This window comes from Phodopus roborovskii, unplaced genomic scaffold, assembly GCF_943737965.1.
Source record: "Phodopus roborovskii unplaced genomic scaffold, PHOROB, whole genome shotgun sequence".
In the NCBI taxonomy this organism is placed as follows: Eukaryota; Metazoa; Chordata; class Mammalia; order Rodentia; family Cricetidae; genus Phodopus; species Phodopus roborovskii.
Genome location: NW_026126447.1, coordinates 28,168,829 through 28,745,544, shown reverse-complemented (window position 1 = coordinate 28,745,544; position 576,716 = coordinate 28,168,829). Strand labels below are relative to the sequence as shown.

Sequence of the window (576,716 nt, the reverse complement as noted above, 5' to 3'; positions counted from 1 at the left end):
CATGATATCTTCATGCATATAGCACTATAATGTTTCTTAGTTGCTTTCTCTCCCCAATCCAGCTGATTCCCATTCTCTCTATTATTCTCAGCTCTGATTTCATAACAATTCCACTAATTGTACTCATTTACATAGATTTTATTTTCACCTCTTAAGTTCTCTTCCACTCTTCTTTTCCTTGACTCTCAAGATCTCCCTTTTAATATCCTGACCTGCAAATGCAGGTGTCTTGTTGCCTGTATTTCCCATGTTTCTTGTATTTCTATGTTGTAGTGTTTGCAGCTGTTGGTTTGGGTAGCATTTCTGGAATTTTTTAGAGGATCTTCTCATGGAGCGATCCAGACTTCAAAATGTAATCCATAGTACCACTCTGACAGAAAAAAAACAAAGTATTATAGTAGCAATAACTTTGTCTCATGCAAAATATAGAAACACACATGAATTCAGTTGCAGCTCCTTAATATATTACCAATGGCCAAAGAACTGAAACAATGTCAAAACTACTGAATATGCTATGAAGTTTCAAAAATATTTAAGGTAGTCTTAAAATAATAAATGAGTGAGATACCTGAAGGTGATAGGGAAGGAGTGGGCGAAATAAGGTGAAATAATGTAAAGAAGAAAGGAGAAGGAGGGAGGAAAGGAAGGTTATACACAGGGAAAAACTAAAATAGAGAAGGGAGACAAATATAAATTTAACAGTAGTAAAATTAGTTCCAAACTAAATATAAAAAGAGGGACAAAAATTGAATTATAAGCATTATTTTTAAAAAGCCAACAAGATAAATTCAAGTTATAAATATAAAGGAGGGCACTGAGTGCAAATGAATGAACACACTAAAGACAAGAAATTAAATTCTATTGCTAAAAATGAGGAGAGGCATAAACATAATCAGATGAACTCATGAAAGAGAGTAACCAATGAGTGTGGTGAGGAAGAGGGCTTAGTGAATAAAGGGGCTTTCTACAAAGCCTGACAAGGTGAGTTTGAACCTGGGAGTTCACAGGGAGAAAGAACACCCATGTCCCTCAAGTTGTCCTCTGATGTCCACACAGGTTCCATGACACATGAGCATAGGTACACATGCACGCCGACGCGCGTGCACACACACACACACATAAATAAATGTGTGATTATTTTAATATAAAGTTTTTAAGTGAAAACAAAGTAAAAATTAGGCTAAATGTGTAGGAAAATAAGGAGTCACACAGAAAAAGAAAAAAGGGGTTGGATCCCCATTGCAGGTCTTCAAAAATGGAAGACTTCAATTTACATAATGGAGGAGAAGGGCAAGTGATCGCATGGGCTTTTGTTGGCTCTTTGTTTTGTGCTACTGCTGAGTCTTATGTCCACCAGAATTCTCTCCATAGTATAGCTGCCATTTTTCTTATTTACATATCAGGAGCCACATTGAGATTGCATTCCATGGAGTGGGCATAATCTTTCACCCTCCCAAGAGCTCTCAAATCTTACCCCCTGTGTGTCTCTTTTAGTTATGGGGTGTTCATTGGGAGCTGGGGAAACAACCATAGCACTGAGATCAGTATATGCTGGGGAGCTGCCTTTGGACTTTCAGGGCTCCCAGTAACCTGCTGAAGGGATGCCCTGTGGGTATCCAGTGTACCCCTAAACCCTGGAGTGAAAGATAAGTGAAGTGTGCATTCTGCCTACTGACTTCCGACTCAGCTACCATACTCCATGGTTAATGTCAGCCGATGAGCTCTGTTCTTGCCCCCTGAGGATGGGGAATCTCTTTAAGCACTTCCCAACCTGATCTGCCTGCCTTCTTGCTGTCTGCTATACTTCTGCCTATTTGTATTATGTATTCTTGATGTCTACAACTATCTTTCCAGACTTTCTCTTACCAAAAGGATACAGTGACAGACCATCTCAGGATGCTCAGACTCGTGAATGCTTTATATTCTCAGGTCTTTTAGTATTTCAGTTTTTAACAATAGATTCTCTCGCAAATGGGCACTATGAATGTTAGATCAAATTTGTTGTACCAAAATTGGTCTATAAATGTTTTCTTTTTTATTGAACACTTATTTCTTCTTATTAAAAGTATTAAGATAAGAGGGGACTGGAGAGATAGATTGGCAATTAAGAGCATGGGCTGTTTGGCTCCCAGCACCCAAGTTTCCTGGCCTTGTGACTTAAGGGAACCCAATGCCTCTGGCTTCTGCAGACACCTGAACTCATAAGTTCGTCATTTACCCCATGCCCATAATTAAAAATTAAATAAATATTCTTAAAGTATGAGTACCAATTTGTGATTAATTTGTAGTTTATAGTTATCCGGGTTTTCTCGTGTTTTAAGTTAGTATTAAGTGTCCTCATTGAACATCTCAAAGTATTAATTGAGAAGACTTGGTGCTCTTTTCTATTACTTTAGTCTTTACCTTAAAAATCTGATAGCTGTAGGATCTAGATAGATGGCCCAGAAGTTACAATTATCAGTTACTTTTGCACAGGACTAGTTTCCAACATCTAAACGGTGGCTCATAACCATCCTTAACTCTAGTTTCAGGATATCCAACAATCTGTTCTGGCTTCTGGAGGCACCAGACATGCAAATGATGAATATGCATGCATTCAGTCAAAACATACATAAAATAAATAAACCCAAATAAAATTGATATTTATAATAGCCAACATCAAGGATAAAATTTTTATCAAATTAATCTTATCTTTTTCCAGCCTGATTACAGTTTCTCTCCCTTCCTCCTCTTCTACCAGTCCCTCCCCACAACCTCTACTCTCCCTCCTTTCCCCCATCTACTCCTCATCCTTTCTTTTCAGAAAAGGTCAGGCCTCCCATGTATATCAGCCAGCCACAGTATATCAAGTTGCAGTGAGACTAGGCACTTCCTCTCATATTAAGGCTGGATGACGCCACCCAGTAAGAGGAAAGGGTCCCAAAAGCAGGTAACAGAGTCAGAGACAGCCCCTGCTCCCAGAGTTAGGAATCCCTCAAAAACACCAAGCTACACAATTGTAACATGTGCAGAGGGCCTAGGTCAGTCAAGCTCTCTGGTTGGTGTTTTAGTTTCTGTGAGCTCCTATGAGCCCATGTTAGTTGATTTGATGGGATTTCTTGTGGGGAAGGACAAATATTTTTAGCCTCCCTAAAGTAATGAGAGATCGTGAGCACATGAGTTGTGGCTTATTCTCTACCTTACTATCCTCATGTATTTTAGTGTGTTCTTGTTTTAATAAGATCATGCATAATTAATTGGTTTATATGTTCTCTTTTGATCATCCCTCTTGTAATTAGAGCCATTTCCTTGATTCGGTTTAGGGTTTTAAAGTCTTCCCAACACTGAAATGCCTGTGAAGGGTGGGGGTACAGAGTAAGAGTGAAACAGGAGCCAAGATGGCTTCACCATCCCACTATAAGATATAAAGAGAAAGACAAAACTGTTTTTGAAATGTGACACCATGGTATCTCCATGACTTGTCTTATTTTTCCCAACCAGCTCTACAATATCTTTCCAAGGATAATTCATTATCTTCCTGGATCACACCAAACATTTTTCAGAAACTGGAGAAAACTGAAATTATTTGTTTCTAATATTATTGACAATCACAGGAAAGACTGGGACCCTAATGAGCCAAGAGACTTCATTGATGTTTTCCTCAAGGAAATGACAAAGGTAGGGAGCATGCCTGCTGTGTTGTCTTCTTACAGAAGAGGTAGCGGTTTAGTAGTCTCCAATTGACCACGCAGTGTGTCATTGGTTTGGCACAGTACAGATGTTTCCCCCATAGTGTTCTGTGCTCCCTGTGTGCCTGTTGGCCAGGCAAGCTTCATATGGAAATAGTGAGAAATTGTTAGTTTACCTCTTGCAGATCCTTCTGGACACAGGTACTTCTTGCCATGTCTCTTTCCTTCATCTTCAATGGCAAGATTGTAACATCTACTTCTCTGTGATCACTGCTTCCATGCTTTGGCTCTTAACCTTGAACCCTCTCTTATAAGAACAACTCTGTAAAATCTTCCTTTTGAAAATTAGTACATAAACAAGGTTTATTTTGGAGTATCAAGAAATATGCAGAGATGAATAGATGGGCATTTCTGTGGGTCTAACTAGTACTTATTACACTACAGGAAAATTAAATGAAAAGGGTATAGTATTTATGAAGTATAGGATAGCATTCATTCAAGATTGTGAGGGTCATTTGGCAGGAGGCCATGACTATCCTTCTGTCTCTTAGCTTTTACCCATATGTGAAAGAGCTGTGTCATAAATGAAAGTAGCAATTAAACTCCAGAGTTCAATTTTGTTACAAGCTGGTCTAGGGCCAGGTATAAGCAATGCAGCTGAATGTGAGTTTAACATTTGGATGAGGCCTTCTAACTCCACATAAAAAAACATCCACTAATACAAGAGATACAAGAGATGCTAGACAGCAGCCACTTGGATGTGTTTGTCACTTTTGTATCATTGTGATAATACCTGGCAAAAACAACACAAGAGAGATTTATTTTTGCCCGCCCTTTTAGAGAGTTAGATCTATCATCACAGAGCAGGAATGGCATAGCAGCAAAGGTCATGGTGGCAAAAGGCGATGGTGAAGTCTATTCACATAATGATGCATTGGGATTCAGAAACCAAGGCAAGATCCAGGGCCCCAATATTACCTTAATAGTGCTGCACCTATTAGTCACTTCCTCTGGCTAGGACCTTCCCCTATAGAACCTAAGTTATAGAACCTCCAAAAATACCTCAGACAACTTAGGAAGCAAGAATTATTTCATTCCAGATTCAAACCATATCACAAAATATGCAACCTTGATCTCCCTAGATCTTTTATTGGTCCACATCACTGGATCAGTGCCATCGATTGGATGCATTGGAGTATGGGTTCCTCTTCTGAACAGGCGGGATAGTAATTTTTCATCTTCTCTCTTATTTTGTTTTCCTTAAATAATATTGATAAAGGCAATGATTTATTTTTATTCAGAGGAAGAGCTGAATAGTTACTTCTCATATACAGGTATTAGGTCATCAATATTAAAATCAATCTTAGTAAATTTATTGTTTTGGAGGAAGCTGGTAAAAATCATGTGTCATAAAAAAATAACTGATGGAATCAGGAAGTCTAGACTAGGAGAGATGAATGGTGAGCTTAAAGAATCAGAGGTCATTGAGAGTCACTTGATTCTTTCTGGGGGCAAGAGAAGCTTTAGTTGAGTACTGACTGTGAGCCTGTGGTTTCATATGATCAATAGTGACATGTACATGTTCTATTCATTTTATAAAACTGAAGACAAGAAATGTTAAGTGAGTATCCTACACCAAGTAGTGACTTAGTGGTGTGGCTGATACTAAAAGCCAAAGATGGTTTTTAATCTCATTTTCTTATCACTCGATGAAAGGTTTCCAAAAAAATATAATCAGGAGAAAGTAGTTGAGATTTTCATTCACCCAAGTGCCATGAGGTTTTGGTCAGCTTCCTGATGAGGTCAAAGGGATTATTACTTTATATGAATATTTCCAAATTCATACCCTAATGTCTTGACTCAGAACCTCAGAATAAACAAGCACATACTGTCTTTTTTCCAGTACCCAGACAAGACTACTACAAGTTTCAATGATGAAAACCTCATCTGCAGCACTCTGGACCTCTTCTTTGCAGGAACAGAGACAACATCTACAACACTGCGCTGGGCTGTGCTCTGTATGGCTCTCTACCCAGAAGTCCAAGGTGAGCATGTGGCGAATGTACTTGGACAAGGTAGAATGGTGCTTCTGGAATCTGCGGCTCAGATGGAACCAGAGATGGCATGGCAGGATAGCAAAAGATAGAATGGTTGTAAGGTGATGCGGACTTGGGATGGGGCACATCCCCTACATGCTCTGTCATGATTATGATGCATACAGGAGTACCAATATTATAGCTTCTGTAAACTCAAGAGGCATAAAGTCTATAACCAAACAGAGAAGTCAAGGGACATTGTGGTCAATTCCAGCTGAGCGGCATTACCCTAAGAGCATCCACAGATGTCCTCCTTCTTTTATAACAATTCTTTCCTACTTACCCTGGATACTGAGCAAATGGCTTAGTCTTGTTTCTGAAGTCATGTGATATACACTTCTCTGCCCATGCTCAACCTCACCTACTCTGCACGGTAGCTTCCTTGTGTAACATGTCCTCTCTTGTCACTGTTTTTATTCTTGTCTCTAAATCATGACATTGAGTCTTTCCTCAACCAAAAATGCACTTTTCCAAATTCTTCCACATCTAGAAGAATCTTCTAAGGTACCATATCCCTAAGGTGTTTCAGATTCCTCTAGGAACTTACTGCTAGGGAATTGCTGTCATTTTCTTCCTGAAGAGATGAACAATGCTCCTCCATCCATGACTCCCCATATGCCTGTTTTCCATAACAAAGATTTGTCTGTCTCATAATTTCTCTTCCTTCACATTCTAGAAGAGTTTAGAAGGTAGTGATTGAAACCACTTTTTCATATCCTGAAACTCTTTTTTTTTTTTTCAAAATATGGCTAACAGTTTATTCATAGGTTATAAAGTCAATTTAGTACATCCCACCCCCAGGATAAAAACTGAAAAGAGAAAGTTAGAGTTCAACCAATGTTGTGAAGTCAGATTTGTCCATAACCTTTATTTCATCTTTTCATGAGTGACCCTGTGTAAATGAATGTGTTTATGTGCACATGCATGCTTAAGATACAGAATAACTTCAGACCTCTTCCCTGAAGCATAGGTCCCATTTTTGAGATAAGTTCTTTCATTGGCCTAGAATTTAACAAGTAACCACTGAGCTCTAGGGGTCCCCTTCTCTCTACATCTCCATCACACTGCAACTACAGCTGTTGCCATCACACCTGACTTTTTTTTTTAACGTGGATTCTAGGGACCAAACTTAGGTCCTTATGCTTTCAAGCAAGATTTATTTATTAACTACCTCCCCTGCCTCAAAAGTTACCATGGTAATAGTGATACATTTTATAATATATACATTTTATGTGAAATTAATTTTTATATACAGAATAGTAGTAAAGGGCTTCATTGTAAATGAAATGTGTAGCTAGCCAATCAGATAAAATTAATTCAACCTCTATTACTCTTGAAAAAAGAGGAGCCATGTTGGCAGACAGCTTGCAGAATCAGTCAGTAATTATAACAGTTCATATGAATGTGAAAACATCCTTAGGATATGGAAAACTTATTCTCACTAATCACATGGGAAAACTGAAGCTCAAAATTGGAAGCATCTTCACCAGTAATGTTGTCCAGCAACACTGCTGTCTATGGCCCACGCTGATATACCTCCTTAAGAAAGTAGGGATTACAGATGTTCTGCGGTCTGAACCTTTATGTCCCAACTGCCAAGCCCATGTTCAGCTCTATCAATGTGACTGCAGGAGGCGATTGGCTCTTATGAAGAGAATTAGTGCCTACTAAAAAGATTCATTATTCCTTATGGTATGAGGACACAGCAAAGGTTTGGCACAGAGATGGATAATCGTTGTCTACAGGGCAAGAAAACTGCTCAAGCCTTTATTTCAGAAGTTCTGGGCCCTAGAACTATGAGGGAAACATTGGTGTGATGTGTAGCCTACTCTGCGAATGGTGCTTATGTGTAGAAGCCTGTCTAGATACTGCTGTGGTAATCTGAGATAATTAGCTCAGGATACACGGAAATGTATGTTTGCATTGTAAGCTCAAAGAAAGCTATTGAATTGACAATTTTCGAAACAGATATTTGAAGGCTTGGGAAAACTTTTATTTCTTTATAACCAGGATGCTAAGGTGAAATAAAGGCAGGTGACACCTCATAGTACAGCTTCTATGTCTTTAGAAGAAAGCATTAAAGTTTTAAAATTAATAGAATCTCACGTTTTCTTTCAGAAAAAGTACAGGCTGAGATCGACGAAGTGATTGGTCAAGGAAGACAGCCAAGCCTGGCTGACAGAGAGTCCATGCCCTACACCAATGCTGTGATCCACGAGGTGCAGAGAATAGGAAACATCATCCCCTTTAATGTTCCCAGGGAAACAATAGCTGACACCAAGTTGGCTGGATTTTACATGCCAAAGGTAACTCTCCCCACCTCAGATCCTCCAGTCCATCTTTGGCATCATTTTGGGATCCTAAACTTAGAAAGTGGCATGTATTCCCAACCCAAGAAACCATTTCAATGGGAAGAAAAGTATATTTCTGCCAAATCCCTCTATGTGTATCGGTATTGTTTGCTATGGGACACCTCAGCAAGTTGCTGCCTAATGTTGGCAGAGGACAGTTGCTGAAGAAGATGAGAGCAATCATATGTTCACCATTCTCTTTCTCGATGAACAGTTCGTGAATTGAAGCTGAGGTCTGAATTTTTCCAATGCTGCTTGCATTTTTTCTGTTCATTCACTCATCCCCAGGCAACCATACCAACTCTTTTCACAGACTATACCATCAGTTCCTTGGATATTGAGCAATCTAAATGACTGTGTTGAACAGATGTGGGGAACTGTGGTCTTGATAGCAATTAGGCTTATTTCCACTGCTGACTTCACTTACTCCTGCATTACCTAACCAATCATAACTTCAACTTTTACAAAATGCATTCAACCAAATGCATATGTAAGTATAATGAAATTACATATGCAAAACCTTATACTCAGAATAGAAGTTGTTCTTTACTAATTGAGGGAATGTTCATTAAACACCCAAAGTTTGGGCCTGGAGTTGGAATACCTGAGTCATGGGCGTCTCTGCTTATAAACCCTGAAGACTGTTGGAAGGAAAATACTCAAGTTCTCTGTGATGATGAGAAGTAGCAGCTGAAGGAATCAGTTAGTGCTTCAGGAGGAAGAGGTAATGGAGTTAAGGACTGAAGGAGAGACAAGAGTTAGCTTTGTGTCAAAATGCAAAGGGATACTCCTCCATCTAAAGCAATCAGCATTGCAACATGGCCTGATTGAGATCATAAAGGAAGACTACTATGGTGGGATGCCTGTCAGAGAGGAGCAATGAACAATGCTTCTGGTGGTACACAGGACAAATCTTTGATTTAAAAATATGAGAAACCTGCTTTCCAAGTTTGAATGAGTGGGTGGGCAATGTAGCTAAGTCATATGCAAAGCCCACTCAGCTTTCAAACTATGGAACAGAGTCATAGCTATTAGGTGCTTGCAAGGGTCTAGAAGGAAAAGATGGCAGCCTGAACTAAGGCTGCAGTGGGAACAGGAATGGACTGATTCAAGAGATATTTGAAGAATGAACCAGCTTTGCTAATGATTGAGCAAAAAGAGGGAAAGATCCATTCTGGTGACTCTATGTGTTGTGCCATGTATCTGCCTGACAGGAATGCTTCCTGATACATCCCTGGGTCTTTGACTATGTGTGACAGGCTGTCATCTCTTAGATAATATATGGAAAATAATGCATAAATAAAGGAGGTTTCCTATCATACATGTGCCATGGTCCTAACTGCAATGAACAGAAGGCTCATTATCTCCCCATGGACACTTTCATGTCCTCTTCTCAGATTTGTAATAACCACTTTTAGTAAAGTAGATAGATTTATTAATAAAGCATGGTCCAGATAACTTTATGGGTGACAGTGAAACAACTAGGAAGAATAGGAAAGTTCAGGATGTCAAGTTTCTCAGGCCAGTCAAGGGAGCTTGAGATTCATCACCTGTCTGTGGGAGTTTTCATTAAGTCTTTACTTCCTGCTGCTTCTTCTAGGGAGTCATGGTCCTAACCAACCTGACTGCACTGCACAGAGACCCCAAAGAGTGGGCCACTCCAGACATCTTCAACCCAGAGCACTTTTTGGAGAATGGACAGTTTAAGAAGAGGGAATCATTTCTGCCATTCTCAATGGGTGAGTTGTGATGAGCAGGAGAGAGTTCAGAGCTCCACCCTAGTCCTTCCCTTCTCCCCACCTTTCTTTCTTTTCTTTTCATTAATCTTTCCATATAATATAACATGATATTTAAGTGTTCATTTTGTCCTATTCCGGGTTGTTTTTATTTTATCTTTACTACTTCTACTACTACTACTACTACTAGTTTTAGATACAAATTTCTATTCCGATGAGAGAAAGAAAGGAGGGGTGTAGATTTGGAGAGGTAATGAAAAGCTAAGAAGAGCTGGGGAGGGGAAACAATAATCAGAATATAATATATGAAAAAAAGTCTGTTTCCAATAAAAAAAAATCATGGAAGCAGGAAGAAATAGAAAAAAGGAAAAAAAAACAAAAATATTAACAATGAGTATAAGAGAATTGATGACAGTGACTATAGGGTGCACTGCAGGACAGTTGGTTAGTAGCAGACTCTTCTTCAGAAAAGGGAGGCAAGAGGAATTTGAGTAGCACCAGATAGTCAGAGAGCTAAGGAGGCCATCTGTTACTGAAGTTGCTCAAAGTGAAGGGGGACATGGGCTTAGGTGGAAGCTGACTTGTACTTTAACTCAAGTACCTGCTCACATTTTTCTCTTTCCTCTTAAAAGGTTGAAAAGCATCTCAAGATTGTTGTCATTGTTGTTGTTGTTGTTGCACCATTATCTTCCCTATCGGTGATGTTTGTTAAGTGAGTTTGGAAAGCACTTACGCTAGTCACACAGTCCACGTCTGCTTAGATTCCTATTCCTGTTATCTTATGCCCTGTTCTCCAAGCACTGCTTGATCCCTGGGAGCATTTGATTTGTGATCCTGGACTTTCACCTTCTGTGTTTTTGGAAGACAAGGCAGATGCTAGAAATAAATAAGCAACTGGATTTCACTCCTCGAGTCTACTCAAACTTTGCAAAAGGGTGGTTAGTGACATCAGTCCCTGGGCATACCAGTGGTAGCTGAATAAATCACTTTGTTTTTGTCTTACAGGAAAGCGAGCTTGTCTTGGAGAGCAATTGGCCAGGTCTGAGCTCTTTATTTTCTTCACTGCTCTTGTGCAAAAATTTACCTTCAAGCCCCCAGCCAATGAGAAGCTAAGCCTGGAATTCAGAATGTCTGTTACTGTTTCACCTGTCAGTCACCACATCTGTGTGATTCCTAGGCTGTGATGTTGAAGAAGGAAAGTGTGAAGAAATAACATCTGCTTGGAAGACACTGGTCCTTGCTCACAGCTGAGGGGATATAATGAAGGTGACTGGGGAAATGGGTATAATGACACTAAAGAGATTGAATCCAATTATGGGTTCATAAGTGGAAAGCCTTTTGCTACGTCAATGACAGAGCTTTCCACCTAAGATTTTCAGAGAAAGATGATTCCTCCAGTAAAGAAAATGCTTTCAAGGATCATGAGAAATAATGGATTAAATTAATATGGAGATTGTAAAAACAGTCATAAAAGCTATGCCCTTACTTTGCCCATTCCTTTTCTCCCACTGTCCATGAAGCTTCTCCCACTGGCTAGGTCTGCAGCTGCCATCCAAAAATTATATAAAAAAGATGTGTGAGGGAAACTTCCAACAATCATTCCTCTTTCGTTTTGGAAGTCTCATCCTCTCCTCTCTTCATTCCTGCTAGAGATCTAGTATACAAGCAATTTGAGAGGAAATAAAGAAATAAGGGACATAAGGAAACAAGCCATTAAGAGCTGTGTTATAGATGTGTCTTCTGGGGATGAGTGCCCCACAGGCAGCTGTTCCCTGCATGGTGACCAGCTGTGGGTCTCTGTAATGTTCTCCCTATGCTTCAAAAACAAGTTTCCTTGATGAGGAGTGAGAGCTGCACTTACCTGTGGGTCTAAGGATGGGTGATTATAATGTAGTTTGAAAATACATTGATTTAGGACAGTGGAGTAACAGGTTTTCCTCTATCCATGCCCTCACCAGCTATGGATACTTAGTAAATCTAACAGTGCCACTGCAAACACCAGTTTGGGGATTCCAGGTAAAATGTGTTTATGGATATTGAGAATTGACACTGAGGAATGGCTAAGGGACTCCACAAGAGGGAGACAAGAAGATTGTTGTTCTGCTTAGAGCCCTGGGAATGGAGGAAGAGGGTGAGGAGAAGGAAGCTACAGTGTGTCTGCTATAGACCTGGAGATGAGACAAGAGTGGGGGTATGGGGTGGTTGGATTTGGAGGAGCAGTGGCCTCTGGGTTCTCAGGGAATGCCTGGGATAAAGCAATGAGTGGTAGGAAGACAGTAAGATGAGGAAGATGGGTGTGAGTCAGTGGAGATGGAGAGGGCATGGCCACAGCTAGTGGTCTGCATCTACTGCAGAGCTAAGAATGAGACTAGGGGGTTGTTGGATTTAGAGGAGGCAAGGGAGAAGTGGTCTTCTCTTAGCTTACCTGCTCACTTAGTCCAAATGGCCTTGACATTATGTGGTTTAACAGCTATCCCTGGGAGGCCTGCTCTTTTCTTTAGGAAAATAAAGGATTGGATCTAGGGGAGGGGTGAGGGAGGTATTGGAGGAGTGGAGGGAGGGAAAACTGCAGTCAGCTGTAATGTATAAAATAAAACTAATTAGATAAATAAATAAACAGCTGAAACTTAAACTATGTAGTGGTCTTGCCAGTGAATCTGTAACGGTGGCCACACCCCCTTTGGGCATGGCTTCGGATGGATGGAAGTGTAAAGAAGCAAGCTTGAGGCATGGCTTCTTTTTGGGAGATCTTTTCAGGTTGGCTGACACATTAGGAAGGTCAGAGAAGCACTCACCGAGTTCTTTATATTTTTTCTGCGTAAGTGTTCCCCAATAAACCCATTTATCATTTATCTTGGGTCTAATGAAATCTATACACCCCTGCTTTTAAAACTATTTCCACTAGAGGCTATTATTGTTATCTCATTATATAAAATGTCTACTAAAACCAGCTAACAGGATGTTTATGCATGGAAAGGATACAAAGAACCATCTGTCTAAAGTCTTTTGATCATAACTGCAGCATCATAATTCAACAGGATTCCCTTGGCTAAATTCTTTTAAGCAATGTAAATATGAATTCAATAATGAGTTTAATAAAGAGAAACTGCATATTACATATATTATAAAGGTTGTCTCATATTTTCTATAAGGTTTACCTGAAAACAGGTGATATTACTCATTGGATCACTCATGTATGCCATTTGAATTCAACCCTCTTTTATTAAGGTAATGTTGCCCAATATCTTTTAAACAGAATAGCAACTGTCTTCATAACTCCAACTATGCCTGCTTAAAATAGTTACAGTTAACTTGTTACATGTTAATATTCCTTCAAATAAGGAGGAGATAGACAAGATCACTGGTGGACCTTTGCCCAAATAGCCATCCACTCCCCACAGCTAGTTGTATGTGGTTAGGCCCTAGTTAAGTGTATGGGCTAAAATCTAAAAATGGAAAACAGGTTTATCTATGCAGCAACAACAACAACAATGTTACATATACTGAGTAAAGGCCTTAAATATTGCCTAACAGCCCATTTAGAAATCTTTGTTACAACAAATGATGAGTTTGTTACTATTATGTCTCACGGTATTTCAGTTTATAATCAAGGGAAGTGTATGTGTAAAAGTTAAAGTAACCCATAAATGATGTGGGTGTTAGTTAAGAGGACTGTGCAGCCTATGGGGCCTCTGGTAGTGGATCAGTGTTTATCTCTAGTATACGAATAGACTTTGGGAGCCCATTCCACATAGTGGGATACTCTTTCAGCCTAGACACATGGGGGAGGGCCTAGGCCCTGCTCCAAATGATATGACAGATTTTGAAGACTCCCAATGGAAGGCCTCACCCTGGGGAGCAGAAAGAAGATGGGATGGGGTCAGGGGGCAGGGGAAGATGGGAGGGTGAGTGAACTGGGATTGACATGTAAAACACGCTTATTTCAAATTTAAATAAAAATGTATTCAAGATAAATGACCCATAACTGTAATTATGGTTGTCTAACTCTCTGGAAGCTCCCTTCCACTGTCTTGGTTATTGTTAACTTAAAATCTACAAAGAAAGTTGATTGTCAAAAATTCATATACAGGTAATCTTGATTTGTTACACTGTGCCATGTTTATTGCATGCTAGCCTCATTACAGAATAAGGATTCATGTGGAGGTAAAAGCTTCCAAACAGAAGATCTGCTGTTCCTGTCTTTGGCTGTGTTGGCCTGACCAGCTCTGGCATTATAGACTAAACCAGAAAAACAACAAAAAACAAAACAAAAACCCTCCTTATCTATAGGAAAGATGAATAACATGATTTACTCCTCATGTTGCACATGATATGGAGCTGGATTCTCTTTCCCAGTGGAGGATTTTAGAGCTTACACCCACACCCTATATATCTGAACAACAGAGAGCCAAATAGCAATTACTCTGCCCTCAATGTCTCCCAAACTGACATATGAAGATGCTATGAACAGGGGTATCTTGGGCCTGAGCTACCATCAGACAGATAAGGGGCTTGCATGCTAGTTGAGTTGGTCAGTCCCTTTCCCTTGGCTTTGAGTTCTTCCTTTTAACAAAAGTGAACTCCACAGTCCATACCCTAGCCACCCATGCTCCTGGATTTAAAGCAGGCTTCCAGAGACTCCGTCATCAAATTCAGAGTTTGGGGAATTTATTAAGATCATCCAAGCAGTAGTTTTAAAAACTTTAGTAGGCAACCCTATAAAAATGACTTGGTGGTATTCTATTTCTCTTTTCAACTGCCAATCAGATGCTGAATTGAACTAACTTCAGGCATTGGTTCCTTATGCAGGATTTTGATGCAACAAACTGTTGATTATAGTTGCCATGTCCTTCTTCAGGTACATGGCCTCTCTAGCAAGCTGTACAATTGTATTTAACTTTACTACACAAATTTTCCCTCTTAATATTCCTGACAGGGTTGTACAGTTGGTACCTCCTATTATTATGGATCACTTTGAGTTGAATTGTAGCCCTCCAGATGGACCCTCTTCTAAGGCACCTAACTGCTGCCCTTTCTACATTGTCTCTTTTGTCAGTACCAAGAGAAATCTGTACCCTGAATTCCTCTGTAAGCAATAGCAGATAACTTTATGGTTGGACAAGTTGGACTTCAATGGAATCAATTATGCTCACAGATGTACTTTGGTCTATTGGTTCCCTATCTAGGGTGAACAGATTTTTGTCCATTTCTTGTTAAGAAAGGTGATTACAACATCTATGATAAATGGTGGTTCAGTAAGCATGGATAGGCAGGCATTTAAGTTGCGTTTTACTTTGATTCCTTTGTGTGAACACTCAGGAATGGTATATATCTGTATTATATAAAGGTTCTATTTTCGTTTGAGTAACTTCTGTACTGATTGATATCCAAAGCTGATGAGATAACTTACATTAGTGCCCCCCAAAGTGCCTAAAAGTTCTATAAAAGTGATGATAGCAGAAATAAAATTTTGTGAAGAGACACATGCAACCACCCCTATCCCCACTACTTACCTTCTCTTGGCTGTCAAAGTATCACAACAATGGTCCATAACGGAATTGGAATTTCCCATGGAAACTCACTCTGAAAGGAAAAATCTAAATACTCATGCTAGTCCAAACAGGAACTTTAAAAAAGTTAAATGTACACATTTATTTTACATCCTGAACAAATTTTGCCTTCCCTTCTTTCCTCCCATTCCCTCCCCCACCTCCCTTCCACACCCTGTATCTGCTCCTCTGTTTTTGTTCAGAAAGCAGCAGGCATCCCATGGGTATCAACAAAGCATGGTATATCAAGTTATGGTAGGACTAAGCTCCTTCCCTTGTATTAAGACTGGGCAAGGCAATCCAGTATATGTCAAACTGTTAGGGGTAGGCCTGGCTTGCCCTGCTAGGAGTCCCACAAATAGGCCAAGCTACACAACTATCACACAAGTGTAGAGGGCCTAGGTGGGTCCCATGCAATCTCCCTAGCTGTCAGTCAGACTGTGTCAGCTCCTATGAGCCCAGGTTAGTTGTTTCTGTGGATTCCCTGTGATGACCTTGATTCCCCCTGGATCATACAATCCTTCCTACCTCTATTCAACAGGATTCCCAAGCTTGGTCCAGTCCTTGGCTGTGAGTCTCTGTATCTGTTTCCATTCATTACTTGATGAAAGCTCTCTGATGACAAATCGGTAGTCATCAATCTGATTATAGGAGATGGGCAGAGCAGGCTCCCTATCCACTATCGGTAGGAGTCTTAGCTAGACTCACTCATGGAGATTCATGGGAGCTTCCCTTGCACCAGGTTTTTACCTGACCCAAAAAAAAAATGACCTCCCATATCAAGACATCTCTTTCAGTACTCTGCCCCTTGGCCTACCCCCAACCCTATCTTCATGTTATCCCACCACCCCCAGTCTAACCAGGAGATCTCTTCTAATTCTGCTTCCCATGGAGAGCAATGCCTTGGGCTTTCCTTGTTACATAGCCTCTCTAAGTCTGTGGGTCTGTCGATTGTAGCATGGTTATTCTTTACAGCTAACATCCACATATGAGTGAATACATACCATGCTTGTCTTTCTGTGTCTGGGTTAAAATGGGAGATGTCATTCTGTATATATGTTTCTCATACTGGTTAATGAATAAAGCTCTGTTGGCCAATAGGAAAGGAAGATAGGAGGGACTAGGGGGCAAGGAGGAAATAGGAAGGAGGAAACAGGAGTCAGCTTGGAGAGCCTGGAGAGAACAGAACCGCCATTCCTCCGCTCTCAGTAAGACCATGTGGAAGTACATAGAAATGGGTTAATAATTAAGATAGAGTTAGCCGATAAGAAACTAGTAACTGGCCAACAGGATTATATCAAATACAGAGTCTCTGCGCATTATTTGGAGCTGGCGTGGCAGTGGGACAACACAAGACTGGCGGAGGGCAGAAATACTGTACGCCTCACAAATGGCACCCATGTGGCTATTAAGGCTGTGGATTCCTTCCAGACTTATGTGGTTTGATCAAGCCAGACCCCCTGAAACAGAGTTTCTGGTGATCCAACATTCAAAACAGCTTGAACAAGGCAGCCTTGCAGACTACAACCAGTATTTCTGCGTCTTCTTAGGATTCCCCCATGACAGCGCCCTTTACCAGCAGAAAGTAGTTTATAAAAAACGACGCCCAAATTCCCAAATATTGTTTATAAATGTTTGTTTTCATTTAAATGGACTTGGTTATAAATGGTTAGTGATCACAACCATTATCCTTTTAAAGGTAAAAATGGAATTATGGTATGGATATGAATACTTTGTTTTGGAATGGATTTTCATTTATTGATACAATTTAAGGTCAATGTTGTGATATGTATATTTCTCTTCTTGTTTATGTATTGTGTTTATATAGCTCATTTAGAAATGTAATGTATAATTCAATACAGATTATAGATAGTACCTATGATAGTCAGATATTATAGTTAAGTTATTTAAGATTTCTAGATATACAGACATGTATTTGAGATGGATAGGCATTCTTCAAACCTTTCAAAGACCTACAGAATATGGCATTTAAAATGGTTTAGGGGTTTTCTTGACAATGAGACATAATTGTTCCTGGCAACACCACCTGTGTCAGAAAGGAAGATGGACATTGAAGAAACTCATTATGGAGTTTACTTCCAATATGGCAAGACTAGCCATTTGGACAAGATACTGCTCTTGTCTGGACTGTTTGACTTTATGCTGTATAAACTGGACATGCAGGACCCAACGAAAAGTGACTAATGATTCAAGATGGACATTGCTACAGAGATCCTACTTCATGGAAGAGTCTGCCAGACAGTATGCAGGACACACTGCCAATACAAGAAGACAGTTTAAAGTTTCCTGCTTTGCTGAAGAGTCTGCCAGACACACTATGGCCTATGGGCTAAAGATGGAAGATTACAAAAGAACTTCAGGTGACTGACAAGGCAAGATGTCTCTGTCATTTCGAGAGTTTATATACTATCTTTCTGTAGTCTTTAAAGGAGTTGAGGACAAATAGTTATGGTTATAGTTTTCCTTAGTTAGGATTAAAGATAAGTTACATATAGGACTTTAGACTCACAAATATGGGATAGATGATAGAATAGTTTCTTTTAATCTTGCTAAATGTTAACAAACTAAATATTGTTAACTGTAATTCTTATTTGATAACTGTTGTGTTATATATTTTGCTATGTTAAGGTTAAAACCCTTCTTCTTATTTAGACAGAAAAGAGGAGATGATGGGAGATGTCATTCTGTATATATGTTTCTCATACTGGTTAATGAATAAAGCTCTGTTGGCCAATAGGAAAGGAAGATAGGAGGGACTAGGAGACAAGGAGGAAATAGGAAGGAGGAAACAGGAGTCAGCTTGGAGAGCCTGGAGAGAACAGAACCGCCATTCCTCCGCTCTCAGTAAGACCATGTGGAAGTACATAGAAATGGGTTAATAATTAAGATAGAGCTAGCCGATAAGAAACTAGTAACTGGCCAACAGGATTATATCAAATACAGAGTCTCTGTCCATTATTTGGGGCTGGCGCGGCGGCACGAAAAGACCAGGCGGCCGGAGGAAATCCCTACACCTTACAGGGTTACCTCATTCAGGATGATTGTTTTCTAGTTCTATCCATTTCTCTTCAACTTTCCTGATGTCATTGTTTTTAACAGCTGAGTAATACTCCATTGTGTAAATGTATCACATTTCTTTATCTATTCTTTGGTTGAGAGGGATCTAGGTTGTTTCCGGTTTTTGGCTATTAGGAATGATGCTGCTATGAACATAATTGAACAAGTATCCATGTGTTGTGATTGAGCATCCTTTGGACATATGCCCAAGAGTCATATAGCTGGGTCTTGAATTAGATCATGTCCCAATTTTCTGAGAAACTGCCATAGTAATTTCTAAACAGGATGTACAAGTCTGCATTTCCTTTCATTGATTTAGAAATCAATCTATACTTCTTTAAGACATAACTAATCGGCTACAGAAACCCACAGAGACAGCTGACCTGAGCAAGGGGGAGCTAATGGATCCCCAGACTGATAGCATTGAACCAACTCAGACCCCCTGAACATAGGTCTCAGTTAGAAGGCCTGGGCAGCCTAATTGAACCCTGACAGTGGAACCAGGATGTATCCCTGGTGCACGAAAGGATGTTGGGAGCACATTTCCCAATGAAGGAATACTCCCCTAGCCTAGAGGCAAGAGGGAAGGCCAAGTCCCTATTCCAAATGACTTGACAGATTTTGATTATCCCTCCTGGAAGGCATCACCCTCCCTGTGGAGTGGGGGAGGAATGGGATAGGAGGGGCATCAGGGGTCATGGGAGGGAGGGTGAGGGAGAGAGAACTAGGGTCGATATGTAAAATAAGAAAAAATAATTAAAAATGAATCTTTAAAAAAAGACATAACTGTTCAGTTCGTTTGCCCATTTATTAGTTGAAATACATGTTTAGTTGAGTCTTACTTGTTTGGCTGGTTATTGGTTTGGTTGACTTATTTTGAATGAATAACTGCCAAAGATTTTCTCCTATTCTGCAGATAGTCTCTTTACTCTGTTATTGTTCTTGTTACACAGAAGCTTCAATTCCTTGAAACCCTATTTGTCAACTTTGTGATTATTTCCTGGTCTATAAGAGTTCAGAAAGTCATTGCTTATGCCCATACCTTAAATGTTTCATTGGTTTCCTCTAAGGGTTTCAAAGACTTAAGGCTTACATTAAAACTTTTCATGTATTTTTTTCTGCCTGAAGATATCTAGTTTTACCAGCACCATTTGAAAATATGCTATTATTTTCCAGCAAATGTTTCTGGTGTCTTAGTTGGGAATCAGATGCATATAGCTGTGTAAATTTTCTTTTGGGTCCTTCCACATACATATATACATACATACATACATACATACATACATACATACATAAGTTTCCTGTCAGTAATATGGTAATTTTTGTTACTAGGGTTTATATAGTTTATATTTGAATGTATATATTGTGATTATCTATTTTTTCATGAATATCATTGTTAATTTCATGGGGATTGCATTGAATCTATAAACTATTTTGGGGGATATGGCAATTTTCACAATATTAATCTACCAATTCATGACAATGGGGCTCTTTCCATTTTCTAGAGTTCTTCTCTGCATTGTTGCATTCATTCTAGAGGTCTATTACTCTCTTGAATAAGCTTATTCCTAAGAATTTTGTTGATTTTTAAGTTCTTTTGACCAGAATTGTTTTTCTGATTTCTAAGCTGATACATAATTGATCTATAAAAAAAGATACTGGTTGTTGTGTGCTAGTTTGGTAAAGGCTGTTTTGCTGAGTTTGCCTTTAGGCAATACAGTTTTGGTATATTCTGTGGTGACTTAAAGTAGAGAGTCATATAGACTGTAGGGCTAATTAGTCTACTTCCTTCTCTACTTTCCTTTTATTTATTTCTCTTGCTACATTACCTTGGGAAAATTTGCAAGTATAATATCCAATATGTGTAGTGAAAGTATATTGGCCCTCTGGTTACTAGGCACAACTTTTTTTTTTTTTATTGAAGTGTGACCCTTGATCCCTTGATCCTGTTTGTATATTGAACTTACTTGTTTGTAAAGGTTGAATCATCATTGTATCCCTGGAATGAGAGCAACTTGACCATGGTGACATTTTTTTATGTGGTCTATGTTTATCAAGTATTCTCTCTCTCTCTCTCTCTCTCTCTCTCTCTCTCTCTGTGTGTGTGTGTGTGTGTGTGTGTGTGTGTGTGTATGTGTGTGTATTCTTGCCTGGTTTTGATATCAGGATAGTATTTGCTCCAAAACAATGAATTTAAAAGTGTTAGCTTCATTTCTATTTTGCAGAATAGTTTCAGGAATGTTGGACATCAGGGATTTCATCCAATCATGGTCTTTTCTTTGTTGGGAAATATTTTGTTATTCCAAATCTTGTTATTTGTTATTAATCTATTCATATTTTTCATCTTCCTAATTCAATTATATATAAACTTAGAAATTTATTCATTTCTTCTAGATTTTCGATTTATTGAAGGATAAGTCTTCAGAAATCTATTCTAACAATTCTTTCAAAAGTATCTCTTTGTACCAGGATGTATCCCTGGTGCACAAAAGGACTTTGGGAGCACATTCCCCATGGAGGGATACTCCCTTAGCCTAGAGGCAGGAGGGAGGGTCTAGACCCTATACCAAATTACTTGACAGATTTTGATGATCCCTCCTGGAAGGCACCACCCTTCCTGTGGAGTGGGTGGGAAATGGGATGGGAGGGGGCATAAGGGCCATAAGAGACAGGGAGGGAGGGAGGGTGAAGGGAAGGAAGGTGGGAGGAACAGAGAGGGACCTGAGATCAATATGTAAAATAAGAATATATCTAACACACCATGTCTTTGTTTTGTAGTTTCATGTTTATTGGCCTGTTTCTGATGGAAGATTGATGGGTGTTCATCTTATTCTCATATACATCAGTGAACCATCCTGTGTTTCTAAGATTTTTTTCCATTATTATTAGCATTTGGGGTAATGTGTAGTTATATTTTCTTGGGTTTTATTCTGACTGAGGTCTGTTGAACTTTTGAATTGCTTTAAGAAAATTTTGTAGATAGCAAGGAGGCTCAACTGGTTAAGGCACTTTCTGTCTAGCCAGAAGTTGCAGTTATTAGGAAACTTACTTACATAATTGGCTCTCAGATGCCCAGAATGCTCTCTGGGGTTCATGCAAATCTCAAGTCCTAGAGCCACAATTGTGTCCCCAGAGGCAAAGACTTTCTCACTGAAAAACCTTAGACTGTCTTTAACACTTTGATTTGTTATTATTGTTGTTATTGTTGTTGGTTTTGTGTGACAGGATCTCACTGTGTAGTCCTGGCTGTTCTGGAACTCACTATGATATGCTGACCTTGTGCTAACAAAGATCTGAGTCTGCCTCTTGAGTGCTGGGATTAATGCATTTGCCACCACACTCCCTCTAATTGCTTCTTTTTAATTTTAAATAAAATATAACCACATCATTTCTCCCTTTCCTACCTCCAGTCCCGCCCATGTCTCCACACTTACCCTCTCTCAAATTGAACATTTTTTAAAAAATCCATTATTACAGTTAATATATATGTAAACACACACACACACACACACACACACACACACAGAGCCTGCTGGGTTCATTTTGTTTCCTGTCTGTACTAGTTTTCAGGGCTGGCCATTTAGTGTTGTATAACCAGTTCTAGAGCTCCTCTCTGGGAAGACTACATCTCCCTATCATTAGCCCTTAATAGGTTGTGGTTCTTTTTCTAGGGGTGAGGCGTTTTGAGATTTCCTGGTTCCACCTTAGCTGATGGACCGGTGCCTTTTAAAAGCATGTTTACTCTGTGTTCTCCTGGGTACAGCACAAGCCACTGTAGAACTATTCCCAGACACCTGCCAGGCACAACTCAGCAAGGGAGGATTTGGGAGGAAAGGTTGGGGAGGAATGGGTAAAAGCTCTGAGGGGCGGGGCGGGGCGGGGCGGGGTTAAGTCTCTGCGTCTCTGAGCACGTGATCAGAGGTGCTCTGGCTGACTGGTTACGGCAGATAGGAAGCTACTCTTAGAAACATTAGCGGGCAAGGGAGAACTTGAGAAAGGCCAGCTGCAGGGAGGAAACAGGAGAGACACAGGGGAGTGGACAGGAAGGGATGGGGAGGGACTAGTGAAGGGATCGGTTATATGCAGAACCCTTGGTGCTTAAAACCTGGGACCAGCTCCAGCTCAGATTGTCATTCCTCAGAAGAGCCAGCTCCAGTCCCAGCCATGCTCGCCACCATGGGCTCTCTGGCAGCAGCCTTCTGGGCAGCGCTGCATCTCCGGACTCTGTTGCTGGCTGTTGTCACCTTCCTGTTCCTGGCCGACTACCTCAAAACTCGGCGCCCCAAGAACTACCCTCCGGGGCCGAGGGGTCTGCCCTTCGTGGGCAATATATTCCAGTTGGACTTTGATAAAGCGCACCTCTCAATACAGCCGGTAGGATGGGCGAGGATGCCTAGCTGTGTTCTGATGTAATCCCTAGGTATAGGAACAGGGAGGGACTAGGACAGAATACTGCTGGTGATGGCAACCTGCTATCCCAAACCTAAAGCCTGTGTCCTCCTTGCTCCTTTAATAAATACGCTGTTCATTCCCAAATAGTTGGAGATTTTCTTACCCTTGTATGAAGGGCTTTTTCGTTGTAATTCTGTTAACGTCACAAAACTCACTGTGTATGAGTTTTAAATCTTTAAATCCTGGTATATTGAAGGCATAATAATATATCTTGATAAATAAGCCCTGCCAATTTCATAAATGCTTGGGAAGGTGGTACCTCTGCTCACTTGGTTAAAGTGTCCGTAGGGGGGGGGGATGGTGTTTTTCTCTGAATTGGAGTTTTCTATAAATACTTGTTCTTGTTTGGTCCTTCTACATCCTTGTGACTGTTTAACTTCTGATTTTATCAACTCCAGAGAAAGATGCACTGACACCTCCAGCTCCACTGGGAGTCTGTCTGTCTGTCTTTCCACTCAGCTCTAGAAGTTCTCCCCTTGTACCGGAAAGACTGTTATGTGTATATACTACACATGTAAGACTGGCAGGTCTTACTGATGAATGACCACCTTCCCATGCAATGTTCCTCTTTATCCTCAGTGACTACTCCAGCCATGTTTAATTATCCCATTATCTCCATTACATGTGAAGATTGACCATGTCTGATTATTTATTGCTATTTAAGGTTCCAAGCCCATATTTTTTTCTTCTTTTTTCCAACATATTTTCCTCCATTATCAATTCCCTGTGTGTTTCTTGGACACTTTCTGAGTAGTTGCCTTTTCATTCATCTTCTCTCTCTTTACATCTTTTTTTTATCATCCTCCAGCATCTGCTCTACATTACTCAGTATGCACATGTAGCCCATGAGACTTTGCTAACACCATGTGAAGCGACTACAAACACAGAAGAACCTTCTCCCCTCTATGGCACAGTGTCCCAGCTGTTGTCCCCACCCACATCACTCACTGCCCTGCTCTTCAGTGTCCAATGCAGCTGGAACTCAAAGGCAGAGGAGTCTGTTGCTTTGCCCCTTACTCATCTTCCCATCTCTGTCTTTTTTTTTTTTTTTTTTTTTTTTTTTTCTGCCCTTCCGAGATCACAGCTTCCTTTGTGACCTCTAGCAGTTTCTTTCTCGTTCCTACAGAGGAGGCTGTGGAAGAAGAAAACTTCTTGGCTGTCCCCCTCATCAGAATGCCTTTCCACTCCATTCCCACACAATCTTTCCCGGTTGTAGGACATCAGGTTGACCATTTGCTTCACTTGACGATTTTAGATGTTCTCCCATCTCATTCTGGCCTTTGTGGTTTCCCCATAAATAGGAAGCCATTTTCCCTTCTGCTTTGAGGAGAATTTTTGTGTGTGTTTAGTTTTCAGGCATCATTAAATGATTTTGCTTCATTTGATGGCTTTACACTGTTGGGTTTTTCATGGCAGGTTTGTACCATGCCAGACTAGGAAGTTTCAACCACTTGTCAAGAATTTTCTCATTTACATTTTCTCTTTCCTGTTTTTTTTTGGGGGGGGGAAACATCTGCGTATTAAGGCACAGTTGTGATGTTTATGGTCCTGGGCCTCCCTGTTTAACATCTGCTTTCTCTGTACAGTACAGGTTTGAACTCCTCACATTATACCACTAATTTCTAAATTGTTATAATTACTTTGTCATTGGCTCTGTTGACAAGTTTATTTATGATAATGAACCTTAGGTTCATAGATTTAGAAATAGATACAGAAAATATCACTAATTTTCCCCAAGTCATTCATAGGGTAAGACTCAGAATCTAGATATAAACAGGTTAGATGCCTCCCAATCCAATGTCTTGAGCACCAATGAGTCACCTCTCCTACAAAAAACCCTTCAGACTTCTTCATTGAACCCAAGGGAGTCCACTTAATACTTTTGGAGTAGAAACTTTTTAGCCTAAAATGTAATGGCCTGAAATTTAAGGCCTAAAGGCAGCCTTGCTTCCTATCTAATTTCTCTCAAAGCAGATATTTCCTCCAGGAGTCTGCCCTTGATCCTGATACTCTCAGACACTTTCTAGCTTCTCTTCATGAAATAATTGATTGGCCCCTGACAACAATGAGAACTGTTTGGGCTTGCATGCCGCACAGTATTGAGAACTTCTTGAAGTTGAGAACTGTTGGATTCCCTGTCACTTGGACCTGAACTTTGGCTGGGTGTTCTCTAATAAGACCTTTCTTCGAGAGGGACTTAGTAACATTTATGCTCATACATGTGCTCATTCTTCAGTGTTTGTGTCTGTACTGCATAATATCACAGTGTGAGTATATTGACCTTCACACTATATATGTTTTTCTGATAACCTCACCAGTTCATATTTGGTTTCAATACCATTTCCCTTTAGATGTTGTCTTTATCTCAGTTTCTAACAGGACTATAGAAGATGCCATCTTAGGCTGTGCATCACACATTTTTCTGCATAGTCAGCCTCTCTCAGAAGATGGCCAATAAGACTGTTACTCTGAAAAGGAATTAATCTACAAAAGAGTGTACACAGTTGTGCATAAATGAGTTCATGTGAATAACATTATGATGAAGAACAGATACATACTCTGACATTTCAAGGGACACTGTGGTCTCCTCTAAAGTCTAAAAGCCATTGTTGCCAAGATTTGTTCATTATGTCCATAGATTTATTTTTTATGCCTCTTTATTGAATGGATGATTTTTCAGCTTAAAATAAATATATCCTGTGTTGATTAGTTTTAGTCAACTTGACAAAACTCAGACATTAACTGAGAAAGAGGTAACCTCAGATGAGGAGTTGCCTCCATCACAGTAGTGTGGGGATAATTGTTTTGGTTGTTAAAATGTAGGAGAGTGTCCAGCCCACTGAGATGACGGCATTCCTGCACTCGATGATGGAGTATTAAACCCTTTCTTCCTAAATTGCTTTTGGTCAGTGTTTTATCACAGCAACCAAAAGAAGTCTTGGACATGTGCATATTAAAAGAAACACGTAGCAACACAACTTGGCAAAGGAGACAAGGAACTATTTCTCTACACCCAAGACCACTAATAAACACAATATGCACCACTACACATATACTCTTACCCACTCATAAATAATTTCCTATGACTTATTGAGCTATGTTTCCAGATTTGATTATAATAAAAATAAAGTTATAGCTCCACTGTTTATTGAAGTTCTCTGTAATAGTAGGTGGATTCCACTTATCAAAAGAAAAATAATTGAGTGTCACATACAAACATGTTTAAAAGATGAAAATAAGTGACTTTAAAAAATACAATAACCATGAAATCCAAAAGAAAGGACAGGAGTTCGGTTAGCAAAGTGTTTAACATGCCTCAATGAGAATATGAGTTCAGTCCTCAGGACCAAAAGAATATGGTGTGATAGGCTGCCTTAATAAACTCAGGGACAAGAAAGAGAGAAGACAACTAAGTTCACTGGCCAGCCTGTCTAGTCTGTTCAGTGCTAATGAAATACACAGACTCAAACAAACAAACAAGGTAGGAAGCTCCTGGAAAATGATACCTGAGGTTAACCTCTAAAACACACACACACACACACACACACACACACACACACACACACACACACACACACAGGCACAGAGAGAGAGAGAGAGAGAGAGAGAGAGAGGGAGGGAGGGAGGGAGAGAGGGAGAGAGAGAGAGACCCCTAAAAGAAAAATGCTAAACTTTAAAGTTACAGTTCTTGTACCAATTAGACTCTCTCTCTCTCTCTCTCTCTCTCTCTCTCTCTCTCTCTCTCTCTCTCTCTAAATAGGACTGTAAGGATTCAGATTAACAAATCTTCTCATAGACTGCTAATGGGAATTGGGATTTGATGCCATTGTTCCTCTCCCCCCACCCCGGAGTCACCTTATTCACCTTTTCTGTTGCTTCTAAAGGACTTTGATAGAGCAGCTGTGTCATTATCTTCATGGATCATTTGTCTCACTAATCCTTAGCTTCTACTTTCTTTTTACTGAAGACATGCACCTTGCCCCACTTTGTCCTTTCAACAATCTACTTAAAAATTTACTTCTGCTATTAAATTTTCTGTCTCCTATTTCTTTTGTTAAATTTTATATCTCTTATTTCAGTCCATTGTTATTTGTTTTCCTACTGTTATTTTCAATTTTAACTCTCCCCCCTCCCCCCCCCCGAGCCATCTTAAAAAAAAAAAGAACAGCTTTGTTTTAATTTTTCAAATGACTCACTAGGTATGCAGTGAAAATTGTGTTCTTCCTGCTTTATGACATATACCCAAATGTCTTCTGGGTCATTTAGTATATTAATTGGCAGACAGCACAGACACAGTTGAGAATTGCAAGGAACAGGACCTGTACATTTGTTTCACAACAAGATAAAAGCTTATTGATTCATTGTGTTGAACTAGAAACACACATGATCAGAGATCTGGTAAAGATGGAAAGAACATTGACCTCAGTTCCTTTTCTCAGATGCTGGATCCCTCTCCAGTACAAGTAGACTATCTATGTGGTACTCATTGCTAGTCAGGAGGCACTTAAGCCATATTTTATAAGTTGTTCCCAAACTTCTTTGTTGATATTGAAAGTTATCAGTCAATTCTTATACAGCCTAAAACCTCCCCCCCACAATGATCAACATGAAATTAACTTTTGCCTCATTTGTACACATCTATTATTGGCATGTCTTAAAATAAAGGCATATACTTGTTGGCTCTGCCTTAAAAACTAGACAAGACAGATTGTGCTCCAACTTAATGAAGTTAGCAAGGATTCTAGATAAAGAACAAAGGAAATACAGAGTTCAAGGTTTTATCTATAATATGGGTATAAGATGCTGGAATGAGACCAAATTATTGACTTCACAAAGATCCCTGTAATCAATATGATAGGTAGCAAGTAAACGAAGGTAAAAGTAGGACAGAGGACCATAGATACCTGGAGGAACTGTACCCTCTGTTTGGTACTACTCACAAAAGTCAGAATGACAAAAAGCAGAAATGGGCCAAACCAGGGCTGATTTGTAAACACACAAGTAGAAGTAACTTTGAAAACTGTCATCCAGCTTTGCCACACCTTGGTGTTATGAACCTTCATGGGTGTTCTCATTCTTTCCAACTCCCTCTTATTGCTTCCCTAAACTCTATCATTGGCACCTTCATGCCTGGTCCCCACTCTAAACTGCCACTGTACCCCAAGTCTATAGAAACCCAAAGGCCCTATGCTTCTACAGATGTACATAACCTCTGGCAGAGTCCCTCCACCAGGCAAGAGCATAACATCATTTGCAACGTATTTCCCCTTTAGAAAGATAAGGAAAATTCTAACTATGGTATGAATAATAAAATAAAGCATAAAGCATGCTGAGTACCCACTCAGTGAGTGTGGCTATCTGGGACTTGTCCTGGCTCTGACCATGCATTTTTATCTCCAGGCCTTTGAACACAGAGCTCATTCATATCTCAGAGATGCAGGGGGTGGCTGGGTTCCTGGCAGTAAACAAAGTGCTTCTCTCAACGCCACTCTCATTATCCCTACAGAACCCTTTGAAGGGGGAGGGGGAATTTTTACTCTTTCATATTTGGAGTCTGCCCCGAGATCCCAGTGAGTGAACCATAGAGTCTACATGCTTACATCGCTCCAGATCTTCAGAGATGTCTCCACTGTTATCCTCAACCCTTTATTATACTCTTCATATCCAGCAGGGGTTGGGAAAGACACATTCGCCTTTGCTTAAACTGATGCTGGATATTGTGGTTAAATATCCCATGGTTTCTATAGCAGCCTTGTGCACACACATCTCAAACTTTCTCTGGACTGATGTCCTTTATTTTTTCCTTCACTGGATATCAAAGTGTTTCACTTACAACCTTTGATGTCTTTGAAAGACGTACATCTTCATGAGTTAGTCTAGGAACAAGTTAATGCTCCTTTGGTTAATGAAAGATGTATGAGGAAATTTCCAATCCTGAAATTGGAGTTGGATGGAGAAAAAAAAAATAGGAACATTCCTGTCACACCAGTGCACCTCTTCCACATACAAATACAGCGTTCCCTTAGTGTTTGCCCCATTAGTAATACATATACATCCCATATCTAATGCATGTTGATGGGTATGGGGCATTATTTTCTGATTAAATAGTTTGATATACTAGGAAGTTCATACAATATGCACCAATGTCAAACCTATACACACCCTCCTTGGACTTTGTCAGGTCAAAGTGTCGCACATTCTCCTCTCATTGGATTTCGGGTGCTTCAGGTCAGAGATTTTGCTTCCTTGTTTAAACTTATATGCTCGTGTTATCTTCTAGGTTGACACATGGTAGGTGCACAGTCATACGGACTAATACTAATGAACTTTTATGCAGTAAAAATTTTTGCCTGGTTTGATTTTGAGTTTAGTGTACTAGAGGAAAACACAACTTCAAAAACATTTGCACAGACAAAGGTACATCTATCTCCCCACTCATAGAAACATGAATTCTATTAGCTATACATGTGCCTATCATCTTTGAATACACAGACACAGGCATATTTAACTTTAACTATTGATATATTTTTCAGTTTGTGAAGAAATATGGGAACATTTTTAGCCTGAATCTTGGTGACATAACCTCAGTGGTCATAACTGGACTGCCCTTAATCAAAGAAGTCTTTACTCACATGGAAGAAAACATTTTGACCCGTCCTGTCACTCTTGTCAGAGAACGTATCTCTAAAAACAATGGTAAGTTTATTGAGGACCATGAAATGTGTTTTATGGTATTTATGATGTGTTATATGTGCCTATCTCTAACTTTCCAACATCCCTGTAAACCAATCCATTCATGAATTGCCATATTTAAAGGAAGAAGGATGTCATATTTCCTGAATGAAAGTACCCATCAGAGGACTTAAGAGAGTCATCCTAATGGACTTCAAGAGAAAACACATATTGCAGAAATGAATTCTAAATGTGTTAGTGAGAAGGAACCACAGGAGCCATAGCACCCAGCCACAGCCAGACACACTGTGTTCTTACTTCCCCTTTCCCATGCCAACCCTCTGTTATAGGAAAACAGGTGTAAAGTCAGTCTCCTTCTGATTCTGTTCTTGTCTATGGCTTTTCATACTCGATTTAAAAAAGCTATACAATATAGGGATCCACAGCCTTCTAGACAGGGCTAGACGAGAATAACACAAATACTCAATATTGTCATTAAATCAAGTTGCATGTTCCAAAATGGAAAGCAGAACTTCAAGCATATTACCTATCAAAGCATCAGTTTTAGGCATTTCCTGATCACTCTTTGAATTCATCAATCATTAACTGTACATAATTAACTATGTTATCTGTCATAGAAAGGACAGTGCTAGGCATAAGTGATTAATAGTGCATATAAAATAGATAAAAATCTGCATCTTTACATAATGTATACCCCACCAAATGAAAAATGCTGAACCAATTAGTTAATTGGAAAGTCACATGGGACTACAATGGTAAGGGGAGAAGGCATTTATCAGTAGTATCAAAGTTCTCCTGGAATTCAGGAAAACCTTCTGTAAGGACACTCATTTAATAAGATTGAAAAATAGTCAGCAGAAACAGAATACCCACTGAATAACAAGAAAGACTAAGACCTCAAAAAACTGAAAGACATCTAATGTAGCAACCATAGTATGTAAAGGATAATAAAGTAAATACAAACTGATGACTTTGGCCAGGAAAAGCCTGTACCTTTCTTTTTCAACCTAACAGCAAATGTGATGTTGAGTTGAGAAGATCACACATGGCACATTCTGAGGCTCATTTAGGCTCTCAATTAGAAAAAGGCATAAAAATATCATTGTATGTTAAAAAGGGTAGGATTCTGAAAAATTCAGTAAAGAAATGACAGTTGTTTTGACCAGGATGGTGACATTGAAGACACTTGGACAGAAATCATTTAAGAGAGAAATGGCATGACATAACCTAGATAGATGGCAGAAGAAGGTGGCTCCTAGGGGACTATCAGAGGAGTGGCTCCCACAGGAATGGGGGCTACAAAGAGGAACAATGACAGGTGACAAGGTAGTTGCATGGTGCTCACTTCTTTTAGGAGTTTCAGGAATCAATAATAATTTCTTCCCCCAGTATGCTAAGTCTGAATGCCTGTAACTGGCAAAGTCAAGTAGTCATGTAGATGGTTCTGGAGTGTACCCCTTCTGTAACTGTCAGCAGAGGACATTTCAACTGTAGAAATGATAAGATTTCCTAAAGTAGAATATGCAGCAAGCTGAGAAGTAAGCTAGTCTTGAAAAACTCCAATGTTAAAAGTTGGCATAAGAAAACAAGCTGGCAAAAGTTGTGGGAAATTGGTGTCAAAGAATTAAGATGGAAATCCGGAATGGGAGGATCCCAGGTGATATTGGGAAAGGGTTTCAGGAAGGAAGTGTCTGAGTTGCTGAAAGACCAGGCTGGTGATGAAAAAATGGCTACTTGATGATGTATGGGGACCAGAATGACCAAGGCTTATGTTTAAAGAGTTGAGGATTTCTTTGAAAGTTAAGAAATGGACTTGTACCACCTGGCTTTACATGTGCCATAAAATAGGTGGTAGGTACTAAACACACCAGAATGTTTTTCTCTTGTACTTTCTGTGTGGAATACTGATGCTTCTCATCATAATGACTTATTTATCTTTCACCTTTTACATCTTGTGTTGACTAGGAACTCTCTTATAGAGCTGTTCTTACCTCTTTAATTTATATGCCTTGTCATATCCTTTACTCCATTCCTGCTAATCAACTTTGGTGGGAGATGTCATTCTGTAAATATGTTTCTCATACTGGTTAATGAATAAAGCACTATTGGCCAATAGGAAAGCAAGATAGGCGGGACTGGGAGACAAGGAGGATTCGAGGAAGTGGTAAGGAGAAGTCAGCATGTAGAGAATGGGGAGATTAGATGCCAGCCTCACTCTCTGGTAAGATGAGACTTAACACAATTAAGTAGATTTTTGTGTTAGCATTGGAACTAAGATGGTGTGATTTTGAATACCTGGTTGTCAAACAATTGTGCTCCCTTGAAAAGTTTAATTTGTTATGTGTTCCTTATTTCTTTGCAGTAGTGTGAATGCCCCTTTGCTAGTTGGTAATAAGCATGCAGAGAAATAAGAGAAATAGATTACATAATACGTAAGAATTATCAGTGTGTGATGTTGCAGATTACCAGGACATGCTAACCATCATGCTTCTGGCTCTTGGTTATTCTCTCTAGATAGATACCAAGCCTCTTATTGGTGCTTCTCTTTTCTATCACACATATGTCCATACAGTTCATTAGTTAGTTATAGACCAGAATTTAAATGTCATAATGCTAAATCTCTTCTTTCCAGGGTTGGTCTTCTCCAGCGGCCAGACATGGAAGGAGCAAAGAAGGTTCGCTCTGATGACACTGAGGAACTTTGGGTTAGGAAAGAAGAGCCTAGAGCAGCACATGCAAGAGGAAGCCAGACACCTTGTGGAGGCCATAAAAAAGGAGGGAGGTGGGCATCTCACAGGGCAGGTATGGGAGGCTGTGGCCCTTTCAGTCATTGAACAGATTCTTCCTGAGTGTCTAAGTGCTTGTTCAGGGCTGCACTGTGCCGAACACTGAGGATTGAGCAGTGAAAACATCTAGCCATGACCCTGCTTTGGGAGTTCTGCAGCTAAGCACACAAATGGTCATTAGACATACTGCTGCACATAAGACCTGGTCATCAGTATGGCTTCTCATGCACTAGCAGAGTCCTTGGAGCATGCCAGGCCCTATGTAGTATGCTCTGACAAGAGCCTCTTACATGGTTTTCTGCAATGTGTGTTTCTCTGTCATATCAAGTTAATTAAGAATAGGAAATAGAAACAAATGTGTCACCTTGAAGGACCCATCTCTACCCCTCTTTCTACCTCCAGGACAACCTTTCAACCCTCACTTCAATATAAACAATGCAGTTTCCAACATCATTTGCTCTGTCACCTTTGGGGAGCGCTTTGACTACCATGACAGTCAATTTCAGGACATGCTGAGGCTACTGGATGAGGCCACATGTTTGGAGGCAACATTGATGTGCCAGGTAAGCACTCTTATTTGCTTATCTTTGAAGGTTAGGGCATTTCGAAGCTATTATGTAATATTTTAAATATTGAATTTGATTCAACTATATTACAAATCCACCTCTTAACTTTGTTTTTGTTAATATAAAAAACTTATTATATACAAAACATATCTATCATTTGTATGAACTATTTTAATGTTTATATTGGTCTATATACATGCATATGGGAATGCTGGTATCTTTTAGAGAATGGAAATATTATTGTTGACTTGGACTCTCTTTTCCCATGCACTTCCTTCCTCAGAGTCACCTTCTGAAGGTACATATGTCACTTCCAACTATGCCCCATTTTCCAATGTCTACTCCTTTTAGCCACTCAAACACTCTCAACGGGCTTGTTGGTCTGACAGCTGCTCCCATGAATATGGATGACTGTTGTAGGGTAAAATTAAGCACAACTGCTTGATTTTATCAGACTGGTTTTCCTCCTGCTGGGCCTGCTGCAGTAATCCCCTCACTACCTTAGTGGACTCATTTTATGATATGTGGGTATTCGTTTGTATGTTTTTAAAATATTTTCATGACATTGTATTTAGTGTGTGTGCAAGTACATGTACACATTTGTTACATGTGTGGTGGGGCACACAAGTCAGAGAACAACTTTCATGAGTCGGTTCTCTGCTTCTATCATGTGTGTATCAGGAATGTAAAAGAGAGGTCTGTGTGTGTGTGTGTGTGTGTGTGTGTGAGAGTGTGTGTGTGTGTGTGTGTGTGTGTGTAGTGTACCTTTTTACTTACAAATGTTATGGTTTATTAATTCCCCCCTATGTAATGTTATTATCACTTCTGACTCTTTAGATTTAAAATCTGTTTTATCAGATATCAGAATAGCTGTGCCAGCTTGTTCTATTTCTGTTTGCTTTTATAAATTGTTTTCCTTTCTTGAATTCTTTACCAGTAAGATGTATTTTGTAGAGGTAACACAAACTTTGATTTAGGTTTTTAATTTGTTTAGCGAGTTTGTGTCTCTTTTTGGCCTGTTGGAGCCACTTATATTAAAGATGATTATTGCACCATGGCAACTGACTACTGTGATTTGGCTGTTTTTCTTCTTGGCTAGATTATATATACTATTACTACTAAGGGTTGCTTGTTTTCTGTGTTGGACATGATGGATCTTTCTCTAGCTGTCATTTGCTCAACCATTCTTCCTGTGTTCTCATAATTACAACTCTTTTTCTTCTGGGTGTAATGCTCCTTTAAGCACTGTTGCTATTGCTGGCTTACTGCTCCTGAATTGCCTTGGTTTGCACTTATCCTGAAATATCCTTGTTTCTCCATCACTTTTACAAAACAACTATTTTGTATATAGGGCTCATGGTAGACAGTTACTTATTGTGCCATCTTATGCTTTCTTGGCTTGATGATTGGTGATGAACAATTTGATATTCTAATTTTTATGACTGCATGTGAGTTGGTGTTTTCCCTTATAGCTTTTGTAAATTTTGGCATCTTTAACATATCATAGAGGTGATTTCCTCTGGTCTGTTTATTTTGAGGGTCTAATTTCTTTTGCACTTGAAAATTGTCTTCTTTCTCTATATTTAGGTAAATGTCTGCTATAAATTCATTGAATTGATTCTCTATGCACTTGATTTCTTATCTGTGACCCTGTGATCCTATGGCTACTTCAGTCAATATTCTGATTGTATCCCTGAGTTCTTAGACATTATGGTCATGTTCATTATCTTCTCTAATGGGTTTTTGAATGAAGTGTGTCCTCAACACTGCTCCATCCTTGGTAGACTTCTGCATTGTCTATTGGTGATGGTTTTGACCTTGTGTTTTTTGGCTCATTCAGCTATTAATTTTTAACATTGCCCTTTTTTTAAGTCAAAACCTCAGTTCCTTTGCTGCATGTGTCTTCCATTTTGCTGATCTTTTCAATCACATTGCTGATTTTTCTTATCCATTTTGCTGAATTTTCCCTTTCTATTGTAGATTTTCTTCCCCAGGTCCTGTACTGAATTCTTCTGCTTGTTTATATCCTCCAAGTCATGGATAATTTTTACTAGAAAACTTTTGTAACTTTTATGCAGCATTGTTCTTGTTTCAGTATCTTTGAGTTTATTAGTTCAGGAGTTTGTAGTGGCATCCTCCTGGCTTGTGTTGCCATATTTCTTGTGTTTCTGTGTTACACTTCATGCTCTCTTGGACGTCTCATCTGGAGTGCGTGGAGGTAGCAGTTGTGGAGGTTTTAACTTTACCATACCTTGGGCACATAATGATTCCAGAGAGAAGGAATCTGAAGCATGGATTCAAAAGTTCATTTTCTCTTAAAGACATTCTGTTTCTGTGCACTAGCTTCTCTATAATGCATCCAAATGTGGATTTGTTCTTACTTATCACCACAACCATTTTCTCCTGAATTTCAGGAATGCCCTCACTAAAAACGGAGGAATTAATTAACATGACTTATAGGTCTGAAAATAGGTATAAAAAATTAGATCAGTTGCACTTATTGCCTACATTATTTTGTCTTCTGTACTTTAACTCTCAGTCATGGAAGTCCAAGCTCAGCAGTTACATTGTTTTCCTTCCAACAAGCAGAGCCTAGGACGTCTGGGAAGTCTAGTGAATACCAGGGTCACTTCTAGGTGTGTGTATCAAGGGGGAATATCTTAGAAGGGAACAAATAGGTGGCAGTAAATGATAAACTTGGAATGGCTGATTACGTCAGACACTTTGATTGGCAGCTGCAAAAGTCCATTGATTTTTCACTATGATCTACATAGAAAATGATGCAATATGATGTCTGCAAGCAGGTACAGAGGGTTATGCAAGCAAATATAGATAGTAGTCTACCAGACCTCCAGGGAATGCTTTGTGTGTCTTATGCCATTCAGTGTCCAGATACAGGGTGTCTTTATTAGCACACTATATTATCAAAACTACTTTTCAATAATGTTAACATTATTAATATTGTTATTGTAACTGCTAGAACTTATTATAGCTAGGAGGCAGGAGAGATAAAAATCAAATGTATGTCTGTCTCACTTTTGATCTCGTTGATTTTTCACTGTGGTATGTTATCTGTTCACTACAAATTTCATTGAAACCTCACTCACCATCCACTTTACTTCAGGAAAGATTACAGTCTTACCACATGGAGACAAAATCATGGTGGGGGACACCACAATGTACAGTTACCTGCATAATACATATTACTGGTAATTTCCCCAAGGGAAAATAAGTCATGACAGAGAACTAGAAAGGTGGAGAAATAAATGCCTGTCACTTTTTAAGAATAATCAGGTAAAGAATCTCCAAAAAGACTTGAACTGTACCTTCATGAAACAAAGTGAGGGAAAGGATTATAATAATTTCAGGGGCCTTTTTTAGGTGCAAAGAATAACGCCTACCAGGGACTAACACAGAAATGTTCTCAGTTTGATCTCAGAGGTTGCTGTGTTTGTAATTCCTAGAGAAACTGGGGCAATGATGAAGATCCAGGGGTCCCATCCCTTTAGGACTTACAGGTAAAAAGCACTATGTCTGACTTTGAGACTAGGGACAATCCTTGAACATTGGAAATCACAGAGTCAAGCATGAGGTTACATTAATATTTTCTATGAAAACTGTATGCAAAATAAGTTGCAATGGCATTGATCATATAACCAATAAACATGTTGAATGCTGCCCCAACATCCAGAAAGAGGTGGTTGTGTGTAGCCTGTAGCAGGCGGTTAAACTAGTAAGAAGTGGCCTGAGGCTCAATATACATTGCACAGCAGAGCTGAAATGTCTTTTAGATGGGTGAGAGGGAAAACAGAAGCTGGCCCCACATTCTCACAGTATAAAGCAAAGGGAAAGGATAAGACTATATCTTCAAACATAGTCAAGTGGTACCATGGTGTCTCCATGACTGTCCTATTTTTTCCCAATCAGCTCTACAATATTTTTCCATGGATAATGAAATATCTTCCTGGCTCACACCAAACAGTTTTCAAAAACTGGGGAAAACTGAAATTGTTTGTTTCTTCTATGATCGACAATCACCGGAAAGACTGGGACCCTGATAAGCCGAGAGACTTCATTGATGCTTTCCTCAAGGAAATGACAAAGGTGAGGAAGATGCTGCTGTTGATGCTGCTGCTGCTGCTACCTCTGCCTCCGCTGCTGCTACCTCTGCCTCCACTGCTGCTTCCTCCTCCTCTTCCTCCTCCTCCTTTTCTTCTTCTTCTTGGTGCTTTAATAGTTAATAACCTTCTTACCTACTACGGCTTATGGCAAAGTTAATTGGTGTAGTTTTTCTTTTCATTTTCTTTCAGGGTGACTCTGTTTTGTTCCTTCTTATGTTTAAGAACGTTGATATAGTGAAATCTTTTTCAAGTTGTTCTTTATTGCTCAGTGTCTTGTCTCACTAATCCTTGGAATGAAATTTCTCTTTCTTCTAAACATTCCCTCTACTGATCCTCATTCTTTACACTACATTTGGATATTTTGTTCCTATTGTTAATGTCCTGTCCTATTGCTTTCTTTAAATATTGTATCTTATATCTTAATCCATTGCCCTTCATTTTTCTATAATTAGTTCCATCTTTTATTCTGTTTTAGCCTTCTGGACTAGCTTATATTTTAAAAATTATTTTATTTCTTATGTATAAGAATACTTTACCTGCATGTATGTCTGTACATGCATGCATGCCTAGTGCCCAGAGAGGACCTAGGAGGTTGTTAGAATCTCTGGAGCAGGAGTTACAGACAGTTGTGAGCAACCATGTGGGTACTGAAAATAGAACCCAAATCATCTGGAAGAGTGACTTTTCCACTGAGTCATCACTCCAGCCATGGCCTATCTTCTTTTTATCCCCCTTTTAAATTATTTCTTATTGACTTAATATTGCACAGTGGAAAACATGCCCTGTCTTATGACTTCTCATGAGACATCACCTTGGTCATTTAATATACATGAAACAATTACAGACCAAACTCACATATTTAAGAATCATAGGGCTAGCGATCCAGAGGTCAATTGACTCACTGATCTTTACTTAGTCAGTAACAATATGAAACTTATTGATATAATTCTGCTGAACTAGAAATATAAATAGGCAAAGAGCTGATAAAAATGGGAAAAGGCACCAGGAAGTGGTGGCACATGCCTTTAATACCAGCACTCTGGAAACAGAGGCAGGGGGATTTCTGTGAGTTTGACGCCAGCCTGGTCTACAGCACTAGTTCCAGGATAGCTAGAGCTATTACACAGAGAAACCCTGTCTTGGAAAAAGAAAAAAGAAAAAGAAAAAAAAAAAAAAAGGAAAAAACATTTACCACAGAACTTAGTCTTTGGATCCTTCTCAAGTTCAAAAACAAAGCCTGCATGGTTCTTATTGCCAGTGGGGAGTCACATAGCTTAAACTAAATTTTCAGTTGTTTCCACAGATCCTCTGTTAGGCATTCACAAAAATAAAATTACAAATTTACTGGCTATGCAGGCATCCATTACTGATAGCTCTTAAAGTAAAATACTGTCCTATTCTGTAGACCAGACTGGCCTTGAACTCACAGAGATCCACTTGCCTCTGCTTCTTGAATTTTGGGATTAAAGACAAATACCACTAGACCTGGCTACAAAGGCATCACTATCTTTTGCTGTGGTTTCTGCCTCTATCTTCAGTTCCCAAACTGTAATATCTCTTTTCCTCTGATCTATTTGATTGTGACCTTCACCCACTTTCTCATAAGGATAGTGTATAATTGTCACCTCTCAAATTAATCAAATCTGCTAAGCCTATTCCTATTTTAGTTATCAAGTAGCATGTGAAGGTTTTAATAATTAAAATATAGAAATCTCTGTAGATCAATGTTTCACATACCCCCATGTGAGTGAAAATTAGTAGTAATATTAATTTAGGAGTGTCATTAGAAATAAAGGGTTCCCTACCTGTAAATGGCAGATACTTCCCTTTCTTGCCCTTCTTACCTTGTACCCTTTATGAAGGAATTATGTGCAAAGTGAAAGTAGCAATTAGATATCAGAGCTCTTTTTTTGATGAGTTGATCTAAAGCCAATTATTCTTTCCCTCTCAGCCCCAAATGCAAGACACAGGCAAAGTTCAACTGAATGTTGGAGTTTAGCTTTAAGGTCTGGGTGGAGTATCTGTCTTCCCACGATATCTTATAAAGACAATCCAGTTATACACAAGCAGGCAGAAAGTAGCTGAGTGGGTGTATTTGATACTTTTCCATCTTGTGACAATAACAGGCAGAAACAATTTAAGAGGCTGAAGGTTTATTTTGTCTCACATTTTCAAGGATTATTGGTCCCTTATGTAAGAGCATGAATGGGAAAAGTGGTGGAGCCTGTGTATGCCCTGGTAGATCAGGAAGCAAACACTAGCCAGGATCCAGGTCTTTGATACAGCCACAGGAATCCCACTTCTAGTGATCTACTTACTCCAGCTGAGTCCCACCTGGCAATGTTCTAGAACATCCTAAAATAGTTCCCAGCAGCAAGGAACCAAGTATTCAAAACTTGAGCCTGTAGGAATCAGTTTAGATTCAAACTGCAACACTATTTTTAATTGTCTGACCTCAGTAGAGTCCTGGTAAATACACACCACTGAATCCTTTCTATGAGCTTTGACTCATTGGGTTATAAATTCCTACTCTGCCCAGGGGAACAATAGTAAATTTCTTCTTCTGTTCTATCATGGCTCATCTTCCTGCCAATAGAATCAACAGAAGCAATATTTTGTCCCCAGAAAAACAATGGGCAAATTATTCACCACATGGAGACCACCAACATTATGAGCAATGTAAACAGTGATGTTAGTAAAGATGGAATTATATCCCAAAGAATAACTGAATGAGCAAGTTTATACAGTTGAGAGGACATGTTAAAATATGTGTATTTTTCTTGTTTTATAAACTGAAGCAGATAAACCTCTTAGATCAGATTGTGACTTAACAATGTGTCCAATACTGGATGCCAAATATGTGTGTGTGTTTCCTGTTCTGTTAACCATCTTACTAAAAGCTTTTAAAAAATATAGTCACACGAAAATATTTGTCTTGATAATCATGCACCTGAATACCAGAAGTTTTTGGTCAGTCTCCAGTACTTGCAGCAGGAAAAATACTTCCTAAGGAGATCAAAGTAACTTATTTCAAATGAGTCCTTCTGAACTCATTCCTCAGGGTAAAGAAGACCGTCTCTGACTATCTCCTTGCACTGGAGGCATGATATGGCTCATAATATAGCTACTTGCTGGAGAGGTTAAGAGGAATATGACTTTAAATGACTGCTTCCACATGCATTCCCCGGTATCAGAGCCTGTGTATTGAGAAAATCACAAACCTTCTGACTAAACAAGTACATGCTGTCTTTTTCCAGTACCCAGACAAGACTACTACAAGTTTCAATGAAGAAAACCTCATCTGCAGCACTCTGGACCTCTTCTTTGCAGGCACAGAGACAACATCCACAACACTGCGCTGGGCTCTGCTCTACATGGCCCTCTACCCAGAAGTCCAAGGTGAGCATGTGGTGAATGCACCCAGACAAAGCAGAATTCTGGAAGCTCTGGTGTAGATAGGGTGGGAAATAACACAGTAGTGGAAATGAGTGGGATAGTTGTGAGACAACGTGCACTGGGAAATGTGCATGTACTGTATACGTTCTGTCCGGACTGGGAAGGGTCCCAAGCATGCAGGCATTTACAATGTATATCCATTCATGTCCTTCTGCCATTTCAGTAGGTCTTCCCATTTTACCCAGAATTCTGTCCAAACTCTGTTCTGGTGTTTAATACATTCTGATGTCACTTTTGTGCATTTTCGACCTCAACTCCCCCTCCCCCCAACACACACACACACACACACCCTGTGCCCTTCTTACACTCTATACCCTCTCTTGGCCCTGGTCTTTATTCTTCTTATTCTTGCCTCTGAGCTATGATACCAAGAGTGTTCTATCACACAGTTTTTATCCATTCTCAAAGAATCTCCTTGGTAACAATCATTATCACTTGTTCTTATGATTCTATCTGTTCATGTATATTTCAAAACATTGTTAAGACACAGCTGTTCTGATTAATCAGATGTGGAAATAATTCTAAAGGATTTCATTCCCAATGTTGTGCAGCAACTTATTGCTGTCCACTGCCCATGAACAGAAAATTGTGCTTACCAGATGAGAAACAGCTTAGTACCATGCTCTTAGCATCCCCAGGCTCTAGGACTAGGAAACATGAATATAAATTGTTTGGAGTCTACAGATGTGCTGTGGTCTGAATGTTTATGCATTGTCTATCAATTTACTTGTTGCAACTTAATTATTGGCAGTATAGTGTTTGGAGGTGATTAGTCCTATGAAGGAAACGATTGCTTTTAAAAGAGGTAGCAGAGAAGCCAGGGAGACAGCCCAGGAGATAAAGTACCTTGCTACCTAGCCATTTGTCACGAGAGCAATTCCTAAAACCGATATGGTAGAAGAAGAGAAACAACTCCCACAGCTGTCCTCTGAGCTCCACTCTCCCCTGCCAGAAATAAACTATTATAAAAAAAAGCATTACCTTTTTAAAAAGAAGTATTAGAGAGACTCCTTTCTCCCAATGATATGAGGACCTGGTGAATTTTTCCCATCTATGAGACAGAAAGTTGTTCCTACCAGATGAGAAATGGCTTGGCACCTCGCTCTTAGCATCCCCAGGCTCTGGGACTATGAAACGTGAATGTGAGTAGTTTACACTCTGCTTTGTGAAAGGAACTCATTCATACAGACTAGGTACTACTCTGAGGTTAGCCATGCTGATCACAGCTGTCCTGTTCAGGAAAGTTAGGATTATGTTGTAGGCTCAGAGAAAAATCACAGAATTGGTATTTTTTTCCTTTAAATCAATAACTTTAAGGGTTAAGGAAACTTCTTTACAGCAAGAACACTAAAATGAAATAAGACAACTTCTATATTGTTAGCAGAAATAACTAAATTTGAAAATTAATAGGATATTCTGTTTTCTTTCAGAAAAAGTACAGGCTGAGATTGATAGAGTGATTGGCCAGAAGAGACAGGCATGCCTGGCTGACCGAGAGTCCATGCCCTACACCAATGCTGTTGTCCATGAAGTTCAGAGGATGAGCAACATCGTCCCCTTGAATGTTCCCAGGGAAGTGGCAAAGGACACCAGTTTGGGTGGATTCCACTTGACAAAGGTAACTACATGCTCCTAGCCTCAGATATCTCAGTCTGTTCTTGAGATGGTATTAAGAGGCTGAACTAAAAGTGACACACATTCCTGCCTCAAGAGATCATTTAAATTGGGCAGAGAGAGAGTACACCTGCTAAAATACGAGTTTTCCTCCATGCATACAAACAGATATTTACATATATATTGGGGAATGAAGAGTCTTTGGTCAAACATGTTTATGCAAAGCCCGGCTTTTTTATTTTTATTTTTATTTTTTTGCCAAAGGTGCCTTAGAGTCTTCCTTTGATGACCTGTACTCACAGCAGTCAGCACTTTGATGTTACCTGACAGAGCAGCTCTCAAGACCAAGGCTTTGGTTAGAAAATGCTTCCACACAGTCCTTGAAATACAGAATTAGAAATGTGAGTGAAATTTGTGTTTCTAAAACAGTGACCCTCAGGCTTATTTAAATTACATACAAATAATTTCCGTCTCATGAGGGAAGCCATTTCAAAATACAGTCTTTGAAAGGAAGAGAGGGTCAACAGTTACTAAGTGATAATTGTGTGATGTTGACTCTTCTTTCCTTCAAAATCTCTCATCAGCTTTTGAGACTAACTAGCCATATCTTTTTTTAGATTAGAAAGTTGAGGCTTAAGGAAATTAGGTTTGCATGAAAACTCTACTATAAAATAATAAAAGTGGGGAATCCTGAACCAAACCTGGTCTGATCATTCTGCACGCCCCATGCTTCATGGGACTTGCATTTTTTGTTTGTTTGTTTGTTTTTGTTTTGGTTGCTAGTTTTATGGGTTTTTTTAAATTTAAATTTGAAACAAGTTTTGTTTTACAAGTCAATCACAGTTCCCTCACCCTCCCACCCTCCCCTATCACCCCCACCAAACCCCAGCCCATCCCCTTTCTGCTCCTCAGGGAGGGTGAGGCCTTCCATGGTCTGTCATATCATTTGGTGCAAGAACTAGGCCCTCCCCCATGTGTTTAGCCTAAGAAAGTATCCCTCTATGGGGAATGGGCTCCCAAAGTCCATTCATATACTAGGGATAAATACTGATCCATTACTAGAGGCCCCATAGACTGCCCAGTCCTTCTAACGAACACCCACATTCAGGGGGTCTGCACCGGGCCAGTAGCAAGAGGGAGGAGGGATGAGCAAAGGGGTCAAGAACAGGTTGGAGAAACCCACAGAAACACTTGACCTAAAGAAGGGGGATTGCAGAGAGGGAGGAGGGATGAGCAAAGGGGTCATGACCAGGTTGGAGAAACTCACAGAAACACCTGACCTGAAGAAGGGGGAGCTCATTGACTCCAGACTGATAGATTGGAAACCAGCATAGGACTGACCCAAGTAACACACAAGTAGAAGGATCTTTGAAAATGATCACACACTGTCATCCAGCTTTGCCACACCTGTGTGTTCTGAACCTTCATAGATGTTCTCATTCCCTCCAACTCCATCTTCTTGCTTCCCTAAATTCTACCACTCACACCTTCATGTCTGGTCCCCATTCTAAACTGCCACTATACCCCATGGCCTATAGAGACCCAAAGGCCATATGGGACACCATGAAAAGGCCAAACCTAAGAATAATAAGTATAGAAAAAGGTGAAGAAACCCAACTCAAAGGTGCAGAAAATATTTAACAAAACCATAGAAGAAAACTTTCCCTACCTGAAGAAAGACATGCCAATGAAAGTAAAAAAGCTTACAGAACACCAATAAACTTGCATTATTTTGATATTAAAAGGATCTCCTTTGATGTTTCTTCATGAGTCCCTGGTAAATCCCCCTCTCTTTACAAACTGAATCCCCATCACTTTTCCCAATGCTCTTAAAATCACTGCCCAGGGTTTCCTGAAACATACACACTCAATACCCTGAATCAGTTACAGTACCTTCTGTTCTTCCTTTCACTATGGTTTGTAAGAAGGTAATTTTTCTTGGCTATGTCAAGATACTCAAGGTTTCCGTTCACCATGGCAAGAAGCTGTGAAAGAACCAATCAGATCATATAGTGGTGGTAGCCAGGAAGCAGAGGGAACACCTACAGGAGGCTCTTTGCCCTTTCATCCCGTTTCATCACCACGTAGGATGGTGCTATCCACAGTCAGGGAAGGTCTGCTACAAACAGTTGATTGTCTCTGGAACTGTCGTCACAGATAAGATGACATACTACAGAGTGTGTAATGAAAATGATGGGAGGTGACAATGTGATCACATTCATGGCACACTTTGCTGTTAGCTGTGCACCAGATGTGGATCTAAGAGAGCAAGGGGGCAGACTGCACTAAGGTGGCACTTGGACTCAGGAATGGACATGAGATAGTCAAAAGAGATTAGAAGAATGGGTAAAGTCACTGATCGGGTGAATGAATCAGTGGGAGATAAAGACTCATGCTGGGAAGTCCAGGCACCATGCCAGGGAGACTAATGGAATGATCTTGCTTCCTCTGCTTGCTTGCTAACACTGAGGACTGGGTTCAGAGTTCTCCACACAGAGAGCCAAGAATTAAAAAGCAAAGATGGAAGGCTCATCATTTCCCTCTGTAGACCTACCAATGTCCTGTCCTCATGGTAGGAAGTGGCTGAGTTGGCCTTTATTCCTTCCTGCCTCATTATTCTTCTTTAGATGCTAGCATAGACATGTACAAACTTCCTCCTTTAGACTTGTCTTTGGCATTAAAGAACAACCAAATGGACTTGAAAATCCCCAGAAGTCACTCACAGTCATTGTAAAGCTATGTAGACAAAGGATAAGGTGCTAAGTGGGGAAGAGTCATACATGAGAGCTCAAGAACTATTCACCTCCTTGCAGGTCTGTTCCACGTGTCAAGTCTTGACTCTTTGTTGTTGTTTCTAGGGTACCATGCTTCTAACCAACCTGACTGCACTGCACAGGGACCCCAAAGAGTGGGCCACCCCAGAAACCTTCAATCCAGAGCACTTTTTGGAGAATGGACAGTTTAAGAAGAGGGAATCATTTCTGCCATTCTCAATGGGTGAGTTGTGATGAGCAAGAGAGAGTTCAGGGCTCCACCCCAGCCATTCCCTCCTCTCTTCTCCATGGTCCTCTGCTTTAATGAAAACACCTCCAGGTGTCCCAACGTTGCTCCACTTCACTTGGTTGCAATCCTGCATTCCATGGCCTGGTACTGCTTCAGACCTATCCTAATTCTTACTCTCCCTTGCCTTATCTGGGTATTTCAGCTTGTCTCATGATGTTTTCCAAAGCACTAAGAATAGAGACCTATACTCTGCCCCTTCTTTACTACAGTAGATATGTGCCAGCTTCATAAGATTTTTAAGTGTCCCAAGTTATTTGGAAGGGATGCAATCTCATGAGGAAATGGAGTTGACTTTGAAATGTGATGTTGAGGAGAAAAGGGAGAGTGGTTGCCTACTCACATGAAACGATAATTTAAAAAAGATCACTCAGAGTAAACTCATCTTTTGATGTACTTTTCATACACCCTACCAAATAACTCATCCCCACCCTTTATTAATTCTGAAAACTATAATATTAAATGCATGCTGGGAAAGTTAGAGAGATCCTGTCTCAAATAAAATGGTTAAATGAGAGATAGGATTTTAGTTCGGTGAAAGTATACTTTCTAGATCCTAGATTTAGCAATTACTAGGAAGAGAGAGACTTAACAAGTGATAGTGGAGAGGCAAAAAAGATAAAATGATAGGAAAGGAAAAGAGAAAATAAATAAAAAGAAATTCTTCTTCTGTAGTACAAACTCTGACACAAGCATCCACACTGATCAGCATTGTCAAGGGACTCTGTATACTATGCATTACTAGTATTAGTGTAATTTACACAGTCATTCACATTGCCACAATGGCCTTTGACAAGTTGGAGAGTGGGGGAAAAATTGAAGTCAATTGGCCACTCAAAAAAGCCCTTGCCCAGAACCAGTCTATACATCTCAGAAAATTTATGTTTAGTTAGAACAGCCATTTTGAGGTTTTGGGCTTTGCTTTAAATTTTACACTATTACTTTTTTTTCTTTTGTTTTTGTTTTTTCACTTATAATGCTTTATTTAGGAATAAAGGACACTGGTAGCAAGGTACTTAAGGTACTTGACATTGTAGTTTAGCTGGTAAATTGCTTGTTTTATGAGCATAATGTTCTTATTTGATCCTCAGAACACACAGAGAACGCTGAGTACATCAGCATATGTTTGTACTCGTTGTGCTAGTGACCAGAGACAAGAGGACCCTGGGACTCACTGGCCACCCAGCTTAGCCAGAGTGGCAGGGACACTGTCTCAAAATCACATACATAAATAAATAAATTGGATAGCACTTGGGCATCAGCACCCATAGCTGGTCACTAAGTTCTACACATACGTGCACTTGTGTATACACACAATGAACACACATATGCACAAACACGTCTACACAAATGTAGATTAAAGGTAGATTAGAGACTCTGTGGAGCCGCAGTGCTGTTGGGGTGCATGGTGAAGATGTTCACTGAGGGAGAGAACAGTGGCATGGTAGTGTTGTCCTGGGTCATCAGAGATCACTGGAGTGAACCATACAGTCAATAGAAAGACTGACATGTAGGTACAGAAATGAATGTAGACACAAGTACATGTGTGTATACACACACCTTGATAAATAGATCATGTGCATGTGTGTATGGTATGACGTGACCTAGAGCAATAGCTTCCAGAGTTATAAGACTGCCTCCTGCCCAGGTCTTCATCTCCACATAACATTAATCAGGAACCAGGACACTTGGAAAAATGACTATTTCCTGGACTGCCAAAGTGAAAACCCAAGTCAAGTCTAGGACGTATTGTTGGGCCAAAGTCAGGAAATGCCACATTGAATGTGTCTCTAATGACCAAATCAGGAAGATGGTAGGCATAGTCATCTGGACACAAAGCCCAAGGTTAGCTTATTTACAGTAAGAAGTTGGGGACACCAGTCCCTCCATGTACCGAAGTCAGCTGAGAAAGTGACTCATCTTCTGTTTTGGTCCACAGGAAAGAGAGCTTGCCTGGGTGAACAATTGGCCAGGTCTGAGCTGCTCATCTTCTTCACTACTCTTATGCAAAAATTTACCTTCAAGCCCCCAGCTAATGAGAAGCTGAGCCTGAATTTCAGAATGGGCCTCACTCTTTCCCCAGTCAGCCATAACCTCTGTGCTGTCCCCAGACTGTGATGCTGGAGAAAAGAGTTCAGGAAGAAATGGTATTTGCCTGAAACGTCTAGGTCTTGCTCATGTAAAAGGAGAACAATGTCAGAGAATGAAGGAGATTTAAGAAACAATGAAGGAATTGAATTTTAAAAAGAAGATTGAATCAAATTTTTGGACTGTTGATCCCTAATTTAGTTTTGAGCAAATCATGTCTGAGCTCAGTGGCACATCTTATCTAAAAGTTCCAAGAATGATGATTCCTCCTATAAAGGTAATGAATTGCTGAATTAAAAGTGCTAAGTACATGAGTCACAGCTCAAGAAGTGTGCCTTCAATTTGCCTCCTTTCTCCTTTGTAGACATTCATTTCTTTCTCGCCCATTGAAGTGTTGCTTTAATGAGGTTCAAAGAAAGAATAAGAATCAGAACTGAGTTTCTGGTTGCATCCACAGGATGAGGCCATGAAGACTCTCCCAAATGACAGATGTGTCCCTAACTTATGTAACTCTGCCTCCAAGTAGGCCTGGAAAGCAACCATGTGAGTTTCCTCTATTGAGACTTCTCTTTTTTTTTTTTAGATATGTGCCCCATTTTTAGTTAGGTTTTTGAACATCAAGTTTCTAGAGTTCTTTGTGTATTTTGGATATTAGTCCCCTTTCAGATGTGGAGTTGGTAAAATCGTTTCCTATTCTGTAGGCTGCAGCTGGAGGTTTCTTACGTGGTAAAATTGTGTTTTCCTGACACCCACATATACTCATGGTACCCCTGTAACTGTAAAAGTCAAATGACAAGAATCACTTCCTCCACTTGGTAGGAAATCAGGAATCAGGATAATATGTTCAATTTCATTATTATTTACCAATACTATATTATGCATCAGATATCAGTGATGAATATGAGAAGTTGCAGGCCTAACCATTTCAGAGTACATATTCTAGCCTTGATGGAATTGGGGAAAAGGATATCACAAACCCACAAATAACTTGGCATTAGTGTTCCCAACTTGAGAATGGTTGCCCAGAACAAGATTTTAAAAACATGTACAGCTCTGAACACTTTTATTCACCTTCATAACTGCACAGCAAACTTCATGGGGGAGGGAATTATTTCAGAAACTTCCCAATTGTTACTTCTCTCTGTTATGTGATAGGTGCTGCAGCCTTACAGATCTGATCGCCTTACTGCAGAGTTTCAAATCCAAGACTAAATGGCTGAGGTGTCTATTTACATATCAAAGTAGACCTGTCCTGAAGGTTTTCCCAGCATCCATCAGCCCCTACCTGCTACAGGGTATAGCTGGCATACTCTGCCCTTCTCCCTTCCCTTCCCTCTCTCCCCATATGGCCCAACTCAGTCTGGTCATGTCCACTAAGAGCTCTCCCAGATACCTGACTATGCTTTCCCACATATCTCTAATAAACAGTCTCCTCCAACATACCTAGGAGCAGTCATGTCCTTACCTTTTATTTCTCTTTTTCATTCACTCACACCCCCCCAACCTCCACACATAATCTCTCTCATCTGAAAACAAACTGCTCAAAGGTGAGACCAGCAGCCTGCTGTGTCATACACACCTTTAATGCCAGAGGCAGAAGCAGATGGATCTCTGAGAGTTTAAGGCCAACCTGCAAACAAAATAGCTCCAAGACAGCCATAGCTACTTAATGAGACCCTGTCTCAAAATAATCAATAAAAACTTGAGAGCACTTGCTGAGACCCAGCAGTCTTTCTTTTCTCATAGCTCTCACAGAGGGCTTAATTGTCCCTCCTCCTCTGGTGCCAGTGACCAGAGACATGTCATGTAACAATGTAACATGGGCCAATTTTTAATTACTTTGCTACCTGGTGTGGGACCTTCAACCTCTCATAACCTTATAGTATTTTTATTACTAACAAGTTTTATATATATATATATATATATATATATATATATGTGTATATATATATATACACACACACACACACACACACACACACACACATACACACACACACACACACACACGCTTGAGAATATATATTATATAGTAATGGCAGAACAAAATAAGAATGTAGAAGAGCAAAGAATGTGAAGGGATAAAGAATGTAGGAGAATAAGAATATAGAAGAATAAAGAGACTAAAGCATGTAGGAGAATAAAGAATGAAAAACAAAAACAGAATTGAGACAGAATTAGAGCTAAGAAATTATAGTTAATTAGGACAAGAGAATTAGAATTAAAGAAGAAATAAAGGAAATGCTCCTCAGATCAATTGAGTGAAATTATTACAGAAATCTTTCATTTTTTCCCCCAGTCCTGAGACGCATTTCTCTTTTGGAACTCTGGGTAGGGGCTGGGAGCAGTGTCTCAGTCCTTACACAAAGGCATGCTACAGAAAAAATTAAAAACAAATAAGGAGATTTGACATCATAGAACAGAGACAGGGAAGGGCACATGCAAAGCCTGCAGTCTGAAAAAAAAGAGTGTATCTGGTTAGATAGCTGGACTACATTCACCATTGGCAGATCGAGGGTATGACCGACCTGAAGTGAGGTCTAGCCAGGTGACTAAGTATCAAAGTTTGCTTCCTCTGTTAGGAAGCACCTCAGTCTCAACAGGAAACCCCAAAGCTCCATTCCTAGAGCCCATCCTTTGTCCACTTAAATTCACTAAAGCCCAATGATCCAAATTTTGTGTGGAGAACCAAAAAAGAAATATGAGGGATATTTGTATGAAGCATCTAGGGTTATCCATATGGGCCATGTTATTTCATGAAGCTGTTTAAATCTGCAAACTTTTTGTTTCCTTCCTCTAAAGTATCTATCTGATGGGGGGAAAAATGTGATTCAGAAGAATGAATTGTTGCCCCTGTAATACATTTGAGGACACAGGACTCAGTAAGGAATGAAACAAAGGTTGATTTGTTCCTACTATGCCTGTCTCATGAAGTTTATGAGAGTGGTAAGACACTATGTCTATTTAGCTCAAATTCAGAGGGTACCAATAGGCTCCAGAGAATGTACGTAGGTTGATAAACCAATACAGTTTTTGGAGTAACTTATAAGAGCATGTATAATTCAAGGACAGCTTTCACCAAAAAGTTCTTCACTGATTCTCAGGCAACTGAACAAATGAACAGTCTCCTCCCTGTCCCACCATCTAGCAATTGTTTACTACCTGTATAACCTCTGCAGATGAAGGGAAGGGGGCTTTACCTTCCCTTCGTTAACCTTTCCTATCTCTCCATGAGGCAATGTCAATAGGTCCCATGCATCAAAGATATCAAGCAAGTGATCACAGCTTCTCTGTTTTGTCACTTCAGTGATCTTGTCATCCTAGAGGGAAATGCTACACAGCATCACCACCTCACTGCAAACACCTTGGGTCACTTCATTCTTGTGATTCTAAGGCGAGCTCACCAGATGTGTAATCATTTTATTACAATACAATTCGTAACCATTTAATACAAAGATTCTTGGTATTCCTTCTTATCAATTGATCATAGTAACTTGTAGTTTAATAGCTGAACAATCACATGATTCCATAAGGTAATCCCTCCTGCTCAGCCCCATTGTTAATTAGCTATTTTTTAGTTGGGTTAGGCATGGCTTCTGTGAGCTCTTATTCCTACCAAGTCATTCACTCCTTCATAACATCTGCCCACTGCTGATCTATGCGGCACTTTTGTTTTGCTATCAGTCCTTCTTCTACTCCAGGGCATCAGCAGTTCTGCCCACTGCAGGCCATAGTAATTCCTTCAGGAGTTGCCTTATTGAGATGGCCTCTTGCTGCCAGAGCCCACTTCCTTCTAATAGAATGGAGAGCGGCTCAGTGCATTCTAGAGATCCTCAGCAGCCTCTACCACACTTTAAATTTAAATCTGTTTTCCAATAAAGCTTACATTCTGAAGAGTCTACACAGTACATGAAACCATTTAACCTGATGAAAGAAATTCATATCCCTATCATTCAAAAGAGATGGCTCAGCAGATAAGCGTACCTGTTCTTAGAGACAACCCAGATTTAATTCCCAGGACCCACATGGCTGCTCATGACTGTCTTCAACTCTAGTTTTAGGAGACCTATCACCCTCTTTTGAACTCACAGGGCACCAGCCATATACATGGTACACAGACATACATGCAAGCAAAACACTCATACACAGAAGTATTTCAAAAATATTTTAAGGGGGGGTATATGTAAAGGATGTTAGAAGGTACCCACAGTCAAAGAAATCCAATGCAAAAAAAGAAAAAATGTTAAGTGGGTCTTATTCAGGAACAGTTAGAAAAGGCATCTTCATACTGAATTAGATCCTGCACTAACTCATCTTAGGAGGTTGTAGCAGCCATTGGGTAAAGGGTAGGAAATCACATAAAGAAAATGGAAGCCCTGATTAAACCAGTGCTGTTGAAGGGATGGTGATCAGACAAGTGTAAAATTTAAGAGTTAGATCTTCTATCAAATTGGACCTTTCAATCTCAGTGATTTCTACATACAACAAGAGGATGCTTCTTTCTTTCATCCCATTAGGGTTGGATAAGCGGCAGTATCTAACAATATAGTAACTCTGCTGGTGGTTTCACCCTCCCTCCTTTTTTATTGAAAATAGGCTTTTTTCTCAGAGAATATATTTTGATTACAGTTTCCATCAGCTTGCACTCCCAGTTTCTCCCCAAGTCCTCTCCCATCTAGATCCAGATCCACTCCCTTTCTGTCTCTCATTAGAAAAGAAGATTCTTACAAGAGATAACAATGAAACAACAGAATAAAAGTCAAAGCCAAAACCCTCACATTGAGGATGAGAAAAGCAAAGCAAACTAAAACAAGAAGAAGAAGAAAAAAAAAAAAGCCCCAAGAGCAGGCACAAGAATCAGAGACCAGTTCCTTCACAAACTCAGGAGTCCCATTAAAATACTAAGCTAAAAGCTATAATATATTTGCAGAGAACCTGGTGCAGACCCCTGCAGGCCCTGTGCTTTTTGACTCCGTCTCTATGAGTCCATACAAGCCTTGCTTAGTTGATTTACAGGGCCATGTTCTGGTGTTCTCCATCCCCTCTGTCTCCCCACCCATTCTGCCTCCTCTTCCACGGGGTTTCCTAAGCTGGGAGGAGAGGTATTTGAAATGGAGACATCTCACTTAGAGTTTGCGTGTTCCAGTGTTACTCTCTGTGTGTAATGTCTGTCTGTGAGTCTCTGCATTTGTTCCCATCTGCTGCAGAAGGAAGCCTTTCTGATGATGGATGGATTAGGCATGTATCTATGAGATCTATGAGTATAGTAGACTATCACTGAATCATTATATTGTTACCTTTTTAAAGACCAGTATTACTTGATTTTATCCTAAGTCTCTGGGCTCTGTAGACTCTGACTCTTGTTTACACAAGCATTGTGAGGTATGGGTTCCATCTCATGAACTGGCCCTTATGTCAAATCAGATATCAGTTGGTTATTTCCCCAAGATTTGTGCCACCATTGTCCTAGTATATTCTGAAGGCAGGTTGGCTTGTAGATCAAAGGTTTTGTGGTTGGGCTTTGGTTGGTGTTTCTTTTTCTCCTTTGGCAGCCTGCAGAGTACTTTTCCATGTAATTGACCCTACAACATGGGAGTAGGCACCTGCTCTATCTCTTGTTCTAATTTCTGGCTATTATGAATAGAACAGCAATGAACAAAATTGAGAAGGGTCCCTGTGATAAGATGAAGTGTTCTTTGGGTTTTATAACCTAGAATGGTGTAGCTGGCTCTGGGGGTGTATCAATGTCCATTTTTCTGAGGGACCACCATACTAATGTCTATAGTGGCTGTACAAGTTTGCACTCCCACCAGCAATGGAGAGGTATTTTCCTTGTGCCATATCCTTGCCAGCATGCGCTGTCATTTGTATTATTGATCTGGCAGTTATAATAGAGAATCTCAAAGTAGTTCTGATTTGCATTTCCCTGATGGCTAAGGATACTGTACAATTCCTTTAGGTGTTTCTCAGCCATTTGAGTTTACTCTATTGAAATTTTTATGTTTAGATATGTATCCCATTTTTAGTTAGGTTATTTGGCTTTGTGATACCAAGTTTCTTGAGTTGCATATGTATTTTAGATATTACCCCTATTTCAGCTGGGAGTTGGTTAAAAATCTCTTCCCCTTTTTTATAGGCTTCAACTGGTAGTTTCTTCTTTGGTAAAATTATATTTCTTTCCCAAACACCCATATATACTCACTTGGAAACCAAATAATAGGAGTCACTTCCTCTACTTGGTAAGGGTGAATGCAACTTGACTTTGAAATCAAGAATCATGATATAATACTCAATTATTGTTATTATTATCAATAATATTTTCTACATCAGATAGCAGTTGTGAATATGAGAATTTGCAAGCCTTCCCATTTCATAGTATATATTCCATTCTTGATGGAATTGGGCAAAGGGATTACAAATCCACAAATAAAGTGGCATTAGTGTTCCCAACTTGAGAGTGTGCCAGAACAAGATTTTACAAACATGTACAGCTCTAAACGCCTTTCCTTACCTTCATAACTGCACAGCAAAGTTCATGGGGAGGGAATTATTTCATAAACTTCCCAATTGTGACTTCTCTCTGTTATGTGACAGGTACTTCAGCCTCACAAATCTGGCTACCCCCAACCCAACCCCCACACACAATCTCTTTTCTCTGGAAATGTGCTGCTTAAACATAAAGCAGCCTGGTGTGTCGTGCACACTTTTAAACCCACTGGAGAGGCAGAGGCAGGAGGGCCTTCTGTGTGTTTGAGCCAGCATGGCCAACATAATAGTTCCAGGACATCCATAGCTAGTGAGACCCTGTCTCAAAATAATCAGTGAAAACATGAGACCACTTGCTGAGACCGGTTAGCCATTCTTGTCTCACAAGTCTCACAAAGGGCTTAATTGCCCCTCCTCTTCTGGTGCCAGTGACCAGAGACAAGTAACTTTTTAATTACTTTGTCTCTTGGTATGGGACCTCCAACTCCCTCAGAACCTTCAAGAATGGACTTTTAAAACCACACTGGGGGCCAAGTGCTGGGAACACAGTTCTGGCACCTAGTGGTGGAGGCAAAGTACCTGTAGGGGAGCAGGACTTGGGGAAGGGGGCAAAGCAGAGAACACCAGGGCAAGGTTTAGGAGAGAGGAGCCTAGAGGAGATTGAGTAAAAGCACAGAGGAGCAGAGGGATCTGTGGAAGGCTCCAGCATTACCCAGTATGGATAAGCAGAGTATAGGCTCCCAGGCAGAACAGAGAAATGGGGCGGGGCCAGTAGAGATGGTATAAACAACGCAGAAGGCAAGGGCTCTCTTAGGGCCCAGAGGGGCGTGGTCGGCACTGAACAGGGTGGAACTTAGCAGAAGGGCTGTCGCTACAGTCAGCACCAGGCAGTGACTCAGGGAACCTGCCCCAGCTCAGACCCTTGTCATGCTCGATACAGAAGGCTCCCTGGTGGCCGCCATCTGGGCAGAGCTCCATCCCAAGACTCTGCTGCTGGCTGCTGTAACTTTCCTGTTCCTGACCAACTACCTAAAAACCAGGCGTCCCAAGAACTGCCCTCCAGGGCCATGGCGCCTGCCCTTTGTGGGAAACTTGTTCCAGCTGGATTTGGAGCAGTTACACCTGGTGATTCAGCAGGTGAGAAAGGGTGAGGTTGCCTGGCCCAATCCGGAGCTGCAGGGATGGGGATCCTGGCACTGGGGGTGGGAGGAGCTAGCTGTAGTCAGATGCTGACTGCAGGCTAACCCAACCAGTAGTGCTAGTTTTTAATCTGTGCCTTCATTTATGACACACTATGTTCTGTTGCCAAAGAAAAGTTGATATTAATACCCTTGTATGAAAGGTTTTTACTGTTATCCCATTATGATTTGACACATTATGAATAATTTCATCTCTTTAAAACATGTTATGTGAAGGGATAGCAGAATAGTTCTCCCTGATAAATAAATGCTGCCGCTTTAAGATATGTGTAATAAGTGCCCTTTCACTTAATTTGTTAAACACTTATCCAGGGAATAGACAAAACCAAAAACCTGTTCTCTTGATCCGAATATTCTCTAATGTCAGTTCTCTCTTATTGACACTTGTTTAGTCTTTGTGCATCCTTGCTGACTGCCTACCTAGTGATTTTATCATGTACACAAGTCCAGAGAAAGAGGTAGTCCAGTCTCCAGCACCACTTGGAGTCTGTTTGTCTGTCCTCCTGCTCTCTCTCCCTCTCCCCTCACCCTGTGTGTGTGATCAGGAGGTGATTTTGCTGTACTGAACACTCTTTTGTATTCTCTCTCTCTCTCTCTCTCTCTCTCTCTCTCTCTCTCTCTCTCTCTCTCTCTCATCTGTAGCAATGTTCTTGCCTAGACAGAGTGTGTGTGAGCCATTTTTTAAACTTATTATTCCTATGCTTTGGGCTATTATTTATTATTCCTATCTCTTACCATTAGCTGGGGAGACTAGAACATTTTGTATACATATTGTTTTATAAGTCCTTTTACACCTTAATTTTATTGCTTTCGATTTGTAATTTTGTTTCTTTATTCTTCCATTATCCCTTCCCTGTGTGTTTCTTGGACACTTTCTGAGTGCTAGCCTTTTTTAGTCTTCTCCCTCTTTACATCTTTTTTATGATCCTCCCAGCAGCTGCTCTGTGTTACTCAGTATGTACATGAAGCCCATGAGACTTTGCTAACATCACTTCCCATGTGAAGTGACTACAAACATGGAGGGCCCTTCTCCCCTCTATGACACAGTGTCCCCACACACTGAGACCCACATCACTCACTGCCCTGCTCTTCAGTGTCCAGTGCAGCTGGAAATCAAAGGCAAAGGAGTCTGTTGCTTTGCCCCTTACTCATCTTCCCATCTCTGCCTTTTTTCTGCCCTTCCAAGGTCACAGTTTCCTTTGTGACCTCAAGCACTTTCTTTCTTGTTCCTGCAGAGGAGGCTGTGGAAGAAGGAAACCTCTTAGCTGTTCCCCTCCTCAGAATGCCTTTCCCCTCCATTCCCACACCATCTTTTCTAATTCTAGGACACCAGCTTGACCATTTGCGGCACTTAATGGGTTTAGATGTTCTCCCACTTCTTGTTGGCCTTTGTGGTTTCCTCATAGGGAATAAAGGGGTCTGTTGATTTGTCTCTCTGCTTTCAAGAGATCTTGGTTCAGTTTCCTTATTGATTGTGATGGTTTTGCTTTACTTGGGGCTTTATGCTGTTGGGTTCTTCATGGCAGGCTTGCATTTTGTCAGACTAGGAAGTTTCCAGAATTCTTTAAGTGCTTTCTCATCTACATTTTCTCCTTCTTGCTTTTTTTGGGGGAAAGGCAGACATTGAGGCAAAGTTATAACATTTCTGGTCTGCTTTCCACCTGCTTTCTCTGTTGTGTGCAGGGTGGACCTGTTTCTCACCTGTGCCCTGTCCAAGCTTCCCATCTCACTTTTCACCAGCATCTACCTCTTCCAGGAACCAGACTTGTTCCTGGTTCTCTCATGGGCTTATTGACTTTCCCTTGTCAAATAGACCTGATAGATACTGTGATAATGAGAACTGAGTTTTGATCTGCATTGGCTTGCGAATTTCTTTAAGCTAAACTCACCAAACTTCCTAGCACTTGGCATTGACCTTTGACTGGGAGATGCTTAACATGCCGGTGGAAAGACTGAGTTCAGTCTCCAGAACCTATATTTAAAAAGCCCAGTAGCAGCCTGGATGTTTAATCAAAGACAAGAGAAAAGAAGACAAGTAAATCTCCAGCATTCACTAGCTAGCCAGCATAGCTGTCTGGAACCAGTGAGAGACCCTGACTCAAAGCAAAACAAAGCAAAAAACAACAGAAAAAACAAGGTGTCTGGCCCCTTAGAGAGATGTCTGGGTCTGAATTTTGTCCTCCATACTCATGCACATCTCCATGCACACAAACAAATATGCACAAAGATACAAAGAAGCATTTTAAACTTTGAAGTAATAAAGATTATGGGTTTCTTGTGTCCATTAGTAACACACACACACACACACACACACACACACACACACACACACACCTCATTGCCCAATGCTTTAAGAATTCAGACTAATAAACCTTCTTACCTACTCCTTATGGCAAAGTTCATTGGTACAATTTCTTCATTTTCTTTCTGGGTGACTCTGTTTTTCTCCTTCTTAAGTTTAAGAACATTGATACAGTAAACTCTTTCTCAAGTTGCTCTTCATTGCTCAATGTCTTGTCTCACTAATCCTTGGAATGAGATTATTCCCTCTGCTTATCTTTGTTTCCTTTTACTACACTTGGAGAGTATTAAAGTCATATTGTTTTACTTAAACATTATATCTTACATCTTAATCCGTTGTTCATTTTTCTATTATTAATTCCATTTTTAATCCTGTCTTAGTGTTCTGGACTAGATTTTATTTTTAAAAATGTATTTTATTTTAATGTATATGAATACTTTGCCTGCATGTATGCCTGTGTGTTGCATGCATGCCTGGTGCCCACAGAGGTTAGAAGAAGGTATTGAATCCCCTGAAATTGGAGTTACAGACAGTTGTGAGCAGCCATGTGAGTACTGAAAATAGAACCCAGATCATCTAGAAGAGTGACATTCCCACTAAAACATCACTCCAGCCATGGCCTAGCTTCCTTTTATCCTCTTCTAAAATTATTTTCATTGACTTAATATTGCACTTTGCAAAACATGCCCTGTCTTATGACTTACCCTAACACATCATCTGGGTCATTTAATCTACATGAAACAGTGGCAGACACAACTGACACATTTTCAAATCATAAGGCTAGAGATTCAGAGGTCAATTGACTTTCTGATCTTTACTTGGTTGGTAACAATATAAAATTTATTGATGTAATTCTTCCGAACGTGAAATGTACATAGACAAAGAGCAGATAAAAATAGAAAAAGACACCAGGTTATGGTAGTGTACACCTTTAATCCCAGCACTCTGGAGGCAGAGGCAGGTGGATTTCTCTGAGTTTGAGGCTAGCCTGGTCTACAGAACTAGCTCAAGAAGAGCTAGGCCTATTACACAGAGGAACCCTGTCTTGAAAAACAAAACAAAACTGGAAAATGTCATTTACATCAGAACTTAACCTCTGGATCCTTCTCAAATTCAAGGACAAAGCCTGGGTGGTTCCTATTGCCAGTGGGGAGTCACTTAGCTTAAACCAAATTTGCAGTTGTTTCCAGAGATGCCAAAATGAAATTAGAAATTGACTGGGTGTTCATGCATCCATTACTGATAGCTCTTAAAGTCAAATATATTCTCCTATTGGTTCTGTGCTTATGACTCAGACAGGGCAAACTGAGATTAAATTAAATTATTAAAACCTGTGGATAACAAAATAGGCTGTCTTCAACATGGGTGCAAGATTCTCAGTTGAGACTAAATCATGACATATGATTTGACAGTGTCTCCATGGGTTCAGGTCTCAAAGCGGTAGGGTGACATTACATGGAGATGGGGATCGGGTAGAAAACCAAAGACACCTGAAGGACTTGAACCCTTCTGTTGACAGTACTGTTGCAATGAGACCAAAGGCAGAGCTTGAGAACACAGGTGAAAGGCATTTTGCTACTGACCACATAATATCATTCAAACCAAACAAGGTCTTATATATTCTGCATTTTGTAAGCACTCTCTTCTCCCAAATTACCTCCTTGTCCTCATGGCAGCTCACCATTCCATCTTCCACTAAACTCTAAGGGCATATGGACATCTCAACATGAATGCAGTTGTCTTCAGTTCTGATATAATGCTTGGCAACTTATCTCCTCCAGGCAAACCCTAAATTTGGCTAGATTATTCTGCCAACTTAAATGCCATTTAAGACTGATGAAGAAAATCCTAACTAGAGAAAAAACAAACCGTTATAAATAATTAGGTAAATCACAAAGCATACTGAATATGCACTCAGTGAATGTGGCTATCTGGGATCGGTAGGCGCTTGTCCCGGCTCTCACCATGCATTGGTATTCCCAGGCCTTTGAACACAGAGCTCATTCATTTGTCAGAGATGCAGTGGGTGGCTGGGTGCCTGGAACTAAACTGTGCTTCTCATAGGCTCTCATCCTTCCCCACAGAACTCCAAGGGGGGATGTTTTTGTTTCGTTTCATTTTGTTTTGTTTCATAACTGGCACGTCTGAGGTTTGGAAGAGAGCTTCTTCCCCAGGAGCCCACAGTCAATTAACCAGAGCCTGTGTGCTTTCGTCACTACAGATTTTCAGAGATGTTTCCACCCCTATTCTCTACCCTTCATGTCTACTAATTATTAAACAAAAATGCTCTCTTACCTACACTAACACTGTAATTTTACTCAGGCTTCCGTGCTTTCTACAACTGACTCATACAAAGACAACTCAAGCTCTTTGAGGACCAATACCTTTCATTTCCTGCCTTCACTAGATTCCAGGTTGCAGAACTTGCTTTCTTTAAAGCACTTCTAGGGAAACACCAAAGTTCACTCAGTTCTTATTGTTGAATGCATGAATGAAAGTATAAGAAGAAATTACAAGTTCTAAAGTGAGTTGGAATTTGGTGAAAAGCAGATAGAGAAAAAGGTACTGTAACATTCCTGTTACACCAGCGTACCTTTTCCACACACAGGTACATGAACTTCCCTTACTTTTAGTCTCAGTATTTACACATGTACATCTCATATCTAGCAGATGCTGTACAGACAACATTATCCTCTGGATAAACAGATACTTGATTTCTTAAGAAGTCCATGCAAGCTGTACAAAGCATGCACAGACCTTCCTCAGCCCTTGTCAGGTCACATGAGTCTTTTCTCTGCCTTCACTGAACTTTAGGATGGTTGAATAGAGACCTTGTTTATTTGTTGACACTTAAATCCTTATACCATCTTTTAGGAGAATATGATAGATGCCTTCTCAACTCATACTGACATATATTGATGATTTTTATAGAGTTAATTACAATTTTAATTGAATTTGAATTTAGTTCAGAGGATGAGAAAACCTTTTCCGAAACATTTCCACAGAACAAGGTACATCCTTCCACACACATTAACAGAGTCCTCTTAACCCATGTCCCATTAGACATGTTCATGTCTGCCACGCCTTGAAACCCTGACACAGACACACTTAACTAAGGCCATTGAAATGTTTTCCAGTTTGTGAAGAAGTATGGGAATCTAATTAGCCTGGATTTTGGTAACATCCCTTCAGTGGTCATAACTGGACTGCCCTTAATCAGAGAAGCTTTCACTCATATGGAACAAAACTTTTTAAAACGCCCCATTACACCGATCAGAGAACGCGTCTTTAATAAAAATGGTAAGTTTGATTGCAACATTATTGACTATAGTGGGTTATTTTAAAAAAAAACACACACATATTTTCATGGAATATGAGACAGGTAAAGGGTGTGGAAAAGAATATGATCAACATGTATTGCACATGTATGAAATTTCTTTTAAAAGTGCAGATACTGTGGTTTCTAGTACAGTTTAAAGTGTGTGTGTGTGTGTGTGTGTGTGGTGTGTTAAAGGTACCTCTATGTCTGTAATTTTACATCATTTCTGTAAATGCAACCCTTCATGAAATGTTATCTTCAGAGTCAGCTAGATGCAGATAGACAAAAGCAACCATCAGAGGACTTACAGTGTATCCCTGTAAGAGAGACTTGGAGAAACCATGTGTCTTGTAGTCGAACTCTAGATGCATGGATAGGAAGTAACAGCATCTCCTTCCACGGCCAAATACACTGTGCACTCACCTTTCCCACTTCAACCCTCTGCCCTAGGAAAATGGATGTGAGTTATCTTCCTACTGCTGCTGCTCTTCTTGATTATGACTCCTTAAATTGCATCATTAAAGCCATGCCACATAGGGGTCTCTAGCATTTCAGATAGTGTGAGAATACACTAGCATCATTAAATCAACTTATGTGCTTGAAACTTGAAAACAGACTTTAAATCTATGAACCTATAAAAGCTTCATTCTTAGTCATTTCAGATTATTCCTTGAAACAATCAACCATTAATTGTGGGTCTTTGACTACATTATCTTCAAGGAGAAACAGAGTCACTGAAATAATTGATTAATACCAGAGTAGATAAAAAATCTCACTGTGTGGCATATAATTTATCTAACAAGAAAGTCTTAATAGATTAACTAACTACTCTGATTAAAATCTTGTCGTACTACTATAATATAAAGCATTTATCAAAGACATCCAAGTTGGCTTAGAATTCAGGAAAAGTTTTTGGAATAATAGTATTCATTCAATAGTATGGAAAAAAATACTCAATAGGGATAGAACATCCTTGAAGAGAAAAGAAAGCAGGGATATTGAACAACTGCAAAGTATCCACAGTGTCAAGTATAGTATCTGAAGAGAATATTTAGGTGGACATAAAACTGTGGAGGTTGGCAAGAAAGAGCCTAGCTCTTAGTTTTCACCACAACATCCAAAGAAACTCTTAAGTGGTTTTGGTTAGGAGAAAAATCAAGTATTATATATTTTGAGGCTCATTTAGGATGCCAGGTAGAGAATAGAAGAATGATAGCAAATACATTATCATTGTAAGTTATAGAAGGAGTTTTGAATACTCGAGATAACAAAAAATTACAGTAGGTTAGATTGGATTAATGGCATTAAAGCCGCATGGACTGAAGTCATTCAAGGGAGAAGTCATTATGGCATATAGTTAGAGGCCAGGAAATCTGGGTTCTCAGGAAACTGAAGGAGCTGTGAGTGAGGCAAAAAGAACAATGACAGAAAACAAGGTGATTAATTGTGTGTGGGAGTTTCAAGAATGTAAACATGACTCCTGTCATCATACGTGTGCTGAACGTAAATTCCTGTAACTAGCAACATTTATAGTCACAAGCATGATACAAGAGTGTTTGCCTTCTGGGAAAAATTACAGTTTGGTATCATAAGGTTATTTAAATTAGGAGTTCATTAGATTTCCTGAAACAAAATTTTGTATGGAAGGGAGGTTTTAGACCTCATCTTAAAAAAAGAACTCCAATGCTTCAAGGTTTGATAGAAATAATAAAACAACAAAAATTAGAGGAAATTTCTGGTAAAGAATTAGGAAGAAAATCTATAACTGAATGAGAGTTTTAGGAGAAAGGAGAGTTTTAGGAAATAAATGACTGAGTTGATAAAAGAACAGATGAGGGGGAACCAGGACCTGTGTTTAAAGAGTTGAATATTGTTCTGAAAGATACGATATGGACAGGGGTGTGGCATTGTACGTGTGCTGAGACATAGAGGATGCTAATCACAGCCACATGCTCCTCCTCACCTGCACCTGTGTGTGTGTGTGTGTTTGTGTGTGTGTACGTGTGTGCATGTGTACGTGCATGTGTGCGTGTGTGTGTGTGTGTGTGTGTGTGTGTGTGTGTGTAATACACATCCTCCTTAATTTCTTGAGTCATTTTGCGATCCTTTAAAATCTGTCTCTGCTAGAACCCCTCCTATAATGCCTTTGTTGCTTTGTTAGTAATACATGGACATGAGTGCAATCCTGGTATTCATTGTGGCATAAATAGATATATTTCTACTCATCAGTTGGGCTTTAGAACCAGGAAAAGTTGAATGTGAACACCTGGATGCCCACCTACTTGTTGTCTTTCAAAGATTACTTTACAATTTTTAAGTTGTACCAACTTAAATGGGCATTTTGCTAGCTAGTCATAAACCTGTAGCATTTCTATAATGCACAAGAAGTATTGACTAAATTATGTGCTGTTTCATGTCACCAGAACATGTACTGAGATTGTCTCTAGACAGATATCAATTCACTTTTTGGCTATTCTTTTCCTATGTACATGTCTAATAAAGTTTTTCTGGTATTTTAAAGCCATAATCACAATGCCACAATGCCGAATCTCTACTTTCCAGGATTAATCATGTCTTACGGCCAGACATGGAAGGAACAAAGAAGGTTTGCACTAATGACACTCAAGAACTTTGGATTAAAGGGGAAGGGCTTAGAGCAGTACATACAAGAAGAGGCCTTTCACCTAATAAATGTCATAGCAGAGAAGAAAGGTAAGCCTTTACAGGAAGTTGTAGCTTTTCATTCATTGTACAGATCCTTATTAATTGAGTAATTCCTCATCTTTGGTCTGTACTATGTTAGCCACTAAGGACTGAACAGTGAACATCTAGTGATGCCCTTCCCTGGGATTTCTACAGCTAAGTAAACAAATGGGTCCTTAAACAAATTGTCGAGGTTAAACCCGGTTATCTATGTGTCTTCTCAAATATTGACAAAGTCCTTGCATTGAGCCATGTCCCCTAAAGTTGCAGTTTTTCATATTATGCTCTATTGTGCATATTTTATGTCATACAGTGGGGAATATTTGGAAAAGATAAAAGTAGGAAGGGAAGAAGGAAGGAAAGAAGGAAGGAAGGAAAGAAGGAAGGAAGGAAGGGAGGAAGGAAGGAAGGGAGGAAGGAAGGAAGGAAGGAAGGAAGGAAGGAAGGAAGGAAAAGGTAGGGAAAACAATATCTTTAAAAGACACATAGCCTCTCCCCATCTCCAGGACAGCCTTTTGATCCTCACTTCAAGATAACCAATGCAGTTTCCAATATCATTTGTTCCATCACCTTCGGAGAGCGTTTTGGATATGAAGATGGTCAGTTTCAGGAGCTTCTGAGGTTATTAGATGAAGCCACATGTTTGGAGTCATCAATGATGTGTTTGGTAAGTACTTTGCCTCTGCATATATTGGAAAGAATATTGAATTGAGACTGATTAAAAAACAAATAGATTTTTCTTTTTGTTGGAAGACATTTTGAAGCTAATATATATTAATTATCTCAGTCTTAAAAGTTGAATTTGATATAAACCTATTTGTAGTATAACAGCTTAGCACATATAAAACATTTCTAACATTTATATGAACTATCTTAATATTTACAGTGGTACATATAAAAGTACATGAAAATTTCCCTTTTAAAGACTAAATAACAATGTAATCATCTACTACAATTGCCTCCTTCTTTGCCTCTCTCTGCTGACATCAGAGTCACTTTCTGAGTATACTTTCTAGTTCATCAGCTTCTTTTTAGATCCCTCTTTACATGCAGTTCAGTGTCTGGATGTGTTGTCATTTTCTCTGTGGTTAGGTAGTTGAGTTGTTTCTAGGTTTAGGGTATTAAGAATAATATATCCATGAATATTCTGGTGCCGGTGTTCAAGTGAACACATCTACTAATTTGGATCATTTTTAGTGTGAGTTTTTAAAAGTAATTTATTTTATTTTTAATATTATTATATAATTATATCATATCTTCCTTCCCTTTCCTCCCTCCAAATACTTTAAAGTACCCCTCTTTGCTCTTTCAAACTCACAGCCCCAATTTTTCATTAGTTATTGATTCTTATGTAATGTTCTAACATACATATACCTAAATACCTAATACAACCTGCATCGTCTGTGTAATGCTACTTTGATATATGTTTTCATGATCATTTAGTATTAGATAACCAATTGGTGGGACCTTCCCTAGGGAAGACTTTTTTCTTTCGTTCTTAGCATTCCTTGGTTGCCTGTAGCTCTTTTTGTATGGTTGGGGTCTCTTAGTATGCCTGTTGCTATTGTCCCTGTTCAGCTCATAAATAACTTCCTTTGTATCTGGTAAGAGCTCATTTGTGGTATAGAATGTGTTCCATTTCAGATAATGTTCTATGTGTATGTTTCTGTTGGAAGGAATACTCTTCAGCTATCTCTTAAGATAGTTTCATATACAGTGTATTTTAAGTCTTTATTTTCTTTTGATTTTTCTCATCTAGAGATGAGAGCAGCTTACTGAAATTACCCTGTATTACCTCAGGACTTTTCTGGCATTTTATTTTCATTATTGTTGATTCTGTACAATTAGAAGCCTTGATTTTTATTTGAGTCATATTTAGTTACAACTGTCCTGATTGATTGGCTGTTCTTTTTACTAATAAATAGTGCTTTTTAAAAAAAGTAACTTTAACTAGTCTGAATTTGAAATATTCTTTCTCAAATACCTGGTTAGAACTGTATGTTTTTTAATTTTCTTTTGCTTCATGGTCGCTTATTTTATCTCTAATAACTCTGTGGGTGCCTTTGCCTATAATTCTTAGAAGCAATGTTAGTCTATGTTTCTTCATCTAATCTATGTCCTCTCTCCCTCCTTCCCTCCCTCCCTTCCTATCTCTCTCTCTCTCTCTCTGTGTGTGTGTATGTGTGTGTATGTGTGAGTGTGTATGTGTGTGTGTTGGAGCCATTGATATTAAAGATTGTTGTTGAACAATCCCCACTAACACCTATAATTTTTTATTTATTTTATATAACCAAGTCCATTTAAATGAACAAACATTTATAGACAATATTTGGGAATTTGGGCGTTGTTCTTTCCAAACTACTTCCTGCTGGTAAGGGGCGCTGTCATGGGGGATTCAAAGAAGATTCAGAAATCCTGGCTGTAGTCTGTCAGGCTGCTTTGTCCAGCTAACACCTATAATTTTGATGGTTGTTTTCTGGTTGGTTGGATGTTCATTCTTTGTTTTCTACTCTATTACTATTACAAGTTGGCTTGTTAGTTGTGTTAATTAACATAAATTTCTTCATACCTCTCATTAGTTCAGCCATTTTATGTAATTTATTCTTTCCTGTGTCTGCATGATTAACATTGCTTTTGTTCCTCTTCTGTATATAATGCTTCTTTAATATCCTTCTCCTTGCTGGCTTAGTATGCTTTGATACACAAGGGTTCCAGAGAGAATAGCTGTGAAATACTGTCACTGACCCTTCAAAAGTTCCCTTTCTCTTTAAGACCTTCTGTATCTATGCATTCACTTCTCTATAATGTACCCAAAAGTGGATTTATCTCACTTATCCTGTCCCACAAGCACTTTTGCAAATTCAGGGATGCCCCTCACTAAAAACTGATGAGTTGGTTAGTATGTCTTATAGGTAAGAAAAAGAGCATAAAGAATTTGATCTGCTGGGCTTATTGTCTATAGTATTCTGTGTTCCTTATTTTAACTCTTAATCGTGGTAGTTCCAAGTCCAGCAGCTCCTTCACTTTCCTCCTAGTAAGCAAAACCTAGGAAGTCAGTAAAGTTCGACAAGTGCCCAGACAATTTCTAAGTTACAAACTGGTGGAGGGGACAATTATTAGAAAAAACAATAAATCAGTAAATAATTATGATAAATATCCTTGACATAACACATTGTATGAGGCACTTTGATAGACACTGTAAAAGTACGTGCCCATTAATTTTCACAGTGGCTCTCACTATATAAAATAATGCAACATGATGTCTGAAACCTGGTACAAAAGTATGCAAGCAAATATAGATAGGAATCCACCAGACCTCTGTGTAATGCATTATGTGTCACACCATTTAGTGTGCAGAGTGAGCAACACTCCACTGGTAAAGAGTATAATGTTAATATTACTTAATAACATTAAATATTGATATAATTTAGTGATGTTAATATTAAATATTTACATACTTTAGTATTATTAATAATATTGGTAGTAGCAATAATTTATCATACTTTAATATTATTAATAATATTTACATTATTAATATTATTATAACTGTTATCAAACCTGAGGGTAGCAGAATTAACAGCCACAAGTCTGCCTCATTTTATATATTATTAATTTTACACTGTGCTATGCTATCTGTTTCCCACTAAATGTTATTGAAACTTTATTCATCATCCACTTTTCTTCAGTAAAGATTTTCATCTCACTATGTGAAAATTAAATTATGTCAGGGACACCAGCATACAAAACTACCCACACAATACATTTTATTTCCCTGAGGGACAGTAAATCCTAAGAAAGGATTAGAAAGAAGCCTGTCTTTATAATCAAGTAGCAGAGCTCCAGGCACGTGACTTTTGAACATTACTTTCATTAAATGAAGGACAGGGACCATGCTAGTTTCAGAGAGACTTTCTAGTCACAGTGAATACCAACTGCTTAGCCTGAAAAAGAAATGCCCTCAATGTGATCATAGAGGCCATCATAGTTTGAGTCTGTAGAGAAACATAAATAATGATGAAGATTTGGTGGATTCCATCTCAGTAGGGCTTATAGGTACAATACACTATGTCTGATTTTGAGTGTAGTGGATGGTTTTTTTGAGGATGATAATTAAAGGAGTGGAGCCATGTGATAACATTGATATGCATTTTCTCTGGAAGCTATTTCAAAATGACCTGCAAAAGTATGGAATCAAAAAATAATTGAATAGCACGACAGAATTCAGATAGGAGAGATGAATGTGTAGATCAGGGAGCAAAGAGATGGGCTGGGGGAAAGTGGCCTGGTGTTTCATATGTTTTGCATGGCACAGTTGAAACATCTGCATACACACACGACAGGGAAATCAGTGACCAAGATGGCCCCAAAGTTACTAAAAGTAGCAGAGGGAAGGACAAAATTGTTTAGAAACAGAAAAATTACTCTTCCGTGTCTGCAAGATTTTCTTATTTTTTCTTTACAAGCTCTACAATGTCTTCCCATCCATATTTAAATATCTTCCTGGATCACATCAAACAGTTTTTAGAAACTGGGAAAAACTGAAACTGTTTGTTTCCCGTATGATGGACAGTCACCGGAAAGATTGGAATCCCGATGAGCCGAGAGACTTCATTGATGCTTTCCTTACAGAAATGACAAAGGTGAGGAAGATGCTGCCTGGGTCTTCTTAGAAAAAAATATGATGGTTTAGTAGTTTCCAACTGATCTTCCATCATGCAGCCTTGTGTTTAAGGGTATAACATTGCACTGATTCAGTACTGGATGAATGCCTATTTCTACTGGTGAGCTTCTTCTGATGATTATGGAGAATCCATCACCATGGAGACCCAATCATCAAGCTCTCAGAGGGCAACAACATCCCTTGCTATGGATCCTTCCTTCATCTTCAGTATCAAGCTTGTAGAATCTTTCCTCTCTCAGCATCTGCTTCCATCTTTACATCTCCTCTCTCTGGTTTTTATGCTCAACACCCCTCTAATAAGGATAAGTCAGACTAATATTCTTCTGTCAAATTAATCACATCTGCAAAGTCTATTTTAACTTACCAAGTACCATCTATGGTTTATAAAATGAAGATCAAGGCATCTCCATAGGTCGATGATTAACATGCTGTGGGGATATAAATTATGAATAGTATTTTAGACATGTATAATACCATTATGCCAGGAATATTATTAGAAGTAAAGGGTTTAGAGCTCAGAGTGCTAACCATTACACCATGGAACCAGCACAGTTTCAAAAATTCTACTATGGAACTCCTATAAAGGATAAATACCTACAGTGAAGTGGATGAATACAAAATTAAATAAAACAAAAAGTCAGTTAGCCCTCTGATGTAAAATTGAGAAGTGGACTGAGAAATAAGACAGGAAAAGAACACATTTCACAATACCTACAAATAATACAAACTATCTTGTGGTAACTATAACCAAGCAACTGAGAAAACTATATGACAAGAACTTCAGGTCTTTGAAAAGAAGAAAGTTGAAGAAGATAACTAAAGATGTAAATATCTCTTACCAAAATCAATCTATATATTCAATTTAATCTCCATTAAAAAGTTCCAACACAATTATTTACAGACCTTAAAAGATGCTCAACTTCATATGGAAACTCGATTTTATATGGAAAAACAAAAACAAACAAACAAAAGCCAAGCTACTAAAAAACCCTATACAATAAACGAACTTCTGGAGATATCATCATTCCTGATTTCAAGCCTTGCTACAGAGCTATAGTAATAGAAAGCACGTGGTATTGGCATAAAAAGATACTTATCAGTGAAGTCAAATTGAAGACCTAGATAGAAATCCACACACCTATGGACACCTTATTATGTTTGTTGTTGTTGTTGTTGTTTTTAACAAAGAAGTGACAGACCCTCAGAGCAAGGACCTTCACGCTCTGACTCAGGAAAGGCAACATCCCAAATCACTCAGGAAAAGTGGTCTTGATGCAAACAGCATGAAGAGTCTTTTTCCAAGTGCACTGGGGTCCACAGTCATACGCCATACAGGGGTAGAGGACTGAAGACCCCGAGAGCTCCTGGGTGGGGTGACAAATGGCAGTTAGGATAGGTCACTGGAGCAGGTGAAACAAGCAGTTTACTGAAGTCAGGTAAGTGGTTAGTCAGCTCATTTCCCATTATCTTACTAGGCCAGGATTACGTATTCAAGGGCCTGTCGTAAGGGACCTTTCGCCTATTTACTGGCAGAGGACAGGGTCTGGAATTTGAATTATTTAGGGCTTTTTAGATAGTAGTTTTAAACTTACAGCGTCCTGGGGTCATTGGAGAGTTAGGCTGTATTTTCCATCTTTTCAGAAGCATGAATAATACAATGGAAAAGAGAAAGCATCTTCCATAATGGTGCTGGGCCACCTGGATGTCAGCATGTAGAAGAATGCAGATAGATCCATACCTATCAACCTGCACAAAACTCAAGTTTAAGTGGATCAAAGACCTTAATATAAAACCAGATACACTGAACTCAATAGAAGAAAAAGTAGGGGATAACCTTGAACACGTTGGCATGGGAGACAACTTCCTGAACAGAACACCAATACTGAACACAATAAGATCAACAATTAATAAATAGGACCTCATGGCACTGAAAATTTTGTGTAATGTGAAGGACATTGTCAATAAGACTAAATGGCAGCCTACAGAATGGGAAAAGATTTTCATCAATTCCACATCTGATAGAGGGCTAATTTGCAAAATATATTCAAAACTCAAGAAACTAGATGTCAACAAATCAAATGATCCAATTTTTAAAATGGGGTACAAATCCAAACAGAGAATTCCTAACAGAGGTATTACAAATGGCCAAGAAACACTTAAAGAAATATTCACTATCCTTAGCTATCAGGGAAATGCTAATCAAAATGACTCCAAAATTCCACTTTACACCTGTCAGAATGGCTAAGATCCAAGACACAAGTAACGTCTCATGCTGGATAGGATGTGGAGTAAGGGAACACTCCTCCATTGCTGGTGGACCAAAAACTTGTACAGCTACTTTGGAAATAAATATGACAGTTTCTCAGAAATTTGGGAATTGACCTACTTCAAAACCCAGCTATACCATCCACAGGCATATACCCAAAGGATGCTCCATCTTATCATAAGGATACTTGTTCAACTATGTTCATAGCTTTATTTGTAACAGCCAAAAACATGAAACAACAAGATGTCCCTCAACCAAAGAATGGAGAAAAAAATGTGGTACATTTACACAATGAAGTATTACTCAGCTGTTTAAAAAATTCATGAAATTTGCAGATAAATTGATGTAACTAGAAAAAAATCATCTTAAGTGAGGTAACCCAGACCTCCAAAGACTCACTTATAAGTGAATGTTAGTTGTAAAGTAAAGGATACAATACACATACACAAAAAGGATAGGTAACAAGGAGGGTTCAAGGGGAAGCATGAATCTTCCCAGGAAGTGGAAATAGAATATATGTCATGGGTAGACTAGGGGTAGGTGGGGGTTAGAATAAGAGAAATCAGGTTGGGGGAAGACAGAGATACCTGGAACTGGGAGGCATCTCAGGGATGAGCTAGAAACCTAGTGCAATGGAAACTTCCAGGAATCTACAAGGGTGACTCTAGATAAGACTTCTAGCAATGAGGGATAAGTAGCCTGACTGGGCCATCTCCTGTAACCAGACAAGACTTCCAGTGGATGGATTGAAATACCAACCCTCAACACAAAACCCTCAAAATACAATTTGTCCTGCCTACAAGATGTGCTGTTGTAAAGGTAGTACAGAGATTGTGGGTGTGTCTAACCAGTCACTGGTCAAGCTTAAGACCCATGTCAAGAGAGAGAGCCCACCCCTGACACTGCCTGGGGTGGGGGAGGGGCAGGGACCAGAGGGTGGATAATCCAGAGACCCAGAATAGAATCAAATAGGACCAGAAAAAAGAAATGAAATAATTTCTAGCAAAATCATCATCAGAGAGGCTTCATCTAGCAATTAATGGAAACAGATGCAAGTCCCACAACCAAACATTAGGTGGAGTATGGGGAATCCTGCAGAAAGGGGAGAGAAAGCTTCCAGAGGACTCAAGGACACCAAGAAAATCCACAGAATCAAATAACCTGGGTTCATAGATCCTCAGAGGGACTGAAAACCAGGGAGGAAGCATGGGTCTTCTACATACATGTTACAGTTTGTATAGCTTGGTTTTCTTATGAGACCCCTAAAGTGTAAGTGACTTGTTTGTGTGCTTTTTGGGCCTCTTTCCTCCTATTGGGTTGCCTTATGAGGCCTTAGTATGAGGGGAGGTGCCTAGTCTTATTACAACTTGATATGCCATATTTGGTTGATATCCCTTGGAGGCCTGCCCTTTTCTGAAGGGAAAGGAGGAAGAGTGGATAGGTTTTGGTGTTGGGTGGGCTTGGGTGAAGAAGGGAAGGGACACTTCAGTTGGGATATAATATATGAAAAAAAGGAATAAAAATTTAATAAAAAAAAAAGAAGTAAAGGAAGGGTCCACTGCTGTTTGGCATGAAGTCGTGAAAGTGGCAGATATTGACCCTTAATGCACCTCCTTGCCCTTTACCCATAGATGTAGTAACTACACATAAGGTAAACATAGCAGTTAAACTTCAGAACTCTAGTTTTTGATGAGTTGTTATACGGCAAGTCATCCACTCCATCTCAGCCCCCACTGCAGGACACAGGCAGAGTTTAGCTGAATGTGGAGTTTAACTTCAAAGTATGAGTGGGACTTCTGTCTTCTTCTAATCCTGTATCAAGACTCTCCCATCACACAGAAGGCTAGAAAGCAGCTGCTTGCATGTGTGAATTGCCTCTGTATCATTGTGACAACACTCACAGAAACTACCTAAAAGATTTATTTCGTTTCATAACTTCAGAGGTTTTTTTGACCCATTATGGCAAAGCAGCTTAGTTCATGGTGTTAGATGGGTGTGGTAGAGCCTGTGCATCATTATGTACCAGGGAAACAAAGGCAGAGTCCAGGGCCTTGTTATAACATTGAGTCTGTTACCAACTGATGGATCCTACCTCCTAATTCTCCTGATCTCTAAATTAGTCACAGTAACTAGAAACCAAGCATTCTAAACATGAGCCTGTAGGGGATGATTTACATCCAGACCATAACACTAATTATACTGCTATAATCTCAATAGGCCTTTGGTTAATACACATTATTGCATCTGTAGTAGAGCCTTTGACCCACTGGATTCCAGGTTCCTCCTCTGACCAAGTGTACAATGGTACATGCCTTTCCACCCTCTCTTTTAATTAATCTTCCTGACATAATATCAAAACAACATAATATCCCTAGAAAAGGAGGCAAATTATTTACCAGAATGAGTTAAGATGTGAAACCATCAGCAATATTAACAACTAAAGCTTCCACAGAAGGTTGGTAAAGAAAATATTACATTCTAAAAGACAACTGATTGAATCTGAGAGGTTTTTACAATGCAAGATTAATGGAGGAAAAAGACAACCTGTGAACATAGAGGTTGTACTTTATTCTTTCTCTAATGGACAAAAATATTCCTTGAGTATTTTCTATATTCTTATTTCATTTCACTAATTTATTGTGTTAAGATGTGTGTTGTATTATTCAGGATTTTCTAGAGGAACAAAACTGATTGTGTGTGTGTGTGAGTGTGTGTGTGTGTGTATTGTTGAACTAGTGTACCACAGCCTGTAAGACATTCTAGTGTGTGTGTGTGTGTGTGTGTGTGTGTGTGTACACAAACATATATAGGCATATGGGATTTATTGGAGTAGTTTAAAGTCTGTGGTCCAGCTAGTCCACTAATGGCTATTTACCAACAGAAAGTATAAGAATATGGTAGTTGTTCAGTCCAAATGATGGATGTTTCGGTTGATCTTCAGTATATGCCAGAATCTCAAAGAAGTAGTCTCTAAAGCCAGTGAATGCATTGACTTGCCAGTGAGTGTAAGTATATGCAGGTGAAGAGCATGTTTTCCATAACTTCTATATAGGTATGGCTGATTTAAGGTGGACCTTCACACTTCAAAAGGTCTGATCAAAGAGGAGGAGGCATCCCACTTTAAAAGACTTAATTAAGAAATATCCCTCACAAGTGTATTCAGCCAGTTGGATTTTAGTTCATTCCAGACAGTCATAATAACCGTCAGAAGTGTTATTCTCTTGCTATAAAACTGAAGTTTACATTTTTCTGCTTAGGTCATGGCATGTAACTAATACAGAAACCAAGTTCTCCTTTGTATCCAGTTATGTACCATTTTACTTAAAGCTTTTACAAAAGTATAATCACATGAAAACAATTGTCTTGGTTTTTAGCCATTCAAGTGCTTTTGTTCAACATCTCATTTGAAGGTAAACAATACTACCCAATGAAGTCAAAGGGAATATTAAAAAAGATTCCTTCCAAATTTGTTTTCCAGTTTCAAGATTTTTGTCTTTAAAATAATCACAAATCCTCTAAAAAAAAATACATGCTAACTTTTCCAGTACCCAGACAAAACTACTACAAGTTTCAATGAAGAAAACCTCATCTGCAGCACTCTGGACCTCTTCTTTGCTGGAACAGAGACAACATCTACAACATTGCGCTGGGCTCTGCTCTGTATGGCTCTCTACCCAGAAGCCCAAGGTGAGTATGTGGTGAATGCATCTGGACTGGGCACAATGGCACTTCTGAAAGTTGTTGCTTATATGGGGCCAGAAACTAGAATAGTAGAATGGAACACATGAAACAGCTGTGAGAGAGGTGTTCTTGGGAAAGTGTCTTTATACATCCTTCGGTATTGTGATAATTCAATGGTTCAGATCTTATAGTCTATGCCTAGAAGAATCTTCAGCTCTAGGGGAAAATAGAGAAGTCAGCTGTCAGTAAGGTAGGTTCCAACCAAAGGTGACACTGCCTGTTGGAAATCCACTTAGTCTGTCCTTCCTATTTTGACCTGAATGCCATCCAGATGTCTCATGTGGATATTTGACCCCCTGATGATGTTACCTCTGTCTTTCCAGACTCAACCACACACACCTGCATGTTGCTCCCCTACATTACATTTTCTCCATTGTCATTGTTCTTATTCTTGCCCATAGGTATAGTATTGGGCTTTCCCCCTAATAAGAATGTACTATTTCAATATTTTGAGCTTTCAGAAGAATGTTCTCAGATACCTCCTGAAATAGTTTAAGTACTACTAATAATTAACTGCTGGCAAATGACTGTCATATTGTCCCTTGAGATATGATCCAATGTGCCCCATTGCAGGGTTTTGCACAATGTTTATACCTCACTAGGGACTTTCAACCCTTCAGAAATAATGGCCCATCCCATCATTTTTATTTCTCCAGATCATACAAGAATTAGTACATCTTGTGAAATATAAGAATATTTTCATGTCCTGAAACATTTTTCCAAACTCTGGTAAGAGTTTATTAATGAAGCATAAAGTCATTAAAGCACATTCAACACAACTATTTTTGGCCAAAAATGAAGAGTAGTTATCACAATGTTTCCCATATAGTAAAGGACAATTGGTCATTTCTTGGGCTCCATACACTTTTTGAAAGAGGATGTTTCTCTGGCCTGGAACTCAAGTAGATAAGACTGTCTGGCCAGTGAGCCACAGGAATCTGTCTCTCTCTGCCTCCCAGTGTGTTGTAATTAGAAGTGCATGCCACTATATCAAGATGTTTTACATGAATTCTGTGGATCAAACACAGACCCTCAAGTTTGCATGGCTACCAATTTAGTGACTGAGCTTTCGTCATAATAAACCATTTTGCAGTGATGCAAAAATGTATATGCTATTGTTTCTATTTATTTATTTACTTATATGTATGTTATCTATATGTCCACTGTTATGATAAAATACCATAGCCAAAACTAATTTATATATGCAAGAGTTTATTTTGTCTGGTGGAGTCTATAACTATATAGGAAGTATGGCAGTGGTAAGCCTGAGCAGAAACTGAGACATTACCTATCAATTGTACACATAAAGCAAAGAGAAAACTGGAAGTAGAGCAAGTAGACAAAACTTCAAAACCATCCCCAGTGAGGTAATTCCTCCAGCAAGGCTCTGCCTCATAAAGGTTCCATGACTTCCCAAATACCACCATCACTTAGGACTAACTAAGTGTTTAAAAATTAGAGCCTATACAGTAAATTTAATCTTCTTCATATGGGACTTTGGTCCCTATAGGCTCATGGCTATGTTACGATGAAAATGCATTTAGTCTATCTTTGAAAGTCCCCATAGTCTTTAATTGTCTCAATATTGTTAAAAAATCCAGTCTCTTCTAATACTCAAGATAATTTCTTAACTGTGACTGCAAAGCATATTTATATACTTCTGTAATACAGTATCAGAGACTATATATTCCCACTCCAGCAGTGAAGAATGGAGGTATAGTGAGGAAAGACTGAAACAAAGAAAGAGTGACGCCAAACATATCAAATATTAAATTCTGTATGACCATGGCTGATGTCTGGAAATCTAGTTTCATCGGACTGAGAGGGCTGCACCTGTAACCTGAATTCTAATTGGTCTTAATAATAAAAACCCAGAATCAGCTAAGCAGAGCAGCAAGCCACCAGTTCTTATCTCTACCTCAGACCAAAGGGGCGATCCTGTGCCTATGAATCCTCAGACTGAATGCTGTCTCTAAAAACCTCAGACTGAATCCTCTGAGCTCCTGTCTCCTCTTGCCTTACATTCCTCTCAGTCCATCCATATCACTCCTGTCTCCTCCTCCCTAGTTCTGGGATTAAAGGTGTGTGATCCCAAGTTCTGGGATCAAAGGTGTTAGCAGTTTCTCTTTTAAACTAATTCAATCTCATGTAGCCCAGGCTGGCCTTGAACAAATCTATCTCCTGAGTGCTGGAATTAAAGATGTGTGCCTGTAAGGCTAACTAGTGGCTTAACTCCACACTCTGATCTTCAGGCAAGCTTTATTTGTTAGATCACCACAGGCCATCCTGTATCTTTGCTGCCTGCAACATAAATCCCTCTCTAGGGCTAATTACACTCCCTGTATGCAGTCTCCTTTGCAGGTGTCTCATGGGTCTACTGTCTATTATATCTTGGGGGTTCTACTGCAACCCAACAGCCAATTTCAAATCTTCATGCAACGACATTTCTTGGCCTTCTAATGAGGACTCTACTGTTAGATATCACCTTGTCTTAGTATCTCTCTGAAACTCCAAAGAAAGAAACCTATTTCCCTCCTTCACTCTTGAATCTCCCATTGCTCCAAAGCTGAAAGGTTCAGCTTCCAGTTTGTAATGGCCCCTTGGCCCTTTGGATCACATCAGCAGTCGCTTTTCTGGAATAAATGTAAGGTGATAACATCATGGAGATGACTTCTGTGTCTTCAGAGAACCCCAACCCCTTGTTTTCTTACAGAAAAAGTACATGCTGAGATTGACAGAGTGATTGGCCTTGGGAGGCAGCCAAGAACAGCTGACCGAGAGTCCATGCCCTACACTAATGCTGTCATCCATGAGGTGCAGAGGATGGGCAACATCATCCCCTTGAACGTTCCTAGGGAAGTAACAACTGATAGCACACTTGCTGGATTCCACTTGCCTAAGGTAACTTTGCACTCTCGGTTTTCAATGCTCCAGTCCATCCTTGGCATTATTGGAGGAATCTAAATGTAAAAGGTAACAAGTATTTCTGTCCCATGAAAACACTTAAACCAAAAGAGATATTGTACCTAAAAAGTAAAGAGCTTTCCCCCAATGTATATAGAGGGGAGTAGACAAACGATGATTCCTAAGTGGAATCTGCTTTGAATTTAGCCAATAACGTAAAATTTGGCCTTATTAGCTGAAAGATATTCTAGTATATTCCTGGGTTAATTTGGCCTCATGGGAGTCAGTAGTTCTTTGCTATTTTTGTGTTCTTAGGTATTTTCCAGCTTTTGCTTATTTGAGATCTTTCTATTTCACATAAAAACAGTACAAAGTGAAACATAGTGTGCTGATGATGCTCATGTCAAAATGTCTTAATACCCTTTTCATAACCATTGGTCTCTGCTTGGGAATGAAGTTTACCTAAGATCTCTCCAACACAATATACGGCTTGAGAAGAGCTTGGATCCTGAACTATTCTGGTTATTTTTACTGCCCAGGACTTGCTACAGTAGAAGTTGCAGAATCTCCCTTACACTTTTCTTCATGGATCCCTTTTACATTTCCTCTGCTCACAGAGCAAATGCACAACCCAGCTTAGGATCCACTCAGGACCTCTGCAAAGAGATCTCCTGACCACATCACACTTCTGTTCAAGTCACAATCCTTTCCATTTTTCTGTTCACTGTTCTAAACCAAAGTCAGACATTTCTTGGCAGTGACAAAGTAAATGCCCAAGGTATCAGTTCAGCATGGTGGCAAGGGGGTGGCTCAGAAGATGAGTCCTTATGATGGCGGCAAGGAAAAGGAAGAGCACCTGCATGAGACTAATCCCCACCCCATTAATGCTACAGTAAATCATGTATAGTCAGGGAAAGTCTACTGCCATTTGTTAATGATTTCTAGAAATGCCCTCACAGCTACTGTCAGTGGTGTTCCTTTGTGATCTCCTAGACAATCATGATCAAGAATCAAGATGCCTGCCAGAGGTAGTTTCTGTAGACCTGTAATTCTTAGTCTTAGATCCTCAGAATGTCTTGTTCTCCAGGAAAGTCTCTAGAACTGGAATAAGAAGAGTTGACTCTGGAAATGCACATACAAAATATTCATTTAATCCCAGAGATAGGCTTACTCATCACATGTCTCTGTAGGAAGGAGCTGAGTTGATGCTTGTTCTCCCCATGTCCCGTTACGTGTTATCTGTCTAGGCACATGATGTTCACTTCCCACAGAACTGTGTTTTGTAATAAAGAGCAAATTGATAGATCTGGAATAGCCTCTGGATACATAATCCATCATTTATTGAGGCCAAGAACAGGATTTTTCAAGGATCTGAGAGTGTGAAGAATAATGAGAGCTTAGGAACCCCCACCTTTTGGGTCTGTTCCACATATCTAGCCTTGACTCTTTGCTCTCTTCTTTAGGGAACTATGGTCCTGACCAATTTGACTGCTCTGCACAGGGACCCCAAAGAGTGGGCCACTCCAGATATCTTCAATCCAGAGCACTTTTTGGATAATGGACAGTTTAAGAAGAGAGAATCTTTTCTGCCATTCTCAATAGGTGAGTGATAAAAGGGGGTGGGGGGAAGATCAGAATCCTACTTGCTTTGAATTCAGCAAATAAGGGAAAAACAGAAAAAGAAATTCGTCTGTATCATGAGCTCTCACATCAACATAGAAAGACTCTGCCAGCAGGATGTAATAATATTACTAGTTTTATTTACACAGTCAAGGTACATAAGGACAAAATGGCCTTTGGCAAGTTGGAGAGGAAGAGAAGTGGGTTACCAATGGGTAACCAGTGGCTTCCAAGTCCAAAAATCCTGAAAGCCTCAAGATAAGAAGAACCTATGATGCTGTCTGCCTGAATACCCAAAAGTCTCCTGCAGACTTGGAGAGAGTTGGAATGTGATGGTCACGAGCAGACAGTAACACAGTCACAGGGGCTCAGAAAGAGTCAGGCTTGCCAAGTGGCAAGGGCCGGCCAAATGCATGCTATCAGCCCTGCTCAAGAAAGGTCTTTCTTCTCATGTCAATGACCCACATACCAGTCATTTCTGAAATGACCTCACAGACAGACCTCAATTTTCTAGTCATCCCTCAATCAAGATGATCACTGACTTGGTTACTGTTTTGTTGTTTGAAGATACCTCATGAGCAAGGCAACTCATAAAAGAAAGCACTTACTTGGCACCTTGTTTACACTTTCAGAGGGTTAGTTTATAATCATCATGGCAAGAAGGAGACACGCTTGGTACTGGAGCAGTATCTGCGAGTTTTATATCCTGATCACCAGGCAGACACAGAGACAGACAGACACAGAGACAGAAAAGCACAGAGAGACAGAGTGATTGGCTTGGTGCAGTTTTTGAAACATTAAGGCCCACTTCCAGTGACATATCTCCTCCATCAGGGACACACCTATTTTTCTCAGAAGAGTTTTACTCCCTGATTATTGAGCATTTAAATAGATGAATCTATGGGGGATATTCTCAATCCAGCCACCACAGTAATCAAGATTGTCCATTTTACAGGCCAAGCATTCAATCACATGCTCCATGCTGAACAACAAATTCACACCTGCCAAGTCTTGCAGAGGGAAGAAGGAACTATTTCACATAATTACCAAATGAGAAAGGCTTAGCGTCATGACAAGGAGAGGTTTAGTCACAATCACATAGAGAGTTGCATACAGGCTGGTTTATTAACCCTGAGTCCTAACTTTGCATATCATGGCATGTGGATTTCTACAGGAGAATCTTGGGGATTTGTTGAGTTCTTAGCCATGTTATTCATGACAGGCAACAGGAGGAGCATGTGGAGAACAAAGGTAAATGAAATGTGATGGCAAAAAATGCAGATGTTGCATAAAATACTGATATCATCTTAACATTTACATTTACTATGTACCTTTTCAGGTCTGCTTTTATTTTATTTCCTCAACAACTTGTGTTAGGCAGGTAACAAAGGGGAAACATGCATCCATCAATGATTAATGTCACTGAAAATCAATGCAGTTTCTTACACATTATCCTGTAGAGAATAATGCATGCTGTCATTCCTGCTGTCATTGTTGGAAACCCCATGAGGACAGTGGAAAATATGTCCAAATATTAATAATAGTTTTGTCTGAGTGCTGGTCTAAGCATTTTTATTAGAGTCTTTACAGATTTCTTTTTGTTGACTTTTAAGTTTTTTCATTCTAAAATTTATTATTTTGTAATAAAGAAAGTATTTAGTGGCAGAGGAGGCAGATCACTTGGCAAAGAGCTTTTATAGAAAGCAAAGAACATGAGTTGATTTCCAGAACTACATAAAAACTTGAAGTGTGGTGGAATGTGATTATAATCCTAATACTTGAAATTTAAAGGGTCTCTTGAGGCTCAGTGGCCAGGCCTACATGGCAAGTTCTCAGGCACATAGGTCCTTATTTTAAAAAGGTGATGATTGTGGCACTTGAGGGTCAACACCCATGGCCTTCCTCTGGGATCCACACCCATGTGCCACATGTATATATACAATGAGCACATATATGCACAAGCACATCCACACAAACATGGACTTAAAGACGGGTTAGAGACTGAGTGGAGCCCTGCAGTGCTATTGGGATACTTGAGGATGATGTTCACTGAGCTAGAGAAGAGTAGAGTACTGACTGGGGTTGTCCTAGATCGTCAGAGATCGCCCATGGGAACCCAGATATGCAATAGAAAGACTGGCATATAGATTGTGGACAGATTAGATATAGACACAAATACATATGTCTACATACACACACACGTAAATACATATACTGTGTGTATGATGTAGGGTGACCTAAAGCATTTGCTCCCAGAGTTGTGAGAATGCCTCCTGTCCAAGTCTCCCCTTCTACATATTCAATGCAATTAATTAGAATATCTGAGAAAATGACAATTTTCTGAACTAGCAAAGTGAAAATACATGTTTGAGGTACATTTTTGTGTGCCAAAGGTCAGGAAATGCCACATTGAATGTGTCTCTAATGGCCAAATCAGGAAGATGTTAGACACAGTCCTGGACACAAAGCCCAACGTCAGCTCAGTATTTATAGTATGAAGCTGAGAACAGCAGTCCCTCAGTGTATCAAAGTCAGCTGAGAAAGTGACTCACCTTCTGTTTTTGTCCTGCAGGAAAGAGAGCTTGCCTGGGAGAACAATTGGCCAGGTCTGAGCTGTTTATTTTCTTCACTGCTCTTATGCAAAAATTTACCTTTAAGCCCCCAGTCAATGAAAAGCTGAGCCTGAAGTTCAGAATGGGCCTCACCCTTAACCCAGTCAGTCACAACCTCTGTGCTGTCCCCAGACTCTGATACTGGAGAAGGAAATAGAAAAGAAAAAAGAAAGGAATGCCATGCACTTCAAACCCACTGATGCCTACACATAGAGGTGGAGGGAGACAGGGTGAAGTCAACTGGGGAAAGATGGGAAGAATTGGAATAAGAAACTTGAATCAAATTTATAAACAGCTGGATCCCCAAGTTGATGCTGGTTATGGAACGGATGAGCTCAATGGTTGCTAAAGGAATAATTACTGTTTCCATATTTTAATTACATGTAAAATGAAATGATTTATTAAAATGCTATTTAAGTCATATCTCACATCATAAGGGTGTGTCTTCAAGTTGCTTCTTCATGTTGTAAACATGGATTTACTTCTAGACTATTGAAACGGTTTTGGAAATGGTAACAAGAGAACATAAGAGTCAGAACTGGGCTTCTGGGAGCAACCATAGAAATAGGACTGGAAGACTCTACTGTTGGGAAGATTTGTAACTGCCTTATCTTGCTCTGCCTCTGAGTGGTCCTCCTAGAAGTAAGCTGGAAAGGGATGACTCACTAGTCATCAGCGTTGAAGAAGTTTATGTATGTATGAATGAATGAATGTATGTATGTATGTATGTATGTATGTATGCTGGATCTTGGCTTTCAACCCAGGCCCAGGTAATATGTAGTTACCAATAAGCAAGCCCTAGAAGCAAGTTTGGGGGGAAAACGGTAATGATTTTATGTCTTCAGGTACATGAGCCAATATGAGGCCCTTGTGACTCTCTTTCTGTTGATTCATGCTGCTGTTGGTCTGGGTGCAAAACCCATAGCTCTCATCTTAAAGAGAATGAGAAATTGTTCATGCTGGATCTATTTTGAGCAATCATGGGCCAGAAACACAGGTTAACACAAATTCCATGTCCCAATATAGAAGCAGTTGCATCAAGTTTTATGATTTTACAAAAAATGTCAAGGCAAGTTTAAAATACTTTAGTGGTACATCAGAGAAGTGATTACAGCAAGATGTATAGGCCTTAAGTGCTTTCTGATGAAATTCTTAGCTTTAAGTTGGTGAAAACTGTTGGGTCTGAAAAGTCCAAGCGTTTTTATCTATTCATCCCAGGATGTGACTCCCACACAGAAATTAGCAAGGAATGGCTAGATGTTCTTGGAAGTTAAAGCTGGTTCAAAATAAGTAATTTGCCTTGGACCTATAACATTCCAACCTCTGTCAAAAATACTGAACTTCTAATCAGTCAATAAGTCTTTCCAGATGCAGCTTATTTTTAGGAGTTTTTGTTCACAGTGCAAATACCAGGAAGTTAAATGGCAGGACAAAGGAGTTTCCACCATCATATTGATGCTGTCTAAGTGATGAAACTATACCCTCCCCTTGATCTCATTTCCCATAAGTTAGGGGCCTGGTTTTCCTGATACATTTTCAATATGCCTTCATGCCTCTACAGTCCCAATTCACCACCCCCTGAATAAATTAACAGGGTGACATTCTTTCTACAAACAGTAAATCACTCATGCTGTTTAGTAACAGATGGTACTCTTCATGTGTCTACCCAAGTCCACAGTCATCCTCCATCTGCAAAATAGAGTCAAAAGCTGCTTGTGAAATGAAATCTTTATAGGCAACAATACAATAAAGCCATTGTTTTACAAGGTATGGAGTATGAGATCAAAATACAACCTAATCACAGCACACTAAATATAGTAACTATAAAAGTGTTGGGGCCTCAGCCTGACCCAGAAAGCAGTAGGACCCAGGACCAAGTATTACATAACTGGAATGAAGTACAACCTTTGAGAAGACATTAACTGTGACTCCGAATGGTAATTTCCACCCATGTCTCCTGTTTTCTAAGTTCACTGGTTACGGTATAAGTCTGTTTCCCATTCAAAAATTATACAAGCATTTTGTGAATGCAACATAGAACCATCATTCCCCAGCCCCCTTATGTTTGAACACTGTAGTACCACTGCTTTTTTCTTATGTCTGATCCCTTGTGCACAAAGTTGTCTCAGGAAGTGAATCTTCCACCACCATCCTCCTACAAAGTGACATAGACCAACCATGCTACAGTGAACATTTAAAATAAGGCAAGACCTTGATTGTCTTAGATTAAAGAAGGCAGTGTGTTTGGCTGGATTTGGATGGGTTGCTTGTACAAGGAAGAGATCTAGGATACCACAGGCTTGAGGCAAAGCTGGCCTGGTAATTCTGGAACAAAGAAGGCTACCTGAGAGGAGAAGCTAGATACTTGGGGCAAGATGCTCCAGAGGTCTTCCATTGGTAGCCACCCTTGAGTTCATTCGTGCTTGAAGGTCAATTTACAGGCTGAGCCCCAAAATAGGAAGATAAGGCATCTTATCATGGCATTCTCAAAGAATCTCACATCTTTGTCACACAATCAAAAACAGTGCAGTACCTTTTGGGAATAGCACTGTAGCCACTGCCCCCAAGACCTTCACAGACGTCTTCCAACATGAAGCTTTAATTCTCTATGTGCCCCTTAATCTTGGCTTTCCAGAGATGCTACAAAGCACATGGAAATCACTCACCTAGTAAAAAGATCCATGCTCCTACTCTATACCTACTCTATTCTACACTTGAATGAGAAGATGAAAAGTTCCCTCTTGACATTTAAAATAGTCACCAGAGATATAACCCACAAGGGAGTCAGGGCTCTCTTAGCCTCATGTTGTCATTAGAAGCCGGCTGACCTTCCTGATACATGACGGTCAATATTTACTCCAGAGGATTTTTTGGATAGTAGGTCCTGCAGAGATAGCCTAATGTTAACCACACAAAACAAAGGAAGGTCCATCGAGGTTAGAAGATACTAGTTTTTGTCACTGCTGAGGGAGGTTAAGAAACATGGAGGAATTCAGTTCTCCATCTATAAGAGGAATTAGTTCATACGGCTTCTCCTTTGCATTGTTCATGACAGGAGGATGGATAAATGAAAATCTTCAGAGAGTGCTCTGGAGTGGAAGACAATGTGTAATTAAACTTGTGGGTCACCACCTGTGCTCCAAGCTAAGCCTACCACCCTACCCAAATAGCTAATAGAAAAGAACTAAATTGAATGTAGGAAACACAACAAGGATATTTATTAAGTTTGGCCATGTTGAGAAGAGGGACAAAGAAATCTAGAAGCCCCCTGAGTTGCCCTCGGGTCCTGTAGTGAGCTTAAAGTTTATATAGAGAGCCAACGATGTGCAAATGCAAGCACTTCCAGTCAAGATGCGGTCCCACCCACTATCTTCATTTTTGCCAAGTCTATTACACAAGGGGCTATGGGAAATGTTCCAATATGTCCCTTTAGTCACACAGACAGGAAACAAGACACCCCTAAACTGTATCAGTTTGACCCAAACCTTTAAAAGGAGATGCATGCTGTTTTTTCTACTTTGGAGTCTGGTCTAATCTCAGACAGGAGGATAAACAGTGCCCTCTAATGGAAAATGTCAATCATAATATTACCTTTCTATAGCAGGAAAGGCATTCACTCAATAAGGTTTCAGATTGTGTGCCTTCACTTGCAGATAGGCTGTCTGTGGGTTCAGACTTTCAAAAGTTGGTTCTTGGCCACATACTAGTCAGATGATTTTTAAGTTAGACCTAGGTGAAAGCAAATACTTCGACCATTTTCCTCCTCCTTGGTTGTGAATGCCAACTACCATATATTCTTGACCCTATAATGTTTAAAAACAACAGAAGGTTACCCTTCACAATCAATTGTTCAATCTCTAAAACACTCTAAAAATTGAAAACGCTTTCTCTCTTTTGCCAACTGTTACTCCCAGTGCATAATGAGGCAGATGATACTATCAAGACAAACCAATGTGTGGTGATATTTTGTTTATGATGTAACATTTGTGCTACACCTATGGTAGTTGTAGAGGAACATATAAACAATAAATACCTATTAATATAGCTAAAGAAAGTATGATATAAATTGAAAATTGGCAATGACAATCTTATCAGGTGATCAACATTGTAGGCAATTCAATATATGGTACAGTTCACCTATGCTCTATGATTAACCCCAATAATCACACTGATTTGACAAGTTGGGCACTGGAAGAACAGTACTTTGTTCTTTCATTGCTGCCTGTCGGAGGTGAATGGTCATTTGTCTACATCTTCCCAGGGGAAATAATTAATGTAATACCTTTAATACAGTGTGCTTCAATATAAAATGGATATACAGTTATCTTTATTGCATGCTGACTTTTATTCTTCTGGGTGTATACCTAGGAGAGGAACAGCTATATTACGCAGAAGTTCTATTTTTAGTTTTTAAAGGATGTTCTAAAATTATGTCCAGATAGGGCAGATTAATTATTTACATTCATTACCACCAACAATAATTAAAGTTTCTATGACTCTGGTGACATGAAGATATCTAAAGGGGCAAACGGGGACCCACTGCTAGGTTGGCTAATAAAATATTGAAAGAGTTGCCCCCAAGAGAATGTCATTTCCCCAGAAAACTCATGCTGGGAGAAGTATGAAGAAGAAGAACTTGTATCCTGACAACTTCTCAGACTATTTCATAGGAGACACTGGTCCCAGAGAGTTATACTTAATGATAGGAGGTATTCAACGTTGGCCTGGCTTGCTTAGTTGTGAGCACATCTTCCACTTAAACCTCATCCTAATGTTACAAACAAAGATGAGTTTTGATGATCACTAGACTTCTTTATCTTCTTCCCAGCATGGCCACATTGAATGAATTCCCTTTTTCTGTGCTATCTGTTTAATTGTCCTATTGAGAACAAGTGGCCAAGTCTTAGTCTTAAGCCTTCCAGGGCTCCATTGTTAACAAATGCAGTGACAGTTCATCACCAGCATAGGTTGCTTTTGTTTTAGAGATGGTAGACATTCTGACATGGGTAAGATAGCATCTCAGTGGAGTTGTCCTTTGTATTTCCTGGGGCTAAACATGTTGAAAATGTTTTTCATATATTAAGCATTTGTATTTCTTCTTTTGACACACATCTGTTCAGTTTATTTACCCAATTTTGGAGGTTGTTTGTTCATTGGTGATTTATATAGTCTGTTAAGTGAATAGCTGAAAAAGTTGTTTTTTCCTATTCTATATTCTGTCCCTTCATTTACCTGGTTGTACATTCCACTGGTCTATCTGGCAGTAATAAATATATTCAAAATAGACACTCCTGCCTCTGTCTTTGGATATCAGACTATCAAAACCATGGGCCCCAAGACACTAGAATTAACCCCGAATCTGGTACTAAATAAGACAACTATTGGCCAGAGAAGAAATTTACCTTCCAGAAAAGGATCTTCTCTCCTGGAGAAAGATTTACAACTTTTCAGTTGCACTTGTTGAGAGACCTCTATTTGAGACTATGATTGGTGGAACCACATCTTGGCTAGACTCTTACCTAACCATATCTCATATTGAAACAATAGCTTCATTTCAGAACTTCAGTAATGGGTGTGTGGCAGGGGTTACTATATCTTTCTGTCCCTCTTTTTATTGTGACCAAATTAAATAAAAAATCTCCTATTTTTGCCTTTTACTTTTTTCTGTTTTGTTTTGTTTTGTTTCTTGTTTTTCAAAACATGGTTTCTCTATGTGACAGCCCTAACTGTCCTAGAACTCTAAAAAGATCAGGCTGGCGTTGAACTCAGAGAAGTCCACCTGCCTCTGCTTCCCAGGTGCTGGAATTAAAAAGTATGTCACCATGCCTGGCTTGCTTTACTGTTGATTGATTTAACTAATTTATCCAGGACATGTGTATAGTGGGATATTCACATTGTCTCCTTCTGTGGCACTGACCACGCCCATTGGTGGGTGGAGCCAGGGGCAGAAGTGACCTGTGGAAGGAGGTCTGAGGAGGAGCCCTGGAATGCTCTCTTGGTGGCAGACACGCAGAGGAGAGGATTCGGTGGAACTTGCTGGTGTTCATCTGTCTAGGTTGTAAGTTATTTCTCCCTGAATAAACATCTATTCGGCCTATTTGTTTATCCTGATCCTTATTTAACTACAATATGTGTGGCCAACCCTAGCATATTAGTGCACATGTAATCATTTGCCTGCGCAGTATAGATTTATTCCTGGATTTTCTATTCTATTCTACATTCTACATATATGTTTTGTGCCAATACCATGTTTATTTTGTAATTGGTTCATTAGCACACTTGTACTATGATTCCTCCAGCAAGTGCATTTCAATTCAGGGTTGGTTTGACTTACTGGACCTGAGGAGGCCTACTAAACATCAGTACAGCCATGCTAGCAATACTGGGATTAGGTCTGACACTTGCAATGGATCTGAGTCCAGGGAAACCTGCAATATGTCACCATCCCACTGGTGACCAATCAGAATTGAGACTAACAAGTACCAGGTATTCTAGAATACTAAAGACAGCTTACATAATTTGAATATAGGTTGCCAATATCCTTGCAGCAACACCAGCACCAATCCCTTTTTGACAAGACTCCTGTTGCCCCATTCTCCCCCAATCATGAGTTCAAGGCCCATCTGAACACAGAATTCCCCTCTCCCCCCTTATCCCAACCTTTTACTCCTTAAAAGCTCTACCAAAACTGAGCTTGGGGCTTCCTGATCCAAAGGACAAAGAGCCCAAGTTCTAGCTTACAATAAAGGCCCTGATTTTGCATGTGAACTCAGATTCCTGGTGGTCTCTGGTGGTCCCTAGGGGGCAAATGATCCAGGCACAGAAAGAGCCCCTTGTTGTAACAGAACACTATGACCAAAGACAACTTAAGAATTGAAGAGTTTATTTTGGCTATGTTTCCAGGGCAGGGCTATGTTTCCAGTATTGCAGGGGAGACATGGCAGCAGAGCAGAGCAAGAAGCTGAGAAATCAAAGTTCCATCAACATGAAGGATGCAAAGGGAGCAAAAGGAAGTGGTCCAGGGCTATAAACACTCAAAGCCCATCTCCAGAGGCATTCTTCTCCCAGCAAGCCTCTACCTCCTAAAGGTGTCATAACTTTCCCAATCACCACCATCAACCAGAGGCCAAGTGTGAAAATTTGTAAGCCTATGAGGGATATTTCTCATTTAAACTACTACAGACAGCAATAGTATCCAAGCATTAATGGGAGATGTAATATGTTTCTGTAATATGTTTCTCATATTGATTAATGAATAAAACACTGTTGGCCAATAGGAAAGCAAGATAGGTGGGACCAGGAGAGAAGGAGGATTCAGGGAGAGGTAGGAGGAGATACAACATGGAGGACAGAGAGAGCAAGACGCCGGCCCCTCTCTTCAGTAACATAAGACCACGTGGAAATATTTAGATTAATAGAAATGGGTTAATATTTAAGACAGAGCTAGTCAATAAGAAATACTAGTAACTGGCCAACAGTTTTATATTTTATACAGCATCTCTGTGTGTTATTTGGGGCTGATGCGGCTCTGGGACCAGGGCAGCAGAAAAGAAAACATGTTCTTAACAAAGCATTCTCAACCTTCCATCCTCTAATATTTCTGCTCTGCTTGTTTCATCATATGCCAGATGACTGAGAGTATCCTTGGTAACTCCTGATATACATATAGTCCAAGTAGTAAGGGGTAGTAAGGGAGCCTATTAAGCTGGAGAATGGGCTCTGCTTTGCTCAACCAGTCAGACATCTATAACAGGTACAATCTCAATTCAGGTTGTCTCAGTCACTTTTGTTGATCAGGTTGGTGATACTGACCTCTGAAAGACACTTTTAACCTTCAGCCTCTGGGTTCATCGATGCAATTTAACATTCCCTTATCCTTCTGAATTGAGGTTCAGATTGGTCCCAGAATTTTGAGAGTCATAAAATGGAATCCAGCAACTCCTAACAAGCCTTCCTTAGTTGTCCACATGAACAAGACATCATTAAAATAAAGAAAATGTTTATTCATTATAGACACATTGGAAGGTCAAAGAGGTCCAGTGTTCCCAACATCAAATTCATTTTTAGAGCTCTAACATGAGGTTTGAATTAAACATGGGCCCAGAGAAATGCATAACTAGGTGGTGATGGGTTCATACTCAACTCATAGCCATTGCCTTGGCTCCAGTCACTACTATAAGGTGGTATGTCAAGTTGTCAGTACCAAATGAAATACCTTTCTGAGGGACAAGCCCTTTCTCTGTCTGGTTCTTATTTCCTATTCTTCTCCTTCTTGAGAAATGTTCAGTTCCTTAAACTGTATTGCCTCCACAGTTTGCTAATGAAAGGAGGAGCCCAAATGTCTCTGACCATCTTCATTCCTGCCAGGATGCTGACATTTCCCTACTCTTGGTTTTTCCAACTCAGTTTTGTGGTGAAATCTGCCTCACCAATGAATATCAAGATATTCAAGTAAGAACACAGCTAGAGCACATTCACTTATCATTATATTTTCATGTACTTAACTCACATGCCTTTAATTTTGATTTATATATATATATGTATGTATATATATATATCAGCTCTACATATAGAAATATGAAGATACACAGATAATTAAATGCACTGAATCAATTTTTAAAACAAAACATACTTTAAATCATGCGTATTTGTCTGCATATGGGTGTGTGGATATGAGTGAGGGGAGCTGCAGAGGTCAAGGTGTCATGTATCTTGCAGCTGGAGGTACAGGTAGCTGTGAGCCACCTGATATGGGTGATCAGAACCAAAGTCTGGTCCTCTGTAAAAATAAGTCACTCTCCATCATCCAAATCACTTAAAAATAATTACTTTTCACTGATCATTTCAACCACTTACAAAGGAAAAGTCAATGGAGTCTCACTGGGTATATAAATCACACTTAAGACAGGCCCAATGCCCAGCAGTAGATAGCCAATACAAAATGAGCTCAATGGTGTTTTTGTAGAACTTTTGTCTCATATTGCTTTCTTGAGGCATTTTTGTGTTAACTGTGTTTTGTTTATGTATTATGGTTTCTGATTTTGAATGTTTTTATGGAGTGTGTGTGAGTGTGTGTGTGTGTGTGTGTGTGTGTGTGTGTGTTTCTTGAGCTTTTTCAATTTTTTTAAATTCTGGTTTGTCTTCTTTTTATATTTGTCTGACTTCTAAAGATTAACAAAAAGGCACAGAGTCAAATGGGTAGGAGGTAGGGAGAATCTGGGAGGAGGTAAAGAGGGGAAACTACCACCAGAATATGAGTTTTCAATATAAAAAGTGTGAATTTATTTAAAATTACTGTGCTGTGTCCTCTGAAGTGCTTAAGAGGTTTTATTTCATGCTTCATACATTCCATTAAGCACTTTAAAAAGGTGATCATTTACAATACTTTATTATGACATAATACTCAAATAAGTTGACTTTGTCCAAAGTCTGACAAAATTAACAGTACACATAGAGTATTAATTTTTATTATTTTTAACTTAACTGTATGTGTGTACCTCTCTCTCTCTCTCTCTCTCTCTCTCTCTCTCTCTGTGTGTGTGTGTGTGTGTGTGTGTGTTTACCTATGTATATGACTATTTCCTGCCACTTCAGTCTCAGGGATTCAGTTCAGGTTTTCAAGCTTGGAAGCAAGTGCCTTTACCACTGAGGCAACTTCCTAACCTCTAAATTCTCTTTTAAACATAACCCTTTCCATATCTAATTTTTAAATTTTAAAAAAATCAATATTCTAAGTATAATTGTTTTAAATATAAGGTGAGAAAGTCCCTTTTAAACATCAGGTTTGTTATGGTCAACCTAACTACATATATTCTTTTTTTAAGATTTATTTTTCTATAAACCTTACCAATTTCTTTCTGTATTCCAGACAAATAGTGAATGGCATTTATTGATATAGCCATTGTTCATTCAAGAGAAACTTACCCAAAAACTGAGAAGCAAACAAACTTTCTACATTTTGTCATGTCACACCTGTCACCATTACACATAATATTTTATATATGTATATACATACATACATACTCTACAGGCATTACAAGAAAATTTTCTGTTGCAAGCACAAATATTCTTGTTAATGACACAATGAAACACAGTCTCTGAAACCTAACATTGTCTTTTTGTGATACCAGTTTTATCTTATTAATCTTACAATTTGTACACCAAGTCAGATATTAAAATATTGACTCAAATTTATTTAAAGAAAATATATTATCAACTAACAATCATCTCATGTAATACAAAGTACATGTCAATACAGAGAAAATATATATCCATCTCATATCGATAAAAGCCCAGAAATCATAAAAAGTTATCACACATAAAAAAAATCACGCAGGCTAAGTTTAAAATTAACCTTTTAGAATTATTAAGTTTGTCAAGCAGAAACCATTTTAGCAATTACATTCCTCCCATTTCTTTTGCTGAGAGAGAATAATCTGCCCCTGCAAAACATTGACTTAGAGAAGAAAAGGGTTTATTTGCCTTTTACTTCCATGGGATAGAGTTTATCATAATAGTGAAGGCATTGCACCAGGACTATGAAAATCACTCAGTTGGCAATAAGGAGGCAGCCAGACCATACTTCGTCTTCACACAGGAAACTGAGAGAGAAAACAGGAAGTGGGGTTAAGCTAAACTATTTCAAATCCACCTAGAATGACTTTCTTCTTCTAGTAAACATCCACCTCCTAAAGGACTCCAAAGTAAACACACACACACACACACACACACACACACACACACACACACACACACTTTAAATCAGGTATGCCAAAAATATCAATTTTAACAAATAATATTTTCAAAAATAAATGCAGAAATTAAGTGACTAGAGTGTTGTTTGTTTATTCAGGTACTCTAGGAGAGGATTGTTTTCACCCAAACTATCTTAGAAATCACCTGGAGTTTACAAAATCTAATCTGCCATAATTCAGAGAGCGCCGAGATAGGAAAAAGAAACAATACTTTCTATGGTTATACAAATGTCAATAGACATTTCCTCAATGTGCTTATGAATGATGATTCTATCAAGAACTTTCCTTGCTTCCTCTTTTGAAAGGCTGATTAACTGATGAGAATGTTATAGTGAAGAGGTTAAAGGGCTGCAGGCCCAGGGCCAGACACAGATTATCTTTAGTACCCTTAATAGTCACTAATAATCTACCTTTGGATATGACCTAAAGTGAAAACTTTAGGATATATTAATTGAGCGGACTGCTGACTTGCACAAAAAAAAAAAAAAAAAGACTGAGCGTATCATCAGATATTAACAGCCTCTGGACTTCTAGCAGAGATTTCGGGGGTGGTGGTGGGGGGATCCATCAATGTATTTGAAGAGCTCCAGGGTTTATGATTTCCTTTGTTCTGTCACTGCAACAATTCATGAGAGTATTACCACATTATAACATGGAATTTAGAGTTACCTGAATCTGTATTCCTGGGCCATGTCCAGGTTATGTCCAGCATAAACCACATCCTACTCTTTGAGGTGAAATTTATGTTTGGTATCCACAGTTATGGTGCCCCAAATAAACCACTTTTCACTGGATGACACAGGTACCATTGTGGATCCCCTCTACCCAGTACTATTTCCTCGGGTGGATTTTAGTGAATGTTTTCTGTGCCTCCAATCTCCCTTGATTTGGTCAACAAAGAAATGTAGCTATTTTTCAAACTCATACCTTACCTATCATCCTCTGAACTTGCCTTCATCATTCTTTATCTCCAAGCAGAGCAAAATTTCTTTTCCAAAGAGGAAATGGTCGTGGCATTGTTTAAGATAAAAACAAACAAACAAAAAAGGAAGACATCCTATACTATACTTAAACATAGTAAAGTCTACTTCCTACTGGGAAGCTCTTTTGCCTCCATTTGGATGTCTTAGACTCTCTTTGAGGAGCTCTCTTTCCCTTAACCCTGATGCTTAAGTTTTCATTAAAAGATTTTTTACTATACTGAAAGCCAAAAATCCTGATTTGGCATGAGTTGGATCCTGGAAAGTTTAGGGGAACTCTCTAGGCCGCTGTAGATGACAATGTACAGTTATGTCTATGTTCCAACTAAGGTTTGTAGATGCTCATGCCAGAAGCCGTCTTGAAACACAGTTGTTGAGATTTTCTGACCATCACTCAGCTTATCTTTCTTGATAAGCATGGCTTGCAAGTTACTGTAGGTTTCCACTTAATGTTGAAAAGTACCACTGGCACCAAAGATACAAATCCAGACTCATCCAAACCCTATTCCTGAGTAATTAAATAATATGTGACTTTCCTAGGGGACATCTTCATAAAGGTTATGCTCCCAAATGTCCTAAGCCACTCTCAGGCCTACAAGAGAGCATCCTGAGATACAATAGAGGCTTCTTGAGAAAGCAGCACATTCTGGATTCAAATCACATTAGGATGGCTACATCTCTCCTAAATTATTTAAGGGAATTTCTGCTGCTTCCCTTCATGTGGAGAGTTCATTGTTTAGACAAGTGAGACTCTGTGCCCTCCTCCCCATCCCCATGATTTTCTGAGAAGGGACTGACTCCTCTAACTTCTAAGGCTGAATTAGGGGAAATCGGACTCAATGCATTTTGATTTCTTAAGAGGCTAAAACTGATGCTGTCTTTAGACTTTATATATTTGGACATATGGTCTTATCATGATGGGGAATTTAGCATATGTTTCTCAGATTATCAGTGGGTGGAATCATTTCTGGTCTATAGAAATACTGAGGAATGTCTAGAGGAAAAATAGCCACCCAAATATTGGTGATGACCAAATGTCAGGTAAATATGGGACACATCATCTTTATGTAGACCAGGATAAAATACAGGCAGGCAAGATTGGTACTAAGCAGGTAGCTGATAACTGCTCCATGATGCTATATGCTATACTCAACTTAGCTCCTGTTCTTTCATTTAGATACACAGGCAGGCATGGAATATGGAGGTTAGCTCCACTACAAATTAAAAGAGAATTTTTTTTTTTTTTTACTAAAGTATCATTGAGGGTGGTACTTTTATCTGAAATGACATTTCATCCTGAGATAGTTAGTTCTAAAAATAGAAAAGTTGCCTTAAGTCCAAATGATAACTTGACCTTTTGATCATTTTACTCAGCCTTCCTCATATCATAAAGAGATAGGGATATAAAAGTTTTCTAATCGGTTATTATACTGGGCACTCCTGGATTACATGTAATTGTGTCTAATCTGTCTGATAATTCTTTCAACATATTGTTTTGTATTCCTCATAAAAGCTAAGTGACAAATCCTGTGATCACTTCAATTTTTTATTTATGGCATTGAGTACTGATATATGTGTATATCAAATATATGTATATATACCTATATATACCAATTAAAATGCACAAGTATAAATTTATATATGTGAGTATTTGGGTTATTTATTAAAAGGCTAGATTTTGACAAGGATTTTCTTCCAAAACAGGTTCTAATGAGAAAAATTGATTAAAACTTTATTTCAATTAAGTAATAATCATGGGAAAAATAATAATTATATGGCATAAAGTGCTGTAAGTTAATCAAAATGCCTATTAGCAATATATCATAAAAATCCTTATTAAATAAATTGTTTTCAAAAGTATTCTTAGCATGTAAATGAAGGTGGTAAAGAGGCTCTGAATTATAATACATGTAAAAAGGACATATTTCTTTTCAAAGATATTTTTATTTTAAAATTTTCCTTTTCATGATTGGGATTTCAGCAGAGAGATATAATAGTCACATCCAGTACCTAAGCCAGTACCTAAGCATTTCAAAGTTCTTATCTCATCCAATTGAAACTAAAAGAAAAAAAAAAAAAACCCATCATTTTAAAACCAAGCTGTCAGTGACTGCTCAACATGCTTAACACCTCATCTCTGCTCAAGCTACATTCTATGTCTTTAAAAATCAACTTTTCTGCTTAATATTGACTCATACCTTTAAGAGTATAAATTTGCAATTAGCAGTTGCTGAAATCTACTAAAAAAATGGCGTAACTTTAAACTTGGCAAGTTATAGATCTAAAATAGAAGCTACAAAATCAGATTTTAAGACAAAGAATCCGCCTTCAGTTACAGCTATGTGCATGCATGTACTGTCTACAGGTTCTTAGGTTTTTATAACCTGTACATAGTATCAAAGTACACTTACTTATAAACTAAGTAAGTGTAAGTTATAATAACCAAATTAAACCCAAATTCTTTTTAGCTCATAGTGTACCTGACATTGGAAGGGAAAAGCCACAACCCCCAACAGTCTATCTAGTCAAGCTTGTGGAGGGGCAGGAACAAGAGCTCTGAGCTATTCTTAATTTAGGGTCCTGTCCTGACAGGAAGGAGTGGCTAAACCCTCAGTTTAGAGAGGGGGGAGTGGGGCTGTGCTCTCTGGGTCCTAGCGCCTCAGAGGGAAAGGGAAGAGTGTGGTTGGGAGTGGACAGGAATGCATTAAGGCCAGGAGCTGTAAGCCTCAGCTCAGACCCCCATTCCTCTGAAGAGTCTGCTGGGATTCCAGCCATGCTTGCAGCTGCGAGCTCCCTGGCGGCCGCCATCTGGGCAGTGCTCCATCTCCGGACTCTGTTGCTGGCTGCTGTCACCTTCTTGTTCCTGGCTGACTACCTCAAAAGCCGGCGCCCCAAGAACTACCCTCCGGGGCCGCGACGCCTGCCTTTCGTGGGCAATATATTGCAGATGGATTTGGAACAGCCGCACCTGGCGGTCCAACGGGTAGGAAGCTACCAGGGTTCCCCGACGTTGCCCTGATCTAATAATCTTACATTTCTGAATCTGCGACTTCCGGGAACAGGGGCAGTGATGGGCAGGGCTCTAAATTGGCTCATGAGCACAGTCGCTAATCCAGGCAAAGATTTAGCTTCTAAAGGTGCTCTTTTAAGAAATCGCGCAGCTCATCAGGGCAGTAAATGGCAGTTCTCTGTAAGTTTGAGGCCAGCTTGGTCTACAGAGCGAGTTCCAGGACAGCCAACACTGAAAAAGAAAGAAATCTGCAGCTCAGTTTCCAAATAATTGGAGAGTTTATGGCACACTTCCAGGGTGATTCCCTTGCGGTCAGAGAACACACTGTATGATTGTATGATTTGAATTCTTTAAATATGTCCATGTCTGTTTGATGACTTACTCATAAGTTATGATAGAGACAGATATGTCCTGCTCTTTAAAACTGTGTGTAAAGCCTCTGCCTCAGCTTAGTTAATTAAAGTGCCTCTCCAGGAAAACAAAACAAAACAAACAAACAAACAAAAAAACTGTGTGCCTCTGTGTGTGTGTGCGCGCACGCGTGCGCGCGTGCATGCGCGCGCTACTCACCTTGCTCTCTCTTACTAACTTTTATTTTTTTTTTTTTTTTTTTTTTTTTTACGGCATTGCTTACTGCTGAGGTACTGATGTTACCAGTTACTAAGAAAGCCACAGCAAGTCTCATGCTCCACTGGGAGAGTGTCCGTTTCTCCACTCAGTTCTGGAAGCTCTCCCGGATTAAATTGGGAAGTCTGTTCTGTATACACAGTACACATTTAAGATTGGTAGGCTGCTTGATGCCTCAACTGTGAGACTATGTAATGACTCTCTTTATCCAGAGTAAATTTGTTTTGCCTAGATTTTCTCTGATCTAACACTCTGAAAGCTCCGTTTTGGTTAGTACTTGAAAGGTTTATGCTTTTAAGTTCTTTTATTTTTACCCATACTAGAACTGCGTTCAGCTGCACAGAATATACTTGGGCCATTTTTTTTATTTTTCAAGTCTCATCATTAATTGTGAAAAGTAAAACATGCCTGTTTACAGTTTATATATAAGCATTTAAACCCAACTTTTTGTTGTTTTTGGTTTGTCTATTTGTTCTGTTTTAATCCTCTGTTTTTGGTTCCCTATCTTCCCATGGGCTTCTTGGACACTTTCTGAGTGGTTGACTGTTTATTCATCTTCTCTCTCTACATCTCTTTTATAGTCCTCTAGCATCTGCTTTGTGTTATTCAGTATGCACATGCAGCCCAAGCGATTTTGCTAACACTGCTTTACATGAGAAATGAAGCGACCACAAACATGGAGGGCCCCTCTCCCCTTTATGACACAGCGTCTCAGCTGTTGTCCCCACACACTGAGACCCACATCACTCACTGCCCTGCTCTTCAGTGTCCGGTGCAGCTGGAACTCAAAGGCAGAGGAGTCTGTTGCTTTGCTCCTTACTCATATTACCATCTCTGGGTTTTTGTTTTTTTTTTTTTTTTTTTTCTGCCCTTCCAAGGTCACAGTTTCCTTTGTGACCTCAAGCACTTTCTTTCTTGTTCCTGCAGAGGAGGCTGTGGAAGAAGGAAACCTCTTAGCTGTTCCCCTCCTCAGAATGCCTTTCCCCTCCATTCCCACACCCGATTGTGGGACACCAGGTTGACCATTTGCTGCACTTTTTAGCTGATCTCCCACTACATTCTGGCCTTTGTGTTTCCCCCACAAGTGTTAAAGAGGTCCTGATTGCTGCTGTTTTGTCCCTCTGCTTTCAAGTGTCTTTGCTTTCAGTTTTCATATTGATCATGGTGGTTTTGCTTCTTCACAGCAGGCTTGCATTTTGCCAGATAAGGAAGTTTCCAACATTTTTCAAGTGTTTTTCTCATCTATACTTTCTCTTTCCTGTTTTTCATGACATTGGTGGAGAAGCTGTGTCATCTGTGGTGCTGGGTCATGCTGTTTGTGGTCTGCTTTCTTTGTGCTGTGCATGGTACAGCTGCATCCTACACTCTATACTGCACCTTGTTCCTACATTGCTTCTCTGCCAAGCTCTCCTGTGCCACTTAGACCATGGCAGATTTCTGTCCTCAAATTTATCCCTTTGTTCTTATCTGTATCTTACATTTCTCTCTTAAGATTTCCCACTATTTGGAATAATTTTCCAAAATTATTTCTTCCATCTTTCCAACATCTGTGTCATCTCAATAAAATTAGGTTCTCTTGGGTCTTAGTGAATGAAGTAAGTAATGTCAGACTGGACATTTTGTGTAGTGTGCTGTGAGACTGATAGACACATACTAGGTCCATATTTTACTTGCAGAGGTCACTTCTGAGGCACTGAGAACTGACTTTTCTGAGTGGTGATTCAAATGGAAATTTAAGATGTTGTATTGTGAATCTGAGTCTTCCAAGTTTGTGTTCAGCACTGCTGACTCCTTACTCTCAGCAGCATGGGCTGGTAAAAAGGAAGGTAGCTACAAACTGCAGGACCCCATCAGTATAGTAGAGGAGGATAAATTTCAGTGATCTTGCCATATTGTCCTATAGGGAAGGGATGTTCTTTGATATGGGATGTCCTTCTCTGTGCTGCGAATATGTGTTGCTTTTATTGGTTCATAAATAAGACTGATTTGGCCGATGGCCAGATAGAATAGAGCCAGGTACGTACAGAAAGATGGTGGAGTTGGGGAGATGCCATGGACCTGCTGGAGAAGCAAGATATGAGTTAACAAGCCACAAGCATGTGGTAAAATATGAACTAAATGGGTTAATTTAATTGTGAGAGCTAGTCAGTAATATGCCTAAGCCATTGGTCAAACAATTATAATTAATACTATACCTGAGAGAGATTATTTTATTAGCTGCTGTGGGACAGGGCAGAGCACATAAAAACTTCCATTTACAGTCCTTATTACTACAAAAGAAGAGTGGAAACCAGAATTCTCCCCAGGCTTATTTGGGGATTCTCTTTATAGCAGTTCATCTATAGAAGTCACTATTCAGCTCACAGACTCAGTCCAGGAGAGACACATAGGGAGAGCAAGTGACAAGATGGCATCCATGAACACTACCACTGCAGCCCCTTGTAGGGTCCCATCTTGATGGTGTTCAACTCCAGGACATAGACACAGAAAGTTACAAAGATCTCTGGGCTGTGGAGCCTCACTTTTCTTGTATTTTGGCAAAAGAGTGTAAACATTGCTTGGAGTTTTGCTTTTGGCCAATGCTATCATAAGTTGTCAAGGTTCAAATATTCTATGTATGTCTTACTACACAGTCATATGAGGTTGGGTGATGTGTCTGATGTCACAGAAATACATTGTGGTGACACTGAGGCTAGGAACATCATGTCAGTCCGGTAATTTTTCAGTCCTTAATTTGTATTTTCTACTGGTTTACATTTTGATATCTGGGTGTAAACAAATGGAGTTAAAAAAATACAATTTAGGCATAATTACATTTTAAATCTTGCTATGGGGAAACAATCCCCACAAGCTGATCCACGGCCTTCCCTTTTGGGTTTATGCTCCCTTTTGTTCATACTCCATGATAGGCACACATGGAGTCACATTAGTTAGCAATCATTTGCTAGCATTCCTTTTCCCACTGAGTGAACCAGTCATGGATTCTCTGATTTCCCCATGTTGTGCAGTGAGATAATGACAAAGCAAACACTTGAACCAAACATGATTTGACGTAACGCTTACTGTCTACATATACCCTAAGTAGAAAAAACATGGCACTTAATGACTAGAGGAATTTATTCACAGACTCATTTATTCAAGGGACACTAAACAAGTGCTTAGCATGACAGGCACAACACAGAGAAGTCTATGGTCCAATGAGTCTTGTAGATTCTGATAATCAATTTGGATAGCATATGGAGTCTAGCTGGATGGGCAGCTCTGGGTCTAGCCTTTGATAGGATGATGCCATCAGTTACACTGTGCTTAGAAGGAATGTTTAACCAGTATCTAGAGAAGTGAAGGGATGGAACATTTTAAATCAATTAAAATGATGTCACTTAAAACAGGATGAGGACCGTGAGGAAACTGGGCTCTCAGTTTCTTAGCTTTGTCTGTGGGCATGTGACACATAATAAGTTAGATATTAGCATGTACTTCAAGCTAGCTATAACAATGGGACCACAATGTACAATGGTCCTAAGATTACCTTATATAATCGTTGTATGCATACAATTTCTTAATAAACTCCAAGTCATTGTTAGGATGTCTTATATTTGAGTTGATGGTTATTCCAATTTATTTCTTTTCGTTTCTTTCATCACTCAGATCTTATCAGAGCAGACTCCTGAGAACCCAGCTATATTTTTGCACACTAGGCAAGATTTGGGGGATCTGAATGCTGCATGAGCCAATCAACACTGTCTCTGGGCTCTGCTTCTCAGCCTTTTTTGTTCCTTCCATTACCAGAGTCCTCCTCTAAATCACACTTTCACATGTAAATAGCCACAGTCATTTTGCTATCGTTTCTTTTATCTTAGTTATTTATGCAAGCAAGCTATCAACAGATGTTTTTATTTATTGTGAATTCCATGCTTGCAGGCTAGAGAAGTAGCTAAGTGGGTAAGGGCACTGGCTACAAAACTTGGTCATCTGTATTTGATAACCCAGACCCACATGGTGAGAGGGTCCACTGACACCCACATCTGCAACCCCACCCATCTCTCTCTCTCTCTCTCTCTCTCACACACACACACACACACACACACACAGAGATATATACAGGTATGCGCACATTCACACACACACTCATATATATATACACACACACAATAAGTCAATCAACCAATTTATGAAAAAATATTTTTTATTATTCTGTGCTTGCTACAGGAGACTTTCACAGACATACCTTGGTCTTTGGCAGGTGACATTAGTGTAGCAGCAAAGAAAAGAAAATCAAAAATGTTTCCAAAACTAAGGTGTGTCATTCACAGGGAAATAAGTACTTATCGATATGATTGCCATTTGCTACACATATGCCTTCTATCCCTGGACACACAGGTATGAGCACACTCACTTCTAACAATTGAAATATTTTTCAGTTTGTGAAGAAGTATGGGAATGTTATCAGTCTGGATTTTGGAATTGTGTCTTCAGTGATTATAAGTAGTCTGCCTTTAATCAAAGAAGCCTTTACTCACCTGGATGAAAACTTTATGAGTCGCCCTAAATTTCCTATACAAAAACATATCTTTAATGAAAATGGTAAGTTTTTTGTGTGTTATAAGATGTGTATTGTAATTTTATGATACATAAAAGGCATCTATATGCCTTATTTATCCAACACTCCCACAAACTAATCCCTTTATGAAATGGCATCATTCATTAATAGGAGCTGGATATCACATGTCTTGAATGAAAGCGTCAATAAGATGGTTTATAGTATTTCCTAAGAGAGACTGGGGAAAACCACATGTTTAGCAAAACTAACTCTGGATGCTTTGATAGGAAGTAACCAGAGCACCCAAAACACAGCCAGACACACTGTGTTCTCACTTCCATTTTCCCATACCAACCATAGGAAAATGGATATAAGTCAGCTTCTCCTTTCTACTATATCTTATTATAGCTGCTTATACTCTTATCATTAAAATCTGAAGGACTCTAGGCTCCTAGCCAATTTTATAATTAGTATAAATGCTTTATATTATCATCAAATAAAGTCATAAGTTGAAAACAGAATTTGAAATCTATTAATCCAACAAAACAGCATTTTAAATGCTTTCTAATTACCCTAAAATGATTTTACATAAATTCACTATGTTGTCTTCTGTGAGAAGCACAGAAGCAGAGTTACTATTGCTGTGATGAAATACCATGACCAAAGAAACTTGGAGAAGAAAAGGTTTATTTGGCTTATGCTTCCATATCACTGTTCATCATCAAAGAAACTCAAGGCAAGAACCCAGAAGCAGGAGCTGATGCAGAGGCCATGGATAAATGCTGCTTACTGTCTTGCTCCACATGGCTTATTCAGCCTTCTTTCTTATAGAACCACATGAGGAACTCTATTAAAGGGTTGCAGCATTGGGAAGGTTGAGAACCACTTAGGCTGAGAGCTCCTGGTAGCAGTGGCTTTACCAGAGGTCAATGAGAATTTACAGCAGATGACAATTGATATTCATAAGGTCAACCCACTAGATGAACAATTATCTGATGGAGAGAATCTCATGAAGCAAGGCTTATGAGGCCATTGCCGATGAACTGTTTGTAATTTTTCTCATGTGCATACATTCCGTCCCTAAAAACAACTATGGGTATTTTTCCCACTGCTTGTATGTTTATCTCATAAAAAATACTCCATCCACTGGGCACACATATAGCTATGGATGATCAGGAAGATAATTTCTGATTAATTGTGTAATTCCGATGAGTAGAAATACTACTAGGATATTTTTCATTACTCATTGACATAGGAAAGTAATAGCATTCTCAGTTACAAAGACAGCTAATTTTAGACTTAAGACCAAATTCAAAGCAAACTGATTGTCCCTGGAGACAATGCACAAGAACAATTCCCCAGGTATTTATTGCTGATTCAAGGTCGGGCATAGAACAACTTTAGTAGACATAACTTTCTCAGCAGTGGACTTTCTGAATTTATTCCCAAACTCAAGGTTCAGTCAACTAAATGATTATTGTTTAAATCCTGAATTTCAATGTCACTCTCTGTCTGGGAACCCCAATGACTGAGAGATACATGCTTACTTTATTCACCACGCCCAGTCAGCATGACCTCCCTAGACTAAGAGAAACTGTGTGGTCAGTACAGCTGTTTCTTATTGTTCACTCCTACATTCAAAACAGCTGGACAAAACAGCCCTACAGACTACAGCCAGGGTATGTGAATCTTCTTCGAATCCCCCAAGACAGCGCCCCTTACCAGCAGGAAGTAGTTTGGAAAGAACGACGCCCAAATTCCCAAATATTGTGTATAAATGTTTGCTTTCATTTAATTGGACTGTTATATAAAATAAAATAAAATAAAAAAAAGTGCTGTGTGACCCTGAAAATGTGATTCATATTTATCCAGAGGCTTTGCTGTAGTAAGTAGGACAAAATGTAAGAGAAGTGTGTATGTATATGTAGATGCTTTGGTTCTGAAGAAACTTGAATTTGCTTACCTTATTAGTTACCTGGTAACCATATTTCCTTATAAAATTTACTTTATCCTTGTATCTCACTTTTTTACCCATTGTAATAGATTGGGGATATTATAATAATAAGCCTAGCCTTTGGATTTTCTAAGTGTCCTAAATTAAAGAATATATTAGAAATACTGACTAAACTGTATCATTTCAAGCCACTGGGGTATGCTAGTTATTATGCTTCCAGCTTTGTGATAGTCTCCCTAGACAGCCACCAAGCCCTTTATTGGCCTTTCTCCTTTCCATCTTACATGTACCCATCCAGTTTATCAGTTAAATTTAGATCACAATCACAATGCTATAATGCTAAATCTCTTCTTTCCAGGGTTGGTCTTCTCCAGCGGCCAGACATGGAAGGAGCAAAGAAGGTTCGCTCTGATGACACTGAGGAACTTTGGGTTAGGAAAGAAGAGCCTAGAGCAGCGCATACAGGAGGAAGCCAGACACCTTGTGGAGGCCATAAAAGAGGAGGGAGGTGGGCATCTCACAGGGCAGGTATGGGAGGCTGTGGTCCTTTCAGTCATTGAACAGATTCTTCCTGAGTGTCTAAGTGCTTGTTCAGGGCTGCACTGTGCTGAACACTGAGGGTTGAGCAGTGAACATCTAGTGGTGACCCTGCTCTGGGAGTTCTGCAGCTAAGCACACAAATGGTCATTAGACATACTGCTGCACTTAAGACCTGGTCATCATTCTGATTTTCCAGATACTGACAGGTTCTGTGGTGCATGTTAAACCTCATAGCAAACTATACCCAGGGCCTCTTAAATGCTTCTCGGTTATCTATGTTTCTCTAACATATGGACTTAACAAACCAATCAATACCTTTGAAAGATGCATCTCTTTCTTTATCCACCTCCAGGACAACCTTTTGACCCTCACTTCAAGATCAACAATGCTGTTTCCAATATCATTTGCTCTGTCACTTTTGGTGAGCGTTTTGAGTACCATGACAGTCAGTTTCAGGAGCTGCTGAAGCTACTGGATAAGGCCATGTATTTGGGTTCCTCAATAATGGTCCATGTAAGCATTTGGGCTTCCTTTATTTTGGGAGATTTGACTGGGGCTAATTCAAGTACAGGTAGATTCTTTCTTTATGTTCCCAGGACTTTTTGAAGCTAAAACTAATGTCTTTTCATTGAATTTGATACAAATTTACCTGTTGATTTGGAAGTGTCCCATAAGAAACCTTACTGTGTACAAAATGTTTCTAATGTTTTAATGAAGTACTGGGGTTGGGTATTTAGGTCAGTGGTAGTGTGCTTGTCTAGCAAGCACAAGGTTCAGTCCTCAGCTTCGGGGATGGGGGGTTGGGGGGGAGGACTGGGCTGAAGAGATGGCTCTGCTACTCTTTTTTAAAGTAAGGAGATATTATTGTTGATTTTGCCTGTGTCTCTCCCATGCCTTTTCATAGCTCACATGCAAATTCTAAGTATACTTTCTAGCTATCCTCCTGTGTGCATGCTCCTCTTTGTAAACCCTTTGTCACTGTCCATTAATCTTTTCTCAATGGTTAGACATTTAGTTTTCTCTAAGTTAAGGCTTTCATTAATATTTTAAGTGTTCATGTTGCCACATCCACTCATTTTTCTTGGGTTTTCATTTAGACATAAATCTTTACCCCCCCCTTCCACTGGGCTCTACGCCCCTATGCTTATCCCTACACAATGTTCCTCTTAGAATTTCCTTAGCTATCTCAGAAATGGTCTTGTGGGTTGAGCTTTCATCTTCATTTGGTTATAGGAGCTTGGCAATATTCCCCATGTTTTCTCAATGGGCCACTGTTCATCCAAGAGTTTACCTTTTAGTCTCTGTAGTTTCTGTAGTGCTTCTTGCTACTGATTTTTAGTTGTATTACACTATGGTCTATTTGGATATAAGAGATTATTTCACTCTTTTGTATTTGGTAAGGCTTGAGTCTTTATTTTAGAGGAAATTCCAGATGCAATTAAGAAGAAAGTATTTTCTGTTTCGTTTGGGTGGAATATTCTCCAGATGCCTGCTAAGTCCATTTTATCTGCAGTGCAGTTTGGCTCTGTGGATGCTCTGTTGGTTTTTGCTAGGGATGACCTATGCAGGATTGGGAGGGGAGTGCTGACATTACCATACTTATTTCATGAGAATGTCTGAACTGTTTGTTTTATGACATTGGGGTTCCCAAATTTTGGTGCATATATATTTACATTTGTTCTAACTGATGAGTTGTTCCTTTTATGAATGTGTAGTGACCTTCTTTATCTCAGCTAATTTTAATTTGACATAAAAATAGTTTGTTTCCAGTTTCTGTTTGCTTCATGACTTGTTTAAGGTAATTATGGAGAGTGGTTAACTAGTTATGATAATTCTGTCAATTTTTCCCCTGGGTGCTTGGAGTATTTGGTTTTCACTTTCCCTTGATTGGTATTAAGGACTTTCTTGTTTACTGTGTTAGACATGATGGTCTCCTTCCTAGATATTCTTTATTCAGCTGTTCTCACAAAATTTATTCTTTTCCTGTGTTCTCATAATTGAGACCCATTTTTCTTCCTTCTCTGTGTGCAGCACTCAGTTGAGTATCTTCGTTGGTGTGGTCTTGGTCAGTCATTGCATGTCAGCGAGACTATTTCCATTAGAAGTTAATTTTTTAAAGTTAATTACATATGTATTGGGGTGGGTGTGCATGTGGGTGTAGGTGTCAGGCTTGTGCAACCAACACTTTTACTAACTGAGCCATCTCCTGGGATGAACCTTTTAAAACTTTAACTCTTGCTTCTCTCCATTTTGGAGATGTTCTTAATTGATCGTGTTTATTTAGTGATCTAAATGACTCTTGTATTTAAATATCTTTTTGTTTCTTTGACTTGGGAAAGTTTGTGCTGTAATTGACTTCATTGAATTCATTCTCTATCCATTTACCTTTTAACTCAGCTTCTGAAATAAAGTCCTGCACATTCCTAGGCTTGGTCCCTTCACCATATCACATCATTCTGGCTGGGGTCATTATTTAATTTTTTTTTTGTTGTTTGTTTCTGCTGCTGGGATGTAACTGGATCTTCTCTTTGGTTGAGACTGTTGCTGGTGTTTTCCACTGTGCTTTTTTGTTTGTTTGTTTTGTTTGATATTCTCTTGTTTTTGTTTGTGATTCAACTTTTAAATTCCCAGCACTTCTATTTGTTTGTTGTTTGTTTTTTATAAAATCTCAGTTTCCTTGCTGTATTTTCTCCTGTCCTGCCCATCTCTCATCTTTTTGCTACCTGTCTCCCCCTTCCCCATTTCTTCCACTAGGCTAACTTTCACATCTAGAGCCCACAGTGACTCCTCTGCCTATTTGTACCTCCTTATAATCTCTGATCACTTGGACCAGAAAAACTTAGACACCCAACATTTGACGTATTTTAGGGTCATTGAATTGAGTTACGATTTTTAGCACCATGCACCATCTTGTCTTTTTTGTTTCTCAAACTTGTTTTAATCTCTGCATCTATTGATCAGGATGTCTCTTCTAAACACTTTCAAATGATGTTCATATTGAGTAGCCTGTTCTCAAAGGCTAGTATCATTTTGGAATTGAAAACAAACTGCTCTAGAAGCAATGCTAAACTGTACAGATATAGGGCATGCTTAAAGTCATTAATAGTTCACTAACATGTCTCTGTTGAAATGATAATGTAAAGGCTACTGTGAAATTTACTATAAAGTCAAAATTACTTAAGGTGAGCATGGATACAGTATGTGAGATAAAGTAAGTGAGATAAAGGGAGGAGAACAGGAACAGATAAAAAGAAGAGGGAATGGAGAGAAATGTTATAAGGGAGAAGAGAAAAATACAAGAGATTTAAGGGGGTGTATGAAAAATATCGCTCAGTAGTGGAAATGTTGAAAACTCAAATTAGATAAATGAAAGAAAATAAAGTGAAATGTGAAGGAAATATTGTTAAGCCAATAAAGTCAAAGTACTACAAAATGCAAGGGATATCATACGTTATAAAAAATAATTAATGGAAGAGAAACGTTATTTTTCTCCAAATGAAAGAAATTATGGCTTTAGATTAATTCACAAAAGGGAATAAAAATTAAAAATGCAATAATAATAATAATAATAAAACCACTGTGCACTTAAAAATCTTGCAAATGTAAAGGAAAAAGAGACGAAAGAAACAATAAAGAAAAGGCAACTGAATGAATTTCATTTTGGGTCATCAGAAATTGGAGGCTGCCTGTTACATGCATGGAGGAGGTGAGCTGAGCCTGTGGGCTTCTGTCTTGCCTTTGGCTCTGTGTTGCTTAGTCTGTGCTGGAGCAAGTTTCTCATGGCCTGGGAATTGTTTACACAGAAGCTCTTTTCCTTCTGTGGGTAACAGCGGCCTCTGCTGGCTATAAATAGCTTTACATTTCGTGATCAGGGCACATCTCACACTATCAAGATTTCCTAGATTAAAACCCCTGATGAGACTCCCGGGTGGGGGTGTATCCCAAGTGTTGGGGAAACAAGAGGACCTGCTGTAAGGATTGAAGCATTATGCTGGCCTTGCCCCTCACACCTGGCAAAATGCACTCATGCAGTACCCTGGTCAGCCCAGGATTACGGGATTACGGGTCTTCACGCAAGTGCAAAGAATCTTTTTTTTTTTTTTTTTTTTTTTTTTTTTTAGTTCTAATAAAACTATTGTAGCTATATTTTTAAATGTCTTCTTTTTAATTTATTATTTTACATGTCCATCCCAGTTCCCTCTCCCTCCCTACTTTCTCCTTCCCTCCCTCCCTTTTACCCTCTCTGCCCTCTCACATGCACCCTAACCACTCTCCCCTCCCATCCCCCCCACCCCAATTCCATATGTAGAGGAATGCCATCCAGTTGGGGTCATGTAGCTCTGACAGGTCATGTGAGGTAGGGACTAGGGCTTCTCTCCTGTCTCTAGGTTAAGGCAGTTATCCCTCCATGGGGAATGTGTTTACAAGGTCCTTTTGTGTACCAGGGATACAGTATTGTACTCTCCTTCTGCATCTAGTTTGACTCAGTGTTTATGTGTGGGTGTTTGCTCCTGTTTCCAACAGGTATTAGATGAGGGCTCCATGGATAAGTTAGTTGTTGATCTCACTATCCGGGAAGGGCATTTATGGTAGCCTTTCCACGGAAGCTCAAATTGTTAGTTGGTGGCAGTCTTGTAGGTCTCTAGACCTTTCTTTGGGTTCAGTTTTCTCTTCAAACCAATATTGGCTCCCTCTTTTATGTTCTCTCTCTCTCTCTCTCTCTCTCTCTCTCTCTCTCTCTCTCTCCTCTGTCTTCTATTCCTACCCGGACTCAATCTTCCTAGTCACATGTGTTTTCCTTTCCTCCCCCTCTCTTTCTACTTCTCTCTCCATTCGCTGCCCCCCCCCACTTCCCCTGTGCTCTGGGGGACTTGTCCCTTTCCACTTCTGTGAGGGACTTTATATGAATCTCTTAGAATATACCTTGTATCCTAGTTCATCTGGTGATGTGAATTATAGGCTGGTGATCCTTTGCTCTAGGTCTAAAATCCATATATGAGGGAGTACATACTATGTTCCTCTTTTTGTGACTGGGTTACCTCATTCAGGATGGTTTCTTCAAGTTCCATTCACTTGCCTGCAAGGATCCTTTAAAAGAAAGCCAAGTGGCCCCTGCGCCCCACCCTGCCTACTTACTCCCTGTTGGTCTTCCTAAGGGCAGACAGGACTTTTCCTGCCCCCCCCCACCCTCTCCTTCTCCCTTCACTTTCTCCATTCCCTCCCCTTCCTAATAAAACTTATCACTTAAGCTCTGTCTGCCTGGGGTGTTTATTCCCTCACTGGCCATGAAAATCCACCGAGGTCCTCCTTGACCAGTATTCTAACTCCTGCCTTCACACATTCAGGGCCTCCTGAGTACTGATCACCATGCTGCAGAAATGCCCCTCTACATGTCACATACACCCCTGGAATGTCAGAGTTTCTGGGGTTTTACAGCAGTGAATCACAGGAGGTCAGCTCCATAATTTGATCCAGCCCATGATCTCAGACTCAGAATATCAAATCTCAGGGTTAATTCCAGTTGATAAGCTCAACTTGTTATATTGTTTAAGTATTTGTTCCTGCTTTACTCAGGAAAGTTTTAATCAGTCTTTTTAGCTAAGTTCCCGAGTATTACAGATTATCTTCACTCACATTTCCTGTACCTATGAGATTAGTCAAATATAGATGCTTAATCTTCAATCACTTCATAGACATGCAGAACATGGCATTTAAATGGTTTAATATTAGTACTCCGTTGACATGAGACACTGTTGCTCCTGACAGCACCGTGCACTTTCCCGAAAATATGTTGGACACTGTTGTTGCTCCTGCTGGAGTTCAATCTCGCCTCAGCTAATGGCCTGTTGGGCATAGAATTGCCCCCATCTTGACCACTGATTTGGACATGCAGTCCTATGTGCTTGCAGGAGACAAATATAGAAGACTGCTTGACCTTGCCAAGTCAGGGTAAGACAGCCATTCTATTTCCCTGCTGTTGTTGTGGTCTGTCAAGTTCTCTTGGCCTTAGCCAAATCTGGGTGTACCAACGTCGCTGTGAGACCTAGGGTGACTGTTCAGGTGGCTTGCTGTTTCTGTCCTTGCTGCACCTTTTGGAAGTTGTCCATCCGCATTTCCTGTCTACTCTAGTATTGTTAATTTCCTTCTCAGGTCTTGATGAGGTTGAAGATTAAACTATCACAACTATTATTCTCTCTTCCTAGTTAGATATATTAGGTACTAGACTTAGTTTTCCAGCTTAGGACAACTCTATTGTAAACTCCATTATGCCCTCACCCTAGGACTAGATATGTAGGTCATTTTGTTCTCGATTTTCCTTTTCTTAGAGCACATTTGTTATTCACTGTTTTGTATATAGTTTTGTATTAAGCCTAAATCTTTTCTTTAGACTAAAAGGGGAATTGTAGTGAGGTAGTCCTTCTGTAGCACTGACCACGCCCATTGGGGGGGTGGAGCGATGGGCGGAGGTGACCTGAGGAAGGAGGTCGGAGGGGGCCAGGAAGGTGCTCTCTCTTTCTGGCGTGACTTGGACAGGAGAGGATCGGGTTGAATTTCCTGGTGTTCATCTGTCTAGGTTGTAAGTTATTTCTCCCTGATTAAACATCTATTCGGCCTATTTGTTTATCCTGATCCTTATTTACCACAATACCCTTTATATGCTTTCCAGCTTGATCTCCCTTCCTGCCACCTTCATCCTTTGACCTTTCAGTGTCTGTGATGTCGTCAGGATCAGAACTGGGATAACTGCTGAAAGCTATGCCAGTGTTTGTCCTAGAGTGGAAAGAGCTGGGCCAGTGTGAAGTGTCTGAAGCTGGTGTATCAGGCGTGGGAGTGTTAAAATGCCCACCAGTGGGTATAAAGGATAACAGAAGTTCAGATGTTCCCACAGTTCCTTGTAGAAGATGAATAGGGAAAGTCACGACTGTGAGGAAACAAAAAAGTGACTTTATGTTGTTTGCATGATCATTTTCTTCTCCCTAATTAGTTCTATAACATCTTCCCATGGATAATGAAACATCTTCCTGGACAACACCAAACAACGATAGCTACCTGGAGAACACTGAAATCATATATTTCTGATATTATTGACAATCACCGCAAAGACTGGGACCCTGATGAGCCAAGAGACTTCATTGATGCTTTCCTCAAGGAAATGACAAAGGTGTGAAAGATGATGTCTGTGTCTTCTTACAGAAAGAGTGGTCTGGAATAGCTTCCAACTAACTGATTCATCAGCAGGCTACCACAAAGGTAGCGGAGATTTATTAACCATAGCAGAGATCTATTGTCTCATAGTTCTAGATTGTCCCTGTAATCCTGCCAGCCAGGCAACCTACTTTGGGAGACAATAGAAACTTCAGTGCCTGTGTCTCCCATCTCCTAGGGGACATTGATGCTTGTTGCTGTGGCTCCCTGCTCCGTCTTCAATGCCAAGATTGCAACATCTCTTTCCTTTCTTATCCCTTTGCATCTTATTTCTCCTGTTATAACCCTGAAGGCCCCTCTCTTATGATAACCTTCCCTCCTGAAATTAATGATAGCTACAAGATCTATTTTTGTGCATAAGGTAGCATGGACATCTTTAAAGGTCATTTATTTCACACGCCCTTGGAAGTAAAACATATGAGTAATATTTTATAAACACATAATATTTTATAAACCCATATAACTATGGGTTTGGGGGGTCTTTAGAAATAAAGGAGTTGCTACCATTTGACTTGAAGTCCTGGCAATGACCAGATATTTTTCTTATTTTTCTTAGTATTCCCATATGTGAAGGACATAGACAAAGTAAAAGTTAAATTTCAGAGTTTTGTTTTGTTATGAGTTGTCCCAGGGATGGTTACCCTCCCCGACTCAGACCCCACTGCAACAGACAATCTTTGGCTAAGTAAGTGATAGAGTTTCACTTTCATATATAGGTGAGGTATCTACTTCTCCCTAGACTTCAGATCAGCTCTATTCAAATTAGACTAGAGCAAGAAGACACTGAGGCAACATTACTTAACTTTGCATCATTGTGATAACAATATATGGCAACTACAACTGAATAAAGCAAAAGTTTATTCTGGCCAAGTTTCAGAACATTTCAGTCCATCATGGTGAAGGGCAAAGCAGTTCAGCTCATAGGGCATGGGGGTATGGTGGAGATATTCACATTACAGTATGCAGAAAGCAGCAAACAAGGAAGGGACCATGGGTTTGGTGTAACTCTGAAAGTTACCATCCCTTTCTACAGGCACCTAGTTCCTTCAGCTAGATGCTATTTTCTTATTTCCAAGATGTCCCCCAAATACTAGCAGTGGAAGGAACCAAGTATTTAAAACATGAATCTGTGGGGGAACATCTTGAATTCAAACCATACTGTAAAATGTAAGGCCTTGTAGATCTAGTAAGATCCTAGTATACCTCTGGCAAATACATATCCCTAATCTGTCAAAGAAGCTTCAACACATTGGATTATGAGCTCTTCCTCTGCCAGGACACGTGTGTGTGTGTGTGTGTGTGTGTGTGTGTGTGTGTGTGTGTGTGTTATCTTGTCTCATTTCATCTTCCTCTCATGATATATAGAAGCAATGTTTATGCCCAGAGGAGGAGGCAAACCATTTACTATGTGAAGTGCAGGTATGAGACCAACAACATAAACAGCAATGCTAACAAACTGATGCTTCTAGAGGAAGTGAGCAAAGGTGGTGCTTTGTCATAAAGAACCATTGATGAGATCAGTGAGGTTTTAACTTTTCAAGATGATGCAGATTGGAGAATTAAAGAGCACAGAAAATTCATATTAACCTTTCGTGTTATCGGCAAAGTCATCTGTCAAATACCAAAGGGCACACCACTCTGAATGACTTCATGCAATTCATTCCTCAGGATGAGGACCAGTGTTATGAGACAATCACAAATCCTCTAACTAAACAAGTACATGCTGTCTTTTTCTAGTACCCAGGCAAGACTACTACAAGTTTCAATGAAGAAAACCTCATCTGCAGCACTCTGGACCTCTTCCTCGCTGGAACAGAGACAACATCTACAACACTGCGCTGGGCTCTGCTCTACATGGCCCTCTACCCAGAAGTCCAAGGTGAGCATGTGGTGACCACATCTAACCAAGGCTGAGTGGGTTCAGAAACAAGGATGGGGGAGAGGGTGAGAAGAGGCAGAACAGCTGTGAAGTGATGTGCACTTGGGAAACAGCACATGTTCTTTTAGGACTATGATTGTCCCAGGGCTACAGATACTACAGAGTCTGCACCTTCATCATTCTTGGAGTTCAGGGGAAAAGAGAGGAGTCAGTTTACATTGTAGTAGGTTCCAGCAAAGAGTGCATTTACCATACAACATTCATCCCACCCTCCTTCATTTTTTAACAATCCTTCTCACTTTGAGTACTGTCCTAATTCTTTATTCTGGTATTTGATGTCTTGCAATATGCTCATCTCTGCCAGTGCAGGGATCTGCCTGTTTCTCCCTCACAAATGGTAGGACAACAAAGTGTAGCCTATCATATCTGGCTTTTTTGACTTTGTTCTGTAATTCCAACTCATGTTCTTCTGCTTGTATGACAATCAATTTACTCTAAGCAATACACACACAAATGTTATTTATACATTATATATATGTATATGTGTGTATGTGTATATATGTGTGTGTATATATATATATGTACATATATAAAATCTATATCTGTATTATGCTTATCTGGGTTACTATATAAAATGCCTTTCTTGATGAAGGTTCTATTTTTAAGAAATCTTAAAGCCTATTGAGTTAAGGTTCAGGCTTGCCTTCTGAAACAAAGATTCGAGGATATCAGTATATTTTTAAAATCTTAAGTATATTTTAATTTTGTCTGTGTGTGTGCACATGTGCATGCTCTCTTTCCATGTGTACATATGGAGATCTAAGAACAACTTATGGAAGTTGGTATTTCCCATCGTGTGGGTTCGTGAGCTCCATCACATATCATCAGGTTTGGCCTTAAGTGCTAAGCCATCTCACCAACCAGTGTACTAATTTATAGAAGTTGAATTCATGTTCATTTTATAATATTAGCAGTAGTCAACAATTGGAAGCATCCAAGATACTCATGGGCAACGAATAAAGTTCAGCACAGAAGTTCAACCCTCAAGGACAGACATCTTGATGCATGCACAAATATGAAAGACAAAAATCCTGTACATTTAACTGTACAAATTCTCTAGAATAGTTAAATTTGTAGACAGGGAAGGAAGACTATAAGAAGGATAAATCAAAAATTATGAAGGCATAGTTTGTTTTGCAAGATAAAGTGGTCCTGCCATTACTTTTACAACAATATAGATATGTTTGTTATTTCAACTTTGGCATAGTGGCTGCACCTATATGTATTGCCTTTTCAATCACCAATTGCAATTTCAGTTACCAGCCTGCTTTTTTTGGCAGCAGCCCAGTTGCTCAGGCCGCAGCCTGGTGGGAATTCGGTTTCCATAGGCATTAGTTCAGATGCTGCTGCTAAATGTAGCTTTAACTAAATCTCTATCATTTCATTTAGAAGTAAAACTCAGAGTTGAAGACTGAGGTGGAAACCTGCTAGCTTAGAGAGGCTGTCAGTACTAGTTAACCCTCTCTCACAGCTGGTATCTTCCAAAAGCACTTCTTTCTGCTCCACCAAAGCGAACAAACAAAAAAGCAGAATCACTCAAAACCCCTCCCAGCTACTTCCAGTGCATCTCTCTTCAAGCTTCCTCTGATGAGCTACTATTACTTTCTGTCAACTATTCGCTAACTCTCCTGACCCAAGGTTAATTTTATTTAACTCAAATGCAAACTCAAGGTTCACAGTATGATCGAATATACCCCAACCTACATTTAATATTGTATCATCCTGCAATTAAAATTGAAAGAAGAGCTATGATTAGCGACCCATACCATTAATCAAAATGCTTCAGAAATTGAGGCAAGAATGTTGAAAACTCAAGATGATCATGGACACAAATTTGCCCTACCTCAAAATTATCATAGTTTTTGAGATCTGATTTATGTTATATGAGTTTTATTCCCAATTAATTCTTCTATATGTACAGTACTGCCAATGTTAGACATTTATATATCTATCTCAGGAGAAAGAGCCATGCTGGACCTTGTAAAGGACCTAGAGTTCCAAATTTCTTTTACCTTATAGCAGTAGTGACCTCAGATGAGGCTCACAGACTCCCCAGGCAGAGAACTGGAGGAGGAAGGGGGCATTTTCTCTACATGCCTTGTTCCAAGGATGAAACATCATATCTATTTATGTTTTATTTTCAAGAGTCAAATTTCCTCTTTAAGGAATCTGGGAAATGACATCTTTATCTAGAAAAGCAAGTAAACAGCTGAACATATACTGCTCTAAAATAGTGAAGATACTAAGAGTACCTACCATTGTTATAATGATTGTAGCAATTAATGTAAATCTCAAGGAACCCTTATAATAAGGCTGATTTATTCTCAATAAGCAGATGAAGAAACTAATGCTCATAAAATATTACCAGTTTCACCATCAATGGTGCCCAGAAACACATTGCAATTCACTGCCCATGATGACATGTATCCTTGAGAAATTGATCTGCAGATATGCTGTGGTCTCAATGTTTGTGCCCTCCCTATACATTCATTGGAACTTAATTACCATTGTGACAGTGTGAGGAGGTGATTGCCTGTTATAAATGGAATTTATGCTGCAGAAAGAGGAACTAGATGGATTCTTTCCACTTATGGCATGATGATATAACAGATTTCCCAACCATGACAAAGGAAATTGGTCCTTACCAGACAAGAAAACTATTGTCTTGATCTTAAGAGTTCACAGATTCTACAAGTACAAAAAGCAAAAGTGTGCTGATGATAATATATCCAGTAAAAATATTTATTTATAGAAGTCTGAACAGACACTGATAAGAGCTTAGCCATTGCCATCCTGATTATTCACTTCGGGATATGTAGAAATTCATAGTTGTGCTGCAGGCTTGAAGAAAGCTGTATAGTCTACAGTTTCTAAATCGGGCTTCCTAAGGGTAGAGAACGTTTGTTTCCTCACAATCAGGACATTTGATGAAATAAAAGCAAAAAAGTTTAGAAGAAAGCATTAAAGTTTAATGGAGCCTCCCATTTCCTTGAAGAAAAAGTACAGGCTGAAATTGACACAGTGATTGGTCAGGAGAAACAGCCCAGCCTGACTGACAGAGACTCCATGCCCTACACCAATGCTGTTGTCCACGAGGTACAGAGAATGGGAAATATCATCCCTCTGAATGTTCCCAGGGAAGTGACAGCTGACACTACATTGGCTGGATTCCACCTGCCGAAGGTAAGAAGGTTCAGTCATGGAAGTTTTTAACCACCAACCCTCTGCATGTGTCTAGTCCATACATTGTCTTGCGTCTTTGCTACCTTCTCTAGGGGTCTGTACTCCATATCAATTTGACTTCTCTGCACATGGACCCCAAAGAATGGGCAACCCCAGACATCTTCAATCCAGAACACTTTTTAGAGAATGGACAGTTTAAGAAGAGAGAATCTTTTCTGCCGTTCTCAATGGGTGAGTTGTGATGAGCAGGAGAGAGTTCAGAGCTCTACCTCACCCTTTGCCTTCTTTCTGGGATCCTTACAGATGAGCCTTTCCAGTATATCTCCACTTTGCAGTTGGTTTCAGTCCAGAACTCCTACACATGCAGTGTCAATCCTTCTTTATTCTGGTGAGGATTTCAACTTCCTTTGTTCTGTTTTCTGCACCACTGACAACAGAAACCCAAATCCTGCCTCTTACTGAGCCACAAAGCTGGATACCTGCCATTGTGTAGACATTTTAAGTGTCACAAGTTCTTTTTACAGGGTGCTTCCTTTTGAGGAAGAGAGCTCAGTTTTAGAATAGCTGGAATTAGCTTAATGAATTGGCTTCTATCCTGTAAACACTCCCTGGATAGATCTTATCTTTTAAAATTGCAGCCACCTTTGTTAAATCAAGTTAGTACATGCATCTGCTATATCACCCGACAAGCAGGAAAGGGAGATGACTCTTTCCCCCTCGTGCTTTCTGCCAGGCAAGTTATTAAAGGCTGTAATAATAGTGTTGTAAAATATATAACCAAGCTGGGCATTGGTGGTACATGGCTTTAATCCCAGCACTCGGGATGCAGAGGCAGGTTGATCTTTGTGAGTCCAAGGCCAGACTGGTCTACAGAGCTAGTTCCAGGGCAGGCTCCAAAGCAATACAGAGAAACCTTGTTTGAAAAAACAAAACAAAACAAAAATGTATAACAAAATATTCTAGTATATTCTAGATATTGGCTTATATATGTTACATTTGTTTTTCCAAGCAATTTTATAATTCTTTAATGCCATAAATATGTTCTAAACATTTATTATCTATCAAGCATCCAAACTGGGAGCAGGATAGTAGTGGGCTAGGAGATGAAGCAGAGCTGCCCTTTGAGGTATGTGTCCCACTGCAGCCTTTCCAGTTGAAACTGCTCATCACTGCAGAGATAAGGACACAGACCTAGTCAAATGTGCTGCAGCTAGAGCTCAGTGTCCACTGGGTTTTCTCACACTGAAGCTTGTGTTCCCAAACGCTGGCTGCAGAAGGTGACTAAGTGCTGCACAGAAGCCACACTGGATGCCTGACATGATCATCAAGTTTGCCTGATTATCTGAGGCAGTGTCTCCTCTCATGACACTGAGGCTCATGCTGGGAGGAGCCTGCATTTGCCTGCATGCCAGTGTGGATCCAGAGCCAGTGTTGCTTGGGGCTGGGCTGCCCTGGGTATGTGTGACAGGGACTGGTTCTGACCTCTTTGTCTTTCCACCTGGGCTTGTGTGTCCCTTTGTTCACTGTTCACACTCGCTTTAATAGGAAATGCTGACAAGATACAGGGACTCTGTTTATAAAAATTTTTTAAAGTTTTGATCTGTAGTACAAAGCCTCAGCTACATATTTCATTTACTCAACTATTCTAAGTTAATGAGTCAGAACCATGAAATATGGAAAGTCTAGGAATATGATCCTTTTTATATTGTGTGATAATTCCTAGGACTATGGTGAGAAGAATGTGAGTAGATCCCTATCATGGCTTCCACAGGAAGATGCTCCTCCAGGGCCATTGCTGCCCATGAACATGACTTCTCATCACTATAGTGCAAAGTCCTCTTCCAATAAGGACTCCTGCCTCACCCAGTTTAAAGAGTCCTCTCCTCTGCACCAGCTGTAAACTAACGGTGGCAACACACAGCCCCACTGGTGCTGTTTATTAAGAATGTTATCACTTACTCTAAATTACAAACTTCATTTAGCAGGCCAGTTATGTCAGATAATCACCACAGCAATGTAGTTAGTTATTAATAATCAGGTAGGAAAGGAATAAATGTTTACTTTCACCCCATACACAAACTCCAAACAGGGAGAGATTAAAAAAGATGGTTCCTTCTTATTCAAGATCACAGCCCCAAAGAATAACAGAATGGGGTTTAAGGCTTGTGTTTTCACTTGTCTTTAATTCTCTTTGTGTTATATCCAGACTGTAACTTGCAGTCAAAGTTATGGGCCTGCCCATTTAAAGATTTGCCAAATTCATGGCCTGTGTATCAGTTAGCATCTTACTGTATAATAAGCAGTCACTGTATCCTGGATATTCTTGTGGTTGTGGTAAATATCACTAGAGGCAAAACAGAAGCATGAAGGCCCGCTGAGTCTAAGTTGGGACCTATCGCTCCATGACTGACACTGTGAGCTTCATGACCAGGTCTTTCATATTACTCATTACATATGATCGTTTGATAAACAGAACCACTGGGCAGTGGTGGCGCACACCTTTACTCCCACTACTCAGAAGGCAGGGGCAGGCAGATTTCTGTGAGCTCAAGGCCAGCCTGATCTACAGAGCTAGTTACAGGACAGCCAGGGCTGTTAACACAGGGAAACCCTGTATCAAACAAACAAACAAAAAAGAACCAGAATGTCTGGAAAATGACAAAATTTAATCCAGGAGAAGAACAAACTGTAAGTTTAGAATACACTTTTATCCAAAAATCAGGATACACCAGCTTCAATGGCCAAGTCAGGAATGTTTGGGGTTTTACAAGTACTGGTTAGCAATAGGTTGTAATACTTAACTAATATTCATGAGTAATTAAATATAGAGGAGGCAAACAGCATTAGAATGTCAACGCAGCCTGGAGTTGTAGGTGTCTCAGTGGTTAAGAGGGTTTGCCCCTCTAAAGGACACAGGTTCGATTCCCAGTACCCACATGCAGCTCACAACCATCTGTAGTCCCAGTCTCAGGGGATCTGACCACTTTTTCTGGCCACATTGGGCACTATACACATGTGGTGCAAAGACATACATGCAGACAAAACAAAATAAATATAAATAAAATAAAATAAAAATAAAGATTAGGCTTTTTTAAGAATGGATAGGTAATTTAAGAATATGTGTGTACACATAAATATTCATATACATACATACATACATACATACATACATAAGAGAGAGGTAATAGAATTTCTAATGTCACAACTTGGCAGCCGAATGCAAAGTTTGGGAGAAAAATACCAATAGAAACATGCGGAAGAAGATTAGTTTATTAACAGTCTCAAATATGTTTACTTATAAAAATCAAAACACTGTTGTAGAAAAAAACATAGTAATCACCATCATCAATAAAATCTCAATAAAACTGACCGCAGAGGTTAGATGAGAACACCATCTAACATAAGTGACATCCTCTCAACAGGGCAGATGCTTGAGGCTCCAGTCTGCCCATTAGATAAATAAGGAGATACTTACAAAAACACTTCCTATAATCTTTAAGAAAAAAAAAAAAACTTGAGAGTTGTGAAAAAGCTGAGGAATCAGGCCCATGTGGAGAGAACAAAGGTGACACCACAGCTAAGCCTAGTTAGTATGTGACATCAGGGGTGTCATGGGCACTGCTGGCAAGCCTAATGGGATCTATTAACCACCCATATCATAAAGGTCCCTAAGATAAAGGACAATATAATCAGAATCCTAAGCCAGGAAATGATTTGGGCATGAGATAGTCCCACAAAAGTTTCTTTCTGTAAATCAAGCAAATTATAATAAATAAAGACAATTAATTTTATATTGCCTATGATGATGCAGGGAAGTGGAGGGACATTTAGCTGCCTGACATGCCTTCAGGTTTGTGGACAGAGTGCTGAGATTACTAAGAAAGGTGGCATGAAGCCTGTGTACTCTGGCCACCATGGTCTTTGCCACACTGAATCTTGTTGATCAATCTCTTAGTTCTGGTCACACAGGACATTAGTATTCAGAAAACAGCCACTTCTAAGGGTAGAACAATTTGCACTTGGTGTTGAGCAAATCTCCATTGCTCATAGAGACATTTTCTTTGCAGGATGTGGACCTATCAGAATAGAGATTCTAGAAGGGAGGCTAATCAGTTGTCCTCTGTGAGATGACATGTCCTGCTTAGGGGGAAGTCTCACCATACAAAGCTCTGCTGCTCCTAGATGCTATAAAGGAATGATTGAAGGGGATGATGGCCAGGTTTAAATATGCACTAAATGATGAACATGCCTGTCTGTAGAGTTCATCAGGAAACTGATTCAATGTTTGAGACAGAAAACAGGAAGAAAATGAACGCAGAGATGTCAAGCTTTGATCTGTTTCTAGTTGCGCATCATTAACAAGCTAGACGTTTTGCAAGGGAAGCCTGTTTGTCTCTGCCTTTCATGTTAGGAACTCAGCTCTGACACATGCTTATATGTTGGAACCTATTCATTCCCTAAGATTTATTTTACTTACATATGTGGGAATGTGTCTCTGTGTATGGGTTTATGTGTTTGCATGTGACAGTGCCCATGGAGGCTAGACAGGGGCATTGAATCTCGTGAATCTTGAATCTCAGGTGTTTGTGTACCTCCTGAGGTGGGTGTTAAGATCTGAACTCCAGTCCTCTGATAGTGTAGTTAAATAACCTTAATCATCAAGCTATATCTTCCTCAAAAGGATTATATACCAGTGATGAAAATGCTGTTCAGCCATTGTGTAGTATATCATATGTGTTTGTTAAAATTTTTTTTGAAAATCCTCCAGACTAGTCATACATGCTCTCGCGCCAGCTCAGGCCTCTCACTTCTATTGTCCCACATGAAACCTGTGATCCTGGAGTTTCATATTCAGTGGAACATTGTAGGAGGAAATTGGGAACACCAGTCCCGGAAGGCACCAATGGCAGCTGAGAATGTATCTCATCTTGTTTTATTTCCTGCAGGAAAGCGAGCTTGCATTGGAGAGCAATTGGCCAGGTCTGAGCTATTTATTTTCTTCACTGCTCTTGTGCAAAAATTTACCTTCAAGCCGCCAGCCAATGAGAAGCTGAGCCTGAAGTCCAGAGTGGGTATCACCATTTCCCCAGTCAGCCACCACCTCTGCGCTGTCCCTAGACTGTGATGTCAGAGACAGAACAAGAAAGAAGGGCAAAAAAAAAAAAAAAACTGAGGGATCCTCTGAGCCACTGGGCCCACCCACACATGAAGGAAGAGATGGATGATAACTGAGGAAAGATGATGGGAGGATTATGCTAAAGTCATTGGATCCATGTCCTGGATGCTGTGACCTCTAAATTGGTGGTGGATAAATCACATATATCTTTTCATCTAAGACTTGCAAAGAGGATGATGGTTTCTCCTGTAAAGAAAGTGCTTGTAAACATGAAATAGCATTGGGACCACTGAGTCATATCATAAATTGTACCTTCAGTTTGCTTCCTGCCTCCTTAATAAGTTTGTGTTTGTCTCTGGGTGTTAAATTGGTTCAGTTGAAAGTGGTACCGAGATCTTTTCTCTGTCTCATAGCCTGTGGAGGTTTGCGGGAACAGAACTGATAGATGACTATGTCCAGAAGGCTGTGGTGTGAGATTATTTTTCTGGCTGTCAGTGGAGTATCCAATACTAAAGAGAACACAAGACTCTTCTGAAAATTAAAGGTGCTCATGCCCAGGAGGAGACCAAATTTTACCTGGGCAAAAGACATGCTTCTGTGCACAAAGTAAAAACCTATTTCCTGGTAAAGTTCTAATATACCTGTTTGCCCCCACAGTATCAGTTCATGCCACTAAATGTATAGGGTGGCTTTCTTTCTACAGTCTAGAGTAAGTCATTTATCTGCCATTGCTCTATGAAGGGTGACAGGCAGATGGCCTCATTCATATGTTCACCAGGTGCACAGTTAACCTCTATACTCAAAATAGAACCAAAACGTACTTGTAAAATGAAGGGTATCAGGGCAAGACACAGGCTGAAAACCCTCTGTTCTGCACAGCAGATATTTTCCTCACAGAACCAAATCTCATGTTGCCATAATGAGTCAGTATCGAAAACTTTAGAAGAGCTGCTTCTCAGGGTTCAGAAAAAGAAACTACAAATAAGCAGAGGAACTAAAATCTGAGGGGAAAATGAGTTTGCTCACTTACAATTGCTCCTCTACATGTTCCTTTATTCTACTTCCTTTTCTCTGCCTCTCTCTGTATTTCTTCTCTGTTTGTTTCTCCCCAGTTCTTGGGAGTACCAGTATATATAGTTTGCCACAGTAATTCGTTTTACAATACAATGTGAGGTTTGATTTTCTCAGGGTCAGCAAGGCAGATAAGATTTGCACACAGAGCAATAAACTAAAACTGCTAGGAGAAACTTAGCATCAATTGCTTAGGACTGTAGGTCAAAGAGAGGGTCTAAGTTTAATTTGCACAAGAAACAAAACCAGCACCTTTCAGTGCTCTGGCCTCTGTGGTGGCCCAGGCCTTTAGGAAAGTTCACTTTTCCCTGAGGATGAGCAAATAGGCTGATTACCTATGTCTGTATCTTCTCAGGGGAAACAGGAGAGAATAGTAAATCTCTGGGCTAAATCTCGGGTTAATAAAACAAGAAGTTTGAGAATCTTTTAGTGCAGGGTAAGTTTGGGTTATTGCTTCTCTGTCAGTGAGGTAAAACTAGGGGCATGCTTATTTTATTTTTTTTTTTCTATCCATCTAGGCAGCTAAGATTCAACAACTTTGGGTGTGTAGTAATTCTATGTCCTTAGATATTTGGGAATGTCTGAGATGGAATGTTTTTGCCTGGGTCCTAAACACTGACCAAATGCCTGTCAATAAAGGTAATTGCAGGAAGGCAACAAGGACCTGATAGTAGGAAACAGGTCTCACACATAGCTAAGGAATATAATCAGTGAACTAGGACCTGTTAATGGAGAACAGGTTTTACACATAGTAAATGTAATCAGTACACTCCAAATGCATGGGAGAAATTTATTCTCAGTAAATGATCAGATAGTGCTGAACTGTGGAAAGTAAATCCCAAGTTTATTACAGAAAGCAATAAGCTACAGGGAGAATTTATAGCAAGAAACAGCCAATTCATTCACAAGATTACAACGCCAAGTACAACTTTTGTGCTGGTTTAATCCATCAGGACAATTCTTAATTCTTCTGAGTTATCTCATGATATGATGGCTATATAATTACTGTATGATCTTGAGGCTTGTAGCAAGCCAGAAATGTTGGGAGTCATTGACTGTGACTCCTAACAGAAATGTCTACCCATGAAACATGTACCGCTTTTTATGCATGTTCATAAAAAATAGTATAAACTTAAGTCTCCCTCCCTTTCAAGAATTATACAAAGATTTTGTGATTGCACTTTGCAACCACTATTCCTCCCTGATTCTGGATGCTCCAGGACTCCTTCCCATCTTCATAATGCACTAATATTCCTTCCCACCTTTATATCTGCCTGATACCTCTAGTATGGGCCATATGGCAGGAAAGGAAGTCGTTTCATTAAAAGATCTCAGAAAGTGAATTGTCTCTCAACATTCCCCTACAAAGAGACAGAAGTGGGTGTGCTAGAGTGAACATTTAAAATTATACAGGACTTTGAGGGACTTAGAACAAAGAAGGAGAAAGACACAAAACACCCTGAGTCTTAAGGAGGTCTGTCTAGAAAACCAGGACTGCATATACCTGGGCAGGTGTGGAGGAGAGATGCTGAGGGACATATGAGGCAGTATCTGGCTTGATAACCAAGTAGCAAAGATGGCTTCCTGGGAGAGGAAGCAGCATAGTCAGCACAGAAAGGACTAGAATGTCCTGTCTTTGCCCCTTGTCCAACCCCAAGCCTGCTGATCATTGGTATGCCCAGTTCACGGGACCCCAAAAAATCCAATACCGAGGAGGCGACTCACCAAATGCAAGAACAAAGGTTTCTTTATTATCTTGCCTCTCAGAAGGGATTCCATCAGCTTCAGAGCAAAAGGAATGTTGCTTATAGCTAAGGGGGTGGGGGTGGTTTAAAGAGAAAGATCATGAGGCTAAAAGCCTTGAGATTGCAAAACTTCTGTAGTTACATAGGATAAAATAATGATTGTATGTTTAGGTGAGATACAGTTGAGCAGGATATTGGGTTATAGGTTTGTTAATTGTCTCCTGGGCCAGAAAGTTTTACAACCTCAAATTAGTGGCTATCTGATTTTCTTTCAGCCAGAGGAATGTTGACACAGCTGGAGTGTGTTATCTGGCCTTAGGCCTCTAGTCATGTCCTTTGTTTAGCCTTATCAGTCAGGCTGTCTTTGGGAATTCAGAGGAGCTTGAAATTTTTCTTTTTCCTTTGTCGTCTAAGTTTTTATACTTTTATTAATTTTTCCTATTTCAGTATCAAAAGGGAACACAGAAAAAATATTAGAATGAAGGAAGGGCTTGAGGATAGCAATATGGGTCATGTTACTTCATGAAGTCTTTTAAGCTTATAATCTTGTGTTTTCTTCCTTTAAAATGGGGTACAAGGGCCTGGACATCTGGTTCTGAAGTTAAAGGCACTTGATGAGACTCTTCTAGGGGATCCAGGTCTGACTGAGAGCAACTACGGTCTCGTGGAATCTGATTTCCTCTTTTGGTCTCACAGGTACCATTCACATAAATGGTACACAGATATTCAGGCAAAACTTCAATACATACATTTTTTAATTAAAAAAGGGGGGTATAAGAGAAAAAGTCTTGCCATTTGATGGAAAGGATAAAATTCAAAACTAAGACATTTTTTGTACTGCACTTTCTGTCTTAGTACTCCATAAGGAAATAAGACTGTTATGCCCAGTTCGAGGAACCCCCAAAACATCCACCGCCAAGGAAGTAACTCACTGAATACAAGAACAAGGGTTTCTTTTATTGTTTAATGAGCTAACCCCATTAACTTGGGCCCCTTGTCCATTCATCACTGTGGTGGTAAAAGACCTGCGGAGGGCTTGGACCCTCATGCCCTGACTCAGGAAAGGCGGACCCCCCAAATCACTCACGAGAAGCGGTCTTGATGCAAAAGCATGAGATCTTTTATATTCCAGTGCACTGGGGTCCACAGCCATACTCCACGTGGGGTAGAGGACTGGGAACCCCAGGTACAGGGTTCACACAGCTTTTATAGGGTTACAACAAAGCCCGGGCATCATAAACCAATCATCTCATAGCATCCAATTTGAACTATCCAAGCCCGCACTTTGCCCAGGAAGTCTGCTTTCGCTAGGGCTTCTGGGTAGTGTGGCACGGCTCATTTCCTGTTCTCATTCACTCACAGGTGCTGTCCTTAAACCGCCCTGTGGTAAACAGTCAAGAATGACCTTTTGCTTACTCACTGTTAGGGAGCAGAGTCTAGGGAAATATAGGCTAAATTTTTCTATCCTTACAGTGGAAAGAGAAGGGTCCTGGGAGCCACGAGGTTGGGAACTTACTGGGAAGCCTAAGGGGAGTGTCTAGTGGTATGAAACAGTCTCAGGATTAATGAGCTTCTAGGCTTGGATGCCCTGTCCTGTGTTGATTGGTCAGCTGGTTGTTATGGCCTATAGGCCCTCCCAGGGCGGTTGCTATGCTCTGCATGTCACTGTTGTGTCACTTTTACCATAATGCACACCCAGAACCATAAAGCACATCCAGAGTCGTGCCAGCTAACTTCTGATTGGTTCCTTGCCATGAAGAGGGTATCTGACCTCCTAGTGACCAGGGCAGGCTCAGCATGATCAGACATGTGCTGAGTCAGAGGCCTACATGTATTTTCTGCAGCCTGTCATGGCTGCTAAAGCAGGGGTCTGGTTCCTTCAAAGTAAAGATGGCAAGATATTCCTTGAGACACTTATGTCTATTCATCCCAGTTAGACAGAGCACCAACTTACCCACATGATGTCCTGATGGGAGATGCATGCATGCATACATACATACATACATACATACATACATATATATATATATATATATGTTTCTCATGCTGGTTAATGAATAAAGCACTGCTGGCCAATAGGAAAGGAAGATAGGAGGGACTAGGAGATAAGGAGGAAAGAGGAAGTAGTAAGGAGGAGTCAAGATGGAGAGTCTGGAGAAGGTAGAACTGCCAGCCACCTTTTCCTGGTAAGACCATGTGGATATACATAGAAATGGGTTAACAATTAAGACAGAGCTAGCCGATAAGAAACTAGTACCCAGCCAACAGCATTATATCAAATACAGAGTCTCTGGTTATTATTTGGGGCAGGTGCAGCGGCGGGACCAGACCGGTGGAGGAGGAAAAACCTTACTCCTTACAATGTCCACAGTAATTGGAGCAACGGCACTATGAAAAGAGTATGGATGATTCACAGGCATCTGAACCAAAATGTGCCCTGCTTGATTGACAGGCAGCTCTGCAACTGAAGAGTCTCTTCCCTATTCCCAGACACAGCAACTGTTCTGTCTGTCTAACCTAAGGAGTGAAGCTGATGAGCCTTCTCACTTCCCTGAGGCAACGTTAATACCCCACCCCCAAAGGTTATCGTAGCTGTGATGAAACATCAAGACCCTTGGGAGTGCTAGCCACCAGGGAATGAAACTTCTGAAAAGGATTAGGAAGTGTGACTTTGTTGTAAGGCTATATTTGGAGGAAATGTGTTACTGGAGGTGGGCTTTGAGGTTTCGAAAACCCACACCAGGCTCCCCCCACTTTTCTGGATCACATCATAGCTCTCAGATACTTGTCAAGAACCATCCCATCCTGCCTGCCACTACACTCCCCAACATGATGATAATAAATTAACCCTTTGAAACAAGAAGAAAGCCCCCAGTTAAAGGCTTTACTATGTAAGAGTTGGCTTGGTTATGCTGTCTCTGTAGCAATAGAACACTGGGACAGAGAGGAAAGGGTTCATTTGGCTTAAATGTCCACCAAGGGAAGCCAAGGCAGGAACTGAAACTGGGCAAGAACCTAGAGCCAGGAGCTGATACAAAGGTTATAGAGGATTCCTCTTTACTGGCTTGTTTCTCATGACTTGCTCAGTCACCATTCTTGTAGAACCCAGGACCAGCAGCAGGGAGGTGACAGACACCACCTACAATGGACTGGGCCCTCTCACATCAATTACTGAGAAAATGCCCTACAGGCTAGGCTTGCCTACAGCTCTTATGGAAGCATTTTCTCATTGTGGTTCCCTCCTCTCACATGACTTGCTTGTGTCTAGTTAATATACAAACTAGCCAGCACAATTAATGCTTTGTCAGCTAGACACACAAACTCATCACTTTTAGGCTCTAACCTTTTCTTTCCTGTTCATTCCCAAGATGACACATTAATATAATATCACAACATACCGCATTTTACAAACTTAAAAGTCCCACAGTCTTTACAAATTCAAATGCTTTCAAATTTTGTCTCTTTAAAATTCAAAGTGTCTTTTAAAGTCCAAAATCTCTTTAAAATTTAAAAGTCTCTTAACTGTAGACTCCTGTGAAGTAAAAAATAAACATTTGTCTACTTCAATAGGGAAGAACCACGATACTGTCTCAATCTGAACAAAGCAACATCAAAATTCAACTGTGTAAATAACTCAGTGTCCAATGTCTGGAATCCATTCATGATCTTCTGGGGGTTCTCTAAAGAGCTTGTACACCCAATAATAGCACAGTAAACACCATCCAGGCTTAGGCTGCCACTAGTCCCCAGCTGCTGCTGCTGCTGCTGTCCCTGGTAGTCATCCCATGGTACTGGCATCTCCAAAATGGTGAGGTCTCCTTCTGTAACTGAGCTGCACTTTGGCCAATACCTCTCCTGGGCTCTTTTTTTATTTTTATTTATCTTTTTTTTTAAGGATTTTACTTATTTATATTTATGATATACAGTATTCAGCCTGCATGTCTGCTTCCATGCCAGAAGAGGGTGCCAGATCTCATTACAGATGGTTATGAGCCACCACCTGGTTGCTGGGAATTGAACTCAGTACCTCTAGAGGAACAAGAGTTTAAGAGCACTTTCTTTATGTTGCTAAGCTTCAACTTCTCTGTATGACCACTTTAATCCTAGGCCTTTCACTGCTACTGAGCCTGCACCTTCACCAGTGGCTTCTCCTGACACCTTACTGTGCCAAGGCTTAGTTGCTCTCAATGAACCCTTTGTTCCTTCAAAACCAGTATCACCTGGGAGAATCTTACACATGACAAGTCTGCCTGTCAACATGAGGTATAGCCTAGGCCACCTCTGGAAAACAGCCTCTGTGCACAGACTCTAAGGAAACACTCCTCCCCTGAAGATAACACTCCTTAAATGGTGCTGGTCTTTTCTTAATAATTGCTAATTTCTCAGCTCTAGTTGACCAACATAGGCTGCCCCAGTCAAACAAAGGTTTCATTTCAGTGGTACTGGCTGATTCTTCAGCCTCCAGATGACCAGACACTACAGACTCTTAATTCAAAGTAGAGATAGCCTAATAAAGTTTTTAAACTTCCCACTGAACTTCACAAGCCCGGCCTCCATCATCTGCGCTGCTCTCAGCATTATCTTCCAAGCCTCTACTGTAGAGCCCACCCAGCTCTCAAAGTTCCAAAAGGCTTCCACAATCCTCCCCAAAACAACACATAGTTAGGGTCACAACAATTCCCCACCCCTGGTATCAATGTCTGTTTTAGTTAGGGTTACTATTTCTTTGATGCAATATCATGACCAAAGGCAACTTGAGGAGGGAAGGGTTTACTTGGCTTACACTTTCTGATCACAGGCCAGTGAGGGAAGCCAAGGTATGGAATCAAGTCAGGAAGGAATCTGGAATCAGGAGCTTATTCGAAGGGCATGAATAATTGCTGCTTAGTGGGTTGCTCAACCTGCCAAAACTGGAACACAAAACTTACACTAAAGGAAAAAATGCTGCAAATGAAAAAGAAAACACCAAGGGTGAGTTGGTGAATCAGAGAAGCTAGAATGGGTAGGTTGTCATAAATCAGTGAGTATATGGTGGGCATGGAATGCTGAAGCCATGACCACCCCACCTGGGAACCTAACACTTATAAATCTATACTGAGAAAGAGGAAATGTCTAACAGACCCATGCAATTGTACACAGGTTGACTGTAAATTAGGATGGCTGAATTATATATTATATAGGAATTCTAAGAAGATGACTAGTTATATACTACAACTGCCAAAAACGCTGGTAGATCTTGCATGAAATTTCAGTTAGAAATAAGAAAGACATAGCCCTGAGAATCTTGAGGGCTGGGTAGTGGTATGACATAACCACTACAGTAGCAGAGCATCTATCTGAGATCCTCAAGGGAAGGTGTGATGGCTCTCTTTTATGTCAACTTGACACAAGTTAAAGTCACATGAGAGGAAGGAACCTCAACTGAGAAAAGGCCTCCATAAAATTGCTCTGTAGGCAACCCTGTAGGTTATTTTCTTAATTGGTAGCTCAGGATGCATGGTCCAAACCATTGTATGTGGTACCAGCACTGGAATGATGGTCCTGGTTTCCACAAGAAAACAGGTTCAGCTGCCTGCAGAAAGCATTAGCCCTCCAAGCAGTCCCTTATATGGATTTGTGCCTACTGAGCCCACAGAATTGCATTAGGTCTCATACCATTGCCACAAAGGGCTGTGAAGTGTCTGCTAGAGAGAGATTACATAGCCACTACGTATAAAATGTGCAGCCAATACTCAGGTCCAATTCTCTATGTGACACTGCTTCTTGGCACTTCAGGGACTATACAGGGCACGTGGATCCATTTCCCTCTTCTGCTTCATAGGAAAATTGAGTATGAGAAGGTTTCTCCTATTAAAGCAACCCAGGGTTGAAAGGTAATGTATATACTCCTCTTCCTTGCTCTCATTGCCTCCTGCAAACAAACTGATTTATTTCAATTAAATCAGACAAGGGCAGAGGATATGGCCTTTGACTCTATTTTATTTATGGATGTTCACATATGCCTTAATTGGCAGGGTGGTGTTGCTAGTCCTTATTCTCTTTAAATGTCTCCTACAGTTCAGTGGGAAGCAACTAAGGTGACTCTTAAGGTGTTAATAGCTCTTAGGCATCCCTATCAAAGTCCTCCACAGGAGGCTGTGCATGCCTAGTAATCTGAAATTCAAAAGTGTTGAGGGTTGAGAGACATAAAAGCTAAAGTTTTTTATCTAAACAAACAAACAAAACAAAATAAAACAAAAAAAGGTTTTAAAGTCTAAAAGGTATTTCTAGGTTGATGACAGAAGATATAATAGAAGGTGAATTAGGTACAAAACTTCTACTCACCAAGATACACTAGATAATAGAGTGTTTTCTCTGAATTTGCCAAATACAAATTGACTGAACATTGTGAATGTAATTCTTACTTTATGATTGTTCTTATTGCATGTAGTTTTACTATGTTAGAGTTGAAGCCTTTCCTTTTTATTTAGACAAAAGGGGGGAATGTTGCAGGATATTTGTTTGCACTGACAATCCAAGACTGTTAATAAAGTTTACCCTTGAATCAGGGGACAGAGCCTGCATTTGCCTGCATGCCAGTGTGGATCCAGAGCCAGTGTTGCTTGGGGCTGGGCTGCCCTGGGTATGTGTGACAGGGACTGGTTCTGACCTCTTTGTCTTTCCACCTGGACTTGTGTGTCCCTTTGTTCACTGTTCACAACTCACTTTAATAAGAAAAACATTGACAAGGACTCTGTTTAAAAACAGTCTTCCTGTTTAAAAAAAAAAATTGAAAAGTTTTGAAATATAGCACAAAAGTCTCAGCTATATATTTGCTTTGTTCCAACTTCTTGAATCAGATCCTGAAAGTCTAGAAATAGGATGCTTGCTACATTCCACATTAAGTGCCCATGTGCTAATTCTCAGACTGTGGAGAAGGTTATGAGTGATCCCCATGGCTTCCACAGAATGATATTCCTCTAGGCCCACGGATGTTCATGTATATGCCTTTTCCTCATAGTGCAAAACCCTCTTTCCATAGGGGCTTTATGTCTCACCCAGTTTAAACTGCTATCTCATCTGTCCCAGCTGTAAAACAAAAGTGGCAATACACAGAGACTCACTGGTGCTATGTCCTTAGGAATGTTATTACTTAAGCTTAATTACAGACTTCATTAGCAGGCAAATTATCTCAGATAATCACCACAGAGTTGTAATTATTAGTAATTAGGGAGAAAACGAATTAGTGTCTGCTTTCATCCTGTAAGAAAGCTCAGGGAGTTCTTTGTTATGCAAGATCACATGCCCACAAATTTGTCAGAACAGGGCCCAAGGCTTAACCTTGCATTCACATCCCTAGAGACCTTCCACTTTAACATTTGCTGAGTTCATATCCTTTGTATCAGCCATGCTCTTGCTGTATACCAAACATACAGATGGTATCAGCAAGGACCCCTTATTGCTCCATTGTTTCCAGGCTGGGTCATTGGGTTTGCTCTTCTTGGCTAACCTGCCTTACATCCATCCAGAGAGCAGAAAAGCATGCTTAGTGACTGTTGATACAGGGCTGGGGGGGGGGGTGGGGAGGAATGGGAGTGGGGTTGGACCGGACAGGGGACAATGATCAATGATGTTCTTCTCAGGTTATTTCTCATCCTAGAGCAAAGCAGCTGGAAATTCTAATTGCTTCGAAACATATGAAAGAGGAACAGAAGTTCACAGGCCTGGTGAGGTCCGTACTAGGAACCATTACATTATTTCTTCCCTTGCATTCTGGTGGCCTTTACAAGTCCCAAGGCAACGTCCAGTTTAAGGAGAGGTAAATTATTACAGCCTTTGGAATGGAGCATAACATGGAATCCAGGGGAGAGGAAGATTAGACCAGTAGTTTTATTCTCACTGTTGCTTTCTGTTAAAGGGCAATAATCAAATTCAATTGCCTGAAGAAACCTGACAACGACCAATGAAACTAAACAGGAGAGCCCAAACAGAACTCTGTAGTTTACATAAGAAAATGTACAAAGGGCGCACATTCACACACACACACACACACACACACACACACACACACAGAGGCACGCACACGCGTAGGGAACAATACTCAAAACTTCTTTAAAGTACACAGGAAAGATGGAAGCATAGACTGTTAGACAAACAACTAGGTAAATTATATTCTACAGTTCATGGTGTGTGTGCGATTATATAGCTACATGGCCACCAAAATGGGCAACCACTAGCTTGTAGATAAATGGCACAAAAATATCTGCTAATGGAAGGCATGAAAGCAAATGGCAAAACCTAGTAAAACTTAGCAAAGACATCACATTATAAATGGTGGACAAATTGGCATCATGTTTAAATAATATTAAAATTTGTCAGGGTACAAATTCAGAAAAAAAAATCAGCAACAATGATAGATTACATATTCAAAGAACTTGAAAGTTTACCCCTAACACTAAAGAAAAATGGGAAATGGAGACCCAAATTAAACCAGGGCAACCCTATAAGAATAATTATTATAAGGAATCCATAGCCTTTAATCCCAGTCTGAACATTTGGGAAGCAGAAGCAGGCCAATAAAAATTACAGTGATTTTAATTTAAAGGCTGCTTGCAAAGGGCAGGCTAACATTGAAATTGAATATCCTCTGTAATCTAAAAATAAGTACTCTTTAACATTGAGTTTATATATATTTAAAGAGAAGGGGACAACAGCTATATTTATCCATACTCAGTTATGTATATTTTAGTTTCAAATTTTCAAAAGAATTTTTAAATTGAAATGTATCTTTTTTGTTACCAAAAGCCACTTTGCCCTATGAAAGATATAACCTGCCAAAAAAAGGAATCCCCCTGCCCCTCACTGAGTTAGCATTGTGGCAGGGTTTTGCTTTTATCTTTCCAGGAGAATAAAAGCATCCAAATAAGGAATATGTAGATCACTGGACATCTGAAGGAACATCTGAAGAGCAAGACCTATCAAGAGGAAATGTCTCAAGACTTATTTTGGGGTTTGAATCTGAAGCAGGTTCTGCATAAAGAGTGGTTACCTTTGGTTTGACTGCTGTGTTCTACCTACCCAGGATTGCCACTAACCTGAAAAACACAACCCAAAGATCAGCTTCAGGCTACTAGCTGCTCAGGACATTAAAATTGCTGAGTTCATATGAGACTAAAAATTTTACATAATCCTAAAACTGCCAAATACAACCAAGGGGGAAATTTTGGAAAGCTTGGCAGAAATAGCCTCATTATTGTAAATATGTTTACTGTGTTAGTTAGAGTTACAGCTCTTCCTTTTTATTTATACAAGAAAGGGGAAACATGTTGCAGAATATTTGATCACACTGTGAATCCTGAGATCGTATCACTTACTGGAAAAATTTGTTTCTATTTGTGGTGTGGCTCAGCCCTATTATATACCTTTAATCCAAGAGCTTTCTACTCGTTGTAAATGAGATTAAATAAAAACATTCTGTAGATTACCAGGAGGATCAAGCAACCAGTTGGCAGAAAGTAATCATAGAGAGTGAGAGGAAGCCAGGAAGACAGATAGAAATGCACAGGAAGTCGTACAGAGTTTGGCAGTATTTTGGCTTGAGACTGCACAAAAGGAAGTCCTTTTCCAGGCTGCTGGCTGAGGAGGAAGGTCGGCTCGTTGCTTGCTCTCTATTTCTGAGCTAGCAGGTTTTTTACCCCAACATCTGGCTCCCAATCTTTGTTGGTAAAATCAAAAGCTAGTGATTTAGTTAAAACAGCACAAGTTCTTCCCTTCCCAAGGAGGGATACTGCCTTAACCTAGAGACAGGAGAGAAGTCCTAGTCCCTACTTCAAATGACCTTTCAGATCTACATTACCCCACTTGATGGCATTGCCCTACATGTGGAATTGGGGTGGGGGGATGGGAAGGCAGGGTGGTCAGGGTGCATGTGAGGGGGCAGAGAGGGTAAGAAGGAGGGAGGGAGGGAAGGAGGAAGGGAGAGGGAACTGGGATCGACATGTAAAATAATAAATTTAAAAAAAGCACAAGTTGACTGAATATTTTTTTGACCCCAGTTACTGAATGACATGTGGCCACTGTAAGCTATAGAGAATTGGAACTTTCAGAAACCACATTAAAAGTAAAGACCCAGATTGAAGAGAGACCACTCAAAGAGAGACACCAAGGCATTTTAAATAGAGATGGTCATCCATGTCACTGAGGTCCCCAGGGTGGAACAGGACAATATGTAAAAAGAGAAGAGACATCAGGCATCTTGGCCTGTCTGCAGCCATGTTCACATTTGCTAAGAATATGTAGGAAAGGGGTAAGTTTTATGTCAACTTAATAAAATCTGAAGTAATTTTAGAAGAGTTAACCTTAATTGAGAAAGTGTTCCCATAGGATTGGCCTGTGGAAAGGCCTGTGGTGCATTTTCTTGACTGAGGATTGATGTGGTGGATTGATGAGGATTGAGGCTGGTGGTCCTGGGTGTTACAAGAAGGTGGGCTGAGCAGGCCATGAGGAGCAAGCCAGTCTGCTTCACTCTCCCATCAGTTTCTGCCCTCCAGGCTCCTGCCCTGACTCAGGATGTGGAACTGTAAGATGAAGCACACCCTTTCCTCCCTGGGTTTCTTGGACATGGTGTTTATCATAGCAATAGAAAACTAAGGCCCCTACTTACACATTTACTTGGGGATTCCTCCTCTCCCACATACATGCACACTCCTGAGTTTTCTCATCCCTTGACAACATCCAAACTTGGACAGTTCCTAACATATTCCTAATATATCAGGGTATGAAGAAAAGAGAATTTAGCCTGATCTGGTTTGGCGTGCATGCACAGTTAAGATACTATTCTATCTCAAGTAGAAGTTTACGGAGAATCTCCTACTTAAAATCTTATTCCTATGCACAACTTGAGGTCTATATGATTAAAACCAGATACATTATGGGAAGGGAAAAAGAAGCTCTAAACTGCCAGTCAAAACAGGAAACCATTCTCACTGTGGACTTTGCATTAAAGTCTACTTTGCAAATCCATGTGAGATTTTATTTCAATTCCTTGAATAAGAAGCTAAGAAACTAACCGAAATCACTGTTAACACGTTCTCCTTTCACAAATGTCTATTTGATTCTAGCCTATTGAGAGTTCATCAGTTAGGAGTCTCACAGACACTGCATTATTAAATGTTAGAGCTGATTCCTGGATGTAACATCAGAGGCTTGTCATAGTGGCTCTCTGCTCCTGCAAGTCTGTAGCTGCCTTTTCTTGTTCGGTCTTGAAGTGATCCCCCTGGAAGTTACCAGATTTGATTCTCCATTCACAGGCAGGCGAAACAAGTGGCATTGAAGTGTTTCTATGTTCTGCAAATGGTTGAGTGACCTTGACCTTGGACCAGGAGTGGTAAGGTGTGATAGAGGTTCTGACCATTGTGCCCCTTACCTCAAAACCCCACTAGATGTTTATTTCCAGCCTTTTCACACAGGACCTGGCTTTGTGGGGTGTGACTCTCACTTGCAACTGGCCTTAAGCTTTGGATAATTTACATTACCAGCTGCAACTCACTGAGCCCCAGTATTTAAGAGCAGGGTATTGGAGATGGCAGAATCAAGCTGGATCTAGTTTGTTACCTAAGGAGACAATGGTACTAAAAAAGAAGTTTGGTACTACTAACTATCCCGTGAGTTTTGTTTCCAATCCTGGTTCAAACAAAATAACTAGACACACAGAAATAATCCATACCAAAAGAGCTCACCCTACCCCCCTGTGGCTTTACTGAAGAAGTTTAAATAGCTCAAAAGAAGAGGGGCCACAAGGCCATGGAGCTTTGCTTTCTGGTTGGTTGCTATTCAGAGAAAAACCCATTAAAGTAAAGGACACAGAAAAAAAAAAAAAAAAAAAAAAAAAGCTGTAAGCGGGAAACTAGGGACAACCTTAGAAGATACAAACAAGGAAAGAGCGTCTCAAAGGATTGTTTTGTGGGTGGGGGCTGTCTCCCCTCATCAGATAAATGACTGAAACAGTGGGGTAACAGTGCTTTACTCTTTTGCTACTTACAAAGATGCTTCTCTAGAGAAATGGGGCAATGACTAACGCCAGGAAAGTCAGGCCTTGAACTTCCTCAGTGGAGCTCAGAGTGCATACAGCTGGGGAGGAGGCATTGGCAGGGGAGGGGTCACTGAATATAACACCCAAAGGAACCTTCAGCTCTGACTAAATATCTGATGGGGTTTGTACTGAAGACAGGCTAGTGTAAGCAGGCACCAAACAGAGGATGAGGAATGAAGGTCTGAAGTCAAGTTCACTCTCCCAAAGCAAAACTCCAGATACATTTGTAAATAGAAAATGCCCTCGTGTTTCATGCTGATTAGGTGCAGATATGTGGCAGAATCCTAGAATACAGCTACTCCAAGGGCATTCTCTTATTTGGTAAGACTGCACGACTCCTTTTCTTCTACTTGGTAAAAATAAATGGAGCTGTACTGTGAAAGCAGCTTCAAATTAGAGTATTCTCAAGTCAATTCAACAGCTATTTACTGGCCACAGACTGTGAACCGAATACAGGGATCAACAAGGGGAGGTACAGGGGCCATAACACCTCGGAGCCCTCAGTTTAGTGAAGAATGGGGAATACACATATGCAAATAAATTGGTTTCCAACGGAAAAGGGACTATATGTGTAAATATACACATGTATAAAATCCTAACTATAACAGTTCATCAATTTCTTCCCTATCAGCAGGCTTTGGGGGTGAGGATTTTTGCCTCACCTTTCTTGCTTGAAAAGCAACGCTGCAAATGGTACCCAGTTTCTCTCCCATTTTCTTTTCTTCCTTTCTCTTCTTTGGCAGGATGTGAGTGAGTTTTTGTTTTACCAAATTTTTTTTTAACCAGGTATAATTTTTAAGATATTTACATCTTAAATTTTTAAAATATTTATTATCATTAATGCAGTGTTCTGCCTGCATTTATGCCTTCCGGACAGAAGAGGAAACCAGATCTCATTATAGACAGTTGTGAGCCACGATATGGCTGCTGGGAATTGAACTCAGGCTCTTTCTCTGAAGGGCAGTCAGGGCTCTCTCTTCACTTCTGAGCCATTTCACGTCTACCCTCTGCATTCTGCTATGCTTGTCTCAAAAGCTGGCAGCTGTTCCAGTAGATACTGATGCTTTCTGGGTCACATTGTGTTCTTGTGCACCCACCATGAGCTGTTTGTTCTGCTCTGGCAAACCAAGGACTTTTCTTCTTCTGAAATAGTTACATTAAACTGAGCAAGAAGAAAGGGCTAGCTGCAAATGTGCCCTCAGGAGCTGGCATGAGTCACTAGTGATGCTCACTGTAGCCAGTAAGCTCAGAACAGAGCTTACTCTTTGTCCAAATGCAACCAGGACCAAAACCATCACAGCACCCTTATGCACATCAAACTACATTAAAGGACTGAAGGTGGTCTCACGGCAAGCCAGACAAACTAGGCTGTGGTTCTGGCTAACTGGCCATTCCCAGGTTTGTCAGTTACCTTCTGCTTGTGAAGTAAACAGCTTACCTTACTTTCCTGCCCACCTGAAAAACAGAATAACACCCATTTCAAAGACTATGCCTGGTAAAGGGATTCACTATCCCCATGCAGGTGACTTTGCTAAGTCCTTCCTCTGTGTGTTACTTTACAGAATGCTCTGATAAAGTCAGGAATGGCCAGCCACAAGGTTCACAAGATTGGCTTGGTTAAGAAGATGATTAAAAGGTACAGGTGTTATTACCTCTGAGTGCCTAGATCAGTTCCACGTGTTTCCTTTCCTGCTATGTCTTAGATTATAGCCTTGTAGCCTGGACTCTCCAGTGTGATAAAGACATGGAACAGAGTATAACTTACTCAAGATGGCTACACAATGCCCTAAATAAATGTTTTGTTGTTAGGCACTGGGATTTCAGGACTGTTATTTCCCAGCTGCTTTGCCATGGTTCTAAAAACCAAAGACAGATGTAAAAAAAAAAAAAAAAACCCTACAGTACTCAGTCACAATATAATAATTTTATCTGTGTAATTGTACATGTTCAGGTTATTGGGAAACTTACATTTTTCTTCCAGGCTGTTTGTTTTCCTTCAAAACTAATAAAACAATATGTGTTCACTATTGAGTACAGGGATAAACTCTAGTCAAACTAGAATTTTGGCAAACTCTTTTAAAATGTTACCATGCTGCAGGCACTATAATCAAGAAATGTCAGAGAGGCTACATCCATGACTCATCTTCAACAACAACAAAACCAATGGACAAAACATGGAATGGAACAATCTCATGGGGCTTTAACCCTAGGCAAAAATTGAAGCCAACTGGGGAGCTTAGAGAGAGGGAAAGATGATCTTCCCCCAAGATACAGTTCTCCACAATTGGATATCCAACACATAGTGGTAGCCTGTCAGAGGCCATGGGAATATACAGCATATGGCAATTGATAATTCAGGTGTCGACACACCAGACTTTGATGGAGGTTAATCCTGACTGGCAAGGCTTATAGGACCACCAACTCTGAAAACCAGTTGCCTGCATCTGTAAATCCTCTCATGTGCCACTTCATTTCTTCCCTAAGAATAACTGCATGTTTTCCACTGATTGTGTGTTTATCTCATGAAAATAGTCCATCTACTGAGCACATACATCTGCGGATGGTCAGGAAGATGACTTTCCATTTATCTGTGTAATTTTGATATATAGGAAATATACTAGGATATGCTTCCTTTTGTTCCTAAGTGTTCCATAATGAATGTAGAAACTTAAAAGCCAGCTTGCTCCTTTTGCTCAGACTAACTGCACATAATTATCTCTCTCCCATCTCAGAGCAAATTCAAACTAGACTAAAGGCGTTTTTTGTATATAGATCATAAATCTAGGGCTTTACAGCTATTCTCAATTTCATGAAACCTTGAAACTATTTGTTGCCATGGTAAAGGGCTCTGCCCTTATTACTCACCCAGAGAATGTGCTTTTGACCAGTGGAATGTAACTCCTGTAATTTATTGTTGCTCAAGCCTCCTGTAAGAGAGTTTCTAGAAGATGCTAAGAGGAATGGAAAGTAGGACAGAATTAGAATAGAGAGAAAACCATAAAGAGACTTGTTTGGAACAGCATGGTGTATGAGAGAATTCACTTGCCCTCAGACAATCAAAGTTCCTTTTAATTGCTGTAGCATCCAGTCTGAACCCTGAAGAGTCTTGGTGCTGGACTCCAAAGGCTTTCATTAGTACCTTTGAGATCATGTACATATAGGTTATGTGATCTGGATATCTATTTATTTATTTAAGAATATATATGTATATAACTACTAAAGAAAAAGGGGCCATGAATTTAGGAGTGGGGGTGTGTGTGTGGGAGGAATTGGAAGAAATAACTTCAAAAAATAAAAATAGTGAAATGAGACCACTACCTTAAGTATAGTATGTTTTTAATAAACTCATACATTTAAACATGATCTTACAAATCCTTCTCCCAGTGTGAGCCTCTTTTCTTTAGACGTGAATCTTTATGAAAACAATTTTAGGAACATTCTCCTTCAAACATGTCCATATATATATATCACTTAATAATAGTTTGCTTAATCCAAGGCAATATTTTATTTTTTTAAAGATAAAGTAATTATATGTAATGCTAACTTTGATGTGAAGAAGAAACCTAAAGTTACCTTTCTGTAGCCAAAATTCAATTCAACCTTTCTTCTTTTGAATTACCAAAAGCAAGAATGGGTTTTAATGGAAAATCACAGCAAGGAGACTGCTTTCAAAGCAGATAACCTAGAGAATCTCAAAGTGGAAGTAATACATTTAAAACTCACTACAAGGACTTAGTAGTATACATCAGTTGGCAGGAAGAACCAGTAAACTTGAAGGTAAGTGGGTGAAGAGAAATGAGCACAGCTTCATAGGTTTGTATGTGACAAAAAACAGTTCACTAAAAAGGCAGTGAGACAGTTTCTTTGCAGCCAAGGCTCAGGAGCTTTCTACTGTGAAATTCACTGCATGTACTTTTATAGTTTATAGTTACAGGCCAGTCATGCGTAATGTATTTACCAAGAATACTGGGTGGGGCATGGGAGCTGGCAGCAGAAAGGGGGGAAAATGTGTCTTGAGATCACAGGATATTCTGAGCTTTGGGGTTGGTGAAGTTACTGGTTTGCTAATCCACATAAGTTTTACACCTAATAATGGGCACAAAGGTAACTAAGCATAGCTAAAATAATTTCAGCTCTGGATCTGTAACATTCCAAAGTCTCCATGATCATCCATGATCACAAGAGGTTTTTTGTTTTTTGGTTTTTTTTTTGTTTGTTTGTCTGTTTGTTTGTTTTGAGACAGGGTTTCTCTGTGTAGCTTTGGTGCTTGTCCTGACACTTGCTCTGTAGACCAGGCTGGCCTCAAACTCACATATATCTGCCTGCCTCTGCCACCCCACTACTAGGATCAAAGGCATGCACCACCACCGTCTGGCAGATCACAGGAGTTTTGTAACCAGTTAACCTGGTCTACAAAGTGCAACTCCCAAAGCAACTTGAAGTGACTGAAATTTACATTTAAACAGTGTAGTTAGTGGCACCATCAGAAAATAAAATGATTTCCCTTTAGCTAGGTCACCACAGTATTCTACAGTTTAGAAGTTAAGCCCTTTAATAAACTTTGGAAAGTTTCCTGGATATCACCTCAAGTGAGGCAGGTTTTTCACCACGGTGTCCTGTCTCTATCCTTTTATATCTAGAACATTTAAATACAGACATGTAACTATTAGTTACTGACCAATCAGCAACAGCAACAGAGCTAAACTTTTCCAAGACAGGGTTCAAGAACACAGATAACTGTGCTTTTCTAAAATCCATTTTACAACTTGAGGTGACAAACACATTAGATGTGGCTAGGGTAATGGATACAATATAAAACATGAAATAGCTTCACACAAGAGACTCCTGGTCTAGAAGCTGATGGGTTCAAATGTGATTTCTGGGATGGGACCATGTTCCTTTTTTACTGTTCAGCTGTACTAATAAAGGGGAACATGAGTCTGTGGGGTCACAGGACTAAGGAGAGCATGATTGTATTCTCCATATAGAAGCTCAGTGCTATTCACATCCAGTTAGCAAGAACTTACTTACATGTTCCTGCCACATAGTCACAGGAGGTCTAACCACCAAGGGAGTGTAATAAATTATTAATGAAGGAGTTATACTGAGGAAATTATTAATAAAGGGATAATCCAAGAATGGATTTTGAGGTTAGCCCTCAATAAACCTGAAATTATATGCCTAGAAATGTTCTGGAGTCCACATTAACAAAACATCTACTTTCTGGTGGCAAAACTGAGGACAAAGGACACACAAAATCACTTTTATGCACCTGAACTTGAATTCATGCAATTTTGCTTACCAATCTAAGCGGGTTTAGTCCTTTTATTAAAATAGAAAATAAACATGCATTTGTAGCCACTAAAAACACCACAACCAACTGGTACAGAAGCAGAAGTTTATTTACTTAAAACATTTCACAATAATATTGACAATTATTTATTTAAAATAATATTCTAAATACTTACAAAAATAAATCAAGTATTGCTTCTATTTTTCAAGTGTGACAATATTCGCCATAGAAAATAGAAAGGACCTTTTTATAGACTAAACACTGCACTGAAACTTACTCAAGTTTAATAACTACACACTATTTCCTCTGATAATTTGTGCTTTATAAATTTCCAAACTATTTCTGTGCAACAAACAGGGTCACAATAAGACTGTATGAATAACACACCATGTACTTTCATTTTTATACAAAAAGACACTACCCTGGCCTATCACTGCCACCATCACTGCCAAAGGCCAGATGTACTGTTACACAGAAGTAGGTGTGATTCTGTGAAGTGCTTAACATCCAGTCATCAATGACCAACCTTATTTTACTAAGGGATGCTCAGCTAAAGGGTGCTAGGCAAGACATTTTTAACTTACACTAAATCATTAGTCTTAATCATTGAAAAAATAGAATAAACTTCAAATATTTCTCAATTCATTAAGTTAATCCCAAGATAAAAAATTTGTCATAATTATATCCCAAAAGAAAAGGACTATCAGTTCCAGGACAACTGCTTGAAATTCAAGATTGTGTCTAGCGTTATAATCACTGGGACATACAATTTTTGTCAATTCCATGTTTGTGCATCCAATCCTCCCTTGCAACACATCTGTAAAAAATTATGGTTCCCGATCAAACACATTATGTTTTGTATCTGGCAGGGCACTGGTCTCATTGCATAAACAATACATGGAAAGAATCTTGCCTTGATCACTGCCTGAATTTCTGTGATTAGTCTCCATCATATAGAACTTTACATAGTTTTATATAAACATGTATCAAACATTTGAAATTCTACTTAAAACTAGAAAAATCAGAAAATTTGCCTTTTCTTAAGAAAAAAAGAAGCTATCCTTATGTCCTTATTTATACTACATTATCTAGAAATTTATGAGCAATTGCACTGAAAACATTAATTTATTGAAGTTGATCTTTTACAGTAAGTTCCTTTAAAAGTGAACTTGTAAGAATCTCAATTATAAGCAAATACAAACACTAACATCAATATTTTCATTAACAAAAATATACCCAAATGCCACAATTTTTAGAAAATTTTAAACAGCATGCTAAAGTATTTTCAAAGCTTATTTCATTAAAAGACACAGGCAAGCAGACACCATAAGAAGATACAAAAATGAAAACCTACAGTGTAAATGCACAAAGCATCAAAATCTAAGAGGTAGTCAACAGAAACAACCCTGATAAAACAAAATATCCCAGCAGATGCCACTAATCTCAAAGACCCCAATAACTGTGAAATTCTTGTATTTTTAAGTGGTTAAATAATTACTGGGCAAGGATTTGCAGTTATCTACATGAGTTAACACTTCAAATAGAACAATACTCGTATTTATGAAGTACTAAGAATAAAATGTAGACCTCAGCTCTACAGCCTGCCAGCTCACTGTGGCTTACACCAATTTCGTTTACATATCAGCATCCCTTCTTTCATGCTAGGAGGGGAGAGGTGAGGAGCTGATCCAACAAGGATCATGCAGGCCACAAGCACACACCTCACAGAATGTCTGCTAATGTTCAGGGTATACACAATGCTGCAACGTTTGTGTTTGCTGTCCTCTTGTCACTATCTGATTCCTCTCTAGATATAAAATGGATGCAACACTTACTTCGTAAGTCTAAGGATCAAAGAGTTGGAAACGTGGTTACTAAGGATGGAAATCTGTCTTGACACAAGAATGAACCAGTTGTAGCTACATCAAGCAATACTGATTTAACAACCAATATTCCAAAGCTGTGACTTTAAAAAGTGACCCCAAATTAGAAAGTAACATCTCTGAAAAGAATAATTCTGGGCAGAAATGAACTGAATGCCACAAATCCAGCTCCAGAAACTTCTTAGAGGTAAGCAGAGACAGAACTGGTTCTAAGCTGATTCATCATTATTTCTTTTCAATAATGAGGCAAAATTATACATGATATACCCCTTCTTAGAAAGCAAAGGCCACAACAATTTCATGTTTAACGGCATGTGGATACTTCAACATGTATCCTTCTAGTTTGCTTTCCAACAGAATGGTACCTCTTACAATTACCAGTTCATTTCCCACCTGACATCTCAGTCAAGCCCTCCAAAATCTTCAATTATAGCAGTTAATGTACAAACTGAGATGCGACTCAGAGAAACTGCAAGTGTCCAGCCAGTCACTTTTAGAGGACAAAGTCACTCCAACAGTAAAGTCTTCCAAGCATTATAGCTTCCTCAGCATGACACAGTATCCTCCTTAGGGTAGAGCTAGCAAGTAAAGGAAATCTTTGCACACACCAGGCCAAAGGATTTACCTTGCACATTTGTTTTCTACATGCCTTACTAGAGACTTTTCCCATTAAGCAAATCTAGATATATTACTTTTTGCAACCTAATTAACTTGCGGCCACAGCCAAAAGCATAAAGCTGGAATATGCAGTTGCTTTCCCACACATGATGTCATCTCAAGACAAATATTTACTTTACCATACTTCCTACTACTCAAAAGTGCTGCCCAGAGACAGAGTTGATTCTGTATTTTGTTTTCAGAGAATACTTAAATGTTATTTTGATAAATTTTGATACCAAAGTTGGGAATGTAGTTCACTGGTAGACAGCTAGACTTGTGTGCTAGGTTTTGATCCCCAGTACTATATAAACTCAATATGGTGGTACACAACTATTAATCCCAGCATGCAGGAAGTGAGGGAAGGACTGATCAGATAATCAAGGTCATCCTTGAATACACTGTAAATTCACTGCCAGTTTGGGGTATAGGAGACCTGATCTCAAAACAAAATCCAAACAAAACTAGCTGCTATCAAGCATCTTAACCTTTGTTTTCCATCTCGTAGTTTCTTGGGGTACAAAACCTTTTGAGGCACTTCTGTTCATGTTTGTTTTGCAGGTTAGTCCGATGCTGCGGCTGGGACTTTCACGGAGAGGTTTCTGCGGGTGTTGGTGATATGTCGCTGTTGGGCTAGGAATGACCGCGCAGGAGCACCCGCACAGGTATCTTTGCAAGCGCCAGTGCCACTCACAAGCCGAGATTCCATGCCAAGTTTCTGAAATGCCAGGCTCTGAATAAAGAATTGGAAAAACAAATAACATGCAAAAAGTAACATAATTATTATAGCAGTCCTAGCAGACTAATGGTTTCCTGATCAGCAGAGAAAAAATTTAAGGATAAAGTAGCCAATTCTGTTTGGCAAGGCTAGGAAAAAGATACTAAAATCACTGCCTCTACTTTAATTCTTTAAATTTTAAATCATTAAAAATAGTAGCCCAAAACAGCATGCCAGAGAAGAACTTCCTATGTGATTTTGTGTGTGTTAGAACGATAGCTGTACTAACTGGACAGACACATCACACAGAAGAGCTTAGCACACAGATCTGGAAGGCAGCAGCTGCATATATTGCTTCATGGACAAAGTACTTTAGTTAGGACTAACTTGTTTTCTGATGACAGAAGGTATTTATCACTGGATCTCATAACACAACTGTATTGCATTGATATAACACATTTGCCTTCTATTATTCTATTATTCTGGTCAAGGAAGTGATGAACAGGGCTTAATCCCACTCATCACTGAAATGCAACATACCTTGTTATACCAGGCAGAAACAATGAGTTTTTCCTCGTAATCGCGGAATTTTGCTACTTTACATTCACTCTGAAAAATAAATTAATGATTAGGACAATTAAAATATCAGGAATTGCCCCCACCCAAATTATTGAGAACAAAGCAATTTCTTTACTATCTCACTGCTGGGAGAATAGAAAAAATACAATTGTGAGAGACACAAACTAGTCAAAATAAAGAAGTGAATTATGCAGAACACAAGTCATCTTTAGAAAAGGCAAAGAATGTGTGTAATTATAATCATTTTAGAAAAGTTACTCAAAAACAGCAACTTACACTTACACACACACACACACACACACACACACACACACACACACACACACCCTTAGAGATTGATTCCTGTGCTATTAATCCCCATGTCGTGAGGAGACAAAAGCAACTAGATTGAAATATCAAGATGGAGGAGTCAAAACCAAGGAGAATGGACTCAACAAAGTTCTAGGCTCCTCAGCATATTGCGGTAAATAAGGATCAGGATAAACAAATAGGCCGAATAGATGTTTATTCAGGGAGAAATAACTTACAACCTAGACAGATGAACACCAGGAAATTCAACCCGATCCTCTCCTGTCCGAGTCACGCCAGCAAGAGAGCGCCTTCCTGGCCCCCTCCGACCTCCTTCCTCAGGTCACCTCCGCCCATCTCTCCACCCCCCAATGGGCGTGGTCAGTGCTACAGAAGGACTACCTCACTACATCAGCACAACTTTTTCTTATTAATTCTTGGCAGCCTTTTTATGACTCTAACTTGTGGTTATATGCATGCACCACTGTATGGACTGAAGTTCTAATCATTGTTACTATCATCATTATTATTATCCTAATACAGTCAATTCTGTAATTCTAATGAGCACCAGATACAGATGACATACATAAAAACCACATAACACTTAAGCCTGTATCTTCCCTGAGCAACATGTTCTCAGTACACAAAGTACACAGGGTCAAACAGAGAAAACCCTCTGCCATTCTACTTCTCTTTCTTATGCACAAGCAATGGATAACTAAAACTTAAGCACCCATGTACTGTGAGTTAATGGAGGCTTTTCCCTCAAAGTCCTCTAGTGAGAGGTAGTATTTTGCTACTACTCTTTTAGGGATCTATTTTGAACATAAGCAATGGTGAGCATTCTTCACTGGCTTCCTGTGAAGTGAATGGTCAGTGCACTTGAAAGATTGAGATTTCAAAGATTAGTCAGTCAAATCTTATTATTTTGGACAAGTGCAGGCCAAGAAGCAAACAAAAGAAGTAAGGATTAAGATAAGGTACTAATAAACCTGCAAACCCAGTCTCTGACATAAAAAAAAAAAAAAAAAAAAAAAAAAAAATGCTGGGGCTACAGAAATGTGACATAGACTACTTCATCCTCAAGTTAATTCAACACATAGCAAAAGATGAAAGTATAAAGTATGCTTCTGCTAAGCAGTGCAAGAGGACTTCAGTGAACTGTGACTCTGGAACATGGTGCAAGCTCCTTTTGTGTAAATACAGGAAACACAAAGAGAGTTGAGCGTTGGAGTTAGAATGTGAAAAACTAACACTTTTTTTTCAGACACATACTTGCCCTGTGCATTTTACAACACAGCGTGGTCTGGATAATTAATGAGAGTAGGCATATACCAGCCTGGTATACATATTTTGGATGCAGGAAAGAGGAGGTGTTAAAAGTTTCAAGTGAACATAATTCCATCACAGCTCATACTGACTTTGCTGGAAATCATACAAGGAAATGGTGTATGAACAGACTGTGTTCTAGTTATGTGAAAAGAAACCAATCACAGTTCATGGGGAGGCCAGAAAACATAGCTTAGCATGGCTTATATATATCCATTTCAAAAACAGCATCATCTGTTTTGAAATTAGTGGTCCTGTACAACATTTTATCAAAGAAGCTACTAAAGTAATGGCAAAATCTAACATAAAACTGTACAATGCCCACAAGACTTCATAAAAACAATGTAAATAGTACAAAAATGCTTTTACTAAATAAGAGCTCAACCAGTTAGCAGGCTCACACCATGATTAGCAAAGGTTTTATGAAAGCTGGACATGGGTGGCAAATATAGTCAAGCTGATTCCCAGGACTCCAGGGAAGAGTGAGGAGATGAGTGGCTGTGGAGGCTTTACCTCTAGAATCTCAATTCTTCTCTCTTTCTCTGCCAGCTGCTTTCTGAGTAACATTATTTCGGCTGATGCTGGATTTAATTTCGGATCTAAAGTTTTTATTACCTGTGTAGAGAAAAAGGTTATGTCCACTTTGTCTTTAAAAGCATCAAAAAAATGTAACATGTTTTATAAAAAATTTAACATAGTTTATCCACAAAGTCACCAGGAGCTTATTTACAACTTCATTTAAATAACAAACAAATGTACAAACACCATCAAACTAAATGTTTCTTGTCCACGTATTCAATGGCAGCAACTTAGCCTTTTTTTGTTATTTAAACTTTGAGCACTGAGTTTTGTTCGTTTAGCTTTTTAAAGTTAATTTGTTTTATTTTGGGAGGTGACCAGTTGGTGACCTGGTCACAACCCCATAACAGCTTAAGTCAGGTCATGCCATAACTTTGCTTGGAAACCTTGTGTTTCCTACCTCATTCCAAATAAAAGGTAGCCTTGAATGAAGGGCATTCACTGCCTTCTTGACTTCATCTCTAGAGTGTTTGCTCTGTACTACAAAAGCCAGAAAAGGTCATCCAATTCCCTAGAACTGAAGTCACAGATGGTTGTGAGCCATCAACTGGGTGCTAAAAATCAAACCTGGTTCCTGTATGCTTATCAAATCTATTTACTTGTTATTTCTGAAACATAGTTATGTTATATCCTTGTGTCCTTTTAGAGGTAGCCTACATGTGTGAGTTCTCCCATTGAGTGTTGCTCTTTCCAGGCCTGACCTATTAGATATTTCCTCTGCAGTCTAGATTGTCTCTCCTCATCTACCGGGTAGACAACCTTAAGTAAACCTGGGGCTCCTGTGTTGGGATCTGAATGACTGAATTTGAGAGCCCCTCCCACTTATGACTAGAAACACTACTACAGTTAGGAAGAAAATGCTCATCATGTGAAGCTTTGAGATTTGAGGTTCAATTTTTGGTATTGTTTGTATGAAATCTAAACATTAACACAAATAAATATACTATTATTTTAAAGTTGCACCAACATGAAATTCCTTAAATTACTAAATAGAAAAGCATGTATTAACACTCTGAAGAAATATTTATATGTGGTATTTATGAAAATAAGACTATGAAAACAATATTTCACAGATATTTGAGCTAAACTATACGATAAAGAAAGAATTTAGTCAGATGAACATCAGGATAGAGTTTAACTGTAAAATAAAGTCAATGGAGTAATTTCAAGATACTGTCTCCAAAAAAAGGTAAACCATTTCATTCATTTTGCTGAGCCAATGTGCTGAGACTCTAGCACATAAGTTAAGAGTTTATATCATAGTAGTCACTTTTTTTTAGTAAGGTCACTACTGCCAGTATTGAAGATGTCCCCAAAAGTATATTTATCTGACTTATCTGACACTATGTCAGACTGAGTATGCAGGGCTTACATAGAAGATGGCAGAAACCTGACAGGCAAGGCAAGGCAGAGGAGGACTCAGTGACTAGGTTCAGACACAGACCTGTAGTGCAATCAGAACTAGGGCTGACTAGAACATCGGATATAAGCAATCAGCTGAGCAAGTGGCTCACTCACATTTCTAGCTTTCTCTAAGTACATTTTATATCGTTCCTCCATTGCTTTCATGTCTTCGTCTTTCTTCTGAAGAGCAGCTTCAAGTTCAGTGATCTTTTGGACTATTTGTGAAAATAAAATTAAACCAATTATCACATATTCAAAACACCTGATCCTCATACAAAAATTGTACTTATCAAACTCATTTCCAATGCCTGCTAAGATAATTTATAAGAAAAAATTCTTTAATTTCTTCTCTAATTTATTCTTATCTAAAACTTCTGAACTACAAGTAATATATCCACAATCACTACCTATAATCTAGCTGTTTCTATCTTTCTAACAAATATTAAAGACATGAAATATATTGTTCCATGTAAGCACAACCACAGAGAAAGAAAATAGACACTGTTTTTGTTTTGAAGCTCATTTTATTCTATTTTGAAATTATTTTACTCAGATTCTATAGTGTTAACTTGACTAAAAGTTACAATGTTTGATACTCCTTTATATCAATCAGTTCATTTATTAAAATTGGGGTTTTTTTTTTTTTTTTTTTTTTTTTTTGCTTTAAAACTATATCTTATGTGAATGAAACCAGCATTAAAAATAAGTGTGATTCTTATGCAATGTGTACACTACTCACTGTGTAAAGATAGATCTATTTTCTTATCTGCTTCACTAGAAGGGCAGATCCTGAGAAGTGTGTCCAGATTTTACACAAACTTACCGTTCTGACTTATATCTGGCTGAAGGTCTTCAATGAGCTCCTGTTTCTTCTGTAATTCTTCATGGACTTCTGTTAGTTTTTCCCTAAGTATTGGAGAGAGCATGGAGCTTGGTGTCAAATGGACCTAAGAATGAAAACTGGTCTTTGCCACATTGATGTTTGGACTTTGGGCAAGAATGCCTCTGATCTTTATTTTCCCACAGGTAAAGCGGGAACCTATTTGCCTAACCATAGGGCCTGCCGTGCAGATATTAATGCACTTGATACAAGATGCATCCCCAAGCCTTGGCCTTCCTTTCCCTCCACACCTCCAATTCCTACACAACTGAAAGGAAAAGCTGTATAGGCCACAACATCAAGTCAGTTGGTTAATAAATGTCTCCTTGGATAAATCTGTCAGATGACATTAGCTACTTAAAACTGTAGGAGTTAGGCTGGCTGCCATGCATGAGCAGTGGAATGTGCTCTTGGTAGCAGTGGTATAGTCTGGGCCTATGCTTTCTTTCAATTCACCAAGTCAGAAAAGAACATTTTCCAAAAGCTTCACCAACCCTTCCCCTTTGAAATGAAACATCAGTTTTACTTACATATGAGCTTCCAACTTCTGCTTTAGTTTGCTGGACTATAAAATTAAAAATAGTTGCCGTTAAGATGACTCACTTGGGAACGGTAAATTTCCCAAAAATCTAAATGTCATCGCCTCTTTTAAAGGTATATTATGTGAAAATAGTCTTCAAAATATGTACTTGTAAGGCACAGTTTCTAAAACTTAAAATTTTAGGTATTTTTTGTACATCAAAATGGATAGGAAATGAACAGTAACAAAGAAAAATTCTGCTTATTTTTGAACATAATAAAAATTAAATTTGAACTTGAAGAAAAATAGCAAATCCAAGCTGAAAGTGATATACTAAGGAGTATCAAACATTTCGTTATCTAATTAACAAATATATACTTTAATATTTATCTTATAAAACCTTATCATTATAAATTAAAACACTTTAATATAATATTAAAATGAGGCAACTGGATTTTTGTCAAAAACAAATTTAAAATAGGTTTCCTCTTTTAAAGTACTTTAAACCATAGCAGCAGTCCTGCATCAACTAGGTACCTGTAAAACGCTGATACGTGGGCATCAGTACATTAAAAACAAATGGTGAAGAAATTAACAACACTGCAAACCAAAATGTAGTTCCCCAAATAGGTGCCATCTTAAAAGTACTCCCTAACATGGCTTAGCAATATCTGTATTAGAGAGGGTACAATACCGTATATATGCACATATGAGATGCCGCCATGCATGAGATGACTTCTATGTTCCAAGCCCCCAGGGAAAAAAGAGAAAATCATATAAAGTATGCAAAAAAAAAAAAAAAAAAAAAAAAAAAACAGAAGGGAAATGCAGCCCTTCCAATCTGCCCTGCCACCTCTCCTTACTTTACAGCTTCCTCCCCCACTAGTATTTTCCATTAACTGGTATCTGCTAACACATCCAGATTTATCTTTTCTTTTAATCAATTATCTCTCTCTTAACTGTCTTCTCCCCCACATACAGAGGTAAAGTATGAAAAAAAAAAGCTGCTAGGTATGTCTCTTTTCAGGTGTTCCTATATCAGCCCACCCTGTCTGAACACTCTGAGATGGTGTGGAAATGGGGAAGCAAGAGGGGTAATGTCTTCAAAAGCTGCCAGTGTCCTTCTCACTAGTTATGATTCTTCAATGATCTGTCAGTGGAAATCACTCATTTCCTATTAGGAAGTGTTTTCAATTCTGAGTGCTAATTATTCTCATTTGTTTTCTTTTCCTCAGGCCAAGCTTGGTAAAAGCACTCAAAGTATAACACTCTGTGAGTCAAAACTTAGAGAACTTAAGTATAGATACTGAGGAGGACAGATAGAAATCACCTTACAATATAGATGAGTAATCTACAAGACTTCAAGTTGGCAAAATCACTGCATCTGTTATGCAGATATATACGGTATTTCACGGTACCATCAATGAGAAGGGTACCATTTCAAATGCAGGCTAATGGGTAGAGGAAACTACTAGAGAATACACATATATATACAGCAAGTTAAGAACTTGTTACTCACAGTTTCGCCTTCAGTCTTGGAGCCCTGATCTTGTAACGACTTCTGGAGGTCCTCAATTTGCTGTTGCAATTCTCTGATGCGCTCTTTGCTCAACCTATTGTGACATGAGTTGGTATTTATCTACTCAGATTTAAAGTTACAGCAGTTAGGGGTCTATTAAGTACACTCATGCAATTTAATGAAGTGATAACAGAAATAAATCCAAGGTAATTAACTGTGACAAGCACAATAGGTACAACAGGATGTCACTTCTGAGCAAGTAACTTAGAAAGAATGTCTCCCTTATTAAAGTAAATATATGTACACATACTGAATGCAGTCACATGTCTACCATTCTTTATTAGTTCACCAAAAGTTGAAACCCGGTTTACTCACAGACAACAAGGTTCAAGTGTCTGCAATAAACAAACCCAGCTGCACACATTTCTATAGTGAGTATCCCCTTGATGAGGTAGGTAAGTTAGAAGATACTCTGCAGCCAGGTTGGCAGATGCTTTCAAGGTGCCATTCAGAGATGAAAGCTGTCTAACTTCAGCAAGTTTCTGACCCTCTCCAGCTTCCTTATCCACAGAAAGGTGAGCAGTCACTCATTGAGGGAGGATTTACCAAACTGGCCCTCAAAAGCACTTGCAGGTAACTAGCGTTTATGAGGGTGGAGAGATGGTACAGCATAGAGTGCTTGCTTGCCTGTCATGTAGGAAGCGCTGGCTTCAGTTTCTAATGCTGAAAAAACATGTCTCAAGCATACAAGACAGGGTGTTATGGAAGATTCCCACAGGAAATTCAGGGACATCAGGTGTAAGTATTGTTTATGATTACACAAAGTTTAAGGCTCGTGGATGGGACCAAGAAATCACAGTATTTGCTACAAATACATTAACCAGATGCTTCCTGTGTCTACAGCTCACTAGTCTAAATCTCAGGAACTTGCCGAGAAACAGTGACTGAATTACGCAGAAGTGGAATTCTGATTGACCACACACACAAAACTGTTTAAATACAGCATCGTTTATAGTCTCATGTAAGTATGAGTCTATAGCTTAAATGCAAATTTCCATGTCCAAGATTATAAAATGACCAGTATTTTTAAAAAAATAAATGAATTTTTATGAGACATTTTAGCTCACCAATATAAATATCAGTAAAACATTGTATTTTACTTAAAAAACTAAGTTTTAATCTGTGTTAGGTATTATATAATATTACTGAAATAAAAGAAAATTTTAAAAATTTAAAAACTTGACTGTATAATCTGTGTCCTATTTATACACACTACTATAGTAGCTGCTAAACCATTTGTTTTCTTTCTGTTGTGAGGATATCTAATGAAAATCAAGAGTAAGTATCCTGGCTAGGGAAGCCTGTTAAAATGACCACATTATTCGTATATTTTATGATAGAATCACTGATCTAAAGCCTTTGAATTCTTCAGAGTAAGGATTACAGTGATGAGAAACACTGGCTTGGCAATGCTATCTATTCAGAGAATAATTCTGTCCCCTCCTTTAGGTGACCAAGTCACATGACTTCTAATGGCACCGTTACCTTTGCTCAGTTTCCAGCTCATTCATCTTGCGGTGCTTCTGCTCTAGCTGCTCCTGCAGTTGCTCAATCCGTTCATTCTCTGTCCCTTCCTGCTGCAGGCGAAGCATTTTGTTTTCATGCTGCAGTCGAATGAACACCTCTCTGACAATGAAAAGCAATTTTAGAAAGAAAGTTCACAACATTCTTTTCAAATGGTTGCTACATTTATGTAACTATTTTGTGTGTATAAATATGTATAGATGTTTGTGTACACATGTTTCAGGGTAGCCATGTCAAGGTCAGAGGGTAACTTGTGGAGACAGTTCACTCCTTTGCCATGTGGGTCCAGGCATAGAACTTGGGTAGCAAGTACCTTAATGGACTGTGCCATCTCACTGGAACCACCATATTATTTTAAGGAAATTCCTATCTACTCAATAGCTCTAATTTTGAAATATCAAAACTTTTGAAAGTCTTAAAGATACACTGTATGTCCTGCAAAGGTTACATCTCAAAAGTTAAAGATAACAGTATATAATCAAGATATATATCATTAAACAAGTGTGCAAGTTCCTAGATAATATGACTTGACTTTTAAATATTAGCAACTTTAGGAAAAGTAGTATATTCTTAAGATGTATATGATAAAACAAGCAAATGTAAGAAAACCATTTTCCTGAATATCTAAAATACATTTTTATGATGATCACCAGTCTATACATATTTCTTTAGGAGAAACCTTTATGTACATGGACCATATTTTCATATTCATCAGTTGAAGGACATCTTGCTGTTTTCATTTCTTAGCTACTGTGATGTTCAGTCTTTGAAGCATATACCAATCAGTGATTTATTTTTAACTTTATGAGATTATTCAGCTGTAAAGAAAAGTGGAGTCATAAAATCAGCAGGTAAATATTTGCAAAAAAGAAAATATTTGGAAGCAACCCAGATCCAGAAATACAAATGCTCCTATTTCTCTTATGTGTGCTTCCAGGTCTGAATCTCCAGGAGTATCAACCTAGAGTAACCAGAGAAACCTGGACAGTAAAAAAGGTCCACGGAGGACATCAACTCTAACTCTAGAGACAGGAGTAGCAGGACAGAGGTGGCATGAAGTAGCAAATGACCAAGATGGGGAGGGAAGTAAGTTGCAAGGGTTAGAATAGTGTGGTCCCAAAAGGGGGGAGGCGGGTTAACAGAAAAGATGTTTTCAGGTGGGAGAATCATTTTATGTTTATCTAAAGCTGTGTGTGGGTGTGTGTATTTTTTTCTAAATGAAGTTAGGCCACTTGGAGTGTCTATGTTTTCCCAAAAAACCAAAGACCAAAACAAACAAAAAACAAAAGCTCCTTGGTACGGGTATAAGAAACCTCCCTTTTAGGTGTTGGTTAGAGGCATCTAAGAGACTCCTAAAACAACATAGGCTGTTGCTGTTGCCCTTGGTTGCCTCTCAGAGGTTGAAGATAAGTCCCTGTTGTGGAAGACACCAGGCACTTTGGACTTAAGAGGAATCCCTGCAGAATCTGACCTGGCAGTCTCCTCCATAAGGTCTAGATTTTACAGTATCTGAGTGTGCTAAGAAAGCTGCCAATGATAACTAAAGAAAGAGGGGTAACAAGTGAGAGTGACCTGCATAGGGATTAGAGATGGGGAATGGTGTAAATATAGTACACATATGTGATATTTCAAAATATTTAAAAAATGTATGAATGGTTTATATAAAGGTCTTAATGTACTTTTCAATGCAAATTTCATTCTGGTATTAAACAGAATACTTACACTTTCTCCCTTTTCCAAATCCCATAGTCCCAAAGCAACTACTTTCAACACATGCAAATATTTTTTAAATGGCAAAAGCATCACTCTAAAAATTAAGCTATTCTATAGCATTGGAAAACTGATTTTTTAGCATACTGACTGACTCAACAACAAAGAAAATAAGTTTCACTTTATATAACTACTCAGATGTTTGTTACTGATACTACTTTGTATCCCCTTTTATAACTTGAAATGAGTAACTTAATTTTGAAAGTAAAACAACTTTTGTTATATGAATTTTAGGCAGTAAGTTTCTTCTTTAATAACAAAGCACATGACCTTACCTAGCAAGAAAAGTCAGGTTATAAATTTACAAAGTTAGCTTGTGGGATTTTGCTTCTAATGTATTTTTAAACAGTTGTGTTAGCTCCTATAGCTTTGCCTATAAAGTTTAAATGTGTCATAGAGAATTTCGGTATTACATTTCTATACTATTCTGAGAAAAAAAAAATTGAGTTCTGAAAGGCCACCTGCTATGAGATTCTATGTATGTGAAATACTAATAAAAGTCAATTGATACTTGTCATCTAAGGGTGAGATCTGGGGGGAGGAGTAGGAATGGGGAACAACTGCTGCTGGGTATATAGTCCTGTGGGTGTAACAACAGTTGTTCTAAATCTAGGTAATAATGGGGATGGACACAATGTGACAGTGGCAACTCCATGATAAAAGCAAGCAATAGCAACCTATATTTTAGATAGATGAATTATACTTTAATGAAACTAAATAAAGGATAATCTAAGTTTTAATAAATAAACCCTGACTTGTGCCAAAGCCTAGCAAGATAGGCAAAATGCTTAGAAGTAAATCATCAAAACAACCAGATAAAAGACAGACTGGGGGGGGGGGGATACCTACATTTGTATTTTGTTTAATTTTACCACTGTTGTCAACAACTTTTTCTATTTTATTTTACTCACATGGATTTGAATGTCATATATCAAGCGTTTTCCAGAATTAAAAAAAAAAAAAAAAAAACCACAGAAAAAAGCCATTTCAATACAATACAGGCCTTGTCAAAAACACTAAACTGTTACTCTGCCAGTTCATAAAATTTTACTTCTGGTAATTTTTTAAATTGCTGGAGTAAAAACAATTAAGAAGGCTGTTTTCAGTTCTACCATAATGAACTTTCATTAATGTGTTCAGAGACAAGCAAATTATGAGAGAGACTAAAACCAGCTGGCACTTGTACTGTTAGGTACAGGTTATCAGTCAACACAAGTTTACCTGTATTCCACTGGCATGATCTCAGCAGCAAGGTTCTCATAACTTTTTGTAGCAGATGCATCTAAGGAACAGAAATCAATCAGTGTGTCATCAGTATTTCAACCATTAGAAAAACAAACTGAAATCTGCCCCACTCACCAGCTTGGTTTAGGTGATCTTGCTGTGCCTGTGAGCACCGTAGCTCCTCATTTGTCTCTTTCAGAGTGTCACGCTGTTCTATCAGTCGCTGAAACAAAATGGTTACACCAGCGATTACAACTCCCATAAGAACCAGAAGACAGTGCATGTGCACACAAACACGTGTGTGTGCATATGTGCATGCAACCCTTCCACCACATGTGGTTCAGGGATCAAATTCAGGTTGTCAATTTTGACAGCAGGAACTCTCCTGGCCTGCCCACAATTCATATTTTCTGATTTTAAAACTTTACTGAAAAGCGATAATGATCATGACTGACACAGGCATATATATATATATATATCAATGTAAGAGAACGGAAAAGCAAGATATGGCTCTTACACTTCTGGTCAAACACGTAAGTTTTTTTTTTTTTTTTTTTTTTTTTTCTTATTAGTAGGCTCTTTTAGGAGGTAGTTTTAAATTTCTTAGAAGAATGATCAGGAAATCACAAGTTCCTACACATTTTCCCATTTTTCCCACTACCAGTATTTCTAACATTTTGTGCTGTTGTGACCAATGTACCAGTGTGAGTACATTATTATTAATGCATTCCAACATAAAGGCATTGCTCTTTCTGTTACACATGCTATGACATGTATGTACCATAACTCAATGATGGTCCACTGACTTATAACAAGAGTGATAAGACAGTTTCAATGAAGAAAGAACAGGTTTTTAAACAAATGATGCTGGAACCACAGACAGCAGCCTAAAAGACTGAAATTGGACACTATCTCATAACATGAACAAAATGGAACACAGGCTACATATAAGAGCCAGACTCCCAAACCTGTGAAAACAAAGAAGTAAACTAAAAACAAGAAAAACAGACAACTGTGACAAATAGGAAACTTTTGCTGTAAAAAGGATTGTTGTGAACATGAGAAGAAAAACACAGACTCAGAGAAAATATTCAAAAAGTAGTTAACTAAGGAAGGACTTGCATTCAGAATATATTTTAAAAATCCTTACACAATAAAAGCAAATAATTGAAGTGAAACATGGGAAGGATCTTAAGGGCCATAAAGTACACATACTTGCCCAATGTCCTTAATCATTATGAAAATGCAAGTAAAAATTCATACTTACTAGGAAAGCTAAAGTCAACCAAAATGAAAGAAAAGTGTTGGCAAGGATACAGAAAAGAGCTTAAATATTTATTACATCTCACTATGCCACATGTCATAGTATATACTCCAGAGGAATGAAAAACACCCATATAAAAATGTATGAATAAACCAGCAGCAATATTCAACAGCCCAAAGTTGGATGAGTCCCAATATCCACACATTGATGACTAAACAAATGAAACATGCTGCATCAACACAACGGGCATCATTTAACAATACATAGTACACCTACACCATATGAAGCTTTAGCTAAAATATGGATGACCTTGAACAAGATAATCACAAAACTTAGTTATGCCACTACATGCTTCAGATAGGCCAGGGAAATGGCAGAGACAGCACGTACATAAAAAGTGGCTGAGACTGATGGAAAGGAGACCAGACTATATGCTACCCGCTAATGTAAAGAATTTCTTTTCAGAAGTACAGTATTCTCAAATTTGATTACAGTAAATGTGGTTTACATACTCAAAGCCTTGTGTGGTGGTTGTAATTTTGAACTCCACTGATCTGAAAAATGCCTAGAATATCAGCAAAGCAGAGATGAGTAAGGGCTCTGAACTGATGAATGGATTAACCCTTGGTAGATTCACAAGATGATGGTTGTAGAAGGGTAAGAATCAAAACCGGGGCTTAGCTGGAGGAGACAGACAGCTAGGGCCATGTCCTTGGGGACTTAGCTCTTGCCCTGGTCACCTCCTAAATTCCTCTCTCTGCCTACCATCCACCATGAGCTAACAGTCTCGTTCTCCAAAACATCACTGCTTCTGTGATGTTCTACCCTACCACAGGTCTGCCAACAGAACAGGCCATTATGAATAAAGCTTCAGTAACTGGTCAGCTAAAATCTATCTTTCCTGTCAAAGGAATATGACTGTTTTCTAACTGTCACTGCAGAGGTCTGTCTTATACTTTCCTGGTAAAACTTTAGTAATTACTTATTATTCTGTAGATATTATCACTGTGACTTTTTTCATGGTTTCTTTGCAGTAATCTCACTATTGGTGTATAAAACACCTACTATTTTTTATGCAAATTTTGTTCTACACTTCACTAAATCAATTCTAATTCTTCTTTAGTATTCTATATAAGTATCATATAATATTGCTAAAATGTCTAAACCACCCCAAATTAAAGATTCAGTGCAGTCTCCATGGAAGGAGACTGGGAAAAAGCTATAATTCCTATGAATTATTGTCATGGTAATCCTGAACCAAGCAAACAATGGACGCATCATAGTACTTGATATCAAACTGTACTGCAGAGAACAGCAACCAAAATCAGAGTATTGGCAAAAACATCAGATGAACAGACTGATGAAAAAGAATACAAATACCATAAATAAGCCCAGACTTTTACAGTCAAATGATGGAGGCTCTTATACACAAGAGAAAAGAAAGCCTCTTCAATTACTGTTGTTCCCCCCACCAAAAGTAAAAAAAAAATCAAGTCATCTCTCTCACTGTGGATTGATATAGCATCTAAAAAGACTTAAACATAAGACATTAAATTAGGAAATCACTGAGAAGAAAATATTTAAGATTTAGAGGTTAAGGATTATGGTTAAGGGCAATTCAAAGCTACAACACCCCCCTCCCTGCCACACATTTCTCATCAAACATCACCTCTTTTTCCTTGAGTAAAGCCTCATGTTTTTCTTCAAGCCGCTTCATCTCAAATGCTAGTGTATCTGCCCTTTTAGACTCAGAGGAAAGCTTAGTGTGAAGGTCCTGAACCTTTGGGCAGGAAAAAAAAGTAAAGGAAAATCGTTCATAATACTAATCGACTTTCAAGGTTGTATAATTGAAAAGGCTGAATTGGAAACAGGCATTTTAATTCTAACTATTTATAAAAAAGAACATCAAAAGAAAAAAAAAGAATTACAAAAAATTCAACACATTAAAATAAGCCAAAATATTTAAAAGTAGGCTTTATTATAATAGTTTTCTAAGCTATTTGATAAATGGTACAATAGAGTATTTGAAGGTGGAGCTATATTCTCTATCATTGTCGAGGCATTTTTCCACTTCCAAAACACTGACAAAGTTCAACAAGAAACCTGAAGACTTCAGAAAGCAATAAAAAGGTGAAAGACATAGGTAACTCTGATTCTTTAACTGCCCCCTAATCTACAATTACAGGAAGAAGAAATTCAATAGGAGCACACAACTGACTACACTCGATAGCTAACTTCTGTATTGAACTTTTAATTTCATCAGTGAGCTTCTCTCACCTGGCGCTTGTAGGTCTCTAGCTGTGCACGTGCTGCGTTGGCTTTCTTCAGCTCCTCTTCCAAGCTTACAGTGTTGTGCATATACATCATATTTGTCTCCTGTAAAGATTTCACCTGCTTGCGGAGGTCATTTAGGTCTTGTAGCTTCTGACGATACACCTCCACAGTCGACTCCAGTTTATTTGCTTTGTCTGAGGTAGTCCTGCATTAATAAAACATGTATGCACACACATTTTTTTCCTAGCTGAAAAAGGAATATTGTAAATAATAACAAAAACATAGGCCTAAGACCATTTTGAGTTCATTATTTTTGTTTTAAAGACATCAACTAGTAAAATACTTCAAGTCTGATAGATTGACAGACACAATTGTCTGTCAGGACAATGTACAAAATGCATCACTTGGTACACATGACTAAATCATTCTGAGCTATCTGCAGTTCCCAGGCAAACTGCGTATATGGTTTATTGGAGTTGTAAGGATTTAATATGCTTACAAAATTGATTCAATTAACAAATTTGTCTGGCAAAGCACTTTATTTAGAACATCATTTATTTGACCAACTGGGCTAAAGCAAAAATGAACTGAAAAAAGTCAACTCACTTCAATAGCACACATAAGACCAAATTAGTAGCTATAATGATTTTTCAAATTGGTATTTAAAACAGAAAAAAAATTAAAACTCACATAAAAAACACTAATGAGGCCTAGCAAGATGACCCTGTGTCACCAGAACTCACATGGAGGAAGACCCATAAGGTGTCCTCAGGCTCCCATAGCATGCATTATACATTCCCAAACACAACATAGCAGCAGCAAGCAAATGTTTATATCCCACAGACAATTCTATCTGAAAGAAACGCTAGAATTCTTACCTATGTTTAGTTTCCAAAAATGTGATAATGTACATGAAATAAGTTAACATGTATTATTCACAAAATTCCAAGAAAATATTATCATTTGGGGTTTATGGGTTCTGATGTGAAACTGTCCTAACAAGAACAGAACATTATTATATCTTTAAATGCAGTTCTAATTAATGCACACAGAAGATGACCAGAAGTGTAATTAAAAAGTGACCAATACACAGAGATGTTAAGAGTTCTGATAAGACTGGAATTCACTCAAGTTATCTAAACAACAGCTTAAGAAGAGGCATAAGCACCCAGACAAGCCCTACCTAAGGACATCTATCTCATCTTTCAGGGCTCTGGTTTCCTCAGCAAGGCTCGTCAGCTCATCGTTTCTGTGCTGAAATTCAATCAGCTGTTTTTCAAGCTCCTCACAATGAACACGGTAATCATCCTTTGCAGCTTCAAGCCTTTAAAAAAAGAAATAATTTTTAATGTAGTTTCTATCCTTTGTCTTCTCAATGGGATTTATGGTTAGTATGACATACTTAAATTTTACCTTCAAAAGTAGAAAAAATTAAAGTAACTCTTAGCCATTAATATATAAACACAAAAGAAAGGTACATAATGCTCTGACTTTTTACTTTACCTCTTATGTATATCTTGTTCTAACTGAAGTTTTAATTGGCAAAGATAAAGAAAAATGTACACAGTATTTTTTTTTTTTTACAAACAAATGATATGTAAGGAGGTAAAATTTTAATTCTGAACAGATTATAACAAATTAAGGACCATCAGTGTAGGACATATAGCTGTGTCAGAAAGAAAGTACTCATACAAAAGAATCCCATTTAAAGGATTCAATGGCTGACTTGGTCAAATCTAGGAGAGCAGAGCATTGAAATAAAGAATGAGAGTGACACTTAGCATCCACTGAGCAAGAATTAGTTAATGAAATCCTGGATTCCAGGATTTCAAGAAAAGTTATAAAGAAATTGAGACAACTGCTTGAACTTGCTAATGTTCTGTGGCTTAGGTAACAACACCATGTCAATGAACAATCTGCTAATTATCACCATTATGGTATGGTTTGCTGTTTTTGGAAACACATACTGAAGCTTAGCAGAGGCTAAAAGAATCTGCATCTCGTTTTAAAGAGCAAAACGTTAAAGTGAAAAGTATCTTTTAAACTAAAGATCTGCATCCTTTCATTACTGTTAACTTACTTCTATGGAGGCACACTCTCCAAGCCTCTGCGATCCCTCCTCCAACTCTTACTGCCTCCAGCCAATGTCTGACTTCGATCTTTGAAGTTCTTGTTTTATTGTGCATATCCTACCTGGTTAACCTAACTGAACACTGTGAGGAAGGTACTGCTTACACAATTTGGTATTTTTTGTTAGTGTACTTTAATCAATGTCTTAAGTACATATATAAAATTCTCAATTATTGGCTACTGATAATTATGGCTCTTTAAATATTAGTTTAATAAAGCTCAATAATTTCTTCTAAAATATTACCTGTAGTTTTCTTCTTGTAATTGTTCTAGTTGTAACTGTGCGTGAAAATACTTTTTCGCAACCATTGTATTTGGATCATCAAAAGAGCCATCCAACTGGTCAAGCTTTTCATTCATCATCTCATTCTCAGAAACCAGTGAATTCTTCTCATCCTGAAGTGCAGTCACCTGAGAAACAAACATCAATGTCAAAGCCACCTCTGATGAGCTGGGAGTTCTGTATTCTAATTCTGACTGAGGGATGAAATAGTTTGAGTACATATAGTTTTAGGTCTAAGCTAATTTTCAGGATGTAGTCATTTTCTCAGCCTAAGTTATCATTTTAGGTTCATAGTAGAAAATACTCAAAGAATCAGGGTTTTCTTTGTTGTTGTCGTTTTGTTTTTATTTTAAGCCAGATAAATTGTTTTCATTTGCACAAGAAAATTGCCAATCTTGTAAAAAGGATGAAATAAATGTAAGTGGGTATTAGTAAGATAGCTCAGGTGGGTAAAAGGGTTGTCATCCGAGTCTGCAGGCCTGAGTTCAATCTCATGGTGAAAGGAGAGAACCAAGTCCTGGAAGTTGTCCTTCCACTGCACACACAGTGAATAAACTGACAAATCTAAAAGCGGCATGCAAGTGCAGATTATCAGTGCCAGCTCCTGATTACACTGCTCTCTGGTTCATTTTGTTCCCTTGGTTCTATTTACTCTCTACTTAACACCTCAAAAAACTTACAAGTACAGATGACTGTTCAGTAAAGCAAAAGCTGACTTATGATTTTATTAAGAACATTTTTTTTTTTTGTAAGATGACCCACTAAAAACTTGCTAGGATTACTGGAAAAGTTTATAGTGTATATTTTCAATAGGTCTATATATTCCCTGGAGTAATGAGAAACTATATACTGACAAGAAATGTAACAGAAATTGAATTACAAATAGTAACAGAGAATGTCCAAGGACATTAAAATGGAGACAGGACTAAAGAATTCTTGAGGAGATAAAACCAGTTAGGAACACAATTGACTTGAAAATATAATATATATATAATAAAATTAACTTTAGTCATTTTTAGTAAGCACCAGTATTCAAGAAAAATACAAAGTTCAGGCAATCCAAAGCAGCAAAATTAAATTTGAATTAACAACAACTTTTGGCCCAAGAAGATAACTATTTAGAGGTCATTAATCAAATATTTTGGTTTCTTCAGGGGAAGCAGGGCAGAGACAGAGTCACACCACGGAGCACAGATTGTTCTCTCACTTACGGTCTTTTTGTCTCAGCCTCCTAGGTACTAGAATCACTGGCATGAACCACTATGCCAGGCCTTTCACTTAAAATCATACTTCTGCTGGATTACTAGAAAAGTTTACTATGTGTATTTTCAATTAAGTCTATACATTCGCTGGAGCAGTAAGTACATACTGACAACTTCCTGGTTATTTTAATTTTGTTTTGAGAAGAAACATGAGGGACATTTGAGAGCATGGGGTAGATCTTCCCTGGGACTCACCTCTATGATTTTATTCACTGACATAAGTCTCTCATGTTATAGAACATGTGCTGCTCTCACCCTTCACGTAAGGCGTTTCATGCTCCTCTGTCCATACCTGCATGTCCAGTTCCTGGCACCTCTGCTTCAGCTCTTCCTTTTCTGCTATGGCTTCCTGAAGCTCTTCTAAAGCCCTTTTAAGCTGAAACAGAAAACATCATCCCCAGCAAACCACATTTAGTGAATTAAAACTATAAATTCTTCTATCAATACACGTATAGTGATATTAGAAATCATGTTTACAATTTACCTGTTAACTAATGAGCCTTCATGTGTTGCCTTGGTGTGACATTCACATAATCTTACCAATAGTTAAAGATAAGGCCTGACATAAATAAGATTGCATGAAAATTCTTGGGACATATTTTAAAGGTCTTACAGATTCCTTTTTTTAAATTTCATTATAGATAATATGCAAAAAAGTATGTTTATATTTAAACAAAATTTCTATCAAAAAATAAATTTGAAATATTCTTTAAGATATCTAATATTACTCTTGGTTGGGGAATTTGGAAGCAAGGTATCTACAAAAGAAATACCTAAAAATGCACTTGGCCTCTCCTTTCCCACTTTTCCTGGACTGCCCTGATGAGGTTATAGAAAGGGAGAGGGAAACTTTATTCTATGTAAAAAGTGCTGTTACAGGATTCTGAGTCTGTCTGTGAGCTCTTTCTTCAATCTCAGACAAAAGGATAAAAACTGGGGGGGGGGGAGAAATCACTATTGAAACTATAATAGAAATTTTAGACTTTTAAAAATTATCTACTGTTTAATGGTATAACCATGCAGAATGGGCGACATAACTATCAACAGGTCTAGCTGGAATACTTAGTGCCACTGACTCTTAGAACATGGTCACAGAAAATACTAAAGCTGTCACTACTTACATTCATTAGAATACACATTAATATCCAAGCAGGCTCTTACAGCAAATTGCATGCAGTTCTGCAGGAGGGATCACTGCACATGGTTTTAAACCTTGCGAGTAACTGGCAGGGGAAGCCGTGTCCCCAACTGTCAACTGTCTCCTCACATAACGGAAATCTTACCTGCTGCTCTAATTCTCCAACTGTGTCACTTGCAGGGGAGCTCACTATTTCTTTACTCATCAACTAGGAAATTAAAATAGCAAAGTTAAGTACAATAGTGCAATGTTTATGAAAATCTACTTATTTAAAGTTTCATAAATTGGTTTATATTTAACTTTTTCTTGCCTTAATCCAATGAACCTTAGAACATTAATCAGATAAAAACTTCATTAGAGATAGAAACAAGTAAGAATGTTCAAGCACATTAATAATAAGATTAAGAATAAATTACAATTCATTCAAGTTTAGGAGACAAATTACCAACTATAAACACAAACATGTTTTTAAATAGGGGATGCTTTCATTTATCTTGTTCTTTTTTTAGTCCAAGTTCTTATAAGGCAGAGTAAGCTGGTTTCAAGCTTGTGATCCTCCTTCAAGAGCAATGGCTCCAGGGTGTACCACCATGCCCCTCTTAAAAAAATGATTTATATGTCATAAATTAACACTTTTCACCCAAGATTTATAACTGGATTAAGAGCCAATACCAACCCCAAGAATTTGATATCATACTAGTATGTATGATATAATCATAAACTTAAATTTAGGCTACTTGAATCCAAAATCTAATTGTTCACAAGTCAAAAGTTCTAAATACACATGATACAGACACACTAGATCACCAGTTCTCAAGCTTCCTAATGCTGCAGCCCTTTAATCCAGTTCTTCATGCCGTGGTGACCTACAACCATAAATTTTCTTTTCTGCTTCATAACTGTAATTTTTCTACTGCTATGAATTGCAATGTAAATAACTGTGTTTCCTAGTCATCTTAGGCAACCCTAAGGGGTTGAGAACCACTGTACTAATGTCATGAACACTTTTCTAACAAGCAGGAAAAGGAGAGGAAATGGAACATCCCACATGCACTAGGGTTGATTATTTTGCTTGAATTAGTAGAAGGTATTCAAAAGAAATTTGATCCGTGGAAGAGAATCTGCCTAGCAATCACTAGACACTGGGTTTGGTGCTGAGCATCAAATTAAAATAAAAGTACTTAAAAATACCAATTATCAGATGGCTTTTAGAATTAGGGGTTCTAAAATTGAGCTTCAAGGCTTTTAAATATGTACACAGTTCTATGTAATTTGGCTCAGGCTTTTCATACTCAGGTGAGCAGAGTGTCACTTACCTCCTGAATTGCAGTCATAACCACATGCTGAACAGATTCTTCCAGGGTCATTATAGTTTTAATATGCTCTATAAATGAAAATATTAAATTTGACATAAAATTCTTCTATATAACGCCTTAACTACTCAATAACAGAAGTGTGGAAATTAATTTGCCATAAATGACCCTTCATACAAATATACTAATTCATTAACATGTCCATTAAAAGCAAGATAAAGACTTTCAACTTTAGTAATTTAAATATTTTATCCAAAAAAGAACCCTTTAATTTTTCCAAGTAAAAGAAAAGACACTACAAGTAATATAGTAAAACAATTGATAATGACTGTCCAATTTTAGAACCAAAAATTGTTGTGCCATCTGCATTCCAGGAAGGCTCTCAAAGGTATGTACGCAGCCTCCTGCAACACCTGCTTGACATCCAATAATTCTCGCATTTAAACCTTTCCACAAACACGAAATGAGGGACTTAAAGAATGCCTTAGTTATTTGCAGACTTAAGTCCACTCCAACTGTATGTTCTTCACCCAACTACTGCCCTCAAAGTTATCCAATACTTTTGGGTTGTACTGATTCCTTTAGACACTCCTGCAAGTCCTCTAAATCTTCCTTTTATTTGTGACACTGAGAGTTTGAAAGGTTATGGCATGCACTTGACAACTAAATGCTAAGGAGGAGAAAAAGAATTAACTGAAGAATGTACAAAAGACATAACGGTGCCTATACTAGCATCTGGGGCAATCCAGACCTGGCTGCTGCAAAGGACCACATCTGCATCAGTTATCCTACTGCAGTTGGGGTCTGTGTTGCCACCAATGGTCACACAGAATTAGAGGGTTTGGACTGCAACCTGTGGTGTGTTCCTGTCTGGGAGCCATGCCAGAGAGGGAAAACTGACCCTAATGGCATGGGTGTAGGGGAGTTGGCTTTCCACACTCACCTGAGGCAGATGGCCCCAGTGGTCCAGCTCAGCTATAACCCAGGCCTGCAGCTATGCCTTAAATTGGCTCACCCTAATATCTACCCGGCATGCTAGATCTTGTGAAGGGACTGGTCTGGTGAAATGACACCAATAGGATCTCCATGAAATGGGTGGCTGTGGGATGTCCCAGAAGAATTTTGGTGAGGATCCAGTGATGATGGTGTACCACAAACCAGAGGCCATGAACCAGACCAGTGACTTATTTCAATAACATTTGCTAGTAAAGCTGATTGTACAAAAAGGGTATACCATGTGACACAGGGCTCTCAATGTCTACAGAACAAATGAAGAGGTGTTGGAGAGGCAGGAAAGATGGAGAATCTAAAAGGTCTTTCTGATTTTTTTTTTCTTGTTTTTGTTTGTTTTGTTTAATTTTCTTTTGGAGGGCACTACAGAAGTGAGGAGACGATATAATATAAAAGGGGGACTGGGAGGTGAGTGGAGTTAAGGTTCATGATGTGAAATTCCCAAAGAGTCAATAAAAGAAATTGTGTTTTAAAATATCCCCTTTTGAAAGGGGCATTCATTATTTATTATCAGGCCAATCTTTACTTCAAAGCATAAAAGTTCGGAAGTTGTTCGGAACCTTAAATTTGGGATGTTCATTTGTTGTAAATTTTTTCCCCCTATTTTCATCCCTTCTGCAGCTGAGGGTGGAATCCAGGGCTCTGCATATGACAGATGAGAGTTCTACTACTAAGCCACATCCTGAGCCCACTGGTAGTTTTTATTTAACTATTCAAACCTAATTGTTAACCTAGACACATATGCTGAAAGTGAAACTGTTTCTTTATATATACTGCTGATAAAACAATCACTTATATCTCCAGGAACTGAATTTCCTTTCAAAACTATAAAAGCAAAAATATGTAATAATACTTAGGCCTAATATGAATAAGATAGAATATCAAAATATATTGCAAGATGCAACAAAATCATCAACACTAGAGAAAATTGTAGATTAAACTGTCAACTATGGCTTATAATAGAAGCATGATAAATTTACAAGAAAATGAAGGAATGTAATACTAGAAATTATATGATACTGAAATGAAATAGAATCAAAGCTAAATATTACATCTCTAAAAATAAATAATACCTGATACTCTGGAAACATAAATCAGACACAAATATGCTATAAATAACCAGAAAGAAACTTAAGTATTAGTCAAAGAATAAAAAGAACCAAACTGTAACAATAAGTACTAGATTTAAACCTGAAATTGTCAAATTGTGGACAGCCAGGGACATTTTAATCTGTATGAGTAAAAATTTTTAGTTAAAAAAAAAAAAAAAAACTACAACATATAGATCTTTAATGATTTCTGGCTAAATATAGAAAAAGCAATTATTTGCCCTCTGAAAAAGTATCTACTAAATACAGACACTGGAATAGGAACATTTTATGGTGTGTGTGTGTGTGTGTGTGTGTGTGTGTGTGTGTGTGTGTGTGTGTGTGCATTTTATAAACTACAATTAATTTCATGTCCTATATCTTTTCTGGAACATGAAGAAATTTTTATGAAGAAATTTTATGACACCACTTCATAAAAAGTGGTGTCAAAGCTCTTCCCACCCAAGATATACAAGCTCTCCCTGGGAAGGAGACTCAAGTCTACTCAGTTTTATGACATTTTATGCACAGCAGTACATATATTAGTATGAGTATATATATAAATGTAATGTACCAGTTCCATTAATATGTGCACTGCTCCACTTCTCAAAAGAAAACAGTGGACAGGTTTCTTCTAAACAGAGCAATTATTATTTGAAGAAGTTTGGATTATAATTTATTAGCTGAATATTTTATTATAAAAAATTAAATGAACCTAAAATTCTTATTGACTACTCAACATGTTCTAAACACCAGATATTAAACAATTTCAACTAAATACTTAATTGAGCCACTGAACACTAGAGTGCAGGACACTCAAGAGCTGCAGCATTATTAGTAACAGGGAGGTCTCCAATAAGATCTAGTTTATTGCTGGGTGATTTCAGCCATATAGTAGTGGGAAGATAACCTTCCTGTACATGTCAGCACTGAGGACTAGCAAAGCGGGAACCTCAAGTAACTAAAACCTGCTTACCTTGCTTCCTTTCACAGTTGACTGCACAGCCTAGGATAAGCTGAAGCAACCTTCCAAGCTCCACGGGGTTTGAACATTCAGTTATTTGGTTTAAATCAGGGATAAGTTCTTCAGAAATCTGCTGCCCCAAAAACTTAAGAATCAAAATAATACATTAGATCACTTAGCTAAGTAGGCTACAAAGAATTTACATTATTATTTAAAATAAATTCATGAAGAACTCAAATTCAGTCAGTAATAGTTAACAATATTTGGACACCTTCTCAATATTCAGAGTCAACTGTATTTGATTTTCATTTGGCCTCTATATCAGAAAAACAAGGATTTGTCAAGAAGGACCAAAGCTAACTTAACTCTAACAAAAATGCTTTTGTAGTAAGTAGTAAACAGGACTTTCCTAGCCCAAAATATATTAATAAAGGCAAGTTATTTATACAACCTGAAGACAAGTCAGACTGAAAATTATCTGTGTTAGTATGTATCACTTAGAGGCACAGCATAAACCACTACAATTTCACAAATGAACAACAAATCCAATGCATTGGACTTTTTCTGTCCCTTCCTTATTTTCTTGAAGCTAATTAAGAAGTTTCTAGCTCACAGAGCACCCAGAAAATTCTCACAGCAGCATTAAAACTTTCCCAAGAAACTTTCAAGTTTATTTCTGTGCCATTAAAAGAGAAGAAAAATTATTAACTAACAAAATCAGTTCAAAGGCCACAAATTATTATACAATGAATTCTATTTGTAAAACTAATTTAGAGTTTCAAACTAAAAACTATCTTTTCTTTTTGTTTTTTTGGAAAGCCAATGCATTTAAGCCTTAAATCTCCCATTTTCACAAAAATTCTGAGTGCTCTAAAAATAGCAATATAATTATTACAATTATGAGTTTCATTCTAATACAGCACTATAATCAATAAGTCAAGCAACAGGAATTTTTGTTTAAAACCAGGTATTTCTTGTACCTCATGATAATAACTTGTAATTCCATGGAGGACCTTCTTTAAGTTACTAGCCTAAAGTAGAACAAAAAGGAGAAATAAATGCTTGTTTCATATTAATAATGAAAGACATATACAAAGGTGAGAGACTATCACTTTCCCAATAAAAAAAAAAATTATCAACTTTCCCACCAAGGAGAGAGAAAAATGTGTAATAAACCTAATAAAAATAATAAAAATACTCATGAAAATATCAGAATTAATAAGAACTGAATTTATTATTATCAGAAAACTCATAATCATCAGTAGAGACTTACGTTTCCTCCTTACCTAACTAATGGGAAAATTAAACACAACATACACAAAATATATACTGCACTATCAACGAATTTGGCACAAAACATATTTAGAGAATAAATGAGGATGTATATTGCTTTCAGGTGCATTTGGAACATTCACTAAGACACAACACATGAGAAAGCAAGGCTGACATTTGTCTGACGAACTCATAAAAGGTGGGGAGATCAAACTTCACAAACTTATTTTATGACTTCCACACAAATGATGTAGCATGTGCACACTCCATACATACAACATATACACAATAATACCAAAATATTTTATAATAAATGTAATGTGTAGAGCAGTGTTTAATATTAGGACAAAAAACATACCTAACATTTATTATTTAAACCTCTTCAAGAAGCAAGATAAAGAAGGGCACGTGTAAACAGGAAAAAAGAAAAGCCAATGAGGAAATCATTTTTAAAATATAAAATATAAAACTGAAAAGTTGTAAGCTACATATTATTAAGGGAATAATACAAAAATCTTTCAACGTTAGCAAAGACTGGTAAGACATCATTCACAGAAGAGAAGGCTCAGTGAGTAAGAACACTGGTTACTCTTCCAGAGGACCGAGGTTCAATTCCCACCATCCAAATGACTGCTTACAACTGGGTATTATTCCAGTTCCAGAGGAGTTGATGCTCCCTTCTCACTTCTGCATACACAAAGCATTCACATGGTACCCTACACACACACACACACACACACACACACACACACACACAGACAAAATACTCATACATATAAAATAATAAATAATTTTAAAAGACTATGTTTATATGTATAAGTTCATTCTTTATTCATATTTGTATTATATATTCATTAGCATACTATTACAGCAGTACTGTTAAAAACTATAACACAAATTAGACATTTTTATGGAACAAACACAGACCCCACAAGACATAAGAAAACCAACTGAAGTAAAAGGGATTTAAAAATATAAAATCATTTGCAGATTTTTATAAAGTGAAACATATATGTATATACATATATGTATACATATACATGTATATATGTACATATATATGCACATATATAAACACACACACAGCAATTCCGCCAAGGAATTTTCCCCCAAAGAAATTAAGTCTAATAAGGATTCACCACTAGAGCCTAAACTAGAAATAACTCAAATATCCCACCAGGTGAATAGCTAAACAAAAATGGCATATCAATATTCTACCCAACAATAAAGATATAATGATTAATACAAGCAACACATATGAATCTCAAAATCATTATACTGAGTAAATAAAGTCTACATACACAAATAGTACACACACTGTTCAGTTGCATTCATACAGAATTCTAGATATGGGAACTCAAGTGACCCAAAGGACCTACAGACATCAGAAGCTGATCACTGGGTGAAGATTAACTGAAAAGACACCAAAGTATATGTTCTTGGGAGGTAGAAAGGCTCTGTAAATAATCGATGGTATTTAGCTATGGGTAAACTCAGGTGTCTAGTTACTTTCTTATTATGTGAAAACACAATGGTCAAAAGCAAGTTGGGGAGGGAAGGGTTTATTTGGCATAAAAATCCTGATCATAACCAATCACTGAGAGAAATCAGGGCAAGAACCCAAGCAGCAGGAGAGGCAGAAACCTTGGAGGATAGCTGCTTAATGACTTGCTTTCAGGTTCACACCCATTCAGCCTGCTTCCTTAAACCTCCCAGGACCACCTGCCCTGATTCGGCACTGCCCACAATGGGCTAGGCCATCCCACATCAACCAACAATCAAGAAAATGACAACCAGATATTCTTACAGGTCAATCTGATGAAGTATTTCCTTTTCAACTGAGGTCTGTCCTTCAAGGTAACTCTAATTTGAGTCAAGTTGATAAAAACTGACCAGTACAGTATGTGTTAACTCAAACTGAAATATGCACTCCTGAATTAACTTTTTAAAAAACACTGAGGTAACTTTAAAAAACTGGGTGGTGGTGGCACACACCTTTAATCTCAGCACTTGGGAGTCAGAGACAGGTGAATCTCTGTGAGTTTGAGGCCAGCCTGGTATAGAGAGCGAGTTCCAGGACAGGCTTCAAAGCAATACACAGAAACCCTGTCTCGAAAAAGCAAGACAAACAAAGCACTGAGATGAGTTCAGTACTACTGTTAAGGGCTACCTGCACCATATGTACCCCAAATGCCCATTTCTGCATACCTTTATTCTCCAGTTGTCTCCAACATCATCTTTAATTCGGCTTAACCAAGTTTCATTGAACCAGGCTACATCACTAAAACAAAAATATAAAAGCTAAACTTTAAAATGTTTTTGTAACATGGAAAACAAAACCAAATAAAGATAAGTATTTATAGTTTGAAATCAATCCTTAGGGAGATTAGCAGTAATTAAAAATGAAGCCACTAAAATTTTGGGATTCCAAAAATTTAATTTGGAATTTCCTTCCCATATTGTTATTTATGTCATTAACACTCAAAATAAAACAAGTACTTACTAAATATTCTGCACTGTGCCTTCTGCTACCAAGTCTAAAAAAGGACAAAGAAATCCAATACTCTGAGGTGTTTACTATATATGGAAAATTCATTCTGTGTGAGATATTATTTCATTTAAATACCATAGTAACTTGGCAATGGATATGTTATGCCCAATCTCCCTCTTTAGGGAACAGAAGAGAGGGATAGAGTAATTTGCTTCAAATGACCCTAGTGAATAGTAAAACACCAAATAAATTAGTTTATTGAGTATGGTTTAATAGAATGCTTTAATTAAGAAATCTACAAAGTTAAACACTAAAGAAAACTTCTGTTTTCATTAGAAATAAAATCCTATGTTGATAACAAAAATCGAGACAAATAACTGACATACAAAAAGGTTATGAATTTAATGAGGTTTTGAACATGTTACACATACAAAGCATATGAACAGACTATATTCCTATGTTCTAACTATTTGGAAGCCTTGTCTAAGGGATTGAGCAAGATCAACATAGATTAATTACATACTGACTTTTAGAAAAGTAGCTATTAAAGGAAGAGCATAAACAACTGAAAGAAGATGTGATAGACAGTGAGGGGTCACCTTTGACCCCTTCACAAGGCTTCAAGACAGCACTCTGAGACAAGGGGACTTGTACTTTACAGATAAACTGATATGGGGTAGGGGACTCTTTCCCAGGCCAGATCTTGAAGAAAAAAAAAAAAAAAAAAAAAAAAAAAGGAGGAGGAGGAAAAGACCCTGAAAGCAGGACACACTGCACTTCGAGGGCTCAGAGTCAGATTTTTCTGCTCCAGCTGTTCTGGTACAGAGGGAGTCACTCCTGCTAGGTAAGCAAAATATGGCTTCCCATTTTCAATTCATTCATTTATGAGTTCCTAACCATCCAACTTCTCCTGGTTGATAAGATTAGAATTACAAAAACAATGTAATTGAGTGCATGCTGCTAGAATAATTTAATGAGCAAACTTGTCAAACATTAAGGTACTTATTTTTAATATCAGATTAAGTAATATAATATCCCAGGTACAGCAGGTATGATGGGTAACTCTGTCTGTCAACTTTTCTGGGTCACAATACAGATATTTGGCCAATCACATCAAGTTGCTACTGCAGTGACACTTCTAGATACAAGTTAGGCCAGCAGTAAGGAGAGCAGACAACCCCCAGGAGAGTGAGCCAGTCTCACCCAGTCAGGCAAAGGCCTGAGGAGGAAGACAGACTTGTGGCAGGAAAGAGTGATCTCATTCTGGTTCTCCAGCCTGTTGGCCTATTCTGCTCAGCAAGCCTCTACAAGAAATGTACGAGTCCGCTAAAATAAACGTGTGTACCCCCACACACCCACTTCTGGTACTGCTACTCAGCATCCCTGACTGTTTCACCAATCTCTTCACCCACCATCCCCGCTGTCAATTACCTTCAAAAATTAAATCTACAGATTAAACTGTTTCATTATCTAGTTCTTCCCCGATTCCTCCTTTTTTCTTAATACTTTGTGTTTCTTTGCATTGCTAATTCATTTTAATCCTGAGAAGTACTGTCTTCTTTCTCCATAATAACCCAGATCCTGCTGTTTTACCAGCAAATTCACCCTTCTGTAACAATTAACACTGAGCTAGTCTTCCCACCAATTAAACCTAATGTTCAACCTTAGACAATTTACTTTCCATATTTTTGCACTGGCACATTATCTATATGGCTTAATGTGTGTTTCTGGTTTGTTTTTACATTTTTCAGAACTTGAATGACACTTAAACACTAAAAAGTTAAGAAAAGGAGTTAATGAGGAAAAAAACAACCCAATTATTTTCTAATATAAATTTACCAAAAATCATCACAGTATGTTTAATTCCATCCAAGATATGTCTTCAAGAATTTTAGCAGGTAACTTGAGGGGAAAACTGTATTTCTACTTACTAATAAAAAATGTATTGCCATCAATTGATACCTCAAGAATACTGCTGAATAAAAATTCATCAGGATTCAGTGTACTGGATTTTTACTGTTACTGCTGAATAAAAACACTGGCTTTGGAGTCAGGATAAACTAATTCAAATCCCAGCCTTTTAATTTATTCACTGTTTGACTTCTAAAAGTAGCTCTCTACACTGCTGGTCCTCATGGATAAACTGAAGGTAAAATATACAGTTTATAAAGAAAAAAGTTAGATGAGCTCTGCGAAGATGGCATAAACACATGTGCTTCAGTACAGATCTGTGGCACCCATGTAAAAGTTGAGCGCAACAGTACATGTCTATAACTCCAGTACTGGTTGTGAAGTGGGGCAAAAAGAGGCAGATTCTGGGAACTCACAGCCAACCAGGATAGCCAAAAAGGTGAGACTAGCCTGTTTCAAAAACTAAAGTATAGAATGAAATGGAAATACTCAATATCAACCTCTTGGTTCCAAAAGAACACAACACACACACACACACATACACCACACACCCTCTATAACGGGACTTATAATTATATATTTAGTAAATACTCAGATGTTGGCTATCATAGTTTATAGTTTAACTGCTCAAATACCTGCAAATCGAAAAATGGTGATTACCAACTGAACCACATTTTTCAAAATGGAATGTTTCAGTTTTAACTTTGTGCCTATAAAAGAGACCTTATTTGCAAACAGAACTGTCACAGAATCCATCAAGGTAGGAAGAGATCCTATTGATTTAGAATGGGTCCATAGACTGGTGCCACTAAAATGGAACAGACATAGCAACAAACAAAGGGAAACTAAGCAGAGGCACAATAGCCCTAGAAAATGCTCAGACTATCAGCAACTGGAAAAGGCAAGGAGGACCCTCTCTCTGAAGCTTTTGAATGAGAGGACAGCCCACCCAACAGTTTGATTTAATCTTATAACTACAGGAACTGTAAGAGAATAAAGTTTTGCTGTGTTAAGCTACACAGCCTGTAATACTGTTACAGCAGCCCTAGAAAACTAACACAGTTACAGGCGTATTTTTCCAAATGCATAACTTTTTTCCCCACAACAGCACCTTCCACACACATTTTTAAAGGAGATGCATATATTATAGATTCACACTAAAGACAGGGAACTACAAACTCATCACTAAGTTCATGGCTCCCCATGACTAATCTTACAGCTTAGACAACTGTTTAAGATCTTATTATATAAACACATAACTGCCTCAGGTAAGTAAAAATGGTTGTCTAAAATGTGGTCTTTTCTTTAAAAAGAAGAATTAATCCTCTTACCTCTTTTAACAATTTTCATGGGATTTGATAATCACCACTAAAATTTATTATAAATGTTACTGTATACAGTACTTTGAAACAGTCAATGACATCAGTCTTTTTATTGGGATTATGACACTTTAATCCAAATAAGCAAAAACGTATTCTTGGAAATTTTACTGGCCCACATACAGACTTCTAGAAAAGGGTAAAAAACAAAGTAAATGTTACTTAGATAAGGTGGTTAAAATATCAGAGTACAATAAAACAGTCAAGTGAAACATTAAGTGATGAGGGTGTTAGGGGGACAGACAGACAGACCGGCTTGGACCTAGGTCACTAGTCATTTGTTTAATGAATAAATCTTTCTTATTAGCTAACTTATTTTATTTTTCCTGCAAAATAAAAGCCATTAGAAGACAGTAATGCACATAGGAACAAGAAGATAGCCAGAGACAGACTGAAAATCCAAGCATAGGAAAGAAATCTGTGCATACACCAGATAGCAGCATTTAGACAAAAGGCACCTGGTGTTGCTCCAAGCAGTGCTGGAAAATCTGGGACATCAAACAGCCACACACAACACAAAACACCAAGGAGAGACCACATAGCATAAAGCCATTGAGCTCATCAGTACAAGGAGAAATGATGTCTTTGGCAAGGTATGGTATCTCCTATCTATAACCCTAGCTAGAGTCTAGGAACTGCTCTAAGTTTGAGGCAGCCTGGACTACACAGTAAGTTCCAGACCAGTCTAGATTAGAGTGAAACGCTGAAAAAGGAAATAACACACTCATACACATACACACACACACACACACACACACACACACAAACACCAGCAACACAAAAGACAGTCCTGGTTTAAATGCTGATGTCTTCACATTACTATTAAGTGTGGACATCTTTTATTCATACTAGTCAAAAGTATTACAATGAAAAGCAGCAAGATGCACATTCATCAGAATAACTCATGTATCTTGTCAGATTACCAATATAAAGTTAGAATTCAACAACACCACTAACTGCAGACAGAAAGCCTACAGACTCACAGAAACTAGACAACTCTCAAAGAAATTACCCCTGGGTCAAGGAAGAAATAAGAAAGAAATCAAAGATGTCTAGAATTCAATGAAAACAAACACACAACATACCCAAATTTATGAGACACATAGATGCAATGCTAGGAGGAAAGATCATAGCACTGTGCCTACATAAAGAATTTGGGGAAATCTCACACTAGTGACTTAACAACACAGCTGAAAGCTCTAGAGAAAAAGAAGCAAATCACCGAGTAGGAGTAGATGGTAGGAAATAATCAAGCTCAAGGTTGAAATCAATGAAACAGAAACAAAGAGAACATTACAAAGAATCAATGAAACAAAGAGTTGGTTCTTTGAAAAAAACAACAATATAGACAAATTTTTATCCAAACTAACCAAGAGGCAGAAAGACAATAACCATATTAACAAAATCAGAAAAGGGGAAAATAACAACAGACCAAGGAAATCCAAAAAATCATCAGGTCATACTTTAAAAACCTGTGCTCCATGTAATTGGGAAATCTTAAAAATATAAAATAAAAAATTGGACAATTTTCTGGATAGGAATCCCATACCAAAATTAAATCAAGACCAGATAACCAATTTAAATAGACCTATTACCCCTAGGGAAACAGAAACATTAAAAGGTTCCCAACCAAAAAAAGCCAGGGCCGATGGTTTCAGCACAGAATTCTACCAGAATTTCAAAGAAGAAGTAATACCAATACTCCTCAAATTGTTCCAAACAGAAACATAAGGAACATTGCCAAATTCTTTTCATGAGGCTACTAATACCCACACCACACAAAGATGCAACAAAGAAAATTACAGACCAGTTTCCTTCATGAACATCATTGCAAAAATACTCAATACTGGCAAACCCAAGATAACACACACACACACACACACACACACACACACAATCCACCATGACCAAGTAGGCTTTATCTCAGAGATGTAAGGATGGATGGCTCAACATAAGAAAATCTGTCAATGTAATCCATCATATAAACAAACTGAACAAAAATAAACCACATAATCATCTCATTAGATACTGAAAAAGCCTTTAGTAAAATTCAACATCCCTTCATAATACAGGTCTTGGAGACATCAGGGATAAAAGGAATATGCCTAAACATAATAAAGGCAACATGCAGTAAGCTGGCAGCCAACATTAAACTAAATGGTGAGAAACTTAAAGTAATTCCACGGAAATCAGGAACAAGATAAGGCTGTCCACTCTCTAAATATCTATTCAATATAGTTCTCAAAGTTCTAGTTAGAACAATAAGACAACAAAAGGAGATCAAGGATAAACTTTCATTATTTGCAGATGATGAGATAGTATACATAAGTGACCCCAAAAATTCTACCGGGAACTCCTACAGATGATTAAAAACCTTCAGTAATGTAGCAGGATAAAAGATTAACACAAAAAAAATCACTAGCCCTCCTACATACAAATGATAAATGGTCTCAGAAGGAAATCAGAAAATAACACCCTTTACAATAGCCACAAATAATATAAAGTATCATGGGGTAATCTAACCAAACAAGTGAAAAGACCTGAATGAAAAAGACTTTAAAGAAAGAAATAGAAGAAATCATCAGAAAATAGAAAACTCTCCCATGCTTATGGATAGGTAGAATTAACTTAGTAAAAACAGCAACCTTACCAAAAATAATCTACAGATTCAATGCAATCCCTATCAAAATCCCAACACAATTCTTCACAGACCTCAAAAGAACAATACTCAACTTCACATGGAAAAACAAAAAACCCAGGATAGCTACAACAATCCTGTACAATAAAGGAAATTCAGGAGGCATCACAGTTCCTGACTTCAAACTCTACTATGGATCTATAATAATAAAAGTAGCTTGGTAGTGACATAAACACAGACACATGGATCCATGGAATCAAATTGAAGACCCTGACATAAATCCACATACCTAAAAAAAAAATTATACAATTAAAAAAAAAAAAAAAGAAAGCATCTTGGTGCTGGCATAACTGGATTCAACATGAAGAATGCAAATAGATGCTTATCTATTGCCAAGTAGATCAAAGACCTCAACATAAATCTAGTTACACTGAACCTGATAGAAGAGAAAGTGGGAAGTAGCCTTGAACACAATGGCACATGTGAGACAGCTTCCTGAATGAGTAGCACAGACACTGAGAACAACAATCTATAAATGCAACCTTCTGAAACTGAAAAGGTTCTGTAAGGCAAAGGACACAGTCAACAGGACAAAACGACAGCCCACAGAATGGGATATGATCTTCATCAACCCCACATCTGACAGAAAACTGATATCCAAAATACATAAAGAACTCAAGGAACTAGACATAAAAATACCAAATAATCCAATTAAAACATGGGGTACAGATCTAAACAGAATTCTGAACAGAAGTAACACAAGTTACAACTTGTGGTGGAGAGGATGTGGAGTAAGAGGAAAAATCTTCCACTGATGGTAGCAGTGCAAACTTGTACAGCCACTTTGGAAGTCAACATAGCAGGAAACTGAGAAGCAATCTATCTCAAGACGCAAAGATACCAATCTTAGGTATATATCCCCAAAGTAAGTTCAATCATACAAGGACACTTGCTTAACTATGCTCGTAGCAGCATTTTTCATAATAGCCAGAACCTGGAAACAACTTAGGTGGCCCTCAATCAAAGAATAGATAAGGAAAATGTGGTACAATTACCTCATGAAATTTGCAGGCAAATGGATGGAACTAGAAAAAATCATTCTGAGCAAGGTAACCCAGATCTAGAAAGACCAACATGGTATGTACTCACTCGTAAGTGGATATTAGCAGTAAAGTATAAGATAAACAACCTACAATCGACAGCCTCGGAGAAGCTAAATAACAAAGAGGGCATGGATTTCCCTGGGATGGGAAAATAAAGCAGATCATCTGGGTAAACTGGGGGTGAAGAATGGTGGGGGGTGTGGAGGGATGAGAACATGAGGGAGCAGGTTGGGAAGCAGGTTGGATGAAGGGAGAAAGATGGAGGTAGGATAGAGGAGGAGAGTAATGAAAGAGATGCCTTGATGGGGTTGCATTTGGGGGTTAGGAAGAAGCATGGTGCCAGGGAAACTCCCAGGTATCCACAAGGATAACCCCAACTATAATTCCTACCAATAGTGGAGAGGGTGCCTGAACTGGCCATCTACTGTAATAGATTGGTGACTACCTTAATTGTCATCAGAGATACTCTATCCAGTAACTGATCGAAGCAGATGTAGAGATCCAAGGCCAAGCACTGGGCTGAGCTCTGGGAGTCTTGCTGAAGAAAGGGAGGAGGGATTGTATATGCCAGGTGGTCATAACAGGGGAACCCACAGAAATAGCTGATCTGAGCTTATGGGAGCTCATGAACTCTGAACCAACAGTTAGGAATCTTCCATGGGAACAAAGGAGGCCCTATGCACGTGTGTGATGGTTGTGTAGCTTGGTCTCTTTGTAGGGTCCCTAGCAGTGAGATCAGGACCTATCCCTGGAGCTTAGCTGGCTTTTGGGAATCTGTTCCCCATGTTGGATTACCTTGCCTACCCTTGACGAAAGGGGAGGATCTTGGTCCTGCCTCAATTTAATTTGCCATGCTTTGCTCATGCCCATGGAAAGCCTGCCCTTTTCTGAGTGGAGATACAAAGGATGAGTGAAGGGGAAGGAGGTAGATGAGAAGTGGGGGGAACTGGGAGAAGAGGAGGGGTTATTTAGAAAAAAAAAAAAGTACCATGTTGGCTTTGAACAAGTATTTGGTTTTAAAACAAGATAAAAATGAAACAGATATTTTAAGAAAGCTGGGAAGTAAAGAGTATTTTTTTAGTGACTGAAAAAAATATTAACATGTTTTGAGTTAACTATAAAATCTGCATATTCAAATTAGATAATCTTACAGATGCCAAATCATTTAGATTTTAAAATAATCATACACTGTTTTTCTAGGAATGGCATAGAGGTCTTTGTGGCTCCATCTATAGAGATGTGAAATCAGTTTCATGTTGTAGATGGTGGGAAGAAGTCCATATAATAATTCTGACTGGAGAACAATAAAGTCAATATAGGATTCTGGTCTCTTTATAAGCTTATATTAAAAATTATCAATTCTATAACTTATTAATATTTTCAACCATGGTCCACAGATTAGAATTATAGTCTAAATATAAACTGTACTCTCAATAATACAAATGGCCAAATCTGACCTCATAATTTTTAAATAATGTTTATTATATATTAACATACACAAGGCCAGAATCTTAACTACTCAAGTCTTGTCAACATGCTTTGTAAATTCATAGTTCATTCACTTAACGTGATTACCGATGGATTCATAAATTACTATTATTTCAATATTAGATTTTTTTCTACATCCAGAACCTTCTGTGTCAATAGTCTCTAAGACTCTTCGGGTAAAGAGCCCTAAAAAGACAACCCACATCTGTAGGAATTACATGCAAGTTTATCATTCATTTAGACTTTTCTCCTTGAATCTGAATCATCTGATCAATCATTTGGTTAAAACGAATCTTTACAAACAAGCAGGGAATCATGAGGTAGTAAGGTGTTGTTGTTCCCTAGGTGGGAGGATGTTTTGGTGCCATATGTCTGACTGTGTCTACTGGATTCAATCACCTTTATACAAGTTCTAGCTCCTACTGGGTTTACATTCTTAGGCTGAATACTTTGGTCACTACTCACATTTGATGAAGAACTTGTGCCATGGCCACTCCATTAGTCAGCTGTTTGACATCTTGACAGGGTGAGGCAATCTTGAATGTCTGCAGCTAAAATGATACAAAACAAATCACCTTACTGTTGTACTATCCCTACATAATACAAAATAAATAAAATGCAACTAAAATTAATTTTGTTTTGTTCAAATACAGGTGGAAAACTATATTTCTATAGCTGCATAAAATATGTATAAAAATAAACACATTTTTTACATAAAGTCAAGCCTAATATGGTAAAACACAGTAGTGCTAAGTATAAAATTTTTCAGCATTTTTGAATAATACAAACTCTTAGCTGTATCTATTGTAAGGAGAACATCAGAGAAAGAACTTCAAGATAACTAAACAATTACTAACTAAAATTTCATCAAAGGTACTCATAGGACAATAAAAGTTAGAAGTGTTAGGTCCAAAACTATTTTTACCATATGAATGAGTTCTGAAAGGACTGTCCAACTATTAGCCATATAACATAAACAGCTGAGTTGTTTCAATAGGATGGCTTCAGTTATCAATAACATTTCAAATGTTGGTTTTAAAAATATTCACAAGGCCTACAAGATGGTGTTGCTGCTGAACCCTGATGGCCTGTGTGAAATCTCCAGAATTCACACAGTAGAGGAGAGAACCAACTCCTGTGGGTTGTTTTCTGGTCTCCACACTCCAGCAATAGCATGTGTGAAAACAATTACACAAACACAATAAAGAAATAAGTTTTAAAGTTTCATGTATACTTTAAGAAAGAAGGATACTGACATCTTCTTAAAAACAGCAAATTCAAGATGAGATAAATTTTATAAAGCAAAGTAAAAGTTAAAATGGATCATATAAATTCATAGAAATGTCTCTACTCATATTTAAATTCATTATGATTTTTATACATGTTCATCCCCTTCACTAATCATTTACTATCCTCAAATTTACCCTTTAACTGCCAAAGTCCATAAATTTCCATTCCAGCATAACTCATTATGATTTTTGTGTACTTAGATATGCAACAAATCTGTCCCTGTTTCTCTAATACAAAAGAAAGATGGAATGTGAAGACTAAGGCTAGCTATCACTGCTTTAAAATCACATGGAAATACTTACTTGAGCTCTTACTTGGTGTGGGACACTGTAGAACCAGACAAGAATGCAAGGGGGAAAAATATCACCTCTCCCTCAAAGCAGCTATCATTAAGAATTATATATAAAAAAAGAAAATGGCACATGTCATGTTGAGACAACATGATTAGTTCAAAATCACAGTATACATAATTATTTTTCAAATCAGAAAAAAAGGATCAATTAATTTAATCACAATTTGTAATTTAGGAAAGCCTTCTTGTAAAAAGTTCCTGGATGGGAGGGCTTGAGGGTTAAACACCAAAACTTTGAAGTCAAGGGCCAGAGGAAGGAAGCATGAAAATATGAGTGTTTTTACCATACAAATACAAGAGAAAAAATGTTATTTTTAAGGAGCATGCATTTCAATATCATGGCATTGTTAGTACTAAGGAGGATGGGAAAGGACTGTCAACTAAGAGGATTCAAGAGACAGGCAGGAGTCAGGATGCTGAAGGATTGTGGCAAACAGGTTGGACTACATGTTATCCTTAGTAAAACCATCTATGTAATGGGAAATAACTAGAAAAGTTTCTACCACAGAAGACAACTGGGAGAACTAAGTGAAGAAAGAAACATAATTAGTTACATGCATGTCTGCACATGGTTGTGTGCTCAATGGCCACTACACAATCTGGACAAGTTAAGTTTTCTTGGAGTGCAATATTACATGGCAAATACATGCTCAAATCTCCTGACACATTAAGTCAGAAAGTCCAGGGTGATTCTTGTAAGTGTTGGCTTTAGAGAAATACAGAATCACAAAGGAAAGGAAAGGAAGGGAGAGATGAAATAGAAACACAGAGTATCAAATGTGCTTGTGTACAGGAGATGAGTTAGGAGGTTCCTGCAACCATCCTGTTTATGAAATGGACAGCACCGGGACATATATAATGTGAGCTCAGAGTATAGGATGAATGAAGTGTATGAGATGTGAAACAAGAATTTTGTACCTGGATGGATACTTGGGGAAGAGAAACTACAGTACCATTCAAAGGAAAACACTGTGGCTACCATTTGCCAACATTTTCTATTTACATGTTAACTTTTTATATGTAACTTGAAGACATATCATCAATGTTTTACAAAATAGATATGATCAGTAGTGTTAAAAGATCAATTTCAGAATATTAGGCAAAAATATTCTAGTTGGAGTCAGTGAGATGGCTCAGCAATAAAAGCACTGGCTATCAACCTTGACTCAAGTTCAATTCCTAGAACCCCAAGGAGAAGAAGCTCCCTCTAGTTGCCCCATCTCCACATGTACAATAGCTGGATGTAATTTAAGAAGTTTGAAAAAGCAATGTAAACAAACACATAAGGTGTACCTATGAAACGGAGTTGCCTTCTTGTACTATGTTTAAGTCAGTATCAACTTTTCCTCTTAAAAGCAGATGAAAGTAGGTTACAGAATGTAATTTCACTTGGGTAAACTGAAAAGCTTTATAACTGAGAACAACAATTTTTTTTTTTTTTTTTTTAATGAGCCTGACAAGATGGCTCAGTGTTAGGAGCCTTGGTTGTTCCTAGGAATAGGGTTCAATTCCTATCACTTATAATGGCAGCTCACAACCATCTTTTTAACTACAGTCTGAGGGGATACAATGCCCATTTCTGGCCCCCTTGGGCACTAGGCATGCACATAATGAACATGAGAGCAGGTGTATACATAGACACACACACACACTGAGCATGAGTGCATTGAGTGTGAGCACATGTGTACAAGCATGCACATACACACAGAAAGAAAATACACACAAAAAATAAAAATAGGAAAATCTGAAGATATAACTTGATCAGGAATTTTCTCAGATTACACATGTTTGCTTTTACTCTTACCTTCTAAAGTTATAGCAAAAAATTATTAAAATAATTTGGCCCAATGCCAAGTTCAAAGTAACAAATAAAAAAGAACCTCATAACACTAAAATCCAGATGGAATCTGAAAACATTTCTTCAAACCTCACATATTTCCTCTCACATTAATTACATTTTTTTCCTTTGACTTTGTATTTTCTAAGTAGCAGTATATTTTAAGAATTATTTAAAAGAAACATCCAAATCATAAAATCTAAGACAGTTAACCAAAAGACACCCTTGACCTAGCCAGCTCCTCTTGATGCTTCTGCTTCAGGGAAGACCTACTCCTGGGGTAAAAACCCACAATGTTTCCAGCCATTTGCTCACCTGCATGACTTCCCCACTACAACTTGTTTTTCTTTCAGTCTTAGAAACAGTGCCAGCTCTTCTCAAACACAAACTGAAGTGTATCATCTACTACTTCCCCTCAGGCTATAGACAATAGAGTTCATATATACTAATGACTCCTAATAGCTCTTCCCTGGATTTGGAACTGATTTCGTATGATTTCTACTACTTGAAACCATGATGCAAGTAAAAATTCAGGACAAGAAGTCTATACCAGTTAATGGTGGGAAACCATTCTTAAAGGGCAGGGCCAAGACAACTCTACTTTGATTCAATATATTGAGATCCTAATGAGTAGTCTTCCTCTTATAGTCACAACAAAACTAAATCTGTTGCCAAGCAGTAAACTACTAGATAACTTCGGAAAGGCCTGTTAGCCATAGTGAGTTCAAGGCTATGCTGAGCATTTTAGACTATGCTTGACTTAAGTGAAATGGAGGTTGAAGATACAGTTACATTGGTGGAGCACTTGCAGAGACCCCTCGTTCCATTGGGTGGGCAGTAGAAGCAACAAAGGAAAAATAAATGATAAAGCAATGCTCTAGAAGATTTGGAAGGAATAGGTTATAAGGCTAGATCCAAAGACAAGATTGCCTAAAAACCAAGATTCAGCTCAAAGGAGTGTGTCCACGAATCTTCCTAAGTAATATAGCTACCAAGTTATGCTCAGTCACCAAACTGGACAATGTTATCGAGAAAGGTTCATCTATCTGGCCACAACAGCATAACTGCAAGACAGCAATGGTTCGTCTTTGGTATACAGCAGCCTGGTTTAGCAGAAGTCAATTAGCAACTGGAAACCAAGTGTCCTCTGTTTGGTTTATTTGGTTTATATTTTTTTTCAGATCTTGGGGAATTTTGCCTTCCATTATAGTTACCCACAGCTCTGCAGGTAAATTGAATCCTGACAACCTAGCACAAAGTAGGAAGTTCATAATTACTGCTTTAAGAATGGACATGGTCATAACATTTTAAAATATTGCCAGGCAGTTTAGGAAAATCTTGTGTTTCACCACCTAACAGGGAAGTCAGTGACATCATAAAGAACAGCTTACCATTTCAGTCATGATCAGACCACAAACTTGGAGAACTGATTAGCCATTAGCCTATGATTAGCCATTTGTTTCTAAACAAAGCAGATCTTTAAAAATAATACTGCCTTCTCTCCTGACAATCTTAAACAGAATGTCTAAACCTAAACACTAATTAAATGACAATGAGCTAAATGCTTTAAACCCTGAAATCCCAGCTACTATCATTCTGCTTAAAACTTGTTATTTAAGTCCAAAGTGCAAAAGTAACTTCGTATTTTTAAACACTCACAGTGATCTTTCTTTTTTGTCCGTTGGATTTGCTTGCATTAGGAGATGCCTAGGCAATCTCTTGGAGAATGTAATCCTCCTGATCCAGTCTATTTGCATTCCAATCAGACAGCCCGCCTTCCACAAAACTGCACAACTGGGCTGAGCCTTTGCGAGTCATTAACAGCAGTTTGTGGGGCGTCAAGTACTATATGCTAGCACAATAAAGGTTAGGAATCACACCTGGATGCCAGTTCTGTCCTATCTAGACAGTTCCAACAGGTAAGAAACCATTTCGCTCATTGGAACAGTGGGAAAAAACTGAGGACAGAGTCAGCCTGTCAAGTCTGCACCAATGAACCCTGCACACGGAGCAAGCGTAAACAAAAAACGCCAATTCTTTACTTTAAAAGAAAAGGTATTAAGAAGGGAAGGGGAGGCAGAGAGAAAAAGAGCTCCCACAGCAAAGGCAGCTTGGCCATCTGTCTTAAACTGTGGGCCCGAAGGGACAGCAAGCTGGGAACCGAGGCGGCCAGCTTGTCCTAGCCACCTGTGCGAGGTGGGGCGCTGTGGCTGGATGGAGGGCCCGGTCTGGGACGGGAAAGGCTGCGAAGCAGGTGGACGTGGCAGCCGGAGGTTCCCGCGATCAGCCCGCCCCGCGAGTGGCCTCGCCGGCACGCTCCGGCCACACTCACCCAGATGATGAGGCTGTCACACAGCGGCAGCTCCGGCTGTGGCAGCGGCTGCGGGTCCTCCATCGTCCGAGAACCTCGACGCCGCGCTCAGCGACGGACGCGCCCCCGCCCGGGCCCGCGTCAACGACCTGCGCGCCCGCCACCGGAGCTTGGCAGCCAGGCCCGGCGCCCGCGCCGCTCACGCGCGAAGCCTCACGCCGCCGACGTCGCGACGCGACCGCCCCCTCGCCCACCGCGTCCGTCCCGTGCCTGGGCACCTGAGCCAGCCCCGCCCGCCGATCCCACACCGCGCGCTGAGTGACCTCTGCGAGCACCAGTCACAAAGAAGCTGAGCGCCCGCGAGGCCGGCAGGGCGGGAGGAACGGGAACAGGTCGTGCAGAAGGGATGCTGATTGGACGCACTCCAGGGCACTCTTGGCCAATCAAGGAGGGGCAAGCCCAGGCGGCCCAGAGGAGCCGGAGTCGGTGGGCGGAGGTTTATGACCTGACAGGTGCAGTGAGGGGCGGGGCTGGGTGGGGGAAGGAGAGCGCGCCTGCGCGGGCTCGGGTGGCCAAAGGGTAGCAGTAGTGGGTGGCTCAAGGTGCACACACCTCCACCCCTGTCCAGGATAGCACCCGTGCAGATCCTTGCTCAGCTTCCAACAGTCCTCACAGATCCCACGAGGGTACTCGTGGATTGAAACCTCCAGAGGCAGGAGGAAGCGCTTTCCTCCTAGGAATTCTTTGGGAAGAAGTGTTTTTCATTCGAAGACATGACCAAGAAATGTGTTTCCTAAGGGAAAGTACAGACCTCCATGCTGCCTAAGTCAAAGAAGCGCTCACAGTATCCACAGGTTGTGAGTGATTTCATCTTAAATGGGGCAAAGGGGAAAGCCATTTTCAAATAGCAGAATGAAATAGCGTTCCAAAAGCATTGGCGGTATCTGTGTTCCCTACCCACTCTTTTGGATTTGAAAAATCTGTCTGTGTTCACTGAGAATGCTGGTAGCACACCAACAAGGTAGCCTGTGTCGTTATTGGAAGGAACTAGAATAACTTGTTCTTGGTCTTCACCTGTTCACTCATTCGTTAATCCATCAACCCATAGGAAGCATTAAGCAGCTGGTCCTTTTAAACCCCTGCGAGTTTTATATTTAGACATAGAGCAAAACTGTGGAATGATCAATTATAAGCCCCCTAATATAAATCGGTCTCGTTTTAAAAATACAGTGAGGGCATTTGCTGATTCCCTTGACGCTGTCTCGTAACTTTTGTAAAATGTCTTGACTTGCTTAATATTTTGGGCACTGTAAACAATAATGTAACTTCATGAAAACTACAGGCCATAATAATTGAAGAATCAGGATTGTGAGTCTCCCCCCAACCCCCACACTTACTGTTGCTCTCAGTTTTATCTAAAGACCAGTTAAAGTATAAACATACATTGTGAGGATAATGTGAATTGCAAATTGTGAACTTTTCAATATGAGTTACTGTAATCATAAATACTTAGAAGCATGTTAGGTCATATCGCTGAGACCCCACAGATGAACGAGCTATTAAAATGTTTAATGACAATCACCAGGGAGGGGGCTATACTACTAGGATCCAGATAAAATAGAAAATTAGTTTTCAGGGAAGAATGACCATTTAAATTAATTGTGAGGGTGATTAGTGAATTAATAAATGAAAAAAATCTCAAATTTGAAAAGTTAGAAAAGCACATCACTGAAATACAATAAGAGACTAATTTTGACAAGTGTGAAATGAATATACATCGAAAAAATTAGGAAAAGTGATATATTTATCAAGAAAGATTAAAAATATATTTTATTCCTATGTGTCTGCAATATGTGTGGAGGATCCTTTGAAGGCCAAAAGAGGGCATCAAACCTCGGGGAGCTGGAGTCACAGGCAGTTTTAAGTGGCCTACTGTAGGAACAGAACTCTGATCCTCTGCAAAAATGACAAGTACCTTAACTCTGAGTCATCTTTCCAACATCCAGGAATTTTAAAATAGCTATATCTTCCAAACCCATAATTCCACTTATGAAATCACAAATTCAGTTACAGACTGAACTGACATATATTGTAAATCAAATACAAGCATTGATTGATCAATTATATGTAAATTATAACATAAAATAATCAAATATAATATAACATTGGTTAATGACAAGTATTGGTTAACTCTTAGTCCAATAAGCAAGGATGTTACAGAAAAGTTGCATCTAGTAAACATAACACTGGAGAATATTTGATAAAAAGTTTTTAAAATCAATAAATCATTATAATTTACATTAAATGTGATTGTAGATATAAGATAATCAGCCATAAGACAAATTATAAATATTATGTATGCATCTTAATATGTACATAGAAAACTATTATGTTTATTTGTAAAATAATTATATCCTATATGTTTTTATCTTCCTGTAGTTAGCTTGCACTAATTTATAATAATAGAACAGAAGAAATAACTAATATACCATGAACTGTTATTTTGAATTATCAACTTTGTACTAATTGTTCTTAAATTAGTGTCCAACTTCATACAGTTGAATAAAAGTAATTTTAAAACACTGAAAAAAGGTTCTTTGGGTTTTTTGTTTGTTTTGTTGGTTTTTTGTTTTGTTTTGCTTTCCTTTGCTTTTTGGTTTTTTGGTTTTTCAAGACAAGGTTTCCCTGTGAAACAGTAGCCACTATATATGGACCAGACTGGCTTGGCCTCGAACTCACAGAGATCTACCTGCCTCTGCCTCCTGAATGATGGGATTAAAGGTTCGTACTAACACCACCTGGTGAAAAAAGTTTTACAAGTATAAATTGGCACAATCTTTCTGAAAAAAAAAAGTTATATTTCAAAAGATTATAAACTTTTCAAAGCTATAGTTTCTGTAGTTTCAGTTTTAAAATCTACTCTTTTTTTTTTTTTTTTTTTTTTTTTTTTCAAGACAGGGTTTCCTCTGTGGCTTTGGAGGCTGTCCTGGAACTAGCTCTTATAGACCAGGCTAGTCTCAAACTCACAGAGATCAGCCTGCCTCTACCTCCTGAGTGCTTGGATTAAAGGTGTGTGCCACCACTAACCCGCTCAGAATCTACTCTTAATCAGCTTGCAGTGATACTTATCAACATTCTAAAAGGGCAATGATAAAGTATTTACAAGATGAGTGATTAATTTCATATCTCCATTAAACATTTCAACTAAATTTAATTATGCAAAAGAATTTTGATAATTAAATTTGAACATAAAACAAGGATCTCATTATGTACAAAGGTCCCTATTTGTTTGTGTATTGTGTATGCATATATCATATGAGAGAGGCAAATGAAAAGGGGAAGGTGAAAGTAGAAGGAAAAAAATAATTAAAATAGATGAAAATGTTGGTATTGATGATTTGGCATGTACAGGTGCTAGAATAATGGGTGGGTCTTACCATCTTTTTACTTAATAGTCTTTTTAAATTTGCTACAGTAAAATTTTATTCTCAGGAGTATATATAGTTCAAAAGTATTGAAAATTCTAACTATGGTAAGGTACTCAACTGTAGAAGAATATACATACACATTCACTTTTGTATCTATACATAAAGTAATTGAAAAGAGAATTGTTTAAAAATACACACCAATTTTGAGTGATGGAAACTTGCCACCTTTTCTTATTGCCTGAGCACTCATCAGCAAGTTACTTAATTTTACTGTCTCAATTTTAGTCTCTGGATAGAGAACTAGGATAATGCCATTATATTTCTATGTTATTGGAGAATTTCTGACAGTGAGTGGGAGGTATATTTTTAATAGTGTTAGAAGGAAATGTGGCATTCACCATTTCAGAGTAAGAGCTGAAAATCCAACATGGCAAAGTTAGCTCCTCTAATCTTAGTGGCAAAAAGAATGGGGAACTTTTTGGGGGGACTCTGCAAATGGAATAAGTTTAGTAAAATGGTTGCTTACTCTTTCTCCGAGCCATGCTCAAGGTTCAAATTTTAAACAAATCGTCTGATTGCTTAGGTTGGGATATGTGCCCAAACCTTTGCCAGAAAAAGAAAGTACGCCTAGATGAGAAGATCCTTTGAGACTATAGGATGGTGAGTCAGGGGCCAGAGGTCAGTAAAAATGAATGGATGTGTACAAGACAAAAGCAGCTCTCGTGAGCTGGCAGTGGTGTGCTAAGACTCAAATTTATGTACTATGTCTGATGAAAATCCTTGCTCATCACCTTTATTCAATCCATCATTGAGGTTTACCTACCACCAATGGGTCAAACCTTGAACAGAATTTACGTGGAATTAAAGTTGTGACAGTCTGGGAAGATGGGCACAAACTTCCTTACAGTCTGAAAGATGGGGACAAACTTCCTTGCTATGGGTGTTTTCAGTGTTAACACTGAGTTAGTGGCTGGAAAGGGGGAATCAAGGATATGGGTTCCTTCACTCTAGCCAGGAAGGGTTATACCCATTTTGTTCACATTGGCAGAAACTACTGCCTGTTGTAAAGTCATTGTTCACTGGGAAGCAAGGAGGGATGGTAGGAATTTTGCTCTGTGGCTTTTGCAGATATGTTTCAGAGATTTTTTTTTTATTTTAGCTCAGCGCTTACCATTGATATCATCTCCAATTTGTTGGACTGGCCAAAGAGAATTCTAAGGTTTCCATGCAAATTTCAAGCTGGTAAAGACAGTTCTGCCATTGGAGGATGAACATCAACAGAGCAAGAGATCTAAAACTACTGTATATGGAAAAACTTTAACTTCAAGTAATGTTGTTACAGCTTCCTTTTTTAAGTAATGTTTTCTGGAAAATATACTTGATGAGATTAGCATGTAGATCCATATTTTTGACCAACAGTTCTGAGAAAGGAGTCACACAGAATTGAGCAAAGGGCAAAACAGGCTGTAATACAGTCCCAGTGAAGGTTGTATCTGATCTAACCTTAACTAGAATTGCCCTTCCAAGTTGTCCTGAGTTTAAATGAAGATGGATCAGTGGGTGAGTGGGTTATCCTGGAAAGGTGGCCTCACAGCCTAGATGATTTAAAAGAATGCTCCTGCTGTTGGCTTGCTCCTGGTAGCACTCCCAGGTGTGGAGATATCCAAGGACATCCCAGTGTTCACAGCATGGTAGTACCTCCATAGTCACTGGGGGTAAGAATAGGAATGCCCATCACTCAGAATGGTTTTAGGAAACAGAGAGGCAAGTGACCATAAATTACCAGTAAGTTACCATAAATACAGAGTTAAATTGAGATGATTCCAAAGCAGGAAGTGATTATAGCCATAGTTATGGTTTCACGTAAGGATGTCATGTGAAATATGTACATAAATGCTATCTTGGAGCATTTAAGATTGAACTATGTCCAAAAATAAAATAACAAAAAGGTAAATTGTAAACATAAATTTTCAGGGGGAAGACTAATACTTATTGAATAAAGCAAACATAACTATTTTGTTTACTAAAATTCTTAATCGCTGTATAATTGAATAACTATTGTAACTTGTCCCAAATAAGTCAAATGAGAAAAAATACATATGTGGAAATTTTCAAATATTTGAAAAATTTGAAAATAACAGGCAAAAGTAAGCATTTGGTAAAATATATTGAAAATGTAACCCATCTAGAATTTCTTTTAAATACTCAACTATTGTATTACATATCTATAGTTACCTGATTCATAACATGTGTCACCATTTTATGCTTGATTGAGAAATGGTTCATGATTCTTATCGGTGACCTATTTTTATGCACAAAATTCCTTTTTTAATCCTGGTAAGCAGGTTTTCAAAACAACTACCAAACAGTGGCACATAGTGGATAATCATTTAATCCACAGATGCTTGTCTATAAAAAGCAAGAATAATCTAGCTTCATATGTGGTATGACTAATCAAGCTACTGCCTATTGTTTCCTAAAATTAATACTTAAAAATATACAATTTAAAATTAATGGAACATGGATAAAGACATGTTCAAAAGGCATATTAAACAGGCTTAATAAAATGCAAATTTCAAAAAGGACTGCCATTGCAATGTTGGAAATATTAGCTATATTTTATTATATGAGAAAATTATATGTGACATGATTGTGGCAACAATTTGGTATTTGAATTCACCATGTATAGGAATTGAAAATACATTAAAATGAACTTACCTACAGAGAGAGATCTTGTTCTTTTCCATTATATATAATATAATGTGTCTTAAAATTCCAAAGTGCTAGAAAGAATTTAAGAAATCCTTTAAGAACACAAGAGGAAGCTTAGTTCTTTGTACACAATAATGAGTTGGTCTATAAGAACAAAGGGGACAGAACTACCCATGAAAACATGTAAAGTGCTCATTTGTGCAGAAACCCTGTTATGAAAAATGCTGTTTAATGCTGTTTGATGCTGTTTAACTGAATTTTAAAAGACTCTTAATATTTTCCAGCTGTCCTCAAAATAAAACAAACAAAACTAAACTAAATAAAAAGAAATAAAAGAAAACGGAGAAAAGATCTGCACAAGGATTAGTCCATATAGCAAAAAAAGAAACTGCATTTTATTACATGGCATACATTTACATGGTCCTGAAGCTATTATTAACAATAATACAAAAATTCATGGAGAATGAAGTGTTATGTCCTACTCTAAGTGCTTCACAGATGGAATAAACTTGTCTGATATGATCATCATATCAATCAATTCAACTATCTGATATATTTCCCACTTTCATTTACAAACAAGCACGGTGATACAGAGAGGTCCCCATGTTCACAAGCTGCATGTTTCCAACCAATCTCTCTTAAACTTCGTAAAGACAATCCTAAAAGAGATGAGAGCAGATTTTCACAAATTACTGGGTGACACACACAGCCTGTGTGATTCTTCTTAACAACTCTGTATTTCCTGCTGTTCCTCTCGTGTTACTTCAGGTAGTCAGCATTGCTTTTTGTTCAACACTGTTTTTCCAGCAAAGCCTCTTTCCAGAGGATTGAAATTAATCGCTACATATTAAAGAATCTGCAGCAAGAAGATCATTAATTACACTTGGTGATTCAAGGACCTTGATTGTATTAAGCTTTTGATACTTTCTTTTGTTTGATTTTTTTTTTAAGCTGGGTTTCCTTTTAAGGTAGCTCTTGGCTGGCCTGGAATTCAATATGTAAACCAAGCTGGCCTTAAACTCAGAGATCTGCCTACCTCTGCCTCCCAAGAACTAAGATTAAAAGCATACCTCACCTTGTGAACTATTATTATTACCTAGTTTTCTTGTATATATGACATGAGATTAAATACACAAGGAACTTAAGACTGTGTAAGTGAATCGTTCTCCAAAGCTTCCCTCCTAGGGCTCTTAGCATCCATTTTTGCTGGAAGCAAGGATCACTCTTGTGGGTGTAGAAGAGTGTTTTACTGTCTCCATGATTCCATCCACATTTGTTTGAATGTGAAACCAGCTGACATGGTTCTCTTAAAAAGAGCTCTCCCTTTTGAATTATACTTAACCTTTAAGTTTTTAGTGATAGTGTGTGCAGCCATACATGAACTTTTACCAGTTCTGTCACACTATAATAGTGTGTGGAGCCATGCATGTACTTTTACCAGCTCTATCACACCACACTGTAATAGTGTGTCAAGTTCTGCTCATAGAAAATCTGTTCACATTTTACACATCTCTGTGGTGGTACTTCCTGACATGATTTGCAGAAGGAATTTTGCCTGGCCCTGTCTTCAAATCAGCAAGTTTTTCCAAGGAGCCTGGGTTCTGTGTTGTTGAGATTGGTGCTTATTAGTAAGGCTGGGTTTCTCAACATCTGCTTCATCACTACACTCCAGTTCCTTAGAATATGATTTGAAGACCATCGTTAAAACAGAGACATTCTTGTAAAAAGTGAAATACTGGACCTAAAATAATTAAAACAGCCTTATTATGCATGTTTCATATATACCTTGGTTTCTGTTACATCACAGTTGGCTTTATTTAAATACTATTTGTTTATTTGTTTATCATTGAGAGGACAACAAAGGGCAACTCAAGGGTGTCAGTTCTCTCCTTCCACCATGTGGGCCCCAAGGATTGAAGTGAGGTTGCCAGGCACTAAGCTCCTTTACCCATGGAAGCATCTCACCAGCATCCCCATAAATATAGTATTTTAAGTCACACACAGGGAAGGTGAGGTCAGCTTACTGACTTTCGAGTTCAACAAATTCTGTTAATGCTCCTATCTGTTCCATTAGAAGCTTTTGTTATGACTTCCTTGTACAACTGACTTCATAGGCATGAACCTTTGATTGAAGGTGAGGTTCAAATGTTCTCTGGAACATTTCATTTATATGTAGTATTGATATTTTTAAAGCAGAAAAGTATCTGCAAATGAACAGTGCCTTTGTTGGCTTGTTCATTACAAGTACTGTCTGCTGCCAGAAGTCAATGCTAACCATGGGAAAGCTTGTTTCAGGCTTGTCAGAAACAATGGCAGCATGTTATTTAAGAAGGAATGCTGGATAGAAAGCCCTGTTTTCCCCTCTCTATTGTTAGGACCTTGGTCAAGTTCCTGAACTATTTTTTTTTTACTTTCAATTCTCTTACTGTAAATGAAGCTAATATTAGTTTATCTGTCTGAGGAAACCAGCAGGTTTTAATATCTTCTCTTGGTGGACTGTTTTGTTTGACATAAGAAACAAAAAAACCAAAGGTGAGTACTTGTGCCTTTTTTGCTAACATTATAATTAAAAGAGTTTGTAGACCTTTGATCTAAAAAGCAGTTTTTTTAGTTTTTAAGATTTGTTTATTTTATGCAGATGAGTATTATTCGTGCATGCATGTGTGTGCCCTCAAACATCGGATCACCTAGGATTAGAGTTACCAAGGGTTGTGAGTCATATGAGTGCTGGGACTCAATCCAGGTCCTCTGAAAAATCTACAAGTGCCTTTAACCACTGAGACAACTCTACAGTCCCTTAAAAAGCAAATAAATATCATGGATACCTGCTTGAAACACACCTAAGTATCAAAGATATGGTCTCAATCACCAATAACATTATAAGCTTTTCCATTTGAAATAATGAAGCATAACTGTATCTTATTTTCTACCAATGTTTTAATAAATAAAATGAAAAGCAGAAAAAGGATGAAGAAAGAAAATAATGAGCAGTAAATGAAATAAAGCAGGAAACTATAAGGAACACAGCAGTGATAATGGCCTAACTACATATAAACATCAGAACTGCAGTTTCTGGTTTGCAGCTACTTCTCTGCTTTATGCTGCCTTCAATTACTAGTATGACAAACCAATAGCCAACCTGGTAATTAAATTAATTTTGTACTGTAATTAAACTTTAGTTTGCTCTAATTTTACCTCCTTTGTAAACATTCCCAGAACTCTTTATGAACTAAATGGACTAAGCAAATGTCTATATTGAATGGAGTGCTTCTTTGTCTTTCTCTGGTTTCTATTATTGATCATAATTTGCTGTGGTTTTATTTTTGCACTTGTTTTTTTTTCCCTGAGACTATCTTATTGTCTTTCTTTTAAATTAGTTCAAGAACTACTCAAACATTAGTATGTGGTCTTTGTCTTTGCAATTTGGGAACCTGAAATATCACTCAATACCTAGTAGAATCTCAGTAAAGGCTTCACTGGCCATCTGAGTTTGCATATTTGGTTCCCATAGGCATGCCACATAAATAGCTCCTGAATAACCACGCCTGCTGGACTTGCTGGTGGCATGCTCAGTATTCGTTCCCAGAATGAAAGTAGGTCACATCTGGAACATACGAATAATTTGAAGAAAAGTTTCCTCTGAAATACAAAACACTCGAGTGAACATGAAGAGTAATCAAGCTGATCATGTCAAAATTTGTAAGCAATTCAAACTCCGTTATTAAATTTTCATCTTTGCTTCTTTATTTCATTGGTTCAAATGGTCATACTAGAGCAATCTCCACTTTAAAAATCAAATCAGGATGAGATTGGAAGAGAGCAGGGGATAAAACATACATTATAAATTGTTTACTTCTTACATTCTCCCCTACACTGTGGTTATTTTATGTTTGATTATAGGAACAACTTGTGCACAAAAGATCTCAGTGCACCTCTGGTGTCCTAGAAAAAATACTTACAATAAAGGAGACAAAAGAAGGCTTTATTGATAAAAGGATTTGAAAACGTGGTTCCTTCCTGACCCTCATAATAGCTAGACTATTCTCCCAAGGGAAGCTGGGCAAATTATCTAAACACAGTAACTTCAACGCCAATAGAGAAATTTTTTGGTTACCAATTGCTGTAGCTTTCCTTCTTTTGAAACAAATGGAGATGATCAGCTCATGAAGTACAAGGCTTGCTTTGGTTTAGTCTTGTAGGCTACAGCTTAGGGTTAGCTGACTGCGTTGTCCAGGGACGTGCGGTGATCCAGCATTGCGTGGTAGAAACCAGCCACTTCAGCTCATAGCATGACTGGAGAAGGTTGAACAGACTAGAATAATCACTTTCAAGGACTCACTCCCAGTGCCTAAACTCTCCCATTTAGTGCACCTCTTAAATTTTGCACTCCCTGCCAGTAGGATAAAGACACATGTCTTTGAGGGACATTCCTAAGCCAAAGAACAGTACCATGTGAACTTGATCATTCTTTGGTGGCACTGGGATTGAGCTAGCAGCTTCAGAAACATACCTCAGACTTCCCCTTTCTTATTTTGTGATAGAGTTTCACTAAATTGTCCAGGGTGCAGCTCAGGCAGGACTTAAACTTGCGATACTCCTACCATAGTCTCTCAAGTATTTGAAAATTATTAATCATCCCAAAAATGGTTATACATATACATATATATTTGTTGCTTTTCTAGTTGCTGAAACAAATACCTTCCAAAAAACAACTTACGGACTGAAAAGTTTATGTTGGCTCAAAGTTTGGGATAAAGAGCCCACCACTGCAAAAATAACAGAGTAGCTGTGGTTGTGGTGACATGAAGGAAGCAACTGACCACACTTTGTCTCCAGTTCTGAGGCAAAGAGATGAATATTAGCTCTCCATCCAGGCCCCAAGCCTTAGTTAATTCTCTCTGGAAACTCCATCACTGACAAGCCCAGATTGTGTGTTTCCTAGATGTTTCTAAGAGTGAAATTAACCATTACAGTGTGAGTGAACTATACTTAACCATGCCCACTCTAACCCCATGCATTAATACATAAAATGGAATGGAACAAAAACCACATACTTGCTCCTTACTTTAGATTTTATACTGACCTAAATAGTATTTTAACCTTCTAAATAGTATTTTAACCTTCTCACAAACGCCTGAATGTTTATTCTTGATCAGGAGCTAATGAGGACAGTGTACTCTGGCTGTCTCTCTTCTGTTTGTATGCTAAGTTGGAAAACCGAGGAGGTGTAATGGGAAGTAGCTGAGTGCTGTATTTCAGGTTCTTTTACCTAGCTGATATTCCTTTCATTAGATGTACTGGCATTTACTAAAACTCTCCCACAAAAGTTCTTGACTCTGTGCTTGTCCTAAAAGAGAGAATCAACTGGCACTGATAGCTTTCTCCTTAAATTAATGTTCATTATAGCAGTAAGAGCCTTGGAAAGACAGAGAATGCACCCACACATTGGGCTTGATGCAAACGGAATGGAGGCATTATGAATAGAAATATAAATGGAATTTATAAAAGCAGCAAGCTATCCTCAGGCACCAAGGGGTAGCTTCGTTAGAAAGTAGAGAAAACTGTGCTCTTGGAGCTTGGAGTGAGCAGGCACACAGGAAACAACCTATATAGCACTGTAGGCAGGAAGTGAGAAGCCAGAGTGAGACCTTAGCAATGAAACAGTGGAGAGAAGTGACTTTTTATATTAAAAATATTTTCTTCATACAATATATTCCGAATATGGTTTCAGCTCCTTTATCGTCTCCCAGATCCCCCCTCAAGTCCTTACCCATCCAACTCCACACCTTCATTCTCACTCTCTTTAAAAAGCAAACACGCAAATAAAAAGAACAAATCAGAATAAAAAAGAAAGTGGACAAGAAACACACAACAAAACCTATAAAAACACAAAATCAGAAACCATAATGTTCAAACAAAACACTGGGGAGAAAAAAAAATCCTAAACAAAGCAATATGAAAAACCAAACCAAACCAAAACAAACAATAAAACCACTGAGTTTATTTTGTGTTGTTTGTCTACTCCTAAGCTTGGGGCCTACCCTTAAGTGTTTTTATACTCAGTGAGATTACATTAGAAAAAGTTGATTTTTTTTTTCTTTGTAAGTTGTTGTCATTTGTACATAGCTTCTTGGTACTAGACTAGAACTCATGTCTACTTCCCTGTCCTAATACTTGAACCCTACCTGGCTTGAACCTCTGCAATCCCTATGTGTGCTGCCACAGGTTCGGTGAGGTTGTATGAACATCCATCTGCTGTGTCTGCAGAACACTGTTTCTTCTAATTTACCCATCTGCTCTGGCTTTTATCATCTTTCTGCCTCCGCATTTGAATAGCTCCCTGAGCCTGGAGAGGTGGGGTTTGATTAAGACATCCCATTTGGAACTGAGTGTTTCAAAGTCTCTCGCTCTCTGAATAATGTCCTGTTGTGTCTACAAACAGAAGCTTCCCTGACAGTGGCTGAGTGAGACACTGATCTATGAATATACCAGGATATCATTGGAAGTCACTTTCTATGTTCCTTTAGCAAAAGAGTAATACTTAGTTTTCCTCTAGGACTATAGCCTATCTAGTCTCAAGTTCTTGGCTGTATCAGGCATGAGTTTCATATGATAGACTGAGCCTTAATTCCAATCAGATATTGGTTGGTTACTACCACAAACTTTGTGCCACTATTACATAGTGTCTTGCAGGCAGGACACCATTGTGGATCATACAGTTTATAACCGGGTTGGTATCTTTCTCCTCTGGTAGCATATAGAATACTTTCCAGTACTGTAAATACTATTAAGTAGGGATGAAGGCTCTAGTTAGGTACCAGCTTGACTTCTTGTTCGATGAGATCTGTAAGTGCTACCTTCAGCCCTTAGAAAAGTGACTTTTTGTTTGCAGAACTGAACAGGAAGTCTGAGGACAGAGACCAAGTTGGTTAGTCAGAGGGTAAAGAGAGCTGAGCTCTTGCAATTTTCAGTGCAGGCCTCCAAGGACTTGGAGCAAGGCCAAGAAGTGAAGGATTGCCACAACACCTAATTTTAGAAAGACTCAGGAAACAGCTTTCCGTCACTGTAACAAACACGTGATATAAATAAAAGAAATTTTAAAAATAAATTTTTTTAAAGAAAAGGGCTGTTTTGGGCACACAGTTTTAAAGGTTGGGTTTGTTTGTTTGTTTGTTTGTTTGTTTTGTTTTGTTTTTTGCACACTTGTTTGGCTCCCTTGCTTTCAGCACGTCAAAGTTGGAGTTTGTGGTGGAGCTCAGAGAGCTATACAAATGCAGAGACAGAAACATGATAAAAGCCAGAGCAGATGGGTAAAGATGAAGAAACAGTGTCCTGCAGACACATATATGAACATATATGTTCACTTCATAACTGGGAAATGAAATCTCCCATGGCACCCGCCTAATAAACCATAAACCTACTGGCAGGTTCCATGCAATGTTAGAAACCAAACCTTGTCCACAGTGACCTATGAGGGTATATAAGATGAAAGCTATATCACATTTTTTAATCCAAATTGCCAAATAACAGCATTGAAGTAGTCAGTTTAATTAAACGACAGAGAGTCAACAGGCTACTCAATAGCAGGCCTAGGATTAACACCCATGAGTTCTAGCTCCACTTCTATATTTTTATATGAAAATGTTGTATCTTATCTTACTCATATGACATGCTTATATTTTACAGCTTTTAACTTATATGAAATGGAATTCAGTGAACTTTCAAATGTGCTGAAGTTTCATGACTTGAATACAGTAGTGCTCTTGTCTTCTCATTTGATATTACTGTACATTGTCACAATTTATCCTTTTCCTTACACTTTCATTACTTTTTTAATAAGAAGATGAATAGATGACTAAGCGACTGTTACAATCTTGGGTCTCTTTTCCCAAATCCAAAGGCAGTTGTTCACCATTGAGGATTTGCTAAGTCTTTGACTCCACCCTAAACACAGATATTCATGATCTTTGCAGTAAGGTTACTTTTGTCTTCACAGTTGCCATGGTTAATGCTTATTGTAACTTTGCCAGGTTCTAGGATTACCTAAGAAACAGGTAATTGGGTGTATTTGTGGAAGAGTTTCTGGATGGAGTAGACTAAGGTCAGAAGACCCAAACAAGTGGGACTGATAACATTTTGTTGATAGCCAGACCAATTCAAGACTTTCTTAGAAGTCCTGATGAAGACAAAGGGAACCTAGATTTTTGGCCTTACCAAAGGCACAGACCAGACTAGATCCCGTCTGGGCCTTGAGCCTAAGCCTCAAAGGAGTTAAGGTTTTTGATTCCTGTGAACCCAGCTTTCTCTCCTGAAAGGCTGTGACTGTGTCTGAGGTATACTGTGGTCTTTTTTTTTTTTTTTTTGCCACTATTGCTTGATTTAACTTTCTGCTGATCTTGGCTCTATTTCCTACTGCAAAAAGTTATTAGATGCTACTTTTCATAATAAACTTCTTTGTCATAAGACATAGCTCATACAAGACCCATTAACCCCAAATTTTCTTTCATCTTTATCTTCTCATCTCCTGGCCACCACCCCCCTCAGGACTTTGTCACTGAAGAACAACCTACTGGTCCAAGTCACTGTTCCATGGTCTGAGGCATTGCACTGCATAGAAAGGAGAAAGCAAGTGAAGGATGAGCATTTATCATTGTGCTTCTTCACTGTGGATGCAACGTAACAGCCTCTCCATCCCAGCCACGATGGACTATAGCCTCTCAAACTGTATGACACAGCAAGCCACAATTCCCTTCAGTTGCTTTCTTGGGTATCTTATCACAGCCACAAGAAAAGTAAATTATATCACAGTCTTTTTCACTAAGTGCTCCTAGAAACCACTATCAATCAATTAGTATCGACAGGGGAGTTGAAACCCATTTGCAAATTTAGTACACTATAACCCGAAACTTAATCTCAGGATCTTTAATATAAAATACCCTGTGGGGAGTGACTTCCATTTTATTGAAGGACACCCTAAAAGCCTTCAGTGCAAGTTCTTGCATGTGACAAGCATCATTATCATCTGACTGGCTCTCATACTTCATGTGCATAAGATAAAGTTCAGTGCCTATATGTTAATGTATATACACTCCCAATGCAAATAACCTTTCCTTATATATTAATGCATACACACCCTAATCACAAGTAATCAACCTTTCTTTAAGTATTAATGTATACATACACTGAACACAAATAATTAACCTTTCTAACCTTTCTTTATATATTAATATATACATACTCCTGGTACAAATCATCCTTTATATATTAATGTATGCACACTCCCAATGCAATCAACCTTTCTTTATATATTAATGTATATACACTCCCAATGCAAACAATCAACCTTTGTTTTCCAGACTCAAATCACAGCACTATTCCAAGGTTACCTCAGTTTTTGTAAGTATTATGTTTTTTGGTTTTCATCTGAGATAAAGGGTTCTGTGGGCTTATTAGTATACTAGTTTTATGAAAGTTGTAGGGTCATAAATCCATGCTTTCATATCTTTCTGAAACATTTCATAGCATCCAGAAGAGAGTGAAATCCATTTGGACAAGCCAATACTTGAGCTCCTTTCAAAACTCTTCATTTTTTTTCTATTCTTTTTGAGAGATTTTACCTTGTCCTTTGTCATGTCTTTTTTTCATTTTAAAATTTTTATTCATTTGACATATCAGCCACAGTTCCTCCTTTCTCCTCTTCCCTCTCCCCTCCACCTCCTACCCCTACCCCACATCCACTTCCCAGGAAGGGTAAAGCCTCCCATGGGCAGTCAACTAAGCTTGGTACATCAAGTTGAGTCAGGAGCAAACCCCTCCCTCCTCCACCCAGACTGAGCAAAGTATCATACCATAGGGAATGGGATCCAAAAAGCCCCACTGCCAGGGCCCCACAAGCAGACCAAGACACACAATGTCACCCACATGCAGAGGGCCTAGTTGGGTCCTGTGCAAGCTCCCAGCAGTCAAGAAATTCTTAAGAGACTTTTTTAAAAAAAGTTTTTCCTATTAGATTATACATTAGATTATAGTGGGTCAAGCATGGTGACACATACCTAGCACTTTGAAGGCAGAGACATGAATTGGAGGCCAGTCTGGCTACACAGATAGATGTCAAAGATCAGAAAAATAATCAAAGTATCAGTACTGATAGCAAATTCTTAGTTTTGTGAATATTTGTAGATTTTTATGGTTTTGGTATATTGTCTTATAACCCACAAATAAAGCTTTAAGAATTCCTTTAACAATACATGTATACACACACACACAGAGATATAGGCTTGCCTCTGTGGATGACTGCTATGACTAACATAAACAATCCCCCCTCCATCTACTGTTGTGTGGAACCCAGGTACATAGAGTCCGTAGCTTGAGTCAGGGTCAGGATGGTTTCTTTGCTCAATCTGACAGCCTGAACACTTCCCTTCCTCCTCCTAGCTGCATTTAGGCTACTCTGACAGTGTATGCTTCAGATATGCTGTGTTAGTAAAGATGAAAATTTGCAGAATTTCAGATTCTGGACCTTTCCAAAATAGAATCACCACAAAAGAAAAGAAGGTCAAATTATCCCTGGTGTTCCTAATTTCTAAGTGTTATTCTCTTCTGCTGCTGAGATAATACTATGGTTTCTGTCCTTTATTCTTTTGATGTAATGTGTTATGTACATCAGTTTTCATATGTTAAATCATCTGTACAACCTTTCGATAAACCCTACATGATCATGATTTACAATGTGCTTTTGTGTGTGTACTCCTGTATTTCTTAGTATTTTGTAGAAAAAATTTGCACATCAGTTGAGAATAACTGAGATTAATTCCTTTGAGAGTTTCTGGAGGTTTAGAACAGCATCATCTGACCCTGGGCTTTTCTTTGTTTGAAGATTTACCAATTAAATTCATTTATTGCTTGTTTCAATAGTTATATTTTCTATGAACTAGTGGTTCAATTTTGATAGGTTATATATACGTCCAGAAGTTGATTCATGTCTTCCAAATTTTCCAATTTAGGGGAATTCTAGTTAGATTTCTGTTGTTGTAATACAAAATTTCTGACCAAAACCAATGTGGGAAGGAAAGGGTTTGTTTGGCTCATACTTTCAGGTTAACAGTCCATCCCTGAGGGAGCCAGGGCAGAAGCTCAAGCAGGACATAAAACCATACTATGGAGGAATGTTGCTTATACAACCAAGGCCCTAGGAATGGTGCTGGCCACAGTGCAGACAGTTTCTCAGAGACTCGGCCATAGGCCATTCTGACAGAAGCAATTCTTCCACTGAGCCTCCCACTTCCCACTTCACTAGGTTGTCTCCACTTTATTTAGGTAGAGTGTAAGATGGAAAAAAAGTGCAGGAAAAAAAGTTTCCTTAAGTGTTTGTTAGATAATGCTGCAACATTGGCTTTGTTTGATCCCAACTGAGCTTTCTTTCTTTCTTTCTTTTTTTTTTTTTTCTTTTTTTTTTTAAATAATGATAAGGTCTTGCTCCACAGCCCAGGCTAATCTCAAACTTCCTATCTTTTTGCTTCAGCCTCCTGAGCACTAGGATTACAGGTGTGCTCATCATGCCTGGCTTTCTGGTTAGACTCTGATGGCCATCACACTTCAATGCTGGCGAAGTCTATGGATGATTCAATAGCCTAGTCTACAGCAATTTGGGGATTGTACTACCAGATAGGTTGCAGCTCCTTTTGGTAGAGCACACAACAAGCTCAGGATGCACTGCACCTGGCAGTGAATGTGAGTCTTCTTTGTAGATCTGGTCTTGGTGAGATCCAAAGACTGATGAAAAAGATGCTGGGATGGACCAGAGTGATGTGGGATGCTGCAATGATTCCTATAGATTCATATCAGAGGAGAAACGTTTGTAGGTGGAAGGAGATAGGGATGCTGAGGAGGTAGAAGAACACCTTTTCACGTGGGCCCTCATCTCTATGTGAAGAAGAATATTCTCTTCTGTGGAACTAGAAAGTCTCCAGTAGCATCCCTCTGTGTCCACAACAATCTGTACTTTGTTCCAGGCTTGCAGGCCTGCTCTTGTGTTTGTCTCTTTGCAATCATTTTTTTCCTCTCCCTGTGTTCTTCCAGGATGTTCCTTAATCTGAATGCTCCCTCTGTGTCCTTTCACCTGGATGATTCCTTATGCTTAATGAATCATATTTATTGCGGTAAATAAGGATCAGGATAAACAAATAGGCTGAATAGATGTTTATTCAGGGAGAAATAACTTACAACCTAGACAAATGAACACCAGGAAATTCAACCCGATCCTCTCCTGTCCGAGTCACGCCAGAAAGAGAGAGCACCTTCCTGGCCCCCTCCGACCTCCTTCCTCAGGTCACCTCCGCCCATCGCTCCACCCCCCAATGGGCGTGGTCAGTGCTACAAAAGGACTATGTCACTACAATTCCCCTTTTAGTCTAAAGAAAAGATTTAGGCTTAATACAAAACTATATACAAAACAGTGAATAACAAGTGTGCTCTAAGAAAAGGAAAATCGAGAACAAAATGACCTACATATCTAGTCCTAGGGTGAGGGCATAATGGAGTTTACAATAGAGTTGTCCTAAGCTGGAAAACGTAAGTCTAGTACCTAATATATCTAACTAGGAAGAGAGAATAATAGTTGTGATAGTTTAATCTTCAACCTCATCAAGACCTGAGAAGGAAATTAACAATACTAGAGTAGACAGGAAATGCAGATGGACAACTTCCAAAAGGTGCAGCAAGGACAGAAACAGCAAGCCACCTGAACAGTCACCCTAGGTCTCACAGCGACGTTGGTACACCCAGATTTGGCTAAGGCCAAGAGAACTTGACAGACCACAACAACAGCAGGGAAATAGAATGGCTGTCTTACCCTGACTTGGCAAGGTCAAGCAGTCTTCTATATTTGTCTCCTGCAAGCACATAGGACTGCATGTCCAAATCAGTGGTCAAGGTGGGGGCAATTCTATGCCCAACAGGCCATTAGCTGAGGCGAGATTGAACTCCAGCAGGAGCAACAACAGTGTCCAACATATTTTCGGGAAAGTGCACGGTGCTGTCAGGAGCAACAGTGTCTCATGTCAACGGAGTACTAATATTAAAACATTTAAATGCCATGTTCTGCATGTCTATGAAGTGATTGAAGATTAAGCATCTATATTTGACTAATCTCATAGGTACAGGAAATGTGAGTGAAGATAATCTGTAATACTCGGGAACTTAGCTAAGAAGACTGATTAAAACTTTCCTGAGTAAAGCAGGAACAAATACTTAAACAATATAACTATTTACATATACCTACATGTAAATCCCTAAAATAGAGGTAGAGTATAAGTGTCAAGACAAGAGGTATAACTATAAAGGGCAGCAAGATAAATATCCCAAATTGTATCAATATACAAAATGTCTTGAATACAGGAAAAGTATACATACATAGAATATGGTAAAAAATAATGTGCATAAAATATTATAAGTGGAAACATTTAACACAATATAACAAAATATAAACTTAATTTTACATAGCTTACCACATAAGAATACACAACAATGTAAGCTGTAAAATACTATCTCATTCTTACTCAAATTCTCAAGAAAATAGGCTAATCTACCTATATCCCATCTAAACCATACCTTTACCAACCATTCCCTATTCCTGTCTAAAAGATAAACCCGAGTGTAAGCATCACCCAATCCCAAATAACTAAAACCAACCCAAAGACGATGACTATTATCCCAAAATTCCAAGGGTAGGGAAAGGGGGCGTAGTCATATTAAGATTACTTCCTGCTGAAATGGGACGATGATTGCTCCAATGGATCCTGTAGGAAGAAAATTTTTAGCAACCAAATTTCTCAACAGAACTGGCTGTGACATATGTAGTTAGTCACTGTGTGGCAGAAAATTCTTGACTGTAGTTCTATTTGAAACTGGCCAGCGTGTAATAAAAAGGTGCACCATTACAGCTAGCTAGTCATGAGTTGTCTCGAGCAAAACAGTCTCAAACTGGTTTTAGGGTGATGTTTGTAGTTCCGATGCATCAGGTTGAGTCAAGTGGAAACGATGATGTGGGGCTCCATCTTCTTTCCGGAAAGTTCAAAGACTGCATATATCAGATTTTGTTTCCTTAAGTGATTGTTTCTGAAGAGCTGTCTTCTCTTCTGTAGGCACCTACATGTTCATTGTCTTTTGGCTGTTTGATGATAGGTTTTTTCTGTTTTCCTGTAAAAACAAGAACAGAATTCTGCTATAGCAAAGACTCCTTTGAAGTAACTATGTCTATACTAGATATTAACTTAAGGCCTTAAATTATTTTCCTTAATGGAAACTATTAATGCATTAATTTCTTTAGTGTTATCATATGTGTACACATATAGGCTAGTATATTAAGTCTAATTGCTTTCCTGAAAGGACCTAACAGCACCTGAGAATACCCAGAAGCACTATGGCATCTAGATCTTAGTTTCAAATACCATTTGTCAATGGGAAAACCAGTCGTCTTTGCAGAAATGACTGGCTCTAGGGTGTTGCAGGCAAGCAGCTGCACTTGTAGCATATTGTAATAAGAGAAAACACAGGTGTCTAAAACAATAGATAGACATGTGGTTTACATTTGTAATGCCTTGTTGGGGAGGATGATGTTGAAGGCATATATATATATATATATATATATATATATGAACAGGCTAACATACAAAAATTCCTAATGGCTATAGTGGAAACAATTCAAAGGGCATAATTCAAATATATAACAACAATACCCAATTGTAACCTAAATAACACAAATTGTGATTTAATCAAAATCACATTAATTTCTTGTAGAATTTAGTTCCTTCCTCTTGGGAGTACTGCATAATTATCATCCTGTGTGGTCTGGACTTAGTACTCAACTTCTAATTAATAAAATATAAAAATGGGAAAGAGTAGCTCTGCAGAGAAATCTACCAGATTCTACCTTGATTAAATAGTCACATTTAACTGCAGCGGTGATGTCTCCTATGAACAGCATTTGTCCCTGAAGAGATATGATGAGAATAGAACGTATCTCTGCTGTTGGTCTAAAAACCCATTACACCAATGTGATTATGGAACCTTATTAGATAAAACCAAACTGGGGTGCTTTTTATAAAATACCTTATGATGTCTCTTCCAGGCTGTAAATGGGTATAGCAGGGCTCACCATTCACATATTGCCTGTGACTGCTTTCTTGTAACAATGGTATGGCAGTGTTGAACAGCAGTGACAGAGAGACCTTACGATACACCAAGTCAATCATGTTACCATATGTCCCTTTCTGGGACATTTGCTAACCCACTGCTTTACAAGTATAACATGTGCCTAGAATTTACATTTAAAGCCATAGCTCCCTCCAGTGGTAAGTCCTAGCTTTCCAAGCTTTTCCAGTAAGTGAGAGGAGGGGCTTCTGTGCTAACAGTGCTCCATTGCATCTATGTTTTGTTTTCTAAGTTGTGATGCCTTAGTCATAGGGTAACAGGAGCCACCTTTAGGAAGTTCCAGTGTGGCATCTTTTGTTGCCTATCGCTCATAAAAAAGAATCAGTTGCACCTCACTCTAAAATAAACTTTGGCATTTAGATGAGGTGGTATAGTGACACTTGTCATCATGTGACTTTGAACAAATTATTTAATGTCTTGAAATGGTGGTTTCCTCCCCTGCAGAGCACAGGTGTTATTTACTCCCAGCACTATGAGGATGGAGTAAGATGATGAAAGGTACATACCATTTACTTTTCAGAAAGGTGGTTATTATTTGTCTTAGTCAATATTCTATTACTGTAAAGAGACACATGACCATGGCAACTCTTACAAAGGAAAACATTTAATTGGGACTGGCTTATAGTTCAGAAGTTTGACCTATTGTCATCATGGTGCAAAGTCTGGTGACGTGCCGGCAGACATAGTATCGAAGAGTAGCTGAGAGTTCTACATATGGATCTGCAGGCACAGAAAGAGATGCCAGGCCTGGCATGAGCAGGTAGGTGAAATGCAAGACTCATCCCCAGTCATACACTTCCTCTAACAAGGTCAGGCCTACTCCAACAAGGCCACACCTCCTAATCCCTGCCAAGTAGCACCACTCTCCAGTGATCAATCATTCAAATATATGAGCCTATGGGGCCAATCCTACTCAAACCACCACATTATTATTCATGGTTTTAGTCCATACAAAATTGTGGTTGAGAACTTTGGCAAGACATTCCATGTGATTTTGAGTTATTTAAGTTCTCCGTGCTTCATTACCTTCTACTATAAAAGCAATGACAATAATTGCTGTGGTTTAGGTTTATAGTAAAGACAAAAGGGAACTTGATTTAGAACAAAGTTTGCCCATGGGTCAAAATTACTTGATATTAGTTAAGCAGTTGAACTTTCTTCTTAGTTACCAGTACACACACACACACACACACACACACACACACACACACACACACACACACACACAAATGACAGAAACTTATTATTAATTATGAAAACACAGCATATAGTTTAAGCTTGTCCCACTAGTTCCTATAACTTAAATTAACCCATTTAATCTACATTTTTGCCTCGTGGCTTTTTTTTTTTTTTTTTTTTTTTTTTTTTGTCTCTTCTGTCTTGCACCTCCTGTTTCCTCTCCCTGTCCTCTGGCATCATTCTGTGCCTAGATTGGTCTTCTCTTCTCTCTCTGTCCATAAGTCCTGCCTAACCTCTTCCTACCTAGCTATTCTCCATTCAGCTCTTTATTAAACCAATCAGAAGATGCCTTGGCAAAGACACATCTTCATAGTGCACAGAGTGATTATTCCACAAGTTACTATTACAAGTAGTTGTTCATACTGGTACATAGACTGTTACAATCTCAGAAATGCAAGTTATACTTAAAGATATGGTATAAGAAACATTTCTTTTAGAATACTGAGCTAAATTATTGTACAAATGCAAAAGATTAAAGGAACAATGATCTGGGAAGAGAGGGATTCATTTCAGAGTTGCAGCCATGAAAGATTTTCAAGCACTTCCTCACCAATTCAATCACCTTTGCGACGAAGTCATCATTGTATGTACAGTACAATGTTTCTTGTAGACTTTACAACATGCCAGAGTTCCCTTGTAAATCTCTGTACTAAAAGGGCAGGTGATACCAAGGCTAAATACGTGTTCCTGGAACAAGTACCGGGAAGTCTACGAAGTATCTGCTGTAAGACAGGTGGGCTTGAGACATGCACACAAGTAATCATGGCACAGAATGTTCTCCACGGAGCACCTGTGAGAACAGCTGAGCCTATGCTTTGGAAATTACACCTTGAGAATTACCTCGTGAGAGGCCTGGCTGGTAGGAACTGGCACAGATTCTCACTATACTGAGAGCTCAAAATGGAATTACTGGGAAAGAGTAGGATTGGGTTGATTCAGGTCAGGATCAGGAGATTTTAACTTAGCTGGCTGACTTGCCACAACCAAGATAGAGCTAGTTGTTCTGCGTGGGCAACATAAGCCCTGATTTGGGTCAGGATATCTTTAGTCATCTGAGGTATGCCAGTTATAAAGTGGACCAGTTTAGATAGGGCAAATAGTGCTTAGGTAAGAGACAAACTTTAAACCTCAGCAGTTTCAGTGACAGAGATTATGTCTCATTAAGTCTCCATGTTCATTTTGGACTGAAGGAATCTGGATTCAGAGTCACCCTCATTTTGGTACCTGATCTGAGGGAAGATCCTCACCTAGTACATCACCAGCTTAGAGAAAGAGAGCTCTGGAGATACTCAGACTAGCAGTCAAATATCTGGTCCAGATTCTGGAATCATCACCCTCACAGTCCTTACTCATACTGGCAACCAAGAATGAACAAGAGAGACAGGAAGTCCAGTGCACATCTCTCATCACTATCATATCTCATGGTGACTACACAATAATAAACATTTCCAGCCAGAAACCATGCTTGCTGGTCCTTGCATTTCCTTGAGAATTCTGCTTAAGATGATGTAAAGCCCTAGTCATTGGCTAGAGAGTAAAGGAATTGGGATGACCTTAAGGATAGAGAGTTTGGTGAGAGCTAGATAAGGAATCCGAGTTCCATCAAAGTAACCTTTCCTAGAGTGTGGTCCTCACAGGGAAACTGGAGGGTAAATCAGATACTTCCACATCAAATACTGACTTGAGGAAGAGACGCCTTTCACATGGCTTTATTTGAGATAGGAGATCAGCTGGGTGAGGTGACTTAAAAGACAGACTAGCAGAAAGAAGAATTGAACCTGTGGTTGAAGGAGTCAAGTCCTACCTAATGAGATCAAGGAGATGGCTCAGACAGAAGTCAAGTCTAAAGGGGGTGGTCAGGCTGGTGTGGAAAGAATAGGTCACTGAGGCCTGAGCTCAGGGGGTCTACTGGAGAGTGAGAGGTGGATTTGTTACCATGCAGTGAGTCACATGACTCTTTGTTCTGGTGCAAGAGCAGTGTGGCAATTTCAATATAGCAAGCCCAGTGATAGCAGCATGTTAGCATAGTAGGGGAGAGGGTGTGATCTGGCAAGGTGCCAAGTGCTCAGGACACAGTAAGAGTCTTTTCACCTGGTGTTTGGTGCCTGCCTTGGCTTGAGTAACCTCTGGAGTAGGGTGACACTGCATTGGTTCAGGAAAGGACTTCTTGCTCACAGTTTTACAGAGTTGAACAGGGCAGGGCTGGCCTGTTTCAGCCTTCATGGTTTCTGCATGAGCTGTTCCTAATAAACATGCCTTTCTGGTGGCTGGGTTGCTTGTAGCACCCATCAATTGGACTGCGGTATTCAGTAGGCACTGAGCCTGGGGCTACGTGGTTCTTGGTTTGTTTTTCATATGTGCTGCCTCTCCTGAAATTGCTGGTACTGTGATTCACTGGTAGGAACCACTTCAGACCTCTTGATATATACAAGCTAATTTATAATTGGTTGTCTTTTAATGTAACATGAGACATTGTACCTGTAGAAACCATTGTAGAGCTGTGCAACATGACTGGGAGCTACACTTCCAAGAAGAAAACTGCTGTTTGGTATACTGGATATTAAGTTCTAACCAGGCTCCTGGAACTCTATACCTCTACCCACTAAACCTTCATAGGAACTATGAGGCAGCTTTACCTTCTCCCACTCTTAAATACAACACAGAGATTGGAGGGCTTTCTTGATTTATTTCTGTATGCAAGTAGAAATAACACAGTCCTTCATTCAACAAATGAACATCTGAAGGGGACTCCTGGGTATTTAAATGGGTTAACAAGGAGAGTGCAGAAGACAGAGCCATTAGCAAACTAATGAATCACCCTCCTTCACACAGATAAGCTAATGGGATTTATATAGGGAGAAGCAATGGGTGACCCTGCCATCTGTGCAGTCATGGGCCTGGCTCTGAAACTCTGAGTGATGTTTTTCTGATTATAAGAGGGGATCCTGCTGTAAGACCTACATCACTAAGACCCACTCACTATGAGACATGGAAGAGGACTGTGAACTCAATGATTTGAAACTGGTAAAGACATTCACAAAGGAGAAGTAATATTTAGGGATATCATGAATGTACCATAGCAGATATTAACATAACATTTTGTATTTCAACTTCATTATTATTATCCAGTAGGATGACTCTTGATTTTAATGGGGGGAAAGTTTCAAGTCCAGGAGGCAAGACTTGAACAAATACAAATCAGGTCTTTAGAAACATTTGTGTTCATAGGATAAGTGATTTTAAATGGCAGAAACAAGAAAAGTGTACTCTTAAGTTTTCCTTTTAGAGATCCCAGAAGTAAGAGAGGCTTTGTGCATTGGAGACTCCCTCCTCCTGCTGTCAGTAACAGTTAAGATTGTTTATGAGACACAGGACAGCACAAAGGCTCCTCTGTAATCCAGCAGAGATCCTATCTTAAGTGATTACATTACACAGCCCTGCCCAGTCATTAGTTTCTTGTTTAGTGATAATGTCCTTCATTTTGAATTATTTGATGGTAGTGACTTGTAAGTATGTCCTGATTTTGAAATTTATGCATATTGCAGGCCTGGATATTTCTGGACTAGTGTACAATTGCTGTTGCATTTGATGCTATGCAGGGAAGAGTCTGCAGTAACTGAGCCCTGGGAAAAACTTTCTGTGCTGAATCAAAAGCAAACTGTAGTAATATTCATGTGTGTGTGTGTGCTCATGTGCATATGTTTACAATAAACTAAACAAAAATGTCACTAGGAACGAGGAAAAATTTTTTATAAAACTCAATGAATGACCAGGACACATGAAAATTTTTTGACAATTGCTTAAATTAACATATATTAATGCATGCCATAGTTTGACTTAAACTTCAGAGATCCTAAAGGTGTTTTGTTCTGCTTGCTTTTGTTCTGTAGAAGGATGTCTTGGTTTGCATGGTAAATCTATTGAGTTATCCATTAAATGTCAGGGCTGTTCAGGTGCAGGGAACTCAGGCCTTAAGAGAGCTCATCCCCTCCAAAGACTAATATAGGTCATTAACCAAGGAAGGGAGAAGCAAAGCAGAAGGACCTGGTGATGTTGGGCTAGAAAGAAATAGCATTTCAGTTTTTCATTCACGCCCCCATGGCTCACTTGCCACCTCCTCTAGCTAGGAATTCCCAGGAACATCTGAATGACATTTTTACTGCTCCCCTTGAGATTCCTTTTTCAGCTGATGACAGCATCACTGTGTTCTGAGCATAAAGGCCAACTACCCATTCTGGATCTCACTGAGAGTAGGTGTCCCATTGAGATGCCTCATGTGGACCCCAGTTGATCAGCACTGGGTTATGCACCTAGGCAGCGAGTGTCACTACTGTCCTATCTTCATCTGTGCTCCCCCACCCTCCTCCAGCCTTAGTTCTCTTTGGCTCTTTTAAATGTCATATTTATATTTTTCACACACAGTGGGCATTTATGGCCCAAGTTAAAAACCTGTCTGTACTGTGCTCTTCGGAAAAACAATTTATTCAGCAACGCTGGATTTGCCTTGGAAGAAACATGTTCAGAAGGCAACAACAACAACAAAAATCCCAGGAACCACTCTGACTACAGTATAATTCTTATTTATAAAAGTGAAACATTGGTATTCAGTACATTAAGCTTTTTATTGGCTCAGGAATAATTACATTTTTGTTACTTATCTATACATGGTTATACATAAAGGTTTATGGACATTTATATTTTCCCGATATATTGTCCTCTAATAGGAGCCACAGTGATTTCCTTGGGGATTGGTCTAGCTGGGAGTCACAAAATAATCATGTAGAAACACTATTAACAGAATGCTTATTCCTTTGCAAAGACATTATCTAAGGGGCTTCAAACATATGCAACAGGCAACTGGTTGAATCCCCACCCACATGAGGAAGTATGTAGTAGAAAGATTCGATGAGGGGTGCCCCCTTTCAGACCAACTAACTTGCCTGAGGCTAAGGGCCCACCCTCTTCTGCTACGCTTCTCCTGAATTTCGAGATGCTGAAGGTATCCATGTTGTATTCCCTGCCTAACTGTATTTTCCTTTTCCTATTAAGCAGTGAGAGCCCAAGGTCAAATATGAGCATTTAGGGTGTTCATCACAGCAAAACCATTGTGGCTGCAGGGCAAGTTGTGGGGAAGAGTTACTTCCCAGGTAGTACAATGGGGCACCACCCAAGGCTTTGCACCTGGACAGACATGAGACTGGATCCTATCCCCACACCACCCAAATGCCTTCAGCAGCTGCTGTTTTTCTGACCATCATTTCCTCAGTCGGACTATGAGATTAATGCTGTGAACCTCAAGATGTGGTAGTAAGGACTGGGCATAATAAACAGGCAAGACTGCATTCTTCTCTCCCTGCCTTTCCTAACCACAGGGAGCCATTGCACTCAACAGTGCTTTGTGTGGGCTGGCTTAGGCATGCCCAGTACCTTAGTCAGAACTCCTCAGCTGTATCAGCTGGAGCATGTTTAATTTGGGTCCTAACATTTTGTGCCTAGATACTGATGGGAGAGGTCATTCTGTATGTTTCTCATACTGGTTAATAATAAAGCACTGTTGACCAATAGGAAAGGAAGATAGGAGGGACTAGGAGACAAGGAGGAAATAGGAAGTAGGGGGAAGGAGTCAAGATGGAGAGTCTGGAGAAAGCAGTATGCCGCCGGCTCCCCGGTAAGAGAAATACATAGATCAGCAGAAATGGGTTAATAATTAAGGCAGAGCTAGCCGATAAAAAACAAGTAACCGGGCCAACAGCATTGTATCAAATACAGAGTCTCAATGTATTATTTGGGGCTGGCGGCATGGCGGCGGAACAAGACCGGGAGGCGGCAGGCGGAAAAACCCATACGTTACAAGATACTTCTCTATCCCATTCCTCTTTCTGAGGTGTTCATCAGTCCCTTATTCCTAGTTTTGGCTGGTTTGGGTATCTGTGAAAGGGCTTCCTGTGCAGCTATGAATATACTCACCCACCTTCATCCTGTGTCACACCTATAATCTCTATGCCATTACCTACCTAGAGCTGGCCTTCTAAACTCAGAGTACAATGCTGTCAATGTAGTTAGTGTCTAGGTCCTGCAACAAGGGAGGCATGGTCCAGGCACTCATGGGCTGTATATAGTGATCTGATTCAACCCTCACACTCCTGTCTTAGTGTGTTTTTCTTTCTTTTTTATTTTATATTTTTATTTAAATTAGAAACAATCTTATTTTACATATCAATCCCAGTTCCCTCTCCCTCCCATCCTTCCATGTCCCCCACCAAATTTCTCAGGGAAGGTGAGGCCTCCCATGGAGGATAATCAAAATCTATCCTATCATTTGGGGTGGGGCCTAGGCCGTCCTCCATGTATCTAGGCTGAAAGAGTATCTCCCTATGTGGAATGGGCTCCCAAAGTCCATTGATGCACTAGGGATAAATACTGGTTCCACTGCCTGAGGTCCCATAGACTGCCCAGGCTTCCTAACTGACACCCACTTTCAGGGGACCTGATTTGGTCCTATGTTAATGTGTTTTCTTTTGCTGAGACAAAAAACATGATGGCCACAAACAGCTTGGGGAACAAAGGATTTATTTGGTGTACACATTCTGATCATGGTCCATCATGAAGGAAAGACATGCAGGAACTTAAGGTAGGACACTGCTTAGCCAAGGCTCAGTATCCCTCCATGACCATCTATTCTTAGGGTTTCCACTGCAACTGAAGCTACACTTTCACCAATAGTCTCTCCTGGCCTCTTATAGTACCAAGCCTCAGTTGCATCCCATGGGCCATTCATGCCTTCAAAAGCAGTACCAAATGGGAGACTCTTACACATTACACAGTTGGGCTGCCAACGTGGGTGAGGTACAGCCTTGGCCTCCCCTGGACCATACCTCCTGTGTGCTGACTCTGAGGAAATAACTCCCAGAAGATTTCTTTTCAATGATGCTGATCTCTTCCTATTGATAGCGAATTTCTGAGCTCCAGCCAACCAGCATCTATTGCCCCAGTAAAGCAAAAGTTTAATTAATTAGTTCTGGTCTCGTGTTAATTACAGTAGATTCTTCAGTCCCAGCTGACCAGAACCACAGATTCTTAATTCAAAAAACAAAGGAACAAGAAAAAAAAAAAAGAAGAAGAAAGGAAGGAAGGAAGAAAAGGAAAAAGACAGAAAGAAAAAAAGGAAAAAGAAAAAAAGCAAACCCACACAAATGGCCCTGCGAGTCTTTGATGCTCTCTGAAACTTCCCAAGCCAGGCCTTCATTGCATTCATTGGTCTCAGTATTGTCATCTCCTAAAGCTCCCACAGGATAGAACATTAAGTTCTGACCACTAGGTCACTTTTCCAGCCCAAAGCTTGCACAATTTTCCCTTATTCCCCTCCCATTTCTGGTACCAGTATCTGTTCTAGGTTTTTCTATTGCCGTGATAAACACCATGACCATAAGCAACTTTGGGAGGAAAGGGTTTATTTGGCATACGTATTTGATCACAGTCCATCATAAAGGGGAGTCAGGGCAGGAACTCAAGCTAGGAACCTGAAAGCAGGAAATGAAGCAGAGACCATGGAGGAACACTGCTTCCTGGTTTGCTCCTTTTCCCAAGTCTGCTTTCTTATACAACTGAGGGTCACCTTTCCAGGAGTGGAGCAGTGTATAATAGTGGCGACCTCCTATATCAGCCATTAATATCCCAAAGACTTGCCACAGGCCCATCTAATAGAGGCATTTCCACAACTAAGATTGCTTCTTCCCAGATGTCTGGGTCTGCTTCAAGTGGTCAAGGGCCAACCAGAACTACTCCATTATAGGAATGAGGTAAGCACTACTAAAACATTCACTTACAAGGGTTAAGAAATGTTTCCAAGTCTCATAGTTTCTAAGAAATAAAGGAATCTAGGGTGAGGTGCCCAAAGCAATCCTGTGATATGATGCATTTCTTGCCTCTTGTAATCCCCTTCTCCTTCCTCATTTTCTGACTGAAGTATTCATGATGTACTGTGATTCATTTTCCTGTCCATATCTCAATAGACAGGGAATTCTCTGAGGGCAGAGACCATGTTCTGTTTATCCTGTACTCCTGTTTGTAGCACAATACACGAGACCCAGCAATCACTGTAATGACAGTAGATAGCATGGTGTTGCTCTCCTAAGCTGCTGTTGTCCATATGTCCTCTACCCAAACCCACCAGAGCCATGGCAACTCTAGAATTGGCATTACTTAAAGTGTGGGTATGTAATCACAGGTGACTTTTTTGGTTGAAGTTTGGGAGTCAAATATCCCTGTTTGTAAACACTCGGTCCCCATATGGTGGTACTGTTTGATGTGGGATCTGGCTGGAGAATCTTGGGGTGGCGGTGTCTTGATTTTTATAGCTGTCTTGGCTTTCTGGTCTGTGGTGATGTGCATAAGTGACCCTTACATTTTAGAGCTTGTCTCTCTTACCTAGATGGAGTGGAGTTTTACACCATGAGCCCCAATCAGTCATTCCCATTTTATGTTGTTTCTTGCCAAGTATTTGACATGATAATGGGAAAATAACTAATTCAGTGGCTGTATAGGTATGCACACACACATGTATATGCCTCTTTATATGTGTTTGCTATAGTATCAAAACACCTAGTTTTCAAAAACACATCTACCATGTCTTTTCAATTTTCTTAATCTAGAAACTTGTCTTAGTCTTTGTCTTCATGATAGGCAATTTAAATAATATAGCCCTTGGAAATGTGGAATGTGTCTCATTTGAGGTTTCTCTGGGATTTCCTAGCTGTTAAATTTGGACTATGCATTCCCAGCAAGAGTGATGTTGTTCCTTTGTCAGACGACTGCATCTGGAATCACATGGTGCACATTTGGCCATCTGAAGTCAACAGAGGTGGTGTGTGGCGCTCTGTTTCTTTGTATACTTAACATTCTTTTTGTCTTTTTCTTCCCACAAACCATCCTCTGTGAAATAGCATTTTAAAGAACATTTACTTATGCATTCTGTTACTCATGAAATTTTCCTCTAAGATCTGTGGATGACTCCTCTCCTTCCCTATCTTTAATATGACCTGCAGTTAAATGACTCTAAAGTGGAGAAGGAGCAAACATAACAGTTTCATACACAAAACAAGCATCAGGTCATTCCACTTAAGGCAGTGCAGATCTGGTTTAATAGCTGACATGGAAAGAATGAACAAGTCTCCACAGGAAGAATGATTCTCCAAGCTGGTCTTAGATCCCATAATCCTTTATGAAGCTTCTGCTAACCAGGAAAGCACCTTAGAAACCGCCAAGTAAACAACTCCAGCATCTGGACACAGACATGAGCAACTTCAGTTATGCTTGTGCATGCCATGGTTTTTATTAGAAGATAAAACAGGCATGCCAACATGATACCTAAAGGGCATTGGCTATAAGATGGAAACACAGAGACGCCTAACAAATGGCATGGAGTCTTTATGAACTGGCACCCACAAATGCTGTTCAGTTTCCATTCATGATTGCTGAATACTCCTTCTGGTGCTCAACCATCTTCAAAAATACTTGATATTTCTTGTCATAGTATCTGTGGGGTACAAAAGGGCACACGTTAAGCACTCTCAAAATGAAGCTACTACATGGTTTCCATTTTTATTTAGAAGGATGGGAATACATCTGTCATGGTCAGGCTGAAACATCCCAATTTTTAAGTGTGCACAGTACCTTGAGCAGCTGGTTAGTATGCTTGTATCTATTATGTGTAAATGACATGACGTTCTATTGGCTGCATGTTTGAGATTTTATTGGTAAGGCATATCTACAGTGGTGTAGATTAAAAGAGTAGCAGAGCTGGGATGCATACGTAGAAGGGACTGACTTCTGAACCCTCAGTGCACACACTGAAAGGCTCAGGCTTAGGACATCCCTCCTGATCCCAGGCTTAAGTTAATATATCTGGTGTGAGTAGCTGCATGTGAAAGCCGCAGCCCTGCCAGATACAAGACTGGGCATTTTAATTCCTCTTGCAATTTCCACATGCCAGTGTCTTTGGCAGACAGCCTTATCCAGGAGTAAACCTTCTGGAAATATGACCAATGTCTTCCTGTACCTAACCTTACCCTCAGGTGTCTGGTGGTGGCCTTGCTACCCTACCAGCTCTACCTGATTCCAGGTGAGACCTGTTAGAACTACTGTTGGCTATGAATCAGACCTGAGTGGCTTAGTCATCACCATCCTGATAGGGTAGCAACGGTATGGACACACCATACCTGAAGTCTTGAAAATCTGCCCTTACTCTCCTTGTTAGGGGGGCGAACAGGCAGTGCAGTGCAGGAATCCACTCCAACATGATCTTGTAGACTCTGGGGTGCTCTGATAAAGACTCTGTATCAGGATGTTTACCATTGTAAACAGGGTCGGGGAGGTTGTAAGAGACACCTCTGGAGTGTACACAGAAATGTGTACTTGTTAGATATTTCCACCTTAAGCATTCTGGTAATGTAGAAGTCAGGGTGGGGCCAAATCCATAGCTAAGAAAGGGATTTGAAGCCAGGTTTTAATCCCAGCATAGCCCGTGCCTACCTGGGTAACCTTGGACATGCTACATAACCAGTTTGTGCATAAACTTCCTCATCTTCATGTAGAGATATACTACAGACATGTTTCAAGGATTGAGTAATATATGAAAAGCAAAAGGACAATGTCTTATAATAAATAATGTAAGTACTAGTTATTGCTTTGAAATAGTTAATATTCTAATATTTTACCCAATCTAATCTAGGATTGTGAGTTACTGCTAAACCCCACTCTAGAGCATTCAACTGTCAGTTATAGAATGCTTATTAGAAACAATTGTCTGCGCTTCTATGATAATGTAAGGTTGGTCCACTCTTCTGTGGGATGAGATATATTTCTAACTTTGGAATCTCCAATTTCTTAGAGGTAGGTGAGCTGTGCTCCAAAGCCCTTCCCACAAACCCGAGGGATTTTAAGGGTAACAAACTTTACTGAAACTCTGTTCACTGGCTTCATTTATTCTTTGCCATTTGTCCTCTTCAAATTGTCTTGTCCCTTAACATAAACCTTAAGAATTATCCTTATAAGGCTGAATAATTTGGAGTCATCCTAAACACTTGCTTATTGAACTACAGTTATTTATTCAGAATTAAGTTCCAGCTGAGATATCTTCTAAGTTCTCCTCTTTTCGAGCAATTGCTCTTGTATGGCTCAGGACCAAGAAAACAGCCCATAAAATTAATGAGATTTGAAGTCAAGAGACAGGAATAGGAAAAGGGCTCTGGCTTTCTGTTGCAATTTTTATGTTTCCTGCAGATGGCGGTACAGCACTGTATAGTCACTTCACCGAAACCCTGCCAGCTGCCATCAATAAGCCAGTTCTTTTCAATTGAAACACATGGATTTTACAGAAAGAACTAAAAAAAAAAAAAAAAAAAAAAAAAAACACTTCCCTGAAAATTCTTGAGAGGGTCATGAAACAGATAGAGAGGAAAAATCTGTTTCCCATTACAAACAAACAAGGGCTATTTGAGGCGCCCTCAGGCGGACACTCCCCAGCTTCCCCGTCACTGGGAGGTAAGTCTTCAGGATTCCATGGTTGAGTGCCCCATACCAAGCCTGCTCCTTCAAGCTAGGCAGTCTGAGAGTGGTTTACATTGCAGGGGCTTTAGCAGCCTGATTCTGGAAACAGAAGAAAATGAAACTGGATTGCTCTTTGGGGGGGGGGGGGCATTTCAAACTCTCCAATACAGATATTTGTCCCTCCATTCAGTGACACGGTAAGAGTTCTTTTAGGCCTTAACTTCAAGTGCTTTCCTCCATTTCCTGGCCCTTCATCTTCGGAATCATTACAAGTGACTTCTTACTGATCCTGATTGCTAACTTGGGCTGCTCCAAAAGCGTTCGATGTAGCCTCCTGACTTGGTTCTCTACAACCGATCCTGATTGAGGTGAACTTTCCAAAATCTGCACTTGTGCAGGTGCCATCACTGCCCAGGAAGGTCTTCAGCATGGCCTCCCTGCCTCACGTCCTCATCTCATCTTTGTGTTTTGGAATTAGGAGTTGTTTATAGTGATCTTGGTATCAAAACTGGCCCTTTGCATATGTTATTTCCTCCACCAAGAATGTTCTTTTCTGCCTTGGCCTGTATGGAAATTTCTTTTAAAGAGTTAAAGCCAGTTAAGACTCAGTCTTCTCTCAAAAGCTTTCCTTTATCCCCGTAGGGTCTCTGTTCTTTCTTCTTTGGGTTACATGTCACCTGCTGGTTTTATTCACGTGATCTGAAATCATCTCTGTGAACAAATCAGGTAGTGTCTCATTGTTTTTTGCAGTCTGCTGAGAGCTGAGCATATGCTTTGAGTATAAGATGGGCACAACAAACAAATAAGCATTTTGTTGACTTGCATTTAAACATGGGACATTTTCTAGCTTTCAATGCCAAGCAATACAAAGAGTAGGAGAATGTCACTTGGTCCTTTGATGGGAATATAAAAGATCCCCATATGTTAAAACAGAGAGAAACAGATTTCTCCCTGTGACTCAAGGTGAAAACATTGGTCTGAGAGTTTGGAAGCTTGCATGAGACCCAGTGTGGCCAGTCTAGCTCTGGATCTTGGTAAACTAGAGCTCTCTCCTTAGGAGGAGTATCTTTCAACCTCTATGTGGAAAGAGTGCAAGGGTCGATCCCAGGTCCCGCCCAGATCCATCTCAGATCAACACTTGCACCTCCTTTCATGCTCTCGTTCTCTAGCAGCTTTAGACAGAAATGCAGACTTACTTTTTATCCTCAAGTCTCGGGAACACAACTTTCCCCACTTTGCTCATCCTCGCCATTGCCTCCTAGTAAATGGAAACAACAAAGAATACTGTGAGGAAAACAAACAAAAACTAAAACAAAAAATGAAATCATGAACTTTGCAGGTCAACGGATGGAACTAAAAAGATAATGACAGACAAATGTCCCATGTTCTCTATTGCTGGAGGCTCCTACTTTCAAACCTTCAGTTGTGAGTACATAGCCTGAAATCACTACAGAAGGCAGGAAAGCAAAAACAGGAACGGAGTTGCTGGAATATTGCCAGGATAAAGGAGTTATGTGGCAACAGAGAAGGGAATAGCAGGAGATCTGATGAGTGGTCTGATCAGAGAAATGAGGAAGGAGAGGCTCTTTTAGAGAGAGGGGAGGAGGGGAATTGCAGGATACAAGAGATCTGATGAGGAGTAAAATAACATTAGATGTGTCTGAGAAAAAAAACACACACACACACAAGGGATCATACCATTAAATATTTACATAAAAACAAACCCTATAATACATACATATAGTTTTAAGGAACTTTTGCCATCTGGATTGATAGTGTCCCCTCCAGGAGCCGAAGACCACATAACCGAACACCCCAATACCAGACACAGAAGACCTTATTTGAGTTGTTGGTTAGGTCTGTTCAGGCTTCCCAAACCAGCTTATTGTTGTTACCCTCAGTTACCACTCACGGTGGTGCTTCTGATTGCTGAACGCACGGTGCACTTCTGATACAAGGCTCAGAGAGACCTGTGAGCTGGAACTGACCAGAAGGCACCAGGCAAGCTTCAAAGGAATAAGGTAACCAACAATCCTACCCAGCTAGGATGCTTATAAACCACATTAACAACCAGCATGATGTGATAAAAATAAAGGTAGATCATATGTATTTGGGGATGACCAACAGCTCTCTGATTGTACTTAAGACCTTCTCAACATGACTGGTTGCAGAAACCTAGTTAACTACTCAGTACTAGTGAAGTCATGATTACTGGAGGAGAATCTACAACCAATTTACTAAACCAGCATAATCCCTAACAGCAAGCAATAAGCATGTGTTCTTATGTCCACAGAAAAGGGTAGTCTTCGTCCCTCATCAAGGAAACTACTCTTTCCAACAGACAGAGATCACAACAGAAAACGGTAACCCATCAAAATGCAGAGCTGCAGAGCCCAGTCACAGTGGAGCCCAGTCCAAGTGGAGCCCAGTCCCATTGGATATACCTACAAAGCCCTCTTTCACCTAAAGCTCGGGAAACATAGTGAGAGAGGTGGGGAAGGAAAGATTGTACGAGGCGAGGATCAAGAAGTTTCTTCTAAGGTTGTGTCTCCTAGTAACATCAGAAAGTACAGCATTGAAGTCTCACCAGTGTGACTGCCCAGATGAGAAATGAACAAGGATGAGACCAATGAGCATGAAAAATTGGACAAGCCCACGCAGTCGCAACCCTACACAAAAACTACAGGCAATGGATGGGAGGGAGATATGGTCTTCCACTGGAAAGGCACAACAGTGTCAAACAGTCAGCCCTGGAAACACCAAACAAGTAACCTTATATGGACTCAACATGTTATACTTAGGAATATATATGTATAAACACATATGCATGCAATAACAACTAATGAAAAAAGTGGCCATGAATTTTAAAGAGTATTGGATGGAGCAGGAACATGGGAGGATTTGAGGGAGGAAAGGGAAGGGAGAAATGTTGTAATTCTATTATAATCTCAATAAAACCCTAAAACAAAACAACAACAACAATAAAGCAAACTGCAAAACTCAAACACAGGCTTGTGATAGGCAAGAATATTGTAATTAGAATTCACATCCCTTAAGGTACTCAGTTAAACCAAGCTTTCTCAAGGCAATTTGTTTTTCTCTGACAATAAGAATAAAAACCAATGAACAGTTAAGGCTACCTCTGGTACCATACATTCTGGGCTTAATAAATGACTGTCCATTGAGGTCTCTAGGGCATACAATGCAGAAGGCAAAGCCCTTTTGTGACTACATGGAAATGGAGGGCTATATTTCCTTGGATAGTTTACAGTAAAGTATGAGAGCACAGAGCCAAGCCAACCTTGGTATACAACAGACCTAACCATGGAACAGCATAAAAAGCTCCCCAGAACAGCCTTTGCCTTTAAGAACAGTTGTTGAACTCTTATTAAGTCTATAGTTACAGACACAACTTCTATGTCACATATTTGTAATTGCTCACTGGGTATTAGACACTGCTAGGAATTACAGGCTATATGAGACATGCTATTTGTCCCGAAGAAACTCATATTAGCCACAGGGGTGGTGGAATGCAAAGTCTTCCTGCCTTACAGTGTAAGGGAACCTCTGTGTACCTTAAGTGCCTATTCAAGTGTCCCCCACACATCTTTGCCAACTTACTGAGTGGCATATTCAGTGGCATACTGTTAATTACCTTTCCGGCATGCTTTAACTAAAAGGGAAGCTATACCAGATCAGGGGCTTTGCCTGTAACCTGCTGAATCCTAGCACCTAAAATATTCATAATGAATATAGAACCACTATGACATGCCAAGGAGAACACTCAACACAGGAGGTCAACAGAGAAGTAGATGATATGGACCTTTTCTCAAAGAGTTTGCTGCAGAGTGGAAAAGACATTTGCTAGGATCAAAAGACAGTATGCTAAGTGCTATGCTAGGCTCATTTCAATGACCATCAAAGATTAGGAAAGCAGACAGTTTTCTCTTTTTTTGCTAACTCACAGTTTCCACTCCAGATAAGTGGCTCTTAACAATTCTTCCTCAAGGACAGCATGGCTGGTCTGAACTAGCACTGTGGTCTTCCAGCCCTGGATGAACAGACATGTCGGTGAGATAAGATATACTGTACTAGCAAGCACACTGATGGCAGAAAGAAATGGCAGCATTAACAAGGGGAAAGATCTTAAGATGGATGAAAAGTAATTGACCAGGAGGCTAGAGAGAAGAAAAAACCCAAGGGGCGGCTGTTTGCAGTCAATCTGTGAAGGACACAGAAGCAAACACAGCTTCCTGATGTGCCGCTCTGCTCTGGGATGTCCTTAAGAGCCGTGTTGATGTCTGATTATGTCAGAACATCTTCCTTCATAGACAGTTCTGATTTCTGAGATGGTTTCAGCAGCCCCATCATCTACTTTGCTGTTCATTCTGGTTTGTTTTGCCCTTCCCTCTGCTGTGCTCCTGAGTACACCCTGCCCTGTTCCCTCCCCCAAGCTGGGAAATACTCCCAGGTGTGCCCATTCTGGCCTTGTTGGCTGCACTTCTTCGGGGGCCTGAGACAACATTCCAGGTTTGCCTTCATGGGTGGGATCCAGGAAGCTTATGGGAGGTACTTATGTTTTCTTTCCCACAGTAACAGATGTGCAGCAAATGGCAGACACCAGGGAATTCTCTGTTCAGTTCTTCACATCACCTCTACTTGCTTTCAAAATATGCTCCTGAGAAACAAGTATCCACAATGGAGATTTCAAGGACTTACAAAGGGGTTACTTTGTTTCTGAGAAAGGGCCTACTTAAAACTTAAAACTTAGGTCAAGTGTCCAGCCTACTGAGAATTTTGTGCTGACTCATTCCTGCTGCCTGCATGACCCTGGACTGAGTGATTTGCTACATGTCATCTCATGCTTCCGTCTATCCAGCATTTATGACATGGTGCCTTTTTTTTTTTTTTTTTTTTTTTTTTTTTTTTTTGCTAATGTATCAGTCTCCCACTAGTCTGTGAGTTCCTTCAGGAAGGAATTGTTAATATTATTTTCACTACCAAAAGTAGCATCTGGCATATCACATGCCTGCAGGAATACCAGCAGAATGAATGAACTTAAGGATAATACATGGGACAAAATGGTAGAATAGAAGTTTCTGCTGAGATCTAAGATGAAAGGCACATGATACTGGAGTGAGCCCATTGTGGAGAGTGCGTGCAAAGGTACCTCTAGGCCTCTTACCCACATGGGAAGTCAAACAGAGATGGGACTCTCAGAGAAGATTAGCTTACTATGATCATGACTCCTTCCAGAGTGAGTTATGAGGGAGGCCTCCCCCTCGCAAGTTAAGCCAAGAGGGCTTCACTAGGTGCCTGGCATTGGGGCATGTAGTAGGGTTTGAGTGACTCGTGTTGGTAAGGGACAAGCAGGTAAGTGTCAGATTCTGTGTAGAGAAGGGAGGAGGGGTCATCCTGTCAGACTCTCAAAGGCATGGTCATACAGACCTATAGTCTTACTTACTATAGGAGGCTCTGGTATGATAGGCTGTCATGGCTCAGTTTAGTTCCTGTCCAGTGTAGCCAGCTAAGGGCATGAGAATTAACTGCCAGATTTCGAAGGAATCAAGAGCTGGCATTCTGCCAAGATACAGGGACATGAGCACTTCATACCATAGGTGAAGTGTTCAGAGACAAAGGATGTCCAGAAATATCTACAACATACCTCATAGGTCCCCAGAAACATCTACAACATACCTCATAGGTCCCCAGAAACATCTACAACACACCTCATAGGTCTCCAGAAACATCTACAATAGTGCTTTTTGTGTCTCCAGAAACATCTGTAGCAGTGACTTATGGGTCCCCAAGAACATCTACAACAGTGTCTAATGAGACTAAGAACTAGCCACCCACACCTAAGGAACCTGATGTTCATATATGACCATGCTGTCTGTGCCCTGCAACCATCTCACAAGAACAGGAAATACAATGTAAAGAAATGACCTAGGAGGAATAAAGAACCCTGTTAAGTGAGACACATCCCAGCTGCAGGAAGTGGGAAACGGCTCACTTATATTGTTACATATTCCTTGATATGAGTTCCTGAATTCTGGTTGGGTTTCCCAACCTAAAGGTTCATATAACTTGTATCACCCTGTCACTTTGTGCTTAGGTAACTAACATAATTCCTACCCAGGGCAGGGACACTAGCTCCCCTCCACAATGGGAAGGGGCAGTAAGAGTGAAAACTAAAGCTGGTTTTCCATCAAGAAGTTTGTGAACTGAAGGGCTGCTGTGGAAGGCACCTGTAGACCCCACTGCTTGGGGTAGAAACAGGGTTAAGGAGTGCAGACTGCTCATGTCCAGTTATTTGAAGCTAACCCAACATGGGGAGAACCTTTCTCAGAGAAAATAAGAAGGGAGGAAGGGAGGGAGGGAAGGAGGGAGGGAAGAAGGATGGGAGGGAGGGCAGGCAGGCAGGCAAAGAATAGTGTGAAGTGTTCTCTACAAGTTTTTATTTTACATAACTTGATAAATACAAATTACATATGCAAACTTTATAAAGATCTGCTGAAAATACATTAAATTACTAACGAGCTATTTTTCTCTAATCAGTTTTTCCCACAGTGACCTATATTGGTTTCACTGTTGTAGACAAATCACAATAGTCCGCAGTACACACAGGAAGTCAGAATGGCTCATGTTCACCTTCATCTCCTGGAAGGCTGGGTGCAGTATGGGTACCAGACACAGTGTGGAGAATGCACAGAGCAGCAGCGCTGTCATCACAAACAGCACTGCTCAGAGTCCCAGTTCTTCCCGATAATTACCACAAAAGTGAAACGGCATGAATCTTCTGCCTGTGGTAAATCTGGGAACCACTACAGTACAACAATATGAATTCATTATAGAAATGCTGACACATGCTAAATATAGTCACCCCCACAATATATTTCTGTTCAAAGGGACTTATTTGAAGTTGGGCCCTAAATTCATACTTTCTGTCAGCATGTAGAGGCCGGACAATCTCAATTTGCAGCACGCTATCCCCTTTGTTTGAGAGTCTAGACAGCACAATGAATAGAGTGGCTTTTCTTTTTTCCTTTTTGCCCACACAATGAACGCTTTTTTAAAACAAAATATTTTATAAAATATCACTTTAATCACTTCTTTTCTCTATCTCTCTAAGGCAGAGCTATAAATAAACCATGAAAGTTCACATTTGATTGTCACTTCTGAAAGCAAGTGCAGGGCTTCTGTAGGAAAAAAATGGGGTCCCTGTGGCCAGCCATGAAAGGCCTCATTCATGGGCTTGACCCTTCCCTGGTGTGTCAGGGCTGAGATACCAGTCAGCACTCTGCTCCTGCTTCTCTGGAGGCAGTACTGGCAGCGGCCAGGCCTCTGGGTGGGCAGAGGAATCACTTGGTTGTCATGTGCTCTGAGCTGGCTGTAGAAACCTGTTGGGTGGGCTGCTGGAAGTGAGACTACAGGGAGGAGTTATTCAGCACCAGCGTGGCATATACTGATGCTCACAATCTGGGGATCAGGAGGGCTCTTCTTCCTCTACTTTTGAGGGCCATGGCCTTACAACTTGGGAAACACTGCCAGGTAGTCTAGATTTCAGTATGGGGCAGCAGACAAAGCCTAGATGTGTCTAGAGTTCCATTATACAGCAAAGAATAAACCAAGGCCTGGTGTTGGTGAGAACTAGCCTCCAGTAGGCAGGAAGTGTGATACCAGGGCTAAGACTGAACAAAATTGCAGAACCCATCACTGGCTATCTAACGTCTGTGAATGAAATGTTGATGCCTATCACAACAGACACTATAAGGTCATCAAAGCCAGTGTTTGCTGAAAAACACCTCTACGCTCAGAAAGTACTGGGTGGTCCAGTAGGATTCTGCAGTAAAATAATGCCAAGTGCCATCTTCACAAGGTTTCCCTGTACTTAATACATCAACTGCATTAGCTGCAACAGCTCATTAACAGATCAGACCAAGAATCACATAGGCGGCACCCAGGTTTCCTCCAGCACCAAGATAGTGGCACGGTGCTTGCTGGATGTTCACTACATTTAGAATTTTCTATATGCTGCCATTTACATGCCCCATGTTACTAAATTTACAGCTAGGACCTAATTTTGATTCACACTAATCCTCCAAAAACTGGGCAAATGTCTGAAAAAGATTTAGTCAATGAACACTAGGAAATGGCAATAGCTCAGAGTCAAGCAAAAAGGAAAATGGTGATATATTTAGTATTATCTCTATACATTATAAGGTTATAAATAGTGAATACCTAGTCTGATAAGGTAAGACCTGGAGAAAACAAATCAAAATTATCAAGAATACTGTTTGAGATATGGATACTGGCACATATAAAATCTTTTTAGAAGTCATCAGAAATAAGGGGGCTGAGAGACGGCCCAGTGAACACAGTGCTTGCCAGGCCACCATGAGAACAAGAGTTCAGATTCCTACTAGCTATGCATCTGCCAGGTGAATGTGGCAGGCAGTCTATAAACCAGTGCGTGGGAGACAGTCACAGGGGATCCCTAGAGCAAGTGTGCATCTCTGCCTCAACTGAGAGACCCTGCCTCATTGAATACGATGAAGAGGGATCAAGAAAGACACCCGATGTCAACCTTAGGCTTCCAAACATACATCCATGAATATGCGTGTGCAATCCCAGCATTCAGACATGAAAACATATTCATGCACATGACATACACATTTTAAAAATTCATAAAACATGTATCTGTGTGTGGTGGAGCAGGCTTGTTATCCCAGCACTCAGGAGGCAGAGGCAGGAGAGTCAAGATGCTAAGTATAGCCTAGGCCATACAGGGAGCTTTGGTTCCAACAAGCAAAACAATTCATAAAAATGTTTAAAATTTATTTCAGAAAACAAATCAGCCATATAAAGAAGAAGACCTTTAGTCATTGCATAGGCACACATATTTCAAAATATTTCTGTTTCAGCTATCCTTTGTTTTACAAAATAATACACAAGCACAATATATTATGCTTTTATACAGATGTTCACATGCTGAGATGCATGTGTAAACTGCTCATGATCCAAAGAGTCTGGAGTATACCATCTCAACTGCCAACTTCAAGTCACTCTTTTCCATGTGCTTACTCTGGGATGGGAACCATGCCACTCACTTTACACACATGACCTTTTGTTCTTTGAAATGTTCTACTACGGGTAGAATGAAAGGACTGAATGGAGTGTGGGGGAGAGAAAGAAAATGAATAAAAAGCAATAAAACGCAGTCAATTTGTAGTGAAGCCCAGAGTGTAAGCTCAGTTCTGATTCCAGACCAGTACTGAGCTCCATACTCTGTCCACAGTGTTACTGTGCTCCAGGTAAAGAACAACACCTGATTGTTGAGTCCTCTAGCCTTGAGTTCAAATCCTACTTCTACTTATTAACCGTGTGATCACTTTGTGTGTACATGTGCATGTGTTATTTGTGAGAGAGAAAGAGAGAGGGGGAGAGAGAGAGAGAGAGGGGGAGAGAGAGAGAGAGAGAGAGAGAGAGAGAGAGAGAGAGAGAGAGAGAAACTTTAATACAGGGTCTGTACCTTTCTCTATAGATGTCAGCACAGAGTTCTGAAATACATGAATTTGCCTTCTCCAGAAACTCTGACTCATTTTACTGGAACAACAGGCTCATGTGCTAATGTGTGGGCTGGGGCACATGACCCCTCCACAGAAAAACAGAAAATTTAGCAATGTGATTTTCTTCTACCAAGTATTAAGAAATGGATAATTGTTCTTTTATTTATGTTATTGTTCTTTATCTTTGGCATGGTAACCTCAACCTTGACCCGCAGCTGGCACTCTCTCACCCCAAGGCACTGAAAACAACAATGTCAGCTGAGAAGCAGGAAGAGATGGAAGAGTGGGAGATGTCTTCATCACCCTCCATGATGTGAAGGCTGACATCCCATTCACCATTGTGAACACTCATCTGTCACACATATTTATGTGTGTTTGGTTACACGAGGGTTCATATCTTTTAAAAGGAATCGAACTGTATGTTGTTTAACATGCATATGTTAGTTGGACCTAAAAGAGGGAAGTCATGGGCGTATCTAATTCTATAGGAAATTGAGCAGTGAGTAGAAACATATTGCATATTAGGAGTGAATGGTCTGAGGTTGGATCCTGATTCTGCTGCTTACTGGATATGCAAACCCAAACTCATTTTTCCCATCTATAAAATGGAAGTAACAGCATCTACTCACGGTGTTGTTGAATATTTGCTACCCAGCTCTGCCCACCATTCTTAGTTGGTCTCTTGGTTTCACTTCTGTTTTTGTGCAGTGGTCATGGTCAGTCAGAAAGAGGAAAATGTGATGTAGTGATTAAAGCAACACCGTGACGGCCTTCCAGAGTTTACAATTAGACTTTTTCCATGGGTTTGCACTGTAATGGTGATCGAGAAACACCATGCTTTCTCATGATGTTTTCTCTTTTGAAAAGGTTGCTAACAGCACGCCTCTCATAGCATTGTAGTATGTGGGTTATTTGAGGCACATCGCAGCCTTCCATGTTTTGTCATTCTGCCAGTGTACATGATTCACAGTTCATATCTGGTCTTTGATTCATTTACTGTGCTTGGCTGGAATCTGCAGTCCATCAACATGTGCTGATTGAATGAGATGAGATAAATTAGATCTTGTCTCTAGGTTGTTTTTACCCATGACACTGCTGACACTAAATGTGTAGATCCACTCTGCCCTCATACTAATTAATTTTCTAATTCTGTGGATATTAGCGCCCATTACACAATTAAAATCTGGCACTAACTGCCCAGAGCCAGGGTCACGCTTCACATTGTAAAGTCTCAGTCTCACAAGGCAGCCCAACTTCAATTGTAAGTCCCAAGTTTCTCTATATTTCTTATTACCTACAAATAGGAGGCTCCCCAACTTGCTAAAATGGGTACACAGACTCAGGAAGTGTATTTACTGTTGATAATTTGTTATGAAGGCCATAAATCCTATGCAGAAGGAAATGCAGAAAGACAGGTGTGTGTGCAGTGAGGGTCCATGTTCTTTCTGGACATGACACCGGTCATGACCTGAATGTGGTCAACAACCCAGGACCTATGTGAATCCCATTATCTGACAATTTGTTAGATGGGGACATTACTCTTCATCTTGGAAAACTGGTAGAAAAGATGAAAGTTCTGGTTTTTTGTAATCATGCTTAAAGGTTTTGGCATGTATCAGGAGCCAAAGACAATTAACATATTTAATACATCACAATCTCTTACCCTCTGATGACTTTCTGATGAAATTCAGACTCCATATAAGTTTCTATGCCTGAAACCTTCAAGATGGAGCTTGTGTCTGTTTCCAGTATTGTAACACTCATTACCCTCCTAGTGAGCCATTTTAGAAATACCAGATTTTTTGCTGTTGGTTGACCATGCCAAAGTTCCTTCTTCCTAGTTTGTTCCTCTCCCAAGAATCTTTGTCTGGCCCTTCTTTGATTACACTTTCTCCGAGACCGCCTTTGGCCATTCTTAGCTGAAACAGTCCACTTCCAGGTATCAGTGGTCATACCATCACACTTTCTGATCCTCACAACTCACCTCTTTTCACAGTGTCATCTGAATTTTTACTTTCACTTTATTGGCTTATTGTTTATTTCCTTCCATGGAGCCCACACTTCTATTCTTTCTAGAACCAGAAGCATGGAGTTCTTGGCAGTGTTCTTCACTGATGAACCAATGAATCAAGTGATCAAGTGCATATTTAATGCAAGGTACTGTATATTCCTATTCTGCTTCATTTGACCATCAAATTATGTGTGGGGCTGGGGGATATTATGTAAATTTAAATGAGGAAGCACAGGCTCAGAGAGGACAAATGATTTTCCTAAACTAGTAAATTACAAGTTTGCTTCAAGTCTTGAGTTAACACTGAGCCTGTTTCTTAAGGAGCTCACTCCTAGCAGGCAGATGTCCAGACTGAGTCCATCACAGTTATCTTCTTTGTGATGGTTCTGAGACCCTGGAAAATTCTCAGAGCTTTCTTTCCCTTGTCAAAGAAACATTGAACCATGATCACTACATTGTACTTACTACATAAAGAGGAAGGCAGGTTCATAGATATATGGAGAGATTGCTAACATTACTTTTTGAAACAAAATCACCATCAGATGTATGACCCTGAGCAAGACCTTTTCCCTTCCTTAGTCTCACCTTATCAAAAGATTGAGGGCAATGACTTAAATTATTTCTAAAATCTTGCTAGTTCTGCAATCAATGAGTGTGTGTGTGTGTGTGTGTGTGTGTGTGTGTGTGTGTGTGAGTGTGTGTTGTCTTAACTTTCAACCAAGTTGCTCTTGACTCCCAAAGGTTCAACTTCTGAGGCTTCCCTGGTCCCACTCTAGCAGGGCACATATCCACTGGTCTTACTGGAAACACATAGTTTAAATCTTGATTAACCATGGCATGGGGGAGTGGCTCTATCCTTGTCAAGAGACTTGGAAGTAAAACATAGTCTGGCTGCAAAGGACTGAATCTAAATATGAATACTGAGCAAGTATCCATCCTATTTATATGTACTTGACTCATTTCTTATGTGATTTCTATGGCTTCTTATTAAAATCATAAGAAAGATCATTGACTCTAAAAATGCAAATAGAAGCTCAATTAGTCACTTATTGTTTCCTGGAATTGAAATGATCTTGGTGACATTTCTGAGAAGGCGCAGAGTATTGTGGTGATAGAAGCCATGGTCAGGTCAATAATAACAATGGCAGTAGTTATGGCAGTATTCTAGTAAGTACTTACTACTGCTGGTACTAAGTAAACAGCTACTTATTCCATTTCTCCAGTTGAAAGATGAAGTTCTGAAGCCTATTCTTAACTGCTTATCATGGAATATGGACTACAGACTCTAGATAAGCCACAAACCATTGAACACTTTTAGTCTCATTTAATCCTTCCTACTAATAATTGAATTTTTTAAGTTCTTTTAAAAACTATTTTTTGACAATTTCAACCAATATATTTGATGATGTTTTTCTCTTCCCCGCTTTCATAACCCATCAATTTTATGTTCTTTTTATCTCTTAAAGTAAAACAAAATGAAACAAACAAACAACAGGGGGTAGAGAGGTGGCTCAGCAGTTAAGAGCAATGCCTACTTTGGCAGAGGACCCAGGTTCAATTCCCAGTATCCACATGGCATCTCACAACCATCTGTAACTCCAGTTCCACAGATTCAGTGCCTTATTCTCACACCAGACACACACACACTCACACACACACACACACACACACACACACACACACACACACACACAAGACCAAAGTAAAAATAAATAAATCTTAAAACCAAACAAGGCTCAAAAACATAAGGAGACTGTTTTATGTTGGTTACTCCTGAGTAAGAGGCCTGCCCTTGAGTGTGGTTGACAGTGGTTGATATACTCAGCATCACTCCACTGAAGAAAATTTATTTTCCCTCCATTAGGAGCTATCAATTGCAAAAGGCTTCTTAGATTCTTGTTCAGGAGTAGAACTTTGTGTCCACTTCCTCCTTTTCCATGCTGGGATTTTGTCACTTACACATGAAACAGATGACCACCATGGGTTTCCGCTTCACAGATGCCACCCTGCCACCTGGATGCTCTCCACTGATGGGAGATGTCATTCTGATATATGTTTCTCATACTGGTTAATGAATAAAGCAGTGTTGGCCAATAGGAAAGCAAGATAGGAGGGACTAGGAGACAAGGAGGAAAGAGGAAGTAGTAAGGAGGAGTCAAGATGGAGAGTCTGGAGAGAACAGAACCGCCATTCCTCCGCTCTCGGTAAGACCATGTGGAAATACATAGAAATGGGTTAATAATTAAGACAGAGCTAGCCGATAAGAAACAAGTAACCAGGCCAACAGCATTGTATCAAATACAGAGTCTCTATGCATTATTTGGGGCTGGCGGTGTGGCGGCAGGACAAGACCAGGCGGTGGGCGGAAAAACCGTACTCCTTACACTCCACAACCTGACCAGGAAACAAGAGAGCAACTGGGGTCCGGGACCCTAGACCTAGCCTTCCCTGTCAAGTCCGCACCTGTGCCCATCCCCAAAGGGCGTGGTCAGTGCAACAGGTGCGGGGTGGGATGGATATCTCACAATGACTCAAAAAGTTGTGACACATTACTCATACTGGGGATTTGTTTGGTAGAAAATGATGTCTGGTTGTAATCTTCTACAGTGTAGGTTTCTATATGGCTTTCCAAAAGACCTTTAATGTTAAGAAATGGGTAAGGACAGCTTCTATGGAAGGAGAAACAGTATATAATGTTATAAAAGGATACAGGAGAAATTATAACAGGAGGAATATGGGGAGGGCTGAGTAATAATAATAAAGGAAATTTTAGTATCTACTTCATGGTCCAAACCTCTAAAAGTATTGCTAGCATTCATAATTGCATTTGTTCATCAACTGAAATGAACTCTTTTTTCTATAAAATTTATCAAAAGGCTAGCATTGTCAATTTTGTGTTTCAGGTCAGCTGAGCCGGGTTGTCTTGGGTGGGTGCAGCCTGTCAATATCCTTTGGATCCTCATTATCTGCAGAGTAGTGAGAAATCTTTTGCATCTGAGGCTTGTTTATTTCACCTAGTAGTGACACAACACTACACCTTCCCTGCACTGCATCACTCTCTCCAGTCTTTCTCTTACAGTTGTTTATCAAGTAAAGCTTCCCAAGACATTCCCTTCCCATGCATCAGCATGGATACTTCAGGGTCTGCTTATAAAACCCTATGATGCTGCAGCCTTATGGTTTTGAAAGATCTGCAACTCCAGCACTTTGAAGCAAACCCTGAATGTGAGATATTAGGCCTGCTATACTTCCATACATTCCAAGAGCGCAACAATGTAGTCCTCTCATTTGCAGTATCATCAACCTACAAAATGGTACCCATCATCCCTTAGAAATTCCTAGAATCTTGAGTCCTTATTTTCTTTTAATCCATAGTCTTCTTTGGATGCCCACAAAGACAAGTGAAGGAATCAGATCCCCTGGAGTGGGAGTTAGAGGCAGTTATAAAAAGCCCTCTAATGTGAGAGCTGGGAACTGAAATATGGTTCTCCTCAAAAGCAGCAAGGGTTCACTTTTATCTTCAAACCAATATTGGCTCCCTCTTTTATGTTCTCTCTCTCTTTCTTTCTCTCCAAATTGAACACATAGAAAAGTCTAGAGAACTACAAGACGGCTGCCAACTAACAATTTGAGCTTCCGTGGAAAGGCTACCATAAATGCCCTTCCTGGAGAGTTAGATCAACAACTAACTTATCCATGGAGCCCTCAACTAATGCCTGTTGGAAACAGGATCAAACACCCATACATAAACACTGAGTCCAACTAGAACCCAGATGCAGATGGAGAGGACAAGACCAGGCGGCAGAAACACATAGAGACAGCTTACCTGAACAAGGAGGAGCTAACGGGCCCCCAGACTGACAGCTGGGAAGCCAGCATGGGACTGACTCAGGCCCCCCTAAATAAGGGTCTCAGCCAGAAGGACTGAGCAGTCTAAGGGACCTCAGACAGTGGAGCCAGGATGTATCCCTGGTGCACAAAAGGACCTTGGGAACACATCCCCTATGGAGGGATACTGCCTTAACCTAGAGACAGGAGAGAAACCCTAGTCCCTACTTCATATGACCTTTCAGATCTACATGACCCCAACGGGATGGCATTCCTCTACATATGGAATTGGGGTGGGGGGATGGGAGGGGAGGGTGGTTAGAGTGCATGTGAGAGGGCAGAGAGGGTAAAAGGGAGGGAAGGAAGGAAGGAGGGAGGGAGGGAAGGAGGGAGGGAAGGAAGGAGGGAGAGGGAACTGGGATCGACATGTAAAATAATAAATTAAATTTTTTTTTAAAAAAATGCTTTGACTCCAAAATTTAAGTTGAAGAACAAGTTACTGGGGAAAAGGATTTCTATTTTTGTTTCCACAGAAAATGAAAAGCTGTGGATTCCTTCCAGACTAATGTGGTTTGATCAAGCCAGACCGCCTGAAACAGAGTACCAGGTGATCCTACATTCAAAACAGCTGGACAAACAGCCTTACAGACTACAGCCAGTATTTCTGCATCTTCTTAGAATCCCCCATGACAGAGCCCCTTACCATCAGGAAGTAGTTTGGAAAGAACTATGCCCAAATTCCCAAATATTGTCTATAAATGTTTGTTTTCATTTAAATGGACTTGGATATATATATATATATATAAAGCAGCAAGAGCTCTTTACCATTGAGTTGTGTCTTCCACCTCTTCTTGCTGGGGCCAGAAGCTCACATAACTCAGTCTGGCATTGAACTTGGTAGGCAGACAAGGATAGCTTTGACCTCCTGATCTTTCTGCCTCTACCTCCCAAGTGCTGGGAATTCAGGTATGGGCCACCACCTCTGGGTGAATAGCTTTTTCTTCACTGAAACCAGTCAGTCAGGGATATTTCCACTTTTTGATTTGGGATGTCAATTCTTGTGGTGATATACTTGTTATGATTTATTAAAGGTTGCCTGAGGATTCAGAAAGCAAAGCTAGCCACAAGATATAGAGGTGAGGTAGTGATGCCATACACACCTTTAACCCCAGGACTCAGGCAGATGGATCTCTCTGAGTCAAGGCCACCCTGACCTACACAAGAATGGAGAGTGACAGAGCTCACACCTTTGATCCAAGCACTTGGGATCACACACCTTTAATCCCAGCACTAGGGATGTGGGGACAGGAGTGACATTGCTGAGCAGAGAAAGGAATATAAGGAGGAGGAGACAGGATCTAAAAGCTTTTGCCTCTGTGGATTCTTGGAGACAGGATTGCCTTTTCAGCATGGTTGAGGTAAGATCTACTGGCTTCACTGCTTTGCTTCTATCATCTTCAGGCAAGCTTTAATTAATCATAAATAATGTATCACTACAAATTCTCTCATTCAATTCACTATAAATAGATTATCTATTTAAATAGAATAAACATACCTCAAAATTAGAACAGACCTTTTAAATTCAAAATGTATTTACAGATTGGCAATATATATCAGCAAGAAAGCACTGAGCATGCATAAGTTCCCGAGTTCAAGTCCATGACATGGTAGCCCATGTTATGCCAAACATATTGGTCAACACCAATCACCATTAACATTCTCTTAATGATAACATTTGTAGAACTATTTCCCAGGAGAGGCTCTATGTATGTCTTTCTTCATGAAAGTTTATTTAGGTGAGATCAGGACAAAGGGGGAATAAAATATCTTAAAAGCTCCCAGGAAAACTTATACAGCCTAATTTCTAGTTAATACTTCTTAAGAAGAGAGCTTCTGGGCTCTCAGAGAAGAAACCATGATTACCAGCAATGATTCAGAATAGAAAGCCCTAATGCACAGGTAGACACATCTTGCATGGCAGATGGTTTTATAGTTCCTAGGGTTCACAGCTGGTAAGGCCACTGATGTCTTTTCTCTCTTAGCAGCCTGCACTGGTCCTTTTGGAAAGTTATCCAGTGGGGACAAAGTTTCCAGCCCAGTTCCAATTTGCTTTCTCTATTTCTGACCACTGAAAATGTGCTATCTCCTTATCCTCCACCTCTGGTGGGCAATAAAAGGGGCTGCCAAAAACCTGTATTGTTTTGCTATTCTCTGGTTGGGTTTGAGGCCTGCTCTACAGGAGGGCATCTGTATCTAATCCTGTAAGCTCAGTCAAGAAGGCATGCCTGAGGAGGTCATAGACCCAAGGGGGCCTACCACTGTTGTTTAACCAGATTGATCAAACTGCCTTCTAAACATCTATATTTATACCCACAGACAAAACAACTGTCACACTTCATCAGAGATACTTCTCTTTACACTGAACAGCAGCCAATGTGGAGACCTGAGGCTGTTCAAGATGTTAGGAATTAGAGATAATTGAGGGCAGAGCCCTAAGTACGACATCCATATTATCTTCTCTAAAGTTCAGGGAACATTTCAGATGGGCAGTGAGGAATAATGTAAGAGCTGAAAGACCAAGAAAAGGGTCACACTGTGTCATCCTTTAGGCAGAACACAACCATGGCAGTCATGAACTCACAACAACTGCAGCTACCTACACTGGTTGTGCACAAGACCATTGTCAACAATCATTCATGGATGTGGGAAGGGCTCATGGGATCATCTCTTTATTTCTAAACTACCTAATATTAGTAGAATCTAGAAGAAGGAGAGTCATTGTTCTCAGTTGTGTACCTAGTGCTCCAGTGGATAGATAGCTCTGTATCAACAGTCACAGAGATAGCCCTAGGCAAACTCAGCGGCTCACAAAACAACAACAGAAGCAAGAATGGGAGAAAGGATTTGTCGGGAATAAAGATGGTACATAAGGATGGGAAGGAGATAAGGAAGAGTTGTAGGGGGTGACAAGAATCACTATGTATTATGTACATGCATGAAATAGTTAAGAATTAAATAAATAAAACTTGAAACAAGCAATGGTGTCAACATAGTGAGCTCTCTGTGTTGACGTACATGGACAACCATGTTATATAGGATTCCCTTTATCCATTCATGTATCTCCCATGCTCTACACAGTTGTTAGCTTTAGGACCACCAGCTCTTCTGAGCCAGAGTCATATCATTGGCAGTGGAGCCTGGACATATGGCCTAGCCTTAGAATCCCTCTGGATAAGCCTGAATTCACTCCTAACCAAACATAGGAAGAAGAAAAGCAAAGAAGTTGAATGAGAACTCAGAAGTTGGAAAGGCCACAGGAGAGACAGATAGGAAGGAAAGTGGGAAGTCAGTATGAGAGAGATAAAATGAGGGTGGGAGAGAGAGAGGAAAGGGAAAAGGCAGCATGAATAGGAAAAAACAAAAACAAAACAAAACAAACAAAAAACACTGTCCTTTCTAGTTGATTTATGATGTTTTTATGGTACCCCAGTACCCTTGGTTCCCCTCTGGTTTGTCATGTAGCACTCAGTAGAAAAGATGTCTTTTATTTATTTATTTCTTCCATTAGACTATGAGGGTTAGAGGGAATTTGTGTTATCTGTATACACAACAATTCATATAGGATGCAATGGTGCATTTTGAAAGAATAAACAGATTCATAAAGTTATGGCACCTAGCGTAACTATGAGCTTAGGCTCTCAGTGCATTTTAGTATTTCCTAAGTGTAAAATCAGTGCATTCTTCATAATCAGTTATAAGACAATTAAAATTCTGGGATCTAGACTCAGAAGTCTAGATCTTTACTGGCCAACTGAAAGGTTTGGGTAGTTTACTAACTGTCTTGTACCTTAACTTACTCACCTTTAAAATAGAAATAATATAAATGTCATAGAATTATTAAGGTAAAATAGAAAATTATGGAAATGATTAATAATGGCACCTTGCATTAGTAGTAGCTAAAGATATTAGTTATTTTGAGTATAGTTATTATATCCGTCCTTTTTCCAGTTCTACACAGGATATTGTCATGTTCTCTGAGTGTCACTATTTAAAGGCAGCTCTTCCCGATGTTCTCTGTGACATGTCACAGAGTAAGGCTGTGATAAAAAAAGAAATGAAATGTAGGAATCATTCAACACAGAACACCAGCTGACTCCTCTCCTAAATGAGGGGAAGGAAGATGAACAATGAAGAGAGAAATTGTAGACAACGAAAGCTGTATGTGCTTCTAGGATTGGAAAAACAGAATTTAGTTTTGGTTTGGACTTTCAGGCACTTTACATAAAACAAACAAAGAAAACAACAATGTCAGCTGTGTTTATGAATATGAGCTTGTTTTGGCTTTCACAAGACAGGGGATCCAATCTGCTTCCCTCCAGATACAATACTACAGGCAAGCACATGGTGTACTAGAAAACAGCTGATGCAGAGATCAGGAAGCTCCGGGCCTCGATTAATTTTTTTCTGGGCTGGGTTATTTGATTAAATTGCCTTATTTCTTCAGATCTCAGTTTCTTCTTCAAATTGGAACATCTGAGCCATTATCTTGTTGGTTTTATTGTCCAGCAAATAGATGTTGCAAATTATTGTGCCTCTGGTATTGTGCTGGATACCATGGATGTACTAGGGAACTATGGAGCTCTGGCCTCATTACACCACAGGGACCATGGGAGAGAATAAGAGAGAGTCAAATCTAGTATATGGTCTCATGGGAAGGTATCAAAAATGAAAAGGAATTGGTTTGGTGAAGAAAGCTGATAAAGTGGGTTCTAGCTTTAAAATGGGGAGGGGGGCAGGTGTGAGTCATGTATGTCAATGCTCCAAGTTAAGACTGTATAGTACAATCAGAGGACATAAAGAAGCCTATTTTAGCTGGAGACAGTAAAATGAAGATAAGAGGAATGATAAGTAAGGAAGCAAAGGTGAAAATCACATATTGGGTGGCCTTAATTAATGTTCTCTGTTTTAGACAGAATGTCAAAGTCAAGAGTGGGGAGACCATGGACATATTCATTGCTTCTAAAGAGTACTCTTACTTAAACACACATATCAAAAGTTTCAAAACATGCATCTATGTACATGAAAGAACATGTGATTGTCTTTCTGGGTCTGAAATGTTTCATTCAGAAAACTCATTTCCTGCTCCACCTAGTTACCTGTAGATGTCATTTTTCTTAATGGCTAAATAATAGTCTATTGTGTAGGTGTACCACTGTTTCATTGTCCATTTATCAACTGATGACCATTTATGCTGCTTCTATTCCCTAACTATTGTGGATAGAGTAGACATTCATATGGATAAGCAAGTATCTCTGGGCGGTGGTGGGGGCTGGGAATGTAGAGTACTTCCAAATATATGAACAAGCAGGATGGGTACAGATAGAAAATATGGTAGATATATTTCTAGGTTTTTGAGGATTTTGAACACCAATTTCCATGGTAGCCATACCAGTTTTCACTCCTACCATCAACAGGCATGTGTTCCCCCTTTGCCACATCTATACAAGTTTGTATTATAATTAGTGTTGTTGTTGTTAAATCATAGTCATTTAAGACAAAATCTTAAAGTCATTCTAATTTGTGTTTTCCTGGTGGTTATGGTTGTTGGACATGTAAAAAAAAAATTCTCAGTCATACATTTCTTCTCTTAAAAATTGTTTAGTTAAACACCCTAAATTTTAATTGGGTTATTTGCTTCCTTGGTGTTTTGATTTTGAAGTTTTTGTATATTATTGGTCCTGATCCTCTGTCAGATGTATAGATAGATGGTAAGGGTTGTTGCTTCCTCATACAAATGTTGATGCTCTTTTCTGTATAAAATATTTAGTTTCCTAAGGTCCCACTTGTCAATTGGTCTTAATGCCTATGCTACTAGTGTCCTGCCTGGAAAGTTCTCTCTTAAAAGTTGAAATGCTTTTCTATCAAGTTTGTGGTATAAAGGCATATGCAGTGACACTTGATAATTTTGAAGTTGAGTTTTGTTTAGGGTCAGAGATGAGGATGTTTTATTCTTCTACATGTAGCTATCCAGCTTGACCAATTCCATTTGTTGTGTTTCTCCAATCTATATTTTGGCCTATTTATTTAGAATAAGATATCTGTGGTTGTACAGGCTTACATGTGGCCCTAAAGTCTATTCCATTGATCAATATGTCTGTCTTTATGGAAGTGCCATGATGATTTTACTATTATAGCCCTAGAGAAAAACTTGCAATCAGGAAGGTGACCTCTCCAACAGTTCTTTTATTGTTTAGGATTGTATGGATAGGCTGGATCTTTTGTATTTCTATATGAAATTTAAGATTTTTTTCAATGTTTATGAAGAATTGCATTGGAATTTTGATGGGGGTTGCATTAAATCTGCAAGTCGCTTTTGGTAGAATGGCCATGTTTTACAATATTGATCCTATTCATCTGTGGGCCCGGGGCTCTTTCCATCTTCTGGTGTCTTCCTCCGTTTATTTCCTTAGAGTCTCAAATTTCCACTCTGCAAATCTTTAATTTTCTTGGTTAGATTTATTCTGGATATTTACTTATTTTTGAGGATATTGTGAATGGCATTGTTCCTTGATTTATTTCTCAGTATGTTTGATGTTGCTACACAAAAAGGCTTCTCACTTTTATGTGTTCATTTTCTATCCTGGCACTTTGCTAAATTTATCTGTCAGCTGGAGGAGTTCTCCAGTGTGATCATTAATGTATAGAATCATATTGTATACAGATAAGTATACTTTGACTTCTTTCCTTATTTTTTAATTTAATTTTTTTTCATTTGTAATTTCATACATGAGTAGATTGTATTTATAGTTTCCCCCCCATCTTGCCCCACTACTGTTTCATGACCCATCCTTTCCCCCCAAGATAGAGTTACTCTGTGTAATAGCCCTAGCTGTCCTGGAACTAGCTCTGTAGACCAAGCTAGCCTCAAACTCACAGAGATCTGCCTGCCTCTACTTCCCAAGTGCTGGGATTAAAGGCATGTACTACCACTGCTCAGCACCTTTTTCTATAATTACATATGTATAACACACACACACACACACACACACACACACACACACACACACACAAATCTGCTCAGTCCATTTAGTTGTTTATTAAATGCACATGTTTAGGGCTGACCAGATAGGATTAGATAACCTATCAAGGGTGTACTTCAGTAGAAAACTGATTCTCCTCCTCTCAGAAGCCAATGATTGATTGTCTGTAGTTCTTTGTCTAGGGGTGGGCCTTGAGAAATTTCCCTCATCAAAACTGGTATGTCAACTAGTGTTGTCACTATATAGGTCTTGTTTAGCTAAGCATAATGTTGGAATCTCACAGAGTCAGCTTCCCTGTCATATTTAGAAGACACCAGTGTTGGTGTTCTGGTCCTCTGGCTTTTTACACTCTCTTCTGTGATGCCCACCTCCCCACAAAACCTGGGTGTATGGCTTGTGATGTATCCTCAAAGATGCATCAACTGGGGCTGGGTAGCCCAAAAGTCATTCATTCTCTGTAATATTCTCCATCAGTTGTTCAAAGAAGCTTCTTTGATGAAGGTGAGAGACACACTTACCTCCCTGTTTAATCTCTACTTGTCTTATTGCTTTAGCTACGATTTCAAGCTAGGAGTAGGAGTAGAGAAACTGAAAAATCTTGTCTTGTTCCTGATTTAATGGAAACACTTTTGAGTTTATCATGACGTTGGCTATGGGTTTGTTGTGTATTGACTTTACTATGTTGAAATATGTCTACCATACCCCTAGATTCTCCAGAACTTTCATCATGAAGGGATGTTGGAGTCTATCAAAGTTTTTTTCTGTGACTAATGAGATGATCATGTGATTTCTTTCCTAGAGTCTATTTATGTGGTGGGTTACATTTATGATTTATGCATGTGGAATCAACCCTGTGTTTCTGGGAAGAAGCCAACTTGATCATGGTGAATAATCTTTTTCATGTGTTCCTGATTTCAGTTTGTAAATATTTTATTGAGATTGCTTTTTTCATTTGTGCTCATCAGAGAGATGAAACTGTAGCTTTCTTTTTTGCCTTTGTTGGGTCTTTGTCTGATTTGGTGTCAGTGTAACACTGGCTTCATAAAAAGAATGAGAAAGTGCTCCTTCCTTTCCTATTTTACAGAATGACTTGAGGAATGTTGGTGCTAGTGCTTCTTTGACAGTCTAGTAGAACTCCATTTTGCCCTGAGACTTTTTTTTAATTTGGGAGATTTTTAATTAGTGCTTGTATCTCATTGGTTGTTATGGATCTACTGAAATTATTTATTTTGTTTTGATTTAACTCTTGTGAGTCATGTCCATCTAGAACATCGTCTATTTCTTTTAGATTCATTTTCAGGTTACTGAAATATATATTTAAAAAAATACATCCTTATGACTCTCTGGGTTTCCCATTTCTGTTGTAGTATCTCCCTTTTCATCTCTAATTTTAGTTATTTGGGTCTTCTCTCTTTTTCCTCTGGTTAACCTGGCTAAAAATGTTTATCAATCTTGTTAATCTTTTCAAAGAAACGCCTTTTACTTCTGCTGCAACTGTACCAAATTTTCACCTCTCCTCAAGGACATTGACCCTGTCATGTGGTGTCAAACCTCACATTCTCCTCACACTGACCCTTATAATCTTTGGCCTTCAACTTCAACTACACATTTACCAATGGCCTCTCCTGGTGCCAAGACTCAGCTGCTCTCCACTCCCCTTCATGCCTACAAAACCAGTACCATCTGGGAGACGCATATATTACCAGTTTCAGTTGCCATGAAAGTGTCCTGCCTTTGCACCTTCTGGACCACAGCCTCCATGTGCTGACCCTGAGGAAACAATTCCCAGAAGATTCTGATGGTCTCTGTCTTCTTGATCACCATTAGTTTCTCATTTCTAGCTAACTAGTATTGATTGCCCCAGCAAAGAAACCATTTCACTAATGGATGTTTACTTAGGGGTGGCTGGTGGGTAAGAGCAAATAGACAGGGATGGAAGCTAAATGTCTTAATGGGAATATTGTGGGAAATAGGAAATTGAGTTGGTATAGCATATTAGCTAGATTCTTGCCAGGAAGCTGATAATGACTGAAGTAAACTCAATTGGTAAGATAGCTCAGCAAGTAAAGGCATTTGCCACCAAGGCTTACAACCTGAGTGTAATCCCTGGGATCCACATGGTAGAAGGAGAGAAGTAATCTGAATTCCACATGGGCGGTGGCACAAACATGACCACACACATACATCACATACATATCCAAATAAACTAAACTGAAATATAAAAATAAATGAAGCAAAAAAAACCCCACATGGATTATGAAAAGAAATGAGTACCTGTGGACCAGCCATATAGGACTGGGATGAATTGAGTACCTATGGACCAGCCATATAGGACTGGGATGAATTGAGTACCTATGGACCAGCCATACAGGACTGGGATTATGTAAAAGTGGTGAGGAAACAGACAGACATTCAGAAAGGATGCACACATGAAAGAGGACAGACAGGCAGGAGGAAGTGAACACACTCACTTCAGCCCCTTTTAGAGACAGGAACACCAAGACCCAAAGCACGGCATGGCTTTCTTGCTCTTGCGCGGCAGCAGGCTTAGGTGTAAAGTCAGGAAACAGGGCTGACTAGCTGAAAGCCTTTTCCACCCCACTGTTCCACTTGCAATGGTTAGCTGAATTGCAGGGAGAGGGAGCCTGAATGTCCATTTAAGCTTGCAGGGGAAGTTGACACTCTACCAGACATTCTTACTTCACTCTGTAAATTCGTGCACACTATGTAAATTCATGCACACAGAGAAACCTGGACTCAAAGGATGTCCCTGGCATTTGCAATATTGATGCTCACAGGACTGAACAGGCTGTGAGGAAGGCAGAGGACAAGGTTATGGAAAACCAAGTCAGGTTCTGCTCTGTTCCCCACAGTATGTCTGCTCTGATCCTGAGGCAGTACCTGGCTGGCTAACACTGTCCCCAGTCCTATTTTTGGGCAGAAAGGCCTCATACTTAGCATAACCTGTGGGTCTTCCTGCAGGCGTGGCATATGGTGAGTGCTTTGACACTGAGCACTGAACAGAGTCTTTGAGGACCATTTCGTTTTTCAAATATCATGCATTCCAACTACACAGAACCACAAAGCTGAGAATGTAAAGGGAGCACAGGAAGGACTAATGATAGCCAGGCAGGCATCCCCAGGTGGGATCCAGGGACCCAACATCTCGTCTCTTGCTCCATATGAAACACCCTCACAGAATTTGCCCAATACTTACTAGATGGCGCAGAGAATTTGATGAGACGGCGCATCAAAGCGGCTGGTACACGGGCATGCAGGGCAAAGGCCGATTGATTGTACTTCTTCCCTGCCCTTGTGTCCTACTCCTTTGATTTAAATGTTGCTTTCATGTCCCAAACTTACAACTCCTGACACTAGATTCCGGTCACATAAAATGGTAGCAGTTTTCTTACAGCAAATCACAATTGTTATAAATTTTGTTGATGTTGTTTTGGTCACATTGGGCCTCGGTTGGGCTTATGTGACCGGTGGTTGCCCTTCTAAGAACACCACAGCATTGTGGATTATGACTTTCCCCCATCTTTGAATAAACACTGAGAGCTTTCTTTACCTCTTGGTCCAGTGCTTGTTTGCCATCTGGTGCCTGGTTTGGCTACATCTGCATTTACTTAAGGTCTTTGGGCGAAGGCTGGGTTTACATATGGGAAGAAGGAGAGAGCTTTGCTGATTTCTTCCATATGTTCATTTATTCATATATTATGATTTCTGTAATCTCACCAATGTCGATCCCTTCAGACAATCCTTACACTGTTCCTTGGGGACCAGCATTTTTGTGTGTTCAGCTGGGAGTTTCCTTGAGAACATTTAAAAAAAAAATTCCATTACCTTTATACTCAGCAAGGCTTCTAGATGAGAACAAAACTAATGTTCTCAAAGGGGTGGTTTCTTTTTTCTTTCCCTTACATGGGGGGGGTGGGATTATCTCTTTGAATGAATCTGTGGAAAGAAGCAGGAAACCCAAGAGCTGGTTTCTCTCCTCACTTGTAAATGCTTTGAATTAGGTGTGTTGTGCAACCCTCCCCATGCCTGCTGTCCTCGTGTCTTTGTTCTGGGTTTCACAGATCACTGCTCTAAGTCCTGGGATAGGCTGTCCCTATCTAGTCCCTGAACAGAGGCATGTTCAGGGAAGGCATTCTAGAGGCATCCCATCTCATGCCATCTGAGTTAGAGGAACAATACAGGATGAGCTGCACTTCCCGCTTGTAAGAAGCCATTTCAAATTCCTTCTCTACAGTATACCTGTGTCTGTAGTGAGTATGGCAGCATGAGATCTGGGGAAACCTGGTTTGGCAGTATTTTACTATCCTAGGCAGGACTCTTACTACTTTTTCTAAGTCTGCCTTCTCTAAAACAGGAGCAAGTTCTGCCTAATGGCAGGGATAGCAGGAATATTCATAATTGCTAGTTTGATTTTTGCATAAGGCAAGCATTCACAAACGCTGGCCTCTTTATATGATCAGGTCCATGGAGACAACGCCATCATGTAAGGTGGAGGAGGGAGATGACATGCTCACCGATGATAAGTTGGTTGTCTGGTGCAAACCCTAGGACCTCAGTTTGGGATTGAAGAGTTTTCTCAGAAGCTGAGGAGGGCTACACAGGATTCAGTGGGGACCAGATGTTAGCCAAAGAGGGAATGTGGATCTTTGTGTGAAAGGGTAGTGGTGTGTGTGTGTGTGTGTGTGTGTGTGTGTGTGTGTGTGTGTGTACATCACCTAATCACTTTGAAAGGTTCTTGCCACCATCTTGTACACTAGATTTTTAAAACTCAAAACAACAAAAGCTTTCTTAAGGAATGTTTTTGGGATAGGCCAACAAACTGACTGGTTAGGCTATTTGCAGTCTGGGCAGGGACACTTGGCTTAGCTTATTTACAAAAGACAAACCAGTCTGCCACATTACCAAGAAGTCTGTGCAGGGGAAAAATAAGAATTGCTACTGTTACCAGACTCTCCTTGTCCACTTTGCCTGGAAGTATGAAGAACAGCACAGCAGAGGTGGCCCCACCACTGTTCCCTGAGATCCTTTTCTGCCCCCATAGGAAGAAATTAGGTAGAGAAATGAGAATCCCCCACCCAAAAGAGGCTGTTTTGGGACCGTCAAAATCCAGGGGAGGACTTTGGCATTCCTGGGCTCAGATGTCTAGTACTGTATGTGTCTGTGTGTCTATGGCCTTCATGTGTATCATTCCTTGACTGAGATTCCAAGGATGCACAGACATTAACATATGATGGTGGCGAGCATGTATCTATCCAAGTGGGGAATAGCCTGGGGTTGAAGGATGTGCTGAAAGCTACACTAGAGGAATGAAAAGGACAATGCTTAGGGCAGCCAGAGTGGCAGCAAATGTTGGGGAGACTGGGCTGCACTATGGGGATCTAACATCTCCCAAGACCTCCAAGAAGCTACAGCTGCTGTCTTCTGGTGCCCTGCCATGTGCACCATGGTGGGGGCCATGTGTGGAGAGGCAAGGGGCAATGAGGTATTTCTTACAATATCCAGACATGAAAGGTATGCTAAAGGCTGACCACTATGGGCTTATGGTGATGGACCAAAAGCAGATATTAGAAAATGGGAAAAAAATGTCATCAGAGATGATGGACTTCCTCTTGGGTTTCTTGTCTTGGGTTCATGACCCACTTGTGAAAAACTCTAAAGATTTGATAAGGAGGCTGCTTGCACAGAGCTGCCCCCCTCATCCTACAGGAACAGGTGAGTGACCAGGAGTGACCGTTTCAGCTTCTTATCCTGTTGAGAGGACAACAGTGGGAACAATATCAAGAGGAGTCACGATGCAAGGTCCCTCATGAAGCTGCAAAGCTTATGTCAATTAGTCACGTGAGTCTAACCCAATTATTCAGGAAGAGGTGAGTCTGTCCTTGCTGGTGCTATATGACCTGGCACTTACACCTGAGATGTGATTACTCTTCCTCTTTCTTTTTAAAGCAGCAGACAGCCAATGAGTTTAAATGCCACCTCTGGATACTCAACACAGTATCTTGGCTTCACACTTTTGCATAGAGGCAACTTTCAGTTTCTTGAGGTGGGAATAGGAACATAAAAACGTATGTCACAGAGGAAAGACTAGGCCATGGGAAAATACTAAGCCCTTATATACAGAGACTAAAGCTTTTGGGAACCACTTAAGCCCTTTTCTGGGAGTAGTGGAGTGCATGCAGGCTTCGGACAGGATATCAGGGAGAACACAGCATGTTGTTTACAAGACATGGAGAGAGGCCTGCAGGAGTAATTGGATGGTGGAGAAATCCAGGCTAAACTCAGGGAACCTAAGCTTCAGGAGAGAAAGCCTGGTGAAGTAAAGGGGATAAACTAAGGCAGTGAGGCTAAGCTGGAGTGACTGCCAGGTGGGGAGGCAGGATACATGTAGGCACCTTGGACTACATGAGGGATTTAATACTTTCCCTAGATTCCACAGTAGAAACGGAATGAAAATATCTTAGGGGACACACCTTACGCTGTCCCATGGCTTCTCCACTTTAGGAGGGTGAATACCGCCGTCTAGGCAGGCGTGACAGTGGTTTGCCTGTGTGATGGCTACACGCTATGCCTCCCCCTTCTCTTTTGGCAGAAGGCAGAGGATGTGATGATGCAGGCTACAAACTGGCTGGGACATTTCCACCATGGACATATTTTGTATCCTTCTTCAAGGCACCCTCGCTGTCCTCCCCACTGGGTACCAGACTCTACTCTGCTGTCTGCCTGCTGAGAGGCTGCAGCTGTTGGCATGGAGAGCAACTCCCAGCTGCTCACCCAAATTCTTTCAAGCCTTGCTGAGTGTCAATGCTTTTAATTTGTTAAAATTGGATGGGGGCTGATGAACAGAGGAGCAAAGAGAGGCCTAATTTTAGCTGTAGACAAGAGGACTTTCCCCTAAATACACCGATCTCAAAATACTTAGCTAAGCGCATATGTATACACGGGGAGGATTTAAAGAGCCACAGGATAAAATTTAAAGGTCAACTGGGACTAGACCCGCCTGCCCGAACAACTGGACTGAAGAGAAGTGAGAACAGTCTGCACCCTAGTTCTGGATCAGGCGCTGTGCCAGATGTTTGGTGTGCAGTAATTCAGCATTCCCTTCCTTCCTATGGGAGGATGATTTGAGGCCCATCATTGCCCTCTATAGATGGGGAAACTGAGGGTCCAGAAATTTAAACCCAAGCCCCTCTCACCTCCACTATCTAACAAAAAAAAGGGGGGGGCATTGAACTTTGGCTCTCTGTAATATTTGAGGCAGGGGGTCAGAGCACAGATCAGAGGGGTTTGGTGTTTGTATGCTTAGAAGAATCACTATAGGAATGGACTCTAGTCACCCATGGTTGCTCCCTTTCCAAACCAAAAGCCCTCCCCAAAACTCCAAGGTATACTGGAGGAATGAATAGAATGTCACCCACAATTTGCAAGTAGATAAGTGCTTGGGGAAAACTCCAGCAAAGGCCATTGTTGTCTGTAACCAAAAGGGAGTGCTATTTGGCTCAGGTATCCTCACTGGGGTAACTTCCCTTGATCTCTCCATCATGCTAGAATCTGGACTTCCTCAGAATACAGCCCACCTGGTAGGACTCATCACATCAACTTCCTTCATCTCAGCTCAGGCCTAAAAAGACTCTGTACTGGGAAGCTCCCCCATGAGGCTTTCCATGCACATCTGGAAGCCTTCCACAATGGGCCTTTGAAGCAGCCTGCAGCATTCCGGGAAAGTCTGGATCCCTGGGCTGAGGTTGCAAGAGCAGAGCCCACATTTATTTTTCTTTCCCGCCTTCTTTGAAGAAACTCACCCTCCCTCCCCCAGTGGCTTTGTGGGCATTTGCAAAGCAGCTCTGATTTTCATCCTACTACTGACAAGGCTGAAGTTCTACATGGGCAGTGAACAATGGCAGCACACTCAAAGGGGAGCTTGGAATAACGAAGGAGGTTCACTGTGTGCTGGGTTCCTTAGACCCCTTTGACTCCTGCCTGATTCATAGTGGAGAGAAAATGACTTGTCCCATTGCTCAGCACCAGTGACATTTTGCCCCCTCAAAATAGCTAAAGCGGGGTTTTCTAATGTGGAATGAATGAACAGTGATATGCCTTGCAAAGAACAATGTACCAGGAGTTAGCTACTTCCTGCATTGTCCCACACGGAGTTCAACAGATCTGTGGGGTCCATCTCTGGGTTATTCCCCTTCACATTAGCCAAGAGCTGCTCATTCTACACAACTTAACTCACATAGACCTCCTTTCTGAGATGTTTTACCCCTCTGTCAATAGTGTTAGTTGTCATGGCCTTAACCTTTATTTCTGTTTTTAAGATTATGTATAGCTTACAATGCCCTGTAGCAACTGTAGACATGTTTGTTTTGATTGAAGCTCCACATCAAACACAGTGTCTAGCTGTAACAGTATACTCAGCGAATGCCTGTGCATTAATTAGTCCACATAACCAATATTACTTAGCACCTACTCTGAGTCATACAGCAATAGCTATAACAGACCTAGAGCCTACTTCCAGAAGTTTACTTTGTAGCAGGGAAAATCTGGAAACCCATTAGGAAATGCATACATTCAAATATGGTATAGTCAGGACAACAGTAAAGAAATATAGTAAAAAGAGTCTCCTAGTTGTAGCTCCAACACATGAAATCCAGACAACAAGAGAAGAAGCCAACAAAGTTAGGTAGGAAAGAGAGCAAACTCTCATCCCAAAATCTGGACATAGAAGAATCCAGTTGCAGCTAGACCTTGCCAGGACAAGAAGCTGCTAGAACCATGGATGAGCAGAGACATTTCAATGACAGCTAAAGTGCTGCAGAGTGAATGTGGATGCGTGTGTGAGAGCTAGAAACTTCTGGTGGCCACAACATAAGTGGAGATAGGACACACTTTCATGGGTGTTAACTCTTAGAGCTTATCAGTTCTCAATGTGAAAGCCAAGACCGCTCTGACAGAGTGAGGGGAAGACGAAGCTTCAGGAAACAAACCATAGAGTTCCCTGGGACAAGACCTCTCTGCAAGAGAAGGATTTTCCAAGGCTTCATCTACCTGTAAAGATGACTTTTGCTCCAGCTCTAACCCCCTTTAGTTATCATAGGAGAAGTGTGTGTAGCAGAGGGGCACAAGCCCATCGGAACACTTAGATGAGTATGTGTGTGTGTTCATGTGAAGATTATTGTCACTTCTTGGGGGATGATCACCTTGTTTTTCAAGACAGGATCTGTAAGTGGCCTGGGATTTTCCAAAATCCACCTGTCTCTGCTTCCCCAGCTCCGGTGTTATAGGCATACTGGATTCTTTGTAATGTGGGTTCTGGGTGTTCAACTGTAGTCCTCATGCTTTCAAGGCTCATCCTTTACCCACTGAAATATGTTCCTGTCCCAAATACATAGATTAAATCTAAATATTATAGAATGACTATTTTTATTCTCCTTATCTTCCCATCAAACCAACAGGATTCTAGTTTAATGCTATATCACAGTTCACAGACTGTATGTGGGAAAAGGGAGAGTTCTCAGGAACCGAAGGTTAGAGGAGAGATGAAAACAAGGACAAGTAAACTCTAAGACTCTGGTACCTACAAGAATAACAGACATTAAGCAAAACTAAAAGTGTGTGTGTGTGTGTGTGTGTGTGTGTGTGTGTGTGTGTGTATGGTGGTGGTTTGCATAAAAATGGCCTTCCTAGGTCCACAGGCAGTGCCACTATTAGCAGGTGTGACCTTGTTGGAGTATGTTTGGTTTTTTTTTTTTTTTTTTTTTTGGATGACTTCATCACTAGTGGGTAGGGTTTGAGGTTTCAGAAGCTTAACCTATGTCTGGTGCTTCATTGTGCATTTCCTACTGCCTGCAGATCCATATGTAGAACTCTCAACTACCTTTCAAGCGCCACATCTGCCTGCATGCTGCCTTGCTTCTCATCATCATGATTGATGGGAGATGTCATTCTGTAAATATGTTTCTCTTATTGGTTAATGAATAAATCCCTGTTGGCCAATAGGAAAGCAAGATAGGTGGGACTAGGAGACAAGGAAGATTTGGAGAGAGGTGGTAGGAGATTCAAGATGTAGAGACTAGGGAGAGAAGAAGTCTAGACTCTCTCTCCAGTAAGATAAGACCACGTGGAAACACTTAGATGAATAGAAATGGGTTAATTTTTTAAGACAGAGCTAGCCAATAAGAAACTCTAGTAATGGGCCAACAGCTTTATATCTAATACTGCATCTCTGTGTGTTATTTGGGGCTGAAGAGGTAATATGCTGGCAGGAAAACTGCTCATAATACATGATGATGGATTAAACCTCTAAACTGTAACCCAGTTCCAATTAAATGTTTTCTTTTATAAGAGATGCCATGGTCTTGGTATCTCTTCACAGCAACATAAGCCCGCCCTAAGACAATATGAAAACAAAACCAATTACTTTGTATGCGAAATTTTAAAAAATAAATTTACAAATTAAAAATAAAGTGTTGTGGTAATATTTCTGGAATATGACAGCATTGCAACACCAATGAGTATAGAGAGGAGATGTCACCAGTGAACTGAAGGGTAGTTTCTGAAAGGCTTCAATGCTGGACTTAGTTTATACCCTTATTTTATATTCTAAAACAACAAGATAGGCTGGGCAAGCAAGCAAGACTTTACCAAAGTGTATGTGGCACCAGCAGATTGTTAAACCCATTGTTTCAGCCATTTCTCTCATTCTGTCTCAACTGGCAAATGAAGTCATGTTTGGCAAACAAGCAGTATAAGGAGAGCTTAGGTAATTCACTATAGAAATCAATATCTAATAATTGGTCTTTTCTACCTTATTCAACTTCAAAAGTAATGCTAGTGCTATGTGGTAGAAGCACAAATGACATGAGTAAATGAAACAAGTGGCAGCAAGTTTTAGGGCAGGAGGATGGACCTGATAGCTCTCCCTTAGCCAGTAACTACGATCCATGTGAGTGGTAGAGTTATGAGATGCTGGATGTGGATACAGCACACACACTGCAAATTTTAGGGCAGTGTTAGCAAAAAGACCTTAATATTTGAATAGACGGATAGCGTTTGAATAGAATAGATGTTATCCTAAGAGGAGAGATAGGATGAGATCAAATGAACTATCCAATGAAAACTAAAAGAAGCAGAAGGAAGAAGAGGAGAAACAAAGAATGGTGCAGTTTGGCCAGGAAAGCATGTGTCTATAATCTTGACTGCTGTAGAAGCTGGGCACAAGGACAGCTGGAGCCAAGAAGTCAGATTGAGACCCACGGGGCAACATAACCGTACTATCCCAAATAAATAATAGATAGATAGACAGATAGATAGAAATTTGAGTTAATTGGGAATGAAAATCATGGGTTTGGTGGCACATACCTGCAATCCCCATACTCTACAGGTCAGGGTAAAAAGATTGTAATTTTGAGGCCAGCTTGCAGGAAATAGGAAGAGCCTGTCTTATAAAACATGGTGGGATAATGAAAACAGCAAGTATAAAAGAATTACTACATGCTACATATTCATCCACCTGTACCAGTAATCTCTTTAAAATGTTAATGGAATGAGTATATTAGTTGAGAGATTCCCATAGTCAATTAGGGAACTAGCAAGACCTATAGGAGACATGCTGTAAATATTAAGATTTATGGGGATTGAAACTGAAAGGAAGGAGAACAAAGGTGTTGCATTCCACTCAGAGCAGAGCTGCGGTAGTGTGGGAGCCTGTGTAAGAAAGCTGTGAGCTATGGATGAGGCAGAGTGCACAAGGTTCTTCCGACAAAGTGGGAATTGCATAACAGTCACAACAACTGAATGAACTTGAAAACAATGGCACAAAGGGGATGTTGGGAACATCTATAGTATCTCTGTGGGGAAGGCAAAGGCTTGGGTGGGAGGAATATTCTTGGCTCTTTTCATATGACCAAAGGTGATAAGACATAACACCAGGTGGATTCCCTTGCTGTATTTACATTTGCTTAAACTACCTACAAACATCTCCTCATGTTTGCTTGCTTTGATAATAAAAGTGAGAAGGGCTTTGTTTGCACTAGTCTTTAGCTCAAACACCTGAGGTCCTCCAGTCCCCCATGAAAGTCTTTGGAATACCCTTTCATCCTTGGAGACTTAGCCTTGCTTGCACTAGGTGGGTTGACAAAGTAGTTCTATAAAGTAAGACGACTCGGAAGATAAAGAAGGATTTATTCAATTGTAACTATGTAATGGTAAGTGGCAATTGGTGATGGGAAGTTCTCCAAGCGCTTGAAACAATCCTTAGTATGTATGCATTCACAGAATGCCAGTACACATACACACATAAAACTTGACAACTGCAAGGACAAAGAGACCCATGGACCATGACAGGCGCAACTTCAGACTTCAATTGATTGTCTAAGAGACAGAGAATAAGCAAATCCTGAGTACAACTGCAAGCTGTGGAAATCACAGGGACTCAGAATGGGGAATCCTTCAGAAATGCAACAGGAAAATAAAGGAAGAGCCAAGGATATGGAGAAGGATCCCTCTGCACTCACAGGTTAGACACTCAATGTTAAAGTGACTTATGTCCCCACTGGATCAACAAAATACCACAAAATACCACTGCATTCTCAACAACTAGTCTGTAAATATCACTAATAGGTTTTTCAATGTCAGGTGTGGTGGTATCCACTTGCAGTCCCAGCATTCAGAAGGCTGAGGCAGGAGGATTGGGAATTCAAGGTCACCATGGGCTACATTGTCACCAGGTCACAACACTCTCTATGAGACCCTGTCAAACAAATGACTCCAAATATATAAAGAACACCTAAAACTCTAGAATGAGAAAAGCAACCCAATTTGAAATGTGCAATATATGAATATAATTTTTAAAGTAGATAACCCGAGGCAAAGGAGCCTGATCAGACCCCTGTTTCACTGGGGAATGGGAAACTCAGGTAACGTTAATAAGCAGCTGCATACTACCTAGGACAGGGAAGTACAAACGCGAGCACAATAATGTCAAACAAGGAAAGGATGTGGAACAGCATGACTTCTTCTTTGCCTGGGAGAAGCAAAACAGTACAGCCTCTTTGCAAGAAGATTTGGTATTTACCACAAGGCTAACTAGTGTTCCCACACAACCCAGCAATTGTGCCTCTAGCTGTTTACTCAACTGTTTTTTTTTTTTTAATTATGAGCACATTAACTTTCATGTGAAATTTCAAAGTAGTTTATTTATTATCGCCCAAACTGTAGGAAACAAAGGTGTCCTTCAGGAGTCCAGTGTACATACATACAACCAAGCAATATTTAGCAATAAAGAACAAGTAAGGTGCTTGAAGACAAGGATTAGTTACAAAAGTACATTACTAAGTGAAAAGCACACCACACGTGTAAAGGTCGAATACTGCAAGATTCTAAGCACATGATGTTCTGGGAAAGGCAGAACTATAAAAATATGGGTGTTGCCATGAACTCAGGGGAAGGGAGGAAGGATTAAACAGGTGAAGTTTAGGAGCTCTTTGCTTCCCTGGGTGGTAAAAGTCATCTCTATCATACTGTAATTGTATCTACATGGCATCATATGCATTTGCCAAAACCACTGAACAGGGTAGTACAAACAATGAAACTCAACACTGGCAAATGAAAAAACAAATTAGGAGGTAGGGGTCCTGTGACAGACTACAGAATGTGAGAAACTAAATACATCACCGGTATGTGAAACAAGCTCACTGACCGTGTAGGAGAGCAAGGTGCTGCCCTAACAACTGGAAGAAAGAATAGTACTGACCAAAGCAAAGAACAAGGAGGAGAAGAAGGGGATTAGAAAAGGAAAAGGAGGGGCAAGGGGAAGGTACCTGGAAGGGACAGGAGGAGGAAGAGGAAAATGAAGGCAGGAAGAAAAGAAATTCTAAAGAAATCATGGGAATACCTGGGAATGTGTGGTAAAAATTCTAATACATGTAAATTGGAACTGGCAAGTTAAGTGAATCTATGGGGGTCAGTGGAGTGATGTATCTCACTCTTTGAGTGAGGACTTACAGATTAAATAGAAGAAGCGGACTAGAATGATCCATATGGAAATAGACTGTTAAAAACATAAGCACGAACTCATGTTTAGCTGAGCAGTGACAAAGATGATTGTACTAATCTATTCAGATGTATCTTCCTTCATTGTCAGCTGAAGATGCCAAGAACCAACAGTAGTGATGGGCTCTTTTGGTGGCCAGACTTTGGTTTCTAATGCCCCACTCATTTATGAGAGCCATGCTCCTTAGAGAAAGGACTGATTTTAAGGCTGAGGGCAGACACAGACAGAATATCCTGGGTTAGTACCAGAAAGTTAAAACACAAACATGAACTATGTCAAGGGGACAAAGAAGCAAAGCAAGGAACTTGCCAATGGTCCAAAAGGGAGCAACTGAACAACAAAAATGTAATCCAAAGCACAAGTATCTCCAAGATATTACATGAATGGATGAATAAGTAAATGCAGGGGAGAGGCACGTCTTTCTGGTAGAAGAAAGTCAAATGTGTGTAGTGTTTGGGTCAACTTGTCACTCTCTGGGTTGTTCCCAGTGACTTCCTTCTGAAGGGTACAGTATGGAAACAGAGAAATGTTGCAGAGGAGAACCCCCTAGCAACTCCAATGTAGTTACAATGTGGTAAGTATGGCCTTTTGTTTTAGGGGGGTTCTTTTCCCCAAACCAAACTCCAGTGGAATCATGAGTATGATTTCAAGGAAATTTCAAAGGAATTTCAAAGGAAATACATTCCACAGAATGTCTGATCAGGATGAGAGAAACCAGAGGAACTACATAGGTTTGCTAAATGCAACATTACAGTATCTGGAATGTGATGCTGGAGCATTGAAAAGTATACAAGGTAAAACTGCATAGTATGCACTTTAGCTAACCGCAATGTGTCAGTCTTAATGTAATTAATTGTAACTAATACAACACTCCCACTAAGACGTTAACTGGGTGTTGTCTGTTTTACAGGAAGTCTCTACATTATCTTCACCTGTTTCTGTAAACATAAATGTACAAAAATAAGATTCCTAGAATAATACACATACACATGTCATGCTAGAGGTCTGGGTATATGCATGCATGCAGTAGACATATATGATGAGTAGTGGGGAGAAAAGCTGGATAGAGGAAAGTGAGAATGAAAGGCAGGAAATGTTCATTGAGCATTTGTGCAGGGGGAAAAGAACTGCATCTCAGCCAAGTGACATGTGTCTAGAGATGTGATACACTAAATATGAACCATGAGAATATTAGGGAAGAGGATCCCTGGTGGAGGTCTCTGAGTGTGAGTGTGTTTGATCTCCCTAAGGAGAACAGGTCTGTCCATCTGCTGCTGGCCCTTGGCCAAGGGAGAAGAGGTGTATGTGGAGCCCAAAGGGAAGTGACCGGTGAGCTGTGACACATGGTGGGGATGAGGTCCAGGTCGTGGAAAAGGAGGGGTGAAGGAGTAAGATGAACAGAAATCTCCCTTTTGAATCTGATTGTCAGTACTCCAGGGGCTTTTTGTTTTGAGTCATCCTTTGTGGCATATCTGCTTGCCCAGGCATGCACACATTCTATAACTAGAGGTCCAAGAAGGACATACACTACCACAGAACAGATCTTGAGAAGGCTGTCTCCCCTTTGAAAGAAAAAGTAATTGTTCCGACATAGACAACAATGAAAGTCTGTGTCTGGTTTTTCACATAATTTGGTATATTAAAAAATCAGAACACTTCCACATGCTTGAACTCTTTAGATAATGGAAAGAAAGGTAGATTTTCCTCATTGTTTTTTCCTTTTTGTCATTACATTAATTGGCTTAAACACTCATTTCATATATATGTACAATACAGTCTGTAAATAGTTTCAAACTACCAAAGTGGAAAGAGAGTAAACCCTACTTCACAGAAGGACATGGCACATTTGGCTTTCAAAAGATAGAGGCACTAAAAGTACAAATCTGATAGGTAAGCTCACAACCAACACTTATTTAAGAAAGAACAAAATGACTTGCAAAGCATGCCTTGGAACAATCAAATATGAGTCCTTGCTGATCACCTTCTCATCCCCTGCTTCCAGGCCCAAATAAGGTTAGAGAATACTCTGAATGACTAGGACCTCTCTCACATCAGAGGATGTCCTCTAGGCTCATCACCTGCAATTTTGTAAGTACAAGATCTGTCCCATCTCAGAGATCTGCAATGATGAAGATGGACTCAGCACCACTCCTATGCCCATAACACACATGGGTCTCTCGACAGGGCATATTTTATCTGAAAAGAGCTTGGTTTATTTAAGGGTAGAAGATCAAAATTCAATTATTGGTCATATCTTTGGTGTATTAACCTCTCTAAATTTCCATGTTCCCATCCCTGGAATGACAATCATATCAAGATTAAATTAAATAACATTCCCCCAATGCCTATGATAGCACTTGGCATCAGAGAGGTGGTGATGAATAAACATGGCTTCCTTTCCAGATGCAATTATACATCCCTTCTCTGCACTGAGTATGGATCTGGTGCCCTCAATAAATGTATATTAAGTGATCAACAGTCCAAATGCAACATTTCTGGGAAGTCATGAAAAATGCTTTCAATTAAAAATTATTATTTTTATGTGTACATATGCTCTGCCTGCATTTAAGTGCATCACATGCATTCAGGGCCTATGGAGGCAAGAGGGCATCAGGTTTTCCAGAACCAGAGTTCCGGAAGGTTGTGAGCTATCATGTGGGTGCTAGGAACTGAACCCAGGCCCTCTGCAAGATCAGCAAGTGTTCTTATCCACTAAGTCATCTCTCCAGACTCAATAAAAGACACTTAAAATGTCGAGAACAGCTACCATGTACTAAGCTCTGACTGCTTGCCAGAATCACATACATCATTTCACTGTACTCATGATGGCCCAGTAAGGTGTGCCTTCTAGCTCTGCTTTACAAAGAGGGGCCAAGATTAAGGAAGATTAAGGCGTTTTTTCTGAGTGTGATGGTTGTCTTGGTCATCGGTTTGACTACATGGAATCAACTAAAACTTAAGAAACTGGGCCTGCCTATGAATTACTTTTTTAAATTATATTGTTTGAGGAGGCAAGACACACCCTAAATCTGGACCATTCCTACTCTGGCATTAGAATCTTTTTCTTCAGGATTTCAACATATACTGAAGACCAGCAGCTCTCTAGGAACCATATGGTACTCTGGCTCCAGATTGGTACTGCTGAGACATTCAGTCTCAGATTGAACAACTACCAGATTCTTGGTCTTTCCATCAGGAGATAGCCATTGTTGGACTATATGGACTGCAGCCTGTAAGCAGTTCTAATAAATCCCATTATACATACATATATACGTACATACACACCGTGTGTGTGTGTGTGTGTGTGTGTGTGTGTGTGTATGTGTATTCTTTCAGTTCTGTTTAGAGGCCCATAAATAATACTCCAAGGATAACACAACAAGTAAGTGGAAGACCTGGTTCTTGAACCCAGGTCCGTCAGATGCCAATGGTCATGCTCCTAACTACTGTAGCTTCATATAAGGGATTTATTTATTTTTTTTTTTTAAGAAAGAAAAGATGCTTTTAACTTTTGTTAAATGGCTCAATTGGGGAGAGAGATTGCTGCTCTCAGAATAATCTCAACAGCCTCATCCTGTGGAACTGAGAGTTACTGGCTCAGGAATAGGAGGGAACAGTAAAGCTGTCAGGCTAAGCCCTTCTTTGTTGTGGAATATTTGCTTAACTATGCAAAGATGTATTTGTTTATTAAGGAAGTGTTGTATTTGTTTAAATGTAAAGATGTATTACTGTTTTACCTTTCCTGCCTAAGGCACCTCACTGGTCTAATAAAAAGCTGAATGGCCAGTAGCAAGGGAGGAGGTATAAGAGGGACTTCTGGGCAGGGAGAATAAGGAGAAGGAGGAATTTAGACTGGGGGAAGATAGAAAAAGTGATGCCAGGGTCCAGCCAGCCAAACACTGAGGAACCAGAAAAGCAGGCATACGGAATGAAATGTAAAAGACCTTAAGGTAAAATGTAGATGAATAGCAACAGGATAAATTAAGATAAAAGAGCTAGTGGGACAAGCCTAAGCTAAGGCTGAGCTTTCATAATTAATAATAAATCTCCATGTCTTTATTCAGAGCTGGTTGGTGTTCTAAAGAAAATTACACTTCCTAGGTGAAAATCTGTCCAGTTCTGTGCCTAGGGGCTAGTAGATTCTGGTGGAGATGACACATATATGCTGGCCACAGAAAAAGATCTGGGGTACTGAGCTGGGCTGTCTTCTTCTCCAAGTACAAAATTGTTCAGAGAGAACACCTGTAAGGAGTATGGTTTTTCCACCTGCCGCTGCACCAGCCCCAATTAACACACTGAGACTCTGTATTTGATATAATTCTGTTGGCCTGTTACTTGTTTCTTATTGGCTAGCTCTGTCTTAAGTATTAACCCAATTCTGTTAATCTCATATTTCCACGTGGTCTTTTTACCTGGGAAAGGGGCAGGCATCTGGTCTCCCCGGTCTCTCCATGCTGACCCTCCTTACTACTTCCTCTTCCTCCTTGTCTCCTAGTCCCTCCTATCTGCCTTTCTTATTGGCCAACAGTGCTTTATTCATTAACCAGTATGAGAAACATATATACATACTGGCATCTCCCATCAAACACCTGTAGAGTGGCACTAGGAACCTGTTTCCAGGGGCAGAAGGCTAGATTGGAGGATTCTAGGGATGGCCAGGAGCTCAGTATTGGCCTTTATATGGAAAGGTTCTAATTGTATGAGTAATGCCAGTGTTTGGCAAAGAGCTTTTTTGTTGGAGCCCTTGACTTACCATGTGGAGTTAAGAGTATGAAGGTGTGGGTGACATAATGATTTGTGCTAACTTTACCACAAACCACTACTGATAAATACATCTTAGAGAAGGGTCAGATAACCAGCCCACAATGACACCATTGTCATATGACCATCCAAAGAGCATCCCAAGGGTAAGTACACCTGGACATGCTGACTGTATCACTGTGGCAGGAAAAAGCCCACAGCTTCTACCTAAACATGCTGTGTTCAATGAAATTAGTTTTAGAGATATTCTTCTCCTCTAAACAATAGATCCTGTGGATCCACAAGAAACTGAGGTGAGGGCCTTACTTGGAGGAGGTCACCATCTGGAGGGCAAGACCTTTATGATCATCCTCATGCCTCACTGATCTACCCATTCATTCTCCTACTAGCTCAGAGATGCCTTGTATAGGTGGAAACAATGTGTTAGGATTTGTATAAGCAAGATTGAAGTTGTAGCATGTTTACACTCCAACAGGAAGCAGTGTGGTCTGATAGAGTGGGTGTTAAGATCAGAATCAAGTCCCAGTCCACCGTCAATACAAAACTGTGTTACTCTAATCCAAGTCTCAGATCTTCTTTTTTAGGATGAATAAAATCAGAAGCAGAATTCCTATCCTGCTTTCCTCCTGGGGCAATTTAACAATTAATAACACTGATTCAGTGAACAAATTGCAATCATTCAAAGCTTAGTTTCTCTATGTACCAGTGGGTGACCACAGCTATGCTATTCCTCGCCCATAAGGAGACAGTAATACCTCCTAACATACAGGACTCTTATGAAGACTAAATTCATTGACCTATGGGAATTGGCAGGAACCTGGAAAGTGCTGGCATGCAGAATCATGTGAAGGTTAACTATTTTCCTTCTTGTTTCCACTTCCCAAAGCTGCTAGGCAGTGTGGCAGAACATGACATCACTGGCTCAGCATGGAGCCCTGCCCTTCATTTAAAAATTTTAAAAATTACGTGCATGTGCCATGGTATATGTGTGGAAATCCGAGAACAACTTGAAGTTCTACCATGTAGCTTCCCGAACTTAAGTTGTCACACCAGTTTAGATGCTCACCCAGTGAGCCACCTCACCAGCCAGGTATTTCCTCTCCTGGTGCACAGTGCCAGCCACAAAAAAGTGAGGTCAGAGAGAAGTCCCCATGCTAGCCCATGTCCCCAACTGTGGCTGTCTAGGTAATGAGGTCTGAGTGGCTCTGTTCATGCCCTTGGTCTCATGCTCTAGGTTTCACATCCTTCTGAACCATGTCCCTTGGTCTCATGTCCCTCAGTCTCATGTCCCTTGGTCTCATGTCCCTCAGTCTCATGTCTATTGGTCTCACATCCCTTGGTCTCACATGAGGTCTTCTTTCCTTGACTTGTCCTCTTCAGCCATTCCAAACCCAAACTCCAGCTGCCCATCCCATGCCTGCTTCAAGGCCTCATATTAGGCTTCTGGATTTATGCTACTTCCTTTTTCCTTCCTGTTTTACCAGGAGAGCTCATTTAGATTTGGCATGCAGAACAGCTCCTTTCCTGGTAGCACCCCTTCTCAGACACATGCTATAGTTTCCCATGGCCTGCAGTGGAGCTGTTGGGGTGGTTTGGGAGGTATAGGGTCTGTAGTTCATTGAATCCACAAGAAATTGATAATAGATAACAGCATCAAAATAAACCACAACAACTTTCACAGGCAGTAACTGTGATTTATTGAAAGCTAGAGAGGTCCAACCATGAGCACAGAAGAGAAATAATGGCATAGACAGTCTGCACTGTGGCTGTTTCTAATTTTCCCACTAATGTTTTGCTGCCACAGATTATGCCTTTGTTTTATATCTATAAAGCAAGTCACTGTAGGGAGGGGAAAAACAATGAGTGAAGTCTTGAGTGAATGTGTGTTGTTGACATGAACCAGCCATGCCAAGGATCCCAGAGCCTCAGACCCAGCTCAGAGGCTTGGGAAAGACTTCTAGATCAAATGCGGATGTTGACAGTGTTTGGAGAGAATATCCACCATGGCTCTCTTCTCCTGATGTTTACATCCAGAAGCTGTTCCCCTACGGAGACTGATCCTACCGAGATTAGCTAAGACCTTTCCCCTTGATCCAGCTGTATGCCATAAACCCTGCCTCCTTGTTTATCTGTATGTAGTAGCCCTGCTTCCTTGTACACAATAGCACTGCCTCTCTGTTCAGTGCTGAGTTTCCCAGATGCTGACCTTTCCCCATCTGAGAGCCCAGACCACCTGACCCCAGCTTTTCTGATTGTGTGTCTGTCTGTCTTTTCTCCATTCCCTCACCACTCCAAGTCAGGTCCAAGTACCTGGAGACAGAGCACAAATCCCGCAAGACAGAGTTGTTGGGTGCAATCACAGACAAGATATGTAAGAAGTGTGTGGTCAGAAGTCTAGATTGCAGTACTTGTAGGTGTCCCTAAGACTGTGCCAGACACCCCTCTCTGACTTTCAAAATTTTACAGTGTCTCCGTGCTGCTTATCTACTGTACTTTTCTCCAAGTTCCAGTGATTTGCTGGGCTCAGTAGTCATCTTCTGAGAACTCCACTGCCATTCTGCACCTTCTCTGTGTTTCTTTCCTTCTTCTGTTATCTCCAAATCTGAGTCACTCACTCCTTTCCAAATTCTACACTACATTCAGGTCCCATATGGTTTGTCCACCTTTCCCTCTCCTATCTGCAGCTCCTAGAATTCATATCCATTAATAATTCCTAAGAAATAACCATAAAATGTTGGCTGTTGTCTTGGGATTTTGATTTTGCCTCCTCAATTAGAATGTGCTATTTTCTTTATAAAAATGTATTATCGTCATCACCACCTTGTGTGCATGTGCAACTGTGCATCCTTTTATACAGGTGGAGGGCAGAGGATAACTCAGCATCCTTGGTTCTTTCCTCTTCCATATTTACTTGGGATCAGCAGACCCAACTAAGACTGTTAGGCTTGAGCAGCAGACACCTTCATCAGCTAAGCCATCTTGTCAGGCCTGTAATATTTTCTTGAATAGCCACTGGCACTGTTTTAAAATGCTAGCTCGCAGTCTAACAACAAATATTCAAAATGCTCCTCGAAATGTGTCTTTAGAGGGCTCCCATGTGGGAGTGTAAAGATCCCTGGACTCTGAAATCCATGGCAGTTTCATTTTAAAACATGGTAGTGATGTCAGACTGCCTGAAGCTACCTGATAGATTGAAATACTGGTAGAGGTCTGCTGGTCTGAAATAGAGCTAAGGCGAAGATGATGGGAACTGTAGAGAGCAGGGAAAGGTCCAGGAAGGAGAACCACAGTGATGTTTGCCAATGGAGTAGCAAGCATGTCCTTTGTGTCACACTCTGCATATGTCATGTATGTATGTTACACACCAAATGACATAGCTCTGGCAACAGGTACCTGAATTCAACCCTTACTCTACCTCGTGAGTAGTTGTGTGGCCTTAGCTAATTTACCTAAGATGTATGGGATTTATTTCTTTGATCTTTAAATTGGGATAATTTAGAGCAGAGCTTAGCATTGTTCCCCTAGAAAGGTCCAGAGGGTAAACATTTCAAGGTTTTGTGGGACATGAGGTCTCTGTCACAGCGCTGCTGCAGTTGCCATAGGATTTACGCAGATGAATGTGGGTGGCTATGTCCCTATTTAACTTCTATCTGCAAAAACAGGCAGGGGACAAGCTTCAGCCTGTGGGAATTTTTCTGGCCTCTAATCTAGATTTACTTTATAGGGTCCACAAATGACTGAAGAGTTAATATAGCCCATGCTCTTAAGATAGTGCTTAGCATACAGTAACACAACAAATGGTGCCTGTTACCGTAATGAGCCTGCCATATAGGCATCACGACACGCCTTTACTGGGAAGAAGAAAAAAACTGAAGCCCAGAGATAACCAGATAACTTCTGTACCATCTGGCATCTTCTGACACTATCAGTCAGATTTAGAGTCTGTGTTATTTTGAGTTGAAACCCTTTTACCTTTCCATGCCATATTGTGAACTTTGAAGTCCTCATTAGAACCTAGACATCATTGCATTGACCCAGGGGGAACGCCCATGTTTGGACTCGACTCAAACACTGGCATTAGAGAACTGATGTTATTTATGGTCTGGCGATCCAAATGAAGCAGGCCACTGTGCTGCCACGGGTTCCAGGTTCCAGTTGGTGAGGAACAATTGCTTGGTGCATGTTCCATGATACACACAGTCACAGACTTCCCTGGCCCCCACATTAGTTTCTCATGAGACCACTGGCTCAGGCAGCCTCTGGGGAGCTCTAATTAATTGCACAAATAGGGCAGGCATCCCAAATCCCACATTAGTTCTGCTTTGTAGTGCCAGAACTCCTCCACCATGGAAAAACGCTCTATGCTCTGACTCTAACAAACTCAGTAACTTCAAATGCACTTGGGGGGTGGGGTGCTGGGTGACAAGAATCCCAAGCTGTTATGTGAGAAGTCAAAGAAAGAGCTTTTCTTAGAAGGGGGGACAAGAGGGCACCCTGAAATGTCACTGGCATGCCCTATGAACTCAGGCTTCCCTATAGTTCTTTGCTATCTGAAGGGCCCTGGATGCAGAGTATGAAGCTGCCCTCAGGACTGGGAGAGGGTTGGATGGACACCTGAACCACGGAAGCTGATGGTAGAGATTTCTTTTCAGATTTCACATATATGGAAAGAAAGAAGGAGGTCGGGAAGGGAGAATGGGAGAAGACACACTCAGTAGTCCAGGCTCTGCATATTTTAAAGCTGTTTGCTTATCTGTCTATTTCTCTGCTTTTCTTCTTTCCTTCCTTTGTGTTTCTTCATTTCTCTCCTTTCATACCAAAATGCAGTCTGACCAGGAGCATCTCGTAGGACAGGGATTTCTGGTTCTATAACTGAGAGGTGCTGTGGTGGTTGGTTTTGTGCATGTGGATTTAACAGCAATCAGCTGTCATATTTGCTTAATTCCACATGTGTCAAGCAAAACCACTTAGGTCACAATCCCTAAAATGCATGATGTCTGTCTGCTCTCAAATTCAGGAGACCAATGCATTCATGTATTTTTCCTCATTAAAATGAAGACCTTGGCTTAGCCTTCACGTGCACAGACATACTGTGGAGTAAAACACTAAGCTAGGGGTCTCCAGAACTCACCCACCACATCGGCTCTGGTACTCAGATCTAGATGGATCTTCCAGGCTTCTGTCTACTTAGGTTTCCAGCAAAAAAGACACAGCTGGACCTACTTGTCCACCAGTGGCTTCCTTATTCACTTTAATAACTGTGGCTATGCTTTCTGATCCTAGTAAACTCACCTTTGAGTGCTAAACATTTTTTTAAAAAGAGTAATGTGTTATTTCCATGCAAGTCTATATTACATGCTGAGCATATACCCCTACTTCCTCACTTTAAGAAGAGACATGCTCTTATTGACTGCATCAGGGATAAGGCATGAACTGCTCTATTTGGGAGCTGCTGTCACTCTTATTTTAGATCCAAGAGCTATGGATGGCTGGAAGATTTGGGGGGAATATGTTCCATCAGAATCTGTTTACTCAAAAATGTTAGAAAGCTAAGATGTTTTAGACTTTGAATTTGATTTTCATGACTATTCTATGTTGCCTCTTTTGACAGACTTCAGCAGATCTTTTAGCACAAAAAAAAAGCAATGATTTTCCTGAGACATACTGAATGCGTGCAATAGTTGGTAATCATATGCAGGATGGATGCTTTGCTAATGCTGGTGACTGGAAGAAGGCACTGCCCTCACAGGCAAGCAGGGTCTGGCTTAGGAGTTCCCCAGCCTTAGACCAATGAAATGTCCTAACTCTCTGGAGGCATGCAAATAACTGTCACCTTTTAATTAATCACACAGGGACTTTAGCAGAATAACTTTTCAAAATTTGCTCTCAATACCATTTTATAAAACAATTTTAACAGAGATGGGGGAGGGATCATTATCATGATCAAAGAACAAAGTGCAGTCATTTAAACAACCTTCATTGCTTTATTATAAACAAATACAATGTTCTATTGTTTTCATTTCCAAAATTGGTCACACTTTGCTAGGATGGGTTGTGTTGGCTACACTGGCATACCCCTTTGTAGTTCACTGAACTTCATGTTGAAAGGACCCAGGCCTGAGGTTTAATGATTCACAGCAGCCATCCTGTGGGTCTTGATAATTTTATCTCTGAAGGTTGATGGACAGTGGAGTGAGCCCTGTGGAGCCTGCTGCTGCCTCTGGGCAGGACCCTGAACTTTCATCTTGCTCATGGATTTAACACCGTGTAGCCGGTTCTGTCTGAAGTAGCCATTCGATGATATGCGAGATCTACCAGCCTAGCTGATAGGTTCTTGCCTATAACATCTTTACTCCTCTGATTGTACATAGTTCTCTGCCAGATGGCTGTGATTCCTGAATACCATGAAGAAGGCAGGATTTACTCCCTTAGCCATATTGGAAGCTAACAGTTATCCTAAGAGTTCAGAAAGCACTCTTATCTTCCCTGTGCACACTTTAGTTCCACATCTTAGCTTGGTGAACCTGAGAGAGCCAATAATTGGGATTTTTTTGTGTTAATCTAGATGCGAGTTCAAACCCCTCCGTACCCCAGCCTGCTAGAAGCAGTTTGCCTTTCTAGACTCCTCATTTGTGAATGTTGTCGGGACATCTCCGCACTTCATATCACCTCACTGAAACATCAAGTGTGGTTATACTAGGAGAGCTTCTGTGGTCAGGTAGCGGCCATGCCCTGTCTTTTCCTCACTGCCTCCACTGAGGTGACTGTGGGGCTTGGGAAGGCAATGCTTATCCAGGGAGGGCTGTACTGTGGGGCTCAGCCTAGCCTTTGTCTCTTTTTGGTGCTTTCACTGTTTGAGAGGAAGGCAGCAGGATAAATGCCTTTTTACAAACAGTGGCAACTCTGGGATACAACCTGCTTCCCCAGGAACAAAAACCCACAGTTTTAGGAGTGGCTAGTTTTGACAGGTGGGGAGAACTAGTGAAGTATTAGGAAGACAGGCTGGGGAGGTAGAGGACAAGAGGACAAATAATGAGTTCCTTCCAATTTTAACACACTCCAGGGAGCCCTTAGACAGGGAGGGAGACTGCTTGTGACAGCATAGTGTTGTGTGGTGAATTAGAGGGACGGTGTTTCTATCATATATTTCCAAGTGTCCCCGTGGTTTAAAATATATTAGACTAGATGGCTTATTAAACAATGATTTTTTTCAATTAGAGAAAATTGTAAAATAAAGTCTTTAGCAAACTCAGACTTGCATACTCGTGGGTCTCTGCTGAGCACTGGCTACAGGAAACCACTAAGACTGCAGATGCTTAGGAAAGGCAGGGATGGATGCAAATGAGGGCATCCCACCAGGACTCTGGGATAGCAGATCAGATCACCCAACCAAAGCTTGTGTGGCTCTATCCACACGGAGGGCACCTCAGCTGAATGGTTATGAATAACTGCCATGCCCTAGTCAGATCCAGCTGTTTTCATGAGACATGTTCAACATGACCCTCCACACAGAAGGAACAAGGGGGCCTCTATGATGGCTGTGGTCATCTATTTATGGCTGTTTGGGTTTAGCCTCAACCCAGAACACGGAGTACAGCTGAAAACACTCTTTTGTCTTTCAGGATACATTTTCCAAATTTTCACATGAAGCTGATACTACAGATCTATGCCTTGATGCTGCTTCTGTTCACCCAGAGAAATAGTTGCCCTGCCCTTACCCCTCCTGAGTCATTCCCCACAGAGGCAGGGCAGACACTATAGATAGCAAGGCATTAAGGGCTGTGAATGAGGCAGATCATGACACTGGTTTCCATTTCTTCATTTTCAGTCTTGGAAAATTCTCTTAACCTCTCTAGTACTTATACAGAAAGGTGTCATTAGAGTCCAGGTCTGACAGATGTCCTTAATTTTGTCTATGTCTCTGCCGCTATCATCCAGAGACCTATCTTCAGCCTCTGTCTCTGTTTCTACATCAATGTGGATTAGGTGGGATTTTGGCCCTGGTTCCAATACCTCTGCTCAAGGTCCTCAACTGCAATCAGGGATCTGACCATGAAGTGATTGGAGATGTAGGTTACAGAAGTAGTTAATTTGTCTAAGCACTGGCTGTGTTACTGATGTATGATCATGTCATCTATATAACAAGCCTACAGGCAGGCACCTTTATCAATGCATTTTTATCCTTGAGGAAACAATGTTAGAGGGTTTAGGTCCAGGCCACAGGGATTCTAACCGGTTTCTTGCTCGAGAGTTTTCTCCAAGTTTCCAGCCCCTCTGTTTTTGAGGACTGGTATTTCTTACATGCTCACTCCTGTCGATTTTAACCACCACCACCACCACCACCACCACCACCACCACCACCACCACCACCACACCAACACCAGTGCAGTCCTCCCTTAGTGAAAACTTATTATATACACTGTTGCATTTGACTTTCCCAACTATGCCATGGAGTAGAAAATTACATACTTTGTAAATGCTGGCCTTTTTTCAATTCTTATTAGGAAAGTCATATTAGCACACCCATTTTATAGACAAGGGGAGAAGAATTAGGACACTTAAAAAAGACCTCACAAATGACAGAGTTAGCACTGAATCCAGGAAGTCTGGCACACAAGGTGGGCACTTAGCCTCTGGTGCTTCCCGGCCTTGAGAAAAGAAGGTACTGCTTGTGTAAGAGAAGGTGAGAGTCTTCAAAAGCGGGAAATCAAATCTGCTAATGCAGGAGGGCTTGAGAGTCCAGCATTCTGAAAGCTCTAGAAGGAGGAATTGCCCACCCAGATAGATGGGAACAGTTCCTTAGAGCCTTGAATCCTCTCCTCCAAAAGAGATGGCCACCCTAGAGAATTTTACAGCACTGAACAATGGTGTAGGTGTTATGTTTCCCTTAGGCCCAGGCCCACTGAGATGCATCATTAGGAAATTGCCTCAGACTCTTTAGGCACACTGTACCTCTGAAATTTGCCTACAAAATCTTCAGGCACCTATATATTGAAAACCCAAATGGGGAAGCCTTTAGCCAATAAAGGCGAAGATGAAAATGTGTGGTGGTGACCAATGTGACAACAATTTTTTTTTTTGTATTTGGGATGACTCCCATTTTATACAGAGTTAAACAAGGCTAATGACAGCAACTTGAAGTCACAAAAGGCCCTAGGATTATAGACACATGGACTCACCTGTACCTTGTGGCTCCATGTGTGCTGGGAACCTTTTAGAATTGCCCCATAATTCATGACAAAATGGCAAAGAAGCTCATAGAGAGCAACTTGAAAGCTGATGTGTTCTGCTCGGTGAGATAGTTCACTTCCCAAGTCCTGTGTTCACTCTTGGCACATGGGGGAGGGGAACATTATCACCAAGCTGACAGAAGGAGCTCAGGGGAAAGCTTCCTAGGAAATCCATATACAGGGCTAGATACATACAGGGGAGGGTATGAAGACATGCACTGCTGTTCAGAACATCTCAAGTAAAATAGATGGCAAGGAACAGAGCCTAAGAAAGTCTTCCATATTTATGAAAGGCAAAGACTTCTTTGAAATCCAGGGGAAAGACAAGCAGAGGAAAAAAAATAAAAGATATTAATGGACCCGAAGATGTGAAGGTAGTGTTCTTGCTACTAATCAGGGATGGACAAAGGAAGAGAACAACAGATGTTTCTGCCCGGTTTTGGCAAGAATGTTAAATGTCTAACAATGTCACACATTGGCAGAGATACAAATGAGGGCAGCCTTTCTAGAGGACTGGGACCACAGCAAGTGAGCACAATTTTAAATGTATAACTCATTCCACTGCAAAATCGACTTTTCTGTATATATCCCAGAGAAATCCTCATCCTTGAATATTAAGAGCCACACCACTGAAGATCCCTGCACCACCACTCTCTGCTGTGTAATCATGCATGTGTATGTGCAGGTGAGTACATTAAAATAGGAAGACACAAGAATTGTAGTGGTAGTAATGACCTTGTGGGTTAGGAGAGCCAGCGTCATCTGCCCTTTACTCTATATTTATGTTTCTTGTGTTTTACACTGTGAGAACATTTCTGACATGTTTCAGTTTTCTAAAGAAAGGAAAGCTAGCCCTGTGTTCACCAAGGCTGGGAAAATGTCTAGGCTCTGCCTGGGGATTCTCCCTTTTCAGGGTTAGTGAATGTTACTTGTCTGCATTGTCTCGGCACAGATGCTCATGTATCTGAACACATGTGTGCACACACACTTCTGTCTTGCGCATGTTCTCACTCAGAACAAGTACAGACTAGCTAATAGACTGAGAACTTGTGTACCAAGGACCAAATCATTTTTTTCACCTTGGGAAAATATGTACGTAATCACATTTAAAAACTACAACAAAATAACAAACTTCCAGGCCTTGTAAGCATACACTTGATTTAAATCTTGGGGTCCAATGGGCACAGACTGATTGTGAGTGCTTTAAAGAATTGCTCCTACGAGCCTAAAATATATCAGGCGTTCCTTTAGCTTTAGCTCCCCCAAGATATAAACTATGTGTTGAAGGAAAAGCAAAGTCAAATGACTCATGACAGAGTTTGGTTTTTAGTATGAATTATTTTTCTCTGCCTCCTTGCTTTTAGAAACATGTCCATTTTGGATGGATTGAGCAATGATTTCTGGGAGCTAGGCTGATTGTAGTCATCAGAGAGCTGGAAGTAGACAGTGGGGAGAATGCCTTCCCGCCATGATGGTTCCATCATGCTCTCCCTTGGCAGCTTTGAGGGAGGTTGATGACACAGGGAAGAAGAGCCAGCAAAAGTCAAACTGTAGTTCTAGCTTTGCCATGTACTTATGTGGATGCTGGGAAGGTCATATCCCTGCCATGGCATGCAGTTTCCTCCAGTGTACAATGGGGAGAACTCTGGCTTGAACTGCACTGGGGATTCTATGAGATGACCTTGGCCTAGGAAGCTTCTAGTAAATGGGCACTGGGTTGACCTCTAGGACAGGATGTCCTAATGTCACCCTAGTGTCTGTCCAAGAACTGGGCAGGAGGTATATGAAGAAGGGTAAAGTGGGGATTGCAGGAACCTGATAAACAATGGCATTATTTGCATTTCTGACACACCAGGTATTTCTCTAACTGCTTTACATGGCTAACCATTGATCTCCACAGACATCTGTCTTTGGAAGAACGAATGTTCACCCCCATATCATCACAGAAGGAACCAGAGGCACAGTGCTTAGGAAACTGGACCAAGGGCTGGAGGAAGGTGTAGAGGGCATGAATAATTGCTGTAGAAGCATGAGGGCCTGAGTTCAAACCCAGTACCCACCCAGAAAGTGGGACACAGTGGGCTGAGACAGGAGGATCATTGAGGCTTCCTGGCTGCCAGCTTCCCTCTACATTCAATGAGAGATTCTGCCTCAGGAGAATGGGACAGGGATTGATGGAGCAGTATATCCCATGGCCCCTTCTGAGAGGCATGAAGGAAGGAAATGGACATCAGGAGTATGGTGCCCTCTGAGAACTTACTCCCTAGAGGACAGTGAGTTAGGAGAGTGTTTTAACACTTTCTGAGCACTCATGCAGGAGAACCCGAATTCCAGGCTGGCAGGAATCTTGGACAATGCCTGGCACAGCTTTACCAGACAGGCAGAGGATTGTTGCATGGTTCACACTGTACTCCAAGTTCATAGTTGAATAAAACCTAGAACCTGGACCATTGGTTCCTAATCCTGCTCTCTGTCTCTTATCTACACCACACTGCCATCATCATCCTCATCTATGTGCCACCTTAACATGGTGACATGGTTTTGCTTGTTCATCCTGGAGTTCTATTTAAGCACTGAAGGACAAACAGAGCCAATGGCCATTTGTACCGGGGTAATTTCTTGCAGTGGCATCTTGCCTTGCCAGTGAACTTGTAGTAGTGGCCATACCCTTTTGGGCATGGTTTCAGGTGCAGATGTGGCTCATAAGGTAGAGAAGGGGCTGGATTGTTTCTGGAGCAGGAAGGCTGAAACAGTTATTTACTCTTCTCTGTATAAGTCCTTTCCTAATAAACACCCATTTATCGTTTATCTTGGGTTGGGTGAACTCTTAAAATGCCTGCCTTCAATTTCTTAGGGCAATTCTTTGCTTGCCTGTATGCTTTCCCCTACTGGAGGATGCCATGGGATTCTACCATTCTAAATCATGCATTTCATTTCAGCGACACCAGGGTATGAGACATTAAACAGTGTCAGAGGCCTAAAAGGGAACAGAGAGAAAGAAGAGAGCACAGAATTCTCCTTATACTAGTATGTTCCAGCCTCCCTAAGGGTGTGTGTGTGTGTGGGGGGTGTATGTGTATATGTGTCTCTGTGTGTGTGTGTGGTGTATGTGTGTGTGTGTGTGGTGTGTGTGTGGTGTGTATGTGTCTGTGTCTGTGGGTCTGTGTGTTTGGTGTATGTGTGTGTGTATGTGGTGTGTGTGTGTGTGTGTGGTGTGTGTATGCGTGTGTGTGTGTGGTGTGTGTGTGGTATGTGTGTGTGTGGTGTGTATGTGTGTGTGTGTGTGGTGTATGTGTATATGTGTCTGTGTGTGTGTGGTGTGTGTATGGTGTGTATGTGGTGTGTGTGGTGTGTGTGTGTGGTGTGTATGTGTGTGTGTGGTGTGTATGTGTGTGTGTGTGTGGTGTGTATGTGTCTGTGGGTTTGTGTGTTTGGTGTATGTGTGTATGTATGTATGTGCGTGTGTGTGTGTGTGTGGTGTGTGTGACGTGTGTGTATACGTGTGTGTGTATGTCTGTCTGTCTATCTATGTTTCCTTGAACTCATTCAACTTACTGTTGCCACAATAATAATATTCTCTGACCCATGCTATGGAGATTAAATGGGCTGTTCCATGTAAAGTGATGCAAATAGCACACAGACAGCATCAGAAGTAGTTGTGTGTTCCACACTGTATGTACAGATATGGTGGGTTGTACTTTCTGAATTTATGAATTATATGTGGCCACATCTTAGATGCACATTTTGTTAAAATTCCTACAATGAACAATGTTAAACATGTGCTCCTCATTTTAAATTTAGAGTAGGCACTATTGAAGGTTTTATGGGGATTTCTTTTTTAGTGTTTATATAGTCAGAAACTTTTAATATGTTTGTAATAGGCATTTATAACGTTTTAATCAAAGATTTAAAAGTTTTAAGACATGTAAACATGGAGCTCAGGAACTAGAACACATGAAAATGTGTTAGTGGAGAGAATGAATTGGTTAACTGTCCCAAACACAATTCTGTCAGGGCGAATATGGATAAAGTCGATTAGATGAAAGGAGGGAAACACATGGGGGTATGAGAAGCAAGAAACCACCACAGCTGCAGAAGGCCAGCAAGCACTCCTTTCTCTGCAGGCTGCAGAAATGCCTGGAGCAAAGGCCAGTGCAGTCCACACATTGCTGCAACAAGAGGTACACAGCAGGGGATGTAATGGTATTTCACTAATAACTTTGCAAGTCTGCTGTGGCAGTATGTGTAACCCCAATATTTGCCTCGTCCTTCTTTACTCCCCATCTTTGTCCCCAAATGAGAAGCCTGCTAGACAGAGACAGTCTTCTGTCTTGTCCAGACTTGATTTGCAGCCTTATTCTTCCAATCTCAAGGTATCAAGAAAGCGGACATGTTTATCCCAAGGGGCAAAAGGGGTTGCTTTAGAACGAGTGTTTTAGCAGCCCCGACAATATTCATGACTACCACTGGGTGTCGCTATTGCGAAATCAATAGGAACTTCAACCAGAAAAAAAAAAAAAAAGTAACATATTTACTAGGAGACAGCAGGAGCTACAACAGTTCAAGAAGCAGACAAAAGGTAGAAGCAATTCATTTCTCTAAGGCAATTATTAATTTTCTTCATTATTAATTTTCAAAGGCTTCATTTTTCAATAGAAAAAAATCTGTTACTTTCTTTTCCTAAAATATTCACATTAATACACTTAACTGAAACTCACACAGAAAGTTTGCAATATTAATCGCGTTGTGGTCAACATGGTCTTCACGGGAAAAAGAAGTAGCTTCCAGAATAAAGACACAAGAGAGTGAAGGAGGCCTGGCTGGGAGGAAAACACATGCAGCCAACATTAGATTAATACTCAACTCGAAGCCATAATCTTATTAAATATATTCAAGCATGGTTTTCATTTAGATTTGGCAGCTTGATTAATGGGGATGTATTAAATAATACCTGGCTGTTAAGAGTATATTTAGAAATCAGTGCCACATAAAGCATACAATGTGCACAATCCAGCTTCATTATTATTTAAGGCTTCTCTGTTCTCTTGGCTGTGGGCACACACATATTAAAAATTAAGCACACACGCTCAATGTATGCTCAGCCCTTTTAAAAGGCTTTCTGTTTAAACAGAAACATGCAGTGGAAAATGAACTCTGCTCTGGAGAAAGGTAATGGATGCATCCCTTTGGGGATAGCTGTCCTGTTTATCAAAAGAAAGGAGAGGGGAGAAAGGGTTCTCAAGTACCACTCTTAAAGAGATGCCCAACTTCAGAGGCACCAAGGAGGGTTTCTGCATCTAGGTTTCCTTCTTATCACAGCCTAGGTGAATGAAGGGCACGTGTGCCGTGGGGCAATGGAAGGCCTGGAGGGTAACAGAATTGGAAGGGGTGGGGGAGTGTGTGAGCAGTCAAATACAGGCAGAGAAAGGGGGGAGGGAAGGGAGGAGACAGAGGAGATGAATGAATGAATCTGTAGTTTTTTAGGCATAGTGATAGCCAGTAATCAAGGATGGGAACTGTAGAGAGAGGTTGTTCTGAATAGCCAGGGAGATAAACAAGGGAGAGCCCAATACTCAATAATCAATGTTTTTTTTTTCTTTATCTCCCTCCCTCTCTTCCTCCCTCCTTTCTTTCTTTCTTTTTTTTTTTTTTTTCTTTCCCTCTTTCTTTCTTTTGACAAGGACTATTTTTGCAGTCCAGGCTAGCCTCAAACTCCTTCCATATCCAAGGCAGATCTTGATTCATGCTGATCCTTCTTCTACCCTCCTGCCTACTCACACCTAGCTCTACTCAGTGTTTTTATAGGGAAAAATAAAAGAGTATCCTTGGCCCACAGAACCCACTCAGTAAGTTAGTACATTATGTTGACTTCTATGAAGTTGCTTAGTGAGCCTCAGGCTGGGACAAGATATCTGAGTGAGTTGGATGTCACACATCACCTCCTGGTTCAGACCAACCCAGGCAAACACGCAAAACTGTTTACTTTATTCTAGGAAACTACATTTAAACCAGATAGGTACAGAAAACTTGTCAACAACCCCAAAAGAAAAGGAGGAATTTTTTCAATGAAGGTTTTGCTTTATTCTGTCCCTAGGAGAATTGCCACAAGACCACTTAGGCATTATGGAGGGTGGGACTAGAACTGAGGCTGCCTAACTCAACACCTCACCTTTTAGATCTATAACCCTAAAGGTCCCCCGGGCTGACTGGAGGCTTGTGGCAGGAGCTAAAGGAAAATTGGGAAGTCCCAGTGAGGAACACAGCATGAAATTCTTTTCATTGTCTGCATTAGTCATCTATGAGACTAGAAGTTGAGTCTGAGTCCTCAGATACCATGCTTACTGCTGCTTACTTTTACAACCGGGCTATTTATCTCTGCCACTAGAAGGAAGTGGCTAAAATGAGAGGCTCACTCACACATCTTCATGGTGGGTGATAGTCACATTGGTGGGGCACAGAAGGAAGATGGAAGGAATTCTGATGTATGCTACAACAGAGCACATCCTTATATTAGAAATAAGCCAGTCGCCAAAAGGCAAGTGCTATTTAATGCTGAAGATACAAGGTGACTAGGGCTGTTGAAAGTAGTGAGGTGTTGGCCAAGGGCCAGGGCTATGCAGAGTTGCTGTTTAAGAGTCTAGAGTTTAGTCCACACAGTAAGAAAAGTTCTAGAAACAGACGCTGCTAACAGTGACAGGACAGTGCAAATGCTCCATGAAAGAGGAGTGTGCAAAAAGGGTTAAGATGCTGAAGGTTATACCATGCACATTTTACCCTAATTAAAGCAGACAAGAGAACATCACCTGGACCACCTCCAACAGTGGTCATTCACAACATTTTCTTCACCGCACAGTGTAAAGCACAGCCTTCAACATCTTTGTCTTTTTCAAAGTATAAGGGCTTTTGTGGTATTTTTGTGCCATTTCCATGAAAAGTCAGGAAGAAACAGGTGACTTCGTGGAGTTTTACAACTGCAGGTCTTAATATGATTTCTTATCCTGGTCTGACCAGCGATGAGCTTCCTGTCTATCAAGTTCTTGCCCTCCCTGGGTCTCAACTTGCTGTCTATGAAGGAGACTCTTGAAGGACCCATCTACTGCTGACTGATGAGTATTTTCCAAATGATAATCCTAGGCACTCTCTCATGGATACAGTGTTCATTACTGGCACTCTTCGGAATGTTTTCTTTGTTTTTGAGCCTTGGTCCCTCCGCTCAGTGCACTTGGAGGATGTCATAAGGTAAGCAGACAGGAGACTCTCAAGTGTAGAGGACCCTGGAAGGAGCACTGGGGTGGATGATGGAGGCCATGAGGCTTAGGCCACCTGCTTGCCATGTGAATCAGGAAGGAAGGAAACATTTACTGGGGCCTTCGATGCAAGGAGGTACTGTCACACATATTATCTTATTATTTCACAAAACTTTGGTAATTTACATACCATTTTCACAATCGTTTCCATACCAGGTATCTATCGCCTGAATTCACGAGGAAAGAGCTACTTTTCTAAATTTTGAACAAATGTACCCTTCCTTTAAACCATGTTCTCATTTTGAGCAAAGATGCTCATGAAAACTCAGGTGTGATTCTAGCTATTTGTGTTTTTCTATTATACATCTAAGAAAACACACTGGGGAATAAAACCACCAGGGAAGAATCAGACTATCTGCATAGTGCTGGCAAACACCTGAGAGCCAGCTATGCTTTTCACACATTCTGGCTGATGTCAGTTTTTCATATTTTACTGCCAATTCTGCTGCTCAATACCAGTATAAGGAGTTTAGTAACTGACCCAAGCTGCATTCAGCCCACTTCAAAGCCATGTGCTGGTTCCCACACCTTACTGTGGTGGTTTGAAAGAAAAAGCCCCCCTTTAGGGAGTGACACTATCAGGAGGTGTGGCTTTGTTGGAGGAAGTGTGTCCCTGTGGAGGTGGGCTTTGAGGTCTCACATATGCTTAAGCCACGCCCAGTGAGACAGAACACTTCTTGTTGCCTGTGAGTCAACTCTCAGTTCCTCTAGCATCATGCTGCCTTCCTTCCTGCTACAATAATAATAATAAACTAAATCTCTAAACTGTAAGTGAGCCACCATGATTAAATGTTTCCCTTTATTAGAGTTGCCATGATCATGATGTCTGTTCATAGCAATAGAAACCCTAAGACACTACTAACCCATCCTAGTGTTTAGGCATAGACTATAAAATTATATTGGTGTATTCCCAATATTTTCAGATTTCATGGATGACAAAACTTCAAAATGACTTATGAAACTTTGTGTGACTGACACAGTGATTTTTAGTTTGTCAAAAAGCCAGAGTATTATCTGACTAAATAAACACAAAATAGAAAAACTTCACAGGATTATCAATATCAAGCATGGCTTTTTAGGGTAATAAACTATTTAAGGAAATACAGTTTGATGAAGATTCCTAAACCAGGCTTGTTGGTACATGCCTTTAATCCCAGCACTCAGGAGGCAGAGGTAGGCAGATCTCTGAATGAGTTCCAAGAGTCAGGGCTACACAGGGAAACCATGTCTGAAAGCAACCAAACAAACACCAAAAACAAACTTAAAAACAAGCAAACAAATGGAAAAAGGAAGAACCTCTGATTCTGTCTTGCTTCTCCACCTTTCTCAGCTTGTTGAAACCTCCATGAACCAGCCATGTCTGGGCTGGGGGGCATGGCATGATGGGAAGCAGCTTTGCACCCTGGGATCTGAGTTGCAGCTCTGGTTTTGACAAGTTACAGGTGGTGGCTTTAGGAAAGCTACTTAACTTTTTAAACCTCAACTTCTCTATAAATGGAGAGTTCTAGTTACTGTTAAAAAGATTAAGTGCATTAGACTCATGAAATACCTTACAATAGTGTCTTCTTGACCCACACTGTGGGCTCTGAGGAGGTTCTCACCACCTCATTTTACCATCGCCATTGAATCTGAATGGCAAGATTGCAATAAGGCCATCAATGTGCAGATGTGTAAGTGGGTTGTAAACTACACGTCAAACCGCTGTGACTCCTTCCTTGCATCTCAGTTTAGAAATGAGTTGTCCTGGATGCTCCCCTTGACCCAGCAAATAGAGTAAAATGCTCCTGCTCACTTTCTATACTGAATTTGCCTGGTAACATCTCTCTCTCTTCCCAGCATGCTCATAAGAATCTTGAGGGGTAGGGACTATCTCAGCCTTGCCTGTTGTTGCTTTTCTACCATCCAGCACATAGTTACTGCTGGTCTTTTATTTAAATAAGTTACTTATTTAAATAAGTTGATGGGAGGATTGGTAGGGATCTTCAAGTTCCTTTTATGGCACCGACTGCAATGCTTGAGAACCTTAACCACTTGTTTGCATAGCATCTACCACTTTTTGGTCTTTAGAAAACATTAGCAAAATGCCAATTCTTTGGTTAAAAAATTTTGGGGACCAGGTGGGGTGGTGGGGCATGCCTTCAATTCTAGCACTCAGGAGGTAGAGACAGGTGGATCTCTGAGTTCAAGGCCAGCCTGGTTTGCTGAGCGAGTTCCAAGACAGCCTCCAAAGCTACAGAGAAAGCCTGCATGGAAAAATAAATGGGGGTACCATTATATTTGCATACCTGCCCAATCCAGGAGGCTCACAAGAATATTTTCATATTAATGCCTGGATGGGATCTTGCTATGAAGATGCCTAGCTAACTTGAGTATTTCCCATATGGCACTTTCAAATGCTATCTTTTCATATATAGATCAGAGCACACTGGGAAGGGCCTGACAAAAAGACACTGTAGACTGACAGTAAAAGGGAATGTGACCGATGCGAGCACTCTGAAAGGGGCTAAAGTACCTGGTGGCTGTGGACGCCCATCCCATCAGTGCCCTCCAGAGCTGTTGAGTTTTGACATACACATGCCATTTCAAGTGCTCTTCCTCCCCCTTCTCCTTGGCGGTCACTGCTGTTAACACTTTTGGCAGCCTGCCAGCGGCAGCAGCCGGTCTTTCAGTGCTTTTCCTCGACTCATTTATGGAAGCCTCACCTCCCACCTTACTGAGAGTGTGCTGGTGTCATCTCCGCTTCCCACGGGGCAGACTGAAGTGCAGAGAGGATGAATAAGGCCCAAACTGTGTAAAACAGGCAGGGCATTTTGCAGATTTGCAATAGGAAACGTTGCTGGGAAAGGCTCTGGCCTTCTTACTAAGCTGAAGCATGGAAAGAAGTCTGGTGTACCTGGCTCCAGCCAAACCTGGCTGGATAACGTTAACAACAACAGCATTATAGTTTACTAAGCATATCCTTCTCCCTCATTATATTAAACCTCCTGACAATGCTTACAAAGCATCACTTCTCTATTTTACAGAGTTTTGAATGGACTTCCATAAAGCTACTACAGCAATACTGACTTAATATGACTACCTCTCACGTTTATCAGCTAACTTGCTCATGGCAACAGAGCTCACAGGGTACTGTTAAGGCTCAAACTAAGTCGATGCTGAGGTCAAATCTGTCCCACCCTCTAAGATGGGTCTCTCTAACATGCCTCTAGTATGATCAGGCCAGCTGTGGCAGAAAGGTTACAGCATCAGCTTGGTATTCTGTTGATGTAGCTTTTTAAAGTGATGCAATATTCAACATTAATTATCCCCTATTGCCATGGTGATGGCTTATTACTGCTGAAAGGCTACCACCAGATGGCCAGTGCAAAATTATTTTCCTCATTTTCCTACATACTCTCCAGCAAACTTGGTTTTGGCTGTGGCTGTTTTTGTTTTGCCCTTTAACCTAATGGAATGAGGTGCTTACTGTGTAGTATGATTCAGGGCTTCTCACAATGGTCCAGCTGGATGCTCAGAAGATGCTCCCTTTTATCAGAAGAGAAGGCTGCCTGACTAGCTTTGGTTCAAGAATCATCTATGACATGCACTGTAGTAGCACTTTCATTGTGAACAACTGTTTCTTTAGGAATAAAGTGGCCTCACAGGCAGGGTTAAGTTTTGAAATTTATATAATCAGTGTGAAGGCATACGCATAAAATTTAGAATGTGATGTATACATAAGAAACAGGAGTAGCAGCTATGACAATGAACATAATAGTGATGAGTATTATTTTCAGAGATGGAATAAGACAGGTCCCGAGTCAGGACTCAAAGTCATTTATATTCATCCAGCTATCAATCATTCTAATTAGTTCTTCCATTAAACCTGTTCTTTTCCTTTATAACTCTTGACCCAAGCTATAGTATGTATTTACATTTATTGTTTCATCATCTTGTCCACTCAGTTGTAGATGTGATAAGCATTTTTGCTCATCAAAATACCTAGGGGGTGCTTGCTTAACGAATGAAGAAGATTTCCCAAACAGCTTCTCTGTGTCTGGATGTGTTAGGCACTGGAGATAGGAAAATGACTTAAGTAAAATTCTTACTGTCAGGGCATTTATACAAGGGGTCTTTATCAAGGACAAAAATGAAGGAAATTGAGCATCTACCACTGACTCCATCAATCTAATGACATGGATAGGATTAAACCTTGAAGGATATTCCAGCACAGGGTGAGGGTGTGGTTATCTCAAAGCTTTAAGCAGAAAGAAGGAATTGAACCACCACTGTTAATGCACAACCAGAGTTGAAACACCCCCCCCCCAACAAATGGCAAAGGTTGGGGCATGGGTATGGAAGGGGAGGACTAATTCCCTGGCTCTTCCCAGAAGAGGGTGTCTCCTCTGCTGGTGAAGCTCAAGATCAGAGTCTCAGATAAAGGCCAGTCTCCAAGAGAATCCTGGGAAGAATTCTGCTGGTGAGGGCTGACAGAGAGTCTGTCACAAGTCATCAGATACTATCAGGATGAACTGGTGTACTTCCCCACCTGAGAGACAGTTTGCAAGCTGTGAAGGCACACAGCCCCACAGTGATAATTCTCCAGTGTACCTTTCTTAATCACTAGGCTATTATGCTGGAATGATTTTATCACTGTATATTTAGGTACCATCATTCATTATTTCCTTTGAAGAAATACAGCTCAGCAGGAACGCTCCAGGGCTGCCTTTGCACTGCGGAAGGAAAGGGGCGATGGGTGAACGGGAGATGTGCTGCACATTCTCTCTGCCTTATATGTTGGTTTTGCAGAGGTTCCATTGCTTGACATGTTTACCTGGTGACTGGCCAACACTAATGACCGGGGGAGGGATGGGCTTCTCTGAGAATCACAGTGATAGTTGAGAGCTGGGGCTGGTATGAACTGGAATGGTCGCTGAATCCATCTACAGCAGCACTGCTCTTGGAAATGGTTCTGTAGGCAGCCATAGTGCTTCCCTTCTTAACCTATTTCATGCTCCTAGTTCAGGGAGGTCAAATTATGCTCAGTGTTCCCCAGGAAAAATATACAGAGGTGCACTTTCACAGTGATACAACCCTAGTGAGGGCGTCTGCATTCTTACGCAGGCTTCATTGCTTACTGACTGGGACCCAGAGACATGACTGGGTTTGCAGTTTGCCATTGTTGGCAAGGCACCAATAATAGTGGGCCTTCAGTGGATGATTCTGAGGGTTAAATCAGCCAGTCTAAGGTATAATTATCAGCTGTACATATGGAATGTGTCTCCCCTGCTATCCCCTAGAAAATAGGAGTCCCAGCTCCCCACTCTACTACAGTGAGTTGGAAACTCAAAGAAAAGGGCCTGGCACTTCCTAGGAGGTAAACCGTGTGCTTACATCTCCAGCTCAGATTGTAAATATCTGCTAGCATCTGCAGTGGTTAGCTCACTGGCTTGTCAACGTCCCACTCCAGCAGATGTCAGTAGGTGAAACTGACCTGGCCACAGTGGGAAGCATTTCAACACCCTCAGCTCTGTTGTAAACACAGGCTCCTCTAGACCAAGGTGCCAGCTGGCCTTGAAGAAACATAGAGAGGGAGGGGGCCGTGTGCTGGACTAAGTAAGGTAGGCTGCACACCTTTCTCCTTCAGTGACACCCAAGAAGGTTCCTTCTCCATGCTAAAATCTTAGTGTGTGCTGCTTTACAGTACCTTGTCCACAGATGTGCTCTAGTTTAGTTTTCCTTTTTTTTTTTTTTTTTTTTTGGTTGTCTCAGAACTCCCTTCAGAGACCAGGCTGGCTTTGAACCCACAGAGATCCGCCTACTTCTAGAAGCTTTCCAATTTTCAAGTACTGGGATTAAAGGCATGTACACCATTGTCCAGCTAGTTTAGCATTATATGCTACCATAGTTTTCTGGGAGCATTTAAATAAAGCACTCCCCTTTTATTGCAGGACTCCACCAGACTTGAAGAGTAACTTATACTTGCCTTAATTCTGGGGGAAAGGGAGAAATAATCAGAACATAGCTTTTTGATTGGTTTACTTAAACATGAGGCTACTCTCACAGTCCCAACGCTGGTTAGCTGTGTTCCTTACAGACCCAGTGTTCTGTCCTGTAGTGCTGACTTGGAGTCCTTCCCCAGGCTACACTCATCTATGTGTGTGTGTGTGTGTGTGTGTGTGTGTGTTCACTCATTCTCACTGGTACCTCTACAAACCCTCTTCACCCTGTTCTGCTGTCTGGTCTGAAATAAACATCCCATTCACCCTTCGAGGCCCACTTCCTGTGGAGGCCATACTTCTCTCTCCTACTTGTGTCCATCATTGAAGAGCTATGGTGTACTCTAGTTTCTGGTTATTTCTTTTATATATCACCCAACTGTCAGATCCTTGGTGGTGGGAACCTGTGATTCCTTTTTTTCCTACATCAGAACTTGGCATTGTCTAATAATTGGATTTTTTTTTTTTTGTAGAAAGAACATGGACTTTTGAAAGAAGCATATGTATAGAGTGTGAACTTAAGGAATTTGCTTTTGTCCTTTCAGGTAAGCTAGGTCAAAGATGCCTGGGATATGTAATATATAGAGTGAGCAGAACAGGTCTGGGGTAAGTAAATGCTGAGTGCAGACAGGCACAGGCCAGGCTATAGGAGTATCTTGGTGGTATAGCACCTGCCTGGCACAGGGCTCTAGGCTTGATCCCAAGCATCACAAATAGGACCGATCACACACATGTAAAGCACTAACACTGAACACAGGCAGCTAATAGTTATCAACCACATGTTGCATCAGTTTGTCCTTTTCAAAGGGATGACTCATGCCTGCGACTGCCAAATATTTTGAACATATCAACTCAATCTTTTCAACAACCACATAAGGTATATACTCTAGGCTCTTGTTTTTAAAGTGAGGGAACAGGGTTAGAAAGGCAAAGGGATTTACCTAGTACATAGTTATGAAATTTGCTCTTGGGACTTAAGCCTACCTTTGTGTGACATCAGGGTCCCCGCTCTTACTTACGGTGCTATTTATTGTGTGAGTTAAACAGCGCAGAGCAAAAAGAGAAGGTACCAGATGAGAGAAATTTAAATATTCCTCACCATTCCTGGGGAGATCGTTGAAAACCTGTAATTCCGGGGCTGGTAGCCACTAAGACTGTGAGCACTACATGTGTTCTCTAAAGGTACAGATTAAAAACTCTTAGAACATACAGCATATCATCTTTAAATGAAAAGGTTTCATAGAATAGTAGCAGCTGTGCAGCCTGAAAAAAACAAAACAACTAACCGTTTTCTGAAATTCATAAAACTGACATGAGGGCTGCAGTATGCTTTTGCTTGGAGGATGCCGAGTTCAGTGGCCTTCCTATGGGCTTGTTTTTTCCTGATACTTGATACGCTTCAGCATCTGCTGCTCTCCTTGACTGATGTGGGGCTCCCCTACAGCACTCCTCTCGCGCTAGACTGGCAAAGAGATAGTACTGAGGTCCTGCACCTCTCAGCCAGTGGCACAGCTCTGTTTGAAAACTGGCAGAGGAAGGGTATATTCAGGGAAGGGACCAGGCAAAGTGTCATGCAATTCAATTGCAGTCCGAGTGATACCTCTGGAACCTCCACAAATGTTTGGACTCAAGTTTCAGTATCATGTCTGGGCTTTCAACCAGGTAGGATCAAGTAAATTCTATTTCTATAAAGTATCCAAGAAGAAATTGATTTCTGAATTAGTCTTTTTTTTTTTTTTTTTTTTTTTTTTTTAGAAATTGTGATTCTTAAAATATGGTATCAAGAAAAAAAATGTCATCTCCTGAAAGAAGTAGTATACGTTCTTGATGCCATGTGACCTGACATGCTGACATGCTTCCCTGTCTTGCCTTGGCTGTGTGATGTTCCATCAAACTAATCCTCTTAGTCACGGTCAGAGACACACTGCCAGATCCCACAAATGTTCCCTGCAGCTGTCACCAGCCCATGGCTGGAACAACCCAAGTTCCAATGTCTCTCAGCAATACTTCCCTAGTACTGTTCTCCAGGCTGGCCCTCCCCATGTTTACACAGGCTGCCTGGTACCTGAAGGCTTTGCATATGAGGCCTCTTCTGATGTAAGGATCTGGGGTAGCTTCTTTGGAGGCAGTTTTCTGACTGGAAGCTTTATTTGAGCAGCATGTTTAGTCTCCTACTATAATCTTCTTTAAATGCTATATGACATGAGTGATCGTCAAATAAACAACTTGTTTGTTCTCCCAGCAAAACCACCAAGATCAGTGTAAGTTACTGCATTGCTACCACATCCAAGGCAGTGGGGTGACTCATGATCAGCTACTCTGCCTGCCAGCCTGCCCCACCTGCCAAAGGCTTACACAGCCACAGGCTCAGCCTTGTCCTTCTCTCCAACAGGAAGAAGAAATAGTGTCTTCCTGATTATTCACTGAAGAGCCTAGATATCACCAAGGGCCATGTATGTGTTGGTATCTTCTAAAGCATGGAGGATGAGGGATGTGTTAGTCAGTCTGGAGCCAGCCCACCTGAGTTTAAACCCCCATTCTAGAACTAACCTTCAAAACCCGGTGTTTTAATTCCCTTCTGTGAAGTAGGATCATATATGACCTACCTGGATGAACTGTTCTTAGGGTGAATTAACACAAAGAATAATGATATTATTGAGTAAGGGGCAGTGTGCGTGTGCTCAATGGCCTTTCATTCTTAGATTTGTGGCAACTCAGTAAGGGTTATTGAAACTGAGGCTCAATGGCATTAAATAATGTGCCTTACCAAGTATGTATGAATATGTCTACCCTTTAGGAGTTATGAGGCTATATATATGTATATGTATGTGAGTGTACACACACACACACACACACACACACACACACACACACACACACACACGATCTTATCTTTACAGAGGAGAGCTGTGAAGCATGAGGAATTAAGTAACTCAACCATAATGAATGGCAGAGCCAAGGTTTGAAGCAAACAGTCTTCACTGCTACTTCAACTATGGCTTTTCCATACTGTGTCTGCCCACATCTACTCCCTTCCCTTCCTAGCCTGGGAAGTGTTGTGCAATGACTAGGTCTGGCTTCATTCATCCCCCCACCACATCTAGGTCTCCAGAGGATAGCCTTCTAATGGCTGAAACACAGGTCCTGCTGCATACTTTGAATAAAGACCTGCATGCACATACACCTTCTCCAGATCTGCTCCGCTGTCATCTGTCGGCCCAGCTGTCACAGCCCACTCTTCCTCTAGCAGTGGAGGAGCACAGCAAGCATCCTGGCACCACAGGAAGGACATGGGGAAAAGGTGCATTAATGGGTCAAAAACAAACCAATGGAGTGATTAATTTGGCTTCTCCTTCAACATTATGTTTATCCAGGTTGATTATGTAGCACTTAATTACTAATTTGCCCTACTTAAGCCAAGAGTGCTTTTAATTTTTAATGAGCTATGGGAGGAAGATGCCTTTACTTGGTAAAGAGCAGATATTTTATTTCCCTGTTTGGTCTTACTCAACCAATTAATAACATTTCCAAGGATGTATATCCCTCTCATGAATTCTTTTTACTTAGATCCTTCCCAGCCTCCTGGGTTCACCATGGAAACAGGCAGCAGCCACTTTGAAACAAATTAAATTTGCTTCCCACCTGGCTGGCAGGGCTGGGAAAGGCCTATAAATGGTCCTGGTTTCTTATAAGTTGGGAGGAATCATTCCTCAGTTGTTCCCTGAAGCAAGGAACATAGTCATGGCTGTCACTCAAGGAAATTCCCCTACAACTCCACTTTGTTTCCTGGGTGTTAATATTGGAAAATCTTAATTATGGTTCATGGGCAGCCTAAGCACAGCGAAGGGCATCGGCTCCCGTGTCAGATCTGGGCTAGGCTGCTAGTTCTGGCTACTTGTGAGAGCAGAGCAAGGGCATGCTACTCATGTGTCTAAACTTGAGTCTCACCTGTAAAAGGAGGTGAATAACATCTTTCAATAGCTAAAACCCATCTCAAGTGCCACAACACAGTGCCCAGTTCAAAACACACAAATAAAAGCATTAGTTGTACTATTTTTAGCAGATCCTACAGCAGGAAGACAAAATGAGGAACATGGGAGTCTTCAGTACCTTTGCCAGCAGGTTTCTCATTATCTGCAGAGCTAGGACTTGTTTGGTCAGAGTTACCCCAAGATACTTTATGTTGTTTTTGGCTATTGTAAAGGGCGATGTTTGTCTGATTGCTTTCTCAGCCCATTTATTGTCTGGATGTAGTAGGGTTACTGATTTTCTTGAGTTAATCTTGTATCCTGCCACTTTGCTGAAGGTGCTTATCAGCTGGCGAAGTTCCCCGGTAGAGTTTTTCCAGGTTCCTCTGGGGGATTCTGTGATAGGAAACATCTGGCAGCTGCAGGTCAGGGGACTCAAAGAGGGAGAAGTGGGCTAGAGGAGTCCCCTTTACTCACCTCTCTACCAGAGGGTGGAGGGGCATGGCAGGAATGGCTGCCTCCAGGTCCCTTTGGGGGATTCCATGGCAGGGAGCATATCTCTCTCTCTCTCTCTCTCTCTCTCTCTCTCTCTCTCTCTCTCTCTCTCTCTCTTTGGTTTTTCAAGATAGGGTTTCTCTGTATACCTTTGGAGCCTGTCCTGGAACTAGCTCTGTACATCAGGCTGATCTCAAATTCACAAAGATCCTCCCTACTCTGCTACCGAGTGCTGGGATTTAAGCTGTGCACCTTCTTAAAATTTCTTAATGAAAATTGCAGGGAAGGGGGTGGTATGGAAGAATATATTCATTAGATGAATTGTTTTGTTCACTTTATTTCACCATGTGACTTCCTGGTTCCTATAAAGGCTAGAGGAGGACAATAGACCTCCTTAAACTGAAGTTATAGATGGCTATCAGCCATATCAGCCATCATGTAGGTACTGGGGATCAAACCTGGTTCCTTTGCAAGAAGAGCAACTAGTGTTCTTACCACTTGAGCCATCTCACCAGCTCTCATTAGACCCACTGTGCTAAAACTACCTTTTATATAAAGGCCTTGGCATGTTTTATATCCATCTCCATAAGACGTCAACTGGTAGATTATGATCAAAAGCAAATACATAAAGCATGACAACTCTCATCAGCATGATAAGGCAATTAAACAGCAAACTTCTGCTTTAATTTCTATGTCTGACATCTGATCAAGTACTGATTTCCTAGGCACTATACTGCCTGTGGAAGGCAGTTAAGCTACCTACCACCTTGGAATCTATGTCCTTTCCAGGAGATGGGTTGGGGGTCACTATGTTAATCAAGGTCATACAGTTTCTTTCCTGTACTTCAGAGTATTCATCTGCACAGTGGGCCCTATTAACACCTGCTAGGTTGTTCCTATGATACTAAGAACAGTAACAGATGGAAAGTAACAGGCCTGTGAGGGGTAGGAGAATCAGATGTTACACGTCTTTTATTCTTAAAAATAGAATTCTAATTTTGAGATAAATATTTTGACTTTTACACCCAGGGTGCTATTCTACAAGCTGGACTGGAACCAAGAGACTGATAACTAATCAGATCCCAAATTTGTTTCTGTTCCTTTAGGAGAGAGTGGTGCTGGTACAAAGATAAGAAAGTATTGTTAATTACCTAATTACCTGGGGCAATAAGTTTAACGTGTTAGGACCAACATCACATTCTCAAATTCATTCTTCTTGAAACTGTTAACTATCATTCCAGAGGTTTTTTTTTTTTTTTTTTTGGGGTACTGGCATACTGGGCAGAATACACAGTAAGAAAACTTAATCTGAAATCTGAATCTATTTAATTAGAACCCAGCATCTCATATCTCCAGAAACACATACTTAAGCAGTAAAGGGCAAATGTCTACTAAACACACTGTTATCAGGACCAGATGTGAAATGAATCGGATTATGAGACGCCTGAGCATGAAAGATAAATGGAATTTTAATTCACAAGAAACATGAACCCTGACTTTTCAGATACTATTGGTGAGTGTATAAAATTGTTACTGTGTATAAAAGAGCCTAAAAATTAAGCAGAGATTTTGACTGAACCTCTATATACTTCCATAATCTATTTTATGGAAATAACTTAGACTATGAACAAAAATTTAACTATGGAGATGTTAGCTATAGCATTCTCTAAAATAGCCAGCACAGCTGAGGTCAGGAGGAATAAGTATGGTGTAGCAAGTTATATAACCAATGGAAATGGTTCACTAAATTAAAAGATTTACTACATGTTCTTGGTTGGGGAGAAGAGTCTGTAAAACAGTATTTATTGTATGATCACACTTTATGATTAAAATGATTTCATTAACAAACAAAAAAGAATACCGACTATGATATTAATGAGAATTGCTAAAGTAGCTTTAGATTAGTAAGATCAGTGTTTTTTTTTATATTTCTCTTCTTTCTCTATTGGATTTTCTAATTTTTCATCAAGGAGCTTGGATTTTCAGTTGTATTTCAGGAGGTTAACAGAGTGTGGGTATGGCAAGCAAACTAAGACTGAATGCAGCAAGAAACAGTTGGTATCAATCTTCTAAACATCTTTGTCCTCAGCCTTTCCCAACCTCCAGAAATTGAGGAATAGTGGTATACTGTTACTTTACAAGCTGAAAAACTGGCATGTATGGTTATAGAAGAGTTAAAGAAACCATTCTGAATAAGGCAACCCAGTCACAAAAAGAGGAACATGGTATGTACTCACTCATTTATGGATTTTAGGCATAGAGCAAAGGATCACCTGCCTATAATTCTCACTGCCAGAGAAACTAGGATACAAGGAGGATTCTAAAAGATTCATATAAGGTCCCTCACAGAAGGGGATAGGAACAAGATCGCCAGAGCATATGGGGAGTGGAGGAGGGCAGTGAGTGGAGAGGGAGCTAGGAGAAAGAGAAGGGGAGGAGAGGAAAGCATGCAGGAGGTCTAGGAAGATTGAGTCAGGATAAAATAGACCACAGGGGAGAGAAGGAGAGAGAGAGAGAGAGAGAGAGAGAGAGAGAGAGAGAGAGAGAGAGAGAGAGAGAGAGACCAAATAAGAGGGAGCCATTATAGGTTTGAAGAGAAAACTGACTCATAGAAATGTCCAGAGACCTACAAGACTGACCCCAACTAACAATATGAGGAACAGTGGAAAGGCTACCTTAAATGCCCTTTCCTAATAATGAGATTGATGACAAATTCTCCACCATCATAGAGCCCTCATCTAGTAGCTGATGGAAACAGAAGCAGACACCCTCAACTAAACACTGAGCCAAACTGGATTCCAGATGCAGAGAGGGAGGACAAGACCAGGCTACAGAAACCCACAGAGACAGCTGATCTGAACAAGGAGGAGCAAATGGGCTTCCAGACTGATAGCTGGGAAACCAGCATTGGACCAACTCAGACCCCCTGAATATGGGTCTCAGTTAGAAGGCCTGAGAAGTCTATGGGACCTCTGATGTATCCCTTGTGCTCAACATGGGAGCACATTCCCCATAGAGGGATACTCCCTTAACCTAGAGGCAGGAGGGAGGGCCTAGTCCTTACTCCAAATGACTTGACAGATTTTGTTGACCCCTCCTGGAAGGCATCACTCTTCCTGTGGAGTGGGGGGGTGGATGAGAGGGTGTGGGGGGCATGGGAGGGAGAGAGGGAGAGAGGGAGGGAAGTAGGAAAGGAGAGGGAATAATAACTAAAAAAAATAAAAATAAGAGTAAACAGGCCTCAAAATACAGCAAATTGACCCCCCCCACACACAAAGGAGATATGCTTTGAAGTGCATCATAGTTCATGAAATATGTGGCTCTAAATGAGGCAAATCTTCTGCAAACAATGGAAGGGGAGGGAGGCTTCAGCGATCAAGGAGGACTGTTTGTGAAGGCTAAGCTAGGGGTGGACTGCTGTCCTCATCGAGGTGGTATATTCTGTGGGCACACACTATAGAAGGGGCGAGTAACTGCCATGTGCAAGTAAGAGAGGCAGAAATCTGTTGGAAGCTAGTGGCAGTTTAGTAGAGTCAGTGGCGGGCAGGGGCACTGCTCAAGCCATGGGCTGGCTGAAGAGCAGCTTCCTATGCACTGGGTCATTTCCCTCACACCAGCACTCCCTTTCCAAAGGCTGTGGGTGCTTGCTGGGCACTTGCCATTGCCTCTTGTGCCTAAGCTGGCCTTGGGATCTTCAAGGCACTGCTTTAGGGAGCTAAGTTGGTGCAAGGAAAGCCTGTGGAACAAAACTTGCTTCTTAAGATAAAGGATTACAGAAGGTTAAGGAAGGACCTCTGTGGGAGGCCTGGAGGAAGCAGCCTGGGAAGGTACTTTGTGTCTATATCTTCCATTTGGTTGTGTTCCTCTCACAACTTCCTCAAACAAGCTTTTTATTTTATCTCCATCTACACTAAGACAAATGTAAACAGACTGGTGATTCTGTGAACTATTTTGTTTTCATTTTCATAGTATTATATTTTGCTCTCAATTTCAAATGATGTGTGTTTTGTGTTATATGGAAATTGAGCGGGGTTATTTTGTAGTGCAATGATAGATACTGAGGATGGGGAGGGGATTAGCTGGCAATGTCATAGGTCAAGGCCATGTGGATTCCACTCATAAAAATAAGAGGATGGATAAAGACTCCCCTCTCCTGTCCCTTGACACAGCTCAACATCTGGACTTTGACCCCAAGAGCAGCATGCCTGTGTCCTGATTGTACAGCATTAAACTGTAGACACACAGATGACATAATTGTCCTGAAGGAAGACACTCCTTAGTGGAGCCCATTTAGAAGGCTTCTGGAAGGACTACTCATCAGGACACTGTTCATCTTCTATTCTTGAGTCTCTCTTTCACAAGGGGAATAGTGAGTGGACTTGGAGAAGGGTAGGAAAGTGTCAGAGAAGGGGGCTGAGACTAAGAGCGGGAAAAGACCAGGGGCTGTGAGGGAAGAATTGTCAATGTGTGTCATGGTTAGCAACAGCAACAGAACTTGCACTCAGCCATTGTCTTTACCATCTCTCCAGGAAAGCCCACCCATTGTCCATTTCTTTGAGTTGACAAAACCTTTTCAGGTTTGTGGCATGTAGACATTTGCAATGGCTTTGAGTAAAGCCATTGCTATGGCTCTGCTTTCCTCCATTGGTATTGGAAAAGGAAGGTACAAACTCCAACCACAGATGACATCATTCATGGGCTCCAAAGTTGGGACACATTCTCTCTAGGCACATATCAGCCCCTTCTCTAACTTTCCAATCCATGTCTTCTGCAATCCATGTTCTTAGCCTTTCCTTTACCTGAAGAAGATGACTGGCAGCATCTATCAGATTCAGCCTATCTAGATAATATCCACAAATCACCATTGATTCAGGAACTAAGTAGCTGGCAGGAAACAGTCAGCTTTTTTAGGTACTGTGGGGACCAAGCTAGGATCTTGGAAGTTCTAAAAAAGATTGTGTTGAAGTTTAGGCTGAAAAGTATAAACCACAGAAGGGAATAAGGCCCATCTAAGTTTACCTTGAAGAGTCAAAGCTGGTCCCTAGAACTGGGGATCACTTTCTGTTTTATGTGTATGTGTGGGTGCCAGGATGTATGCATAGACACCATCTGTGTGTGTGCATGTAATCTCAGAAGCCATGGAGGGTGGTGGGCTCCCTAGTACTTAAGTCACAGATAGTTATGAGCCATGGAATGTGCTGGAAGTTGAATCCCGGTCCTCTGGAAGAGCAATAGAATGCTTTTAACTATCATTATGCATATCCAACTCCATTCTTACACATATTTAAAAAGAAATAAGCACTGGAGATGATAGGTGATACTGTCCAAGCAAGCCCGGAGCTTAGGACAACACTGATTTAGTTAGAAAAACTATGGCAGCTAAAAGCCCAGGTCTTTCCTAGCTAGAGGCTCCCTTTCTGAGGACAGTGTCTCTGTATTTTCAACCCAGTTTTGAGAGGACTAGGAAACCCAGAAGATATGGACAATTCAATGATGCCTCATCTGTTTAAAGGCTTGTAACAATGCATATGGATCCATGAGCAGATTTGGTTCCTTAGGAGAGATGTTTCACAGTCACTGTTAGACAAGGTGTAATATGTCACCTTCCCCTGAATGGAAAACAGAGAATGTGGACACTGGAAAGGGATTCTGCTTCTGGAAGTTTTTAATGGTACACTCTTGCAAGTTTCTGGGTCTCCCTTATAAGCATTAGGGAAGCTATACTAAAGAAGCTAGCACAGTACCTACCACACTAGACAGGCACAGCAAGTTGATCTCTAATTATTGAGGTACTGGTAAAACACCCTGGTTATTAACTTTAAGGCATGTGGACAAGTCATTAATCTCTCTGATTCTTTGCTGGTACCTGGAGGTCTGACTTGCTTCCAGCACTTATTAGCTGTCTCATGTTTGGACAAAAGCTAGTGCTTTGCTACCAGGACTGGCTCAGCAATCAAGGGTGTCCTGTCCAGTGTCTACTACTTGGTCTACAAACCTCATCATCCCAAGATAACTACCAAATCTCCAAGCATCAGGTCTCACAAGAAAAAAAAAAAAAAAAAAAAAAAGGATGCAAGAGGAGAGAAGATTGCTTAACTTCTTCATTTATAAATTGGGGATACAAGAGCTGTGGTGAAGACTGCACAAGATCAACAGACACATAGGAAGAATTCACAAACCAGCCACTGGTCACTGTTAGCGTTAGGGAAGCACAATTACGGAGTAGATGGTTGAGTTCTCAAAGCTGGTATGCAGAAAGGCCAGGATTTGAGCCCAGGGAGTCGAACTGTCATTGTAGCCTCTACCTCATACTTATTGTTTAGGATTTTGTATCATTTTACTACTCAGATCCTTTCACAACTTTCAGTGTGTACATGTCTTTTGTAATTTCACATCAGGAAAAACTTGTCTCTTACCAGAAACTAGTATGTTTCCTCTTTTTGAAAATCAGAATTGTGCAATTTATCACGCATTCTTCTTTTTGTCTTGGCTGCTAGAAATCTCAGAGCAAAATCACATACTCAATCACCACCACCAAATTGTTTCTGGCTTCCTATACTTTGTTCCTTATTTTTCTTTTAATTCAGAAAAGAAAAAAGAAAGAAAGAAAAGGAAAGGAAAGAGAAAAGAAAAACAACAACAACACTTTCTTTTGTGTTTCTTGTTGATAGAAGCATCAAAAATATTTGGAAAGTGATGTAACCCAAATTAGCAAATAAAACTCTGAAGTACACATGAAAAACCAGTTGAACATTACCTGTTTCACTTAGCCAAAAGAAATGGCCAAGGGGAAACTGAGGCTAAATAAATGAGGTGCTCTGTTACAGGAAAAGAGAAAACCAGAACAATTCATACGAACAGAGGTGAAGCCAAAGGAAGGCAGCAGTAACTACGTCAGAGGCTGCCAGTGCCTGTGATTCTCTGGCTGGAACCTATCATTTCTTAATTATATCCTGTGCATGTTTTGCAAGCTCTAAGCTTCTGTCAAGAGGACAGACAGCCTCAGACAGGGGAGGGACCACAGCCACCCATGGATCTTAACATACCTGCACAGATGTGAAGTCCCCAGAGGCACAGGCACCTAGAACAGCAGCGCCCACAAGGACAGACTCCACCTCTTGTGACAGGACCACAGGCATGCCTGTACAAGACAAAGTCACACCTTAGTTAGTGAGCAGCACCATGGCTCTGGAGAACCAGCAAGCACCTCCAGAGGCAAAACATCCGATGCCAAAGCAGCAATACTTTTACCTCCCTGAAATCCTCAGTGTCTTGGGATATTAGGATCCAGGGGATTTCTCTGGCCGTGTGTTTGCTGGTGCACTGGCCAAGAGCCTCAAGGTAGCCAATACTTGTAAGACCTTGGCACTCTGGCTTCTGGTAGCTCTATTTGACGTTATTCGGGGTTATCACTCTACTCTATTACTTGCTTTGCTGGGCCCAGTGGAGGCTGAAATGAATCAAGGGTTGGTTCTCTAACTCATATGGACTCATCTTCAGGGCTTCCTATTTCTCAGAGTAACTCACAGTCCTTAGACAGTCTGACACGACCCTCTTCTAGCTTCTAACATCTCTTTTCCAGCCCAACACGTGGACCTACGTCCCTTGCAATTTCTTGAGTAGGTTTCAGGTCCCTTCCAGATGCCCATGTAACTGCCTCTTATCCACAGCACAAACACAACCTGAGTTTTCCTTGGCTATTGTTTTTAACATGGTGAGACACATTTAGCACTCATTTGCTCCGAGATTTCCCCTTTCACTTTTCTACCATGAGTTTTACTTACTTAGGTTGTCTTATTCCTTGTGCTATTAAACTGAACATCACACAAGTCTAGACTAATGGTTCTTAACCTTCCCAATGCTGCGACCCTTTAAACCAATGGTTCTTAGCCTTTAATATGGCTCCTTATGTTGTAGTGAACCCCAGCCATAAAATTATTTCGTTGTCACTTCATAACTATAATTTTGTTACTGTTATGAATCACAATACAAATAAAGGGATGGCAAAAGAGTCACACCCCACAGGTTGAGAACCTCTGGACAATCTGTTTACCACCAACTCCTGACATTTAGAGCAGGACCCAAATCATGGTAACTCAATGATGGAAGAATGAGTCTCTGGGCGAGTGGCTGACATGGTGGACATGAGACTGAAACAGGCATTTGAAGGTAAGCAGAGCAAAAAGAAGCCACCTACAGGACAAGTCCCCAAGGCTGAAGGTCCATGTGGAACCATTCTTATGGATCTTAAGATGATCACACATCAGCATCTTCACTCACTTCATGGTGGGATCCTAAATTAGGGTGCCACCTCTCTGTACCTTGGTTTTCTTATCTGAAAGATGGCATTAAAATTCCATCTGCCACCGGGCAGTAATGGCACACACCTTTAATCCCAGTATTTGGGAGGCAGAGGCAGGCCAGTCTCTATGACTTTGAGGCCAACCTGGGCAGCCAGGGTTGTTACACAGAGAAACATTGTCTTGAAAAATGACAAACAAAATTCCCTCTACCTTCACAGGATGATGCTTGAGTTCCTAATCAAGAGATGGTAGTAAATGCCACCAAAGAAAATTCCTGTAGCCAAAAAGCCGCAACTCTCTTCCTGCCTGTCCTGGGGAGGCACACTTGTTAACTTACCTGCCCCTCCGGGTCAGGTCAGATTTCCCCATCCCCTCTTGCAGACATCCAGGAAGCAGAATCCTGCTGACAGCCCTGAGGACTTGAGAAATCAGAACAGGGCCTGCTTCTGACCCCATGAGCCATCATGTGGCGTGACAGCTCTGGGAGATGCTCAGGCCTGGCTTCTTCCCTGTTTTCTTTCCTCTGGAGCCCTTCACAGTCTCTTTAAACTCCTTCAGCCCTAGTTATCTCAGGTGCCAAATGGGGACAGGGCTTACTGCACTGCATTGGTTCACGGTGTGGGTCAGTGACAGAGCTCTTAGATGGGGTTCACCTATTTCCTGACCTATGTATAGCCCTGGAGACATGGTGGCTGCTACTGTTAGACTCAACGCTGATTGCAAGTAAGGGTTCAGTATGGATTTCGTTGGAGCTGGAGGGTAGATCTCTGGGAAAGAGTAAAGGTGGGTCTTATCAGCCATCCTGATGGTAAGGACAGATATCAGGCCCCACAGAACAGAACTGGTAGCTCAACAAGAAAGCATACTGCATGTCTGTGTGGACCTGCTGCCACCCAGGCCTCCTACTGAGCTGGAATTATTTTAGAATGTAGCCTTCTAAGCAACATTTATCTTCAGTTCCTCCGCAATAGACCCACAACGTCCTTGTTTCTGAGTGGAAACAAATGAGTCGCAGGCTGCTTCCTTGAACAGTAGAAGCAGGGAGACCCCCCCCTCCTCCCACCAGGAACCCCTCATTAGCTCTTAGGTTATAGTTCAGCGTACTTTCGAGTTGGACTGCCAGAGTGTGAATTCTGGCTTCCTTGCTGACACAGCTGTGCAATATTAGACAGGTTATTTAACCTCTCCATGCCTCCCTTTTCTCATTTGGAAAGCATCCTCTGGCTAAATCTGGATCCAGCTCCTATCTCAGGCTGGGTGCCTCCAGATCCTCACCCCTAAGCCTGGGGAATGGAAGTAGGTTAGAAGCTGTAGGCATTTCCCCATTGCCTAGGTTTTCTTTACCTTTGTAAACAAACTCTTTATTCAAGTTGGCCAGGCTTCCTTTCACTGCCTGACCCTATCACCTCTGACCTCTGGGTCTGTATTCTTCCCTTCTACACATTGGCCAGCAAACTATAGAAACTTTCCTGATTGGTAATGGACCTCTTGATGCCATCTTGTTCTTTGTATTCTCAAGCCAAGTTCAATACGTGACAGCCTGGGTGCCCAGGGACTGCTTATGAGTGGGGAAAAAAATGAATGGAGTAATGGTCAGAATGGTGAGGCAGGAAGAAGGAAACCCTAGAGAAACTGCCAGCACTAAAAGTTCAGAAGACAGAGCACTTAGTCTCAAGTTTGCAGGAAGACCTACAGTTATTTGGTACATGCAACCGTGTTTGGAAACCACAGTTAAGTCAATGTCTACATCCAGGAAGTGCCTTTCATGCCCATTTTATTTCCTGAGCTGGTACAACCCATACTCCCTGCCTGCATGAAGCCAGCTTTCCCTAACCTGGACAAAACTGATTATAAAGTATTAAACTGTATTTTTCACCATAATGTCTTCTTATTTTGGGCATGGGGCTACCTGTAGGGAAGAATTAAAGCAGCAGGCTGGGATCACTCACTGGGAGCTAAGCATGAGCCTGGGACTCAAACTCCTGAGCATCCATTTCTCAGTATGATCTACATGAGGGAGATGACAACATGGCTGGGTTTGCAGTAGAGGGACCTCAGGCTCCCACAAGTAAAGTAACTTCCCCCAGGTCAGACAGCTGGCCTGCAGCTCTTCCCACTACTCCGTTCTGCATTTTGTTACGCATATGTCTAAAAAATTCATACCATGCTTGTGCTTTGTTCTAAATTGTTCAGCACAAGGAAAACAGCAATTCCGGTGCTTAAAGATACCAAGGGCCTCACCTTTCCACTGGCTGCTCTTGTAGGACAGATTCAAATGCCTCCCTCTCTCTGAGCCCTGGGTGAAGACAGGAAGAGGGAGGCTTTGCCTGGAATGTGAGCTATTTTATCGGACGCATTAATGAGTTTAACAGAAGCCAAAGCATTTGAAGGCAGATGCACTTTGCCATCCTTTGTCACTCATGAGTAGAGGAATTTTAGGCAAAGAAAAGGTCTCTTTGTCCACAGCTGTAACTGGCCAGTAGTTAGAGACAAAGGGCCCAATTGCAATCTGAACCCAAACAACCATTAACAGCCTTCCATTCAGCAGCCCAGAGGACAGCAGTTCCAATGCAGAGCTTGAGGCAAAGTGGCTTTCCCTGGCTTTTGACTCGCAGGGACACATGACTAGAGGATGTCCCATTTTTCACAAAGGCTGGAGTTTTAGTGCCCAGGCTATGCTCAGGTCACATCTGGCTACCCTGCTCAAGGGCCTCTTTTTCCCATTCCTAGAACTAAAGCTGGCTTCTATCCTCCTGCCTCCATCCAGGTGGGTTGTGGTTTTGGCTAACTAAAGGCAGAAGAGTGGAAAATCACAGCAGATTTCAGGCCTGTGTCTTATCTGAACCACCCAGCTAGTCTGGCTTTTGTTTCTCTCTACTTCACTCTTCATGGTCTCCTTCAGCAAGGTTTTACAAACATTGGAAGGGGGCAGACGTCATCAAAGAGTAACAAAGGGAAGGTCCAGAAACCCAGGTCAACAGAGGACCACAATCTGGTCCTGTTTCTACCTGACTGCTTGATCAGGGAAGCCAATTGAACTTACTCCCCTGTCCTTAGTTTGACTGACTGCATTGCAGTCTAATTTCAGCAGTTAGGGAGAATTAAATGACTGCAGTATAATTCCGACCAATACGCTAGTCACTTGGCTAAGGGGAGCAAAGTCTATGCTTTCCAGCATTCTAGATTACCCATACTACATGTTGACTTGTGCCCCTTGTCTATTCTTCTATAATATAGGAATAGGTACTCTATTTAATTTCATCTACCTGATGTGCAGGTATCAGCTGAGCCTGCCACTTGGATAAAGATCACATATGTAGGAATCTGCATGGCCTGGAGCAGGAAATGAGATGTGATGAGACAGTTTGAGCCCAGACACCAACTTGCTTGCTATGTAAGGCACACAGTGAGTGGGTGGAGTCATGAGGAATGGTAAGGTGAGCTCATGTCAGGCAGGAGTTGAGGCTGCAGACAGCATCCATGCTCCCCTATTCTCCTCCCTTTGTCCTATGCTCATACCTGGTACCTGGTGCCCAGCAACACATACTAGAAGGGGTCACTAGTCCCCGGGAGACACTTGGGAAGAAGATGAAGAATGCTGAGGGTACTGGATCACAGAGATAGGCGTCTAGGTCAGGGTTTGTGCCACCCACCCACCAGCAGGTGTCCTCACTAAGAGCCTTTCCTGGAACCCAGGATCTTCTCAGATGTCAGTCTGTTACTATTCCCCAACCTCCAAGATACACACGGCATATCTTTATGACCAGAACCCCGATTCTTAGGCACTAAGAAGGAATCTCAACATCTGGAGCCCCGTGGGATTATATGCTCAGTCTACAGCTAGACCTTATCTAGACCTTATGCACAGCGTTTGAGATGGGGTCTACTTAGACAGTCTAATCTTAGATAGTCTAATTACTTACCCTGTAGTGCAAAGTACAAAACTGAGCGTAATATGCAGTACAAAGCTGAGCTAAGTGCCCACTATGCTCTTCGCACCCAGAGATCTTATCACACAGTAGTTATTGTGTCTGTTACCTATTTGCCTTTCTGGGGAGACCTTGAGCTCTGCAAAGCCTAGGTCATGTTTTATCCATTTCTGTATCTTCAATATCCATCACAAGGCTTGGTTCAGAAGTACTCAAAATAGACGGGTAGATGCTCAAATTAAGATCTGTCCTTGCCAGCCTTGGTGTCCTATTCAGTAACTGAGCATACCTGAGAGTCATTTTCCCCATCACGAGGACACAGACTGTACAGATATCTTAATAACTTGAGTCACCACCGCTGGCCCCCTATCCTCAGCCTTCCTTTAATCTGTCACACCCATTTGCTGGCAACCCAAAGATGGCATGGTCCCCACCCATGAGGCTTACCAGTAATGTCAGCATGCATCTGCACAAAAAGGGGGTTCTTGCTTAGGCCTCCACATAAGAAGAGGGTACTGAGAGAGTGCCCTGCTGCCTGCATGGCCTCAATGATGAAACGAGTCCCAAACTTAAAGGAAAAAGCAGAAGAAAACATCAGGATGGTAGTGAACGCAAGTGATCAGGAATGCTTGCATTTGGCATGGGCTTAGCTTGGCACCCAGAGCTCTCTATGCCCATCCTAGAGATCCGAGCCTTGGAGATCATGTCACCTGTGGTCACACAGCTGATTCATACAGGGAATTCTACCCTGGGCCAGCCTGACTCCAAACCCCTGCAGTCGCCATTTGCTTCTCTCAGGAGTAATACAGCACTGAGAAAAACAGTTAAGGTGTTATCTATCACAGCCAATCTCTTTACTTTTTATTTCATTTTAATTCTTTTTTAATTATGAGATTATAATATAATTACATCATTTCTCCCTTCAAACTTTCTGATATACCTCTCTTGCTCTCTTTCAAATTCAGTCACTTTTTTCATTAATTATTTCTACATGCATGTGTGTAAGATATATATATATATATATATATATGTATATATATAATATAGGTGTGTGTGTATGTATGTATGTATGTATGTATGTATGTATATTTGTTTTCAGGGCTGACCATTTGGTATTAAATAACCAGTTGATGTGCTCTTCCCTTGGTAAGACTATTTCTCCTGCTCCCAGGATCCCTTAGTTGTCTGTAGTTCTTTGTGTAGGGTTGAGGCCCTGTGGGCTTTCCTTATCCACTTTGGCATGTCCATTGCTGTCCTTGTTCAGCTCATATTTGGGCAGTCAGTCATCACCTTCTGACATTCCTAGGAGACAGGGCCTTATAGCAAACTCCCTGCTTCTCTGGTTCTTATAAGCTTTCCACCCTGCCTGCTGCAATGCTCCCCAAGCCTTAGGAATCAGGGCCCTTTCTAGCCCAGGTCATTCAAACAGCTGATGAGCGTCAATTGTGGCCCAGGCCTACGATGAAGTGCTAGCAATGGGCTCAATGCAGTGCTGCTCTGAGATGATCAGTCAGTGATACATGGGGCAGGCTCCCTTCATTAAACTGGTACTAAAGATAGTTTCCTTAGGAAAGTCCCACACACACTATCAAAACAACAACAAAGGCAACAAAACAACAACTAAAACTCTCAAGCAACAGAACTATGGAATGATGCAAAAGGTATCTTTATTAAAACTGCCTTTATTAGCTCCTCAAACCAGGTAATTATGCTGTAACCATGAGACCTCTGGATCAGCATCCACTCCCAGCCAATCCTTAGTGAGCTGGGAAGACACGGAGGGTACACACTATGGTTGGCTCAGGGATTTACTCAAGCCTTCTGTACTAAGTCTTCTTGAAATGACTTACCCCATCCCCACCTTTCAGAGTTCATTTTTTTTACACGGTAGCTATGCTATGGTTTGAGGACAGCATACTACCTTATGGCTGTTATGGTAAATCTTACTATATAATTAGTAGTTTGGGTTTGGCTATTATTTAAATAGCTATAATCATATTTTTTGATATTTAAAAACTAGAATCTTAAAATTCCTAATTTATTTAGGTATATGGATTTCTTAAGATAAACTATGATATGGCGTTAAGAAGGAAGCCATGGGGTGACATTAAGAAGTGGCTCTGAAGAAAAACAAGGAAGAGAATATTTTCAGTGGACAATGACGTCTTTGAATGTTTAGAGACAGGGGTTTTGGTAGATGGCAATGCTGTAGGTATGAGGATGAGAGTGAGTTGATGGTAGATGCAGGGTGGTGGGCAGGGAACATTACAGGCTAAAGATCTGGAAGGCCCAAGTGTCTCAATGAATGGTGAAGCTACCAAAGAGAGACTGGTATGGAGAACAGAAATGAGGCAATATTATAGTTTTTAGTAAAAATCTAAGTGTTACTGGGAAGTTGGTACCTGATGAATACACAGGGAGCAAGAGGAATGAAAAGTTTGGCCCAGGTAAGAAACAAGGTTTGGGAAATACACAGCATACTTCCTTATTTTCAGGTCCTGGGGGCGGGGTGGAGTCTAAGGAAATGAAGTTTCCCTTGATAAGGGTCCCTACAGAGACCTGGCCATGAGAGTCCCTTAAAGGAGGGAGGGGTCAGAGGGTGATCTGGGGCCTCCGGATATAACATCCGCATTGGTTTATAGCAAATAAACGAAGCATTGTGTCAGCCAGGAACAAAAGGCACAGCGTTCCAGCAGACAGGTCTTAAATTTATTTGTTGAAGCTGCTCATGAATCTGGTAAAAACATGAATGTAGTAAAACTTGGGCCTTCAAAGAGTATCTATGTTTGTACTGTATTTGAAAAATGGAACATGTAGCAAACAAGGTGATCCCTTGCCTACTAAGTATTGGTGATTCTCTCTAGCTGTTCTTTTTTTAGATTTCAGGGGTTCTTGAACCCCAGAAAATAATGTCACACAACAGAATTATGAGTAACTTCAGGAGGTCAATGGATGTCCATAAGTCCATTTGGAGGACTGCTAGCTGTAGGCCACTGTGATCCGTTCTAAAGCCTGGGATCTACACAGCTGAAAGCATTAACTTCGTTGACCTTAAGAAGCCTTCATGTGACGGGTAGTTCACCTCTTTCTCCTACCCAACCTAAGGCTCCATTCTCATTTACTAATAGCACAAATACTATCATATTCATTCAGTTGAAAGTGGCTTGTTAAAAATGGTAACATGAAAAGAAATAAAAGGTATGGCTTGAGACATGGCATGACACAGTAGCATGTCCTTGACAAGCTCACAGCTGCCTTCACACTGAGGCAATTTACAAAAGAGCTCTTCTGGCTATGCGGCTCACTAGGCATTCTGCTGGGCATGTCAATGTCATCTGTAATTTTAAGACAAACTAGAAACCCGAAGATGGTTAACCCCACTTGGACCATGTGATTAGCAGTCTATGACTGGGGTCACTGCAAAGTATATTTATTGCTGGGAAAGGAAAGTAAGGACCTGAACAAGAGGCACCCCTTCAGTGCTGTGACAGCCTGTCTCCCATTCCCCAGGCTGGCAGCTCTTTGCAGGGCCTTCCCTTTAGTGTCCCAGACTCCACTGTGCGAGGACCCACCCTCTTGAAATGCCTACCAAAGGGCTTTGTGCAAGAATGCTTCTGTGCTCACCTTTCTGGAAAAAATGTTTTCATGGGGAAATTCAAATTAAAATTAGGCGATTCCAAGGGGACACAGAAGCAAATGCAAATCAAGAGACTTCAAATGCAAATGGTACGTTTTAAGGGTCTATTCTGAAAAGAGAACTACAGACAGACAAGCTGTGGAGAAACCAAGTGGCTGACAGGTTTTTCAAAGAAGCCAGGCAAGAGAGGATTGTATTGCACGGAGGGGTTTCCCATAGTCTAGCTAACTTTTCTGTCTTTAAAAATCATTCCTTTGCTACAGAGTGCCAACCATGGGTATTAATATGGAGGAAACTGTTTAATTTAGCAGTAACAAATAGGTGCTAAGGCAATATTCAGGAGGAAGGAAACAATTTTTTTCCCCAAGCTGAACATTATGGGAAAATATCTGTTATCAAAATGCTTCATTAAAATGCACATTTTTTGCCTAGGAAATCAGTACACTCAGATACTTTTTCAAACAGATGGAACCCCTCCCAAATTTAATTGACTCTACAATAAAGCTTTATCAGGAAATCTGTCTTAAAATGTCTTCCCTGCATGGAAATATAAAGGTCATTAAAACAATAGACAGAAAAAATAGGATCGCTTTAAATGTATGTATGGCTCATTAAATATGAGATTGATTTCCCAAATGTGTGTTACTTGAGAAAACATAGCTGGGTCTTTCCCCCTCCTCTCCTGCATGCATTATTAAGTTTAATCTTTTGCATTCCTAGGCTTCCTGCTACAATGTTCTTACCAGGAAAAGTAGCCTGTGAAAAAAAATTCCAGGCCAACTGAATGATGTTTTCTGATATGTGTTAAGTAAAAGCTGCTCTGGGAATGCCCGAAAACTTATTTCACTCATGCAGCTTTTATGACAAGGTGGAGAGAGCAGGAGCTGGAGGTTCAGATGGACACAGGTTCCCATTCCAACTAGTATGCAATAGCTGGGAGGCACGGGCAAAGAGCCTGCCCTCATCTCAAATATAAGGACAAGACCCTTGGCTTACAGGGCTGCAGTCTTAAGGCCTGGACAGGCAAGGCACTCTGGTGCCTGGCACACAGTTGGAAGTCCACTGTGGGTAATGTCCTTGACCTCTCCTGTTTGGATTTGCCTTTCATGTTCATCTCGTAGCATTTGTTCAGAAGGTGTGAGCATCATGCATCTCTAGTTGTCCAGGACTGTTTGTTTCAATGGAAGTGATGGAGCCAACTGCAAGCCCTTTCATACAATTGCACTCACAAGCCAAACATTAAAATCACCTCAATATTTCTTATGCTTTATTGTATAAACTGTGGGCTCTCTTCACTGCTCGGGCACATATGAAATACATTGCAGCGAGCAAGTTAGTTTACTGTACTAAGACTTGGGATTCTAGTCAGTGGACTGAGGAACATATTATCAATATATGGTTAAATATCTAATATATAATACACACACACACACACACATATCTCAAATAGCTCCAAATTCTATTTCAAATTAGTAGTATCATGACGATCTTCTTCATTTCAAAACATGGTTATTAAATGTCTTTCCTAATGCTTCAGTCTTCATCTTCTATTCACTTTCTCCATTTTGACAGATGCCAGAATTGTCTGGGGTTTTTGCCTGCTTCTTTTGTTTGCTCTTAGTTTTCATTTAGAAAGCAATTTGATTGGTTTCACTGAACTAGTCAAGGTTTTCAAGTCAAGAGGGAGGTTGCTTAAGGGAGAAACAGCCTGGTCTAAAGTCCACAGGGGCTGTGTGGCTAAATGGGCCACATGCCTCTGCAATGGCTCTGCAAAAGGGATAGTACTGTGGCTACTAGGGAGCCTCTGTTCTCGAGACACACAAGGCCCATGGGTAAGTATGAGAACTAACCAAGCACTTCTGTTGGTAAAATGAATGATTCTGCATCTATATATTAAAAATAGTAAGATTATAAAAACAGCTGTTAGGAGAAAATAATTAGTGAATATCATTTATGTCTGTCTATACAGCAGTAATAAGAAAACAGAAATATTTATTTTGGCTCAGAGGTATGGTGCTTACCTCAGATGGTAAGGCTTGGGGTTCAATTCCCTAGGACCACTACCAGTCATGATAATAATAAAGAAAAAATATGTGAGTTCAATTCCCAGCACCTACATGTGGCAGCTCACAACCACTTTCCACTATAGCTCCTAAGTACAATGCCTTTTCCTGGTACTCCCACGTGCCATACAGAGACATAGACATATATACATAATTAAATATAAATCTAAATAATAATAAGGAACATTGGTTTAATGATGAATAATACCTTACAAACACAATTCAGTAAGCTGATTTTTTTTCCTTTCTGAGGGTTTCCTTTCTCTTTCTAAATGGAGTTAGTTGTGGGGTACAGACCTTCTCTAAGATGCTGAAAGTCATGACCCACTCTGCAAATGCACTTTCTAGTATAGACACATGTGCTAAGATTTTTTATTATTTCAGGGTTTAGAACCTCTGGCAGCCCACCCGCGGAGCACAGCTACACAAGAAAATTCTTTAGGCAATGTCTGAGCTTCTAGGGTTTAGTTTTCATCTTGGACCTTACTTTAAGCACCTCTCACATTTCAGAGTAAATTCTCCCTTCTTTCCTTTATCATTTTAACCATCCACAACTACCCCAAACCAAAAGTTTCTAAGAAGGCTTACTATTTAAAGGAACCTTATAATGAATTCTTTTGTAAAGTGAACAATATTACGTAGTGTATTAAAGAAAACATTCTTAATGGCAGTTTTCCAACTGCATGTGTACTTGGAATCCGCCTCTTTGCTTGTACTGAATTTAGAAAACAACAGGCAAATGACAAGCATGACACTCAAGGGCATCCCTTTGGCTTCCACTTCAGTGAGTTCAACGTTAGGGCAGGTGAGAGCCCTTTTCATCATCACTGTCTGGACCGGCAAACATCTGTTTGTGGCAAGCACTCTTCTGATTAAGAAACTGCCACAAAAGCATTATGGTACATCTCAGAGATCTGTGGGTCAGAACATATTGATAGCACCAAGGTTTTTGTGTTTTGAACTGTCATTGAAGTGTCTTACAGCAATGGCTTGAACAGTGGCCAGGTAGAGGATGGCGAGATCATCAAGGTTCTGAGACAATGTTAATCCAGTGACCTAGAGGTGGGAAGAAAAGAGACAAATGAGGGACCAAAAGCAGCTGCCATGGATAGAGATAACTCCTGTAGACTGTGAGCCTGTTCAGAAGTACTTTCTGGCTGCAACAAACAAGTTCATATGTAAATTAAATACCTTTATTTGTGAGCTGAATGTGGAATGCTTACTAAACTATTTAAACTTCAAACTTGGGGAAAAAATATTCTTCCCCTACATCATTTTTTTTTTTTTTTTTTTTTTTTGTCCTTGGATTGAACAAAGCCCAAAAAATAAAAAAAAAAAATAGATGAATAAAACTTCTTGTAATATTATATTTGATTGTTTAATATGAAATTAAATGTGATTAAAATGTTATAAATAAGTATCTTCAGTGGTTTATAAGAAGTAAAAAATGTGAGCAATTGGCATTTGACCATAAGAGGACCATGAATTCAGCTTCTGTCAGAACTTAGTGTAACAGTACCCAAGGGTTATTCAGGATAAATAATATGTCTCCTACAGATGTTATAACTACTGAGGGATAATTTAGAATCTATGGTTTGCAAGGGAATCCCATTAAAATCAATCAGAACCATATGAGCAGGTCAGTTTCTCAGATATCCCAGAGATGAATGGATGCGGGATGTGGATGCAGCCAGCCCTTTCACAGTCTCTCTTTCACATCTCTCTGTGTCAGTGTTCTTGTGGAATCTTTAGAGAGGGTACAGGCTGACGCGTTGTTCAAGTCTGTGGACACCAATACCTTTGTTCAGTTTAGATAAAAGAGAAACTGATCTGTCTATGTGCATGCGTGTTTGTGCATTATGTGAGTCCCAGGACAACTTTGAGGAGCCAGTTTTCTTCTTTGCCTATGTTGGGTTCTGAGGACCTAATTCAGATCATCAGACTGGGCAGCAAGTGTCCTTATCCAATGAATCATCTCACTGAGCTTCACTTTAAATTTTCACATTATAAAATTAATTTATGCAATATGGGATGTATGGTGTGAGCAATCTTGAGCTACAGCAGGTATGAATATGTAGTTCACAACAACACTGAGGTGAGTGGTCTGCCAAGTACCCTTGGCCTTCCTTTCCAGCCTTATTTGAATAATCTCTCCACATTCCTCCTCTGATCAGGGTATAGACACCATTAGTAGAGTTCTCTTCCTTGCTTTCTCCTTCATTTCATCTCCTAAAGCCTTAAAATCTACTTGCTTTTGTCTTCTCTGCTATTCACTTCCTTAATCCAGGCCATGATCCTGGTCTTTCTGCTTGTTGATAGAGGCTATTTCTAACTCTTCTCTACTGTAGAGCTAATATGGTTATTATGTGAAAATGTAATTATGTTACTCCCCATCAAAGCCTAGCACCAGTAAGGGACGGCTTAAGACCTAAGAACTCAAGGTTAGCTTAAACTATCTAGTGAATTCAGTATAACTAGTACTACACAGTGAAATTCTGTCTCAAAGCAAACAAACAAATAAACATACCCACATACTCTACTCCCAGAACACAAACAAACAAACAAACAAACAAAAATCTGGCCAACTTTTCCTTGTTACTACAGAAGTCTGTGCATATATACTTTCTTGGTATGGTCCCTGTTCATCCCTCTAGTATTTATCTACTCTTGCTTTCTCCATGAAACTGGGCATGCTCCTGCTGTCCTGGATCACATCCATGTAAACTGTTGGCTTATTCTTGGCTGATATCAGGGTCATCAGGTAAGATCTATCTATTTGACTTCAACACACAGGAAGATTGAAAGGGTAAAAGACAGACCAGAAAGGAATTATGAGACCCTCTTTCCAAACCAATCATGGTTAACTCCAAGCTCCTTGGCTTCTTCCAAACATCATTCTTCCTCCCAGTATCTGATCAGTGTAGAACAACAGCTGGACATTTATTTACTGCTTGTCTTCTTAAATACTCACAGGGATGAGAGGAACTTAGTTCTATAGCCTCAAGAAAGAGGAACTAAAAAAACAAGTTGAGTAACTTACTCGATATTCCCTACATCTCCACTCTTGCCTTTCCGTATCCTAGGAGTGTTTCTTTTGAGTCTGGGGTAAAATCAGGTTCCAGGAACCCACTTTGTGTGAATAAAGATAGGCCATCCCATCTGGCAGGATGAACTAGATGCCAGCCTTGCCACAAGCCCCCTCCAGTGAACACACAGGGTGAGATGCCTACAGCCCAGCACACAGAAGCCTGGGTTACAGTCGCTGGGGATGGGTGTGTGCACACTTGCTCGCCCCTGGCTCCTTAACTAGCAGGACAGCTGACTGGACCACTTAGAGCTCCCTTCTGGGGCCAGGTCAGTAGGTTGCCTTCTGGACAGCAATTAGAAGTAGATCGTGGTCATCTGCATAGGTGACCCACAGATAGGTTTAAAAATCCTACAAATCCAGATAATTTGTGATGGGGTGTGAGATTTGGGGCTCATTTCATGTTTCAGAAGCATTCCCTTACCTATATTCATTGGGCAATCTAGTGTTTTATATTATGTATGAATAATGTGGCTGGTTCTGATGTCTCTCTCAATCACTAAAATCCTGAAGGCATAAAAGAATATGACATATTTGTATATTTTAATATCTAGTCAATATACATAAGAACCTTCAAAAAGTATTAGTGTTTGAGCAAAAAGATTTCATGGCCCTTTCTGTAATTTTCTAGTGCCTCCAAAGAAAAGGGATACTTTTTTCCTTGAAACTAAGACAAAGTAATCAATGGCACTAAAATTTAACTCTGGTCTGGAGCTTGACAGTAGCTGCAGGAAAAAAAAAGAAGAAGAAGAAGAAGAAGAAAAAGAAGAAGTAATAGAAGAACAAGAAGAACAAGAAGAAGAAGGAAGGAAAATGCAGTGTACATCCTCTCCAAAGAAAAGCATAGCCATCATTCAAAGAGACAGCATCCTTCTGGGGAAGAAATTCTAAGTTCTAGATTGGGTTTATTGCATGGAGGGTTAAACAGTAGGTATGATTATGATACGTCTAAAGAGAAGCAACAAGCACAGCCCCAGAGCCACCTCCAACATTTCTTCATACAAACACCAGGGCTGTGTTGCTGAAGTGAGACTCCATGAGAGACAATTCTCCCTGAAGCAACGAGACACTGTGATCTGAGACCTTACTTCCTTGACATCTCACCTGATATGCACATGGACACCTCAGAGGGGAAGCTGGCCAGTAAGTCCATCTCATTCTGTCAAATACTGGGTATTTCAGTCCTGGACTGACAAAAGCAGTTCAAAAGCAGTTTCTATGCCCCATGTGACCTATTCAGGAGGATGAAAAAGTCTTTGAGGGAATGGTTGTGAAATGTGAGTTCCTAGGAATGCCAGAGATACCCTGGAGATGTGTGTAGATTTGTAAGAGCTTCAAAACTTAGACAGGCCAAATGATCTATATGGTCCAGCTGAAGGTTGGCTGGTCCTTTTGATAAGGGGAAGTTGAAAGGAAGCATAAGTGGGAGGAATGTGTTTATAAATATGTAAGTGCCCATTTAGAATGTTGAGGCAAGACAGTAAAGTGTATCAGGAAATCCCATGGGAGACTTGTGCTGGTATGCACATTTTATTTCTTTTGGCTCTTGTGTAAAAGGGGAAATATGGGAGAAATGTACTTAGTTAACATATATAAATGTGTTAAAGTTGTATATGATGTCCTAAAACATGCCAACAACTACCTACAGTGGGATCAGTGAACTTCCTAGCTTACAGACACAAAGAATTATCTAAATGTGTTTCTTTTTCCTATAAATTAAGTGTACATGAATAGAAAGATGGTAAGATTCACAAGATGACATCTGGGCTTACATTTCTAGATTTTGTCTAATTAGGTGGACAGCCTTGTGTGAATTATAAGCCCCTCTGCAATTCACTTTTTCATCCACAGGACAGGGCTATAATAACCCTAGAGGAGATTGCATCTGAAATTTGCCTTATTTACTGACAAGTTGTACCAGGTCTATAAAAGCTAGATACTCCTCCAGATCTCATAGTGCTGTATGTATATATATGCATATATACATGAAAAAAATTATTAAGAGTTCATTTTCTTTTCAACTATTAATAAATGTTCACTATTTTATCTTAGGAATTTATTAAAGGTTTAATCCTCCTGTGCTATAGAAATAAAGCATTTCCTTCAATGTGCTATTGTCACACCAGGATGTGAAGCAGGGATAGATAAGCATTGGTGGTTGCTTGATATGGAGAACTCTGCAAAAAGTATGCTGTGACCAGTCCTGCATCAGAGTGCTAACGGTACAGGGACTTCTAGGAATATGGAGAAGCAGGGTGTCCCTAATAAGTGCCAGGCATAGCACAGCGAGGAATGTGTTTGCAAGGACTTGGAGAAAACTTAGACATTACAAATCACCATACCCATTTGTGTTATAAAATGGGACAACAGAATCTAAGCACACAACTTGGGCTTAGCTTCAACATTGCACTACTCAGTCATGGTCCACACTTGGCTACATCTCTTCACCATCCTGGCATTAATATTGAGTGCAGTTTTCTTGGGATTATACTCCAGATTTACTGAACCTTTTATGTGGGCTGACAATTTGCACTTTAGCAAGAACCTAATGCACTAAAATTGGAGGTGTGGGTGCCCAAAACCTTGGTATTATTATTTTTTATAAGTTCATAGGCTCCCCCGAAAATTCAGATTAATAAGTATATCAAAAAGGAGCCTTACTCTGGAGCTTGGCCTGTATCAAACTGAAATTTGAACTCTTATATTAAACCACAAATACAGCATACAACAACAAACCTGTTTGATGAAAAAAATATTATTCATATTGTATAAAATACCTTCAAATTATATATATATAAAGTATTCACAAAATCTAAATGTAGTTCAAGTTTGAACTTGGATACTATTCCCAAAATATCCCATTAGATACATTAATATATTCAAAATTTAAAAATTCAAAATCTGTTTCAGGTGAGGACCAGTTATTGAGAAATAATAGTAATTTAGTTACATTTTCCCTCCAAGTTATCAAAAGAATAAAAATTATTATTTATGTTAGTAATAAAGGTGCTTTCTAAGGTTTCCTGAAAATTGTCCAAGTCAAGGCAGATATTCTAGGTCCCTGGGGCTTGATGAAGTGTATCAACACTCAGGGAATTAACTGGAAGCTTCCCAGAACACAATGAGGTTTTCTGAGGAAGACAGAATTGGTTAAGGAGATCAGAGAAAGCTCTGGAGAGGATTTTGGGCAGGCAGGGGATAGGGTGGGGAGGGGGAGACAACAACTCTCTAGTGCTCTAGAGAAGCTAGGGAGGACTTCTCTGGAACCAGAAGGAACTAGAAGCTTGGGAAGACTCAGGAACTGTGGGAGTCCAGGTAGACACTTTAAAACCCATCTAGACTTGGGAAATGAAGATGAATGTGCCACCGTGGTGTGGGAAGGACAGTTAGAAAGATTTCTGTCCTTTGGTTATGCAAACACTAATTTATACTCAGCTATAAAGGGACTTGGCAGAAACAATCAGTTACTGGCTAGCTGACCTAAAAGGGGTGTGATTATCCTGACTTATCACATGGTCACTGAAACGCAGAAGAGGAAGGCAGAAGAGCTCATGAGGGGTGAAAAAGAGGAAGGCAGAGTTAGAGGGCAGGAGGCAGAAATAAAAACCAGGAATGCTCAAAATATGAGATGGATTTGCCCTGGTCTTTCTGGGTTTGAGGGTATAGGCAGAAGGTAATGAGCCTAAGAAAGAATCTAGAACAGTGGTTCTCAACCTTCCTAATGCTGTGACCCTTCAATATAGTTTATCATGTCATGGTGACCCCAATCATGAAATTAGTTTTGTTGCTACTTCATAGCTGTAATTTTTGGAACTGTTATGAAAATTCATGTAAATATATGCATTTTCTAATGGGCTTTGGGGACATGGCCACAGATTGAGAAACACTGGTCTAGAGGCTGAGCACAAATCCTGGCTACCCAAGGGGAAACTGAGATCTTAGTCTTACTTCTGTAGGAATTAAGTTCAGCAACAATTTGATTGGGCTGGAAAGTACTTTTTCTAGAACCTTCCAGTAGAAGCCTCAGCAACCATCCATGTGAAAACTAGAACAGTAAAAACATGGGGGAGGGACAACTTAGACTTTTGAGCTGTGGAACTATAAGTACACACTCTGAAATTCATGAACACACATATTAAAAAGAAAGGGTGGGCTGACACTCTTCCAGTAACTTTATTCTACCACTGCTTAACTGATGTGACACACGGGCAGTCCCAACCTCCTGAGGCTTAGTGGAAGCCATTGGGGTGTGTACATGCATCAGTTCCCAAAGCTATTCTACAAGAGTGTCCTGGTCCCCGCATGGTGCTGTCAACCTGACTGCCACTTTTGTTCCTCAGGCCCTCCTTAGTTCTCCCCATTGTTTCGCTCCTGTGCCAACACAGCAGATTCCACATGATAGTCCACTGCCTGGAAAGGTCCACCTTTAGTCCACCCTTAGTTTTATTTGGTGTTAAGCATACAAAGAACAAAAAGAAAGAGTTATAAGCAGTGGTTCCCAACCTCTGGGTTGGGGCAATGGCCCATTTATAGGGGCCATCTAAGACCATGGGAAAAAAACATAGATATTTACATTATGATCTATAACAGTAACAAAATTGAATTTATGAAGTAGCAGTGAAAATAATTTTATGGTTTGGGGTCACCACAACATTTAACTGTATTGAAGGGTCACAGCATCAGGAAGGTTGAGAATCACTGGATATAAGAAAGAAAACTGATTCTGTGACAAATTAAAAATAGAACAGAAGCGTGAGAAAACACCCAAAGTCTTGATACTTAAGTTTTATTCTAATGTGGGGGCTGGAGAGATGGTTCAGTGGTTAAGACCACTGGCTGCTCTTCTAGAGGACCTAGGTTCAATTCCCAGCACCAACAAGGCAGCTCACAACTGTCTGTAACTCCAGTTCCAGGGGATACAACATTCTCACACAGATATACAAGCAGACAAACAGATCAATACATATAAATAAATAAATGAAAATATTTGTGGTACAGATTTGAATAGAATGGGTTCTAATCCAAATTCTACTATTTTTTCCCCCGGGTAAGCTGTTCATATTGTTCAATTCTCAGTTTCCTTATTTGTTTCAATTTCAGTATTATCTCAAATAGTTATTGTAAAGACTGGCAAGGATACAAATATAAAACCTGTCCCAGGGCCTGGAGCATCAGACCCCTAAGAAATAGGGGGAAAAATCACTGTAAACTAGTCACTTCAGTGAGTAACATATTATCTGAAAGCCAGTTCAGTAATACTGAGAATATTAATATTTGTCATAGGATTTGATTTTCTTCTTAAAGTAAAAATAAGGTATAAAAATGTCTGAATATAACTGTGTTAAATCACAACAAAATATAGCATGTTTAAGGCTGCTCCAAGCCTTAACATGAGTCACTTGCAAACTTCTTTGATTGGTTCAGGAGCTTCCAGCTCTGTCCTCTATATCTGCATCCCATGAAGGCATGAGACACTGGCTTTTCCTGAGTTCTTGCAAATTCGCTGAGGCCCTGATGATGCCAACATCTAAGTCTTTAATGCAGTGTTTCTGTCTCTGGCTGGGATCAAGCCTCTGCCAAGCCTCCAGGGACTACCTAAACTTTTGTAAAGTTTCTTTCCTGACTCAACAGCCCCTGGAGCAGCACTAAACTTTCCACAGTATGAGCAGAGAATGGTTGATGGTACCACAGAGCTCATTAGAGAACTAGAATGTATTATTTATTTATTTAGCAGAGGGCCTATGAAAACTTTTATTTCGTTTTTTATATATTTCTTATTTTTCTTATCGATTTTTTACATATTGATTCTAGTTCCCTCTCACTCCCTCCCATGTCCCCAAACCCCACGTTCTGTCCAATCCCCCCCACCACACACTCCACAAGGAGGGTGATGCCTTCCAGGAGGAATCATCAAAATCTGTCAAATCATTTGGAGTAGGGTCTAGGCCCTTCCATATGTCTCTAGGCTAAGGGAGTTTCTTCCATGGGGAATGTGCTCCCAAAGTCTTTACGTGTACCAGGAATACATCCTGGTTCTACTGTCAGAGGTCCCATAGATGGCCCAGGCCTTCTGAGACCCATGTTCAGGGGTCTGAGTCAGTCCAATGCTGGTTTCCCAGCTATCAGTCTGGGATCCATGAGCTCCCTCTTGTTCAGGTCAGCTGTCTCTGTAGGTTTCTGTAGCCTGGTCTTTACCCCTTTTGTCATCACTCCTCCCTGTCTGCAACTGGATTCCAGGAGTTTGGCTCAGTGTTTAGCTGTGGGTGTCTGCTTCTGTTTCTAACAGCTACTAGATGAGGGCTCTATGATGGCATATAAGATAGTCATCAATCTCATTATCAGGTAGCCTCTCCACTGTTGTTTGGATTGTTAGTTGGGGTCATCTTTGTAGGTCTCTTGACATTTCTCTAGAGTCAGTTTTCTCTTCAAACCTATAATGGCTCCTTCTATTATGGTATCTCCTATTTTTGCTCTTGTCTTAGTCCCCCGACTCAATCTTCCTGGTCCCTCATGTTCTCCTCTCCTCCCCTACACTTTCTCCTAACTCTCTCTCCATTCACTACCCTCCACCCCCGCTAACAATATGCCCAACTTCCTGTTCAGGCTTGTGTAGTATTCCAGAGAGGAAATTCCGCAGAGGAAATACAGTGCAACCAACAGTGAATGCTGTGTGTCTGCTAAGCATTCATGGCCTGTTAGGTCTCTGAGTCCATTTACTGCTCAGAATGAATGGTTTTGAAAAATATTTTAAGCAAACACTCTAAATTACCACCACCTAAATAGTGGTTATACCAATTTGAGCCTAAAAATCAATTATATACAGGGAGAAAAAGACTTTCAGAATAACTATTGTACTAGCCTTTGTGCAGGGGTCTAGATTTGCATTCCCTGTTGTATGGTTGAGGAAACTGTGGGCCAGAGACCTAAGGGTAGAGAGCACCCACGTGCAGATCCATATGAAACACATAGGGTTGCATATCTTGTGACACACTGAGGCAACAACAACGTCTCTAGCTGGTCTTATGGCTGGGGAACTCAGTGACTATCCCAGTTAGTTCTAGGGCTAAGGTACAGATCTACAGCTGACTGTTCAAGGTTCAATAGTCACATATGGAATCCCACACCAGAGGCCATTAAGCAGGCACTACAGATGTAGACTCATCAGTTGCAAACCCATGGGATACCTGCCATCGGGCAAGCATTTCTTCTTGGAAAATGACCCTGGAATGAAGTCTGGGCTAGGCTAATCCAGCTTCACTTTGAGCAGAGTGTCCTCATACAAAGAACATGCCACTGTCCCATGCTAATGCATGTTCAGGTTAAGGTGCAAATACTGGTGCAATTTCAAAATATGTTCTCTCTACATCTTTACAGTGATGGACAAACCTCTCAATCCTCCATTGAGAATAAAAACAAACACAATGACATAGCAGAAACAACTCCCAAATAATGAAATCATTATTTATGACACTTAGTTACATCTACCTTTGCATGTGTCCATCCCAATCTTTACTTTTAAAGTAAGCATTGCTTTTCTCCTCCTCTTCCTCCTCTCTTCTTTTGAGCTGGCTTTGAATTCTCTATGTAGCTAAGGATGGCCTTACATTCCTTAGTCTCCTGCTTTCCCCTCCCTAGATCTGGGATTATAGGTACAAACCACTGTGCTTGGCTAAAAGCAAGGGTTTCTTTTATTTTAGAAGGAACTATAGAGTCACTAGTCTTTACAATATTGCTATTAACTAAGCTGTGTCTTTTAGATAATGATTAAGTCAGCGTTAACTATTCTCCTTCATTTATCAAATAGAAAGGATACTTACTCCAGATACATTACCAAATTCCCCCTCCCTCAGCCTCCAGCCCCACTTTTTTAGCTGAGTATTGCCGCATGCATCATCAAAGGAAAGAGGAAGCAGCTAACCCCATGGCAGGGAGATAAGTGTTGCCAGCAGGCAAAGAAAAAATTATATTTCTGAGCACAACAGGATGATACCTGGCTCCCATCCTGCTTTTGTTTATGAGTATAGGCACTGAAGTAGGAGAGAAGCATATAATCAGGACTGACAAGTACTTCTGTAACCTGAGCAGCCAGGCTGAGAAAAAAGGCTCAACCACAATGAAGAAGAGGCAGGCTCGGAGCTCAACTCAAAGACCATGCTCAGGGTAGAAAGGAGAGGATGGCTGACAAGGTTGGTGGCAAGGGCAGCATAGCAAGGACTAGGCTGAGTATGCTCAAACCTAATGTGCCAAAGTAGACTCCATTTCACAGCTCTCAGTGCATGCTGCAAAGTCTAGAACTGTGCACAAGGCCCCTTACGGGGACCCAGGAACCCTAAAAACCTAGGATTTACACGCCCATTAAGACTTTACTCCTTCTTGACCTCTGACCTTGAGAAACTCACTGTTCTTCCTCACTTGACCCCAAGGCAATCACTTGATGTGGGTGACTGACCTACAAGCAAATAAGCCACTCACTCACACTGGGCAAGTTTAAAACACGTGCTAAGTCTTATGACAGCTTGGGTTTTCTTTCAACCTTCATTGCTTTTGATGTCAGTTTGTTTCCATTATTGCAGTTTTAGTTGTCTTGTGGTCATGCTCATTTCCCTTTTTCATTCACTGAGTTGTTCCTTCCCCCTAACTTAGTCTCAAATGTAACTATATGTAATATACACATTCCACTGTGTGAGTCCAGGGGGGTTGAATTCACGTTGCCAAGCTGGCAGCTTTACTCGGGGGACCATCTCACCAGCCCCCTTCCTCACCCTTCCTCTAAGTTTTAGCTCTATTTCACAGATATGAAAAAACCAAAAACCAAAACACAACAGAAAACCATACTGTGTCAAGATGGTAAATAATGTTTAAGAGGCCTTTGCTGCATGCTCCAAGTGTCATTTCTTGTTCCTACTAAGCCATATTTTTCCCATGGGACACCCTTTAAGGCAACTGTATGTATGAAATTCCCAGAGTGTACTCTCGTTCTCATTAACTGTGTATGTAGATTTGTTGCTTCCCATTTACCGACAAATCCTACTTCAACAGAATACAAAGACTTTCCTTTGCATGTCTTGTAGTATTGAGGTAGATCACCACTGCTTGGTACACAGATGAAACTGACCCTTCCTCCAAATTCACATAATTACCATAGCTCTGCAAAGAATGAAAAGAGATACTGACAAATAGAGAGACTGACCCCATCTGCCTATGACCCGTTCACTCTGCCTCCCTTTAACATCAGCAACATCTGGAGTGTGGGGATCCTGTCTAGTTACTTTTACACCTGCTACCAATTATAACAAACACATTGTTAAGTACACTAAAATCACAGTGTATTTTAGTTTACTTGGACATTATTATTAGTATTAAAGGCCTATCATCTCTAAAGTCAGAAACAGAAACAACACAATAATTTGCTATTAGCAAATTGTTCGTTGCTATTTTTTTCCTGTAGTGATAAATGGCCTTCCTTGTTATCTATCTCCATGCACGTATAAATTACCATTAAGTACATACCCAGTACTTAATATGTGCCCAGAGAAACAATTTTGGAGCCAAAAGAACAAACTCCCTGTGGTTCAGATCTCAGCAGTGTTGTCCTGATAATACCAGTTGCTATTAGCATGCTGCCAAGTGCTTCTCCCTACACCTTAAACCTGCTCCACAAATACAGAAATTATCGTGCCTTGTTTTATTGGCAGCAGTTCTCATTACTCACTAACTAATTAAATTTGTGTGTATGGTATATGTGTACCAATGTGTGCAGGTCCATGCAGAGACCAGAGGACAATATCAAGCTCAAGTCTCCTGCTCTATCACTCTCTGTCTTATACCTTGAGGCAGAGTCTCATTGAAACTGCAGGTAGGCTGGTAGAAAGCAGCTACGAGGGATCTCTCTGTCTCTATGCCCTACAGTTCTGGGGTTGCATCCTTGCCTATGTCCTGGCTTTTTTCAAAATATGTCGATGCTGTGGATTTCAATTCTGTCCTTAAGCTTTGGGTATTTTATTTTATTGTAATGCTTGTGGACAATAAATGTTTTGGGAATTGATGCCTGAGGTACAGGACTGGCAAACCAATAAAGCATGCAGTACCAATGTGGGCTCTACCTAGCATATGAGTTAGGGAAATATAGTGCGGACTCAGGTAGAACACAATTCCAGAAGGATTTCGGTGGTGGGCAGCTTTGCTCTGATGTTGTTATTCAAAACTGAACTGAAGAGAGAACCTGTTGGGCATTTAGTCAGAATCACGTTCCTTCCATCTCGTCTAGGTCCTCATATATCCTTGCACTGTTCTGACGCAACCTCCTTTAATGAGAGCTGGTACATGCTGAGCCTAACCAAGGACAGCCTAACCAAGGGAAAGCGCTCTTAGGAAACATCAGACAACACAAGAGGTGTGTTTACAGGACAGTGAAACTCTTGATGGGATATAACTGGGCCTGTGCTGAGCACATGCTTACTCATCTAATGCAATGGGATCCCTCGATGTACTCTGTGCCTGGCCAAGCAGATTGTAATATTCTACCTCTGGTTATTTCAAGGTCTTTGGACGCCAGGATTAATTTTAAGAAACAGATGAGAAAAATGATGTCAGACAGTATGACAAATGTTGGTGAGGGCAGTGCTGCCAGTCTGTGTTACTTCAGTGCCATGATTGGCTAACTAACCAAGTGGCCTGGCTGTTTTAGAGCAATGTTAGGAACTGGTAAAACAAAATCTTGAACATCTTTAATTCAGGCGTTTGTCTCTCTTGTTAAAACTTTAATATTCTTTTTACTTATATAAATTGTGGTCCTTCTGACCCATCAGTTCACAAGTGTTGATTATCAGAAAGCAAAGAACGTAGCTGTACCCTCTTCAGATATTCTTCCTTAGCCTCCACAGGCAAATGCAGAGGCTCAGCTCACTGTTTATTTCATAGAAATGCTTCATGGATTCCAGGAAAACACACTCTTGCCATATCCAGTTTCTCGTTTTTCCATTATTTTCTTTTATGAACAGAGGGTGATTATGTGGTCAACTATGTAATAAAAATGAGGTTCTGAACTTCATGGCTGTATCATAAAACTACTTAAAACAATCTTAATGAACCTATTCACACAAACCCCAAGTCCTAAATTCTTGAAGCCAATAGGCCTGATCACTATTAGCTCCGCCTCCTGAATGCAGGTGGCATTTGCTTACAGCCTCCATCTTCACTTCCCATTTTGACATTCCTTAGATTCCATTTCCTAGACTTGGCATTCATGGCTTGTTATCTGGCCCCTTAGAACTGAAACTTACTCTTCATCTCTAGATTTAACTTGTTTCATTCATCTCCCAGCCTGGCTCTGAGTATTCTCAATAGCCAGACTTCTGACAAAACACCCGACCCTGCCTGGCTTCTGAAGTGCTGTACTCAGGTGGGTGTGAGCTTGCCCATCAAGTTCCTCCTTGGCTCTCCAGGAGAGCTCACAATCTCTATATCGAAAGCAATCTTAAAGATCCTTAAGGGTAGACTCCATCCCTCAATGTGTTATTAGTTATAATTTAAATTAACGTTTAACCTGAAATTATGAAAATTTGCTATAGGCTGTGAATAGCAATGACTCCCAGGCTAGTCAATATGCAGATTTGACAAGTGGGACGACGAGTAAGGAGCAATATTTACCACTGAGGTACCAGGTAGCCTGGAGACAGAGATGGAAAACGTGACTACAAATCAGTATAAATGCAAATATGACATAGGCAGGATTTTCAGCCACACCAGGGCACAAAGAGGCAGCAGCAACACACAGGAAATACTACTTTGAATGTGCTCAGAGTTGGCTCAGAAACAACAATGGCCAACAGATCTTCCCTGGGAGCAGCAGCAACCTGACTGTAGCAAGACAACTGAGAAAAACCAGTGCCTCTTGGCCTGTTTTCCTTACTCTTCTCTCATTCCCTTTCTCCTCACGTTGTTTCTTCCAAACTTTGCAACCCTTTGGCTGGCCCTCACCTTTGTGCATGCACTGGTTTTCACTTACCATGCCCTTTAGAGTCAGATCTGCTAAGGGAGATCGGTTGCCATGGAAATCTGGCCAAACATGTAAATCAACAGTGAGGAAACCCACAGGCTGAGCCTTCTTAATCAGATCCAGGTGACTGTTCAAATATGCATATATACTCTGGCATCTGGAAGAGAAGTGGATTTTGATTTTAAAAGGGAACAGGGTTGAAGAGCAAATTATTCTGCAGAAAGAAACCATTTGCACTTCCATGTCAGATCCAGGAAAGAAACAGGCTCCCAAAGCTTCAGCAAGTCAGCTACTCTTGTAAGAAACTAGTCAGTGCACCTTCAAATCCCATTGTCCTCACTATGCCATAGCACCAAACCCTATAGAAAGGGAAAGACTTGGAATCAGGAGACCTGCTCAGACCCTGGGTTCGCTCCTGGTAGGTGTGTGAGCATGAGACAGTTAATCAAAGTTCTGGAATTGCCCTCTTCTCATCTGTAGAAGCATCTCACAATCTTTGTCCAACTTACCTCATAGGGTTATTATGAAGATCAAAGACAATGTATTTGAACATACAGCATTCTGTAAACTACAGTATAATATGGCACATATGCAAAGGATTTATTAAAATCTCTCTCCCTAATTATAGTAATAATGATGATCTGACAAGTGAAGATAAATATATGTTCCTGGATTCAATGAATAAGTATCATATACACATTTAGGATCAAGATTTAGACATGTGATTCCAAACCATGATCTTGAAATGCTGTTGTGAAGGTCTTCCCCTTTTTATGTTTTAGTTGATTGATGTGTAAAATGATGGAATTAGGACAACCCCCTTAGTCATTGACATTATTCAGGTCAAAAGATGATGGGTTTGGGAGGGAAGACAATGCTAATTTCAGATCTTGTTATTTGTCCTGGTTAGGTGGCATGCTTTAGCCTCTCTGAACTTGCATTTCCGCATTTATAATGTAGTATGTCAATACTTAATTCTCTGAGCTAAGTCTTACTGCATGACACAAAGACAACAGTTCATTAGCTGGAGATCTTTGGAAAATGCTGCCTTCCAAAGTTCTGACCAATGACCCCAAAGGTGGATCAGAGGCTGGTCTCTCTTCCACATTTGTGTTGTCCTTGGTGCTACAATTGTAAAGGTTAAAAACACCATAGAGACAAAGCATGGGGACTGTCCAGGAGAAATTAGCATCTGGAATACTTCTGTCAATATTTGGGGTTTGTATTTTTAAGATGCTTTAGAATAAGTGTGATGTCTAGATTTTCAGTTCAGGTTTTGCAATGTTAGGGGTGGGATGCCATGTAGTCTTTTTGGTTTCTAAAAGAATCATAAAAATAGTTCAAATTCTCTCTCTCTCTTCATCTTCTTAATCAGTGGAAACTTTTTTTTTTTCCATGCTGGATATCAAACCCAGGATCTTGTGGATGCTAACTAAATGCTTTACCACTGATCTATAAACCCAGGTCCAGTGAAATTCTTTTATATGGAACTCCAATGCAGAAAATGTAGAACACCAAAACAGCTTGATATGTGCACACATGAGCACACAAATTGATTTATTCTGTTTAAAACATCAACAGAGCAGAGGGATCCCTATTGTTCAGTGAGCTCTTTGCTGTAACCCTTCTTTGCATTTGTAGTCTATGCCTTTAGTTCTGGCAGGAGGAATATAATATTAATGGGAAATCCAACCATGATTGGGGTAGCAATTGCCATTCCTGGAGCCCATACCGAGTTTCCACTGTGGTCCAGGGAGGATACATCACTGAAACCTTTACAGAAGGAATCCTTAGTGTCAGAATAATTGGGCAAAATCCATACGAAACCCTTCTGTGTGGCTGAAGATGTGCTTTCTATGTCTCAGCTCAGTTACTTCCTGTCAAAGTCCGCCCCCACTCCACAACACTGTTGTAGAATATTCTATTTCAGTTGTAGCAAAGGGCCCTCAGAGGCATCCACAGAAGTGAAGGGCTAGAACGTATACATATGATCGCATCCTAGTTTTCCATTTCCCAACTCTCCATAGTCTACCACAACAGGAATCATATTTACAAAAAAAGCATCAAGAACACCTTTTTCATCAGAAGCCAAGAGTCTGTACTATCTATAACCACTCTCCCCTTTGCAAGGGCATTGCAGCTCCTAGAGTATAGAAATATATATTTTTAAAGAAGTGAATACCCATAAATCTTGTCATTCTGCCTTTCAAGGAACCTTAGAGTGGGTGTTTGGCTTCAGACATTTGGGTCAATAAGAATCTATATGCCTAATTACTATTGATTTGTCATTGTCTCATTTACTGGAGGTCTTTGCAAACAGTGAGATTCATTTAGCCTGTGCATATATGGCCACTCATACACTAATGAGATCCCTGGGGGATGGGGCATATGCTTTCCCCTCTGACTCCTAACCTCCTTGCAGCTGTGTGTTTATTCTTTGAATGCAGTCTTTCCTCTACATGCTTTTTCAATTATACCTTACCATGTGTGCTATCTGAGTATATCATTCAAAATGAAGTGCACTTGGAAGACATTAAAATAACTAATGCACATCATCATTCACATAATTTTAACCTTGCATGATGCTGTTTTTGGTTTTGACATTGTTTCATTTTGTATGTTTTATCAATTCTTTCTCAACTGGTCATCTGCTCTCTTCCAAGCAGAGTAACTGTGATCTCAATTGGATTGTTCTCCCTCGTACTCATGAACGCCAGGCTCATGAGCCCTGTCTCAGAAAGTTCCATTAAGGATGACAAAGAAAATAGATTTTCAACAATCATAAAGTAACTTTATTGGTGAGCAGGTACACTAAACCTCACTGAGCCCAGGCCACTCTTTTACAATGGCAGTCAATAATCTCTATCTGGCAGGATGCTAGAAGATTCCATGCAGAACCCTGAGCACTATGAAATGATGGGTGATTAACAACTAGTTCATTTGCTTTTGCCATCACAGGATCTTATTTCAGGTTGTACTGCTCATAATCTTAAATGCAGACAGGTGCTCTCCCTTACCCCAAGTCAACTCATTCTTCATGTTCGCAGTCTGCCCTTCATCATTTATTCTCTTCCTTCAATCCCCAGAACACTCTATTTTTATTTTTCTAACCCCTCTCCAGCTCACTCTCCTTCTAGTCCCTTCTGATAGTCCCTTAAATATATAAGTTCTTCCAGAGACCTGCCTTTGGTGCCTTCTTCCTTATTTATTATGATATGCTCACAGGCCAAAAATAGGAATATATGGTATCACAATCATTAGTAATAATAGTATGATAATAAAATAACACAAGAAAATCATGGAAAGGAGCAACCATGCTGTCAGTATCCAGGTCCTTATGCATATTCTCTTTCCATTCTACTGAAACTCATTTTATCCCTTGGCCCCTTCATCATTTCTTTTCCTTTAGCCTTCAGTCCCCAAACCCCAAAACGATATTTTTTTTTAACTAACCCCTCTCTGGCTCATTCTCCTTTTCTGCTAGTCCTTGACATATCTAAGTTCTTCTAGAGACCTGCCTTTGGTAACTTTTTTTTTTTTTTTGGTCAATTTATTCATTTACATTGCTGTTTTCTTTTATTACTCCCATTATCATCTAGTGCTGATATAGACCAAATATATATCCTCATCTCCTGTGCATTATTGTCTCATGATTTCCAGGTTCAGTAATGAACAGCCAATAAACTGCCTCTAAAATATCCAAAGACAATTCTAGTAGGAATATCTAATGTAGCAAACACCATCCTTCCTGATACACACACTCTTTGGTTATTTTTTTCCTCTCTTTGATTGTTATGCCCAGATTGCAGTGTCCCCCCAAAACCAACAAGGAGACTGAGTCCTGTAAGTAAAAGCAAAGAGCCTTTATTCAAGTTCTAACTCAGACTCTGTGTATTGGCAGGATCAGACAGCCCAGAGATCCATTGGGATGTTGGGATTTGTTTTTATTTAATCATATCAGAAGTTGGGGTGAGGGACTTCTAAGGTTCAGCACCCCTGATTGACTGACATTTGTCTAGGGGTGTCTTGGTGAAAGGAGATGGGTATGTGTCATGGGCAATGGTTGGAACATTAGGAATTTCCTTTGGAATGTTAGGTACTTTCCCCTTAGATAGTCCATTCCTGGGTGGTCCCTGGGTGGTCTCAGTTTGTGGTCTTTCCTGGAGTCAGCTGTTGCTCTAGGGTAAACTGAAAACTCAGACCTACTTTCTGGTTGGTCTCCACTGAACCTTGGCCTGACTGCAGTGTATCCAAGCGACAGGTGTGTACCAAGTTGCCCTGGGCCCCACCTAATCAAAACTAAGAGTTGCAACTGAGCAGGCAGCATTTCTGGCTCCTCTCAGGCCTCTTTAACCTTTCCCTTGGATGGCATTCCTTCTTCTACATACCTCTGTAACTAACAAACCTTTCAGTAGCTGAACTAGCCAAACTTCACACTTCTCCTGGAGACCTTTGGTTTCCAAATATGCCCCTCCTGAAAGGCTTTCTGCACTGCTTCCTAGAGATTCTACAATGCAGGAGATGATATTTTCCACCTCCACTAAAACCTGTAGTGACACCCCACTGTCTTCAGGATAAGGACAAACTTCCTTTGTGGCCCAAGAGGCTCTGACATTAGTTGTTTTCCTCACCTGGGGCTTTACTTCAGGTACAGTTCCCGTTCTTCTCAGCCTGGCCCCTGGTCTCCTGAGTTCTTACCATGAAAAACTCCATGAAAAACTACCTTTTAACCTCATCATCTGCACATCTAATCCCCTGAGTGTTTCTTCACTCTTCTTCTCTGGGCCTAGCGTGTTCTTGATTTCTTACCAGTCCCATGGCAATCATCATTTCAGAGTCACCTATGCTATCACTCAAAGCCTTGTCTGAGCCCAGGACCCTTTCATTGTCTATGTAGTCACCTGTGCTGAACACAACCTTGGAGCTCACTTGCTGCCTGCTTCAATGAAGCATGGTTCAAGGAAAGGGGAAATGGTCTTGGCATCCTCATGAATCTCCATCAGCAGACGTTTTAACTGAATCTAGACCTGTGACAGCAGAGGAACAGTGAATTTGAAGAAATTGATTCTTGGTGGAATTATGTGATTGAGGAACCGATGTGATCAAGAAAACTGAGTTGTGCTAACTGAAACACCAGAAAAGCTAGGGAAAGTAGTTGAAACCACAGACAGGTCTTTGGGAAAAAGAGTTGGCAGAACAAAGATAGTCCTGATAGACCTGCCACCAATGGGCTCAGTGAGAGGGGCACTGCTCATAATGACCTCTGCCAAAGGCACTTCAAACACATTCTGCTCAGGTTCTCCAGTCAACTCTGAGTCTCCTGAGGACACCCAGGGCCTTACTTTCTCAAGCTTTCATTGATCTGGTCTGTTGGCAAGAATAGTCAGGGTAATCTTTTTAAAAGGCAAATCTTATCACATGTCTCCTCTGCCTTAAAAAAACTGCAGACACTGGGGCTGGAGTGTAGCTCGCTCGATGATCATTATATATTTTGTAGGTACACAGCTTGGGTTCAAGTTCTAGAACCCCAAGATCAAAACCAAAAGATAAACATGTGGATAAAATCCAGTGTCCTTTAGCTGATCTAGGGTGACTGGCATAGTGTGTGGCAACTGGCAACTAACATCCCAAATCCACACCCTCCCTCCCACTTGTGTCCAGCTACAAGGCTTTCCAGTGTTTGCTCAGCCCACCAAGCTGGCTGCTGCATAAGACCTTGAAACTTGCTAGTTTTTTATTTGGAGGGATTATTCTCTTAGCATCATAGCTTTTTCTGTTCCTTCCTTTAAGAATTACTGCTGCAAGGTGCAAGGACATGTCCCCTGTTGTCCAAGTACCCTTTGCTCTGTATTTTTTCACTTAGAAATGATCAATTTCGGACTACATGTGTATATGTTTATGTACTTGTTATAATATATATCTATATCTATATAAATATAGATACACATCTATATCTATATATATCTATATATATCTTTTATAAAAGCAAGTTTTGTTTGTTTGTTTCTTCCCTGTTCTATCATAAATGTTCACAATATATGTTAGACCTATATATGTTAGGCAAACCTTGATATATCATGTCAACATCATCTACTCAAAGATTGCTTTCATCCTAACTTCATTCTGAGACATTTTTAGTTTAGCAGCTATAAGAAAAATCCAGACAAAGGGTAAAGGAGCTGAAACTGCAATGGATGGAAAGCAATCTTTGTCTATGGGTGAAATACCTGAAAAGCTGGCCCCATATTTAAAAAGGTGATGGTTGCCAGGTACATGCATAAGAACATCAGGTTTGTTTACTTAATTTATAAGCTCACAAGACATTTCTATTCAGAGATGGGGCCTAAAGGGATTATGGTAGATCAAGAGGATCTGTTTATTTTACATTTGTTTATCTATACTTGTTCCCAGAATTTCAAACAGGATTTGCTGAAGCTAAGCTATGAGGGGAGATGATAAGCTTTAGCGTCTTCAGAAGGCTCCAAGTATGGATTTTCTTCCTTTTCAAAAAGTCAACTTTATTTTAACAGAGTTCTCTGTATTTCATTCTAAGATCAGAAATATGAGACTGTTGTACCAAATAGATCTAGTATGGTAAAAATGAAAGAAAGAGGAAGATGGAAGAGAAATAATTTTATTCAATAACTATGTATGAGACTCATCAAAATACAGAAAGATATGAAGTCAAGAGCATAGTTGGGATTTCTTTGGAAGAGACAGAAAAACAGCAAGATTGCCCGAGGACTAGCTGTGATGAATGCTAATGTGAGGGTCCAGGGAACCCATGAACTTGGAAAGGAGGAAGAATCAGAAATAAAAGAAACAAGGATAGGCAATATCTTGGAATGTTAGGTACAGGCATGAAAAAGGGAGAAAGTGGTCACTGATGTCACCTGCTGTGGTGAATGTGAGAAGAGAGTCCGTAATGAATCTTGTGGATTTAGCAAAGCTTAAATGACCTAAAAAACATTAAAGTAGAAAGTTTCAGGAAGTTGAATGTGACAGTTCAAACTAGAATAGGCAAAAAGGGAGGAGAAAACGACTAAATGCAGACTAAGAATATAGGCAAAGTATTGGAGAAGCTCAGTTGTAAAGAGGAGGAAGAGCGAGGAGGCAGCTAGATATGGTATTCGTTCATGAAGACCTAGGTCCAGGTCTCACTCTAGACTAAATTCCATGAATTACTGCTTCTGGACTGCTCGCTGATACAGAGGCTCCAAGACTACAATGTTTTCCTTTTGTATTTGTAGCATAACCTGAAATGGGGTTCTTCTACAGAAGAATGTTACAGAAGTTATGCTTCATTATAAAATCGAATTATTCTGTAAATTTATATTGAGCATTAAATATTTACATAATGATATCCTTGAGATATGATTCAATATTATATCACCTGGAAGTAAATTAAGCATGTCAGTGCTGTTGTGGTTTTATGAAATCATAATGGAGTGATAGAAAGACATTTGTGGCTGAATTGGCCTAAGGACCACTATCTTTTTTCAAGATTTTTGGTTAGTTTTTTTCTTCTATAGACAGAGTTTCTCTGTGTAACATCCCTATCTGCCCTGCAACTCACTTTGTAGACCAGGCTGGCCTCGAACTCACAGAGATCTGCCTGCCTCTTCCTCCTAAGTGCTGGGATTAAATGTGTAAGCCATCACCACTCAGTCAATGAATAACTTCTAACTAACCTACAAACATTTGAATATTGAGTGCCTGTTTGTTTATTAGTTTTTGAGACAGGGGTCTTTCTCCGTAGGTCAGGCTGGCTTGCAACTCATGGTACTCCTAAGTACTAAGTACTATGACAACAACAGGGAGTTAACCAGCTCTGGCATGTGAATTTTAATGGTCTGTGCATACCAATCTTCTAAGCGTCCTTTCATTAGCTGTGATAATCTTGGCTTCTTTAGCATTGTGCAGTTACTTGTTTGCTCAATTAGAGTATATACACAAGAGTTTTCAGAATAGGTAACACATATACATGAAAAGCAAACTTAGAAATTAGAAGTATAATGTTTATGCAATTGTTTCTACCTTTAGCTGTTGCATAATATTGTCAAAATATCCTTTGCCAAGAATAACTTTGGTCACTTCTTCTATTTCCTTGACCCTTTTTAGTAGGATAGGCAAGCTATTACTTTGTAATATAGAACAAGTTTTACTATTTGTATTTTGTTTGGTCCACTCTATCATAAGTACACACCCACATTTCCTTCTTGTAAATATGGTTCTGTGAGAGAAGTTTATATAAAAACATATATCCAGAGGTGTTCTCTTATCATCCTGCTCAAAATCACATTTTTTCCATCCCCTTCCTATACACCCTCTATGAGCAACCATCTCATTGTTTTCTAACCTTATTTTCCTATAGTTCTTTTGCACAAATGAGTAAGTATACATATATTTTCTTGTACTCCTTTGCACTCAATTTTACTTGATATATTTCTGAAGCCACTGTGTATTAGTTACTATTTTTACATTCATAGATGAAGTCGAGGTGAAATCACTTGTGCAAGACTACACATCTACAAAGGTGTAAAGCAGGGGTGTACCACCCAGAAGGTGTGACTCCCAAATCCATGCACATGCATGGTCATTTCCACCAGGGTTGCTCATCCACACAAGCTGTGTGTGGGAGTAGTTTCTCTGATTTTTCTTAGATCGTTCTAAAACAAACTTAACAAATGTATTTTCTAAGCCATCTGGATGATCATCTTAAGTACTGCAAAACATTCGCATTGTTCATAAGCTCTGAAAAACCATACAACTTCTGAAAATGAATGTCACTCGTACATCCACACAGACAGGCCATAGGTAGAACAGTTGTTACCTGGCTGTGGCCTTGGCTTGTAGTTCAGGAAAGGCGGCATGGCCTTGCACCATATGGTCTATCTAAAAAACACAGAAGAGGTAGGTCAATTTCATAGTGCCTCTATCTTTAATTCACACACACACACACACACACACACACACACACACACACACACACACACACACACCTGGTTTGCTCAAGTCTTTGTCCATAGAGACTCTAAGGACATTAAAAAAAATGTCAGTTCTATTCAGATATGTCAATTATTTCAGAAATTTAGGCTTTTATTTAATGCAAGGCCCTTTGATTTATTAAACAACATTTAGAAAGAAGAATAGCAGATGAGATGCTTAATGCAGAAGTAGGTAGCACTGGCCTTAGAACACAGATTGAGAAGAGATGGGTCAGTTAAGTGGGTAAGGTGTAGGCATCTAGGTTGTTGAAAGGACTAACTGTCTCTTGATCACTTACTTCACTTCTCCCCACTAATCCAGGCTGTCACCTCTAAGCAGCTGACAACCTACTGTGCCCTACTAATGAAGCCTTTGACACCAGGCAAGAGAGACAGTATAATGACCAAGTCCCAGCACAGCGAGGTGCCCTGGACCTGCCAAGAGAACCCCCACCCCACCCCAAACTGAAAATTGTCACAGGGGAAAGCAGGACAATTCTGCAAGGACAGGAATGTCTGAATTGTACAGATCTTATCTGGAATTCTATGTCTAGGATTTAATTCCTAATCCTGCTGGTGGCTCTAAACAGAACATGTAATATGCCTGGGAACATCAATGCTTCTCAACACTTTTCTCTGCCTGCTAACTAATCTGTATATTTCTGAATGTTTACTTTGGTCTCCAGGAGTCTAAAACAACCATTTGGAAGAAATTACTTTCATTCAGTCTTGAACAGACTATTTTGGCCCCGTGGAAATTGGCAGAGTGTTTTTCTTAAGAACTAGGGCTGTGAACAAAGGAAGCAGATTTATTTTGGAGACAAGGAGGCCAGGCTCTGGTTCTGCCACTCACCATCTTTGTGACTAAGAATCATACACTAAGCGGCTCTGAATCCCAATAGCTTCGTTTAAAACAGGATTCCTGGGAAGAGAAGCGTGTCTGCCATAATGCCAACATTAACATAAATATGACCTAACATTTATCGACTCATTTACTTACATCAACACTAACCTAAGAATTATACACACATTAATTTTTCTATTGCTTACAGAGCTCCAAGGAAGATGCTGCTGTCTGTTAAGCAGAGGAGAAAACTGGAGCTCAAAGACTTCAATTAGGTAACTAACTTGGCTCAGGTCTCCCAAGGCATAGGTCAGAGACGCAGGCCTCAAACTGTGGTTTCTAACATAAGGTTCTTGATGATAACTGATATGCTATATGGTCTAATAAAATTCTGGGTTGAATGTAAGTTAGTAACTTCTACTGGGAACAATTTTGTGGAAATGTTTCAAAATAATACTAAAGCCACTGATCATTTCAATTGAAAAAAAATGTAGTTTTGAAGTATGTACTGCTTCTCGGTTCAACTTTGGGTCACTATAGTAAAGCATATCCTAGAGCCTTGGGTGGGGGGGGGGGGAAATCACAATTCTCCTAGAGAATAGGGATGATATATTAATATCTTAACAGATAGGGCAAATCTCTACATTTGATGCTAATTTTTATGAGAAGCACATTAGGAGTTCACAAAAAAAGTATTTAAATAAACTTCCAGAAAGACATGGAAGTTCTTCTATGAGTATAGTTATTTAGTGTTTATTGAACACTAAATGTGCTAGGAAATGTGCTTAAATTCTGAGGATGCAGTGAAATGTATGTACAGCATACACAAAAGTACAACAGTCCACACACCGAGCTACCTACCAAGTCACTCTCTCTCTCTCTCTCTCTCTCTCTCTCTCTCTCTCTCTCTCTATTGTGTTAGGATCTCATTTTATGCAACCCACACTAGACTTAATCTCACAATTTTCCTGCTTTAGCTCCTGTGGGAAGGTGGGAAGTCATGAGTAGAGAGGCTTGTATACCCTTGACAATAATTTTTTCAAATTTACTTTAGTTATTTTTTAGTTTTCTTCTGCTTTTTGTTGTTGTTGTTGTTTTTCAAGACAGGGTTTCTCTGTATAGCCCTGGCTGTCCTGAAACTTACTCTGTAGACCAGGCTGGCCTCAAACTCAGAAATCTTCCTGCCTCTACCTCTCGAATGCTGGGATTAAGGGCATGCACCACCACCATCTGGTTTTACCTAGTCTTTTTTTAAATTTAATTTATTATTTTACATGTTGATCCCAGTTCCCCCTCCCTCCCTCCTGCCCTCCCTCCCTTTTACCCTCTCTGCCCCCTCACATGCACCCTGACCACCCAGAACTGAAGAAAGAATTCTCAATAGAGGAAATCAAAAAGGCTGAAAGACACTTAAGAAAGTGCTCAACATCCTTAGTTATCAGGGAAATGCAAATCAAAACAACTCTGAGATAACATCTTACTCCTGCCAGAATGACTAAAATTAGAAACACTAATGACAACTCATGCTGGAGAGGATGTGGAGAAAGGGGAATACTCCTCCATTGCTGGTGGGAGTGCAAACTCTACAACCATTTTGGAGATCAGTATGGCGGTTCCTCAGGAAAATGGGAATTAGTTTACCACAGGACCTGGCAATCCTCCTCTTATGCATATACCCAAATGATCCACATCCATACAACAAAGACATGTGCTCAACTATGTTCATAGCAGCATTATTTGTAATAGCAAGAACCTGGAAGCAACCTAGATGCCCCTCAACTGAAGAATGGATAAAGAAGATGTGGCACACTTACCTAGTCTTCTTATACAGAAGAAAAAAAAAAAAAAAAAAAAAAAAAAAAAAAAAACAAAACAAAACAAGAAACTTGGTTTTACCCCCACCCAATATTCTCAAGAAAATGGGAATACAGGTGGCTGATGAGACAGAGAAAATAAACTTTCTCCAGGGATGGATTAGCCAACTATAATTGGTGAGTCTTAAACACATTTATTCTAATATGCTTCAATTGTGTGTGTGTGTGGGGGGGGGGAGCAGGGAGGGAGAGAGAGAGGGAATACTTATAGAAGAAGAAATAAAATCATTAATTCTTGTGGGAGAGGCATGGAAGACTTGGAGGGGAGGAGAAGGAATGGCTGGGAACGAGGTAAATAGTGCATTGATGCAAAAAATCGTAAAAAGAAGAAGAAAAATAAAAGACAACATCCTGCTGGAAGGAACTGTCGATTCAACACCATAGTCCCCTGGAAGTTATAAACATCATTGAAAGATGACAGTAACTACATTTTGTTTCCTCACAACTTTAATATTTGCTTTACATAGAACAATGCTCTCTAGTAAGCAGATAAATTCAGATTTAATTCAAAGTAGTTAGTTCCCTCACCAGCAAAACTGGAGCTTTATGTATTTTTAGTATAATTAGCTTGTTTATTTGTGAAACTAACATCTGATATATGGTTATTTTGTGCTGTTTACCATTTTAAGAACAGGATACAAAGATAAACAAAAGTAATTTTTCTTACAAAGAGAGACATTATGTCAAAATTCAAATATAGTTTAGAGTGCCAATAGTTTTCACAGATTCTGCCAATGTTAACTGAGTATCCCGAGCATAGTACAACCCCTAGACAGATAAAAGTTCTTTTCTCATTAAAGAAATCTCGATAGAAAGAGTCAACACTGGCTCTGCCATGAAAACCACTGGCCATGCTGGACAGGGAATCAAGTAAGCAATCTTCACTTTCCTTCCCATGCTGCAATTTCAGCTCCCCAGTCTCATCCTCACCTCTGTAGCAGATTGAGAGCTGAGGTCTCTCCTTTCTCTCTGCCCCTATTGACAGGGCACTGCAAAGATCTTTTCCTATTGTCTTCCTCCCTCACCTCATTCCTTTCAGCTGGCAGGTTCTAACACCTGAATGCACTCTCTCTGGAACCCAGTGGGCCTGGGAATCAGGGAAGTGATCTTAACTGCTATTCTTGCCCTCCTTCTCGAATTCACTGGTCTAATCCCCAGTGATGTAGCAAAACACCTATAGCAGGCTGTCTTCTCTTCTCCCATTCCCTGAGGCCTCTACAGATGGCTCATGACAGACACAGCTTTCCTCCCTCCATGGACCCTCTCAGTTCCCCCTCCTTTTATATTCCTACTTCTTTACTTCATTTCCCAATACATAGAAATACTTTCTACCTGGGAAGCCAACTAGGTGCACATGACAGGGACTCAGACGCTCTCCAGACTTGGCAATCCATACCTGATACACTCTCTAAACATCAAAAGAGGGCAACTGAAATCAAGGATGGGAAAACCTACCCAATTAGACATCAACAACTAGAGTCACAAATGCATCCCAAACCCAGATGTCTAGGCACCAGCATATAAACACCGTAACAACCATGACAATACGTATCCACTAAAGTCTAGCAATGCTAACACGCAGGCCCTCAGAAAGAGAGTATAGCCGAAGGATAAGACAAGGACTTCAAACCAGCTATTATGAAAATGTGTAAGGGCCTTAAAGAGGACATAAGTATATCCATTAATGAAATCTATGAAAACACAAACAGTGTAGAAAATGAAGACAACAGTTCAAGACACAAAAGAGTGGAAATAGAATCCCTGAAGTAAACTCAAACTGAGATAAAACTAGAAATGAAAATGTTAAATCTAAAAACAAAACAAAACAAAAACCCCTGGCGTAAAACATCTAGAAAATCTGGGGCATGATGGAAAGTCCAAACCTAAAAGTAATAGGAATAGAGGAAGGAAAAGAACTCTAGGTCAAAAGCACAGAAGAAAATTTCTATAACCTAAAAAAAATGAGATGTCTATCAAGTATTCAAAACACCACATAGACTAGACCAGAAAAGAAAGTCCCTTCAACACATAATTTTCAAAACACTAAACATACAAAACAAAGTAAAAATACTAAAGGCTGCAAAGGAAACAGACCAAGTAACATATAAAGGCAAGCCTATTAGGATAAACCTGACTTCTCAATGGAGACTCTAAAAGCCAGAGGCACCTGGACAGATGTTTAAAAAAACTGTAAGAGATCATAGATGCCATCCTATACTACTATATACTCAACAAAACTTTCAATCGCAACAGATGGAGAAAATAAGATACTCCATGATAAAACCAAATTTACACAGTATCTACCTACCAATTCAGCTCTATAGAAGGCACTAGAAGGAAATCTTCAAACAAAAGAAGTAAAAAGAGATTAACCGTCCCATGAAAATGAAAGGAATAAATAACCCCAGACCAGCAAATGAAAAGAAGGGGAAAAGACCTACCACCACAACAAATTAACAGGAGACAACAAACACCATTCATCGATAATTCTCAACATCAATGCTCGCAATTTCCTAATAAAAACAGAGACTATGTGCCCTTTTGGAGTATTACTCAGTGATAAAAATCAGTGACAGCTTGAAATTCTAATGCAAATGGATGGAACTAGAGTGAGGTTATGCAGACCCAGAAAGAAAAACATAGTATGCACTTACTCATAAGTGAATATTAGATATAAAGCAAAGGATAACCAGGCTACGATCTATAACCCCCAAAGAAGTTAGGAAAAAAGGGGTACCCTAAGAGGGACACACATGGAGGACCCAGGAAGAGAAAATAGTTAAGATCTCCTGGGTAAATTGTGGTGGTGGTGTAAGAGAGGGAATAGGAACAGGGGAGCTCAAGATGTTGGAGTTGGGGGGAGGGATGGAGGGAAAACAATGAAAGAGATATCTTGATAGAAGGAGCCCTTAGGGGTTTAGGGACTAACCAGGTGCTAGGGAAATTCCCAGGAACCCACAAGGATGACCCCAGCTAAGACTCCTAGCAACAGTGGAAAGAGTGCCTGAACTTGCCTTCTTCCATAATCAGATTAGTGACTACCCTAATTGTCATCATAGAACCAACATCCAGTAATTGATGAAAGCAGATGCAGTGACCCACAGCCAGGCACTGGATTGAGATCCTGGAGTTTAGTCGAAGAGAGGGAGGAGGAATCATATGAACAAGGTAGGTCAAGAGCATGATGGAAAAAGTCACTGAGACAGCTGACCTGAGCTAGTGGGAGTTTATGGAATATGGACTGACAGCTGTGAATCCTGCATGGGACCCAACTAAGCCCTCTGAATGTGGGTGACAGTTATATGGCTTGATCTGTTGGGATGGGGCTGGCAGTGGCACTAGGACCTATACCAGGTGCATGAACTGGCTTCTTGGAGCCCATTCCTTATGGTGAGATACCTTGCTCAGCCTGGATGGAGTGGGGAGAGGCCTCAACTTGCTATACCAGAATTTGTTGACTCCCCAAGGGAAGCCTTAGCCCCTTTAAGGACTGGATGGGAGGTGGAATGGGGGTAAGTGGGGAAGGGAAAAGAGGAGAGAGGGGAAACTGAGGCTAGTATGTAAAAATGAAAAAAATTTAAATTACAAAAAGAAGGAAAACCACACAGACTAACAGATGGATGCGAAACTAGAACCCATCTTTCTTCTGTACTCAAGAAAGATTCTTTAATATCAAGAATAGATTTTCACCTCAGAGTAAAAGGATAAAAAAAAAGATATTCTAAGAAAAGAGACCTAAGATGCAAACTGGTATAGCCATTTTTATATTTCACAAAACTAACCAGAACAGATAGAGGACTCTATATACTCATCAAAGAAAAATCTACTAAGAGGATATTAAAATTCTAAACACCTTATACACAAAACACAGGGCACCCAAGTTCATAAAAGAAACACTCCAACTAAAATCACATATTGACCCTCACATAGTGATAGTGAGTGAATTCAACATTTCACTCTAGACAACAGATCATCTAGACAAAAACCAAACAGAAAAATGCTGGACTAAATGATGTCATAAACCAATTGGGTCTAACATATATTTACAGAACAGTTCACCCAAACACAAAAAAAGCATATCTTCTTCTCAGTAGTCATGGAACTTTATCCAAAGTTGACCACACACTCAAACACAAAGCAAGTTTCAACAGACACAAGAAAATTGAAATAATACCCTGTATCCTATTTGACCACCACAGACTTAAGCTGGATATGAACAACAACAGAAAGCTTAAAAACTTACGGAAATGGGTCAGCTCACTACAGACAGATGTTAAGAAAGAAATGAAAAACTTTCTAGGATTGAATGAAAATGAAAACACAATATATCCAAATTTGTGGGACACGACAAAGGATGTTCTAAGAGTCAAGTTCATGGTATAAAGTGCCAACATAAAAAATGGAGGGTTATCATATTAGTAACCTAATGGCACACCTGAAAGCTCTAGAAAAAAAAAAGAAGAAATAATTTCCTAAGGGAGTAGACAGCAAGAAATAATTAGATTTGAGGATAAAATCAATAAAATAGAAATAAAACAATGACTATATAAAGAATCAATGAAACACAGAGTTTGTTCTTTCAGAAAATCAATAAAACTGACAAACCCTTAGCCAAATTAACGAAAAGACAGATGGGGAAGATCAAAATTAAAACATTAGAAACAAAAAAGGGGAATATAACAATAGACACTGAATAAATCCAAAGAATCATAAGGACATATTTTAAAAACCTATACTCCAAATTTGAAATCTAAAAGAAATGGATTTTTTTATATAAACCACCTACCAAAGTGAAATAAGTTAAATCACGATCAGATAGGCAATTTAAACAGACATATAACACCTAGTGAAATAGAAGCAGTCACTAAAAGTTTCTCAACCTCGGAAGCCTGGAGCAGGGGAATCCTCCAGGAGACTATGGAGAGGAACCCAACTTAGACTCATAGTAATAATGGATAAGTAGCCTGAACTGGCCCATATCATGTGATCAAATGTTGCCTGGTCCAATTGTCATCAGAGTGGTGTCATCCAGCAACTGATGGAGGCAGATGCAAAGACTCACAGCCAAACATTAGGCAGAGTTCAGGAATCCTGTGGAGCAGGAGGAGAAAAAAAAGTGTAGGAGCCAGAAGAGTCAACAACACCACAGAAAGGTCCACACAGTCAATTAACATGGGCTCATAGGGGCTGAACTGACAACCAGGAACCCTGCATGGGACTGACCTAGACATTACATGTATGTTACAGTTGTGTAGCTTGGTCCTCTTATGGTACTCCTAACAGTGGGAATAAGGGCTATCTCTGACTCTTTTACTGGCTTTTGGGACCCTGCTTCTCATACTGGATTGCCTTGCCCAGCCTTAATACATGGGGAGGTGCTTAGTCTTACTGCAACTTGATATGCCATGTTTTATTGATACCCATATGAGACCTGCCCTTTCCCTGAAGGAGATGGAAGAAGAGGTGATGGGGATGTGGAACAGGGATGGGGAAGAGGGACTGGGAGGGAAGGATGGAGGGAGGCTGTAAATAGATGAATGATAATAACAATAATATATAAGATAAAAAGAAATAAAACTCTCCCAACCAAAAAAACGACAAATAAACAAACAAAAAACAGAAAAAGCAACCAACCAACCAAACAAACAAAAAACCCAGGACCAATTAGTGCCAATACTCCTTAAATTATTCTGCAAAATAGAAACATAAGGAACACTGCCCCATTATTTTACTCTGATACCTAATCTACCTAAAGATTTCTGATCAATTTCACTTATGAATATAGATGCAAAAAATTCTCAATAAAACACTTGCAAACCGAATCAAAGAATACATCAAAGAGACCATCCACCATTATCAAGTGAGCTTCATTCATCTCAGAGATGCAGGAACAGCTCAACATATGTAAGTGGATAAGCTCCAACCACCACATGAACAGACAGAGAGAATAATATCCCTGGTGCTAGAAGGTACTCAGCATTCTACCAAAGGAGAAAGGTAAACACCAACCCAACTACAAACCTTTCAATCTACAATGGTGACCTGCATGAGAGACACACTAGTGAAATAATGACACAAAGTTTGTGGAAGTAACCAAGCAATATTTGATTGGATTTAAGGCACACTCCATGAGATGGAATTCATCCAAGATACTACTAGGATGGTGAAGAACCTGAAACTAGATAGGCCATGGACCTGGGGAAAACCTAATACTAATGTTGTGCTAAAGAAACATAGCAGTAGAATGACTCCTAATGACATTCTGCTATATTCATAGGCCAGTGTCTTGCTCAGCCATCATCATAGACACTTCCCCTTATCATAGATGGGGGAGACCCACAGCTGGACAATGTGTGGAAAGTGGGAGAATTTGGAACACTCAGTACTAACAGGGATATCTTCATCAAGTCCCTCCCCTCAAGTGTCAGGGAACCCTGGAAGAGGAGGTGAAAATACTGTAAGAGCCTGAAGGAATGGAGAAAACCAAGGAAACACGGCCTTCTAAACATAGCAGAGCTGACATACATATGAACCCACAGAGACTGTGCAGGGCCTGCACAGGTCTGGGCCAGCTGGGGTCCCAGTGCTGAGAGGGGAAGTGGATACAAGCCCCACCTTTAACCTGGAAATTATCTCTAACTGATAACCATTTGCAAAGGAAAAGTTAGTTTTCTCCAACCAATGGAGTCTCACTGGGCATATGATCTAGTCCAAAGGGTAGGCCCCATTTCCAGCAGTTGATGGCCAAAACAAAACTTGGAGGCATTTTTGAAGGTTCATTGTCTTATAAAGCTTTGTCAAGTTTGTTTGTTTGTTGGTTTATGTTTATTTAATTTATCCTTTGTGTGCACATGCACATGTGCAACACACTCACATGTATATTATGTTTTCTAGTTATGAGATTTTTTTTGGGAGGCGGTTCAAAACAGAATAAAAAATAATTTACCTCTGTATATGTTGAAAATGGAAAAAAAAAGGACAAGTTAACCATAATTTCTATATTGAGAAGTAACTTGAATGTAAATACACCAAAATTAAAGACAATTTTTGTTTTTTGCCACTTGTCTTGCACAATAACATATGCCAAAGGGAGACCCTGTCTCAAAAAACCCATTACATAGATAATTAAAAAAAAAGGGTTTGTAGTTCCCAGAATTTCCTGAAAACATGCCTGACTGTAATGGAACCAAATCCCAAATCCCAAAACTGAAGCTTGAATCTCTAATGTGCTCAGAATCATTATGAACGTAATCAAGGTTAAACAAAGTCATAACAGTGGTGTTTGAACAACACAACTCTTGTTCATATAAGAAGAGGCAGAGATGCCAGAAGTCCAGACATAAGTGTGGAGGAGTGTCTACCAAAACCAAAGTATTTCATAACCTGAATCATAGACTTCTAGCCTGCAGAACAGGAAGAAAAGTGATGTATATAATTTTTGTACCCATGATGTGGTAATTTGTTATGTCAATCTGAGCAGAATAATACACCATTTAAACCACAGAAGGTAATGACTGTGGGGTTTCTATGATGGGTAGATACCACACAAAGGACAATGCAGGCGTAAGAAGCTGGGAGGGTGGTAAACATAGTTCTAGCAATGACAGCTTCTTAGGAAGAGTACTCAAAACAGGTTTAGCATGTTTGTTATAATCATTAAAGCAACCCTTAAAAATAATGCAAGAATTTTTTAGCCATTCTGGCAGGAGTAAGATGGTATCTCAGAGTTGTTTTGATTTGCATTTCCCTGACAGACAGCTAAGGATGTTGAGCACTTTCTTCAGTGCTTTCAGCCTTTTTGATTTCCTCTATTGAGAGTTCTCTCTTCAGTTCTGTACCTCATTTTTAAATAGGATTATTTGGTGTTTTGGCGACTAGTTTCTTGAGTTCTTTTTATATTTTGGAGACCAGCCCTCTGTCAGATGTAGGGTTAGTAAAGAACTTTTCCCAGCCTGTGGGCTGCCATTTGGTCTTGTCAACTGTCCTTTGCCTTACAGAAGCTTCTCAGTTTGAGGACGTCCCATTTATTAATTGTCGATCTCAGTATCTGTGCTACTAGAGTTATGTTTAGGAAGAGGTCTCAAGGAAATGCAAATCAAAACAACTCTGAGATAACATCTTACTCCTGCCAGAATGACTAAAATTAGAAACACCATTGATAACTCATGCTGGAGAGGATGTGGAGAAAGGGGAACACTCCTTCACTGCTGGTGGGAGTGCAAACTTCTAGAGCCATTTTGGAGATCAATATGGTGCTTCCTCAGGAAAATGGGAATCAGTCTACCAAAGGACCCTGCAATCTCACTCTTAGGCATATACCCAAATGATCCTTATCTATGCAACAAAGACATCTGTTCAACTATGTTCATAGCAGCATTATTTGTAATGGCAACCTAGATGCCCCTCAACTGAAGAATGGATAAAGAAGATGTGGCACATTTACACAATGGAATACGACTCTGCAGAATAAACAATGAAATTTTGAAATTTGCAGGCAAATGTATGGAACTTAAAGAAACCATCCTGAATGAGGTAACCCAGTTACAAAAAGAGAAACATGGTATGTACTCACTCATATATAGATTTTAGACACAGAGCAAAGGAACACCAGCCTATAATTCACACCACCAGAGAAACTAGTATACAAGGAGGATTCATACAAGGTCCCTCACAGAAGGGGAAAGAAACAAGATCTCCTGAGCATAATGGGAGTGGAGGGGGCAGTGAGTGGAGAGGGAGCTATGAGAACGAGAAGGGGAGGAGAGGAAAGCATGCAGGAGGACTAGGAAGATTGAGTCAGGGGAGGAATAGATGAGAGAGAGAGAAAGAGAGAGAGAGAGAGAGAGAGAGAGAGAGAGAGAGACCATATAAGAGGGGGCCATTACAGGTTTGAAGAGAAAACTGACTCTAGAGAAATGTCCAGAGACCTATAAGACTGACCCCAACTAACAATTTGAACAACAGTGTAAAGGCTACCATAAATGCCCTTTCCTGATAATGAGATTGATGACTAACTTCTCCACCATCATAGAGTCCTCATCTAATAGCTGATGGAAAAAGAAGCAGACACCCACAGCTAAACACTGAGTGGAACTGGAATCCAGATGCAGAGAGGGAGGACAAGACCAGGCTACAGAAACCCACAGAGACAGCTGACCTGAACAAGGAGGAGCTAATGGGCCCCCAGACTGATAGCTGGGAAACCAGCATTGAACAACTTAGACCCCCTGAATGTGGGTCTCAGTTAGAAGGCCTGAGAAGTCTATGGGACCTCTGACAGTGGAACCAGGATGTATCCCTGGTACAGGAAAGGACTTTGGGAGCACATTCCCCATGGAGGGATACTCCCTTAACCTAGAGGCAGGAGGGAGGGCCTAGTCCCTACTCCAAATGACCTGACAGATTTTGTTGACCCCTCCTGGAAGGCACCACCCTCCCTGTGGAGTGGGGGTAGGGGTGGAATGGGAGAGTGGTCAGGGGGCATGGGAGGGAAATGGGAAGGGAGGAAGGGAGAGGCAGCTGGGATCAATATGTAAAATAAGAAAAATAAATAAATAAATAAATAAATAAAAATAATGTAAAAAGGATGATTGTAAAAAAAACACAAATCAATAGAATTTAAAATGAAGAATTTTAATTCTTAATAGAGAACTAATCCCGGTAGCAGGAAGAGACAACAAAGCAAAAAGCTAAAAGTGACCACTGAAAACAAATAGTAAAAATGAATAAGCTAAATCCATTCAGACCAGCCTCTGCAATATCATAAAGAATCTAAGTACTCCAAGCAAAACCTAGGATTTATAAGACTCGACAGAAAAGCAAACTGTACCTGTGCGCAGTGTACAAAGCATGCATGCTCCATAGGTGAGAGCAGAGGCAAGGAGGGCCTGGAGACAGTACTGAGAATAGGTAAGACAAAAACCTATGACTGTTCGATGGACTGGAGAGGTAGAACCCTTACAACTTACTGATAGGTTGGATAGAAGGAGATGAGGGAAATTAGGAGTCATGAGGTAATCCTAAATTTTTTGGTTTTAAATTTAAAATTATAAATGATAGTAGCTCCTTGGGGACATAAAGTCAAATGGCGTTTCCACTCTGGGAAGGTAGCAGCTACGGCACTCAGACAGGCAGTGAGTCCTGACCTCTTTTGCCCACCTTCTTGACACCTAATCCATTTTCTTCAATGACAGCAATGCTGTCCTGAAACCTTGACCTGTCTTTTGCGGGTACACTTCACATCTAATCCATCAAGCATTCCTGTCGGGTTGACTGTGAGAACATATTCCAAATTTGGTGAGTGATCAATGCCAGCATGATCATCTCAGCTGACCTCCTGCCGTAGCTCATCTCTGGCCAGTGCTTCTATCTCCCTAGCCTATTATCAATGCACAGCAGAGCAGGCCGACCCTTAAAGTCTCAGCCACTGCATTTCATGGTCTGCTTCTTCTCCAGGGGCTTCTCTATCTTATTTTGGGTAATAGTGAAAATCCTTACAGTGGCTAAAGACATGATTTAACTTTCTAATACTTCTCCATTGATGTACCCATTGCCGTTTCTATAACTCCCCCAGCAAGCAACCCTTTCAGGCTCCATGCATTGATGGTTCCCTTGGCCTGATAGGTTCTTCTCACAGTCTCCGAATAGCTAACTGCTTTTCATTACTCATTCTTTGTTCAAATACCTTGACCACCTTATTTAAAATTGTAAACTCTGGGCTGGCACAACAGCTCAGCATGTAAAGGCACTTGCCGACAAGCTTGACAGCCTGAATGAAATCCTTGAAACTCACATGGTGGAAGGAGCGAATCTCCAAAATTTCCCCTTTGACTTCAACATGTGCACTCTGGGATGCTTGCTCCATCCCCATGTGCATGTACACACCCAATCACACACATGCTTCGAAATACACACACACACACACACACAGACACAGACACACACAAACACACGGGCCAGTTGTGGTAAAATCTGGCAGCAAACTGGCACTAATTTGTGACTTTTCTGTTAAATATAACTGTTCATTATTTGATCAAGTTGCTTTACCATGGAATGTATACACATATTGTGAAGACCAGAGGAAATGACAGATCTTAATGTGCTGTGGAACAATCCTTTTCTACACTAAGAATATGTATTACTGTCATTCGTTAATAAAAGCTGACAGGCCAGTAGCTGGGCAGAAAGTTAGGTGGGAAAGTCAAACTAGGAAAATGACAGGAAGAAGAAGGACAGGAGGGATGTTAGCTAGCCATCAAGAAAGAAGGAAGTATAGGAATGAGGTAACAAGCCACAAGCCACACAGAAATACATAGATGAATAGAAATTGGTTAATTCAAATGTAAGAGTTAGCTAGTAACAAGCCTGAGCTATTGGCCACACACTTATAATTCGTATTAAGTCTCTCAGTCGGTTACTTGGGACAAGGCTGTCAGTCAGAAAACTCTACCTACATTAATGGACCTAAACACCCTTGCCATACAACAGGTCCTTAGTAAATGTAAGGCCCTATCTCTCCAGATTATATACTACCTGGATATACTACAGGTATACTACCAACTATTTCATGTGCTATGATAAATTATAGTTATCCTTAGGACTGTGGAGTGACCTCATCTTTCCCTGGCCCAGTGTGACAGATTAAGTAATCCTTGCACATGAGTGAATGAATTACCATCACCTAGACTCCAACCATCTCAGAAAGCCAATGGTACTTTAGAAACAGATCAGCAACTGGTCTCTCTGCTCAAGTAATAAAAAATCAACACCAATTAAGACAGAGAAGAGCAGTTGAGGAGTGACTGGGCAGCCCCACTGACTATAGTCTCGTATGTTGTGCAAAGTGTATGCAAGGAACAAGAGTTCCTGTGTAGCTATTCTGACAGATCAGCAAGCTCAGAACAATGTTTGCTGGACACTACATGGTTCAACTAAAGTCAGTCAGTCCTAGGAAAGAAATGTGTGCCTTTCAAATAAGAAATAAATATCAGTAAAATTAAATGTGTGAGACAAGTAGACATTCATTTATTAATTAATCTTGTTCACCGACAATTTCAAATATGTATATAATGCATTCTGGTTATTTTCTGCTGTCTATGCTCTCTTATGCTCTCCTACTCCTCCCAACTTCACCTCTTCCCTACCTATCCCATTCTCAGACTCTTGATGCCTGGTTTTGCTTTTTCCTTAGTTTAACAAGGGCCATCTGTGTCACCATTGGATTGGAACTATCATTTGGAGCCTGATGGGGTCACCAGTTGGTGTACAATTGAAAGCAATAGCTTTCCCTCTCCCTGAATCTATCCGTAGCAAACAGTTCACCAGTGAGGGGCAGGGCACCCTGATATCCATCCCCCATCTATACTTGGCTGCATCTACCCCACCCCCATCCCTGTGGAGACAACCACATCTGTTGAGAGTCCATAACCACCATTGTATATAGCCCCAAAGGAATCACTTGATGCCCCATTATCCCTCTTCTGACTCTTACACTCTTTCCACGTGGTCTTCCTCGGTGTGCTCTATGCCCAAAAGAAGACAGTATGAATACTGTTTAGGGCCGAGTATGCAACTCTCACTTATTCTAAGCACTTTGTGTTGCCATGGATCTCTGCATCCACTGCAGTAATGGGATGTCTAATTCTTAATTCTTAGTCAAGTGAAACTGCAAGGGCCCCAGAGACAGAAAAGTCCAGTGTTCTTAACCACTCAACAGTCTCTCCAGCCCTGTGAACCATGAGACTTTTATGTTTGGATTATTTTTTTTTTCTAAATTATGACATTAACTTGAGATCTTAAGGACAAGAAAGGGAAGACTATGTCTTAACAATGATTTGTTTGTCAGTGATTTGCTTGTTTGAGAAGAAATGAATTGTGCTGTTTTTATTGTCAACTTGATACAACCTAGTATCATCTGGAAAGAGGGAACTTCACCTGAAAAATTGCCTTGATCAGATTTAATTGGAGCCATGTCTGTGAGAGATTGTTGTGATTGATGGATGAAGTGGGAGGGACCAGCCCACTGTGGGTACCAGCCTCCTTATGCAGATGGGGGCTGAGCTGGCTAAGAAAGCTATCTGAAAAAGACAGACAATGCAAGCCAGCAAGCAGCACCACTCTAGGATCTTTGCTTCAGTTTCTGACCTCGGGTTCCTGCCTTGAGTTCCTGACCTGACTTTCCCTAACCAAACACTATTACCTGGAAGGGTAAGCTAGAATGAATTGGTTTTGATCACAGTGTTTAAACACAGCAACTGAAAGTAAACCAGAAGGTATATTTATATGGCCTTAAGATCTGGTCCCTGCTATGTGAGCCATTTTTTTTAAGAGTAATTTATACCACACAGAAATTTAGGACTGACTGCACTCATCCTTAAATATGCTTATTTTTTCACTTTCACATCTTCTCATGTGAACTCCCTCCCTGGTTCTCCATTTATCTCCTTTGGCTCAATACCCAATGCAAAGAATGTCCTCGCCGAGCAGAGAGCCTGTTAACAGTATTCATCCCACTTTTATGGATCTTCTGTCTTCTCTCTTAAACAGTTCCAACAATTCAACACATTTCTATTAAGCATCTCCTATGGGTGAAGAACCAGGATTCATATAAAAAGAGTCACTGAATGGCTCTTGCTTTAGGGAACTGACTGTGTTCTAGAGCAGCAAATTAGAAAAGCTCATTAGAGTAATTGTGTGCTCACCATGGCTGGGATACTTCCCTATCTTCCCCTGACACACACACAGAAGCACATACAGACACATCCACCTGAGCACCCTCTGGGTGACTTTCCTGTTAATTCACATGTGATGTCCTCAGAGAGGCTTTCCTACAACACAGACTAGATTAGCTGAAATTGCATCGTAAATAACAAGTGCATCATCAAGATAGTAAATAACTCTGAAAGGGCAGGGGAGAATCCAGCACAAAGGGACAGAGAGATGGAGTTACATGAGTCACTGGGAATTTGTGTTTACAAGAGTTCTTTACAGTCTAGACTAAGTGGCAGGTATATTTGTGAGCCTAGAGGAGACAGTCCTTGGGAGAAAATTATCTGGATTGGTTTGCTGAATTGTCACTAGGACTGCAGGGAATCACTGAGGGAATGGCAGCAGGTGACACTCATCTCAAAAAGGGAAACAGGGAACAAATAGTGTGAAAAAGGGCTGACTACTGCAATTTGAGCAGCACCCATCCGTGTAGTGAACACATACTGCATACCAGATACTGAGGACTGAGCTCTGGGCTGACTTCTGACTCCTGAGGTACCAGCAGTCCAGCCCCTGGGTATATAGGTGATGTAAAAAGATGGTATAGTAGTTCACAACCATATGGATAAAGTGCCAACTTACCAATTTTCCAGTCACACTCTGACCACCTTCATTCAGCCAGAAGCCAGGGACCATGGCTGAGTAATAAGGTCCCCAAACACCTGGTACAAAAATTGGATCTTTGCTGATCTGAAACAAAGAAAAAGGAAAATACGTGCGTGTGTAAAAACACTGACCCTGGAAGGGAGCTTTATTCTCTTACTATTGGTGTTCCTACCACTAGGGAATTCAGCATCTTTTTTTTTTTTTTTTAACCAAGCTTTTAAAAAGTTTTATTTAATTCCACCACCAGCAGCAGCCCTGAAAAATAAATCAGATCTACCATGATCTACAGCAATGGTTCTCAACCTGTGGGTCATGACCCCTTTAGGGGTCAAATGACCCTTTTACAGAGGTCACAGATCAGATATCCTGTACATCAGGTATTCACATTACAATTCACAACAGTAGCAAAATTACAGTTATGAAGTAGCAATGAAAATAATTTTATGGTTGGGGGTCACCACAACCTGAAGAACTGTATTAAAGGGTCACAGCATTAGAAAGATTGAGAACTATTGCTCTACAGTGACCTAGAACACCTGCGTCCATCCACAGATAGTTCAGAATGAGGTGGCCACAGAGTGACCTATAGGAGGGTCAATGAAGATGGGAGCAGCCCTTGTGGACATTCTCAGACCATAGTTCTCCTGAAGCAGAGCTCCATAGGCTTCTCCTTAGGCCTGGTTCTTTGCATACACCAAGCAATCAGCCAATGAAACATTCTCAATCCATTTGTAGTTCTGCCCACTGAGTGATGGGTTTGAGCTCTCCTTGACCGCTTGCTTTTCTTCCTCCTGAGAGGTTTGCAGAAGGCAATAGATTAATGCCTCCATGCTTATCCCCAACATAGGCTGCATTATGAGGAGGAGGAACTGGAAACACAGCTTATCCTGGAAGGGGAGGAGAATTAGAGGTTCCATTCATATTTCTGTTGCCAGATCTATATTCTCTAAAATCTGCATGCCAGCATCCTGTAATTTTCTACCAGGTATAGTGTAAGGTTGTCCACACAAGTCACTAAAAATGGGACATGATTCTCTGCCAATTACCATGTAGGTTGACATAAGATAGTCATGACTGCTGTCTTTGGAGGGAAAAAGTAAAGATTCTATTCATTTACTGGACTTGAAAGATGTTGGTTACGTGTATACATTTTATGAGCATTACCATTCACCAGGCAGCTAGAAGAACCTGAAGAAATGGCTGCTGGCCCAATGTGGGTGACCATATTGTTTCATGGAAAAGCCTATGAGTTACAATAGAGGCCTGATATGATTCAGGATAGCAAGGTGAGATTCTAGCTTCAGCATCTTATTATGTATTTTTTATGACGGGGAAGTCACTCTCTTCCAAGGAAGGACATGGCTCTATCTGTGAACCCCTTGCTGACCAATTCATCCAGATGTCAAGTCAGAAAAAGTGATCATTTTGAACAGCCACTGACAAAGCTTTTCAATGCTAGCTTCCTCTCTGTGGAAAGAATTAGTGGTCTCCATCCTCCCAGTCCCAGCATCCACATGAGAGGACAGCATAGATCAGTCCCACAAGGTCAATTACCCTTAACTAAGAAATCACAATCTAAGGTGTCCTGATTCCTCCAAATGGTCTAATCAAAACAAAGCACCTCGTTGGCCTGGTTTAATGAAATTAAACAGCTAACTCTACATTCTTGACACCATGGTTCGTTGACATCAAGCCAGTTAGCTATAAGCAATCAATTTAAATGACTACATTTTGGCTTTTAAGAAGTTAATGTGCAGCCAATGAGGAAAAAGCCAAAGTGCTTGATCCTTTTACTTTATAAACTGTTGCAGCCACTCAAGGCCAGTTTTTCATCACTTAGATTAGGTTGAAATCTTGATGATCACAGCATGAGCTATTTTATGACAATACTCTTTCCTCTTTGTTATATTCTGCTTTTGGCATATGGTGAGGTAGAGTGGTGGATTATAAGAGAAAGACTTAGCTTGAAAAGACTAGCAGGAGTTAGCCAGATGATGGGAAATGGGCTACTACAAACAAAGCCCATGGGTGAGAGGTGCTCTGAAGTTCAAGACACTGCAATGCTATTGCACAGGCTACTGTGGTCCTGCAGAGAAAGGGAGCTGTGTGAAAGAGGAGCTAGGACAGGAGGAGCTAGGCCAGTTAATCACAAGGCTGTGATGGCACAGGTATTTCCTCTACCTGGCAGAAATGACTGCCACTATGACTAATGTTCCTGAGAAGGAGGGGAAGGTGGCTAGGCACTGGCTGTCTACTCCATCAGGTCTCAAGGAACAGGATCTATTCATTTTATTTATTCAACAAGTATTTATTCAGTTTGGAACTATGCTAAGTTCTTGAGATAGAGAAGAAAACTGAGTAGCTGTAATTTCTGGACTCATGAACTTCACCCTTTATCATCAGCATGGAGATAGATAGACCTATAATCACCCCAATGCCAACGATTCTGGCTCCTTTTTCATGCAACTGCTCATTCTTCAAATAAGTAGGCCTTTTGACCTCCAAATGTGAAGGGAGCAAAGAAGAAGAAAGGCAAAGAGACTATATAACACTGTTAACTTTAAATTCTGTCAAGTAATGGGACCATTATGAAAAAGGGGGGGCATTTAGTACCTAAAACAGGAACAATAATTTTAGTGTGGAAGAGACAAGTTTCTACAAGAAAAGAGTTTAATTTACATGGTTATAATCATTCTCACTAGTTCTCCAGATGTTTCCTGAATTCTACTGAGACCCAGATGTGGAGCAGGTACTGGAGAAAAATGGTAAAAACAGCAGAGTGAATGTTCTCATAAATCACGCTATTTCCAGCAGGTCAGAGTGAGCACTCACTCTGGTAAGGAGAGGACTTACATGCTTTTAGAGCTGAATTCCTAGTTCCTAAAAGCATGACAGTGCTCCACTGGGACAGTTGTTTACCTTCAAGCAAGAAGTAGTCAAGTTCTCACACAAGTGTGTGACATCCAACTGGTGAGAGGGTGGAGGAAGCTGAAAGGAATTCTAAGAGCTCCAAAGTAAGGGACCTAATGGAGTCTAGGGTCAGGGAAGGCCTCTCAGAGGAAGCTACATGTGAATTCAGAAGAAAGCCACAGGGCAGTCGCTCAGGAGGGCGTGACTGTGTGCCTGTGTCTATCTGGGAAAGAGATGGGAAGTGCTCCAGCCACAGGGAACATACACTAGCTAACACCCAGTTGTGTCACCCTGTCTTTACCAAGTGAAGGATTTACTCCATGCTAACCTTAGGGATGCATTCTCTGAAGAGGTTGAGTAAGCAGTTCCTTACTCATATTTACTTAGGTTCCAAGGTTTAGACTGGTAAGTGGATACTCACCAAGGCCAAATCATCTCTTTCTGTGAACTCTTAACTACATCTGATGCACTACTATAGCAGAGAAGATTTACACACACACACACACACACACAAAAAAAAAATTTCCATAGTAGAACAGCTGGTAATGCCTGTGATGTGGCAGACCTCAAATACTTGGATATACTTTTCATTTTCTTAAAGATGGCTCAGGAAAGATATGCATATGTTTCTATTGCTGAGATGAAACACCTGACCAAAAACAACTTGGAGAAGGAAGAGATTATTTCAGTTTATGTGTCTCCATCAAAGTTCATCATAAAGGGAAATCAGGGCAAGAACCTGGAGGCAGATGCTGAAGCATCACTGTTTACATTCTTGCTCACTCATGGCTGATCATATTGCTTTCTTAAATCATCCAAGACCACCTGCCTAAGGATCATAGAGCCCATGGTAAGTTGGGCTCTCCCTATCAGTTATCAATCAAGGAAATGCCCTTGCCTAAAGGCCAATCCTATATAGTCATCCTATTTTCCAAATTAAGTTTTCATCTTCCTTAATGGCCCTAACTTGTGTCAAGCTGACACAAAAATTAGCCAGAACAGGCATCATTCCCTGTCTCCCTCCCTGGCCCTACAATTTAAAGATGCTACTATGCTACTGTATCAGGGCTTCTCTGAGAGACTGTGGCTCTGCTACTCACAAATGTTCAGTGGAGGCTTTATTTGGTGTGGTGATGGGAAATGGTTTAGGCTGACTCTGTTTGTGATCTCTCCTTGGGCACAACACATGCTTCTCATCAGACATTCTCAGTAAAGTAAGGAAACAAAATGTACTTCCCATCATTTCCAGGCCTGTGTTCTCAGGGGAAAGAGCTTCAGTTTGTTTTGAGGAAGAAGGCGAATGCACATTTGTGTATTTATGTGCTCTTTAATCCTTCAGAGTAAACATAAATATTTGAAAATATTTTTGCAAAGCTCCTTCCATGCTGATTGCTGTCTTGGCTTAAGGGTTGCTCTGTAATGGGGAAGACCATTGTCCACACTAATGACAGGTGTCCAGAAAGGATGCTAACTTCCCAGTACTAAGGGTGCCGTCTGCAGCAACACAGCAACTCAGACTAGGGACTTGGTACAGGCTTTACTCTGGTATAAATGACTCAGTTCTTTAACTGTGTGCAAGATGCAGCTATCCCTATTGTGTATGTGTGTAAACTAAGGCAGAGAGCATTAAATAACATGTATTCAGCATTACAAAACCAGAAAGTAGTCACCTCAAACCCTCTAAAGCAGTGGTTTTCAACATCCCTAATGCTGCAACCCTTTAATACAGTTTTCATTTTGTGATGACCCCCAACCATAAAATTATTTTCATTGCTACTTTGTAACTGTAATTATTTCACGACTGTTCTGAATAGTAATGTAAATATTTTTGGACACAGAGGTTTGCCAAAGGGGTTGTGACTCACAGGTTGAGAACTGCTGCTCAAATGGTTTTATACTTGATTCCTACAAATTAAGTCCTTGTTTCAACATTACCATTTTTTTCTTTGGAACCTTCATATACATTTGTAGAGTAGAAAATAAGGCTGATCCAAGCCAACAGAGTCACTCAAAGTACACAATATCTTCCTTGTCTTGAAGACAAGTAAGTTAGGATGTGTATACAGGCATTTTAAACACACACACACACACACACACACACACACACACACACACACACACACACACACACCCCTACCTATTTAGATCAAGATGGCCTGAAACTTAAGATAGCCCACACTATCACAAGATGGCCTGTGAGCGAACTATTTTAGTGCCTGGAGTCTCCTGTTTTAGCCTCCCAAACATGGGGATTGAAGCATAGACTAAATGCTTGGTTTGAGTTAGATAATCTTATTTCCAAAAGACTTTTAATAAATTTTTCCTGATATAGGAGTAAATAGAAGAGAGAGCATAGGTCAGAATAAAGACATCTTAATTTTGTTCCTCGTTCAGTCATATTCTAGACAAATGATCCTCCTTGAATTAGACTTACCCACCCATAATCCTTGATTTCAAAATAGAAGGACTAATGTTAATCTTTACAAGAACAAAAAACACTAGTAAACATTACATTTTGTTACATAGACACAGCTTATCCTTGTTAAACCTTAAATCAATGTTAGCTCTGCTTGAACCGAGGCCTGTGTGGTGGGACAAAAGGAGATGAGCTGAAAAACCACCACGAGGCACTCTTCTTTTAGTCAGTATAATTAATAATGATACTGAAAAGGAGATGAGACCAAAATACTGCATTTTTCAAAGGCTAGACCTGGAAGGCTTGCTATTAGGACACATATACAAATCAAGAATCAGAATGAATCAGAGCTAGAGTACTAAAGAAAATTTAATAAGCTCTCAGTTTAATGTTTAATGATGAAGTTAGCCTGGGGGCATATTTATTTATTTATTTATTTATTTATTTATTTATTTATTTATTTATTTATTTATTTTTAGAAGACTGGCAATATTCCCTTGCACAACCTGAGTTCAGGCACAGGGGCATTAATTTTAGTGTCAGTGTTAACACTGAACATAGACATTGATAGACACTTTCATCATGTGTGCTCTATATTAAATTACAAGATGCCAACCAAACCTCTGATTGGATACTACATTGTCAAACAATATTTATGACAGTTCAAGAGAGGCATAAATCTATTACTACACCTAAGGTCATAAGTGAAATCTAAGCCAAGCAGTTCCAATAACTGGAAGGTCTAATAAATGGAATAATACCATTCTCCTCTATAAGATGACTGGAGCAGAGACACTTTTGTCTTTGAGGTTTTCTAAAATTCCACAAAGTTGAGTCATTCCATCCCAGCTGGTCAACAGGAACACTCCAATGAGTTATTTCAATAGCCTGTGCCCTCACATGGCCTGGAGTTTATGGGCCTGTGTCAGTTTGTCTCCTGGGCCTTCTCCAAGTACCTACTTATTCTGTCACCCAACTAACTTGCTGCCAAGGTTATTGGAAGGCCTTTAAAAAAACTGCTAACTTTATAAGCTTTATTTAATGACTACTATCTATAATATCTCAGACATTATCTGGGTAAGACTTCAAAAATTTTTTGTTAGACATATACTGAGTTCAGACTACCGTTTAAAACATTAAAAGATAGAGAGAGCTGGGCTTCCAAGTTGTGCTGTATCCAAGTCCCTGTACTTAAGAAGCTTACACCTTAGTAGGAGTTGTGGGTTTAAGATGAGCTGGGGGTGGGGAAGACTTGTGAGTATGACGCTACTCCAGACTGAGTTTCCCTGAGTGTATGTCACATCAAACAAACCAAACATAATTCCAACGTAAGATGTACAAGGTGCATGAGCAGACTCCTACCAGGATCTGAAATGACAGATTCTGGGGTCAGAAGCCACATTCCAAGTGGCCCAGCCTCTATTCGTGTCTGCTCAAGCTAACTGTAAGCAAACCAGTTTCATCTAAGGCTATGAACCTATTGACTAGACTTTTCTGAACAACAAAGGCCAGATGCCTGCTAACAACTCTTTGGGGGAGAGGTGACTGTCTGGGAGCAGGGAGCTACTGCAGCTCCCTCTGTTCTTTCCCATCCCATCACCCTGAGGCAGGTCTGGCCTAAACCTCTGGCAGGACAGGAGGCAGGCTTCAGGCGCCAGCAGTCCTGGGAGAGAACAGTAGGCTTTGTGTGGACTGTCAGCCGCCAGGTTGGGATATTTGGAGAGTGGCAGCAACCCTATGTGGGACTGGGTATTTCCATGCTCATCTCTTCTTCCAAGTAGACTGTGCTATCATCTTTCCAGAGGGGGGTGGGGGAAACATTTCTATATTTCTGCCAACTCTCTGATGAATACTTAGCACGCATACACTCACATAGAAAAATAGCCTGGAGAAATGTTTTTGAACAGAGGCTCTTAGTGTTCACCTCTTGGTTTGCCCTGTTCGGGTTGAACTCTAATGAGCTACTGGTGTGTCTGTCTCTCCCAGGAACCAGTAAAGATCAAAGTATTTGCTATGTTCAAGGCAGTGAAAATGATAGAGGATTGTGAACATGGGCTTTCCGACTACATAAACCTAGACAATTGCTATTAGGCCAATGGTTGGTGATGTGATTCTGTGTCTTACTGAGGCTCAGTTTCCTCACCTGTAAGAGGAGATAATCAACCAGAAACATGACCAAGACCTGCACAGCACTGTGTGTACAAAGATGCTGGAATACACTGGACTCTTGAACAAATTGTTAAGCAGCAGGTGGTTCAGTTCTACTCTTTCTTGAGATAGTGGAAAGCCTGGAGTTCTGACATGGCCTCAGTCCTGGCCTCCAATTTCGTCCACTGCAATGTGTGAAGTCACAACTTGTGTACCATAGAGTGCCGTGCGATTACCTCAAACTCAGACCCTGCTCCTGACTTCCTCACTAATTATGTGACTTGTATGTCTAGCTGATATGTCCAAAAGAGAATCTGCCACCCTTTCTTTCAGGGCTAATCTTGTTCTTGGTCTCTGTTTTAAGATTCCAGCCTTAACATTTTCTTTTCTTTTTTTTTTTTTTTCCATCTGCCCACAAGAGTTTCATTCCATTCTTCGGTCCACTCTATTGTCAAGTGTAGTCCCTTTTCCATTGCAGCTGCCTTAGGGCCATCCCCAGCAAGTCTTGCTTGTACTGTTTCAACAATGATTATCCTGATTCCCCAGCTCAGTTATTCCTCCTCCCCTCCAGCCTCTCCACCCCTACTCAACCTAAATTCCCTATGCCTAGCAAATGACCTTTCTAAAACAAAAGAGTGATTATATTATTACTTAATATTGATCCATTATGGATGATACACTTTCTGAACTAGCTATTCCTTATTTGTCTGTCTTCATCACAATATTATTTTCCTGATTCTCATTCCTATAATTTTTAAGCTTATCATAGACTAAGCCCCACATTTATTGAACAACTTAAAATTTCCTCAAGTAAGGCAGGTTATTCTCATCTCTCACTCTTCATAATATCCCCTCAGACTAAAAGGTTATCCATCGTCCTGAGACGTGGCTCGGGGGCTTTGGAGATCATGGAGGTTAGAAACAATTTTTTTTTTCTTACAGAGCACCCATTTAGTTCGCAGGTAGAGTGGGTCTCCAGCTAGGAGGATACTACGCTTCTGGACTCCATCTGCACCTGTACTCACACCCACACACATACACATAGCTATGAATAAAGACTTAGCTCACCTCTGCTCTACTATTTTTTTTTTTCTGAGACAGGGTTTCTCTGTGTAACAGCTCTGGTTGTCATGAAACTCACTTTGTAGACCAGGCTGGTCTTGAACAGAGATCCACCTGCCTCTGCCTCCTGAATGCTGGGATTAAAGGCATTTACCCAGCCTGATCTACCATTTTTAGACACCAACTTCCTTCATAACAATTCATAAAATGTTCTTGCCTGTATCTTACCTTAACCCTATAACTGCAGGTTGTTTTACCATGTTATGTATATAAGCGTACGTATCTATAAATATATACTTCTAATATGTAAATAAATACTTCTAAAATATATATTAAACCATATTGTAAACTAAATTACTACACAAATGCAGGACATAACTATTATTTCAATAACATGGAAATGCCACTGAAAGTAAAAGTAATGATAAATGATAAAATTTGTCTAATGGTTGAGGGAGAGTACAGCTCAGTGGTACAATAACTGTCTAGCATACATAATTCTCCGAATGAGTTCCCCAGAACCAGCGTGGGGTGAGACAAAGAAGTTCAATAGCCTTTAAGTTAAACCTGATTTATAAAGCTCAGTTTTGTCAAATCTTTTGTACAGAGGTTGTTAAAAGATAATAAGCACCCAAATGAAGTGTTTGCCTTTCCTAGAAACCTAATCTCTTTATTTCAGTATGACCAAAGTAAGTATATATGAAGCCTGTCCACAGTTATCTCCTGTGCTCAGAAGTCTGAGCATGCAGGAATGTACTAAAAAGATTTGTCATCCAACCAAACAGTCCCTGAATTTGGGGAGGTGGGCGGGGGAGCCCAATGTTGCCTGTGATGTTCTGAGTCAATTGTAAAGTTGGACTCCTTAAGCGTCAAATTCCTCATTCTCTATCATTCCAAGACCCACATGTGATCATAGTATAAATTTAATCCATATGTTTCTCATTCACTTGTACTTCACACACACACAGCCACATTATAAGACTCACTGAATAGCCAACTTTGAAGCCATCCAAATGTTTGCCCAAGTCTCCTCTGGTTGCAAACAAGAACCTACATTTGACTGCCTCTATCCAAATGCCTATCTGGCTCCCATGAGCTCAAACTAGTTTTCAGCTTTGAAATTTCTGAGCTGTGACTCTAAGGAAAAACATCTAATCATGCATCTCTTCCACAATCCAAACAAACTATGGTGAGTATACAGTTATGGGTCTGTTCTGTGGATTCAGAACTGTGGGGTACAGTTCATATAGGACAGGGCGGGAGAGGGCTGATAAAGAAGAGACACTGACTTCACCAGATGAAGTCTTAGCTCTGCTGCTTCAATGTCAAGTGGCCAGCAAGGTAGACCTTTACTTCCTGTGAAATCCCCCAAGAGTATTCATAGTGCTAATCCTACTAATAGCCAAGTGGTTCACAAACATAGAGACTGATGTTCCTTTTATTATAAGTTAACTATTGAGAAAGAGCTATCTCCTGCAGACTGTAGGTAAGGATGGAAAGATGCCTGGGGCAGCCTTCCAGCAGAGACTGATCAGAAGATGGCAATAGCGGGAAATTACATTCCTATTCCCTGGCCACATATGCAGTCCCCCATTACGGTATGTTTCTGACATACACCCCTTACTGGCAGTTGCCAAACTATGATCACATTCAAACTATTCCTGGGTTTCCCTTGTGCTTATGTTTTTCTGTGATCCCAGTGTCTGACTTTAGATACCATCTCCTTGGTCTAACCATTCACTTACTTTGCTCTAATATTCAACATTCTCTTTTAACTTTCTGTTCGACCTTTGTTCTTAGGATCTTCATCTGAAACACAGGGCTTCTTTTACAATGCTCTAATGCTCTGTGACCTCTGATGCTACATTGCATCACCTACATACTAGTCAAGGTGTACTTATTATTTATGACTGGAGAGTTTCATTTAGAAAAGAAGGCCCGTAACGATCTAGAGGAGGGGTCTCAAGTGAAGTGCAGTGGCTGAGAGAAGAGAGAGAGCAGGGCACTCTGATATTACCTGTACAATTGCTCACTGGAGCAAGCATGGGGAAGCTTCACTCTAGGAATAGCATATTGTGTAAAGGCAAAGAGAATCTTGGAAAATATGTAACATGGCATCTTTTTTAAGACAGGGTCTCACTATGTAGCCTTGGCTAGCCCTGAACTCATTATGTAGATCAGACTGGTCTCGGGCTCACAGAAATTCACCTTCTGTGCCTCCCAAATTATGGGATTAAATTCCTTGAATCTTTCAAGGAAATTCAGTGATGGCCTCCAAATGTTACAAGGAAGCTTCCTTGATGAGGGATGAGGACCACACTTACCCGTGGATATAAAGACAATTAAAAGGTAGTTAGATTATGCTAGTTTAGTAAAGTGGTGGGTGTAGTTTTTCTTCTAAGATCCATGGTTATACTAGCTCTGAGTAGTTGGCTGGGTTTCCAGTACCAGCCACCATATACATACATACATACAGGCACACACACACACACACACACACACACACACACACCAATTAATGAAAACAAAGGCCATGAATTTGAAAAAGAATGAGGAAAGGTATATAGGAAGGTTTAGAGGGAGGAGGGGGAAGGGGAAAATTATGTGATTATATTATAATCTCCCCAAAATAAATAATTATTTTTCTAAAAAAGCTACCTTCTCTGTGCACAGGCATCATCTATCATCATTTGGATGTTCTCCCAGAAACAACCCACTCTGTGTTCCAGGTTTGGCTCAACGATGTTCAAGGCACTCATGTAAGTCTAGACAAGAAGAACTCTGCTCTTTATAACTCTCCCTCCATTTTTGGCTTAACATAAAAGGGTGAAGTCAAATGGCTAGGCAAAGAGAACTAAATGCTATCTAGATATGGTATCTCCCCTTTGTGATTACAAAAGTGTTATAAATGGAAATGTTTGCAAAACACAGCTGAGATGCCAGAGTGAGGCTCATTATGTACGTCTTTAAAAACAGATGCATGAGTAAATCTAGAATGGTAACAGTTAGACGGCATGAAGTCAAGAGGAAACTGGTCTAGAGAAGGCAGGATGGAATCTCCCATTCCTTGAGTATCTAGAGACAGTACAAAAGTGACAGATGTGAGGGGGCTGGCAGATGTGATCTCAACCCTCCTTCCTGCCAGCGCTAGAGCAGTTCCCTGAATTGGCCATGGGTCAGTACTGAAAGACCTGAAATCTCCAGAAGGAGCGTGTGCCTGGGTCTTTCAACATCTGGGTGTCCACCCTCACACTCACATATTTTCTCCTAGCTATAAGGCCTAGGTAAGCCTAAGTCTGTCCTACTCAGTTTTGAGAGAGAGAGAGAGAGAGAGAGAGAAGAAGAAGAAGAAGAAGAAGAAGAAGAAGAAGAAGAAGAAGAAGAAGAAGAAGAAGAAGAAGAAGAAGAAAAAGATTCAGAGAATATAATTCTCAAATTCCAACTTAAAGTGTGTTAAAAATAAGACCAAACTGGGATTTAACCAAATCTGACTCAAGGCCATTCTCTTCTAAAACACTTTGTTTAATTAAAAAGAAAAAGTGGGGAAAACAAGAGTCAGAGACAAGGCAGACTGGCAGCATCTTTCTCCAGCTCAGCTTTTCTGGGCTATGAATAAATCTCTACCTGTCAGTTCAATAAAGTTGTGGGCTATCCTGTGTGGGGGCAGAATCACACAGTCCCTGTAATCTCCTCCCTCTTCTCTACAGTTAATGGCAGTAAACTGTAGAGGCTAAGAAAAAAAAAAAAAGCTATTCACTATACAGTTGTTTTATATTTAAATAAGTTCTTAGGAAACAGAGATGGTTTATAACACTAAGGCAGGGAGAGGAGCCTCAAAGAAGAAAGGGCATGGAGGGAAAGTTGATCTGGGGGTGCTTAACCTCTGCCTGTACACTAGAAAAGACCCTACTAATATATAAGGTATGCAAGCACTGTAGAACAATCAGAAACAAATGAAATGATGGCTGCAGAGTAACAGGATTCAGCTGTGGGCAATGGCCAGGAGGCAGCTTTTGTTATGAATAGATCATCTGGATGGGAAGCAGGCCTGATTTCAACCCTTGGAGTAGGTCTTTCGGGGTATGAGAAAGTACTGGGGCCCATCTGGACTTCCTTAGGAGAAAAGAGAGGGGAAGAAAACAACTGTCAGTAAAATATATGGCATGATACGGTACGGTCCTCTGAGGGTGGCTTAAATGGAAACTGCACGTTATTAATTTGTATTTAGTTTGCAAACCAATGACAATGATAATTACCCTTATTTTTTTTTTTTTTAAATAAAAAAGCCTAACAGCGGGAGTGGAGGGAGTGGAGCTAACATTTGCCAAGTAGTTACTACATGACAGTGCATTTTTATTCGTAATCTCCATGGTGATCCTAGCATTTCCTAGTTTACTGACTACAAACCATGAATTTTGGAGCTTGAAGCCTTCCCACGGCCACACAGATGTCATGTGGCAAGACAAGGATTTGATTTGGATCTGCGACTTCACATCTTCCTGTTTTAAGTGGCTACCTCTGAGTAGTTTAGGAACTATGGAGTCAAAGAACATTTGAGCCTCTGAGGAACCAGCCATTTGCCTTCCTAGACTCTCTATCATTTTCAGGGAAACAGTTTTCGGGGACGGCCTATGGACCCCTTCAAGGGTGAGGGCCCTAAAACCCCTATGGCAAAGCTCACCTCAAGAGTCCCTAGACTTTCCCTCTCTCTGTACTCACTAGGTGGCACAGAAGACAAGCTGGCCTGGCTTTCAACCTTGTGAATTATAGAGAACCCATAATGCCTTCTGCATGTGATTTCTACATCTTACTTGCCGTTGAGCTGGCAATTTGAGAACCTGGCTCCCACCTTAGGAACAGATTCCAGGAGCAGCAGCTATTTTTGACTTTACTGCTTGACTCATGGGATGGTAAAGTGACCAAGCACAAAGCCTTGGCAGGACAGAACAGACTTCCATGTGAAGAACTCAATATGGGGAGCAGGACACTGAGATACTGACTACTGAATCTGTGCCCTCAGCCTACAGAACAGGAGAGGTGCATCTTGGCTCCCCATCAGGAGTAATGGCTCCATGTAGCTTGGTTACTTCCTAGCTCCCCTCCTGAAAAGACAAACAGGAACATTTTCCTGCCAGGATGTTGAAAAACTAGAAGGGGGGGGGGGTTAGAATAGAAAACCACAATGTGCTGTCCCTTTCAGTCTTCTCTTCAGGTTTCAGGATGATCTTGCTTTGCCATGTGCTGATTATTTGACTTTCTGTATTCTTCATCATGTTACTAGGAAATAGTTAATCCACATTTCTGTGTGAGTTCAAAGGACAGACTAGATAATCCTGGTAAGATGCAAGCAGCAAAGATGTCCCAACTAGGGAGGGAATAAATATGGAAGTAGATTTGGGTGAGAGAAATCTGGGTCTCATTCTCAAGCTGGACCACAAAGACTGCTCAGTTTCCAATTTGTGTTTCTAATGGGTTGATGTAAGAAGATAACTGATGTTTACACTGAAGGCATTTGTATTAATTGATGCTCTCTACTTATCCCAGGAGACTTTAAATAACAGCTGCCTCCTAGGATTTCAGGGCCATTAACTGAGTTCTTATATGCAAAGCAACTGTCTTGGTTTCTGAAAGAACAGTTGCCTGATAAAAGGCAGGAAAATACCAGAAGAACATGGAGCCTGCTGCAAATCAAATCTGCTTAGAACAGAGGCACAGGTCTTCATTAAGCATTTCACTTACTAGCTAGATGCCTTTCAGACCTTGGGGAGACTGATGAAAAATATACTGGCCTTGTCCAGCTTCTCAATGGAGTTGGAATATCTGATAGTTAACCCCCAAATGACAAGATTCTGTTAAGTACCTGAGCAGAGGTCTAAGTTCTTAGGGTCAGTCTGAATAAGGTATCCTATTCAATATTAACAACATGTAAGAAAACTTGCTATGTAGTCACAAAATTCTCAGTGTCCCAGATCATCAGCTATGGTGCTGCCGGGGCTGTAAGACTGTATTGGACCCTCTGAAGTAGGAATTACAGGCAGTTTCAAGCAACCAGACTTGAGTGCTGGAGACTAAGATTGAGGCCTCTGGAAAGCAGCAAGTGTTCTTAACTTGAACCATCTCTCCAGCTCCTTCCCACCACCCTTTACTTCTTCATGCATGCAATGTACCAAACCTGCTGCTTTGACCTTGGCTTTTAAACTATCCCAACCAACTTAAGCATGAAGACAACTCTAAATGGCTAGCCTTGGATACTTCAAAGGTGAAGGAAACCATGCTTCAAACCTGCTAGCGTCCAGATTCAGCTTTCATCTCAGCAAACCTTTCGTCTCTCCCTTTAGTCCCCTTACTCATGGTATATCTTGTCTTGGGGACTTCATTTGAAGTTAAACTCTCCTCGATCCCTTTGGCATAGCTATGCTTTATCCACAAGTCTCTCTGCCCTGGAGATCTTTTTGAGGATGAGCATTCAGAGCTGAACAGTACATAGCAACAGCTGGACTAATACCATCGAGGAGTATTGCCTGTGGACAAAGGCAATGAAGGTCTTCTACCTAGGAGATGTCCCACATCAAATGCATCACCATCAAACAGCCTCTTCTCAGCTACATAGCTTTCCCTCGGGGTCTCTGCAATTCAGCGGTTTCTACAAAGTTCTAAACACCTTCAGAAAGTAGGTAAATAACTTTATTTTTGATCAAAAGATGAGTATTTATAAAGACAAATGAATCACTCAAGTTCACAAATAAAGGCTTTCTATTAATTTATTAGGCCACTAGATTCTCTGTTGACCTAATACTGAAAAACAATGCATATGGTTAGAGTGAGGTCAGAAACACCCTTACATTTCTCCAACGCCATGACCCACTGGTTTCCTGCAGAGTCATGCCCCAGACAGTGCCTCATTCATTCAGTTTAAAGTGTTTATCTGGTCAGAAAAAAGCTGGGGCAGTTACAGTTATATAGAGCATCAAAGAAATGAGAGCAGCTTGTCCTCAGTGCTAGTGAACAGATACTCTGAGATTGGGCCGAGAACTCCACATTCCACCTAGACCCTCCTGCCTCTCTGCCTTGTCTCTAGGCTAGCATCTAGCATCTGAACATCATAATTGCAAGTGTGAATTACAGAATGGCAAGATGTTTTGGCTCCTAAAGCATGGACAGTCTTCACAATAACTCATATGCTTGTCCAGTGTTTAACCCTTTGCAGATCTGGTACTTCATCCCAAATTCATACTCAGTATCATGAGAGCCACACTTTGTGTCAGAGACTAGATAAGGGGGAAGTGATGCAGAAATCTATTCTGTCACCCCAAATAAGAGTACCTGTTGTAATCCCTTTAAATTTTCTTCTGCAACTCCATACTGATGGCTCATCAAGCAAATAACCAACATCATAATAGCATGCTTCCTTTTGCAACAAAGTTAATTGTTAAACATAATTCATGCTCATTTAGGGAGGAACAGAGTTGAGCTTTGAGTAATGAGTTCAATGACAGGATTGCTACTCACTATGCAGCTGCGTAACTCATTCTTCCTCAGCACTAAGTTGGTGATAACAATGTTTATTAAAGACAATATAAGAATAAGTATAAATATTTTGAAATCCTTACCCAATGTTAATTATTCAAGTGTTCATTGGCTGTATTAACTAAAGAGGGCAGAGTGTGGCTCCATAAACTCTTTCCATTTCATGATATGGAGACGTGTGTAAGCACACTCACAACCTTGCAGGGGTGTTGAGAAAGTGAAGAACCATAGAGTTGAAGGCCATAAGAGCGCCAGCTGCTGTAGGGCTGTGCCAGCTGTTGTACGGCTGGCTATGTCCTCTTTAGATCAGTGACTTAGAACTATGCATAGTTCTGAGCAAAGAAATGACATAATCAGAGTTATAATTTGTGAAGACCACTCTGGTTATTGCGATGAGAATAAACTGCCAGAATCCAGGAAGAAAACACAGAACTGGGTCAGGAGATACCACAGCATAATGATAAAATGGTAAAATTCAGAGCTAACCTGAAACTCACAATGCCTCTACCTCACACATGTTGGGATTACAGACACATGCCACTAACCTCTTCCAGCCTCATGTTGTACTTTTATAGGATGAAATGGAGAATGGGAGGTATCACTACAGGAGTAGGGAGAGAGGAGGCAGACCCTTGTGTGCATCATCTGTGGAGGCAGCTGCTTGGCAACAGGCATGCAAAGAAGCCTTAGCTTTTTCTAGCTCCATTTCCTGTCATGTTTGCTCCTTCAACCGTTTTCCATATTCCAGGATAGAATTTCAGATGGATCCATAGTATTTCCACTCCTTTCAAACACAGAAAGTCCAGGGACAGAAAGATGGCTTGGAGGGTAAATGTACTTGTTGTGTAGGCTTGGAGACCTAAGTTTTACTCCAGGAACCCACATGAAGGGAGAAAGAAAGAACTGATTCTACAAATTTGTTCTCTATTTTCTACACTTGCATCACATGCCCCCATTATAACACACACACACACACACACACACACACACACACACACACACACACACACAAACAAACAACAACAATAATAATACCCTTAAAGTTCTTGGGGCACCTACAGATATTGTGTGCACCGTCCACACCAGTGTCTGAGTTCTCATGCTGTCTAGTTGAAACTTCACCCTTGTGTAGCCACAGCTATTTTCAGATTTAGGCTAGAATTGTAGGAAGAGGCTTCCCTGTTACCTCACTATGCTTCTAGCTGTGACTTTGAGCTCTTCACACAGGGGATAAATTCACTAAGAAAGTTATTAGTGGATAGTGTGTTTGTGATTGGGATGTCTCAAGGTATGGTGCAAAATTGACTCTCAGAATGTGCCTCTGACAGTTCACTGTAGGATACTTGGGGCCAGGTGGGGGGCTTCCCTAACCATGGCAACACAGGAAAAAGCAAATGGTCTCACTGAAACTTCTGGTGGCTCAGCACCATTTTAGGGATGATTTCTGACCTGCAGTGGATCTTTTTTATTGTATCCCTTTTAACAGCTAGAGATAGAACCCTTATTCTAGACATCTTGCTTTTCGGTATCTTCTGTGAGTATATACCATGTATCTACTTTCTGTTTTACTATCTCAGACACAGTAGCTATTCTTGTCCCCTTTCCTTAGACCTTACCATTGACAATTTCCATCTCCATTTTACATGCCCAGAGTGCCTGGAGATAATAAGCTTCTTGATACTCTGGCAAACCTTGCACTGGTGAGCTGGTCTCTGGCCCTTTAAAACCCTCTGGGGGTGGAAAGACAGCTATGATGCCTTGTTTTTTGTTTGTTTGTTTGTTTTTCAGTTTAAGCATTAGTTTATTTAGGAAAGCAAAAATATTCCAAATAGTGGGGTTGACCTGAAAGGTGATAGTGGCCCATTAAGTTCTGCATTGTAGATTTTGAAAAGGTGTCTATAGTTCCTTCCCTCTTCTGTGTCATCCCTAAGTTCTTCCCCATGGGTACAACCTTCATCCCACTCTGAAATATATGCTCTGGGGTCAAGATGTCTCTGTGATTTCTTTCTTTCTTCCTTCCTTCCTTCCTTTCTTTCTTTCTTTCTTTCTTTCTTTCTTTCTTTCTTTCTTTCTTCCCTCCTTCCTTCCTTTCTTTCTTCCTTTCTTTCCTTCTCTGATTATGAAGATATTCTTTGATGGTTATGGATAGTCACAATGAAGATGCCCTGGAATCTGAATTTCTGATAATGTGGGAAGAACCTAACTGTAGCTATCGAGCCACAAAGGGGCATTTTAGCCATCAAGAGGCAAAGCTACAGGAATGTAGCATGATTTCTCTGGATTCCTGACTTCTGCTTGCTCACCCAGTCATACTGTATACAATCTCAAAAGGGGAGAGTATCCTCAACAGCCTCCTTCCCCCCTGCTCATGTCTAGCTAGCTAGCTATTTTAAAAGTAACTTTTCTAAGTGGCTGAACTGGGAAAAGATTAGGAGGGAAAATATAGTGTATATATGGGAAGGCAAGAGGCATGGTAACTTGGGAAGGTGAAAGTAATTTGTCATAGCCAGAGGTGGACAAATGTGAGAGACAGAACACAGGTGGTCAGGGTACCCAAAGGCCACATCAGAGGGGATTTTGTATGGTGCACTAACATTTTTAGTTTATTCCATTAGAAGCCTTTGAAGAGTTTTAAGCAGTGGGTATAATAATCAATCCCCCCCCCCCCCAGCAATGTTGTAATAGAAGGATATAGGAAGCATGTGTTAGGGTTTCTATTGGTATGAAGAGATACAAAAAACTGAAGAAACTAGTCAACAAAACACCAAATAACCCTATTAAAACTGGGGTACAGAACTGAAGAAAGAATTCTCAATAGAGGAAATCAAAAAGACTGAAAGACACTTAAGAAAGTGTTCAACATCCTCAGCTATTAGGGAAATGCAAATCAAAACAACTTTGAGATACCATCTTACTCCTGCCAGAATGGCTAAAATTAGAAACACCAATGATGACTCATGTTGGAGAGGATGTGGAAAAAGGGGAACACTCCTCCACTGCTGGTGGGAGTGCAAAGCCATACAGACATTTTGGAGATCAGTATGGCAGTTCCTCAGGAATATGGGAATTAGTTTACCACAGGACCCGGCAATCCCACTCTTAGGCATATACCCAAATGATCCACATCCATGCAACAAAGACATCTGTTCAACTATGTTCATAGCAGCACTATTTGTAATAGCAAGAACCTGGAAGCAACCTAGATGCCCCTCAACTGAAGAATTGATAAAGAAGATGTGGCACATTTACACAATGGAATATTACTCTGCAGAAAAAAAATAAGGGAATCTTGAAATTCACAGGCAAGTGGATGGCACTTGAAGAAACTATCCTGAATGAGGTAACCCAATCATAAAATGAGGAACACAGTATGTACTCACTCATATGGATTTTAGACATAGAGCAAAGTATCACCAGCCTATAATTCACACCACCAGAGGAACTAGGATACAAGGTATATTCTAAGAAATTCATATAAAGTCCCTCACAGAAGGGGGGACAAATCACCCAGAGCACAGGGGAAGTGGGGGGGCAGTGAATGGAGAGAGAAGAAGGAGAAAGCAAGGGGGAGGAGAGGAAAGCACGTGCAACTAGGAAGATTGAGTCAGGGTAGGAATAGAAGACGAGAGAGAGAGAGTGAGAGAGAGAGAGAGAGAGAGAGAGAGAGAGAGAGAGAGAGAGCGAGAACAAACATAAAAGAGGGAGCCATTATAGGTTTGAAGAGAAAACTGAACCTAAAGAAAGTTCTAGAGACTTATAAGACTGCCGCCAACTAACAATTTGAGCAATTGTGGAAAGGCTACCATAAATGCCCTTCCCAGACACTGAGATCAACAATCTAGTACCTGTTGGAAACAGAAGCAAACACACATAAGTAAACACCAAGTCGAACTAGAATTCAGATGCAGAGGGATAGGACAAGATCAGGTTGCAGAAACACATAGGGGCAGCTGACCTGAACAAGGAGGAGCTAACAGGCCCCCAGACTGATAGCTTGGAATCCAGCATGGGACTGACTTAGACCCACTGAATATGAGTCTCAGATAGAAGGACTGAGCAGTCTAAGGGACCTCAGACAGTGGAACCAGGATGTATTCCTGGTGCACAAAAGGACCTTGCGGACACATCCCCCATGGAGGGATAACTGCCTTAACCTAGAGACAGGAGAGAAGCCCTAGTCCCTACTTCAAATGACTTGTCAGATCTACATGACCCCACCTGGATGGCATTGCCCTACATGTGGAATTGGGGTGGGGGGATGGGAGGGGACGGCGGTCAGGGTGCATGTGAGGGGAGGGGAGAGAGGGTAAGAGGGAGGAAGGGAGAGGGAACTGGGATCAACATGTAAAATAAAAAAAAAGAGTTGCCATGGTCATGGTATCTCTTCATACCAATAGAAACCCTATCTAACAGATGCCTTGTTATATATAACTGGAATAGAGAGTATACATGGAGTAGAGGAGGTTGAGATGTGATGACAATGTAAATTAGCCTTCCCCCTTCTTGATGCAGAAAACTCCAAGTCCCCAAACTTTCTAACCAGAGGTATTATTCCAGAAACATTTCATGAAATATCTTTTGAAAATCAAGGCACAAACACAAATTAGAGCCAGCGTAAAGTCCTGGAAATAACTACAGTATTCTTGAACTGCTTCTTTTATGACATGAGCCTTCTTTACCTATTTCCCCCCAGGTCTATCTGAAAGCATATTTCCAGCTCTGTCCTTATGAAGGTAAAGTTCAAGCTTGCTACCATATTAGACCACTTTCCAATTAATACCAGGATCTGGAGCCTTCTCATCTTATACTAGACAATTACTTATGAGCACAAAGCCTTAATTCAGAATAATCTGTTTTAATACTTCAGGGCAACATACATAAATTAAGACTATAGCAAGAGATGAATGGCCAAGTTTAAGGAGAAAATGAAATAAGCAATTATTCCATTAAAGAGAATATTTTATTTCCTCCCTGATTAAATCATCTTTAACCACCTGGCTTCATTTCAGACAGAGTTCAGAATCTTTAGCAGCTAAGTGTAATAGCTGGCAGCTGAGTGTTGTGTGATTGACTCATTCATTCAGCCCTTCATAGGTCACATGACTTGCTGGCTATGCCAGCTGCTGGACAGAGGTATGAACATCATATGATTGGCTCCACTTGGTTGAATAGGGGACTAGGAAAAAAAAAGCTGGATTTTGGCTCACTTTGCTAAAAGCATTTCCTAGCTTTCAACAAGTAATTATCAAGTGCCTCCCCTTCATTCACTTAATAATTACCAAATGCTTAATTAAGTCCCAGGTTCTGTGTTAGGGATGAATGAGGGTCAACACTCCCTGTTCTAGAGATGTTTACAGTCTATGGTAGAGCTCTGTAGCCATGAAATGGTGCTGTCCAGAAATTCAGTGATGTTTCAGCATGGCCAACTGATCATCTGCTCTAAGCTCTCTAGAGGTCATTTCCTTAATTCATAAAATATACTCAGAATTTTACACAGTCTCCAGAAAATGCCATACTCACTGGAGAAATTTTAAGTAAATTATGTTTTAGATGAGAATTTTGGTTTTTCAGTTCTTTGTTTGTTTTTGTTTTCTGAGACAGGGTTTCTGAGAGCAGGGTTTCCCTGCTGCTCTGGAACTTACTCTATAGACCCTGCTAGCCTCAAACTCAGAGATCCTCCTGCCTTTGGTTCCCAAGTGCTGGGATTAAAGGCATGTAACACTACTGCCCCGCCAAGAATATTTTTTTAACATAATGGATCAATATAATATCAGAACCCATGGCAAACACAATTAGACAAAAATCTGTAAGAAAAAAGAAATGCAAGACTCAAGCAATGGCTTAGCTATAAAGAGTACCTATTGCTCTTGCAGAGGACCCCATTTGGGTCCTAGCACCCATGCCCCATGGTTTACAAACTCTTGTGACACCAGCTGCAGGGGTTCCTATGCCTTCTTCTGCTTGAAACAGACACCTTCACCCATTTGGTATGCATGTACACAGTGACACACACATATACATAAATAGAAATAATAAAGAATAAATTTAAAGGAAGGCACACAATTTGTGTTTATACAACTCATACTGTTATCTTCACCTAGATTGTATTTTTCCTAACCCAAATATCATACCCAAAATTGCCTCATCCAAACCACACAGACAACCTGTTTCTGGAGTTAATCTGTCATTGTTAGCTGAGAGAGAGAGAGAGAGAGAGAGAGAGAGAGAGAGAGAGAGAGAGAGAGAGAGTTGTAATTGTGGTTAAAATTCTTAAAATGGTCAGATAATCTGGAATGAATGGGGAGGGGCATCCTAAAGGCAGCCATAACTGACCTTAGAGGAGTTAATGATGACAGAAGAGCAGGCAAGGAATACAGGAGCCAAGATCAGGGTGACATAGCAACAAGCCAAGGAACACACTAGCCAACAAGGGAGGAGACACTCCTGAGGGTGCACAGCTCTGCAAATATTTGATTTCTCCTGAATTCAAGTGATTTTGGACTTTTATCCCTCAAAAACACTAGTGTGTGTGTGTGTGTGTGTGTGTGTATACATACACTCATGTTTATTTAAGCATAAGTTTGTGACAATATCAGCTATCAGCTCCCAGTGCTAGAAGAAAAATATGATCAGTTGTACAACAATTCTTATTGGGGAAAAAAAGCCCTGATCCATTCAAATTATGTAATCAGACTCCATACAATACATTCTAAAACAAATTCTCAAGTGAGCTTTTTAATGGTGTGCAGTAAGTGACACATCAAGTCATCCAGATAGCTATGGTAAACACAGACCTGACTTTCACATGGTTTCCTCATCCCTTCCTACCTTGTTTCAATCCTCCTCCCTCCCTCCCTCCCTCCCTCCCTCCCTCCCTCCCTCCCTCCCTTCCTCCCTCCTTCCCCCCATCTTTCCTTTTAGATTTTTAAAAACATTTTTATTCAACAATGAGTTCACATAATAAATGGGTAAAACTGTACATGGAATTTCTTTACATCCTTCATCTCAATATTCCTGATGTAAACATTTTTTCTATATTACACAAGTACACTCATGTGTGCGTGCACACACACACACACACACACACACACACACACACTAGCACATGCATATGTACAGTGTATTACATAATTTTTCTGGATCATTTACAGCTATAATGCTTATTCTTACCTGAACACTTCAATGTTCAGGATATTCTTGCATATCAACCCACAATTATCTGGTTAGGAAATTAAGTATTGGTGGAATTTTATGACCTAATCTGCAAACTTTATTAAACTCATATCAATTATCCCAATGAATATCTTTTGTAGATTTTAGCCATAAGGTACAAACATCTCTAGTGTAGGGTGCAACTGACAAAGCAAGAACTCTTCTGCTGTCTCCTTAGCACCCATTACTCAGGAAACTCCTTCTGAAAACATCTTTAACTGTTCTGACTCTGGTATTTTTACAGCGAACAGGCAGAGTAAGTTTTAAAGGACTACTCCATTTGGTCTTCTGATATTTCTTCTTAGACTTTTACACTGTTACATTTGTGTTAGGCACTGGGGCAGGATGATGGCTGAAGCAGCTTTGTATCTACATGGCAGATTCTTGGGAGGATCTTTGTTAAAAATCAAGGGCCAAACTTGTAAAACTTCTCATATAAAACTCGAGAAGTGTTATGAGAGAAATGTGTCTCCCATAAGTTCAGCCTGCCCAAGAAAAGCCAAGTAGTCCATTGCCCTCTCTCATTTCTGCTTTTGTCAGTCCAGAAAGGATGGGCTACTGCAGCAAATAGTCTCTACTGCATCCCTCTCTGACCAAGTTATCTCTACTGCATCCCTCTCTGACCAAGCTGCTGCTGCTGCCTCACTCTCTGACCACATTGCTTATGCTGCCCGGAAGTGCTAATGATAAGGTCTACCATCTCTTAAGTGTCTCCCATCACAACCCCAGACAAACTTGACATCCTCTCACCCCAACTCCCAATATCCTCTACTTGGCCTCCCAGCATCCACTCAGGAGTCTCTTCAATATGTTCTACAAACTGAAACTATTTACATGCTTGGTAAACCCAGCTGTCATCCCCTGTGCTTAAAGTCTTTACACAGCTGATCACACACCTTAATCCCAGTCCATTCTGCCCCAAATACTTCTCCAGCTTGCTGATTTCAGCCTTCCCTCCAGCCTCACACCAATGCTGTGAATGTTCCTGACATCTGCTGCCACTTTCTCTGTTCCTCACTCCATTGCCAGCTACTGACACACACACCCTTCCCCCTCACTGCCGGGATTGTGCTTAAGTCACTTGTTCAATCCCCCAGTTCAAGCACCACTGCCATATTAAAGCCTTCTAGATAGCCGCAAGCTCTTTGCCATATGGTGGGACTTCTGGTGGTGGTTCCAGCACACATATCACAAGCAGAAGAAAAGCTAACACTTACAAGACATCTTACAAACTGATAGGTGATTCTGTGTCTTTTACCAACAAATATCAGGTCCTCTAGATGACTCCTGAATGCACCTATCTCCTTCACAGCCTACCAATATAACTCACTAAGTCCTTAATATCTCTGGTAGTTATCCTCCTGTCTTCCCAGGCTCAGCACAAATTCCTAAGTTGCATCATCTATTTTTACTACTTTTAGAATTTATATGGATGTAATAATTCTCTCCTGTTTCTTTCCTTTATTCTTGTTACTTTGCAGTTTTTTTACTTCTCCATTATATGCAGACCAGTTTCCTCATTAAACAGGTACAACAATGCCTTTAATAGTTTAGTCCTTTACTAATGGGGCTATTATGATACATGATGCACAGGACTAGGCTCTGGGTTTATATTGGTATGCAAGTGTAACAGTTTCCCCAGGCTTTTCAAAGGCATAGACTGTAGGGCACTTGCATTCTTAAATGTTTTTTTGACATAATTATGCAATTTGTACTTCCTCTAGGAAGGCATGGAAGCAAAGCATTCCTCACAATTTAGGATTACACATCTCTGATTACTGGCTTGACATCCTCTCCTCCATTGAACTGTAACTGACTCAAGGTCTACTTCTACCCACTCTTATGTGTCTGTCCCATGAGCTCACAGTAGGTACTGAACAAAGGAAGGTACTCTGGAGCTCAGACATTCTATATTTGAACATAGGTCTGCCTCCCTAATCACAAAACCTGTGGTTATTTTTTTCTGCCACATTTTCCTTATCTACTACAAAACAACAACAGCAAAAAGCAAGAACAAAAACAAAAAACAAAACAAACAAACAAACAAAAACAGATGATCAGTTATATGGTATATATTACTTCTCAGTGTAATTGTAGTGATCAAATCAGATTATGGACATCAAGGTAACAAAAAAGTATGTTAATTGTTACTAATGTTCTTTTCACTTTCCTCCTAGACCAGAGGTCCTGGGTGGAGTATATGAGAGAGGTTTGTCAGGGAACTGTCCCATGCATGTATTTGGATTAACATATAACTTAGTGGAGTTTCAAATATCACTACAAGGAAAAAAAAAGGAAAACCAATTAATGTTTTTGAGTACAAACTGCACCTGTGTCCCAAATTGTGCACCAACACAAAAGAAGCCTGTTGAAGTCCCAATCAAAGCAGAGAGCAGACATTTTTAAGTGTTTGTCTTTTTTTCTTTCTTCCTTTCTTCCTTTCTTTTTCTCTCTCTCTCCTTTCTTTTTTATCTTGTGGCATGGCCTTTTAACTGTGCTCAGGCTCAAATAAGAGCTGGGCAAAAAGCTGGATTAAGCACAGTCCTCCACTCAGCACTGTGGGCTCAAAGTAAACGCCAGCATCGTATTTACATGGAAAGATCTTAGGGTTTTGTGGTTTCCTGTTGTGCCCTGGTGCATCTGCACTTTGGTTTCTGGGTTTGTCTTTTGAGAGATACAAACAGGCTCTCTCAGTATTCAAAAGAACATAAAAATTCCACAGTCTCTAATTGTTAGCAGATTTTACTAGATACTGTCATAGCTCCTCAGAGCAGCAGGACCTAAGACTACCAAAGGACATCTTCTTTGAAAGGGTGGAGACTTGAGAGACCCCTGTAATATGCCCCGAACCCATCAGGGTTTTATTAATTTTCTCCACTCTTACAACCATCTAGCATACATCTAGGCTCTCATCTATGTAAAGGGTCCTTTGCTAGGGACTGAGAAACCAGTTGTGGAAAGATGCAATGGTCCTTTGATGACATTGCTGCAGGCCTTCTTAAATCCTCCATTCGAAAAGCCTGTGTGCACATTACAATTACAGATTTTGTGCCTCATGGTGTGCCTCCCTAGCAGAGCACATGCTGACCATACACAAAGCCCTGGGTACTAACCTGGCACTAATAAGTAAATAAATGAGGAAAAATAAAACAACAGATTCTTATCTACTGCTTCCCAGAAAACTTTGCTAAATCAGCTCTCATGGTTGGGGCTGGAGCTTCAGGTCTGTTTTGTGCAGAGTAATTGAGTTGAACTGGCTTACGGCTCATTGAAAAAGTTAGAGAGGGTTAAACAGCTAGTGTCTGTAACCTGGAGCCCTTCCTGCAACAAACCAGACGCTGACCAGCTGTAGGATCCTTGAAATCTGAGCAAACAATGAAGAAGTAATTGAGGATGCCATGGAAATAGCTCAGGGGTTTGCTTAGATGGGCACCATGTTGTTGCTCTTTTGCTTATTAGCTGTGGGAGACACTGTGTAAATCATTCAATTCCTTGGAGCTTTCTTTGGAAAAAGGAAAGGAATAAAAGAAAACATCACATGTTCTGACTGCTGTCCCAAATTCTGTGCATTGAATTCCTTAAACATTTCACTCTGAAAGGCACAGAGGGAAAAATTGGTTTTTCAATAAGAGGAAACCCCATAAACAACACCACAAAGAACATGTCCATTCTCCATCACTAGAGTTTTACTCAAGAGTTTTCTTTATCTATATAGGTTATATGGTTCCTTTCAGGTTCTGGTAGATTTTCAAGAGCATACCTCATAGCTCAAACTAGTCCTAGGGAGAATAATAAGATATTCATCCAGGCTTTCAAAAAATTTATGTAAATGATCACGTATATCTATAGTCTCCCTGACACCACTTCCATCATATATAGAGGGGGGAATATAATTAATTTAGTATTTTATGTGAACCCTTATTAAGACTTTTAACTTCAGTTTAACTTGAATATATAAGCATTACTCTTTATTCTGATGAAAAAAAATGACAAAACAAATCTTTATCTTTTAGCTGTGGATGTTTTATCCAGGAAAAGACTCTAATATAGTTATTATAATTAGAGATTCCATATACACATTGCCTAGGAAAGAAATTGGTACATAAGTATCTGATACATTCTAGTCATCCTTATTATTAAACATAAGTGTATCCCTCATCTTTGACCTATTTTTCAACAAATTCTTCCTCTTTACAAAGCATGCATAGTGCCCCAAGCCTTTAATCTTAGCACCTGGGTGACAGAGACAGTGAGACCTTTTTGAGTTTGAGGCTAACCTGATCTACACCATGAGTTCTAAATTAACCAGAGACTTTCTCAACAATAACTATAACAACAATAAAATGCATAAACCTAGGTACCATTTTTAAAGGTATTTTTTTCTTTTATAAACCTAGATTTTACATTATTAAACTTGTGACAAGGTTTACTACCCATTTCACTAGGGATAGACATTGTCATCTATTAATATATGCCTTGGATTTATGATTTTTAAGCCATATGTTAAATTTTTATACGTGCTTCAAGAACAGACCACTGAAGTATACACTTCTCCAACTGTTACAGGATTTAGGCTTCTTGTGAAAACATGGAATGAGAAATGGTACAACCGAGCTCTGCTGTATAATAGGAGGCACAGTCAACTAAGGATGGTACAAGAAGGGAAAAAGGATTCATGGAGGTGACAGCTGGGCTAGAACTCTGGGAAAACATACATTATCAACCATTGCTGTGACCCTGGAATTCCCATGCTATGGTTTTGCCTCAGTTTTTCCTCTTCCTATATCTCAGAGCTTTCCATCTTTCCTTTTCTTCATTTGAACACTGGCCTCACAATACAATAATGATTATATCTGCTAGGGTAACAACACAGCAACATGAAGGCAGTAAGTGATGAGAGTCTATTCTCTTTTTAGGAAGAGTCAATGTAGTTCTAGTATACTTGTTCTATCTACAAAATTACAAATATCAAAGGTGTTTAATTTATTTGGTAGTATACAATAGTAGTTAATAAACCTGATGGTTCTTTATGCTTTGACATATCTGGTCCAATGAAATCAGATAAGAGTATATGGCTGCACCTGGTGGAAAACAGAATAAAAGCTTTGGAATACCAGCATGAGTGAGAGTTGGGCAGTGAGTAGATCATAGGGTCTTCTATGCTCAGCTAGGTTTCAGAATTGTGCAGGGATTTCCAGGAAGACCAAAACAATATGATTTGGTATTCATGGTCTCCTTCTCTACAAGCTGATCAGAGTAGAATTCTGCATATCATAGAAAAATAAATTCTTATAAAAAAAAAAAAAACCCAACCAAACAAACAAGCCCTGCGCATTCCCTTTGTGAGTCACCATTCCTTGTCAGGGACCCATTCCCAACTTTAAAAACATCTAGTCATGTCTTCAGAAATTAGAGCAAATCACATAGCCATGAGTTCCACAGAAACCTGGGGTCATTCAGACAGCCAAATAAGAGGAACATGAGTGACTCAAGTCCTGCCAGTCTATGTCAGAAAGCACTCAGGCAGGAGATCTATCATTCAAAAATATCCTTCCAGCTGTGGAGCTCATTCTTCACATGGCTTCATATAAAACAGAACCACTGGTTGAAAACTCAATCAAGCAGAGTTTTCACAACTGGAGTTGGTTGTTACTTTCTTTGTTTTTGATCTGCTTAGGATATAATTTGGTGAAGACCTCAGTTCCCACGGGATAGTACCAACCTAGGCCTCTGTGTTGTGTTGAGGGAGTCTGTAATCAAGGGGAGAAGACAAAGCCTTACTCACCATTAACTGGCTATTTTATGTCCTATAAGCTTCCATTGGCTGCACTCCCTGTCAGTCAACCTCACCAGAGACATCAAACTAGTGAGTTATGATCTATTCTTCAGCAAACCTCTATAGTTACTATCTCATTTTTTTTCTGGGTGTGTCTGCTTATGTAGTCACCTACCACATACTAAGCATCCAGTATAATGCTAAGAGCAAGTTAACTATAAATGTATTATTTGGGGAAATCCTTCCATGTCACCCCCTAATCCCCCTCTGTAGTATGGACCACACACTGGTGTTATTCCACAGTGTAATCTAAAGAATAGGTGCTGAATATGTCTTTTTCTTTAACATCACTTTACTTAGTTCTTCAGAAGTCTGAAAAGACACAACAGCACTTCTTGACAACTGAAGACTTAGTCCTTTTGACGTGAATATATACTAAATCCTTAAAACCTTAGCCAAATTATCCACTCAATTTTCCCATTTGAACTGTCTGTCCTGTTAGCAGGAGGGTGACTCTGATAGTTCCTTTAAAAAGGAACTTTCAACCAAAGATCTAACTTCTGTTTGGATCTTTGGTCTCTTAGATGTTATTTCTTCTAGAGCTCTAAACACTGGCTAAGTAGAAAAGTAGACAAGCTGTTCTTAATGGCAAAAATAAAAGGTGTAAATATTTATTCAACACGTAAAAAAATGGCAATAGGAGCTTGTCCACTTCAATTGAGTGTGGGAAGAGATTTTTTTTTTAAAGTGGGTGACAAGGCAGATTATAATAAATACTGAGTTGAAGCCACATGGGACCCAGTGACTTCATATCTTGCACAGTGCTCAGTGCAGACCCCATAGTGGCTGACTTCAGCATCAAGTCCAGCCACAGAATAGGCACAAACCTTCCCATCGCTGCTGCTTCTTCCCTAGCAGCCATGGAAACATTAATCCACTAAACAGAAAAAGGGGGAAAATCAATATGTTTTTCATTTCAGGCTCCTCCACAAAAACATTTTCATGAGTTGGGAAGTTGGTGGCATGTTTTCAAATTGCCAGATTTAGTACGTGACCACAAAACAGCAGGGGAAGAAGGAAGATTAAATAGAGTCTTACAAATGCCATCTTCCCAGGGGAGGATGGTGACAACTGATGCTGTTTATTTTTATTGTTTTCTTTATGCTAGTGGCCTCCTGAACGGCAGTGATTTGGAAGGCTGACAATAAGGGCAAATGGATATTGTGGCATAGTGTGGCCTAGGCCCAACTCTGCAGTTACCATCAGCCTTTGGAAAAGATATGTCTCATGATACTCTTGCCTCCTTTCCACAAAATACATGTGTGCAGAGCCAACCCATCTTCCAGTCAGTGTCTCTTATCTCTGCTAAGGGCTCAGAGTAGGAGCTCTGGAATTCCATAGCTGGAGATGCAAACCTAGCTGGCTGTGGGACCCAAACACTCAAGGCTCATTAGGAGAGGGAACTGAATATGGCCGTCCTATTTTTTCCTTCACTACTTTTACAGTTCCTTAGGCAAGCTGGAGTCTTTCTATGAAAGCTAGGCTCAGGCTAGATGCCAGGCACTCTTGTGAAGTTTTTCCTTCGGACCTTTAGCCTGTTGCCTGTTGTGTTCCTGGTGGGCTTCCAGAATCATGGTGCTAGATAGTGCAATCCAACTTTCGTAAGAATGAAATGGCTAGATCATACTATAGATATAACTGTGGAAGAAACTGATAAAATGCTTTACACATTTAGTTGTGCTAGTCACAATCCTAGCAGAGGTGTGTGACTTTTAACTTCCCACATTCTCACCATTCCAGTAAATATGTCATAAACCACATCACTGTAGTTTTTAAAAATTCATGTGTGTATAAGGTATCTCTCCCTCTCTCTCTCTAAATGTGGGTGGGTGTGGGGGAGTTTATCTTTAGGAACATCATATACCTTCTTTGGGACAAGATCTCCCATTGGTCTAGAGGTCACCAATAAGTTTATGTTGGCTGGACAGCGAACCCCAGTGATCCTCCTGTCTCTGTTTTCCCTGTGTTTGGATTAGAAGACCTGGTATTTTCACATGGGTTCTGGAGAGTGAACTCAATATTTTTGTGCTGGGGAGGCAGACACTTTATCGGTAGACTTGGGCTACTTTCCAAACTCTCACCATGGTTTAATGAGCATCTGCCTTTTCCTTGGCAGGGGCTGCATATCCTTAGCACCCCTGGTCACCCTTTGCTTTGAGAGTGTGGGAAGGGTTTTCCTCAGATGGTTTGAGTCAGCTACAGCAAGTCATTAGTGACACCACTCAAAGAACCCCGCTCTACCAACATGGTGTGGTCTGAGGTAGGCTTTACTCTATCTAGGCCCAGAGTTGCCAGAGCCATGAGCTCCATCTGTCTTTCTCAGCAGCACAGAGGTCAGGCTATAGGCAATCCACATGCTTCTCGGTGTGTTCCAAAGCCACTGGAAGGAGATCAGGCCCTCCTTCTGAGGACACAGAGAAAGGGCATGGAGCTGTAGGGGCTAGAGATGGAATGTTCTAGAGGTCTGTCTCAAAGAAGGAGAGAAGAGAGTCCAAGAGAGGGTTCTCTCTGTCTCTGGCTTTATTGCTCACCACATGATCTCTCCTGGCCTGCACTCTTGTCATGAAGCCATCCACAATGTGGTATCTCCACCATGGCACTCTTTACCAAAGCCAGTGCTATACCCTCAACCATCAAGAACTATTAGTAAAAAAAAAAAAATCCTCCTTTATTTTAAAATACTTGGCCCCACACATTTCATTGTATCGGTATAATTTCCTGTCTTCTCAGTTGATAGAGCCAGGGGACGTGTAGGTTTACTAATCTTATGTACACATATCCCTAAGCATTTCCTATGTTAAACTAAATAGGAATATCTTCTGTTATCTTCAGTTTTAACCTGGTACCATGGGGATTATGCTCTAACCCTAACCAATCATTTTAAATGGTAATACCATAGCTGCTCTTTTGTGCCAAGGATGCTACCAAGTTGTTCATCAAGGCAACCTGACTTAATTCTCTTCATTGCTATGGGAAGATAACCACTGTCCATATATAAGAGATGAAGAAACAAGGCACTGCTAGATTGCATATTTTACCTAAATTCCCTTAGTAAGTAGACTAGCAAAGAAGTGAGCCCCCATCTAATAGCTGATGAAAACAGAAGCAGACACCCACAGCTAAACACTGAGCTGAACTCCTGGAATCCAATTACAGAGACGGAGGAGTGATGAGCAAGTGGGTCAAGATCAGGCTGGAGAAACCCACAGAAACAGCTGATCTGAACAAGGGGGAGCTCATGGACCCCCAGACTGATAGCTGGAAAACCAGCAAAGGACTGATCCAGACCCCCTGAACCTGGGTCGCAGTTAGAAGGCCTGGGCAGTCTAAGGGATCTCAGACAGTGGAACCAGGATGTGCACAAAAGGACTTTGGGAGCACATTCCCATGGAGGGATACTCTCTTAGCCTAGTGGCAGGAGGCAGGGCCTAGGCCCTACTCCAAATGACTTAACAGATTTTGATGATCCCTCCTGGAAGGCATCACCCACCCTCCCCATGGAGAGGGGGAGGAGATATGATGGGAGGTGAGAATGGGGGCATGGGAGGGAGAGGGAACTGGGATCTATATATAAAATAAGAAAACATTTGTGTGTGTGTGTGTGTGTGTGTGTGTGTGTGTGTGTGTGTGTGTGTGTGTCTAGCCCATCCTTTGAGACTCAGTGTCCACTCAGTGACAGAGAGCTCCTATCTCTAGGCTTATGTGGGATGGAGAAACCTCCATACCTCCTGGCTCCCACCAAGCCATCCTGGAGAATACTCCTGCCCATTGGCCAAGCTCACTGGAGAACTTGCTGCCAAGCTGTTACCTGACTTCACAGCTCCTGAAAAGGAGGTGCTGAGGTAGTGGCAAGCATCAGCTCTCTCTGACCCTGTGACTTTTTGGCCTCTGGCTAACCCCTGCTGTGTGTGATCCTGCATTTTGAAGACTTGGTAGTGATTAACTCTCAGCAAGCAGCTCTGCTTTCATAAAGTTAAAAAAGAACAGCGTTTCCCCCTTGTTAATTAAATCATGCACAAGGAAGATAAATGTGCAGCCCACACTTGTATCTTCTAAAATATCAAAGGCCCCATTAGTATGTCTTGTGTTCTGCCTCAGGCCTTTTCTCCCAATTCCAGGAGGTAATAGGGACCCGGAGAGGAATGCCTTCAGAGAATTTACCAATATTCAATTATTTGGCCATTCATTTACTCACTTGTTGTTGCATGGTGAGTCAGAAGGAGGCAACCTGGATCAGCACAAAATATTCCAGGGACTTCTGCCTCAATTATGCACTGAACTGGTAACATCAGACAGGGAGAAAGTGAACCCTTTGGGTCACACTTAAACTACTTCTTGACAAAACCAGAGTGCTTTTGGTACCTGTGTTCTGTTGCTGAATTTTCCCTGACAGTTGGTGGTTTTATGTGCCAGACCCACAACAAAGGGGTCCTTGAGCTTTCCTGGGAGTTGCTTTCCCCAGTCCTGGGCCTCTCCTAGACCTCACAAAGGTGGTATTGTTGCCTGCTTGCTGTGCTCCTAGCACCTGAGGGAGATCAAAGGTACTCAAGACCACAGTCTCGCCCTCCTGACACAGCATTAAAGCTGATGATTAATCCCTTTAGCCTAAAGGTCTCTTCCCACTAGCAAGTACAAAGCAGGGAGGTGGTGAGGACTGTATTTCCAGTCCAACATAAGACAATAAGCTGGCATTTTATGACTACCATTCACCGTTTCCAAGTGCAGCTGCCCATCAAACTTGTTAAAACCCCAACAGTTGTCTCATGTGAGCTATTTATGTTAATGGTACATTTTTATAAGTACCATCACTATTTTTGAGTGTCTATGATGTACATGTCATATTCAGATAACATGCACGTTATCCAAACACTCTACGGTACAGGCAGCCTTGTCTTCTGTATGACGGCAGAAGAATCTGAGGCTTAGAGAGTGTGAGTGGTTCACTTAGGTCACAGGGCCAAAAAAGATGCAAGCAGATTTACAGCATGTATCTGGTATCCAGCAAGCCCACACTTTCTCCATCCTACACTGGACATGAGACAAGCACACATGATATTGAGCAACACTGAAAATAAAAAAGTAGCTTAGAAACCTAGTAGATTTGGAAATCCTAGATACAGTAGGAAAAGCCAGTATCACCCTGTGAAGAGACTGTAGTACTGAGGTAAGCTATGAAGTCAACTCTTTCTACTGGAACTGCTTCATTGAACAGTCAAAAGACTCTGGGCTGTGTATCACTGAAGATAGTAGTGATCTAAATGAGTTCAGATCATTTCAGTGAGGACAAGCTCACAGCTTAGACCCATGTCAAGGAAAAGGAGAGCTGCCTTGCTGTTCCACACTTCTGGTGGAAGCAGATCTAGCCTCTGTACGTGGGTTCTTCCAGCATAGGGGCTGCTGAAAGGGAGTGGTGAGACTTCTAAAACCAGTTAAGGGCATTATCATGAGCTCAAGCTGAATCTGCTTTTGAGGGCCTAGAGCCACAATATTTTATTATAATTTCATTTCCTCTATGGGGGAGCCTATGCTATCCTTCTGTTCTAAGAGTTTAGCAGCCAAGACAAGAAAGATCCAGTTAGTATTACCCAAAGCATCTACCTGTGAAGAAAAAGCTGTTATTTAGTACCTCTGCTCCCAAGCTGCAATGATTTTACCCTATAACCTATTCCACTCTCTGCTTATCTCCTCCTCCTCCACTCTCCCCTTGATTTTACTCATCTGGGAAAAATCCAAGAGGTCGTCCATCTCAGTTTAAACAGAGCAATGACTTTTAAATAAAAATATGGTAGAAATGGGTACTTATCGAAATGGAATGCTCTCAGACTCATGCATTTTAAAAAAGACATAAATTTTAGGGCAGGCACTGAATTTTACTGCAATCTTGTAGAAAGCCTTTCCACTAATTCATGGAGAAAAATTAACAAAGTGAAAATTGCTTATCAGTGTTCTTTTGAAGTCATGATATGCAGCCCAGTTCTATAGATCATCAGGACACTCCCAAGGAGACGGATTTATAGCAATGGAGGGAGAGCTGAATGGCCAAGGAAAACAGACAACCATTTGCAGGGGAGATGTGCTACCCTGTGAGGAGATGTCTGCAGAGCTTTGTAGTCTTTGAGGCCCAGGTGCACTCATGTTTCACTCTCTCATCTTTTTCAACAAATTGGTCTCTGGAAAAAGCTAAGTCAGGGCGAGGATAGGGAAGGGAGACACAAAAAGATTGGAGTGGATGCAGGAGCCAGTAGTTCAAGACTTTGACCCGGGCTGCCACCACTGTATGTGGTAGCCTTGCCTCTGTGGTATACTTACCCCCATATGACAAGATGATGTTCCACAGATGACAGCTAGGCGTGACGTCAGTGGCTGTCCCTCACAGATGAGGCCATAACCTCTGACGTCTGCTCCAATCACTCCTGTGAGAACGTAGAACCAAACAAAATCTTGAGAGAGAAACAGACAGACGGACGAACAGACAGACAGACAGGCAAAGAAGCTAAAAATATGCAAAATAAGACATCTTAAAAAGGCCACATAACAAAAAGAATCCCATGTGTAATCTCAAAGATTACAAAATAACAAAACCAACCTAACAACAAACAAACAAAAAACTTTACTAGCCAAAGGCAAATTGGGAAGAATATTCTGTTTTTGCTTTATCCTGTTAATGTATGGCATCTAACCTTGTCAGAATAATACCAACTACAATTATTTATATAAAGGCAGCAGCCATGAAACATCTGTGCCTATTAAATACCCTTCTCTACACTGTGTATTACATGGATCACTTGATATTGATATTAACACCATCTAGCAGATATAATTAATGCCACAGATAGACACCAAAGGAAAAGCAGATCTGCAGGGGCTAAGTGTCATGTCCAAGGTCAAAGTACTAGCACCAAGCAAGCACTTTTGGCCTGGATCCTGTTTAACACCTTGTATCCCAGTGTCAAGGAAGGCAAAAGCAAATGAACAGTGTGATGCTTGAATCTTTGACATTCATGTCTCCATTCTTATTTCTATTCCCTTGCAAAGCTCCAAGTGTGAAAGGCGAGTTCCTGTTCTAAGAATGCCATGCAGCAGGGAGCTTCCCAGCAATGGGGGCTGGAGGGTGTTCACATAGTTCCCCTGGATTCCTTGATACTTAGAGAGCAAATGAGGTTGCTAACACGAAGACAGCTCCTTAGAGTTCCTCCACCTTCATTTACTCAAATAGCCATCAAGAACCTTTTAGTTCCCTCCCCTCCCTCCCTCCTTCCCTTCCTCCTTCCTTTCCTTTCTTTCTTTTTGGGTAGCATGCTGTAGGAGCCAGAGACATGTGAGTCTGCATGACTTCATTATGAAGAGGAGGTGACAGGTGAGCAGGGTAGGGAGGACAGTGAGATGCAGAGAGAACAGCTTGAGTTCAACCTATCAACTGGGTACCACCCAGCTCTCCATCTGCAATATGTCTGCTCATTCATTCATACTTCTTTTGTGTGAGTTCTTTCCTCTGCCTGCCAACACTATCCTGCTATCCTTCAACCCTTCTCCCAGATCAGCTCTTGTTTATTCTTCAGCCAGTGTTACATTCTCAGAAAGGATTTTCCTGATTATCTAGGAACTTTGCAGTCTCACTATTCAATGTTCATATGTACCATGACTCTCCCAGCACAAGATACTGGATATTTTAAAACATCAATTTTCTCTAATAAAGACTGCAAGAAGCTAGTATTATCTTACTCGTACGTCTACAGTAGTCACTCACTCAGGGCACAGATTGAGATTAAGAATATTTATAAATTGAGTAACATGAGTGGTATTCTTTAAGAAATAATATGTAAAAAGAGCCAGGTGTTGGTGGCCCATGCCTTTAATCCCAGAACTTGGGAGGCAGAGGCAGGCAAATCTCTGTGAGTTTGAGGCCAGCCTGGTCTATAGAGTGAGTTTTAGGACAGCCTCCAAAGAAATACAGAGAAATCCTGTCTTGAAAACAAAACACACACTCACACACACACACACACACACACACACACACACACACAAAACAAACAAACAAACGAAAAACAAGTAGGGAGTCAAAATGAGAAAAAAGTAAAATTTAGGAATAAATACCTGCTACAAAATAAGACAAATAGTAAAATCAGTTTGTGGATGTCATATTGAGATAAAATTCACAAAACAGTTGTCTACTCAGCAGCTGACTTGTCACTGTGACCAACACCATCATCATGCTTATCACTATTGACATCACCCTCACTTGAACTATCTCTAAAGAATCAACTATATCCTTCCAGTGCTTCAAGCAAACATTAGATGGCTAAGATAATCTAAGTACCAGGCTAATAAGCTCGTTACCTATTCTGTTGCTTAATGTTTGTAAATTATTCATATTTGCAAAAAATTCTTAGTGGTAAATATTCTTTCTTTCCTTTAATAAATATGGAAAGGAAGAAACAGAGTGTTCAGGTTATTAGTCTTTGGGGTCATCCAGATACAAAAACTGGTGCTAAGGTTTGACATTGTTCTCTAGAGCCCTGCAGCCAATGATTTATCATTGTTTTCTCATTTTTATGGTCTCAATTCAATTGTCTTATATAAGGTAAATGATCTTGGAAGTGTGTATGATGGAGCATACTTCATATCCTAGTCAACAATTTGAAAGCTCCAAGTTTTAGTAACTCTTAATTCTGCCACAAATTTGAATTTGTCCCATTTCCAAAATGAGAGAATGGAACCAAATGATGGTTCTTCCTTAGCTGTTCTCAGTACACAGTATACTCAGTGCTTCTTCTAATATGCCTGCTGGAAACAAAGGAGCAAACTGTTCCTTTTAGGACCCTCACCATCTAGTCCTGAGACACAGACATCATTCGCACTTGGATGAACCAGCAAGAAGCTGCCCTTAGCAGCTTTCCCTTGGGGGAAGGATCTTTGTACTGCTGGGTGCCATCTTGAACTCAACAGCAGCGTACAGGCAATGCACTCCCGAGACCACATGATCTGAATGGTGTCATTTTCCTTTCCCTGAGGCCATGCAGAGCTTGAAGGGGCTGCCCTCAGGCAAGACACCCAAGTGCAATCAGAGACTAGTAAGAGAGTGGGGCAGGCTTTTTCCTTTCTGAATAAACACATTTCATAATCTGTAGAGAACCCTATAGGTTGCAAGCATACACCAGGAAATGATTCCTGAGCTGAGATTCTGACAAGCACAGCTCTCAGCAATGTTGGAACCTTTCATATAACGTACAAGAGTCAGTTTATTCTGAGTTCCTCAGAAAGCTTGCTTACAAGGAGAATTAACAGCTGAAGAAATAAGCAAAAAAAAAAAAAAAAAAAAAAAAACCAAAAACCCACACACAGTCACCTTTTCAATTGTGTGTGTCCTCTGAACCTGCACAATGCCTAGCTGATGGCACTTGCTTAGCTGCTTTTTGTTGGTGGTAGTGGTGGTGTTGACTGAGAAACAAATACCAGGAAAATAAGCTTACCAAATCAAGGAACCAGTTCAGGGTCTTCCATTTACTGACTCTCTTTCAAAAGTCAGACATAATTCATATTAAGGGACATGTTTAAAAACCACACTTAAAAGGAAAAGTTAAAACAATGGGCAATTTTCTTCTTTATCTCCATGTGCTGCTATACACCCCCATCCGGCTTCCATACATTCATTAAGCACCTACTATATTTACAGGGGGAAAAAAAAGACTTTGCAAATGTTATGATTTAAGAGTCCATTATCCTGTAATTTATCAAACCGCAACTGCTTTGAAATTTTTATAGGTTTATATGGAAGAAAAACATCCCAAGTTCTAGCATTTGTGTTATAATTATGTCCTACTTTATAGCTATATAACAGTACTTAGAGTTTGCAAGCATCCGCCAACACTGCACCCTTTATTCCAGTTCAGTGTGAAAGAGCTGAATTTCAGAGATGTGAAATAATTCACTGCATGCAGGCCAGACGCAGAGCGGTAGGGCTCATACAAGGATTTCCTGAGTCTCTGAGTCTCAAGCGCTGACATCTGGAAAGAAGACTCTCTTGAGGAAACAATCTGGGACCCTTCATAGAAGAAGATAAAAGAGGAATTCTGGATATGTCTTGGGACTTCATCAGCTCTTGATTGGGCTGCCTAATAAATTCAGTCAAATGTATTGATTGACTAAGCTAGTTTGCAGGTTGGTGTTCTTGGGAAGACCATTCCACATGGACCACCTGTGTGGAAAATCTGGGGCAAGAGCCATAGCAACAGTGTTTTGTCTGCTCAAGACCTAACTCTGGTCTACATTTGGACATACAATTCTGTTCTTTTGATTAATATTTATACCATGTAGAACCAAATGTAATGGGTTGACACAATGAAGACATACTTAAGGATTCATTTATCCTATGACTTTGATTACATTTCATATTACATTCTATTACATATCATTTGTTATGCCTCGGTTTTCACATATATACATATATACACCTTTCTCATAGGATTATTCTCATACATGTTAATGTATTTAAAGTGCTTAGGCTAGTCCTATCTAGTAACACAATCTTTGAACATGACTATATTTTTTGTTGAAACTGTCCAGTTCAGCAATTAGCAGTTGTATGTCGCCGCTAAAAACTGAAGTATGGCTAGCAAAACTGAACAACTAAATTTCTATTTTACTCAATTGTAATTATGTTAAATTTAAATCCCCATTTAATACTAGTGATTTATCAGGTAGTACGGGGTTAGCCCATGCTTCACCCTGTATTCAAGTTTTCTGTTTATTCTATTATTTTGCCATTGTTGTATTTGCTATTATTTAGTTTGATGTATTTCCTCATACTTAGGCTTCAATCCTATTTATATGATTTTGGGTAGTGTTTTGAAATATAGGTACAGAACCTTAGTTTCCATTTTGGGAGACCTTGGTAATAATACAAATTTACAAAAGTGCTGTGGAGACTGACAGGTACAGGCAGCACAATGGTTCCCATCAAGTGAGACCCATGCAATCCAGGAGCTTTGTCCGTGTCTGAACAAACGGAGTTCCCTGTAGTCTTTTTCACAGATCCTGGAGCATGTTCTCTTTAGTGGTTTGAATGAGAAATGTCTCTGCCAATGAGGACTTCCTCATACTGTTCCCTGTGTCTACTTTTTTGCATCACCACTCACTCCACAACAATCTACCTGGGACTATGAATCCATTCCGAAGCCTCCCTTTTAGCATCAGAAACCTTTCTGCATCACATCCCTCTGTATCTGCCAAGCAGGCCAGCCAGGCAGGACATCTTTTGGGTCAATAGCTGACTCTGAGCTTCTATGGTTGTATCTATTCATTTATTTACCTGCAAAGTTGTCTTTCTCTGATAGATAATGAACAAGCTGAGACCCAGAAAACCCTCCCTTTAATGAGCATATAATGATTGTATATGAAATTGTGACTATGTAGGGGCTTACGATCTTTTTTTATTGTTGCTAAATGAATGGATGACTTGTGGGAACAAGTCCTATATATTCTTAAGGCATTTTTTAGATGACAATAGCACATTCATCATGGACAAATGTTCTGAATTTTTATGAAAAAAGATTAAAATAAAAGCCCTGTCACATACAATAGTAAAATTAAGAGAATCTCATACCCCACCTTTTAAAAAAATTGTCAAAATCACTTATAAAATATAAAGCTGGTTTTGATAACTGGAACACTTTGCAAATAGAAATTGTACAGCAATATCGAGGTGATTATTGCCACACTAGTCTACAAATAGAGGCAATGGGAAAAGGTTTCATTTGAGATTTATTTTATTTTTAATTGTGGTGGTGGTGGTGGTGTGTGTGTGTGTGTGTGCATGAGAGGGGGGGTCCACAAGCATGCAGGTATGTGTGGAGGCCAAATTGGGGCAACAGTTTCCCTGGAAGCAGATTTACAGACACATATGAGAAGCCTGAGATGATGCTAATATATGGACACCTGTCTCCTATAAAAGCTACATGTGCTCTTTCCTGCCAAGTCACCTTTCCAGAAAAAGTTTTTGGAAGTAATTTTCCCAAGATCATCACTATTAACAACATGAGAGTTGGATGGCATATCCCAATCTATCTGGCTCCCATCTAGCCCATCCTACACTAATTCATACCTCTTACAAAAGAAAACAAAACAAAACAAAAACAAAAAAACAAAACCAAACAATCCAAAGAAACCTTTTTCCTTACAGTGATAGAGAAGGAACAGCTGAACAAAGTGCCTTTCAGTATTTGCTGTCACTATGGCACTACACTAAGCCTACAATGTTAACCCAAAGGTCAATACATGCTGAGAGGCAGCTAAAAGGGCAACTATAGTCATGGTGTTCTTAAAGCACTGTCTTGACTTTGAAAGAAATGTGCTCTAGAACTCACCCAAGACAAATCCTAACTTTATTTTAAAAAGAAGTTCTGTGTTCAGGTATATATGAGCAATGCAAAATGAATTCAGTAGATTTAATATCCATGTTTATACATGTGTATGTGTACACATATGAACAATAATAATTAAACAAGAGGTCATGAATTTGGGAGTGATAAGGCCATGTAAAGGGTTAGAGGGGAGGAGAAAGGGAGGGATGATATAGAAATAATACAAATGTATAAAGTTCTCAAAATGTAAAGCTGAATTTTAAAAAAGTTTTATGATTTAAGTCAAGGGAAATTTCACACACCCTGATAATGCCATCACCCCTCTCCTACTGTCTCAACTTCTCTGGAGGGGTCTGGAGGATAGTATGGAGATACTGACCCTCCATGGGTACAGTGATTAATAAGGGAATTCTGGGATTAGATGGCATGGTTTCAAGTCTTGCAAATGAGTGAAATCTTATAACCTTCTTATGCCTCAACCTCCTGAACTGTCAGATTGGAAAGATAGTAGTTGGTGGCCTGTGGGCTTCTATGAAGATTACATGAGTGGCATAATGCTTGGGACCATTTCCTCCACATCTTCCTTCCTGCCATCACTACAGCTCTGCACTTTCAGTGCTGGGAACAGGGCTTGGCAATGGCAGTCCACACACTTACTTTGACTTGGAGTACACTGTATAAGGTGTACACTGTGTAAGATGGACCAGAATATCTGCTTCCTGTCCTTCATATACAGTTATGACAAAATAATTCAGAGGGGGAGTAATGGAAGATGAGATAGCAGATAGTGCCACAATTCAGGCTGCTGTTGTAAACATTAACATCAGGAAGAGTAACTCAAAAAGGTGTTCACATGTGCAAAAACCACATTTACACAAAACATCATATGAACTGCAATTTCTGTGGTATTAATCACTTTTATCATCATGACCGATTTTTCCATAATCTGAACTAATATGAATCCAATACAAATGCCTAATGGATGTCGAGGAAACAGAAAACAAAGAACAGACCCTCTGATAATTGGGTCTTTTTCCTCTGTTCCTCTTCTCCACCCAGAGAGATCAAATCTCAAAGGCTAGCTAATGTGTAATAGCTTGGAAATGTGAGACTTAAATGACACTAGCAAAATCCCTAGTTAAGAAAAAGCAAAACTATGATTTCTTCAGAACAATCAGACAACAGGTACCTATCAACCATGCACTGTGAAGTGTCAAGTTGAAATCCAACTTTACTCAAGTTAACCCACAAAAATTACTTATTTATTGTTTTTAAGAATAACAAACAAAAATAAGAGAATTAGTCTAAGTATCACACATATTTACTATGGAATATATCCTTAAATATATGCAAAACTGCAACTCTAAATCACTCAGTTGTCTGTTGGCATCTTACAAATGAACTGACTAATATAATTACTTATTGGCCCCTAACAGTAATGTAGACACCCAGTATCGAGAGCTAGGAAACTAAAGGTAGAAATTGTTTCATTTATTCGACAAGATTCCACTATACTAGTGGTGGAAGACACGCCAGGAAATACTGACAAAATAGGCAAAGAGCTAAGTCTCAGGAAAGGGTGCAGCCTCCACACTTGACCTCTCTGGGACAGCCAGAAGCTCTCCAGAGGCAAATGAGGTAGGAAGGAGTGTGCCAGGCAGCAGGGAAGAGTATGAAGAAAGGGGGGCATTTCAGGTAGATCTTTAGCTAAGAGACATTAAGCCAGGGCACAAATGAGAGGAGAGGTTGCTTCAGGAGTCTGCTGGGTTAGCAGCTGAAGCAGAAGGGCCTGGACTCTGAAGAACTGGCTGGTCAGTCAGCTCTAAACCCAACTCCCAGCTCTACCTTCAGTTTGCTGAGTTAACCTCTACCTTTCATCCCTAGGTTTCTCAGCAACAGGCTAAGAAGACTGTCTTCTACTTCATTAGGTCATTATCCTCCATATTTTTGTTCAGTGTGGTATAGGAAATGCTGTCTCATATGCTGCACCAGTGCCCTGAATATTTTGTGCTGAAGATACTGGAGCACCTCAGAAGGAAAAAACACCCCACTTTCATCTCCCCTGAAGCAGGGGAAAAAGCCTTGGGTTTTCTGACCCAAACCTTGAGTTGAGGTAGGTCATTAGGTGTCCGCATGACAAGTACCCTCCAGAGAAAAGTCACATCCTTCTCTCTCTGAGGAGGCAGGCTCACAGAGAAGCCTCTCAACAGAAGTCTCACAGAGCTGCCCCAGTTCGGTACTGCTGGACCACACTTCCTGCACTCTCAGACTCCACACTTTGCTTTGTAAAACCTAGCCCAAAGTGCTCAGTGAACGGTTTCTCTGGGTCTTCACGGCCTTAGCTCTCACAACACATCTGTTATCTGTCTTATGCTCCAGGGTCCTCTGACACAAGCCCCAGGTAAGTGAAGGAAAAACATTCTTCTTCCTTCCACACCATTATGTCCAGAGCCTCAGTCCTGGGCAAGCTCAAATAGTAAGTCTGTCACTATGTGTGAGACATACAGTTATGGACCTGTGGCACAGGGCTATTAATTCTCCTGGGGGAAAGCAGACATTGGCTTTCTTTAGCAAAATTTCTCTTGCCAGTGAACAGATGGTTTCATTTATAAGATTATCTTCTTGCAGGTGGAAAGAGGGACCAGTAGGGCTGACAAAGCAACTCAAGGCACATTGTTAGGACCCCAAGTGGCAATGGGAAAGTATAGAAAGAGTCCTTAGGACACAGGAACTAAGGGGAGAGGGCTGATATATCAAAGGAAAAGACCATAATTAGTCAGCTAGCTCCCCTCTCTCTGGATTTCAGCTCCCTTGCAAACTTCTAGAGGTTTTGTGGGTTAGTTGAACATTGACAGGCCAAAGCTTGGAATTCAGTCTGAATGCCAATACTAGGTCAAGTTTCTACAAGGCCAGGCATCCCCTGGAGAGTGTCAAGGGCTCCAGTACACCTAGACTGATTAATTGCGCCTGGCCCCAAGCTTCAGACAGTAAAAGGACTGAAAGAAAAAAACAGATCCTGAGGCTGGGTTTTGATTCTACCCCTGTTTCCCCATCCCAGAAGACTGGGGATGGGAGTGTAAGGTGACCCTCACCCAAAGGAGTCAGGCTTCAGGGCTGGGAATGAAGTGACATGTGGGCCAGCTGGCTGGACTGGGATAAAGGGCCAGGGTTGTTGCTCAGTGAAGGACATGTGGCTGAAAGTGCTTCAAAAGGCTTAGGTAAATAAACAGTACAGAAAGGGGGGGCGGGAGGGAGAATTAGAGTCTCCAAAGGAAAGTGCTGGCATGTCTCAAAAACTGAAGTGAAAAGATAAGACTCCAAGATGCGGCCATGCCCAAAGGCTCTACCCCTGTTCCTGCCTCTGATGCCTACCTTCTCTCCCTGGCTCCATGGGCAATGGGGATCAGTCAAGGTCACTGGGTTTGAGAGACTTCTAGATACTACCATTGAATGTTGTTTTAGACATGAGTAATTTCCCTGAACCTGGTCTCTCTGTAAAATGGAGGGGAAGATTTAAAAGTGCAAAATAAAAAAGAAAGAAAGGCTTCTTGTGACCGAAGGGCGCTGGTCTGTGTTGGGCCCTTGGCCCCAATGACTCTTCCCTTATCTGTCCATAAGCTTCAGCTCCATTCCCTGAGCCCCGCTGCAAGGAAACAATGCTTCTAGGAGTGTGACTGTCTTCTAGGAGTTTCTGCCACCTGGCAGCCCCATATTCCCATCTCTCTGCAGAGGTAGATTGAGCCTGCCTTCAGGAGACTTTCAAACTAGCCTCTTGTAGGAGCAGCTAACTTCTACCCATGATGGGTGGTCCTTGCACAGTACTTCTGAGGCCCTCTCCCCTCATACCAGAGGATAAGAAAGGTACCATCCACTCACCCCAGATGCTGGACAGGAAAAGAGCCTGCTTCACTGCTACAGCCCTTACCATCACCACCACCACCATCTTCACCTCCACCACATTATCACCAACACCATCATCACCCCCATCACAGCCAGGTCTTGTGTACTATTTACCCATTCCTGCTACAGATCCACACACTTTGTGTAAGTTAAGTTACTCAATCTTCATCTCAGGGATGAAAACATTAGACACCGTAGGTAAAGGTAATCAGCAGTGACAGCAGAGAGAGTATGTGATGGCATGGAATCTGAGTTCTGCAAGGGCTCCATAAGCCACCCTTCTTTGTAACCCTTAGTGATGCTGTCGGAAAGGTGTCTATTTTGTGCATGGCTTCTGGACCCAAATTTCTCTTCAGTACATGGCTGCATACCCATCTTCTTTCTCAACCATCTTTGTCTGGTTCTCCTACCAAACTCAGCATTTCTATCAGAAATCAGTGTCATTTCCTACTCCTACCCTGTAAAACTGATGAGCACGAGTTACAAACAAAGGGAGATATTATGTTCAGAATCCCCTTTTATAAGTGAGGGAAATTTTAAATGATTTAAAAAGATAACACTCAATCATCTTACAGACCCCCCCACAACCTGCCACCATACACACATAAGGCAAACCTAGAGTGTGGCCAGCTCTTTCTAACTTTGTATCTTAAATTAATTTTTTTAACCTGTTGCATTGGCTAGAAGTATTAACGTGATATACAATAGACACAATGGAAGTGGTAACATTTTTAAAATGGAATATGCCTTATGATTTTTTCTGTGTAGATATCCTTAATCAGAATAAAGAAGTTCTATTTTTAATTTGTCAAGATTTTCTTATGTCATGAATATATGTTGTTTTATCAAAAGTATCATTTAGACAACTATTAATGCATCATGGAATTTTTCTTTTATCTTTTAAATAAGGATTTATATTAGTTGATTTTTCAAGGGTGCAATAATTCTAAACAAGTTGGGAAAACCTTTCGCTGTTATCTCTTCAAATATAGCTCCTTCTTTATCTCTATCCTCTCAACCTGGGAGTTCAACTATATGACTGTTACAGTGTTTTACTTATCTCCATATCTCATACTTCTTTGTGTATTTCACATATTTTCCATCCTTTTGTGCATTATGTTGCAGTGTGGACAACCTTTATTTCTGATCTATGTTTTATTTCACTTATTGTTCTTATATGCTGCATTGTGTATTGTTTTCTTTATTTTACCTATTTAATTCTCTTAGGATTTTAAAATTTTAATTAAAAAAATAGTTATATCATTTCCCCCTTCCTTTTCTTCCCTCCAGCCTCTTTCATGGCATCTCCCTATGTCTTCCCACTCACACCTCTTAAATTTATAGCCTCTTTATTATTATAATATATGTATATACGTACACATGTAATATATGTATATATAAACTATGGGATCTGTTTAATATGTTGTTTGATATATATATATATATATAAAATTATATTTATACACACACACATTCTTTTCAAGGCTGACCACTTGGTATTGGATAACTAATCAGGGGGCTCATTCCTAGCAAGATTATTTCTTTCTCTCCCAGAAGTCATTGGGTGCCCCTAGTTCTTTCACTATTTGTATTTTCAGTTACAAAATATCCATTTCTTCACATAGCTATCAGCTCTCTGCTGTACCCTTCACATTCTTCTTATTTCTAGAACTTGTTAAATACAGATATTTCAATTTCTCCTTTACCATGCCTACTACTGCCAATATCTTGTCTAAGTCTTAATTTTGAAATCCTCATATGTTGTATTATTATGTAATTTTCATTGAATGCAAAAAATACATATGAAAAATTTTTATATATGTTGAGTCTCTGTCTTATTGTCCTCAAGAAAGGACAGTATTTTTGCTTATTGTATTTATCCAAAGTGGGGGGCAGATTAACTGAACTTAATCAGGGGTCAAGTTCATTCAGAGTTGGACTTCAGCCTTTGAAATTTGTTGCTGGCTAGTCTATCTTTACTACTGGGTCCCACCTAAAAGCCTAGAGAGTTTTGAGTATTTTTTCTTGCTCTTGATACATTCATTCAAATTTTTATAGTTCAGTTGCAGCCTGTCAAGATGGGTGTTTACTTTCTCAAAAGTAAACTGCAGATTTCTGACTGCCAGTTGATGAATGTAGAAATCTAGAAATACCAAACTCAACTCTGGGCTCTTTTCTGATTGTGGTTCCTCAAATCCCTTTACCAAGTAGACCTAAGCCTTTTAACAGGGTGCATTACACACACACACACACACACACACACACACACACACACACACACACGCATAGTTGATGTACATGCATGCAGCATTAGCTCTATGTGTGCAAATATTGAATTTCCAGCATCTTTTTGATTCAATGGTACTGGACACTAGTCTAAACTTGTTAGAACAAAAATGCTCAATAAATTCTTCAATGGACGAATAAAAAATACTTCATATTTAGGATCACCGCTATCCCAATAATAGTATTTTAAGAACAGGAAGAGTTTAGCATCATATATATATATATATATATATATATATATATATATATATGAAAGAAAATCATGACTCTTGATCTTCATCTTCTGACAGTATGAAAAGCTAGACTTAGCTAGACTTAATGAAGTGTCCTGTGCAGTTAGTTACGTTACTGGTAATGGTAGGCTTGAGATTTAAACCATAGCCTGTGCTTATTTCTGCCACAGGCAGTAATGCTTTTGCTCCTGCTGCAGAGAATATCTGTAGCCCTTCTGACCCTGATGATGGTCACAACTGCCCATTAGCCCTTTTTAAAACTCTGAACTCTTTCTACTTACCTATCCACCTGATACCGTCTTGGTCCCAGCCTTCAATAGTCTCCAATCGGTGATTACTGCTAAATCTATTGACCTCCTTGCCTTCCAGGTATCTGTTTAAAAAACTATTATCTCAAGAAGAAAAATTTCAAACACTTTAAAATTACATGTAAACACTTCAAAAAAAGTTCCTCACCTGTAACCCCACACTTTCACATTATCAGTCGCACTTTACAGCAGGGCTGTTGTGAAGTACTCACTCAATTTGCCTCTGTGCTTCTGGGTAGCAGGGCAGGCTGTCCCACCCCTGCTTTTCCACTAGCCTTCCTCCCCACTGAACCACCTGATCCTATTATTCTCTCTTACTCCCTTCAGGTGCAAACACCACACCATTTTTTTCCATAGGAAGTGGTGTGCCACTGCTCAGATCAGACAGGATAAACTGAGGTCCCTATAATGCCTCCTGCATACTTTAATTCGACAATCCCCATGGCAAGGAGTAACTCCTCTGTTTCACTTTTAATTTCCTTGTGGTGAAGGCAGTGTGCTCGTGTATACTCACATCTTTGGTGTCCAGCACAGTGCTCTGTGTTTACAGTTGCCTTACTGGAAAGCAACAACATGTTTTACCTAAATTGCTAAGCCCAAGAATGGTCCTTGGATACTCCTACAGTGTGTAGACCCTGTTTCAGCTCCTGAAAGTCACCAATGTTTCTAATTTAACTCCAGGAATCAGAGCTCTGCTTTAAGGGGACTTACTCTCTGGGTATCTCTACAAAAGACAAGAGATGGGAATGAAAGATGGGCTTGTCACTCCGGCAAGTTTGGGACTGCCATGATTATTATCTTCTGTAAAGCATGACAGAAAATAAATAAAAATAGAGATAATTTTATATAGTTAGTTTAGGGATAGCCAAATAGAAGGAGAAAGAAGAATAAAAAGAACATCCAAAATGTTAAAGAATTTTTGTTCAGTCCATGAATCTCTGCTAGGTAGGTGCCAAAACCAAATTCCCTAACTTCCTTTCAAGACCCATTGCACCAGCTTGCTTTAAACAAACCCTTTATACACACACAGGTTAGGCTTTCAGATATACAGAGATATATTTCAAATGGATGGGTATTATTTAAAACCTTCCAAAGACCTACAGGATATGGCATTTAAAATGGCTTATTGGGGTTTTTCATGACAATGAGACACAAATGCTCCTGGCTAAGGAAGCAAGAGACCCAGGCATCACCAGTAAGCCAAGACCACATGGAGATGCACAGATTAATAGAAATGAGCTAATAATTAAGAGAGAGCTAGCTAATAAGAAGCAAGAGCCATCAACCAAACAATTTATAGTTAATATAAGCCTGTGTGTGTTGATTTGGGACTACATGGCAACGGGACCAGGAGGGACAGAAACTTCTGTCTATAATGATGGCTCATATGAGAGGGTTCTCATTAGAATGGTGGCCTACAGCAAGAGCTGGAGTAAGTATAAATTATATATATGGCTCCCTCGGCACATCTCTGCTACACTGAGATTTATTAATGAATGTTAGCATCTTGGTATTTTTTTAGAACTTAGTCCACATGTTTCAGGTTTTTTGTTTTGTTTTGTTTTTTGATTATTATGTTTGCACCTTAAATGGTCCAATATTTATCATGCTGTTCAGCAAACTAATTCATGCGTGTATATATTCATTCATTTACTGAAGTCATTACTGGTTTAAAACAGAATATAAACAGATACCATTGTCCAGAAGCTCACAGTGCAAGTGGAGGAGACAGCAGGAATGTCATTGTGTATTTAGGTGTTTAAATATTATTGTCTATGTGTTATACTTAGGGGTGAGGATATACACAAATGGAAAGAATTATTGGGCCATATGCATTAGTCTGAGCAACAATATTACGTCACAACATAGCAGACAGTATATATGAACTCCTTTGAAGAGTCATATTATTTGGGGGATATTTGATATATTTCACAGAATCCAATTGTGTGGGTTTTTCTTTACAAGTTTCAGCTGTGAGAGCCCTGTTTATAGAAGGTGTGGGAAGTTTTCACTCATATTAACAATACTGGCAGGAGATAGCCCTGCAGGGCTTCACAGTGGGGAGTCACAGGCTGACACACTTTTAATTCCCTAAGCTAAATTCAGCACAGGAACCTGCAACAATATAGATCAACAGCATAACACATCCTCTTAAGACAAAAGAGAAGAGGCTTCGATTTTACAAAATCCTCAGGACTTCAGGCTTTTGAATATATTTTAAAAACCAAACACAGACAAGTTGGTTAACATGGGCTTCTTTGAAGCGGTATACTTTCAGTGCGGCAGTGAAACATACCAGAGCCACCAGGTTGCTGTTACTGAGAGAGGATGGAGATGGCAGCAAGTGCAGCACACAGAAGAACCCTGCCTGCTCCACTTCTGAAACACAGACCTCATGTTGCCTGGTATAACTGTTGTCTTTTCAAGGTCTGCACAAATTTTAAGGTGATCAACTACAGCTGCATTCACCTCCCACTGCCCTCTAAAGTGCCTCGGTGAAGACTATCATGTACATTTGATTGTTGAGGAAGACTACAAGGCCCCTGTACAACTATTGATCAGAAGCTGTGGTGACCAATAGCTTGTATTTTAAATGATTTGGATGTTATATTATGTTTCTTTCTCTGACCAAATTACTGACACAGACAACCCAAAAGAAGATAGATTTATTTTGGCTCATGGTCTTATGGGGTCTAGTGTATAGCTGCAGGGAGGCCATGGTGTGTGTGTGTGTGTGTGTGTGTGTGTGTGTGTGTGTGTGTGTGTGTGTGTCTGCTGGGGGAGGCGAAGAGGGCAGCTCAGGTCTCACTGTGGTGGGCCAGGATTTAGAGAGTAAGACAGGAAGCAGCCAGGATTAATTTGCCCAGTAACCCAATATTTCTAGCTAGGCCCACCTCTTGAAGTTTCCAGGCCCTCCTCAATAGTATCAGTAGAGACTACAGTTTCAAAATCTGAACCTATGGCAGACATCATATATTCAAATATAACAGGTGACCAAACATATACTCAAGTGTAGAAAATTTTATAATAACTAAATAAAGTTAGAAATCAGATGAGTTCCTGTGAGTTGTTCTGGGTTTAAGGGAAAATTTTATATATATATATGTGTGTGTGTGTGTGTGTGTGTGTGTGTATATATATATATACACTCTCTTTATTCTTATTGGCATCTTTCATTTACTGTGACTAATTGGGAGTTATCTAAATAACAGATTTCTCCTGCTGTCCCTCCCCCAGGCATTTTCCAGCCTCTGTCTCCAGTAAACAGTAATTTCCAAGTAAGACAGGAGCAGAGGGAAGTCACAGGAGGGAGTAATCTGTCACTGTCACCCACAAAATGAAGATGGAAACATTAAGTACTAGTCCAGACACCCTCATGGCTCTGCAAAGCTAGTCACCAGCCCCCCCACCAGTGACCTCTACATTTTCTGTTTACATTTGAAGAAAATAAGAGATAAGGTGAGGGGCTAAAGGGTGAGGAAAAGGCGACAGAGAAAGTTCCTTCCCTAAAAGACAATGGTGTGGACCGGGGTGGGAATGTGGCTGCAGGCTCAGCACTGCCCACTCTCAGGTGAGGCAACTGGAAACAGGACTGCTGAGAGCTGTGGGTGAGAGCAGAGCCTTCCCTCAGAGCAGGCAGGGTGCTGCTACACCAGAAACTAATCACTGGCGGGAATGGTCCTCCCGATGTTTACAGCCTGGCAGATCCGCTACTCTACAAAAGTGCAGTTTTTCTCTAACCTTAAAATGAGATGGCATCTTTTTTTTTTCTTCTGTTTTTGCCATTGCTTTCTGACTCATTGCTGTTATTATAATGCATAGTGCACCTCCAAAGACACAGGATCCACCTCCAAAGACACGGGATCCACGTAGAACATGGCACATACTGCTCATGTCACAGTCAGTCAACGCTACTGAAACAGAGTTAATTCAGATTCATTTTAAAATCCAACCGTTTGGGCTCAGAATTCCAAGCTTTCCACATGCAACTCCCTCCCCTGATGGCATGGCTAGGCCTGCTGAGACCTCCCAGTGGGTTAGGAGAGGCATCTGCACAGTCACCCCAGGAGGCACTATTCTCACACCCTGGATACCTGGAGAAGGGAGGCAAAGGGCACTTAAGGTCAATGAAGGGATATGACCCCAGGCCTTGGCAATAATTCAGGCAGTCTTCTAGGCTGGCTCATTCTGCTTGCCTCTAGGGCACAAAGGAAGCTTGCCCTGCTGAGACACTTCTTATCTACACTAGGCCTTTTTATATTTCCAGGCCTTGGCACATGCTGCTCCTGCTTCTTGATGCACAGATTCCAATTTTCATCCCGGTGATGCTCTTAACTTATTCCAGGCAGTGAATTCACTACCTCTCCTCTCCCACACCTCCATCACCTCTCAGAGGAGTGACATGTGGCCTTTGCATGCAGCCCTGCCTTTCACACAGGCTGCAGGTCCACTTAATCATTGACCATTTCTTTAAAGTAGCTACTGTTATTGTTATTGTTCTTACTTCAAAGAAACCAAGGTATGAAATGTCAAATGGCCCAAGGGGCCAATACTTGCCTGTGACTCAGGGCCTGGGTTAGTTGTGAGTCTTTAACTACTATTACTGTGCTGTGTTACCTCTAAACTTCCAATTCTCACTGGCTTCAGAACCAAATTTTTCTGTGAGACACTGTTGTATTTTTTTTTTTTTTAAAGCAGCTTGAGAGAGAAAGATGCCATGCAACAGAGTTCAAGTGGAGGGTTTTTTTTACTACAGGAAAGGGGGGGGGACGAACAGACTGACAGAAAGAAGAGAAGGTTGGGAAGTGTGCAGGGCCTTTTTAAAAGGGAACAAATTGAAGAGGCTCTTAGAGGCATCTGCGGAGGGCATATCTTGTCAGAACTCCAAAGGCAAGCCAGTACAGATGCTTAAATACTAACACACACAACAGATTGCACAAAATGGTCAGTACTGTGGAAAGAGGAGAGCAGCTGGGTGATAGAACTCGAATCTAGAGATGTCTCTATATTCCAACAAACTCCCTTACCTCCTTAGAAGGCACTGAAGCAAGATGAGGAATTTCAAAAGCTATTTTCTCTTTACTCAGAGACTGTATTCACACTAGAATATCTACTCACACATCTAAATGTAGAGTTAAGAGAAAACAGAAAACAAGAAAATGAAGCAGGCCTATTGAGAGACCCCCAAGGAAGCGGCCAGCAGGCCATGGAGGCAGTTGGTAGAAATGTGCAGTTTCCTGGCATTAGCTGCTCTGCTCGTGTGTACACAGGAAACAGGAGTGCTCTGGGACGGCACGTAGAGTATGCACTGTGCTTCAGTGCTTCTGTGCCATGAAAAATGTCTTGTGGCACAGGTGTGGTCTTAAAGAGAGTGGTGTTCCCTAACAGGTGAGTGTCAGAACCAGCATGGGCAGTTATGTGTGCCTTTCTGTTCTCTCGCTAAGCTCAGGGATGGAAAACAGCAGCTAGTCTCTCCAGCCTTACACTGTAAGTAAAACACTAACTGCAGCCCCCTGGATACAGCTCCTCCCAGAGAGCAGACAAGATAGATGCTGGGGCAGATGACAAGGTAGGAGGTGAGCTGCAAACAACTGGCTCTGGTCACAGCCACTCACTCACAGCAGGCCAAGGTATTCCAGTCAATGTGCTGGGCACAGCCTGTTCCCTGTTTGGTGCAAAGACTGTGGCAAGGATAGACTTGAAACCATGGCAGGGCACACAGATGGGTCTTGTCTGAATGCAAGTGCTCCTGGCCTTCTAACTTTGGCTAATTCGTTTGCTTCCTGAAGTATCAATTTTCTTGGCTACAAAAGGAAACAACTCTTCCTTGTTCCTGGGATGGTGGTTTGAAGTTGACAAGATATTATACAAATAAAACTAGTATGAATATTAACAAAATTAATCCTACGCTTCCCTCTACCTTTTTTCTAAACTTATTTAACAAACCTCACATGACAGAAATTGGGCTCTTGGGCTTCTTAGAATGCCTCTATCAAACTTACTTCCTTGCTCTAGGCCTCAACTTTCTCATCCATAAATGGATCTAGAAATATATTTGTTCCAAAGAAAGTTATCTAAGATTACTGCATTGTTTGGGACACCAGTGTAGACTGGTGAAATTATAGGCTAAGGTAAGTAAAGGCATGGATATACCAAGACACATGTGTGTTCATAAGCTATTCACAAGGAGGGGAAACCACAGGACATTGAGTAGGACAGCCTGGGCATAGGACCTAACAGGATCATGTATTAAAACATTACAATGATTATCCTTTACTGGACAGCTAATAAGTAAGTATGTATCATGTTTGTCTTTCTTGGTTTGGGTTACCTCACTCAGGAGAATTTTTTTCCCTAGTTCCATACATTTGGCTTCAAATTACAGTTTAATAATACATTTTCTTTATCCATTTTTGAGACCAGGGGCACCTAGATTAAATGAAGGGTAACTGTGCTATAATCCACAGACCCAGGGAGGCTAGGTAACAAGCAGGAAATGCATGGATCTCCCTGGGAAGGGGATATGAAAGAGATCTCTTGTGTGAACTGGGGGATGGTGGAGATGGAACTTGAGGGACTACTGAGTTAGGGGGTTGTTGGGGGTGGGGGTTCAGAAAAACATGATTAGAAAGGGGGGTATTTCAGGGTCAGGACGAAACCTGGTGCAAGGAAAACTCCCACAAATCTACAAGACTGGCCTAAGTTAAGACTCCTAACAGTAGTAGATATGTAGCCTGAACTGTCCCTCTCCTATGATCAGATTGATGAGTACCCTAATTGTTATCAGAGAGCCTTCCTTCATTCAGTAACAGATGAGATGCAGAGACCCAGAGGCAAACATTAGACCAAGCCTGGGGAATCCTGTGGAAGAGAGGGAGGAAGGATTATAGGAGCCAGAGGGGTCAAGTACATCACAATAAAACCCACAGAATCAAAGAACCTGGCTCATAGGAACTCACGGAGTCTGAACCCACAACTAGGGAGCCTGCATGTGACTGACCTAGAACCCCCACATTTATGTTGTATAGCTTGGTTTGCTTGTGGGACTCCTAACAATGGAAGCAAGGGCTGTCCCAATGCTTGGGTTGGCTCTTAGGAACCTACTCCTCATACAGGATTGCCTTGTCCAGCCTAAATACAAGGGGAGGTACTTAGTCTTACAGCAACTTGATATGCAATGCTTTGTTGATATCCATGGAGGCCTTTCCCTTTCTAACAGAAAAAAAAGGAGGAGTGGATATGGGATGGGGATAGAGGGCAGAGGGAATGGGAAGAGAGGATAGAGGGGAAAATGAGGTTGAGATGTGAAATAAATAAACTTAAAAAAAAAAACATTACAACGAGCAAGTTAATAAACCTTGATTTCCTTGCGCACAGAGCGCAGAAAACAATGGTAGTTCAGAGTGGTTTGCAGCTGGTGACAGTGACTGTTAAAGGCCCTAACCAAACACTTGGCACAGAGTATGTGTTCAATTGAGTTGTAGGTGAAACAAAAATAAGTAGGTTGAGCTCTTCAAAGGAAGCTGTTCACTGTGTGTTTTGATTATTGACAGCATTGCAGGAGACATTTCAGAGCTTTGTAGATTCCAACAACAAAACAAAGGACTTATTCATGCATAGCTTAGAAAAACTAATTTACCCATTTAACGGCCAGCTGTGACATAGACGGGACCATTGCATGCGATCTACAGTAAGGAATGGAATAACATACCAGGACTCATTCTTTTTTCCTAATTGGAGATGGTATTACATAATGGAGCAGAGCCCTGGCTGCCCCACCACGCCAAAAGAGAACACACAGATTTCAATCCAGCTTTGACCGTAATTTTTCAGTACAGCCTTGGGCGATGCATGGTATTTCTGAGTCTTGGTTTTCTCATCTGCAAATTAGAGAATTTGGTATAGAAACTCTTTGGGTAGCACTTTTCTTTCCAAACCATATGATAACTCATTATCCAAAGAGGAGCGTGTGTATCAAACTGCAAACATTATGATTTCATGGCAGGGTCACGGCTTCACACACTGAATTATGTGGCACCAGACTTAAAAGGGGGTGAGCTGAAAGAACTGGCTGTAACCCAGAGGCCTGGATCTCTCCCAGCTTTCTGTCCGCAGGTAAGAGATTGGGCATGTGGCTCAGGTCAGTCCTCTGAAGCTCTCCAAGAAAGCCCGGGGAGTGGGGGCTAGAAACAGAAATTCTAGAATGTTCTACCCCCAAGTGTTCCCTGTGTCCCTCTACCATGCATGTGTCTGCAGAACTCATATAGCTGCTTAGATCTCATGCAACAGTGATTCCCATTAAATCAAAACTCAGCTTCAAACCACAATCCTGAAATCATATTAACACATTCTTCCTTCTGCTTCTGATCATACCCAGAAACTCCCTGAAGCTGTACACTCGCTATCTGCTCAGAGCCTGGCACGGCTTTTCTCTTTCCACACTTCACTTGCGGCTTTATCAGGGCTTGGAATACCTTCCATTTCTGCGGACTTTCTGCCTTGTTAGGTGCCCTTTGAAAAAGCTTCCTGCTGCCTCCAGTTCTTGCCCAGAGTCTGGGCCACTCAGCTCTGGTCTCCTCAGCCTACCTGTCATCACGACTGCTCTGAACCATGTTCTCAGTGCCAGGGTGTCCCTGCTTTTTGGCTTCTCTGAGTTCTAGGTGACATCTTGTGAACACAAAGCTCCATGAGTCAATAGATCAGATATCTATATTTCGAAGTCTCTCTTTCTGGTTTAGGAATTCCTACTTGCAAGTTCACAGAATCCTTCCATAGTTGTCCTGTCAGTAGGATTCCTGGTGGATGGCAGGCATACAAGAGAAACATCAGAGAGGGTAACTCTTTGAAGAGTGGGATTTGGAGAAGCTATAGTGGAGGTAACACTGTGTTTTGATTGTGCTGTGTGCTGATGACTGTAGGAATGTGTCGGTGAACAGAAGGAGCTGTGCTCAGTAGTGAAACATGGATGTAAAAGAAAGAGGCGGGGCTGGGTGGAAGTGGATCACGCCTTTAATACCAGCACTGGGGGAGGGGGGCAGAGAAAGGTGAATCTCTGTGAGTTCCAGGCCAGCCTGGTCTACAAAGCTACACAGAGGGGAAAAAAAAATGAAGAGGCAGAAAGCATGTGTGCATCACACCGGAGGAAGGCCAATTGTCCCAGAGACACAATGTCAGGGCAGGGGCTGAAGAAACATGTCCAACCCAACTCCTCAATCTCCATTTCTTTTTAATCACCCGACTATTTTTATTGATGAGTTCATTTACTTTTACAAAGCATCACATTAGTAAAAACATCATTTTGACTTAGTTCTTGCCTCTACAGAAATAAGGTGAATTGATCATGGGTCAGTGTAGGTATCTGGAGATGGCAAGGCTTCTCAGCTATCATGCTGGTGAATTCCATGGCTGGGTGATTCTTTGTTGAAGGCCTTGACCTGAGCATGCAGAACTTCTAGCGACATCTCTGGCTTTATTTTGTCACACACCAGTGATACTTCCTCCTCATCAGATTGATCACTCTGTGCTAAGTGGACTGCAGGTGCCAAATTCACCCCGTGGGAGATCCACTAGCCTAGAGAAAATAATATGAGCTACAGACTCAACCCCAGGTGCAAAGCTAGCTAAGACACTAATGGTGGGATTTTAGAAGTGTTACTTTGTGCCCTACAACATGAGAGCCAATCTTTACCTGCCAGGTTTGCTGTACAGAGGTAAAAATAAAGTCTGTGAAGAACCACGAAGTGTCCTGGAGCCACAGAAGACAGGCAGGAAATGGCCATGCAGTACTAAGGACTGTGGTTCTTATTAAAGATGCCTATATCATCAATGTATTGTTAGAAAGAATGTTTATTTAAGGTTTAAAAGTGACTGAACAAACACATTCTACTTTCCAAGAAATAATAATAATGGCATGGCCTGCTGTGAGCACAGCTCCAGGCATCACTTACCCAGGGATCCTTCGGTAATTTCCTGTCTCAAGTTTGGGACTACTTTATGTTTTATCGAAGCCTTCCACCCTTAGCACAAATAACTATAATTACTGTGCCAACTTGCCTGTTTTCTAGGCTGCAGTTCTCCAAAAGGCTACATGCTTTCTCACATTCACCTTCTATCTTTATCAGCTAGTGAAGTCGCTTATCAGTATATACTTGATGAAAGACTTTGCTCAAGATTTGTTACTTATTTCGATATCCCAGGGGACAAATTCAAAAGTAGACCCACCATATATTAACGGTAAGTGTGAACCATGGAATCTGACCAGACAGGCTTAATCACAAACCTACACCTTGCCATGTAGTTTTTGAGAAAGTTAGGCATTCATGCGAGCCATTGATGTCTCATTTGACAAATGTAACAGGAGAGCAGTCCGTAAAGAGTATCTTCCTGTACTAAGTGTGAGATACAAGGAAGATAAGGAGCAGACGTCTATTCTTTGGTCCATAACTCAACCTGGAGTTTCAGGTGCTCTCACAGCCAAATAAGGATTCACATCTCTGTCCCATTAGGCTGCAAAGCCGCTGTGAGGAGTGATTCTATATTGAGCAGAAATGTATTTCTTCAGTCTAAAGTTTAAAAATATAAGAGATCATTGCTTGTGTAACAGTGCCACCAAATGTGCCCCATCTCATATCCATGTGTGCATATTAATTATAAATCAATACTTCTCAAACCACATTACTGGAATCTGCTGCTTGCCCACCCTCTCTTCCACAATATGAAAAACATCGTGAGATAAACTGACATGTTTTGCTGGTCACTGGAAGAAGCTGTTGCTCTAGCAAGGCAAGTACTAGAAGTTCTTTTCCGAAGATTGGTAAACAAATTCTTCTGCCACTAAAAAAAAAAAATAAATAAATAAATAAAATAAACCAAGGAAAGAGTGAGGGAAGGAGGGAAGGAAGTCCTTATTTTTTTTTCAACACTGCAACTCAGATGAACAACTTAAGACAATGCGACATCTGACATAGAATCCAATGTTAGTAATTAAAAAGCTGCGCTCACCCTAACCCTCCAACATGTTTGATTTTGACCAAAACAGGCTAATATGAGTATAAACAGAAATTGTGGAGATTTCCAGACATCTAGAAGTAGCTGAGGAACTGCTTGGACTTAATGTGTTCTCCTGAAGAACCGAACCAAGTGCAACTACCTTACAAAGACAGCCACCTCCCAGCTGAAAGAAGTTTCCACTAGGGAGGGAATGCCGTTCTTACATTCACTTGCTCACCATGACACTTGCCATTCCAGGTGAAATGACAGTATTCTACAAGAGTTTACCCAAGAGTAAATGAGATGATGCTGGCATTCAAACCAGCAAACCTAAGACACAGCAAGGAAATCAACAAAGGAGTGATTCATCTAGCTTGGGAGTCACGGAAGGCTTCCTAAAGAAGATGACTGGTATCTTCAAGCTTTGATGGATAGTCAGAAGTTTGTCTGATAGACAAGAGCCACTGAAAGGAGAGGGGGCCTGAAAGAGAAATGAGGTTGTTATTTCCGTTTAGGACAGTTGGGGCGCTGGAGCCAAGAACAGACCTGGAACAAAGTTAATGCTATTTTTATAAGCTAGAAAAATACAAGCAGCAGGAGCCCTGGCCAGAACCACCCCCACAAAGTGCAAACAAAACTACTCCTATCTGCTGGCTGTCTGCTGGAGAACTCACTAACCAGTCCCTTATGAACAAAATGTTCTTTTATCTTTGATTTTTCATTCCCATAAAGTCCTTCCTCCTCTGTTTCCAGAGCTGGAAAAACTCATGAATTGAGTTGTGTTGCTCTTTGATCTTTATCTTAGTCCCATCCTAGGCTGTCACTGGGAATGGGAGTCTATGGGGAAGTTCTGCTGAGAGGTGACCGCTCCTACTCCTTAAAATGTGGAGTCCACAGCTGATCACATCAGGCCAGCATAAGACATGCCCATGGTTGTCAGGACAGCACTGTGAGAGACCTAGATGGCATCCCTCTCCCACTCCACAGCTAGGCTCTTATAATGACATTTGGGGTTGCTCAGCATCAAGTTCATTCACCCAGTTCTTATGGCTGTTTCTGATTGAAACCTACATAACTTCTTACAATAATGGACAAAAAGGGCATGAGGAGGACAATCGGGGCACCTTCTGGGAACACGGGGGGGGGGGGAGGTCAGGGACTTGGGTTCTTCTTTTCTTCCTGCCTGCCTATCCATAGGAAAGAGGAGATAGTTCTGCTGAGAAACAATGCACATCTGAGAGAGAGAGAGAGAGAGAGAGAGAGAGAGAGAGAGAGAGAGAGAGAGAGAGAGAGAGAGAGAGCACGCACATGTGTGCATGTGTATGTCTGTACCTGGGCACATGTGTGATGTATATATTACCAGTTTTTGGAGAAAAACCATGAAGGGCCATTGCTAGCTCTTTCCATGAAAGAGAAAACAAACGCTGGAGAGCTAGCCTGTTTGTAGGCAGAACAAGAATTTAGCTCCGTCAGGAGATTTCAAACCAATACTAGGAAGCTACATAAACACAGGGCAGGGAGAACAATACAAATCTCCCCAAAAGGAATGGTCCTTGTCTGGTTTGTTCACTGACGACAACCTCCAGTGTCCAGACCCAACACAGACAGCTCACGCACACTTGATAGTCATCTTTAGTCCACTTGTAGTCAGAGGGTCTTTTCAGGTCTCTCTGGCCTCTGTTCACCTCTGAACCCCAATGTGACAGGCACAAAGTAGAAAATGAGCATACATTTTGCTTCCGGGCCTCTTTACTTTACTTTCCCAGATACCCTAATCCTGAGCTGGCTGCAAGGTGAAGGGAAAAAGAGGAAGGGTAAGATGCTATATGTAAGATCAAAACTTGGTCAGGATTATCAGTAAGTCTTGCTACCCCATAGCAATGAGAAGTTCTCCCCTGCCCTCTCCTGTCAGCATAGACATCTGAGTTCTCTCCTTTAAGGATCCAGGAATTTATTCTGTCTTTTCACTTCGCAAACTTACTTGTAATAGGTGGGGAGTGACTGGTTAATGTGGGAGAACTTGAAGACATAAGCCAAAGCTTCTGGGGGTAAAATTTCTTTCCGTGAGCTCTGTATTTAGACAGCAAATGGGGGATGTGTGTCATTTTGGAGTCTCCCCCTCTTTGACAGTACAAAATGTCCTGGGCAGAAATAAGACGTGTTTTGACACGTCAGTAAGGAACTACAGTGCCTGCGGCTCCCCACTACAAGGTCCTCTTCCCTGTAGCACACAGTGGCCCCAGCCAAGTGTTTGTCACCTGGGTGAGACAAATGGTTGAGACTGTCACTCCAGGGAGAATTGCAAAAGATGATGAAGAAAGTTTCCCTGAGCATCTCCATGATCTGCACTGCCAGGGTAACTAAGAGACAAGAATGCTCCACGCCTGCCTCCACCTCCAGCTCTGCCTGTCCTTGTACCTCCAAGTGTGACATTCTACCCAGAAGCACTGCTCACACTGTGAAGGGCTGGAGAGAAGTAACCTTGCCCATGGTCAGAGCCACACCATACATCAGCCTGCTGTTCCATGTGAGGTCCTGCCTGTTGTTTATTCTTTCTCTGGGACAGAGCCTGAGGACAGAAAGATGGGCAGTGACAGAGCTCTCAGACTGATGAGTGTATTCACTCTAAAGTTTAATGTGACTTTACTCGATTCGTTTACCAGCTACCTATAAAACACAATGCAATGTCCACCACTAGGAATATCAGATGAATAATGTGGTGTCCTTGTTCTTAAGAAATTCCCAGTCTGGTAGGAAAAAAAAAAAAAAAAAACCAATCAAATCAATCATAAAGTTACAACACAATGTGATCATTTCTTCACATGAATAAACATGACGAAAAAAGCATAATTTAGAGAATTTCTAAATCTGACTGTTCCACTGAACACCCTGCAAAGGAGAAAGCGTTTATTGACCATCACATTGGAGGGGTGGCCTAACTGGAAAGCCTCGCCTTTATGACAATTTTGAGAGGAGGGAGATGTCAGAGGTGTTCAATATGGAGAGGTAGGTTGCATATTAACGGAGAGGGTTCCCAATGAAAGCAACTCCCTTTCTCATTCATGTGCAAAAATGTGTGCCTTTCCACACTCTAACACTGACAGAAAGTTACTAGATGTGAGTCTCCCGACCTTGAACTCCCAGGCTACAGAACTGCAATAGTAAATCTATACTGTTGGTATCTGTGGCCTCAGGGATGCTGCTATAGACGCATAAAGTAGACTGAGATTACAACAGCATTTTCAAGCAGATAACACATGTGCCAAGACAGAGATGTAATGAAATGGGATCTGGAACACAATCTATGCAAGATTGTCCTTGAAAGAGACAGCTCTTGACCCTAAGGATGTGGTTCTCAACCTTCCTCATGCTGGGCCCCTTTACTATAATTCCTCATGCTGTGGTGACCCCAACCATAACATTACTCTCATTGCTACTTCATAACTGTAACTTCACTACTGTTATGAATTATACTATAAATGCCCGCATTTTTCAATGGTCTCAGGAGAGCTGTTCTGAGGTGGAGTGGGCACTAGTAGTTAGGAACTGGATTCCTGCGATGCCACCTGACTGTCTGGACTTGTCCCTGACCTCTCAAGCAGTTAGAACCACACGAGTGTCACCAAACTTAACCTATGTCTTGTGATCTTAATCCATTACAAGCAATTCATTTTAGCCATGGCCTGGCACACACATATATATATACTCACAAATGGAAATATAGGCTAACAGCACAGTATCTGGTTACAACACTCTTCTGCATTCTGCCCTGTCCTGTTCTTCATATCATTCTATTCTGAAAATTCAATGTCACGTCTCGGTATACACTTGCCTTATAAGCTACAGGCTATAATTTGAAACAAATGCTGCATTACTGAAATGATAGGGAGAATATATGACTCCAGTAAAATTGAGAGATTCTGAGAATCTTAATAGCCAAAAAGGGAAACCGCAGTTAAGATGAAGACTAGAACAGAATCATCACAATTAACTATAGATCTTTGCTTCGTTGTATAGCTCCCTCCTAAAAATTTGGGAGAAGTTGATTTTATTCCATTTTGTTCACACAGTTTGTGGTGTTGAGGATGGAACACCATGTCTTGTGCACACCAGGCAAGTGCTTTAACACTGAGCTCTAGCACCAGCCCCAGGCTTTGTTTTAAATCTGCCTTTAACACCATGCCAGAGTGTGTGGTAAGCAGGCAATGGGCTTTTGAAAAATGAATAAATAAGTGCATGAATTGAAGACTTGAAAGTTATATAGGAAATTGAATCAAGGCTTCAATCAAGTAATTGGATTTAGGACAAAAGCCAAATATTTTATAAATAAATATATTATGCTTCTAAAGATTTTGCACTACCATTAGTTAAAAAAAAAAAAAAGAATACATGAAGGTATTTTACCATCACACACTGTAGACAGAAGTGAACATATGCTGTTCAAATTTTCAGTAAGCTAGAGAACTATCTAGATTAATTTTACATTAATATGTATTAAGAAATTAATAGTTTATAAATTTTATTTTTAATTACAAGCTTTCTAATTCTATTCAAATGCCTATGTGTATAAAGGCCTTTCATTATTACACTTTGAATCATTAGCCCTTGCCCTCTGCTGTGTAAACAGAAAAGAAGTAGCCTGGGTTCTTGGGAACATTTTGTTTGCCCAGAGAACTCAGAACTGATGCTAGGCGAGGAAGAAGAGGTTACCTAGTCCTCCTGCATGGGCGTCAATGAGTGAGGCTGCCACAGCAGTCCCAGGGGGAAGACCCAGCTCTTCGGCTGCCTCTGGTGTGAGCCCACTTCCAAGAGAAGTTCCAGGTGGCAGCACAATATTTCCTGGGTAGACATGAGAGAAAACAAACACCCATCAGTTTGGAATACTCTAAAGTGAACAGAGGGCTTTTTTTTTTTTTTTTTTTTTTTTTTTTTTTTTTTTTTTAAATGAGAACTTTTTACTCCATCCTCCTTGCCTGTAATTTCTCAACTTCACAGAGACAGAAACCATACAGCCATGAAACACCCCTTTGCTCACATTGTGACCTTGGTATATGTCTTCGATATGCATGCAAGTACGTGCTCCAAAATGAAACAGAGAAGTGCCTTCTGTAGTTGCTTCCTATTGCAGGAAACAGGAAGGAAATATCTTGTTCTGAGAAAGAATTTCTTTAAAAATTTTGTGTTCTAGCTAAATGAGAGTCCTGTTGAAACCTTGGGGGATTCTATGAGGCTACTGCTGGTACAGAAACAATTCTTTGGAGTTTTGCAATGCAGCGACCCTGATTTTTCAAGTGACCTTGAAGTTTTGCAGTCAGGCAGGCCTTTGGTTAATAATTTATTGATTGTCTAGCTTTGTGTGGGCACTGCTGGGCTGTAAAAAGCAGTTCTTGTTTTCGATCTAGTTAGGAACATGAGATAAGGACACAGAAAACCACGTGAGGCAGAAGAAAATGAAATGATCTGTCTGTTGTCAGGTGTTTAACAGAGATTGACCCCCTTCCACTCTGGAAAATATTCTATAAGTATTTCTGTCTCACAAGGGCTGTGTAAGACTTAGACTATTTGTATCCTGTAATCTCTATTGAGCCCCAGGATTCTAGGATTCCAAATGTGTGTTATGTGCTCTTTTAGTGCAAAAGCATCACTTGTAATTGTTTAGGGAAAGCCAGAGTTGGGCAGAGGTGACTTAGGTTCTCAGCACACACACACACACACACACACACACACACACAAACACAAACACACACACACACATACTGCAGGTGAAGATGGTAAATGGCTCCAACAGTCCCCTCTAACTGCAAATAAAGTAACTCCCAGTCCATGCTTACCTCTATTTTAAATAATAAACTTCGGTTTATAACTAACTCTGAAAATAGGTTAGCCCAAAAGACTGATGTCTCTGTGGTGGATTTTAGATCTTCGTCATTTAATACTGATTTTTTGTTTTGTTTTGAGACAGGGTTTCTCTCTGTAGCTTTGGGGCCTGTCCTGTAATTCACTCTGTCGACCAGGCTGGCCTTGAACTCACAGAGATCTGCCTGCCTATATCTCCTAAGTGCTGAGATTAAAGGTGTTTGCCACCACTTCTTGCCTCAATACCAATTTTAATTAAATTAAAGTTAAATTTCAAAAACAAATTGAATTTATCTTCTCAAAATCAAAGTATGTTTGAAATAATCTAAATGCCCAGATTTATTTTTCCAACATTCATTTACAAAAAGAAAGTATTTCCAATGGAAATCTAGTATCTGAATTGTGTTTGGTGAGAAACAAGGACCATACATACATCAAAGAGTCATTCACTCTGAAAAAGTGAATGTGAAGTATCTTACTATTAATTTTATATCAGTCTGGGGATGTAATTCAGCAATACTGTGGATGTCTAATGTGGATAGGACCCTGGATTTATTCTTAAGTACAGCAAAAAGAATTGTTAGACCAATTGTATGTTGAAGTGACAGTTTTTAATCTATTAAGTTAAATAAATATATCAGAATTAATACTTTGTACTTTTTTTTTCCTTCCTTATCATGAGGACTAGAAAAGTTTAAAGCCCCCTGTCTTGCTCATTCTAGTGAATTGTGTAGGTCTAGGGAACACAGAGCTGGAAGGCATCTAGCCACTGGTCTGCCCTGAAGTCCCAGGACATAAGAACTGTGGAAGAGTCACCCTCTAGATTCTGGACCTTCTCTTCATTATGTTACCTGTTACTGTATGTATTCTGTAACATATGATAAACATTCCTCCTGGGATGAACTCTTCTAATCTCTACACTGTGCTAAGAACATAGCATGCCTTTTGTCACTTTGTTTTTCTAACAACATCTATGGTGGGTACAACAGTATCCATTTTCTCCCCATCTCACAGGTGGATGTCAGGAAATTGAAAGGTTTAGAAAAGTAAGTCTCCTTCAGCAATTTAGCTTAAGAGCTGGAGGTAGGCCCTAGGTTCTGCTCTGATACCAAAGTTTGCACTATGATATCAAAGCACAAATTTTTCTCAAACATGCTTTGACTACATGAAGGGATCAAGATAAATATTTCTTTTTTTCATCTTCTCTTCTTTTTTTTAACCTTCTTTAAAATTTAAATTAGAATCAAGCTTGTTTTTCTTGTCAATCCCAGTGCTTTCTTGCTCCCCTCCTGCCCTGCCCCCTACCAACCTCCATCCTATTCCCTTTCTGCTCCCCAGGGAGGGTGAGGCCTTCCATGGGGGAATCTTCAAAGTCTGTCATATCATTTAGAGCAAGATAAATATTTCTAAAACAAGCATTATTGTACATTTTTAAACTACCACCATTTGGAAATTGTGCCTACAGAGTTATTTTAAGGTTTGATTTCTAAAAGAAAGTAAAAAACTAGAAACAGTGTAGAGATTCATCTTCAAGCTCTACAGCTTCAAAGGGGTAACTTCCATGGGCAGTTATAGACAAGAGTGGGAAACAGCATGGAAGACTCTTTTCTCTGGGGAGATTTAGAAGAAGCTTAGTTGGTGGATTAATTATTTTGGCCTGGTGTCAGTGTACACATGGCAGGGAGGTCTCTTAACAGGAAGAGCAACTTGAACAAGAACCAATATAGAAGAGAATAAGTACCATGGGTGACTGCTTCAGGGCTGGGTAAAAGGGGTGGAGCACAGGCTGGGTTGGAAGTAGCAGGGGACAGTCAGAGATGGTTAGAGGAGCAGGACTTACAATAAGACTGCAGTGCTAGGGTCTCAGCCAGCACTGACACTACCAGATCCCACTGAAGAGGTGATGCAAGAGAGATGCTCATTCCAGCATCATCTTAGGAGAGGATACGCTTAATAGTAGTGAAGAAAAAATCAGGGAAGCTCTTCAGTCATCGAGAGTGGAGTCATTAAGGCAAGAGTAATTGGGATGCAGGAACAAAAAAGACTAGAGATTTTGTGGAGCAAGAAATAACTGCTCGTGGTGGTAGTTTTATTGTAGGGAGTGTGGAGAAGGAGAAGATGCCATGGCTTGAATTCCCTTATCAAGAAAAGAAAAGCTGACTGGCTAAAAAAGTTAAGGGTACAGACAGTGGCCAGCTGCCAGCCTGGACTCCTTTGGGGATCCTCAGCTGCAGATGCTTTCTCAAGGGCCCCTGTCCTGTGACTCAGTGAAGGAGGATGGAAGGCTGTCAGGTGTCCTTTACCCTGCAGCACGCTGTTTGGCTGGCCAAGGTGATTTCTAACTATCTCACAACTCATGGTCTCCCACTTTAACAAATAACCATTCTCCAGCTAACAACTAAAAACTCTGTTAACTATCTCAGCATTGATCCTAAAGAATTAAGCCCAGGGCACTGAGCCAGGCTTATGAGGCTAGTGATCTAGAAATAAAAAGCTAATATTCACCATGATGAATATCCCTCCTTAAATTGGAACCACAGCCTTCAGGCATCATCTGCCTGACCTCAACAAAAAGGAGCTGTGTTTATCCGAGCCAGGACACAACATAAGACAGGAAGGTGGAAATGTGCATTGTGAGAAAAAGAAATCTCGTACATCTTCATTTTCTCAGCCAGAAGCATCTTAGTGGGTCTAGGACTGTTAGATGCCATCCAATAACTTTTCACAAAAGTTTTCATTCACCATGAAATTTAATAACCCACAGCATTGCTCTTCCCAGAGCTAATCAAGATGTCACTGACTCAGCATCTGCGATTTCTTTGTGCTTCCTAAAACCATTCACTCATGTGTTTCATAAACCTTTTAGAAACAAGGCTTAGAAGATGATCTACACCAATGTTCACCTACCTCGTGCCAAGTTCTAGGTGTTGTTAGTAAACAAGTGAAAGAGGCTCCTAGGACTTCAAAAGTTTCAGACACTAAAGTTTGGAACTAAGAAGATAGGAAACTAAGATACTAAACTGTATAGAAGATATGAGAAAGGTAGAATGCATATGATATGCCTAAAGAACTGAGAAGGCCTGGCCTCAGAGAATAAATAAAATCTTCAAGGTAGAGATGACACCTAGGAAAGAGTAAGAATGACTTTCAAAGGTGGGAAAATGAATGTTATGATACTAGAATTAGAATATTGCAGGAAGTTGCTGGATCAAAACAAATGGTGGGTCACTGTAGGGAGCCCACAGGGGCCAGGAATTGAGGTATCCAATCTATTAGCAACATGGGCACTGAGGAGGGGGTGGGGAATATCAGCAGCCTATGAGAGAGGCAATGTAGGGCTGCAGACAGCAAACCAGTGAGAACCTACCTACTCTTCTTGACCCTCAAATTTGTTTTTTAAAAAGATAAACCTATAGTGTGAGGAAAGGCTAGCACGGGAAACGTATTTTTTTGTTTGTTTGTTTGGTTTTTTCTTTGTTTTTTTGTTTTCTTTCAAACACCCAAAGAACTGAAAAAAATGCAGGCTGCAAGATATTATGCAGTATATGACTTTACTGTAAAAATAACAACGGCAGCAGATGAATTTATAAAACTACATTCCTTGGAGGTAAGACACAGGAAATGTTTCCAGTGGGGATGTGGGTGAATATGTGCTTTTTATTAACCTGTGGTTTCTTTGTGCTTCTTCGAACAAACACTTCATGTATAATAGTTTTAAAGTATTTCTCTTCTGGTCTGATATTTAAAAAAGATCAATCAAACAAACAAACAAATGCATCTATTCAGCAGAATCCCATATGGTCACTAAAGTGCAGGAGGAAGAATTAATGTGTGAATCTAGGAGGAAGTCCAAGATAAACTAAGGGACAAGCCAGCATGCAGAGTAGAGCTCATCTGATGATCACACTTGTGATTCTTTTAAAGACTACAAACATTTAAGCACACACTTGTCCAGAAAATTTCTAGAAAACCACTGATTACTGTCACAGCACCAATGAGGATGTATTGTGAGATATTCTCCCAAACCATTTGTGTCGTTTCCAGATCTCAATCATATTTGTTTGTTTAAATCAAACCAAATTAGCTTAAATTTAAGTAAAAACAAAATGAAAGCAGGTCCCCTTCATCTTTTCCAAGTTCTGTTCCTCAGGCCAAAGACAGGCTGTGTGTGTATACACGCTCACCTTAGGATGTCAGATGGCCCTGAGCACTCTTGGGCTCCAAGAATTCCCATCTGAATGGACAGATTTGGCCTGCGTGGTCAAAGCTGGAGCCTACAATTATAGGTGGCTGTAGACCCTCTTCACAAGCAGGGGCTCTTATTACAGCAAACCTTCCCCTACCAGTTTTTCAATTATCTATGACTAATGAGCACTCTGGGAACAGTTTCAGACACACACATAATCCTCTTTCCTGATGTCAGCAACAGAAATTAATGACTATGTGGATTGCTGGGAGACAGAAGATGCATTATAATGGTCAACAGAACTGTTAACCCTCTCCAGGAAGGGGGGAGGGTGTTGAATTAACTGGAAGGTTCAGTGTTCCTTTGTATTCTGAGAGGGAGATGAAACACATGGGGGGAGTTGGCTCCAGGCCCAGGGAAATGTCAGAGAGGTTTGGGCGTGGGTGGCATACAACCCTGCTTCCTTGTGCTTGGTTAAGGAATGCTGGTACCAGTTCGGTTGGGCAAGGCTAACAGGTCAATCAGATTGTGTCCAAGACTGTGTGAAAGGACATTTTGCCCTGCCAGTGGAGAGAGTCCTGGAATTCTTTCCAACAACCTACCACTTTCAATCTGATTTAAAAGTGGGGGACAAAACTGAGAACATAGAATTCTCAAACGCTATGCTGGAAATAATGAAAAAAGTATTCAGTGGCAGTTGTTAAGTTCGGTGTCTCACACAGACATGGAACAAGCTTGGATGGCTCCAGAGAATGTTAAGGTCTAGCCTGGCTCAGATCACATGAGCAGGTCAGCTCTGGAGATTTTCTAGTAGTTCTGGCTCCTGAATCAGAGTAACATTTGTCCAGAATGATTCACTCAACTAGAGAATTCCTAGGAAACCCAAATCTAGCATTTTTTTTTTTTGCCACTTGATTAAGGACAGCTTCTTATATGCCTCCTAGAAATCATGCCTCTGTAACGAGAAATTAAATTCCGTTTCCATTACTGATTTCACATTAAACTAAATGCTATTTTTTATTACTCACTAAAGAAACGGTGAAAAAACATATACTGTCCCAGAGTAGAAAATAGATGAAGGTTGAAGATAGAGGAGATCTTTGTAGCAGGTACTAGTCCTTTCTAATACCACTTCTGAATTATATCTGTTAGTTAATACATCTTTTAAGTATTCCATGGTTTAGACTGTTTGATAAATACTAAGATCCTTTACTTTGTATTCTACTCTACACTTAGGTTTAATATATAAACACACCCTATCTTAGTGCTTCTATTGCTGTGAAGAGATACAAGTATCATGCTAATTATTACAAGGAAAACATTGATTTGGGAGTGTCTTACAGTTTCAGAGGTTTAATCCATTATCATCATGATGGGAAGCAAGGCAGAATGCAGGAAGACATGGTGCTGGGGAGGTAGCTGAGAGTTCTACATACTGATTGATCCAGAGGTGACAGGAAGTGAGCTATCTCACTCTGAGTATAGCTTGAACATATATGAAATCTTAAAGCCTGACGCCACAGTGACCCACTTCCTCCAAAAAGGACATACTTCCTTATAGTGCCTCTCCCTATAGGCAAAGCATTCACACATATGAATCCATGGGAATCATATCTATTCAAACCCAACATACACCCTATTTTCAATCCACTTTTGAATGACCCTCACATGTTTTTTCTCTCCCAGTAGAAAGAGAATAAATCACAGACTAATTTATTTCTGTTTACACCAGTTTCCCTCACTCCCAAATGTCTAAAATATATATTTAAAGTAATGTTCACTTAATAAAATTTATATTTTTTAAAAAAAAGAGAGATAAGAGATGGAACAATCAATTTGGACAAAAAAAAGTTGAGTTGCACACCTATACATGACCACATATGCTGAGTATCAGTAGAAAGTAAAGGGAAGAGCATTAAATTCAACTCTTAATCCTGGATGTTACCAGGGTACAGACCTAATGTAACCCCACCTGTGCTCCACTTAAACATCTCTGACTCAGGACAATGGAACACATCAAGGGTAGGGCACAAACTCAGCAAATGGCAGCCATCATGTCTCCGCCTCTCCCTAGGCACACAAGAGGCTATGGCAGCAAGAGACTACAGATGCCATGTTCTTGAAGAATACAGGTCTCAATTCCTCTCAGCTGGACAAGATGGTTCAAAGAGAGCAATTAGCAACTAGTTACTGCAATAGGTAAGTGAGCTGAAGAGTAGTATGTATAACTTGTATTTCAACAGGTAATTACTCAAGTCTTTGAACTTTTGGTAACTGTTCATGGAACATTTCTGTTGGTGTAACTTTCCATCCTAGTAACAAACCAGTGGCAGGCAAATTCTTTTGGAAAGCAACAGAATTAGGTTCTGTAACTTAAGAACCTAAATATTAGAGTTTATTATTTTAAAGAACAGAGACAAAAGCACAAAAATAAATTCAAAATGTATTCAATTACCTAGGCATAAAGAGAAGGGCATTTCATTCGAGAACTGGATCGGAGTTAGATTCAGATGTTTGACTTTCGAGCCTCGGATTTTCCCAACCTTCCATGCAGTTTGGGAGAAGGGATTAGGTATGGACTTCAGTGGACAGAAGGGAAAGGCACCTCTGAGAGCCACAAAATTCTAACATGCTGAAATCCTCTCTACCTTCTCCTTCCCTAGATTGGCCCTTTGAGGCCAGGAAGCTGGAGAGGGAACTAGCTCTTTGGGGAATAAGCAGTTACAGAAGCAGAGTCTAGACTAAACACAGGGCTCCCACCTTACAAGGCTTCCTCCATGTTTTATACCCACTGATATATATGCCACTCTGTTCCCTCCCCCAAAAAGAAGAAGGAAGATCCCCTAAACCAGGGCCATAAATCACATGGAGTCTAGAATAGCTGGCAAAATTCAATAGATTCCAGAGGTGTGGGAGGCAGTTCTGAACTATTCAGGGTATAGCTTTATTCCTTTTAGCTCAAAATCATCAACTCTGACACTCACAATGACCTAATTCTCTAGATAATTGCTGATGACCTATTTTGTTCTCCGCTAGCCTAAGGCTAACTCCTAAAACCCTTCCCTAGGTAGATCCTAATTAATCCCTCTTTCCTCTAGAACCCACAGCATGGTGTCTGGAATGACATCATTCTGTTCTTTATATACAAAGGCTGTTTTCCTTGCACCTAACTCCTAATTTCAGAGATAATGGTTGGAGGTCACAGCTCTTTCAACTGTATTGTCCCAGTCAGACAGGTTAGAATAACTTGTGGAGTTCAGATTAGGTAATACCCAGGTTTGGGAGCAGTCTATGACCTTACTACTCTCAATATTTATGACCTTCAGCAAGGGATTTCTTTCCCTTGCAAACTTCCAAACTTATGAGAATGCTAGAGTAATGCCCTTTTTCTCCCAGAGTGGTCATAATAATTCATCAAAATAATGCCAAGGAAGCATATTTGCTGGCATCCCATACACAACAAAAGACCAGCAAGTATGAGACAGTATTACAATTATCACAACCCCCAGTGCTTGGCATGTTAGACACACTGCCTAGCACGAGGTGGTCACATAGTTCATTTTGATTGAGTTTGAAAAGCTTAAGGGTCTATTATGTTAATGAATGATGAGATACATACTTTTAAGGTCATAAGACCATGAAAGGAAGGGGTTAAACTATTCCCAGCTAGGAAACTCAGTTTGTCTTCCTGTGGTCATGTTTTTATATTATGTCTTTAGAATGAGTTCTAAGAATGAGTGTAGAAAGTGTTACCTCTAAAGTTAAGTGTTAAATGATGGTTTCAACAGGAAATATTGTTATTTTGTAAGCAAAGCAGTGGACTATCAGACGACTGTGGCTTTCTAGAGCTAGGTAAACAGTTGGACCATGGAGAGTATCCCACATCTAAGAAATACCGATTTGGAAAGGAATAGTTTGTGCTGCCATTTTTGCTGCAGGCACTCCATGGTTTGAAACAGGGTGTTCACTCATTTGATTTGTTGCTCCACAGTTCAATGAAAGTTACACAAAGAAATACAGATAGACTTAGGTTTCTCTGTTTTAAACTTTTGTCCCCAACAACCATCGATTCATGATTGGACAGGTTATTTGATCACTAAAAAAAGGCAGGATGATGATTAATCTCAAAATAAAGGATAACCTTTGAAAATAACTGGGTTCATTTTTGTGATCCCATTCACTGACTCTGCATAGCTCAGTGAATGCTCTGCCAGGTTCCAGTGTGGGTGAGCAGTCTAGACTCTTGTTTGCACCCTGCTGGTGCTCCTAACAATGGCTAGTTCTAGGGGATGTCAAGCAGCAACTCTCACAGGAGAGAGCCAGTCAGCAGGGCTAGTGGTAACTGCACAAGGCCAAACATCTGGCGATTTCAAGACATCTGGGGGCTTTTCTATCATGTAGACCAAACACGATTCAGGTAATTGACCAAATTTTTCACTTTCCAACCAGATGTCTTACTTTCATAGAGAGGAAGCCAGTCTTGTACTTTCATGTGCAAATAAGCTAGACTAAATTCACCCCCAGAGGGCAGGATTAATTGCTTATTCTCAATGAACACTAAATTACATATATTTTTCTCTTTTCCAACTATTTTACCCTTGAAAAGGCTTTCTGCTATTGTTTTGAAAAGCATATATTTCATCTTAGAAGTGCTCTTTTAAAAAGCCCTACTCCTCACATTTTTGACTGGGAGCCAGAAGAGTGTGATTTCTGCAGTCAGTTTGATCTGGCTTTGGTTGCATACCTCAACTTTCAGAGCCTTGAGCCCTCTAAACTCAGATTCTTTGTAGATAAACATCATAAAACTGGTCTATAAGATGCAAGAGCACTTGTCCCTACCGTGTGTCTTAGAGTTTTCTAGTGTCTGGTATGGATATCATGGAGGTCCAAAGTGCCTGCCTATCCCTCAGGTTCTCCATCAAAAAATGCAGACAGCATTCAGGAGAGGGTGGTACATGTGTGTGCATGCCGGTGTGCATAAATTGTGTGTGTGTGTGCGCGCGCGTGCGCATGTGTGGGGGTGTATGACAAGCATACTGTTCAACACAGCCTATGTGCTTTCTCAGCACAGGCAATACAATCATGAGCAACCCCAGTGGTAACTGATTCTTACAGAGAAATGTCAAGTTTGTAAGAGGAACAGTGTGTCTGGAACTTTTCTTCTTCTTTAACCCTTATCACAATCATAAGCTGGAATTTTCTCTGGTCAAGTTTGTTCAAAGAATTTATGTGGTTATTAGTGACCTACTTTCTACACCATTGTCCTGACAACCAACCATCTTACTGGAAAGATGATGAAAAGTAGACAACGTGTCTCTCTTCAGTCAAGTTTAGTTGGCAAAACTCAATAACACAGAAACAGTATTTGACAGATGGTAGTCTTAATGTGAACTCCTTAAACAAAGGACAAATGTATGGATAAGACAAACAGGTCTCAGAGCACACAAGGGCACCAAGAGAAGTTGTTTCCAAACTTACTTGAATGTAACAGCCATCATGTTTCAAAAGTCAGCTGTAAATAAATATCGAACAAAAAGACAAAAGTGGCAACCTGGCCATAGATTAGTTTTCCTGACAGAAGGACAGTTTCTTTTCTTAGACTTCATCAGGATTCAGAAACAAGTCAATTAAATGAAGGGATAGACTTAAACTTTTCTGCAACAACCAGGATCCTTCTCCCTCTGGAATGGAATTTTCTGGAGCCATATTGTAATTCTACTCTGCTTCAAGTAGAAAGGGAAATGCCCTAAGGCCAATGTAGATAGGCATTAGCTCTCCCATCTAAAGGATCCAGAATTCAGGGGCTAAGAACTGAGGTTCAATTCTACAACCATACTTGTGTCATCCTTTGTCTACCTGGAAACATTAGAGAAAGAATGTTGCCTGGGTTATTAAACAAAACAAAACAAAACAAACAAACAAACAAACAAAAAAACCATAAAAGGTCCCTCCATCCCTCCATTAGGCTTCTGCAGAAGGTGAAAAGGAGAAGCAGAAGACAGTGACCTTACTCTAGGTAAAGAACATTTGCCCTCCAGTACAGGGAAGGGTTGGTCAAACTGGCATTTAATCAAAATACTGGAGTCAAGTCAAATCTATGAACCCATAGGAATGTAACAAAGAAGATTCCAAAGTGATGCTGTAATTTCACAGCACTTAAACTCTCTATCTCTGGGTTTGCTGTGATGGGGGTACCATATAAAATTTGGGGGAAATGTGGTAAGAAATAGAATGTTCAAGTTATAGAAATGAAGCAAAATCTAATGTATTCATTTTAAAAGTCTCTGGACAGAGGATCCTGGAAACTGAATGGATTTTAGGCAAAATAACAAAAGGCAATGGGCTCAAAGCCTAGAGGAGTCATCGGCCACTCTGCCCATTTACCCATGCCATAAGAAGGGCTCCAGAGGAAGCACTGAACAGAGCAAGAACCAGTCTTTGGGGTTCCATCAAGCTGGAGGAGGGAAGAGAAAGAGAGAGGGAGAGAGAAGGGGAGGGAAGGACTGGGGAGAGGGGAGGGGAGGGGAGGAGAGGTAGAGGAGAGGGGTGGACAGTGGGAGAGAGGAGTTAATTGCCATATTTTGGGGTTGTTTCCAGGGATGGCATTTGGGGTTTGTACATACTCTGGGAGTCATTCAAGCCTGGACACCCACAAGAGCAGTCTACCAAGCCCCACTATAAATAACAGAACTGACTTTTAAAAGGCAAATGTAGAGAATATTAAGTTAATGTTAATAAGACTTCATTAAAGAAAACAGAAACAAAAAGAGTTAAAAGAGAGAATTCTCTCCCCCTTAAATTTTTCTCTAACAGAGATAACTAGAAATGCAATATGAGAAAGTATCACACAATTCTCTTCCAAAATATTAATGTTCTCTCAAAATATTAAGATATGCCTTATTCAAGTCTACGTAGAAGAGTGAATATGTTTATACAGCCTCAAAGCTTGTGTTTTAGGCTCAACAGATGTCTTTTCTCATCAAGGAGTATCATATTTTCCTTTAGAAAATGTATCACATTGGTGCTATGGAGATAGCTCTGTTGGAAAATGATCGCTGGGCAATCATTCAGAACTAAGTTTGATCACCACCATCAAGATTAAGAAAAAAAAAAATAATAAAAACCAGAGTGACGGGCACACATCTGTAATCTCATCTCAGCACCCAGGAACAGAGAAAGGAAGAATCTTGGGGCTTATTTGCCAGTCAGTTCAGATGCTTAGTGAGCTCCAGGTTCTGAGAGAGGCACTATCTCAAAAACTAAGGCAGACAGATTGAAAAGGTATTTTTGACTTCTGCCTTTTACATGCATATATGCACATTTATATGCACATACCATATATGTGGTAATACACCTATATAAAAACATGCACATAACACACACACACACACACACACACACACACACACGGGATATCTATCATACTCTAAAATTTGGATATATGATATTATCTTATAATGTCTTAGAAGTGAACACTTAACTTTTTTTCTGTCAAATTAAAAGCAAAAGCAATCCAGATCCAGAACAGACTTTATTCCAAAATATACTATAAGGGAGAAGGGGTAATGTGACCATGAGACCTGCAAGTCTCGAGGTTAGGCAAAGGGACTTTTCTTTCCCAGTGAGTACTGTGGTTTAGATCTTCAATGGCCTCCAAAGGCTCATATGCTTGGTCACCAGTCTCTGATGCTGTCTGAAGGTGTGGCCCAATAGAAGGAAGTTAGGTTATCTAGGTATGAATGTAAAGGTAATAATAACCCCCTTCTGCTCTCTCCCTATCCTACCAGCCATGAGGTAAGCAGCTGTGTTAGACCTCACACTCCCTACCACAATGTTTTCTGTTGCCACTTAACCCAAGGCCATGGTCGAGGAACTGCACACTGACCTCTCTGAAATGGTGAGGCAGATTAAATCTCTCTTCCTTCAGTTTATCTTAGGTGTGTTTTCCATGGAGTAGAGAGCTGACCCGTACAGAAAGGCTAGGAGAGGAGGTGAGAGTTGCGTGATTGGCTAGTGAGAATGATTCAAGGAGTAATTGAGAAACTTGGTTGGCCACATGGTGTCTAGATATTTGATCAAACACTATTCTGAGTATTCCTGTCAGGTATTTTGGTGTGAGTCTTATGTTTACACCTGAGATGTAAATGGGCCTTTTTCAACTAATCAGTGAAGGCCCAAGGAGGTTTATACTTCCCAGAGGAAGACATTCTTTCTGCCTGGTGGCCTTCCAGCTACTTAGCATTTTTCATGCCCCTAGACTTGAAGGACTACCCTTCTCTGCTGACACTGTACTGGAGATACAGTGTGGGCTTTTCTGCTCTTCAGGCCTTTTGATGTGGACTTGCTAGCCTCTAGAACTGTCTGAGAAAAGTCCTTTTGGAAAGTCCCCTTCCATCCCTGCCACACACACCCTCACCTCTGCTTCTGGTCTTTGAAAACTCTGACTAGCCTAGCCGAGGGTCCTGCAGAAAGGGCTGTGAGCTCACTTAGGCAGAGTTCAGGGTGCAGGACAAGGACAAAATCTTACAGTTTGGATCACATACATTTGGTTCTAATTGATGTGTGACAACAATCAGTTCATGAACCACTTGTAAGACAAAGAATGGGAATTTGGAGTCTTTTCTGTTCTCCTCAGAGGCAAATAAGAGTCCCAAGGCATATAGGAGTCTCAAGTCCACTGGGGGGGAATCTGATGCCTTTTTCTGGCTTCCTAGGGTACCATGCATGCATGCATGTACTGTACATATACATTAAGGCCAAACACTCTTACACATAAAACAAATATTTTTTTTTTTTAAAATGAGGTTGAAGAAGACTTTAGATGTGATAGGGTAGGTAGAAGGGGAGAAGATGAATGAAGTCAAGCCAATTACTACCTTACAGGCAGCTATTAGAAGCTCAACTCTTCATCCGGAGAAACAGCTTACAGCTTGATAAGTAGTAACACTGGGAACTGACACCAGCTGATTGAACCCAGACCATAATCTAATATACCTGTCTCCCTACTGACTAATGAAAGTGTTTGGTGACAATTAAAACAAACTTCATGGGCCAAGGAGGAGGGAAGGACAGGTGGAGGAAACCAGGAAGAGCAGGAACAGAGGGAAGCGGGGAGCATTAAGTCCATTTTTCCAGAGCTCCTGTGTTCTTACACTGTTTCAGCTGCTCATCTTCCATCTGCTCTATTAGACCAGTGGCACAACAGTAGGTGCCACTACTCCATGATTGCCATGCCTCACAATCACTTGAAAATGTAAGAACTATACCTGCTCAGGCCTCACCCTCAACCACTGAAGCAAAAACCCTGAGCTAGGGGCCCCTATCACAGGCCTCTAGCAGGTTCTAATTCACGGAGTTTCCCTAAGAGTTTTGGAGAACTCAAATCACTGTGCCTCACTTGTGACTTCTTGTCAGCAGTTATGAAGGAAGTCTCTAGGATCTATGCTTTTAAAGGATCCCACAAAAATCTTAATGCATCAACCAAAGCAAACAAGACTTCCCAGAAATTATACTTTAACAATAAGAACATTTGATGGAATTGTATGTGGAAATGTGGGCTTTGCACCTACACCCTCCCTGTAAAAAAATGGCCTTGTCCCTGACCAGCTGACTGACTTGAAGCTAGCAACTCTCCAGCCTCCTTCCTTTTGTTTCTAAAATAATTAATGACATGCTTTTTAGAAAATTGAAAATAACAGAAAACCTTTAGCACTGTAACGAGGAAGATGTTCTTTCTTTAGTCACTTAATAACACAAAGCTAAGCTTTGTGAAATCTATTGTTTTACATGGCACAGGAAGGTGCACAAGAGGGGATGCCAAGGAGGCTGTGACGTTCTCTTCCCACACAAGACCTTCAGCTCCCACCCCGGGAGTCCAAGGAGCTCCCGTTCCCTGAGTTCTGCTGTGCATGAACATACCTTTCCACAGATCAATGTGAAGGCCTCTAATTATGCAAAAGTCAGATCTAAGTGAGCCTAGAAGAAAATGCAGGGGCAAGTGGGGTGTCAGCAGGAGAATATTATGAAACAATAAGAAGACAAAAATAGCCATGCAGTGTCAGCAGAGTCATGGGTACTAAGAGGAACCAACTGTCAGGAGAGCAGGGCCAATTGATACAGGAGAGTCATAAATGTGGGGCTCTGCCTGTCCTTCTTGGAGAGGGCTTCTATGAGTGTGAAACAGTCAGAGGAGAAAGGTGCAGACATATAGCTGAGCCATTTGAATAAACCAGGCGGAGGACCAGTCAGTCCTCCTGCACAGCAGAAATCAGCAGCTCCGATAAAACTTTTAACTTGAAGGATCATACCCTACTTCCTGTCCTTTTTAAAAATTGGTAAGACTAAGATGAAAAACCAAAGAAAATTTCAACAATTTGTCTTTCTTTTTCTGCTTGAAGGTTACAAACTCAGTTGCCTAGGTTTGATGGATGGGCCTTGTAGTTCTCCATGTCTGGGCTCAAGGCTATTTGTTCTCTGTGGGTATCCTTCCTTGTTCCTTCATGTAGCTATCTTCTCTTCAACCACTAGGAGACAGTGTGGAGAGCACCATGTCCAGGAAGGTTACCAAAATGCCCATCTATCCCACACTGAGATATGTGTAAGCACTCAAACACATGCCTGAATTTAGCACTTGCCAGAACATTTTTACATACTAGTTCAAAAAGACATTTACATGTTAATGGGAGGCTGCTCTTAGTCTCAATTATCTGAACATGGGCATTTATTTTCCCCTAAAATCACAACTGGTTCTGAAGTACACACTGATACACTGTTTATTGTAATGATGGCATCTGCCCTCCATTCTTCACCAGACTGTGTTTTCCTTGTGTGCAACAGTGTTCAATCATATATTTTCTGCAGTCTACAGAGGGAAAAGTCAACTGGATATTGAATTTCTGCAAACCATCACAGTGGCTTCTGATTACATTCAGAGAACACTGGGTTCCTCCAGGGCTCACATGGGTCTGCATCCTTATGTCTCCTACTCTGCCTCCTGTCCTTTTCGTCTCTCATCACACTATGCTAAAGCAGTTTCAATATGTCAGACATAGTCCCTTTTCTTGTCCTTTACATGTACCATAGCTTTGTGAGGAACACGATTGCTAATATATCACATTCTTGAAACTATCTTCCCAATGGAGTCTCATTTCAGAAGTCTCTTCCTTAGAAAAGCCTTTTTCACCTATGTTCCAGACAGCTTTATTCCCATCAGTATTGGCCACTGTTTGTTTGTGTCCATACTGTCCAGGCTATGCTGCTCACATAGTACAGAAACATAACCTTCGCTGTTCTCACTGCTACCTGCAAGAGTGCTGGAAGTCAGGGCTCATTGACTACTCATTGGCTATGAAGAAATGAGTTTATCTAGGAGGCAGGAGGATAAGAGTCCTAGCCTTCCCTCATACTAGACCAAATCCTAGCTACCAGTTACTTCCTCTGTTACCAAGGTGTCATTTAACTTCAAAAAGTTTCATTTCTTCACCAAACTGTTAAGAAGTAATAGGCTTACAGCTTAAATAACATATTGAATACAACTATTAGTCTCTAGTGCCTCAAAGAAGAGAGCCAAACACAATTAAAACAGAATTATTCACTTGCTTAAGTAAAACAGTGCTAAAATATACATAATCGAAAGTCATCATCTTAACTGTCGATCCAGTCCACCAGTGTGCAGAACATTCACACTGTTTGACAAACTGCCACCTTCATCCATCGCCAGGACATATTTATCCAGCAAAACTGAAACTATGTCCATCAGACACTACCTTAGCACCCCACTCTCCCCCAGTCCTACACAATCTTCACTTTACTTTTTGTCTCTGCGAACTAGCCTACTCAAGCACTATAGTTTGGGTCTCCTGACAGGCAACTAGCTATGGGAGGTGGGTTAGGATCCATAAGAGGCACAGCCTACTGGGAAGTCTTTAGGCCACTGGGGGTCGGGCAGACTACTGAAAGGACTGGAGAATCCCAGCCCTTCTCTTCTGCTTCCCATTCATTAGGGAAGCATCGTTCCTCCTCCAAGTTCTCCCATTGAGTTGTGTTGCTTTGTCTTGCTGCAGGCCCACTGCACCAGTACAGCTGACCATGCACAAACTCATAGACAAAAGAAACGTCTCTTTGTGAGATGGCTATCTCAGACACTTGTTATAGTTGGAGAAGGCTGACTAACACAGCTAAGACAATGGTTTTAGTATGGTTTTGGTGCTATAACCAAAGGTCACAGACTGGGTAATATTGTGGTTTAATAAGGATCAGGATTAAAAAATTGGCCAAGATGTTTATTCAGGGAGAAATAACTTACAACCTAGACAGATAAACACCAACCAGCAAGTTCCACCAGATGATCTCCTCTCTGCATCCTGCCAGCAAGAGAGCATTCCCCGGGTTCCTCCTCCCACCTAGTTCCATAGGTCACTTCTGCTCCTGGCTCCACCTCCAATGGACGTGGTCAGTGCCACAGAAGGAGACAGAGTGAATATCCCACCACAATTCCCCTTTTAATCTAAAGAAAAGATTTAGGCTTGATACAAAACTAGATACAAAACAGTGAATAACAAGTGTGCTCTAAGAAAAGGAAAATCAAGAACAAAATAGTCCTAGGGCGAAGGCATAACAGAGTTTACAATAGAGTTGTCCTAAGCTGGAAAGCTTAAGTCTAGTACCTAACATATCTAACTAGGAAGAGAGAATAACAGTTGTGATAGTTTAATCTTCAACCTCATCAAGACCTGACTGACCAGGCAAGATGTCTCTGTCATTTCTAGAGTTTATATATTATCCTTCTGTGGTCTTTGAAAAAGTTGAAGACAGATAGTTAGGTTACAGTTTTCCTTAGTTAGGATTACAGATAAGTTATATATAAGACTTTAGACTCACAAAGATAGGATAGATGATAGAATATTTTCTTTAAAGCTTGCTAAATGTTAATGGACTAAATATTGCTAAATGTGATTATTATTTGATAACTGTTGTGTGATATATTTTGCTATGCTAAGGATAAAACCCTTCTTTTTATTTTAGACAGAAAAGAGGAGATGATGGGAGATACCATTCTGTAAATATGTTTCTCTCATTGGTTAATAAGTAAAGCACTGTTGGCCAATAGGAAAGGAAGATAGGAGGGACTAGAAGATAAGGAGGAAAGAGGAAGTAGTAGGGAGGAGTCAACATGGAGAGACTGGAGAGAGCAGAATGCCAGCCCTTCTCTCAGGTAAGATGAGACCAGTGGAAATACTTAGATTAATAGAAATGGGTTAATCATTAAGACAGAGCTAGCCAATAAGAAATTAGTACCTGGCCAACAGCTTTATATCAAATACAGCATCTCTGTATTATTTGGGGCTGGCGTGGCGGTGGGACCAGACCGGCTGGCAGGAAAAAACCTACTCATAACAGGGTAACTTACAAATAAAGAATAACAGTTTATATGGCACATGGTTGTAGAAGCTGGGAAGTTAAAGAATATGGGGTTGGAATCTCAAGAGGTATCAAAGGGTGAGGGAGACACAGCAAGAATGTTAGCATGGGTCTCTTCTTACAAATTTCTAATGGCACAGAGGCCATCAACCCTCATGACCTCATCAGATCTTCATTATTTCCCAATGGTTCCATCATTTCCACAGGAAATCAGGGGCTGGCTACCCTGGAAACTCATAAATTATGGGGGAATAAACCAAAACACAGTTGTACTTCCTTGAAGTGGACTCATCGAGTATTTTTCTTTTACATATGTCTGGCATGTACCATTTTACATAATGTTGCTAAATACAAAGGTTTACCCAAGTTAAAGTATATTGCAGAATTTGCTGCTTTTGGAGGGTGAAGAGTGCCTCATTGCATTTATATACCACCTTCTGTTTATGCATGTGGAGTTTTATTTTTCTTTGAGGAAGAGCTGATCCGCAGTTTCCATGATACCAGTATCATTTTATATTCCACTAGTATGGCACAGAGCTAATTTCCTGACTTCCACACCAGCACATATTTTGGATTTTATTTTGTTTGACTTGGGATGGGAGCTATTTTAGTGGGTGTGAACTCTAAGGGATATTTCTTTTACAAATGCAAACCCATGAAGACAAACTTGTAAGACAAACTAATAGTGGCAAGAACATTTGAAAGTTAGGACAGCAAAGTGATGAATGATGATGATAGCAAATTAACTAATACTGCACAGCTGAATCCATGTTAGTTATGAGGAAAATTAAAATAAAGAACACTGATAATCTTAGGTTTCAGGAAGTAATATCAGGAAGACAAGCTTGCTTAATTAAAAAAAAAATGGTAGGCTCAATAACGGCTGATTCTTCTCTAACTTGGCTTCTTTTATCTGGTACAAGTCTGCTGATGAGTCATCTAAAAGGGAGAGATGGAAGGATTCTGGATAGTGGATAGAAATTAAAAAGGGAACAGAAGGATGAATCCAAGTTTTCAAACTAAACACAGCCACCAAGTGTCTTCCCTGTGTTTCAGCAGGCAGGCTTATACCCCTGCAACTAGACATTGGAAGACAGGAAGCTTTCTCTAGGACTCAAATGAAGAAAAGAAAACCAAAGATATTTGAGGATTTTCCTACTCCTAAGCCATCAGGATCAGCTACAGGATCAAAGGCAAGTATGCCATATTTGTAGAGAAGTCCTCAGCAGCTTATTAGTGCCCTGTTCCAATTGGATGGAACCAGATGCAGAGCAGAAATCTAAGTAACAACATAGATTAAAAAGTTCACTGAAAACTCAAGGAAACTGAAAACAGGACAATGCAGAAAGTAAAAGGTCTTAAGACCTGTTGCCCTGAGAACCAGATAATGCCTCCCACAAATGATGAACAATAGTTGTGTCAAAATTACAGTGGAAAAGGGGAAGGTTGTATAGTAACTGGCTCTAAAATAATCTGAGTGTCTAAGTATTGTATTTATATTTACCATTCTAAATATAACAATGTTCCTTACAGTTGCAGAGCTTAGAAGGATAAGGCCCCAGAAAAATGTCATGGCTGGTCCTTGACTCCAGAGAAACGAAGGGCCTATTATAACTCCATAATCCTGGAAACAGATGCAGATAGATGATGAAGTTTGTGTGGTGAATCCTGTGGCCTAATAGGAAAGAGAAAACTAAAACATTCCAATATTCACAATTTTAGGTACATGCCTCCAACCTTTCTCACATACTATGATCGGATCTTTAAAATACATTTCTACATGTGTCAAGAGTCTTCACACACTCTTACCTTTTTAACAATAAAAATAGCTCATGGAATACCATATACATAAACAATAGAAGGAAATGCTGAACTTTGCTAAACATTAAAGAATAATTAAAATAAAAATTATATACCTTATATTGCTTTATAGTTTTTATAGTTCTACAGAGTATTAAAGTATACCTACAAAGGTATACTCTACAAAGAGAGAAATCTGACACTATACAACATCCTTAAAACTTATACCTTTTTACTTAGGAAATCACGCCTAGAATTCACTTTAATAAACCACATGAGGAACTGGAGAGATGGCTCAGCAGGTAAGAGCATTTGTTGCTTTGCAGAGGACCTAGGTTCAGTTTCCAGCAGACACATGGCAGCTCACAATAATCCTGAACTCCAGTTCCAAGGGATCTGATACCTTCCTCTGGCCTTGCAGGTACCAGGCATGCTCACAGTGCACACACATTCATACATGCAAAACACTCATACATATAAAATGAAAGTAAATCTTTGAAAACATTACATGAACTATAGACAAAGGTACATAGAAAAATACCTTTAAAAATTCTCAATTTTTACAGAAATAATTACAAAAAAATTCAGTAAAAAATAAACGTAAAAGATAGAAATAAAAACCCAGGGGAAAATAAGATGGGTGTGGTAATAATGTTGCTAATTAAATCATTACATTATATAATGAATTAAAATTTACTGGTTTTATGATATGAATATATAAATATATTACATAATCTATATAACATATCTTCTATTTGAATATAAATAAAAAAGACACACACAAAGAAAATATATAAACAATGTGGGTATTTTCTTGGGGGAATGCAACATGAATTAATTTTGGTTTTGTTTTCTAATTTCTAAGTATTTTATAACAAGTATATATTGGGTATATCAGAAATAAAAACTATTATAAAGTGTAATTTTACCTGGGATTTCCATCTCTAGCCATCTGTGTTTACAAACAATGAGGATAAGGAAGAACCTCTATGTAATGATTTCATATGCACTTGTAGAATAACATTTATATAATAGAGACACAATTAAAAGCACTGTTTAATCTTAAAATATAAAGGCATGCTGGCACATGCCTTTAACCTCATCACTCAGAAGGCAGAAGTACGGTGGATATCTATGAGATCAAGGCTAGCCTAGTCTACATAGTAAGTATAAGGACAACCAGGGCTACATAGAAACATGGTTTCAAAACAACAAAAAAAGTGTTAGGACTATTTGATTGAATTGTATCTTATTAAATGATGCTCATAAAAATCATAATGGAAAGATGTAAATATGGAAATGTAGCAATTTACTTTCAAACTTCAGGCTACAGGATAGCATATAAAGTTGGATTTCAACTCAGATCAACTGATAATGGGGAAAAAAACAATGTGAACTAAATGTGTTGATATTAAAGTGATGATATTGCTTTTCTGCTTTAACTTATCGTCTGAAATTTATCTGACTGATCTTATCTTTCAACTTTTGAAAATTTATTTTATTTATTTAGAGTCACCAAATAATGGGGAGATAGAAGGCCTTGGCTACATATCTTCTACCACCAAGGGAAATCTCCAGTACTAGCAATGGGTTACATTTTGTTGAGTTGTTGGTCAAAGTGGTCACACTTGAAACCCCTAACATAAAAGGTTATTTCCAAAGCTATTGGTTGCTTTCCAAGAATTGATGGTAAGGTCTTATTCCTGAAGACAAAACTTATACAAGACACTCAACATGGAGAAATTGGATTGTGCCCAATTCATAGGCTTAACCCCTACCGATTAGCATTTGTGGTACTGGAAGGTATGCTACCAAAGGAGAAAAGTAATCACCAACCGAGATACAAACTCTGTCACCTACAACAGAGACTTGTGATATATTCTGGTGCAATGGTGGCACATGCTGTGGGATTAACCAACCACTGCCATGGAACAGAACCCCTGCATGACACTGCTCAGGTGGCCAAGAATCTGAGACTATATGCCATGGGCCTAGAGAAAATCAAATAATATTGTTCTACTATCAACAAATGTAGCAACAAAATGACTCAATAACATTCTCTTATGTGCATACACCAGTGACTCACTCAGCTATCATCAGAGAAGTCTTCTTGCAGTAGATGGGAACTAACACAGGGACCCACAACTGGACAATATGCAAGAGAATGAAAGACCTTGGAGTACTCAGTCCTAAATGAGATGTCTCATGGACCTACGCGGAAGAGGAAGCAGAAAGATAGTAAGGGCGAGAGGAGTTGGATGACCCCAAAGAAATACTGTCTACCAGACACAACAGGACTGATGCACACAGAAACTCACAAAGACTATGGCAGTACATATAGGAACTGCAGATTCAAGCCAGACAGGGTCCCAGTGCTGAGGTGAGCAAGTAGACAAGATCTCCCACCGCTCACCAAGAAGCTATCTGAAATTCACATCCACAGGTAAAGGAAAAATTAATTTTCTCCAATGGAGTCATCTCACTGAGTATATTAACCAGAGGGTAGGCCCTATACACAAGAGTATCTAGTTGGCCAACACAAAAAGAAATCTATGGTTATTTGTATACTTTTTTTGTCTCATATTGCTTTGTTTACATATTTTTTGACTTACTGGTCTTTTGTTTATATATTTTGATTTCTATTCTTGTTGTGTGGGAGATGTGTGTGTGTGTGTCTTGAATTTTGTTGGCTCTTTTTTTTTCCGTTTGTTTTTTAAAGAGTGGGAAGGATGTGGAGTTGGGTAGATGTGGAAATGAGGGGAACCTTGGGGGAGGGGGGAAAGCATGCATGATCAGAATATACTGTCTTAAAATATTTTCAATTATAATTCATTTCTTACTATTACAGTGTACTATATTGCAGGGTTGCAGGGCACACATAAAATGACATGCATGCAGAAATCAGAGAACAGCTTTGTGGAGTGAGTTCTCCATGTCTACCTTTATATGCTTCTTGGGATCAAACTTACAAGTCATCAGGCCTATTTACATCAAGGGCTTTACCCTTTAAGCAACTTCACTTGTCCCTACTTGTGCACTTTTTTGAAAGACGAGGAAGAAAAAGAAGAGAAGGATGAGGAAGAGAGAAGAAGGAAGAAGAAAAAGAAGAGGAAGAAGAAGAGGAAGAGGAGGGGAGGAGGAAGAGGAGGAGGAGCAGGAGGAGGAGGAAGAGGAGGAGGAGAAGGAGGAGGAGGAAGAAGAAAAGAAGAAGAAGAAAAAGAAGAAGAAAAAGAAAAGGAAGTAGTTTCTGCTGCTGCTGCTGCTGCTGCTATTGCTGCAATAGAAACCAAAACAGAGGAAAAAGCACTGAGGGTTAAGTGCTGGTGGAAATGCAAATTTAATGAAGTGGCAATTAGCCAAGATGATTCTAAGTTATCAAATATCTGGATAATAATCAGTTTTGGCTTGGGTATCATCTATAAGAACCAGTGTAGTCAGGCTGCATCTCCACCATGCCGCAACATAAGCCCTGGCAGGCAGCCATCGAAATCAAAGAGGCTTGATAATGTCTTAAACGTAGCAGGCTAGTGGAAAGCCACATTAGTGTTTGCGTGGAAATGCCTGAGAAGACTGTGTGTCAAACACTGTTCAGGTGTTGGGACCAAGTAGGTCATATGGGGGACATAGCCCTAGTGGAATGAATACTCAAAAGAAAAAAGAAAAGAAAACCAGCAAATTTGTACTTGCAAATAGTGAATGAAAAACTCAAATGTAATGAACAACAGGCTATGAAGTGGGGCTGTGGTGTGTACACAGATGCAATGTCCCAAATCAGTGGTACATAGCATTGAAAAGGGAAGGGAGGAGTTGAGGAGTTGCTTGAGCAAAATGAATATGAATAACATCCATGATTTCAGCATCCTGCAGGGAGCTCAGTCCTGGAATGAGATGCAAATCTCCTGGTTGCTTCGGTTTCAGATACATTAATCTCTTTCTCTTGCTACATATTCAAAATAGGCCCATGGTATACAGTTCTGTGTGACTGAACAGCCTCAAAGAGTGCCCATATTCATGGCACCTCTTGGGTATATAACCTATTAGGCTACATTAAGCCTAGATTTCTTTTTTCACTCAATCTGGACCCCAAAATAGGCTGCCTATTTAAAAAGTATGTGTATACACACAGACATCATTTATGTCTATGTTAAAACGGTTGCTTGTGATGGATTTAATGGAGACAACTGATCAGTTTCCACTGTGGAGCTAGCTCCAAATGATATTTTCAAGGATAATTCTGGCTAGTGGAATTTTCACAATATGCACTAACCATAGAATCAAACCCCCGTGTCAATGGGATTGATTGAGTGAGATATGGATGGCACTGGAGAGTCTAGTCACTGTGTAGGGTCATTCTTATCACAAGCAGGAGGATGAGTACTTGGCTAAGAAGTGAGGCTGGGAGAGTGGCTAACAAAGTGATGTCTGTATGAGAACTGAAGCATGGAAGCTTACACTGTGTTTTATGAACTGATCCTTGGGCAGAGATAGAACAAGAGGGGAGAGCCCAAGTTGTACACCAACTGCACAAACTTTATCAGATCTTCAAGGCTATTTTATTTACCAACTCATCCCTGAAACACCCTATGTCTTCCTTGATCCTTCAGACACCAAAGTGCATCCTCTTTTGACTCACAACACCTGTTTCTATGCTTACAGGGCAGTACTAGTATAGCATGAGTTCTAATAGATCTTAATAATAAAAACTAGGAGTCAGATTTCAGGGTAAATGCTAAATGGTAAGAGAAAGGAGTCAGCCACAAGAGAGACCTCTTACAACTACTGAATCCTCAGACCAAAGGGGGTGATCCTGTCCCTACATATCCTCAGAATGAATGCAATGAGCTACTGTCTCTTCCCAACTCATATTCCTCTCTCTATCCAGTCATATCACTTCTGTCTCCACCTCCCTAGTGCTTGGATTAAAGGGCATGGGGCTCCAAAGTATTAGGATTAAAGGGGTGACCCACTACTGGCTGGGTCTGTTTGTCTTTTAGACTAACTAGATCAATCTTTTATATCCAAGGATGGGCTTGAACTCATAGAGCTATCCCTGCCTCTGTCCCAACCCCAAGTGCTGGGATTAAAGGTGTGTGCCACCACTGCTTGACCTCTATGGCTAACTAGTGTGGCTAGCTCAGCACTCTGATCTTCAGGTAAGCTTTATTCGTTAGATCACAAACAAAACATCACCACTTTTCATCAGTACATTTCCAGAAGCTTTTGTTGGTTCCTAGCCAAATGTCCATTACCATGCATTCTTTTCTGGACATGGTAACATGATTGTTCTCTATTTCCTCTCACTATTGCCTTTTGATAAGTTCCAGGTCCTGCTTCACCAACTGGTTTGTGGTCTCCTTCTGGACAAGGGTATTATGAACACACCTGTTTGCTTAGCATAGTACTAGGTACATGGTAGCTAGCAAGAATGTCAAGTACTACCACAGCCTCTTGGAAGCAAAATATCTGAGGCAGAGTCACTCATGTACTTAGTGATAAAGCTTAGGGATGAATACGCACATGTACATGAAGAAAACCTAGGGATTAAGAGCATCTGCTCTTAAAGTGTCAAGTTACTTTCCCAAGGCAGTTGAACAAAGTTGCAGAGTTAGACTGGGGAGTGGTAGCACTTGCATTTAATCCACTTGGGAGGCAGAGGCAGGTGGATCTCTGAGTTACAGGACAGCAAGGGCTACACAGAGATACCCTATCTGGAAAAATTAAATAAATAAACAAACAAATAAATGGAGAGAGAAAGAGAGTGCTAAACTGACCTGCTTCAGCTCCTGAATTGGATATGTAAATCTTGGCATCTGATGTAACCTCTGTGCATCTGTTAGACAGTCTGTAAAGTGAGGATAATGGTACCTAGAAGATAGTCAAATAGTCGTGTAGGAGACATAAGCTGTTATTGCTCAAGTCTTTCTGAAGTATAAGAAGTATTCCCCAGCAGCAGCTAAACCTTACCACACTATGTTCATTTACTTGTTTTCTACAAACCTGATGAGCCCCAAATTTTATTAATTATTAACATAAAAATCTGCTACAAATTCACAAAATTGTGCCTTAAAAAGAAGTAAATCATAGAAATAAATTTCTTCAAATGAGGCCCAGACACAGAATTTAAGCATAGTAGGGTGGATTCCAAGAACCTCAGCATTTTATCTCCCCTGGGGTTTAACCTTAGCTCTCTTGACTCCGAGCAACTGTTGCATCTTCAGTCACCTGACTCAGAACCATGGGAGGAAAGGAAGCAGTCACACCTCCTCTTTGTCTGCTTATACCTCACTGGCCAAAACTTAGGTGTGGAGGAAGCTGGAGGATGCAGGCCTTAAAGTGCCCAGTGTCCTGTTAAAAGTTTGATTTGGATAGAAAAGGGGATGCCAATGTAGCTTGCATGGGTATTCAGTAACCCGGCACCATTGCCATGCCTGTGGCAAGGCTGGGTCCCTGATTTGAGTTCTGTTCCATTTTATCAAGGCTTTGGGGTCCATAACAAATTACAGAACACTTGCAAGCACATTTCCTCAGGATCTATACAGCTGTCTCACTTTAATCATTTTGAAAGCATAGCCCCCTGAAGGGAAATGTAGCTATATGGGTCTGATTCACTCTAAATTATTGGAAAATTGATTTTTTTAAAAAGGTGTTTGCTAGCCAAGACTTTTGAACCATTTTAAGGAGCTTGAAAAAAAGATAATAAAACCACTGACTCTTTGAAGAGTAGAAGGATGTTTTGCCAAGAAAAATAAAAGCCGGGCCTCCATACCAATATATTCATGGGGCACTTTGTAGAGGCTTTTGTAAGTCTTTGACAAAATAAAGCTCCATATTCATATACACATGTTTTGTTTGAAAACATGTTATTTACTTTATATTGGCTATGAGTTTTCAGTAATTTAAGTGAATTTTATTGCCAACTCTTTTAAAATAATGCAGATAGTAGTCATTAATTACCAATGCATTGTCTAATCACAAGGATGTATAATGAGGCTCATGAAAAGTCCTATTGATGATGGAAAGTCCCTTTTATCTAACATGAGACCATGGACTGCCTCCACACTTACTCTTTGACAAGCTTACCAGATTCAGAAGTAATTAATAGCCTTGAGAAGGAATCCCATTTGCCCATGGAAAGATGGAAGACAATGGTGCAGGTAGAACACTGCAAAGGAGAACAGGAGAAGCACCCAGGAAAGTATTCTCAAGATACATGGAATTTGACCCTGCTAAGTGTGATGAGTCAGGAAACCAGTAAGCCAAATGAGTCAGAGCATCCTATGAAAAATGCAAGGGCTGCAGTGAGTGGAGATATGTTTGCTAAGAACTATCATGAGCTTTTCTAGGCAGGGAGGCCTGTCCTCCATCAAGTAACTCTGAGAATCTGGTTCAATTGTCTAGCCTCAGTTTGCACACATAAAGCAGAAATACTAATAATAACCACATTGGTTTATTTGCTAGGACATTAATCTGATAACTAGTTAACTCATATAAAATGTTGGACAGTGGTGCCTGTACATAAGTAATACTCAAGAATTTTAAACTACTCCTATTTCTAAGTGCATTGCCACAAATAAATATGGCCCCCACCTCTTCAAAAGAACCCCCCCCCACTTTTTGCAGCAGCAGCAGATGGAGACTATCACAGAAATACACATTCCTGAAGATGCAGGCAACAAAAACATCATGAGATGCTCAACCCCAGCCAATACATCTACAATACAAGCCCTACATGTAAGACTTGAGGAACAGCACTTAAGAGGAGGCAGAAGAAATATTTAAGAGAGAGTTAGAGGACAAGGATGTTTCTGCGAGATAGTGTTTTCTATATATGACAGGGTAGCTGCACCCATGAAATCTCAAAAATATAGTCATTCAAATGAGACCTGTACAATGACAACACTACTACCCATGCCAAAGTGGATGGAAGAAATCTCAAATATGAAGAGCTCCAGACAATTGGTGGCTGCTGAGAGATGGAGAATCAGTTTTGGATAGGGACAAGCACATGACAGGTTATCTAAATAATCGCTAAACACAAGTTCCTATGAGCAGCACTAAAGGGATTCCGTAGGGTGTGTGTGTGTGTAACAATATAATGATAACTAAAAAAGAAGAGGTTATGAATTTCAGGAGTGATGGGCATAGATGTTGGAGAAAGTGTTGTATAAAATTCTTGAAAATTTTTTGAATTAAAAATTTAAAAAGCAGTACCAGCCTTCTAACTATGCTATTTCCTCTCTCTCTCTCTCTCTCTCTCTCTCTCTCTCTCTCTCTCTCTCTCTCTCTCTCTCTCTCTCTCTCTTTTCTAGCAAGAACCCTGCATCTTTCAAGGAGCCAAATTGCTGGGAGCTCAGGATGAAGGTGACTATTTAAATTCATCTCCCTAGGACTTCTAATTTCATGGAAATTGGAATAATAGTGAGGAAATTGCTTAAGATGAGTGTCTGCTTCTGCTTTTGATTTAAACTATCTTCACATGTTAAAAAGGAAATGCAAATCTTAGAAAAGCCAAGGTTCCACCCAGGACAGAAAGGTCATCTTTAGACTGACTAAAGTTAAGTCAAATGCCACTTGATGACTCTAAACAGCAAAACATAATTAAAAAAAGCAAAGAATAAAAGTCAAAACAAAACAACTCTATGATTGAAGACCACAGTAGACCCATCTTAGGTAAAATTTGAAGCTATCCCCAGAAGTCTTAAAGAAGACACCGGCTTTCCTGACTTTCCTCATTCCCGACTTTCCGTCAGTCATAACGGTATAGATGATCACTCTCTCCACAGTCTATTAGCACATCACAGACAGGGACCAAGTATGCAGCCACTGTGCACATGCTGGAAATCTGCAATACTCTCACATGCTACACTCAACAATATTGACAAGAGCAACAAGAAAACTGATGCAGGAGGGGTCATAGGGGAATATTTTCATCAGTACCCATGTTGAGTTCCCCTGAACTGTCAAATCTGGCAGACTGGATTTGCTGTAACATCGTTCCCTGAAGTGTTTTGATTCCTCCATACAGGGGACCGAGGAGGTGAGGAGTTTGCTGCTGCTGCTGCTGCTGCTGCTGCTGCAGAGAACAGCTGGGAGGAATCTGAGAATTGGGCTTCTCCAGATGTCTTTACAGGTGCTCCCTGGGGACTTGTTAGAAATGTTATTTCTCTGGGCCTACCCAGAACTGCTGAATCAGAAACATTAGCCAGGATGGAGCATCAAGGAGTTTTACAATGTTCTTGGTGGTGGTGGTGGGGTCCTTACATTGGCCATAATTTGAGAACTAATGAGAAAATCCAGTCTCTTCAGTTTATGGAGGTCCCCAAAGGAAATTTAGTTGTTTTCCCAGAGTCATTTTTATAATTTTTAAGTAATTAAATATGCCAAATTTAGTAACTTTTTGTGATGTTTCACCTTACTGAGCTTCAGTTTCTTTATCTGTAAGAGGAGAAAAAATAATACCATTTCCTGATACTTATAATAAATAACACTTTATCTTACAAACATATAATATATATGTATGTGTGTATATGTGTGTGTAGAATATATATATATAAACCTGTTTATTATATACATGCAATAAAATTGTAATTCTCATATATATATATATATATATATATATATACACACACATACACACACACACACACACACACACACACACACACACATATGTCACCTTAAATAAGCAAGTTTTTGTGTAAAGCAAGAACTTGCTGGAAGCTAGGTATGATGTTTCTGATGTTTCACATCTTTAATTCTGGCACTGGAGAAGCAAAGTCAGGGAGATCACTGCAAGTTCAAGGCCAGCCAAGACTACACACTAAGACCCTGTCTCAAACAACCAATCAAACCAACACACTTGAGTGGAAAACATTTCACCACGATTCACAGTTGTGTGCATGTGGTGAGACCTTTGGAGCACAGAGGCTACAGCCTTCACTTAGACAAGTGCCTGGCAAGCCCATGGGAAGTTCTAACATCAACTGTTTTGGAAAATGATTCCTGGGAGACCTCAACCATCAGAAGAGGGCTCAGCTGTTGAGAAAAGGATCTCAGTAAACACAGTCATCAATGTGATGAACACTTTTGTTTGGAGCTCTATAATCCTTGCTCTGTACCCCTAGGACCTGAATTTTCTGAGTACTTTAGTGTATCTACAAGAGTGCACACATTGTTCAGCATCTGGCTATGGAGTCAATGTTTTTCCTGTACTTACACAGTGGGGTGGTGATGGGATGGGGAAATAAATCAAGTACCCTGGCCAACAAGTAGTTAGCAAAGTACTGAGCTATACATCAGGAAATGGAAGCCTATAAAACAGATTTTTTTCTATCAATATTTATGATATTCTCCATGAAAGAGATCCCAGCACATATGTTCCCTTGGGAAAACACATGTTTCTTCCTATGCCCAAGGCAGATATGTAACTGGACAGTAACCCCTTGGAAAGTCTCTGTAATACCAAGTGAGAAGCCTATACATTCAGTATCTTAGTCTGTTAGCTGTATAAATTCAAAGACAAAAGTGTTAACATTGTACACTTGGGAGTATAATTTCAACCAAGCCCATAGAAATCTATCCTGGGACATCTGTGCCCAGAGTGCACCACATTGATAGCTCATCAACAGCAACATCCTGAGGCCAATTAGCTGGTTACTCCAAGAGTCTCCAACTTCCCCACCTAGTCCACATCTTGCTTCCCCTTTCTTTAAAGTACATGATTCATTCTCGTTACATTTGGAGACTGAAAATTGACCTCTGAGCCTTACATTTTCTCAGGTTTAATCTGAGACAGTGGTGCTCAGAGAACGTATTTGTGACCATAAAATATGAGGTGAACTGTCAAAGATGACCTGAGAAGAAAAGCAGGCTCAGTTAACATGCATACTTTTGGCCTTGCCCTTGTCCTTTAGCCAAAAGCAAGGAGTCGACACTGGAAGCAAGACCACAGAGTCACAAGGGAGGCATTATGGTAAAGACAGGGGAGTTCAGGGAATAAAGAAAACAGGGACTAGAAGACATAGTGAAGAGGACAATGGTAACTGTGGCAGGCCTACCCTGCCATCTCCAAGCCTCCTAAGAGCAATGGAAAGACTTGAAAAAGCATTGTTAGGAATCCTTTATCAAAGATGTACTAACTGTTGTGTGCAGAATGGATTAGAGGCAGCAAGTTCCCACCAGGAAAAAAGTTCTACAAGCCTATTGAGTACACAAAGTGGGAGACTAGGGCAAAACAGACTTGACACCATTTGCAGGAGTTCAGTGTTCATAGAGTAGAGCCCACAATAATAGCATCTCATAATGGACTGAATACAGTGACTGAAGAGAAAAGGAGTACCAAGGGCTTGCAGAACAGGTTGGGAAGCCACTGCTCCCAGAACAAAGCAAAACAAGAACTGCTTTTTTCTATCTACTTGCAATCAGTATGCTGAAGAAAATTCATGACCCCAGGTAGACTCAAAGGGAACGCCCTTCTGCAAGATTTTCAACGCCTGCAGTCTCCATGTTCTTTTAATCTCCTTTCTCCTTGGGTATCAGAATTTCCACTTACACCTTCTCCATTTCCCAGCCCTCCATCTCTCCTCCCGAATGCCCTGATGTTTCCCTATCAGCCCCTCAGATGGCTGCCTTACTCTCATTTCACAAACATAGAAGCTCTGTGAAGGGAACACTACTCCCTGTCTCTCAACTTCGCACCATGTCTACTTTCTTCACTAACCGAATATGGTGTCTATATCCTGAGAATGATCCCTCCCTCCTCTGAGTCCTTGTAGCTCTGATTGTCCCTTCTGTATCTGGTGCCCATATGCTAGATACTCCCATCAGCAATTAAACAATGTCAAGCAATTCTCTTCCATCAAATAAGCAATGGGGCACTCCCATCTGCTTTGAACAGTCACCCTCCTTCAGTGACCATGCAGATTCTATTTCTTTCTCTGGATAGCCAAGTTTCTTAAGTGCTGTGTAAACATTCTTGCTCCAAAATGGTGTCTGACCTGCCCATCTTAGCTTGAATGTTGACTCAACCATCAGAAAGGGTGTGCTTTCAAGTGATTAAATTTTTCCATGCCTCAAGTTTCTGAAGTACTAAGTTCTTGGTACAGCATCTAGTGACTGTTCATTAAATGTTAGTTGTGACTGCTATAACAAACCCCATTTACTCCTCAACTCTTATCTTCTGCTATAAAAAAAAAAAAAAAAAAAAAAAAAAAAAAGTAGCTGTCACTCACGTTTCTGCAATAGCCTGAACATGGCCACTAAAGCTGATATATTGAAAGCTTAATGTCCACAGAAAGTGATAGGAAGTGGACCTTTTGGGAGATGTTGAGGTTGTGAGGCTAAATCTTCACTCGTGGACTAATGCTCGCATGCAAACAATTTGTTGTGGTGGGTTTTCTCTCTCTCTCAGCCTTCTGCTTTTTACCACAGGAGGACACAGCAAGTGAACCAATATCAGACACCAGCAGATTGCCACTAAAACTGGGAGACAGTGTACTGGTCATCATAAATATGCTAGCCTGTAGTATCCTGGAGCACAGATTAGTACAGCTCAAGTTACTATATAAACATGTTTTTAGTCCTTTTCTCCCTCCTCTTATAGCCATGGAGAGCCTTCCATCATTCCTATGTTAAAATTCCTGTTCTGATCATACCTCTGGCTTTTATAAATAACTGCAGGTACCCTCAGCCTGGTCTTTCATCCACTGGAATTGCTCATACTTCCTCACATCCACTTCTGTGCCCTCTCTAAAGATGATTACACAGATCCACAACATCCAATACCAGCCACACTGCTGACCCCATCCTTACCTGATTCCCTAGCATAGACCAACACTGCACTCCTTCCTAACGCACAAACTCATCACTTTCCCTTTCTGTTGCCTAACTTCTCTTCTAGAGCAGCTATTTCTGTGGCTATTGTCCACTATTTTTCCAGTAATTTACCAGATAGTTACTGAGTATTCAAATGTTCTGATCTGTTTTTTTTTATGTGCTGCCCACTATAGAGGATGCTTAAGGAATCTTGTAACAAGAAGGTAAAGACAAAAATAGATTAAAGAGTAAATGAACCCAAAGTCAGAAACAAAATTAAATGAGATGAATTTATTAGTGTTCACAAGCCCACAGCAAATGAGTCTGTAATTTGCTTTATACACGCAATGAAGCAAAGGGGTTAGAGGGGAATTGTGAAAATTGCTCAATGTGATAACTATAAGAAACAGAGAAAATGATATGTTGGGTTCTCATACTAGACAATATCTACCCCATCAAGCCCACATTAGGAGTGCTTTACAAAGCCTCTTCCCCTAGGGCTAGTTATCACATTACCAGAAGGTGATATGCAAGCTGCTGAGAGGAAAGAAATCAATAGTCTTACTCAGCTATGATGCCACTAAACCACATCAATGACCTGCATGGCAAGACATCCATACAAATGCAACAGTGGCATTTATATCTTGGTGGTAACTAACGGCTATCTAATTGGATCCAAAGTCTGCTTAACAGAAGGGAAATCATGCTTAGTAAACTAAACCTAGCCAACTACACATGACTTGTGAGGTGTGTACATGGACCTACAAGCTCCATTTGCTAAACCGGTTTATTTATTTATTTTTTAAAATTTTTTTGGTTTTGTTTTTTCGAGATAGGGGTTCTCTGTGGTTTTGGAGGCTGTCCTGTAACTAGCTCTTGTAGACCTGGCTGGTCTCAAACTCAGAGATCTGCCTGCCTCTGTTGGGACTAAAGGTGTGTGCCACCAACCATCTGGCTTGCTAAACCAGTTTAATTCCAAACTGCATTCTAAATACTTTTCTGTATACCCACAGACAAGTATAAATCTCACCCGTCATCAAAGGAGCCTCTTTTAACAATAGCAAGAGACCATTGTAAAAAGACACAACTGTTAAAATGCAGGGAAAAACTGACTGTGGGGTGTGCCTCTTCCCAGTGGATAAACTACAAAACAAACCAACAAAACCCCCCAAAAGACTGCTTTTGTCCAGGAAACATCATCAAAGATGAGGTGGAAAGATTGTAGGAGCAAGAGGATCATCGGGTCTACTGGGAGACTGTTCCTTTCAGCTACTATAGAGGCAACTATACCCATGAAATGTCAACAACGTGGCTCCCTAAACAAGACTTGAACAATCTGAACAGTAAGTTGGCATCACAATATAGATGGGAGAAATCTCATGTGGTCCCACTGCTAGATGAAGAACCTCAGATCAGTCCCCTCCCTGATTAGTTATCCAATACTGAGAGGTCCACCCTAGATAAACAGATATAGGAAAGGACTCAGCAGCTTATATTTATATATTGAATTGTTCATATGTATATTTAACAACGATGGGTGTAGGAAAAGAATCCGTGAAGTCAGGTTGACATGGGAGGGTTAGGAGGGTGTAGAGGGAAGGATAAATAATGCAAACATAATTTGGTTGAATGTTAAAAGGGCTTTATGTGAAGTCTCTGCAGTTACCAGGTAGATGCTCTGCTTTCCTGACGAGCCCCTTATAGGTTACATAACTTGTTTGACAGTACATGGCAGGGTGAGTTTGCAAACTCATGTCAGTGTGCCTCCACAACCATTACCTCAAAGTATATCTGAAAACCAAATGCTGTTTTCCCCTAGTAGCAAAAGTCAACAAGAGACCTTTGTGCATGGTGCCCATAACAGAACCAGAAAGACACGATAAAGACTCTGCCTCTTAACAATCCCCTGGCAGTGGCTTTTCTTCAGTTACAAAGTCCTTGAAAGAAAAGGGTGGGAGGAGGGGAGCAGAGCATGAAGTATTAATAAACCTCATAAAATCATTACCTTGTCCCTTAAGTAGTCTCTGAAGTAAGAGCAGCAGGGAAGAACACTGATAGGGGGATTTTGCTTGCCCACCCCCAACACATTGTACATTTCAATAGCTAAGAGGGTATGAAAATTTAACAGAATTTTAATGTCTTTCTAGGTTTTATGATGCCACAAAGAGATCATCTTCTTTTTGCTCACCACAAGAGCAGATGGGTCACAGGGAAGGTGGATCTGTGACTCCTTACCTCCCAGCACCTGCAGAGGCTCTCTGAGTGGCAGGCAAACTTCTGGGATCAATAGGGTTGGAGGCAAGGCAGCGCCTGCCAGCAGGGCTTAAAGAAAGTCATTAGTCAACCAGTGACCTGGCAGCCCCACCACAGTAGCCCTCTGATGTGGATTCTCAGAAAGGTTGGTCTGTGCTGAGAAACTGAGAAGGTCATGGGTATACAGAAGTCAAAACTCACAAAATTGGGGTGAGGGAAACCACAGAAGAACCATGGAGTCAGCTGGTAGGTTACCTCAGAAACCAAGGTCACTACTTACCATCTTTGTGACCAAGAAAAGTAAGGCAGAAGAGTGATGGTGTGTCACATGCAATGCTGAAAGTAAGTCATGCACAGGGGAAGCCTCCCAAGAACACCGGATTAACCTCTAAATGGACAACAATGATGACATGAAGTCGCATAGGCTCTCGATGCAAGTCCTACACCGATAACCTTCAGGAAAAGCAAGCTGAATTGTTTACTTTGATTCTATTAAAACATGTGTCGCCTTTCAAGGCGATGCCAGTTCCTTCTTTCCCAACTGTCAGAAGCCATCTCCTCAGTGCCTGCTGTGGTACTGAGAAAAAGGATGTCTCAGTGGATGTGAGTAGTCTCTGCCAATAAGCACCGATGGGCTCCAATGTCAGGCAGACTGGGAATCCTGCTGCATGACTAACATGACTGACTGGGAAACACAATTTGAGGAGATAAAAGAACCCCAGACTGTTCATCTGTTTCTCAAACTGGGCACCACATCCAGGTCCCTGTCCCTGTAAACATCCCACTCCCTGCCCCATCCCCGTGGCCTTTTAAATGTGAGGGAGCCATTATTGGTTTGAAGAGAAAACCGAACCTAAAGAAAGGTCTAGAGACCTACAAGACTGCCACCAGCTAACAATTTGAGCAACTGTGGTAAAGCTACCATAAATGCCCTTCCAGGATAGTGAGATCAACAACTAACTTATCCACCATCATGGACCCCTCATCTAGTACCTGTTGGAAACAAAAGCAAACGCCCATAACTAAAACTGAGTCGAACAGAATCCAGATACAGAGGGAGAGGACAAGACCAGGTTGCAGAAACACATAGAGACAGCTGACCTGAACAAGGAGGAGCTAACGTGCTCCCAGACTGATAGCTGGGAATCCAGCATGGGACTGACTCAGACCCCCTGAATATGGGTCTCAGCCAGAAGGACTGAGCAGTCTAAGGGACCTCAGACAGTGGAACCAGGATGTATTCCTAGTGCACAAAAGGACCTTGCAAACACATCCCCCATGGAGGGATACTGCCTTAATCTAGAGACAGGAGAGAAACCCTAGTCCCTACTTCAAATGACTTGACAGATTTACATGACCCTACCTGGATGGCATTGCCCTACATGGAATTGGGGTGGGTCGATGGGAGGGGAAGGTTGTCAGGGTGCATGTGAGGGGGAAGAGAGGGTAAGAGGGAGGGAGGGGAAACTGGGATTGACATGTAAAAAATATTAAAAAAATAAATAAATAATAAATGTCAATATACGTGAGTAAAAAAATGTGAGGCTCAGAGTAGAGCACATGACTTCAAATGCAATCTCGGTCCTTATTGATCTTGAGCTGAGCACTGACTTCAGGCCCAGGAGACTTCAGAACAGACTCATCTATGCCTCTTCTACCCTATGACCTCGACCATCAGAAGTTCCCTGTGCTTTAGTTTCCTCATCAGTAAAATGACACAATGCTACCTACTAAGACATTTGGGGAGATTAATAAGTTGGTATTAACAAAAGACCGAAAAGTGATTGATACATAACGCAGAAACATTTGCTTGGTTTATTGGTCCTTAGGAAGCAAACACTCTAGTCAAGCTAAGTAATCAAGTTTGGATACATATGAACCATATAGAGAAGCTTTTTTTTTTTTTTTCATTTCCTATGTTTTAAACAAAAGATGTGACTGCCCGTGTATGCCTGATAAAAATATCCCTCAAACCCCTTCAATGTACCTGTCCCTACTTTCCTCTGAAATTCATGGTCTCTATTTATTTGATACATGCATACAATTTATATAAATTCAACCTGCTGAGTTCATTTTTGTTGTTTACGTGTTATGAGTTTAGGACTGACCACTTTGTATTGGAAGACCAATTATGGGACACATCCCAGGGAGAGAATAATGCTCCCTCTCTCACCAGTCATTTGTTAAATATAGTTCTTTGAGTTTGCATGTCTACTGACATTGTCATCGTCCATGTCTTGTTTAGGAAGCCAGTCTCACAGCAAATTCTCTGTTCTCTGACTCTTACAATGTTTCTGCCTCGTCTTCTATGATGTGCCCTGAGTCTCAGGTACAGGAACTCTGTTGTAGATATATCCACGGGGGCTAGGCTCTGCTGATGGCTACATTGTGTACCATTGTGGTTTTCTGTAATGGTCTCCATTTGCTGTAAAGAGAAGCTTCTTCAATGATAAGTGATAGTTACACTTACCTGAAAATTCTCTTCTAAGATCCATGACCACACTAGCCCTGAGAATCTGGCTAGGTTTACAGTACAGGGCATGATTTTCTTCCTGTCGAATGGGCCTTAGTCTAATTATATAGCTGCTGGTTATCCCTAAGATTTGAGTGCAACTATTGTGCCTTTAGGGATATCTTGCCAATGCTGATCAGTGTTGCAGTTCCTAAGTGCCACTGTTGAATAGAAATATTGATTGCTTCCTTCTCTTGGCAACTTGGATAGTATTTTCTGGTACTATAGAAGCTAGCCCATAGGAAAGAGGCTTTTAGACTAGATTCAGCTTAAATAATCTGAGTTTTGTGTACTAAGTGTTGGTTCCTTCAGCAATAGGACTTGCCTTCAATTTCTGAGAGGCAACCAAGTGCAATGGCAACAGCCTAGATTGTTTTGGGAGTCACTTGGACTACCCTGACCAACAACAAGAAAGGTTTCTCATGCCTGGCACTGGACATTTTGTTAGGAGTCCATGATCAGAGTCTTAGATCAAACCAAGTGATACATTTATTTTATATATAATAATAGTAAGAATTATTTGTGTATATAACATAGATATGTGTGTATATATACTGCATATAATTTTAGGTAAATATAAAGTAATATGATTGCTTGAGTCTTTATCAAATAACCTTGGTGCTTTTTGTCCCTGTTACCTTATTTTTAAATAATCAAAACAAAACAAGATATATATCATATATATATATATGATATATATCTTTTAGGGTCCAAAACAAAGCTAAGATGGTCAAAATCTTCTTCTAAGTTTCATTTTTCTCAGCTCAGCTCCACGTGGTCTTGATAAAGCCACTTTTCTTATATCATGATTTCAGAACCTTACTGTTATAATTCTGCTTTCTTTGTTGTAGCCACACTAGCCTCCTTCCCATGGTCTCTATCTCTCTCTCTAGCTGCCAGACCTTTTGTCTAAATACTCTTTTGACCCCATTCGAAGCCCAAATGAGTTCCAGCTTCTTCAGACATTTATCAGTCACATAAATATACATTCCTGAAAGTCCATCGGCCTACTTTTATATTTACCACAGAAGCACTGTAGTGATTTATAATACTTCAATCCTATAGATGCTAGCTGTAGGAAGTCAGGAAACGCATGGCCTTTGGTTCATTTGTTCTCAGAATCTAACAGAGTATATCACATTGAGTCAGTGACTTAGAGCTAAGAAGGAAATGAAAGATTATTCAGTCATTAATATAACCTTATCTTGCATACCATGAGCCCACTTCCTGTAGTGTTCCTCCTCTGAATATAATTATCACAGCCCTTTAGCAGTTTGATCTTCACTGGATTGGGCTTGACAGCAGTCCAGTGATGGCTCTATGCATATCATAACTTTGTATATGAGATTGAATGCTGTGTTGGTTAATTAGGTGTTTGAGTTCTTTCCAGAAGTCACATATTTTCCGTACATCATCCTTGTCTATTATAGCCCTTCAAGTATTATTATAAATACAGAAACCAAATTTCAGAGAGGATTGACAACTTTCTCATTTTATACAACCAGTCAGTGGTATATCAGGGATGTGTTTCAAAGCCCTTATCACTTGAAAGCTCATGATTTCTGGATTCCCCCAATATTAATCAGAAGTTAAACTCATTTTGAAAGTTTTATGGAAAAAATAAATAACACACAGAAACTATTGTTTAAAATTTGTAAAGCATTATAGGACTATCAGTCATAGCTTTTCTCCTAATTATCACCAAAATAATTTGTACTTTTAATTTGCCTATGGCTATATGTCCTTCAGTTCATAAAAAACAAATCAAATATGAAGAGTTTTTAAAAATTACCAGTCATATGTAACTGAAGAATTTTGGCAAGTCTGTAAATCCAGCTAAGATGACCTCTTAAATTCTGTCTTATAATTTGGTTAGAAAAAGGTTGTGTGATTCCCAAAGGTAGTTGAGAAATAGACACTTTCCTATTTAAATGTAGGCAATAATTACTGGAATTATTCCAGTATACTATCTTTAGATATATGACCTGGAGACATTCAGCTCAGAGGAATAGGAAATTATCATAATAACAAATGTTTGCTAGAAACTGTCATATGATAGGAAATTTACCTCCATTATTTTCTTTATACTTACTAATATCTGCAATACACCAATTGAGGTCCAAAGAGCTCAAGTTGCATATGGCAAAGCTTGCATGGCTCAAAGGTGGCAGAACCAGAACTGAAATCAGGCCAGCCTAAATCTGGTGATAAGTAGCACCCTTAAATAGGAAATAACTAGTATATCACTTAATTATTCTCGCTTGTCTACATCATCCAGTCACTTTAAGAGATTGATTGATTATCATGCTCCCAGATTCAACTGTCCCTGGCTACTTGGGCAAAACATGACATTGCTGAGGAGGGCCTCTGGTGTCAAATGACGTAAATTACTTACGTTCTTGATGAGTGTTTCCTCCTACTCAGCTGAAACACCTAGACTGCCTTAATATGCAACATTGTTGAAAACTTCAAATAGGACAGCTGCCACAGAAGAGTGAAAGTCAAAGCACTTGGCAGAGGTGGCAGTAGCCAGAGGGGACATAATAGGCCTGATTTCTGGTCTCAGTTGTGTCACTAAAATGATACAGAATAAAGAAAATTTACCACACACCTCTGAGTCTCTATTCTTTTCTGTAAGTTGAGGGTATTAGAATAAAATCTTTCCTGTTCCTTTGAGCTCTAATATACTAATTCTTTGGGAGGATGAGGATTTCCAATCATCTTCCAGATGCCAAAATGCAGAGAGGAACAGTGCAGACCCAGAAAGCTTCTAAAAACCATTACTTGCCATTATCACATCATGATGTGATCATCACTGCTCCCTGGTCCTTCTGGCTCTCTGAGGCTGTTCCTGGAAGGGACAACAGCTCAAATAGTATTTCTGGGAACCTAAGGGGTGGGAGGGCAGTGTTGGAAGAAGGTTGGGAAGTGAGTGATCCTGTCTACCAGGTTCCAAGGTACACTTAAAAAAACGATAACAGCTAGCATTCCTACAGGCTGCATAAACTATGCCCTGCAACATCTGAGATCACACTTTATCGTCACATTTCATAACAGACACTTTAGAAAGGAAAGTGGGTATTGCATGTGATTATAGACAAGAAATGGTAGCAGGACATATGCAAACACTCATCTTCACAGAAGATTCAGGCATCCACAGTGGCCCTTGCTGTCTTCCATTTTACTTGTGGGTTGGAATCAGTAGGAATCAGACCATTTCTTAAAGGCACTGAAGCAAATCCTGCTATGCTGAGGCTATTACCAGTGGCCCATCTTCAAGCAAGGATAGAAGGCCCATAAGATATCAGTCCCTTGTCCCCTATCCTACCCCATCCAGCAATTTGAAGAAACCCCATTCTTTCTTGTCTCCATGCCTCTGCATGTGCTGTTTTTCTGCTGTGGAAGGCATTAATTCTTTTTTAGTAAAGGGCACTCATATTTTTCATTCACTTTCCCAGTGCCACCTCCCAAGAAGACATCCTTGGTATCACCACCAACGCCAACAAGTCTTATACTGCTTCTCTATGGTACTTATGACAGGAGTATCACAACACACATTAAATATCCTTTTTTTAAAGATCTTAAAAAATCATTATAAATTATATTTATATGGGTGTGTCCATGTGGAAATATGTACACATGAGTCCAAGTGGCCTCAGAAACCAGATATGCTGAAACTGCCAAGAGCTATGACTACAAGTAGTTGTGAGTTTCCCAATGTAGGTGCTGGGAACTGAACTCATGGGTCCTCTGCAAGACTAGTACACAGTGCTGAGCCATCTCTCTAGTTCTCTTGTTAAAATTTTTGATAGCATAAATTTATGTATTTATCCATCTCTGCCTGAGTAGATAAGAGATCTTCAAGCATATAGATGAGGTTCCTTTGGTATTCATTTTGTATACTTAGTCTAGTGACCAACAAATGGGAGGTAAAAATTGCTGGCTAGTTGCATGTATACATGCAACTAGATCATGACCGTAAGCCATTCCCTTAGGCAGAAGACAGATTTGAAAGGGTAAAATTAGACCATACAATATTCAGGGGACATTTCCTTTTCTTTAACAATTAGAAAGATGTATTTACATAAGATGAATAGGAATAAGAATAGTAATAAAAATGCAGCAAGATCAAAGGTTCAGAAGGAACTGAGAAAGTAAAATCTTGGGCAGTTGGTGACCTCCTTCTGGTTATGGGAGATAAGTAGTGTGACAGGCCCCATATAACCAACAAAAGGCTGGAAGAAACTGTGGCCAAAGACTATCCAGGCTTCCCAATGTATAATAGTACAAAATTCACCTAAAATAACAAATCACAAAGATGGAGTGGCAGCCACACTCTACCCTGATCCCCTGAAAGACAGAGTGGAGACCACAAATCACACAGCTCATGAATACCAAAATGAAAAGCAAGCCTTTAATAAACAAATGGACCTGTCCTTGGTAGCCTGCCCTATTCTAATGGCAACATTTAAAACAGTGTATATGAGGAGTTTAAGAAGGATTTATAAGCTCCACAACTACGAACAGCATCACTAGATTCAGGACCACCCCACTAGTCATGGTCATGTTGCTAGTAGGAAACCCAAAGAATATTACCAAAAGATTTTCTCTGGTCTCTTCCATATAAACACTCCCATGTCTGACTTTGCATCACTCACTAATTCCAACCAGAAGGAGAGGAAACCCTTTCTAATGCCTGGAAGGCTATGTCAAACAGATCTGGCTGCATCCTAGATATGGCTCAGGACAGGCTTGCTATGGGTGTCTTTACCTACACTCAAGCCAGTGGCCTCCCTCATTCCATGAACCAATCAAATCACATGAAGCCTGTACCAGAAAAATACAACTAGATCTGTTTCCTCTTTGTTTCAGCTTCACAGATTACCAGGGAGTGGGTGAGTCAGTATCATGAAGAGTCTAATATCTGGCCAGATTGAAAGCAGAGGCAAAGGACCCAATGCCCTGTCATTCACTCCCACTAAAGCCAAGAGCTGACAGTTCCTCGGGTGGGTTCCATAATTATACCATTCTAACTTAGTTAGAACTCAGAGGGAACACTGGGGAGTCATAACACACTGACATCTCCAATATGCACCTGTCATTCATCAGTAGTCTTTACTTAAAAATTTGAACCTCCAGGGCAAAAATCCTACAGTTGGCTGTAGGACTTATGTTACTCTATGGAAAAGAATAATTGATAACCCTCCTAAAGTTATTTGTTATTAAAATAGTTCTTGTCCTGCAAAAGTTTCTGAAGGAGACTTTCTTATTGGCGTTCCTTCTCAAGTAGAAGATGTTTGTGAAGATCACTGTGAGCACTGAGTTTGTGAAATAAATCTACTCTCTCCTAGAACCATTGTTTACTTCAAAGAATTGATAGAGCTTTTGAAATAACTAAAGCTAGGAAGATTTTTTTTTTATCAAGCCCTTCATTCAAACACATATTCCCTCCATCATCAGGCATTTCATCAGTATTTATTCTATGCTACGTGTATTCACAGTATAAGAAACTTAAAATAGGGTGCCCTGGAGAAAGGAAAACCATTTAAATCAAGTGGCACCCTCCTTTCCTTCAGGAAGGTCTCTTTTTCAACATTAGTCTTTGTTCCTGTTTCTCAGTTCAGTCAGCAACTCCACTTGGCCCCTACATTTGTTTACTGCCAGGCTTCTCCGATCTCAAATAGGGAATGATCTAAAAGCTAGCTCACTGAATCTTTTGATATAATACAACTCTGAAGTGCAAATAATCTCAACAATTCAGTCATGCTGATGCAATAATTTTTCAAGACATGGCCTTCTTTAGTAAAGACAATAAAATGCTTTTCCCAGGAAGTAAAAGCAACTGAGATTTGCTGAAAGGAGTCTGGATAATTGATTAGAACAGGTGGGATGCTGTCTCTCTTCCTAAGGACTCGCTCCCTGCTGATGTCTTCCTTCCTGCCTGCTTTGGATAGATGCTTGGGATTAAATAGGTGACCTGGGAATGATTTGCCTGGAATGAAAGGTCAAAATTTATTGACACCAATCATTTTATTGGACCATGGGTGGACGAGCCTCTCTTTTAAAATGAAAGAAAAGAAAGATGTCAGGAAGGGAGAAAGATGAGAAGAGGGAGGGAGGGAGGCAGACAGAGTGTGTTGTATTTTCTCCATCAGTCACAACTTTAAAACAACAATTTCTCAACACATTTTCTATTAAATTCTTTTAACTCCCAAAATTATTTTCCTTACCTTCTACAATGTTTCATAACCAAGCCAACCAAATGTCAATTTCTGCCTTGTCCTTGAGATGCATCATACAAATATAAATATCACATTTGATCACTAACTTACACTTCATAAATAATTTATTTCAAAAGCATTCTTCCATAAGACTTTCCATTGCTGAGGTGTTCAGTTTTCAGGGAAAGCATTTATTTACAGCCTGAGCCAAAGAAGGCTGGTAAAGACTTGGCTAAAAGCTGCACATGGAGAAAATTATGGTAATTGTATTAATGCTCAAACACACGGCACTTGATGCTCAAATCTGCTAAAAGCTTTTGTGCTACACATTGCCCACATCTTGACGGGCAATGAGACCACGAGAAGTGCTTAATACTTGACAGAACACTTCCGAGACTCATCTTTCACAGTTCCAAGAACTGCTAAAGATCTGGAAGAAGCTTCCCGAGGAGTTTCTGAACTTCAAACTCTCCTCTTAAATGTCTTATGCTTTGTGTTCACATTGAAACTCCAAGCTCAACCAGAAAGGAAAATCAAAAGAAATATCATGCAATTAATTCTGATAAATTGTTGAGTTTTAATTTGTGTAAGGCAAATTGTAGTTCATGGTACGTCTCCTTCTGACATCTATTAAAAACCCATTAACTTAACAGGCAAAATCTAATAAAGTTACTCTGGAAATTTTATGCTAGGTCAACATTATGGACTTTTAATGAATATTTTTGTAACTATTGCTCTACTAGAAGAACTAATATACTAATTTACCATGTATCTTGTATAAGATTAGAAAAATTAAGAAAATATCAACATAATTACAAAGTAAGAGTTTAAGGTGGATCTAAGTCACCTGAGATGCTATTGAGACCAGTAGATTCCCTTTACAGCTTTTTAAAGCTGGAAGCACTAAGCTCCTAATACCATCCTCTCAGTTTACTCACTCACCAATCACACAGTAATTCCAATACAGAAATATGACCTCAGGCTAGGATGAGATGCCCAAGGGTAAACAATGAAATTCTGTGTGAACAAGTTTAGTCTAATACAGAATCACAACATGTACACTGGTCATCAATCTTTACTTTGTTTAATTTGCCATGGGAATATTCAAGAAGAAACTAACCATTTTTTTGAAGGGGAGCAAATACTTATTTTCAAAATGACTTAAGTAACTAGAGTGACAATTCATGTTCAAGTACAATGTAGTAATGCTGAATGACATGGGCCTCTGTTCATGCTTAGTGGTTACAAACCTCTGAGTCTCATCTATAAGCAAGCTGACCTATGTGAAATAATAAGGCATGTGGAAATCAAAGGGCTGAGGGGAAATAGGATCACTGTCTCCCACAGGCATTCTCCTGAGATGGATTCTATTATATTCCATCCTGGCCTGGGTATGGATGCCTGTCCCAGATTAGTCCTAGTTGGCTTTGAGTGTTGGACAGTCTAGTACTGACTAACCCTACCAGAGGCCAGTTGTAGAACTATATAAGTTCCCTCAGTCTAGAATATCCCAAGGAAACAAGGGAAATGTTGATACAAACTGGAAACCTTGAAAGTGGTTAAAGCAACTAAATATCAAGTTTCCTATCTGTGAAATAGGAATATCAGATTAACAGTTTTCTGAGGACAATGTATATAAATCACCTAAGAGGTGACTTAGAAATCAGCTGACAAGCTTTCTTCCTTTCTTCCCTTATCCCAAGCTTCAGGCCTTCTCTACCAGCCCAGATCCTCAGGTAGTTTTGGCTGAGTCACAGACACCACAGTGGCTCTCCTGCCTACTATCCTGGTCCTGCCCCTTGTTCCAGAACTAGCTACTAGAGGAGGACTAGATTGCAGACTGCACATACACCATGCCTAGCAGTGAGGGTGTTTACCTGCATTCTCCATGGAACTTTTCATACAGTAATCATGAATATTCCATCAGAAAAAAAGTAGGTTGGTCTGCAATCGTTGACTACAGGGGTGTGAAGCTGCAGCAAACATCACTTGCTGTTTAAGAACTTAGGGGCACCACTCTCACATTTCATTAGGAACATACCTGGGCACATGGCTACCCAGCCAATAAAAATGACATTTTTTCCTAATCAGTCTGTAGCCCAATGGGGTATCCTGAACATGTGCTGGTCAACAAGAGGTAATCAGAAGTGAGGTTATCCTGCCTCCAGATGAACTTGTACCATGATTCTTAGGTCATTTTGATTCTTCCATTTTTCTGTCTGGGAACTGATGAGAGCTCAACAGAGGAGCAGTAATCGCCACTTAACTCTTTTCTCTTCCCTTAGAGGGAAATGGGCTATCTTTCATAATCACTACACTTTTAGATCTTGTTACAATGATATAGTCAGCATATTAAATCAATTAGGAAGGCTTTCTATTAAAGCACATATGACCCAACTGACAACTGCTTACCAAAATAATAAGCAGTAACTATAGGAAATAAACATCAACCTGTAAATGTCAAAGGTTAATGTGCCATAATTGCATTTACTGGACACTGAAACTCTTTCAGCTGGTAAACACCTACCAACCATTCAAATCTATCCCATCTAGCCAATGCCACATAAAATTGGGAGTCTATGACTCAGCAAGCATTGGCTCACCTCCAACTTTCTGTCTTGTTTTTGATTCTTCTAATTCTGACATTTCTATTTTATTCTTTCTTTTTCTTCTTTTGTATTGTTTCTTGAAACAAATTCATGAAATTATTTTCCTACTTCTGGAAATGATCACTACGTACCTCCCTGATGATGTCATCCCTGGCTGCTCTATGCATGGTTATTCTGAATCAGCCCCACTATGGAATCTCCATTTCCAGACAGATCTTCACAATATGTATCTCCACTTAATTTAAGCAAGTCAGAAAACTAAGGCCCAAAGACATGATTTATCCATCATAGCTGACATATTCTGAAAAACCTAGTCTTGAAGAAGAAAAAAAAAATACTGGACTAAGTTCTCATAATGTAATTCCAAAAAAAAAAAAAAAAAAAAAAAAAATCACAACTACTCTTGTATATGCCCATGAGTGATCACTCTTTAGATTTTCTATTCTTTTACCTATTTTGCTGTAATTATCACCAATGAGATCTTCCAAACCAATCATCTTCCAGAAGCTGTCATCCCAACCTTTCTTTGCTGAGTATGTCCATTTGCACACCAGTGAGCAGAGAGACCTAGAAAAATTGGAGAGAGGTGGGGATCAACGATGTGAGCCATCTTCCTCAATAGTTTTCCAAATATCTGCCCTGGCATATTCATTAGTGGTGGCAGCAGAGGAAATGGTAATTAGGCATTGCTGTTTAAATAAAGGGCTCTATATACACCTGATAAGAGACACTAGTCCCTTCTCCCCGCTGAATAGACTCAGTCTTCTGTATGGATCCTGACCAAACAAACATAGTAAATGAACACTTGCACTTACATCTACATTTATTTGACACATGTGGGATAATTATGAGTTATAGCACTAATTAGTTATTTGATGAAACTGAGTAAACATCTCAAGTGTAAATGTAATATTGGTATGGGTATATTAAAATTGCTCTTTATCATTCCCTATGTAACATATTCATGTATGAGATGGCATGGCATGTGGAGCATGTTTCAAAAATAACATAAGAAGAGGAAGTGTATGGGTGCTGTAGATGGCTGAGTAGGCTTGGCCAGGGCTGCTGGCTATTGGAATAGACAGTTGAATTCACGAGAGTCTTGATGTCATCACTTTTATAGATTGCCCACATTATCTACAATAGAAATGCTTCTTTTACATATCTGATATAAAAGTAAATAATATGTCACTGTAATCTAAATCAATACTTCAGTACTGGAAGGTGTTTCCTTTCAGCCTCATTTCTCATTGTCACCTTAATATTCTATAATTCTCTTTTTAAAATAACACTTATGTCTCTGAAAGAGTCATGCTCTCGCATTCGTCTTCGCCTCTGTTCCACCACTTGCAGACCTCCCCTCAACCTTCTTCATCCTGATGGCTCAAACTCTTATTTAACCTAAGATGAAACTCTAATTTGTGGTTAAATATTTCCTTTCTTACCTCTCCTTAAATAAGACACACACACACACACACACACACACACACACACACACACACACGCATGCACACACACACGCATGCACACACATCTCCAGTACTAGAGATCAAATTCAGAGCCTCATGTGTGCCAGGTAAGCACTGTGCCACTGATGTACATCCATGCTCACAGAGTATACTGTACATCGTGGCCTTTATTACACTGTAATTAACTGCTTTTTCATAGATATTACCTATATTTCTTCAATTTATTCTCCATATTTTATCCACAACAAACTTTACAAATCTGTAATTTCAGCCTTCACATCAACTCTTTGTGACATGTTTGTGTCTGTCTCTGTTTGCTTTTGCCCATTCCTACCTCTGCATTCTTTGTTGTGCAGTACCAAGTCATCAGTACTTTCCAGTAGTTAGCCTTTCCTTCTCACTTCTCTTTACTCATTCTAGAATGGTCATCCCACTATGCACCCGATTCTTAGTAAACTACCTACCATACATCATCTCAAACTGTCTCTTCCCAGGAAGCCCCAAGAGAGGATATGTTGAACCAAAAGCCTATTCTCCATGTGCCTATCTGGACATATCCTTGTCTTATGCGGACCTATGAAGCTATATGCTTATTCCTTTCTCCACCTCTCCCACCAAAAGAGTCATCTTTTCATTACAGAACATCCAGCTTGTCTGCATCACTAGTCCCTGCGTCATGAAGGTGTGTATCTATCCATAATGAATACTTATTGAATAGAAACATTAAAGATATGTTGTTATATTGCCACAGGTATGTAGCAAACCCAAAGAGATCACACTCATGCTATTTTAAGGATAAACCAAAACTCATTTCATGAGCCAGACATCTTGATGAAACTCATTCAGTCATACAGAACCATTCCATCACTTGGAACTTAGTGGATCTTATGGTCCTGGTGCTATGGTAGGCCTTAGTGGTACGTAGTAGACACAAGACCTAGTCCTTCATTGTCCCAGAAGCGGAAAGGTTAATTGGTGAGACAGACTTCCTTGAATTAGTCCTTGAATAATTACACATAAAATCCTATAGTAACAAATAGCCCTATGTTTTCTAAAAAAAAAAAAAAAAGTACATAGAGAAATAAGAAACTTTAGTGGGAAAATCTGATGCAATCTAGTGCTGGAAGTTGGGTGTTGAGGTGGTTAGGAAGAAAACGTCAAGGTAGGTTCCATAGAGGAGATAATATTTTACTAAGTTCTAACTTGAAGGCAAGAAACATTTATCATTAAAATTTTGTTCAGGTATAGCATAGCATAGAACATGTCAGGTTGTGCTAAGAGACACAGAAAAACATTAAAGGAGTGCTTACACCAGCACACACAATAGATATGTGCTAACTCATTCCCTTGATTTAAGCAAGGTCATTTCTCACCCCAGTGGATAAAGGAGGGAGCCAACTATCAAGCATGCTCTGAAGTACATGGTAGCCTTGTACCCCCTAGAATGACATCTAAATTTCAACCTTTGGGGGTTTCTGATAGTTTACTGGAAAGAACAATGCTATGAACAAAAGACAAGGTCAAGTGTTGCTTCCTGTGTGTGGCACAAGCACATGGGCCAACTCTTCACTGCCCAAAACCCCATCAACATTCAGAGATTTAGGTATCTTCCACCTTAATTAAGTATTGCTGCTGTCCTTATTTCTATGCACTTGGTAAACTTCAAATCTTCATTACAATCCTCTTCACTGTTGCTCCTCTGTGAAAGCTTCCTTTGACCTCAAGTCAAACTCATGGTCCCTCCTTTAATGTTCCAGGTAAGCTACAGTGATTACACTGTAGATCTAAACCGCTCAGAGAGGTTGGCATGGCCTCTTGTCTTTATCCCTATACATATATGAACCTTTTGCCATGTATCTTGACAGTGGAGTACCATCCTTTTATCCTAAATTGTTCAAAGGGCCTCTTTTTCTTCTAGATTTTGGACAATGATTCAAGACTACATTTTGGTAAAGAATGACTCAGAAAGATTGCATGCCAGTTACTGGTCTATACTTTATGAGTGTTAGCTTCTTCTTTTGAGCCTTCATCATTTCCATGAGGAACTCATGCTGAGCTAGCTCAAAGCGGATAGCAAAGAACTGAAAAGGCAGCAAGGATCAGCTTCATCAGATTTCTATCACAGCCCAGATTTTCTTGTGTCAGTTAGGAAAAGGAAGCTGTGAGCCTGGTTGATATCAGAACCACCAACCAGGGCTCAGAGTAAATAATCTGCCCATGAGCCAAATAAGGGACCACTGGGTTCAACAACTAAAACTTGATGGTGGTTGCAGCTGAGCAATGATTAATTCACAATACAAGTAAATCAGACCGAATGTACTTTTTCCTCCTCATCAAGGAAAAGAACAGTAATCCCTTATTTATAACAGTAAAGTTGAATTCTTTGGAAGAAAATGACTGTACTAGGAGGCAAGAAGTTTTAAGGATACAGATTCCTCTGAAAACATATATATATATATATATACATATATATATATATATATATATATATATATTCATTCTCTATGTTTCTGTTTCTGTCTCTGTCTCTCTATCCCAGCAGGCCTTGAACTTACTAACATTATAGCCATGGCTATCCTTAAAGTCATGGCAAAATTCCAGCATCAGTCTCCTGCATACTGGGATTATGGAATATGTTACCATGCATAGCTGGTCCATTTCATTTGGATCTCTTTAGAATTAATTGATAGATTATGAAAATGTCCCTCATTCAGCAAAATCAGCAACACTTCAAGAGTGCATCTAAGGTCATAGGCTCTTGGTGTCTCTCTAGAAGAAAGTCAAATTTTTTTCTTAGTGAAAAAAAGGCAAGGCACTAATAGCAGAATAAATAGTGTGCCTTGCCTGGAAGGTTCTACTAAAGTCCAGGCCTTGGCAACCCCCAAAGTATTTTACTAGGCAATCAGTCCTCATGGGCCTCTAATTACTGGACAGTTTCCTCCCAGTCAGCCAAAATGTTAGGACAGGAGTTCTGATTCATTCTTAGAGATTTTGATGCCAAATGATTCTACAATGCATACGGGTACCAAAAACAGATCCATCAGTATAGTAAAATAACACAATGTAACATAAGATAAAACAGTACTTATAGCTGGACATGGTGCTATGTATAAGAGAGCAAGGTCACTTGAGAGGTGACATCTAAAGCATCCGAAAGAGGCAAATACCAATGAAGAGGAACTCATGAAACTATTCTGAAGACACATCAATGATGAAAACCAGAAGAGATGAGGAATAAGGTACTAGAACGTTTTCTTAGAAGTAAAAGAGTAATTTAAAATTAAAATGTAAAGCTTAAGTTGTCCAGGCTTGTGTGATGGCTGAACAGGCAAAGTCACTTTCCGTATAAACCTGACAACTTGAGAATGATTCCCAGAATGCACATAAAGATGGAAAAAAAGAACCAATGCAAACAAGTAGTCTTTCAGGTTCCACATGTGAGCTAGGTCAAATGACTGTCTCTTCTAACACACACACACACACACACACACACACACACATACACACACGTACGCATGGACACACTAGTGGTGACAATAGTAAATATTAAGCTTTCTACAGATGAACTACCAATGGAATAGGTGGAAATCAATCAATGCCCTTGGAAGGGCAGATGAAGGGAATGTCTTACAGCAAGGGGGAAAGACACAAAGGTAGGAATAGCAAGGGGAGGAGCATATAAAAGGGAGGGACTTAGCGTGGGGATGAGCATAGCAAGAATTCCAGAAGGGAGTCTTAAAAGCTAGAAAAGAATGAAAGATAGAATAGATGAGGAAGGTAATATACAAATGCGTGCAATACTAGGCTGCCCATAAACTGCAGCAAGGTGAAACTTAAGCCTGCAGATTAAAAGTTCTCCAGGAAATACTTGAATTTCAAGAGTAAACAGAAAATTATACATGCTGCCAGACAGCAATACTAAGTTGTGTACAATACTCAAGAGCCCAAAAAGTCTATGGGAATCTCATCTACAATCTTGGAATGCAGAAAAAATGGAAATAATGTACAGATCACCAAGAAAGGCTGATCCAAGAATCCTAAAACCAGACAAAATATTATTCAGCTGTCAAAGGAAAAGAAAAACATTTTCAACATAAAAGGGTTTCAAAAAGTAAACTACCCACATAGGCTTTCTGAGGACAATGCTTGAGAAAACACACAAATTATCCTTGGTTCTGAGTAGCTATTTCTTTCTCCATATATGTAATAGTGAATGTTGATTTGTATGTGCTTCAACACAGACATATGTGCATATGTATATACACACATCGATTAAAACATAGTCTAAATGGATGATGATAACATAAACAATGCTTGAAATTTGAGGTTTTTCTGAAAGTATAACAGGCATGCTTTATTACAAGTAAAACCCAAGGGAAGACTTAGAACTGAAATAAAAAAAATGGGTAAAGTCTTAAAGTTAGAGATTAAGTAAAGGCATGTTTTAGTTTTTGTCACTGTCTCAAAATACCACTGAGCTTACAGTAGTCCCTTTAGGGACAAAGACCATGCAACAAAATCTTACCACCAGACATGAATAGCCTTCTTTTGAGTTGTTGGTCAAGGCTGTCCAAGAGAATCCCTAAACATACAGCCTATTTCTGTTGCTCTTGGATTTCCCCCTATAGGTGGAAGGTAGGACTCTATTGCTGAAGATACCATGGACTTCAGACACAGGACTAAAAGGCCCCTGAGCTAGAACTGACCTGACAGTTCCTTCCCAGAAGACTAGCTTTCATGGTACCAGAAGGCACCATGCAAGATTCCAAAGGCAGGAAGCAATCAATAGCCCTACCTAGCAATGATGATTAGGAACCCCATCAACAACCAGCATGGCACAGTAACATTAAGTGTACAGTAGTGGTACACATATCAGTGGAAATCAATAGCTCTCTGATTGGACTTAAGACATGTTCAATAAGAGGGAAACTACACCTGCTACTGGAAACCTAGTTATATACTCATTGCTAGCAAAATCATGGTTATTTGAGGAGAAATTACAACATAATCTCTAACTATTATCTATAACATGAGTCTGTATACCCATAAAATATAGTCTTCATCGACAAGAAAACTCTTTACAACAGACAAAGACAACCACAGAAAACCAAAATCAATAAAAATGCAGTTTGGAGCCCAGTCCCAAAAGGATACAACTATACAACACTCACACACCTAAGGCTCAGGGAACATTGCAGAAGAGGGGTTGGAAAGATTGTAAGAGCCAGAGGATCAAGGAGTTTGCTGTGAGACTGTGTCTCCTAGTAACATCAGTAGCTACACAAGTAAAGTCTCACCATGACTGCCCAAACTTGGGCTGAACAAGGACAGCACCAACAGTCATGCCAAGGTGGACAACGGAAAGCCCATGAGGCCTCAACCCTACACCAAGCACTATAGGCAACTGGGAGGGGAGAGATGGTCATTCCCCAGGGAACAACACACCAACTGGTTGTCCAATGGCAAATGGTAGTGCTACAAACATACATACAAGTAATATTATACAGATTGAATAGGTTATATTTTATATATATATATATATATATATATATGCATACTTACATGTTTGCAATAAGTATTAGAGAAAAAAGAGGCCAAGAACTTGAAGAGAGGAGTATATGGGCAGGGTTGAAGAGAAGAAAGGGAACAGATAAATTTTATAATTAAATTATTATTGTAAAATATAATAAATATAAACAACTGTTCATTAAAAATATGTTTCTCATATTTAAGGGAGTTGGGAAGTTTAACCAATTCAATGTGCCAGCACCAAGCCAAGGGTCTTTGTTTTTTAATTCATTAATTTTTTAGATTATAATATGACATCATTTCCCCCTTCCCTTTACTCTCTTCAAGCCCTCCATATACCTCACTCTTGCTCTTTCCAATTTGTGGTCTCTTTTTTCTTTTTTATTAATTGTTGTTACATCCATGCATATATATGAATATACATTCATATATATTTCTAAATGCAACCTGTTCAGTCAATATAATGTGACTGGTATGTACGTTTTCAGAGCTGATCTTTTGTCATTGGACAACTACCTGATGTGCTCTTCCTTGGGAAGATAAAGCTTTTTTTAAAAAACTTTTATTGATTTTTTTTTTTTGGTGGATTTCACATCATGCATTCCAATCCCACTTATCTCCCCAACCCCTTGCTTCTGCCCTCTGCCCTTGCAACCTCCCCCACAAATCGAAACCAAACTTAAAAGGGAAAAGTTAACACCAAACAAAACAAAAACAACAAAAAGAATCTTGCCATTGAGGCTGTAGCTTGGCTTGTTCACTCTCACAATTTACCTGTTAGTTCATTCAATTTAATTGCAAGTGTTCATTTCCTAGAGTCATTCACTGGTCTGGCTCAAGGCCTCTGGTTTCGGTTACACTACTCATAATGGGCTCTCAATGGGGCTCCTCTTGGATATACTGTTGTCCTGTGTCACAGAGATCCTGCTGTTTTAGATCTGCAGGTTTATCCCCTTCACATGCTCCAACAGTTCACAGATTGAGTGCATGTTGGGGTGGGCCAACTCATAGCCCTGGTTCTGGTTCTGGGTGCCAGCTGGGTTGGTCAGTCCACCAGCTTTCCCTCATTGTCAATACCTGGGGAAGTTCTCCAGCTCGGCCTCCCCTCGCTTACCCAATGCAGCCTTCAGCAAGGAGCATGGGCCAGTTTTCCTGCTCTAGTGCCCTCAGTTCTGGGTCTCTCTCACTCACATCCCCAGGGCTAGCTCTACTGTTTGGTCCAGGCAAGATGCAAGGCATTTTCTCCTGATTGCTGTGGAGGAACACCAGGGATTTCTGGGTGAGCTCTCCTGCTCTCCTACCCTCAGGGTAGGCTCACCTGAGCCTCTGACAACAGGGCCAGCTCTAGTGTGCAGCCTGGGTGAGGTGTAACACCCTCTTTCCTGTGTGCTGAGGGTGGTGTGGGGCAGGGCTAGTTCTCCTGCTCTGGTGACACAGGGGCCAGCTCTCTCACCTGCCAGGGAGGACTAACCTTTCTTACTGCTTAATGCGGATACAGGAAAGTGAGGGCGCAGGCATTGACAGAGATGAAATCTGGGAAATGAAGCCAGCAAAGCAATAGCAACCATATAGAATAAATAGAGAGAGTGAAACAATGCAAGTTTAAAATAAAAATAAGAGGGGATAAAGACAGTAACTACAGCATTATGCCAAAAATGAATGGCATCAATGTCACAACTAGCTAAAAAAGAGAAAAATCAAAAGGGCATTAGATATAAGCTGAATATTTCCAATTACTATTTTTCAATCTGATAGTTCTTTTTTCTAAAACAAATTTATAAAACAGATTTACAAAAAGGATAATATTTTAAATGCTAAAATTTATGTTTTAGAATTATTTTTAATTATGTATATTTTTGTGTGTCTGTGTGGGGTTCTGAGCTGGGGCTCACAGAGACCACAGACATCAAAATACCCCTACAGCTAGAGTTATGGGAGCTGAGCTGTCCATTATGGGTGTTAGGGAATGAATTTGGGTCTTCTACCAAAGCCAAAGGAGCTCATAAATACTGTGAAACCTCTCCAGCTCCTATTTATTTACTTTTGTCATTATTATGTATCTATGTATATGATGTTTGAGTGGGAGTGAGGGTAGGCATGTAACACATATGTAGAGGTCAGAGGACAACTTTTCCTAACTTTGTATGGGTTCCTGGGATTAATCTCATACTGTTAAGATGGTACATCAACTAGTTTTACCCACTGAAGCATTTCTCTGGCCCCAACAACACTTTTAAATGTGACATTCAAGCCCTGGGTAGAACCTGCCCAGCCAGCAGCCAACCAATGCTAATCAGTGAATTCCAGCCCAAAATAAGTGGTTTATTTTTTCTTTTAAAAAAAAGTAGGATGGTAGAACCTAGAATAGCACTTGAGGTTGTTCTCTGGTCTTTATACACTTGCATACACAGGCACCTTCACACACATGTATACACACACATTTAAAAGTATACCAAATATATAATAATACCTTACAGAAATGAAAATCACAGACAATTATATTGAAATATGTTATTGTAATTTCAATAGTTACAGAAATACGTAAACCACAAGAGTAAATATAATTACCTCTATTTTGGAAATAAAGGGCATGGATATAAGGAACAAACTCAGTTCTAAATATTTATACAGGAGGAGGGGGGAAATGTTTTGTATGCAAGCACTGAATGACATAAAAGTGATATTTAACAATGGGTCTTATTGGAAAAGATGCCTGAAAATTAACAACCTAATTAGTCAACTTGGAAAATTATGAAAAGCAATAATAGATGAGACTGAAAGATTAAAATCAGGTAGAGATGAAAGTTCAGTGAATTGATGTGAAAACAGGGATAGGGAAAGACAGGAAACAGAGGTGAGAAGTAAAATAACAAACATCATAGATGAAAATAGGTCTATAACCATGGAGAAGGCAAACATTAATAGAAAAAATAAAATAAAATAAAAAGGCCAAGGAATAATACGAGCATCACTATGGGGTTGTGGAAATTTAGACAAATGAACAATTTGGCAGACAGAATTTACCACATAGACACTAGAAAACTTTAATGGATAAGAGTAATTGAATTAGGAGTTTAAAATCACCTCTCTAATAAAACTTTGTAAGTCTAGATGGTTCTAAAAAGTCTAACATTCATTGAACAGGCCACTTCCAAGTATTCTAGACTACAGAACAATTACTCCTGAGTTTATTACCATACCTAAGCTTATATGTACCAAAATCTAAACAATGACAGCACAAGACAGAAAACCTAAGTCACACTTACAAAAATCTATATAAGATACAAACACATTTAATTTTTACATGCAAAAAACAAAAACAAATGGGCTAGCCAGGTGTTGGTGGCACAAGCCTTTAATCCCAGTACTCGGTAGGCAAAGGCAGGCAATCTCTGTGAGTTAGAGGTCACCTGTTCTACAAAGCAGTTCAGTCAGGGCTGTTAGACAGAGAAATTCCGTCTCAAAAAGTAAAGCAAAGAAAAAAAGATATATGGGCAATATTTAAGGATGTTTTACTGGCAGAAGACAGATGGGTGCATTACCACGTTGTTTTATTAAAGGGGAGAGAATGATCTCTGCACATTGCAGGACGTACAATATCACTTCAAGATAAAAAACTAAGAATGAAGCAAGCAAGAACAAGAAGGAAGGACAGAAGCTGACTTTCACTCCCTGCCCTGAGAACAGAGGGAAGGTAACAGCAAAACTAGCCCTGAGGCTCTGAGAGGGAAACAGGGAACTGAGCACAGGCAAATGTGGCTCTACCACACAGCGGGAAGAGGGGCTCCATGGAAATCACAGCAGCTCCTGTGACTGAGAGGACAGAAGAATTGGAGGCAGCTGCATGCATTGTTTGGAGGTATGGAAGCAAAAGAGGTGCAGAAGGAAGCTCCAGAAACCGACATGACAGCAGCCAGGACCCTCTGTGAATAGCAACATGCAAAGTCACAGGGTCACAGAGAGGGACTATAAAGTATCTCCCACACCCCGAAAAGAGATGACTGCCAGGAATACTCAGAGAGAGCAGGGAAGGAACAAGGCTCCTTAAAGGGTAAAAGCACCTTGACCAGAAACAGATTAAGTCAGAATCTGTGACTTTGCAAGAAAGGCCTCAAGCTCCTTCCCAACCCCAATCCCAGAAATTCATCAAATCAAAGCAAAACAACACATATGTGTACACACACACACACACACACACACACACACACACACACACACACACACACACAAAAACAACAACAACAAAAAAAAAACCAGCAACAAAAAGTAGGGTTAATCATGGCTGAAGAGCTCACAGGTCCTAGGTTGAACCTACTACATGAAACCTTTTGTTACATGGACAGATTATCAAACTTCCCTCTAAATTCATCTCTTTCCCCCTAGATCAGTGCAGCCCTCAGATCTCATCAGAGAAATTTCTTTGTGCTGTGGATGGTGGATTGCTCAGAAACTCACAACTGGTCACAATGAAGAGAGTGAGTGCCAATGGAGCAGTCATCTACAAATGGAACACACACACACACACACAGAGAGAGAGAGACAGAGACAGAGAGACAGAGAGAGACAGAGACAGAGAGACAGACATACACACACACACACACAGAGAAAGAAAGAGGAGGGAGCGAGAGAGAGACAGAGAGAGAGAAGAGTCACAACCCAGAGAAGACTACAGTAAAAAGTATCATGTCACCTGTGTTGTCTGCACAAGATCAAGGCAGTCAACAATCTAGCATAGTGGGTGAAGAGTTCTTTAGTCAGGACCTTAACTGAGGAGCTCTGTTCAGTGATGACTTCTGGAGGGGGGCAGGAGAGTCAATTCTATTTAAGGGTGTGGCTTCAACAATGTAGAGGATGGTGCTACACCTAAGGAACACGTGGGCAACACATGAAGGGCATTAAGAGTTACATTTTTAAAAGGAAACAAAGTTAGTGAGCAGGGAGTAGAAGATAAATCTCAGAGGAGTTATGGAGAGGAGTTGGGGTGAATATGATCAAAACAGATAAATACAATATATGAACTTCTCAAAGAATTAATAAAAAAATATACTTTTAAAAGTAAGATTAATAGAGAGAAACATCAGTAGTGCAGTAGGTTATGTGCCAGCCTCATGAAAGTAAGGTTAATTGAGAAATCAGAAAGGACAGCCCAGCTACATGACTCCAGTCAGAGAGTTAAAATGAAGGAACAGCAGGCACCTGTTGAAATCATCATTCCCTGTGTTTTCCTAGACAGGTAGAAACCCAGACACAAAGACAACACACTTGTAGATCTTGAAGCAGCCTCGGCAAAGAGAAGGGGAACTTCTTGCTCTCCTGATTCACCCAGAGCAAGGCAACCTCAGAAGAGTAAAGTCAGCCCAGTTCCAGGGGCCTGGTCATTCTCCGGAATTTCTCCAGCATGACTATGAAAAGGAAGCCAGCCACACTGCTGCATAATTTATACACAGTTCACTGAGCTGACATTGCCAGGCCCCACTCTCAAGGGAAACCTTTTGTTCTCTGCTTGGGGAATGTAGAACCTGGAGAGTCTCAATTGAGCAAGCCAGTGAAAAACAGAATAATTAGAGTTAAGGATGGGGATAAATTACCAAGATATTCCTGGCTACAGCCTTTGGCACTTCACGGGCCTGCAATGGCTCTGTTTTTTTCGGTTTTTTTTTTTTTTAAAGGGCTTACAAAAGACAGAATTACTAGCACTGAAGATATCACTCAAGGAGAGATATAATAATGACTCAGGCTGGACTACTAATCACATCAGCAAAGGGACAAGAGGGGCTTCTTTCTGAAGAAATACCACTGTACCAATTGGAGCTACTTCTGTTAGCGAGCTGTCAGATCTCAGGCTTGTTACTGCTGGCTCTGCACTTCATCAACACTTGCTGACAGGTTCCTGACAGACCATAATAATACAAGTGCAGGGCAATATTAAGTTGCCTTTTCAGTTAGACTTGCTGGTAACAGCTCAAATGTGGCCATGACAACATGAAAAGAATAAATAAGCTGAGGTGGTTTTCCCATGCTCTCAGAGAAAGACATCTCACTGTCAAAAACAAAAGATCAAAAGCTGTCACCAAAACATTTCAAAATCTGAGTGAAATCCTTGGGCTTGAGGATTTAGATTTGACTCAAAAAATTTAAATGATATTAATTAGTGGTAATATGAAAAGCAGGGGACGGGCAAAGAGGGGTAGAATCCCTGTGCAAGGCACCGTGCATTGTCTGTGTGGGCTACTAAACCTCACAATAACCTTGAGAAGATAATACCATAGCCCCATGTGACAGCAAAGGACAGAGAGGCTCAGTAAGGTGGAGCAACTCACTTGAATCCATTAGGAAGGAGTAGGGCAAAAGCTGAAACCTCGTTCTGATCAATTAAACCCTACTATTTAGGCCCGGGGTAAAGGTGCTTGCTGCTAAGCCTGATGACTCTTGACTTCCATCTCTGGAATCCACGTGGTGAAGGAGTGAGCCAATTTCTATAGGTTGTTCTCTGATCCACCATGCAACCAATAGTATATACGTGCCCAAACACACACTCACACAAACCCACCCCCACACACACACACACACACACACACACAGTTATCAAGTCTGCTGTTGTAAACTGCATGTTCATTCAGGCCCAACCAGGAAAAGGTATTTATAAGTCACTACAAAGGCAAAGCAAGATGTGAAAGAGAAGTAATTTTGATGTAGGGTTTTTCCTTTGTTTACCTTCTCTATGTCCTCTTTTGTCTATATGCACAGACAAATATAAATGTTCATGCATATACTGGGGATAAAGCCCTAGCCCTTGAATGTCCTAGGCAGCTGTTTTACTGCTCAGTTACCACCCAGCCCTCTTTTCTTCTTAATAAAGAAAAAAATATGAAACCAAAACTTAACAGCTACGTAGAGCAAAGAATTAGCTGCCTCGGAATCACTCAAAAGTTGTCTAACACAAACCATAAAACTTAAGATGTTCAGGAAAGAGATTCGCACATAGCCAAGGGCAACAATGAGATGCTCCCTGTAGGGTGAAACTGGACCTCCCACTCTTCAGTCCTCCTTACTTTCTAAGGCTCTTCTCTGAAGAGTCTACACCATGCTCTTGGGTGTGGCTTACTTTCTTCTGAGCACCATTGCTTCTCTCAAACCCTCATGCTTAAGCTTATAATCAACTATCTTATTAAATCCCAAGTTTGCCTCTGTTTAAAAAAAAAAAGTAGAAATGAATATTTATTTTCAGAATTGTTATAAAGCCAACATATCAAGAAGAAACAGTAAAAAAACAATCGTGGAAAGGCAAATGGCTTCAAAGACACCCAGGGCTCATAGTATACAGCCTAGCATTAAAATGCCTAAAGATGGCTAGAGAGATGAGTTAAGAGTTAAGAGCCCTCACTGCTCTTCCAGTGGACCCAACTTTGGTTCCCAGCACTTGATAGGGCAGCTTACAACCATCCATAACTCCAGATCCAGAGAATCCAGCACCCTTTCCAACAAATATTATCTGAACTGATAATCCTCTTAAATATAAATAAATTCATGAACAAAATATAAATCTTTTCTTAGAAAGCTAATATTGCCTTCCAGGAACATTTAGTAAGAAGCACTCAATTACTTTTCTGTATCTTTACAGGGTGTCATTACAGATTGTATAAACACATATATCTGCCTTTCAGTGCTGAAAAAAACAGTGATTTACCTCACACTCTGTGTCCAAACTGGCTGTCAAGATTTGAGATTCAAAACCCATCAGAGTGTTTAACAGACTTTCTGCATCCTCCCTTCTTCCTCTGTCAACTTGAGTCACACTCTAAAAGTGGTGGCATGCATCTCCCATGCTGCAAACATTCTGGGAACACATCATTCCTGCACACTCTGTCCTTGAGGTAGCTGAGGTGGCTATCATGATGGCCACAAGAAGCCTAGGAGATGGTCATGGTGATTCTAGGGTCCTTGTGTTACAGTGCCATCTGCTCTGGCATCCCAGGAGCTGTCTACTTACTAACCTCTCAGATCTGAAAGCTTTTCTCTTAGAACAAAATCTTTCTGACACAAAGGGCATAATCAGATTAAGAAGCAAGGCAAGGAAGCAAAAACATTGAAATAGAGCTGACAAATTACAAGTATAAACTTGAACTTCCCATAAAAAAATTAAAATCACTCTATTCAAATTTATTCACAAATTAAAAATACCATGTGACTAATTTATAGAAACACTCACCCAGCCTCAAACTATAAATGTCAGTGAATATCTGTATGTCTGAATGGCCATTCTGAAGCAATAGAGTTCTGCTTGGGGTCTTACACTTCTTTATTAATAATGTTTCATTCACTTATCCACCACAAAAGGGGGATGGGGAGCAAGAAGAAGCAATTGAGAACAACCATGACAAAGTTGTAACCGCAAAAAAAAAAAAAAAAAAAAAAAAAAAAATTCGTCTTTACAACCTAGTTGGTGATTCATTTAAAGTTTTCACAGCCAGTACAATGTCTTGTCTTTCAGGAATAATGCCAGGCATTGGTGGCACATGCCTTTAATCCCAGCATTCGGGAGGCAGAGGCAGGCAGATCTCTATGAATTCCAGGCCAGCCTGGTTTACAAAGCTACACAGAGAAACCTTGTCTGGAAAAATTAAAAAAGAAAGAAAGAAAGAAAGAAAGAAAGAAAGAAAGAAAGAAAGAAAGAAAGAAAGAAAGGAAGGAAGGAAGGAAGGAAGGAAGGAAGGAAGGAAGGAAGGAAGGAAGAAAGAAAGGAGACATTAAAAATAACCTTAAAGCAAAGTTTGCAAAACTCTAACTTAGGTATCAAGGTCCAAAAACTGGGGAAAAGCTATGTTAGTAATTCAAAAGAAATATCTGGCCACACTTCCCACAAATGATCAAAACATGGCCAATACTGGGACTGGGCCATTTAATGTGGGAGAAGCTGGCATTACTTCTCTGACCTTGGAACTGAACAGTTATTAAGGGGATGAGAACACCCCAAGGTCTGCTAATATGAGAGGCTTGTCTTTGTATTCACTCAGCCTTCAAGTCCAGATCCTATGCAAAGGTTTGTAGGAACTGACCATTTGCACAACTGGTGAGGATTTTACAGGCAGAACATAAGACATCCATGTGGAATAACAGAAGAGACAACTAACCCCACCTACACATAAGAAAGCTTTGCTGAAGAGCTCTGAGCAGAGGAGAGCTGTGCACCAGGAGACAAAGTTAGAGGATATGATTCAAGTAGGATACCCAGTTTTTGCTCTTGGCTCTATATGGGAGATGGGATAACTGGCCCCAACCATTACAGAAAGGTGCTACTTAGCATGGGCAGAGGTTAGGCTTTGGGTCAGATATGGTGATGCTATCATTACTGAGGCATCCTATGACCCACTCCAATATGTGATGAGAGCTAAATGAATCACTTATTTCACAAATGTAGTGCAATACCAGTGCTGCAGAAATTCATAGGTCACAGGCCCAACAAAAAGTACTGATTTTGTCCTCATTTTTTTATCAGTATCAAAATCATCACCTAGTTCCCTCTGAGAATGAAAATAAGGAATGAAATTAAAATTTTAGTATTTCTTTGAACATATGGCTAAAACTATTACAAAGAAATGAGATGTTTTTTCATCTGATACCTAGAATCTGAATGAAATGAAATACTATGAGCAGCCTGACTCAGCTTTGTTCAACGCAAGACAACGCTAAACTGAAAATTGAGCTTTTAGTTCATGTTTTCAACTTGGAAATCAATGCCAGGTCCATATTCTGCTGCCTTGGTCTACTTAGTAGAAAAAAACAAAAGCAAAAACAAACAAACAAAATCCAGAATGTTCTATCCACTCCTGAAGGATTTATTTACGCCCAAACTTAGTTTGGTTGGTGTAGAACACGGCACTGTAGAAACATAGCTCACATTCCAGGAACACCTGTGTACCTTCTTATAATCGTGACAAACCTTTTAAAAAATAATTTTTAAACTTTAATTTAAAAACCTCACAAATAAACACCACTGGCCAAATTAATCAGACACAAAGTCTTAATCTTGATACCCTACTGTACAGCAAATATTCAAAGCATTAATCTCGATAAATCCCATTACCTTCGGGATAATTTCTTTGGAATTTGATCCAGGACTGATTGACCTGTCCCTGTGTGCTATCACTGCTTCCTGTCATTATCCCTCACTACTACATGGCCACTCTGTTCCCTACTCTGTACTGTTCCCCTGAAGCATAGGTGGTGGGTGTACTCAGCATGTCGGCCTTCCAATGAAGGCTGGCACGCAGATGTTAAATGCTCATGGGATTTCTAGCTCTCGCTGAAGTCTTTTTAACTACTGTCACATATAAAAATAGCTACTTCATTCCTGCACGGCAGTCTGCTCTCCATGATGGACTGGGGTTCACAACTGAACTCCTATTAATGCATGATGTCTTCTTTGACGATTCGACAAGTAAAGCCACCAACAAAGACAAATAGGAGGTTTCTGCTCAAACATAAATAAATGAAAAACTCTTAACTGGAGAAGAGGCAGCCTGCTCCATATCTTTCTAATAACTAACCCACAAGAAGGAACTTTTGGAGCCTCTTAAGTGAAAAGCCATATGAAAAGGCAAAAGTGCACTTGTTGGGTGCCACACTTGCTTACAATTTCCTCTAGGCTTACCATGTGTTTTTATAAGTGAGACTACTCTTAAGGCTTATTTATAAATCAGATCTGAGGGAAAAATACACAAGTGAAAATTCACTCAATAGCCCCTGTGCACCATTTTTGTTTCTTTTGAACCTTGGAAAGCAGTATATAACAAACAAATCACATCTCATAAATTAAGAAACTGGAGAAAGTGAGAGGTGAATGATCCATGGCATGTTTAAAAGATGCCTCCACCTACCATGTAGAGTCATGGTATTCCAGTGACCCACAAGACTGATTTTAAGGGAATGAGACCTGTTTCTCAGGTACATCTGAAATCATATCCAGTACAAGTTATTTTAGGCAAGGAGCAGTAAGTTGAGAGAATAGTGTCCAATGGACCAGAAATGACAAGCAAAAAGCAATATGAGGTACAAAGGAGAACTATGTCTGGGGAAGAGAAGGTAATGGAATAACCAATTTTAGGAAGCAAACTGGTTTTTAGTTAAAAAGCATCTTTGTTTTCACTTTAATCAAACCAATGAGCATAAATTACAGTAAGGCAGAGTGAATTCTGGGGGAAGCTGCTGATAGGACTAGATAACCATAAATATGTACAAGGCAAGGCAAGATGGCCTGGAAGGATTTTCTTACTGAGCTCTCTGTCTGTCTGTCTGTCTGTCTACCTCTCTTTGTGTATGTGCCTGTAATACAGCCCTGCCTATGTGATGGCCAGAAAATACTTTGTAGAGGTAGATTCTCTTCTTCAAATACTCTTGCACCATAATAGTCTCAAAATTGAACTCAGGGCACCATCTTCGGCAGCCTGCGTCTTCACTTTCTGGGACACCTTGCTAACCTTCCACGAGGGTCTTTAATGAAAGGAGAACCCATCATTTCAATGTGGTTGGAGAAATACCTGGCTTGAAGGGAGGGGACTGAAGAACACAGATGACATAGAGTGTTTTTCATAGTAATACATTATCCTGGCTTGAAGATTCTGTGGTTCGTTTTACCTACTGCTAACCTTTTCAATTGCCACCAAAACCAAAACCAAAACAAACAAACAATTTAAAGAAAATATTTCTGAGATTTTTTTCCAATTCATAGACAGCGTCTAGTTTATGGCCTTTAAGTAAAAATGCAAACTTCCTTTGAAATCCATTAGACAACCTATTGTCACATCTATTTAATGACTATGAAGTACAAATCTTCAAAGAGTGTCCAATGCACAGAGATCAGGTCTAGCCATCAGTTCACAAGCAGAGAAGATAAGCCCACAAATCATTATGGCAGAAGTGAGATGCAATATACAATACCGTGAAGCTCAGATTCTCACGGAGTGCAAAAGGACAAAGCCAGCTACGCTCTCAGGAGCTGTGAGGGATCTGAAGCAGGAAACAGATTAAGAGGTAGATATTAAAACTTCTTAAGTTAATTAGTATCATAACAGACACAGATGTATGGCTATCTGAATCATGCTGAAACAGAGAATGGCCTCTTTTAATATGAGCAAGACTATTTGTATCGAGGACATAGGAGTACTTGAATGCTGTTTACGATCATTCAAGTGACTCAATGTGTGAATCTCTAAGTGTGAAGCAAAAGATAATTATTCCTGTGGAAAAATAAATTCATGTCCAATGATCATCCCACTCAAGTAGAATAATCTTACTGCATTATAGTATAATTAACAAACCAGAATTCCTAATATTGGAAAGTTATAATTTAAGCAATTAGCTGATAGGCACCAAACATACTGTGGTAGTTTGAATAAAAATGGCTCCTATAGGCCAACAGGTGGTGACACTATTAGGAGGTATGGCCTTATTAGTAGAAGTGTCACCTTATTGGAAGACGTGTGTCTCAGCTGTCTTCTTGCAGCCAGCTGTTCCAGGAGGATCTCTCAGCTCCTTCTCAAGCACTGTGTCTGCCTGCTTCCCATCATGACTAAACCTCTGAGACTGCAAGCCAGCCCCAATTAAACGTTTTCCTTTGTAAGAGTTGCTGTGTCCACAATTTTCACCACAGCAGTAAAACCCTAACTAAGACATATATATACGAAACTTGACTTGGCATCCACTTTAATGCATCCCACAATGTTTTGTTTTGTCTTGTTTTTGCCTAGGGAAAAAGAAGTAGAAGGATAGACTGTAGCTTTCAAAGAACATTTATAAATGTTGTCATTATAAGTATCTGACACAAAAAAAAACTTTCTAAATCAGAAGCAAAGAAACACTAATGCTGGCTACTTAAAAAAATATAGTGATATGCCTATAACTTAAAACTGGCCATTTCTGCATATAGGGGTACAATAGGACACAGGTGGTATGAAAATGGGACTACAACTTGGGAGGGTAATATAGAGGAAGAAAGATAAATAACACTAAAAGTGATTGAAAAAGCCATAGAGAAATTATTATTTTATAAGCTTACTTTTAAAATACATACACACACATGCACCTGCACATAATAGACAGACACACACACACAGAGAGAGAATTTAAATGTAGTGATGACACATGAGGTGGTAGTAATGCTTCCTCCAAAAGCCACAGACTATCTAACAAAAACCCTAGTACCAAGCATGGAGAACCTCCCTTTGAGGCATTGGCAGGAATGACCAAAGATTCCCCAAATATTACAAGCCATTGACATTGCCCTTGATTAAGTCCCAGAACTTGGAGGAATACAGCTGGAACTGTCACAGCAGCCTCCTATCTGGGGACTGACTATCTCTCAAAATACCTCAAGGTGCTATGCAAGCTGCTACAAAAGAGAAGTAGTCAATATCCCTCCACTGCAGTAAAGTCTTTGGATCACAACAATGTCCAGCCTGGCAAGATATTCCCAGTGTGTGACAGTGACTGCACTCATACTATTGGGTAATCAGCAGCTGTCTAATTAGACTTAAGTCCTATAGAATGGAGGGAATTCATGACTGGAACTGCAAGCTACCGGTGGGTAGAGAGGTCACAAACCCTAGAGGAGAACCTACTGCTGCTGATTTCCTAAACCAATGTAATTTCTAATAAGAATTCTAAATAGTGATCCTAATACCCACAGGTAAGTATTATGCTCATCCCTCTTAAAGAAGCTTTACTTTTGCAGCAGATGGAAACTGGCAGAGAGAGCCTCAACTGGTCAACCCACAAACAGTGAGTGTCAGAGGAATGCCTAACCTCAGGTGGTGCATCTACAACCCCATTCTTCCACCTAAAGTTCTGGGAAAAATCACAAAAGAGAGAGCTAAAAGTCTGTAAGAGCCAGAGGACCAGAACAGCTGCTGCACAACAGTGACTACTAGACATGACAGGGAAGCACCCATGAAATCTCAATAACATGGCTGCCTAAGCAAGACTTACACAATGAATATTCCAGTCAGCATGCCATTGTAGATGGGGCAATCTCACAGGCCCCACCCCCAGATGAAGAGCTCTTGAAATCAAAGTCTGCTGAAAGGGGGAGAACCCGTTTTCTCCTAGGATAAACTTGCTGATAGATGATACAATCCTAGGTGGTCAGCCCTAAACATATGCACATTCGAGTAACACCAAATGGACTCACTTATGCATACACTGTTATTTATATGCACACACCTATATACTTGTGTTTGTATGCTTAACAATAATAATCAGATAAGGTCATGAATTTGAGAGACAACTGGGAGAACACGGGGAGAATTATGTGGGGAGGGGTGGAAATGATGTAAATACAGTCCTCATGTATGAAATTCTCAATGAATAATAAAAACTATATTTGATATGCCTAAACCTTAAAACTAGCTCTTGCTGCTGCTGCTGCTGCTGCTGCTGGGGTGTGTGTGTGTGTGTGTGTGTGTGTGTGAGCGTGCGCGCGCGCGCGCGCGAGACTGAGGCTGAACAATGAGTGGCAGGAAATGGGGCTCAGCCTCCTGCAATGCACAGCAGAACAGCAACCAGGAATACCTGGTCCCAGGTGTCAGCAGTTCTGGTTCAAACATCTGAAAATGCTTACTGATTCCTGGCTCCTTCCCTCCTCCCTCTGAGCTCCACAGATGCACAGTAAACTGGAAAAGTCATTTTTCACAAGGTACTCAGAATTTAGTAGGAAAGAGAACTCCATAATGAAACAATTACCACTCAGTGAGACTGGATTGCAGCCCTAGTGACAGGCTTTGAAGTAACAGAACCCTACGTTCAAAAGTATTTTCTGCCTGAATTTCTTCTAGACTGAATGGGGAATTACAATACTGACCCTTCTCCACATCCTACTGCTTGACTGCTGCAGTCCAATGTGGCCATTGCTGCTACTATCAGCTCTACAGAGCTGGGGTCCCAGAAGGATGGGAGACTGCACAGACAGGGAAGTGGATATGTTTATATTCTTATAGTAAGCTCATTAAGAAGAAGCATGAAATTACTACTCATAATGCTTTGACACCAAATCATACAGGTTCTCACAGAAATTCTCCATCTCTCCAGACACCAACTGAACATCATATATCTCTATTCTAAAGTTCCTACCTATAGCTGAGGAACTATGTGTGCAGTGTTGAGGGATATTTGCTTGCAGTATGAATCCGGAGACTGTGTTAATAAAATCAACCTTGGATCAGGAGCGGAGCCAGCAACTAGTTGACAACAATTAGTCATAGAGAGTACTGAGAAGCCAGGAAGACAAATAGATAGACAGGAAGGAGTAGGGAGAGACTTGGAGTTTCTGTCTTTTTGGCTTGGGATGGTTGGAGAGATGTTCTCTTGCTGGGTCTCTGGTCAAAAAGGAAGGTCAGCTGGTTGTTTCTCCACTTCTCTGAGCTAGAAGGTTTTCACCCCAACATCTGACTCCCAAGTCTTTATTGGTAAATAGAATGAAAGAGACTTAATTAAAAGCTGTATTTGTCAGTAGTTGCAGAGCCAGTGCCAGTGGGGGCCAAAAATAGTTAAAATATCAGTAGATTCAGGTGCAGCCACTAAGTCAGCGGAAAAACAACAATGCAGTCTTTTGAGACTGATGCCATTCAGGTGTCAACAGAAAGCATTGGCTTTCCTTTCTTCTGAATGAGCAGCTGGAAATCAGTTTCCAAAATGTTCTAATAATTCACAATAATGGCTCACAGAAATCAGAAAAATATTTTATTTACATTTAACTGGGTATTTTAATGAAATGAAGAACCTGATAGAAAGTGACATCAGAGAAGGTACATAGGAAAGCCACTGACTCTCCCTTTCCTCTCCAATGTACTACCTCCATCTATGATGTTCTTACCACCCGGAAAGTCTCTCAAATTCCCTCTAATAGGGATATTTTGGGGGAGTAGGACCCATCATGTATAATGGCCAATTAATGCAATCTCTACTGCTTCTATGCTTTCAGAAAGATTGTCCATGAGTAGGTTATATTTGAAAGTTCCAAGCTTCCAACCCAGGATTGGACTATCTGGAGAGTAGGCCCCATTCTAAATGACCCAGAAGGCCAGCCTGTATTGCCTCATTAAAATAAACAATTCTACCATCACCCAGAGCATCCCAAGTGATTAAGGAATTCTATGTCACAAAATTGGGGCAGCTATGAAATATAAGAATAAAGGCTGATCTGAGCTTGTCTAGTCATTCAGAAAAATGCAAAGGTATTAGGGTTTCCATGCCAGGAGACAGGGACAGAGACTAAAACATATTTCTTCTTAAGGAGCTGTTCCTAGAAGGAGAAGGCATGCCTTTCCTTCACCCTTCTCCATTTTGCTGCCGAAAGGGAGCTATGCTGAAATTCCAACATGGACCATACCGACAAAGGCATTACATCAATACAGCACACCTGACCACCCTCCATATTCATGGACTCCATATTGTGGACCCAAACAACCTCAATGGGAAATATTTGAAAGAAATCACACTGCAGTCTGGGCAGTGGTGGTGCATGTCTTAAATCCCAACACCTGCTAGGCAGAGGCAGGAGGATCTCTGTGAGTTTGAGGACAGCTTGGTCTACAGAGTGAGTTCCAGGACATCCTCCAAAGATATACAGAGAGACCCAGTCTCAAAAACCGAATAAATAAATAAATAAATAAATAAATAAATAAATAAGTCCCACTGTGTCTTCATTGAACACTGAACACACATGGACTTTGTCCTTATAATTATTTGGTATAAAATTATAGCATTAATTTCTTATTTATTAATTTCTGTTTTTAACTTTTACTGGGCATTATATGAAATACAGAGATTGCTTAAAATACAGGGTGTGTAAGTCTCCAGGCCAATATTGTCCTATTTTATGTAAGGGACTTTAGCATCCTTGGGTTCTGGCATCCGAGGTTCATCATGAATCCAGTCGCCTTCAGACGTTGATGGAAAGCCAAACAACACACAAACCTTGGCGGTTCCTAGATGTCTGAGTGGAAAGTGTTTGTTGACAAGCTAACAGAAAGAGACATGCAATTTTATATACATCAATGCTATTATGATAATATAAACCTACTCATATAAAAGTAAAAAGGTCACAGGTGAAAGTCAGCTGAGTAAAGGCCACTACTGCAGAACAGATAACATAAGCAAAAAGATAGAGTTGAGAAAGAATGAGGAGATACACACACACACACACACACACACACACACACAGAGAGAGAGAGAGAGAGAGAGAGAGAGAGAGAGAGAGAGAGTTCCTGCATCCAAGGACAATAGCAGTGAGCAAGAATGAAGATAGCTAGGCCACAGTGAGGCCTGGGTGTCATACTGACTCACTTCCTACAGGATGCTATAGGGCTCATTTCCTACAGGATGTAGAATGCTACTGAAAAACCTCAAATAGTTGCATAATATCAGACTCACATTTACAGATAACATGAGGGAAGTACAGGATTGACTTTCAGGTTGGTAACTCCTCAGTGACAGCGGTATTTCAATTCATAGGTGGGTGTGAATGGCAATTTCTTATACTCTGATAGCCCTGTCTATATAATCAACTTTATTCTGCCAACCTTTAGTAATAAAGGGAAGGGGTCTACTGATGTTTGTTGTAAACAAGAGATAAAATCAGCCAATCAGACCATCTATAGTGCTATACACCCATGCATCCATCAGGGCACCCACTATCTACCCAACCACAGAAATACTGGAGAAGAAAATTGTTTGGAAAAAAATTCAAAATAATAATTTGATAAAGGTTAAGAGGACAATGGACCCTTGTCAGAAATAATTTTCCATGCAGACTTGATCCAGGTCCTGAAAGAGCCCTTATGTGGCCCAGCAATACATTTATAAATGGGGCCCACAAGTGTATCTGACACCTGCAGGAGTCATTCACATCTCTGGTATATAAAAACGTCTTGCTGCTCTAGGCGTGTGTGTACCAAATAGACATGAAATGGATCTAATGCCAGCATATGGGCTAGTTTGCCTCACATGTGTCACACACAAAAATTTGGATACTACTTTCAAGGGCCTGGAGCAATACTTTGTTTTGAATAGAAGTGGGTGTGGACAGCGCTGTAAAAATTGGCAGTGGCTCCAATTAGTTATCACAGGGCAGAAAAGCCCCAGCAATTATTTTCTCTCCAATTATGCTTCATTCTTTGCCAGTTAATTCTTGGCTTTTGCTAAAATCAGACCAGAAAATTAGCTCTTTACATGAAAACCTGAAGATACTAGACCCAGGCACTTACAGCCTGGGGCTCACTCCTTATTGCTTCTTAAGGAATGAGAAGGAGGCAGGAAATGGTATTTTGATTTGGGTGCCATTTAGCCAGTGGAAAGGAAATCTCCCTTCAGCTCTGAAACAGGATCATGCAGCTTTAAAATGCATTGGAAACAATTCGGGCAATGTTTCTGGATGAAAAGAATCAAAGAAAGAACTATAGGTTGAGTTCAGAAGGCAGTAACAAAATCCACACCTGCTGTCACTCACTTACAACCCTGATATCCCAAGCTGTGTGGATTCAAACCAGACATGTCTGAGGCCCAGTGAGCTGATGCCAACTCAGTTTACTCATTAGATCAATCAGAGATGCCCATGTGTTCTTGTATGCACGCCTGCATATACATAAGTATATATGCATGGGTATACATATATGTGTCAGAAAATAAGCCTAAAGGAAAAACCTAGAAGAGAACAGAGATTATAGTGGGCAGTTGGGATGAGGGTAGGGAGCAAAGGGGCATGAGACAGTAAGCTGCTAGCAAATGACTTCAGCCCTAGGAAAGTGAACCCATATTCTCTGATATTTGCGATTTGAGGGTTATATTTTCATGTCTGATTTGATCAAATTCCAAAAATATATTTTATAAAATCAATAGTACCAAATGAACTGGATTGACAAGAGATACAGAAATGTATCCATGGAAAAACAATCAAGTCGGTAAACTAGTGAAGTATAAAACCATATTCCACTTCTTTGAAGATGTCTGTAGTCACATGAACTTTAAATTTCTACATGTACATGTATTTTCTGACCTCTAAATTAATAATCTGGAACAACACCAAAAATACCCTAGAATTATTATCATTAATTTCACAAGGGCCTCCAAAGGATTGACTTCTCAAAAAAAAAAAAAAAAGAAAAATGTACCCAGGTCCTTTCTTCCACACGCAGTGGGGCAGGCATCTCACTGAACTGTACTACTGTTTCCATATAAATGGGGGGGGGCGTCTGCCTCAGGCATCTGTCTCACTTTGGCCTGTTTCTGCAGGCTTGCCCCACACTCCCAGCCCAGACAACACTCACCCAGGCAGAGACCAGCACAGAAACAGCAGTTGGATCACACCTTTTTCAACACTAATGAGTATGCTCACTAGGTTTTGCAGGATAGAATAGACCCAGAGGAGGGAAACTCTCACCTGACCTTTCTAACTTACAAGCTCTTCTAAAGTTGCCATGTGTTCTATCCACTCATCCCAACAGCCACCATGATGAACTCCAGAGATTTCACAGGCCTTTGCCCAACCCTGGCTGCATGACCTCGGAGTGTGAGTCTTATCTGAAAGATGGAGTCAAAACTGGTAAAAATTAAATCAGTCCATTCCAATAGAGCATTTTGTATAGCCTCTGGGAAGTCAGTAGCCACTCAGTGTATGTTCATATTATTTTGGAATATTTCATAAAATAGAAGAGTTAGAACAATCAGCAGCAAATGAACCACTGTACACCTTTCTGATCCCATGGTATCCACAAGCAATGCCATGCACACTGGAATTTAGTGATGACAAGTACTAAGGAATTTTCATTTGGAAGTAGGACACAGTGGCCATTGAGCAATGGGACTCTGGAGACAGAAAGGCCTAGACTTTGGGCAAGTTGTTTAATCATTATAAGGAATCGCTTTCTCTCTCTCTCTCTCTCTCTCTCTCTCTCTCTCTCTCTCTCTCTCTCTGTGTGTGTGTGTGTGTGTGTGTGTGTGTGTGTCCATCTGTGTGTGTGTGTGTGTGTGTGAGAGAGAGAGAGAGAGAGAGAGAGTGGGGAGAGAGAGAATATGAATATGCCTTACAGATTGTTGAGATTGTTGTGTTTATGTATGGGCATGGAAGCCAGACGTGGATAAATTAACTCTGCCATTGCTCTCCACATTATTTTCTGATATAGGATCTCTCACTGAACCTGAAGATCACTGATTTGGCTGGGCTGGCTGGCCAGAGATCTCCAAAGATGGTCCTGTCTCCAGCTCCCTAGTGCTGAGGTTATGGGCATGCACTTCCAGGCCCAGGTTTTATACTAGTGTGGAGGATCCAAACTTGGATCCTTGTGCTTGCTCAGCAAGAGCTTTACTGACAGAACCATCTCCCAAACCCCACTATAAGGATTTTTAATAATTTAATTTTAAATATAATGATGGCAAAATCTATGTTCCTTGCTATCATGATAGTCTCGGGAAATTATAACTGAGAAATGTTACATAGTTGCTCTAGAATCACCTCAAAACAGACAGAGCAGAGGCAGAAGTTACCACTGAATTCTATTACACTTGGCAAGTGTGACTACCCCACCCCCATGCACACACTTAGCAAACATCCATAGTTGATTGCTCTTCCTCACTTAGCAAAGCCTGAATTCTTCATCATCCCCTCCATTGTGCTCCAGACAGCACTCCACAACCAACAAGAATCGATTAACTTCTCTGCTGTCCCCAGTTCTTGTCAGAGATGAGAAGGCCAAAGGCCACTGAGGTCACATGACTTGCCAAGGATCTCATATACTAAGTAGGCATTCCAGCCGAGAACAGAAGCAGCCTCCATCCCATGCACTGTCACTTCTACTACCCACTCTACCTCTCTGAACAGCCCATGCATCCTAGCAAAGTGATGGGAGATACTGAGATCATTGCCTTGTTTTCCTCTTTGGACTGAACAGAGGAGTTGCTGCACTCAGCAAATTGCTTGTAATCAAATTCGGATAGGCGCCCTCCTGTGACAAGTGAAGGGTGGGAACAATGAACTGTCTCAAATGTTTCAATGGAAGATTTTTAGACAGAGGTTTACCGGTTTCTGGCCCAGTCTTACTATTGGGGGCATAAGCAAGGGAAATTCTCCCAGGGCAAGGAAGCATCATGTAGAGCTAAGCTATGGCAAAGTTAACTGTGCCAACTGAGGAAAAGAACACCAGGAGGCAACTGACTCGCCCCTCAGCCATCTCCTGCCTCATGAGTCATAAATAAGCGGCACCTCTGTCCCTGGTGCCACAAGCAGATTCTCTGCTGCCCGCAAGCATCTGCTTCAGTCAGCTGGGAAGAATCTCCTAGCGTACTGGTTGCAACTGAATGTCTTCGGGAAGAGCAATGCTACTATCCAGCTGCTATTGGCAGACAGGGAGGCGCCTTCTCACCTGCCATGGGCACCCTCTATGGACCTGACTCTCCAGCTGTCCCTGTGGCTACAGACTTTCCTTAGCTGACTCAGAATATTAAATGTACCCTTCCTCCAACTGAAGAATTAAAACAACAACTTTGTTTATTGATATTTAATAAGGAGAGGATGGTAGACCTTTAAAAAAAATAGACGTAATCGTATTGCAGGTGGCACCATCTGCTGCAAAGTTTTCTTTCAATTACATGCCTGGCATTAAGCAGGGCTTTGAAAAATAAATAATAATCAGCCAAACGATGACCAAGCATGCAGTTGCAGAAATCACAATCCCTTATGGCTCTTTGAGTCCCTACAACCACCCATATCCACCCTTTCAATAAAGTCACAAAGTTCACTAAGGATTTACTTAATCACTTATGTATTTTGTGTGTGTGCATGTATGTGAATGTTGGTGTATGTGAATGCCTGTGTGTTCAATTGCACGATGGCATGTGCATATACATGTAGAGGAAATAGGTCATTGTCTATTGTCTTCTTCAAATGCTTGGGTCTATCATTGAATCTGAAACTCACTGATTCAGAGAAGCCATCTGGCCAGCAAGCTCAAGAAATCCTCCTGCCTCTGCCTCTCCAATGCTAGGATTATAGGTGCCTAGCACCATGACTAACTTTTTACATGCACATTGGAATCTGAATTCGGGCCCTGATGCTTGAAGCAGCTAGCACACTTTACAAACTGTCTTCTCCCTGCCTCCAACTAATGTTTTAGCCATATTTCTTGGCACAGGAGAAAGCATACAAGCTTCAAGAAGTCTAGATTGTATTTCAAGTGTTCAGACAAAAAGAAAATTCAGGCAATGTGTTTCTGGAGAGTAGTAAACTTATGAGAGCACCAACATATTGATGTATAGTTAGCCATGTGAGGCAGAGGCTCATTTCTATTAATCTACATGCTGCAAAATGGTTTGTGGCTTTTACCTCTCCTCCTGCAAGTCTTGCTTCTTCCCTGTCTCCTGGAGACTCATGACAAAATCCCTTCTTCTCCCCAGTTCTCTACCTGGAAGTCCCACCTATCTCTCCTGCCTAGATGTTGGATATAAGAGCTAGTTGAAAAAACACCTAAGCTACCTACTAGCTTTCCTAATTAATAATAAGTCTCTGTCTTTTTACTTGGCAGCTAGATAGAGGGACAGAGAAAGACTCATGACACTCACAGACCCACATAAATCTTTAGAACCAGTTTCTTCATTAAACAGATTATATTTTATGATTCAAAATTTAAAATTATGAATTTTAAATTCTTATTCCTTGGCACTGTATAAAATAAAGACCCGAAAACTCAATTTCATTGTTTTGTTCTGATGCCACACTATAAGGTTAAATGATACAGTTTTTTGAAAAAAAAAAAAAATGGAAAAAACCGAAAGAAAAAAGTTCCAATTAAAAAATCATGTTCTAAACACCTAAGGCAGAAAAATCTCCTGGGGTGCTCCACGAACCGTAAGTGTAGGTGGCTGAGGAAAAAGTGACAAGGGGAGATGTCTTAAGACCAGACACAGAATCAAGAAGAGATAGGAAAGACGGCCACAGCAAGCAATGTAACAGGAGCACCTGTGGTTGCGCATGCTCAGATGCGTGCACAAACATGGGCAGAGCCACATCAGGGATGGTGGGGGGGTTGCTTGTCAATAAAGGATAACTCTAACTTTTCCATGCCCCTCAATGTATTACACCTAAAAGACTCCACCCAAAGGCTTCCCAGGGATCACAGGCTGGCCACCATCTCTATGAATGAGGACTTCAGGGAAGGAGTTTTGTTGACGCCATCACCTTTGTCTCTTTAGCCTCAGAAATACACCTGGCTCACACTGCACTCAGATCCAGCCCAGCCTAGGACATACTCGGGAGACACATTTTGTGTTCACTGCATTTGGAGTGAGGATGGAGATGGGAGGAAAAATCTGCTTGCTTTGAGTCCAGGATGAGGTACAGTTCTGTCTTGCAAAAGGTCCAAGGATGCTTCTTATATTTTTATTTCCTCTTGCTGGGTTTGGTGACCTAACTAGTGAACAAGTGGGATTTTTACTTAAGAAGTACAATCTGAGTGACGACTGTCAGGAACCACTTGACATCTCATGGGGAATGAAACCCCAGAGGATTCTGAGCTAGTATATGTACAAACAAGAAAAGCAATTTCTCAACAGCTTAGCAGCCTCACCTTACACAATTCATGATTTCAGATGGGCATTCAAGGCCAATTTTTTTTTTCACACCTGTGGCTCCTACTGGCTCTGCCTCTCTGCTTTCCACATCTTGCTCATTTTCTTCCCAACAAAGCAAAATCAAATGACTTGCCACAGAGGCTGTGGCTTCACTTTCTAAGCGCACACTACCCATGACTCTTTCTTAGAAGGGCCTCCTGACCCCAGGAAGAAAGTTCACATCTCTACATCTGGGAGACTGAAGGATGGGTTCTCAACTCATCATCAGCATTTAGAGCTGATAAGTTTTGATGGTGCACAGCTGAGGGCTACCATGCTTACCATGGAATGTTCTGCTGTATCTACAGCCTTTCCCACATGAGGCTAAAAGCACCCATCCCCTCATATTATACCAATCTCTGGAGAAGCCCAAATCATGAACCAAAGAAAAGCCTAGGGTCTTGCTGGAGGAGGAGAGATGGCATCAGATTAAGATCTATACCAAAGACAGTAATCTGTCAGCTTGATTCATGGTAGAGCTGTCTTCAGGTCACAGGAGCTATTAGCCCAAAACAAGGTGACAGAGGGCAGAGATGAGAAAACAATGATACAGGCTTGGTTCGAAACAAGAAATAAAATAATAAATCTAATAGCCCACTCACTATTACGTGTGTGAAGGTTTAAGCGGTCCCTGGCACATAGAAAATATCCTAAAAGTGTTTGTCTAATAAATAGTTAGTTAATTAGGAAGCAGGCAACAGGGAATGCTGATTAAGCATAGTTTAACAACAGTTGGACAAGAGATCAAAGTTCCATCAGCTTGGGGCTATTTCGAGAGAATCCACAGTTGGAGCTAACTGAGGAACCAGTGTACAAGCCAATAAAGTAATAAAAGAGCTATTCTAATAATAACAGTAATAACTACCATTCATTGAGTGTTTACTATGTGCCAGACACTTGACAAAGGGATCCACAAGCATTATTTCATTAACCTTCATGAAAATCCCACAGGGGAATTACTGCTGTTATTTTAAAAATTAAAAGCAAGCAAACAAACATACTCAGATAAATGAGCCTACAGGCTCAGGCCCAGAAAAGTCTGATTCCAAGGTCCACACTTTCTTAACAACACCAACTGCACTTTTGGGTGTCCAAATTCCCAAAGATTCTCACAAACCCTCCTAGCAGTATTGAATGATCTAAGACCTTCAGTACCAAAAATCAGTCTCTCTCTCTCTCTTTCTCTCTCTCTCTCTCTCTAACACACACACACACACACACACACACACACACACACACACACACACACGCACGTGGTTTAATCCATCATCAGAACAGGAGGGTCAACCAGGCAAGGCCATGTCATTCCAGGACAGTTGCCAGTGGCATTGCATTAAAACAAACAACGCCAACTGGCAAGAAATAAGAGAAAGAAGGCCCACAAAATCCCCTTTCTCGGGGGTTGCTTGGGCAGGGCCTGTCCCTGGGACAGCTGGAGAAAGCCTCCAGCAGAAGCAGATGACCTCTAGGACCACATCCAGAAATGGGATGCACAGAGCATGTCCTGGCTTTGTGAGCAGAGGTCAGATCTGTTTACTTTCAGAGGCATGGGCTCCCTTACATGGCCATATCTGTAAGCAATGTTCAGTGTCTCAGTGTGAACTCCTCTCACTGTGACTCTGCTGACTTCTTCCACAAAAGCATTTAACACAAGGAAGAGCTACTGATGTGTATGTTGAGATGCTTTCAAAACCCCTCGGAGTCTTCCATGAGCATAGTGTAGGATCTCGGTAGTACTGAAACTGAAAATTGACACTGTCACATGAGCTCATAAGAAGAGGACAGCTCTGGGACCCTCTAGAGAGAACTCTGGCTAATGAACTCTGCCGTTCCTTGGACGCTTGCCATTAAAGTCAGCTATAGCACTGATAAGCACTCTTGTTATCTGGTATAGATGAAGAGTGTGGCCTCTACAGTAACACTGCTAGGTTCAAATGGACATTGTGCTATGTAACTTGATAAATAAAAAAAAAATCTCCCTAAGTCTTATTTTCTTCATCTATAAACTGGGTGAATGACAAAATAAAGGTTGGGGTAGGAAGAGGGAGACATTTAAAAACTGCTCAGAATAATCCAAATGAGATTTACAGTAGACTTCTGAAGACACTGTTGTCACTGTGCCAGATAACAAGTATCAGCCCAGATTGAGTAAAATGTTAAACTGCAACAGGCAAGACAGGGTAAGCCGGTGTGGGATTTGAACTTGAAACCTGGTGGTAGAAGATGACTTTGATTAAAGCCCCATGCCAATGGCCACATAGAGGCCACTTAGATTTTGACAAACAAAGCAGAAAAAATGTTACTTGGAAGTTGCTAGCCCTAAGTCAGAGAAACCAAACCAAACCACATACAGTCATCCCAGAATGACTATTTTTGAAGAGTTTGCAATCCAAGGGGCACATCTGGAATACAGACTTCTTCATTTGGTCTCCGCAGAGATCTAAAGAAAATGTTGAGCCAATGTAGAAAAATGTTAAGATAGTGGGGAAAAAAACAATAAATAGGAATCTTGGTTTCTAGTCGTGAAAACCCAAGCATCTTGCTTCTGGGAACTGACTGGGCTCATTCCAGGAGCCCCAGGTACCCTTCTCCAGGGCTGTCAACACTTACATGGTAGCCTGTGCTTCCCATTTGATGTTTTCCTGGATTCTACAAGAAAAGAAGTTTGAGCCTTCTGCTATACACACCCCGGAGGTATGAAGGGAGCACAGCGCTCAGATGATAGTGAGCAATCCAGTGACAGAGGAAAGGCTACACAGCTGAGAGAGTATACTTCCCTCAGGGCCTGAGAGGAAAGCTTAACATTGTTTCAGTGCTCTCTGGTCCAAAGAGCAAAGATGTACCCACAAGGTGAGGACCTGGAAAAGGACAGAGATGTCAACATGAAGGGGCTTTCAATTCTGGTCCATGTCCCCAATGAAATGATAACAGCAATGGAATAATATCCCATAGAACAGAAGAATATATATATTCTTATGAAACCTGATGCAAATAAGTCATTGAACAAATAGATTGTGAAGCAAGGGAGATACAACTTGTGGTAGTGATCTAGTCAATAAGTCTAGAAGAAATATACACAGAGAAAAACACCATCTGTCTAATCCATGGGCATAACTGCTTCAGCATGAACAATGAGTGGTCAAATTAGTGGACAAAAGACTGATAAGAAGCATGACACTTACACAGTCTCAAAGTGTTTTCCCATATAAAAATGGCAGCACTACAGGGCTGATATTAGAAGGCAAACTTTACACAAAGCCTAGAATTGCTAATCCCAGGGTGCCATAAATCAGTATTATGCCTCTGCTTTGCCAAAGTATGAATAGCACATTCCCTCTATGCTTTTCCCACCAACACACGGAGCCTGGGCTTACATCAAACAAACCCCAAATGAGAAAAACTGCAAAGCATCCAACAGAGCTCTTCAAAGGGTCACAGTCAAGAAAGCTAAGTAAAGACAAAGGAACTATACCAGACAAAAGGAGACAAGGAAGGTGTGATGATGAAGGGCACTGTGGGTGATCCCAGACATTCCTGTGACAACAGGCATCACTGAGTAAGGTCTGGAGGATAAGTGACAGTATGTATGAATGCCATAACAGTATAAGATGTTGGTGAGAAAGACAGAAGTGATGATGGAGAAAGCTGTCTACCTGAAGCTTGTCTAACTTTTTTCAATAGGTGTTAATACACCCATGTCCATTATACAATTCTTTGTACTTTATGTGTGTACAATATACATACATACATACATACATATATATATATATATATATATATCAACATGCCAACATTTTAACAAGAGGGTGTCAAAATAGAACGAATAATGTAATTTTGTTTTTCTAGATACTGTTACCTGCCTAAGCTTTAGGGTCCAACCATGTTCTCCCATCAAGAGTTGCAAAAGACAGATCAACAGCAAGACTTCCTTCTTGATATATTCCAAGAGGTTGTAAAACAATTTAAAAAGGGATCACTTCTTCATTATAGGAATCAGTGTTCTTTACTTCTCAGTCCCACAACTCCTATAAATCACCTTAGGTACCACTTAAAGTCCATGTATCTGCTCCAGGGAATCTAGGTCCCATAAGCTGAAATAAAGATATAAACTTGTGGAATATTAAGTCTTAGGTATAAATCCCCACTCCTTTGTGTACTAGCTCTCACATGGACTGGCAAGTGACACAACTTTCCTAAGTACGTATGCAGATGTAAATTTTGAGAAATATTCATAGAGTTGCCATAAAGCCAAACGTGCTTGAAGATGAGATGCTGTGTGATATTTCACAGATACTACATTCACATTACTGCCGTTACTATTTTTGCTTCCAAAGAAACCAAAACATCAGCCCTACATCTATTTGAAACCCCTCTTCTAGAGAAAACTGACTCTAGAGACATGTTCAGAGACCAACAAGGGTGACCCCAATTAACAATCTGAGCAACAGTAGAAAGGCTACCTTAAATGCCCTTCCCTGATTATGATATTGATAACTAACTTATCTACCATCATAGACCCCTCATCTATTAGCTGATGGAAACAGAAGCAGACACCCACAGCTAAACACTGAGCTGAACTGGAATCCAGTTGCAGAGAGGGAGGAGTGATAAAAACAAAAAGTGGTCGAGACCAGGCTATAGAAACCCACAGAGACAGCTTACCTGAACAATGGGGAGCTCATGGACCCTCAGACTGAGAGCTGGGAAACCAGCATTATACCGACTCAGACCCATTGAACGTGGGTCTCAGTTAGAAGGCCTGGGCAGACTAAGGGACTTCTGACAGTGGAACCAGGATATATCCCTGGTGCACCAAAGGACTTTGGGAGAACATTCCCCATGGAGGGATACTCCCTTAACCTAGAGACAGGGGGTGGGGTGGGGTTGGGCAGAGGCCTAGACCCTACTCCAAATGACTTGACAGATTTTGATGATTGCTCCTGGAAGGCATCACCTTCCTTGTGCAGTGTGTGTGAGAGAATGGGATGGGGAGGGGGTTCTGGGGGCATGGGAGGGAGGGAGAGGGAACTAGGATCGATATGTAAAATAAGAAAAATTATAAAATAATTCATATTTTTTAACATAAAAAGAAACCCCTCTTCTATAAGAAATGCAATGAGATTGCAACAGAATAGAAATTACTAAATCTTATCAACATTTTTTTTTTTTACCCTAGTACTATAGATCAGGTACTGATGGCATGGCCAACAGACTATACTCATGGGAAACATTCTCCAGTCACACCTAGGTTCACATCCTAATCATCCCTTGTGCCCTAGTGACCATAGTAATGGCATGGCCTTCTAGACCCTAAAGATATCTTCTTTAGGGTTGGGTTCTCAGTAGGGAAATATGCAATATATATTGCACAAGATGGTGTTCAGCACAACAGAGCTTTCATGAACCTTAGTTACTTCTTTTGACTCAGCTAAAGAAAGCCATGCAGAGCATAGGGAGCTGGAGCTGATAAGAGAAGGGCACTCTGCTGGGTGGTTACTCCAGAGTCTCTGTAATTGCGCTTAGGTCTTCTGTCTCTGTAACAGCCAGAGCTTACACTGTCAGGTCGTAAATGATGAACACCACTGTCTTCTCTGGATTCCTGGAAGTGCTATCTGAGATTTCCCATGGTCCCGGGGACATAGTGTGTGAACAACCCATCATGTTGAGGTAGAAGCTCCTTTGTTACCATCCATTGGGCCCTTCCTCTCCTCTCCTTTCCTGAAAGCTTGGTTAGTAGCTGAGGTTCCATCACTCAGGGCCTGGAAGCACTTATCCCTTTAGTCCTTTCCCGTCTAAACTATCTACAGTTCAGCTCCTGGGTCTCCCTCCGAGGAAATAAGTACATATGAGGGGCAAGTGAGAAAGTATTGATATTTTATAAAATTTGTAGCCCCCTTCCACTAGGCCCCATAATGTCCATCAGTGTTTATGGAGTTCTATGTTCTACATCTGCTTAATCTCCCCCCAAACAAAAATATAATAGTGTTCCCCTTCTCCCTCCCCCTCCTTCTGTCTCTTCTCTTTCTCCGACCGTCCTTTGTCCCTCCCCATGTGCCTGTACATGCAAGTGTATTAGCTTTTAGACACTTTTTAGAGGCTAGATTTAAGTAGTCTGAGTTGGAGGAAAGTCTGATGACAAACGAGAGGTTAGGAGTAAAAGGATAGGGGAGAACAGAGATTTGAAAGGGAAATTGGGTTAATTTCAAGAATAAAACAGACAAATAGGAAAAACAATGCCTGGTGAAGGTTGATTTGGTTTAAATTGAAATAATACCAAATGGGTCATTGGAGTTCTAGTTCATGAGCTCAAGAATGCCCAGCAGTAGCTCTCGGGAACTCAACAACAGGCTCCTTTTCAAGCAGGAATCATAGTAAAATTGGGTTCCTATCCAGAGTGCCTGAAAAACGCAAGTATAAGCTGCTCTTTGAGACTTTGAAGGAATGCAGACTGTCCCCACATGCCAGCCATTTGTTTTTATGCCTCCTGCCCAGTGGTTGTGTCTGGAATAAGGACAGACAGTTCTAGTGAGAGGAACAGGGAGCAAAAGATGTAGGGACAGTAAGAAAATAAAACATGAGCACGTCTTCTTAACAGATGGATGTATGTCTTTATACATACATACACACATGTATAGGGAAGAGAGGAGAGGGCAATATTTGAGCACATGTATCTCTGTATCCAAATCTCTCCAAGTTTTCAGGTATGAAAAACATGGCTCCATGCCCTTGAGATACAACTGCTATTCTGTAGCAATATCAAAAATATATTAACAAAGGTATTCCAAAAACAGCAAAGGGTACATGAGCACAACTTCAGTTTACTCTCCAAGTAACTATAAAGTACTGTGTTTTGGTTGTCAAACACAGTGTATTTCATTCTAGGCCACTCAGACATACTTTTCTAAAGTCCCAAACACAGGCATGAAAAAAGGAGGGGAAGAGAATTCTCCATGGAAGCAGAGCCACTAAGGGCCAGGGGCTGGCTGAATGCTGCAGCAGCATCCTCCCGTCTCGGAGAACAAGCAGTGTCTCAAGGCCAGAGGCCCACAGGTGGCAGGGGCACTGTGCTGGCCAGTTTCTGCGCTCTGCCCCATTGGACACACACCTGGCCTCCCCCTGAATGCTATGCCTAGACAATCTCTCTTCCCCAGTACCCACAAGAGGACAAAGAAGTGTTCCATCGTACTGGACCGGAAAACACCACAGCAAAGTAAAAGAGCAGCTTTGCTGTGCTCGCCATTAGTTAAGAAAGAGGAGCAATTTACATGTAGCAGGTAATAAATATTCAATTCTATGTGTACAGATGTTCTTCAAAATTGTGCTTTGGCTCCGAAGGCCATGCTGTTAATCAACATGGGTGGGGGGGGGTACAGCCGAGTCTAAGGAAGATACATTTTTAATAAGGTCTGTGCCAACACAGGAAGTTCAGAAAGCATACAGCAGAGCCCATAGGGACCTAGCACACTGGGAGAAAGGGCCCTAATGTGAAAAGTAGAAGAGACCAGAAAGAGAAAAAACATTCCTGGGCAGGAGGCACCATTAGAGCCCTGTCAGAATAATTACCAGGATGGATGTTTTTTCTCTTGGTGCCTGAGCTTGTCAGGTTCAGAAGAATCATATTCCAGACAAACAGGCTCCGGTGAGAGGAACTGGACGCTCTCCAGGCATCTGTGGCATTAGAGTTGCTTAACCTGTGCCTACGGAGGAGGTGTCACAGGCCTGAGAGGCCTTGGGTTGAGCCACTCATCTTTCCTTTCCTGGCCTCTTAAATCTGGGTGTTGAGAAACTCTTGCTACCATCTCTTCATTTTCTTGACTTGCTTTGGCCTTTGAGTCTCCCACGCTTTACCGGGGGAATGAGACTGAAGAGATGAGTTACAGGGGACTTTAGCTGAAAGGAAGGGGAAACGTCTGACTTGAGCACAATTCCCAGGTCAATATAGGAGACAGAAACGGAGGGCAGGAGAGCTAGCTGCAGAGGGCTGTGTGCACTGCCAGTGATGCTCCCCAAGACGGGGAAGGAGGAAGAAAGACTCTGGCTTCTCTCTGTCTGGCCTTTCCGTCTCTCACCGATGTCAAAATGTTAGAGAAAGGGTCAAGCATGTAACACAGCAGACAGCAGGGTGACAATGACAAACAGATGTAAGAACAAACTGACGAAAGGGCAATACAACTGACAATTTACAAAAATACAGAATCCAGAATCGTGAGCTGTCTGACAGTTACATATAAACACACACACACACACACACACACACACACAATACAAAATAACAGAACTACTGCAGCTGGTTCTCAATATTTATAATAAATACCTCCACCCAAACAGTCTTTAAGAATACCAAGTCAGGGGACAGGGAATGCCAACCTCTGGCTCCTAGTAGAATCAACAGAATAGGTTCCTTTGATGCCCTCCTTACATTTTAATCAACTGATCAATACAACCTTGTTTTCTGTGCTTTTGTGTTTACAAGCGCTTCATATAATATATATTCTTGATCCATTAACAATGAACTCACAACCAATAACCACTTACCTCCTGCCCAAAGGAAGCTTATCTATTATGGGCCCATCCTAGAAGATACACGACAGCCATCTCACTCTCAGAATCACCTGATTCCTCCAGCACTCCACTTTAAACAGTGAAATCACCACCAAACCCATAAAAATGAGAATACGCTGCACTAACAGACAGGAAAGGGTCAGCTGCATGCACTGAGAACCCAGGGGGTAGGGATAGGGGGACTATGCTGTCTTCTTGGCCTAACTGAGAACATGTATGTGGGACAATCAGGACCACTCTTTCAGAGCATGTGCCGCTAGTTTTATATCAAGTTGCTGTAGGCTAGAGTCACTTGGGAAGAGAGGACATCAGCTGAGAAAACTTCCCCACTAGACTCACCTGTCTGCAAGCTCATGGGGGAATTTCCTTGGGTAGTGATTGATATGGGAGGGCCCAGATGATGTGGGTAGGACCGTCCCTGGTGAGTGCTATACGAAGGGTGAACGAGCCACGAGCAGCAAGCAGCACTGCTCCATGTCCTTTGCATCAGGCCTGACTCCGTGACCTGTTTGAGTTCCTGCCCTGACTTCCCTCAGTGAAGGACTATGATGTAGAAGTGTAAACTCTTTATTCTCCATTGCTTTTGGTCACGGGGTTTCACCCCTGACGGAGAAAGCACATGTACACAAACAACTAGAATGCACTGACAATCCATTATCAATCTAGATGTTGAAAACATTAAAAGTTGTTCCCAGCAGGTACTGAACTGGTTTTTGTTCTATGGCATAATTTTTTTTCTTCCCTTTTCATGTTCTCTTTTGTCAGGTTTTTCTTCCTTGAACTTGTAATTAAGAGGAGGGGAATGCTAAATATAAAATTTCTATAAGAAAAGAAAAAAAACTAGAAACAAAAGCAACAACAGGAAGAACTGTTTATCCCAGCAGGGGATCATCCTGAGCATGCCTCATCTCACTGTGTCACTAAAGGACATAGTTCAGAATGTTCACAAGCTCCTGTATAAAGACTCCTGGGGCAAACAGCCAGGGCCTATGCAGCCAGGGCCTCAGAGGCTCACAGGTGAGCACCCAGAACACCCCACACCCCCACAGTCTGGATTACCTTCCCCATCCACCCCTAAGAAAACCTCCTCCAGCATCCATTTGATGTTCACTTATGAGAAGACCCAGGCTTCTTTAGCTCAAGTCTGACTGTGTAGAACAGGCCATAAGAAGTGCTAGAAGAAACGTAACACATTTTCTATGTACAGTCCTACTCTGATAACTACAACTGAATGAAACGAAACAAAATCCTCATGTATGAAATTCTCCATCTTTGGACCAAAAATACAGCTAACTTGTAGGTCTGAAAGGCGTCGGAGTAGCAAGAAAGCCTGATTGCTTAGCCTCCTGCTCACCCCTGGTGCTGTGAGCAGGCAAAACTCTGAATCCTGCTTTGCTAAGCTGCTGTTGCTGTTCCATCTGCCCTTCTCACTCAAGCCTTTCAGGATCTTGTAATCAAATTCTAATTAAAGTTTAAGGCTTGTAATAAAGAAAACACTCATGGAATGCCTTTGATTCAAGGGGCCAACATAACATCTCAGTGTTTGATAAAATGAATTATACCCTTTGCTTAACAAGCATTTTTAAGATGGGATTGAAAGGGGAAGTTCCAAGCTTCCGTGACTTCTCCAGCCACGCAATTATATAAATATGCTCATCATCATGTGTTACATACAAGTCAGATGAAGATGGCATGGAGTGGAGCTACACACACAGGGCACATGGGTCTCAGTGAGAACACATGCAGCAGAAATGGCACCCAGGTAAATGGACTCTGTGAAGCCAGTGTCTGCAAGGCCAGGTCTCCTCCTCCTTACCTAATCTCCAGACCCAGTCAAGTCGACCTGGCTCTCAGGAGCAGGCTCAGCACCCTCCACTGGACTCTGCAGAGTCCAGGCTCCCCCCACTCCACTCTGCAGAGTCCATGCTCCCCACACTCCACTCTACAGAGTCAAGCCCCCCCACTCCACTCTGCAGAGTCCATGCTCCCCCACTCCACTCTGCAGAGTCCAGGCTCCCCCCACTCCACTCCGCAGAGTTCAGGCTCCCCCCACTCCACTCTGCAGAGTCCATGCTCCCCCACCCCACTCTGCAGAGTCCAGGTTCCCCCCACTCCACTCTGCAGAGTCCATGTTCCCCCACTCCACTCTGCAGAGTCCATGCTCCCCCCACTCCACTCTGCAGAGTCCATGCTCCCCCCCACTCCACTCTGCAGAGTCCATGTTCCCCCACTCCACTCTGCAGAGTCCATGTTCCCCCACTCCACTCTGCAGAGTCCATGTTCCCCCACTCCACTCTGCAGAGTGCAGATGCTCTGAAGAGCTTCACAGAGGGTACTATTACTCTCCAGATGACTCAAGACACTTACTGTGTCAGTAATTGGTATGCCACCAACCCATCCCCACAGTCAAGTATCTCTCCACTCCAGTAGAGTTTATTCTGTGATTTATTTCCTGGTCTATCTGTCTCTAGTCTTTGAGGTTTTGGAGGACAAATGCTGCCTAAGAACAAATATAGAACTAAAACCTGAACTGAAAAAGTAATTTATTTAATAAACGCTTACCAATGGGATACATATCCGAGAAGCATTCAGCTCCCAGAAACATATACCTTGCTTGAACTTCTGGTTATTTGTCACTATTAGTCATTAACTATAGAGGGATATATCATGATTAATTTTAACAACTGCTATCCCAGACACTGCTTGACTTGCCTTGTATTTTTTCAAATTCTCCTTGTAAGGCATTTCCTATAATTATGAGTAAACTAAGGGACAGAAAAAATGAAGTTCTTTCCCAATATTATATTAGTATCAAGTATTAGGCCAAGGTTTACAGCTTCAGTCTTGATAGCCCTCTGGACCAGAGCCTGAATATAGAATGTAAGATCCTGACTTCTTTTCTTTATATGCCCCAGTCATGTGACTTATATATGACATATGCTCAAGGCTGCAATACCTCCAGTCTATCATGTGCTGTGCTGGCAGGTAGCACCTGTAACATCTGGTACAGCCCTGCTCATCCTTCAAGTCCTAATTTAGGCACCTCTTGTTTTGAGATTAGTGAGAGAGTTGACTACTATCCACTATGTAGAATCTTCTAGATTTGCATCCTAGTGCTAACATCTGGATAGAATGTGCTTCCTTTTAAAAGTCTCCTAAAAGCATGACATAAAGCAGACTTTGCAAAATGTGTAAGGGTTTAGAGAACCAGACAGGGTCTGTACACTGGGTACATACACATTGTAACCTAGTCTTCTGCAAGTCAGTCTAGACAAACTCTACCTTCCCTGGAATGGTTTATAGAAAGAAAAGGAAAAACTAAGGTACTTAATATCATTATACACGCACACACACCCCAAAAATCAAAACCACAACCCAAACGGCACATGTGACATTCTTCCAGAAGCATTTGGTGCACTGGCAACTCTTACTTTATTTTACTTCTCAGCTGCCAGGGTGTGTTTGCTCCCTCTCTAGGTCTACAGGCAGTAAGGTGAGCCCCGTCCAGACACAGCAAGAGGAAAGCAGAAGATGTGAACTCTATCATATGTGGAACTCTGGATAAGATTATGATGCTGTATCATAGCATGGGGTTGAAAATCTCAAAGTCAAGCACTTCCATGTCCAGCCCTCTGCCTGGAGTAGAACCATCATGATTGTTTCATGCTTCAGAATTCCACTAAGACTAAGTCCTCTTCCTTACTCTTTGTGTCTCCCTGTTCAAATACGCCTCCTAGAAGGATACTGCCATTCCCTCTCCCCAGGCCTCAGCCTCTAGCTCCAGCCATTCTAAACCATAGAGCTGTTACTCTATCTGAAAGCTCAGTGGCCCTTGTGCTAACAAACCCTTAAAAACCTGTCTCCTATTCCCTCGATATGAAGTTCATACCATAGTTTGAACAATAAGTAATAATGAGTACTAGGTCTTTTGCATGGCCATACTGTAAATTCCTCAAACCTTCCTACCAAAAACAAATGTAATGATTCTAATGACCTTATGAAGAAAGTCTACAAAATGCCTATGTGATGGGTAGGACAATGAAGTTAATGACATGCTCAGTGTCACACAGCTAATAAGCTGCAGAGGTAGAATATAAGAATAGTAATTTTTGTTCTCATGATACAGTTATCTCTCATATATTTGCTCATATATTCAGAAAAACACTTATACTCCAAAACTGCACAACAGATTTTCACTACAAATGTGTTGCTAGTGTTTCATCAACTAGATACAAGCTAGAGTCATCTGAGAAGGAAACTCAGATGAGAAAATGCTGCGTCCATCAAATTGGCCTGTGTGGTACTTTCTTGATTGATGTTAGATATGGTAGGGCCCAGCTCACTGTGGGCATTACCACCTCAGGCTAGTGTTCCTAAGAAATCAGGCCAAGCAGGCCAAAAGGAGCAAGCCAGTAAAAGGTATTCTTTTATGACCTCCACATCAGTCCTTGCCTCCAGCTTCCTGCCCTGACTTCCCCGAATGATGGATACAAGAAACAAAACAAACAAACAAACAAAAAAAACTTTTCCTTCAAAGTCATTTTGGTCAGTATGTTATCCTTTTTCAATTCTTTTCATTCACAACAACAGAAACACTAGCTAAGGCAATGGAGCATCAGCACACATGGTTAACTTAACCCTTTGCAAGATACATTACCTTGCTCTTTCTAAATCATACTTCTGACTATTTCCTACATGGGGTGAATTTCATACCTCCACTCACATCCATACATCATCTGCTACATCCTGTTTACTGACTTCACTCACACAGATGATCCAGCTTACTTACTCAGCATGTAATGAAGAACTGTTAGTTACCCTTTCCTGAGCTAAAGAGAAAAGATTGCTTACTGTGATGTGATGTGATGTGATGTGATGTGATGTGATGTGATGTGATGTGATGTGATGGCACATACCTGTCTTCTCTTCTGCTTAGGAGGCTGGGACTGTGGCCTTAAGCCCAGGAGTTCAAGACCAGCATGGAGAATGTAGTTAGGTTCCATTATGAGACCGGAGAGAAGTGGAGAAGAAAGAAGGGAGAGAGTGAACGATGGAGGGAGAAAAAGCAATGTTGAAATTGATTTTGTTCTTGTCCTCCAAAGGCTTACAGTCTAGAGGGAAACATACAAACACATCAAACTAAACAGAATGTCCTATGACAAGGATAAAGATGGGCTGCCATGAGAAGTAGATCTCGGTGCTATTGCAGACATACTGGTTCCTGCATACCCACTCTGATTCTTCCCTGGTCTCAGTCTCCTGAAACATCATTTAAAACTCAGGTATTCACCTCCATCCCGAAACTCACATCATTTAAGGAACTGATACATTCAATCCATAATACTTAGTGAGTGGCTTAGAGGACCAATATGGATTAAAATGCCCAAGTTTCATCATTTAGATCCCACCAAGATTACTAGACATGTGACCTTGAACAATCACTTAGCATCTCAGCCTCTCAACATTTTCTGTATCCCTAAAATGAAATTCAATTGGGAATATACAGCAACAGTATTCAGCAAAAACCATGACACGGTCAGACTCATCTTTGGCATTAACTACTCCAACATGAACTGTAAGTGTCTCGATGACAACCTGATGGCGATGGTGTCCATCATATCTAAACATTACAACAATCCCAATAATATAAATACAACATTTACTTCCAAATATAAGTGAACAACTGAGAACTAACATGGCTGCAAAATTCTAAGAACATTATGTGTTAGTTAAAATGTACATATACTATTCTAAATATAAGACACTAACAATGAACAACTACACTTACACACCAGTTTATATATACATACAAATTTACAACTACATCACTCTGAGTCCCTTTACTGTTGCTCATGTGTATGTGTGCTTGGGGCAAATCACTACCACTTCAGATTGAATAACTTTCAGGGGACACGTCCCTAGAAAACTGATGTCAGCTCTTAACAGCCATTAAGCCATTACTTGCCTGAAACTGTACACCTAGTGTGCATCTCACTTTGTGAGAGTCTTACCATCTGCATGTCAACTGACAATGTCATTTTTCACATTTTGCTTAGGTGACTACATTCTTGAGATTTCATAGAATAGAAACCATAACAATGACCAGAATGTCAAGATAAGAAACACCAAAAAAAAAAAAAAAAACAAACAAAAAAAAAAAAAAACAGTGGCATTAATATCTTGGGCATAACCAATGGCAATCTAATTGGATTATAAGGTCTATTAAATTGAAGCAAGTTCATGCCTGGTACTGTAAACCTGGCTAAGAACCATGGCTGGTAAGGCATGAAACTTAAGGGAGAACCCACTACTGCCACTTACCCAAGCCAATATGATTTCTAACTGTGGTCTAATGCCACTTACCCAAGCCAATATGATTTCTAACTGTGGTCTAAACAGTATCCTTGTACATACAGACAAGTATAAACCTCACCCCTCATCCAAGAAACTTCTATTTGCAGCAGATAGAAAATATAAAATCAAAAACAAAAACAAAACTTGTCAAAATGCTGTGAACAAATGAGTTTGGATGTGCCAGCCCCAATTGGCATACATACAAGAAAAATCCTGCAGCTAAGATTCAGGGAACAACGTGGAAGATGGGGTATATGGGCTGTAAGAGCTACTAGACCAGGACATCTGCCATAACAGTGTATTTTATACACCAATGATTAAGAAATATTAAGTAATTTAATAGGTAGCGTTCACCAAATTTTAAGGAGAGAGATTTAGCTAAATGAACTAAAAAGGGAAGAAAGGGCTTTTTTTTTTTTTTTTTTTGAGTATATGACTTTTAGAAAAAAAGTTAAATGACAGTAAGCAAAGTATTACTAAAAGCTCAGGTATACAATGCTAACCCTTATGTCACAGTTTATATCTAATACTTGTACCATAAAATTAAACCACAGAATTATATATAAAACTGTGTTACATGTTCCACTTATGTCAAAGGTCTTTCAAGAAAAGATTATACTTATAAATGCCTCACATTTTACAAAGATAAATTAAAAGGCTGTCAACTTTACTACTTTTTTTAATTTCACAGAGACTAAGGCCTCTAAAACTATATAAAAGAATGTTGATAATAACTTGGCATAGATGTAATTAAAACATGAAGAGCACAGGAAGGAAAGTGCTGAAGGAAAATGCAAGTTCCAGCTTTGGTATTTCGTTCCTGCCAACCAATCACTGGAATGCAGACTTCAAAATATGGTCCACCAGGACACTCCATCAAGGCCCGCATCTATGAAGCAGATGGTAGTATAGTGGTTCGAGGTAAACAGATGTGCCTAGGGGCTATATTAAAACAAAAAACACAATATGAAATCACTGAAGTTTTCTGAGATAGGAGAAAACAGTGAAACTTCTTTTTTTTTTTTCAGGAGCTAGGGAATGAATAAATAAATAAATAGATGAAAGAAATGGTTACTGATCATTTATATGGAAGTTCTGACTACAAAGGTAAAGAAAGGGCTGGAGTCCCAAAGCCTAACTTACAAAGTACTTCCATTTGCTAAAGCAAGCAAGCAGAGACTGCATGGAATACACTGCATCTTTACACCTCAGTCCAAAATTACTGTTGCTTTCGAGTGCCAAAAATGAATGTATAAAGAGTACTCCACCCTACCATCCAAACATATTTGATTCATAAATGCTTGGCTTTCGCTGAGCCAGTTTCCTTAACAACTTTCAGAACAAACAGAAAAGCAAAGCTCTGGGGCCAAGAGGTTTTCATATTCAAGTCCATGAAGTGAACATTTGTGATTTTCCTACAAGCACTCACAGAGTGAGTCACAAAGACACATGGGTAACCAGGTATGTACTATACTAGATGACATGTGCAAGTCTGAAGTTCTTGGAAATGCAAGAATCTCTTCTTCAGAATTTTCTTCACATCTCTAACACACAAGAGATTGAAATAATAGAAAAGGAGGTTTCTAACTGCAAAGAAACACAGCTGGAGATGACAGTATCACTGTGTGCCATGTTAAGAATGCCCAGCAAGTGCCAGGACAAGCAGCACTTACAAGGTGCTCTTGTTATTTCTGTTGCAATTAATAAAATTAGCTCTGAGGGTACTTTTCTGGGAACCAAGAGCTTCAGCAAATCAGTTTTGACTCTCAATCTAACTCTGTTGTTATGATAAGTTTCTTCTCTAAACCTTAGCTTGGTCATCTACAAAATGGATATAGCCATAGCTACCTCAGAAAGCTAAAGCATGAAATGAGAAACAACATAGATAAAGGAGCCCATATAGTGTCAAACACACAAGTCATTATTCAACCAACAGTATCTGTGTTAAATACTTCTGTTACTACAGACAATGCACAATTAGTCACAGACAGGGGACATTTCAACTCAAACTTAGCTGACTCATGTTAAAACCAATGTAGACGAGGGCATTGTTGTGAGTTCAGCATGTGGCAGCATTACCATGTCAATGTTCTACATGTTTTAACACAATCAGCCATTACAACAACCCTAGTAAATACTGATTGTTATGGACCTTCTATGTACATGAGAAAATGGTGATACGGATGCCCCTCAGTTAATAGCTACTAGAAGTCTTGCATGTCCTAGTTATCCCAAATGTAAGTACTTCCAATATGATTACCACAGTATAACATTCATGAAGCTTTCATCTGTAATTTGAAACCACATTCAACATAACATGCTGAACTGATGTATTTGAGGAACAGAAGTTCATACAGAAAAAGATACCGCTTTGCATGTATAAGTGGATGATGATATTACTGCTACAATTCTACAGAAACATAAGTAATTATACTGGAGTCTGTAATGCTAATTTGCCAGCCATATCTTGCCTAAATCAAACCAGACTTATAGATTTTTTTTCTGCAAAATTTAAAGATGTCAGAAGTACTTGAAACATACCAAAGAAAACTCGGGGACTTTCCTTCATTACTCTCCACCCCCTTGTTCCTTGAAGTAGGGTCTCTTAATAAAATTCAGAGTTCACCAATAAAGCCAGATTGCTCAGATAGATGTCTCAGGCTTCTGAGCTAGCACTATAAGCCAGCTACCATGCCCACCTGGTGCTTATGTGGATTCTGAGATCCAAACTCTGTTCCCCTTGTCTTCCCAGCAAGTGCTTTAACTGCTGAGCCATCTCCCCAGCTCTATTTTTTTTTAACTTTTATAGTCAAATAATCATGATCAATCAGAATGAGATAAAATTAAATGCAGCTGGAGGAAAATGCTGATGTGAATGGCTGAGAACATCGTGTGCATCTTGCAATAAAGGGTACACAATCACACTGTATGTTGAGGCCCAGTTCCCACTCTCCTATATTCTATCTCACTGAGACTACCACAGCTGCTGGCTTTCCCCAAAAATCATTCCTGGAAAAACAAAATTAGCAAGGCCCCATTCTTTAGATGTGCTTTTAAAAGTATCAAGTCCTTGATCTACATGGATTCTTTTACAGACAGTTGACAGCTCTGACCTGAGTGCATGTTATTCAAAGGTTAAAAAGCCGGTGAAGTGGATGCAACTGTTGTCAAATAAGAACAAGTTCCCTTTGAAGTCTGGGGCTTACATGAGCTGCTTCTAAAGCTCTGCAAATGAGTAAAAAGTAAAATATTAAAATGACACTCTGTAAGCTGAGCACTCCTTTAAGCAAGGCATAGAATATTGCCCTGCCTTTTTGCATTATATGCGCCACCATTAATGTCAACCTATGAAGGTGGTGGCATCAGCAAACAGACATCAGCGAACCTCATACTCTCCACAGTTCTGCAACAGTCCATTAAAAAAATCTTCCGCAGAGAACCTCTGTTTGCCATTGAGTCCACTCAATACTGCCTTGCCTTTGGTCTATTTGTGCTTACTTGCTTATTTTTCCCCATGATTTGATTCTGTATTTTGGATACCTTCTGGAAAAACTTATCACAATGACCAAATACTTGAGTTGTTTCTGTGGTCATTAGCACAGAAGTCTCCCTGTGTTCTTATCTGAAGTTACTTTGAGTTTAGTAAATCATACTGCTCTACCCTATATATCAGCAGTCATGGCATGCCATGCAATGGAATGCCAGAAGAATTAAGGTTAGTTTTTGTAGACCCAAGCATCACACAATGCTATAATTGATCCTTGTTAACAGAAGCTCAAATACCATGCACCTCTGACAAGTACATCAATATTTTCAGTCATTAGGTCTAGACTTTTAGCAAATAACCCTTTAACATAGAGAAAAACGTACATCTAAATTCTGACACTGCTAAAACCACTTTTAGATTACCTGATTACCTTTCTGAAAACAAGTAAGTCTCAAATATAAAAAAAAATTCAAACTGACACCTGGTTTTGATTCTGCTACTGGATTTCCCAGAATTCCATTTAGTGGAATATGAGCCATTCTGGAACATTTTGGATTCCTCAATGCTTGGAAAATCTATAATCCATTTCTTAGAATACTCTCTGACAATGATGCTAATGGTTTAACCTAACTCTACTAATTTTTCTCCAACATAGCAGCACCACAAAAATGTGCCTTGCCTATCTGACAAATCCTCATGATGTGATCTACTGCGAATAAATCTGGGTACTCCCCCCTCCCCCCTGCTTGACAATGAAGTGACTCTTCAGTCACTTTCAAAATGGTAAACAACCTGTACATGGTTCCAGGTCAATTTGGAAGCCTGAAATTCTTGTCTTTCATATCCAACAGTCAATACGTCTGAGGTTTGGCTGAGAAACATGATGATCTACACAACTTGGGTTTCCCATTTCCTAGCACTCCTACTCCTTGTCTCTTGTAATTCCTGAAGTGTTTGCTTCATCTTCACCACCAGGGAGGAGAGCCTGAGACAGCTCACATGGATGCAGGAGGACTTATACTTTAAAAGTTCTGTGATCCTGAAAGCCATCAGCCTAGGTGGGAGAAATAAAAGAAAGCACAGCACATCTGGATAGATAAATCCCAAACTTCCAAACTCACAGAAACTCTAGAACGGACAACCACAGAGATAGGCTTCTACATAAAAATGTAACACAACTCCCTGTGAGGTTCTCCCAACATCCAAGTCTTTAAAGAATACAAAAGAAATTAAAATTGCCAGAGAAAATAATTGAGCCTTAGACAGTGGGCCTCAAACTTTAACAGACATCAAAGCCCCCACCCCACCCCGATAATCTGCTAAAACACACCATTCTGTCCCTTCTGGGTATTTCTAATTCAGTAGGCTGGGGTTGAGAACACAGGAGATGTGTTTCTATTCCATCTTCACAGGATACTCAGGGACTAACCTGGTTCTACGCTTGGAGAACAGTATGCTCAAGGCATATGTTTGCATACAAAACTACTTTTTGGTTTGATTATGTTCACAATCAGTTAAAAAAGCAATTAAAAAACATTAATAGGTACCTATTAGAGGTAGCATATACAAGAATGGTAAATAACCTAAATTCTTGGATTCAAATCCAGGTTCTGTGACTCATTAAACGTGTGAACATAGACAGGTTCCTTCTTTGCCTGAGTTTTCCTATCTAGACAGCATACTATATTCCCACATCATTATCATCATCATCATAATAAAATAATAACAGAATATGATATATATATACAACACACACACACTATATAACATAAGGATGTTGGGAACACTGAAGGGATTACTGTATCTAAAATACACCTCTGCCTAGTGGACATTAACACAAGTAAGTATTAACACAAAGTACTAAAGTTATTGATATGCAGTCATTCAATGTTTGACAATAAAAATGCATTTCACAAAATGCATTGTTAGGTAACAAGTATCATAGAGTATACTTCTTATATAAACCAAGATGTTACAGCTCATATTATATCTATACTGTGTGGTGAAACTGAGAGTTTCTAGGCTAGAATTTTGTATAGCATGTCATTGCACTGAATACTGGAGTTCACTATAATAAAATGGCAGAGATGTGTGCACCTGAACACACTTAAACACAGAAGCACACACGTACACACACACACACACACACACACACACACACACAATAAAGACAGTGTACCTCTGTAATGTGCTCACCTTGAATGTAGCTGCTGTTGATGAGCCATTAACTCACACTGAGGCCATGTGAGGGCCTGGGACATCACTCTACACCACTGCATACTTTATAAATATTGTGTACTTATACTGTACTAAATTCAGTTACTATGTTCTTCTAGTAAGAAATTAACCTCAGCTTACAGTAACTTTTATTACTTTAAAATGTTCTAATTCTTTTAACTGTCTGTCTTATAAAAACCTCAGCTTAACTACAAATACATGACAGGCAACAGGAAATGTTTAACTCCAATAATTACAGTCTAATGGCACCATCATCATAGGTGTGGTCTGTGCTTCACCAGTTCATAACATGACAGCATTTGTGGACAGAGCTGTATAGTCCCTGCATGGGCACCATTATAGACTAGCAAGGAAGATACACATAAGGAATTGTTTAAAAACACTATTTGCTTGATCAGACGACTGAAAGCAGGGAAACAAAGATGCACTACAGTCAGCCCAAGCAGGAGACCAGTAGACTTTCAAAACACTTCTTAAATTGGGAAATCCACCCTTAGCAAAATACATGCCACATAGTTTTCCTAGAACAAAAGTATGTCTTTTAAGTACAGTAACATAAAAAGAACAAGTCCTTTCAAGCTGTCTTTCCAAATTTCTCAGCATCTAAGCCTTGGGAGCCAGGCCAATCCAAAGCTTTATCTAGGTGTAAATGAATGGACACGGAACTATGTCCTTAACTCTGCTCCAAAACCAGAAGCATGACTGGCAAGGCTAGTGATGGCCTAGGGCCAGGGCCTTGGGGAACCTGTGACTTTGAACCAAACTCTTCCCTGAAAAAGGACAATGGTTATCAGTCCCAAGGCAGCTATGTACATGTGAAATGTCCTGTGTCCCTTCTGTCTTCTTCACCTGATTATCAAGCTAACTTATTCCCACTGTGGAATCATTTCCCGCTTACTCTGTCCTATTTTTTCCATTTTTGCCATGCAAATAGTATATATCATGCTGTTCTTAAAATAAACAAACAATCAAAACAAAAGCAAACAAGCAAAAAAGCCAAGAAAACTCTTTTTCACATAAAACATAGGTTGGACAAGGTTTCCTGACCCTAACTTTCATATTTACTTTACTATCCCTGATCCTCCCCACCCCAGTCTTCCATCTCAGGAACCAATTGGTCCAGGTCATCTAACAGGTGTCCGTACACATTGAATACACAGCAATGAAGGTGAATAGATCAGAACAAATCATCTAGTGACTTTCTGAGCTTCAAGAAGAAATATGTCAGGAAGTAATCATAGAACAGGGTGAGAAAGGCTAGAAGGAACAACAGAAAGAGTCAGTCTGCTCTTCATCATATAAAGAAATGCATGGGATACTCAAAGTACACAAAGGAAAGATTTAGATATCAGTCTGATCAGCTGGCTCAACTGCTTTGGGACTCCTGCAATGCAGGCCATCATGGTAGAAAGGCATGGCAAAGCAAACCTTCTCACCTTGAGGGAAGAAAGGAAAATAGGCCTGCAAGGATCTCTCTCATTATTGCTATTGAGGACACAGCTCCATACCCTGAAGACTTCCCACTGGGGTCAAACCTTTAAAGATAACTGGCAGGGGAGGTGAAGAATTCAAGACCTAAAATATGAGCCATGTCGCAACCACTCAATGCAGTTTGAATGGCTTCACAAACAATCTGATTTTAAGGTGGATCTTAAAGGGTGAGCAACAGATGGCTATGTAGAAGAACGGGCAACTACTCTTCTCAGGAGGAAAACGGTGTGTATAAAGACAAGACATGCAAAGGCTGACATGCCCAACCCTGGGGATGTCAGATATGACTAAAATGTATTGAATATTGGGAGATAAAAGCAGTTCAGTTTGGATGCTAAGAAAAAGATCAATCTTAAAAAAAATTCAAAGTGTATTTGAAGTTATGTTCATAGTGCACAAAAATGGTGGTATGGTTTAGAACTTAGATGTTTCCTGACAGCCTATGTGTTTAAAGATTTGGTCCCTAACTCAGCACCAGTAAGCAGTGGTGGAAACTCTTAGAAGATGGCTCCTAACTGGAAGTCTCTAACGCATTTCTCCCTTTCACATACCAGCTGTTCTGACACTCTTAACATGCTACTCTGCTAACACTCCAAATGAACAGGGCCAACTTGCTCATGAGAGCCAAAATAAACCTTTTTTTTTTTTCTTAACTCAGGTGTTTGTTATAGCAACAAAAAGCAGGCCAACACAGAGAGGAAGGAAATAAATGCACAAAGCTGGCTCTAATTTTTTATGATATTTATTTATTGGGGAGAGTCACCACCAATATGGTATATATGTGTGGAAATGAGAGGACAACTTACAGAAAGCTGTTGACTCTCTCCTCCCATCATATAAGCTCACAAGATCCAACTCAATCATCAGTCTTGATAGCAAACACCTCACTCTCCCTCAAGTAGGTTCAAATGTAGATCTCATGATATCCTTGCAGTGACACACTCTTGAAGGTTACTGTGTTTATGTTCAACCCTCATAGCAAGCAGCCACCTGAGCCTTACATGGCAATTACCACCATAAAGGCAACTAGTATCTTCATCCTATTGGACTAAAAGCTTTCTACACATGATCTCTTCCAACCTACAAAACAAGCAATGATAAACAAAGACAGAAACAAAGATGGTGTGATATGAAGTCCTTTGGTGCCTTTTCATTCCAGCATCCAAACTCTGCTCATCTTTGAGCCCACGTCCTTCCTCTCATGAAGGATGCTTTCATCCTACTTTCCAAAGTCAAATTTGGGATTTTCAGGACTAGAAACTTCTTTGGAAAGGAAATCCTGGATTCTGAACAGAAAACCAAGGATAAGAAGGGATTTATTTATAATGGAAAGACAAAAGTAAATAAAAGTCTCTGGCTTTGAGGATACAGGTAGGTGTCTTTGGTCAGAGATCACAAATGCTCACACAGAAGTGCTCTGACCACCAACTGACTGCACCATGTGATGTTGGAGTTCTGCATGTGTTCCACTGAATGCCTCCTCCACCATGGCTGGACAACCCTTTAAACCTTTCCAAATGATTTCAACAAACAGAACATGTTAGGCTTAGAGGCAATTCACTGCATGACATCAAAGGAAGTAAACCTGAGTACAGTGCAAAAGGAACTAGAAGGTTCACTCTTTCTTCTCTGCAAAGAAGATCACAGTAAGAGGCATTCCTAGGTATGGATCAATCCTCTCTGTCCTTAGCAGCTCTGTGATCTAGAACACACTCCTTGGCACACTATCAGAACCACCTAGGGCAAATGATCAATATCCCAGAATGTAGCCCCCTTCCCACAGGATAAACCCTCTGTTGGCTTTCTCCTCTGCCTTCTTCCTCGACCCATCCAGTCTGGTGTAGGCAAGTCTCTCTCCATTCCTAAATGTCCTGTGGTAACTTCCATTACAGTCCATTATTGCCTGTTAATTCAGCAGACATTCCCTGGATACCCAGACAGAAAAGCACTCTTTAAGAAGCAAGTCATATTAATGGACAGAACCCTACTCCTGCAGCCCCTTCCTCGTCTCTGACTGACACACTCCGCAGAAGACTGAGCTACTCCTCATTCTGCTGCAGACACTCAGAGGAGAGAGGCACAGCTCACAGGGGATGGTTCTAACTGAAATGCCAAAGCAAAACAAAGGCAGACTTTCCCCTACAGGATCTCTTTTCCTTTCTGTAGAACAGTACACAGACCCCCCCCCCCCATTCCTCCATGAACTACAGTTAAAATCGCTTTTGTGATGGACAGGCACAGTGGCCATTTTTTCTCCGTGTGTGCAAGTAGCAATGAAGCCATTGTAATGGGAACAATGTGTGTTTCTTCCCACTTCAACAGAACAGATGACAATGTGTCGGGGGCCTGGGAGGCGATAGGGGCCAAAGTAAAGAAACCAATCTTAAAGCTTTAGTGCATGAAATTCTGATAAAATGCACTCTGAAGCCTCTTTCCCATCATCAAAAAAACCACACTGGGCAAGATCAGAGCTTAACAGCCAAAAAGGAAAAAAAAAAAAAAAAAAAAAAAAAAAAAAACCACATTCAATCCCTGAGATCATTTTCCTGAAATAGAAAACTACATATGTTTCTCAAATTTCACATCAAGCCACTGCAGAGGCCAGACTGCAGTGCTAAATGGGCCAAATAAGTGAGGAAGAAAGGACAAAGGGGAAAGAAGTTGTGAAGAACAGAAAGGAAGCCTACCCTTCCACATGGCCATGTTTCTTCAGCACAATGTTGACTTACAATCATTCACAGAGCTCCTAGTGAGAGTTGCTTATCGTGCAGCTTTTCCTTTGTCAAATCGAGAGACACTGCCTTGGATTAGTGAGACTCCTTAAATTCAAAAATGACTTCATGGTTGGCTCAGAGCTCTAAGTCTCCAGGGCTAGCCGCCAGGAACCCATCTAGTTCAGAGCCTCCTTCCCCCTCGCTACTCTAACCAACCTGACTTCCAGAGAGACTACAGAGCAAAGCCCCAAGCAGACAATTGTTAATTAAAAGTCCAAGCACCTCTTGGAAACTATCTCCAGCTCAATTTATACAGAATATAAAGCAAGGATGGGGGCTGGGGAAAAGGTAAGGAACAGTAGAGACAGGTGAAAGCGGCATTTGGAACACATCAAGTTTTAAGGCTACCTTTCTAGATAAAACCCAGAAAGGTTTAAAACTGTAAGGAACTGGGAGGATGGATGAGCTGAGGACTGTGTAGAAAGCCAGGGGAGAGGGTTCACATTCTGAAAGGAATAAGACCTGGGCAAGAAACCAAACTGAGAGTTTCCATTAATGAATGCAGTGTTTGGCACATTTTAAAAATACAGGTTGGCTCTTTTTTTTTTTTTTTTCATTAACAAAACTGAAAGCAATCTTCTAAATGACTTTAGAGGAAAGGGTTCCCTGACATTTAAAATTCTTCTTCAAAGGCCCTTAATAGAGAAGGGAGATGAACATAGTAAAAATAAGGTATATTAAATTTTTTAAAAAGACACTAAGCAGAAGAGAAAGGAAAAGAGGAGAAGGAAGGCTCAGAACTACTACATAAGTGAGAATACCAAAGCTAATTCTTAGATTAGACTTAACTAGCTATTCCCAAGGGAAAGAGCCTAAGAAAAACCCAAAGGGAGGCTGGTCAAAGCCACCTCACCTGGTCATCTCATCTGCAGTTCACAGATGAGGAGACTGAGACTCAGGACCCATGGTAACTATACAAGTCCTTTGAGCTCTCAGCCATGTCATTTCTGTATCCTGTGTCCCATCACTGTTGGAGCCTTGCTATGTCATGGACTCCTGTATGAGATGCTGATACCCAACATTAGATTGGATGAGTCTGAAAGCAACAGAATAAAATAGTAAGAACAGTATAATCCGAAGGTCCAATTACCATCCAAGAAACAGTCCACTGGCAGAGGGGTCCACCCTCGAAACAAACTAATTTAACAGTCTACAAAGTTATCCATCCTGAGAGAGACCTGGTTTCAAGAAAAGATATCTCTATGCAAGTTACTGCAAATATCTTACTGACCATCTATTGGCCTCACGCTGAGGGTAAAATAGTTTTGATTTCAGTACCATGTTTACAGTTCCAACACTGACAACAGAGAATATACCATCATACCTATTTGTAAATGAGGAACCAAATTCTGAGATAGTTCTACTTTGCCAAATTAAAAGAGCAAGTGGAAATAAAGTCTAAATATGATTCAAAGCCTCAGAAGATAAAAGGTTAAGTGGAGGAAAAGCTATATGTCAACTCAGTTAGAAAATTTGCTGCCATGCTGGGTATCATCTTTCAACCACACAAAATTTATGTCTAGATATAAGCTGCAGAGAACCTCGGAAACCAAACACTGCCAGACAAAGGGTGTACCTCACTGTCACTGCAGTCACACATGACAACTATACCCCAAGGCAAATGTATGAATGTTCACTTAACCTTTTCCAGCTATATTTGCCTTATTTCTAAATACTGAAAGAAGCCAGCTTAACCTTCCTGGCTCCACAGAGACAGAGAGGTGCCCGAATCTATGTAGGACAGCAGTAGAATTTAACTTCTCAAGAATCTGGACTTTCTTAGGCATGGATGAGGAGATATGACATTTAACCTTCACTGCCCTTCCTGCCCCTGGCTGGCCCAATACAGTCTGTTTTCTTATTCTTGCTAGACATTAAGTCACGGAGCTGTCTGGCAAGAGGAATCTCTATACCCACTTGTGTCTTCACACTCAATAAGAGTTCTGACATCCTGGATTATTTTCATTCAATGTCTCACTAAAGAAACTATGATAGGAACTCCAAACTGGTGGGCTTAGCAGGAGCAACAAACAAGTTTATTTGGTGTCTGAATGGCTCAATCTTTTCTCCCATACACAAGATACTTAGTTGACTTTGAATGTACCTCAATATAATACTAAAATGAGTAAATAAATTTGACCTAAAGTGAGGACAAATGGAGGTGTTCCTTGCCATGTACCATGACGTGAGATAAAACTGCCAGAGATCTTAGCCATGGCATTGTATTTGCTATGTAAAACAAACTGATGCTTTGTCCTTCAGTAAGAGGAAGTGGATTAATGGGGATTAAATATGTCCCTAAGGTTACCCAGATGAATAATATCAGTGAACAGTTTTGGCTAAAGACAATTTGGCTCAACTTCACGTTTCCAAAAGATTTTAAAATAATTTTAATTATGTGTCTGTGTGGAGGTATGTGCACATGAGTGAAGGACTGTGGTGGTTAGAGGAAGGCATTGGATCATCTGAAACTGAAGTTATAGGCAGTATAGGGTACTGCCTATACTACTTAGGTCCTCTGCAAGAAAAGTACATGTTCTTACTCACTGAGCCATCTCGGAAGTCCGTGGCTCCATTACTTATATGGATTTTAAGAGTTCAAGAAATGCATAGCCTCTAACTCCTTAATTAGTATCTCATGGGCACTCTATTACTACAGATCAAAAATAAATGGAAGAGTAGATGAGGGAATGACAGAAACTGAACTAAGGTTGCTTCAGATTTAATCATCTTCCCCATAAGCATCACACAAACTGTTCTCTGTGATTGTGATTGAAATTCTATAAATTGATATCTAGGACACCAGTCAATAAAATTTACTAAGAAATGATTGCTTTGTAATTGTCTTTTTAACCTGCTCAATACTAACTGTCTTTTTTTATTCTTCAGTAGTAAGAAAATTCCAAGTTTATTTTGGTAGAAAGATACCAGGCTAAAACCCTACATTTTACAGCCTCTCTCTGGGTAGTTTTGACCATAAACCTATGTGTTAGTTTATGATATGTAAAAGACAAGTGTCACATGGCTCTCCCAAGAAGATCAGTTATATAAGACTAGCTCAGCTATGTGGTACACCATATATGTCCCTGCCATTCTTTCATCACAGACACTACAGAAATACCCTAGACCATGAAGTAATCTGAATCATGAATTCAGAGTTCAAAACAGGGTAAAATGGTAAAAAAAATGACCACAATGACTTCATGGGACCCTTAGAACAGTCCAAAGACTCTCTCTAAATCTATTTATAGGAGAGGATCAACCTTTATGGCTTTGTTATTTTTAATTGTTTCTACACCTCATGAGTGAAGACGTGAGGATCTTCTGAAGAGAGTGGAAACATCTTCCTTCTCTTCTAAAAATCAGGGCAAATGAAATTTCATATTACAGGTCATTTCTCAGCATTATCAACTATATTCAAGAATAAGCTGATCAGAGAAGACTGAATCACTCTTCCTAGAACTTAGAAGGGCTATTTTATCTAGCACTGTTCTGAGAAATCATACTTCAATACAATCATAAAACAATGCAAATCAAAATACATCAGCACAGGACAGATAATGAATAACTGCATCTCCCTTCAAAGTCTAGCCAAAATATCCTACCTACAATGATGAACAAAATTCAGTCAATTTCATTTTGCACCAGAGAGCACTAAGATTTAAAAAGACTATTAAATCACAATAAGAGACCACTTTACTCTGATCATAATGTCTATTTTTTTTAAGAAAGGAGAGAAAATAAGTGCTGCCAAGAATGTGAGGAAACCAGAATTATATTTACCTCCAACTGAAAATGTGTCTCCTGAAAAAACTACACACAGAATTTTTGCATGAACCAATGAACCAGCTTCAACTCCAAGATGACACTTCAAAGAACTAAAAGCAGGTACTTGAACATATCCCTATTAATTAATTGTCACATTTTGAACATTGTTGGTCCCAAAGGTTCATGGGCTAGAAGCTTGGTTCTTATTCTTACAGTATTGAGAGATGACCTAGTGGGAAGGAAAGTACCCTCATGAATAGACTGATTTTTTGTTTTGTTTTGTTTTGTTTTTTGATAATGAGTTAGTTCTATTGAGACTAGGGGATTTAGAGACCAAAAGAACAGGATCTTATGTGCCTGGTCAGCTTCTACTTTCTCACTTGGTCTTTTTTGTATGAGTTGACACACAATGAGGCCCTAACCAGAAGCTGAGCAATTTGAGATGTGAGCTAAAAGACGTTGTCATTTATTTATAGATTATCTAGTCCCAGATTAGAGCAACAGAAAATGAACTAAATTGCCAACATTCACTGCATCATGATTCTTAAGAGCCAACAGGTAGAAATGAGGGAAGTAGTCCCCAGAATGCTCATCAATGGAGGAAGGGATGAGAAATGCAGTTTGCAGAATTGAATATTACTGTCTAGTCATAAAAGAGAAGGGGTCCAAGCACATATAACAATGTGTATAAACCTTGAAAATGCCATTAAGAAAAATAATAAAGACATAAAAAGGTCAATAATACACACAGATTATCTAGAACAGGCAGATGTATACAGACAAAATAGCCTAAAGGTTAATGGGGGTTGGTAAAAAGCTGCAGTAAGAGATACCAATGACAGTTTTTATCTAGAATGATAAACAAGTTCTGGAAACAGTGCTGACATTTTAAAGAACACTGTTAATATAATCAGCACCATACAGCCTAGAATACATACAAATTGCATAGTATGCCAATTACATCTCAATAAAGATAATTTTATTTTAGTTGTCTTACCTCATATATGCAGATACAAAAAAAAAAAAGTCAGAAAGACAAGTACTAAGAAAAGATTATAGTCTTCAACACCAGAGGCAGATCTAGGTGGGGAAGCTCCTTCTTCACCCCAGAGTGTAAGAAATTTCTACTCAAGCTGTACACCCTCTGTGTAGCACCAACACACACAGCTGACCTCACACCCTATCTTCTTGCTTTTCTCCAAGAGGATAAAAAAATTTATCTGATCATTGAAAGACCGGAGACCACATCAAGCCACATTTTGCGTTACTGTGTTAAAGACAAGATGTTAATACACACACACCTGCACATCAGTGAGCTCATGTTACTTCCTATGCTCCAATGTGGCCAGATGGCTTCCAGTGCTATTGGATGGGGACATGTGACCAGGTCTGTATCCAGGCTGCTAAGCATGGTCCAACATGTAGGCTGCAGTTGGTATGTGTGGTCTTCCACCCTGCTCAGTAGCCATATGTGTATATGTAACACATGAACATGTAGATGGCATTCACCATGAACTTCTGAGCTTCGTTATCCACCCAATATATCAAACTTTAATACATTAGAGGTAAGAGGCTGTTTTCTAAGATAACAAATGGAGTAGCTGCATTTTTTAGCCTATGTTCCTGGTATGATGTTGCTATCAGTCAGAACCCTAGTATCAAGGAAAAAATTAAGTGGCACTCAACACCTTTAAGAGCAAGAGGTTTAAACATTGAGGACTAATTTTAACTGTCTTAAGTGATAAATGGCACGGTAGTTACATAAAACATTGGTGCTTTAGGGGATCAGGTGGTGCTTAATAAGAAAACGCAAATTAGAAGATCCTGGTGATGATCAGCTTTTATTATTATGAAAAAAATATAAGGTCATTTATTTGTAGAAAGAAAAGGCTTATTTTGGTTCATGGTTTCAGAAGTGACTGTCTGTAAGTGCTTATCTCCATGTTTTGTAAGCCTGTGACATTAAGGTAGAAGCTCTTGGTGGGGTAACCTGTTCATCTTATGCCTATGGGAAAGCATAGAGAAAGCACCACAACTGCTCTGTTAAAGGGACAACTACCTGTCTTTTATTAGGCACCACCATCTACAGGTTCGACCCTTCCCCCTCAGCACCCAGACCACAGACCAAGCTGAAGCACAGGGCCTTTGGGGACATTTCAAGAATCAAACTATTACAACCCTATATTAAGCCCCCCCAAATGACAAAAAGTATATAGGTATACTAATTGATTTTAATATTACAGGGTATTATTTCCAAATAATACTGATAGCAAAAATAGATATTATTAAATGAAAAACTTGAATGAGTTTATCAGTAATACTGCTACCTTTGAGCTGCTGGAAATTACTTTATAAAATGTTTACAGATCAACAGTCCAAACAGACATCTGACAAAGCAAGGGATCATGGGAAAACAAACAATACAAATAATAGCCCTTACTAATCCAACGGATAGACACACAAAGAACTAACTAAATTAGGGAAATGATTGATATTTTAAAGGAGATTACTGGGTTTTGTTATTATTATTCTTATTGTTTTGAGGTAGCCTCTTATCCTTTAACACAGCTGGCCTGCAGCTCACTGAACAGTCAGGGCTGGCCTTGAATTTATGGCACTCCTCCTGGCTCAGCCTCCCAAGGACTTGAATTATAGGCACAAGTCACCATATCTAGTTCCCAAAGACCACAAATTCACCTCTTTAAAGTAAGAGAAAGACTATTCAGTGAGAACCTACAGAGAATTTTGTATTGTTGTAGAAGTGAGAAGAAAAGTATATAAATACAAGGGAAAACAAATACAAGATTTTAGAAAAACTCAGCCCTGTTTTCCCAGAAAATGTAGCACATAACCTCTGAATGCAACATGAATTTTCTCTTGTACCCGAGAAGCCTCATCATACATTTCTTTTGGCTCAAGTCAATAAAAATAAGTGAACTGAAAAGACAATTCTCCAATACAAAATACTTCACAATGATATATGCAGCTTTTGTGCCCTCCAGAAGTTAAAGGAAAATACTTCATTTTGTTAAGCGTGGGCCACATACTGTGAAGCCATCCCAAAGAGTACAACACAACAACACAACACAGAGCAGGTGAGGCAGGCAGACATCAGTGATGGCAATGCTATGTTACCTCCCCAGAACAGACTATCCATATTCATCTGGAGAAAAACATCAGATAAATTCTAAAAGGGGGAATCCCTACAATATTCAGAACCTACAAAGATAGCAAGATAATCATAACATGGAAAGTCTGATAAACTAAGATGGCCAAGAGAAGCTAAAAAAAAAAAAGCTGTGCCCAAACAATACAGTATTGCAGAACCAAGAAAAGCCATCTAGGTTAAAGAAAAAAAAAAAAAAAATGAAGGCATAGTGTAGCAAATTCCAGGTGTATAAAATCTTCTACCTTGGAGGGAAGCTTATGATGCAGGGTGTCCCTAGGGTGGGGTGGGGTGTGTAAAACATTCTACCTTTTAGGAATGCTCCTTAACCTCAAAAAGCAAACAACTCTAAGGCTTCAAGAAGCCCCTGAACTGACCTCTCCAAGTGTATATAAGCAGAAAGGGCTGCTAAGACATTCTCAGACATGCTAAGTACCTAAAACATTCAGACCAGCAAAGCTGATTGGAAAAGGCAGAAACTGGCTAAGCTGCCTGGGCGAGACACTCTCCAATCTGTCAAGTTGCTGGCAAACTGTGCAGATTTCGTGAACTGACACTCAGGCTACTATGGGGTTTTGTAATCTCTTTGGGTGATTTATGCTCCTGTGAGTAACCCACCACCCACATTCCTGTAAGTAACTAGTAACAAACTCACTGGTTCATCAAGTTGGATTTTGGTGGTACATGTGTTTGGTCTGTTGTTGGTTCCCTATCTGGAGGAGTAGTCATTTGCTCATATCTCCCAAGAATAGTGTCACATACCACTACATGAAGAAGAGATCTGAACAAAGAATATAGTTAATGATAATATGCCAACATCGGTTCCTTAATTATAACAAACACACCACATAATAATATATAAATTACAGGAAATTTGGCATCTGGCATCTGAGAACGCTTTGTGCATATATTCACGATGTTCTTGTAAACCTAAAACTATTTTGAAGTGCTTATTGAAATTATAATTGAATTAATAGAACATCCTTATAAATGATTTATGAAATATCATGAACCTTTAATAATGTGGGGAACTTCTCTCTGGGATCCACTAAGTTAGATGAGATTCCAGTTCTCCAGACAGCTACATGTCTACATGTCTTTATCACCTCCTTCTAGCTGCCCAAGCTCCCTTTTCATTCTGACCACCAGGAAGCTTACAAACAAATCTATCAAAATTAGAAAGACACATAGAACTTCTACAACATTTTCAGCATCAACTCGGTACTTGTATTAATATTTTCACTTTATTCTGATTTTTTTATAATTTAATTACTACTTGGTTGTTTCTCTCTGTGTTGATGTTTGTTTTCTCTTGTGCTGTGCATCGACCCAGGGACTGAAGGCTATACATACAGCCCTGTTTTTATTCCATTTACTATAAGTCACCTCAAATCTCTTCAGAGGACATATACATACAAATGCACGATTGCATATGAATATGTTTTTGTCTGATTATGAACAATTTTATTATTCACATTTCTGACTAACTACTTCTCACGATCTGAACAGTTACCCACTCAGTGGCTAGAATGTGGCAAATTCCTAACACATTCAATTTCAATTCTTAAATTGCAAAATAGTACTAATAACACCTGCTCTAACAGATGGCTGTTGAGTACCAATGGAGTTAACATTTGTCAATATGCTTACTGTAGATAAAAGAAAGGCCCTTGGTAAAAGATAATCATTTATTATTATTATCTCTAATTATTATTATTAAAGTAGCAGTTACTCTTTTCATTAATACAGTAGAAAATGTTGACATAAATTAGAAATCAATCAGAGGCCCAGTATTTGTCAGTGCATTTTGAATGAAAACAACAAAATATCATTTTTTTTTTCAGGTGGAGAAGGAGGAAGAAGGAAGCAGGACTTTCTTAAACTGTTATTGCCAAAAACAATCTTGTAACCTTTAGACCAGGTGAAATTCAATCTCTTGTTAGCCTGAAATAACAAAAAAAGAAAAACACCCTCTAGCTTCATTGGCACTCACTTCATCAAAGCCACCCAAAACAAGCATAGGAAAGAGCCAAATGAACACCAAACCTGAACCTCTCCTTGACTTGTTGGGTGCCAAGTTCCTGTTCTGTTGCCCAGAGTTCTTTGACACATTCCATTTCAGGCCTGATTGCCCTTGTTCTAGGAGATGGGACAGAGAGTAGGGACTTTTTGTTTGCAAGTGCCTTAGTATTCAATAATACACACTGCATATTATCCACAGTATCTAACTGTTACTAACTACAAGAGGACTGACTCACAGATGAGTAAAGAACACTAGGCTGGGTAGACAACTTACTTACTGTAGAGAGAACATGGTAAGACCATTGGAACTTCTGTGCACTATATCAAGAGCTCAATGTAAAGACTCTGTCAAAAAGAGGGAACTAGGCAGCCAATTATTATAAAACTAACAAGTGGGCCTGACAGGATCTGGATATATCAAAATACTCTGTCTCAACAAATAAAAATGGAGAACCACTAAGGAAAACATTCAACTTCGAATTTAAACATTCACATAAAGGTACACACACACACACACACACACACACACACACACACACACACACACACACACTCACACTTACCATACAGATAATACAATGAATGATTCAGGTGCTTGTTATATCAGAGCTAGTTCGGAAAATAGTTTCCATAGCATTCCCACCAGCTTGCAGAGGGTTGTGATAACAACTTTAAAACACATAGTAAGACTCAAAAAAGAGAAGGGAAATGCCCAGAGTCACACAACTATTAAGAAGTAGACATCCCAGTATGGGTAAGTATGCTATTTCGTGAAGTTCATTTTAGTCAAGCCTCCAAAAGCTTGTATGTTGGGGTCAGAATTCAGGAGGAGATAACAAGAAATGGGTATGCTCACCATCCAAACCATTGGGAAGAGCCGGTGAGAAATTCATAGAACTGAGCTGAACTGAGAGAGACAGTTAGGGGTGAGGATGAGAGGGGAAAAGAGAGAGGGAGGCAGGGAGAGACAGGGAGGAAGAAGGAGAAGAAAGAAGACAAAAGCGGGAGCAGTGGCTGTGGCAGCAGCAAACAGTGTGGCCCCAGATGCTACTCCATCTCCGTTTCATTTTCAGCCCTGAAAATACACAACTCAGTAGCAATGCTTTGATTAATAGATCTATTTCGTTAAAATAATATAATATTTTGGTCATTACATATAAAAACACAAAGGCTGACTAAAGAAAGGTTCTTTCAGAAATAGCTTTAGATAATGCCAAAACAAAACAAACAAAAAAAAAAACAAAACAAAAACCAACAACAACAACAACAACAAATAAACGATGCTGAGGATGAGAGCTTCACCCACACTGCCCTCCAGAGTGGACTCTAATGTGACTAGTTTCACTGTCCAAGGCAAAGTGCAAGTCTCCAGCCTTCTCTCCTAAGCAAGGTGGAGAACTAAGGATTGCCAAGGTTGCCCTCATATGCACATGGACCTGTTCCACCCTGAAGAACTTCCGGCTAATGACCCTTTCACAATGGTGGAAAAGGGAGGATGACATGAAGAAAGAAGTACTTGTGGAATGTATCTTTTGTTGTCTTTTTCTGAGAGCCCCTGGCCCAAATCACTCTTATCAGCTTTACCCCAAGGAAAGGTCCAGAAGAGGAACTCTCACTGTTCTCTGTTTTTCCCAAGCTTAACTAAGGCAATGGAGGAAGATTTATCCCTCTGAAGATGCTGACTTTTAGATGCAACATTTGTCTACCGAAAGCATCCAGGAGCATGTTTCAACTTATACAGCCTTATCTGTCCTCACCAACTGCTTCTTGTCTTCAGAAGTTGCAAGGTGCAGATCCTGATTCCTTCTTCTCTGAAGACACATCATTTTCACATACCCCTTTGATGCTGAGATATTTGTACACCATGTGAAGGTGCATTGCTGTGATTAGCTTAATAAAAAGTTGAGCAACATTGTGTATAAATGTTTGTTTTCATTTAATTGGACTTTGTTATATAAAATTAAAAAAAAAAGTTGAGCAACAAATAGCTAGACAGGAGAGATGAGGTGGGACTTCTGGGCAAAGAGAAGACCTCAAAGGACTCCAGCAAGACATAGAGTAAGTCAGACTTATAGAATGGAAAAGAGGTAAAAAGCCATATGGCAGAATGTAGATGAATAGAAGCAGGTGAATTTAAGTTATAAGAGCTATTAGGAAACAAGCCTAAGATAAAGGCCAAGGTTTCATAATTAATTATAAATCGCCATGTAATTATATGGGGGCTGGTAGTCCCAAAAGAAATTCTGACAAAAAAAAAAAAAAAACTTTGAAGATAGATCAAAATGAACATCACTTTGCCATATTGTCATTTCACACCTAGCTCTATCTTCTTACCCACATAGAGGAAGCAGCCACAACTTCACACTCAATGAGTATTTGTAAGAGTACTCTCATGTGGTACTTGGTTTATTTTTAACATTTGTAAGTTACTCAAATGTAACCACTTACTTACCATAGGTACTGCTGTAGTTTGGGATAATTCTAATACATTTCCATAAAAAAAATAATACCTAAGTTCATAATACATGTACTCAGCTAACATCCACCTCCTTGCATGTATTTTCTAACCTAATTTCTGAAGCATATTTTTTTCTCTCCTTAATTTGCCACTTAGAAGGCACCTTCAGAAAGAGTTGTAGTAACCTCTGAATTTTAGCATCTCCTTCAAATGTGTCCAATTTTAATGAATGGCATTCGCCTTGGATACTCACATACCCAGCAAGATAGGGAACAATGGTTTTTGAGCATATGCATAGAAGCAGAAGATAGATTCAAGATGTTTCTAGTATGCAAAAATCACATGCAGATGTAAAAACAGTATGTCCAGTCAAAGGGAGTTAAGAAAGCAATATGTATAGAGACACCCAGGATTGGAAGAACACAAATAAAATCCAACCTGTAATTAACATACCGTGCTGTGACACCTGTTGCCTTCCATGATAAGAAGTCTGGGAGATCAAAGAAGTGTCCTGCCTTGTCCCAGCAAGTCTCTCTCAAGTTCTGCCAAATTAAATATATATTAGAATCAATTATGAGGGTTTTTTCCAGCTCCTCTCCTCTACAAAAATGTTTCAAATTTTTCAAAACAAAAACAGAGCCAACAATGTTCATGAAAACATCTGTTCAAGGGCTTGGCAGACTGTGGTATAAAAGTAGTGCTTATATAGGAAAGAAAACATGGCAATTATTGATCCTTCCAAAAATAATCTAATTTTCCTTATGTCCCCTTCCACAACCTGGACAGAGAAAAGACATACTCTGTGCATATACAACCTAGCCTATTGGTAACTGCAAGAGGATGTGCACTGAACAATAAGAAGTTAAACAGCCCTGCACTGGAGAAAAACTGTACTAAGAACTCAAGGAATCAAAATGTGCCTTGCCATGGAATTTTCCCACATGTCAACTGGTACCAAAGGCAATTCAAAGAAGTTGCAACCTAAGGCAGTGCGCATTCAAATCAAGCAACTGCTGGAACAGTTTTAGACATTTATTTTATACCTTATTGACAAATAGCCAGATTTTCTTTCTTGTTGCTGAGATTTTCTTTCCCCTACTGAATCTATCTGGACAATTCACTCCTCATTTACCACTCTGCTCCTTCCCAGAACCCACATCCTCTTGTCCTTTGGCTTAACCCTGCAACAAATTTCCAGGGTAAGTTTCCAAGATTTCCTACTCAAGGTTAGGACTGCTTACACACTCCACTCCACACACATGGTTAATAGAGTAACATCTTTCATTTCTTCTGCTCTGGAAGCTCTGTGAGCTCAACGGTTTCATCTGCCTTGTTCATCATGACATCTCTCCTCCTGCAGACTGGATAGACTTTCAGCTGCTTATTGGAAATTTTTATAACTCTAGTCAACCAAAGTACATTTCTTCTCCCAGTATTTTAAAATCAAGGTTGAAATGAAGCTACTCAAGTTCTGCCTGTAAATGGAACTAGATATGTGGTAAATTGGAAATAATGAAGCAGCTACTTTTTACAAAGAATCCAGAGGCAAAGAATGTAAAGATGACAAAAGACAGAGCAAGAAAGACTGCCTGTCAATCAACTTTCTATGTTTCTATGTGTTCTTGCTTTTAATTATTATTACAAGACACTAAAAAAAAAAAGGAATTAATCATAGGCTCAGTGCATTTGGAGAATCTACAGGGAATGACGGCAGGTTCAAATGAACATATTATTCTGTGTGGTGCAATAAAAATGTACTGAACTACTAAACATACTGACTGGTTTCCCTTTCCTGTCACTCTCTGTCATGGTGCCTGTTAAGTTACAATGGACTTTCCACCTGTGTGACTTGCCTTCTCTGAGCATTACACAAGTGCTAGAAGTTATTACATCAATTTTACAGTCAGATATCTTGAATTTACATATTTTATCCTCAAAAATCGGGGTTTTTCCTACTTATTGGAAATCCCTGTCAAAGCACTGTCTCAAGTATAGGGTTCTATTACGATAAGGGCAGCAAAGGCTCAGACGTAAAAGCCACAGTGTTACAACCATTGTTCGTCTGTTGAGGAAGAAACAGTTCCTAAATTTCTCTTTACCTATCCATACATCTTAACATGGAATAAAGCAAAACTTAGCACTTATAAAATATGCCTAACACAGCTTTGAACTTTAATAACCCTGTATACTTCACAAGTCACAACCAGAAAGTAATGGCCTTTGAAATTATGAGTCAAACTACCAGCATGCCTTTTGGATAGCACTATTTCTATGTGCTTTGTGGTTGCATCAGTTGGTGGTCAGGGAAAAGGCACTCTCTTTCCTTAGGTCCAAGAATGAAAGGCCAGTCACCATGCATCAACTGCCAAACCACTACAGATGAACCACTACTTCTAGCCAAAGCCAAACAACCATCCTAAGCTGAGAAAACAACTGTACTGTTAGGTTTTATGTTGGGTTAATAATGACTTTACATGATGACAGTCTTTTACCTGAAGCTACACCAAAAGCTGCTGTGGACAATGATATCCAAGTAGAACATCTCTGAGAGAGCTTCAAGGCTTTTGGTAATATCCTGGGGGTAGGAGCATTAAAGTGAGAGACCCCAGCCATCCTCTGCACAGAATGAAAACCAGAACCAAGATGCTAGAAAGCATCAGGTATCTTTCCTAGTAACATATAGACTGAGCAGGTTGTATTGAAGTATTTAGGAATATACATATACATATAATATATGTATGCAAAAGTACTTAATGGGGAAAAAGCATGAATTTGAAAGAAAGCAATGAAGACTATTGGGGAGGGTTTGAAGGAAGGAAAATACAAGGGAAAATTATGTGCTTACATTATAATAAGTAAAAGAAATTTTTAAAATGATGGACATGGTCATAGAAAGAAATGAACACGTATTCTCTACAAATGTAAAATCTGTGGACTGGCCAACAATGGAAGGGGCAAGAGTCTGTATGACTCTTGTCTAGAAGCCTGATAATTGTTTGAGAGACTGGCTGGCTCAGAGGTTCCCATAAAATTCTCCCATTGAGCTATGGGATTTACAAGGGTTTTGCCATGAAGATAGATTGTTATCTAGTCTTACATGGAAATTTCTTTGACCTTCATCCTCCCAGCCAAGGACATATTGAATTAATTATCTTCTTGAGTCCACTGAACCTACATCAGGGCACAGTGACCATCCTGTTCCCTCCACAATGTACAACGATGTAACCATACTCTGTCTCCCTTGATTCTTGGAGCAATTCAAAAAGGAGCAGGCCAAATATAATATTCACATCTAAGGATGTAGGAACTTAGGATTAGACTCCAAGAGCTTGTCCCTAAGTCACCCAAGATGTCTGCTCTAACTTGGGTGTTCACTGTGGCGCACCTGTCATCTTGGCTCCTAGCAGAGCTGTGGGATTGAGGCCTTTGGAAATGTCTTCATGAAGATTCTGCCATTCTTTACATTAAGGGGAAACAACAACAGCTATAAACTCTTCCAAAAATATTTCATAGATTCCAATTTCCATCTTGGATGACTTACTTAACTTCCATGGACTTAACCAAACCTCCATGCAAAGGTTAGCAGGCACAGGGTGTAAGTCCTACTTCTATACTTCTGTTGTGTCTCACTACCAGTTATCTTAATCCTGTTCCATAGGATCTTCAGGTGCTGAAAGGACTAAATCATCCTGTCCTACAGATACCAAGAAACTAACAAATGTTAGTCTTTGAAAGAAACAAAGACTCAGCAGTGATTTGGGGAGTGTGACTTGGCACTCACAGCTCTGTATTCCAGTTACAGAGTCTTTTGAACAAAGCACTCCATCAGTTGGAAAGCAATCAAGGAGAACAGCTCAACCCTTCTCATTTATTACTTCATAAAACCACAGCATTTCTTGGGAGGAGGCTACTCCTCAAAGCTCACATAGCTTTGGGTCTCTGCAGAGTGTGGGGGCAGAAAGGTTATGGCCAAGATTCAAGGCCAGGTATCGGGACAGCCTTGAGCAGAGGACAGACATCCTGATCCCTCTGTGGTCTCTAGAAGCTGTGGGGTTCCTGCTCCTTGTAGATGCTGAGGAACATTATGGGGAACAAGAGAGCTATAGGAAGGGCACCAGGATGCAGAGGCTACTTGAGAAATTTGGGCTTAGATTATTATTAATTACAAAGAAATTCTATCTGGGTTACTTCTGGTGTAGAGTCAATGACAGGGAGGGACCAGAGCTCCCTAACTTCACATACAATAAAGGACCCTGCCTGCACACTCCAATTTCCAAACTGTTCATATTTTCTAGAACTACCCATGAAAATCAAAGCTTCATCCTGATTCTATATTCAAGTTTTGAAATTCAAACATGGGCTGGCCCTGAGATGGGAGATATTTCAGGAAGCCCAATCCTCAATGTCATTCTCAATAGCAAATAATGCTGAAAACATGCAGCAGGTCATAAGTCCAATCAGTACCATCCTGAATGATGAAAGAAACTATCATGTGTTGTAGAATCCCATCCACAGACAGGAGCAAACACTAACAATGCTTCAAGGCAGACAGGCAAAGAAGTTGGGGATTGGGCCACCAGAGGCCTCCTTCTAAAACCTGGGATCTAACAATCCATTCCTTTGTTGAAAATGTTCAGTGGCTTCCTGTGGCCTAGAGTCACTCTAAGTCCTGAGCCTAGCTCCTGGGCCTCTATCTTGCTCTAAGCTTCTCTGGTAATCTTCACTCTACCCTTGCTGCCTTTTTTTTTTTTTTTTTTTTTAATTCCTCAACACATTCTGTTCTGGTTCTATGCCTCTTTCCAGGCTGTTGCCTCTATGTAGATTGACCTCCCACCTTGTTCTCCTTCTCAGTCTTTTATCCTTGATGCAAACCCAGCTCACATAGACCTTTGCTAAGAGTTTCTCTTCCTGCACTGTAAATGATTATACTGATTATACACTCATATGTCCAAATCCATCTTCTAAATGACAAACTTCTTCTAGAGGGCAAAGGACAATTCTAACTCATGGGGGAAAACATGAAAAAAAGCTTCCGGAGATGTAACGAATTTAAAGCTAGACACTGGAGCTGGAGAAAGATATGAGCAAAGGAGAGGTAATTAAAAATATGATGTATGACAATAATGTAATGAGTCTGATACCAAAGCCTGGTGAGTCAGCCTCATAACTTTATCACAGCGTTTTGTGTGGTCTATATATCTGTCTCTAATGACTAATCACAGACAGGGTTCAGAGGACAGAGGGGGCTTTGGGCCTGGGCTGGCTAACACATGCTCAACAGGAAGGAGATTTTATTTGGAACCTAAAGATTAAATAGACTTTATCCGTGCTAATTCTGAAGAAAATATCCAAGCAACAAAGACCTGAGTTTACTGAGCAGATAATCCCAACTACAAAAGGATTTGTCCTGCCATACATTTGCAAAATGAAATAATTCCATTATACAATTGATGTTCATGTACTGTATTTATTGGCACTTTCTTCTCCCACTCCTACCCTAGATGTGTTGCACAAAAAGGTAAACTACTCATCAGCTAGTTTTCTACACATAAGAGCATTACCATCCACATGGCAATTGGCAATGCTTACTTGGCCCATGAGTGGGCCACTACCATGTGTATTTGGAAATAAGGTTGCAGCTTAGGAGCTCAGAAGTATGGCATCTGGCAACTCTGAGTTGGATTGCTGTCCCTACAACCTGCTAGCCATGCTCCTTCAGGAAAATGGATCTCTCTAAAACTATTTCTGCAAATCCCATACTACTATCACCTACCTCAAGAGATAGTGTACATATTGGATATGTCAACAAGAGTCCCTCAATGCCATTATCCACCTTTATAGTTTTCAAAGCACTTGTATGAGTGACTTTATACAATTTTTACAATGATATAAAGCAGGGAAGCAAGAAATGTAACCTTTACTTCATGGATTATAAAGCTAATGACTGAAAGGGACCACAATCAGAATTTGCATCTTTAATTCAGCCTTCCACTTCCCCAAAAGTGTTTCATTTCTTCAGTGGAGAAATGCCAGGACAGGAGAGATGCTTATCACCTAGATGACAGAACTACAGATCAGTGTCCTTGTTACGGAGGAGTAAGAGGCTTTGGAAATAAAAATCTTGGAGTAGACAACAATGGAGAAGATGTGGACACATAGGAAAATGAGAGAGTAACTCAGTATTTCATGCTGGGTTTCCATGTCCTTCTCTTCACTGCTTTCCTGTCTCCTTCATGAGCCTCTTTCTTTAGATCTTAAAATGTGGATGCTCCAAAGGGTATGCACAGCACAGCCACTTAACTCATTCTTTACATGCCCACTGGGAAATCTCAATTAATTCCTTGACTCCAGGAAACCTCAAAGTAAAACCCACTGAATCAAATTCCAACTCAGACTCCTCAGATGTGTCTCCTGGAGGTCCCACTCACCTCCCAACATTCCAATACAGAAAACCTGTTATCTTTCCCAAAATAGCTTCCTTCTCCTTGATTTTATGGCTGCTGGCCAAAGAAGTATTGTAAGGCGTACTTTTTTTCCGCCTGCCGCCGCCCGGTCTTGTCCCACTTCTGACACCAGATATCGCGGTAAATAAGGATCAGGATAAACAAATAGGCCGAATAGATGTTTATTCAGGGAGAAATAACTTACAACCTAGACAGATGAACACCAGGAAATTCCACCCGATCCTCTCCTGTCCAAGTCACGCCAGAAAGAGAGCGCCTTTCCTGGCCCCCTCCGACCTCCTTCCACAGGTCACTCCACCCATGGCTCCACCCCCAATGGGCGTGGTCAGTGCCACAGAATTATCTCCCTACAGAAGTATTTTTTTTCTGTTTCTGCTTCTCTGTGTATCCTTATACCCAGTTATCCTTTCCACCCAAATCTCAGTTAATTCATGGACAGGTCTCTGTCTTTGCATCTGGGTATAAGTCAGAGCATTTTAGAGAAACAAAACTAACCACGTGTCCATGTGCATATACAGATGTATTCAGATGCACTCATTATTGAGAACTCAACTCTGATGAAACTGCACTTAAACAGAGCTGGATGGTCCAATGCTACATGTACCTGTTGCTGTAGTTCCATTTCTCTTGCCATGATAAAATATCCTGACCAAAAAACAACATAGGGGGAAAAGGTTTATTTGGCTAATGATCCCAGTTTATAGTTTATCACTTTGGGTAAGTTAAGACTGCATAAGCAGCTCATCACATCACTTCCAAAGTGAAAACAAAGAGAGCAAACATGTCCTTCCTTGCTGCTTATGCTCAGCTAGCTCTCTTCACTCACATATTTCAGGACCCAGTCCATAAACTGGTACTACATCTATATTCAGAGCGGGGATCCCAATACAATTAACAATCAAGACAACCCCCCACAGACATGTCCACAGGCCAATGAAACCCAGACAATCCTCACAAAAAAAAAAAAAAATGCTCCAGGTGATTCTTGCTTGTGTCAAGTTGGAAATTAAAGCTAACCATCACACCTACAGTACCTGGTGAATGTCCCTATCCCTGCTCTTCCTATCAGCTGTTCACTGCCTGTCCTTCTCATTACATTGACTTTCCTTAAAACCAGAACCATGGTTTTATTGTAATCTATGCCCAGGATCTAGAATTGTATATGATGCACAGACGATGAGTAATACTATCTGAATGAAAGAATAAGTGAATGAATGAGCAGAGATATACTAACTAAATAACAGTCGGTGGGAATGAAAATAAGGAATGAATGGATGCATGAATGAATAAGTGCTGTCCTAGTCCCCCCCATTCAAGTTAATGGCTTTTCTCAGTCTGTTTCAGGAGCACAAATATATTCTAGCCAAGCCTGACTGCCAGGAAGATAAATTCTCTTCTCCGGGTGAGTAGGTCTTTTGGAGAAGTTTCATTTTAATTGGAAAATGGATTCATTCACTTCCTGGCATGGGTTCCTGGGTCAATGCAGCACCACCACATGGCTGCCAAGCACCAACTGATAGAGAGGGACTGCAGTGGGAAAAGAGCTGCATTAGATTGGAGGCCTTGGGATATCTGGGGATAAGCAGGTATCAAGTTCAAACACACAGCCTTCTTTCCCAAAGGCCCTTCCACTTGAACTTCATTCATCCCCATCCCTTAAAGGGTGGGTGTTCTTAGGCATTCTGTGAGGGCTTACTTGGGCACAGACAGCCAGCCTTACTTGTTCATTTATGCAATGGCTCTATCACAATTTCCCACTAGACACACACAAAGCCCACAACTGATAAGTCACTTCATTGCTCAAGCAAAAGTAGTAGATGAGAATGTCGTTAACACACCACACCCCACCCTACCTCCCACCCAATAGATCCACAGCTATCCTATCACACAGAAAGTATCTCTTCTAGAATATATCTTGCCTGTTTTTTCATAAGTTCTTGAAGAAAGTAATAAACTCTACAAGGGTTTTGTGGCTAAGGTAAGACAATCCTAGCTTATATGTTCTCCCAGAATTCCTAGCATATGGCTGGGCATCAGCCAAGGTTATCAGGATCCACTGTCAGTATCTTTTGGGGGAGGAAATATATGATAATTACTCTAAAGGTACAGGTTAATAAGTTATAGTCTCTTCCTAAAAAAATGAGCTTAGCAAGAGCAAAAAAAGAGTTCAGCAAGGGAAAATGGGGTTCCTCAAATAACATGAGAACAGCAAGGGCTATGGAGGAGATGGAGTTTTACTCAGTGTGTGCCAGGATGAGCACACATATACACAAATAAAGCAAACTAACAAACAAACAAATGCCATGTATAGCCTTATGGAATGAACCCAGATTACATTATTATGACTTAAACATTGCTATGAATGATGACCACAAGGCCCACATGCATGAGGTGACTGAGAGAAATAGCAGAACTATTAATAACATAATCAAGGTTGACTACGGATAGCCAGACTCCAAAGATGGGGAAATGTGGTGGAACTAGCATTCAAAATAATGAATCATTTCAGAAGTGCTCCCTGTATACTAAGTGTTGCTCTAGGCAGTTTACATACTTGCTTATGTGGTCCCTCAGAGGCCCTCTAACAAATGCACTGCTAAGATATTCAGTAAGATTACAGGACATGAAAGTGAAATAAAGAGTAATACATAGGTTTTCAAAACAGGAGCCCATGAAGGGGCATTAGAGTTAGTGTGCACCCTTTCTGTCTGGCTCTGGAGACTATGACAGAACTGGGAGGTACAGCCAAACAGTAAGCTTGGAGATTATCACTTTTTTTTAAATCGTTTACATTTTCCTTTATTTTTATTTTGTGTATTTTGTACATCTGTGAACCACACAGTGAAGTGATTGCAAAGCCTAGAAAATGAAGATCCCTAGGGCTAGAGCTACAGACGGTTGTGAGCTGGAAATGGAACCTGGGTCCTCTGCAGGACAAGTCAGTGAGCTATCTCTCCAGGCCCTGATCATAAAATCTCAACTTGGCTAAGGAAGAACAAAGACTCTGAATATGAAACAACACCAGATGACTGCTCAAATTCTAAAACACCTAGTTTATAAAGCATAGAATCTGTTTGGCCATAAAGGAAAGACACTGTCATGAGTAGGAGAGGGAGGAAAAGGATCACTTACAAGCTAATATTGGATCTCAATATGAAGGGATGGCAAAAAGTGAGGAGGAGAAGATGGAGGGAAATGCAGACCATGTCAGGCACATGGGCAAAAGTGACAAGGGAGTATTAACTGAACCAATAAATGAGGAGAAGGAACTGAGAGAGATCAGTCAGAGAGGCTTTTCCTCAAATCAGTAAGAAGTCAGAAAGTGATGGGAGCCCCCACCCTCCCTGAGGAAAGGGTCGGGACAGCAAGCACCTGGTGGAGATCCCAGAAGTGAGCTGTCAGGAAGAGAGAGGACCAGTTCCTCATCCATTCTGACAAGGAAAAAAAAAAGAGAGAGAGACAGAGAGCACAGGGAAAGGAAATTGAAAGTAAAAGAGAAAATCTATAGAGAGAAAATGAACAAAGGAGGCTAAGTAGGAAGGAGACAATATAAAGACAAAAGCAAATGGACAAAAAGACAAAGGGAGTAATGGGTAAGGTGCAAGAACAGGGTAAGCATGAGGTATAAACAGAATGGCAGTAAAATGAGTGACAAATGACGAGAGAATGTAAAAACAGAAAGAAAGGAAGAAACAAAGAAAGAAAGAATGGATGAGTGAAAGAAGGAAAGAAAAAAAGAAATGTTTGAGAAACAGCGGGAACACGACAATGTCCTCGATGAGACAAACCATGGGGAGAGAAGGACAGAGCCTGCCTTGCTCTCAGTCTGCACACTGTCTTTCCTTTGGATGGATGAAGTCATGTCTGATGTCACTGTCTCTGAGTCAAACGCCCCTCAGAAGGTGATACCTTGTACTTGCTCCTGTCCCTGTGGATGAGTGGTGCTAACTCACTGTGGAAAGGGTGATATCTAATATTCACTCCTGTCCCTGCAGATGAGTGGGGCTAATTCACTGCACATTTGCTTGGGAGTACTGTCTAGCCTACTCTCAAACTGTATAGAAGAAGAATATCTTATCTGCTCAGAAAGGATGCTGCAGCCATGAGAGTACTCAAAGCACCTCCATGGGTTCCTCAGTTTCACGTCCTTGTAGTGAGACAACTGGAAGTGATCTGCAAACATCTGCTGGCTTTTCTCCGACTGGAATCTCTCCCATAATGTTCCAAACGAAATTCAAAATATATAAACAGACTTCCAAGACACTTGACCTGCTCAGTGATTTTTCACCCACCAGGCCTCATTTCATCAGATACCACCAAAGACCTCTTGCAAACTCCACTACCCCTAGTACAGATGACCTAACTCCAATAATCCTGCTCCTGAACCCTTTGAACTAGCTGTGCACAACATGAGTACAAACTGAAACAGAACTCTGGCTCTACCACTCAGTGGCTACAGCACATGAACCCCTCTTAGCCTATTTCACCTATTCAAATAGGAATTGAGGGGGTCTGCATTCAAATTCACAAGTGTTATTTTGACAATATCCTGCCATAAGTTTCTAATGGACTTTTCTTCATCTTGTTTCCAGGTCTGAATAATAAAGGTCAAAGAGGCCAAAATCTACATTTACTTTTTACAGTGACTTGCTTGGGATCCCATTTTGCAGAATGTCTTGATTACTTTTGCTGTGGTTGAGGTAAGTGCTCCACAAAAGCCTATAAAAGTAAAGGCAAAGGTACGGTGACCAGGCTGTGATTTTGTTATGAAGTGAGACTTCAGGAAGGTAGAGCCTCAAAGGGGAAAGCTAGGACATTAGGGGCTAGATGCTAAAGGAGACACTGAAACCCAAGGTTCTTCCTTTTCCTTGATCAAATAAATAAATAGAATTATTTTTAAAAGTTTATGTTAACTATGTCTATATGATAGGGGTGTGTATCAGCATGCAGGTGGTCTTAGAAGCCAGAGAACTCAGCTTCTCCTGGAGCTAGAATTCCAGGCAGTTGTGAGCTGGCTGACATGTGTTCTGGGAATTAAGAATAGTACACACACCTAACCACTGAACCATCTTCACAGCCCCTCTTTTGGCCTGTTGACTACCAGGAAGTGAAGGGTTTTCCCTACTGCATTCCCTATAGATATGCTGCCTTGCCACAAGCCCCAAAGCAATGGCCACTTGACCAAAAGCATGAGCCAAAATAAACTATATGTGTGTGTTGATATTATATTTGTTAGATTATGTACATACATACATACATATATATATATATATATATATATATACTTATATATAATGTCTATATATATGAAATCTATCTAATATAGTCAGGGACTCACTATGTAGTTCTGGTTATCCTATAATTTGCTTTCTGTAGACCAAGATGACCTCAAACTCATAAAAATCCTTCTGCCTCTGCTATGATTAAAGGTGTAAGCCACAATGTCTGGCTATCTGAGAAATTTTTATATGAACAGAAAGATGACTAGCATACCTTTAATATTAATTTAAAAAAAGAAAGTTCCTTTTAAATTATTTTAGTTTGGAAAACAGCTTTTCATTATAAGGGTTTATTTTGAAAATAAAAGTTTCACTCCAACATATATTAATGCCACCAAAATAAAGAAATATTCAATGACAGCTTTCCTTCTCACTTTGTAGAATATTCATATGTGAATATCCCTTACTAATGTCTCTTATATAAATCAAATCAAAATTATAGCATTATTATAGTAACTTTTATTATACAGTGTTCACAAGCTTATAAATTACTAGATCTACTAAAAATTACGTGTATATTCCTTCTTAAAAACTGTCTGTAAAGGTTAAGCATAATTTTTGTCAAGAGCTTGCCCCCCGAACAATGTAAATCCCATCCCTCTTCACTTTTGGGTTACTTAAATGGATTCAGACACAAGCATATCAGAACTATATCCAAATAGTTCTCTTTCCAGTAATCAACTACTGTGTTATCATCATGGCCACAAGTAATCAAGGGTTTATTATGTCCCCTCTGGTACATGATACTGCCAGTGACTCTATTTTATAAATAGAAACATTAGGTGCCAGAGGTACATGAGCTGCCTAGATCATGCAGATAATAGGAAGAAAGATTGAAGGGAAACCCTGACCATGAACCCCGAGCCCCACCTCCTAAAACCACCTAAATCCATCTGCTGTTTCCCAGAGCAGGGGTGGTGCTTGGTAAATATTTACACAGCGGTTCACTTTCTGTAAGGTCCCTGGATTTGTCTCTGACCTGCAGTCAAGGCCAGACCACATGGCTGCAAACCAAGACAACTGCAAGACGCATCTCTCTGATGGTCCCTAACTCTTCCCACATCTCTCTGGAGTTCACAAAACGTTCACCAATGCTGAAGGACTCCAGAGGTCATAGGCACCAACTGTTCTCAAATGCCAAAAGCATGGTGCTAGTCCATAGAGAAAGAAAAGTTCACTAATCAGGGGTTAAGTAAAACTTAATAGAAAAAAAGTTTTATTAATAAAATCATGAACATTATGAATACATTCATAATTATTGAGTAAAAGACAGACTGTATCTCCTAATTGCTTTTTTTTGCTTGAACTCTTCATCATGTCACTACTAGGGGAACAACTATCCATCATACAGTTGAGCCCTCTTAGCAATGCCATAATAAGAAACAGGCCAGGTAGTACAGTGGAGTCCTGACGCAGGAAGCTCTCTAATGAAATTGGAATGCGTACCCTTTTGAGTCTAGAGACACAAACCACGGAGGCTACAAACCCAGAAGCCACACTGAAGCAGCTCTTTTGGGGACTGAAGGTTGGGCTCCAGTGTTTCCCACTGAGGTCAGACTTTCCTTTACAGGCTTCACCCAAGTCATTGTCCCTATATGCTGCATGATAAAGTAGATTGTGCAGGAGTCTCTCAACACTTTTGCCAGCCATTCAACCAGCAATGCCCAGAGACAAGCTTTAAATGAGGTCTTAGATACAGAATCCTTTCAGGGACCTGGGGACTGAGAAGGGGCAAAGGACTAATTGAGCTATTCACTTGTTTTTTTATATTTGCATATATTTGGAAGGATTGCAAAGGAGAAGAGCGAGTTTCTAAGAGAATTTTGCATTGTCTTGGGGTTCATAAAAGTTTCTGGGCTGGAATTTACAGAGTAAAAGGAAACTTAAGACCTTATTCTCAAATATGACTCTCTAAGTGGAAGTCTAACTTTGGGTCTAAAATTGTGGAAACTTTAATAAGGTAAATAGTTCATATTTACCTTAAAGTTTATGTCAAGAGATGTAATATGGGATCCAAAGTGTTCAAATAATGAGAAGTGGTTCTATCTTGACTGATTAAGGCTAGAACTGAACAAACTAACCCTTATGTGTCTTGTTTAAATCCAAGTCTTATGCTCAGAAGCCCAGGCTAGGCAGAGAGTGGTACACAGGTCAAACTTCTAACATGGGGGTGGGTGTGGCATTGGGCAGGGTGGAGAGTGGAGAGACTTGAAAAATATTAATATAAAATGCAAGTCTGGATTCCAACATTAGCAAAGTAGCAGATCACAACTCATTACCTATCTAATTCTTTCATCCTTAGCTGCTTCACCTTCAGACAGTAATAACATTTTCTTCACTGAATGTTCACAGGAACAAATGAGAAAGCATAGCCCTTGGTGAACAAAGCCATACACAGGTGCTGACCATGTCTGTAGTCAAACACAGTCAACAAGCTTTTCAGTATCTCATAAAGGTTTTTACTTTCTTAAACTTCTTCATAGGTGCAATGTCTGGGCCTATTTGGAAAGAGCAAGATGCATGTAAGTGCCGATACTTGAATACAAACAAAGTAAGAAACCAACAGATCTGAGTGTTCATTGAAAAAAAAAAATGTGTCCATTTTTCTGTATGTGTAAAATTTCTAATCAAAAAAAGAAAATCTTAGGAAAGAATGGATTTCATATCCTCTTGCTCCAGGTCCTAGAAATGTGAATTCACTGAGGAAGAGAACAAGCCTGGTTCCCTCCTGGCCTCTCCATTAGGCTCAGTGCTATGGATGGGGTAGTTAATAAGCAAAACATCTAAATCACTGAATGAATGACTATGTCCTTACATGGCAGAACAATGGTTCTCATTGCAAACGTAAGAGGTAGGATCAGTAAAACCAACCAAGATGGTCAGAGAAGTGAGGCTTTACCGCTACAGAATCCTGTGTTTAATTTAATGTAATTTTATTTTTTGGACTGTGGCCTTCTGCCTTCTAAAGGAACATGTACTGGCTGTGGATGTCCAGAATCCCAAGGTGACAGTTCATATGCTGATGAGTAACAATACAACTACTGCTTCCTGAATGTCTTCTGACTTTTTCCAATAGGTGTGACATGTTTTAGTTACTATGCAAAAAGACTTTTATTAAACTAAACAAACCATCTAATCATGGGCATAAAACCATCTTTCTCTTATCTCCACTCCTACAAGTAATGGACATGCATGCACAACAGTTAAGAAACTAGGCAGCAAGCCAACTGGACATGTGGTCTGAGTACAACAGTCATCAGTCTAGTGTCTGCTTGGTCAAGAGAGATGGATTCCTTCAACAAACATTTGTGTGCTTCTGGTGCCAAGCACCAGGCTCAGCTCTGGGCACTCAAGAGCAGGGTATGAATGGAGAGATCTGAGCCCTCCTCCTAGGGAACTAAAAATCCAACAGATCAAATGAAGAAGAAATACAGTGTTGCAGAAAAGCAAAACAAGAGTCCAAAAGAACTTCGCTGAGACCCTGTCCTCAAACCTGATGGGAGAGGATGCTGAGATGCTCACATGAATATCAGATGGATGGAGAATACAAATTAGAGATCTCTATTGGGTCCCTCCCCTTAGAACTCAGGGAACCCTATGGAAGAGGGGGAAGAAGAAATGTGGGAACCAGAAGGGCCAAGGACACCAGTAGAGCACAGCCTGCGAATTTCAAGTAGGGAGGGTTCATAGTGGCCCACAGAGATGGAAGTGGCAATCGTGGAGCCTGCATGGGTCTGTATTTGTTCGTCTGCATGTATAATATGGTTGTTAGTTTGGAGTTTTGGTGGGATTCCTGTCAGTGGGAGTGGGGTGGTCTCTGCCTCTTTTGTGTGCTCTAGGGATCCTTTTCCTCCCACTGAGTTGCCGCTACCAGCCTTGATGTAGGGTTCTGTACCTCGTCTCGTATCTTGCTATGTCATGTTCGTGGATGTCCTGGGACATCTGATTTTCTGGAGTGAGGGGAATAGGGGTAGATCTGGGGAGAGGGGAGGTGGAGGGAGAATGGGAAGGACTGAGGGAAGGGAAACTTTTGTTGGCATAAATTGAAAACAAAAAAGAAAAAAGATTTTGGGAGGCAAAAAAAAAAGATAGAAAGGGATTAAATTTGAACCCTTACTTTAAAAAATGAATATTGGTCAAGGCTATGAAGTAAAATATACAAAGAACAGTAACAGCTGGCATTTTTTAATGTTGCTAGGTAACCAGATGAGCATCTTTTTTTTTTCCATCATCCTGTTCTGCTATAAAACTAAGACAGAATTTATTTAGCATAAGTCAAATATGCAAATTTGAATAGGGTACAGCTTTGTGGCTTCCATGTTGTGTGTTTATTTGAGGCCAGCTAATAGCAGAAAATGCTGGACAAAATCCACAGCAAACACCCCATGACGATGGGTACTACTAGATTCAAATGCATCTGGTCCTGGTGCACAAGCATCCTAGAGATAACTTTTTGATTAGCAGAAAAGTTTTTGCTTCTTCTGTAGGAAAGGGGGGAGAATTTAATGGGTGTGGCATTTACTGCTGGAGTGAAAAGGCACAACAGAGAGGACCAGAATCCTCTTCTCCTCCCCCAAGACTTGTATTCACTTCACTTGGAAGATAAGGCCAAAACTTGGGTAACAAGTCTGAAGCCAAGGGATGTGCCCAGGTAGAAAGGATCAATAATCCTCCAATCTTCATTTTCCATAATGGGAAAGAGAAAATAAACTTAGATTGAGCGTGCAGCAGATCTTTACTTTGCAATACAAAAATTACACAAAATTGGATGAACATGTCCATGCTTCTTCCATGTATATGAGTGTGTGTGTGTGTGTGTGTGTGTGTGTTATTATCTTGAGCTACTCTGAGAAGCTCTAGATGCTAGGCAACACATGAATAAATCAGGAAAAATGCAATAGAGTAGTTTTCGGGATAGGGATAATACAAAGGATATCACATGGGACACTGAGCAGGGCCCTAGTCAACAGTAGATGGAGAAGGTCAAGAATGGCTTCCAGGAGGTGAATCTGAATCTTAGGCAATTAATATGTATTCAAGTTAAGGGAAAAATTATTATAGGTTTGCCAGGAGGAAGGAAAAACCTAAGCAAAGACCCAGAGGTGTAAAAGAATCTGGCATGGAACCACAGCCAATGGCCAAGGAATTCACCATCTGGAGAGTCTTTCCATTGCATTCAGCATTTGTTATAGGAAAAGTAATGATGGATTCCTTGAACAAGTTCCCACAGCTTGGATCTCAAAGGCAGATGCCTGGAAGGGAGGGTTGGAAAGGGAAATGATTGCCAGACTGGGTGGGGACTGCTGTGACAGGAGGGATGCCAGCCCCTCTAACAGAGCAGACCCTTCTCAGACCAGCCATTCTCCTGCACAGTTGTGTGGTCCTGGAACTGTCAGCTTCTTTATTTTTCCATATATGCAGAAAATCTAGATGTTTATGAGAAACTACTTAGGTTTTAAGTATTGGAAATACTCAAAATTGGTTTTCCCCAAGTATTCAGTGTCAAACAAAACCTATCTGGGGGCCTGGTTCAGTCTGTGGGCTACCATCCTATAGCAAGTAGGAGGGAATAAATGAAAATGACTGTTGAGAGTAAGAAGTAATGGATGATGGTTAGAGCCTGGGAACTGTGGGCAGGCTGAGCCTAGGGAGAATCTGACAGAGCTCATGTCCTTCAGGGATACCAGGGAAGCCTTCTGAGCCTTGGTTTCTTCAGCTGTGCAATGCCATGACAATACTGGAGCTTCCATGTAATTCCTCAATGATATTTATGGAAATGGGTACAAGAAGAAAATAATTCACCTGTAGAATAAAAAAGTGTTACCAACCAGAAAGTCTGCCTGTGGCTACAAGGCTATTTTATTCTAGGGGAATTACCAAGAAGCAAAAATGAAACTGCTATTACTGGAGACAAGGATCCAACCAAGGGCAGTGATGCTTTCTTTCTCTGCAACTAGTCCATTTTCTGTGTGAGCAATTCCTCCAAAGAGATGTAATTAGGAGCCTGAGCATTCAATATTTTAGTGTATTTCTCTGTAACAATCTAGTGTAAATTTTGCCATTACCATACAAATATTTATTGTCTACCTAGCATAGCATTGCACCAGAATGATTTTTTTTTAAGTCGTATAACAGATTCTGTCACACCCATGCTTAAAAACCAATCACCTACATCCCAATACTCTTAGAATAAAGTTCAAACTACATCCCAGGGCTCCAAGACTGTTCATGTTCTGGCCTGCCCCTTTCTGAGCATACCACAGTCTGCTCTGTGCCTAGTTCAGAAATACCAGCCCTGCTAACCTCCTCAACTGATATCATAGGTGACTTCCGTCCTGCAGGGAATCCAATACCCTTTCCTAAGAATCTCATCATTCAAGTCCAATTAAATCACCCAAAAGAGTTCCAAACTGTCCACACCAAATCCTTCATAGCATTTTCCAGAACATATACATGCACATATATGTGTGTGTGTGTGCGTGTGTGTATACACACACACACATGTACATATATTTGCCTCCTTGTTTATTTTCTGCCTCTAAATAGAACTCCAGAAGCTACCCAGGTTATTCACCTCTCTTATTTACCTGGATATCCCCTAATCTTAGTACAGTGCATATCGCCCAGGGATCCTTGCTAAAAGTGAACTAAAACTATAAGCCAACTACCAACTTCTCATAGCTTCAGAGCCTCTGAACTCTGACACCTACAGTCTTTCCCTGAGCTAGTTCATGGAGAGCCTGACAGAAAAAAACAACTGAAGAGACAGGAGAGTAAAATGGTGATAAGCCCGTATTCTGAATGGAAAATAACAAAGTTCAAACGTCAGCCAGGACACTTAGCTGAATGACTTTGGGCAAACTACACATTTCTGTACCTATTTCCTGATACATAAAAGATGATATTCACTTCATAAATGCTTGTAAGGGTTACATAAATTGATGGGAGTAAAAATGCTTGAAGTGCTAGATACACAGCATCTCACTAACATTGTATTCTCACTAACCACTGTTTTCAATTACTTCCTGCTTCTGTTCTCTTGGTTTGGTTGACCTATTTCTCTTTTGATCAGACTAATTTCCCAGCAGCAGAGCCCACGTTTGGATGTCCATCCAGGGTGATGCAGGTGCCTACAGAATATAGACGAACAGAACCATAACAAGGCTGTTGACTTCTTTATAAGTCAGAGAACACAACTCACTTAACTCTTTAGAGCTTCACTTTCCTCATCTGTAAAACAAGGTAAATAAAATGTACCCCACAAGAGTGATGTGATGATAAATAAATGATCTTTGCAAAAATAAAATGTTGGTAGCTTTGGGGCTGGAGTTACTGGTAAAGTTAAGGGAGAGCAGGAAGAAGATTCTCACTGATTGTCTGGCCTGGGCTCAGGGCTGGCTGTCTTTGTGCAAGTATCACACACAGCAGATGATCAGCCAGTTTGCTCCTTTACTGCTTCCTGGTTGTCACTGGTAGCCTCACATGCTTGCTTAACTCCCAAGCAGGAAGCATGCCCCACACACAGTATGCACCACTCATAAAGGCCAGCTGTATGATGGAAGACTCTCTAGTTTTGAGAATTCTCTCGGTCACAGATACCATGCCCATCACAAGAGGAAAAAGTTATAAATGGAATGGCAGTAAAATGAAATTATTTAAATATCTTCTACACAAACCACATTCCAAGAATCCCACTAAAATTAAAATAATTCTCCAAGGCCAGTATCATCACAGGCCAGTGCTTCGAGGCTTCAAGAAGTTTGTTTAGCTTTTCGTGTGTCCTATAATTGGTTAGTGGTAGGAGAAAGATTTAAACACTATGAGTCTGGCTTCAAATCCTAGACACCTTTTGTTTTCAGTGTTGTAGAACTGTGCTGTGTCTCTCAAAGTTTCAATATCTGTATTAGCTCTGGTACTTGATCAGGAGTGGGAAGAATTAGGATTGCATGTGAAATTTTAAGCTAACCTAAGAATGACAATAGTCTCAATTGTGTGATTTAGAGAGGGGGAAAAAAGAAGATGGTACTTTGAGATATAAACATTTTAAATTGGTTTTTAACAAACTCCTTTTGTTTTTTAATTTTTTATTTTATTTACATTGGTGTTTTGCCATGGGTGTCCAGTCCCCTGGAACTGAGTTACACACAGTTGTGAGCTACCATGTGGGTACTGGGAATTGAACCTGGGTGCTCTGGAAGAACAGTCAGTGCTCTTAGCTACTGAGCCATTTTTCTAGCCCAGAAATGAACATTTTTATCTTTCATAAAGTTTCATGATCAGAATAAACCTTAAGATAAAGGGTTTATTACATCATCAAGAACAATGAAATAATTAGGCCAGGAACCGAGATGGCAAGCCTCTTATTTGACAGAAAGGACTAGCTCAGTGGTTCTCAACCTGTGGGTCACAATGCCTTTGGAGGTCAGATGACCCTTTCAGAGAGGTCACCTAAGACCATCAGAAAACACAGATATTTACATTATGATTCATAATAGTAGTAAAATTACAGTTATGAAGTCACAAGGAAAATAATTTTATGATTGGGGGTCACCACAACATGAGGAACTGCACTATAGGGTCACCGCATTAGGAAGGTTGAGACCACTGTACTAGAATTAGGAAGTAATAATCTTTCTAGTGCCTAGGAGAGTTTCTTCACAACAGTTTCTATTGCAGTACATTCAACTGTTACTTCCCTCAACCAGAAGGAGTTACAGCCTACCAACCACTGTACATCCCAACACCCAGGATCCTCACAGGACTCTACATGGGCCAGGAACTAGGTCTAATTAGGTCTCAGGCAGAAACCCACAGTGATTTCTCAGTATATCCTGGAGCAAACAGTATGGGGTTGGATGGAGGTGGGAGGGCTGAATAATTTGTTTCAAACTCTGGGGACAATAGCAGGAAGAGGAAGTGACTGAAAAGTTATACTGCAGTCTCTGTAGGTGTCCCAGAAAGACCCAGCTACATGGAGCTGTCAGGATCCGCCTCAGCATCAGCTGTTACCTCTCCTGACCTCCTATAGTATACATCTTGTTACCGTATAACACTTCACGTTAATACAGATAGGCAACTCCAGCTGCTCCAAGGTGGCAGAACTTAATTTACAGTTGGCCTTCATTAAGATCAGATAATCACTGAGGCCAAATAGAAAATCTTGGCTGCTTGGGCCTATAAAAAAAAATCAAATGGCACTTTTCCTTTTACCAGACGATTCTTCTTAAGGAGATGCACTTCAACATAAATCAAGCAAACATTAAAAGCAAAGACATGATTAAAATTCCATATTGTAAGACTAGATCTGAATGACTTTGCCCAAGAGCTATATCTGTCCCGGAAGATCCCTTCTGACTCATGGGATGTCTGAACTCCTAACTCAGCCTGTCTCCCTGAGACATGTTATCCCATATTAAGGAAATGTGCTACAGAAATGGCTACATTATGAAAGAGTGATCAGCACCAATCAGCCTCACTGTCCGGTGTATGCCTAAAGCTTCTGGGGACCCATATCTCTCTATCCTACAGAGCTCTCAGTAGTTCTTACCTGGAGCACCTTAGCAGGTCACTGAAGGATTGAAAACCTTTGCATTGCACCCTCTAGCCAAGAGTTAGGGGCACAGCAGTGAACAGATGGATTGGATAAGATCCCCACCCACCTGTGGATTACAATGGTCAGAGAAAGCAAACACAATAGAAACCTACATAGGAACCAATGTAACAGCATGCCACATGTACAATATAGATAGATCCACACTGCTAAGGGTGTAAATGGTAAACCACCTTCTGATTAGAGGGAAAGACCTTCCAAGGAAGCACATGTATGGATGCACAGAACACACTAGGCAGAGGAAAAGCACCATCAAGAGCAGTGGGGTCTGCGAGTGTTTTCTTTCCAAGTCCAGACCAAATATATCTTTGGTCTTTTTGCTGTCTTGGCTGTTCAGGTGTAACCAAACAATTGCCACAGACAATACAACAATGAGTACCCGTGGCTGTGTTCCAGTAAAACTTGGTCACAGTCACTAAGCTTCCTTTACTTTTCACATACCACAAAATATTATTTTGAATATTCCTCAACATTTGAAGATGTGAAACACTTTCCTAGCTCCCAAGTGCCCCATTAACAAGTCAAACAGGCAAGCATTTGAGAAGAGCATACAATCTGCTATTTCCCAGCCAAGGCTGAGGTGTGAAGAACCAGCTGTGTTTGAAGGACTCCGACTGCATCCCTGTGTATGAATTAATGTAGGCAAGGATGTAAATGACATCATAAACTATCTTCTGGGCCAGGGTGCATGTGGTGTTATTTATGCTAGGAGCAAAGCCACTAGAGGCTTCCATTGTGGGTAAGAAAGCTCAAGTTCTTCTGCACACATTTCCTTGCCTTATTCTAATCTTCACATCTCCGATGAAGTTATCTAAGACATTTCCTCTCTAAGTTCATAGCCATCAACCAAACTGTATCACCACGTTGAGCCCTTACCCAGCTACTTACCTAACCTCTTCTCCAACTACTCTCATTAAAGTCCCATCACTCCCCTGTGACTTCTATGCCATACCCAAATTACACCATAGGGTATGTCTAGGAAGCCCTTCCTGTTTTAACTACTAGACAAAGCTTCACTTGTGCCCTTAGGCTCATGCCAAATCATCTGCCTCCAGAAAGAAAATTTTTTCTCCCAGAGTATTATGCCTGTCACGATATCTATCACTGTGCTTGGAATGTTTTCATCAAATGACATCTACCTTACTCCCCCAAGCTCCACTTACTATATACCTTGTTCTCTCTGCTTATGTAGGCTAAGGCTTAGTTCTGATTGTCTGCCCCTCTTTTCTGGTGTCTCCCCAGCAGTTGCTGGTTTATAGAAGTAACTCAGGCAGGACTTAGAAATGTAGGAATAGCACAATAATATAGAAATGATCTTGCAAGATGGTAAACGGGTAAAGGGGTTTGCTGCCAAGCCTTACTACCTGAGTTCGATCCCTGGGACCCACAAGGCATAAGGCAAGAATTAACTTCTAAAAGCTGTCCTCTGCTCTCCATAACATGCCTGTGGATGGTGTACTCACACACAAACACACAAATAAAATAACAGTGATAAGTTATTTAACGAGTAGACAAATGACAGCTTAATGGACTTAAGAGCACACAATCTCATATTCTTCTCTGAACACATATTTGAATAATTCTACTGAAGCTGTTTAAAGCCCCTGCATCTCCCACCAATGAGTCAAGAGGAACGACCCTTTCCTGATTCCCCATAAGTGCATGTTTTCCTTCACAGTGCAACAGCCAAGCATAAAACTGACAAACTTTTCCTGAATTCCCAGGCCACAGCATCTGCATCACCCAACAACCTGTTAGAAATGAAACTCTCCGATTCTTAGTCCCTGCCCCAGGGCTGCTGGAATAGAATGTATGGTTTAACAAGACCTCCAGTGATTCAGTTACACATGAAAGTTTCAGGAGCACTATAAGACCTTTAAGGAGATTCTCAAAGTTGGTTTTGGAAGGCCCATGAATCCTGAATGCAATCATGTTAGCACTAAAATGATGTTCAGCAGGAATTCTTGTGCATGCTAACAAGACAAAGAAAAAAGAATACAATACCTTGTCAATATCAGGTTCACTTTCAGATACATGACTAAGCAGAAAAGCAATGTTTTGACCTTGCCTCAAAATTTTTTCAAAGAAAATTATGGTTTTAAAAACAATGCCCAGACAGTAATAGCAGTACATGCCTGTAGTTACAGCTTACTCGGGAAGCTAAGGCAGAAGGATTGCTTGAGTCCAGAAGTTCTGAGTTGTGTTGTGTTAGGCTAATTTAGTGCCCACATTGAGTTTGGTATTTACATTGTGACCCTCAATCCTAGGGTCCACCAGGTTTCCTGATGAAGTATAAACTGTCAAAATGAAGCATGTGAAAAATAAGTACATAGATGTTCTTAGGAAGTTATAAACACTACTCTGTCATCTAGAAATTCCATTTTCTGCCAGCTTTACTTACTGAAGACTGATCTCAAGTACAAGATGGTAAAGTTCCTGAGATGTGCAGATGCCTCTCTCTGGACAGCCATAAGTCTCTTGTGAAGACAGGACCATCTTCCCAGCACACTGAGCTGAACTCAACACAATTCTTTGTCTATGTGCCCACAAAGGGAATGCACTCAACACTTTTCTTGTCTTGAAGTTAAGGTTAGGTAATCTTGAAGAACAACATCACTCTTGTTCCCAGCCCCATCCCAAGGGGTATATTTCATGGAGCACTTTTAGTACCTGCCAGAATGTGCTGGACTTTGGAGCATGGTAACAGGTTTTAAATCCAGGATGAAACATATTCGGTAAAATCAGGTGTCCTCTCTCTCCCAGTGTCCCATGCTAACAACAGGCAGAACTTGCTAGGACTAAGCTAACTGGTGCTTATGAAACCCACTGTGGGTGGCACGGTACAGCAGTTCTATGTTCTGATGTGTGTTTCAGCCCATGGGGGCTTAAGTTTTAAAACTGAACAGATACAACTCTGTCACTGCATAGAAGAAAAAAGAGAAGTCCTGGGATAAGAATGACTTTGCCAAAAGCATACAACTGTTGAGAGCAGAGGCACAATTGGATTCTCAAAAATCCCTTGGCTCCTGAGAGAGACCGTTTTCAAACTCAGCAACCACATATGGCTTTCTGCAGATGTAAATTGATAAGACAGATAGCAAGCCAGACCTGCTTTGATGAGCGTGGCCCTCCTGTTGCCTCACTGCCTCCTCTGTGTTCACAAGGCTGGGACACCTTCACAGATTCCCTTACTCTGCCCACCTCTATATACAATCTGAATAACTGATGACTCATACCACCTGGAACTCCAGAGCCAGTAATGAATCACACCAACTCTTGCTCATTTGATGGATTCTCTGTGCAGCAGACCACCTAGGGGTTTTAAGTCTGAGGTCCCCAGAGGAGGTGAACTTTCTCACCCATCCATCTCTGATGGGAGCCATTAAGCTGACATCACCATTTTCCACACTTCATAAAGGAGTGCTAACATCTGGAAATGGAAACCACCTGCCAGAGCTTTGACCAAGATCACCGTATCACTCAATGGCAGGGAAACTCAGGGGCAGGTAAAATGAGAAAGAGATGTCTTGAATGTCAAAAGATGAATAATATGGGGCTGAGTATGTAGACAAAGAAGGCTCTGGTCAGAAGAACTGGACTTAAATCCCAATCCTGCTACTTTCTAATTGGAATGGCAATTAACCTCTCTGAACTTCACCAGGACACAGTATATTAAGAGAATTGTTTTTGGAGTCAAGTGGTGTCAGGTTCAAATCCTGGCTCTCTTGCATACTTATTGGGTCACTTGTGATATGGTTCCTCTTAATGAATTTAGGCTTTCTAATGTACAAAAAAGAGAAATTGCACTATAAGAAAAGGAAAACCACTTGGGTATAATAATGCATGCCTGTAATCCCAGCATTCAGAAATCAGAGGCAGGATCTTGACCTTGAGATAAAACAGGGCTACAAAGGAAAGCTCTGTCTCAAAACAAGGAAAACAGTCTTGCACAGGGTGATAGGGTTCAAGGAGATACTATGTAGGATACCCTAGTGCCTGACACCTGTGTATGAAAAAATTATTAACTGCAGCCTGAACAAGAAGATGGACTCAGCCTCTGCAGACTGTCCAGTGAAAATCTAACTCTGCAGACTTGACAGGACACTCTAAGTCCACAATGAAGGAGCCCCTCAGTGAACATTAGAGCCCTTCCCTCACCCAAACACTCACCTCCTTCAGCCAGAGGAGCTTTGGGGCCTGCATCTCCACAGACATTATACCACCCACATACTGAAGGACACCATGCTTGGTCTTGTTGATCCTGTGAACCTGGCTGACTGCTCGATGGTCCAGCCACATGATAATGTTTCGATAGGAATCCCCTGGAAGACATGAGAGAAATATGCACAGGCATGTCTTGTTTTCTTTCTACTTCAAAGGAACAATGACGGATTCCTAGGCAAAGCACTACACAAGTTCAACAGCGATTCATGTGTCAAAAATGAACAAAGTAGTAATGGAGGACATGACTTGATGGGTAAAGGCACTTGTCACCAAGCCTGACAACCTAAGTTTGTCAGCCAGAACCCACATAGGCAATCCGACAAATCAACTCCTGCAAGTTGTCTTCTGACCTCCACACATATGTCACAAGTGCCCCACACACATGTACATACACACTAAATAAATAAGTAAATGTAAAATGAATTAATGGATTTAATTTAAAGTGAAGGTACACGGCAAGGCTGTGAGGACCCTACTCCCAAACCTTTCATTGTCATTCCAGCAGTGTCTTCCTTGACCACAACTCCATAGTTAGAAGTCATCTCTATGCACAAGCCTACATTCATGGACATACCACAATCACAAATAATAATTTTCATTCAATATTAATACTGGTTGAGATCTTAACATTCATTCTCTTGCAACTTCTGTCCTTTCTTTCCCAGCACTCTTGTCAAGAAACAAGTCTGTGAAATAGGGCTAAAGTGATACTATGCCCTTCTACTAGTCATGGGTACCCTTACATATGGACAAATATTTTACACTTACACAAGGGCATTTATAGCCTTCAGGTTTTAGTTTGTGTGAGGTTTAGTTAGTGTGTTTTTTGTTTGTTGGGTTTTTTTGCCCGTCAACTGAATTAAAATGAACTCATCATTTCAGGGTTTTTTTCTCATTCTGTTGCTTGGTTTGATAGAGTAGAATTCACATGAGTTCTGAATGGAAGTGCTGACTCAGGTTGCAGGGAGAGGTATAGTCTATTCATTTAGCTCCCTGGCTTCCGGGTCCACATGTGTTTAACAGGATACCAATGCCTGACTTAAGAGCAGGGACTGATTGAAATCTATCATGTGTTAACTAGGAGTCAATGCACATCGAGACACACCTAATCCCTTGTTCCTGGCTGGTTCTGGGGAAAGTCATGAGGAGAAACTATAAGTCAGTTGGAAAAGAAGTCTATATCCTTCTTACACTAACTCTGTCTGATGTACACCAGGGTAGCTAGCTGTTCCTTCCTTTCTTCCAGGCTTGTATGAATTCATGATACAATGTATAGATGGTCAAGCCTTCTTCCTTTCACCATCTCTGATATCTCCTGCTCTACTTTGCTTTCTGGTGCTGTGATAAACACTGTGTCCAAAAGCAACCTGGGGAAGGAAAGGAGTTGCTTGGCTTACATGTCTGGATCACAGTCAATCACTCAGATAAGTCATGGCAAGAACTCAAAAGGAGCAGGGGCAGGAATAATGGAGGAATGCTGGCCTGCTCTCCAAGGCTTGCTCATCTATGTTTCTCATACCTTCCAATTCATCGGCCCAGGGGTGTCATTGCCTGCCCATAGTGACCTAGGCTCTCCCACATCAATCAACAATCAAGAAAATGTCACACAGACATACCTACAGGTCACTCTGATGGAAGAATTGCCTCAGTCAAGGTTCCCACTTCCCAAGAGACTCTTTTTGTCAAGTTGACAAAAAGTAAGAAGCACACCTCTCAGGGTTCATTGTGGAGAAATCAGCATGAACACCTAGGATATTATCAGGGCAATATTATGGAGACCCAGCCATGTTATGTGCCATCCATTCTCACATATTAATTGAGTAGTGAAATGTAATGACTATAGAACTACATTTCTTGCTAGTGATAGGTATTTTCTTGCTAGTGATAGGTATTTGATTTGTCTAAGTATCACCTAGTATGCTAGTCATTTCACACACATCATCTCATTTAATCTGCAAAACAACCCTCCACTATGATCATTATGCTGAGTTTGCAATGGAAACTAAGACTCTATGCTTGAAGATATTTCCAGATGACAGCTCAGAAATCCATGAGGTATGCTGTGAAACCAGACCTGTGTGGAGAACAAGTAAACTGAGAAAGGGAATGCACAAGACTCGGATGTGTCAACATGAATAAATGTACTAGTGGGGAAATTTTAAATTCCAATACATCCTGTCCTCACTGCAGATGTGGACACATAAAGTAGCACAAAGACACCTGCTTATGTGCAGCAATTAGAATGGTCATGCCAGGAAGCCCTGAATTGCAGAGAGTATTTTTTTCTTAAAAGAAAAAAAAAATAGACCTCTTCCATAAAATATGATTAAATCCTATAAAGTGGGTACCAAAAAGTCTATTTTTTCTGTATCTTGAAAATAACTTTTAGCATATATACCCAACCTAAGAAGATATCTCAAGAAATTACAAAGTAAAGATCATTCACTGGTTTCTGACTAGAAAATTTAAAGTCTCTCAAAGCCTAAAAAAAAAAAAAAAAAACAACACACAAATGAAACAAAGACCCATCACAAGAACATTAAAAGGCAATTTTGATGAGAAGCTAAATGGTCCTCCTGCATAACAGAACTACTTCGGGGTTTAAGGCAATTTTGATGAGAAGCTAAATGGTCCTCCTGCATAACAGAACTACTTCGGGGTTTGATTCTCAGATGAAGATACACATGTCACCTGTATGTCATTCAGGTCTTACCAGGAACCATCGATGCTTCCACATGTGCACAAGTGCACAGGCCTTCTGGGTGTTGTTTAAATGTATGTACAAGTGCTATAAGGTAGAAATGTCTGGAGTTAAACTCCCAACTGTGGTAACAAGAAGCAGCAGCTGCTGCCCCTGAACCAGCCACAACAGTCAGAAGAATACAGTAAACACTGAATATTTACTGTAACTCATTTTTTATTTTAGACAAAAAGTGGAAGGTCAATCTTTTTTCAGTACTCCTAAAAACTTGCACACAAAGGGCACAACTGGAAGTCCGTTTAGTCTTTCATTGCTTCTACAGGCTAGGTACAATGAAGGTGCTGGTGCTCTGTCCCTTTCACAAGCAGCCATGGGAATACAGAAGGGACAACTTAGCATAGTCTCCCCTGAGCTGAGTCTGGGGCTGCACACACACAAGCTTTATTTAATTCTGAAAATGCCTGAGCATTTCTCAGCCACAGCAAGGGAAGGAGAGTGAAGGGGCATAGCAGGAACAGCGTGGAGAGCAAAACACAGACACAGAAACATAATATATTTTAACAGAATTTGAGGCAGTTCCAGAGGGAGGAACTGGAGTTACAGAGCCACCTTACAGAGCAGGGTATTCATCCTTACTCACTACTCATGCATTTAAAAATGTGAATACCCACTCAAGATATATTATATTCCTAGTGTACAGTAAAATATACATATAATAATAATCATCACAATAACACAATATGAAAAAACCATCTAAATGTTAGATTAGATAAAACCATCTAAATATTAGATTATTGCTGCACACAACAACAGAAGTCCAAACTCCCTTCACAACCTACAATTATCACCAGTAGGTGGGCACTCCCCAAAACTTCACTAAGGGAGCAGTCAGAACTGAGCTTGGGTATGCAGCTAGGTGTCTACAGGAGAAGAGAGAGCACATACCTGGCTGATCTTCAAAGCAAGAAGGACATTTTTAAAAGGCAAATAGTGGGCCTATTTTTCCCACAGTGATGCTTACTGTTCTTACATAGTTTTCCTTAGTCTGTGTTGATTTTTCATGTTTTGGTTAACATCTAAAGGCAGCCACACTTTTTTCCAGTCTTGTGGGTTTGATTTTAGTGATATTTAGGGTTATCTGCCTGATATGTATAGTTGCTTGGTCCAGCTATGACTTGCTCCCCACCCTGCAGGTAGAAAAAAGTTTCAAAAGGCTGCAAAAGCACCTTTAAAATTCTAATTTCATTTTTTAGAACAAAATCTAAAAAATCTACCCTTACTATAATTTGTGGGAAGTAAAGAAGGGCTTTTGTCAGCAGAGTACAGCTGCAGAATGAGCATAATTTAATATTTTAGGAAGAATGGCATCATTCCATTTCACAGAGTTGCCACTGAGCTCTCCTTTAAATGAAGTGCTTTTAACATGTCTATCCACAGTGTTAAGCAGGACCTTGAGTAGAGAGATGCACTCAGAAGCCCCTTTAAGAAGGAGGTGTGGTCTTCCACTGCTAACATCACTTTACTGTCCATTCACCTATACCCAGAAATTTTGCACAGCCAGAAATACTGTGGAAACTAGGATTGATAAAGCCTGTGATAGTTAGTGTTGATTATCAACTTGAAAAATTCAGAATGCCTGGGAGATGGGTCGCTGAGCTTGCCAGTGATGGCTTTTCTTAATTAGGTTAACCAGCATGGGAAGATCCACCCTGGACGTGGGCAGGATCATCTCAAGGGTAAATGAGAGGGGCAAAGGTAGTGAAGCAGATTGCGCACACACTTGTTGCTCATTTTCTGACTGCAGATATAAAGTGATCAGCTGTTTCAAGTTGCTGTGGCCATGACTTCCCTGCCTCCATGTAATGTGAAACTGTAAGATAAAGTTAATCTACTCCCTCTTAGATGCCTTCTATTATAATATTTCATTGTCAGAACAAAAACAAACCTAAAATTCCACTTAAAGCCAACCACATACACATTTTGGGGGATAAACCTCATGAATACCAGCTTGTGAAAAGATGTCCAGTTGACAATAATACACCAGACAGACTTACAAAGAAAATGCAACTTTTAGTAGCTCAAACAGTATGGACTTCTTGAAACTCAGGATTCTTGGCAGTTAAAGCCATCAACATCAGATTTCCCCCTAGAGCAGCCTGAAGAGGAAGGAACAAGAGAGTCCTACCTTCATGGTTTACTGGTAAAGGATGAAACTGTTTATCCAAGACAACCAAAGAACACGTGGCATCAAACCCAAGTCCTCGGATTCGCTGTATATCAATCCCTTGAACAATTCTCTGTTTTAAAAGCAAGCAAACAAAATATAAATTACAACATGGGCTCTTAAGAGCTTGAAGACAAGTTAGTAGTAGAAGTAAATTAAAACAAAAATTTTAAAAATTACCTAAAAAAAGTCATAAAAACTTTAGTATCACTATTTCATTTAAAACAATGCTCCACCATATAATAGTATGTGTCCAAAAGTCAGAATGGGGCTTCCAGCAGCAGAAACCCCCAGCGGTCATCCGAAATGAAATATACTGACAAGGAAATTATTCCTGAAAGAAGTCAAGGTCTCCAGATCTCCATTTACAGCTGGAAATAGGGAAATGGCTGAAGAGTTAAGAGCACTTGCTGCTCACTGGGATCAGTTCCCAGCACCCACATGGTGACTCATGACAATCTGTGACTCCAGACCCAAGGGACTCAGCTCACACTTCTGACCTCTGCAGGCACCCAGGATGTACATGGTACATTCAAGAAGAACAGCCATACACATAAAATACAATTTTAGAAATTCTTCTTTAGAAAACGTTATAGTTGGGTTCAAGATGTAGCTCAGGGGTAGAGTGCCTGTGTCACATGCACAAGGGCCTGAATTCAATTCCCAATACTGGATAACCAAAAAAGAAGATTTTTGAGGAAGCCAACTAAGACCTTTGACTCATGATGTCATAAAAATGTCTGAAATTTTAAAGCAATCTTTGACTTTCTAAAATTATATCACTAAAATACTAAAAGAACTTATAAATTAATAAGAAAAAGACAAGCAATGTAATTGAAAATAATATAAATCTAGGGCCAAAGTATATGAAATTTTCCAACTGTAATATAATTAAGCAATGCAAATAAAATAGCAATATTTGTTTCTTACATTCATAAAAATGTTAATGGTTACTTGTATATAGTAGTGGCTCCACCCCTCTTGAAGCATCTATGAACAAATAATGGTTAATTAAGTTCTATCCACAAAAAAGGAGGAGGGGGAAGAAAAAAGGAAGCAGAAGAACATAGGAGGGAGTAGTTGAGAAGAGGAACGGGGTCCACAAAGAGGTATAGAGTGATAACATCAAAATATATTATATACATGTATGAAAACGTCACAATAAAACCCAGTATTGTCCATAATGAATAAAAATTTTAAAAGAAATTTAGAAGTAACCCTACTTGAACATTATTATACCAATGTAATTACTGGGTACAATCTGTAATTTTTGACAGTATTTATTAAAATATACTTAGAACTATTGGCCTAGCAATATCACTTTTGGAAGCATAACATTGAAAATTATGACCTTAAGTAAATAAAGTCACATATAATACAGCTACTTGCTAACAACAGATTTAAAAATTCAATAAATTATGTTTTATCAAGTAAATTATGCTGTATTTATACAAAAGAGACACAAAGAGAAAATTTCTAGACATAGTGCTATGACAGGATCAGCAAATCTTCCTGAGAAAATAAAATATAATACTGAATAAAATCACCAATCAAAACCATTTGATGACTATGGAAATTTATCAAAGCTACATAATAAATTCAGAAGCATATTTTATGAAAAATGAAATTTATGCCTAAATGATAGAAAATTAAAATTTAACTTCAGGTCTAAGTAGTTTCTCTGGGGAAATTTACAAAGTATTTAAGGAGGAACCCTTACTCATGTCAGACATATAGAACAGAGCAAAGAGGAGAACATGTCCACCAAATCCTACATGGTGAGCATTGCATTAATATCAATTGGAAAGACAGTATAAAGGGCATGACAGAAGAGTGTTTGTCACAAGCATAGCTATAAAAATAGCAAAATACAAGCAAACCAAATCTTATAGTACACAAAACTGATAATGTGGAATTACCCCAGAATTTGCAAGGGTGGTTTAATAATCATTAATTAGTGTAAGATATATCGTAACAGAATACAGCACAAACATAAAATTATAACCTCAAACACTCCAAAACACTCCTTCAACACAAAAAACAACAAATTAAAAACCAAAAGCAGAATGCAAATTAGAGAAACAAAAACAAAGCATCAGAAAAACTTGGAGCTAACATCACAACTAATCATAAGATTCATTATTGCCTCCAACAGACACATAGAAATGACATTTCCATTAGCACTTCTACCCAACCTGGGCTAGCATCCAGGGCCAGTAAAATAAGGGAAAGAAAATAAATTAAAGGAATAAAACTTAGGAGAAAAAAAGCTAAAAGTATTTCTTTGCCAATGATACAATTAAAAAACAAACAAACAAACAAACCTTGAAAAAAATTACTAAGGTGGCCAAGCAGAGAGATGGGTTAAGAGCAATTTCTGCTCTAGTAGAGGACGTGAGTTCGGTTCCAAACATCTAAATCGGTGTGACTCACAACTGCTTGTAATTCCACCTCCATGAAGATTTGGTGCCTCTGGCTTCCAAGGGCACATGCACTCATGTGAACAACACACACACATGCGTACACACACACACACACACACACTTTAAATAAAACGTTTAGAAAGCTATTAGAGCTAATAAAATATAAGAGCACAGACTGAAGGTTAACAAATAAAAAACAATCATATTTCTACACAGTGGCAACTAAAATATCAAAAATAAAATCAAGAAAATAATCCCATCCATAACAACATAAAAATATTCAAGATCAAGGTTGAAGGCCTGATCTATATCAAACTTCCTCAAGACTCAGGAGATCTCAGAAGAAGAAACAAAAAGAATGTACAATGGGGATAAGTGCTGTGGAATGCTGCCCTTCAATATGACGTGGCTATTACACTCATTAAGTTATAGCAGTTTTGGTTCCTGTACAAAATGGAGGCTATCAATATGCTCATGAGACCCCACCCATCCCCAAGGAGCTGGGAAATGGTTCCTACTGGAAGCAGAGGAGTCATTTTTCAGGAGGTAGATGCTGGTAGGTTGCTCATTCTCAGCCCTGGAAAGTGGTCCCACACACATTTACATGTACACGGGAGTAACAGGACTCAGTGGATTATGAGGAAGTGGAGGAGGAGGAGGGAGGAACAATAAAGATGGAAAGAGGAAATATTTGGGGGATTCAAATGGAGTGGAATGGGAGTATTTTGGTTGGATATGATCAAGACACATTGTGTAGTCATTTGAAAGAAAATAGCCCCCAAGGAAGTGGCACTATGAGAAGGTGTGGTTTTGGTGGAGGAAGTGTGTCACTGCAGAGGCAGGCTTTGAGTTCTCTTTTGCTCAAGCTTCTCTCAGAAATGACACAGTCAACTTCCTGTTGCCTGCAAGATGTAGCCCTCTCAACTCCAGTACCACATCCGCCTGCATACTGTCATGCTCCCCATCATAATGATAATGGACTAAACCTCTGAAACTGTAAGCAAGCCACCCTAATTAAATGGTTTCTTTATAAGAATTAGCATGGCTTCTTCATGTATACATATAATATGTATGGTATACATATACATATATGCATATACATATATATGTATATATATATATATATATCAAATAATACAAAATATTCTTTGTGTAAAAAAAAGTCCAACGTTTATACCCTGAGGTAATAGGATACTGCTACAAAGGGTACATATGAAGAAGCAAGCCATGCTCAGAAAATTTGACATAGTAAAGATGGCAATCTTTTCAAGTTAATGTATAGATCCTATGTCAAATATTAAAGAAACATGGGGAAAGTAAAGCTTTCAAGAACTGCAGGCACAAATGCAAAATATGACCACTCTGGAAAAAGTGTGTTGTGGATTTTCATCTGTATTCTCCTTAATGTTAAAGATGTTGGCCATCTTTACAAAAATCTGTACCTTAATTAGGGACAGAATAATGAAAAAATCAAGACCAATGTGCATGATTTGCTAAAGAGATTGGCAGATAGTCATCATAATTGTAGAGGCCCTGAGGGCATTTCAAAAAAAAAAAAAAACCAGAGCCAACACTCCTGTAACAAGTTCAAAGACAAAGATTGCCAAATCTGTGTCAGTGAACATGCCCAGAGCACTCTCCCTGGGATCAGTACTCAAAGTAGCTACCACAGGATTCCATTTCCTCCTTTCACCAACAAAGAATCACATGGCAATTGCAGCTGTGTTTCAAACAGGTCCAGGTTAGTGGCCTTTGCTGGTAACTATATTGTACCAGACCACCAATCAGCTCCCAAATCATGACCTGGAGACTTAGTTTTGAATACTCAGCCTTAGCTCAGTTCTTATGTTAATCCGTTTTTCTTTATCTAGATTTTGCCTCGGGCTTTTTACCTTTCTTTCTTTCTGTATGTCTACTTTCCTATTTCTCATGCCTGGCTGGCGGTATATGTGTGAGTGCAGCATGTGTATGTGCGGATATACCCATGCATGCTTGAGTGTGAGGAGAATCTTCTCCTATTACTGTCCACCTTATTTGTTAACAGTGTTTCTCACTGAACCTGAGGTTTGCCATTTTGGCCAGGCTGGCTTGTCAGAGAGACATTGGAATGACCCCTGTCTCTTTCCCCAGTACCCATGGCAGGAGTTATAGGAACATACCGCTCCACCCACCTTTTATTTGTGTTCCTGGAGATCTTAAGTCAGATCTCCATGCTTGTACATGGAGCACTTGATCTACTAAGCCACCTCCCCAGCCTCCCTGGATTTGGAGTTTTAAATTTGTCTCAAAATGCAGAACTTTGCCCTGGTGGAACTATTAGACTTGCAATCTAGGATCCCATTTCTTAGTATTTAATATGCACCACAAAAGAGCTACACACAATTGTTACAGAATTCCAACAAAGGCGCTATTCTATTTTTGAAGTAATATTAGCAACATATACTCAAATGTTGCTGTATATGCAGTATCTACTATGCATGTGCATGATTTAGTTCCTTGGATTTAATCCTTATAAAGTACACTAAAAGAAAAACTTAATATATTATTCATTTATGGTTACATGGGACATCCATCAGTGGCAAACCAGTCCTAAAAGTTCCTTGCTATGTGGCTCTGTTGGCATCTGTCCCAAGAGTGCACATCAAGGGGTTCACCCATGTCCCAGATCCTGCAGTTTGCCAAAAGAGAAAGTTTGAGAAAATACAGGTCACTCAATGAACGTCCAGAACAGGCAACATGGGACACGGTATCCATCAGTCAGCCACCTCTTGGTTTCAACTCTACCACTTTTGCACTGGTCTCGGGCTTTCTGAGTCCTGGTTTCCTGGGAAATACTGCAGGCTTTGGGGACTTGCAGTACTGCAGAATCAGAGCACCTCCATGGAAGGCAGACCCAACACTGCATTAATTATGTCTATTTAAGGTATTTCATGCTCAAAGTACAGCATGTTCTCTGATATGAACACAAATATGAATGATAGGCAAAGAGGAAGCAACAGCAAGCAAACTGCAGACTCAAATCTTTGTGAGGATTTATGAGTGTAACTTTCTACTAAAACCAAAGATAAGGGTTTCTCAATTTATTTTATGAATTTCCCCATGAGGCCTACAATGCCCTGGGTTCAAATCACAGCTTTTCAGTGGTAAAATCTCCATGTCTCCACTCCTACAAGGGGCCATTCACAGGAACTGATAGAAAAATAGCATCAAATAGCTAGCCTTACAAGGATATAGCTTACAAAAGGAACTTTCTACACCAAGGAACATCCCCTTCCCCATCTTTCCTTCCTAGCTTATCCCAGGGAGCAGCTTTCATGGTCACATTACCACAAGGCCTCTGGGACTCAGCCATGAACTCTTATTTATAGTCTTGTTAGTGGAGAAAGAAAAGTGTAGTAAACTCACTCCAGAAATCTGGCAGAAAGAGATTTCCCTTGCTAGAGACAAATCACATCATTCTTCTAAAGAATTTGCAGGGACCGAGTTTGCTGAAGCCTCATTTGGGAAACTGATCCACGTCTAACTACTGCAGCTCTGGGGCAACAAACAAGAATTTGGAGAAGGGATTGTGCATCTTTTGCTCTTACTGTGGGGGAATGGCTTCAATACTGCATGTGTTTTAAATCAGCAAGCTCTGCCATACTGGGTATAGCTATAGCATTCCCCAGAAGCCCCCAAGACATACTGAAAACCGGAAGTGTGCAGCTCTAGTTTTATACTAAAGTTCCTTTGAGAGCAGGCTGAAAGCCCCATGGCATTATGGACAGAATCCAGCTCATAGCAGAGGTCCAGGGGGCTGGTACTGTACTCTCTCAAATATGGATTTGAATGTCTTTGTCAGTTGCACAGGCATGTATAAAGTTATGCAATACTAGAAGCCCTTGGGTCCCATCATCCCATTACCTGCACAACCTACACACTCACTCAGTTGGTCCCTAGAAAGTACAGTCAAGTCCTTCTAGGTCAGGCTGTGTTCAGACAGATATTTGGGAAACAATGGAGAGCAAAAAAAAAATATTTTTACTTTAATCCTTGCTCTTTAGGAAATGACATTTTAGCATAGTCAGTGTTTCTCAACCTTCTTAGTGCTGCAACCCTTTAACACAGTTTCTCATGTTGTGTTGGTTCCCCAACCATAAAATTATCTTCATTACTATTTCATGTAATTTCACTATTGTTATGAATTGTAATGCAAATATTCATAATCTTAGGCAACCTCTATGATACGTTCATTTGACCCCCAAAGGGGTTGTGAGCTACAGTTTGAGAACAGCTGGCATAGGTAAATAACCAATGAGTCAAATAAATGATAGCGTATAAACATAATACACCCACTAATTAGTCAAGCTGATTGGTCAAAAAGATCATAAGTGATGGAGTTGGGGAAGTTGGTTTTCAAAAAAAATGGAGTATTGATGAAGGACTTGAAAGAATAAGCAACTGACCTTGTTTAAATCTGAGCAGTGTTCTTAGCAGGGATGCAGCCAAAAGGGAGGCCCTGAGCCAGGGGCAGCAATGAAAGGAAAAGAACTCACATGGGTCATACTACATACAAGGCCCCAAGACAGAATTGTCTAACACCTCCTACAGGAACCAGTCAAAGGACAAAACTAGTCCTGAATTTTACATATTGTAGGGATGTACAGTGGTGTGTCTTGATGGCAAGCGATGAATGAAAGCCAGATACTTCCATTTATGTCAGTGGTCCAAACGTTCTGAAAGCCCCTCTGTCTTCTCCACTGCCACCATGCCCTATGAGACAGTCCTTCCCATTTGATCCTCTGTAAAATTTCTAATCTTGACATAGTCAAAAGCAAGAAGATGCTGTAGGCAGAGTGGTTCTAAATTTGAACACAGGACAGAGGATGGGGGCTGGAACGGAGAGCCAGAAGCACATCAAAAATGACCCAGAGAGAATCATGGTGCTACTGAGGGATGGAAACAAAAGAGTAACAGTCAGTTTAAACATAGAACTCTAGCTGTAAGAGACTAGATCAGAGAAGTAACACAGATGCCAAGACATGTATTTAGCTCTGAAAACGATGTGGGAAGTAGGTGCTGGGAGCAGAGAATACACAGACTTCTCCCATCTTAGCCTGGGCCATTGCTACCTGGGAACTCAGCTATCTAGCCCCAAGTTTATCTTCCCACCTGTCAAATGGAAACAATAATCCTGCCCCTGCTTACCTTATAAGCAAAACTGAATTCATATGGAGGTGTTTTGGCAAACTGATTTTGATTCTACAAATATAAGTTAAAATTAAAGCTCGACCCCACATGTCCTTCTCTTCATCGTCCATAGAGCAAAGCAGCAATGTAGAACAAAATTGCACTTCATCGGCTTCATGTTTGTGGAGTTCTACCTTCATGCAGATAAGCTGTTTTATCTTTAGGAGCAGGGAACTTGTGATGCTTCTTTTATAAGTTCCAGTGCTCATCGAAGAGTATAGCATCCAGTTGGTACTCCATAAATATTTTCAGATTTAAAAAAAATGACAATATCTGGGCCTAATGAAATGGCTCAGTTGGTAGCATCCTTGCTGTACAAGCATGAAAACCCGAGTTTCATCCCTAGTACCCATGTAACAATGTTGGTATGTTGCTTTCAATCCTAGTGCTGGGGGGGTAGAGACAAGAGGATCATTAGGGCTCAATGGCCAGACAGCATAGCTTACTAGATGAGAGACCCAAGGAGAGACTCCTCCTTCAAAAGCAAGGTGGATGGTTCCTTAGGAATAATATTCCAGGTTGTCATCCAGCTTTTACACACACCTGTACACACATACATGTGCACCATCTGTATACACACACACATACATATGCCCACCTGCACACACAATGTGCACCCATATGAACATGTAATGTACATCATGCACATAAATGCACATACACACACAAACATAAATATAAATTTCAAAATAGAACAACATTCATCAATGGCCATTAGTCACATGATTCTTTCAGCTTATCTTCTTTTTCCCAGTGGAAATGTAGTAATCTATGAAGTTGTGATGTTCCTCTCTCCTTGGAATGATACAGATTTGTAGATCCAAAAAGTACACTTTAAGGTCAGGGACTGTGTGTGTCTCCTAGGACTTCCATGTTTCCAGAGAATGTTTTAGGTGTGCTGGATACTGGACCAACAAAGGAATGCCACATTTTCCCCTTGAGCAAAAGTCAGGTAAAGGCACTACCATGCAGTGCTTACAATACCAACAAGGTGAGTTCCTGGCCCCACACAGCAACACCATAAAACACCTCTGACTAAGCAGCAGACACAGTGAGGGTCTCTAGCCACAGTGAGGCTGTGGCTAGAGAGGGGGGGTGAGGCCCTCAAGGCCTTTCTCTGAATCATGGTAAGACCCCTTGCTGCTCCTGAACTACTTCAAAGCCCTGTTTTTTGCATCTTGGAGAGAAGAAAAACTATTGACAAGCATTGTTATAAGGAGAAAACGAAGGGATGGCCACATAATATTGAGCACTGCATCTAAAACATGATTAATAACCAAGGAATGCAAAGCTGCCATCATCATCATTACCATCACCTTGTCATTACTACTGCTACTTTTATAGTCATTAACTCTACTAAGGGATGTGGGGAAACAAGGAAAAGTAAAAGGAAGTCCATAACTGCTCTCAACACTTCTGCTTCCTGGAGTCAGTGAGGAAACACAGACAGGCCAGAACAGAAGGGACATCAGCCCGTAACCTAGACAGGTGGTCCCCAACCTGCGGATCACGACCCTTTTAGGGATCAAATATCAGATATCCTACATATCAGATATTTACAATTCATACCAGTAACAAAATTATAGCTATGAAGTAGCAACTAAATAATTTTATGGTTGGGGGGTTACAACAAGAAGAACTATATTAAAGGGTCACAGCACTAAGAAGGTGGAGAACTACTGACCCGAACCAGTGCTTTTCAAAGTCTTCTGCAGAAGGCGCGGTAACCAGAGGATACTATCCCCTTGCACTTGGGCTTCTCATATTTTGTCTCAGAAATCCATTCTCCTAGCTCTACTCGTTTTGTTATCACTACCACTATAGGCAACAATGATTGTTTAACCCTGACACTGATGGGACCTTTTGTATGTTTTAATTCACTTAATCATCACAGCAATCTTATCAAGCTGGGAAACTTAGCAAAAATGGTAGCTAGTCCAAGATCACAAGCTAAACAACACTAGAGCAGTGACTCTCACTCAGGCAATTCAACTGCAGAATGCATACTTTCATGTGTCAAAAATGCCTCCCCGTCAAAAGTCCTTGCATGAGGTTCTGAGCAGACACATCACGCTCAGGCCACACTGCCACATCTCCATTCACTGTATGAGAGGCATAGCCTGAGGCCCATGGGCTTTCTGCAGATCTACTGCAGTGAGAGGCCAGGCTGAGCACTAATGCCCTGCACTGCTGTGACTATTGAGGCTGACACAAATGACGAGCTGGCCACCACTGGGAGATGATTAAAAGTCTGCCATTAAACCAAGCTGTGCAGTAGGCCTGCTTTAAGGGAGCTCTTCATTGGGGAACTATATTTTCTTCTTGACAATTTCCTTAATGGCAAGAATGTTAGAAGAACAAAAGAGACCCAAGGGCAAAGAGCAGATGATTTTCATGGATGCAGGGGCTGGGAGCAGGGAGAGAAGAGGAAAATTAAACAGGCAGAAGAGATGATGACCCCTCTTTGATTTCTGCAGAGTGCCTGGGTAGCCCAACCCACCCCTGTGCAGTTTTCCCCGGTGGCACTAACAGCTGCCCAGAGCTCATCAAAGTTTAAGCAGACTAATCAATACAGAAAAAAAAATGGAAGACTGTCCAGCTGAAAATTACCAAGCACCCCATGAATAATTAAGGACCTCAACTAGAAAGAGGGAGAAGGAACAGAACTCAGAATTTCATGTTTCTCCTATAGAGGGTGGGGAAATAAAAGAATGCCTGTTGTTAATAATCATCAAAATATAAATTCATTTGAACAGCTCAGACTTCAAATACAAACTAGTCACAGCCGGCATCACTTCCTTCTTTAAGACAGCAAGCCCAGTCTTAACACAGGCCACTCTAGACGAGCATGCATGGGGCTATCACAGGCCACTCTAGACCAGCGTGCATGGGGCTATCACAGGCCACTCTAGACGAGCATGCATGAGGCTATCACAGGCCACTCTAGACCAGCGTGCATGGGGCTATCACAGGCCACTCTAGACAAGCATGCATGGGGCTATCACAGGCCACTCTAGACAAGCATGCATGGGGCTATCACAGGCCACTCTAGACCAGCGTGCATGGCGCTCATTTGAAGATGCCCAGCTTTCTTACAGCATGCCATGATTTCCTGCCCCTATGGGTTACTCTTGTTTCTCCTGCCCAGACTGCAGTGCCCCTTGTGTGTCCAGTTGTTACTAGGAGTCAGATGTTCAGGTTCTAGCCCTGCAGCTGCCAGTCACTAACTACCTGAGCTCAGGTAAGCTGGCTAGCACTGTCTTTTGTGGCTCTTCCCAGATAAAAAATAAAATTGGGGGGGGGGTTAGTACTAGCTGTAAGGCAGTCACAAAGGTTTGGCCACAGTGTATGTTCATATATTGGTATATAATAGAGGCACACTGGGAGTTGCTATGACTCTCACATCCTCATTTCCACATCTCAGGCTTAGGCATTCTCCATTCTGTCTTCCCTGTCCCCGTGCCTTCAGAGTCAGCTCTAGCTACATGTACTAGCTGGAGCAGTCCATCCAGCACAAGTCAGCAGTCTGGGACTCCCAGTACCTGGAATGTTAGCTTCTGAAAACCAAAGCCTACATCATCCAGCTCTATGCCCCTAGTTACCCTAACATATCATGAACACTGAAGTGTACACATATAAAACAGCCTAGTAAGAGGAGCACGCAACAAGGATAGGATGCCCATGGTTTGGCTCTTACCTTTGTGACATGGCAACATGCTGCCCAGATGTCCTCTGAGGACTGCTCATGGTGGTTGAACTGTGGCTCCCACTTCTTAATTGGCTGTTCTGCAAAAGCCAGAAGAATCCCTCTCTGGTCTACCAGGGCTGCACGGACACTACCTGTTCCAACATCGATGCCCACATAATAGTGACCTGGCTCCTGGTCTCCACCAGACATCATGGTACCTTCACCTGTGGTGAACAAGTGCGAACACTATATGAAGACAAATAGACCTGTGCAGATAGCCAAGACACATCATCAAATTGGACAGGAAAGGGAATCCAACTCCCTGAATGGAAAGCTGTTTATTATTTATTTACTTAATCAAAGTTTTTATAGGCACTGAGCAAGGTGGTCAAAGAACAGGCACATTAGCACATGTAATTCCCATTCCTGGATGGAAGTCAAAAAATAGGCACCTGATTACATAAATGGCTTGAGCAAAGTTGGGAAAATGAGAAGGTAGTGGGAAACAGAGATGGATCCAGACGAGACAGATGTTTACTCTGGGAATTTGAATCTACAAAACAGTAGCCTTGGGACCAAAAGAAGCATCATTTCCTTATCAGTCATGAATCGAATCAAATCAGCTTCACAGGTAGGTACCCTGTAACAAGCAGTGCACACAGCAGCATGCTCTCCTTTCCTCTCTCTGACTGGAGGAAAGGACAAACAAGCCTCTGTTATGCTGCTGAAGCAGGGAAGACTCTAGAAGGCAGATAGCTTTTGGTTTCATACTAGGTGCACACACTCCTAAAGAGCAAATGACCGTCATGATAGTGGTGCCATTTGACAGACAGGAAAGCCAGTGTCTGCAAACAAAAGGCATTTCCCATGCTTCACAGGAGCAGCTAGGCCAGAACTCCTCACCTATGCAACCCTGAGCCTCAGGCTGCCTCCTCTTTTTTTTTTTTTTTTTTTTTTTTCCTCAGAGGTTTGACATAATGGTTTTGAGAAGAAACAGATATACCACAGCCTTCATGAACTGACTGGGAATTGGGAGGAGGTCCAGGAGAGACAGGTTCAAGAGTGTGTTAGACGATCTGTTTTCCTGACAAACCCCTGGTGAGTTACAAAGAAACCTGACCTGGGAACCCTCAGGAACCTCTGGGCCCATGGGGCTGCTCACAGGGTAAGCCACATGGCACAGATGTCTCCCAGGCCTCTCACTCTCCAGTCTCAAGTGGTGCAGCCTCAAGACACTAACTTCACTGGCACAGCACAGCTGTCCCCCTGGCCAGCCAGGCAGTCAGAGCTCCTGTGGTCCAACTTTAACCTGAGAAGCAGTGTACTACCTCAACTTCAGAGAACCATGGTTCCTTGGTCACATCACTCTTGGGGATTCTAAAACAAGTCAGACAGCAGATGTTCAGTTACTGCTTCCTGAATATTTATTCCAATAAAAAAAATAGGGGAAGAAAACAGCTTCATTAAAACTGATAGCTTCTGCCTTAACCATAGTGATTTCCCATCTGCATTTGCTCCCTTTGGCTCGGAGGCAGGTGAAGAAGAAAATGGAGAAGCGGGAGTTATGAAGTTTACTGCCTCCCCCTGAGCCTGAGAAGGTTCCGAGTCTCAGCAGGTGGGCCCTCCTGTCTCTCTGGCTTTCTTCCCTTGAGAGCTCATATGAACATGAGCGCCAGTTTTCAAATTCATCCTTCATGCACTCAGCAGTGACACCTTCTCTTTAAGCCATTAGTCAATAAAACAAAAGTTTAAATGAAACAGATAAATGCTGAGCTGCTAGTCCTATCCTCCCTGATTTCTCTTAGTGGTTGATGGGAAGTAAAGGAAGTTCTGAGTGAATGTGTATTGTTTGACATGAGTATGACCATGTCAAGGACTGGCAACTCCTCAGACCCATGGGAATGTGAAAGCCGTCCCCCATCCATATGACTGCAGTTTCCTCCTCCTGTGTGTTTACAGCTTGAGACTATTACCCCACAGAGACTCCCCTACCAAGATTAGCTAAACCTGCCTCCTCAGTCAGCTATATAATACAGCCCCACCTCCCACTAAACTGTATACAATAACCCTGCCTTCTCCTACAAATGTACAAAATAACCCCCACCTCCACAGCCCAGACACTGCTGGTGATGAGGAATATCCATAATTCTCTTACTAAAATACTGCTGGCCAATAATGCAGGAAGATAGGTGAATTCTGGGAAAGGTAAAAGGAGAAAGCCTGCCAGACAGCTGCCATGTTGGCCACCAAAGGAATAACAGGTCCAGACCCCTTCTCCGGTAAGAAAAGATCATGTGGAAATACTTAGATTAATAGAAACGGGTTAAAAAATCAAGACAGAGCTAGCCAATAAGAAGCCCTAGCCAGCAGCCAACAGTTTTGTAATTAATATAAGTCTTTGCGTGCTTATTTGGGGCAAGGCAGTGGTGGGACCAAGTGGGACAAGAAAATCCAGCAACACTGCTGGTGCATCTCCATCAGAGTGCACAGCCCACCCAGTCCTGGCTTTTCCTTGCTTGTATCTGTGTGTCTAGCCTTTTATTTCCTAGCATCCCCAGGCAGGTTTCCAGGATCAAGCCTTGATGGACACTGTAGTGATTACTCTGCTAGGCTCTTTCTCAAGACAGCAGAATACTATCACTATAGAGTTGATACCCTAAGGTCTTCAACAAGTAATGCCTATTATAAGCTTCTTAAGCCCAATAAATACTGAATGCTCCCACACACACACCCTTACAGTGGGGTCCTAAATATCCTCATAGCCCTGGAAGTATACTTGTGTTTTGTTCTGTTGGGTTCCTCCCATCACTTGCTCTTCCCTCCCCAACTGCATTCTCTACCTCTCAGGGTGGGGATTCTTGTTATTTTTGCACATGTACAAAGGCTACCAATCTATACTTTCATTTCAATGTGATCCACCATATAAACAAACTGAAAAAGAAAAACCATATGATTATCTCCCTAGATGCTGAAAAAGCCTTTGACAATATTCAACACCCTTTTATGATAAAGGTCTTAGAGAGGTCAGGGATAACAGGAACATACCTAAACATAATAAGTGCAATATACAGCAAACCAACTGCCAACATCAAACTGAATGGAGAGAAACTTAAGCCTCTAAAATCAGGAACAAGACAAAGCTGCCCTCTCTCTCCACATCTCTTCAATATCGTACTAGAAGTTCTAGCTAATGCTATAAGACAACAAAAGGAGATCAAGGGGATCCAAATTGGAAAGGAAGAAGTCAAACTGTCCCTATTTGCAGATAATATGATAGTTTACATAAGCGACCCAATAAACTCTACCAGCTGATAAACACCTTCAGCAAACCAGCAGGATATAAGATAAACTCAAAAAAATCAGTAGCCCTACTTTTTTCAGACAACAAAGAGACAGAGAAACATCACCCTTTACAATAGCCACAAGCAACATATCTTGGCGTAACACTTACCAAACAAGTAAAAGACCTATATAATAAGAACTTTGTAGCTCTAAAGAAAGAAATTAAAGAAGATACCAGAAAATGGAAAGATCTCCCATGCTCTTGGATAGGTAGGATAAACATAGTAAAAATGGTAATCTTGCCAAAAGCAATCTACAGATTCAATGCAATCCCCATTGAAATCCCACCACAATTCTTCACCGACCTTGAAAGGATAATAATCAACTTCATATGGAAAAACAAAAGACCCAGGATAGCCAAAACAACCCTATACAATAAAAGAACTTCAGGAGGCATCACCATTCCTGACTTTAAGCTCTAATACAGAGCTATAGTTCTGAAAACAGCCAGGTATTGGCACAAAAAAAGATAGGTAGGCCAATGGAATCGAATTGAAAATCCTGATATTAACCCACACACCTATGAACACCTGGTTTTCAACAAAACAGCTAAAATTATACAATGGGATAAGGACAGCATCTTCAACAAATGGTGCTGGCACAATTGGATGAGGGTTGTAGAAGACCGCAGATAGATCCATGTCTGTCGCCATGCACAAAACTCAAGTCCAAATGGATCAAAGACCTCAACATCAATCCAGCCACATTGAACCTCTTAGAAGAGAAAGTAGGAGGTGCCCTTGAACAAATTGGTATAGCAAACTTTATCACTCTGAACCACATTTTTTTTTTGGTGGTGTGTTTCTATATCTATCTCCCTTATTGGACTGAATCTGAATAAAATGGGAAAAAACTGATTTCTGAACTCCTACTTTCTTCAGTGTCTGGATTATAATTGGTTTTCAATAATGGCTTATTGAACAAACTCCTGTATCAATGAACCTAGAAAAAAATAGTAATAAAAGATCCATAGTTTATTTGAATTTCTGTGCTTATTTACAGCCATGTAAATAACTTAACAGGGTTGCTTTCTGAAGAAAGCATCAGGTGATGTGAACATTGTGTGTGCACCATAAGGTGTGTTTACAGAAACCTAGAAGGGAGAGTGTGGGGCATTCCCACAGGCATGGTACTCAGGCAGTTACTACAGTTGTCATGCACACCTCACTGCATCTTCTAGTGTGCTAGTTTATTCTAATTTTGGTATCTATCAGTTAAGTGTTTTCTTAGAATGTTTACAGCCACATTCTAACAGATTTTTTTCCCATATGTAGCTTCCCTGAAATCAGAGTGATTTGATAGTCAGGGTATCCTGGAATCCACAGGTAGGATTTCTTTCTTCATGGGATATAATGGAGTAATCAGGGTGTCGCTGCACCAGGCAGTCTGCTGAGGACAAGGTGAATAACAATATAAGAAGATGCCTTGCTTCATAGGGCCCTTTCCAGTCGTTCTTCCCACCTGCCACCAGCTGCAGGCACCTCGTTTTATATCCATTTCTTCTTTCTTCCATCATCCCCACTGTGAAAGCTTGGGGAGGCAGCTCCTTCCCATGTACCTTAGCTTCTCTCCTGCTGCTAGAGTAAAACATTCTAACAGAAGCATCTTAAGAGAGAAAGGGATTATTCTGGCCCACCGCTCCTGGTCTTCCCAGCTCAACTAAAGCATCTCCTTGGGCACACCCATGGGCCTGTCTCGAGGGCGATTTTAGGTTCTGTCAAGCTGACAGCATTAACTATCACACCACAGACCCAAGAATGCCAACAGCTCTGCTCTTACCTACAAGACCATCCCAAACCTTGAGAGAAACCAGAAAATAAATAGGAAATGAAGAATCCCTACAACACTTCTGCCTTACACCTGGTCAGGAACATTCCAGCTTCTTTCTATGCTACCAACTCCAAGGCAGGAGAGATTCCCCATGGAGCTGGCCCTAAGCTCCTTCTGATACCACATTCCTCTGCAGGTAGAACATTGTCTTATCATCCACCACCAAGAAAAATAAGAGAATGATTTCTACTCTCCAGGTGTGGGCTTGCTCTAGACTGGATTGTAACTCTCAGGAATGGACCTACCCTCAAGAGAGCCCTCACACTCTGTGGAAAGTAAACTATAATCACTATAGTTACTTCAAACTGTAACCTTGTTTCTATGGAATAGCCAGTGAATGAACTGAGTATCAAAAGAAACCATCATTAGGGGAATAATAAAAGGCGCCATGTTTACTATGTATCTGATACTCTGCTAAGCAGCCTGTTTACACTGCTGCTTCCTGATCTTGAAAACCACTGAAGAGACTTACCATCTCCATTTTATTGACCAGTCCTAGCTGACTGAAGCAACATATTCCAGTAGTTCATGCAACCACTATGTAAGACAATGAGCCATACCATCTTAAATCCTTAACATGTCTTAAGATCTTTGCTGCCTTCAGATGCCCTTCCATTACTAAATGATGACTTACTGAGGACTGTGTTAAGGGCTCTTGCCTACTTATGCTGAGGTTATCTAACTCAAAAGCCAGGCTATCCACCTTCAAAGACTGTCCTACATCACCAGAGTACCTCTATCTAGCCATCCTCCAACTTCCATAAAATATTTCTCGACATCCTATAGGATGCTGACTCTGGGAGCTACAGATGTGTTCTCCCAACAGCATCTGCATAAGCTTCTCAGCCCACATTTTTTCCAAGAAAGAAATGCTAACTCAACATTCAGGTTCACCATTTCTCCATTATTGTGGTCTTAACCTCTATGAAAGTTGTTTTCACACCTGGAACCTGAAATCAAGCAAGACTAAGCCCTTGAGCACCAAGATTCACTGAAAACAGATCTGCATGGTATGAAAACTCTGCCAGGAGACTGAAGTCCTTTGCCCCTCCTACTCTGTGCTCTTTGTCCCTAGGTTACAAGTACAGTTGTCTGTGTCCTTAACTCCAAACTTAATCAGTACCTAGAGAAACAAAAACATAAGAAATAGAGAAATACTATTCCTTTTCTGATTAGGGAATAACATTTTCTAATTGAAAAGAAGTAATGTTCCCTTTCTAATTGAAGAAGGGGTTAGGCTCATCATTGTGTTGCTTGTTTCCATCAAGAGCTTATCATACTATAGAAACCCTGTCACTCATTACTTTATATCTCAGTGGCAGGAATAATCTGCCCAAAGCTGCCAGGCATCGAAAACCAGCCCCAGGATTTGAACCCCAGGCTACAATGTTGGGCTTAGGGCACTTTGTACAACATTCAGCTAACACTGAAAATCAAACCTTTGGTAACTTTAATAACAATAATAACAGATGCCACAAAAATTGGTCTTTCTTAAACTTGCCCCTGCAAATTGCCTACTTGACTTCATGATTTTATTTACTCCTTACTGTAGCCCTGTCGACTAGGAAATGGGAGCCCTGTTTCTCAGGGAAATGAGCTGAGGTATTTGAAGAGGAACCTAGGTAAGGTATAGCAGAGACAGAGGCTAGACCAGGGCAATCCCAAAGCCTGCCTTATGAGTAATGATGAGTAGAACTTAGGTTTCATTCCATTATTTTTAGGCAAAGAGGAACACTCTAAAAAGAAAAATAATGGTTGGGGGAGGGCAGTTAGAGAGAGGAAGTAATACATGACCCCTGGATGGCAAAAAGAAAGAAAATGAAGAAAAATTCAAGCTGGGCTGCACACAAGTACTGAGACATACCTAATATCTCAGTCTAGAAGATGCCTGAAAAATCAGGCCAGTCCAAATCCCCAGCATGGGCTGTACTGACTCCTGGCCCCTATTTATGATCAAAAGGCTGTTCTCTGTGATAAATATTTATGCATTTCATTAAATAATGGCCTGTATAAATAATAATAGAAATGTGCCACAGGAAACCAGATTTCACAGCTGATTTTCTTCAGCAAATGTGCAAGCTGCTCAAATGCCAAGTGAGGAAAAGAGGCAAGTTGGAACTCAGGGCTGCCCTTTGCAAAACTATTTCAACCATTCCTAGAAGGTGGTAAATGCTACGGATTCTCTGCTAAAAACCAACCCCTAGGGAATTGTGCTGTCCCTGTGTTCCCTTCTTCACCCTTAAATAACCTAGTCACAATGAGACTATTTCCCAGAGCCACATCCCTGGGGCTTACCTCACGTTTGATTCTGCTTCTTAAAGAGCCACTCCTCCAGGATCACTTTAGTTAGTGACAGCCCACAGAAACTGCCCCAGGAGTGGAGAAGGAATTCAATGTCCTCTTTCAACACTGACCTTTGTACTCTACTGGGAACTCATGTACGCCAGCCCCGTGCAATTTAGTATTGGTTACACTGTAATCGGGTTTGGGCAAGACTGGGAGATAAGAGAAGCAACAGGTCATCCCTATGCTGCCCACTTCAGTCTCATTCACAGGAAGGATTCAGCACCCCTGTGAGGACATTTAACATGCTCTAAAATAGTGAGAAGATTTTAAACAGGAAGGAAAGAGTCAAGACAGCAACAATACCTGGCTCTCTATGGTTTCTATCAGCATAACCAGGACCAAATAAGTGTGGCTTGCCAGCAGGCACTTTCCCTCCTAAAGTGAAAGGAAATCTCCTATGACTGCCCTCCTCCTTCTCCTCAGCTTTGCAGCTTAGGGGACATGATTTTTAGAGTTGTCTGATTGCCAAAACTAGCTCAAATGAAATACTCCACATGCTTCTTACATTCCCAAGCCTGTGGAATTTGTTCCAACTAAACAAGGTATCTTTCGTCCAAATTTACCTGTGACCTGGTATAAACCTACAAGCAACGTGTGTTTTGGATGTGAAGTATGGAGTGATGAGCATGTAACGGCATTAGAGTGGTGTTTCTCAATTTGTGTGTTGTGACCCCTTTGGGGTCAAATAACCCTTTCACAGGGTCCTAAAAACAACATCAGAAAGCATGTTTACATTATGATTCATAACAGCAGAAAAGTTACAGTTAAGAGGCAGCAATGAAATAATTACGGGGGGGGGCAGTCAGCACAACATATGGAACTGTATTAAGGGTCACAGCATTAGGAAGGTGGAGGACCACTGCCTTGGGGAAAAGGAAGGAAATAAGCAGAGCTCATCCCTGGCAGTTCCTGCAAAGGCCCTGGAAGGGGGCACAAGTTTTATTCATTAGCAAATGTCCAGTACTCAGCTACAACAAAAGGCCTGGGCTAGTGCAGGCAAAAGGAGGAAAAGCAAGGATAGGGGGAAAGAAATAAAGATATAGTCCTTAGACAACAAATACCTACCAGATTTCCTGCCCAAGAAAAGCCCACAATACAGAGAAGTAACAGAGAATGAAAATGTCAGTTCTCAGAGACCC

At 40.3% G+C, this 576,716-nt stretch overlaps 6 protein-coding genes across 6 annotated transcripts in view; 4 read left to right on the top strand and 2 right to left on the bottom strand.

The window, feature by feature from the left end:
* Positions 1–12,368, top strand: part of LOC127224955 (cytochrome P450 2J3) — a 17,214-nt gene extending 4,846 nt beyond the window's left edge. The window contains exons 5-9 of the mRNA XM_051188190.1: positions 3,481–3,657; positions 5,572–5,713; positions 7,883–8,070; positions 9,716–9,854; positions 10,857–12,368. Of these exons, the coding sequence (XP_051044147.1) occupies positions 3,481–3,657; positions 5,572–5,713; positions 7,883–8,070; positions 9,716–9,854; positions 10,857–11,035 (825 nt within the window). The 3' untranslated portion in view covers positions 11,036–12,368. The remainder of the gene's footprint in view (positions 1–3,480; positions 3,658–5,571; positions 5,714–7,882; positions 8,071–9,715; positions 9,855–10,856) is intronic.
* Positions 12,369–22,629: 10,261 nt separating this feature from the next.
* Positions 22,630–47,632, top strand: LOC127224956 (cytochrome P450 2J4). The gene is made up of 9 exons (XM_051188191.1): positions 22,630–22,852; positions 29,464–29,626; positions 32,256–32,405; positions 32,812–32,972; positions 36,903–37,079; positions 40,354–40,495; positions 41,983–42,170; positions 45,025–45,163; positions 47,166–47,632. Exons 1-9 carry the CDS (start codon positions 22,643–22,645, stop codon positions 47,342–47,344), a joined length of 1,509 nt encoding a protein of 502 aa, XP_051044148.1. The 5' UTR covers positions 22,630–22,642; the 3' UTR covers positions 47,345–47,632.
* Positions 47,633–54,702: 7,070 nt separating this feature from the next.
* On the top strand, positions 54,703–81,577 carry LOC127224959 (cytochrome P450 2J3). The gene is made up of 9 exons (XM_051188193.1): positions 54,703–54,937; positions 60,439–60,601; positions 63,183–63,332; positions 63,830–63,990; positions 67,787–67,963; positions 73,816–73,957; positions 76,725–76,912; positions 78,379–78,517; positions 81,108–81,577. The coding sequence occupies exons 1-9, from the start codon at positions 54,728–54,730 to the stop codon at positions 81,284–81,286; spliced, it is 1,509 nt and encodes a 502-aa protein (XP_051044150.1). The 5' UTR covers positions 54,703–54,727; the 3' UTR covers positions 81,287–81,577.
* Positions 81,578–95,639: 14,062 nt separating this feature from the next.
* On the top strand, positions 95,640–121,301 carry LOC127224957 (cytochrome P450 2J3). The gene is made up of 9 exons (XM_051188192.1): positions 95,640–95,864; positions 100,940–101,102; positions 103,371–103,520; positions 103,905–104,065; positions 110,538–110,714; positions 112,496–112,637; positions 115,693–115,880; positions 115,973–116,111; positions 120,827–121,301. Exons 1-9 carry the CDS (start codon positions 95,655–95,657, stop codon positions 121,003–121,005), a joined length of 1,509 nt encoding a protein of 502 aa, XP_051044149.1. The 5' UTR covers positions 95,640–95,654; the 3' UTR covers positions 121,006–121,301.
* Positions 121,302–141,266: 19,965 nt separating this feature from the next.
* Positions 141,267–187,334, bottom strand: Hook1 (hook microtubule tethering protein 1). Its single transcript, XM_051188189.1, has 22 exons — positions 186,930–187,334; positions 181,584–181,669; positions 172,317–172,389; positions 169,817–169,867; positions 168,849–168,981; positions 165,777–165,844; positions 164,606–164,668; positions 163,615–163,698; positions 162,022–162,188; positions 160,831–160,971; positions 159,651–159,852; positions 159,043–159,153; positions 156,245–156,332; positions 156,107–156,167; positions 153,077–153,217; positions 151,532–151,625; positions 150,023–150,057; positions 149,436–149,518; positions 148,727–148,827; positions 147,143–147,244; positions 144,974–145,042; positions 141,267–144,448 (listed from the first exon to the last, which is right to left on the bottom strand). Exons 1-22 carry the CDS (start codon positions 186,990–186,992, stop codon positions 144,278–144,280), a joined length of 2,187 nt encoding a protein of 728 aa, XP_051044146.1. The 5' UTR covers positions 186,993–187,334; the 3' UTR covers positions 141,267–144,277.
* Positions 187,335–218,600: 31,266 nt separating this feature from the next.
* Fggy (FGGY carbohydrate kinase domain containing) lies at positions 218,601–575,633 on the bottom strand. Its single transcript, XM_051188188.1, has 16 exons — positions 575,527–575,633; positions 568,069–568,284; positions 556,681–556,792; positions 551,741–551,892; positions 526,671–526,759; positions 459,702–459,817; positions 412,292–412,420; positions 383,816–383,919; positions 348,372–348,479; positions 331,151–331,212; positions 322,327–322,474; positions 308,216–308,290; positions 301,982–302,102; positions 296,349–296,443; positions 222,241–222,302; positions 218,601–219,032 (listed from the first exon to the last, which is right to left on the bottom strand). The coding sequence occupies exons 2-16, from the start codon at positions 568,270–568,272 to the stop codon at positions 218,951–218,953; spliced, it is 1,659 nt and encodes a 552-aa protein (XP_051044145.1). The 5' UTR covers positions 568,273–568,284; positions 575,527–575,633; the 3' UTR covers positions 218,601–218,950.
* Positions 575,634–576,716: the final 1,083 nt, after the last annotated feature.

What these genes read in the sequence shown, in the direction of transcription:
- LOC127224956 (XM_051188191.1), top strand. Translation starts at nt 22,643, where the DNA reads ATGCTCGCCACCATGGGCTCTCTGGCAGCAGCCTTCTGGGCAGCGCTG. An exon ending in AGGCAACATTGATGTGCCAG is followed by an intron (nt 32,973 to 36,902) that starts GTAAGCACTCTT and finishes TTTCCCAATCAG; the next exon opens with CTCTACAATATTTTTCCATG. An exon ending in GTGGATTCCACTTGACAAAG is followed by an intron (nt 42,171 to 45,024) that starts GTAACTACATGC and finishes TGTTGTTTCTAG; the next exon opens with GGTACCATGCTTCTAACCAA.
- LOC127224959 (XM_051188193.1), top strand. Translation starts at nt 54,728, where the DNA reads ATGCTCGATACAGAAGGCTCCCTGGTGGCCGCCATCTGGGCAGAGCTC. An exon ending in TACACCTGGTGATTCAGCAG is followed by an intron (nt 54,938 to 60,438) that starts GTGAGAAAGGGT and finishes AATGTTTTCCAG; the next exon opens with TTTGTGAAGAAGTATGGGAA. An exon ending in TCTCTACCCAGAAGCCCAAG is followed by an intron (nt 73,958 to 76,724) that starts GTGAGTATGTGG and finishes GTTTTCTTACAG; the next exon opens with AAAAAGTACATGCTGAGATT.
- LOC127224957 (XM_051188192.1), top strand. Translation starts at nt 95,655, where the DNA reads ATGCTTGCAGCTGCGAGCTCCCTGGCGGCCGCCATCTGGGCAGTGCTC. An exon ending in GGCCATAAAAGAGGAGGGAG is followed by an intron (nt 103,521 to 103,904) that starts GTGGGCATCTCA and finishes ATCCACCTCCAG; the next exon opens with GACAACCTTTTGACCCTCAC. An exon ending in CCTCTACCCAGAAGTCCAAG is followed by an intron (nt 112,638 to 115,692) that starts GTGAGCATGTGG and finishes ATTTCCTTGAAG; the next exon opens with AAAAAGTACAGGCTGAAATT.
- Hook1 (XM_051188189.1), bottom strand. Translation starts at nt 186,992, where the DNA reads ATGGAGGACCCGCAGCCGCTGCCACAGCCGGAGCTGCCGCTGTGTGAC. An exon ending in TTATGACTGCAATTCAGGAG is followed by an intron (nt 164,669 to 165,776) that starts GTAAGTGACACT and finishes TTAATTTCCTAG; the next exon opens with TTGATGAGTAAAGAAATAGT. An exon ending in ACTTAGAGAAAGCTAGAAAT is followed by an intron (nt 147,245 to 148,726) that starts GTGAGTGAGCCA and finishes TTCTCTACACAG; the next exon opens with GTAATAAAAACTTTAGATCC.
- Fggy (XM_051188188.1), bottom strand. Translation starts at nt 568,272, where the DNA reads ATGATGTCTGGTGGAGACCAGGAGCCAGGTCACTATTATGTGGGCATC. An exon ending in CATGTTGCCATGTCACAAAG is followed by an intron (nt 556,793 to 568,068) that starts GTAAGAGCCAAA and finishes CTTTTAAAACAG; the next exon opens with AGAATTGTTCAAGGGATTGA. An exon ending in GCAACAGGTGTCACAGCACG is followed by an intron (nt 459,818 to 526,670) that starts GTATGTTAATTA and finishes CAATTTTTCTAG; the next exon opens with GTCTCTCTGCTCACTGGTGT.